Source organism: Loxodonta africana, chromosome 12 (assembly GCF_030014295.1).
Source record: "Loxodonta africana isolate mLoxAfr1 chromosome 12, mLoxAfr1.hap2, whole genome shotgun sequence".
Lineage (NCBI taxonomy): Eukaryota > Metazoa > Chordata > Mammalia > Proboscidea > Elephantidae > Loxodonta > Loxodonta africana.
In genome coordinates, this window is record NC_087353.1 from 37,311,380 (window position 1) to 37,762,185 (window position 450,806).

The window sequence follows — 450,806 nt, forward strand, 5'->3', positions numbered from 1 at the left end:
CAGGAAAGCATACAAGAACAAACATCAACACAAATAAACAATTAGAAGCATACAAAAACAGCAACTAGAGATCCCGATGATAAACAACAAAATTTCAGAAGTGGACAACTCAACAGGAGGTTTTAAGAGCAAATTTGAAACAATGGAAGACAGAAGCAGCGATATTGAAGACAAATCCATGGATGCGACTTTCTTTGAGGAAAAATCATTGAAAAGAATGAAGAAAACCTAGAAATTATATGCAGAAAAATCAGTGTGATTATGAATACATGAGTTTAGTACTGTCATTTTAATGTCTTTTTTTGTGTGTGTTGTTGACAGTTTCTTTTTCCCACTTAATTTCTGGTGCTGAGTAGTTTATCTTTATATATTGTCTTTTCCTCTTATTCGCTGGTTGTTGATTTTGTTTCTGCTGAGTCTTTACGTTTTTCTTGTATTTGAATTTGTTGAGTAGGATTTAGTCTCCTTTGTGGCTACTTTAATATTTACCCCTCTTTTTCTAAGTGTAAACCTAACTTTTATTTCTTTGTATCACCTTGTCTTCCACTCCATGTGAAAGATCTATGACTACATTTCTTAGTCCCTTTTTATTGTTTCAATGTTGTCTACTTTTACATAATGACATTGTTATTTCCCTGTTTTGAGCATTTTTTTATCTTGATTTATTTTTGTGATTTCCCTATCTGGGGTGACATCTGATTGCTCCATCCAGTATTATAGTCTTGGGTTGATATCTGATATTATTGATTTTCTAACCAGAGAACTCCCTTTAGTATTTCTTGCAGCTTGTAGTTACAAACTTCCTAAGCTTTTATCTGGAAATGTCCTAATTTCGCCTTCATATTTGAGAGACAGTTTTGCTGGATATGATTCTTGGCTGCCATTTTTTTCCTTCAGTGCTTTATATAAGTCATCACATTGCCTTCTTGCCTGCATGGTTTCTGCCGAGTAGCCCGAGCTTATTCTTATTGACTCTCCTTTGTAGGTAACTTTTTGTTTATCCCCAGCTGCTCGTAAAATTCTCTCTTTATCTTTGGTTTTGGCAAGTTTGATTATGCCTTGGTGACTTTCTTTTAAGATCTAGCTTATGTGGAGTTTGATAAGCATCTTGGATATCTCGATATGAGCTAATTTTGCATCCATGAAACAAGTACAAAATGCTACTTAAAAAACCAGAGAACACAAAGTAGCTCTTGGAAATTAAAAGTGACATATAGAAATAAAAACTAGGAAGGAAATAAGAAAATTTAGTCTGAATAATAGGAGTTCTAGGAATAGAGAAAGAAGGGGAACAAATAACCCAGGAATAAAAAATGATCTAAAAGCATCAGGAAGGAAAAAATTTCAGGAAAATGGGTCAAGAATCAGAATGGCATTGGACTTCTCCATAGCAAAACAAGATATAGATGACTTGTCCGATAATAGAGTCTAGAGACAGGAGGTTCAGTGTAAGAGAAAGGCGAAGGATGACGGTGAATGTAGAGCCCAAGAAAATGGGTATGTGTGTGCCAGTGCAAAACTGGAAGAGGTTAGAATGCTCCAGGAGAAATTTTCTCAAGAAGGTGAAAGGGTAGAACACCTTATATGTTTGAAGATACTGAGAAAAGAGTTGGGCCACTGGGGACCCACCAGGGACAAATTAGTAGCTAACACATAGACCACTATACAAACAACAATAAAATCTATTATTAATAAAAGGGGGTAAAGAAAAAAAATAATCATAGTATACTAACGGCTTAGCTGTCCATAGTCTTCAGTCACAATAATGTAAATTCTGAATAATGACCTAATCAAAATTACAACCACCCTGGGAAGAGGAGGAGATAAGTATATGTGTTTAAAATAGACTATTCTCTTCCATGATGGGAAATCAAAATAGCTAAAACTTAAAATTAAAAAATAGCCATGTAACCTGGATCAAAGGACAATGAAGAACACCAAGGACACAAGGTAATTACAAGCCCAAGGGACAGAAAGGGCCACATAAACCAGAGACTACATCAGCCTGAGACCAGAAGAGCTAGATGGTGCCCAGCTACAATAGATGACTGCCCTGACAGGGAACACAACAGACAACCCCTGAGGGAGCAGGAGAGCAGTGGGATGCAAACCCCAAATTCTCACAAAGAGACCAGACTTAACGGTCTGACTGAGATAGAAAAACCCTGGTGGTCATGGCCACCAGACCTTCTGTTGCCCCAGGACAGGAACCATCCCCAAAGCCAACTCTTCAGACAGGGATTGGAGTGGACAATGGGTTGGAGGGGGATGCTGGTGAGAAGTGAGCTTTTTGGATCAGGACACTTGAGACTATGTTGGCATCTCCTCCCTGGAGGGGAAATGAGAGGGAAGTGGGGGGGGTTAGAAGCTGGTGAAATGGACACGAAAAGAGAGTGCAGGGAGGGAGTGGGTTGTCTCATTAGGGGGAGAGCAACTGGGAGTATGTAGCAAGGTGTATATAAGTTTTGTGTGAGAGACTGACTTGATTTGTAAACTTTCACTTAAAGCACAATAAAAAAAAAATAGCCATGTAAGAATTTTAGAAACAGAGATTCATACCAAAGTAATTTGGTACAAGTGTTGACAACAGAGCTTTGAATCCATTCCTTCCAGTTTGAACCCCTGCTGAGAATTTGCATTTCCACTCCAGATATACTGGATCAGAATCTACATTTTAACAGGATCCTCAGGTGATTTTTATGCATAAAATTTGAGAACGACTGCTTTACTAGTGGAGCCTGGTGGTACAGTGGTTAAAAGCTCAGCTGCTAGCCAAAAGGTTAGGAGTTCAAATCCACCAGCTGCTCTGTGGAAACCCTATGGGGCAGTTCTACTCTGTCCTATAGGGTTGCTGAGTCAGAATGGACTCCAAGGCAAGAGGTTTCAGCTCTACTAAACCCTGGTGGCATAGTGGTTGAGAGCTCAGCTGCTAACCAAAAGGTCAGCAGTCTGAATCTACCAGGTGCTCCTTGGAAACCCTATGGGGCAGTTCTACTCTGTCCAGTAGGGTTGCTATGAGTTGGAATCGACTTGATGGCAGAGAGCTTGGTTTTTTTGGTTTTAGTGGTTCTCACTAAATTGGTCCCTAACCAGCAGCATTAGCATGGCCTGGAAACTTGTTAGAAATACAGATTCTCAGCACGGGCCCAAGCCTGAACAAACAAGTTCGAAGCCCTGGTTGAAAATGACTGGCATTGCGAAGAATATGCTTTTTTGGGGGGGTGGGGTGGGGTGGGGATTGATGTCAGGAGACTGCTTGCTGATTTTTATATAACAAGCAAGTCTTCAAGAACCATTTTATTCTTTAAACCACATGCATGTTATTCCGAATTCTAAAAAACGTAATTTTAAAGATGTAAAATGATTCCATTTCTGTACATTTTTAAAACCCACAAAACACTTTTATAGATACGTGTTGTTGTTAGGTTCTGACTCATAGCAACCCCATGTACCACAGGATGAAACACTGCCTGATCCTTCACCATGCTCACAGTCATTGTTACGCTTAAGCCCATTGTTGCAGCCACTGTGTCAATCCATCTCATTGAGGGTCTTCCCCTTTTTCACTGACTCTATACTCTACCAAGCACAATGTCCTTCTCCAGGGACTGATCCCTCCTGATAACATGTCCAAAGTATGTGCAACAAAATCTTGCCAAGACGGATTTGTTTCTTCTTTTGGTAGTCCATGGTATATTCAATATTCTTCGCCAACACTACAGTTCAAAGGCAGCAATTCTTCTTCGATCTTCGTTGCTCACTGTTCAGCTTTTGCATGTACGTGATGCAATTGAAAATACCATTGCTTGAGTCAGGCACACCTTAGTCTTCAAGGTGACATCTTTGCTTTTCAACACTTTAAAGAGGTCTTTTGCAGCAATGCGTGTTTTGATTTCTTGACTGTTGCTTCCATGGGTGTTGGTTGTGGATCCAAGTAAAATGAAATCCTTGAACACTTTAATCCTTTCTCTGTTTATCATGATGTGGCTTACTGGTCCAGTCATGAGGATTCTTGTTTTCTTTATGTTGAGGCGAAATCCATAGTAAAGGCTGTGGTCTTTGATCTTCATTAGTAAGTGCTTCAAGTCCTCTTCACTTTCAGCAAGCAAGGTTCTGTCATCTGCATAACACAGGTTGTTAATGAGTCTTCCCGCAATCCTAATGCCCTGTTTTTCTTCGTACTGTCCAGCCTCTCAGATTATCTGTTCAGCATACAGATTGTGCAGGTATGGCGAAAGGATACAACCCTGATGCACACCTTTCCTAACTTTAAACTACCCGGGCTCCCCTTGTTCTGTTCAAACAACTGCCCCTTGATCTATGTACAGATTCCTCATGAGCACAACAAGGCATTCTGGAATTCCCATTCTTTGCAATTTTATCCATAATTTGTTATGATCCACACAGTCGAATGCCTTTGCCTAGTTAATACAGGTAAACATCTTTCTGTTACTCTCCGCTTTCAGCAAGGATCCATCTGACATCAGCAATGATATCCCTGGTTCCACGTCCTCTTCTGAAACCAGCCTGAATTTCTGACAGTTCCCTGTCAATATACTGCTGAAGTCGTTTTTGAATGATCTTCAGCAAAATTTTACTTGTGTGCAATATTAATGATATTGTTCAATAATTTCCACATTTGGTTGGATCACCTTTCTTGGGAACAGGCATAAATATAGATCTCTTCCAGTCAGTGGGACAGGTGGCTGTCTTCCAAATCTCCTGGCATAGACAAGTGAGGGCTTCCAGAGCTGCATCCATTTGTTCAAACATCTCAATGGTATTCCATCAACCCCAGGAGTCTTGTTTTTTGCCAATGCCTTCAGTGCAGCTTGGACTTCTTCATTCAGTACCACTGGTTCCTGATTATATGCTACCTCTTGAAATGGTTGAATGTTGACCAATTCTTTTTGTTATAATGACTCTGTGTATTCTTTCCATCTTCTTTTGATGCTTCCTGCATCATTTAATATTTTCCCCATGGAATCCTTCACTATTGCAACTCGAGGCTTGAATTTTTTCTTCAGTTTTTTCAGATCAAGAAATGCCGAGCTTGTTCTTCCCTTTTGGTTTTCTATCTCCAGGTCTTCGCACATGTCATTTTAATACTTTACTTTGTCTTCTCGAGCTGCCCTTTGAAATCTTCTGTTCAGTTCTTTTACTTCATCATTTCTTCCTTTCACTTTACTCGATGTTCAAGAGCAAGTTTCAGAGTCTCTTCTGACATCCATTTTGGTCTTTCTTTTCTTTTTAATGACCTTTTGCTTTCTTCATGTATGATGTCCTTGATGTCATTCCACAACTCATCTGGTCTGTGGTCATCAATGTTCAATGTGTCAAATCTGTTCTTTAGATGGTCTCTAAATTCAGGTGGGATATACTCAAGGTCATACTTTGGCTCTCATCAACTTTTTCTAATTTTCTTCAGTTTCAACTTGAACTTGCATATGAGCAATTGATGGTCTTTTCCACAGTTGGCCCCTGGCCTTGTTCTGACTGATGGTATTGAGCTTTTCCATCATCTCTTTCCACAGGTTTAGTCGATTTGATTCCTGTGTATTCTACCTGGCAAGGTCCACATGTATAGTCGCTGTTTATGTTGGTGAAAAAACGTTATTTGCAATGAAGAAGTCGTTGGTCTTGATATCCAGCATTGTTTCTATCACAAAGGCCATATTTTCCAACTACCAATCCTTCATTTCCATCTTTCACATTCCAATCACCAGTAATTATCAATGCATGCTGATTGCATGTTTCGATCAATTTCAGACTGCAGAAGCTGGTAAAAATCTTCAATTTCTTCATCTGTGGTCTTAGTGGTGTGTAAATTTGAATAATAGTCATATTAACTCGTCTTCCTTTAGGCGTATGGATATTATCCTATCACTGTCAGCATTGTATTTCAGGATAGATCTTGAAATGTTCTTTTTGAGGATGAATGCAACGCCATTCCTCTTCAAGTTGTCGTTGCCGGCATAGATACACATACAAAGGTATATATACATACAAAGGTAGTAATAGTAATAATCAGGTCCCTGGGTGGCACAAACGGTTTGCTCTCGACTATAAACCTAAAAGGTTGGCAGTTCGAGCCCACCCAGCAACACTGTGGAAGAAAGGCAGTTCTACTCTGTAACATATGAGGTCACCACAAGTCAGAATTGACTCAAGGGCAATGGGTTGGTAGTAATAATTAGAGTAATAATAACTAAAATTTATTGAACACTTACTATGTGCCTGATACTATTGTAGGTGCTTTACATGTGTTGACTCAAACATGTAATCCTCACAACAGTCTATGTGGAGCAGGTGTTATCATTATCCCCCCCTTACAGTTAAACACACTGATGTGCAGAGAGGTGAAATAACTTTCCACATTTCACACAGCCAAGAGAAGACAGAACTAGGATTCAAACTCAGTCTGTCTCCAGCACCCATATTATACCTTCTCAGATCAAGGCATAAAAACATGGGCAGTAAGTATATTCATCAAATTCATTAGAGTGGCTGCCTTTGGAGAAGAAAGAAATGGAACTGGGAAGGAGAGGATAGGGAACTTAACCTTATTCATACTTTTTCTTTAGAAAAGAACTAAAACAAATATGACAAACTGTTAACATTTAATTTTGGATGGTGGAAATACGTGTATTCCATTCTTCTGTGTAGTATTCTATAGTTTAAAAAATGTTTATTAATAGAAAAATTTTAAAAACCTGGAGAAGGGCAAATGAATTTATCATTCACCTCAATGACAGGTTGGTTCATAAAGCTGATTTACATAGGGGAACTTTTCTCAGGCTAAATTATCAAAATAACTACAAAATTAATTGTGAATGTTTTTATAACACTTGACAAGATTGGAAGAGGTTTAGATGAAAAAGTTATTGATCACGGGACTGTGAGATCATTTGGCTTCTCCTTAGCTGAAGTATCTGCCTAAATGTCATCTTCTTAGACAAGCCTTTGCTACCCACGCTATCTAAATTAGTCTCACACAAGCAGTAGGCAAGATGACACAGCTCAGAGGCCACACATGACAGAATCCCAGCCGACTTTCACTAGCTCTGTAACCACTCTGTATTTGTTTCTCCTTCTGTTAAGGCGGGACTATCAACAGTACTTACCTCACGTGGTTGCTTTGGTGAGTCAATGAGTAAATGATGCTTAAAATAGTACCTGGCACTCAGATGTTTGCTGCTACTATTACTACTACCTTATCTATTGTCATCCAAGCATTTATCACTGTTAAGTAACACCTGATTTATTTACTCATTACCCACTAGATTATAAATTCCAAGAGAACCAGGACCTTGCTGTCCTGTCCTCAGCCTTAACTCCAGTGCCAAGAACTGTGCTGGATAAACTATGACAGCTGCTCAAATAAATTTGCTACGTAAATGTTGATCTATGGTAATACGGAACTACTTGTACTTTCCCCTGCAGCTGTCCTGTTTCACATCTCCCTTTATGCTTCTGTTATTTCCTCTGCCTGGAAGGCCTTTCCCAACTTGATTAACCCTTACTCAGCTCAGGCATCAGGTTTCTTGTACCCTTGATGTCGGGCTACATACTTCTGTGTACATTTACAGTGCCTTATGCATAATCCAATCATAGCACATGCCATCTTATGCTGAAATGTTCGCATGTCTGTCACCGCCCCCAAGAAGCAGTCAAGCACAGTGATTAAGAGCATAAACTCTAGGGCCAGACTGCCTGCATTTGAATCCTAGCTGTGGAATCTTGTGCAGATTACTTAATCTATGTCTCAGTTTCTGATCTATAAAATGGGGATAATAGCATCTATCTCATAAGGTTTCCACAGGATAAATGGCTTATATCTCTAAAGCACTCACAACACTCCCTAGCATGTAATAAATGTGATGTTAAATTATAAAAATATCCTTGAAGACATACATATCTTGTTCATCTTTATACTGCACTATGTGTAGAATTTCTGAATAAAAAGTTCAAATGTTTATTGAACTGACAGTTATTATACTACTCAAAACAAAGTGATTAGTGCCCAAACTAAGGCAGTAACAATAAAGATGGAGAAAGAGTGGTGGATACGAGACACGTTTGGGGGGGAAAAGTCAACAGAAAATGTGGTATGACTAGAATGAGATGAGCCATGAAGAAGGTTAATATTTAGGATGACAACCAGGTTTCATGCTTCAGATACTTGGTGGATCACAGTTTTATTCACCAAGATAGGGAATATAAGAAGAGAAGGAAAGAAGGGAGTTTGTAGAAGATTTTTAGCAACAACATGCTTCATTCAGTGTTTAAAGACAGAAAAAAATAATCTGCATGCTCATGGATCACGATGGAAACCTGGTATATTACATATAAAGGAATTTAACCCACGAAAACAGACTTTTTCTGTTTTGTGTGCTGCTTTATAGCCAGCATTTGCAACAGTGCCTGGTACACAGTAGGCACTCAATATATTTGTCAAATGAAAGAATAAGTAAATTTCAGCTTTCCTTATCAAACTAAACAGTACTAAATAAGCATCTATACTCTGTGTCCAGCACAGTTGAGAATACAGGGGAAATATGATTCTACCTTTGTATCCCCCTTCCCACAAAAACAAAACAAAATAAAAACTAAGCTGGAGAGAAAAAAAAAAAATGCACTGGCAGAAAAAACAAAACACCACAATATAAGATGGTTTATTATCGAGCATATTATTCATCTCAATTTTGCCTCAACACCATTCAAAAAATGTTTGTTAAATGAATAAATTACTAAGCTTTGAATAACATTAGTAATTTATTATGTTATGCAGTACACAATACAGCTAAATTCTGAGGAAAGGTCAGCACAGGATCTAAGCCTAGCCCTGACATAGGAACAAAATTTCAAAAGGTGAAGACAGTGACACTTCAGGGTGACTGGGATGAATAAAATAATAGGATGTAATAGGAAGGGTTAGGAAAGAAAAAAAGACCAAGATGGATGTCAGAGGAGAATCAGAAACTTGCTCTCAAACATCGAGTAGCTGAAGCAAAAGCAAGAAATGATGAAGTAAAAGAACTGAACAAGAGATTTCAACAGGCAGCTCAAGAAGATAAAGTATTATAATGACATGTGCAAAGACCTGGAGATAGAAAACCAAAAGGGAAGAACATGCTCGGCATTTCTCAAGCTGAAAGAACTGAAGAAACAATTCAAGCCTCAAGTTGCAATAGTGAAGGACTCCATGGGAAAAACATTAAACGATGCAGGAAGCATCAAAAAAGATGGAAGGAATACACAGAGTCATTATAACAAAAAGAATTGGTCAACGTTCAAGCATTTCAAGAGGGAGCATATGATCAGAAACCGATGGTACTAAAGGAAGAAGTCCAAGTGCACTGAAGGCATTGGCGAAAAACAAGGCTCCGGGAATTGACGGAATGCCAACTGAGATGTTTCAACAAACGGATGCAGCACTGGAAGTGGTCACTTGTCTACGCCAAGAAATCTGGAAGACAGCTACCTGCCGACCAAGTGCGGAAATTACCGAACGACATCAATATCACACACAAGCAAAACTTTGCTGAAGATCATTCAAAAGCTGCAGCAGTATGTCAAATCGACAGGGAGCTGCCAGAAATTCAGGCCAGATTCAGAAGTGGACATGGAACCAGGGATATCATTGCTGATATTAGGTGGATCCTGGTTGAAAGCAGAGAAAACCAGAAGCATGTTTACCTGTGTTTTATTGACTACACAAAAGCATTTGACTGTGTGGATCATAACAAATTACGGGTAACATTGTGAAGCATATGAATTCCAGAATACTTAATTGTGCTCTTGAGGAACCTGTACATAGATCAAGAGGCAGTTGTTCGGACAGAACAAGGGGATACTGTGTGGTTTAAAGTCAGGAAAGGTGTGTGTCAGGGCTGTATTCTTTCACCATACCTATTCAATCTGTATGCTGAGCAAATAATTTGAGAAGCTGGATTATTTGAAGACGAACGGGGCATCAGATGACACAACCTTGCTTGCTGACAGTGAAGAGGACTTGAAGCACTTACTGATGAAGATCAAAGACCACAGCCTTCAGTACGGATTACACCTCCACAGAAAGAAAACAAAAATCTTCACAACTGGACCAAAGAGCAATATCATGATAAACGGAGAAAAGATTGAAGTCGTCAAGGATTTCATTTTACTTGGATCCACAATCAACACCCATGGAAGCAGCAGTCAAGAAATTAAGAGACTCATTGCATTTGGCAAATCTGCTACAAAGGACCTCTTTAAAGTGTTGAAAAGCAAAGATGTCACCTTGAAGACTAAGGTGTGCCTGACCCAAGCCATGGTATTTTCAATTGCATCATATGCATGTAAAAGCTGGACAATGAATAACGAAGATGGAAGAAGAATTGATGCCTTTGAATTGTGCTGTTGGTGAAGAATATCAAGTATACCATGGACTGTCAAAAGAATGAACAAATCTGTCTTGGAAGAAGTACAACCAGAATGCTTCCTAGAAACATGTATGGTGAGATTGCGTCTTACATACTTTGGACGTGTTGTCATGAGGGATCAGTCCCTGGAGAAGGACATCATGCTTGGTAAAGTACAGAGTTACCAGAAAAGAGGAAGGCCCTCAATGAGATGGACTGACACAGTGGCTGCAACAACTGGCTCAAGCATAACAACGATTGTAAGGATGGTGCAGGATCAGGCAACGTCTCGTTCTGTGGTACAAAGGGTTGCTATGAGTCGGAGCCGAGTCGACGGCACATAACAATAGGAAGGATCACAAGAAATAAAGAAAAAGTTTTGGTAAAGTGGGTCCAGACACTAGAAAAGCCAGATAGAAGCAAAGGGCAAATAGAATGCCACTGGCATTCTACAGCCAAGAATATAGCCTATTCGCTTAGAAGCAAGCCCTTCAAAATTCTGGTATGAAATCCCTCTCCATATTTACATTTTATATACTGTTCAAATTAGGCTGATTACAGCCTGATAAAGGGGAAACACTATAAAATAAATGAACCACATTACCTGAAAATATACTGTAACATAATCTTCCAATTAGAAAAACAAATTTCAGAAGTAATTCATTTGCTTCTACACAACATATTTTAGACAAAGTTCATTTGAGATTAAACCTACACTTTCTCGACAGAAAAGCTTTCAACTAATACTCAGGGCTACCTAAAATCTAAAAGGAACATGTAACAAGATTCTTGTGGTGTTTAATAAACATCAATATGCCAACATGTAGAATGGATGAGTTCAACTAGAATAGCAGCACTTCACTTGCGACAATAATCACAGTCAATCTAAAAAAAGACGTTTTTCTTGTCAGCTTTATTCAAGTATTTCACAGCAGTTATATTACAAATTACAGTAAATGTTCAAAATTCCAGAATTCAAAAATTAAATAATTTACTTCAAACTAATGTAAAATGAAGTCAAAACGCAAAACATCAATTTAACACAATTCTAAATTAAGCTACAAATCCAAAATAGACCATAGTTGATGAAGTCTACTTAACCTACGAAGTAGACATATATGACTGAAACCAAATAGGACTCCCAAAGTCTAAGTAACCGAATGTACAAAATACATAAGATGCAGGTACAAGCCCAAATTCAAGTTTACAATGTGATTACAAATAATAATAATAATGGCATTCAGCTACGGGACCTGACAATGAAAATACCTACTGAATAGCACCATAGCCGAACCAACTTAATCAAAAAAATGGGAAGATAAGGAATTACCACCCCAATCCTTAAAAATAAAATCCAGTAAACCTACAAATATATTGGCATATGAGAAAAATCAAGTCATGAAAGGATGTTAAAAGGAAAAAAAAAAAAATTAATCACAGGTGAGACTCAAGCTCAAAAACACAATTAACTCCACAGCCATCAGTTTCAACCAGAGTGCGTTCCATCATCTTCAAAACAGCTCCCGTGGTCCCCACAGCTGAGCGTTAACTATTGCTGGGCTGTGCTGTGACACATATTTTACTGATCTGAGAGCAAGATTTTACACAGGAGCTTATCGTTTATAATGCTCACAACAGGAGATAAGAACAGAGGTCAATTTGTACATATTTTTTGCCAATGCTATATAGCAAAAATTAAGAACTTACAAAAAGGTACACAAAATTGAGTCCACTTGGGTAATTTCAGAAGTTGCTTTAAACTATAAAACCACCAGATATCTGTAAAATAAGCAAAACTGGTGTTGTATGTTTCATTTTGAGGGGAAAGGTGGCCAGAGGAGTTGGTACAATTTCAGCTCATTTTTCTCCCCATGGCCTTAACTGGCTTTCTCTTAAAGACCTAAACTGTTCGAAGTGGCAGTTCCTATCATACTGAGGTTGCTTCCTATTTCTCCACCTACATTAAGGTTAAAATAAAAAATCCTGATCTTCTGGAAGCATTTTAAAGCTGAAAATAAATAAATTTCCCTTGTCGAACTCACTGATGGCTAAAATCTTAATTAACTTGCACAAATTTAGTAACCTACTAAGAACGTGTATATTTTTCCTTTCACAAGTGCTGCTGTTACTTGAACAGAACCGCTCTGAATTAGAGTAACTGGAATAAATATTAAAAAAAAAAAAAAAGTGCCGCAAGAACCTGAGACTTGCAAAAAACCCTTTTACCAGAAACTTGCTACAAAAATCTGCTACATCTTATTTCATCAAATCTTTAAATTCTGTAACAATTTCCATCAAAATACAAAATGCTAATGTATCAGACATTAAAATAGTTTGAACTGGTATGATGGTAATAAATATTAAAGAAAGCATGAAAATCCTTCCAATAATCAAAATCGGAGGTTTCAAATAACCTCCCCTTTAAAATGGTTCATCGTTAATCGCACTTGCCTACCTTAAAAATACAGTGTGTCTATACGGGTAGATTCTGGAATTATATGATTAACTGAATATTATGAAAACTTCATAGACTAGGTATAAAGAAAATAAGTGGCATTTTAAAAAATTAGGTTAGAATTAGAAGGCGTAAAATGTAAATGCAAATACAAAGAAGCATTTAAGATTACTGCAGTAGCCTAAGGCCAACATGTGCTTTCTGCACAGGCAAACAGCACACTAGAAAGAGCCAGAGACAAGGAGACAAGTACCTTAGCTTCAGCATGTAAACGGTGGCAAAGTGATTACAGGACTCTGTAAGCACTGTTGGTAACAAATACAAAAAGCTGAGGTAGCTCAGTATCTCTGCAGTAGTTCAAGACCTTTTGCTCTAATTAAAACCCAAACTACATATGTTGCATATATTGGAAAAGTCACACCTGCAGCTAACGGCTATTATGAATGAAGATATCAAGCCAACGTTAGGCAAAATTTTCTACTTTTTTGTTTAAAAATCATCAGATAAAAAATGTCACTGTACTCCCTTTGCCTCTTTGCAACTGCCTAGACTGTGTCTCCAAATTTGTAGAAAGGTTTTTGTAAAAACCAGTAACCCATAATTAATATTAGGTAAAAAAAAAAATTTTTTTTTAAGTACAATTTACAGAAATCACTCAACAAGATCCAAAATGGGTTCCAATCAAATGAGTATTTGTGAAGGTTAAGATTATGGGAAGGGATTTAAACATTAATACTGTTATTCAAGGACTATACCAGAGTGCTCTTGCAATTATACATATAGAAAATGAACTTTATGAAGTTTCTGACAAATTCCTCTCTATTCTGTCCATTTGGCAAGTCCTGGCTTTAAAACAAAACTGTAACGATTTACTATAAATGAAAATCATTTTTCTCTGGGAACTCAAACATAAACAACTATTAAATTGCCACCAACAGAAGAAAGAATGGCCGGTATCTATTTTCTGGTCATCACTGTCAGCAATATTGAAAAACGTATGAGCTTTTCTGTGGCATGTGAATTCTTTGTTAACTATTGTGGCTTTAGTACATGTTTCTTCAACAGAAATAGACCACACAGGAAAACTTACCATTTTAGTATATTGTGTGGCTTACTGAGTATCTTGATTGAGTTTTGAGAGCAAGATAGGCATTTTATACCAAAATACTGGTTGCTTCTTAATGACACAGAGTATCAAAACTTATTTTCAAGATTATGACCAAAGAAAACATTCTGTCATTGGCTACAAACAAGCCCATCCATCTGTTTAGCCTTATCTTTCTCAAATGAATAAAAAGGCACATTGAAGGCAGTTCTAAAAAGCCTAATTTCACCCAGTTTCTTCAGTTTCCCACCAGAATATACCATAAAAAAAAAATAATAGCCAACTCCAAAACAGGTTTCAGTCCATTACCCAGAGAATCAGAAAACAAATGATAAAAGGGGCAGAAAGGAGGAAAAAAAAAAAATTTGGTTGCCCACTGTTTAAACAATTCAACATGGTTAGAACTGCCCTGTCCAGTTTCCTTGTGTTTGCTGGTCTGCTCCCTAGGAGAAAAGTCTCCAGAAGAGAGTGCATGAAAAGAGGAGCAGAAGTAAGAGCAGTTTCTGTAGCACCAAAATCTCCAAGCTGCGGGGTTGTATTTTTTTATTTGTGGAAAATACAACATATTTCTGAAGTTCTGTTTGGTTCTTGTAGGCTGGTTGGTTTCAGGTACCTGAGACAATAGCACCAAATTCAACAGAGAGAAAGAATGAGTGAGAGAGCACTTAAGACTAAGGCTCTGCACATAATTGGTGCAATCGGAAATTGAATGGCTCAGAAGACTGCTCTGTCAGGAGCAGATTGGAGAGGATAAACCACTCATCTTGAGAAGTTCATAGGAATGTCTCAAACATATGAACTGTTCTTTCCATCTCCTATAAGGGAGAAAAAAATGCATGTTATTTATTACTGGAAAGACAAAATTGTTCCTCCTTATGGGAGCATTCACTTTAATATTAACTTTTTAAAGAAAGAAATTGAGATAGAAGTTAAACTTCAAATATTTTCCTGATTATAATACAACTACTCTGTAAAACTATCTGCCTTCTATTTTATTTAGACTAATCAGGATGATGATGGTAACACTCAATAAGTATTTACTATGCCAGATACTATTAATTTGTATACACATAAATTCATTTAATCCCACAAAAACCCTCAAGATAGGTATTACTATGAGCCTTATTTATAGGTGAGAAAACTGAGGCACAGAGAGGAGAAATATTTGCCAGTTAATAGGCAGTGGCAGAGTCAGGATTTAAATACAGGCAGCCTCACCCCAGAGTCTGAGCCCTTCCTCGGGGAAGACATTCTACTAGCTCCCAAAACAAAATAAATGCATTTAGTCCCAAAACAAAATAAATGCATTTAGTGTAGGGAGGCTTATGTCAAAAAGTAGAATGCACTCTCTTCCCATTTCTAACCACTCCAACCACTGCTGAAAAGAGGAGGAAAAGAGCCAGAATGAGTTGCTGCCATCACCACCCACCAGGAAAGTCACTCACTGCTGATTCTCATCTGCTTCCTTCCATAAAGTGACCCTATAGATTACAAGACTTCCAAGTCTCATACTGAGAGATGTTTCATTGCTGGAGTATTCAATCTACCCAAGCAAATGAAAACTCAATCACTTAAAAAAGAGGTTCTAGAATAAGAAAATGTAAAGAACTCCACCCCAACTCATTCGATTTAGATGGGCAAATGTCAAATACATCTAATACCTTTGGTTTCTTTTACTTCCTTTAAACATCTCCAAAGAGATTTTGTATCTCCATAAAACTACTAGCAGGCTACACTAGCAGATTATCATCTCATCAAAAAGTTCTATATGATTAATCAAAATAGCTTCCGCTTAATGTTTTATCATATATTGCTGGCTAGAAAAAAAAAAATCAGGTTATGAACCAGAATATACAATATGATTCCAATTTTAAAATATATATTCATACACTTATACACATATTATGTACATCCAGATGCTTTGAAAAGATGGAAGATATTCTAAAAGATTAACGCTGACTAGTTTCCTCTAGACAGTGACATAGGTGATACTTTTATTTTCTTGTTTGTGCTTTTCTGTAGTTTACTTATGTATAATGACTTAGTATAGCTTCATATAAATGTAATTTTTAAAAATGTGATTAAAAGATAATCTTGCTTTAATTCCAGTCCAATATTTCTTATTACACATGAAACATAATCATATGCTTTATATATGAATCTTAATATACTAGAAATGCTCCTTGAGCACAGGGACTTCGTTTTATTCATTTTTGTAACCCAAATGCCTAGGACAGTATCTGACACTGAAGGTACTCAATAAATATTTAATAGATGGACCATCAGATAAACTAACAGGCAAATGAGCCAAGAGAGTCTAATTTAGTCACTTAGCCTTTTAATGGGTGGGTCAAGGAATACATTAGCTTAGATGACCTCAAAACAAAGAAATGGGGCTTAATGATGTAAATTATATGAACAAATATAAGCTCATTATATTTATAAGGGACAACTGTCTTATGGTCCAGAGTTGTCAAGAAAGGAAACAGTCTGCCTCTATTAAGTGTCTAAGCAAAAGGACAACCACTCTCTTTGGTGTGGATATTTAACAGAACTAGATCTAGTGATGTCTTGGAAGAAGTACAGCCAGGATGCTCCTTAGAAGCAAGGATGGCGAGACTTTTCTCACGTACTCCGGACGTGTTACCAGGAGGGACCAGTCCCTGGACAAGGTCATCACACTTGCTGAAGGAGAGGGTCAGACAAAGAGAGGAAGATGCTCAGTGAGATGGACTGACACAGTGGCTGCAACGACAGGCTCATGCATAGCAACAGCTGTGAGGATGGCGCAGGACCGGGCAGCGCTTCACTCTGTTGTACACAGGGTCGCTATGAGTCGGAACTGACTCGGTGCCAACTAACAACAACAACAACGAATCTAATGAAATGAGATGACCTTTCAGTTCTCTTCTAATCATTAATTGGGTGGCAAATAAGTCTCATTGCCTATGCCAGCTCCTTTTGATCAGCAATGGCTGCCCAGGGAGCAGTGGTAAGGACTGTGTGGAAAGGGCTGTTAGGCCATGCCCACATTTAATAGGACTCAGCCAGCGATGTCAATAATGAGAAAGGGAGGGGAGGACTGTGACATACTATTCTGTGTATGGAATCCCTGGGTGATTGAAATGGTTAATGTGCTTGGCTGCTAACTGAAAGATTGGAGGTTCAAGTCTCCCCACACGAGCCTTGGAAAAAAGGCATGGTGATCCACTTCTGAAAAATCAGCCACTGAACACCTTATGGAGCACAGTTCTACACTGACGCACTTGGGGTGTCCATGAGTCTGAATTAACTTGATGGCAACTGGCTGGCCGGCTGGTTGGGTTGGTATGCATGTACCAACCCTGAACACCATGAATTCCTGTGTTTTGCCATAGTAAGGAATCCCAGGTTACTTCTGGCCTGAGACCAAATGGTACAGGAAGACTTTATTTTTCAAACCACAACTCTTAATGATTCTTCTAATCTTAAATCTTCAAAACATTCTTCAGTTACTTGAAGAAAGATAAAGGCTATAGCAAAATAACTTTTTTTCTCGTTTCCTTGGGATAATGAAAGCATGCATTTGTTTATTTTAAAAAACAGAATAATAAACTAGCTTACCTCTACAAGTTGTGATTTGTCATAATCTTTACGATGACGGTAGATGCACTGACTAAGAAGGGAATATAACCTCTCCAGTTGATCAACTGCCAGATTGTTGCTTTTATCTACCAACAAATCAAGCAATTTCTAAGAAAAATGAGAAGAAAACAGAATAAAATGACATTTTATTTCACTGGTCAAACTGAAAGTTTTATTCAAATGTCTATGCAACAGGCATCATAAGGCCGTGGCATTAACAGTGACGCCTGCAGTTGGAAGACTTTAGAACTTAGTTTATTACCAAGACCATTTGCTCTATTTCTCAAGCCTTCAGAATACACATAACTCTTTTTTAGTAGAAGCTCTGAGGCACTTCTATTCCTAGGTTAAAGCATCCAAAACTAGCTTTATTCAACTGCCTACAGACATATTCAAATCTCTTTCCACTTATTTTAAAACTGATTGGAAACAGGCTTACCTTCAATCTCTCATGGTCAACTATAAGAGGTGGCACAGGCTCAGATGGCTCTTCTGGAACCAGTTCCAGGCTAGTCGTTTTAGCCTGTTCTAAAATTAACTTACGATATTTCTTTCCTTTAGAAACACCTACAGTTGCAGGGGGGGAAAAAAAGTCTATAGCAAGTAAAGTTAAGAAAAATCAGGCTTAAGCAACTATGAATTCTTTTACTCACCACGCATTCTTTTTTGGAATGAGGGAGAGCATAAGTATTCTTTAAATTATTTTTTGGTAAGAAAAGTAACCCCAATTAAGGAGAACTAAACCACAACTATGAAAGCCAAGTCATACTAGAATATCATCTAATAAGCGTATCCACTAAAAGGAAGATAAAAATCTTCATCTCCAAAGCACTGAGTTATAAACAGCCTCACTCTCTTTAAGATAGCCATCATTTAAAAATCTGGAGCTTTCAGAATTGGAAGAAGGGAAGCAATCTAGAGAAAGAGATACAAATACACAGTGGAACTGACTTATAAACAGCCTCACTCTCTTTAAGATAGCCATCATTTAAAAATTTGGAGCTTTCAGAATTGGAAGAAGGGAAGCAATCTCGAAAAAGAGACACAAACACACAGTGGAACCAATCTGTCTATACATTTGCTTCTCAACCTAAAATATTTTCCTCAATATTGCTTGAAATTCTCATTTTTTCTTTTACACTGCCTAAAAATTCTATTAGAGATTGATCTGGGTTATAACATTTTTTCTCTTAAAAATGTAAACCTATTATTTTTAAGTGTAATAAGCCTAATGTTCTTTCCTACCTTAGAGCGAATTACTATAATCTAATTACTTTCTTCCTAATGTCTTGCTGAGACCAGCCAAAACAGACATGTTGAGATGGGCGAGCATAATTTCACAGCAGCAGACACTTTGCAGGGTGGAGCCCTGTGTAGATCATCAAGCCCTATGATCTTCAAAGTAGGAAAACTCTGAGAGGAGGCTGAGAGGGAAGGAACACAAAGACAAACTTGGACTGTTTCAGAATTTTATACAGGACCTGGCTCATGTCAGGGACACTAAGGAGAATCTTCCCTCTCCTTCTGACTTTAGGCCTCTTACTCCCAAGCCTTTAAACGTTCTTCCTTCTTCTCATTAGGGCCTGCTCTACAGATAAGCACTAAAGAAATATGTATACTATGATACATTTGAGAAATGTTATATTTCAGGAAGCTTTAAAGTATGCAGACTTTATATAGCTCAAAAAAGCTATGCCAGAGTTTTTTTGTTAAGGCCATATAGATCCTCATTATTATACATCTTTGGACTTCTATGGGCCTGAAAACTTGGACTAGGAACCAGTGCACTAGGTAATAATACCCTGACAATTCCAAATTAAAACTTCAAGTAAAGCTTTTACACAACAAATTATCTTAACACTTTTAGATCATCAGTTAAGCCTAGTATTAATTTAAGCCTTTTCTGCAAGCTTACTGAAATCTTATAGTAAAATAGCCTGAAAAGAGATTTCTCCCCTCACATCCATTCTGCCTTCAAACACCTTAAATGTCTCCCCTTTTCCAGCTCTGTGCCCTTCATTACTTAACCTTACCTCTAACGCAATTTTAAAGTTCTGTCTAAATGATAACCCAGAATAAATATTGCTCTTAAAACTACTTTCTACTATTAAATATTGAGGAAAAAAGAAAAATACTCAACAAGTAGCAGTAAATCTCTCTTTATCCATTAGAAGAATTTTAAGATTTTGAATAAAACTTTCCTACTTCCTATTTCTGCTAAAGGGCTCAAAACACTGTCAGGAAAACTTTTCCCACCAAGCCCAAATCCTAGCTGTGTGCTCCATACAATCTAGAGAACATCATACATTTTCAAGATAGCATAGTGACAGTGATAAGTGACAAGAGGAGTAGCTGCCCAGGAGGGAAATGCATATTGTGCGAGGTAGATATCCAACTCACTCTGCCCTAATCTGATAAACAAAGAGAAGCTAGGAACTCTCAGCTCCCCTTTTCTGCTTCTTCTAAAATCACAGAGCCATAGAAGTTAGGTGCTAGCAGAATGCTCTGACTCTGTGGGAACAAGGGAAGTTGGCAATTAGAGTTCTGCTTCTTTCCTTAGAAAGCAATGGAGCCTCTTAGATCAAACATTCCTCAGATTCAACTAACACTGATTGCCTGGAATGAATATACTTCAGTATGTTCCAGGTTTCATACCAGGCAATATGCTGATTTATTTAATCCCAGCAACAAGGCCATTCTGAAGTTTAATTTAAAAGATGAAAAAATGGGGAGAATGTAAGTGACTAGCTCAAAGTCACATGATTATAATGAGCGGAAGTGGTGATTTAATCTAGGTTGAGATGACTCTTCCTAACGCTGCTACTAATATCTAAGCCTTCTCTGCCCACTCTCACCTCACCCCCATAACTCTTCTGTTATAATTCCATCTTCTTAATATCTGTGGATTTACTCAGCTTTTAGTCATAAATCCTTTAGAACAGGGGTGATAATCAGGTAGGAGGTAAGGAGGCAATGCATCCTGGACTTCAAACCCTCTGAAGCTTTCTGTAGGGAAAGGAGTGAGAATTTAACAGATTCTCAAAGGGGTATAATTACTCATCAACTGTTGCTAGTAGGGAATAGATAAAACATGCAATGAATTAACTCTGGGGTTCAAGCCTTCACAGACGATTTAAAAAAGAACATTAGCTTTACCTTCTTTATCCAGTTCCGCATCTTTCACCTCCACATCGGGGCCAGGTTCTAACTTCTCATTATTGCTACAGTCTAGTGCCTCTAGTTTCTCAGGGTCATCTCCATCATTCTCCTTTGAAGTTTCTGGTTTTTCTTTTGACTGGTCCTCCAGAAGGGTCTTTTGTTCAGAACTACATTTATCTCCACTACCACAGAAAGAAATTACTTCAGCTTTGCCATTCTGACACTCCAGAACTGGAATTCCTTCAAAACTGTCAGTGGAGGCCTCACCATTTAGACAGTTTCCTTTAAGGAAAGGCTCTTTCCTAGATGTCTGTTCTGGATTTAGAGAACTGCTGCTGTTGACGAGCAGGGATTCATTAGAACTTTCCTCTTCAGTTGATGCAAAGTTCTCCTTTGTGCCTGCTCCGTTGTTAAGCCTCTGCCCCTGGTCCATGTCCATGATGTCACACGATGACTCATCATTGGTCATAGATAAGTCTCCAGTTTCTTCTCCATTTTCCTCATGGCAGTCAGTGCTGACCTCAAACTCTCCATTCTCTAGCAATTTCCTGTCTTCCGTATGGTTCTCAAAATCTGCAAATTTGGGGTCGTCTTCATCTTTTTTTAAATTATTGACTTTCCTTTTCTTAATAATTCCTTTACCCCACTGCGACCGCCGCCTTGATTTTCTCCGAACCCGAACTGTTTTATAAGAGGAAAAAAAAAGCTATGTAGAACTTGGAATATAATACTTGTTTTACAAATGTTTATTAGCTAGGACCCAAAAGAAAGTAAACCCATACTCATGCAACACACAAACAAAAACTACTTCGCCCTTGACATTTGTGCTGATTAATCCTCACAATTTGCAGCTGGGAGGGATATGAAATCAGAAAATGAATATTCTTTTTAAAAAATTTATTTCCTGTATAAGTTTACTCAGCATTAATATTTTTTATTACCCTAGAGTCTAATTCTACTTTATAGCTGTTCCTAATTCTCAGCATCCAGGGGCCAGGCATACAATACACACACTTAGGAAACGACCACATTGCTAGGCTGCCCGGAAGGCTTGGGTCCACAGCTCTGGTTTTCCACTAGGAAGGTAGGTGTTTTGCCAGCTAGATCACCCAAAAGATAGCTCCTAAACTATGAAAGGAAATGAAGGCATGTCAAGTGTAGGAAGACAGAATAGTTACCGGTAGCCCCACTAGGAAATCGTTACTGTCTCTCCTTCCAGAGGAAGGAATCACTCATAGTAAGCATGGTCATGGACAAAAACCCTATAAAGGTTATATGGACGACTGGTTAACCAACCGTTAGCCTCTTCTAGCACAAACAACTCACCAAGCAGCATCAATTTCTTGCAAAGTAGTTAATTGGGAGTACATGAGAAAATTAAGTCCTCTGTTATCAAGACAGCAACAATAACAGCATTAACAAAACACTAAAAATAAATTACTTAGTGAGTTAAGTGTAAAGGGAGACCTTAAAAAGTTATAAGAATTATACTCTTAGATACTAGGACCTATCATCAGCTTTCTGAGTAAGGAGCTGGAGCTTTCAGGTGACAACAGACCCAGGGTATTTAATTTCCTGTATGTGTACCAAAGGTAGTCAGGCAAGGCTACCCAGTTGTTTCTTCAATAAACAAGAAGTTAACTTTTATTTTGCTATTTGGGATTCTTGCATAAAGACAACGTAAACCCAAAAATTATTAAACCAAACCACTTAAGCTAGAGCCTTACCACTTCTGGTATCTAACCCTAAATCCTAAATACTAGTTTACATCTAACCCCATCACCAAGGAGCCATAGTGAGCCTACACGAAAGAGGAGAACTGCCTTGTAGGGGTTTCAAGGCTGCAATCTTTACAGAAGCAGACTGCCACATCTTTTTCCTGCCGAGTGGCTAGTGGGTTCAAACCTCTGACTTTTCAGTTAGCAGGCCAGTGCTTAACCACTGTACCACCAGGACCTCTTTAGTTTACATCAAAGAGTGAAAATCATCCCCCCCTTTTTTTGAGACTATGAAAGTAATAAGTAGTCAAGTCGAGCTTAATTTAAAAAGGCAATATATATTTTTAATATGTCAAAACTGAAAAACTCCCTAGGCAATGACATTTTTAAAATAAAATACAGTAAAACCTGCAAAAGCCAGAACCTATGTAAGGTGGAAAACTGTCAGAGAAGGAAAATGCAAATATTTTCCACTAAAACAAGCAATAGAAAAGTAGTAAGATTGCACCCTGTTGAAGGTAGAAAACTTGCGAGGCCAAGAAAAACAAGGCAGACCTGTAGAATTCCAGCTTTCACAGGTTTCACTGTGTAAGTATGAGATCACTAAGTATAAATTCTTTGATCCATAGTTTAAAATTTGCTTTTTAAGTAATCAGTCCATTAGCTTCCCGTGGCATTTCCTTATCTGTGCATCAGACAGAAGGGAATATGGTTTCATGACAATCCTTGTTTCTTATACTCATACCTGCTTAAGATGAAGGTGTAATCTATCAACAGTATATAGTGTGTTTACAAACTTCTTTCATTTTTTCTTCTTTAACCCCTACTGAGTCTCCATGAAGACATCAAGTTATTCAAAAGATATGGGCAAATTTCATTATAAATATTACTCTTTCTTATTTAAGAAAATGTCTACCTTTTAAAGGTTTCTGAAATCAATTCCAAAATTCAAGTTATTAAGTCAATCTGGCTTGAAATATATTTTCTTTCAAAATGGTATTATCATTGGAACTATCTTTTCATTCTTTTTTCCTCTATTCATTTCTATTTTTACAATTTTCAGTTATAGGGTAATTAGCATAGAAAAACAATTTCTTATTGTCTATTATTAAAAGCTGGACACAGGGTTAGGAGATGGGCATTTATAAGCACTCCATTAACTATATGAAAAACTAATCTAGTCCACATTAAAGATTAAAGAAAAATATTCAGCTTGCTCTGTCTAAAAAGTAGAGCTGTTAGGATTTTAATGTCTGACAAGTTACTCCTAAAATTGTGACCTTACTTATTCTCTAACCATGCAACCCAGGTATGAGAGCTTCCCTTTTTCTTTCCTCACTAGGCCACCTAACTCTAGAACAAGAAGAGGTTGAACTCTGCTCAATTAAGAGCCAGATCAATTACTCTACACGTAGTATACCAAGCAAGGGGCAGGAGCCCTACTGAAGCAAGATTACCTCTAGTGTTTTCATTCTGGCTAATAACAGAGAAAATATTTTATTCTTTGGGAGCCAGAACTGAATTTTCCCCCTCATTACATTCTTAGCGCTAACTAAAAAAAAAAAAAAAAAACTCATTCCCATCGAGCCGATTCTGACTCCCAGTGACTCTATAGGGCAGAGTAGAACTGCCCCACAGGGTTTCCAAGGAGCAGCTGGTAGATTCAAAATACCAACCTTTTGGTTAGCAACTGAGCTCTGAACCACTGTGACACCAGGCCTCCATTGCTAATAGTATAATTTTGGCAAAATAACAGAAACTGGTCATATAGGCTCCATGAAGAGCAGGGATTTTTGTTTGTTTTATTCTGCTCTATCTCCACAGCACCTGGCATATGGCAGGAGTACATGTTTGTAGAACTCATCTTTAATATACCACTTCCTTTTTCAGAGGTGCTCAGTGAGAAAAGCCCATTTAAGGGTACAATCTTTAGAGTCAGTTTTTATGGCACCACGGAACTTGTTTCTAAAATTAAGGAAAGCAACTCTCCCTCAGGGACATTTAGATTTATGATTTAAGTAAACTCATGCAAAAGAGACAATTAATGTGTCACATATGCCATCTACTGGTAAGAGAAAACAAAATTCACACTTCCAGGTTAAAAGAACGTGTTTAATATTTAAAGGAATTTAAGCCTCTTAAAGCCAATATTCTGTAACTATATGTATGAAGTGCAGAGTATGTAAAAGATTTCCAGGTTTAAATTAGTGCTATGTTACATAATTCAGGTGATGATCTGATGTACAACCAGGCCAAACCCGTTCCCGCTGAGTCAGTTCCAATTCCCAGAGACCCTATAGGACTGAGCAAAACTGCCCCACAGGATTTTCAAAGCTGTAAATCTTTACAGAAGCAGGCTGACGCATCTTTCTCCCGAGGAGCGGCTGGTGGGTTCAAACTACCAACTATTCAGTTCATAGTGGAGCACGTAATCACTACACCACCAGAGTTTCTTACAACTAGGCCAAACAGTTTTAGTGGGTTTGATGGCAAACAAATGCTTCATTAAGTCTTCAAACTTTCTCATATATGAATGTCACTTACCAGAAAGAGGTCAAGTTAAAAAGAAAGTGAGTATGGTTCTTTTACACAAGTTCATTACCACTGGTGAGAGGACATATTCAGGCCAGCTTTATTGACAGCTGGAGCAATATTATTACCTGTATATCAAAAGAACAGCACGTCTTCTTCCAAGGAAAGCTATCTTCCGTTAAACAGAAGGACTGTATTAGGAAGATGCTGTGTTTATTAGCATTTGTCTTTTAGAAATTTATAGATCAACATGAATGAAGAAAATCTAGAACACTGAATTTTCCCTCTCTAAATCTGTCTTGCTTAAACAAAACTATACAAAGAAAGCAGGGCAGATTTTTAAAATTGAACACAAAATATCCTCACAGAAAAATCAACTTTTTGCTGCAAAATCAACCACTCCCACAGCAGGACTCTCTATTTCCCACCGTAACGAGAACATTCTGCACAGTGTGAAGCTGGGGCGGGGGCGTAGGGGAGGCAGCGGATAAAAAGTCTACTGCCTCCACATCCCTATCCGAAATCCAAAGTTTCAACCTGAAAATATTCAAATCGAGTTCAGTTATAACTGCACTGTAAGGGGATAAAATATAGCAAACAAGGTAAAGAAATGTATTTCAGATTCAGCATCTTACCCCACAATCCCTTCACTTCTGAAAAGATAAAAAAGAGCTATGGGAAAACAGCAGCACTTTGGTTTGTGTACCCAATTCCTAACAAATCTGCATAATTCTCCTCAGTTCCCACAACGGATAACGTGATCTCAAATACTCACACGCACATTTATTTGCGGAGTTGTGCCAGACATCCGTTGGATTTCTTTGTTTGTGCCGAAATGCCTCTTCAACTCTAGTTTCTGTCTTCCGAGCTCCGGTACCATGAGGATTTATTTGTTCTGCTGTTACTGATAAGCCTGCGAGCAGAAGATAAGCAATACCTATTTAAATATTCCTAGCTACATAAACCAACAAGGTTTAAAAAAAAAGTCTAAAATACAGAACTGAGTTTTAAAGTCATTAATTATACTTGGATGGTTCACAATTCTGATGGAAATAGTGTCTTTTGTTTTAAGATAGTAAAAAAAAAAAAATCTAGATATAAAATTCTAAGAATAAAATAACCCAGCAGGCTATGCTTACATTTAATCCCCAAGTGGGCCCTATTTTTACTAATTTTAATTCTTAAAGGGAACCATTTCACATTATTATGACTGTGGGACAACAAGATTACATATTATATAAAAGTCATGATTCCTGCCACCTTAGAATGTGTAAGTGTTTACTGGCCACTAACCTCTGCTCACATGAACTGTTTACATCTGCTATTACTCAGCTGCCTGTCACACCAAACTGCAGTAAGTTTGGTTTTCCTGGATTGATCTTAAGAGTAACCATTCCATCTCAGCTTCTTCACTAAATTCCTTTTGTCTATGTGGTCACTGAACACTGATGTTTCTTGTCAGGGCTCTCTCTGGAAACTCTTTTCTCCTTACTCTAGGCTAGACACTCTCCCATGATGCATCATTTATACCTTCAGATTCCCCTACCATTATATAATAACTTTTAAATCTGTATCTTTAGCTCAAACATCTCTTAAGCTTCTGACCCATACATATATCCAACTGCCTACTTGATATCTCCAATTGGATATCCTAAAAATAGGTCAAATTAAAGTTACTCGTTTATATTTCTCTACCAAAAAAAAAAAAAACTGCCCATCCTTACATATCCCCTATGTGGACTGGTGGTATTAAAAATTAGCATCTACTAAATCATTCAACCAGTAATCTGTCAGCCAATTTTGACTTTTCCTTTTTTTCACATTGCCCTCCATCCCTACAGCTACATCTCTTTTATATTAATCCTTTCTAGCTCCAGTCCCATTTCACTAATTAACTCTGACTACTACAATGACTTTCCTCCCCTCAGCAGCTTTATAGTTTAGATAACATAAAAATCACCCATTTTAAGCATATGATAATTTTTAGTAAATTTACGAAGGCATGCAATCAGGACAGCAATCCAATTTTAGAACATAGCCCCAGGCAACCACCAACCTATGTTTTGTATCTATAGATCTGCCTTTCCTGGGCACTTCATGTAAATGGAATCTAACAGTATGTAGTCTCTTGTGACTGGCTTTTTTCACTTAGCATAATATTTTTGAAGTAAATCCTTATCGTAACATGTATCAGTACCCTGTTCCTTTTTACTGCTGAATAACATGCCAATGCATAGATACACCATGTTTTGTTTATCCAGTTGATAGACATTTGGGTTGTTGCCAATTTTTGGTTATTAAGAATAATGCTGCTATCAACATTCATCTACAAGTCTTTGTGTGGGCATATGTTTTCATTTCTCTTAGGTAGATTTCTAGGAATAGAATTGCTGGGTGGTACAGTAAATCCATGTTTAACTTTTTAGAAACTGCCAAAGTGTCTTCCAAATAGGCTCCACCAGCTTCCTAACCAGTCTTTATCTTCCAGCCCTGCCAGGCTGAGACCATGCTATGTGCTGCTGCCAAAGCAATCTGACCAACTCACTCGACTGCTTAAAGTCCTCCAATAACTCCTACTAACTGTGATAATGGTTCTGAAAGTTCATAAAAACCACCTAAATATTTTGATAAGATGCAGATTCCTTGGCCTTACTCTCAGAGAATCTGATTTACTAGGTCTATACTGATATGGGTAATAGGCACACACATTTTGGAAAACACTGAACTACAGGATAAAGTCCAAGTTCCTTAGCATGGCATTCAAATATTTTTTGAAAACCTGTTATATACAAGACACGGTTCCAAAGATTGGAGTACAGTTATGAATAAGGAGACAGACCGAAAAAAAAAAAAAAAAAGTCAATCAAATGCTAAGTGCTGTGAGGACCACAGCCAGCTTTACATTAGCTGGTTAGGGAAGAGCTCTCTGAGGATGTAGAAGAAAAGTTTCTCCATAATTTTGATGTCCTGGCCCCAGCTCACCTCTTGAGTCCTATCTACCACCATTCCGTATACCTTTAGCAATGCTAATTTACAGTTCTTCCAATAAACCAAGCTACTTCACACCTTTGTGCCTTATTACACGCCTTTATTTCTTCTGCTGGCAATACCGCCTCCATCCCTGTCATTGTCTCCCTTCCTCTAGCCCACTAGGTAGAATGCTCCTATATTCAACGTCCAAAAGCTAAATTTCTGTTACTAATGTGTATCATGTAAATTATTAAAAACTTTACCTCTGTGAAGAGCCCCTGGGTGACGCAAATGGTTAGGTGCTCGATTACTGGTACAAATGTTGTATTCAAAATGTTGTATTCCCAACTGGGAGATGTCTCCTCTCTGTGCTCTCAATGTGCTTCAACCAGTGCATACATCTCACTGGACTTGATTTGTTTTATATTTCTCTCTTTTAATAAAGTGTGAATTCCTCAAGGGCAGGGTTTATTGTTCATTGAATGAACAAACCACATTTGCAATTCTGTGTTTATAATAACAAAACTCCAAATAAAACTTCAATGGGGAAAAAAACAGATGTAAAAGTATATCTAAATCTTTAAGAACAGAAATCAATAATTAACAAAAATATACTCTTGCACCAGAAGTTTCCCTAAGAAACACTTTACTTCTCTTATTTGCACTGTCATTAGAACTTTCAGAGAAGTAGGTGTTGTTATTATTTGCCGTTGAGTTGATTCCCATTCATGGTGACTCAATGTGGGCAGAGTGGAACTGTCCCTCGGGGAGCCTCTGGGTGGGCTCCAGCTGCCAACCTTTCTACTAGTAGTTGAGCTCCTAACCATTTGCATCACCCAGGCGCTCGTCACAGAAGTGAAGTTTTTTAAAATCTTTGGGAATTTACATGATACACATTAGTAACAGAAATTAAGTAAGGTTGTGCCTCAAAATATCTCTATATGTTATTTTCATCATACCAGCAACCCTAATGAAACACCATTCGGTGGTTAAGCCTGAAAACAACAAACTAGGCTTCACTGGCAAGTTCATTTCTATAACTTACCTCTCTTCATTCTAGCTTCCTTAATTTCTTCACAGAGTTTATTGAATTCTGGATCTAATTCAGCGGCAATGATGGCATGTGCAGTGTCCTTCAGAGTACAAGCCCTGTGCCTTATTATCTTATCTGTTAAAAAAGATGGTATACATTTATTACAGATACAAATGAGATAACGTCAACAAAGACCATCTTAAAAATAGAAGTAAAAGAATATAAACATGCAAATATAGAACTGTAAAAAGTATTTCTAGGAACCCAGGGCAGAAATGAGGAGAGTACTGACACACAGTAGGGAATGAAACCAAGGCCACAAAACACTTTATATACAAACTACTGAATGGGAATCTAATTCGCTCTGTAAATTTTCACCTAATGCACACACACACACACACACACACGAAATCAAAGTAGCTTATTTTGCAATAGTATCAAGAAAGAATTCAAAGTCACAAAATAACATCTGCTTTCTCCTCTCTAATAAAGGCAAAAAGAATAGACAAAGATAAAGAGATATTTCCAGTTTTCTAATTAGAAGGTCATAATAGTTCATTGTAGAAATCTCAGAAAAATGCGCATGGACGACTCAAAGACAATCACTGGTATGTTTCCTTTCAATACATTTTCTCCAAACTTTCATTCAACAAACACAGTGTCCAGCGTACCAGGAACTGAGCCAGCTTTACAGTAGCAAACAAGACAACATGGTCCCAACTTTCAAGGAGCTTTTCAGCCTAGTACAGGGAAGATGTATTAAATAATCTCTCATATACACATACAAACACTACCCCTCCTACTCCCCATTCACTAGGACAAAAAAAATCCTGAAAACAGTGATTACAAAAACTATAGGGTACTGGGAAACCCTGGAGGCATAGTGGTTAAGAGTTCAGCTGCTAACCAAGAGGTTTGCAGTTTGAATCCACCAGGCGCTCCTTGGCAACTTTATGGGGCAGTTCTACTCTGTCCAAAAGGATTGCTATGAGTTGGACTTAACTCGACCACAACAGTTTTCTCTTTTTTTTCAAATAGGGTATTGAGATGGGTGCCAATTTAGACTGGGCAAGTCAGAAAATGGGCTCTCTGAAGGAGAAGTGGCATTTGAGACTTGAAGCACACATTCGAGTAGCCACTGAAACAGCAGGGAAAATACCCATGGAGGCTCAGGAGACACCATGTAAGAAATAAGCCCTAGAATAAAAAGAGCTGAGAGATTTCAAGAAACTAAAAGGTGGCTCATGTGGTTAAAACTCAATAAGCAAGAAGTAAACAGGAACCAAGTCATATGAAAAGAATTTTAGATCATATTCTAAGAGCAATGAGAAGTGAAGATGTACGCAGGGAAATGACAGGATTCAAATTAATGTCTTTAAAAGATCACTGTGACTGTCATCTGGAAACTTGATTGGCGGGGAGCTCAAGAATAAAACCAGGAAGCACAATCAGAGCCTCGTTTTTTTTTTTTTTTTCATGAGAGAGGACAGTGACTTGAACTGGGATGGTGGTAGTGAGGGAAGAGAGTATTACCGATCTGAAATGTGTTCTAAATGGCATGACTTGGTGTTGAAGTAGATGTGGGGGTGAGGTAAGTGTTAAAGATGACTCCCTAGCTTCTTGCATGAAAAATGGGTAGGTGGAAGTACCGTTTATGAATCTGTAAAAAAATGAGAGAATAGAGGGAGAAGGAGGAAAAGAAGTTAGAAATCAAGAGTTTAGTTTTGGGCATTTCGACCCTGAGATGCCTACAAAATACTGAAATGAAGATATCATATACGCAAATGAATATGGGTCTCAACAATTCTCTTTATGACTTAAAAAAATGTAATTTTGTAATCTGCATTTATTATTGAACACACTGTACTTCCCTAAGTCCCCCACATGTCTATCAGTTTGTCGTACTGTGGGGGCTTGTGTGTTGCTGTGATGCTGGAAGCTATGCCACCGGTACTCAGATACAAGCAGGGTCCCCCATGGAGGACAGGTTTCAGCTGAGCTTCCAGACTAAGACAGACTAGGAAGAAGGATCCGGCAGTCTACTTCTGAAAATCATTAGCCAGTGAAAACCTTATGAACAGCCGCGGAACATTGTCTGATATAGTGCTGGAAGATGAGCCCCCAGGTTGGAAGGCACTCAAAAGATGACTAGGGAAGAGCTGCCTCCTCAAAGTAGAAAGTAGAGTTGACCTTAATGACGTGGATGGAGTAAAGCTTTCGGGACCTTCATTCGCTGATGTGGCGCAACTCAAAAGAAGAAGAAACAGCTGCAAAGAGCCATTAATAATCAGAACCTAGAATGTACGAAGTATGAATCTAGGAAAATCAGAAATCGTCAAAAATGAAATGGAATGCATAAACATCGATATCCTAGGCATTAGTGAGCTGAAATGGACTGGTATTGGCCATTTTGAATCGGACAACCATATAGTCTACTATGCTGGGAATGACAACTTGAAGAGGAACACTGTTGCATTCATCTTCAAAAAGAACATTTCAAGATCCTGAAGTACAATGCTGTCAGTGATAGGATACTATCCGTAAGCCTACAAGGCAGACCAGTGAATATGACTATTATTCACAAATTCAAGCACCAACCGCTAGGGCCAAAGATGAAGAAATAGAAGATTTTTATCAGCTGCTGCAGTCTGAAATTGATCAAACATGCAATCAAGATGCATTGATAATTACTGACAATTGGAATGTGAAAGTTGGAAACAAAGAAGAAGGATCAGCAGTTGGAAAATATAGCCTTGGTGATAGAAACAATGCCAGAGATTGAATGATAGAATTGTGCAAGACCAATGACTTCTTCACTGCAAATACCGTCTTTCACCAACATAAATGGCGACTATACACATGCACCTCGTCAGATGGAACACACAGAAATCAAACTGACTACATCTGTGGAAAGAGACGATGAAAAAGCTCAGTATCATCAGTCAGAACAAGACCAGGGGCTGACTGTGGAACAGACCATCAATTGCTCCTATGCAAGTTCAAGCTGAAACTAAAGAAAATCAGAGCAGGTCCAGGAGAGCCAAAATATGACCTTGAGTACAGCCCACCTGAATTTAGAGACCATCTGAAGAACAGATTTGATGAATTGAACACTAGTGACTGAAGACCAGACAAGTTGTGGAACGACATCAAGGACATCATCCATGAAGAAAGCAAGAGGTCACTGAAAAGACAGGAAAGAAAGAAAAGTCCAAGATGGATGTCAAAGGAGACTCTGAAACTTGCTCTCAAACGTCAAGCAGCTAAAGCAAAAGGAAAAATTGATGAAGTAGAACTGAACAGAAGATTTCAAAGGGTGTCTTGAGAAGATAAAGTCAAGTATTATAATGACATGTGTGAAGAGCTGGAGATGGAAAACCAAAAGGGAAGAACATGCTCGGCGTTTCTCAAGCTGAAAGAACTGAAGAAAAAATTCAAGCCTCGAATTGCAATAGCGAAGGATTCTATGGGAAAATATTAAACGATACGGGAAGCATCAAAAGCAGATGGAAGGAATACACAGAGTCATGATACCAAAAAGAATTAGTTGATGTTCAACCATTTCAAGAGGTGGCATATGATCAGGAACCAATGGTACTGAAGGAAGAAGCCTAAGCTGCTCTGAAGGCATTGGTGAAAAACAAGGCTCCAGGAATTGATGGAATATCAGTTGAGATGTTTCAATAAGCAGACGCAGTGCTGGAGGTGCTCACTCATCTATGCCAAGAAATATGGAAGACAGCTGACTGGAAGAGATCCATATTTATGACTATTCCCAAGAAAGGTGATCCAGCCGAATGTGGAAATTATAGAACAATATCATTAATATCACATGCAAGCAAAATTTTGCTCAAGATCATTCAAAAACGGCTGCAGCAGTATATTGACAGGGAACTGCCAGAAATTCAGGCCCGTTTCAGAAGAGGACGTGGAACCAGGGATATCACTGCTGATGTCAGATGAATCCTGGCTGAAAGCAGAGAATACCAGAAGGATGTTTACCTGTGTTTTATTGACTATGCAAAGGCATTCGACTGTGTAGACCATAACAAATTATGGATAACATTGCAAAGAATGGGAATTTCAGAACACTTAATTGCGTTCATGAAGAACCTTTACATAGATCAAGAGGCCCTTGTTCAGACAGAACAAGGGGATACTGATTGGTTTAAAGTCAGGAAAGGTGTATGGCAAGGTTGTATTCTTTCACCATACCTATCCAATCTGTATGCTGAGCAATATATATGAGAAGCTGGACTATATGAAGAAGAATGGGGCATCAGGATTGGAGGAAGACTCATTAACAACCTGCGTTATCCACACGACACAACCTCGTTTGCTGAAAGTGAAGAGGACTTGAAGCACTTACTAGTGAAGATCAAAGACCACAGCCTTCAGTATGGATTGCACCTCAACATAAAGAAAACAAAAATCCTCACAACTGGACCAAAGAGCAACATCATGATAAATGGAGAAAAGATTGAAGTTGTCAAGGATTTCATTTTACTTGGATCCACAATCAACAGCCATGAAAGCAGTACTCAAGAAATCAAAAGACGCATTGCATTGGGTAAATCTGCTGCAAAGGGCCTCTTTAAAGTGTTGAAGAGCAAAGATGTCACCTTAAAGACGAAGGTGCACCTGACCCAAGCCATGGTATATTCAATTGCATCATATGCATGTGAAAGCTGGACAACGAATAAGGAAGACCAAAGAAGAATTGATGTCTTTGAATTGTGGTGCTGGTGAAGAATATTGAACATACCATGGACTGCCAAAAGAACAAACAAATCTGTCTTCGAAGAAGTACAACCAGAATGCTCCTTAGAAGCAAGGATGGTGAGACTGTATCTTACATTGGACATGTTGTCAGGAGGCATCAGTCCCTGGAGAAGGACATCATGCTTGGCAGAGTACAGGGTCAGCGGACAAGAGGAAGACCCTCAACAAGATGGATTGACACAGTGGCTGCAACAATGAGCTCAAGCATAACAATGATTGTAAGGATGGCTCAGGATGGGGCAGTGTTTCGTTCCGCTGTGCACAGGGTCACTATGAGTCGGAACTGACTCGACGGCACCTAACAACAACAACTTCCCTTAGTATGTTTTGAAAAAGGATCTATTGAAGTAGACTTGGTATCTAATAAATTATACATATTGGAAATATAAAATTTTTTGTTTGTATATATGAACACAACTGTAGCATCAGTATAATAAAGATTATGAACATATCCATCATCACCAAAAGCTTCTTTGTGCCCCTCCCTTCTAATACTCTCCACAACCTTCTGCTCCCAGGCAACAACTGGTGTGCTTTCTGTTACTACAGATTAGTTCAGATTTTCTGGAATTATATATAAATGGAATCATACAGTATGAATTCCTTTTTTGGTCTAGATTATTTCATTCAGCATAATTATTTTTGAGAATCATCCCTACTGTTGCATGTATCAATACTTCAGTCCTTTTTATTGCTGAGTAGTATCCCATTATATGGCTATAATATAATTTGTTTAGGCATTCACATGTTGGTAAACATCAGGGACGTTTCCAGGTTTTGACTACTATAAACAAAGCTGCAATAAACATTCATGAACAAATCTCTGTATGGACATATGCTTTCATTTCTCTTGGGTTAATACCTAGTAGTATTGCTGGGTTATATGACAGGTGTATGTTTAACATTTTAAGAAACTGCCTGTTTTCCAAAGTGGTTATGATCATTTTATATTCCTACCAGCAATGTATCAGAGTTCCAGTTCCTCCACATCCTTATCAACATTTGGTGTGGTCAGTCTTTCCAATTTTAGACATTCCAATAGGGGTTTAGTAGTATTTCAATGTGGTTTTAATTTGTATTTCAAATAAAAATTAATGAGGTTGAATATCTTTTTATGTGCTTATTTGCCCTCTTAATATTTTCTTTGGTGAAGTACCGTCAAATCTTATGACTATTTTTTATTCTTTTGATTGTGGTAAAATACACAAAGTTTCCTTTTTAACCATTTATAAGTGTACAATTCAGTGACATTAATTTTTTTTGCCATCTTGTGCCATCACCACTACCCATTTCCAAAAGTTTTACATCATCCCAAACAGAAACTCAGTATGACTTCAGCAATAACTCCCATTCTCTCCTCCTCCAAGTCCCTTGAAACTACTCAACTTCTGTCTGTATGCATTTGCCTAATCTATATATTTCATACAAGTGGGATCAGACCATATTTGTCCTTTTCTGTCTGGCTTATTTCACTTAGCAAAATGATTTCAAGGTTCATCCATATTTCAACAGGTTATCAGGGCTTCATTTCTCTTTATGGCTGAGTAATAGTTCATTGTATGTATGTACCACATTTTGTTGATCCATTCATTTGTTGATAGACATTAAGGCTATTTCCACCATTTGGCTATTGTGAATAGTACTATAATGAACACTGGTGTACAGTTTCTGTTTACTTGCCTGCTTTCAATTCTTTCGGGTTTATATGTAGGATTGGGATTGCTGGGTCATATGGTAGCCAAACTGTTTTCCACAGCTGCTGTACCATTTTGCATTCCCACCAGCAACAGATGAGGGCTCCAATTTCTCCTTATCAACATTTGTTGTTTTCTGTTTTGTTTTTTAATCTTAGCCATCCTAGAGGGGGTGAGTTTTTGTGGTTTTGATTTGTGTCTCCCCAGTGGTTAATGAAGGAGCCCTAGCAGCACAGTAGTTAAGTGCTTGGCTGCTAACTGAAAGGTTGGCAGTTTGAACCAGCCAGTTGCTCTGCTGCAGAAATATATGGCGGTCTGCTTCCGTAAAGATTACAGCCTTGGTAACCCAATGGGGCAGTTCTACTCTGTCCTATAGGGTCACTGTAAGTCAGAGTCAACTTGATAGGAACAGGTTAGGTTTTAGCTTTTTAATGGCTAATAACTTTGAGCTTCTTCTCCTGTGCTTGTTGGCCATTTGCATATACCCTGTGGTGAAATCTCTGTTGGAGTCCTTTGTTTATTTTTCGATTGGGTTTTTTTCTTTTTAAGTTGTTGGAGCTCTTTATATATTCTATATGTTAAATCCTTATCAGATATATGGTTTCCAAAGTTTTTTTTCCCAATCTTGTCGCTTCACTCTGTTGATAAAGTCCTTTAATGAAAAAAAGCCTTTAATTTTTATGACATTCCATTTATTTTTACTTATTTGTGCTGCTTATGCTTTTGGTGTCATATCTAAGAATCTACTGTTAAAAACTAGGTCATGAAAAAATACCCGTATGTTTTCTTCTAAAAGTTTTATGATTTTAGTTCTCACATTTAGGTCCTTGACCCATTTTGAATTAAGTGTTTTTATGTGGCGTGAGATATGGATTTAGTTTCATTATTAAACAGACTTCTTTTGCCATTAAATGGACTTAGCACCCTGGTCAAAAATTAGTTGACCACAGATGTATGATTTCTAGACTCTCAATTCTATTTCTTTGGTCTATATGTCTATTTTTAATACCAGTACCAGGTTGTTTTAATTACTGTGGCTTTACAGTATGTTTTGAAATCAGGAAATGTGAGTCTTCCTACTTTATTCTTCAAGATCAGTCTAGTTGTTTGGGGTCCCCTGCCATTCTATATAAATTTGAAGACTGGCTTTTCCATTTCTGCAAAGATTGTTGGGATTTTGATATCAATTGCATTGTATTTATAGATTGCTTTAACTGACATCTTAACAATATTAGCCCTACCAGTCCACGAAGACGGAGAATGTCCTTGCATTTATTTAGGTCCTCTTTAATTTCTTTTAGTAATGTTTTATAGTTTCCAGTGAAAACATCTTTCACTTTCCTGGTTAAATTTTATTCCATGGTCCTCTATTCTTTTAGAAGTTATTATTATAAATAGAATTGTTTCCTTAATTTCCTTTTCTACTTGCTCACTGGTGATATATAGAAACCTGACTGATTCCTTTGTGCTGATCTTATACCTGTCACTTCTTTTTTTGCATAGAGTTGTTCCAACACTGTCTGTTGGAAACACTACACTTTCTCTGCTGAACCACTTTTGCACCTCTGTCAAAAAGCAATTGACCACATATATGTGGGTTTTTTATTTCAGGACTCTATTCTATTCCACTGATCTATTTGTTGACCTTTATGCCAATACCACACGAGCTGGATTACTGTAACTCTATAATAGGTCTTGAAATAAAGTAGTAATAAGTCCTCCAATTCTGCTTTATTTTTCAAAGTTTTAACTATTCTAGGTCCTTTGCATTTCCATGGGAGTTCTACAATCAGCTTGTCAACTTCTGTGAAATGTCTGCTGGGGCTTTGATTTTGATTGTATTGAATCCATGGTTCAATTTGGGAAGAAATGACATCTTAACAAGACTCAAGTCTTCCAATTCATAAACACAACATCTCTTCATTTTCTTTAATTTTTCTTTTCAATGTTTTATACTTTTCAGGGTACAGGTTTTGCATATTCTATTTATCTACATTTCATATTTTGATACTATTGTATATAATATTGCTTCTTAGTCTACTGGCTGGAATACCCAGTATAATGTTGGACAGAAGTGTTGACAGGAAACATCTTTGCAATGTTACTCATTTTAGGGGGAAAGTATTTAGTCATTCATTATCAGGTATGATGTTAGCTATGGTTTTTTTTGCAGATGTGTATTTCTAGTTTGCTGACAGTTTTTAGTTAGAAATGAATGTTGAACGTTGTCAATGCTTTTCTATATCTGTGGAGATAATCACATCTTCTTCCTTAGTCTGTTAATATATTGAATTATACATGGATTCATTTTTAAGTATTAAACCACTCTTGCATTCCTGGAATAAACCCTACTTGATCACAATGTATTATGCTTTTAACATACTGTTGGATGTAATTTGCTAAAATTTTATGTTCATGAAGGATATTGGTCTGTAGTTATTTTTTCCCCTTGTAACAGTGTTATTTTGGTTTTCGTATCAGACTAAACCTGACTTTGTGGAACAGTTTAGGAAGAATTCTCTCCAATTTTCTGGAACAGTTTGTGTAGAACTGGTATTATTTCTTCGCTAAGTGCTTGATAAAATTAACCAGTGAAGCCTTCTGGGCCTAGAGTTTTCTTAGTGGAAAGATTCAAATTCAATTGCTTTAATAGATATAGAGCTATACACATTATTCATTGCTTCTTTTATGAGCTCTGGTATTTTGTGTCTTTCAAATAATTTGTCTACTTTACCTCAGTTGTAAAATTTACTAGCATAAAACTGTTAATAATATTCCCTTACTATTATTTCAATACCTGTAGAATGTCAGCTTTTTTCATTTCTATTATTGGTAATTTGTGTCTTCTCTCTCATTACTCTGACCAGTTCAGCCAGAAGTTTATCCATTATTGATCCAAGTTTTTATTTCATTAATTTTCTCTATTTTTTTATTTCAGTAATTCCTGTCAAATCTTTCCTTTTTTCTGCGTACTTTGAATTTCATTTGCCCTTCTTTCTCCAGTTTACTGAGAGCTGAGGTCACTGTTAAGAGACCTTTCTTCTTTCCTAATCATACTGTATTTTTACACAAGTAACGTGCACATTCTACTTTTGTTTGCCAGCTGAGCCCTCCTCCTGCAAAGTATTTTGATAAGTGCACTACGCTTATTTTTTTACAGCAACGTGTAAAAAAAATTGGCATAGCAGCACTTATGAAAATACCTCTCGGGAGGGGGATGCAGTTGGCAAACAAATGTAGAAGGCCTGTGTTATCTCATAAAAATATAGTAGATGTCTAGCGCTATAGTTTTCCCTAGCTACTGCTTTAGCTGCATTCCACAGATTTTTGACGTGCTTTTTTTATATTATTTTCATTTTATTTAGTTCAAACTACTTTGTAATTTCTTTTTTTTATTTTTTCCTGACCCAGAGGTTACTGAGAAGTATTTAGTTTCCAAATATTTGGGGGATTTTCCAGATAACTTTCTGTTATTGAATTCTAATTTAATTCCATTATGGTCAGAGAACTTACAGTGTATAACCTGAATCCTTTTATATTTAATAAGACTTGTTTTACGGCCCCATATATGGCCTACCTTGGAAAGTGTTCCAGTGCACTTGAAAAGAATATGCATACGTGCTGTTGTGCAGAGTGTTCTATAACGTCACTTAGGTAAAATGATTGGTAGTGGTATTCAAGTCTCTATATCTGTACTGATTTTCTTCCTACTGGCTCTATTATTGAAAGAGCGGTGCTGAAATCTCCAAGTTTAATTGCAACTTTGTCTAGTTGTCCTTGCAGTTCTATCAGTTTTTGCTTCATGAATTTTGAAGCTCTGTTATTAGGGGCATAAATGTTTAGAATCGTTATGTCTGCTTGATGATTATGAACTACTCTCTTTATCCCAGATAATATTTTTTAGTCTGAAATCTACTTTGTCTGATATTAATGAAACCACTCCAGCTTTCCTTTGATTGATACAACCATGATATATCTTTTTCCATGCTTTTCTTTTAACCTATTTGTAACTTTATATTCAAAGTTAGTTTCGTGTTGAGTCTTACTTTATTTTATCCAATCTGATGATCTGTCTTTACTTGGGGTGCTTATGTCAGGGGCCAGTGATTTCTTTTTCTGTAAAGGGTCAGAGAGTAAATATTTTAGGCTTCACAGGCCATAAATTCTGTGTTGCAAGTACATAACTGTCATATTAGTACAGAAGCAGCCATAGACAATAAGTTAAAAAAAAAAAAAGAGTGTGGCTGTGTTCCAATAAAAAACTTACCTTAAAAAACAGTCAGCCTGACTACACTTTGCTAACTTGTGGTTTAGACAATCTCATCTCTGGTTTAGACCATTTACTTTTAATGTGATTTATTGATATGGTTGCTATTTATTTTCCATTAATCCCATGTATTCTTTGTTACCTTTTCCCCACTTACATTAGACTGTGTGTGTTTTAAATGATTCCATTTTATCTCCTTTACTGATTTAGTAGCTTTCTTGGTTGTACTATTCCTGGCTATATGGAAATTTCAAAGACTACTCCTTTTCATGCTTTTAACTGGCTCTTTCTCTGGCCTTGAGCAGTAGTTTCCTGAGGTATATGGTGTTGATCAGCACTTAGCTGAAAACTGGAGAAGGACTGTCTGCAGATATCTGAGTGCTCTCTCTGTGAAGATTTCTTCTTTCTGGTACTCTGCCCAGAGTAGTCTAGCCAATTTGGTCTACCTGAGTTTTCCCTCCCCATGCTACAGTCTGGAAACTCTCCAAGCAAACATAGTGTTCAGCTTGTTTATTTCTCATCTTTTAGGATGACTGTCCTTCACTGCCTTACATTATTGTCTTAGAAACTATTGCTTCATATGTTTTGTTTAGGTTTTTTGTTTCAGGTTGGAGTGTAAATCCAGTCCTTTTTATTCCACCCTGGCAAAAGCAAAGGTCTCCCTATGCCTTTTAAATAGTTGAAAACCAAACTAATGGCTGTTTAACATTCTAAAGTGGGATATATCTTAATTTTTCAGAATTATTTCTCTATTGTTGGAAGTTTTAAATTGCTTTAAATTTTAGCTACTACAAATAAAAGCTACAATGAACATTCTTAGAAGTAGCTACACTGTTAAACTGATAATACAATATTTTTAGCCCACAGCATATCACACCTCTCTGCCACTGGCTTCCACCTCAGCCTGAGCAAAGAGGAACTAAAAAAGATGTTAGATTAAATGCTAAGTCATGTTTCTGGAATATTATCTTGTCCTCTAAAATAATTTTTTTTTTCTCTTTCTAAAGGACACCTATCATCCCCCATCTCACCCCCAATCAAAAGGTGAAAAGAACGAATGAATGAAGAAAAACAATTTCATAAAAATTCTCTACTGGCTTGAAGGACACGGAATTTATTCTAAAGAGCACCTGCATTTGATGGGGGAAAAAAGCTTTTTCATGTGTCTATCATAGTTCTTTTTAGTCATTCTTAGCTTAGAACAGTATCTAAGAATATACACAGTACAGGATCATAAACTTAAAGACCATTAAAACTAAAAAGGACATACATGATTATTCTTGGTCCTTAAACTTTTTTTGAGGGGCAGGGGAGTCAGTACGAATCCTTTTAGGAATGTGATGAAAGTAGAAAAATACACATGCATTTTGTATATGGCTGTTCAGACTCTCACAAACCCCAAACTTAAAACCCTTGCTCTAATAATTGTGCTTGAATAAAAGGTACATATTTACCAGCTCTTTTTACTTTGTCTTATACTTTAACATCTCACGGTTCTCCAAATCTAAGAAATTTGCAAGTAACATAAGCATGGCGAAAAAAACACACATTGGCTTTGAAGCTAAGACATCTCAATTCACTCAGTTGTGCCATTAACATTTGTGGTTCTGTAGATATTATTACCACCTTTGCCTTCAGCAAAAATAACGGCTACTTAGGACATACTGATGAATAATCTGTAATGTAATAGGATCACTACTTTTATGGAAGTAGCAACTATTTCAATGTGTATTTTTTGTATTTTGCGTGAGCTTTTATTCTCTAAGTCACTATTAAAAGAAAAAACAGAAGTACATTAGCCATTTTTTTAGTAAGGTTATTAGAAAGATAAACAATATTTTTTAAAAAATTTTACAGCATGCTTTTCCCCACAATTATTTCATAAATAAGAAATATTACTGTATTGTCTGGTTCAGATCACATTTACACATTAATTCATATTTCTACATAAAGCTATTATCTCTCCATTTAAAAATTTCTGTGTAATCTGCAACTTCTTAAGTTAGTATCTGACAAGAGAACAAGGGATACAATTTACTCACTGGCCATATTTATTAAGAACGTGCTCCACATAAGATGCCTACACAGATCCTGTTCTCAATCAGCTTAGGCTCTAAAACAAGGGATAAAAACCAAAAACCAAACCACTGTCGTCGAGTCGATTCCGACTCCGAGTGACTCTGTAGATATGTAAACAAAATAACTACTTCAGGCAAAAAAAAAAAAAAAAAAGCTTTAATAAATGCCTCAGAAAACTTACATAATGCTATGAGATTCAGAGAAGGGATTGCTTATAATTGAAGGAAAATGAGAAAAACTTTCATAATAGCATTTAATATTCCTTGAAAGATAAGTGGGATTTTTTTTTTTTTAAATTTTTAAAACTATACACTTTAAAACTGTAGACTTTCTTGGTTCTAAATTATACTTCAGTAAAACTTATTTAAAAAGAAGAAATATACACTCTCTCAGTAGAGGAAATATATTTAACAAACGTACTAAAACAGCAAGGCTCAGACCTATAATGAGAATTTTTCCTAACGCTTCCTCCTGGTCTCCTCCTCTCTCTTCTCATTCTATATCTGCCTACGGATTGCATTCACTCCTATACACTGATGACTCCCAACCATATCACCTGCCCAAACCACAAAAACAAACCAGTTGCCTTCAAGTCAATTCTGACTCATGATGATCCCATGTATTTCAGAGTTGAACTGTGCACAGGGTTTTCAATGGCTGTGATCTTTCAGAAATAGATGACCCAGGCTTTTTTCTGAGGCGCCTCTGAGTGAATTCAAATCACCAGCTTTTCAGTTAGAAGTCAAGTACTCAACCATTTGCGTCACCCAGGGACTCCTTGTCTCTTGCCCAAACGTCTCCTAATCCCCAGAACCACATATTCAACTATTATACAATGACTCCGTTTTATCTGGATGTTAATGTCCAAAATTAAGTTTAGCATCCTAACACAAATCTATTCATCCATCTATTTACTTTCTCAGATTCCCTAATATCCAGACCAAAAACTCAGGAGCCATTCTACATTTATGTCAGTCATATCTAATTGGTTGATCACTAAGCCTTTCATATTTTACCTCTTTTGCTGCCATTACAAGAGAATCTTAACTAGCCTCCCAACCTTCACCTCACCATTCCCATGACCTCTACACTAAAATTGATACTACTCATAACACTATACTCTTAAAACACAAATCAAATCAAATTGTATCACTTTCTGTCTTAAAACTGTCCGATGGCACCTTAACATCTAAGAATTAACTCTAAGGTCCTCTACGGTCCTTACAAAGATCAGAAACTTACTATGATCTTTATTTTTCTGTAGGACTCCCCCATTAAGTAGACTTTAAACATCTCACAGAGCCCAGGCCTGTGTCTTATTCATCTGTATCTCTCTAGCAGTGAACATCATGATTTATACATGCAGAATTTTTAATAAATAGAGGCTTAGGAAATGATGAACCAGTGAGTGGGGCGGTGGCAGAACTTCCCTCCACTGCTCTACAAGCACACTATTCTTTGCACACTACTTGCCTCAGCCTAGAAGGAATACCCTTCCCAATCTTGCTCATTTCCAGGTCATATCTTCTCCTTTGTGCTCATTCACGCTGTGCACATGTTTTTAACATAAACCTTAAGACACTGCACCATAGGCATCTGCTGCCACCTCAAGACAAAATTCATTATTGCTACCTCTATACTAATTCCTGTTACCGCAATAAGCAATTATTCAGTAAGTATTTCTGTCATCTCTACTAACAATGAGTTTCTGACAGTAGGGACTATCACTTATTTACCTTTGTGTGTGTGTATATATATATATATATGTATATGCCTATCACGTATTAGTTATCCAATACGTATTACTGGTTTGAATATCTGTCTCAAGAGGCAGGGATGCCATAGTCATCTTTGTATTTTCAGCACTCAGCTTTGTAATTAACTAGCACATGACACTCATAAATACCAAGAGAAGTAAGAACAGGTTTGGCTGAAGCACAGACTCATGAAATATAGCTATGGCAAATAAATGTAGGAGTGTATTAAAAGCAGACCACAGGGGGTTTCAGAAACTAAGGTGAATCCAGGGGCTAGATAGCAATCTATCAACTGATACAAAACAGACGATTTTGGAAAGACTACAAGATTAGGGCTGAAATTTCAGCAAAATTAACTAAATAATGGTATGTATATGGATGGGCTTTGGGTTTAGAGAGGATTCATGAATGGGGAACAGCGAAACATAATCAAAAATCTATGAGGTAAAAATTAGGATCATATATCTAACACTGGTCACATTTAGAAGACAAGTTAAATTTCTTCTGGCTCCATATTTAATTCCTGTCCACATCGTCCTCAAGGGGGAGAATCTGGGTAAACACTTAGGCAACATATCTAGCCTTCAAAATGCTGGCTTTTGCCTTCTATGTATATGCTATTTTTTTCCCCAAACGGCCAAGTGTTCTGCAAAACAGAATACCGTAAGCTTTCAAATACTCACGAGAGCTTGTAAAAGTAATACAACATTCACGTAATTTCCACTTACTACACAACAAACCATGAGGTTGTTTTTCTGATACATAACAAGTGGTTCTGTTGCTAAGAAAAAAAACAGGCCTCTTGCCTAAAGACTTGAAAAAATCTGAAAAGAGCTAAAATAATGCTTTTGAATTATATCATACTTTTTGCATCTAAAAAAGTGAAGGAGGAAAGTTATAAGTGCATCATGCTAACTATAACTGTGAGATAAAGCCATATTCTTTGATTATACAACTGAAATCTGGAGTAAAAGAAACACCAGAAACCATTGCTTCTTTCTTGAGCGAAATATTATTAAACAATGTGGTTATAATTAATTACTTAGGGGAAAAACCTAAAATGACCTTCTCAAGTGGCTTTCTCTAAGCAGTCAAATTCATTTCTACCAGTTCCCAGATCAGTTCCAAAACAGGATTAGATTTAAAATGTGATCCCAGGAAGGTAATAAGCAGAAAGTATAATAAAGCAAATATGCCCAGTAAGGAACAAATTTATGAAAAATTAAAGTACAATTTAAAATAATAATGAATAAAAATACCAACAGCTAACCTTTATGGAACACTTACCATGTCGAAGGCACTATGCTAAGGGTTTAACATATTAGGTTGAACCATATGAAAATGGTAATTTTCTCTTTTAAACCGCTTCAAAGAGAAGAACCAAACACCAAACCTGCTGCCGTCGAGTCAATTCCCACTCATAGCAAGCCTATTGGCAGAGGTGAACTGCCACGTAGGGTTTCCAAGGAGCATCTAGTAGATTCAAACTGCCCACCTTTTGGTTAGCAGTCAAGCTCTTAACCACAGTGCCACCAGGGCTCCCCAAAGAGAAGGGTACTATTATTATCACTATTTTGCAGATGAGAAAACTAAAACTTAGAAGCATTAACTTGACTGACATTAAAGAACTAGGAAGTGGCAGAACTCGGACTACAGCCCAGATCTAAATCCAAAGCCCAAGGTCTCAAATAACATACTACGGAGTTTCAGTAATCTCTCTATTTTGAAAAACAGGCTGAGGGTGTAGGTACACAAGTACTTTCATACATTCCTCAACGCCACTGTGTAGACACTTGTGCAGGCTGCACTTTTACACAGAACCCCAGCAATGGAGTCAAACGAGGCTGAAACCCAGCCCCATAGTACACTACCCTAACTACGGCCTTGTTGCAGGGTTGCATTCATACTGAAGAAGGGGATTCTTTCTCTCTCTCTCATGCAAAACTGTCATACTGGCTAACGGTGGCCCTGATGCTGCTGGTAGAAGTAAAAAGTGGTAAAATATTTTGTGAGAAGATTTTAATCACACACATTAAAACCCTTAAAAAGTTTTATATTCTTTGATGCAGAAATTTTACTTTAAGGAATTTATCCTAAGGAAATAATCAAGGACATACATAAAACTTATGCTATAAAGATATTTGTCATTGTTTACAATAGAGGAAAAACTAGAAAAATCTAATATGTCCAACAACAGGGTATTAGCTACCACAGTACATCTATATGATGAAAAAATGTGGCAGAAATATATTCTTTGCCTTGCAAAGTTTTTCACAAAATATTACATGAATGACAAAGTTTAAAAAATCACATTATATCATTTGTAATAAAAGGCAAACATCTTAATACAAAGCATAAGAACTATTAGATACCAATGCAGCAATGTAAAAATTTGGTTCTGCCTCTTAACTTGAAATTAGGATGTGTGTTTTACTGTGGTCTAAATTTAGGCAAAATATATCTGATTGAGCATGAAATTGAGAAATCCAGGTCATTCTAACATGTAGCCTGGGTTGAGAACCACTGTCCCAAAACACAGATGGCAAAGCACAAACAATACTCTAAATATCTTAGATAAGAGAAACTTAAACAAGTTAAAAAAAAAAAAAACTTACTTGTATATCACTTGAAGAAACAGTGAGAATTCTCAATAAAGTGAGGAAGAGAAAAACAGCCCCTGACGCTGGAAGCTGGCCCAGCACTGTCAGCTAGGTCTTGGTGTGCTTGTATTAAACAAACAATTTCACAGAACACTAACATCACACAACGCCCCTCTGTGCCCATGATAAATGATGGAATAATGATAATGACAAGACCATGCTGTAATCATGTCTGAACAGTCAAAAACATGAACATTGCTCTAATCACAAAAATAATAAAATATAATCCTATCCTAGTTAATATGAGCAACTGCTTACCAATCATAGCTTTAGCCTCACTCTATTCTTCTTGGCTTTGAGGTTCTAAAAATGCCCAGCCACAAAATTACTCAAACTTCCTAACAGCACCAAATCTGTTACAAAGCCCCACTTCCTTAAACCTTCCCCCAAATCACTTAACACAAGTCTAAATCCTATAGGATTTTCCATGCTGCACATTCTCCCTTGTTTAACTACAGATATGTGCCTGACGGTCCTTCCTGAAGGGCGATGATAAAAGCTGGGATTACTAGCTTGAGTACAGGGCAGGATGGGGTCAGAAGTAAAATAATAAAATTATATAAAAACACCTACAACCTAGAGATAATTACTTCCACAAAAACAGGTCTTTTGATACAGAGACTTATCCTGTCATTGATTCCCACAAATTCAAAAGTCCCAGTGTGGAGCTATGGAAGGTGGATGAACCCCTGAAAACTACTGCCCTGAGATAGTCTCTAAACCAAAGATATCCCCTGAAGTCATCTTAAAATCGAACAATAGTTTAGCTTAACTAATAAAAAAGGTCTGCCTTGAGCATTATGTTATTTTAAGGACTATCTATATAGGATCAAATTGACAACAGCGACTTGAGAGATTAGAGGGTAGTGAGTTTATATTAACGAGGGAGGAACTACTAAGAAAAGGAGAGTGAGAATGGTTACACAACTCAAAGAATGTAATCAATGTGTCACTAAATTGTACATGTAGAAACTGGTGAAGTGGTATGTGTTTTACTGTGTATATTCTCAACAACAACAACAAACTAAATAAAATTTAGGGAGAAAAAAAAAGTCCCAGTGTTTATCAGCACTGGTGACACTGACAAAATAAATATATTTTAAATTAAATTCTTCATTACTCAGTTTCCCATCATAACCTGAACAAAATAAAAATCAAAGTATAAAAAATGAAAGGTAAATGAAGAAACTAAATCCTGAACATAATACCTAGAACAATAAAATCCTCTAAAGTGTATTATTTTTAATATATCACTACTTCTAAATCAAGACGTTTCTGAACATAACCGATCATTAAAATTGATTTCTTTATCTAAACAAAGACATGACTTAGTGTTTAAGCCATCTTCTCAGCGATTATGAGTCAGGCCTGCCCTGTGCATCCTTACCTCCTGGGTCCTTATCTGGATTATACTCTAAAGCATTGCTACAGATGAGGTCAATATCTTTCAGGAAATCCTTGGCAGTCAGGTAATTATGTTTATCGATTTTAGTTATTATTGTTGATAAATCCATTGGTTCCTTGATTACTTCAAGATAATCTGAAACCTACAACAAATAAGACATTTACATGAAAATTATTTCTGGTTTTTCATATGATCTATTCAGTTTATAAAAACATAGTTATTTAAAAATTAAATCTAGATACTTAAAAACTGCAGCACAATTTATTCTACTAAAGTTATTATCTGTCATACTTTCCATGAATAGCCTTAGTTTCCAAGTCATATCTAAATCAGCTCTGAGATGTTTCTCATTTTGAAATTTGAAACCAATTGCCTCAGTTTTTTTAAATTCTTTGGACATACCTGAGAAGAGAATGGATAGGTAAAAGCACCCAGTAAGCATCAATAAATGTTACTTCAAGAAAATAAAAGGAAAAAATGATTTCTCATATTATTAGAAAAGTTGTTCTGATGAATCTCTTTAAAAATTTTTTAAATAAAAATTTTTCTTTCTCTTTCAGTTTTCTAGGGTGAATCATTTCATGGAAAGTGTTTTCCACTCCTTTGGAGGCATTACAAATATTCTGAGTCAGTCATAAAACAAACCAAGTATTGCTTTCATCATTAGTAAAAGATCTGTTGGATTTGAAGTATTAACAAATCTATAAACAAGAAACATATTTTGCTCTATGTGCTGCTTTTCTGGGAGATAACCCAAAATATGTGATACTAAGTAATGCCTTGCCCAATAAATTATATGTTTTATATCATTTAACTAATAAGAAAGCCCTAGCAATCTCCAATCACGTAATTAGGTCTGATATAAAAGCAGCGTAAGCAGTAATGTCTAATTAGTCCAGAACCGATTTCTGGAGATAGGTAATTTCTGCTTTATGAAATTGAAGGCTAGCTTCAGATGGCATTATTGCGATTATTTTTTTAAATTTATATGTGTAAACAGAGAGTCCCTGACTGAGCAGGAGAAAAGTGGGACGCAGAACTCAAATTCTAGTAAAAAACACCAGACTTAATGGTCTGACTGAGACTAGAGGGACCCCAGAAGACATGGCCCCCAGACTCTCTGTTAGCCTAAAACTAAAACCATTCCCAAAGCCAACTCTTTAGACAAAGATTAGACTGGACTATAAGACATTAAATGATACTTGTGAAGAGTGTGCTTCTTAGCTCAAGTAGATACATGAGACTAAATGGGCAGCTCCTGTCCAGAGGCGAGATGAGAAGGCAGAAAGGGACAGGAGCTGGTTGAATGGACATGGGAAATATTGGGTGGAAAGGAGGAGTGTGCTGTTGCATTACAGGGAGAGCAACTAGGGTCAAATAATGATGTGTGTATAAATTTTTGTATGAGAAACTAACTTGAAAATTAGGTCTGCGTATCCCAGTTGGAGGAGAAAAAAAAAAAAAAGTAGCTGTGATATAGTGTAAAGAAGATAGACTTTGAATTTTAAAAAATTTCAAGTCACAACTATGTCACTTTCACTTCAAGCATAATAAAAAAAATATGTGTGTACACGCACACACAAACACATATATATATAAAATACCTCTTTTAAGACTTTTAAGATCTTATAAAAATATTACGTAGGAAGGGGTGTGTGTGTTTTTTAATTTGTATTTTGGCCTCTAGGAGCTGAAAAGCCAGTCAGCCTCCTGACGGGAAAGATAGTAAGCTGTACTGGAGCAAGTAATAGTTCAGAAGATAGTTGTCTTCTTGTCTCTGGCACTGGGCATGCCCTGTATACATGTAGAAAATGTTTTATAAACTGTAAAGCACTATAAAAATTATATTACTAAAGGCTATAAAATTTTAGTACCTATGCTTAATTTTAAAATTCAACATTTATGTTCTAAACTTTTGTTCTCTCTGTAGTCAGCTTTAAAATTTAGTAAAGTTTTTAGAAATTTTAAATTCATCATCTGAATATAAACTTTGTGTTTTTTTATGCTTAATTTTAAAATTCAACATTTATGTTCTAAACTTTTGTTCTCTCTGTAGTCAGCTTTAAAATTTAGTAAAGTTTTTAGAAATTTTAAATTCATCATCTGAATATAAACTTTGTGTTTTAGGTTATCTAAATGTTATCTTGTTTCCCTTCTCTAATCCCTCCTAAGGACTCCCACAGTTAAGAGCAGGTAAAGAATCAGTGGCAGAATGAAACTGAGACAAAAGAACAAAGGAAAAAACAACAGGAATGTAACTCGACTCTTAAATAAAATTTTTATCTGAACAACACTTTCTTTTTCCACTGCCTTACCACCATTTATAAAACTTTTACTCTGTTGCAGATGGCATTTGAAATCTGACGATCTTTTCTGGTTTGAAAGAAAAGTTTCTTGGGCAAAGGCAGAACTGGTTTATTCCAAACATGGGAGGTTGTACCGGGGGAAGCTGTTATCATTTATGAAGAATCAGAGTCCAAACATACCCAGTTTAGGGTGAAGGGGCAGAAGGCATTTAAAACAATCTTTAAGGTTGGCTGATAGTTTTAAGGTCTTCTGAAAACACTACAGGAAAAAGAAATATTCCACTAATATAAAGTAATATTTATTAACTGGAAAAAAAAAAAATTAGGTCTGCGTATCCCAGTTGGAGGAGAAAAAAAAAAAAAAAATTAGCTGTGATATAGTGTAAAGAAGATAGACTTTGAATTTTAAAAAATTTCAAGTCACAACTATGTCACTTGCCAACTATATAAGCTAATCGAGCCTCAGTTTCCACAACTGCAAAATGAAAATAATAATGTTGACACTGCAAGGTTGTTGAGAGGAGCAAATGGATAAAGCTATGTACTGTGGACAAAGATACAAATAAAACTATAGACAGCCTCTTTATTCCACAATAGGGAAAAATAGATATTTTTTGGGCTTGCCAGGGGGAAAAAATGTAATGCTAGTTCACTGTTCCCAGTCACACATGAGGTACTGGTCCCAAAGGAAGCTACTCAGGTCCAAGAGCACAGATTTCACAATTAGGACATGACATTAAACTTTGAACCATTTCATAATTCAAATTAAAAAAAAAAGAAAAAAAATCAGAACTAAAAAGACCAACACTGTTCAAACATGGAGTCTGAACTATAAGAAGAAGGCCAGTAAAGATTACATTGTGTTTGTCCACATACTATATTATCCCAGGATAAAAAATTACAATAATAATCTAAAATAATAATAGTTTATGCTATTATGGTAGATTCCAAATGGAAAATTTCTTTACTCATCATCACAAACCATGCTCCCACAGGCACACAAAACAGTAAACATAGAAAGTGAGAAATTTTCCACCAGGAACAGAGAAAACCTTGGAGGAAAAAAATATTTTAACTGCACAGGATATGCTAATTTCAAACAGCATCTCAGCCACAGGCATTTCCAAAACATGAAATTTCAGGCATTTTATCCATCCCTTTTGATGACACACATGTAATCTTGGAGATGCCAGTATTAATTTACACTGACTGGTTAATATCAGTATGTTTTTTGCAAGCAGGATTTATCCTGGAATAAAAATAGTCTAGTACGGACAGCTCATTAAAATAACTTTTAATCTTCTTCAAAAATTGAAGAGTAAGAGATCTCAATGATCAATGATAATTAAGAAGAAATATACAAATCAGTCACTAATTTTACCCAAAAGTCACCAGATGTTTGCTGACGACATGGGTAGTTATCACATGGATTATAATTTTACAGGCTAGGGGTAATATTCATCCATGCCTTTGTTTTTTTTCCTTCCAAAAAAAGATGTCAATATTTTTTTCTTTTAGCCAGTTCAACTTCACTGTTTGCACACTACTGAAACAAGACCTCTTCAATATCCACCGGTTTGCTGAAGATGTTAAAGCGTTTATCTGTGGCCAGCCTCTTGGTTACATCCCTGAGAAACAACCGCAATTCTCTTAAAGTATTTTCCTCCTGGTCCTCCATCCGATTTTTTTCTGATTCTGATAGCTGGCGAGGTGGAGAAGGTAGTGCAAGAGGAAGCACTTCCATAGCACAAAGAGCTAAAGAGAACAGAAGAAACTGTTAAGATTTCAATATGATGGGGCTTAGACCTAAATTACTCTTCTAGCATTCCCTCAAAATATTCTTTTAAGAAAATGAGAATTCCAAATATATACGAACCACGTAATTCAAACAAGTAAAAATCTGAATGGAAACAAAAAGTAAATTAGGGAATAGCTTAACTTCATAACTCATAACAGGACTCCTCTAAAACAAATGATTTTAAATAATTTGACTCTGAAATATCATTTACATAAATACTTCAAAACATAAATATCTTCAGGGTGAGGTACTGTATACTTACTAGCTTAAGTCAATTTTGTTTAAAATCTGTTTCTCAAAATGGGGCTGCCTTATACACATGGAAAGTAAAATTAGCAATTAACAATTCTTTGAGCCTTCCTGTCCCCAAATATTAATTCTGATTTTAGGCAAATATCCTACCTTCATATTCTTAGTACAACACAGAGAAACACTGAATGGTGCTTGGGAGCAAAAAAGGGTAGAAAAAAAAAGAATCCCAGATATTGGAAGAGATGAAAACAAACTCAATTTAAAGTTCTATATATAAAATCTATGGTATTCACTACCTAAACCAAAATAGAAATCTTATTAAAGGGTAAGGAATTCACTTTCCTAATCATAATATGCTCTAATTCTTTAAAAGATCTTCCTGATATCAAATTGAAGCTCAGGATCAAACTTGGAAGTATTCTCACTGGAATCTAAATAGCCCCTAAGGGGAAAAATGAAATTCAACAGAAGCAACTCAGAAGAGAATTATGTCAATCCTAAACACAAAAAAATTAAGATTATGGGACTAAAATATACCTAAGAGCATACAAGATACCATACTAAAATAAATTATTTTCATAATGAAATATTTTAATACTGGCATTTAGATTAACAGAAGGCAACAGCTAATAACCAATTTGAAGGTGTAATTTACATATTAAATTTCCCAAGGTTTCTGGGGGAAAAAACCCACAATTGCAGCCATTAGATAGGTATTCACTTTCAAAACATTGAGAAAATTTAGAAAGAAGCCCACTAAAGAGCAACAGGATTGTTAAAGCTTGAGTAATATAACCAATTTGGAAAATAGACAAATGAACAAGACCACTAGAAAGAACATGAAAAAGTAAGAATTTGACAGAGATGGGAATTTATTTAACATCCTACAAGAACTGCTTGGAGAAACACTAAAGATAGAATCATAAAGGGGAAAGACTTTAAATTTTTTTAACAAACAGGATTGCTATTTCCTAGAAGAGGCTGAATGAATAAGTTAGGGGATCTTATTTATTATGCACCTTAAAGATTAGAAAAAGAAACTCACTTTTGAATGGTTTAGAATGCAGTCCTTACTTAAGTCAAGGAACTGATATCTGACAAATTCTTGAGGCCCTTCTTAAGGCTATGAGTCCAAATCCAAGAAAAATCAAATGCTTAAAACAAAGACATGATAGATTTCCAAGTGCCTAACATAAGACATCTAACATAACAGATGTTCAATAAATATTTAAAAAATTAATCAATAAATAAACCAGAAAAAGCAAATGTTCTAATTCTAACCAGCTCTTATCCCCGTCAAACCTTCCCTGGCCCACAAGTAATCAGCACAACACCTGATATTCACAACCTGACAATTCAAGTCCTGGGTACTTCAAGTGACTATGGCAGACAAAACCAAAGCCTTTTTTTCTTTGACTTTTTGAGTCTCAGAATGTGAAATTTACCAGAGCATCAGGACTGATGTGATAAGGCGAATTCGTCATTAACGGTCATCTGTCAGTAAAGCTTTAACATTTAGGTTGTACTCCCCAAATTCCTCAAGTCAGGTGAACACGATGGCCACTTCTACATGGGTCAATCTAAATAGAACCTCACAAACTATCTCTATGTCCACAAAGAAATGGTTCAAAAATTCTAGACTCCAAGAAAGGACATTCATTTATTAACTCCATCCCCCCATTTCCCTAATGGCTTTAGGGGCTTTACCAGTGTGTTTCCTTCGCGGTGGAGCCATTGATGCCTGATTGAGAATCAATTCCTGGAAAAATTTTCTTCTGTCTTCTTCAATAGGCCTTTGAATATACAAGACCTCTTCGTACTGTATTCTAAAGATACATTTAATCTACACACATACGCACACAAAAAAAGACATTAAATATATAGAGAGCATTAAAAGCTTACATATTATACCAAATTATAATTTCTTCAACTTAAAGTACCATTTTCAATATTCATTGAACATTCATATGCAGTTAGGGATAACCTAGTCCTGGGCTATACTGTTGAGAGGTTTAACCTCATGGATTAAACAAGAATGGAAGAATGATCTAGTTGCTCATTTATAAATAAGACTATATCTTGGAGAATGAGAAGATAATACCAAAAAGAGTAAATTGACTGTAATATAGTCAGATGGCAACAAACTCAAAGGGCTGTTGCGTAAGAGTTGAAAAGCAATTACCTAGAATCTACAATAAAGAGCTGGGAGGATGGTAAAACACTGACTTCTCAACCTCATGTTTCTTTGTACTTCCTTACCACTGACTTTCCCTCCTGTACTCTTTTCCCTACCAAGTCTGTTCCACTGCAAATAAACTATACCTTTGTCTCTTCACAGAATGCCCCACAACGACATCACTTTCCACACAATACTTTCAGGCAAAAAATAAACCAGTCATTCTCATATTCCTCAATTCTTTCAATTTGGTGATAACCTAACTCTCAATTACTGACCTGTTCTATACAGACTTTGACCTCACATGCCTCCCTTCCAAGATAAGCTTTTTAAATACTCTTTAGGTCATTCACATTTATCTACCATGACATTTAACACCTTATTTAACATATGTTTTTCTAGAAGATCTATCATCTACCTTCTAGACACCAAGCTACTTAAGAACAGGGACCATTTCTTATTCATCTGTTCTCCTATACCTACCACAGTGCCTGTTACATAGTTACGCTTAATGAGAATATACTGAATGAATAAAGCTTGTGATTTTGTTCCCTAGTCCACATCAAACTGGAAACAGCAAATAAAAAAGGGACAAGGCCATTAGTATGGAATGAAGTACCAACCATGATAGGGTGGAAATACTGGATTAGGATTCAAAACAATGGAATTTTAGCCCAAATTCAGCCAAACATTGTGGTAAACTTTGGATAATTCACTCAATTTTTCTGGTCTGACCACTTACAGAAAGGAGCCCTGGTAGCACAACAATTAAGTGCTTGGTTGCTAACTGAAAGGCTGGTGGTTTGAACCCACCAAGTGGCTCACCCAGAGGCTCCACAGGGGAAAGGCCTGGTGGCGATTTGATCCTGTAAAGATTACAGCGTAGAAAACTCTATGGGGCAGTTCTAATCCATCACACGGAGTCGCTATGAGTCAAAATTGACTCGATAGCACCTAACAACAACAACCACTTACTGAGTTAATTCTATTAACCACTAAAAATTTCATTAATATTATTTCATTCAATCCTCATAACGATATCAGGTATATATTATTCCCTCATTTTACAGATGAGGAAACTTGGCTTAAAAAGTTTTAGTAATTTGTTTAAGGTCACAAAGGAATAAATGCAGTTTCTAAAAGCCTTTTCCAGCTCTGGAATTCTAAGATGGAGAAGAAACAAAAAATAAAAAACAGGTATCAGAATTCAAAACTTGGATAGGGAATTATCTCAGTCTAAAGACAAAATCTTTACGAGTTTATAAAATTTTACTTAATGTCCTCCGTGTATTATTTGTAGACTACCTTCATGAACAATTCCCTCCAACCCTTTGATCTATTCTTCTCTGGCCCTTCTTTGAAAGTTCTGGCAAGCAAATTTACTACTGAATGCCTATTTGTTATATGCCGAACACCATGCCAGGCACTATGGTTACAAAATTGAAGAAAATATGCTCCCTGCTGGCTGTAAGTGCTATAACAGAGGTAGAGAAACAGAGGAGAGACCCCACATGGGGTAGAGAAAAAGAGGCAGATAAGATAAAGCAGAAATAGCCACACTAATTGGGTCTTTAAAAATAAGAACTCAGTACCCTAGGAGTGCCATGATTCTGTTCAAGAGCAGCAAAACATTTGGTTTCAGTTTTAAGTATCTTTCCTTCTTATAATTTTTTAACACTGTATTTTGGACTAAAAGCTTATCAAGAATAAATCTGAACACCACAAGGGAAGAATACTACAGACCAATATCCCTAATGAATATAGATGCAAAAACACTTAACAATCTTCTAGCAAACTAAATCCAAAAATATATTAAAAGAATTATATACCATGATCAAGTGGGATTTATCCTAGGAATGCAAAGGTGGTTCAACTTTAGAAAATCAATGAATGTTAACACCACATTAATAAAATAAGGGGAAAAAACCACATAATCATCTCAATTGATAGAAAAGGCATTTGACAAAATTAAACACCTTTCATGATAAAAACACTCAAGATATGAGTAGAAGAGACTACTCAATATAATAAAGGGCATGTGTGAAAAATCCACAGCTAACATCATACTCAACAGAGAAAGGCTGAGGGCTTTCTCATTAAGATCAGAAACAAGACAAGGATGCGCACTCTCACCACTGCTATTCAACGTCATTCTGGAAGTCACAGCCAGAGCAGTTCAGCAAGACAATAAATAAATAAATGAAAGGTATCCAAATTAAGAAGAAGGAAGTAAAACTATCTCTTTTTACAGATGATGTGATCCTATACAAAAGAAATCCCAAAGATTTTACTAGAAAACTATTAGAACTAATAAATGAATTCAGCAATGTGACAGGGGACAAGGTCAACACACAAAAATCAGCCAGGTTTCTATACATCAGCAATACGCAAGCTGAAAATGAAATTAAGGGAACATTACCATTTACAGTGGCATATAAAAGAAAAAAGTATGAATAAATTTAACCAGGAAGGTGAAAGATGTGTACATAGAAAATTATAAAACATTGCTAAAAGGAACTAAAGAAGACCTAAATAAATGGAAGGCCATTCTGTGTTGATGGATTAGAAGGCTTAATAGAGTTAAGACGACAATACTATCTGAAGCAATCTATAAATTCAATGCAATTCCCATCAAAATCCAACAGCCTTCTTTACAGAAATGAAAGTCAATCCTTAAATTTATATGGAAAGACAAGGGACCGCTAATAGCTAGGAACTGGAGATGTGAAGGTAAGACAATCCTCCCACCCAAAGAGCTCATGGTCTAGAGCAGAAGTTCTCAAACATCTAGTATCAGGACTAAAAATTACTGAGGACCCCAAAGAGCTTCTGTTTATATTGGTTATATCTATCAATAACTGCATATTAAAAATTAAACCTGAGAACATTTTAAGTTATTTATTCATTTAAAAAATAAACCCATTACGTGCCCAACATTAAAAAGTATATTCTTTAGAAAAATACATTTTTATGAAAAAAATACATAACATAAAATGTAGCAAGAAAAGTTGCAAATCTCTTTAATGTCTGGCTCAATGAAAGACAACTGTATTCTCATATCTGTTTCTGCATTCGCTGTGTTACAGTAAGTTGTTTTGACTGAAGTATATGAAGAAAATGCAGATTCAAATAGATATGTGGTTGTAAAAGGGAGGAACTTGACAATCCTCTGAAAGGGTCTTGGGAACACTTAGGGTTCCTTAGACTACAGTCTGAGAACAGCTGGTCTAAAGCAATGATTTCCAATTTTTTTTTTTTTATCATATACCTCGTCAATAAAAAATGTAACAATATACCCTCTAGCATATGCATATTTATTTATATATACTAGTCGACTAATACATTATTTCTATTATAAAACATATACACAAAATTGTTAAGATAAATGAAAACCAAAAATGAAAAGAAGTTCTAATATTTTCCCCAGAATCCCAATGCAATGACTTGAGTACAAACTTATGCTGGGGAATACCGGACTAGAGAGAGATTAAAAGAAACAATTACAAGAGAATCTCATAAGGGCTCTGAAAGATGAGATTTTCCCATTTTGTCCCAACGTGGGTTTCCTAAACCCAAAGAAAGCAGCTCTTTATTGCTAATAAATCACGATTCCCATGGTGACTAATTCTTTTTTGGTTTTGTTCCATTTTTAATAACAGAGTCAAGAACCTTTTCATCTCTGACTAATGAGTTTATTTTCTGATTAAAACAGTAGCATTTATTACAGAAGATTTAGAAAACAAAAATTATCATAACCTCAATACACAGAGATAATTACTATTAACATTTCTCTGTATATGCTTCCAGTTGTTTCTTCATAAACCGGGATAATACCATACATATTGATTTACTGCCTGATTTTTTTAACAATATATTCAAACATTTTTCCATGACATTAAATATTTCACACTGGTATGTTTAGTGGTCTCATGTTTCAGAGAATTAATCTACTATAATTTAACCAATTCCCTACTATAGAACATTTAGACAGTTTCCAATCTATCAACAAAGGCTATGATAAGTACCCATGTACCTGTATCCTCATGTTTATCCTTGAAAAATTCTTCAAATAACATAAATCCAAGTCAAAAAGTATGTGCACATTTAAGGCTATTACTATGGATTGCCCTGGAGAAAATTTACTCCACTGGTTTTTATATTTGTCTATTTGATAGCTTAAAATTTGTCTTTTATTGCTATTTTAACTTATCTATATTTTTTTAGTTACTATTTTACCATAGTAACTAGCCATTTCTTTCTTTTAAAATCACTTGGTTTTGTGCTACCCACTATTTCCTTACATGGATCCTATGGTGCTTTGCTAAACTTGGTCTGTAACATTGTCTATAATTCTCTATGATATTAATTAACTCACCTAATATTTACCAATATCTACTCTGTCCTGTAGGGTCGCTATGAGTCGGAATCGACTTGATAGCAATGTGGTCTGTGGTTTTAATATTTATCAATATATTCTCAACATCATTCATTGCCTATCTCACTTTGTGACCTAAACAAAGCTAGCATCCTAATGGCAAAGCTAAAATTAAAATGTAAGGCTTGGTAGTGGAAAAGAATTTCCTAAGTACAATTAGTATAAAACATGATATAAAAATCAGTAGTCTGAGAGAATTCCTACAATCTTCACCCATAAATGTGAATATCCATGATCTCTTTAGTAGCTACTTGGTTAATAGGGACAAACAGTACAGAAGACAAAGGGAAAAAAAGCTGAAATTTCAAGATTCAATGCTAATAAGTTTCTAATATTTTAGCTATCAAGAAAGGGTATTGGTGAACAAATAATGAATACACTAATCAATAGGCTTTGAATCCATTTAATATTCTGACAATACAGCAGCATTGAAAACGTGTAAGATGTAACATTAGCTTTAAAAAATAAACCAACAGTAAAATTACACATGTACATGGACAACAGAAGTAGGTAAAATAAAAACCGCTCTGTCAAGAAGATGGGCTCATAAGGCTATTTTATTTGCAGACATTTCCAACAATAAAGAAGGATAAATTCATGTAATTATGTAATTGCAACTAGAATGCTTAATTACCTCAAATTTTCTTTATCTCATCTTTCTTTTTATAAAATGGTAATAAAACTATTTGACAGTGAGGCTCTAATTCAACAAGCGGCTCCTAAGTTATGTTCAGGTTCAATCCATTCTTATAAATCTACTTCAACTGCATTTGTATTTTATAAGACTGAAAATACAAACATTTTATAGCTCTATGGTTTCTAAAATAAATTCACATATATTGTCTCACACCAAAAACCTTGTCTGTCATAATCTACATTTTATAGATGGGGAAACTGAGGTTCAAATATTTATCTAAGAACAAAGACTAGTAAAAGTTAGTACCTTGGTTTTTCTCAATCTTACTACTGCATTCTACTAAACTCTATTGCCACTTATGATTGATTGATGGTCTTCATATACCATTAGACCCTGAGTAATCAAAAATCAATTACTATACTTTTAATATACTTTGCTTATAAGAGCAGTAAATTGTATAAATCCATTTTAGCAAGATAGCTAACAAAGGCTAACACCTAACAACAGAACTCAGTAAACAAATACCTTAATCATAAAATTCTAAATAATCAAGATTTATATTATAGCATTTAAAACATACAAACCTTTTTATATGAACATCATTCCTATTGTGTCTCCTGGCTAAAATATTTCTAAGCATTTCTAAAGAAGACTATTTCAAGACCCAGTAAGATCAGAATGTTAAAACAATTTTTTAAAAATCAATTTCATTCACATGATTTGATCTACTAATTTTTCTGAATAAACTACCATTTATCTTTGATTCTAATAAATTAAATATGAGTTGGATTTGAATTTCAGATTTGAAGAATACGCTATTAGTAATAATATTCAACTTACATGATGCTACCAACTAAACAGCTGAAAGATCAAATACCACCAAATAATCTAAAGGATGATAAGGATGATGAAGATAATGGTATTGATGATGATATAGCTAAGATTTTCTTCATAGTTGCTATACATCAGGTTCTGTGCTAAGAATGGATTATCTTAATTAATCTTCACAAAAACACTGAGGAAGATATAACTATTCCAGCAAAAAAGAAACAAACTGGGAATGTCAAGTAACTTGTCTTAAGTAACACAGCTAATAATCATAGAACTCGGATATGAACTCTGATCGTACTGATTTTATAGTAATTAATGTGTCCAATTTTTTTTAATGTGTCCAATTTACAAGGTCATATATTTTAAAACAACATAGTAAACAAAGATAAATATTTAATCATTTCTTACCTCTTCAGGCAGTTCACTGTACATGGTTTCAGAGGTAGACAATAAAAATATAGGTGAAAATGATGGTATGTCCTGTAGCAGTGTCAGAAAAGTTGCTCTCACAGTTTCACTGACAGCTTCCCACCAATCACCAATGTGAGGCATATAAACAATACTAGGTACTGTCCTTCGAGCTTCACGAAAAATCTAATTAAGGAAAAAAGTGGCATTAAAACACTAAAACTGATTATTACTCTAAAGTCTACCCAGCAACCTATGTCAAGCTTGTTACTGTTATTAGCTTCAGCCAAAATATTTAAGTTCTTTAAGATATGATGCACAACCCTTACATACAGTTTCTATCTTGTCCACCCCCCCCCAAAAGATATTGTTTTTGCCATTTTATTACTCCCATTCAGTATATATGGAAACCCTGGTGGCCTAGTGGTTAAGTGCTACGGCTGCTAACCAAAGGCTCGGTGGTTTGAATCTACCAGGCACTCCTTGGAAACTCTATGGAGCAGTTCTACTCTGTCCTATAGGGTTGCTATGAGTCGGAATCAACTCAACTGTACTGAGTTTTGTTTTTTTTTTAATCAGTATATATAAACAGTATAAAGGTATTAAATTGCTCCACTTATCTATAATACAAAGACTTAAAAAAAGCAAAACACCACTCTAAACATTTTGCAAAAAAAGAGATGAAAATGCTAACCCAGAGCCCTGGTGGCAGAGTAGTTAAGAGCTCAGATGCTAACTAAAAGGTTGGCAATTCAAATCCACCAGCCGCTCCTTGGAAACCCTATGGGGCAGTTCTACTCTGTCCTATAGGGTCGCTATGAGTTGGAATCAACTCGACGGCACCTAACAGCAATAACAACATTCTACCCATGTAAAAGTAATATTCGTAAGCTTGACACAAAGAAGAAAAGGAGGACATATTTGTGCACACTGCGTAAAATCATTCAACATATGAATGAAACATTTTAACCTAAATATACCATCCTAAAACTTAAAACTACTGTGTTATTATGCAAGTAACACACACCTTCTACGTTTGTTTGCCAACCGTGCCCTCTCCCTGCAAGGTATATTCATAAGCGTGCTACGCTGTTTTTTTTTTTTTAACAGCAACCTGTAAAAAAAAAATTGGCATAGCAAAGCTTATAAAAATACCCCACGGGTGGCGGGGGGGGGGTGGGTGGCCGTGGAGTGGGTTTTCAAAAAAACATAGAAGGGACTCGCTGTTTGCATAAGAATAACGGTGACGAAATACCTACTGAACCACTTGTTGTTTCACCATTATGTTAGTTCAATCTTCCATAAAACAGTCACAAAATACCTTTATTGCTCTAAGGAGCAATTAACAAAGAGCTCTGAGACATCTCCATTAATAGAAAATACAAAATGAAGTTTTTCCTCAGGTATTAAAGAGTCGTAACCACAGATTCGGTCTTACTAGGCCAACATATGCCAATAAGGACCAGGCTGGCTATCAGTAATGCTGCAAAGCAGAACTATTGCCATTTAAGTATAAATCAACAGTTTAATAGTTTAGCAACAAATTCTCAAATGTTAATATGACATCTTTTCAATACTTTTAACAAGCTCAATGAGGGTAAACTGTTTCTTCAACCTAATTTAAGAATTCTATTTCTAAAATTCTCTAACTTCTCTTATTTTAAATTAACACATTACAATTAAAAAACCTGTTGCCATGGAGTTGATTCCAACTCATAGAGACCCTATGTAACATGTACAGGAACCCTGATGGCAAAACAGTTAAGCGCTCAGCTGTTAACCTAACGGTTGGTGATTCTAACCCACCCAGCAGCTCCACAGGAAGAAGATCTGGCAGTCTCTGGTGAGCTCTTCTGTAAAGGTTACAGCCTAGAAAACCCTATAAGGCAATTCTACCCTGTCACATGGATCACTCTGAGTCGGAATCGACTCTACAACACCTAACAACAACACGTAATATGTAAATTATAGGAATATGAACCAAAAAATTAACAGTGATAAGGATTACTGGAAACTTTCATAAGACTCAAAAGGATCATTCTTCTTTAATAAGTAAACTTACCGCTCGCATGAATTTTTATGATATCACATTTTATACAGTTTTAAACTTCCTGTGTGAAATAAAATATACTGCCAGTTCAATTCACAAACCAGATGAAAAATGTTCAAACAAAATTTTCCCCCCAAAACTGGAAACGTTAATGCTATGATCACTCACATCCAAAGTAATATTTGTCCATTCTCTTACTTTAATATTTGCATATCCACCAATCCAGAACGGTTGTACAGGACAACTCCTTCAGGACTTTCAAATTTTGTCGCTTTCTGCAAACATGCACCCTCCTATCCTGGACCTTGAAAATCCCACTATTTTCCCCCCCAAATCTTTTGTAGAAGATTCATAGGAGAAAAACAAGTATAAATGTTGGCAAAAGGAAAGAACCACACAGGAGCACAAAGTCAAGTGAAGCATTTGTTTAAAAAAAAAAAAAATCACATGCCACCCACATCAAGCATGATATGTGGAAGACATTGACCTTTTGTTGCTTTCCAAATCCCCACTGTGTTCTAGTAAAACTAGGAAGAGTCAGCAAGGAGAGAAAGGTGATTATATGAAAAAGACTAACGAGCTATAGCTTACTGAGAAACCTCACAAAATTAACACCTAATTCAGCCATGCAAATTATCACATGCCCAGAGAAAAAGAGAGATAAGAAAACATGCCTTTAAAAAATGAAATTTTGTCTTTCATTCTTCTGGGTTAGGTTTTCTAGGAGTATGTGTTGAGAACATCCAGCTGCTGACATATATCAAGGAAGATGGGCACAGCAACACCAGGTTAACTGATTACAAACTTTACAAAGCCAGAGTTAAGAGTTTTATATTTATTTGCAAGGTTGAACCAGATGTAAGCATTACAAGCTCTAAAAAAGAGTTGGTCTGGGTATTTTTTCCTATTTCTTTCTTCCACTTTTCATTCAATCCTCACTAAATTAACAAAATTGAGCATGATATTTTATTAACCTTTTTATCTCCAAAGTCTTTACGTAAATGTCCTTCTTCTTAGACTCTTTAAAATTATATTTGAAAACCTAGAGGGGAAAAAAATATAAGAAAAGAAAAAGTCTAAGATGGGTATAGAAAAATAAAAAGGCCTAGGCTTTCTAGACGCCAGGGTCCACGGATGTACAACTACCTAAATTGAGAATTAATCCAACTACTAGAGATAACGATATTGAAGGAATAGTTTTGAAATTTTTCTCCCAAACCTTTAGGGGAAAAACATTGTTAATTTCTTTAAAAAAATTAAAGCACTAGTAAAGTAAGTAGAAGCACTGATGACGCAGTGGTTTAAGCACTCAGCTGCTAACCAAAATGTCAGTGGTTCGATCCCACCAGCCACTCTGTGGGAGAAAGATGTGGCAGTCTGGCAGTCTCCTTGGTAAACTTAGGGCCTTGGAAACCCTACAAGGCAGTTCTACTCTGTCCTAGAGGGTAGCTCTGAGTCGGAAATACCTTGACAGTGATGGGTCTGGTTTTTATTAAAGCAAGCTGTTTTTTTTCCTTACTCCATGTTATCTCAGAATACTAAAATAAACTTCCGTGTTTTCTTTAAACATATAAACCAACCCATCCTAATTCCCCAATTTCTAGGAGTAAAAATTAAAATAGACTGAAAACAGCATTTCAGGAAAAGCTCTTATAATTATCAGGAAAAAAGTTACTCCTATTATGATTTTTCTGTAATATAAAAATAGCTCTTCAGCAGTTTGCTAGTGACTTTTAACATTGTGGAGTAAGATACAGTCTGTGAAATCAACCAGATAATTCAGAGTAGAAAAATAAAGTCTAGTTTTAGTGAAGCAGCAACTGTTCTGGGAACAAGTGATGCCATTGGATAACTAGAAAAATACTCACCTACAGGGTGTCTTGGATTGGTGGATGTGCAAGGTGCAGTAGAAAACAGAAAAACTGTTATAGAGAAAAAAGACAGTAGGCCAAATTACTGAACCAACCGTTCCAAAACACCTCTGACATGACCAGCACTCTTGCACAAATAAAATGAACAAACACCAAAGTATGTGAACTGTTCATTTTGATTTTTTATTTAAATAATGTACTCCATTGCCTTTTGGCTTCCTTTTGCCCTAGACATCACTGTCCCTTAAATAATTAATTTTAAGTTGCTTTATTGTATATATATATATATAAAGACAAACTACTTTTCTGGGTATTAAAGATATTTAAGTTAAAAATCAATTTTTTTAAATTAGAAGTATCCATACAAGAGAGCACAAATGATACCGACTATACAAGAGTTCTAATCATCTCAAAAGCTAAACTTTGAAGTCAATACTTTAGTTGCCAAATTGTTAGGTACATGAAAATTCAGTATTATTTTTAATTAAGAAACTTCAGCCATTTTCTTTAGAAACTGAGAGCTGGAATAATTTTAAACACAAATGTGAATGAAGCAGAAAGCTCCAAGCCAATATGCCTTTCACTAGCCTCAAAAGGGTAGTGAAGAAACTTCCCCCCTGGACGCTGTGTTAACCCAGAGCTAAAACCACCCCCGAAGCCTACTCTTCGGACAAAGATTAGACTGGACTGTAAAACAAAAAATAATACTCATGAGGACTGTGTTTCTTAGCTCAATCAGATACAGGAGACCAAATGGGTGGCTCCTGTCTGGAGGCAGGATGAGAAGGCAGGAAGAGACAGGAACTGGTTGAATGGACGCAAGAAACCCTGGGTGGTTAGGGAGAGTCTACTGTCACATTGTAGGGATTATAATTAATGTCACATAACAATAGCTGTATAAGTTTTTGTATGAGAAATTAACTTCAACTGTAAACTTTCACCTAAAGTACAATTTAAAAAAAAACTTCAGAACTTCTCTTAGTCACTTTACAGTATTATGAATGTGGAAAACTTGCAAAATCTAAGTAAAAGAAAAATCTTGAGAGTTAAAACATTCTCAACTGCTACATAAATTAAAAAGCACTATTACAATAAGCTTTTTAAATTCCTTATTCCATGCTATCACAAAGTAATATATATCTGTAATTACTATGACTTTTATTTCATTTATATCACTTTGCTCCATTTATAGTCAATTCAACTAAAATTTCCTGATCATCTCTGTGAAAAGGTGGTACTGTAGTTGTTCTGAAGAGGATTCAAAAAATAAAGTATCTCATTTCTTTACATACATAGAAAATCAGCCTATATAGTATAGCACAACCAAAGCAAGTAACACAAATCAACATTTTATAAAAATTAAATTACTCGACCTTTTCTGATAAATTCAAATACTAAGGACTTCAGGAGTTTCAGTATGATGCACTCTATACCAGGATTATTTAATTTGATTGCAACTCAAAAAAAAATAAAGTTGCTTCTATAGAAAAACGTGAAATCCATGTACACACACACAAAAGTAACCAAATTATACAGACTGCTATGGCGAAAGCTTGAAGCCACATATACAAACACAAGAGCATTCAAACATAGGTAACTACATCAATTCGTTAATTCATACTTAACCAAAGAGGACTTCCCCCGAGAATCTTCTGTTATAATCTCTCTGCAGAAAGAAAAATACTAAAATTTTCACACACACACACACACACACACACACACACACAAACCACCTTACTGTTATGGATTGAATTATGTCCTCCCAAAAAATGTGTGTACCAATTTGGTTAGGCCATGATTTCCAGTATTGTGTGGTTGTCCTCCAAGTTGTGACTATAATTTTATGTTGAGAGGATTAGGGTGGCATTGTACCACCACCCTTGCTCAGGTCACCTCTCTGATCCAAGATAAAGGGAGTTTCCCTGGAGGAGTTTCCCTGTACCACCCTTTATCTCTCAAGAGATAAAAGGAAAGGGAAGCAAGCTAAGAGTTGGGAACCTCATACCACCAAGAAAACAGCACCAGGGGCAGAGCGAATCCTTTGGACCAGGGTTTCCTGCACCTGAGAAGCTCCTCAACCAGGGCAAGACTGAGGAAAGGACCTTCCTCCAGAGCCGACAAAGAGAGAAGGCCTTCCTCTGGAGCTGACACCCTGAATTTGGACTTGTAACCTACTAGACTGTGAGAAAATTAATTTCTCTTTGTTAAAGCCATCAACTTGTAATATTTCTGTTATAGCAGTACTAGATAACTAAGACACATACTGAAATTATAACACCATAAAAAAAAATAAATTTGAAGCTTTTGACTGGCCATACGTAAATTTGTTAATCCAATCATACCTCTCTATTAACAAAAAGGATAAAATACTAAACACTCATCAGTCCTATTTTTTTTAACCCTTTTTGTTTTTCTAAGAGTGTTAAAGACAACTGAAAATACAGATAAGTCTTTTACTACAGATACTAGCATCTGCTTTCTTGGCAGCTTAATAAATCTCCCAGGCTACATCAGGGTTTTCCGTTCTCCTTTCAGAGCTTTTGGAAGACCAAAAAATGATCTGTCACACAAACACTTCCTCTCACCCCCTCGCTCACTGGCACACATGCCTGCTCTCTCTCTCTCTCTCACTCACACACAGTTTGTCAATTTTGGCTTTTATTTCTGCAATACATGTCTGACCAACATCCAGTGGCCAACTGAAGTATCTCAAGCTATGATCTACTGAAGACCTAGAAGAGTAACATTTGAGATGTATGTTTAAAATGCAGATTCCTGAGGCTCATCTCAAATTCAAGGACTCAGAATCTCTGGGTATGATTGCCAGGGAACCAAAAATTTTAATAAGCACCCCCAGATGATTCTTATACACTTCAAGTCTTAAATAGTGAGAAAAACCCTATAGCAGACACTAAATCCTCTATCATTTTTCACCCCACCTCGACCAGTATCATTAATCAATTGCTGAGGCAGTCAGAGGGAGAAAAGGAAGTGTTGCCATAAGTTCGTGTATGTTTTAAAAGGCAGACACAATTAAACATCATCCCCACATTATAAGAAAGAAATATCAAGTAGGCCTCTTCCCATTTTCCACATTACCACACGTACAAATACAGTAAATTGAGACATGTTCCCTTTAAGATTATCTTTCATGTTCAAGTTACACTAGATAACTCAATTTAATTTGTATTAAGTATCTGAGATCCTAGGAAAAAAACAGAAGCATACAAGAATAGTCTGCCACATACTGAATCTATATATTCCATATGTGTTTAGAAACAACTCTGGCTAAAGTGCTGGCTCCAAGAGAGGTAAGAATAAAAGGTAATAAATTTACTGCAGTGGAGTCAACTCTGACTTGTAGAAAAGGAGGGAATATAGAACAAAGGAGAGAGAAGGGCTTTTAATTCTTCCAAGATCTTAGCACCTGACTTGGGCACTCTCCTCCTAGGACTTTTACACCTAATTATACTCAGGCTTGCCAACCTCTACAAATTATGGAAAAAATTCCCCAGTTTCATTAGAGCAAACTCATTTTGGAGAATCTGTTAGAAGAGACAGCATTATGTTCATAAATTTAAAATAATTTTAAACATGCATTTAAGATACAAATGATTAGGGATTAGCCAGGACAATTCATCTAGTCTCTGGCCAGTGTTCAGAGGAAGTCTGGGCTTCAACTATCATGATTCCAAAATTCTCAGTTTCCAGGCAGATGGGACGTCCAGGTTGCGGTCACTCAAGAATAAGCTGCGCTTCTAACCCATAAGCTCTTGAGCGTGAGCTGAAAAGATGGGATGTCTTGGTATACTAAGAGCTGTGAAATACAACCAAAACGATAAATGGTGGCTTTTGTTGTTTTATAGTACAAAGCGAAACTTCTCTCCACCCTCCCCACCACCATAACAAAAAAGTAGTAAACATCAAAAAATGTGAAAGAGGCCAAAGAATAGGAAGTTAGAATTCAATGGCCCAATGATGCCAAGTAGGATCAGAGAAAAGCCCAGGGACCCAGTAACATCAGTATACAGTTCACTACAATGCTTCGTGTTTCCTTACTTTATTTGAGTAACATCAATCCGTTAATATGTTTGTGAATATATACACATATTAACCATAAGGATCAACTACAGACTGAATACACTCTCTCTGAAGATGTCCTTCTTTCAAAACGATTTTATCTTTAGTTTGTGTGATATGGTTAAATATACTTGTAAAAAGAAAAAAAAAAATCAAACAGCATAGCAGGGTATAAACTAGAAAAACAAAGTTTATACATTCCTCAATCTTCTAAATCCTTCCCCTCAAGCAAAGTAACCATTATTAACTGTTTTTGGGGTACTCTCAAATAAAATTTCTAGTTATGGATAAGCATGGATATATGTGTGTATTAAGTGTTTTTTACACAAAGAGCATCATACTAAGACAGATTGATTTACAACTTGCTTTTTTCACTAACAATATCTCCTTATCTTCCCATAGTCTATGTACATCTACCTTATTCTTGTTAATGGCTTTACAGTATTCCTTTGTATATACACCATAATTTATTTTAATCAGTCCCTAATTACAGGAAATTCAGTTTGTTTTTATGTTTTATTTTGATTGGTAATTATAGATAACGCTACGATGAATATCCCTGTACATTTGGCATTTAATATTTGTAGCTAACACTTCTTTAAGATCAATTCTTAAATACAGATCTTGGGTCAAATGGCGTATGTACTTGAATTTTTAAAATAAACTGCAAACTACAATTCAAAATCACTAAATAAATGTACATTCCCACAAGTATGAGTGGCCCCTGTCTCTAACACTGGGTATTATAAACTTCTTATGTTTATACAAACTTGACAGTTTTTTTTTTTTAATAGTATTTTGTTGCTTAATTTGCTTTTTTTTTTTTAACTTATAAGTGAGGTTAAGAATCTTTCCAAAATTTTATTGGTTGCTTTTCCTTTCTATGTTTTCCTCCTGAAACTGGCATACTCCTATCTTTTGTTAATTTTCATATTAGGTTTCTTCTTACTGATTTTAAGATATTTTTATATATTCAGGAATCCTGTCCTTGACATGTGTGCTACATATACTTTTTCTCAGGTAATGTCTATTAATTTTATTTAAAGAATTTTTTTGCCATATGTACTCTTAAATTTTTATATAGTCAAATTTGTTTGTGGCTTTCCTTATGGTTTCTGGCTTTTGTGCATCACTTAGAAATTGCTTTCCCATACTCAGGATCATATATATTTTGACCTTGTGAGTTCTCCCAGTACATTTACAGCTTTACTAACAAATCTAGAATCTTTTTAGACTGTAGAAAAAAGTAGAAATGTAGCTTCTTTTTTCCCAGGTGTCCAAGACTATTTAACAATCCATCTCTTACACCTACTGATATGAAATGTCATCATCACCATCATATACTAAATCCTCATTTCTACACAGGCCTAAATGTGAATTTTCTCCTCTGTTCTGTTACTTCATCTGTCTATCCCCTGCACAGGTACAAATTCTTTACCGCTGTAGCTCTATAATACCTTTAAAAATCTGTCGAGGCTCCCTCATGACACCTTTTCTTCTAGAAATCTCATTTCTCTCACACTTGTTTTCTAGAGGAAATACAGAATTTTTTTTTTTTTAATTCCCCCCTAAATCTCTGGGTGATTATAACTGAGATTGCACTTAATTTACAGATTTAGAGAAGAACGCACAGCTTTAAAATTTTAAGTCTTACCATCCATTTGATTTAAAAGCCATGGTAGCAGCAGTAGCAATAGTAGCAAACATGACTGTAACTAACATTTCTTGAGCACCAACTGTGTGCCAAGACTGTTTGATGACCTTATTTCAATAATCACAATAATTGCAACTTATGTAAGTACCACTATCTCCATTTCACAGATGAAAAAATTAAGGCTCAAAGGTATTAAACAACTTGGCCAGTCATAAGCAAAGTAACTGAGATGTGAATGTCGGCAATTAGATTTGAGCTAGCCCTCTGAACTGAAGAAGTGTAAACTCAAAGCCCATTGCCATCAAGTCGATTCCAACTCATAGCTACCCTATAGGACAGAGGAGAACTGCCCCATAGAGTTTCCAAGGAGCGCCTGGTGGATTTGAACTGCCAACCTTTTGGTTAATAGCCATAGCTCTTAACCACTACACCACCAGGGTTTGCTAAAGAAGTGTAGTATAGTAATTAAAAAAGGTTTTCTTTCATTTATTCAATGGTCCTTCTAAACTAAATTTTTAGTTCTTTGAAATTCTGTATATTAATTAATTCCAAGGTACGCTTATTTGCTATTTTAAATGAGACTTCTGCCAGTAGATTTCTAACTTCCTATTGTTTCTATAAAAGAGAATTACTGATTTCTGAACATTCAACTTGAAATTGCCACCTTATGAAATTCTCTTATTGTCCCTAATAATTTTTTAGTTGATATTGAGTCTTCCAAATAAACAATCATAGCCCAGGCAAATATTTCTACTTTCAACGCATCCTTATCAGTATTTATCTCTTGCATTGCCTAGCTGAATTAATCATGCATGTCTTAGTAATGGTATTATTACTCTTTTGATGTGATATTATATTCTACTTATAATACTTTATGATCATTGCCTAAGGGAAACAGATTTCTTAGAAAAATCTGGCATCATTGTTTTTGCTAACTTTGCAGCTTTCCTTTTTCTATGCTTTGGAACACTTTTAATGGTATCAAATGATTTTATCCTTTCACCTGTGAAACTGTCTGAATTGAATGCTTTTTTGGGACATGTTTGATTTGTTCTTCCACAGCTAGTGTCTATTTAGATTCTATCTCCTCTCAGGTCAATTTTTTAAATTTATATTTTCCCACTAAATCACCTGGATTTATTTTAAATAGTACTAAATAATTTTTTGTACTTGCATACACTCTAGAATGATTTTGTGCCACTAAAAGGGAAAAATATGTGCAAACATATAAGTCAACATTACTGGAAAACACTTAACAACCAGGATGAGTTAAATGTATAAAACTTGGACCAAAATACTGGCAGACAGCATTTTATTCAGGCCACGGGCTTTGAAAAGAAACCACTGAACAGGGGTATAAGTAGTGAAGTGATGCTAGAGATGAGTCCCTGGGTGACGCAAACAGTTAAGCACTCAACTACCAACCGAAAGGTCAGAGGTTTAAACCCAACCAGACATGCCTTGAAGAAAAGCCTGGCAATCTGCTTCCAAAAGTTCACAGGCTTGAAAATCCTATGGAGCACAGTTCTGCTCTGCAACAACATGGGGTTACCATGAGTCAGAACTGACTCTATGGCAACTGGACTGGTTGGTTGCTAGGATATATACTCAGAGAACTCTAAGCAAAACTCCAAGAGAATTCTAACAAGACTCAGAAATCACAATTTTGAAAAGAGGGTCAGAAAAAAGGCAGAAGAAACTACCTTTCTACAATGCTTAATGAAACTTTAATACAAGAAACAAGGTATTACAACTTTGGGAAGGATGGCAGCATTAATGCAAGTATTATGAAAAAATCAGTGGGTTCACTTTAAAATATATTACACATCGAAAGGATCCTTTGCCCTAATATTAAAATGCTAATAAACAACCAGCAAAAAGTTAACATTCATATTATCATTCTTGTGACATCACCAAAACTTATGGGACAGAGCAAAGGCAGTACTCAGAAGGAAATTAACAGCTGTAAATGCCTAGATTCAAAAAAAAAAAGAAGATCTCAAAGTAAGACTCTAACTTTATAACTCAAGGAACTAGAACAAGAGAAAACAAGCCCAAAACTACCAGATAAAAGGGAACAACAAAGAACAGAGCACAGATAAATGAAATAGAGAATAGAAAACAACTAAATCGGAAGTTGGTTTTTTAAAAGACCAATAATATCAACAAACCTTTAGCTAGACCGACAAAGAAAAAGAGAGAGAAGATGCAAATATCTAAAAATTGGAAATGAAAGTGGGGACATTACAACCGACCCTACAGATATAAAAAAGGTCCTACGTGAGTATGGTGAGCAATTGTACGCATATCAACAAATTAGATAATTTAGAGGAAATAGGCAAATTCCTAGAAATACACAATACCATTATTCAAAACACTCTTATCTATAAACACTATGCACTTGCACTTAATATTTACCAGAATCTAAACTGAGATGGAGCCCTGGTGGGACAGTGGTTAAGTGCTCGGCTGCTAACTGAAAGGTCAGCAGTTCAAACCCACCAGCCGCTCCATAGGAGAAAGATGTAGCAGTCTGCTTGCATAAAGATTACAGCCTTGGAAACCCTATGGGGCAGTTCTACTCTGTCCTATACCGTTGCGATGAGTCACAATCGACTCGACGGCAATGGGTTTTTTGAAAGCAATAAGATGGAATATTCTGACATGGTACAAACCTACCTGTGCACATGATTCTTCAGGTGTTTTGGCACTAACTGAATAAAGTGCTGGGAGATCTAGTCTGTGCACAGAGAATTTTTCTAGAGTGTGCAAAAGTGCTGGAGCAAGGTGAGAAGTTTGACCTGAGCCTCGTTCTCCAGACAGCAATAATCTTGGCCTGTAAGAGGTTGGCTGGTGGTATGGTGACCTGCAATACATGTAAGACATAATTATTTCAAAACCATACATTCCTGAATATGAAATAGTAGCCAAAATATTTATATTAAAAGTATATAACTCCAAATTCACAGAATTTTCTTAACTTTATTTTTTTGAGTACGGTGAAATATTTTTTCATTAATTATGGTTTTAAAATGTTGATACCTCTGACCACATGAATAACGAATGTGTAAAAGTATAAACATCCATTCTAAAACAAAATAAAAATACCTGGGTATACATCCTACCACACAACATACATTAACTCACAGAAAATGCTTCAGATACTAAGTATCATTTAGTCATCAATTATCCAAGTTGAAATGTTAAGAATCCTACTTCTCCAATAAAGAAGCTTAAGATTACTCAAAATATAGCACTTTTGCAACGACAGCAAATTTTGTTTGTTAAAAAAAAGCTAAACTATTCTTACCCTAATGCAAGCCATCTAAAACTCTAGAATAAAAAAGGCAAGTTTAGAAAAATATATTAAACCAAACTCAACTTGTACTCAAGATTCTACAGCACAACTAAAATGATAAATGAAGCCAGCCTATCTACTACATTGACAGGGCCTTCCTGAAATAAAGCAAATTAAAAATGGAACTAATAGAAATGAAATGGGAAAAACTGGTACATGTAAAGGATACGATTATCCACTAGAAAATCCAAAAGAATCAACTAATAACCATCGAAATCTACCAGCTATCAAGACACAGGACAAAATTCAAAAAATCAGTAAAGGTACCCTAAACACCACCAATAACAAATTGAATATATAAAGAAGGAAATCTTATTCAAAACTTCAAAAATAACTCAAAAGGTAAAACAAACAGTATCAAATAATAATCTTAGCAAGAAAAAACCGAAGTTATACAGAAATATATCATGACCTTAAACACTAAGATTAAACATATAAAGATGTCAATTCTTCTTACATATACATTTAATTTGTACATTTAAAACAATTCAAATAAAAATCCCAAAGAAACTTTTTGGGTGGGGGAAAGATTTAAATTTATTCTCAACTTCATCTGAAAGAAAAATCAAGCAAAAACATCAAGAAAATTTCAGAAAAAGCTTGCTAGTTCCAATTTTATAGTATTCCAACATATTTTAGTGACAAGCATATCATACAGATTTCTTACTTAATTTGCCTAACAATTCTATAAAACACATAGTAACATTTTACTAAATAGGCTCCAAGAGGTTAGGTCCATGTTCAAGACTTTACAACTACATGTCAGAATTCAAATTGTAATTCAGGTCCATATGATCGTAAAGCCCAAACTCTAAATCACTATGTTAAGACTTGCCCTACTTGATATTGACACATATTACAGAACAACAATTATTAATAGAATGTAGAATACACTAAAGAAAAGAAACAGATCAGTGGAACATAACAGGCAACTCAGCATAGAAACTGAGAGAATTTTATATAAAATAATAAACATTTAAAAAACAGAACAGGTGGATTACAAAATAAGTGATGTTAAAACAAAAGTAAAGAGGATTCAGATCTTCATTTCACAGCACAAAACAAATTATAGGTGGGCTAAAAACTAAAATTTAAAAAACTTTAAAGTTAGGATAAAAAACATGCATCACGGAAGCAAGAAAAAAGATTCATAGATTTTTAATTTATAAAAATCTTTTGAAATTACAATCTGAACTAAACGGTCGACAGTGAAATGGAACAAAGAATTTGCATAAATGGGCGAAAAAAAGGATTTATTACTTTTATGCACATAGTGTCTAAAAACAACATCCTTATGGACAAAGAATATAAACACACAATTTAAAAAAAAATTAGAAGTACACAACAAGCATTCTTAAAATATTCATTCATTTAACAAACATTTGTAGAACGTCTCCTACGCTGAATACCCCAGCCCTAGTTATCTAACAATACCACTGTCATCACAGATCTCATACCTGATTGGTACATAGTAGAAAAAGGAAATATACAGATTACTATAATTCATTGGAATTGTTTAAGTACAAGGTACTATGAGACCCCAGTAAGGCATTAAAAGAAGTCTTTACTTGGAAAATGTAACCACAGCAGAAATCCAACATACTTGGAGGAAAAAAGGATTAATTAAAAAAAAAAAGCAAAACAATAAGATGTACAAGGAACAGAATCTAGAAAAAGCATGGCCCTTTGGGGTAACTTACATAGTTAATACAGCCAGCTTCTTTTAGGAACTGGGGAAATGTAAGGATAAGAGTACTGAGGTTGAGGTGGAGAAAATGGAAGAAGAGTCAGCCAATGAAGAGCCATGTTAAAAGTTTGGAATTATATTGAAGGCACTGGGGAAGAATTAAGCTACTTAAGCAAGGGAGTGACATAATCAGATAACATGTTTTGCGAAGACAACGCTAGCTCAGTACGGGAAAAAGTTTTAAAAAAGAAGGAAAAACAGGAGGAAAGAAGACAGGTTAGGGATGTGCTATAATAATCCAAGCAAGCATGAGATGATAAATGACAGTCTAGACAAGAATTAGTATCAGAGGAGGTGAGAAATTATAGGCTGAGATTAGGTTTATTTAGCTAAGAAAAGTCAGTAAGACCTGCTCATTCACTGGATGTTGCTGCTGTTGTTAGATGCCGTTGAGTTGGCTCCGACTCATAGTGACCCTATGTGCCACAGAACGAAGCACTGCCTGGTCCTACGCCACACTCACAATCGTTATGCTTGAGCCCACTGTTGCAGTTAATGTGTCAATCCATCTCGCTGAGGGTCTTCCTCTTTTCCACTGACCCTGTACTTCACCAAACATGATGTCCTTCTCCAGGGACTGACCCCTCCTAACAACACATCCAAAGTATGTGAGACTCAGTCTCGCCATCCTTGTTTCTAAGGAGTATTCTGGTTGTACTTTTTCCAAGACAGACTTGTTTGTTCTTTTGGCAGTCCATGGTATATCCAATATCCTTTGCAAACACCATAATTCAAAGGCATCAATTTTTCTTCGGTCTTCCTTGTTCATTGTCCAGGTTTCGCATGCATATGAAGTAATTGAAAATACCATGGCTTGAGTAAGGCACACCTTAGTCTTCAAGGTGGCATCTTTGCTCTTCAACACTTTAAAGAGGTCCTTTGCAGCAGATTTGCCCAGTGCAGTGCATCTTTTGATTTCTTGACTGCTGCTTCCATGGGTGTTGATTGTGGATCCAAGTAAAATGAAATCCTTGGCAACTTCAATCTTTTCTCCGTTTATCATGATGTTGCTTATTGGTGCAGTTGTGAACACATTAAGAATGATGTCCAATTTTAGCTGGGACACCTGAATGTATGGATGATGATGCCATTCAAAATAAAAGACTCACAGGAAGAGAAGAAAAGGGGATGGAGTACAGTTGTACGCTGAAAGATCTGTGGTACAGCAAAGGGGAGATAGGCAATTGGACAGGATCTGAAGCTTAAGAGCAATCTAGGCTTAAGAAAGAGATGTGGCAATCCCATTGCTAGGAATATATCCTAGAAAAAGAAGAGACATCCCATGAATAAACATATGCACACCCATGTTCACTGCAGCATTATTCACAATAGTAAAAAGATAGAAACAACCTAAGTGCCTGTCAACAGACAAATGGATAACAAACTACGGTACCTACACACAACGGAATACCATGCAATGATAAAGAACGATGAATCTATGAAACATCTCACAACATGAATGAATCTGGAGGGCACTATGCTCAATGAAATAAGTCAATCACAAAAGGGCAAATACTATATGGGACCACGTCTTCGTTATCTAGTGGTGTTACAACAGAAATACAAGTGGATGGCTTTAACAAAGATAAATTTATTCTCTCATGAACTAGGAGGCTAGAAGTCTGAATTCAGAGTGCCAGCTCCAAGGGAAGGCTTTCTCTGTCGGCTCTGGGGGAAGGTTCTTATCGTCAGTCTTCACCTGGTCTAGGGGGTTCTCTACGCAGGGACCCAGGTCCAAAGAATGCACTCTGCTCCTGGAACTACTTTCTTGGTGATATGAGATTCCCATGTCTCTCCACTCACTTCTCTCTTTTATATCTCCAAAGAGGTTGACTTAAGACACAACCTAATCTTGCAGATTGAGTCCTGCTTCATTAACATAACTGCCTTTAATCCTGCCTCATTAATATCATAGAGGCAGGATTTACAACACATAGGAAAATCACATCAGATGATAAAATGGTGGACAACCACACAATACTGGGAATCATGACCTAGCCAAGTTGACACATATAATTTTTGGGCGACATAATTCAATCCATAACAGACCACTATTATAAAAACTCATGAAAAAGTTTACATACAGAAAGAAAAAATCTTTTGATGGTTATGAGGCAGGGGAGGGATGGGGGGAAACTAACTAGACAATAAATAAGTGGTAACGTGGGTGAAGGGGAAACCCTGGCGGCGTAGAGGTTAAGTGCTACGGCTGCTAACCAAAAGGTCAGCAGTTCGAATTCACCAGGCGCTCCTTGGAAATTCTGCGAGGCAGTTCTACTCTGCCCTATAGGGTCGCTATGAGTCAAGAATCGACTCGACGGCAGTGGGTTTTTGGTGGGTGAAGGGTGAGAAAGTACACAACACTGAGAAAGTCAGCACAACTTAACCAAGGCAACGTCATGGAAGATTCAAACTCCCTCAGGGTTCGAAATACTGGGCTGAGGGCTGGGGACCATGGTATTGGAGGACATCTAGCTCAATTATCGTAACACAGTTTATAAGGAAAATGTTCTTCATCCTACTCTGGTGAGTAGCGTCTGGGGTCTTAAAAGCTTGTGAGCGGCCATCTAAGATATTCCACTGGTCTCACCCCATCTGGAGCAAGGGAGAATGAAGAAAACCAAAGACACAAGGGAAAGATTAGCCCAAAGGACTAACGGACCACAACTACCACAGCCTGGACCAGACTGAGTCCAGAACAACTAGATGATGCCCAGCTACCACCACGGACTGTTCTGACAGGGATCACAACAGATGGTCCTGGACAGAGCTGAAGAAAATGTAGAACAAAATTCAAACTCACAAAAAAAAGACCAGCATTACTGGTCTGACAGAGACTGGAGAAATCCCGGGAGTATGGCCCCTGGACACCCTTTTAACTAAGCACTGAAGTCACTCCTGAGGTTCACCCTTCAGCCAAAGATTAAAAAAAAAAAACCCATTGCCATCGAGTCAATTCTGACTTAGGGACCCTATAGCCAAAGATTAGACAGGCCCATAAAACAAAACGAGACTAAATGGGCACACCAGCCCAAGGGCAAGAACGAGAAGGCAGGAGGGGACAGGAAAGCTGGTAATGGGGAACCCAAGGTTGAGATGGGGAGAGCGCTGACACGTCATGGGGTTGGCAACTAATGTCACAAAACAATAAGTTAATTAATTGTTAAATGAGAAACTAATTTGCTCTGTAAACCTTCACCTAAAACATAATAAAAAAAAAGAAAAAAAAGGAGATTTGATAGTCACTAACAGAAATGAAAAATTAAGAAAAAAATACATGAAATAATAAATAATAGCAAGCATCTTTTACCTGTTAGGTTGATAAACTAAAAATTAATTTTAATACCCATTAGTAGGGAGTAGAAGGCGGAAAAACTAGTATTCTAAAGATTAGTGGAAGTGGAAAAATTACAACTTTTCTGAATTTTATTTGGCAATTCTAAATATGCCAAAGGTTTAAAACTGGAAAAGGTGTATGACACAGTTTTATCCTTTCAGTTTTTCTATCTGTTGCTGATGCTGAATCTGAGAAGATGGACTATAAGAAGAACGCAGCACCAGGATTGGAGCAAGACTCATTAACAACCTGCAATATGCAGATGACACAACCTTGTTTGCTGAAAATGAAGACAACTTGAAGCACTTACTGATGAAGGTCAAAGGCTATAGCCTCAGTATGGATTGCACTTAAATGTGAAGAAAATGAAAATCCTCACAACTGAACCAATAAACAACATCGTGATAAATGGATAAAAACTTAAAGTTGTCAATGATTTCATTCCATTTGGATCGACAGTCAACCTTCCTATAAGCAGCAGTCAAGAAATCAAATGAAATTATTGCATTGGTCAAATCTGCTGCAAAACACCTCTTTAAAGTTTTAAAAAGCAAAGATGTCACTTTGATGATTAAGGTACACCTGAACCAGGCAATGATCTTTTCAATTGCCTCATATGCATGAGAAAGCTACACGACGAAAAGGAAAAACAGAAGAAGTGATGCATTCTAACTGCAGTGTTGGCGAAGAATACTGAATACACATGGACTGCCAAAAGAACAAGTCGATCTTAGAAAAAAATACAACCAGAATGCTCCTTAGAAGAGAGGATGATGAGACTTCAGTTTGCTTACTTTGGACATGTCAGTCGCTAGTCATCTACATCATGTTTGGTAGAGGGTCAGCAAAAATGAGGGAAATCCTCAAGGAGATGGACCGACACAATTGCCACAATAAAGGATCCAAACATACCAACAATCATGAACACAGCACAGGACCGGGCAACATTTTGTTCTATTATACATAAGGTCTCCAGGAGTCAGAGTTAACTCAATGGCTATTAACAACAAAATATGCCAAAATGTATGTACAATAATATTCTGCAACTCACCCACTCCCAGGGCTCCCTTAACTCTTGCCACTCTCTACATTTTTTTTTTTTTATAGCACTTGCCTTCTAACATACTATTTATTTATTACATTTTTGTTTGTTTCCTTCCACTAAAATGCAAGCTCTAAGAGGGCAGGGATCTTAGTGTATTTTGTTTACTGGTATATTCCAAGAACCTATGACAATGTCTAGCACATGATAGCCCCTTAAAAAATATCTGAATGAGTGAATGAATAAATGAACAAATGAATGGCTCAAACAAAAAGATTATTTTCACCTCTCTGGTTGGTAAAGGTTTAAAAAGACAAACAGTGCTCAAGAGTTGACATGGGTGTAGGAAAAGATGCACTCTCATAAATTAGTAGTGAAAATGTAAATTAGTACAATCTTCCTGGAAGGCATCTGAACAACGTGTATCAAATTTTTTTTAATGAATACACCCTTTGACACAGCAGTCGTAGTTCTCAAAACTTACCCTTAGGTCTGAATCAGGTAAGGGTGTAAAGACGTATACTTAGAAAGATACCACAGCACTGTTTATAAAAGAGGAACTGAAAACTTCAATTTGTATCAATAAGATTTTACAAATTACAAAACATCTATAAAATAAAATACTAAGCAGCTATTTTAAAAGAATGATATTTACCATATGCTGATATGAAATAACATTCCCAACAGAGTCAGTAAAAAAGCAAGTTATATTAGCAACTCTATACCAAAAAAACTCATCGCCGTCAAGTTGATTCCGAATCATAGCGACCCTATAGGACCGAGTAGAACCGCCCCATAGAGTTTCGAAGAACCGCCTGGTGGATTCGAACTGTCGACCTTTTGGTTAGCAGCCGTAGCACTTAACCACTACACCACCAGGGTTTCCATGACAACTGTATAGGAGGAAGACAACTGTATAGGAGGATACAATTTCCTCCTGTGTGGTACCTTAAGGACCTTTATTCTAAAGTGTGTGCTCACTGGAGAGTATGAAAAATTATACTGGCCCAAATTACCCAAAGCAGCAATATAATTCCCTCTCTACCTATTAAGCTCAGAAATCCATTTGGAAGCCACGCAGTATAACAGAAAATTATCCCAGGAAACAAACAGCACAGAGCATGGCTCTACCACATACTAACAGCATGACCATGGGCAATTAACTTCTTTGTGCTTCGCTTTCCTCATCTATAAAATGATGATATCACAAATGTTACAGGATTGTTGGGAAGTTTACATGTATTACTGTATATAAAGCACCAAGCCTATTATACACCTAGCATAATGTCTAGTTTGTGTAAGCACTCAAATGCTAATTCCCATCGCTTCAGCCTCAAAAAGCCAGCAAATGTCACTATTTCTTCTGTGAAGCCTTTCTGGGCTCCCCAGTGGAAGTTTCTTAATTCTGCTTTCACAGCACACTTAAGCTATATCGCAATGTGTGTCACTCCCAATAGCACAAACATCTCCAGGGTGAAAACTACTTTATATCCTACTCATGCTTATCTTCTCAGCATCTGGTACAGTGCTTAGCATAAGTAAACACAACCTTTGGATGAATGTGTGGATAGGTGAACAAATGGATAAATTATGAATATTATCAAAATGCCTAAAAAGAAAAAAATGTGTTCTAGGATATAGTTGGCTGGCTATTCAATGAAAGTCACTATTAAATCAATGAACTAGAAAAACATATATAAAAGAAGCTAAAATTAAACTAATCCCTTCGGAAAAGCTAAATCAAAAGTAGCCATACAAATGACACCCTCAGTAATGAAGTCGCTCCTGAAGTTCACCCTTCAGACAAAGATTAGACAGGCCCATAAAACAAAACAAGACTAAATGAGCACACCAGCTTGGGGGCAAGGATGAAAGGGCAGCAGGGGACAGGAAAGCTGGTAATGGGGAACCCAAGGTAAGAAGGGGAGAGTGTTGACACCGGAGCTGGCAACCAATGTCACAAAACAATACACATATTAATTGTTTAATGAGAAGCTAGTTTGTTCTGTAAACCTTCATCTAAAGTACAATAAGAAAAAAAGAAAAGAGGTATTTCCAATGCGGCGGGGAAAAAAAGAAGACAGAATGGATGAAAGCAAATTAGCTTCAGTTTTAAAAAATAAAAAACCAAAAAGGGTTATCACGCAAATAATCAAATCTAACTTTTGCAACAATTCACCAAAACTTAATGGGGGAAACACTTCAGTTCAAGTTGATGATTTAAATTTGTTCAAAACACCTCTAAAGAAAAATTACTTAAAAGTACATACAATCCAGCATCTTCTAACAGAAATGCCATTAGACCTGCTAACTGAAGCATTAAAAACGGTCTGTTACCTATCACACTGATTATATAAACCCAAGTGATGGTTCTACTGGTAGTTTAAAATTACAGTCACACTAAAATTGTTTACCTATTAAGGGCATACCAAAAGCTGCTTTAATATAGATACGGAAAAGGTAAATATAAATAGAATAACCATAAAACCCAAATTAGGGAAGTGTAAGTTAATGAGGTTTTGCAGGATCAGGAGTTACTTGTTTAATTTCTGAGCAATTTCCAATTTAAAACCTCTCTGGGGTCCCTAAACTGTCATCTGAAACATACTATAACTTAAAGTACTCTTAAATCCTGGTAAATATTTCATTTCTGTCAATTTTAATTCAAATAGAAAAACACTAAAATTTGGGGCAGGGGTTGACTTTCTAAGGGTAATTCTCTGCTGCTCCCTTCCCCTCCCCCACCCCCCCAAAATCATGCTATCATATTAAAAAAATGTAAACTGTAGTAAATAAGAGTCTTCTGCTTGGGGGAAAAATATCTTAAGTAGTTGATAGACTAATTATTACCACACAAAAAGTATCTATAGTATCTGCAGTTTTCCAGAATGTATCCAAACAACAGAAAAACAGATCAAGTTCCCAAGGTTACAACTATAAGCAAAAACGTACTATAATTCTGCTGTAAAGTAGCAAAAATCACTCTAAATTTAAAGAAATTAAACATAAAATACTCACATTGTAAAATGAAGGTAGGGTTTATGTACAGCAGCAGCTGATGACTGTTTCTTTGGTGATCCTGAGTGACAACTGGTCTCAAAAATTGATAAAGCACTCTCATCTTCACTATCATCTAAAAGTAGAGCTTCTATATCTGTTAAAAAAAAAAAATCCCAAAGGTTATAACATTTATAAAGTTCTTTAATATTAGCGTTCTACTAAAGCTAAGAAAAACTGGAGTACAAATACAGTAAAATTAACCATTTATCTACCAAATACCGATCTACTAGGCAAACTGACAACTACAGTATTTTGAATACTGTACAAATGAAATTAATGTTCTTTCACCTTTACAGACGATCTACTTAAGTATCGTAAGATGTAATTTGGTAGACTTCATTGACTAACTGCAACCAGTCTGGAAAAGAAGTGGCACTACTAAAATTTTTACCCACCCACTTATTAAAAATCTGAGTTAATTTTAGTCAAAAGAGTTCATTTCATAAAAGATATCTAGTTTTAGTTTAATTAATAGGGTAGCTGAGTCATGACCAGTTCTTACAAAAGCAAGAACAAAGAACAAATTGGTCCTTATTTTTCAAATAGTACACACAAACCTTTTTGAGGAAAACCTAGTCCAGTTAACACGGAGTCAGGAATTCGGTCAAAACAAAGCCAATCTTAAAAACGTACTCATTCAAGTAGCATTAGGCTGTATATGGGTCTTAAGTTCCCACTCAATGGACTAAGTGGAACTAAAATCCCTACTGAGAGCATAATACTTAAAAATGTACCTGGACTTTATCTTTAAGTGTTAATAGTTGTATCACACACGTACACATCAAAAGTGCCAATTCATTCAAATAAAAAGCAATACTACATGTGTGGTAGATTCAGCAGAGAATTAATATGGACAAAAATCATATCCCTCCCAAAAAACAAAGAAAAAAATGGAGGTATGTTTTCTAAAGTGAGACACTGAATTGTATAGTAGATACAGATCTCAGAGGCTGATACAGATACAGATCTTTAATCTAAATATTTACAACAACTAATATCTTAAGAATTAACCTGAAGAATAATTTACAATATCTTTTGAGTGATAATTTCCTAACAAGAATACTTGCCTAAGGAAAATATTAAAGACCAAAAATAATCAGAACAATCTATCCAAAAAAATTTTTTTTAATATATTAAAGATCAAAGTAAGATTTGGTTTCTCTTATCCACTGGTACATGGCATTAACTGATTAAAAAAAAAAAAACAAAAACCTGGAACTAAAGCATGTTTTATAGTTACGGAAATAATTATAAGAAAACATGGGTAATAATGTCATGAAGTGGTAATTCTCAAATTAAGATAAAAGGCTATCACAATAGCTCAGAAGGGAAGGTGAGATTTTTATGATTTTCTAAAGGGAACATCTTTAAAAATATTCAGAAATTTGGGGGAAAGAAATATATTCCCAGTTATGAAACTGAGAGATAAGAAATGCACAGTTTATGGCATAGTGTCTAGCTCATAAATTTAAAAAACCAGAAAAACAAAAACCTGTTGCCATCCAGTTTCAACTCATAGCAACCCTCCAGGACAGAGCAGAACTGCCCCATAGCGTTTCCATGGAGCAGCTGGCGGATTCAAACTGCCAATTTTTTGGTTAGCAGCCAAGCTCTTAACCACTGTGCCACCACAGCTCATAGATACTCAACAAAATATCTGTCCTGTTCTCTATGTGCTAGATATAAGAATCACAGTATTTCATGTAAGTATATTGCTGCTGTTGTTGGTTACCGTCAAGCCAACTTCAACTCATGGCTACCTGATGTCTGCAGAGTTGAATGGCTCCATAGGGTTTTCAACTCTGTGATCTTTTGAAGCAAATCACTAGGTCTGTGTTCTGAGGTGCCTCTTGGTGGCTTTGAACCACCAACCTACTGGCTAGTAGTGAAGCACTTAACTATTTGTGCCACCCAGGATTCCTCATGTGGGTATAAACCAAAACCAAACCCTCTGCCATGGAGTTGATTCTGTCATGTGAGTATAGCCCTAAGAAATTTAAGTTTTTGAAAAAGCTACTCATAGTGACAATAAAATTTACTGAATATTAATGATTTTTACCATATACATTTTTAGTGTAAGTATATTGAACAATTTTCTATTAGGTGCAGACTACATGCCAAACAAGGTGCAAGGAACTGGGAAAAATAAAATAATTAAAACACATTACTTATGCTTCAAAGTTCACGGACCTTACTTTGATTAGCATAGCAACCTAATTTGAATTTTTCTGGGGGCGGTAAATGAATGACATTTTTAAAGAGCTCTGTGACGGTAAAGTTCTTTGTCTGTTTCGTTCACTACAGACAGTCCCTGGCTTACAACATATTCAAGTTATGATGAAACGCATCTACAACCCTCTGGTTTGTTTTCTTTTTTAAATATCTTATCGTTAATAACATGTACCACATAAAATGTTAAAATATATCTGTTTCTGGAGCCCTGGTGGCACAGTGGTTAACAGCTCAGGCTGCTAACCAAAAGGTCAGCAGTTTGAATCCACCAGCCTCTTCTTGGAAACCCTATGGGGTAATTCTACTCTCTCCTATAGGGTTGCTATGAGTCGGAATTGGCTCGACGGCAACAGGTTCAGTTTTTGTTTTTTTCTGTTTTTATCTCAGATCCAAGGTACAACCAACTTGAGGCTAGAACTCAAGACCTTCTACAACCAAGTCCTAATTTATTTCCTTGCAAATAGCTTATGTGCCTCAATCTTTCTCAATTTCATTCCTCTGTTCAAAATGCTCCATCTACCTGGAATGTCCACTCACCTTCTATTTTTCATCATTAAAATCCTAGTTATTTTTCAAGGTACATATCAAAACTCTCCTTTACTAACCGTTCCTGAACCCCTCCAACAGAATATGCTTGCCCTTTTTGGATCTCTACAGCCCTTTAGTTATTGCTTTTTACCTTCTCTTAGCACCCTTAAACTCTGTGTCTTGCTCTAATCTCTAAGCTCTACACAGCATATTGCAGAGTGCCCTGCCAGTAACAATAAAAGATATTTGATTTTGACTCCAGAGTCAGGATCTCTGGATTTGAATGCAGGCCTCAGAACTTACTAAATGAGTGACCTTATTTAAGCAAAATTACCTATGCAAGTTTCCCAGTCTCCTATATAGTAAAAATAATAAAAAGTACCTACTTGATAGAATTATTATGAGGATTAATGACAACTTATATAAAGGCTTTATGATAATAAAATAAATGTAAGCTATCATTTTCACAGTCAATTTTTCTAAAAATAGTAATGTTCCAACATAAGATGGACAGAATGTCCCAAGAGTGAGCAAACATTCATTCACTCTTTCTATAAATATTCACCAGGCACCCACCATATGCCAGGAAGTAAGCTAGGCCTGGAATATACCATGGTAAGTGAAATAAACATACTTTCTCTATGCATGGCACATACAAAAGAGCAACACATAAACAACCTTATGAAGAAATTCACTATACCTGTTCTTTTTTCATTACAACAAGATAGAAAAGTAATTTATAGTACCGTCTTTTTTGTCACTCTGGCTAATTTCAGCATGAGGAAACACTTTTTGCAAGACTGCTAAGATGTTGTTGAAGCTTCTTTCCAGCAGTGGCCTTATTATGGGGGATAGTGCATGTCCCGAAGACATCACAGCACGTTGGGAAGCAGGCACAATATTCTGCATTGCATGATAAAAATCTTGTGCACTGAGCACTATTGAAGAAACATCCAGCTGCAGCTTATGACTACTAGCATAAATCTGGGGATAACGCCTCCGCAGGGCAGTCAGGGCAGCTTCAGTGCACAGGGCCTTGATATCAGCTCCACAGTAGCCTAATGCACAAAAGGAAAAGGATAATAAAGGTAAGCTCATTCTTCCAAGGACCAACTACATTTTGCAAATATACACATCCTTAGCTAAAGTAACAACCAGGACTTAATCAACAATTACATGTAATTTTATCAGCAAAATTAAAATCGATTATTTAAAATTGCCTAATAAAGTTAGTGAATTAAGGGCTAAATATTCAGTAAAACTGAAAATGTTTTGAATATTTTAAATTAACATAAACAGGAACTAATGATATTAAAACAAAATAGGTCATGTATCATGTGTCAAAACCACTGTTTACAATGTACAACTTTCTTCAGGAAAGGTTTTAAAAGAACAATTTTCATCTCAATCCTTTGTCAATATTTGCAATCTTTAGTTCTCATGACATTAAGTTTACAAATATTTTTTCTAATATTACTACTTTCCAAATACATATACAGAAGTAGTACAAAGTAATACACAGGCAGAAGCTTCAAAATAGAGCTGTTCTACTACCAACTCTGAGTTCAAGCCACTATATAAGTTGACACCACTCCCTCAAAATTAGAACATATTTGTGATATGCCTGTTAACGTTCCAAAAGCAATAAGGAAAGTAAGAATGTTAAAAATATTTTCATTGATTTTCCACACTAACTTCACCTTTATATATTTTAGCTTCAAGTGACTGATAATCTAGCTCTAAAGATGGTACCAACATGAAGTGTTATCCACTATCCATAGTTAACTGATTATGCAGCTAAATAACGGGTCAAATCCCTTATGCTTTTAAATCATTTCATTCATCTGAGTAATAAGGACATATAAAAAACAAGAACTGTTAGATCTTTACCACAAAAAGTAAAAAAAAAAAAAACTCCAACTAGCCACTCAGTTTTTTATATCACCACTGAAACTTGAATTTGGTCATTTTTGGCAGTCATGCCAGCAGGGGAAACTACTCGCATTAGATATAAATCACTAGTCCCTAAGCTCCTCAAAGAGCTATACTAGGTTTATTTATCTCTTTAGACCTCACGATGACCTTGTGGAACACTTAAATACTAAAATAAAAATGGTGATTAGGCAAGAAAGCTATGAGCCGAGAAGAAGTACCCCAGACTAACTGGCAGAAAAAGAACATTTAGGGGTATCAAGAGACAAAATCATATAAACCAAAATACAAGTCCCTCACATTGCCTGTAACTATATTCTGATTAGAAGTAGTGCGCATGGTCCTATTAATAATTAAATCCTACAAATCACAGAAAAATTTTCCTTACCCTGCTTTTTTTTTTTTTTGTCCATGGCATTTACCACCTTCTATTTACCTATTATATTTATTGTCTGCTTACCCTCCCCTCCACTCTAATTTGAGCTCTGTGAGGGTAAAGTTCTTTGTTTTGTTCACTACAGGTAGCCCCAACTTACAATGTATTCGAGTTATGATGAAATGCATTTATGACCATCTGGTTTGTTTCTTTCTTTTTTAAATATCTTATCGTTAATAACATGTACTATATACAATGTTATTGACTCCATAGCACTGTTTTTTTGTTTATATACAATGTTAAAATACATCTGTAAGTTTATATGTAATGTTTCCAACCCCCAAAGACAAAGATCAGATTTATAAAGATACTGATAATAAAAGGCAATAATAATGAAAGCCAAAAAAAATAAAATGAGATATGAGGTATTCGGCTTTTGTCAGAAAAGACTTACAACACAGATGTCGTAACAGAGTCCCATCATAAATCAGGGACTACCTGTAAGGTATTTCAAACACCTAGAACAATGCCTGGCACACAGTAGGTATCCAGTAAGTATTTGCTGAGTAGAAGAATGCATGAAAAGAGGTTACTGTAACTAAAAGGTTACAGTCTGGAAAGGTAAAACTGCTAGGTTATTGTGTACTATAAAGAAAAGTAGATAAACTATATCTTATGAGCTTTTAATTTTTTTCTAAGAAATCTAAATTCTTTTATTTTTAAACCAACTTATACATTATGTGCAAAATTATCAATAAGAATTATGAAAATAGAGAAGAATATTGAATTCTTTAAGTCAGATTTATTCAGGGTTAAGGAAAAGCCTAATATAACCTCAAAGGAATTAATTCAGAAACCTCTTTACAGAATAAGCATTAACACTGTCTCATTACAGCAACCTATTATTCTTCAGATTAACCAGATTTACCACTGGGCTCTCATTTTATTTTCCATTTCTCAATAAATAAACCTGAAAAAAATTATCTTTCCTGTGGCACACATATCTGCTACATTATTTCAACAAAATGAAGATAAATACCAGCTCAAAGTTGTAACAAGCTAACAAAATAATCACGTGTGACTAAAGCAAGTGAATTCCGTCCTCCACATCAGAGGAAGCAAAAAATAAACGACCATCTTTAAGCAATACAAACAATCATATTTCTTTTTCTTCCTTAAAAGTACGTACACAGTTATTGAACATACTACATGGTCCTACAAAAGACTAAGTTAAATAATATATATTCAGAAACATTTAAGACAAAACAGAAAAAAATTAACAGCTACTAAAAACATTTTATGTAGCAAACGTTACCTATATTTGACATAATAATAAAAACAGGTTAATCACATACATAACAATGTATTCTTTTTCCTAATTTGTCCCAGATAATTAAAAAGTTTCCCAACAATAATAGGCTCCATTTAAAAAAACAAATTTTTACATGGATCTCAACCAACAGAGTATAAAGATAGGAAACATCTTTACAGTTGTGAGTGAGAATTACCACTTTATATCTGTGGTTCTCATCATCAAATATCCATCAAAATAAACAATGCAATTTAAGCAAAAATATAGATACACAAGCCCTATCACAAACTTGGTGAATCAGAATCTCTAGGGGCTTGAAGTCATAAATGTGTATTTTGCAAATGCTTTACAAATGATTTTGACACAAAAAACTTGAGAAATACTGACTTATAACACTTCCTTTACTAGACTCTCAAAGAGAATTAAAAATACATCATAATCACACCTAAATTTTTTCTGAAAGTCTAAAAAATACAGCTATTCAGAGGTTAGACCAGAAAAAGACACGGTCTTAACAAATTTTTATGTTATTTTTTAAGTACGATAGCAAACATAACAAAGGCCCACAAGATAGAAGCCTCATTATTGATTTTCATAGGTTTAGCCCTCTTAGCGAAAATGGAATACAGAAATATGAGTAGGTTTGAGCTCCATGTTAACCTTAAGCTCCTATTATCTGTGCAAACGCTCTGAATGCCAACATATCATGTATCATTGTTATCAATGTATGTTGTTGAGGAAATTTTTCACTACTTGAGAATCACACCTATTTGTGCGTAGAAAACCTCCAAGTGCTTGGGAATTTTTTCAAGGCAAGTTACCAAATCCATAACCTCTGAAAAGAGGTTAGTTATCTTTGCTGTTATTCATCAAAACTGCATAAGTTTCACTGCAATGAACCCATACAAATTAAAACATGTCTGGGATTCAAAACTCATGAGTTTAAAACAGATTTAAAATTTATTACTATTTTACTCCTGTTTGAAAACTTGTATTTGATTTTCTTTTTTATGTGAACTGGTTTCTTAAATGGAGCAAATGTCACAGCCAAAAATAGAAGTAATTTATTTATAATGGATTTTTATGTCACTCTCCAGAAGGAAAATGGTATATAAGCAGATTCTGTACCCCTCTCCCAAAAAAGGGCAAGAGACAGGTTTTCTGTCCTGTAAGAAATTATGTCTTAAGAATTTAAAAACTTTAAGAAGTAACTAAAAGCTAAAACAAATACTTGGAAAAATAAGAAGTATTGATCTATGGAAATGCAAAAGGAAACTAAGACTCTATTATTTAGGATGAAGAATTAGAGTAATACTTCAGATAATAGAAAAGATAATAGTAATTTTAAAATATCTGTCATTTAGGGAATTTCCAAAATGATTGCTTATTTCAGTTAAGGACTGTTCTGTGACAAATTCACAGGAAAATCTACAAGAATTTCCCAGTCTAATCTAACACATTAAGATCATAGAAGTAGCAGGAGCCAAAAAGGGTCAATTTCAAAAAGGGAAAAGACTGGATTTTATACCAAATACCACCCTCTCCCATAAAGCAGCACAAGGCTTTGCAAAGGTCAAGCCAAGTTTACATGAAATGGGTTTGGCGCATGCTCTCTTATACCAGGTAAAGCTTAAACTGGAGTAGTGCTGGAGAGATTTACGTTTTCTCCTCACCAGAAGATGTCGAGGTCTTTGTGGTTCAAAAGCTGAGGGATGCTGCTTCGGAGATGGAGGTCCCTGTGGATGAAGAGGATAATTCGGATGTAGCTAACTGAATGGACTAATGTTCTATTTAGGTTTTAACTATTTGATGGTGGATCACAATGATTTTTTAACTGACTTGTTCTTTTTGGTTTTGGTAACTTTAAAGTTTTCCCAAGTAGACTGTTGACTGTTAGCGGGTTTATATTGGGGATTTCGTCATAATGCTTAAAGTCCACGGAGAGAGATTTTTATTTAGAGTTTTGAGAGGATGAGAGGAAAATAGACAAAAGAGAAAAAGAATAAGGGAAAAATGCCTGTGCGTATACTCAGTTGCTTAATATTGTATCTATTTTTATTTCAGACCTGATTAGAGCCAAAGTCCTGAATTCCATCTCCTATATCTGATAATCTATGTATGTAAAATACTCTTACCACGTCCTTTCAGGACAGTAGCGTTCCTTCATTCTGTGGGGAGAAATTCCACTCTGTGAATAACTAATATTACACCGGAAATTTTTTTTTGGGGGGGGAGGGGGGGAATATTAGCAGATGCCATTAAGTATTTTCTTTGAAGACCCCTGCCACCCAACTCCTTTCTAGACCACATGCATGAAGATGAAGCCATTGTGTAATCTGCAAAGTAAAAGACTGCTGTCCTGCCTTTGACATGGACCATTCTCTCTCAAGTTTAAGCTTATTTTTCTTAGTAAAATTTCTGAGAGGAGAAAATTCCTAAAAGGAGACCCTGTATATAATACATTTATATTTTTCATGTCATATTATGGATACCGAGCACTCAATACAAGGCATATTACTACTAAGCTTTGTTACTCAAACACCTAATGGCAGCTAAAATTCTAATTTAAAAGTGTTCAAACTTTAAATAAGATATTTAAAATAATTTTTAAAGATAAAGGCAGAGCAATCTGCACAATCAAAAACATACCTATGCTCATCCGCATTCAAAACATAAGGGGAAAGGGAGGCTGAACAGAACAATGACAATAAAGAACTCAAATAACAGCACTCACCAACACATTTTTCAGCCAATTCACCTAAAAAAGCATCTGATAATTTTGGATTCCAGTCCCTGGTATGGATCTGTAAAATGTGTTTTCTTGCCTAAGAAGAAAAGTAAAGATAAAATATCATCAATCCCTCAAATATATTATGTGGAACAAATTTTGACTAACCATACTCCAGAAAAAAAATCACTTATTTTAAAAGAAATGTATACACCTTGGCATTCACATTAAATCTGTTCCCACAATAATCCTGTGATATCTGTAGTAGAGATTTTGTCACTATTTCAAAAACTTAAGACATTTACGGTTCTGAGAGGTGAAAAAAAATTGACTAATGGCTTACTAAATGACTGATCTAGGTCTAAAACTCAAAACTGAACTTCACTTTTCCACCACATCATTTTTACCATTTAAAAATATACGAACTAGAAACTTTAATGTGTTATAATATTCATAACTTTTACACAACTTTATATTTAGAGGGTCAGTGAAAAAGACGACCCTCAAAGAGAAGGTCCTCAAGGAGACGGACTGAGGCTGTACCAATGGGCTCAACCAGAGATAACAACTGTGACGGTTGGCACCAGACAGCGCAAAATTTAGTTCTATTATACACAGGGTCGCTACCGAGTTGCACCCAACTCAAAGACAACTGACAACATAATATTCATAACTTTTATATAACTTTATATTTAGATTTCACAGAACTTCTGGCCCTATCATATGCACAAGGTATTATGACTAAACAATGAACTAACCTGACAAGTCATTTAAAACTTTAAAAAATGTTTAATTTGAAAAAATATTCAATTAAGTACAGAAATGCAATGCATATTATTACCTTCTGTATGTCAGCTGGTGCTTTGGCATTTAATATTTTACAAGGTGATTTCAGCATACCTTAATTAAATGCATTGACAAATAAAAGGTTTAAACAATCTTATCTTGAATTTTTTTTTTTTCCAAAATGGTATCTTCTACCCCAAAATCTGACTGTACAGTACAATCAAAATTTTAACAACTTGGTTCCAAAATAAGCTGAATTTTCTTTTTCTTCTCAGAGTAAAACAAAAGAAACACTGAAGTATAAGAATCCATAATCAGCTGATACTACTACCACCAAGAGTCAGATCAGAACGTCTTTTCATGTTTGCCTTTTTTGGGTAGAAAAACCACACTCTTTAAAACTTGAATATATTTGTTCCCTCAACACTACTACCTAACTTCTCTATGCTATTAAAAAAAGAGCAAATTACAACCAAGATATAATATCTTACTGGCTTTATAAGGAATTGGGTTCAGCACCAAAATAAAAAGAATAAAAAAATTTCAAGAGAAATCTTGCTCCATTACTATATTTTAAGGGTTTTTGTAAAGTGTTAACTAAGACATCCCATAAGCACAAAATTTAAGCAATGAAAATTCATAAAATACTACCCTTAAAGTATATATATGCTTCACAATCAAATTATACATAAATATTAACATACCAAATAAAAAAGCTCTTACCTTTTGATCAGGTAGGTTGAAAAGGAATTCTCTGTCAAAACGACCAGGTCTCCTAAGTGCAGGATCTATAGAATCAAGTCTGTTTGTAGCACCAATAACAACAATTTCGCCCCTATTATCTAATCCATCCATAAGGGCAAGAAGAGTTGATACTATAGAACTATAACAAAATTTTCAGGGAAGATTAAAAAGGAAAAAAAAATCTGTAAGAACTGCTCCTTATAACAATTTTTATCAGTCTTGAATGCTAACCAAGTAATTGTAACATGACTATGTCTTAATACAAAGTAATTTAAAGAAGTCATTTTCAAAATACATTGAAATATATTAATAAGCCACCTAAAGCACTGCAACCTAAACCAAAAATGATTAAATGGAATACATCAAAATTAAAAACTATTCTGCTTCAAAGTACCTGCCAAGAAAATGAAAAGACAACCTACAGAATAAGAGAAAATATGTGTAAACCACACATTTGATAAGGGTATAGCATCAACAGTATGTAAAGAACTCTTACAACTCAAGAATAGACAAATTACCCAATTAAAAAAATGGAGAGAGAATCCAAATAGACATTTCTCTGAAGAAAATATACAAATGGCCAATAAGCACATAAAAATAAGCTTAACATCATTAGCCATTATAGAAATGCAAACTGAAACTACTTCACACTCTCTAGGAGAGAGAGAATAAAAAAGTCCAAAAATAACCAGTGCTGGTGAGGATATGGAGAAAGCAGAATGCTTATAAACTGCTTGTGGGAATGTAAAATGGTGTAAGTGTTTTGGAGAGCAGTTTGGCAGTTCCTCATATGGTTAAAACCAAGAGAAATGAAAACACCTATCCACACAAAAACTTGTACATGTTTATAGCAGATTATTCATAGCAGCCAAAAGTTCAAAACAACCCAAATGTCCATCAGCTGATGAAGAAACAAAATTTGGTATATCCATACAATGAAATATTATCTGGCAATAAAGAGCAATGAAGGGCTGATACATGTGTCAGAAAGGATGCACCTTGAAAACACTGCACTACATGATAGAAGCCAGACACAAAAGGCCATGTACTATATGATTTCACTTATATAAAATGTCCATAATAGGCAAATCTGTGAAACAGAAAGTAGATTAGCAGTTGCCAAGGGTTTCAGGAGATGGGAGGACTATGGAGTGACAGCTAAAGTCCAAGATGTTTCTTTCTGGGGTGATGAATATGTTCTAAAATTGACTGGTGATAGATGCACAACTGAATACATGAAAATCACTGAACTGTACAGTTTTAATGGGTAAAATTATATGGTATGTGAATCTCAATAAAGCGTTTCTTAAAGAAATATAATAGTCTATTATAATAGATAGCAATCTTGTCTTTTTTTTTTTTAATGCCTGGCAATTCAGATGATGTTTAGAGTTCTCATAGCATTAGATTTGCATTATTGTTATATGTTTAGACAATTTCTTTAGAATGGCTACCATTTTAACTAAGTTTAACTGTGTCATTTTGTGCCTATTTTATGGTAGTTTTTTTAAAACTATGACTTAAACATTTCTGAATAAAAAATTTCATGTCTAACTACAACACAAACTGTAATTCTAGTAACAATGGTCTTCCTAGTGTTTTCCAATTATTCTCACTTCTCTATCTTTATTTTTACTGTTAACACCTATCTGAAATAACTTCTTCAACATGCTCAATATGTTAAAGACATCATTGTCCATCCCAAACCAAGTTCTAGCTATGTTTCCAAAATCTATAAATTGAACCAAAGTCCTGGATACCCAGTGTACATGCGTAAGGAGGATTTGTCAGTCTTGGAAATTGATGTTTCTTCTTTCCTAATTTAAAAGCTGAAAGTTAATTACCTAAGTATCACACTTAAAATATAAGGGGTTGGGGAGAGAATAGGCATCCTTAAGTTTAAATTAATATTTAACCACATTTAACCTCAAAACACTCCTTAGTTTTTTCCAGTTACAGATAAGCATTTCAAATGTTTGTTAGAATTTATTGGCATTTTTAAGTATTTTTGGTAGAAGGGTTTTGAGGTCATGAAGTTTCAAACATGGCCAGAAACTGAATTACAATCTAGAATAAATTCTACCAAAAGTTATTTAAAAAAAAAAAAAAGATCTAAATAACCAATACTCCAGTCAAAATCTTAAAAGCTTGGCTGCTAACCAAAAAAGTCAGCAGTCTGAATCCACCAGCCGCTCCTTGGAAACCCTATGGGGCAGTTCTACTGTGTCCTATAGGGTCACTATGAGTCAGAATCGACTCAACGGCAACGGGCTTTATTATATTCAAAATAAAATGCAAACTACTTAACATGATATTCAAGGCCTACTTGCTTGTCTCCAATCCTCTCATACATCATCTTCTAAAAGCTCACTGTTCTACATTTTAAATATAGATCTAAAATCCAATTTAAAAAAAAATTGGGGGGGGGGTTGGTGTGAAGCACTATTTATTGAAAAGGCCATTCTTTCCCCAAAGCTTTGCAATGGCATCTTATCATAAATCAAGCATTCATAAATGTGTAGATCTATCTATGGCTCTAAACTCTGTTGTATTCATACACTTGTCTAATCTGGTAATATCAAACTATCTCATCCTAAAAGGCCTAGATATCCGGCAGAACACATTAGCCCACCATGTCCTTCTACAAAAGTCCTCACTATTCTTACTACTTTGCATAACTTTTAGTATTATTTTGTTAAGTTCCAAAAAGGTTGTGATTTTTAAAGGGATCGCACTGAGTCTAATGACGAATATAGAATAAACCAAAAACCAAACCCAGTGCCATCGAGTTGATTCCAACTTATAGCGACCCTATAGGACAGGGTAGAACTGCCCCACAGAGTTTCCATGGAGTGCCTGGCAGATTCGATCTGCAACCCTTTGGTTAGCAGCTGTAGCACTTAGCCACTACGCTCCCAGGGTTTCCGAATACGGAATAGAAAACTTAAAATATCTGGTCTTCTAACTCATGAACAAGGTACTTCTCTCCACTCATTTAATCTTTAATATTTCTCAACTTTTATTATTTTCTCCACAGATATTACATGCAACTTTTAAGCTTTATTCCTAGTAACTTTTTTACACTATTAAAAATACTATGTACATTTCTAAACATATACTAGTACAAAGAAATACGATTCATACCTATATCGATTGGATTAACTTTGCTGTAAACACTCATCACTACTTTTTTTTTTTTTTTAATTGTGCATTAGGTGAAAATTCACAGAGCAAATTAGATTTCTATTTGATAATTTGTACATAAAGTGTTTCATGGCCTTGGTTTCATTGCCCACAATGTGTCAGTACTCTCCCCATTTCTACCCTGGGCTCCCAGTTTCCTTTCGTCCTGATTTTCTATCCCTTCCATCTTGGATTTTGGGTAAATATTGCCCTTTTGATCTCATATAATTGATTGTTCTATGAAGTATATTCCTCTCGGGCATTACTGTTTATTTTATGGGCTTGTCTATTGTTTGGCTGAGAAGGTCATTACAACTTTTAAAAAGTTATCTGTAGATCACTTTGGAATTTGTACAGGTACAATTGTATCATCTACAAGTATTGTTTTTTCTTTTCCAATATGGAATACCTTAGGTTTTGTTGTTTTTTTTTTTTTGACTGACTACACTGGCTGAGAAATATAGTACAGTGTTACATCAGCTAGGCTTGCTTACTCTCAACATTAAAAGAGAAAATTTCAAGCATCTGTACCACTCAGTAAGCCTGAACCAGTCACTTAACCTTTCTGAGCTTCAGCTCTTCAACTGAACAATGGACACAGCACCCTGCCTAAGGAGGATGTTGTAAGCACTCAAAAAAATAACACATGGGAGTGTGCTTGGCATGTGCCCGATATATGACTACTGAATTACAAAAAAATTTTTTTTTCATCTTTCCACATTATGTTGTAATAGATTTTTTGTAGATATCTTTAAGGAAGTACCTTTATATTTCTCAATTCTATGAGATTCTTACAATGACAAGATACTGAATTTTATCACACATTTCTTCAATAACTACTGAGAGGATCATATGATTTTTCTGATATGATAATGTAAGGTATTTACATTAATTGATTTCCCTCATGTTAAACAAACCTTGCATATCTGAAATTAAATAAATTTAGTCATGATGTATTAACCTTTTTCTAACTTCCTGGAGGTCATGTGTTACTATTTTGTTTAGGATTTTTATATCCATATTCATGCGTGAGACAAAACTTTTCTTTTTTTTAAACAGTTTTATGAAGGTACAATTGACATATATATAATAAAATACACATATTTAAAGTATACAGTTTGATAAATTTTGAGGTTATGTATATACCCATGAAACCATCACCACAATCAAGATAATTAATACACCCATCAGGGGCAAATGTTTCCTCAAGTTCCTTTGTAATCCATCCCTACCACCCCTCCTTGAGTCCCTCTACTCCATCTCCGAAAAGAAAAACCAAACCCATTGCTGTCGAGTCGATTGCAACTCATAGCGACCCTACAGGACAGAGTAGAACTGTGCCATAGGGTTTCCAAAGAGTGGCTGGTGGGTTTGAACTGCCAACCTTTTGGTTAGTAGCTGAGCTCTTAACCATAGTGTTAATCTGCTTACTGTCATGATAGATTAGTTTGCATTACCTAAAATTTTAGGTACATGGGACCATACAGTAAGCATTCCCCCTTCCCATCTTTGACTCAACCTAATAATTTTGAGATTCATCCATGTTGTTGGTGTAATAAAAGCTGATCCTTTTTTAATACTAAATAATTTATGTGGATATACCACAATTTGTTCATTCACATGCTGGTGGCCATCTGGGTTGTCTCCAGTTTTTGGCTATTACGAAAAAAGCTGCTGTGAATGTGCATATACAAGTTTTTGTATGGACTTCATGCTTTCATTTCTCTAGGGTTAATACCTACAAGTAGAAAGGCTGGGTCATACGTTAGGTCTAGATTTACCCTTTTAAGAAATTTCCAACTTGTTTTCAAAACTGACTGCACATGTTACATTCCCACCAACAGTGTAAGAGAGGTTCATTTGCTCCACATTATTGCCAACACTTGGTAGGGTCAGTCTTCCGAATTTTAATCATTCTACTGGCTATGTAGTTGTATCTCATTGTGAGTTTTAATTTGCGTTTTCTTAATGACTAAAGATGTTATGCATCTTTTCATGTGCTTATTTGCCATACTATATCTTCTTCAGTGAAAGTGTTCAAATCTTTTACCCATTTTTTTAATATGATTTTATGTCTTGTTATTCATTTTTGAGAGTCCTTGACATGTCTGGTTAACAAGATTACGCTAACCTCATAAAATGATCTGAAGAGAGTACTCTCTTTTTATCTTCCTTGAAAGACTTTGAAGTATTTCTTTAATGTTTGGTAGAACTCCCCAGTTATGAGGTCTTTCTGGGAAGAATTTTTGACCACTGATTCAATTTTTTGAATGTGAAGTACACAGGTTTTCATTTCTTTTTGAGGCCATTTTATTGCATTTTATTTTTCTAGAAATGTGTCCATTTTATCACAATTTTTTAGTTTATTAGAATAAAGTTACATAATATCTTATCTTTTAATATCCTCAGAATCTGAAACATCACATCTTGCCTTCCTAATATTATTTATTGATGCCTTCTTTCATCATAACCCACCATTCTAGAAGTTTGTCATTTTTATTAGCATTTTCAAGAACCAACTTTTCTCTTTCATGACTTCCACTACATCTGTGTTTTCAGTTAAATTGACATTATTTCCTATGATTTTCTTTTTTACAGCCTAGTCTTTTATTTAGACTCTAGAGCAACATATCCTAATTACAAACATATAAAATTCCCTGCTTGTCTTTTCATTGTTTCTTATAGTTTGTATATTACCAAACTTCAGAAATTAGTTGAGACAAGTATAGGATCTATTTTTTTACGTGCTGTATATGATCCATGAGTAGCACTTGACTACTAGCCAAAAAGTTGGCAGTTCAAACCTACCCACAGGTGCCTCAAAAGACAGGGTGGGCAATCTGCTTCCAAATGGTCCCAGCCTTGAAAACTCTGCGGAGCGCAATCCTACTCTTAAACACATGGGACTATTATGTTTGAAAGGAGACTCCACTGTGTAAGACAAGTATAACAAGCAGATCAAACTTATGAAATGTCATTGTTAAAACAACCTAAAAAACATTGACTTTTTTCATCAACTCAGTCTATCAATTTCTGAGAGAGATACATGATCTATCCCATGATAATCGTCAACATAACTATTTTACCTTGCAGTTCTGTCAATGTTTTAAACAGTCTGAAATTCGTTTATTAGGGGATTACAAATATTAAATTGTTACATCTTCCAGTAAACCAAAACTTTTCTCACTATGAAGTAATCTTCTTTATATGTATAGTAATACTTCAAGTCGTAAGATCTATTTTGTCCGGGATTAACAGAACTACATCAGCTTTCATTCTGTTAGTATTTACTTGATATTTTTTCAAACATTTTATGGATTTGCCTATTCTCAACATTACATATAAATGGAATAGTATAACACGTGGCCTTTTGTGTCTGGCTCCTTTCACTTAGCATGTTTTCAAGGATCGTGCATACCGCAGTGCATGAGAACTTCATTCCTTTTTGTGGCTGAGTAATATTCCATTCTACAGATATCCATTCATCAGTTCATAGACATATGGATTGTTTCCACTTCTTGGCTACTATGAATAATGTTGCTACGAACACCTGTATATAAGTTTTTGTGAATTTTTTTCCTACCATTTTACTTTGGACCTTTCTGTATCTTCATATGTAGATATAGCTCTAATAAACAAAACATAGTTGTATGCTGTTTGCCCCCAGTCTGGCAATCTTTGTCTTTTAACAAGGATATTTAGTCCATTTATTTTTAATTATTGATATATTTGGGTTTAAATCTACATTCATATTTTAAGCTGTTTCTCCCACTGTTCTATGTTCTCTTCCTCGATCTTCTTGATTCCTTTTGAATTGATTTTTTTAATGGTTTTATTTTTTTTCCTTCTGGGAATTTGGGAATTAAACGCTATGCTTCTATTTTATTAGCAGTTACTCTAGAAATTAAAACTTGCATACTTGGTACTCAAGAATTTCACTTCCAGGTACTATGGACAAACACACTGCCAGATGATTCATTGCACCCCTTCTCATCTCTCCTCTGGAATTCTAATTAATTGTATGTTTGACTTATTCACTCTATCTTCCATACTCTTCACTGTCCTTCTGTACTTCTCATCTTTTTGTCTGTTTGTGTTGATTGCTATATAATTTCTTCTGATCTATCTTTTAGTTTACTACTACTCTCATCAACTCTATTCTGTTGTTAAACATTTACATTTTTTCATATCTAAAATATTATTGGTAGTTTTACAAATTCCTAGCACAGTATCAATGGTTTCTTGTTGACAGTTTCATAAGAAACTGTAAAATAACAGTTATTTCTTTAAATGTAGCAAGCACAGTTATTTTATACACTGTGTCAGATAAACTCTAATGCCTAAAGTTTCCATGGATCTGTTTCTGCTGCTTCTCACCTATGCTGCCTTGCTTACTTTTGTACAAGTATAATTTCTGATTACGTTTTGCTCAATCCCTGAAAATTTATTTGTGAGAATTATTTGAGGCCTATGATGAAAGTTATTTCCTTCAGAGAGAGGATCTATGCTTAATTCTGCTAATTCAGAGGAACTAACAGTCTCACCTACTCTGGGTAACAGTCTCATGATAAACAGAGAAAAGACTGACGTTGCCAAGGATTTCATTTTACTTGGATCCACAATCAACACCCATGGAAGCAGCAGTCAAGAAATCAAAAGACACATTGCATTGGGCAAATTGGCCGCAAAAGACCTCTTTAAAGTGTTGAAAAGCAGCTATGTCACCTTAAAGACTAAATCGCGCCTGACCCATGCCATGGTATTTTCAGTTGCCTCATACGCATGTGAAAGCTGGACAGTGAATAAGGAAGACTTAAGAATTGATGACTTTGAATTGTGGTGTTCATGAAGAATACTGAATATACCATGGACTGCCAAAAGAACAAACAAATCTCTCTTGGAAGAAGTACAACCAGAGCGCTCCTTAGAAGCAAGGGTGACGAGACCACATCTCACATACTCTGGTCATGCTGTCAGGAGGGATCAGTCCCTGGAGAAGGACGTCATGTTTGGTAAAGTAGAGGGTCGGCAAAAAAGAGGAAGACCCTTGATAAGATGACTGACACAATGGCTGCAACAATGGGCTTAAATATAACAACAATTGTGAGGATGGTGCAGGGCTCGGCACTGTTTCATTCTGCTATATGTAGGGTCAGGATGAGTTGGAACCAACTTAATGGCACCTAACAACAACAACGGTCTCAAACTATTTTAATTCACAGGTTGAGGTTTTAGGACCAATTTAGTAAGGTAAATTTGAGCCAGCTTGTGATGACAACTTCTCAGAGATTTTCTCCTCCCCTGCTTTGCTCAGCACCAAGGCAACTTTACATACAATCCCCTAATTTGGAGTGTGTGGGGGTGGTTAGGGCAGGTAGATGGACGGTATACTTCTGGTTCACCTCTACCTTGAAGAAAACGTTTTTTAGAGTCCCATCTTAATGTTAGCAGGGCCTCTAATTAGACTTCACATCTACGGCAGACCCAGAGCTTTGATTTCTGTTCCTCTCGCACTAAGAGGTCATCAAGGTTCAGCAAAATGCCATCGAGGGGAGCCAAGATGGCGGACTAGGCAGACGTTACCTCGGATCCCTCTTACAACAAAGACACGGAAAAACAAGTGCATCGATCACATACATAACAATCTACGAACCCTGAACAACAAACACGGATTTAGAGACGGAGAACGAACTAATACGGGGAAGCAGCGATAGTTTCCAGAGCCTGGAGCCAGCGTACCAGTCAGGTACGGCACAAGCACAGAGACCTGCTCCACCCCCCTGAACTAACCCCGGGAGGGGGACCAGCCAGTTCCACGGGCGGCGTGGGACGCAGCCGGTAGGAGAAGTCCCCGGGAGGCAGTGACTGATCTTGGAGCAGAAAGAGCAGCATCCGAGCCGGGGAACCGTCCCGCAGGGATTTGGACTGCTCGCAGGTACGCCATAAACACGGAGAGTTGCCCCACCCCCTGAACTAACCCCGGGAAGGGGACCAGCCGGGTCGCGCGGGCGGCGTGGGACGCAGCCGGTAGGAGAAGTCCCCGGGAGGCAGCGACAGGTATTGGAGTGGGGAGAACAGCGTTCCAGCCGGGACACTTGGTCGCGGCACAAGCACGGGGAGCTACTCCACCCATCTGAACTAACCCCGGGAGGGGGCCCACCTGGTTCACGGGGGCGGCACGGCCACGCGGCTGGAGGGACGAGAAGTCCCCGGGAGGCAGCGACTGATTTTGGAGTTGAGAGTGCACCATCCCAGTAGGGGAGCCTTGACGCTGGGTGTGGGGCTGGAAGCGGAGGATCTGACCGTGACTTCAGCGGGCCAGACCCCCTGGGGGCAATCTCCACACAGCCAGCACACATAGGCGACGCGCCCGCGGGAATCTCAGATATAACAGTCATTCCAAGCAAGACAAGCAACTCTGGCTATATTCTGAGGTGCTACTCTCCTATCTCTCTGTTCCCTCCCCCACCCTCCCCAGGCGGCTTCATTAACATCTGAATAGCCTGAGCCAGAGGGAGAACTCTGATAGGGATCTGACTGCAGTTTTTTTTTAGCGGATTTTCTGGAAAAACTAGTTTCCCAGTGATGGCTCGGAGACAACAATCCATATCAAACCACTTAAAGAAGCAGACCGTGACAGCTTCTCCAACCCCCCAAACAAAAGAATCAAAATCTTTCCCAAATGAAGATACAATTTTGGAATTATCAGATACAGAATATAAAAAACTAATTTACAGAATGCTTAATGATATCACAAATGAAATTAGGATATCTGCAGAAAAAGCCAAGGAACACACTGATAAAACTGTTGAAGAACTCAAAAAGATTATTCAAGAACATACTGGAAAAATTAATAAGTTGCAAGAATCCATAGAGAGACAACATGTAGAAATCCAAAAGATTAACAATAAAATAACAGAATTAGACAACACACTAGGAAGTCAGAGGAGCAGACTCGAGCAATTAGAATGCAGACTGGGACATCTGGAGGACCAGGGAATCAACACCAACATAGCTGAAAAAAAAAAAAAAATCAGATAAAAGAATTAAAAAAAATGAAGAAACCCTAAGAATTATGTGGGACTCTATCAAGAAGGATAACCTGCGGGTGATTGGAGTCCCAGAACAGGGAGGGGGGACAGAAAACACAGAGAAAATAGTTGAAGAACTTCTGACAGAAAACTTCCCTGACATCATGAAAGACGAAAGGATATCTATCCAAGATGCTCATCGAACCCCATTTAAGATTGATCCAAAAAGAAAAACACCAAGACATATTATCATCAAACTCACCAAAACCAAAGATAAACAGAAAATTTTAAAAGCAGCCAGGGAGAAAAGAAAGGTTTCCTTCAAGGGAGAATCAATAAGAATATGTTCTGACTACTCAGCAGAAACCATACAGGCAAGAAGGGAATGGGACGACATATACAGAACACTGAAGGAGAAAAACTGCCAACCAAGGATCATATATCCAGCAAAACTCTCTCTGAAATATGAAGGCGAAATTAAGATATTTACAGACAAACACAAGTTTAGAGAATTTGCAAAAACCAAACCAAAGCTACAAGAAATACTAAAGGATATTGTTTGGTCACAGAACCAATAATATCAGATATCAGCACAACACAAGGTCACAAAACAGAACGTCCTGATATCAACTCAAATAGGGAAATCACAAAAACAAACAAATTAAGATTAATTAAAAAAAAAAATACACATAACAGGGAATTATGGAAGTCAATAGGTAAAAGATCACAATAATCAAAAAGAGGGACTAAACACAGGAGGCATTGAACTGCCATATGGAGAGTGATACAAGGCGATATAGAACAATACAAGTTAGGTTTTTACTTAGAAAAATAGGGGTATATAATGAGGTAACCACAAAAAGGCATAACAACTCTATAACTCAAGACAAAAACCAAGAAAAACGTAACGACTCAACTAACATAAAGTCAAACACTATGAAAATGAGGATCTCACAATTTACTAAGAAAAACGCCTCAGCACAAAAAAGTGTGTGGAAAAATGAAATTGTCAACAACACACATAAAAAGGCATCAAAATGACAGCACTAAAAACTTATTTATCTATAATTACCCTGAATGTAAATGGACTAAATGCACCAATAAAGAGACAGAGAGTCACAGACTGGATAAAGAAACACGATCCATCTATATGCTGCCTACAAGAGACACACCTTAGACTTAGAGACACAAACAAACTAAAACTCAAAGGATGGAAAAAAGTATATCAAGCAAACAATAAGCAAAAAAGAAGAGGAGTAGCAATATTAATTTCTGACAAAATAGACTTTAGACTTAAATCCACCACAAAGGATAAAGAAGGACACTATATAATGATAAAAGGGACAATTGATCAGGAAGACATAACCATATTAAATATTTACGCACCCAATGACAGGGCTGCAAGATACATAAATCAAATTTTAACAGAACTGAAAAGTGAGATAGATACCTCCACAATTATAGTAGGAGACTTCAACACACCACTTTCGGAGAAGGACAGGACATCCAGTAAGAAGCTAAACAAAGACACGGAAGATCTAATTACAACAATCAACCAACTTGACCTCATTGACTTATATAGAACTCTCCACCCAACTGCTGCAAAATATACTTTTTTTTCTAGCGCACATGGAACATTCTCTAGAATAGACCACATATTAGGTCATAAAACAAACCTTTGCAGAGTCCAAAACATCGAAATATTACAAAGCATCTTCTCAGACCACAAGGCAATAAAACTAGAGATCAATAACAGAAAAACGAGGGAAAAGAAATCAAATACTTGGAAAATGAACAATACCCTCCTGAAAAAAGACTGGGTTATAGAAGACATCAAGGAGGGAATAAGGAAATTCATAGAAAGCAACGAGAATGAAAATACTTCCTATCAAAACCTCTGGGACACAGCAAAAGCAGTGCTCAGAGGCCAATTTATATCAATAAATGCACACATACAAAAAGAAGAAAGAGCCAAAATCAGAGAACTGTCCCTACAACTTGAACAAATAGAAAGTGAGCAACAAAAGAATCCATCAGGCTCCAGAAGAAAACAAATAATAAAAATTAGAGCTGAATTAATGAATTAGAGAACAGAAAAACAATTGAAAGAATTAACAAAGCCAAAAGCTGGTTCTTTGAAAAAATTAACAAAATTGATAAACCATTGGCTAGACTGACTAAAGAAATACAGGAAAGGAAACAAATAACCCGAATAAGAAATGAGAAGGACCACATCACAACAGAACCAAATGAAATTAAAAGAATCATTTCAGATTATTATGAAAAATTGTACTCTAACAAATTTGAAAACCTAGAAGAAATGGATGAATTCCTGGAAAAACACTACCTACCTAAACTAACACATTCAGAAGTAGAACAACTAAATAGACCCATAACAAAAAAAGAGATTGAAACGGTAATCAAAAAACTCCCAACAAAAAAAAGTCCTGGCCCGGACGGCTTCACTGCAGAGTTCTACCAAATTTTCAGAGAAGAGTTAACACCACTACTACTAAAGGTATTCCAAAGCATAGAAAATGACGGAATACTACCCAACTCATTCTATGAAGCCACCATCTCCCTGATACCAAAACCAGGTAAAGACATTACAAAAAAAGAAAATTATAGACCTATATCCCTCATGAACATTGATGCAAAAATCCTCAACAAAATTCTAGCCAATAGAATCCAACGACACATCAAAAAAATAATTCACCCTGATCAAGTGGGATTTATACCAGGTATGCAAGGCTGGTTTAATATCAGAAAAACCGTTAATGTAATCCATCACATAAATAAAACAAAAGACAAAAACCACATGATCTTATCAATTGATGCAGAAAAGGCATTTGACAAAGTCCAACACCCATTCATGATAAAAACTCTTACCAAAATAGGAATTGAAGGAAAATTCCTCAACATAATAAAGGGCATCTATGCAAAGCCAACAGCCAATATCACTCTAAATGGAGAGAACCTGAAAGCATTTCCCTTGAGAACGGGAACCAGACAAGGATGCCCTTTATCACCACTCTTATTCAACATCGTGTTGGAAGTCTTAGCCAGGGCAATCAGGCTAGACAAAGAAATAAAAGGTATCCGGATTGGCAAGGAAGAAGTAAAGTTATCACTATTTGCAGATGACATGATTATATACACAGAAAACCCTAAGGAATCCTCCAGAAAACTACTGAAACTAATAGAAGAGTTTGGCAGAGTCTCAGGTTATAAAATAAACATACAAAAATCACTTGGATTCCTCTACATCAACAAAAAGAACACCGAAGAGGAAATAACCAAATCAATACCATTCACAGTAGCCCCCAAGAAGATAAGATACTTAGGAATAAATCTTACCAAGGATGTAAAAGACCTATACGAAGAAAACTACAAAGCTCTACTACAAGAAATTCAAAAGGACATACTTAAGTGGAAAAACATACCTTGCTCATGGATAGGAAGACTTAACATAGTAAAAATGTCTATTCTACCAAAAGCCATCTATACATTTAACGCACTTCCGATCCAAATTCCAATGTCATATTTTAAGGGGATAGAGAAACAAATCACCAATTTCATATGGAAGGGAAAGAAGCCCCGGATAAGCAAAGCACTACTGAAAAAGAAGAAGAAAGTGGGAGGCCTCACCTTACCTGACTTCAGAACCTATTATACAGCCACAGTAGTCAAAACAGCCTGGTATTGGTACAACAACAGACACATAGACCAATGGAACAGAATTGAGAACCCAGACATAGATCCATCCACGTATGAGCAGCTGATATTTGACAAAGGACCAGTGTCAATTAACTGGGGAAAAGACAGCCTTTTTAACAAATGGTGCTGGCATAACTGGATATCCATTTGCAAAAAAATGAAACAGGACCCATACCTCACACCATGCACAAAAACTAACTCCAAGTGGATCAAAGACCTAAACATAAAGACTAAAACGATAAAGATCATGGAAGAAAAAATTGGGACAACCCTAGGAGCCCTAATACAAGGTATAAACAGAATACAAAACATTACCAAAAATGATGAAGAGAAACCCGATAACTGGGAGCTCCTAAAAATCAAACACCTATGCTCATCTAAAGACTTCACCAAAAGAGTAAAAAGACCACCTACAGATTGGGAAAGAATTTTCAGCTATGACATCTCCGACCAGCGCCTGATCTCTAAAATCTACATGATTCTGTCAAAACTCAACCACAAAAAGACAAACAACCCAATCAAGAAGTGGGCAAAGGATATGAACACACATTTCTCTAAAGAAGATATTCAGGCAGCCAACAGATACATGAGAAAATGCTCTCGATCATTAGCCATTAGAGAAATGCAAATTAAAACTACGATGAGATTCCATCTCACACCAGCAAGGCTGGCATTAATCCAAAAAACACAAAATAATAAATGTTGGAGAGGCTGCGGAGAGATTGGAACTCTCATACACTGCTGGTGGGAATGTAAAATGGTACAACCACTTTGGAAATCTATCTGGCGTTATCTTAAACAGTTAGAAATAGAACTACCATACAACCCAGAAATCCCACTCCTAGGAATATACCCTAGAGATACAAGAGCCTTCATACAAACAGATATATGCACACCCATGTTTATTGCAGCTCTGTTTACAATAGCAAAAAGTTGGAAGCAACCAAGGTGTCCATCAACGGATGAATGGTTAAATAAATTGTGGTATATTCACACAATACTACGCATCGATAAAGAACAGTGACGAATCTCTGAAACATTTCATAACATGGAGGAACCTGGAAGGCATTATGCTGAGCGAAATTAGTCAGAGGCAAAAGGACAAATATTGTATAAGACCACTATTATAAGATCTTGAGAAACAGTAAACCTGAGAAGAACACATACTTTTGTGGTTACGAGGGGGGGAGGGAGGGAGGGTGGGAGAGGGTTTTTTTATTGATTAATCAGTAGATAAGAACTGCTTTAGGTGAAGGGAAAGACAACACTCAATACATGGAAGGTCAGCTCAATTGGACTGGACCAAAAGCAAAGAAGTTTCCGGGATAAAATGAATGCTTCAAAGGTCAGCGGAGCAAGCGCGGGGGTCTGGGGAGCATGGTTTGCGGGGACTTCTAAGTCAATTGGCAAAATAATTCTATTATGAAATCATTCTGCATCCCACTTTGAAATGTGGCGTCTGGGGTCTTAAATGCTAACAAGCGGCCATCTAAGATGCAGCAATTGGTCTCAACCCACCTGGAGCAAAGAAAAATGAAGAACACCAAGCCCACATGACAACTAAGAGCCCAAGAGACAGAAAGGGCCGCATGAACCAGAGACCTACATCATCCTGAGACCAGAAGAACTAGTTGGTGCCCGGCCACAATTGATGACTGCCCTGACAGGGAGCTCAGCAGAGGACCCCTGAGGGAGCAGGAGATCAGTGGGATGCAGACCCCAAATTCTCATAAGAAGACCAAACTTAATGGTCTGACTGAGACTGGAGGAATCCCGGCGGCCATGCTCCCCAGACCTTCAGTTGACACAGGACAGGAACCATCCCCGAAGACAACTCATCAGAAATGAAAGGGACTGGTCAGCGGGTGGGAGAGAGATGCTGATGAAGAGTGAGCTAATTATATCAGGTGGACACTTGAGATTGTGTTGGCAACTCTTGTCTGGAGGGGGGATGGGAGGATAGAGAGAGAGGGAAGCCGGCAAAATTGTCAAGAAAGGAGAGACTGAAAGGGCTGACTCAAGACGGGGAGAGTAAGTGGGAGTAGAGAGTGAGATGTATGTAAACTTATATGTGACAGACTGATTGGATTTGTAAATGTTCACTTGAAGCTTAATAAAAGTTATTATAAAAAAAAAAAAAAAAATGCCATCGAGGTAAAAGAAGCTTCAATTACCATTCTGGATTCTCACTTTCCTTCAGCTTCTGCTTTTTTACTATCCTGTCAGTTCACCCATGTTACAAAGAATATCTTGCTTTGTTTTGTTTTTTTTTTTTAAAGAAACCAGCATTTTTAGTTGTTTTCAGCAGTTCTGTTTTCTAGAACTTAAGTCTTAGAATTAACTATTTTCAATTCTATACTAAACTTATTCATTAGCTCATCTCATCTATTAAACTATAACATACTAGAAGATAGAATCATCTTTTCTCCTTCTCAAATACCTAGACAAATACTTACGTATAACTGGTGATCAATAAATATGTACTCAATAAATACATTCTTCAATGCCAAGCTTGAGTGCCATCTCTTCCCAAAAGCCTTTTGGGAGAAATACGTTCTTCAGAGAGCTCTCCTATCTCCGGAACTTATTTATAACTCTTTACAACTTATGTTCCATAATTATTTCTCATTTAAACATATCTTAAACATCATTTAAGTTTTCTATGAAAGATTCTTTGAGATTACAGATTACACTTTAAAATTCTTTGTAAGCCTCATGCGTGTAGCCAACGGCTAAGGCTAAATACTGAGTCAATGAGTTAAAAGAATTCAACATAACGACGGAAGAATTTACCTATGGATCTGATCTTGTCTGCTAGAGCGAACTGGAGCTAATCCATCTATTTCATCAAAAAATATTATAGAAGGTCTCATCAAATATGCCTAGTGTAAAAAGAAAACAAATGTTATTTATTGTTTTAGTTTTCATTTTGAAAACGTAACTATTATTTTTTAATAGCTAATATAAGTAAATGTATTAACATAGAGCAGTTATGAAAGGGTATGCAGTAAAATGGAAATCTCGCTACCACCTCAGTATCCAACCACAATGTCTTCTTACAGTAGACAACTACTGCTTTCATTTTGTTTATTCTTCTATACATATTACTTACACACAACACACACAAAAATATACTTTTAAACATAAATGGCTGCATACCATACACAACGTTCTGCTTTTATAACATAGCCTTTATGATATAAAAATATAACTTAGCTATCTTCCACATAAGTACACCAAGATCTGCCTCATTCTTCTTTTTTTGTTTTTGGTGAAAGTTTACATAGCAGATTAGGTTTTCGTTCAACAATTTCTACACAAATCGTTCAGTGACGTTAGTTACATTCTTCAAGATATGTGAACATTCTCATTATTTCAGTTCTAGTTGTTCCATTTCTAGAAATCTAGTTTCCCTGTCCTCTTACCTTCTCATCTTTGTTTTAAAGTAATTGTTGACCATTCGGTCTCATATAAATGATTTTTTAAAGGACTGCAGTACTTACTCATGGGTGATATTCTTTACTTCATGAGCCATTCTGTTATTTGGCCAAAAGGAACCTCAGGGGATAGTTTCAGTTCAAGGTTTAAAGAGTACCTCAGGGCAGCAGTCTCCGGGAGTCCCCTAGTCTCAACCAGTCCAGTAAGTCTGGATTTTTTTTTTTTTTTTAAGAATTTAAGGTTCTGTTCCACATTTTTCTCCCATTCTATCAGTATCCATCTGCTGTGGCCCTCATCAGAATGATAAGTAATGGTGGCCAGGTACTATCTAGTTCTTCTCGTCTCAGGGTAGATGAGGCCATTGCTCACGTAGACCATTAGTCCTGTAGACTAGCTTCTTCTCTGAGTCTTGGGTTTCCTTCTTTCCCTTTTGCTCCAGATGAGTAGAGACCAACAGTTTTAGCTTAGATGGCCACACTGCCTCATTCTTTTTAAAGAGCTACATTTTAATAGTCCTACTGTACTTGTGTACCATAATTAAACAGGTTCCCTAATCATAGGCATTTAGACTGATTCAGCCTTTTCTTACTATCAACAATGATACAATTAATGACTGCACATTTCTCATTTCACATGAGTATAAACAAACCTACATAATAAATTCTGAAAGTGAACTACTGGCTAAAAACACTATTATTACTAATTCAGTTAGATATTTGCAACAATGCCTTCTACTGATGTACCAATTTACCATGTCATCAGCAAAATTTAGGGTGCTCACCAACAACGTATTATCAAACTTCAGGATCTTTGCTAACTGCAGTATGATGGGTTGCTTTTATATGGCCTTTCTCGCCATGGTCTTATAACTCCCACCAAGTGATCAGGTGGGACTATGCAAATAAGGTACTTGTGGCCCACCAAGGGGATTAGACAGCTTGCTAATAATGCAAATAAGGTGCATGGCACCCTTGTAAGGGTAGAACCATGCAAATAAGGCATATGGAACCTAACAAGGGGATTGGCCATTTTTGCTATCCTAATCCATAAACACATTGCCATTGAGTCAATTCCGACTCGTATCAACCCTATAGGACAGGGTAGAACTGCCCCATAGAGTTTCCAAGGAGTGCCTGGTGGATTGGAACTGCCGACCTTTTGGCTAGCAGCCGTAGCTCTTAACCACTATGCCACCAGGATTTCCTTTGCTATCCTACCAGGCTTAAAATGAGCCATCCCAGAGGCAGAAAGGGGGGACCTCACAAATATCAAGAAAGAAGAGCAGGGAGCAGAGCGTGTCCTTTGGACCCAAGGTTCCTGTGCTGAGAACCTCCTAGACCCTGGAGACAGAGAGCTGTGACACCGAATATGATGCAAAATGGCGAGTAGCAGCAGAAAGCACAGCAGAGAACTGGCCAGAGAAGAACCAGGAGATGGCACAGTGAGCTTCCCAGCTCATGGAGTGAGAGAGATGAGAGCCTTCAGGCAGGAGGCTTGCTGGCCAAATGGGGTGCCTCTGGGCACTTGGCAGAGCTGTGCTCTTTAAAGAACCATCTGTTGTTATTGTTAGGTGTCACTGAGTACAATCCTGCCTGGTCCTGTGCCATCCTCACAATCGTTGCTATGTTTGAGCCCATTGTTGCAGTCAATGTGTCAATCCATCTTGTTGAGGGTCTTCCTCTTTTTTGCTAACCCTCTACTTTACCAAGCATGATGTCCTTCTGCAAGGACTGGTCCCTCCTGACAATATGTCTAAAGTATGTAAGACAAAGTCTTGCCATCCTCACTTCTAAGGGGCATTCTGGCTGTACTTCTTCCAAGACAGATTTGTTTGTTCTTCTGGTAATCCATGGTATGCTTTGTTTGCCAACACCATAATTCAAATACATCAATACTTCTTCAGTCTTCCTTACTCACTCTCCAGCTTTTGCATGCATATGAGGCAACTGAAAATAACTCTATGGGATCAAACTGACAAAAACAACTCAAAAGATTAGATAGGAAAGTTAGCTGGCAGTGAGTTAATGTTAATGGGGGAGGCATAATTTGGAAAAGGAAGGTGGGAATAGTTGCACAACCTGAAGAATGTAATCAATGTCACTGAATTGTACATGCAGAAACTGTTGGATTGGTGTATGTTCTGCTGTGTATAGTCTCAATGACAATAAAAAACAAACAATACATAATCCAGTTTAAAAAAAAAAAAGAATAATAATAAAAGGACAAACATGCCTAACAGCAAAAAAAAAAAAGAGCATTGCAACCTACCCAATAGGAAAAATCATGAAAAAGAAATACAGTAAATTTAGATAAAAGCAGCAGCAAGTTTATGCTAAGATTTTGATTAAACCAAGAGACATTCCTACACCCAGCATGAACTGGCTAAAAGGTCTAATTCTGTGAAATAATTTATCATGAAGTGGTTAGACAATACGCCAGCACCTCCAAGCCAGTTCTTCCTTATTATCAACATTACTTTACATTTTTCAATTATTATTAAATTCTTTCGAAGCATTCAGGCTGCATATGTTTGACTTCCCACTAGACGCTGAGCACCCTGAAGGTAAGAATCTTATTCATCTTTCTAAATCCATTATCTAGAACATGGCAGTTTCTTAATACTAATAACTGAAAAATAATATATGAAGTTTTTTACCATTTACAAAGGACTTTCATCGTGCTGCTACTGTCATTAACTGCACTATTAAATGGGCAGGTAGGCAAACTTCACCTTTATTACTAACTACCTGGCAAGGATCAGCATGAATCCAATTCTCTCCTGGAAATGGATCCGGGCTTCACCTCCACATCTCCAAGATACTCATTGCCAGCTACTTCTTCAGTGGCACTGGCTCTCTTACCCTAACCACCCAGAATTAGGTCAAAACATTGCTGGCCATTCAGGGCCAGGTCATCAGATACCAGCTATAGGCACAGGAATCTGCACAACTCCCTGTACTTCTGACCAGCCAGTCCCTCTCTCTCTCTAGTCCCCTGGGGCTAAGTCACAAGTTAGAAGAAGGACTTCGTCCTTCATCAACTACCCTGCAGTCTTTCTGCTACCCAGCCACCCAGAGGTGGTTCCTCATAAGTTAGGGCTCTGTCCTTATGACTGCCTACACAGTCCTCCTCTAAATTAACCATTCCAAGCTAAGTTAAAATCTCATTTCTACCTTATGAATTTGCTAGTTCTCTATAATGGCTCACAAAATTCATGAAGAGTATTACCTATACTAAAGGAGCCTTGGTGGCGAAACAGTTAAGCATTTGGCTGCTAATCAAACCCACTCAGCAGCTCCATGGGAAAAAGACCTGGCGATCTACTCCCATAAAGATTATAGACTAGACAACCCCATGAGGCAGTAGTACCCTGTCATATGTAGTCACTATGAGTTCAAATTGACTTGAAGGCACCTAACAACAATCACCTATACTTATAGTTATCCATTTATTATATCCAGAAAGGATACAAGAAAGAGACTTATCGGGCAAGGTCTGGGAGAATTCTGGGCACAGGCCACCACTGTCTCTAGGGACACGCCACCCTCTCCCATTCATGGACATTCTCACCAATCCAAGAGGCCCCCAAGAGAGCGCCAAGGTCCAGGGTAAGTCATTGGGACCTCAATGCATACACATGACTGGGGCCTTAATGCACAGTTATGATCAATCCAATCTATGAACATACATGAGGACATCATGCTCCGCCCTGCTTTCTGAGGTTAGTTTGCCTGCGTATCTCCTACTTGCCTGGCTGTTTTAGAAAAAAGCTTGGGCTATTCCCAGAAACCAGAGACAAAGGCCAAACTGAGTTCTTTGTCCCACACATTCATACACATCAACTTAGCATGTGATCACTAAATGTTTGTTGAAAGCATTTTCTTCATGTAAATTTCCTCAGACATAGTCAAATATAAGTTGAATTGTCAAGTATGAATGACTAACTTCAAAAGCTTAATCAAAAGGAATTTATATCAGGACTTATTTTTATAAAGTACTAGTTAGGAAACAAAATTTTTAAAGTTACTGTTATATATAAATAGTACAGAGAGCCTACACAGCATTCACTTACCTCACTCTGCCTTCTGAAAGCAATCACTCATTTCTGAACCCCTCCAGCACCATATTTACAACTCATAAAAATAAATAATATACTGCATTGTGAGATTTCTTGTACAGATATTTAAATTTTTGTGCCTGTTCTATTTCCTTAATTATACTATTATCTAATGATATAGATGTTATATCTTAGGTTCTCAAAAGCACATAACATGGTGTTACTTGCCTAGTAGCCACCTCAACAAATGTTTTATGAATAATCTTAAACATTCAAAAGTACTAGTAAATTGCTATTAAATGTCTGTAAAGCATACATTCAGGTTACTGATCCAAAACTTAACCTACTGATTGGAAAACATGCCTCCCCATAAACAGATTGTCTGCAAACTAAATATATTAAAGTTCTAAAAAGGTTATTCTAGAATTAGGTGATTCCTCTTACCTGATCAAAAAGAAGCCTAAGTTGCCTTTCAGATTCACCAACCCACTTGCTTAAACAGTCTGCTCCTTTTCGCATAAAGAAAGCCACCTTTTTGTCTCCTTGACTACATTCATTAGCTAATGCTCTGGCAACCAAGGTTTTACCTGTGCCAGGAGGACCATAAAACAAACAGCCCCTAGGTAATGAAAGAATCAAGAACAGTAAATTAATGTCATCACTACCACTGATATAACCAATATAAAAGAATGTCCCTCCTGTATAATTTTGTATTCATGTATAATTACTAGACATTGGTAAATCTTTTTCCAACATATAGACAAAAGTTTCACTTTGCTGAGTCCCCAGAGGATATTCTCAAAGCACCAGGCTTCGATTGGCAAGAAATGGTTAGCTTAGAGTTGACAGTAATTTAGCAAGATCTATCAAAATTTTAAGTGTGTTTTGACTGTGATGCCGAAATTTTACATCTTAGAATGTATCATACAGAAATAGTCCCAAAAAAGTATATAGATTTAAAAAGATGGCTTCTAATTATGAAAAATTATAAAATCTAAATGATATCTATAAATAAAGGACAGCGAAATATGCTATGCTACATCTATACAAGAAAACACTAATAAGGTATCAAGAAGAATTATACATTGCTGATAACATAACTAGAGTATATTATAGAGCAAAAAACAAAAAGTTAAAGAAGGGCATTATTATATAAACCCACCCAGTGCCGTCGAGTCGACTCCGACTCATAGCAACCCTATAGGACAGGGTAGAACTGCCCCATAGAGTTTACAAGGAGCGCCTGGCGGATTCGAAATACCAACCCTTTGGTTAGCAGCTGTATTATTATATAGTCTCATTTATATTAACTGTTCATATGTATATAATATATTATATACGGAGACCCTGGTGGCAGAGTGGGTAAGTGCTACAGCTACTAACCAAAAGGTCAGCAATTCGAATCCAGCAGGCACTCCTTGGAAACTCTATGGGGTAGTTCTACTCTGTCCTATAATGGCGCTATGAGTCAGAATCTACTAGATGGCAACGGATTTGGTTTGTTTTTTTTGATGTGTATAATAAAGGCAAAATATTAACATAATTTATGCATATATGAATAAAAGAAATCTATTACAAAAAATATATATAAGCTGTTCATCTCTTAAGAAGTAGGAGTTGAGGAGAGGTGCCATAACACACATTCTGCCTTGTTTAAGTTTTTCGCAAGGCTATAGTACTTTATAATTTCAAAAATAATAGTAATGATTTTGAAAATTCAAGCTATAACATATAAAAAACAAATAAGCAGCTATTCCGATTTTTAAAACTCAATATAGATTTTTTATCCGCTAATCTAACAGAAGAAGACTCTTTAATAATACTTTCCATGTTCTTAAAAACATGGAAAATAAATTAGGATCAAATCTGAAAAAAAGTGCCTCCTCAATGAAAAAGTACATCTAGCAGTACATGTAAGTCTATATATCTATCTTCATAATATTCTGCCCAATTTCCTTTAAAATAATCTCTCAGCCTTTTCTAATAGTTCACTAGCTAACCACCTTGTGATTAACCATAATTAATTTGATCATAAAAATAAATTATCAAGTTTACCCTTTTTCAAAAACATCCCATCATCATGTCAAAGAAACACTTCCATGAGATTGTGCTTCCAAGGCTAAATAACATACAGCATCAAAGTCAACGCTATTAGAAAGCCAAATTCATGAAAATCTCTTTAAGAATCCACTTGTACATTCAAGGCCTGCATAAAGAATTTCATCTTGTGTTTGTGAGCAGCTATTTAAGATATTCCACTGGTCTCACCCCATCTGGAGCAAGGGAGAATGAAGAAAACCAAAGACACAAGGGAAAGATTAGTCCAAAGGACTAATGGACCACAACCACCACAGCTTCCACCAGACTAAGTCCAGCACAACTAGATGGTGCCCAGCTACCTACCACCACTGACTGCTCTGACAGGGATCAGAATAGAGGGTCCCAGACATTGCTTGTGGAAAATATAGAACAAAATTCTAACTTACAAAAAAAAAAAAAAAGATCAGACTTATTGGCCTGACAGAGACTAGGGAAACCCCAAGAGTATGGCCCCCGCGGCACCCTTTTAGATCAGTAATGAAGTCACTCCTGAGGCTGACCCTTCAGCCAAAGATCAGACAGGCCTACAAAACAAAATGAGACTAAAGAGGCATATCAGCCCAGGGGCAAGGACTAGAAGGCAGGAGGGGAAAGGAAAGCTGGTAATAGGGAACCCGAGGTTGAGAAGGGAGAGTGTTTTAACGTCATGGGGTTGGTAATCAATGTTAGAAAACAATATGTGCGCTAATTGTTTAATGAGAAGCTATTTTGTTCCGTAAACCTTCATCTAAAATACAATTAAAAAAAAAAAAATCTCATCTTGCACCTGACTCCTAAATCCTGAAATGTAAAATTCAAGAACATGCTTAGCCCCACACAGCCCATAAACCCCAATTAATAAAATTTCATTTCTATTCCTCATTGCTAGAAAACATCAAATAAATCCATATCAAATATTTATATTTATAAACATTTATTCATAGAAATTTGACAAATTCAAAGTAATAATAACAAACACCTAAGATATTACTTACCTTGGAGGCTGAATTTTAAACTTTTCAAAAATTTCTGGATATAAAAGTGGAAATACTACCATTTCCTTTAGTGCATGAATATGGTGGCTTAATCCACCTATGCTATCAAACCGCACCTTGGAAAGAAGGGAAAAAGTTTAATACAAAAAAGTTTAAATGTTTTATGAAAAAAATTCACAATGGTTTCATGATTCAGAAATACATGGTTTCAACAGGAGCTTCTGAAATAATTACAAATAAGAGTAGAAAAATAAAGTCAGCAATAAAATTCAAGTTCATGTTTTAGTTCAGGCAAATAAAGTTACCACTCTGTAATCTCTAAGTAACTAAGGACTAGAGTTATAGCCAATCTACAACTTCAATGTCTATAGGAAACTTTATATTTCACTCTAATAGCTTAAACGACATTCAAAATACCATATATCACATGCATCCTAAGTGAGTGTAACATCTTTCCCCAGTGGGCAAAAATCATTTCAGGAGTTAGAGGGGGCAAAAAGTCTTAGCTATTACAATGATTTATAGCCCACCAAAGCTCAACTTTACCCAACAAAATCATCTCCCTAATAAATAATTTCACTAGCTGGAGAGAAATTTCATTTAATTTTATCCCCGGGGCAGGGGCAATATGAAAAAAAGTTTGAGAAACATGGACCTATCAGAAGAAGCAACACAGATTGTTCCTCTTGCCCAGAATAGTGCAAATAGCTAAAAAAACTTTATAAAGAAAAAAACTTCATAGAAAGAAGCGTTTGAAGGAAATCTTGCCGAACTCCTAACAGTGATTGCCTGAAAGCTGAATTAAGGAAATTTCTTTCCTTGCTTCTTTATTCTGTTACAGTGGTTGAAAATGTTTTTCAACGACTATATTGCTGTGATAGAAAAACTTTAGTAAACTAGAGAAATAAAAACTGAGCTTACAAAACAAAAACACTCTAAGAGGAGCTAAGTTTTCTTATATATTATGTCAAATTTTGAAAAAATAAATTACTCTAATTGACTGGCAGAGACATCTAAAGTTAACTAGATTCAGGGGAGTAATAGTACATAAGCAAACATTATTAGACAAGGTCCTCTGAGAAAATGAACTATTAGACATGACATTCTGGGTATATTCAATACTCTGAAATTTCCTTAGCTCTCACTTAAAAAACGGTATTTTTTTCTCTTTGACTTCAGATTGGAGATAGCTAAAATTTCATTTTCAAATCTACATACAACTCTTGAACAACCCCTGGTGGTGCAATGGTTAAGCACTCAGCTAACCAAAAGGTCGAGAGAACCCACTAGCCACCCCCCAGGAAAAAGATTTGGCAGTATCCTTCTGTAAAGATAAAAAAAAAAAAAAAAAAAAAATTTGCCAGGTCGAGTTGATTCCGACTCATAGCAACCCTATATAGATTACAGCCTTGGAAACCCTACAGGGCAGTTCTACTCTGTCCTATAGGGTCACTACGAGTTGGAATTGACTCAATAGTAATTGTTTTTTTGTTTTTTTTAACTGCACTTGATAACTTCTTTTAAGTCTCTCATACAAAAATCACTTAAATTATGTTGTATAGACCAGGTTAAAGGAACAAAGGGAAAAATGATGTAAGTTCATGGTCGTGCAATAACCTTATTTCAAAGTGCCCTCCTCCCCCATACTATTAACAGTAAGAAAAAAATCTACATAATTGCTCTGGCTAGGACCCTAAGTAGAATATTGAATTGCGGTAGTGAAGGTGCGCAGCCTTGTCTTGTTCCTGATCTTAGGGAAATAGTTTCAGTCTTTCATCATTAAGTACAGTATCAGCTGTGGACTTTTCATAAATACTCTTTATCACGTTGAAGAAGTTCCCTTTTATTCCAGTTTTCTCATAAAAGACTATTAAATTTTGTCTGATGCTTTTAGTGCATCTATTGAGATGATCAAGTGGGTTTTTTCCCCTTCGTTCTGTTAATGTGGTATATTTTCTTATGTTGAAACATAAGATGTCTTTACATTCCTGGAATAAATTCCACTAGTTCATGGTACCAAACCATTTTAATGTGCTGTTGAATATGGTTTCCTACTAGTATTTTGAGAATTCTTACATCAAAACTTTAAGTCGTATTGGTCTATAGTTTTCTTTTCTTGTGGTATCTTTGTTTGTCTTTTGTATCACAGTAATGCCGAGCTCAAAGGATGTGTTATGAAGTATTTCCTCCTCTTCTATTTATCAGAAGAGTTTGTGCAGGACTAGTGTTAAGTTTCTTAAAATGTTTGGTAGAATTTAACAGTGAAATCATTTGTTCTTAGACTTTTCACCTGAGGTTTTTGGTTACTGTCTTGTTATAAGTTTCTTGAGATTTTCTATTTCTTCTTGAGTCAGTTTTGGTAAATTGTGTGTTTCTAGGAATTTGTCCATCTAATATAGAGCATCCAAGTTGTTGGCACAGAATTTTTCATAATATTTTCTTACACTATTTTCATTCCTCTAAGGTTGATAATAATGTTCCACCTTCACTTCTGATTTTAGTTATTTTGTATCTTCTCTCTTTTTTCCTTCATCACTGCAGTTGAAGGTTTGTGAATTTTGTTTACCTTTTCAAAGAATCAACTTTTGGTTTTGTTAATTCTCTCTATTGGTTTTCTACTCTCTGTATCATTTACACCTGCTCTTTTTTTTTTTAATCTTTATTATCTCTTTCCTTCTGCTGGCTTTAAGTTTATTTTACTCTTCCCTTTCTAGTTCCTGAAGGTATACAATGAGGCTGTTGATTTGAGATCTTACTTTTAATATAAGTGTTTACAGATATAAATTTCCCTCTGAGTACTGCTTTTGCTACATCCCATAAGTTCATTTTCATTCATCTCAAAGTATTTTCTAATTTCCTTTGGGATTTCTTCTTTGAATATCGGTTATTTAAGAAAGTGTTGTTTAATTTCCATGTATTTGCAGATTTTCCCAGTTTTCATTTGGTTATTTATATAGCTTCATTCCACTGCAGTCAGAGAAGATACTTCATATTATTTCAATTTTTTTTTAATTTATTAAGAATTGTTATGTCCTAACATATTGTCTAAGGAACCTGGTGGCACAGTGGTTATGTGCTCAGTTACTAACCAAAAAGTCAGATGTTCAAACTCACCAGCCACTCCACAGGACAGAGATGTGGCAGTCTGCTTACATAAAGATTATGGCCTTGGAAACCCTATGGCACAGTTCTACTCTGTCCTGTAGGGTCAATGTAAGTCAAAACTGACTTGATAGCAATGGGATCAGTTATAAGGAGAGCTGGTGGTGTACTGGTTAAGCGTTTGGTTCCTAACTGAAAGGTAGGCAGTTTGAACCCATCAGCTGCTCCATGGAAGAAAGAAATGGCAGTATCCTTCAGTAAAGATTACAGCCTTAGAAATCATATGGGGCAGTTCTACTCTGTCCTACAAGGGTTCCTAGCAGTCAGAATCAACTCAACAGCAAGGAGTTGGTTTTTTTGTAATATATAGCCTATCCTTGAATAATATTCCATATGCATTTGAGAAGAATAGTCTAGTTGGTTTACAGTATTGGTTCAAGTCCTCTACTTCCTTACTGATCTTATGCCTAGGTGTTCTATCTATTATTGGAAGTGGGGTGTTAAAGTCTCCAACTATTGTAGAACTACTTTTCCCTTCAATTCTGTCTATGTTTGCTTCATATATTTTGGGTTGCTGTTGTTTGGTGCAAATATGTTTATAATTGTTACATTCTTAGTAAATTAACCCTTTTATTAACATAAACAGGAACCCTGGTGGTGCAATGGTTAAGCACTCAGGTGCTAAACAGCTGGATGGTTCAAACCCACGAGCCATTCCAAACACACCAGTCACTCTACAAGAGAAAAAACCTGGCAAACTGCTCCCATAAAGATTATAGCCTAGGAAATCCTATGGGGCAATTCTACTCTATCCTGTAGTCACTATGAGTCGAAATCAACTTGACAGCACAAAACAACATCATCAATATAAAATGTTCTTGTCTCTTATAACAATTTTTAACTTAAAACATACTTTGTCTGACATTAGGATTGCCACCTCGGATCTCTTTTGGTTACTATTTGCATGGAATCACCTTCTTCCAGTCTTTCACATTCAACCTATTTGTGTCTTTGAGTTGAAAGTGAGACTCTTGCATGGAACATTTAGTTAAATCATATTATTTTCCATTTTGCCAATTTGCATCTTTTAATAGTGAGTTTAATCCACTTACATTTAAAATCGTTACTGATGATGAATGACTTACTTCTCCAATTGTGTATTTGTTTTCTTCATATCCTACATCTTTTTTTGTTCCTCATTTCCTCAAATACTGCCTTCTTCTGTGTTTGATTTTTTTTCTAGTATGCCATTTTGATAATCATTTCCTTTTCTGTATATTTTTAAAATTTTTTCTTGGTGGTTACAATGGAGATGCAGTTAACATCCTTAAATCTGTAACAGTCTAGTTTGAATTAATACCAACTTAGTCTCAATAGCAAACATTAACTCTGTGCCAAACTCCATCATCTTTTATGTTATTATTGTGACAAATTATATCTTTATACATTTTGTGCCCATTAACATGGATTTTAGATTTATAACTATTACTGTATGCATTTGTCTTTTAAATTATATAAAAACCAAAAAGAGGAGTCACATATCAAAAATACAATAATGCTAGCTTTTATATTTACCTACATAGTTACCTTTAACACTGACCTTTAGTTCTTCATATGGTTTCAAGTCATCATCTAATGTTCTTTCATTTCAGCCTGAAGAACAAATTTTAGTATTTCTTGTAGGTAAGGCAGGTCTACTAGCAATGAACTCCCTTAGCTTTTGTTTATCTGGGAATGTCTTAATTTCTCCTATATTTTTTAAAGGATAGTTTCACCAACTATAGAACTCTTGGTTGACAGTTTTTTTTCTTCCAGAACTTTAAACCTATTATTCCTCTGCCTTCTGAGCTTCATGGCTTCTGATGAAAAATCAGCTGTTAATCTTATTGAGGATCCCTTGTATGTAATAAGATGCTTCTCTCTGTTACTTAAGATTTTGTCTTTGCCTTTTGACAGTTTCATTAAAATGTCCTGGAGTGGATCTCTTTGAAGTTTACCCTGCTTCAAGTTCATTGAGCTTCTTAGATGTGTACATTCACGTCTTTCATCAAATTTGATAAGCTTTTGGCCACTCTTAAAATATTTTTTCTGCTCCTTTCTCTCTCTTTTCTTTCTTGCACTCCCACAATGCACATATTGGAACACTTAAGGTACCACAGGTCTCTTACACTCTGCTCATTTTTTTTTTTTTTCTTTTTCCGTTCTGTTCCTCAGGTAGTTAATATCAATTGCCTTATATTCAAGTTTACTAATTTTTTCATATGCCTGCTCAATTCTGTTGAATGCTTCTAATATATATATACTTTTTTTTTTTTTTTAATTTCAGCTAGTGTAGTTTTAGCTCCAAACTTTCTATTTGGTTATTTTTTATAATTTGTGTATCTTTACTGATACTCCCTACTTTCTCATACAATAGACATCTCTCCAAAGAAGATATACAACTGGCCAATAAGCATATGAAAAAATGTTAATCACATTGTTGTTGTTGTTGTTGTTGTTAGGTGCCATTGAGTCAGTTCCGACTTATAGCAACCCTATGCACAACAGAATGAAACACTGCCCAGTCCTGCACCATCCTCACAATTGTTGCTATGCTTAAGCCCATTGTTGCAGCCACTGTGTCAATCCATCTCGTTGAGGGTCTTCCTCTTTTTCCCTGACCCTCTATTTTATACCAAGCTTGATGTCCTTTGCCAGGGACTGATCCCTCTTGATAACACTGGCCATTAAGGAAATGCAAATCAAAACTATAGTGAGATACTACTCCACACCCACTAAGATAAATATAAAAAAAATTTTTTTTTTTTTTATTAAGGTAGCCATAATAAAAATAAATAAATAACAACAACTAGGGCTGACAAGAATGGAGAAATAGGAACCCTTGCTGGTGGGAATCTAAAATGATGCAGCTCCTGCTGAAAACAATCTGATGGTTCCTGTAAAGTTAAGGACAGAATTACCATATGACCCAGCAATTCCTCTCCTAGGTATATACACAAAAGAAATGAAAGCACGTATACTTAGAGAAACTTGTAAATGAAGTTTATAGCAGCATTATTCATAATACCCAAAAATTGGCAACAACCCAAATGTCCATCAACAGATAAATGTTTAAACAAACTGAGGTATATAAATGCAATGGAATATTACTCAGCCATAAAAAGAACGAAGTATTGATACATGCTACAACTTGGATGAACCTCAAAGACATGATGCTAAATGAAAGAGCCTGACAGAAAAGGTCACAGATTACATGAGTCCTTTCATATGATAAGTCCAGAATACAAAAATCCATAGACAAAAAACAGATTAGAGGTTCCCAAGTGATGGGAGGAGGGAAGAATAGGGAGTGATTTCTCAATAGGTACAGGGTATTTTTATGGGGTGATTAAAGTTCTGAAACAACAGAGAGCTGGTAATTGCACGGTACAGTGAATACACTAAAAACCACACAACTGTATACTCTAAAACGATTAACTGTGTGTGTGCATGTGTGTGAATTTCACCTCAACTTAAAAAAAAGAAATGTCCTTTAAATCTTGTCTCTCTTTTCATGCTACATACTTTCCCTGGGCACTAGCATGCATTTTCCATAATGACCTCAACTATCTTTATATTGGTGAACCATGTGTAAATTTGTAGCCCAGATATTTCTCCTTAATGCCATACCTAAATAGCCAATTACATACAAGTTACTTTCACTTTTGATGTACCACATACATCTAAAACATGTCCACAACTAATCAAATCATCTTTTCGCCTCTAACACTTATTCTTCCTTTTATATTCCCTACATTAAAGAATAAACCAGTTGCTGTTAAGTCAATTCTAACTCACAGTGACCCCACATGTGTCAGAGCAGAACTGTGCTCCATAGAGTTTTCAATGGCTGATTTTTCAGAAGCAGGTAGCCAGGCTCTTCTTCCAAGGTGCCTCTGGGTAGACTCAAACCCCCAACCTTTGGGTTACCAGCCAAGGGCGTTAACCATTTGCACCATCAGGAACTCCACTTTAAGAAAGGAGCCATTTTATCCACCCAGTTGCTTAGTCAGAAACCTCAGTAATACCTTCAACTTGTTTCTCTCCCTCATTCCCCAACAGCTATTAATTCACCAAATTCTGTCATTTCTACTTCCTAAATTCTGTTAAATCCATCTACTTTTTCCCACCATTACCTTACTTTCTACCATGACTATTACTTACTTACATCCACATCCAAACCAGTCTATCTAATGCCAGCCTTGATTCCCCTGAATTCATTAACTACAGGGTACCCAGAGTAATCTTTCTAAAATGTACATCTGATCATGAAAACTAAGCATCTTCAACAACAGCCCACTGCTTATCATATCTTATGGAGCCTTGCCCTTGTTCACCCTCTCAAATTTTTACTCTATATTCCAGTAACATAAATGGAGAAAAAAAAAAGGCGGGGGGGAAACTTGACTTAAGCATCACATGTGACCAGGGTACCAGGTTCCAAGATACTAAAAACATTAATAATGGTCATATCTGGATTTGCTACTTTTATCACGTGTTGCTTTAGGAACAAGATAAAACTTTTTTAAAAAAGCAATGTCTAGAAAATCATTTTCAAAACTTACTGATTTATCAATGTTCATTGGATCAACATCAGCTAAACTTGTACCCACTTTCACTCGCTCTCGGAGAATGCCACTAGCTAAATCTTCTGCTCTGAAGTTCATAGGCAAACATCTGAAATACATAAAAATCCAAGTAAAAAGCATTAAAAATTTCACATTTTTAGTGTCAAATGAGTTTATATTTTTACATTTTCATTCTCCTTTTTCTCATAACCCAGAAAATATCAAAGGATTTCCTATTTTTAAACTACAATTTTAAATTCTTTTCAAATGACCAAAAAAATTATTCACTAGATAAAGTAAATCAAATAATTTATCTACGTGCCCAAAGAGACCTATCTGCTCTAACTGTAGAAAACGTCTTAACACATCTAATAGCCCATATTACGGAGCTATAAAATAAAAAGAGATCGCCTACATATACTAAATACATGGGATGAAAATGAACTTAAGTTTTATTATAATATTTAAGTTAAATGGCTATATCGACTCAGCTTATATGATTAAAGAGATTTCTTTTTTCTAAAAAAGAAAAATCTTAGATCTCACTGCTTGAGAACTAAATTTTATCTTTTGTATAATTATCTTTAAAAAGATCTCAAGCTACCTAGAACCCTACACTATAGATTTAATTTTATTATCCCCTAAATAAATATAATCTACTTCTTCTTTTAACCTTGCGTAAACACCAAAAGACAACACCAACAGCCTCATTTTTTAAAATGTGCATTTTACCCATTTCTGAATCCTAACTTACCTTAAAAATATTATTTCCATGGCAGGCATCAGAATAGTTAAGGTTAAGTAGGCATTATATTCTATTAAAATTATAATTGATGCTTTAATTATTTACTAGACAAAAACTCTTCAGGTTTAGTGAGCCATGTAGTATTGACAGCAATTTACCCTGGTTGGGCAAGAGCCACCAGAGGTACACAGTCAACCAAAAACAAAAAGTTTTTCCAAGAGAAATCCAACGGCTCTTGAGATAACTCTACTAGAAACCAAATTTGTAATCATCGTAAGCATCTAAAATCAGTCTCATTAAATGGATCTGGATTGTGAGGAAAATGCAAAGGTGGAGAGGAGAAGGCAGATACCACCATAATAGGTTGGCTTCTTGGCATTCTCTCCTTTACCTCCTCGTATGCTATTTGATTATGAGTACTTACTGAATAGGTAATTTCGGGGAAATTTCCAAAGTTCAGATCTCTACTACAAGAATTACTTAGTAGAAACCAAGTCAGTGCATTACTTTAGTCTAAAACGTAAATATTGAGTATCAGTGACAGCAAAATGTCAGTAAAGAATCTCATTCAAAAAAAAAAGTTCCTTTTTTCTACTATAGAATAAAACACTAAAAACTTTACTAACCTATTTCTTGCTCTTGTCATGCTCTTAGATTTCCTTCTTTCAAAGCGTTCTTCATCCGAAGAAGTCGTGTCACTACTATGAATGGCATGCTTCTTTCTCCTATTTAAACAGCGTAAAATTCTTAAAACCATTACAGTAGCAAATGGCTTTTTAAAACACACTGTAAGCTTCATATCTTCTATTATTAGCTCAGTAGAAAATATATTCACTCATACATTCAGCAAATATCTGTTGAGTGCCTATCATGTGCCACACACTGCTTTATGTGCTGGGCATACAGCAGTAAAGCAGACAAAAATCCATGATCTCATGTAATTAATATTTAATGACATATAAAGGTGACAAGGTCTACAGACAAAAAAAAAAGAAAAAGGGGATACAATTTTTTAGATATGGTGTCAGGGGAAGGCAATCAAATAAAAAAATATAATTTGCATCTAATTTTAAGGAGTATCTGTCATCATTTTATAAATAATTTTAGAGTCTTTTTAGAAAAGAAAGCTTATTTTTTCTTTTCTTATTGCCCCTTTCACAAATAATCACAAACAGTCCAGATATTTAAAGAACTAAAGAAAATAATATATTGATTTACAAGGGGACAAAGACTTTCAATTTCCATTTGAAACACTAATATCCTGTTTGAATTTCTTATAAAATTATTTTTGGGAAAAAAACAAACATAAAAATAGTTTATAATCAGAACCATTATGGAATGATTACATAAAGTATCAGGCTTTCAGATAAAGTCATCCCCACCAGAGAAATACTAATGAATGAATGGAAACCCTGGTGGTGTAGTGGTTAAGTGCTACCGCTGCTAACCAAGAGGCCAGTAGTTTGAATCCACCAGGCGCTCCTTGGAAACTCTATGGGGCAGTTCTACTCTGTCCTATAGGGTCGCTATGAGTCGGAATCAACTCGACGGCAGTGGGTTAGGTTAGGTTAGGTTTAGATTATCGATATAATTCATGAGATCTCTAAGATGGCTAGAAAATACTATAATAAAACCACCACCAAATTATACCCCTAGAAATTATTTAGCCCCCTCAACAATGTCCAAACTGCCAAACAACCACTTCTTTGAATTTGTACATTAAGTTAACAGGTCTACCAACTGGTAATTTACAAAATAAAACTCAAAGTCATCCTAAATCCACCACTTCCCCCATCATATATCAACTGCCATTGAGTTCTGTCCATATTTCCCCTAAATATCCCTTTAATCCTTTCTTCTCCACTCTTATCTACACTTCACTTACCACCACCCATAGTCCTTTAACCACCTCAACTCTAACCCACTAAGAAAATGCTCGCCATGACGTTTACCCTGAATCTTCTTTATCACATGAACTACCAACACCTCTATAATCTTAAATTTTAATGACGTACTCTTTGATCACAACCTCCTAATTTACCAACTCTTTTACTTCAACTCATTAAGGCCTACTGTCCTTGAGCACCCATTTACTCATAATCTATCAACTCATTTCTTGGCTAAATTTTCTGTCCTATCTAGCATCAACCACAAGACCCATTATTTCACTTTTTAATTGTTACTTTATCACCTGACTGACTCTACCCTTCTTTTCTTCCTTTATAATCTTAAAACTCCTAAATCTGTGTCAATTCAAATAACAGACTTCTTAATTCACTTCTAAATGCAGGATGCTGAGCACTCTGATGAAAATCCACACAATCATGCAAGCTAGAATCATTGTAAAGCAATTTACTTACAACTCAAAATAGGCCACAAGGATATTCCACAACCTGTGAATCTCTACTCCACTCCAATTCCTACTACTCTCAACACCAAACGTAAATCTTCACCAAGCTCCCCGTAATTCTTAACCCACCTACTGCTCCTTCTCCTGACTAATACTAATTTATGCGTCAGTTTTTAATCCCTTCCAAGTCTTCAGAAAGCCTGCTGTAACAATTACCTACTCATTTTTTGTAATTTTGTTATTTATCCTCTCCCCTTAATAAATTAGTATTAGTCAGGAGAAGGAGCAGTAGGTGGGTTAAGAATTAAGGAGAGTTTGGAAAATAATAGTGTTTGGTATTGAGAGAAGTAGAACTGGAGTGCAGCAGAGATGCACAGGTTGTGGAATTTCCTTGAGGGCTGTTTTGAGTTGGAAGTAAATTAATTTAGAATGATTCCACTTGTATGATTGTGTGGTTTTCCATCATAGTGCTCAGCAACCTGCATTTAGGAGTGAATGAATAAGTAATTTCTTACATAAAAGTTAGTATTTACTGAGCACTCATATGTTCCAGACACTGTGCTGAGTGCTTGACATCATTTTCACATTTATACCTCAAAACCAACCTATAAGGCAGATTCTAATTCCCCCCCCCCGAATTTTATATGGAAAAAGTTGAAGCAAAAAGAGGACACATAGTTTATCGAAGTTCATATGACCGCTAAGTGATAAGAGCTTAAAAAGTATTGACCAGAAAGTCACAGACAGTGCCTAATCATAAAAGTGCCAGTGGTTTGGAAAACGACTGCAGATTAACTGTATACATGTGGATATCACCAATAAACATACAGACATCTCCAGGCCAGGCCTGTGACGCTGTAATACAAACCACAAAACCTGTGCTTTCCCACCTGGTCTTGGTGGAGAACAGATGTCAAATATTCTAAGCTTGTCATGTGAGATCCAAGTTATGCAGCAGGAAATGCTAGAAATTTATCTTTGAGTCAATGTCATCCTTTCAAGTACTTTATCTTTTCCCCTACATTCATTAACCAGGGAAACCGTGGTGGTGTAGTGGTTAAGAGCTACAGCTGCTAACCAAAAAATCAGTGGTTTCAATCCACTAGGCGCTCCTTGGAAACCCTACAGGGCAGTTCTCCTCTGTCCTGTAGGGTCACCATGAGTCAGGATCAACTTGACAGCAGTGGGTATTAACCTAGGGCTGAGGCATTTCTTGAGCAACTTGCTATTTCTTTGGGAGGAAAAAAATGCATATGTGTCTGTGGTGGGGAAGAATATGAAGTGAGACAAGCATTCTTGATAACAGGCAAGCTATGCAAAGTTAACAGATCTAATACAGATGCCTCTTCTGTCGTTTTAGTTGGTTGAAGCTCATTCTCTAGTAGATTCCTTAGGAAACACTCATGGGAACCATATTCCATGATTTATTGCATCTTGGTAATAGTTTGTCCGTTACCTTTACACATGAAGATCGGAATGGCTGGATTAAGAATTCTTGGCTATTTTTTTTTCATTGAGTATCTTAAATATATTATTTCATTATTTTCTATCAAAAAGATTGGTGAAAAGCTTGATATTCAAAAAATTTGTTCTTCAAAGTGTGACAATTTTACTAGAATGTGTCTCAGCCATTCTAGATTAATTCTCTCGGGTATTCAATGTGTCCTTTAAAGATGTAGTTTTATATCGTCTCTAACATAGAAAAGTTCTCTAGATTTTTAGATGTAAGTACATTCTGGATTTGCTTTCTTTTGGGGAATTCCTATTATACAAAATGTTAGGTTTTCTTTGCCTATTTTCTGTATTTTTCATTTTCTCTCAAATCCTTATCATCTTTCTTCTATTCATTCTGATTTTTAATATTTCACCATCTGTTTGTCTTAAGGCATTATCAACTGTGTTTATTCATATTTGTTTCTTCTACTTTAGTCTCCATTTCTAAATATTTCTCTAATTCTTTCCTGACATCCTTCAATTCATTTCTGATTTTTTATATGTTATTCTTTCCCACTTTATTCTCCCATCCATACTTGCACTTCCATCACACAGTAATTATTTCTTTGTAACTCTGACAGCTCATTAGACCAAACAGTATTTTCAAGACAAGATTAATTCTTTGTAATTGCTGGAGCTGATTCTGGCAACTTAAGATTTTTTTGGTAAACCCTAGAGCAACCAATAAGAAAAGACTAAAAAAAAGTAGTGAAGAAATCATTAAAGAAATTAAAATACTATATTCGAAAATACTCAGTGCAAAGGAAAGCAGTAAAGGAAGAAGTAGAAGAACAAAAAAGACTTTAGACATATGAAAAACAATAAGTGAAGTGGCAGGTGTAAAACCAACTATATCAATAATAACGTTAGGTGTGAATGGATTAAATAATCTCAAAGGGCAGAGATTGTCAGACTGTACTAAAAAAAAAAGGATCCAACTATACGCGATCTCTGCAGGTAACAATTCAGATTCAAAAATACAAATAGACTGAAAGTAAAACAAGAAAATATATCATGTAAACAGTAATCACAAAAAAGCTAAAATGACTATACCAATTTCAGAGGAAATATCATATAAAAGGAAAAATGTTTCTAGAGATAAAGAAGGACATTTAATAATGGTAAATGGGTGACTTCATGAAGAAGATATAACAATTATAAACACATATGCATCTAATCACAAAGTACCAAAATACATTATGTGGTACATACATACAGTAGAATACTACTCAGCCAGTAGGAAAAATGAAGTCTTGATACATGCTACAGTATGGATGGAGCTTAAAGACATTATGTTGAGTGAAATAAACCAATCACAAAAGGACAAATATTATATGACCTCGCTTACATAAAAAGACAAGAAAAAGGCAAATATACAGAGACCAAAGTTTATTAGTGGTTAGCAGGGGCAGGAGGGAGGGATGCATAGCCAATTATTGTAATTGCTGTCAATAAGTTGTATACCTGTAAAAACCTGAACTGGTTAAAAAAAAAAAAAAAAAAAAAAAAACTCCCCTAAAGTCTTCTTAAAACCAAACAATAGTTTAGCTTAACTAGTAAAATATGCCTGCCTTGTGCATCATGCTCTTTTAAGAACTATCTATATGGGATCAAATTAACAACAGCAACATGAAAGATTAGATAGGAATCTTAGGGGACAGTGAATTTATGTTAATGGTGGAAGAACAACTCAGAAAAGAATGGTGAGAATGGTTGTACAACTCAGAGAATATAATCAGCATCACTAAATGGCACATGTAGAAACTGTTGAATTGGTGTATGTTTTGCTGTGTATATTCTCAACAACAACAAAAGTGTTTTTAAAAAATGGGCTAAGTATCTGAATAGACATTTCTCTAAAGAAGATATACGAAGTGCAAAAAAAGCACCTAAGATGTTTGACATCATTAGTCATTAGAGAATGCAAATCCGAAGCACAATAAGATACCATTTCACACTTTTTGGGATGGAGGGAACCAAAAAGTTAGAAAATAAAAAGTATTGGCAAGGATGTAGAGAAAAGGGAACACAAATACACTACTGGTGAAAATGTAAAATGATGCCACCACTTTGGAAAGATGGTGGTTCCCCAAACAGTTGAACATAGAGTTAACCACTCTAGACATATACCCAAGAGAAATGAAAACATATGTCCACACCAAAACTTATACACAAATGCTCACAGCGGCATTATTCATTATAGCCAAAAGTTGGAACCAACCTAAATGTCCGTCAACAAATGCATGGATAAACAAAATGTGGTATATATCAATTAAATATTACTCAGCCATAAAAAAGGAATGAAGCAGTGATACATGCTACCACATGGATGAACTCAAAACATTATGGTAAGTGAAAGAAGCAGTGACAGAAGATCTCATATTATATGATCCCATTTATATGACATGTGCAGAATACGTAAATCTACAGAGACTAAAAATAAATTAGTGCTTTCGGGGGGCGGGGGCAGGTAGTGCAGGGGTTGATAGCTTTTAGAGGTCATGGAACTATTCTAATATTGTGGGTTGCTTAAATTCAATTCTATTAAGAGACTGAAGAGTTGTGTAGCTTTTAGGAGAATATAATTATTAATCAATAAATATTCTAGGCAAACTGTGAAACTCGAAGATAATATCACATGCAGGATAATGTGTGGCTTACGTTAACTTTACCTGAAGAATTTGGTCTTTGTCCTTGGTTCCTGAGAGATAATCTCTAAAAACTTGGAATTTCCCCAGTAACCTGTCTTCGATGAGAGAGTGAGACCACACCAAACCCAACAGGTTATGGTGATGAGGTGGCTCTTGGGCGGGTACTGGCCAGAGGAGAGGGACCCAGACCCACCTCATAATACCACCTCATAATGGCTGTCTCGTGATGACATGGCAAAAATCCTCAATAAAAACTCTGACCACTGAAGCTCCATGGGCTTCCTGATTGGTGAAAGACATCAATGCACGTGGAAGGGCAGCACGCCCCTTCGGGACATGGAAGCCCTTTGTTGGGAACTCTCCCAGTCACTGCCCTATGCATTTCTTCATTTGTATGTAATAATAACTGGAATCAAAGTACAGTGCTTTCCATGAGTTCTGTGAGTTGTTCTCTATTAATGAAAGAAAACACAAAGGAGTAGTGGGAGCCAGCAGGTCAGAAGTGAAGGCAGCTGGGAACCATTGAGCTGATAACCTTAGATGGCAGAGGGAACCCCCAAATTTGTAGCCATCAAGTGAGAAGTGAGGAAGCCCAAGAGGCCCCAAGCCTACAGCTGGCATCCTGAAGGGGTAGTGGAAAAACTCAAATTTAGAACCAAGAAGGTAAGAAGTGAGGGTGTTGTGGCGACACCCATGCTTATGGCTGGTGTCTGAGCTCTTGGGCAGACTTGGCAGTTTGGAGGGCTCTGCCCTTTTTCTTATGAGATCTGACCTAGCTCCTAATGGTTAAGGTCAGAGGAAGAAGTGCTTCAAGTACAGTTGGGCACCAGAACAGAAGTAGCAGAGAAGTAAAACATGGAATTTGATTTTTCCACTACATTAGTGTGAAAAGTAGGGGTTTTATATATATCCTTACAGATAAAAACTATTAATAAATGAAAGAGAGAGGAAGAAATAAAGATACTATTACTCCCTCATTAGCATTAGCATTAATAGCATTAATAAGTATACTCTAATTATAAAGCTCTATATTAAACATTATTTATAACTGACAGCATGTATCCTTTTTGCCCCTCCCAAAAACAAACAAAATTTACCTGATATGGCTTCTTCTTGCCGGAGATCTGTGAATATCAAACAGTGTGTTTTCCCTCTTTTTTTGATGAGCTGGTACTAAAAGGAAAAAAAAAATCATAATATAAATAAGGAATAATTGATAAATTAATGTATCGAAGGAACAGAAATGACTTCTGTTAAATTTTGAATAGAACCTAAAGGTGTAATATGTCTACAAGTTCCAAATGCTGCAAGAAAAAGCACAACAATAATAAAACTTTGTGGTAGTACTATTACAATGCAATTAAGTATTTAATAAGATATTACATTAAATCTTTGTGATAATGCCTTAGACAAAGATTTCTCAGATATGACACTAAAAGTATAATACGTAAAAGAAGATGGTAAATTGGAGTTCATCAAAATTTTAAACTTCTGCTTTTTGAAAAACTGTTAAGAAAATAAAAAAACAGGCCAGAAATAGGAAGAAAATAGTTGCAAATTACGTATCTGATAAAGGATTGACATCCAGAATATATGAGTGTTATGGGTTGAATTGTGTCCCCCAGAAATGTCTATCAACTCGGCTAGGCCATGAATCCCAGTATTGTGTGGCTGCCCACTATTTTATGATCTGATGTAATTACCCTACATGTTGTAGATCCTAATCTCTAGAATGTTAACGAGGCAGGATTAGAGGCAGTTACGTTAATGAGGCAGAACTCAATCTATAGGATTAGGTTGTATCTTGAGTCAATCTCTTTCAAGATATAGAAGAGAGAAGGGGGCAGAGAGGAGTGGGACCTCATGCTACCAAGAAAGATGCACTGAGAGAGGAATGCATCCTTTGAACCCTGGGTCCCTGCCCTGAGAAGCTCCTAGACCAGAGGAAGATTAATGACAAGGACCTTCCCCCAAAACAGAAAGAAAGCCTTCCACTGGAGCAGGAGCCCTGAATTTGTACTTTGAGCTTCCTAGCCTGTGAGAGAATAAATTTCAGTTTGTTAAAGCCATCTACTTGCGGTATTTCTGTTACAGCAGCATTAAATAACAAATCAATGAGCAAATCTCAAAATTAAAAAGTAAGTAAACAAATAACTCAATTTAATAAATGGGCAAAAGATTTGAACAGACACTTCACCAAAGATATTCTATTGGTAAGTATGCACATGAAAAGATTTTCAGTATCATCAGTTATTAGGAAAATGCACATTAAAACTACAATAAATACCACCACAAAACTATTAAAATTAAATTTAAAAGATTGGTCACACCAAGTTTGACAAGGATATGGATCAATTGGATCTCTCAGACATTCTTATTGTTGTCGGTGTTGTAAGGTGCTGTCGAGTTGGTTCCAACTCATAGCGACCCTATGCACACCAGAATGAAACGCTGTCCGGCCCTGCACCACCCTTACCATCGTTGTTCTGCTTGAGCCCATTATTGCAGCCACTGTGTCAATCCACCTCATCGAGGGTCTTCCTCTTTTCTGGTGACCCTGAACTTTGCCAAGCATGATGTCCTTCTCCAGGGACTGATCCCTCCTGATAACATGTCCAAAGTATGTAAGACGCAGTCTTGCCATCCTCACTTCTAAGGAGCATTCTGGCTGTACTTCCTCCAAGACGGATTTGTTCATTCTTCCTGGCACTCCATGGCATATTCAATATTCTTTGCCAACACCACAATCCAAAGGCATCAATTCTTCTTCAAGTCTTCCTTATTCATCATCCAGCTTTCACATGCATATGATGCCACTGAAAATACCATGGCTTGGGTCAGGCACACCTTAGACTTCAAGGTGACATCTTTGCTCTTCAACACTTTGAAGAGACCCTTTGCAGCAGATTTACTCAATGCAATGCGTCTTTTGGTTTCCTGACTGCTGCTTCCATGGCTGTTGATTGTGGATCCAAGTAAAATGAAATCCTTGACAACTTCAATCTTTTCTCCATTTATCATGATGTTGCTCATTGGTCCAGTTGTGAGGATTTTTGTTTTCTTTATGTTAAGGTGTATTCTATACTGAAGGTTTTAATCTTCATCAGTATATGCTTCAAGTCCTCTTCACTTCCAGCACACAAGGTTGTGTCATCTGCATAACGCAAGTTGTTAATGAGTCATCCTCCAATCCTGATGCCCCATTCTTCTTCATATAGTCCAGCTTCTAGGATTATTTGCTCAGCATACAGATTGGATAGGTATGGTGAAAGGATACAACCCTGACACACACCTTTCCTGACTTTAAACCAATCAGTACCCCCTTGTTCTGTCCAAACAACTGCCTCTTGATCTATGTAAAGGTTCCTCATGAGCACAATTAAGTGTTCTGGAATTCCAGACATTCTTAGAGAAAATGTAAATGGTACAACCACTTTGGAAAACAGTTTGGCAATTTCTCAGAAAATTAAACATACATCCAATCATAAAATCCAACCATTCCATTACTATTTACCCAAGAAAAGTAAGAACATATGTCCACACAAAGACTTATAATGTTTATAACACCTTTATTTTTAATAGACATAAACTAGAAATAATCCATATGTCCATCAACACATGAATGGATAAACAAACTGTGGTTTATTCATACAATGAAATGCTCTCAGCAATAAAAAGGAACATACTGTTGTTACGTTCAATAACATGGATGAGTCTTAAAATAATTATGCTGAGTGAAGAAGTTAGACAAAGTATATACTGTATAATTCCATTTACATAAATTTGGAGAAAATGTAAACTTATCTACAGTGACATAATGCAGATCAGTGGCTGCCTTGGATTGGGAGGAGGAGGGCACAAGAAATGGTGGAGGCAGATTACAAAGAGGCAGGAGGAAATTTTGGAGGTTGGTAGACAGTTTCATTATCTTGACTGTGGTGACAGCTACATGGATAGCAACGTGTCAAACTGTATACTTTAAGTATGTGTAATGAACTATATTATAAATATACCTCAAGAAAACTTTTATTAAAACAACATTTCGTAAGCTTTTTCCTACCCCAATATACCTCCTCCATTAGTAACAGAACTAGCTGTGACAGGGCATCCCACCTGCAGTAGGGAGATGTCTGTGTACATGTGCACCAAAGCCTTAGTGAGGTAACACTGATGTACTCTTATATCTGAGAATCAATCACTGTTTTAGAGCATAAGATTTTAAGTCAAAAGACCTAGGTTCTTCCTTGAAAACATTATGCGAAGTAAAAGAAGCCAATCATCAAAGTTTACATAGTGTATAATTCCATTTATGTGAAATGTAGAGAATAGACCAATCTATAGAGACAGAAATTAAATGAGTAGCTGCCAAGGACTAGGGGAAAGAGGAAAAAGGAATGATGAAAATGTTCCGGAATTAGATAGTGGTGAGGATTGCACAACCTTGTGAATATACAAAACCACCAATGCATTGTACACTTTAAAATGGTGAATTTTGTGGTATGTGAATTGTAGCTCCATTTTTTTTTTTTAATTGGAAGGGATTAATTTCCCAAGAGCTGGAGAAAGGTCAACAAATGAGTGCATGCAGGATTGATGCATTAATTGCCAGATTTAGCAGCATTAAGATATACTTTTTCCTTCTTAAAAAATAAACGAAAAACCTAGGTTCCTGGCCAAGCTACAGCTCTATACCACTACTTGTTACGATCTTAGTTAGGTTACTAGGTTAGGTTGCTCTCCCCTAAAGAACTACTGTAAACGAAAAAGCTCAATAAATTATAAAATAATAGAAAAACATAAGTAATACTATCAAATTTAAGGTTCTATATATAAAAAGTACATACTCTATGATTTGATGTTATTACTCTGTATTTTACCCTTCTTTCAGTTGAGGGTGTGAGAAGTACACGTAGGAAAATATATAAGGAACTCATGAGGCTTCATTCTTCTAAATTAAGCAACATTAACTTTTTAAAAGGGGTGGAGAAGAATACACTACTCAACTACAGGAAGGAAAGAAGTTATTCTGAGTTTCCCACCTATTGGAGGTGCTTGGTATCGATCCACTGTTTTTCTTTGTCTCAAATTATATGGTCTATCATTTTCTTCTCCTTCTGCCTCTTCAACTTCTATATCTCCATCCTCCTCTTGAGATTCTAGTTTCCCACACACAAAAAGAAAAAAGGCATTGTTTTCATCCACAAGTGCTGGTTCATTCTATAACTGAATATTTACATTTTATCTTTTACTCTTTCTGCACAGATGACATTTAAAAGTGTCGATATTTTACAGTACAGCATAAATCAATATAATTAAAAATCAACCTAAATAGATGTAAAAGAAAATGCCTTTCCTACCAATCATGAGCACAGTTCTTTGTTGAATAAGCCAGTGCGGTCATATTTGATCTCTTGATGTACTTAAGACATTTAAATTTCTTTGGTCATAAAAAGCAGTAACAGAAGATGATTTAAATTTTTCCAAACTACAGCAAACCTCAGTCAGTGCTCAATTAATTACTGAATGAATTTACTAATCAAATGCCCATTGGTAGTGCAAAAAAATAAGCTAACAAAGTAATTACTAATGTTACAGCAAGAGCAATTTTTGGTGGGAATATAATGGTCTGTTAGATCTGTTGACAAGTTAAACATGGATTAGTTATATTTGGGTAGAAAAATGTAGGTAGGAATTACAAGGGCACATGAAGCAGACTTCTAGGGTATTGATAAATAGTATATTTCTTGACACACAAGTAATGACTTTATGATAATTTACTTAGATGTACACTCAAGATTTATGTACATTATGATTCATTTTTTTAAAGTTTATTTTTAAAAAGTAGTTTGGCTATAGCTATGATCTGATATCTACTTATAGGTTAAAATAAAACAGTTTGATGAAAATGCATAGGCATATGGTTCCCAAATGTTATATATTTTATAATTATCATTTTAATCACAAGAATTATTGAAGTAACACAATCACTATATGAAGACACAGGAAAAATTTTCAAACTGTTAGTGATGTTGAGTGAAGTAGGAAACTAAAAATGCAAGCAAAGGATTTCACATTTTGCTCGTGACATCTGAAAGCCTATTCTAAGTTTTGAGAAATTTTTATCATTGTGTTTTAGAGAAAATCAGCAAATACAATATTATTTGCCTCAAAATAAGTTTCTTAAACCTTCAAAAAATTACTTCATGAAAAAGGCCTGCACAATAAAAAAAAAAAAAGCACAATAGCACACTATTTATTATGGGAAGAAATTCTGCACATGGAATATCTACTCTGGAAACTCTACAAGGTGTTCAGTTAAAGAAAAGGAAAAGATCCCATTATAAAGCTGTCTCACCTATACCGATTTTCTCTAAAGGAAACAATACAGAGGTTCTAGCTGTAACAACAATATTTGCTCAATAAAATACCTTCATTAGCAATATCAGCTCTTCAAAACTTGCTAATAATACGTTACAGAATTTGAGAAATAAACCCATTCTTCTCTATCTAAACTACATAAATAGTGGTAGCTAGTAAAATTTCCTAGTAACATACCCTGAATTAATAACGCACCAAATATTTTGAAAATCCATTTCAATAAAAAAGATGAACACCTACAGAATTAAATCCTCTACGTCATCAGTTTATAATTCTCAGGGCCAATGTGTTTTTCTCATGTTCCCAGTTATAGCCCTACAAATTCAATACAGTCTCCTAGGTTGAGAGGCCCAACAGGCCTCAAAAGAAAACAGTACAACCCCTAGCCCTCCACTAGTATTAGTGACTCCTCTTTCTCTAAACTTCACCATTCACTCCTGAGTCCATAAATAAATTTGGTATTCAAATTATCAGAAACTTAGAGGCTACAGACAGCAAAACAACCTTTCAGTTAGAAGATACCTAAGTACAACAGAAGCCTCACTTAACAAGCAAATTTGCCCATAGCAAATGCCACACCAGATTAGGTCACTTAAATACAGTCATGCGCAGCCTAAGGTCCATTTGGGCAACATCCAACTGGATATACATCCATGGTCCCATAAAGTTATAACAGAGTTCAGAAATCCCTATCGGAGAACAGGACATGGGGGACATAACCAGATGTAGTAAACACAACAGCTTCCTGACGCGACACGGGTATCTCATGTATACGTTACCTTGCCAGATACATTAGCTGAAATCCAGTATTGTATGTGTACAGCATCTTGGCTATTTAGTCAATACAAATACACTACAGTATCCCATGTAGCTTTGCTAAGTATATACAGGCAGTTCCTGAGTTATGAACAAGATCCGTTCCTAAGTCTGTCTTTAAGTCGAATTTGTAGGTAAGTCTGAACAGGCACATACGGTTCTTATTTAACATCAGTTGGTCAAATGTTTGTTTTAGTACATAGCATATATTTTCCCTTTCAATGCATACACTCGTAATCTTGGTGGCATGTGGTTAAGTGCTACAGCTGCTAATCAAAGGCTCGGCAGTTCGAATCCACCAGGTGCTCCTTGGAAACTCTACGGGGCAGTTCTGCTCTGTCCTATAGGGTCACTATGAGTCGGAATCAACTCGACAGCACTGGGTTTGGTTGGCTTATGCATACATTGAAGAAACGCTGCCAAACCGTGAAATGTTTTCATGAGCATCACAAAGTAGTGTGTGTGTTCACTCTTACAAACCACTGTATTTAACTCAAATATTTAACATAATAGACTTTATGGCAGTCGGTTCTTAAGTGTGAGCTGTCAGTAAGTCAGATTTTCGTAACCCGGGAACTGCCTGTAAGATGGTGTTTGCACAACGTCCAAAACACATAATGTCCTATTTCACAGAACGTATCATGGATGTTAAGCAATGCATGACTGTACTACCAAAGGCTAGTAATAAGGTACATTGTATAACAATGTATAATGTATAGCTAAAAGTATTTTTCCAGCTGAAAGAAAGAAAGACTCAGAATCCCTGCTCAATATAATTATTTCAAATTATACATTATAGACCTCAAAAGCTAAAAATCATTCACTGAGCAATATTATGCATATATTACTTATAATATTTTTCTTCCCTCCAACCTAAACTTTCCAGTATTTATTTCATAAGGTGTTTTACAAACCTTCTTCTTCACCCTCAGTAGAAACTTCATGATGATTCTGTATACCATAGGTGTTTCTTCTCAGTGACTTTCTTCGCCTCTTCACTCTTGAATACATATCCATATTTTCCTTTTAAAGAGGGAAATCTGTCAAATACTTAACACAGCATTTATTCCCTGCTACAAATACACTGAATCCAGTGGGTTACACCCACACTCAATAAAGTGGCAAGGCATATATTCATGAAAAAGGAGCTAATTGAACTCAAAAAATTTAAGGGGCAAAACGAAAGAAAATAAATCTTAGGAAATATTGAGAAATTTAAAACATACAATGCCAGGGACATACTCTCCCTCAAGCAAATCACAGCCTAGTAGGTGGCAGTAAAACAAATTAAATAACATAAAGAAAGACACATGACAAGAGTCCTGGTCGGAGCAGGACAAAAGTGTGGAGCAGAACTGAAATTAATGTAAAAAGACCAGACTTAATGATCTGACTGAGACTAGAAGAACCCTTGAAGCCATGGCCCTTGCACACCCTGTTAACCCAGAACTAAAACCATTCCTGAGCCCCACTCATCAGACAAAGATTAGACTGAACTATAAAACATAAAATAATAGTCATGAAGACTGCTTCTTAGTTCAAGCAGATACACAAGACCAAATGGGCGGCTCCTGTCCGGAGACAGGATGAGATGGCAGGATGCAACAAGAGCTGATTGGATGGACACGGAAAACCCACGGGGAGTGTGCTATCAATTAAAGGGATTACAAGTAGTGTCGCATAAAATATGTGCATAAATTTTTGTATGAGAAATTAATTTGAGCTGTAAACTTTCACCTAAAGCACAATTTAATAAAAAAGAAAGATATAAAATATTCTAAAATTCAAAGAGCTGACACTCCTCTTGTTACAGTAGGCAGCATTTGAAATGAACCTTGAAACAAAGTCGCTAACCAGAAGTACTAGTAAGAGTAAAAGGTATGGGCAAGGATTTGCTACACTTGGACAATAGTATATAACAAGATAAAGTTGAAGCCAGGTTGTGAAGGTCAAGGTATTTTTAATTAATTAGGTACCCAATAAAAAAAAAAAATCAAAGGTTCAAATCAGATGAGTGACAGAATCAGAGCTGGGCTTTAAGATCACTCATCTGGTAAAAGTGTAGTCTTCGGGGGCAGGTTGTGGCAGATGGGATATGGATAAAAGAAGAATTAAGGTAATAAAATTCCAAACTAAACTGGAAAAGAAGAGGAGGAAACAAGTGTGTTAATCCTATAAAATCCAACTGCTGTTTACTCTCCATTTTAATTCCTCAATCAAAATAAAAAAAATACTTGCAAAGGTTGTTGCAGTTAATACACTCACAAATTCTGTATCTGTCCACATTCGAAGTCGTTCCACTTCTCCTGATCGACGATTCCGTCTGATGTTAATGTTGTCCATTTCCTGTAGTACAGCTTCAGCAGTACTGCAGTCATATAAGAAAAGTAGGGTTTAAACAATGATGGGACCGTACAATGCATTATACATGAAAAAGAGTTCTTCATCAAAGCATAGTTAAATCATCTCTGATGTGTAACTGTACATAACATCCAATTAACAATCTTTGTAACCAGCACCAATCAGAAGACAATGCCCAATTAAAAACATGGAACCAGAAAACTGAATAGGACAAAAAATGCTATCAACAGCCTGAGCACACAGGCTGTATCACTTGGTAACAACTTTTAACATCTTCTGCCTAAATTTATTAATTAAAATAGAGCCTATGAAATACACGATACCCTGGTGGCATAGTGCTTAAGAGCTATGCCTACTAACCAAAAGGCTGGCAGTTCAAATCTACCAGGCAGTCCTTGGAAACCGTATGGGGCAGTTCTACTCTGTCCTATAGGTCGCCATGAGTCAGAATCAACTATATATATGGTAACGGGGATAAAATTTAAGATTTTTGTTTATAAGGCTCCAAATAAATAAATCCATAATTGACTACCAGATCCATCGCACTGACAAAATTAAATAACTAATTCAGTCTTCTAAATGAAAGATGCTGCTAAGGATTATGCAGAATAAAGGGATTTGTAAAACATTTAAAGCCAGTATAAGGTTAGCTGAACAGTTATTTTCAGAAAATAGAGCAGGACACTCACATCCATAAAATACATGCTAACAACTTAGCAAATTTTATCTTTTTAACAAACATTTATACAGCATTTACTATGTGCCTAGACACTGATCTAAGTACTTAACAAATAGCAACTAATCCCCAAATCTGACAGGACTACTATAGCATATAAATCTCCTCTCCTGTCAAATAGGGATTACACTGATCTCTCTCTCCAGGGTGTTGTAAGGACTAAGCAGGATGACGAGTTATCTGAGAAAAACAGTTTCAATGGACGAAGATACTGAGCAGTCTGCTAGGCTCACTTCACTCAACTAAATGACTCAATACCACATACCGAGCCTGAAAACACCATCAATTCAAAATCTTGACTAAACAAACTACTACTTACTACATATCAATACTCAAACTTTATGTTGTTTGAAAATTATCAAAAACACAAATGTTTAATGAGCAAACATCAAAGAACTTAGTAGTGAGGACCAAATAAAATTACTTTTTATATTATAACTATGCACAAGAGCTGAAAACGGGCAAAAATTTAGCTATTATACAAATTGAATCAAAATCTAGTAAACTAAAAACTGACATTCTTTTAAAGCTTAATTTATTAACTCAAATTAAGCTTTAACAGAATTGTATTTATTGCTACACCAGTACTTCAGTTATTCTGAAAAAGTCCTCTGTACTGAGAAGGGTGGGTAGGAGTGGGAAAGAAGAACGCAATGGTTCTGTTAAAGGTGATGGTATAATTTGGAAACGGATTAAGGTGCTGGCTGAACAACATGATGAACATAATTAATGTCATTAAACTGTATATGTGAAGGTTACTGAAATATCAAATATTTTGTTAAATATATTTTTACAATAAAAAATGGTTAGACGTATGTATTAGTTCTTTTTTAACATATATATATATATATATATATATATATATATATATATATACATAAAATCCCTGGTTGCATAATGGTTAAGCACTTTGCTGTTAACTGAAAGGTCAGTGGTTCAAACCTACCAGCTGCTCCTGCTTACATAAAAATTACAGTCTTGGATATCCTATGGGGCAGCTCTACTCTGTTCTATAGGGTCACTATGAGTCAGAATCGACTCGACAGCACATAACAACTGTGTATATGTGCATGCATGTGTGTGTATTCATATGCACACATACATAAAATTATAACTATGTATGTATGTATATGTGTGTATACATACATATATATATAACTAGTTTTAAAAATAAATTAATTAAATGAGATTGCTTATTGAATAAACATTCATACCTATTTACTAGTTGATCAAATAACAAACTCTGGTTCACGCTTTCAAATCTGTTTTTCCTGGAACGACAGCTTTTTCTGACTTCCATGTCACCATTTATACAAGAAAGGTCTCCATCTCCCTTTTTTTCCCCGCGAAGAGGGTGGCTTCGAAGGGCTATAAGAAGAGAGATATTTCCATTTCAAAGTACAGAGTACCAAAATAGAAAATGAAAAAACAAAATCAACAAATTACTTTTTTAAAAGACTACAAAAAAGTGAATATAACCACTTAAATACCTTTAATATTCAATAATCTAAAATTTCTATAACTGTTCTGCAATCTGTTATAATTTAAATTATTTCATTTGTGACTGATATCTTAAAGTTTATGTATGTTTTTATTATAACTAAAATCCAGCCATTTCCAATTGTATGCTGAGCACATATTAAATTACTCTATTTTTCCCCACTTTAATGCTTACTCTAAAACCATTACACTAATTTCAATACTAACCAATTCATAACAGAATACTCACATAAGCTACTACGTCCGTTTGGTAATGTAGCACCAGGCTGAGAAGATAACCTAGAACACAATTATATTTAATATGCAAACACACCAACATTCATTTTAAAAAAGCAAGAAATGTAATACTGCTGAAATCATTTTAATCATTAAAATGTTAGCAATTTAATATTGCCTTTCAAGAGTAAAGATAACATTTTTTTACTCTCATATTGGTAAGACATACCAGCCAGGTAAGAGTCATTTTGTCACTTCAAGAAAAGTAACGGAACTTAACTCTGTCTTTGACTCTTTAAATTAAAATTCCAATAAAAAGGCTTAAGTTTAACATGCACCATAAAATTAACTGATGTCCTAAGTAGCAATGGTCACGGACTATTGGTTCTGATTGACAAAATAAAATTCAAACAATGATAAATTTATTTAACCAATGAGTTATAAAAGGAAAAAAGCATATGAACACCAATATAACTTAATGATTTCATCAAAATATTTTGTTACACATTTTAAACTAATAAACAAAAATTTAACTGATTTCTCAACACAGTCATTTCATAATTCTTCCTTTTGATGGAGGAAGAGAAACGTAAGTCACTAGGAAGGCACTATAACAATATCAAAACGCAAAGACGTATAAAAAAGTCATAGTAGTCTTCAGTATAATCAGAATGTTCAAAAATGAAAACTAACTTGCTATGTAATAAAAGAGCTGTCAACATTAACTTACAAACACATTTCTGAAGTGCCCAACAATTACTATTTTCACCAAAGATAACAAAAAAAATGAAACCCAAAGAGAAGGACAGACAGAAAACAGTAGTTACATACAATTATCTTCTGTTCTACATGGTTTACGCAAATTGTTAACTAAATTGTTCTAACATTTTTGGTTACTCCAGCACTCTTAATATTGAATTACAAATATATATCTCAATGCCCCAGGATGACTGAGGGGTACAAACAAAAACTTAAATTATCATGCTTCTTCAGCCTGACCAAAAAAAAAAAAAAAAAACTCTAGCCCCTTCTACCCACCTCCAAAACAACAACAGTAACAAAACTACTTTGTCCTAGTATACTACCTTTCCAGCTTACAGAGCATTTCATTTTTAGCATGAATCTCAGAGTAGGAGTATGACTATAAGGTAATAAAATTGATTAATAGGTTGGACCTTACAAGATTATGTATGTATTTTAACAATGCTGCCATTGCATTATGCATGTCTAGAATTCTCTAGAATCTCTCTCAAAATACACTTATAACCACATAGAAAAATCAAATTTATTATTTCATAATTACACTTTGGCTATTATCTAACATAGCATTAACTCAGTTTAAAGAATTTATTCACAAATCTTGGCTCCAAGTGAATTTTGGCTGTTGGCAAAAACCAAGTGGTTAAAATTTACATAGTTTAAATTATTCAACAGACTAAGATGTGTAGATACTAAAAATTGTTCCACAAAAAAAATCTGAAACCTTTCTGAACAATGGCAACATCATCAGAAAAAAGCACAATAAGCTTTTTGTCCACCCTCAAGAAAACAATGTTTACTTAGCTTTTATTTGGTTGCTAATAAAAGATCTGTTTAGAAAACAAAAACAACAAAAAACTTGTTCTTTAATCAATCCAATTACCTTACAGTCATGCTATTGTCATCTTTTCAACTTTATCATTTCTCTTTATTAAAAAAAGAGGAAAAACAGGAGAGAACATGAAATACTTGGAGTACATAAAGAGAGAATACCAGAATTTTAAGGGTTGGCCTGCCTATACCATAACATATGTGGTCTCTGAAAAGTCTCTGAAAATCAATGTTCCCAAAAGTTAAACACTTAAAATGAAACCAGTCAGTGCACTATTTAAATGAATCTTCCAATAAATCCTTCATGATAAAGAAGGCACTTTCGTTCTTATTTTAAGAGGGAAGCTGGTGGGAGATCTTTTCCTGTATCTCTGTTTTGAGTTTTTTTAAAGTCAAGTCAGTATCACGTCACATGATTGGGACATTAGCATCTTCCAGTTTGAATTACCTGAAGCACATTACCAGTGCAACACCAGACTTAAAAATCAGTACTTATTCTCCTTTTCCCATATGAGCCCAAAGCACTTAAAGATTTATGAAGGTTCTAAACCTCAATTCAGAAAATGCCCAATTCTAGACCTAAGTCTCAAAGGACATCTAGGTCAACTGGCATAACAGTTCATAAAAAAAAAATGTTCTACATCCTACTTCGGTGAATAGCATCTGGGGTCTTAAAAGCTTTTAAGCAGCCATCCAAGAAACACCTATTAGTCCTATCCCGTCCAGAGTAAAGGAGAATGAAGAAAATCAAAGATGCAGAGAAAATATTAGCCCAAAGAACTGAAAGGCCACATGAACTACAGCCTCCACCAGCCTGGTGCCCAGCTATCACCACCAACTGCTCTGACAGGGATCACAACAGATAGGGTATTGGACAGAGTGGGAGAAAAACATAGAACAGAATTCAGATTCACACACACAAAAAAAGAACAGAGGTACTGGCCTAATAGAGACTAGAGGAATCCCCGAGACTATGGCCCCTGGATACCCTTCCAACTTAGAACTGAAGCTACTCCCTAAGCCCACTTTTCAGAAAAAGATTAGACAGGCCTATAAAACAAACAGTAACACACATGAGAAACGTGCTTCTTAGTTCAATCAACTATACAAGACCGAATGGGCAACTCCTGCCGAAAAGCAAGACAAGAAGGCTGGAAGGGATAGGAAAACTGGATAAATGGACACGGGGATCCTGGGGTGTAAAGGGGGAGAGTGTTTTCACACTGTGCATACATTTTTGAATGAGAAACTAACTTGAGTTGTAAACTTTTACCCAACGCCCAATAAAAACATTTAAAAAAAAAAGGTAAATGCCCCAGCTCTAAAAGACCTTACCCAACCACTCTCTTGCCCAGTTCTAACAGACCTCAGCAGCAGTCCGACATAGGTGGTACATCCACTTCCACCTAACCTCACTACTCCATCTACCTGACCACAAAAGAAAACTTTTGGCATGCTACGTTTAAGTGTACAGTTAGTCTTGCCAGAAATTTAATTCTGTCTGTATCTTAGAATATGCCTTTCTATTACTCTAGAGAGATCAAACGCATGCCGTATTATTCAGGATGCTTACCCCAACAAAACCCACACACAGCCCTCAGGCTAAATAAATGTCTAGTGGCTAAATAAATGTACTCAAAATATTTGTTCTTTGGATCGACTTGACGGCACCGGGTTTTATAAACTATAAACATCTATTTAGGTTGTCATATATATTTGAGAATTTGTACATATAAGATAAAGAACATATGAAGCAATGCTGATATACTTGGGACTTCAGTTATACAAATAGAGATTTCCCCCACAAAAGAAAGCTCATGACCTATCTCAAAACACTTATGAAGATTCAGAAAATTCTACGTCTACTTTTACCTCTACCTTCATCCAGTTAAGGAACCCTCGTGGTGCAGCGGTTAAAGCAATCAACTGCTAACTGAAAGGTCAGTGGTTTGAAACCACCAGCAGCTCCTCAGGAGAAAGATGTGGTAGTCTGCTTCCACAGGGATTTACAGCCTTGGAACCCTATGAGGTCGCTATGAGTTGGAATCAACTTGATGGCAGTGGGTTTGGTTTTTGGGTTTTCATCCAATTACCTATGCCTAAAAAAATTATTTCACCAATCCATGGTAATTTCTTTCAAGAATTTAGCAGTCTTCCTGACAGGGAACACAACAGAGAATACCTGATGGGGCAGAAGAACAGTGGGATGCAGACCTCAAATTCTCGGAAAAACATCAGACTTAATGGTCTGAAGAAGACTGGAGGACCCTAGAGGTCATGGCCCCCGGACCCTCTCTTAGCCCAAGACTAGAACCATTCCTGAAGTCAACTCTTCAGACAGGGATTGCATTGGACTATAACACAGAAAATGATACTGATGAGGAGTGAGCTTCAAGACTCAAGTAGACACATGGGACTATGTGGACAGCTCCTACCTGGAGGAGATATGAGAAGGCAGAGGGGGCCAGGAGCTGAATGAATGGACACGGGAATACAGGGTGGAGAGAAGGAGTGTGCCGTCTCATAACGGGGAAACCAACTAGGAGTACATAGCAAGGTGTGTATAAGATTTTGTATGAGAGACTGACTTGATTTGTAAACTTTCACTTAAAGCACAATTAAAAAAAAAAGAATTTAGCAGTCTTTGTAAAGTCCTTTAGGATTAGTTATTTTTCACAGCTAATAAAAAAAATTTTTTTTAATAACTAATACTTGTCTATATTCAGTTTTTTCCTCCACCTGAGCTGTATCTCTAACAAATTATTTTTTTGAAAGAACGTCAATAACTTTACTTTAGATGCTCAAAGAGCTTAGATTACCAAAATAAAGGAAACAGGATACTGAGGTTCACAGCATAAAAACATAAACAAGCCTTCAACTAAATCCTGATTTTCATATATTTACAGTACAAGTTTTCCTTAAAATTCAATTATTTGGAATGTAATAGGTCAAATAGTATTTTCTTTTCGGGCTATCTGAAACACCAAAAAATTCTATTACTAATAGTTCAGTACTTACTCTTATTCCTAGGTGAAAGTTTAACTCAAAAGACTTTTTAAACTTTTTGAGCCACTAAACATTCTTCTGACAAAACAGAATCAATAAATTTATTGGTAGAAATGTTTTAAGCTTTTTACTCAAAATGTACTTAAAGGAATATCACACCCTAAGGTACCTAATGGAAGTATAAGGACTCTCCCTACACTCCCCCACAAGAATTTTTGAGTCCTCTTCGTATAAAAACATACTCAAGATCAATTTGCATAAAAGGTCATTTGAGTAGATAAGACATGGGAAATCTAGTGTATTATATACTCACACCTGAGTAACTGTCAAATTTATCTTTTAGTTAGAAGTCAAACTTAATAACAGAACATCTAAACCATATATTTAGAAAAATGATTCATTCATTTAATAAATACAGGGTACAGATTACAACAAGTAGATCACGTTTAAAAGTGTAATTAAATGCAGTAATCATTTTAAATAATATCATTATAATCGCCTGGACCTGTTCCATCTCACAGATGAATAAGTGTGGGAAAGGAAAAAAAAAAATCAAGACAGCATGATTCATGTATTTTCTACTTAGTTGCCAGAGAATGCAAAATAAAACATTTAAAATTAAGTGGTACCTCTTAGAGAACATGTTGTACTAAGACCAGACCCTTTAAAGACTAGTAAACTTACAGGGCCTGTCAAATGAATACGAAATACCTGAGAGTTCAATTTCCAATTTCTTCCTTTTTTTCAGTTTTTTGTTTTAGTTTCTGACGGGTTGAGGGAGAGGTATGGAGGATTTCATACTAAAAGGATTATTTTTAAAACATTTAAATACAAACACTTAATTTTCTTCTTCATTTTAATAAGAGTAAAGACAGTTTCTTTCAAGATGACAAGTATAACCCAAAAATTAGTTGTCTCTTCAAGTAATTAGTTTTTCCATTTGTATAATGATAGCCATTAAAGATAATAAAAAATGAATCTTACATATATATATAAAACTCCAAATTTTTTTTTAATTAAAGAATATTTTCTATCCAATATTTGCTTGTACATATAAAATCAAAACATTTTAAAATATTTCAAGAGAGAAAAAAGACAAAGGGTTTCCCTCTTCTGTTTGCAGCTGGGGCATCATCAGCACTTCTACATCAAAGATTCAGGCAACGATGAAAGTGAAAGATTCTGATTTAAATGTTTAGATTTTTTCTGTGAATGTGTGTGCCTATCCTACCTATATTGTTTACTTTGAAGCTGAGTAAAATTAAATTGTGCTCATAAATACTGGTTCAGACGCAAATTTAAGTTGAAAAAAGTAACAGATGAAAAGACTTCTTTAAAAATTAATTTAACTCATTATACTTTAGTGTATCAAGTGGAATATTCAATAATTTTAGAAGGGGGAGATTTTATTTTCAAGTAAAAAATATAATTCTGACCCTATGTTTTTATTTGAATTTTCAGGACTATAAATACATATGCATATTCAAGACCTATTAAAGACCTTATTGTTCTATTAATAGTTTCTATTACTATACTACATATGTATTATATTGTATATACTACATAAAAAAAAATTTTTTTTTTATAAAGCAAATTTATTTTTTAGCATATCTGGAAAAAATAAAATTACATACAAAAATTGTAAAATTTACCACAACTTTATTTATAAGTATCTGCAGACACAAGTGGTTTTACAGGTTAAGAAAATTAGCATTAATAGCAACCCTGAATCAATCAAATAATTCATGAAAAACCAGTCAATGAGTTCTCTCTTCTCACCTGGACTGTCCAGTTGTTATGTTCCATTCCTCTCGCTGACCAGTACTTCGTGATTTTGATTTGTCTTTGCAAACAGAATCAGGTTGTTTCAAAGTGCGTTTGGCTGGTGGAGACACGTGGCTATCACTTAAACTACCATCAACTTCAGCTTTCTGAAAGACGAGGTTAAAAATGTGTGTTATCATCCCTACTAAAACGCACAGAATTGTTAATATTCTTGGATAATCAAGTACAATATTTATTCAAGCAGTATCTACTGAGATGAATTGACACAGTGGTTGCAACAATGGGCTCAAGTACAGCAACGATTGTGAGGATGGCGCGGGACTGGGCAGTGTTTCATTCTGTTGTACACTGGGTCGCTATGTCGGAACTGACTTGAGGGCACCTAACAACACAACGACTCAGCAGACAGAGCTGGGAAACATACGAATGTACAGGCATACATAGACATATATTTTAAATAAACACACAAATATGTACCTATTGCTATTGCTATACCTGTGTATAAATAATTTTTTTTAAAAAACGAGTTTACACCAATGCTTCTAATGCTAGCTTTTGCCATTTTCAAGGCCTTCTCAGGCAGCGAAAAACCTGCTTCCATGTATCTTCAATACATTTATTTTTGTTCATTCAATTAAATCATTTGCTCAACGTAACCAATCTCTCAAGCATTCCAGAGTCCTTCTCCATCCATCACATTTCCATTGTCCTCTCCCCAGCCCCACGTTCACAGATTCCAGGTAGGTACTGTCTCTGCACAGCAATCTTCCTCCTCTGTACCTCCTGATTCCTTTTCTTTAGGAAAGATTTAATGTATACGCTAATGTTTTATAATATATTATTTTACATTATAGATCAATGTTTTAAAATATACACAATCATTTTCAATATGCTACACATTATGGATCGAATTGCGTCCCCAAAAGATATCCTGAGGTCCTAATCCCCGTACCCGTGAATGTGATCTTTTTGGGGGAAAGAGGGATTTTTCTTTGCAGATGTAATCAGTGAAATTAACAAAGTCACACCAGAGTAGGGTAGGTCCTAATCCTAACCCCTTCTGAGCGATGTCTTATAAAAAGGAAAAACAGACATGGAAACAGTCAACACATGGGGGAAGACAGACATCACTGCCAGGAATTGCTGGGCGGCCTCTAGAAACTAGGAAAGAGACAGGGAACAGATCCTCTCTCAAAGCCTCCAGAGGGAATCAACACAGACAATACCTCCATAACTGATAAAATGATTTTCTGTTCTTTAAACCACCCATTTTGTGATAAGATAAAAACCAAAAACCCACTGCCGTCGAGTCGTTTCCAACTCATAGGAACCCAACAGAACAGAGTAGAATTGCCCCATAGGGTTTCCAATATTTTCAGAGTACTTGTTTAAAGGGTATCCAAGTATAACCTATAGAATTAAAAATTTTTCCCCAAAAGACCAATTTCTAATTTTGAGCTGTAATACTAGTTTTAAAGCCACAAGCCACCTGATACTACAAACCACAAAAGGAATAACAATTAGAAATTCAAACACCAGAGTGTCTACAATCAAGGATAATAAACATGTTAGTTATATAACATACTCCACCATTTATTAGGTTAGGTTCTGAAGAAAAGCTGGTTAGCTACTGCCAAACTATCACCAATAAAAGGGTGGGGAAACCCATTTAATATGAAATTTAAGCATGTAATGATACTTTGTCCAAAAACACGATTACTGTACTTAACAAATGAATGCTTTTTAAATTGTGCTATTCACTTCTCCAGGTCTTTACTGTCTCCAACCTCCCACCCTTTAACAGAGGAAAGAACTGAAGCGCAGAGGTAATTCACATGGTTAAAATAACTGACAAAATTAGAGCATGAAACTAGAATTTCGATCCTTCCATTCCTAATATAGTTCTCTCTATACTACCTAAAACAATCCATCCAAGAATATCAAGGTTAAAGTGTGACTTAAAGGTCATCTAACTCAGTTACTCATTCAATACTTAATTACTCTTTACATTTGTTACTTCAACGAGGACCAATAGCTTGGGCATCATCCGGAAGCTTATCAGAAACGCAGAACCTCAGGCCCCACCCCAGACCTTCTGAATCAGAAACCATTTTAACAAGATCCCCATGTGATTCACATGCACATTAGGGTTTGAAAACCACTACTGGAGGGCATATGCAACAAGTAATCACTGAGGAGGCAACTTCATGTGTTGTGAATACAGAAACTAATAATTGTAAACCAGCAATTTAAATAGCCCAGGCCAGCATTCCTCATTGCCATGGAATCCACTTCACACCTAAACAAGTTCTTCCCCATCCTTCAGATCCATCTGAAAACCCATTTCTTCCACTAAATCTTATCTGAACTGTCTAACCTAAATTGACTGCTACCCCAATTCGACACCACGTATTTCACCCTTAATTACATTCAACTTAGTATTTATGCATTTACCATTGTTAAAGCATCATGTCCAAGTCTTGAAATTCTAGCAAGATTTTAAGCTCTTTAATTTAAACACTTTTAATTCAACACAATTGTTGTGTGCTGTTGAGTCAATTTCAACTCAAGAGCAGAACTACCCCATAGGGTTTCCTAGGCTAAAATCCTTACGGAAGTAGATTGCCAGGTCTTTTCTCCAGTGAAGCAGCTGATGGGTTCGAACCACCATGTGAAGCAAAAACAACAAGCAAGATTTCTCCAAGCTTGTTCATAAATCATTAATAAGAATTATGAGAAGAAACAAAGAGGAGTTCATAGTCAAATAAGTTTAGGAAACAATGAGGTCCAAGTTTATTTGCTGCAGGACTTCTAAGAACTTCTAATACGAACTTCTATGCTTATATACTGTCTAAATCTTTGTTCACAAAGAATCTGTAGGTACTGAAGCTCCACAGATACACTCTGGGAATAAGCATAAAGACAAAAGTACAAAACAAAGAAGTAGTAAACTATTTTAAGTCTAGTAATTTTTAAAATATAGTAAATTATTTTAAGTCTAGTAATTCCAAGTATATAACTCTTTGAATATCAATTTAAATTAATCTGTATGTTTATTTACTGACCATTTTCATATGCTACCGGCTTTTTTCTCTTCCAGTCAAGAGTGTCTCTCATTGTGTTGTCCACACACCACCTGAATGAGAAATTACTTGGACTTCTCATTAAAGAAACATACCCTCCTAAACTAGAATCTCTGGAAGCGGGACATTTTCTAATGCAGGCCTCCAAATGATTCTTAGTACACTAAAGTTTGAGGACCTCTGGCATATATTTTAATTATATGTAAAATATATATCATCCTAACTGCTTCCCTATACTGTTGTACTTATCATGGTGGGGTTTCGATCATGACTTGGCTCTATGATAGAGACCTCAGAAAGAATAGTATTACAGAAGTCTCCTTCCCTCCAAATAAACCTAGGGATTTAAGTGAAGCAACAACTAAAATGTGAATAGGTACAAAATAATTACTTCAGTACCATTTTATTAACCTCAAGCTTTGGGAAAGCTTTTATTTACAAACCTGATACTAGTAACTCACCTTTAATAGGATGATTATAAGGCTTAACTTTTTCATCTCCACAGTATTTTACTAGCTAATTATAACCTAACCCTTTGAGGGAAGGCGTTACTGGTTTCATGACAAACATATTTAAGAGATTATACAATCTATCCACAGCCTAAGCAGTCTGTGTCAAAGAGATTACAATCCATGAATAAGAAAGGCATCACAAACTAAGGGAATAATTTCATTTAACGAACACTTACTGGGAACCTACTGTGTACATGGAATCCCTGGGTGATGCAAATACTTAACCACTAGGCTGTTAATCTACATAAGATATTCAGGGTGGCGGGGAGGGAAGAAGACCTCACTGAAGTCAGGAGACAATCTATTCAGCTGACAGTCAACTATGATACATGCCATATTATAGTAAGCAAACAGTTACAAGGAAGTAAGTAAGCAAATATACTTAACATAAGCATGTAATATTGTTGTAACTGTCAATCAAACAGATTGTGTACTGAGTTCAATAAAGTCTTATTCTTTTTTACAACCCCCCCCCCCATATCTTATGTACACAGCACCACCAGTTGCTGTGGGGTCGATACCTACTCAAGGTAACCTTGTGTGTGTCAGAATAGAACTGTGCTCGACAGGGTTTTCAACAGCTGATCTTTTGGAAGTAGACTACCATGGCTTTCTTCCAAGGCACCTTTGATGGAAGTACTACACAGAAGTGCTCACCATCCATCAATTTGCCGTGCTATGGATGGTATGATACTGGAAGCTATGCCACCAGTGTTTCAAATATCAGCAGGGCCACCCATGGTGGAGAAATTCCAGCAGTGCTTCTAGAATCAGACAGACTAAGAAGAAAGGCCTGACAATCTACTTCCAAAAATTAGCCAATGAAAACATGAAGGTAACAACTGAACACTGTCTGATATAGTGCTGGAAGGTGAGCTCTTCAGACTAGGAACCAAAAAAAAAAAAACCCATTTCTGTCAAGTTGATTCCGACTCATAGGGACCCTATAGGACAGAGTAGAACTGCCCCATAGAGTTTCCAAGGAGTAGCTGGTGGATTCAAACTGCCAGCCTTTTGATTAGTAGCCATAGCTCATAACCACTGTGCCACGAGGGCTTCTTCAGATCGGAAGGCATTCAACATACGAGTGGGGTAGAGCTGCCTCCTCAAAGTAGCGTCTACTTTACTGATTGGATGGAGTAAAGCTTTTGGGGACCTTCACTTGCTGATGTGGCATGACTCAAAATGAGAAGTATCAACTGCAACCATTCATTAGTAATCTGAATGTAGAATGTATGAAATATGAATCAAAGAAAATTGGAAGCCATCAAAAAGAAATTGAATGCTTAAAGATCAATATCTAGGTGTTAGTGAGCTGAAATAGACTGGTACTGGCCATTTTGGATCCAACAATCATATGGTCTACTGCAACCATTCATTAGTAATCTGAATGTAGAATGTATGAAATATGAATCAAAGAAAATTGGAAGCCATCAAAAAGAAATTGAATGCTTAAAGATCAATATCTAGGTGTTAGTGAGCTGAAATAGACTGGTACTGGCCATTTTGGATCCAACAATCATATGGTCTTCTATGCTAGTAATGACAAAACTGAAGCATTGCATTCATCAATAAAAAGAACATTTTGAGATCTACCCTGTCAGTGATAGGTTAACATCTATATGCCTACAAAGAAGACCAGTTACTACTACTATTATTCAAATTTACACACCAACCATAAATGCCAAAGATGAAGAAATTGAAGATTTTTATGAACTGCTACAGTCTGAAATTCACTGAATGTGCAATCAAAATGCATTGATAATTACTGGTGATTCGAATGTAAAAGTTAGAAACAAAGAAGATGAATCACTAGATGGAAAATACAGCCTTGGAGATAGAAACGACTCCAGAGAGCATATGGCAGAATTTGGCAAGACCAACAACTTATCCGTCATAAATACTTTTTTTTCAACAGCAAAATTGATGTCAATCTACATGGACCTCACCAGATGGATTATACAGGAATCAAATAGACTACATTTGTAAAGGCAATGAAGAGGCTCAATATCATCAGTCAAGACAAAGTCAGGGGCCAATTGCAGAACAAACTATCAACTGCACATGTGCAAATTCAAGTTGACGCTGAAGAAAATCAAAGCAAGTCCAAAGTACAACCTTGAATACATTCCTTCTGAATCTGGAGACTATTTCAAGAACAGCTCTGAGTAGCAGCGGCCATCAATTGGTCTCAACCCACCTGGAGCAAAGGAGAATGAACAATACCAAAGACACAAGGAAAATATGAGCCCAAGAGACAGAAAGGCCACATAAAGCAGAGACTCCATCAGCCTAAGACTGGAAGAACTAGATGGTGCCCGGCTACCACCAATGACTGCCCTGACAGGGAACACAACAGAGAATCCTTGATGGAACAGGAGAAAAGTGGGATGCAGAACTCAAATTCTAGTAAAAAGACCAGACTTAATGGTCTGACTGAGACTGGAGGGACCCCACAGGACATGGCCCCTGGACTCTCAGTTAGCCCAAAACTAAAATCATTCCTGAAGCCAACTCTTCAAGCAACGATTAGACTGGACTATAAGACATAAAATGCTACTGGTGAGGAGTGTGCTTCTTAGCTCAAGTAGACACATGAGACATGTGGGCAGCTTCTGTCTGGAGGTGAGATGAGAAGGCAGAGGCGGACAGAGCTGGTTGCATGGACACAGGGAATACAAGGTGGAGAGGAGGGGTATCCTGTTACATTACAGGGAGAGCAACTAGGGTCACATAACAATGTGTGTTTAAGTTTTTGTATGAGAAACTCACTTGAATTGTAAACTTTTACTTAAAGCACAATTTAAAAAAAGAAAAAAAAAGAATAGCTTTGACGCACTGAACACGAATGACAGAAGACCAGACTAGTTGTGGGAAGACATAAAGGACGTCGTACATAAAGAAAATGAAAGATCATTAAAAAGACAGAAAAGAAGGAAAGGACCAAAATGGATGTCAGAAGAGACTCTGAAATGTGTTCTTGAGTTCAGAGAACAGAAGAAATGGTGAAGTAAAAGAGATGAACAGAAGATTTCAAAGAGAAGTTGGAGAAGACAAAGTAAAGTATTATGAAACATGCAAACACCTGTAGTCAGAAAATCAAAAGGGAAGAACATGATCAGCATTCCTCAAGCTAAAACAACTGAAGAGAAAATTCAAGCCTCAAGTTACATTACTGAAGGATTCTAAGGACAAAAACTGAATGACACAAGAAGCTTCAAAAGAAGACAGAAAACATGGAATCACTGTACCAAAAAGAACTGGTCAACATTCAGCCATTTCAGGAGACAGTATATGATCAAGAACCACTGGTACTAAAAAAAGAAGTTCAAACCGCACTGAAGAAACTGGCTAAAATCAAGGCTCCAGGAATTGAAGAAATACCAATTGAGATGCTGCAACAAAAGAACGCAATGCTGGAACACTTACATATCTATATCAAGAAATTTGGAAGACAGTGACCTGGCCAATTGATTGGAGAATTTTGCCCATTCCAAAGAAAATCAAAGAGTATTTGGAAATTATCAAATAATATCAATATCACACACTAGCAAAATTTTGCTGAAGATTAATTCAAAAATGACTGCAGCCATACATAGAAATTCAAGGAACCAGAAATTCAAGCTGGATTCAGAATAGGACGTGGAATGAGGGATACCACTGCTGATGTCAGATGGATCTTGACTAAAAGCAGATAATACCAGAAACATGTTTACCTGTGTTTTATTGACTATGCAAAAGCATTTTACTGCGTAGATCGTAAGAAATTATGGATAACATTATAAAGACTGGGAATTCCAGAACTTTAATTGTACTTATGGAGAACCTGTATATAGATCAAGAGGCAGTCATTCAAACAGAACAAAGGGATAATGCGTGGTTTAAAATTGGAAAAGGTGTGAGGCAGGGTTTAGCCTTACTTATACAAACCATATGCTGAACAAATGATATGACAAGCTAGACTAAAACAATGTGGCATCAGGATCGGAGGAAGATTCATTAAGAACCTGCAATACGCAGATGACACAACCTTGCTTGCTGAAAATGAAGATGACTTAAAGCACTTACTGAAGAAGGTAAACGACCACAGCCTTCAGTATGAATTACGCCTAGACATGAAGAAAATGAAAATCCTCACAACTGGACTGATAAACAACATCATGATAAATAATGAAAAAACTGAAGTGGTCAACAATTTCATCCTACTTGGATCAACAATCAATGTAAGTGGAAGCAGCAGTCAAAAAAAAACCAAATGACATATTGCGTTGGATAAATCTGCTGCAAAAGATCTCTTTAAAGTTTTAAACAGCAAAGATACGCCTTTCATGACTAAGGAGCACCTGACCCAAGCTATGGTCTTTTTAACTGCCTTATATGCACAAGAAAGCAGGGCAATAAAATAGAAGACAAAAGAAGAACCAATGTATTTGAACTGCAGTGTTGGCAAAGAATACTGAATATACCATGGACTGCCAGGAGAACAAACAAATCAGTCTTAGAAGACATACTGCCAGAATGCTCCTTAGAAGCAAGGATTCATACCTCATGCACTTTGGACGTGTCATCAGGAAAAGACATCGTGTTTGGTAAAGCAGAGGGTCAGCAAAAATGAGGGAAACTCTCAATAAGATGCATTGACACAATAGCCGTAACAATGGACTCAAACATACCAACAATCATGAAGATGGCGTAAGACCGGGCAACATTTTATTGTGTTATACATAAGGTCACCAGGAGTCGGAGCCGACTCGATAGCAATCAACGTAATAAAAGTGCTCAGTTCTCTGAAAGTGAAATACAAGAAATGATTACTGATAGTAGAGATAAAGGAAGACATGACAGATGATGTGGACTTCAAAAGATGATTGAGTTTTCTATAGGAATGGAAAAACATTTTGTAACATAATAATGGAGCACAGAATGGTCAAAGGAACATGGCTTAAAGGTGAGATAACTTCCAAGGGACATATAAGAGTTATAATGTCAAATGCTAAAAAAACAAAAAGTAAAATGAAAAAATAAAGTCATCCATACTCAGGTGACCTTTTCCTCTAATTTCTAACTTTCTGAAATAGTTCGATAATTTTTTTTCCAGTTTGCAAAATCAATTTCTCCTCAAGTCTCAGAGTCTCTTAAACTATAACTCATCAGCTACCAAAAATACCACTCTTCTGGCATAAATCTCCCAAAATTAGGCAAAAGAACTTGAAACTAATGAAGGAGAAAAGAATTCACACTACTCTGGCTGTCAACTATTTAACACATTTATTTTCAGTACAGGGAGCCCTGGTGGTGCAATGGTTAAGCTCTAGAGTGCTAACCGAAAAGTTGGCGGTTCAAACCCATCCAGCTGCTCTGCAGGAGAATGACCTAGCAATCTGCTTCCATAAAGGTTACACCCTAGACATAAACAGAATTCAAAACATTACCAACAATGCACAAACACCAGAAGAGAAACGACAACAGCGACATATTTAACAAATATTTATTGAGACATTTATATAAGGCCCTGCCCCAAAGAAGCCTTGCTGACCAGATAAGAATTTGTTAGGTACCCTGAATAACAATATTTAACTATGTATACTTCCCTTTTGTATCACTTAAAATTGTAACTAAACACGTGTATAGCTATTATTTATTTTCTGCCTCTCCAAACATAAAATATGCGCCATGAGAGCAGGACCACATCTATTTTGTTCACTACAGGATATCTGATGTCTCCAACAGCTTGTTGTAGACAGATGTGCATATTTAATGAATAACTGAATGACAAAGTCACAAACCAAAAAGTATCTATACAACTCTACTATAAAAGCAGACAAAACCAGTGCCATTAAAAAAGTAAAAGTTCTATGCAATCTGTGGTACAAAGTAATTTCCAACTTCTGGGGGATTCAAACAAAGCATCACAAATAAAACTAAACTTGAGATGGGTGTTAAAAAAATGAGTAAGTTATCAGTTCTCTGAGGAGAGATCTGATATACTACAAGATGGGGGAGCTTAAAAAAAAAAAAGCAAAAGTACAAAAGAATAAAATGTTAAGGGAAGAGCAAAAATAGCTGAATATGCGGGATATAGTGAAAGATCGATTACAAGTGGAATGTCATTTGAGGGCAGGTCAGAGCTTTAAAGGCCATCAATAAAACCTAGAGCCTAGACTTTAAAGACAAAAAGAATGCACCTAAGTCTAGCATTAAAAAATCAGACAGTGAAGGAAATAAGTGAATTAGCAGATCACTGGAGTCCCTGGGTGGTGCAAACAGTTAACTTGTTCAGCTGCAGCTGAAAGGTTGAGGTTCAAGTCCACCCGGAGGCACCTTAGAAGAAAGGCCGGACAATCGCCTTCCAAAAAATCAGCCATTGAAAAACCCAGTTCTGCTTTGACACACACGGAGTTGCCATGAATTAGAATCCACCGAAGACAACTGGCAGGAATAATTCACAACTTGGTGGGCTTATCTAGAATTGTGAAAAAGAAAATAAATCAATTTCAGAAAGTAGAGTAAGTAGCAGACTAGCGAGACCAGTATTCAAAATAAAGACAATAAGGGAAGGTGTAATATGTCATCGTAGTCATTATTGTTGCTGTTGTTGGAGGGGAGGTAGGCAGACCAGTGTTAAGGTAGAAGTGTAAATGGAGAATTCTGATTCGCAAAGTTAGGTTTGGAATTCTGGCCAGAAATCTTGGAAGATGTCTATGTCTAGTAGGCTGTGGGAAATACAGCTGAGATGTAGTCACGTGAGGACTAGAGATAGATATATGAAACAGGACATTAACAGAAAAGGACCGTAGGTAATATGCAGAATGAAAAACAAGAGGGCAGAAGTCTGAAGCTTTAAAAACGTTTGCATGAAAGGGGTGAGCAAAAGCGATATAATAGAAATCGTAGGAAAACATAGTGTCTCACTGAAAGAGGGGGAGTTGAACTTTGCTCCAAAAAGACTAAAACAGGACTAAAGCTAGCTGATAAGCCTGTGGATTTTGTAATTATGAGGTCATTTTAACTTCTAATAGGGCAAGTTCTGTGAACTGGGTGGAAATTGCCAGGTAAAGAAATGAGTGAGTGGTGAGAAAGCACATATGAGTACAGAGCCACTCTTGTAAGGAGTTTCAGAAATAAAACAGTAGTCTGAAGATATTACAAACTCCGGGAAGTCAGGATTCACTTATAAACAGATGAGAAAGAACCACGGGAAAGAAAAAAATAATTTTTAAAAAAATACTTTAAGACTAAGATAACTGATAAAAGAATCCCAAAGAGGCAAGAAAGAGAAAACAGAATAAGAACATTTTTCCCAAGTTAGAACAGAAAGTGTATGAGTACAATGTTTCCCAATTTCCTTTTTATAGGAGTCTTTTTTTTTTTTTTGTCTATCTTTTATTTTACGAGTACTCCTGTTCTCATGAGAAAGCTTAGGAGTGCAGTTGATTTCTTTTTCTTGCATTTATAAAAAGAATACACGGAGGCAGTGGTTACCATGACTGCAGAAAACAAAACTCACACTGCTATTTATTTACTTAGGGCCAGCACTATTCCACAAAATCCTGAAACTACAGGCACACAAAACATCCTAAATTTTCCTTCAAATATCCAAGAGCAACTGGCTTACCAGTTTTAATACTTCTAAACAATCATCACAAAATAATACAGAAAGAGAAAAAACATGTTGTTTTGTGGGGTCGAGTGTGTTGTGTAGGTCCAACTCATAAAAAACTCATAGCGACCCTATATATGACAGAGTAGAACTGCCCCGTAGGGTTTCCTAGGCTGTAAGTATTAAACGGAGCAGTTTGCCAGGTCTTTTCTCCCACTGAGCAGCTGGTAGGCTCAAACTGCTGACCTCTGAGTTAGCAGCCAAACGCTTAACCACTGTGCACCAGGGCTTCTTGAAAAAATACACAGAAGTGAGCAACTTATTGAGGAGTTTTTGTAGAAAGATAAAACCCATCTATAATAATTTTCTTTATAGAAGACAAGGATAATTTTTTTAATGTGAAAATACTACATTACTTAAAATGCGAAAGAGACAATGTACGTTACTGAAAAATGCCAGACTTAGAGTTGGGCAGAATCAGTTTTATACTGCAGCACTGCCGCTGTAATTCAAAAACTCCTATCTACCTCCTAAAACTGTCAGAAGAATTGGGTAAGGCAGTATAAGTAATAAATACCACATGTATGGCCTGACAGTGGATACAGTCTCAAGTTACTTACTTGGCTTTGTGGGATTAATATAACTTCCTGAATCTATTAATTACCACAAGGACTAATTCCTTACACAAACAAAATTTATTAAACACCTATTCTTATGTTAGACACTAGAGATACATGATAATAGTCTCTGCGCTTCAAGGGAGTGAAAGTCTAACTCCTTCAATTAGTCAATAAAAATGTATAAAAACTTACGATACCCAGTGCTTAGAGTATTAGAAAGTGGGGTTGCTGTGTGTCATCGAGGCAATTCTGACTCATAGTGACCCTATGGGACAAAACAGAACTGACCCATAGGGTTTCTTAGGTTGAAATCTTCTTACAGGAGCCAATCAACAGGTCTTTTCTTCCGCAGAACGGCTGGTGGATTCAAACCAAAGACCTTGTTGATTCTGACTCACAGAGGCCCTACAGGACAAAGAAGCACTGTCCCTTGGATTTCCAAGGCTGTAATCTTTACAGAAGCAGACTGCCACACATCTTTCTCCTGTGGAACAGCTGGTGGGTTGGAACTGCCAATCTTTTGGTTAGCAGCCAAGCACTTAGTCACTGCACCACCAGGGCTCCTTTGTCTACCAATAAGGAGCGGTTAAATAAATGATGGTGTACTGATATAATGAAATATTAGAAACCCATCAAAAAGAACTGATACGGCTGATTTTTCAGAAGTAAATCTCTAGGCCTTTCTTCCGAGGCACCTTTGGGTGGACTCAGTCAGCTATGCAGTTAGCAGCTGAGTGCGTTAACCATTTGCACTAACCAGGCACTCCAAGCACACATAGTAATTAGAAAATAGACACAGGAAGTAATTTTTTAAAACATCTTTAAAGGAAAATAAAAGGGTAAGCTAAAGTAGATTTCGAAAAGACTTCAAGGAGGAGGTGGGTCCAAAAGTGAACCTTAACAGACGTGATACAATTTAGAAAAAAAAAAAAGAAATCCAAAGAAAAACAGGAATGAATACAGTGAGTGAGTTACTAAGAAGACTGATTGAAGCAGAAAACCAGAAGACAAAAGAGTCAACTATATTCAACAGGGAAAACCCAAACATTTTACTTAGGATGCAAACCTTGTGCTTGGTTTATCCGGGCACTGGACATGGAACTTTCTGATGTAAAATGTTTAGGTAAGTAAATTATTCACCCACACAACGTAAACTAAAGATATACTACCATAATATAAGTCAGACAGGATTTCGAGCACAGCTAAACAGTGACATATTGGTTCATTTTTCTAAACACATCAAGTCTAGTAACTTTTATATAGCTGTTAGATTTCCTTTCCTTGCTATTAAGTGCTTTAGAAGTTCTCTTCACATCTTAAAAAAGTAAATACTTTTGAAAGTATTTCTACACAGTACTTAGTAATTATAACTCAAAATGTCATTAATACTAAATTTTTGAAAATCTATGCCTGGAATACAGTTAATATAGATCTATTATAAATTACTTTGGAAGATGAAAAGAAAAATTCAAATTTCAACTATTAGAAGTCATAAGGAATTTCATTTAGCAAATTTTATAGCAGTTTACAAATGAAATTTACTTTTCCAATATATTTTATGTTTGCTAAGTTTATCTTAAATGTACAAAATTTTAAAAATATATGATTAAGAGTTTGAACCAAAGCTATCATCATAATTTTGAAAATCAATCTCCAAAATAGAAATGGCTATTTCTCCCCACTCAAGCATGGAGCCCTGATGGCACGGTTAAGAACTATGGCGAGCTATGGCTGCTAACCAAAATGTCAGCAGTTCGAATCTACCAGCCGCTCCTTAAAAACTCCATGGAGCAGTTTTACTCTGTGCCATAGGGTCGCTATGAGTCCGAATCAACAGCAACAGGTTTGGATTTTTTTTTGTTTCAGAGCCATTATATTCTCCACACTAGTCAAGGGCATTTAATTCATTTTTTAAATCAACTCCCACTATATCTATTGGTTAAAAAACAAAAAGCAAGATTGGGCAACTGTCCTTATTTATAAAATGAAACAAAGCACCAAAAATATACCAGTACATCTTATTTTAAATTAAGAAAAAGAAGGAAACAGGATTAGCAACACACAATCAAAACTCTCCACTGACTTTTACAATGTTAATAGATGCGATTAATAAAAGCCAGTTGCTACTGAGTCAATTCCAACTCATGGCAATCCCATGTTTCAGGGTACAACTGTGCTCCACAGGGTTTTCACGGCTGTGCTCTTTCAGAAGCAGACTGGCAGGCCTTTCTTCTGAAGCATCTCTCGGTGGGTTAGAACCACCAACCTTTCGGTTAGTAGCTGTATGTAACCGTTTGAGCCATCCAGGGACTCCTCACAATTAACAGTAAGTCTTAAAATTCTTTGTTGCCACACAGCGCAATCCCTTATTTAATACCCTGAAGTTCCCAACAAAGGTGTTTAAAGCAGGGTTAAAACAAAAAAACTAAACCAACTGCCACTGAGTCAACTCCGACTCACAGCAACCCCATGTGACAGAGAACAGAACTGCTCCACAGGGTTTCCTGGCTGTAATCTTAATGGAAACAGACCACCAGGCCTTTCTTCTGTAGCACCGCTGAGTGGGTTTGGACTGCCAACCTGTAGGTTAGTGCTCAAGCACAAATTATTTGCACCTCCTGGGATATTTTAAATCAGGGTTAAAAACCCATTGCTGTGGAGTCGATTTCAACTCATAGCAACCCTAATGGGCAGAGCAGAAGTGCCCCATAGGGTTTCCAACCCTGGTGGCATAGTGGTTAAGAGCTATGGCTGCTAACTAAAAGCATGGCAGTTCGAATTTGCCACGCGCTCCTTAGAAACTGTGTGTGGCAGTTCTACGCTATCCTATAGGGTCGCTATGAGTTGGAATCGACTCGACAGCAATAGGTTTGTTTTTGCCTTTTTTTTTTTTTTTTTTAGGAAGCAGACTGCCACACCTTTCTCTCCCGGAGCGATTGGTGGGTTCCAACCACCAATCTTTTGGTTAGGAACCGAATGCTAAGCTACTGTACAACTGAAAAAACAAACAAACCAAACCCACTGCTGTCGAGTTGATTCCAACTCATAGCGACCCTATAGGACAGGGCAGAACTGCCCCACAGAGTTCCCAAGGAGCACCTGGTGGATTCGAACTGCCCACCTCTTGGTTAGCAGCAGTAGCACTTAACCACTACGCCACCAGGGTTTCCACTGCACCACTAAAAAACTAGGGCTTGATAAATCAGGGTTAGGTTCTCCTATTACATGCTCCCACAGCACTTTTTCTTCATAACACAATTATAAGTATATTTGTTTAATATCTGACTCTCCCTCTACAATGAAAGCGCCACGAGAAGAAACCCTGCCAGTCCTGTTCAGTACTGTATTCTCAGGTTTTACAAAATGACTGACAGAAAGCTGCTCTTAGTAAGTATTTGTGAATTTAATATGTGTTCACAAGCATGCGTGAATCAACAGTGAATTATCTTCTCTAATCCTAAAATTGTTTGATATCTCTTACATGGAAAAAAGAAAAGGGCAAGAGAAAACAATTTTTCTCTTATCAATATTATTATTGATCACAAAAGCAGCAGCAATGAAAATTTATAAAAAGTTTAATATATGCCAGATGTTATGCCAATGCTTGACATTATCATTAATCCTTACAACTCTAAGATATAAATATTGTTATAATCTCTACTTAACAGATAAGGAAACTATGACTTAGAAAATTTAGAACTATAATTTTCTCAAAGTCACACACAGCCAGGACTCTGGAATTTTCCTTAGGCCAAAGCCCATCCTATTAATACAGTGGCCAGGTAATTTATCATCCAAAGATTGAAATACAGAATTAGGGCACTAATAATTATGTTGGAAAAAGTTTATATTGTGAATGTGCCAGGCAAACTAGGACTGTCCTGGGCAAACCAGGACTTCAGTTCACCCTATTAACCACTAACCTCAGCAAATCAAGAAAAGCTCTTTATTTAAAAGAAAATTATTGTTTGGTTTTTAACTATGTTAAATTCTCAGACTTCAGGACATTGATGAAACAGAACTACAAAATATGCTGAAACCCTTACATAAATTATTCCAGGGTTATGGTCATTTATCAACGTGAAAACTTACACACTAATTACATTAATTAGCAAAATTCTGTAACACATGAGGTTGCCATGAATCAGAATCAACTCAACACACAACATACAAAACTCTTTAAAGAAGGCTTTAATAAACAACAAAGAAGACACTAATTGAGTAAGTTTAATTTCCCTTCATTTCTCTGAAATTGCTTAGATTCCTACTAAAAGGAAAACACAATGGCTGACAAACCAGACAAATACTTAAGGTGACTCCTAAATTTAAGTCCAAAAATACGTAGGTACCTAATCAGACCACTCTAATCATTCCCTCTCAAATACTCTAAACCCTGACCAAAACCAAATCTTTGTGAAGCCACTAACGACATGCAAGGAAATTGTCTGGTACATAAAAATAATTTCTTTCTATCCATAGATTTCTCTCAAATCTCTACAATAATATCCTATTTTTTCCTTCATTAAAATTTTCACAAAATGAGGTGTTAAAGACCTTAAAGGTCGACTACTCACAATAGCCAAAAGGTGGAAACAACCGAACGCACGCCTACAGATGAATGGATAAACAAAATGTGGTACATACATACAATGAAATACTACTCAGGTAGTGGGAGAAATGAAGTCTTGATACACGCTACAGTATGGATGGAACTTGAACACTGAGTGAAATAAGTTGAGCAAAATAAGCCAATCACAAAAGGACAAATATTGTATGACTTTATTTATATGAAAAGACATGAAAAGGCAAATGTATACAGGACAAAGCTTATTAGTGGTTACCAGGGATGGGAGGGTGGGGAAAAGGGATGTTAACTGATTGTTGTAATTTCTGTCCATAAGTTATATACCTGTAAAAGATGAACTGGCAAAAACTGTGTGATAGATATATTTACACCAACAACAACAAAAAAAGAGGAGCTGCTATGGCTGCTATGTATAACCAAACACCTCATGGAATTTGGTTCCATGGTTTGGAAGTTTAGGGTCATAGCTTCATGTGACATTGCAGTTAATTGGCCTAATAACGTGTTTAATTCTTCTGTTCTACCTCCTAATTCACTGTGTAATGCCTGGGGTCTTAAAAGCTCATAATCAGCCATTTAAGGCACAACGTTTGGTCTCTATTCAACTGGAGCAAAGAGGAAGGAGAGTCAGGAATATGAGGAAGACATGGAATGTGTGGCTAACCGCCTCCATGAACACCTGCCTCCTTCACCATGAGACCAGAAGAACTGGATGGTACCTGGTTACCACTACTGAACATTTTGACCAAAGATTTCAGAGAAGAATCCTGATCAAAAGGGGGAAAATGTACAACAGAATTTCAAATTCTCATGGACTCAGACTTTCTGGAGCCAGAGAGGGTAGACAAACCCTGAACCTACTGCCCTGAGACAATCTTCAAACCTTAAACCAAAAATATTCTCTGAAGTCATCTTAAAACCAAACAATAGTTTAGCTTAACTATGTAAAAAAAAAAAAAGATCTGCCTTGAGCATTATGCACTTTTAAGAACTATCTATAAAGGATCAAACTGACGAGCGTAACTCAAAAGATTAGATAGCAACCTCAGGGGGCAGTAAGTTCATGTTAATGAGGGAGGAACAACTCAGAAAAGGAAGGTGAGACACAACTACCATGGCGTCCACCAGAAAGAGTCCAGTACAACTAGATAGTTCCCAGTTACCATTACTGACTACTCTGACAGGGATCACAATAGAGGGTTCCAGAAAGAGCTGGAGAAAAACGTAGAACAAAATTCTAACTGATAAAATAAGACTAAGCTTACTGGCCTGACAGAGACTGGAGAAACCCTGAGTGTATGGCCCTCGGGCACCCTTTTAGCTCAGTAATGAAGTCACTCCCGAGGTTCACCCTTCAGACAAAGATTAGACAGGCCTATAAAACAAAATCAGACTAAAAGGGCTCACCAGCCCACGGGCAAGGACTAGAAGGCAGAGGGGACAAGAAAGCTGGTAATAGGGAACCCAAGGTCGAAAAGAGAGACTGATGACATGCCGTGGGGTTGTTAACCGATGCCATAAAACAATATGTGTACTAACTGTTTAATGAGAAACTAGTTTGTTCCGTAAACCTTCATCTAAAGTACAATTTAAAAAAAAAAAAAAAAAAGCTTAAAATCCTGGAAACAACCGAAGTGTTCATCCAGAAATGAATGAATAAACAAAATGTGGTAAATACAGAAAATGGCATATTATTCTGCCATAATAAGAAATGAAGTCCTGAGATGCCATGACACAAATGAACCTTGGAAACATTATGCTGAGTGATATAAGTCAGACATAAAATGACAAATACAATGTAACCTCACTTATATGAAACATCTAGAATAGGCAAAGGTATAGAAACCAAAGTTTATTACTTGTTTCCATGGGCTTGAGGGGGCGGGGGGGCGGACACTATCCTTTAAGGGGAAACAGAGAGTGATAATGGTTGCACTCCATGACGAACGTAACTAACGCCACTGAATGGTACCCTTAAAAATAGTTTAAAAATGGCAAATTTTTTACATGTATTTTATCACAATAAAAAATATATAAACAAGTAAAATTCTACACCATTAAAAAAAGAAAAGAAAAAGAGGCTGAGAATGGCGGCACAACTCAAAGAATGTAATCAGTGCCACTGAATTGTACATGTAGAAACTGCTGAAGTGGTCTGTGTTTTGCTGTGTATATTCTCAATAATAACAAAATAAATAAAATTTATTTATTTGAGAATAAACTTCAAATACAATGATTAGATTAAAAACAACTAATTTTAGAATACTTCTGCCCATTTTCAAAATCCATCTAGGAAGTGAATATGGAAACAGTAGGCCTCAGAGACGGTTAAATCTACTGAATAAATGTAGGTGAAGAGCCACTAGATCCAAGGGAAAAAAAAAAAAGGGAAGGGCTCATTATTTTTTACAGCATGTATTATATATTTTATACATATTACATAATATGGAAGGGAGCCATATTTGTGCCCGTTCCCAAGAAAAGTGACCAAACAGAATGTGGAATTATTGAACAATAACATTAATAGCACATGTTAGCAAAATCTTGCTGAAGATAACTGAAGACCTGCTACAGCCGTACATCGACAGGGAACTGTCGAAGTTCAAGCTAGATTCGGAAGAGGACGTGAAATGAGGGCTACCCCTGCTGATGTCAGATGGATCTTGGCTAAAAGCAGAGAACATCAGAAAGATGTTTACCCGTGTTTTGTTGACTATACAAAGGCATTTGACGTACAGGTCGTAACAAATTATAGATAACATTGCAAAGAATGGGAATTCCAGGACATTAAATTATGCTCAGGCAGAACTCGTACATGCATCGAGAGTCAGTCGTTTGAACAAAACAAGGGGATACCGCAGAGTTTAAAACTGGAAAAGGTGTGCAGCAGTATTCTTCCACCTTGCTTATTCCATCTATGTGCTGAACAAATAATCCAAGTAGCTAGACTATAAGAAGAATGCAGCATCAGGACTGGAGGAAGACTCATTAACAACCTGAGATATGCAGAAGACACAACCTAGCTTGCCAAAAGTGAAGACTACTTAAAACACTTGTTAATGAAGGTAAAAGACTATAGCCTTCAGTAAGGATTACAGCTGAACACAAAGAAAACAAAAATCCTTACAACTTAACCAATAAACATCATGATACATGGTGATGAAGTTGTCAAAAATTTCATTCTTCTTAGACAACAATCAATGACCATGGAAACAGCAGTCAAGAAATCAAACGACATACTGTCCTTGGCAAATTTGTGGCAAAAGACCTCTTTCAAGTGTTAAAAAGCAAAGACGTCACTTTGATAACCAAGGTGCACTTCACCCAACCCATGGTATTTTCAGTCACATATATGCATGCGAAAGCTGGACAATAAGAAAAGACCAAATAAGAATTAACAAAAAAAAAAACCAAACCCAGTGCCATCGAGTCGATTCCAACTCAAATAAGAATTGATGAATTTAAATTGCGGTGTTGGCAAAGAAAACTGCACATATGATTGGACTGCCAAAAGAAAAAAACAAGTCTGTCTGGGTGGAAGTACAGTGAGAACGCACCTCAGAAGAAAGGATCGCAAGACTTCATCCTGCTTAGTTTGGACACATCATTAGGAGAGACCAATCACTAGAGACAGACGTGTTTGGTAAAGAAGGTTAGAGGAAAAGAGGGAGACTCTTAATGAGAAGGACTGACACAACGGCTGCAACAATGGGCTCAAACATAACGACTGTGAGGATGCCGCAGGATCAGACAACATTTTGTTCTGTTATACATAAGGCCGCTGTGAGTCAGAGCCACCTAGCAACACATCAGTTGTTCTTGTCACCTGCCATTGAGTCAGCCCGCACACAACAAGCCCACGTACAACAGAATGAAACGCTGTGAATCAGACTGCTGTGATCCATAGGGCTGATTTTCAGAAGTAGATCACCAGGCCCTTCTTCCCTATCCATCTTAGTCTGGAGGCTCTGCTGAAACTGTTCAGCATCATAGGAACACACAAGCCACCACCGACAGTCAGTGATGGCTGGCACAAGGTGCACTGGCCAGGAATCAAACCCTTGTCTATCTACCACATGGAAATCGAGAATTCTACCACTGAACCATCAATAATCTCATGTATGTATGTATCCGTTGCTGTTGAGTCGATTCCAACTCATAGTGACCCTACAGGACAGATGAGAACTGCTCCATGGAGTTTTCAAGGCCGTAATCTTTACGGAAGCAGACTGCCACGTCTTTCTCCCGTGGAAGAGCGGCTGGTGGGTTCAAACCGCCAAACTTTCGTTTACCACTGCACCACAAGGGCACATACATATATATTCATTCCCCATCCCACCTTCACCGCCACTGGACTGTAACTATTATAAGGCAGGGACTTTGTTTTATTCCCCTCTCCAAGCACTGTGCTAGAGGCTGAGGATGCAGACTGGCCACTGCATCTGACATACAAAGAGTACACTGCAACCTTCAGCCAAACCATAGACAGGCCCATAAAATAAACAATAACATCCGAGAGGAACGTGCTCCTTAGAACAAACAACTATATGAGATCAAAAGGGTAATATTTGCACAAGGGCAAAGATGAGAAGACAGGAAAGGGTAGCAATTTAGGACGAAAGGAAATGGGAAACTAGGATGGAAATGCGGGAAGTGCTGGCATATTGTGAGGAATGAAACCAACGTCATGGAATGCTTTATGTACAAACTATGGAATGGGCAACTAATTTGCTCTGTAAACTTTGACCTAATGAACAATAAAAAAAAAGTTTTAAAAGAGTACACTGATTTGTAAACTTTCACTTAAAGCACAATAAAAATTATTTAAAAAAAAAAGAGTACACCGCACAACTCCAAGGACTGCCATTCATATATTCATATATAGTGTGAATCTATCACCCATAAATTTGTTGCACTGTGGTGGCTTGTGTTACCATAATGCTGGAAGCTATGTCATTGGTATTTCAAGTATCAGCAGGGTCATTTACGGTGGACAGGTTTCAGCAGAGCTTCAAGACTAAAGAAGACTAGGAAGAAAAGCCTGGTAATCTACTTCCGAAAATCTACTTCCGAAAATTAGCCAATGAAAACCCTACAGATCACAACAGAATGTGCCCTCTATATGCTGGATGATAAGCCCCTAAATTGGAAGGCACTCAAAATACACAGTATCCGCAACAATGGACTCAAGCATACCAGCAATCATAAAGATAGTGCAGGACCAGGCAATGTTTCATTCTGTTGTACATGGGGTCGCCACGAGTCAGAGCTGACAGAAACTAACAACATAGTGTCAATGGTGCCTACCTGACTTTTGCAATGTGGAAACCCTAAAACAGTGAACCAAAGAGACAAAAATGCTTACCCACACAGTGCTTACATTTTAGTGTCCAAAAAAAAAAACACCCTGTTGCTATGGAGTAGATTTGGACTCACAGTGACCTTACAGGACAGAGTATGACTGTCTCAGAGGGTTTCCAAGGCTGTAATCTTTACAGAAGCAGATTGCCACATCTTTCTCCTGCAGAGGAGCTGGTGGGTTTGAACCGCCAACCTTTCAGTTAGCAGTCAAGCACCTGACCACTGCACCACCAGGGCTACTCATTTTAGTGTACCCACACCCATCAAGTTAATTTAGACTCACAGCAACCCTATAGGACAGAGTAGAACTGCCCCGTACGGTTTCCAAGGAGCAGCTGGATTCAAACTGCCGACCTTTTGGTTAGCAGCCAAGCTCTTAACCAGTGTGCCACCAGGGCTCCATTTTGGTGAAGTAGCTGCTTAATAAATATTTACTGAACGAATGAATAAGTGAACAGAGGAATAATTAAGCCTCCCCACCAAAAGCCAGGTTCTGAATTATCTCCAAATTCCTGTATGGCAAGGTTAGAGAATACATCATTTAATGGTATCTGAAGCACCACTGCTTCAGGGATCCTAGTTTGGGTCCCAGAACACACACATAAACTAATAATGCTAAACTAAAACCAAACCCACTGCCGTTGAGTTGATTCCGACTCATAGCGACCCTCCTATAGGACAGAGTAGAACTGCCCCATAGAGTCCAAGGAGCGCCTGGCAGATTTGAACTGCCGACCTCTTGGTTAGCAGCCATAGTACTTAACCACTATACCACCAGGGTTTCCCTAATAATGCTAGACATGTTTAATTTACTAGTATGTATCTTCGTTATTAAGGAGCCCTGATGGCACAGTGGTTAAGCACTCAGCTGTTAACTGAAGGGTGGGCAGTTCAAACTCATCAGCCATTCGGCAGGAGAAAGATGTGTCAATCTACTTCTCTAAAGATTACAGCCTTGGAAATCCTATGGGGCAGTGTCCTATAGGGTCACTATGAGTCAGAATTGACTCAATGACACACAATAACAACATCTTCATATTTGGGAGTCCCTCGGTGGCACAAATGGTTTAAGTGCTTGACTACTAGCCAAAAGGTTAGCAGCTCAAGCCTACCCAGAGGCACCTTGGAAGACAACCCTGGCAATCTGCTTCCAAAAGGTCACAGCTTTGAAAACCCTAGGAAGTGCAATTCTACTCTACACACATGGTGTCATCATGAGATGGAACTGACTCAAAGGCAACCAACAACAACAACAATCTTCATATGTAACTATTATATGATATCTCTATGAGAGGCTTAAATTCTGAAACTTTTTCACACGTCTTAGTTATCTAGTGCTCCTATAACAGAAATATCATGAGTGGATGGCTTTAACAAAGAGAAACTTATTTTCTCACAGTCTAGTCTGCTAGAGGTCCAAATTCAGGGCACCAGCTCCAGGGGAAGGTTTTCTCTCTCTATCAGCTCTGGGGGGAAGGTCCTTGTCATCAATCATCCCCTGATCTAGGAACTTCTCAGGCGCAGGGACCCTGGGTCCAAAGGATGCGCTCTGCTCCCGCTGCTGTTTTCTTGGTGGTGTAAGGTCCCCCAGCCTCTGCTTGCTTCTCTTTTACATATCAAAAGAAATTCGCTTAAAATACAACCTAATCTTTTAGACTGAGACCTGCCTCATCAACATAACTGCCTCTAATCCTGCCTCATTAACATCACAGAGGTAGGATTTACAACACATAGGAAAATCATATCAGATGACTGAACGGTGGACAATCACACAATACTGGGAATCAAGGCCCAGCCAAGTTGACACACAATCCATGACAACACAGAAAATACTTATCTCCTCTATAGACAGTCTCCCAGAGCATAAAAGAAAATGTACACACCAATATTTCAGTATCAAGAAGCCGATGAAAAGATGGCAGCACAAGTATACCTTTGTTGGTGACCATGAGGCACCAAACTTAGTTTCTTCATAAGAATGTTTCCCCAAAGGACATCTTTAAATACTCCAAAACCAAACTCATTGCTGTCAAGTTGATTCCAATGCATATTGGCCCTACAGGACAAAGTACAACTGCCTCATAGGGTTTCCAAGAAGTAGCTGGTGGATTCAAACTGCTGACTTTCGGTTAGCAGCTGAGCTCTTAACCACTGCACCACAAGGGCTCCTTTAAAATATGAGGAAGCAAAAATATTGCAATAATAACCTCTGCACAATAGGCCTGCTCCTTTCCCTATAACTGCCCTTTCCAGCCACCCCCGCAACCCTTCAACCCCATGAAATCAGGCAGCAAGCTCTTACTGAAAACCAGTGTCCTGTATTTCATATCTCTACAGACTACTGTTTCCACTTTGGTTCCAATACAATCCTAGATACCACAACTTCAGATAGTCAAGTCTATACACATACTATTTTCTGACTATAAAAGTTGCCTTCTTCAGTTTTTCAGATATTGGTGGAAACTACTGATTGAATAGCATCAAAGAGTAGTAAAGAAATACAGATGAGACTATATGATATACAAGTGGAGAAGTCAGAACTAGATTCAAATATTACCACTACTACTTACTACCCATTTTGCTTTCTATAAGCCATTTAACCTCCTTGGCAATTCGATTTCCTCAGTTGTAAAACAGGAGTGCCATCACCTGTCTTATGGGGTTGCTTCAGGGACTAAATGAGACAGCATTAAACAATACCTGGCTCATGAAATGCTAAAACTTAGTTTACTTCTGTCCGTATTAGGCTACCATCGAACGGGCAGAAGGGCAAAGCGCAACAACTAAATTTATCAAAAGTCAAGGCTGCCACGGTCTCCACCAGGCTGAGCCCTGTAAAACTAAACGGTGCTCAGCTACCACCACTGACTGCTCTGACAGGGGTCACAACAGAGGGTCCTGGACAGAGCTGGAGAAAAATGTAGAACAAAATCCTAACTCAAAAAGAAGACCAGACTTGCTGGTTTGACAGAGTCTGGAGAAACCCTGAGAGTATGGCCGCTGGACACCCTTTCAGCTCAGTAATGAAGCCACTCCTGAGGTTCACCCATCAGCCAAACAGTGGACAGGCCCATAAAACAAAAGGAGACTAAAGGGCCACACCAGCCCTGGGGCAAGGACTAGACGGCAGGAGGGGACAGGAAAGCTGGTAATAGGGAACCCAAGGTTGAGAAGGGAGAGTGTTGACATGTTGTGGGGTTGTTAACCAATGTCATAAAACAGTATGTGTACTGCTAACTGTTTAATAAGAAGCCAGTTTGTTCCGTAAACCTTCATCTAAAGTACAATTAAAAAAAAGAAGAAAAGTGAAGGCTGACAATACGAAAATAATTTAAAATGAGAAGGCATACTTTCAACTCATTCAAAAAATACTAATTGAGCACTGTATCCGGCAGGCACTGTTGTAGGCGCTCAGGATATAGCTATGAAAAAAAAGTCTTTCAAAAACATCAAAAAAAGCAGCTCCATCAAAACATTCACTGAGTGAAGTATCAGAACTCTTTTCACACTGAATATCTATGTCATTCATTTGGCACCTACCTCGAACTGATGTATTTTATTAATAATTTTTCATATGCACACCGTGTGTATATATACAGTCCTAAAGATGAGTTGATGGCAACGGAGTTTTTTAAAAGGTGAGGACTGTGTTTTATTTATCCTCAAGTCTCAAAGTCCTAGCACCGTAATTTTAACGAATCATTTCACAAATGGATCAGTGCCTCAATATGCTATTCATTCATTCGTTTAAAGATATTTATTGAGTGTCATGTGTCAGACACTGGCAATACAGCAGTTAGTAGGAAAAAGACATAGTGCCTGCCCTCATGGAGCTTATAACCTACTCCAAAAGAAGAGCCTGGGGGAGAAAGGTATATATCATACAAAAATATCATATACCTCCAGATAAAACTACAATAAGAATCTAAAAATTAAAAAAAAAAAAAAATTTAATACCAAAACACTAATTCAAAAGCATCTGAAGTTTATGATCCGACATCAGCACATACTCAAAGTACCTAAAAGCTAATACAAAGTACCTAAAAGCTGAAGTCTATTAACTTTAATGTAGAGGTCTTTTCTATCATTTAACGTAAGCCACATACAATACTTACCTCTCTAAAATGTCCAGCTTACATTTAAATAAAGTTAACACATTTTACCTGTGGTTTTTTCCTCTAACTTTGTACTTCCATAGAACTTTTTATCCAAAAAATCCCAAATGCTTTTTACTCAGCAATGCATTTTTCACAAAGTCTCCCTGGCAGCAGTAAGAGAAACAGACAATATTCCTATTACAAGAGTAAAAACCCAAATACCAAGTAATCAACTAAGTAATGCACAGAAATGAAACTTCACTGTATTTGTCCAAAAAGAAATGCCAAACACACAATTCAAAGGAATATATGTATCACTTTTCTACAATGGACTGGGTCTTAGAGACAGGGTCACTCTCCTCTCAGTGGAGACACTGACTAGGCACCTTAGTTCTCAGAACAAGTGGTACTCCTATCACCTGTTCAGCAGGTTTCCAGAGGTTATGGGTGTACCTGTAATTACTCAGAAGACATGTAATCAAGGACCTATCAAAGGACTGGTTAAAAAAGAAGACTATTGTGGCTTGAGCACATGCACTTACTTCCTCTCCCACCCCAAATCTCACAAAAAGATATAGCTTAAAAAGAAGACAAGCATGAACAACACAGGGAGATAAGAAGGGGGAAAAAAAATACTAGTCAGGGAAAATGATCAAAGGAATTATTATGTATTTAATTCTACAGGTGTTAAAAGCTTCATCCACGAGCTAAGAAACAACTGAAAGTTTGTATATTTGGACTACAGAAATGGCCAGTAAATGAATGTATAAAGTTGAATTTTCAGTTGCTACCAGAGATGATCCTATGAACTCCACCTCTGCTTTTGATTCAGAATTGTGACAGAAGACATTGTTTCCCACATTACTCAAGATCTTCTATATTGTGCTCCAAGTGAGAAATACTTCTGAATTTGATAGAAAAAAACTTGCCCTACTCTGAGGAAATTGTATTTTTCCCTACACATCTGAGAGTGATACTTGTTATTACTTTTCCCTCTCAGACTTCTTTTCCATGATTAACCCTCAATTTCTACCGCTGTGCTTGTATTATGTTGGCAAATACCATGAGTGATAGAAAAGGAGGATCACAAATTGATAAAAGAGCATATTACAAAAAGACCCAGGATTAATACAGCACTTCACCTAAAAAGTTACTCAAAGTATTTATTCTGATCTTCACAACTAAGATATGAACTCTAAAAGAGTCAGTGACCACGTCAAAAAGACCAAAAGCTAGTGACAAAGCCAGGAGTACCCACAAACAGACCTAACAAAGAGAGGTAGGAAAAGAATTGAAATATTTTTCAAAGACTGTTGTCTAGTTCTGAGAGGACAGTATTAGTTTGCTTGCTGAGATGGCACTTAGGTAGAGCAAATAAATGCTAATTTACTAATGGCCAGATTAACAGAGGTAAAGCTTCATGCACGCCAAAAAGAAAAAAAAATATATATATATATATATATATAGCAGAGATCACAGCTAACTGCATAGCACTGCAATTCAACTTGACACTAAAAGTGTGGGCACAAGAAAATAATTTCAGTAACCTGCAAAATGTATCCTATGTTTATCCCCCTATCACATATATACACTACCTGGGGAAAAGGCAAAGCTATAAGAATAGCCTTTAGTACTATGGCTTTTTAGAGTAAATCATATGTCTCTAGACACAGTGAAAGAAAGAATCTAAAAAGACTCAGAGGGGAAGGAGGGAAAAATCAGCATAAAGGGTTAAGTGAACAACAGCACAGAAGTGAAACATGAAAAGTTCCTCAATCACATATCCTACAAAGGAATACATTTCTTCCTACAAAAATCAGTTTCCTAAAAGCAACAGCATGAGCAACCCCTTTTTCTATCAACTAAGACTTCACAGGCACTAGCAAATGTCTATTACAGACCCCAGAGCCGTGGAGAGTGCTTTATGTGAACCAAGTACTAAACTCCTGTCACATAACACCAACTTTACAGGGAGAGCTTACCAGACTCAAATCAATCCACTTCAGAAATATACAACAAAGGAATATACAGTCTGCATCATAAATATATAGCCCAAAAACCTAATAAATCCAGTAGAATTACAATTTATCCTAAAAGACCAATCTCTATGTATGATTAGCAAATCTCTAAAATCTCTGAGAAAGCAATTAGATCACTGCACCATCTACTAGAGCCAAACGCAAATCTTAAAACTGAAAAACAAATATTTCAAAGTATATCTTCGTTAGCCTGTTATCATGGTCTTAAAACATTTTAAAGAAGTCCTTAAAACATAGTTTCATTAGCATCCTTCTAGAAAGAGCTCTAATATCTTTCATTCTTCTAGCAATTTAAAAGCTACCAAATGTTCATGTCTACATTATTGATCCTTGCTTTTAACATCCCCATAACAGCTGCTTGACAAATTACCTCACCTTATTCCTCAGGGGGTAAGGACAGAATGATATCCATGCGTTCAAAAATGGGACCACAAACTGATCAGTGACAGATGAGCTAATTGCTTTGGATGAGGTAGAGACACTGCTCTAATAGACAGTCACGGCATGATACAATTAAATGCTTATACTCTAAATATTTTATTTGTATGTAAGCGTAAAGGGCAGAACTTTTCTTAAATTTACTTTTATTTTAAAATTGATAAGACAGCTTCAGAAAGTCAGAAAGTTTGCACATCTTTGCGACTCTTTCCACAGAAAACCTAGTCTTCAGAATATTTACGCTGAATAGTTTGGACAACTTTAACACTTAGCTTTCTTATTTCAACCTAAGAGATTGTTAAGCCCCAAAATATTCTATTAAATAAGACTGAGTTTTAAAAAATATTTTCCAGATTTTTAGCAAAATAAATGCCAAAAATATTTTCAAAGATACAATAAATATATTTCAGAGTAATACGGTAAAATGTTTCCATTGTCTTTGCCTAGACTCCTTCTGTGATTCACGTCAGAACATTGTGTATGACACAAAGAGAAAAAGTATATTCAAACAGTAAACTTGTAGACCCTAAAGAACATAAAAAGTTGCTTTCCCCGGTAAGAATAACAAAATGGTGTGGATTTAAAGGAGCCTTTAGATGAATGGCATGTCCCAGCCAAATCACTCTTGGTAAGTTAGCCTCTTACTAGAAAGAAGCAAGACTGTTCTGAATTCAAGACCAATCTCATAATTGTCAATTATCACTGGTCAATTCCTTTAAAGTGATCATCTAGCTTTACGTTTTACACTGTGGGTAATGAAATTTCAAGATCTTTCCACCACTTTAAAAAAAACAAGCACGCACTTCAAATACCACTTTTGCAATTGTGTGACAACGGAGGTGTTAATTCACCTTTTGTAAACTATTCCCGCAACAAAATGTAGACATTCAAGCAGCCATACAATTTTGGGATGATAATACCTACCGTCCAAAACATTCGACACGCTTCTTTCATGCCCCCTTTGTGACCTGAAAGCTTGTTAGCTGGCTGGATCGCCAGCGCTGAAGCTACAATATCCTGTTTGATCTCTCCTGCCTGGAGAGGCGATAGCGTTGATTTTGTTTTTAAAGTTGGTATCACGGCAACTATAAACTTTTTTCAGCATCCCTGCCTGGCTGCCAACTGGAGCTCTCTGTTCACTTCCTCACCAACTTGAACCACCCCCAAACAGTTTTAGAGTAAGCTGAAGTTAGACACCGACAAGAGCTGACACACTTTCAAGAAGGGTTTGACACCGCGGAAAACTTTCACTTCTCCTCTCCAGTCCTTCCACCCAGGGAGCCGATCCTCGGCTCCTGCTCCCCGAGAATTCCCCTCTGAGGCGGGACAAGGACACGGAAAAAAGACGGTTCTACTGCCCCCGCAAAGGTGCCCCAAAAGCCCTCTCCCCCGGACTCAAGTTCTGCTCTTTACACAAAAGAGCCGGGGCAACGAAACGGTGGCGGCCCTTCCTGAGCCGGTGCCACCTCCACCGCGCCCGCAGACCGGGTCTCCGGCCGCCCGAGCGGTCTCCGCCGGAGCTGTCCTGCCCCCAACCCGGCCAGACAAAGCACCGGCGGCTGGGCCGAGACTTCCAAGCCTCCGGACACGGGCTGCCGCGCTCTTACCCGGGCTTCGTCCAGAGCGACGCCGCCGCTTCCCCCGGCCTTGGTGGCAGGGCAGCTGGCAGCGCGGGTCTTGGAGGAGCGGGTCCGAGAGGAGATGAAATGGCTGCTGCCTCCGGTTGCCCCAGGCTCCGCTCCGGCCCCAGGCCCAGGCCCAGGCCCAGGCGACTTGGACCCGAGAAGGCGCAGAGAGCTCTTCCGGGTGTTCACCATGGTCCGGCCAGGGAGACGGGACCCACGCCGCGGCTGCCGCGCCCCGGGGAGGCGAGGAAGGCCGGTCCGCCGGCCGGGCAGTCAGGGCCAGCGGAGCTGAGTCCGGCAGGGAGATGAGCCGGCTCGGACTCTGCGAAGCGCGGGCGAGGGCAGGCGAGAGTAGGACAGAGGAAAGGAAGTCGGCGTGCGAAGGCAGGTAGCGACAGGCGTGAGTGATGCTCCGGGCCGACACACAGCCCCTTCGCCGGCTTCGCCCTCCTCAGCGGGAGCTGAACGGAGCCGCCATGTCTGCCCCTTTCTCTCTCGCTCTAGCTCCCTCGCTCCGTGCGTCAGGACTCAAGCGCCGCAGGGCCGACGCGATCGCTTCCGACCGTGGCCGCTGCGGGGCGCTGCAAGGCCGGCCAGCCCTTCCCTTCCCGGTTTCTCCCTCCTCTCCCCCGCTTCGCCTCCCAGTAGGCCCCGCCCGGCGGCGCGGCGTCAACTCTCGGCTGCGAGAGAGGAGACGCTCTGGGCTGTGTCATCTCTATGGTTTCCGCGTCTCCCCCGCGAAATAAGCTGTGCTGAGGGGTGTTGGGGAAGACCCGACAGCGCGAGCTTGGGAGTAATTGGTTCTGAGGCCCTTCATACCTCCCCAGGCCCGAGTACCTCAGAAACCCCCACCATCACCCTAGGTGACCTGGAAGGCGCAAGGAATGAGCAGCAAAGGCGGAGGAGGAAGGGGTGTCCGGGGGAACGGTGACGACGAGGGCGCAGTCAAATGAATTGGATTCCCAGAGCTCCCCTAAGGCAAGGTACTGAACTTGAGTCACACTTTTCATGGCTGTAAAAATGAGGATAACTGTGATAAAATAGATCTGCAGTGTCTGGCACAGAATAGCTTAAAAAAAAAAAAAAAAGCCACGCTAGAACCCTCTGCCTTTAAACAAAGCAAGGCAGGATCGTTTCCTATAACCGTAGCCAAGGCAGAGCCACAAAGGAACGAATTCTTCTTACTCAGAGTCTTGCTTATCACTGCCCACTCTCTGCCTGCCGAACCCAAAGATATCAAATGCGTGGTTTAACTTTAAAGAAAAAAATTTAAGGCATACAATTAATATTAAAAGTTCAGGTGTAAAGTAGGGGTTATGTTCATTTCAAAAATTCACTGTTAAGAAGAGGTAGAGAGCCCACTATTGGGGCAGAAGTTTTTCCTGTTTTCTGCAGCAACAAAAACAAGCCTCCAGAAAAGCTCTGCGAAAATCACCAGGCGGTATCACAATGAGACCATTCATGCCATCCAAGCTCCTAATCATTTAATAGAACTGCATATAGCACTGGGTATGGAAATACAGTTTTTCTCTTTGGGAAAGCAGTACTGATTCCAGGAGGCAGCAAATCCTTTTGACACTAATTTGCATACCACGCACCGCCCTAGGACCCTTCACCCGCCACTTAAAACCAGCCTTTTAATGTGTGTGGAGACCTCAGATTGGAAGAAGGCCTGGGTTTTCCTGAGGCAGTTAGCTATGAGATTACTGACCAAAACCTTTTCATTTCCTGCCGAAAGAGACTGGTTTTAAGCAGTGTGTAAATTGTCCCAGTGAGGTGTGTGGTATGCAAATTAGCCGACAAAGGATTTGTGTGCTTTCCTCCATTGTTTTGTTTTTGTAGTCCTAAATTTGGGAGGAAAGATTATAATATGGATTATACCATTTACTATCAATAAATGTTTAACCCAAACCCAACTAGTATTAGTAGGTACACTGCCAGGCTCAGATATGTGGAGATTTAAAAACAGTAACAACATAGTTCTGGCCCTCAGGGAGCTCACAAACAAAGAGAGGATGAGGGACAGTCAAGGAACTACTGAGCTGCAACACAATGTTACAAGAAAGAATGAGGTACAGACCCCTAATACAAGCAGGGGTGTTAGGGAAACCCCCTGCGTGGTAATGACCCTTGAGATGCTCTTTAAGCCACAAACAACAACATACAAAGGCAACATGGACAAAGGAAAGCCTGAAAAAGACTTGGAAGAGTTGCCTATTTCCCAGAGTAGGAACTAGTGAAAATAACTAAAAAGTCTTAATAGAATTTTTCTTTTGACATTATTTAAAACTACATCCACGAACCAGCAAGACACTGAGTAACAGCAAGAATTCAGACAAGTAAGCAAAGCCCTAAAGGCAGCTTTCAGTCTCAATGCATTTGCTCAACCCCAGTAAATTAGACCTTCTATTTTCTCTGCTTCAGGAGATGCAAAGGACAGGAGACAAAGTCCAGAACCTGCTCAAAGTATCAGTCTAACAGTCGCCCTGCAAAATCCTGGTAGCAAAAGGATTCATCCTAAGTACAAGACCAAATTAGGAGTAAACAACGTTTCCATCATTCCCAGACGACAGCAAAGAAAAGTGCCTTTCCCAGAATTGACGCTAAGAATAAGGGATAAAAAAATATATCCCTTGAGAATTCAAAACAACAAACTGGTCCTCCTTCCTATTTACAGCCTGAATTCACCAAATCTGATAGGTGTGAAGACCCTCAGGATAATCATTTAGACTAAATACACTTGAGTCAAAAGTGGTCCTAAGCACAAAGCAAAAGCAAATAAAAATCACCTCTGAAAGAATGAACCTTTAACAGGAGATGCAAAAAAAACAAAGTCTTATGAATACGACTCACAGTAAAAGAAATTCACAAAACACACAAGAAAAAGTTATGTAAAACAGCGAGCGAAAAAGAATAGCCGTCAGAATAAAACCCATTGCCATCTAGTCAATTCTGACTTATAGGGACCCTACAGGACAGAGAACTGCCCATAGGGTTTCCAAGGCTTTAAATCTTTACTGAAGCAGACCTCCACATCTTTCTCCAGAGGAGTGGCTGCTGGGTTCAAACCACCAACCTTTCGGTTAGCAGTCGAATGCTTAACCACTATGCCACGAAGGCTCCTGACATCTGAATAAGACCCACAAAAATTTATATTCAGATATATAAAACAAGTGTTTAGCTATTTAAAGAAGTGAAAGATTAGAAAATATTAATAAACAAAAGCTTATAAAAATGACAAGCAAATTTAAACTGAAAAATTGACCATAAAAAAACAATTAGAAATCAATAATAAAAAGTTACCTGAAAATTCCTGAATATTTAGAAATTAAACAATAATTCTAAATAACACATGGGTAAAAAAATAAATCAAAAAGGAAATTAGAATATATTTTGAACTAAAGGAAAATGCAATTAAGTATTTCAGAAATTGTGGGATGTAGCTAAATGTCATGAATTGAATGGGGCCCCCAAAAAGTATGTGTCAACTTGGTTAGGCCATAATTCCCAGTATTGTGTGGCTGTCCTCCATTTTGTGATTGTAATTTTGTGTTGAGAGGATTATGGTAGGATTGTAACACCACCCTTACTCAGGTCACCTCCCTGATCCAAGGTAAAGGGAGTTTCCCTGGGGTGTGGCCTGCACCACCTTTTGTCTCTCAAGAGGTAAAAGGAAAGAGAAGCAAGCAGAGAGCTGGGGACCTTATACCACCAAGAAAGCAGCACCAGGAGCAGAGCAGGTCCTTTGGACCTGGGGTCCCTGCGCCTGAGTAGCTCCTCAACCAGGGGAAGATTGATGACAAGGAATCTTCCTCCAGAGCAGACAAAGAGAGAAAGCCTACCCCTGGACCTGATGCCCTGAATTTGGACCTGTAACCTACTAGATTATGAGAAAATAAATTTCTTTGTTAAAGCCATCCACTTGTGGTATTTCTGTTATGGCAGCACTAGATGACTAAGACACAAAACCACCGCCTACAGAGAAATTAATAGTTTAAAATGTATGTATTATAAAAGCAAAAAAAAATTTCAAATCAGTGAACTAAGCTTCCACCTTCAGAATCTCAGGAAAGAGGAAAAAGCAACTCAATGTAAGTAGAGGTAGGAAATAATACATGTAAGAAGAGATCAATGAAATAGAAAATAGAGAAAATCAGTGAAATCAAAAGCTGATTCTTTGGGTGAAAAATAGTAAAAATCACTTCTTGTTGCTGGTTGCTATCAAGTTGGCTCTGACTCATGGTTACCTTATGTATAGCAGAACAAAATGGTGCCCAGTCCTATGACACCTTAATGATCTTTGATGTGAAACTCTCATTAGACCAACCAATAGAAAAAGAGAGAAACATAGTTCATAAAAAATATGTTCTACATCCTACTTTGGTAAGTAGTATCAGGTCTTAAAAGCTCTAAGATACATCTACTGGTCCCTTTCCATCCTGAGCAAAGGAGAATGAAGAAAACCAAAAACACAAGGAAAATATTAGCCCAAAGGACTAAAGGACCACATGAACCATAGCCTCCACCAGCCTGAGCCCAGAACTAGATGGTGCCTGAGTACCACTACGGACCACTCTGACAGAGATCACAATAGAGAGTCCCAGAGTGAGCGAGAGAAAAATGTAGAACAAAATTCAAATTCACACACACACAAAAAAAGACCAGACTTATTGGCCTGACAGAGACTAGAGGAACCCCTGAGAATATGGCCCCCAGACACACTGCCAACTCAGAACTGAAGCCACTCCCGAAGCCCACTTTTCAGCCAAAGATTAGACAAGTCTATGAAACAAACAATAACACACATGAGGAACGTGCTTCTTAGTTCAATCAAGTATACAAGACCAAATGGGCAACACCTGCCCAAAAGCAAAGACAAGAAGGCAGAAAAATCAAAAACAAAAAAAAAGCCATTGCCATCGAGTCGATTCCAACTCATAACAGGACCGGAAAACTGGAAGAAAGGACATGGGGAACCCAGGGTGGAATGGGAAAGGGAGAGAGTGCTGACATAATGCAATGATTGCAAGCAATGTCACAAAACAGTTTGTGTATAAATTTTTGAATGAGAAACTAATTTGCACTGTAAACTTTCACCTCAAGTACAATACATATTTTAAAAAAAGAGAGGAGAGAGAGAGAAGACAGAAATAATTATTATCAGGAACAACACTTGATATCCACAGACATTAAAAGGATAATAAGGTGATAGCATAAATATCTTTATGTCAATAAATTTGACAATATAGATGAAAAGGGAGAATTCTATAAAACACACAACTTTAAGACAAATAGAAGCAAAATCTAAAACCCAAATGACCCAATATAATATAGATTTTTCTTAAAATGCTATCTTGACCCAGTTTTGAGGCCCTAGCTAGAGACTGACTGGTCCCTTTTTTCCACACTCCAACCACTCCACCTCCCTTATCCAGCTCTCACACTCTGGGGCTGGTATGTACCCAGCCTAATCGACCTAGGGCCTGGTACCAAACTACTAGAGACAGCCCCTTAGCCCAGAGGCTACCCCCAAAAAAACCCATTGCCATCAAGTTGATTCTAACTCATAGCAACCCTAAAGGACAGAGTAGAACTGCCCCTCTGCCCCTGCCCCAGACAGTTTCTAAGGAATTCCTGGTGGATTTGAACTGCCAGACTTTTGGTTTGCAGTTGTAGCTCTTAACCACTACGCCACCAGACTTTCCCCAGAGCCTACAGAATTACTGAAAATATCCAATCTCCAGAAAGCCTGTGAAACCTAGTAACCCCACCGCACTTGCCATACATAAACTGTCTCCTACAACTCCATCTCGCTGATACTCTATCCCTAGCTGCAATCCCCTGTGTGGTCCAACTTGGTAGTTTTCTCTTGATTGAAGCTCTAAGTAACAATAAGTTTACCCTTCATCTCTCTGGGTGTCTTTGTGTTGTTTCCTGCCATCCAAAGAAACTATAATCATACCTAAGAGCGTATGATAATAAAACACCTATAACTGACCCTGTAGTTCAAAGGCTATGAATTCATAAAACCACTGCACAAAGGTAACACAAAGATTAGTGAAGACTACCTGCACTAGTAAATTCTACCAAATTTTTAAGGGTGAAATAATACCAAGTCTACAAAAACTCTTTCAGAAAACAGAGGTAGAACATTTCCCATCTAATTACATGAAGCTTGAAATATACTGGTACCGAAACCAGATGATGGCCTTACAAGAAAGGAAATTATACACCAATATTCCAAGAATACTAAGTTGGTTTAACATCTGAGAATTAATCAACATAATGTACCATATTACAAAGATGTATTAAATATTTATGACAATGTTCCACTGCTATTCATGAGGTTTTCACTAGCTAATGCTTTTCAGAAGTAGACTGCCGGGTCCTTCTTCCTGGCATAACAACGATTATAAGGATGACTCAGGACCGGGCAGTGCATGAGGTCGCTGTGAGTCGGAACCGACTCAACGGCACCTAACAACAACAACATTAAATATTATCATATCAGATGCAGAAAAATTCAACACCCATTTATGATAAAATCTCTCTGCAAGCTAGAAATAAAATGGAACTTCCACAATGATATATGTGTGATTATATCATACATTAAAAAAAAAATTGCTATTGAGTCAATTCCAACTCATGGCAACTCCATGTAACAGAAGAGAGCTGCTCCATAGGGTTTTCTGGGCTCTAATCTTTACGGAAGCAGATTGACGTAATAGTGAACTAAACGTAAGAATGACAGCAGACTTCCCATGAGAAGTTATATAGTCCAAAAAAAACCAATGAATTACATTAATGTGCTGAATGAAAAAAAAAAAGTTACATAAACCTAGAATTTGATAAATACCAAAAATATCCTTCAGAAAGAATAATACAGATCTTGGTTGCTAAATACTGTTCTTCAATTTAAAAAAGCAGAGCTTGCAGAGAACTGGCTGATTCTAGGGCTAGGGCAAGAAAAATGCAAGATAAGTATAGGGTATCTTGTAGTACCAGAAAGTAGGAACATGCACAAAAAATAAAAAGAAGGTAGCATGTCTAAGGGACACAGACCCCAACCCAAAAGAACTTCTAGTGGACAAAGCTGGAACAACTTTAGCAACAAAATAAATACGATAAAAGGAAATAATTGATCATTTGCTTTGGCAGCAAATATACTAAAGTTGAAATAATACAGAGATGATTAGCACAGACCCTGTGCAAAGATGACACACAAATTCATAAAGTATTCATATTTTTCATGATCTTGTATGCAGAAAAGTCTTAAGGCATCCATAGAAAACTATTAAATGAATAAACAAGTTAAGCAAGGTTGCAAAATACAAGATCGATATACAAAAATCAATTGTATTTGTATACACAAGCAGTGAACAATCCAAAAAGGAAATTAAGAAGTAAATTCCATTTACAGTAGCATCAAAAAGAATGAAATACTGAGGAATAAACTTGACAAAAGAAGTGTGAGATTCATGCACTAAAAACTCAAAACACCATTAAGAGAAACTAAAGAAGACCTACGAAAATGAAAAGACATCCCTGTTCATGCATTGGAAGATTTAATATTGTTAAGATGACATTTCTCTCCAAATTGGTTGAAAGATTCAACACAATCCCTACCGAAATCACAGCTGACTTCTTTGTAGAAATTGACAAACTAATCCTCAAATTCATAAGGAAATACAAGGGACCCAGAATAGCCAAAACTTGAAAAAGAAGGACGAAGTCAGAGGTCTCACATTTCCCTATTTCAATGCTATTCCCTATACGAGAGTCAATTTGTATTCTTATATATATATTTTTTTTTATATACCATATGCAAAAATTAACTCAAAATGGATTACATGAACATAAATGTATGAGATAAAACTATAAGCCTCTTAGAAGAAAACCTAGGAGTAAATCTTCATGACCTTGGATTAGGCAATGGTGTCTTAGATATGACACCAAAAGCACAGGCAACAAAAGAAAAAAAGCAGATCAATTGGTCTTCGTGAAAACTAAAAACATTTGTGCTTCAAAGGACACCGTCAAGAAAGTGAAAAGACAATTCATACAATGAGAGAAAATTTTTGGAAATCTTGTATCTTAGAGGTGACCTGTATCCAGAATAAAATTTAAAAAAAGAACTCTAACAACTCAACAATAAGATGACCAATAACCAAATAAAATCAGCAAAGGAATTGAATAAAACATTTCTCAGAAAAAGATATATGAATAGCCAATAAGCACATGAAAAGATGCTCGATATCATTAGTCATGAGCAAAAAAACCTGTTGCTGTGAAGTCAATTCTGACTCACAGCAACCCTCTAGGACACAAGAGAACTGCCCCGTAGGGTTTGAAAGAGAGGCTGGTGGATTCAAATTGCTGACTTTTTAGTTAGCAGCCATAGCTTTTAACCACTGCGCTACCAGGGCTCCCTCATTAAAAACCAAAAAAACCAAACCCAGTGCCATCAGTCGATTCCGACTCATGGAGACCCTATAGGACAGAGTAGAACTGCCCCACAGAGTTTTCAAGGAGCGCCTGATAGATTCGAACTGTGGACCCTTTGGTTAGCAGCCGTAGCACTTAATCACTACGCCACCAGGGTTTCCCATTAGTCGTTAGGGAAATGCAAATCAAAGCCAAACAGATACCACTTCACACCCGCTAGGATAAAAATATTGTTTATAGCTGTTTTAGTCATCTAGTACTGCTACAACAGAAATACCACAAGTGCATGGCTTTAACAAAGAGAAATTTATTTCTTCACAGTAAAGTAGGTTAAAAGGGCTTCCAAATTCAGGGCGTCAGCTCCAGGGGAAGGCTTTCTCTCTCTGTCGGCCTTTTCATCAATCTTCCCCCGTATTAGGAGCTTCTCCACACAGAGACCTCAGGTCTAAAGGACGCACTCTGTTCCCTGCACTGCCTTCTTACTGGTATGAAGTCCCCCTCTCTGCTCAATTCTCTTTCCTTTTCATCTCTTGAGAGATAAAAGGTGGTGCAGGGAAACTCCCTTTACATTAGATCAGGGAAGTGACCTGGGTAAGGGTGTTATAATCCCACCCCAATCCTCCTTAACATAAAATTACAATCATAAAATAAAGGACAACCACACAATACTGGGAATCATGGCCTAACCAAGTTGACTCATATTTTGGGGGGACAATTCAATGCATGACAATAGCAAAAATAATAATAACGTCATGTGGGGTTTATAACACTTGTAGAAATAAACTGTATGATTAAGTTTTTACATGTCACCTTGAAGACTAAGGTGCGCCTGAAAAACTGTGGTATTTCCAATCACATCATATGCATGTGAAAGCTGGAGAGTGAATAAGAAAGTCTGAAGAACTGACACCTTTGAATTGTGGTGTTGGCAGAGAATATTGAATATACCACGGACTACTAAAAGAATGAACAAATCCGTCTTGGAAGAAATACAACCAGATTGCTCCTTAGAAGCAAGGATGGTGAGACCGTGTCTTACATACTTTGGACATGTTGTCAGGAGGGATCAGTCCCTGGAGAAGGACATCATGCTTGGTAGAGGGTCAGTGGAAAAGAGGAAGATCCTCAATGAGATGGCTTGACACAGTAGCTGCAAGCGTAACAACAATTGTGGATGGCGCAGGACCAGGCAGTGTTTCGTTACGTGGTACGCAGGGTCACTGTGAGTCAGAACTGGCTTGAAGGCACCTAACAAGTTTTTACATTATAACCAAAGAAGTGTAATATTATGTGAAGGTATGTAGAGCAGTGGCCTAAAGATGTGTTCCCTGTACCAGCAACATCATAATCACCTGCCAGAAAAACCCAAACCAGCTGCCATAGAGTCGATTATGACTCATAGCAACCCTATAGGACAGAGTAGAACTGCCCCTGTAGGGTTTCCAAGGAATGCTGGTGGATTCGAACTGCCTACCTTTTGGCTAGCAGACAAGCTCTTAACCACTGTGTCAACAGGGTTCATGTAATCATCAGGCAAGTTGTTAAAATGCAAGTTATCAAGCGTAACACCTGAATCAGAAACTCCAGAATGGGACCCAAAAATCTGGCTTTTATCAAGCCCTTCTGATGATTCTCATGGACGCTACACTTTGCGAATCACTGCCATATTGCAACTATTAAAAAAAAATACACCAAATAGTATAGCTAATAGAACAATGTTGTCGTTAGTTGCTATGGAGTTGGCGCCAACTCATGGCGACCTTATGTGTAACAAAATGAAACACTACCTGGTCCTGTGCCATCTTCAAGGAGCCCTGGTGGTGCAGGGGTTAAATGCTCAGCTGCTAAGTGAAAAGTCAGTGGTTTGACCACACCAACTGCTCAATGGAAGAAAGATGGGGCAGTATGCTTCCGTAAAGATTTATAGCCTTGTAAACCCTGGGGCAGCTCTACTCTGCCCTACCGGGTTGCTATGAGTCGGAGTCAACTTGATGGCAGTGAGTTTGGTTGGTTTTGAGTGCCATCTCATGATCTTTGGTATGTTTGAGCCCATTGTTGAGGCTATTGTGTGACTCCATTTCATTGAGGCTTTTCCTCATTTTCCCTGACCTCTACCAAGCATGATGCAAAGTCAGCACAAAAAAATCAATTGGGTTTCTCTACAATAGCAGTGAACATCCTGAAAAGGAAATTAAGAAAACAATTCCATTTACTATAGCATCTAAAAGAATAAAATACCTAGGAATAAATTTAACCAGGGAGGTGAAAGACATACATGTAAAACTATCAAACATTACTGAAAGAAATTAAAGAAGACATAAATAAATAGAAGGACATTCTACATTCATGGACTGGAAGACTTACTATTGCTAAAATGTCAATACTACCCAAAGCAATCTATAGATTCAATGCATTCCCTATCAAAATTTCAACAGCCTTCTTTGCAGAAACAGATGAGCCAATCCTCAAATATTTATGGAACTGTTGCGGTCGAGTCGATTTCAACTCATAGGTACTGTAAGGGCCACCAAATAGCCAAAGCAATCTTACAATGAAGAACAAAGTAGGAGTCTCTTCAGCAGATGGTGTTGGGTCAAAAAACATTCAAGACCTCACAGAAGGGCCAAAGAAAAGTCTCTATGCCCGAAGGAATTAAAGTAAATTCTTACCGTGTGTGTTCAACAGACAAGATGTCTAGAGCACTGGTTTGAGAGTTGAACTCACCGAGGGATCCTCAGTCCTTGAACAGGAGAGTTCAAAGAATTCACAAAGTGCTGTTACCTGAGTGGGGATGGTGGAGGTCCGTAGGTGAGGCCCAATGTCAATCTGAGTTTTGTCACCAAAAACTGTCAAATAAAAAACAAATCTGGATTTGGGTAACGACAGACTTTATTTGAAACGATTTTTGCAAGGAGGGGGGAGGAACTATTATAATAAGGAGAGGGGAAGTATTGCAATAACGAGACTGTTCAACTGCCAAAAAGCGGATTTAGATAACGAGACTTTATTTGAAAGAATTAGTGCTAGAAGGTTGAAAGGAACTATTACAATAGAGGAAGCTGTCTATTGCAATTGGGAGGACACTCTGAGATCTGAGAACTTCTGCAAAGTCAGGCAAAAAGATTTCTATTATAAGGAGGTGTGAACAAGGCTAAGAACAAGAATTGGGTGTGGGCTAAGTAGGATGGGTGTGAGTAAGTGGGATGAAATGGGGAAGGTGACAGTGGTAGGACAGTAGATCAGAGACTATTTTTACCCCAAGGTCAGCTTCATGGAGACTCATGAGGTCACCATGAGTCAGAATGGACTGGCAACCAACAACAGGGTCAGCCTAAATTGGGGAGCAGTTTGTATGCTGGTTTAGGCCGAGAATGGGTCAAAGTCAAGGGACCCGGGGGAGAGACCTTCACTACAACTTGATAAAGTCAAGGTAGCCAGTATTTTGTCCATATGGGTCAGCTGGTACAAACAGTTCAGCTAATCCTTTTATGAGGAAAAGAATGGGAATTTGGTGGGTCTATGTCTGACATTGTCATAAGTAAACAAAAGGGGATTTCTAAGTCTTAACTAAACCGTATGGGGGTGATTGTTCCACGCAGTAAGCCATTTCTGAAACACAAAGGGGGGGTGGGGAATTTCTTTAAACACTGCAGGATCAGGCAACGTTCAGCATTGTCAGAATGCAGCGACATCTCTCCATGGATTCAACCAGAAGCTGAAGAAGTACAAAGGTAAATAAATGCTGGTTTCTCGGGTGGGTCCACACGTAGCTCCCCGCGTTTCCTGCACCCAATCGAGAGGCGCCCGCAGTAGAAACCACGCGGCGCCATTAACGCTGGGAGCCGAAGCGACCGGCCGTGGCAGGCCCCGCCCCCTTGCGCGCGCCCGCGCTCCTCGGCTCTGCGCGGAGCCCGCCTCGGCGCGCGCTCGAGCACCCCGCGAGGAGACGGAGGGAGGCGGGTCTGATCCTGCGGCGCAGCGTTGGCTCCAGCTAAACCTGAGGGGGCCCAGGGGCAGCAGAGCTCTGGGTCTGAGGAGGTCCAGCGTTCGGGCAGCGGTGGCGCCCGCGGCCCCTGAGGGAATTGAGGAGGCCGTGAGGCGACACCGCGGTGCGGCCAGCTCCAGCGGCCGCGCCCGGAGGTGAGTTTCCCGTCGCCGCGCCAGCCTTCGCCGGGGTGGAGGGTTGGGGCGGGCGGTTCCCTGGCGGGGCTGTGGAGGTCGCTCCGTCGGGGGGAGCGCCTTGGGCTGGTCTTTGGGTAAATCCCAGGTCAGGAGGTTTCGGACCCCGCGTCTGAGGCCCGGGAAAAGCGGCCCTCGGGCCGCGGCCGGGGCGAGGCTCCTGTCCTGCCCTGCCCAGCCCAGGTGAGCCGCGGATCACGGCCTTTGGCTGGGCTGGGTTCTTTAATGGGGGACGCAGGAAGGTTGAACTCAAAGTGCGCAATTTGTTTTTTTCTTTAAAGGGGTCTCAGAAACTCCGAGTTATGTGCAGTCAAAATGTTTCAATTTCCAAAGGCGTACACTGCAAAAACGCAATTGAAAAATGCAAAGTATGTGTATTTTCGATTCTCCCAAAGGCTTTTAGGCGGACATTTCAGGGCTCGCTTCTTCACCCATCTCCCATAACTCGCTTTCTTTGATGTTTTATAGGTCTGATATTCTTTGTTTATATATATTTTTTTCTGTGTAACTTTTTCTTTTCACTCCCAGTGATAAATTTATCACTTTCCAGGAAAAAAAAAGGAAATATTAGTGTGACGCCCACTGTTGGTTCCTTAGTACATAATTTGAAGTAATTAAAAATAGAGTGTGCTGATAGTGTTTATTGATGTTAGTGTAGAAGAGAATAGTGTGGAATTACAAGGTATAAGTGATTGTATACGACGTGAAAATCAGCTTCTTTATTTCATAATCATGGCTCAAGTGTGTCTGATTTTGGGGTGTTTATAATTATTGAAATCGTGGTCTGATTTTAGTTTACTAGGGAAAAACTCTTTAATTAAAAGTTGGTTTTGTGTCTTACACCTAAGTGCTGAAAGTTGTTTTGATTTAAAAAGCAATCAAATTTAATGAATTTTGAGCACATAGGCATAGCACTAAAAAACTTCGTGCTAGGTACTGGTGGTACCTATAGGGTCGCTATGAGTCAGAATTGACTGCATGGCAGTGGGTTCAGGTACTGGTGGAATCCAAAAATGAATGAGCATTGTGTACAGAGAGTGATTAAACAAACAAATTATAATGATACAAGGCAGAATACAACATTAACAGAAACTACTGCTTATTGAGCACTTACTTTTAACTGGGCACTGTGGTAAATACTTTGTGTGCATATTTTAATTACTGAATACATATTTAATATTAATAATTTAGTAACTTATCTTTCAAAGAATAAATACTGTCTGCTGAGTGCTAAGGATATGATGTTGGCCAGTACAGATTCTGCTGCTAAGGAATTTACGGTTTCATTGGAGGAAACATATTAATAATCACACAGATAAATGCGTGGTAGAAGCTAAAATGGAAGAATGTGTTGTGAGAACATGTAACAGGGGAACTTATCCCAGCTGGGGAAAGTAACCTTTGAACTGATACTATGGATAAATAGAAATTAGGTGGAGGTGACTCCCAAAGGCGAGAAGTTCCCTGCAAAAGAAATATTTGCCACAGAGGCTTTCCCAATGACACATTTGGGAAATTTAAGCAGTTGTAGGGTAGAAAGCAAAAGGGAGGTGTGATAAAGTGGGTTAGAGGCAGATAGCGCCTACAGGGCTTTTAAGGCAATATTAAGGATTTGAGACTGACCGCTCCCCAACTTTTATGTGGAAAATGTCAAACATTCAGATGTTGTGAGAATACAATGAACCCATTTAACATTTCCCAAAGGATTTGGACCTTATTCTGAGGGCAATGAAAAGTCATTGAAAGGAGTTAAGCAGGGGAGTTTTAAAATCAGATTTGTATTTTAAAAAGGTCACAGTGACTACTGTGTAGAAACTGGGTTGGATAGGGGTGAGAATGAATACAAGGAGACCAACTAGAGATGATGGTACTCGAGAGAAGACTGGTGGCTGTGAAGATAGTGTGAATCCTAAGGGCATTTAACTGAGCTCCCCTTGCTTTCTAGTAATTTTGTATTCACATCTGTTGGAGGAACCATGGAAGGTTTTCTAAAGAAGATTGTATTTTAGATGGGTGGGCTTTGTAACAGTTCACCATGGAGCCCTAGAAGAGTGTCTTGGTGCCAGAGGGTGGCCGACTCAGTGACCTTTAGAGCTTTTCTCGTTTAAATCACTGTTGTCACTACCACTTTGGTCCTTGTTAGTTGTTCTAGTAGCCATCTCTGACGAACTTAGGTATAACAGAATGAAGTGTTGCTACTGAGTCCTGTACCATCTTCATGACCTTTGATATGTTTGAGTCTGTTGTCTTAATCCATCATGTTGAGGGTTTCCCTCATTTTCGCTGAACCTTTACGTTACCAAACAGTGACATCCTTTTCCAGTGATCAGTCTTTTCTGGTGCCGTGTCCAAAGTAAGCAAGCCCATCTTGCCATCCTTGCTTCTAGGGAGCATTCTGGTTGTATTTAAGACTGATTTGTTAGTTCTGATTCAAACCCAACCAAACCTGTTGCCATTGAGTAATCCCAACTCATAGCAACCCTGTAGGACAGAGTGGAACTGCCCTATAGGGCTTCTAAGGAACAGCTGGGTGGATTCAAACTGCCGAACTTTTGGTTAGCAGCCATAGCTCTTAACCCCTGTGCCACTAGGGCTACATTCTGATAGACCATGATATATTCAAGTATTCTTCAACCAGCACCGAACTGAAATGCATCAGTTCTTCTTCGGTCTTCCTTTTTCATCGTCCAGCTCTCCTGTGCATATGAGGTGATTGCAAAGACTGTGGCTTGGGTTAAGCACTCCTTAGTCATCAGAGTGACATCTTTGCTTTTTAAAACTTTAAAGAAGCCTTTTGCAGCAGATTTGCTCTGTGCAGGCTATCATTTGATTTCTTGACTGCTACTTCCATGGACATTGATTGTTGATACAAGCCAAATGAAATCATTGACTTCAATTTTTTTTCCCTTTATCATGATGTTTATTATTTATTAGTCCAGTTGTGAGAATTTTTGTTTTCTTCATATTCAGGCATAATCCATGCTGAAAGCTGTACTCTTTGACCTTCGTCAGTCAGTGCTTCAAGTAGTCTTCGTTCTTGGCAAGGAAGATTGTGTCATCTGCCTATTTTGGTCCTTACCCATTGCCATTGAGTTGATTCTGACTCATAGCAACCATATAGGACAAAGTAGAACTGCCCCACAGGGTTTCCAAAGCTGAAGTTTTTACTGGAGCAGACTGCCACATCTTTCTCCCACCAGGAGGCTGGTGGGTTGGAACTGCCAACCTTTTAGTTAGCAGCTGAGAACTTAACCACTGCACCAGCAGGACTCCTCACTTTGGTCCTTAGAAGTGTAAAGCTCCCTCATTTACCATTTTTTTCATAGAATAGAACAGAAGAAGACATTTTCTTTGTTACCCAGAGCATGGTTACCCAAAACCAAACCCATTACCATCAAGTCAATTCCGACTCATAGTGACCGTATGGGACAGAGTTGAACTACCCATAGAGTTTACAAGGCTGTAAATTTTTACTGAAGCAGACTGCCACATCTTTCTCCCACGGAGCAGGTGGTGGGTTCAAACCACCAACCTTTCAGTTAGCAGCCGAATGCTTAACCACTGTGCCACCAGGGCTCCCTGAGCATAGATAAGAAAAGCTAAAACTTTCCAAATGATCTTATTTTCTATCACTTAGTGTTTAATAGACCAGAATTCACAAAATATACAAAGAAACGTTCTTTTAAGTATTTGGTTCTGATGCTGCCTTAGTTAGATTGCTCTTGAAGGCTTATAGGCCTGATACCATTCATGGGACATCTTCTGTAGAAAAGCTTCTATATAAAAGGAGTCACATGCCCAGTTGTATAATGATAAAAAAAAATACTACAAACCTATACTCCCCCATGAGGGCTGGAGTACATGCTTATAAAATAAGTAAAAATAATATGCAGATTCTTTCCTACTCAAATTCTAATATATACATTTAAAAGACTATATTTCTTAGTAGTCTAAATCTATTTTGAGTGGATTTTCTTTTTAGTGGCTATATTCCATAGAGCTCAATTTACTCTGTCTCTTGACTGATTTTATTTGGGAGTAAAAGGGATAACATTTTGAAAGGTGTTTAGTAAACTGCGACCTACCAATTTTTTAAGATGGTGGTGGTACTAATTGGAAGTAGACTGAAGTACAATGTAGGAAATTCTGTTTGTCTGCTCATTCTGATGTCCAGTTTCATGTTGGTAGCTTGGATGTTTGTCAGACAGCATTCTCTACAGACAGTACACAGTTTAGGTTCATTCATTTTATGTAACTGTGATACATTTGTAGAAGCTTGCTCAGTTGATATAAATAAATTTTACTTGGCTTATTTGCATATTATTAATGATAGGAAATACCTAAAATCATAGTGACTTTGTGTCCATGTCAGAATGAATTTTGACATCATAATTCTATGCTGTGTTTGCAGTTAGTAACTCAGTATATTTGTCCTTTTTAGTCCCTAACTTCCATAATAGTAATGACCTTGTCTGTCGTATTTACGCTTCTATTCTTAGTTCTAAAACATTGCCTTGTACGTATTGGTCAGAGGTTTAATAAGTATATGAATGTTTTGAAAAGTTTAATTAGTGAAATAAAAAGTGAAATTTCTTAGCCATGTCCCCATTAAAAATTTTAAGATTAAGTCCGAAGTGTCTTTTACCAATCCCTGTAACAGAGACTATGACAGAGGGTTGGAAAAAAGAGAAAGAGGCACAATACTGTTATATTCTCAGTACCTCCTTTAATCCTCAAAACAACCATGTGAGGAGGATAATTTTTTCCATTTTACAGATTAGGCAGCTAGGGCTGGAAAAGTTAAATAACATGCAGGAGTCACCTAGCTCAAAAGTGATATGGTGAAGATTCCAGTACAAGTCAGTTTGAATTCAAGGTTTGTTTTTTCTTTATTCTGCTGTCATAAATATCCAGAGAAAGAGAGAGAGAGAAACCCAGTCTTTCAGTAGCTTATACCTAAAAAATTATGAAGAAATTATTAGTGATTTGCCAGAGAACAAGAGCCTGTTTATGGACACAGTGGAATACTTTACAGGTGGTTCCTGTATGCTTTGCACTTGATAGGCACTATCGATGGCACTGGGTTTGAATTTATGGAAGAAGCAGGAATCTTGGATCTAGTTGAGAGAGCTAAAAGACCTAGGAAACAATTTTAAATATCAGACAATAAGATTTGAATAAAGACCCTGAATACTTTAGGAGGGGGTTGGAGCACTGAAGTTTCACCTTTATAAGAAATGGATCTTGAGCTGGGACTCGAAGGATGGTTAGGATTCAAATGCCTAGAAGGATGATGATGCGAACAAAGAAACAGAGGTAGAATGAACATGTTATGTTTATGAGACAGTAAACATATGTAAACTAAGGGATTCTTTTAGATTAGTTGAAAATAATATTGGAGAACTGTCACATGAAAAACAAACAGCCCCACCACAAAAGGTAATGTCCATGAGGGCTGGGATCCTTGTCTGTTTTGTTCAGTAACCTGTCCCAAGCACCTAGAACTATGCCTGGTATATAGCAAACCAGAAAACCAAACCTGTTGCCATTGAGTCGATTCTAACTCACAGTGACCCTGTAAGACAGAGTAGAACTGCCCCATAGGATTTCCAAGCAGCGGCTGGTGGATTCACACTGCCAACCATTTGTTAGCAGCTGAGTTCTTAACCACTGTGCCACTGGCGCTGAATAAATACATAGTTGAAAATATTTTAACAGCTTTATTTATGCATAATTGGTGTACAATAAGGTACGCATATTTAAAGCATAACATTTAATAAATGTTTTTAAATGAAGTAGTATTCAGCTGTATAGTACTTTATTTCTCAAATAAAGAAGCAAATAAAACTAAACATTTGTTAAATCTCAGTGGTTAAGATTGATATTTATATTTTTCTCTATCCTTTTGTGTATGTTTGAAATATTGAGACACTTTTAAAGGGAAGCAATTATATTGTTTTAGAAATATGAAATTTGAAGAAAGTATTGTTGGAAGAAAAATTTGTGGGCATGGAATTCTGGTTTTCTGAATATATTTATAGTTTTTTTCTCATTTAAAAATTATTTTTATTAAAATAGTACCTGCACATGGTTTAAAAGGCGAATAGTGCTAGAATGCTTAAAATTAAGAAATTCTCCCACTGCCTTTCCTAACAGGCACCTACTTTGAACTCATAGCTGTTTCTTCTGCTTGCGTCTATATTTTTGAACGATGTGTATGTTTTACCATCTCCTGAGACTTTTTGCTCTTTTATACCTCCTCTTCCCTTCAAGTCGTCCTTCTAATTATTTTCTTTTTTATAGTACATTACTCCTAATGGTTTTCACTCCTTTTTTTTCTACCAATGAGTGGAAATATATACTGTCATTTTTTTTCCTTTGGTCTATGGATGGTATGATTATATTTATTTAATAATGTAATAATTAAACCCCCAAACCAAACCTGTTGTCTGCAAACCCAAAAGAACACTGATGGTACCTTGTATCTAACCATCTTTTTTTTTCTTTTTAATTTTTAGTGTGCTTTTTTTTATTGTGCTTTAAGTGAAAGTTTACAAATCAAGTCAATCTCTCATACAAAAATTTATATACACCTTGCTACATACTCCTGGTTGCTCTCCTCCTAATGAGACAACACACTGCTTCTCTCCATCCTCTATTTTCGTGTCCATTCAGCGAGCTTCTGACCCCCTCTGCCTCCTTATCTCCCCTCCAGACAGGAGCTGCCCACGTAGTCTCATATGTCTGCTTGATCCAAGAAGCTCACTCCTCACCAGTATTATTTTCTATCCTATAGTCCAGTCCAATCCCTGTCTGAAGAGTTGGCTTTGGGAATGGTTCCGGTCTTGGGCTAATAGAAGGTCTGGGGACCATGACCTCCGGGGTTGTTCTAGTCTCAGTCAGGCCATTAAGTCTCGTCTTTTTACGAGAATTTGAGATTTGCATCCCACTGCTCTCCTGCTCCCTCAGGGGTTCTCTGTTGTGTTCCCTGTCAGGGCAGTCATGGGTCTAACCATCATTTTTAATGGCTGCATTTTTTAACTACATACCAAAAAATCCAAACCCATTGCCGTTGAGCTGATTTCGACTCATAGTGATCCTCTGGAACAGAGTAGAACTCCCCCAAAGGGTTTCCATGGAGTGCCTGGTGGACTCAAACTGCTGACCTTTTGGCTAGCAGCCATGGCTATTAACCACTATACCACCAGGGTTTTCTTAAAGTGTATAGTTCATTTAATTATATAATCCTTTTAAAATAACATTTTTTGGTATTATAAAAAAATCTTTTTACACTTATATGATTTATTGCTCTGTAAATCCATTGCCTTACATTTAATAAATATTGACTAATGTTCTTTGATAGCCACTGCTCATCTGTCATTGGAGGCTTGCGTGTTGCTATGATGCTGAACCGATTTCAGTTGAGCTTCTAGACTAAGACAGACTAGGAATAAAAGCCTGGCAATCTACTTCTGAAAATCAGCCAATGAAAACCCTGATCACAATAGTCTGATCCCATTTGGCATGAGGTCCGTGAGTCAGAGGCTGACTCCATCCATGGCAGCTAACAACAAGGACAACATACGTTGAATGAAAAGGGCGAGGCTGTTAACCAAGATGTTAGCATTTCAATCTGTAGGAGAAAAATGCTGCGGTCTCCTTCCGTAGTAAAGATTAAACCAAACCAAACCTGCTGCCAGCCAGTTGATTCCGACTCGTTGTGACCCTGTAGGACAGAGTAGAACTGCCCCAAAGGGTTTCCAAGGAGTAGCTGGTGAATTCGAAATGCTGACCTTTTGGTTAGCAGCTGTAGCTCTTAACTACTGTGCCACCAGGGCTCCGTAACAAAGATTACAACCTTGAAAACCCCATGGGACAGTTCTACTCTGTCGGATAGGATTGCCGTGAATTGGAATCTACTTGACGGCAACAGGTTTTTTGGTTTGGTTCATTTTTTTTTTTTTTAAGTCTAGAAAATAATTTTGAAGAGAAATGCGGACAGGATTAAGAAGTCTTCAGAAGTACAAAATGCACACTTGAGACAATAGATATATCTAATTTATTATTGCATTCCATTCTTAGCTAAAAGGTAGAGTCTGAAGTTACAGTTGGGGATGTTGTTGACAGTGTTATCTCCCACCCTGTGTTGTACAGTCACTCCCCTAAGAAAAAGTCCACTATCAGTTTTATATTCAATGTTTAATGAAAACAATATTTGCTTTCTGTGTACATACGCTCCAGAGGGGATTTCAGAAACATGTTCTTACCAGATAGAGCCTGTTTGAGCATTGAGATATTTTTAATGCTTTGCAGAAGCATCTAAATCCATTTGTCTCCTTTTGAGTTTTTTTTTTTTTTTTTTTTTTAAGTCTGTAGAGTAGCCTCTGGGACTTCGATATTAAACAGCTTGTCATAACCTAATTATAACACTTCCCTAAAAATATTACAGAACGATATTGCTTCAAGCATATATAAATAGAACTTCTAATCCCTGTTCTGGGGTGACTTTTTAAAATTAAAACTAATTTATACAAGTTTATTAAATAAAGCACTGCAATTTGACTTTTTAAAAGCATATTTAATTTTAAAACATTAAAAAGTCAATGATTTTTTCGCCTTTCCTCTATACTCAGTTTGATTTTGCTTTCTTAATTAAGTGACCAAATTAAATAGAACAGACTCTGATTTTTCATAACTCATATTTTGACAACAGATAATTTTCATAGGCACATCATAACTGTCGTCTGTGTGTGGAGTAAAGGACCTAGTTTTACCTTAAGTAAGGTAGCCTTTGTCCTTTTTAACTTGTGAATTCTGACCTAGCTCTGGGTGGCTAGGGGCAGAGAGAGTGCTGGGGAGCATGGGAGGTGGGGTGGTAATGAGGATGAGGAGATGAAGGAGTGGGAATATGAGGACTGGATTGTTCTCCACATTTTGGGCTTTAGATTTTATTGTTCCTGAACTGTGTACTGTGTTTGACTTCTAATGTTTCTGTCTGTGCCCACATTGCTTTCAAACAAGTCAGCCTAATTAGTTAGTTTTAAGAAGTTCTTTTAGTTGTGTATTTTACAAATTTATCTTTATTCTCTAGGCGTAATCTACTTCTCATATTCATGACTTTAAATATGATTTCACAGCTTCAAATTTATAATTGTGGGTTAAGAGGCACTTTTTTTTTTTACAGAGGCATATTATTTTTAATGAGGATCTAAGTCTGTGAAATTAGTGCCATTCTTCTATTATTATTAAGAGTAATTTTCTGGTAGAGCAAAAGCACTGCCTTTTAAAAAGCTAATGAAATGATCACTCACGTGTCTGTCAGTTTGTTCTAGTGTGGGGTCTTGCATGTTGCTGTGACGCTGTAAGCTATGCCACTGGTATTCGGATACCAGCAGAGTCACCTGTGGTGACTCTGAGCTTTCAGACTAAGACAGACTGGGAAGAAGGACCCGGCAGTCTACTTCGGAAAAGAATCAGCAGTGAAAACTTTATGCATAGCAATGGGACGTTGTCTGATACAGCGTCAGAAGATGAGCCCCCCAGGTTGGAAGGCACTCAAAAGACGACTGGGGAAGAGCTGCCTCCTCAAAGTAGAGTCAACCTTAATGATGTGATTGGAGTCAAGCTTTCGGGACTTTCATGTGCTGATGTGGCATGACTCAAAATGAGAAGAGACAGCTGCAAACATCCACCAATAATTGGAACATGGAATGTACGAAGTATAAATCTAGGAAAATTAGAAATCTTCAAAAATGAAATGGAACACATAAACATCAATATCCTAGGTGTTAGTGAGCCGAAATGGACTGGTATTGGCCATTCTGAATTGAACAATCATACAGTCTGCTATCCCAGGAATGACAACTTGAAGAGGAATGCTGTTGCATTAATTGTCAAAAAGAACATTTCAAGGTCTATCCTAAAGTACAACACTGTCAGTAATAGGATAATATCCATACGCCTATTAGGAAGATTTTTTTTTTTTTTTATAAGGAAGACCAGTGAATATGACTATTATTCAAATTTGCCCACCAACCACTAAGGCCAAAGATGAAGAAACTGAAGATTTTTACGAGCTTCTGCAGTCTGAAATTGATTGAACATGCAGTCAGGATGCATTGATAATTACTGGTGATTGGAATGCAAAAGTTGGAAACAAGAAGGATCAGTAGTTGGAAAATACAACCTTGGTGATAGAAACGACGCCGGAAAGCGCATGATCGAATTTTGCAAGATCAAATTCTTCATTGCAAGTACCTTTTTTTTACCAGTATACACGGCGACCATACACATGAACCTTGCCAGATGGAATACACAGGAATCAAATCCACTACATCTGTGGAAAGAGACGATGGAAAAGCTCAATATCATCAGTGAGAACAAGGCCAGTGGCTGACTGTGGAACAGAACATCAGTTGCTCATATGCAAGTTCAAGTCAAAACTGAAGAAAATTAGAACAAGTCCATGAGATCCAAAGTATGACCTTGAGTATATCCCACCTGAATTAAAAAAAAAAATTTTTATTGTGCTTTAAGTGAAAGTTTACAAATCAAGTCAGTCTTTCACACAAAAACGTACATATATCTTGTTACATACTCCCAGTTGCTCTCCCGTAATGAGACAGCCTGCTCCCTCCAGCTACTCCCTCTTTTCGTGTCCATCTTGCCAGCTTCTAACCCCCTCTACCCTCTCATCTCCCCTCCAGGCAGGAAATGCCAGCATTGTCTCAAGTGTCCACCTGATCCAAGAAGCTCACTCCTCACCAGCATCCCTCTCCAACCCATTGTCCAGTCAAATCCCTGTCTGAAGAGTTGGCTTTGGGAATGGTTTCTGTCTCCTGGGCCAACAGAAGGTCTAGGGGCCATGACCACTGGGGTCCTTCGAGTCTCAGTCAGACCATTAAGTCTGGTCTTTTTTTTTAATAATTTTTATTGTGCTTTAAGTGAAAGTTTACAAATCAAGTCAGTCTCTCACACAAAAACTTATATAAACCTTGCTATATACTCCCAGTTGCTCTCCCCCCAATGAGACAGCCCGCTCTCTCCCTCCACTCTCTCTTTTCGTGTCCATTTCACCGGCTTCTAACCCCCTCTACCCTCTCATGTCCCCACCAGGCAGGAGATGGCAGCATAGTCTCAAGTGTCCACCTGATCCAAGAAGCTCACTCCTCAGCAGCATCCCTCTCCAACCCATTGTCCAGTCCAATCCTAAGTCTGGCCTTTTTACGAGAATTTAGGGTCTGCATCCCACTGCTCTCTGGCTCCTTCAGGGGTTGTCTGTTGTGTTCCCTGTCAGGGCAGTCATCGGTTGTAGCCAGGCACCATCTAGTTCTTCTGGTCTCAGGCTGACGTAGTCTCTGGTTTATGTGCCCCTTTCCGTCTCTTGGGCTCGTAATTACCTTGTGTCCTTGGTGTTCATTCTCCTTTGATCCAGGTGGGTTGAGACCAAATGATGCATCTTAGGTGGCCGCTTGCTAGTGTTTAAGACCCCAGACGCCACCCTCCAAAGTGGGATGCAGAATGTTTTCTTAATAGATTTTATTATGCCAGTTGACTTAGATGTCCCCTGAAACCATGGTCCCCAAACCCCTGCCCCTGCTACACTGGGCTTCGAAGCATTCAGTTTATTCAGGAAGCTTCTTTGCCCTTGGTTTAGTCCAGTTGTGCTGACCTCACCTATATTGTGTGTTGTCTTTCCCGTCACTTAAAGTAGTTCTTATCTACTATCTAATTAGTGAATACCCCTCTCCCACTCTCCCTCCCCCCTTCTCGTAACCATCAAAGAATGTTTTCTTCTCTGTTTAAATTATTTCTTTGTCCCACCTGAATTTAGAGACCATCTTAAAAATAGATTTGACATGTTGAATGCTAATGACCGAAGACCAGACAAGTTGTGGAATGACATCAAGGACATCATACATGAAGAAAGCAAGAGGTCATTGAAAAGACAGAAAATAAAGACCAAAATGGATGTCAGAAGAGACTCTGAAATTTGCTCTTGAGCATCAAACAGCTAAGGCAAAAGGAAGAAATGATGAAGTAAAACAACAGAAGATTTCAAAGGGCAGCTCGAGAAGACAAAGTAAAGTATTATGATGACATGTGCAGAGAGCTAGAGATAAAAAACCAAAAGGGAGGAATATGCTCTGTATTTCTCAAACTGAAAGAACTGAAGAAAAAAATTCAAGCCTCAAGTTACAATAGTGAAGGATAGGGAAAATACTGAACAATGCAGGAAGCATCAAAAGAAGATGGAAGGAATATGCAGAGTCATTATACCAAATGAGAATTGGTTGATGTTCAGCCATTCCAAGTGGTAGCATATGATCAGGAACCGATGGTACTGAAGGAAAAAGTCCAAGCTGCACTGAAGGCATTGGCAAAAAACAAGGTCCCAGGAATTGATGGAATATCAATTGAAGTGTTTCAACAAACGGATGCCGTGCTGGAAGTGCTTACTTATTTATGCCAAGACATTTGGAAGACAGCTACCTGGCCAGCCAGGTGGAAAAGATCCATATTTATGCCTATTCCCAAGAAAGGTGAGCCAACCAAATGTGGAAATTATTGAACAATATCATTAATATCACACGCAAGCAAAATATTGCTGAAGACCATTAAAAAGCTGCTGCAGCAATATATCAGTGGGGCCGCCAGAAATTCAGGCCGGGTTCAGAAGAGGACGTGGAACCAAGGATATCATTGCTGATGTCAAATGGATCCTGGCTGAAAGCAGAGAATACCAGAAGGAGGTTTCCTGTGTTTTATTGACTATGTAAAGGCATTCAACTGTGTGAATCATAACGAAGTATGCGTAACATGGTGAAGAATAGGAATTCCAGAACATTTAATTGTGCTCATAAGGAACCTGTACATGGATTAAGAGGCGGTTGTTGAGACAGAACAAGGGGATACTGATTGGTTTCAAGTCAGGAAAGGTGTGTGTCAGGGTTGTATCCTTTCACCATACCTATTCAATCTGTATGCTGAGCAAATAATCAGAGAAGCTGGACTGTATTAAGAATGGGGCATCAGGATTGGAGGAAGACTCATTAGCAACCTGGGTTATGCAGATGACACAACCTTGTTTGCTGAAAGTGAAGAGGACTTGAAGCACTTACTGATGAAGATCAAAGACCACAACCTTCAATATGTATTACACCTCAACATAAGGAAAACAAAAATCCTCACAACAGAACCAATAAGGAAACATTATGTTTGAGGTTGTCAAGGATTTCATTTTACTTGGATCCACAGTCAATACCCGTGGAAGCAGCAGTCAAGAAATCAAAAGAGCATTGCGTTGGGCATATCTGTGGCAAAGGACCCTTTTAAAGTGTTGCAAAGCAAAGATGTCACCTTGAGGACGAAGGTGCACCTTACCCAAGTCATTGTATTTTCAGTCGCATTATATGCATGTGAAAGCTGAACAATGAATAAGGAAGACCAAAGAAGAATTGACGCCTTTGAATTGTGGTGTTGCCAAAGAATATTGAATATACCTCGGACTGCCAAAGGAACGAACAAATCTGTCTTGGAAGTAGTACGACCAGAAAGCTCCTTAGAAGCAAGGATGGTGAGACTGTTCTCACATACTTTGGACATGTCAGGAGGGATCAGTCTCTGGAGAAGGACATCATGCTCGGTAAGGTGGAGGGTCAGCGAAAAAGAGGAAGACCCTCGACAAGATGGATTGACACAGTGGCTGCAACAGTGGGTTCAAGCATAACAACAATGATTGTGAGCATGGTGAAGGACTGGGCAGTGTTTTGTTTTTTGTTTTTTTTTATGGTACATAGGGTCGTTATGAGTTGGGACTGACTCAACGGCACCAAACAACAACAATGAAATGATAGCATAGGACTCTAGATGTATATATTTTTTAAGGTAGAATTTTTTACTCCCAATTTTTGTTTTGAAAATTTCTAAACACATACAAAAATGAATATAACACTAGTATGTATACTCATTACCCAGCTTCATTAATCATCAAGTCATGCCCATATTTCTGCTGTTGGTTTAAACCAGAATCCAAATATGGTCCATATATTGCAGTTAGTCACTTAAGTATTTTTAAAATCTATTTCCATCTCCAAGGATTTCCCACATTCTGGATTTTGTTGACTGCATCCCTGTGATATCATCTGATCATGTTCCTCTGTGCTCTATTCTTGACAGATGGCCAGTGAGTTTTTCTTTTTTTAATGGATATCATTATGAGTTCATGTTTTACGTATTTCCATTGATTGTAGTTGTTCTTCAGTTCCATTTTTTGCCTCTCGGAGACTCTTCGAATTGACTTCTGAATTCTTTTGACACTAACCCAAAACGTCAAGATATTCCAGGCACAAATTATACATTTCTCTCCCTAGACCTTGAGTATCAGCCATTTCTTCAAGAAACCTTGATTCCTTTTTGTGGAAAATGGTATTTAGAGACCACAGAGCTAGGCACTAGGAGTGCTCGTTGTTAATAATTGCTTATTGCTTTTAGGCCTTTTTGGTGGACAGAGCTAATTTTTTTTTTTAAGAGAAAATACAGTATGAGTTCACTGATACTTCCAATTTAAATTTAGGATTGCAGGAGTTTTACTTGGCTTCTTTGATTTTTATGTTTGTATCTCTTTATTGTTATTCTGAAAAAATGTTGATTTTTAACAACATGAGACTTTTTTTGTTTTATCCTAGGATATCTCAGCCTCAGCACTATTGACATTTTGGGCCAGGTAATTCTTTCTTGTGGAAGCTGTTTTGGGCATTATAGAATGTTCATCAGTGTCCCTGACCTCTCCCAGTAGATGCCAGTAGCATACCCTTCCGCATCGCTACTCCAGTTGTGACAACCAAAAACATCTGCAGACATTGCCAAATGTCCCCTGAGGGGCTCGGTTGCTCCATGATTGAGATCCACTGCTTTATTCTTATACCATAAAACCCAACCAAACCCATTGCCGTCCGGTCAATTCCAACGTATAGCGACCCTATAAGACAGTAGAACTGCCCCATAGAGTTTCCAAGGAGCGCCTGGTGGATTTGAAGTGCCAGCCTGTTGGTTAGCAGCCATAGCATTTAACCACTACACCGCCAGGGTTTCCTCTTATACCATAGTTTCATAAAAACAGTATCAATATAGCATTACCATCTGTATTTTTTCCCTGTAGAGTATGTCTTACTAGGATATACAAATTACTTTTTTAAAGTTATTTAAATTGATTACTCTCTATATAGTTGTGCCACCAACTTGATAGTCAATTCAGTTCATTTATTTCGTTTTTACTTTGAATTTTTAGGGATTAAAGACAAACCAAAAAAAAAAAAACTTTGTTTAATTACAGTGTGAAATATTTGCATGATTCCAAAGTTGATCTACAAAAATCAAACCCATTGTCGTCAAATTGATTCCGACTTATAGTGACCCTGTGGGACAGAGTAGAACTGCCTTGTAGGGTTTCCAAGGAGCAGCTGGTAGATTTGAACTGCTGACATTTTGGGTAGCAGCCATAGCTTTTAACCATTACGCCGCCAGGGCTCCATATACGTACATACATATGTATGTGTGTATGTGTGTGTATATATGTATATATATATACACACACATACACACGTACATATGTATGTACGTATATTGTGCTTGACCCCTTTGCTCTTTTCTCTCTCTCCTAAAATCTAGCCTATAGGAAACTTTTTTTGTTTGTTTGTTTACTCTTTCTTTTCTAATATAAACTAGTATACGTATTTATGTCGACCCCTTCTTAGATAAATAGTAGCATTTCATACGCATTCTTCTTCATCTTGCCTTTTTTCACGTAATTGTTGTTGTGTGCTGTGAAGTTGATTCCGACTTAGTATATTAATTAACAGTATAAAATTCTTTTTTACTGCTGTTTCCGTTGTGTGAATTTACTATAGTTTATTCGTCCCGTCTTGGTAGATGTTTGAATTTGTTGCAGGTTTTCGATGGCACTGAGTTTTTTAGTTCTAAGTTAGTTTATTATATGGAATGCTGTAATTTTTTTTTTAAGTTAGTTTATTATAAGGAATGCTGTAAGTAGTGCTTCAGTGAATAAATTTGCTCATTCACCTTTTCATATTTTTGCTAAAGTATCATTGGGTTAGATTTCTGGATGTGGAATTACTAGGTAAATGCGTATATAATTTTGCTAAGTATTGTTAAATTCTCCTCCCCAGGAGTTGTACCATTTTATAGTTCCACCAAAAATGTATGAGAATATTTCCCCAAAGCCTCAGCAGTAAAGTATGTTTTAAGACTTTGAATTTTTACCAGTCTAATAGGTGAGAAATGGTGTCTTAATGTAAGTTCAATTGAATTTCTCTCATTTGGAGTAAGAATGGACATTTTTTCATACTTTAGGGCCTTTTTTTTCTGAGAAGTCTGTTCATATCTGTTACCTATTGTTGATTGTTGGCCTTTTTCTTTTCTGTCTTTGAGGTTCTTTATATATTAGCCTTTTATTTATAGTGTCAGTTCTGAATACTTTTCTTAGTTTTTCATTTGTCTTTCTACTTTGTATAAGGTATTCCTAAATTTTTTATTCTTACACTGTTAAATATGTAGTCTTTCCCCTTACTACATAGTTAGGAAGGTTTTCTTTCTTCCAGATACAGAGAAATTTATCCATGTATTCTTTTAATACCTAAAACCTATTTTTAAAGTTTAAATCTTAGATATATTTGGAATTTATCTTAGTTACAGTGATTCCACATAACTAATCCATCATTTCCCAATGCCTTTTTTTTTTTTCTTTCAGTATGGACACACAGATTTTTATTTTATCCAGTGGATTATAATCCACTAGTATCGTTATTTGTCTCAGTGTTCATTTGTCCCAGATTTGGCCAGTGGAGCCTCTTCCAGAGTGGCTGTGATATCTTTTGATACATCCTCATCATTCTTTTAACATATTCTTTCTGGAGCAACAAGCTTTTTCAGGTTCATCCTGTTCTTTCTCTGTCCTAGCCCTGGAATCAGCCTTTTCTCTAAGGAACCATGGTTACTTTTATAGGAGAATAGTATTTAGAAACCAAGGTCTGAATTTTCTGTGTGCTTATTGCCTCTAGTGTGTCATGGCTTACATGTCCTTGCAGCAGACAGACAATTTGGATTATTTTTGTTGTTCTTAGGTTTTTTTTTTTTAGGTGCCGTCGAGTTGATTTTTCCACTCATGGCAACCCCACGTGACAGAGTAGAACTATGCCTATAGAATTTTCTAGGCTGTAATCTTAAAGGGAACAGATTCCTAGGTCTTTGTTCTTCAGAGCTGCTTGTGGGCTCAAACTGTCCACCTTTCTGTTAGCAGCCAAGCAATTAACCACTGCATCATTTCTAACACTGATTTATTTGCTCATTTCTTACCATACTTTTGTTACAGCTGTTAAACAGTTTTGTAGAAAGTCTAGGAAAAAAAAGAAAACCATCCACAATTTTGTTTCTCCAGTAATGACTATTGTTGCTTCTCTTTTCCATATGGATTCAATTGCATTTCGATTCAGTTGCATTCCTAGTGTATAAATGGTTTTTGTTTCCTGTATTTTTCACTTATGTGTATCTTTTTCTACTTGGCTACATAACTGCTTCGTAATTATTTTTAAGGGGGTACATGTTACTCCATCAAGCAACTGTATCATGACTTATTTGGACAGTTAGTTTACTTTCAGTTTTTCCTAGTAGATAATAGTTGTGATGGACATTTTTGCATACATAGCCTACTTTGCTGTTGTTTTAAATTCCCAGGAATATGGAAAATCAGGGTTAAAAGGTGTAAATATTTTTAGAACATGTGGATGCATCTTGTCAATTTGCTTTTTGAAGAATCATAAGGGTGGGGTTCATACTGATTTGGTATTTTGTTACTTATTAGAGATTGAGTGAAAAATTTTGTTCAATTTTATTTTCTTTTGAACCAAAGGACACATTAAAATTTTTTTTATTATAATTTTTAGGAAATCATTCTTTTGCCAGAAAATTATCAAACTCCAAATATTTTACTTTTGCCTTAGTTTGTAGATAAAAATAACAGCTTTCAGTTTGGTCGCTTGTTCCTAAGACCTTTTTAGTCTTAAAAAAAATAAAACAAAAACAAAACTTGTTGCCGTTGAGTTGATTTGGACTCGTGGTGACCCCATAGGACAGAGTAGAACTGCCTCATAGGGTTTCCAAGGCTGTAATCTTTATGGTAGCAGACTGCCCCGTCTTTCTCCCTCAGAGCAGGCTAGTGGGTTCAAACCTCTGACCTTTTGGTTAGTAGCTGAGTGTTTAACCACTGCGCCACCAGGCCTTCTTTCGTTCTAGTTGGCGGTGGTGGTGTTAGGTGCCGTCGAGTTGGTTCCTACTCATAGTGACCCAGTGCACAACTTAACAAAACACTGCCCAGTCCTGCGCCATCCTCACGTTGTTGTTATGCTTGAGCCTACTGTTGCAGCCACTGTGTCAATCCATATTATTGAGGGGTTCCTCTTTTTCGCTGACCCTTTACTTTACCAAGCATGATGTCCTTCTCCGGGGACTGATCCCTCTTGATAACATGTCCTAAGTATGTGAGATGTAGTGTCGCTATCCTTGCTTGTAAGAAACATTCTGATTGTACTTCTTCCGAGACAGATTTGTTGTTCTTTTGGCAGTCCATGGCATATTAGTATTCTTCACCAGTACCACAATTCAAAGGTGTCCGTTCTTCTTTCATCTTCCTTATTCATTGTCCAGCTTTTGCATGCACATGAGGTGATTGAAAACAGTATGGCTTGGGTCAGGCACACCTTAGTCTTCAAGGTGACGTCTTTGCTTTTCAACAAGTAAAGAGGTCTTTTGCAGCAGATTTGCCCAATGCAATGCATCTTTTGATTTCTAGTTCTTCTTAGGGCTATATAACAAGTAAGCTTATATTTTAAGGAATATTAATATATACACAGAAATAAGTTTTTTTAAGGACTATATTGATAACTTTCGCTTTTCTTTTTAATTTTACAGTAAGGCAAAGGAGAATGAAAGAAGTAGATAATCTTGACAGTATAAAAGAAGAGTGGTAAGTTAGCTCAAGTATATGAATTTCTTTGTTACTAATACCTTTATTACTATATTTCTCTATTTTTATTGCATTTCACTGAGTTAATAAATTCTTATTGTGCATGATTATTTTAGTAAATACCTAATCATAATATATTTTGACATTTTTTTTTAACCATAGTTACATTGAACTGATTTTAGTGAGGTTTTGAAATTTTGTTGTTAATAAAAAGTAGTCTTAAATTTCTCTGTTCACATACAACCTCTGTCATTTAAGTGAGAAATTTAAGTAACTTTATCTTCTTAGCTTCTTGTATGTATTATCTTGGAGGCATAGAGGTAATTTAGTGGCTGCAGAGGTTTGAATCCCATCTCTGCCTTGTATTACCTCTCTGACCTTTGTGCTACTTAGGTAAACTTTTTGATCTCATCTATAAAATGGGGATATAGCTAGCTATCTACCTGAAAAGTTTCTGTAAGAATTATACAGCGGATATAAAGCAGTTAGCATGGTATTAGCAAATAGTGGGCACTCAGTTAATGATAGCTGCAGTCTATAGTTCTTAACAGCATGGGATATTTTATTCTCATTTATCTGAGGAGGAATATTTATTTTTATGTTTTGCTCTTTGTTTTAAATGCTTGATGAGGTAAAATTTTTTTCATCCACAGTTCATTTAAGGAGATAGACAAGTATGTACTTCATACTTTCCCTTTAAAGATTTGATACATATGGAGAATGATAATAGTGAAAAAATGTGATTTGGAGTCATGAAATGGTGTTTGAATCTCCTGTGTCATTTGCCAACTATATAATATTAATCAAATCACTAGCCTCCATTTTTGTATGTGTTAAATGAAGGTAACTATAATACAAACCTCATGTGATTATTGTGAGGAACAAATTTAAGAATGCTTTGTAAATGCTTATATACCAAAGTTATCTGTTATTTTTTCATTATGGCATATATTGTTTTATATAAATGTAATAAAATATTTGATACTAATATAATTGTATGTGGGATTGTGTTGGGAGTCCCCAAGATTATCCACAGGTTTGCTAATTCCCTAGGAGGACTCACAGGACTTAGCATATAGTTGTAATCAGAGCTGTGATTTATTATAGCAAGAGTATACAAAACAAAATCAGCAAAGGGAAAAGGTGCATAGGACGAATCCAGGGGAAACCAGGTACAAGCTTCTAAGAGTCCTATCTCAGATAAGTCACACTAGATGTACTTAATTCCCCCAGCAGTGAGTTGTAACAACACATGTAAAATGTCATCTACCAGGAAAGCTTGTTAGAGACTTAGTACCCAGAGTTTTTATTGGGGGGGCGAGTCACATATTAAAATTACAGGCTCTCAGAAGGAAAGCAGGTGTTCAGTATAAACCACAGGATTTGTACAAACAGTTTTGCCACAGTGGGCTTCTCAGAGTGGTAGGAACCCTCCTGAAACTCAAGTTCCTACATGCTAGCCAAGGGCAGCCTTGTAAACAGTCCTTTCAAAGGATAGCAGTTAGGTCTGCTATGTTAACTCTTTTCTCCACAAAGATAAATTGGCTGATTTGTAAGAGTAAAATTATCTTAGGCCAGAGATTGATTGATTTTTTTTTTTTTTTTACAACTAGTATTGATATGGGTCCCATACCATAAAGTTCATCCATTTAAACTTCTTTGTTTTTTAGCACATTCACAGAGTTGTGCAACCATCACCGTAATCTTATTTTTGTCACCCCAAACAGAAACCCTGTACCCATCAGCAGTCACTCTCCATGACTGCTAATCTACTTTGTATCTCTATTGATTTGTGTATTCTAGACAGATCATATACATGCAGTCATATAATACGTGACCTTTTGTGACTGGCTGCTTTGATTTAGCATAATGTTTTTGAGGTTCTTCCATGTTGTAGCATGTATCAGTACTTTGGATTTTAGTAAGGTATCTGTGTCTTTTTATGCAAGTAACACGTACCTTCTAATGTAGAAGGTGTGCATTATTTATGCAGAAATACAGTAAACAAAAGTATTGCTATTCAAGTTTGTTAATTTTCTCTGTAACACAAATAGATTTTGTTAGAAACAGGGGTCCTGTAAAAAAAAAAATGAAGAAAAGACTGATTTCCTAAATGTTTCAGTTATTCAAATACCGTAACTGTTGAAGTTCCATGTTTACTATGTGTTTTACCAAAGCATGCACCAATATAAATCCTTCACCTATTTGGACCTTATTTATGCATAGCACAGTAGAGAATGAGACAGTGAGCAAAAGAGGCAGTTCTACAGCCAAAATAGATAATTCAAAGTCTCCTAACCGAAGTTCGTGCACTTTTATTATTAGAGGAATTCCTGGGACATTAAGACTGTTTACTTAGTCGTAACAACCTCGGTAATCTATTTCCAGACTATGAAAAGGAATATCGATATTTGCATCATAAGATGATAGTAACAACGTGATCCTATGTATAAAACAAACAAACAAAAAAAACCCCGTTACCGTCAAGTCAATTCTGACTCATAGCAACTCTATAGGACAGAGTAGAACTGCCCCATAGAGTTTCCAGGGAGTGCCTGGTGGATTTGAACTGCCAACCTTTTCGTTAGCAGCCAGAGATAGCACTTAACCACTACACCACCAGGGTTTCCCATCCTATATATGGAAAATCCCAGTTCCACAAGAAAGCAAAATGGCAGGGTACACACTAAAATCAGTGAGCAAGCTGGAAAGGAAATTAAGGAAGCAATACCATTTATAATGTAAAGTACCTAGTAATAAACTTAACAGGAAGGTGAAAACTTGTACACAGAAAAATACTAAAATAATACTAAAAGAAATTAAAGAAGACCTAAACAGGGAGGAACAACTAAGAAAAGAATGGTGAGAATGGTTGCACAACTCAAAGAATGTAATCAGTATCACTGAGTGCTACATGTGGAAACAATTGAGTTCATGTATGTCTTGCTGTGTATATTCTCAACAGTAACAACAAAATAAATAAAATTATATATGTATAAAAAGATCTAAATAAATGACATTCTGTGTTCATGGATTGGAAGGCTTAATGTAGTTAAGATGTCAGTACTCCCCAAAGCAATCTATAAATTGTATGCAATCCCTATCAAAATTCCAGCTGTCTTCTTTGAAGAAATGGAAAAGCCAACCCTCTAATTTATATGGAAGGGTGAAGGGGGAAAAAAAAAACCAAACCCACTGCTGTTGAGTCAATTCTGACTCATAGCGACCCTATAGGACAGTGTAGAACTGTCCCATAAGGTTTACAAGGGTATAAATCTTTACAGAAGCGAACTGCCATATGTTTCTCCTGTTGAGTGGCTGGTGGATTCAAACCGCTGACCTTTCAGTTAGCAACTGAGCACCTTAGCCACTGTGCCACCAGGGCTCTCATATGGAAGGGTTGTTAAGTGCTGTTGACTCGGTTCCAACTCATAGAGACCCTGTGTACAACAGAATGAAACACTGCCTGGTCCTGTGCCATCCTCACAATCATTGTTATGCTTGAAGGGACCCCAAACAGCTAAAGCAGTCTTAATAAAGCAGGAGGACTCACACTTTCTTATTTCAAAAGATAGTATAAAGCTACAGTGATCAAACATATAGACCAGTCAAAAAGAATTGAAAGTCCGGAAATCAACCTATACATCTATGGTAAGTTGATTTTTGACAAGGGTGTTAAGTCCATTCAATGGGGAAAGAAGAGTCTCTTTAATAAATGGTTCTGGGAAAACTGCATCTCTGCATGCAGAAGTATGAAGCAGGATCCATGCCTCACATCATATACAAAAACCAATTCAAAATGGATTGAGGACCTAAATGTGAGAACTAAAACCATAAAACTCTTAGAAGAAAACATAGGCGTATGGCTGTGGGACCTAGTTTTTCAGCAGTGTATTGATTACCAGATACGACACCAAAAGCACAAGCAGCAAAAGACAAAATAGATAAATGGGACTTCATAAAAAATAAGTATTTTGTTCATCAAATGACTTTACCAACAAAGTGAAGAGACAACCTGTAGATTGGGAGAAAATTTTTAGGAACGATATATCCGATCAGGGCCTAATATATAAAAAAAAATAAAAAACTGCAACTTCACAAAAAGGCAAAACATCAATAAATGGGCAGAAGACTTAGACATTTCACCAAAGTGGCCAGCAAGCACCTGAAAAGGTGCTCAGTGTCATTAGCCATTTTTTATTGTTATGTGCCCTCAAGTCGATTCTAACTCATAGCGACCCTATAGAACAGAGTAGAACTGCCTCATAGAGTTTGCAAGGAGTGGCTGGTGGATTTGAACTCTCGACCTTTTGGTTAGCAGCCTGAGCTCTTAACCACTTTGCCACCAGGGCTCCCATTAGCCTTAAAAAAAAAAAAAAAAACCTGTTGCCGTCGAGTTAATTTTGATTCACAGCGACCCTATAGGACGTAGTAGAATTGCCCCATAGGGTTTCCAAGGAGCAACTGGTGGATTCAAACTGCCAACATTTTGGTTAGCCGCCAGGCTCTTAACCATTATGCCACCAGGGCTTCCATTAGCCATTAAATTAGGAAGGTGCAAATGAAAACCACAATGAAATACCTCCTCTCCCCCATTAGAATGGCAATTGTCCAGAAAGAAAGGAAGGAAGGAAACTGGAAAAACAAGTGTCGTGGGGATATAGAGAGTATGGAACCTTCATCCATTGCTGGTGGGGATGCATAAGGGCACAGCAGCTGTGGAAAACATTTTGGCCATTCCTCAAAGAGCTGACCCAGCAAACCCAATCCTAGGAATATACCCAAAAGATTTGGGAAAAGGGATGCAAATAGAAACCTGTATATCACGGTTCATTGTAGCCCTTTTCACAAAAGCCAGAAGGTGGAGACAATGGAAATACCCATCAACAGATGAATGGATAAAGTGTGGTACGTACATACAATGGAATATTACCCAGCCATAAAGAGAAATAAAGTCCTGATACATGTGACAACATGGGTTAACCTTGAAAACATTAGGCTGAGTGAAGTCAGTCAGCCACAAAAGGACAAGTAGTGTATGGTCTCACTTATATGAATAGGCAGATAGAAAACAAAGCATTTTAGTGGTTACCCAGGCTAAGGGAGGGGAAAAAGAAGAATTAATGTTAATTCATGTTAATGGTGATGAAATAATGTAGAAAAGAATAGTGACAGTGGTTGCACAAAATGAAGAATGTAATCAACGTCACTGAATTATGTGTGTAAAAATTGTTGAATTGGTAAATGGTTTGGTACCACAATAAAAATAAATAATGATAGTGACATGTAAGGAAAAGATGATAGAGTAAAAAAAAAAAAAGCACATGAAAAAATGAAGTTGCCGATATATTTAGTATTAAAACAGGTTTTCATGCCTCAGTATACCCCTTGGATTTTGCTGTATGACAGATAAATATAATAAATTATAAAGGGGATCCTTGAATTATCAGGAAAATATTATACTTAGTGTACTTTCCCACTCTTTATCTAGAAATGCCTTTTCTACTTTGTCCATCTAGAGACTCCTGTACTCTTGTCAATACTGAAATCCATTACCACCTATTCACTGAAGCCAGAGACCCAATTAGATTGCGTCATTGTTTTTCCTGAAATGTATCTTTAAAGTGTCTATTTTCTTGTAGTTATTTTCTGTTGCAACTGTTTGTTACTGTATATTTGCCATCTTATACTTCAGAATGAGATTTCCCACTGAAGTTTTTATTTGTAATGGTTTAATACTTTATTGGTTTTTATTTTATGTTTATGTTTTCAGCATAAGAAATACTACATAAGACTTCTTTTGATAGAAAGGATGATTTCTGTCTGACCGTTTTTGAAGAGTTAATATGGAAATTTTGGATGCTCAGCTTTATGGCTTCGTACTTAGTAATTACAAATTCAGCACCAATTACTTTCTGAACCAAAGGAGCAATTAAATACCAGAAAGCATAAAGTGGTTATAGGGGTATTATTATCTAATATTTGAGAGCTTACTGTGCACCAATGTAGTGTATAGGCTTTTATTTGTATTTTAATTAAACATTCACGACAGCTGCTGAGAATGGTGCACGTATGTGATTTTACAAATGGGGAACCAAATCAAAGAGAGGTGAAGTTTCTTGTCTTACGCAAAGTCACAGATCTATAGTCTTAACTAAGAAGAGGGCCTGAACTACAGACATGGAGGTTCTCCGTTCAGGATTCCTTAACTAGAACAATTTATGTAAATTTTTAGAGAATTAATAGTCAATTTTTTTTTTTTTTAAAGGGTTTGTGAAACAGGATCTAACAATCCACCTGTCTGTGGTAATCGACAAAGGAATTGTGAATATTTTGTTGATAGCCTTTTTGAGGAAGCTGAGAAGGTTGGTGCCAAATGCTTGTCACCCACTGAAAAGAAGAGACAGGTAAATGCTCACTACTTCTTTCTCAAAGTAAGGACTTCTTAGAGGGTCCGTGAGGTCAAAATTATTTTCATAATAATAGTAAGATATTATTTGCCTTTTTCACCATGTTTACCTTGCCCCAATGTTGCAAAAGCAATGATGGGTAAAACCACTGATGCCTTTGCAGGAATCAGGTCAGTGACACTACATTGTACTGGTAGTTATTGTATTCTTTGTTGCCTTAGACTTGCTGTTTATTTATTTATTTTTAAAGCTAATTTCGATTAAGAATGTTCTTGATGAAGCAGTAAAAATTAATTTCATTAAATCGCAACCCTTGAAAAATACACACTTCATTAATATTTTGTGTGTTAAAATGTGAAGTACACATAAAACACTTCTGCATTATAAAGCATCCCCACCACCCATGTGTTTCATAGTAGAACTGTGCACCATAGGGTTTTTGATGGCTGTGGTCTTTCAGAAGTAGATTGCTAGGCCTTTCTTTAGAGAAATACCTCTTTGGGTGAATTTGAACCACCAACCTGTTGGTTAGTAGCTCAGTGTTTAACCTTTTGCACTGCCCAGGGACTTCTCATTAGCCAGTAACCCGTTGCCATCAAGTCCATTCCGACTCATAGCGACCCTATAGGACAGAGTAGAACTGCTCCGTAGGGTTTCTTAGGAGCGACTAGTGGATTCAAACTACCGACCTTTTGGTTAGCGGCCAAGCTTTTAACCACTGTGCAGCCAGGGCTCCTATTAGCCATTAGGGAAACACAAATCAAAACCACAGTGAGATTCCACTCTACCACCACTAGGATGTTTCTTGGATGGTTGAGATTAAAAAAAAAAAAAAAAAAACAACAGTCGTTGACTAGTATGTGGAGAAATTGCTACCTTCATGCATTGTCATTGGGAATGCAGAACGATACAACCATACAGCCACTGTGGAAAACAGTTCAGCAGGTCCTCAAATACTTAAACATGGAACTGCCATATGACCCAGCAATTCCTCTGCTAGCTGTATACTCAAGTGACTTGAAAGCAGCAGCTCTAACAGACACATGTACACCACTCTTCTTTGTAGTACTATCCATAGTAGCAAAAAGGTGGAAACAACTAAGTGACCATCAGCAGATAAACAAAATGTGGAAAATGCGTACAATATTACTCAGCCATAAAGAGAAATGAAGTCCTGATAAATGCAACAACATGGATGAACCTTGAAAACGTTAGGTTGACTGAAGTCAGTCAGTCACAAAAGTACAAATATTTTACGATCTCACTCACGTGGAATATCTAGAATTGGCACATGTATAGAGATCAGAGGTTATCAGTAGTGGCTTTTTTTTTTTTTACTGGGGCAGGAGCAAGGGGGAAAGGCACGGTCACTGTTCAGGAGGCATTAAGTGTTCGTTTATGGTGGTAGGAAATTTAGCAATGAATACAGGTGATGTTTGCACAGCGTGATTAATCAATTCCCTGAATTGTACACATAGAAAATGTTCATTTTGCAGATGTTATGTTACATGTATTTTTCCCACAACTTAAAAAGAAAATCGTACATGGGTAAAAGAGCCAAGAAGTCAGATATATTAAAGGATTTTAATGTAACAAGTATGAGAAGTTCATGGTAAGTTTCAGATCCCACATTCAGTTTCTCAGCTAACCTTTGCAAAACTACGACTTGTTAAATTTTGGTATGGATCAAAGATGGATATACATAATTGTCTGAAAAAGCTATTAAAACACTACTTCTTTTTATCTATAAAAGAAAAACCCCAATGCCATCTACATATAGGAGGCTTGATTTTCTTGATATATGTCAACTAAAACAAAACTAAAAACAGTAGCATCTTTGAGAATCCAATTGTCATTAAATGAATTTGCAAAAAATGTAAAAGAATATACTTTTCCCGTTTTTAAAAACAACAAAATTATTTTTTGTAAAAAAAACAAAGTTATGTGTACATGGAATTGATTTATTGTTGATTTTAAATAAATTAATAAATATTTTTTATGTTTATCTTGTATCCTGTTACTTTGCCAAAATCTTTTGCCTTATTGCTCTGGCTAGGACCTCCAGCACAATGTTGAATAAGAGTGGTGATAAAGGGCACTTTTGTCTGGTTCGCCTTTTCAAGGGAAATGCTTTCAGACTCTCCATTTATAATGATGTTGGCTTTGTATAAATGCCCTTTATTATGTGGAGGAATTTCCTTTCTATTCCTATTTTGCTGAGAGTTTTTATCAGGAATGAGTACTGGACTTTGTTAAATGCCTTTTCTGCATCAGTTGATAAAATCATGTGGTTCTTATCTTTTGTTTCATTCATGTGATGGATTGCATTGATTATTTTTCTAATGTTGACCCATCTCTGCATACCTGGTGTGAATCCCAGTTGGTCATGGTGAGTTATTGTTTTGATACATTGTTGAATTCTATTGGCTAGAATTTTGTTGAGGATTTTTGCATCTATATTCGTGAAGGATATTGGTCTGTAGTTTTCTTTTTTTGTAGCATTTTCACCTGGTTTTGTTATTAGGGTTATGCTGGCTTTATAGAATGAGTTCAGGAGTATTCCATCCTTTTCTGTGCTCTGAAATATCTTTAGTAGTAGTGGTGTTAACTCTTCTCTGAAAGCTTGGTAGAGTTCTCCAATGAAGCCATCAGGGCCAGGGCTTTTTTTGTTGGGATTTTTGGTTTTTTTTTTTTTTAACCTCTTCAATCTCTTCATTTGTTATAGGTTTGTAACTCAGTTTGTGTTAGTTTAGATAGGCAGTGTGCTTCTAGAAATTTGTCCATTTCCTCTAGGTTTTCAAATTTGTTTGAGTACAATTTTTCATAGTATTCTGTTAATGATTCTTTTAAATTCAGTTGAATCTGTTGTGATATTACTCATCTCATTTCTTATTCAGGTTATTTGCTTCCTCTCCTGTTTTTGTTTTGTCTGTCTGGCCAGTGGTTGATTGGTTTTATCTTTTCAAAGAACCAGCTTTTGGTCTTGTTGACACTTTCAGTTGTTTTTCTATTCTGTATTTTATTTCTGCTCTAATTTTTATTATTTCCTTTCTTCTGGTGCCGGAGGGCTCCTTTTGCCATTCTCTTTCTATTTGTTAGAGTTGTAGGGTTAATGTTTTGATTTTGGCCCTTTGTTCTTTTTGGTTGTGTGCATTTGTTGCTATAAATTGATGTCTGAGAACTGCTTTTGCTGTGTCCCAGAGGTTCTGGTATGATGTGTTTTCATTCTCAATTGATTCTGTGAATTTCCTTATTCTGTCCTTGATTTCTCCTATAATCCAGTAGTTTTTGAGCAAGGTGTTATTCAGTTTCCATGTATTTGATTTTTTTTTCCTTTTTCTGTTATTGATTTCTACTTTTATGGCTTTATGGTCAGAAAAGATGCTTTGTAGTATTTTGATGTTTTGGATTCTGTTAAGGATTGCTTTGTGGCCTAATATGTGGTCTATTCTGGAGAATGTTCCATGTGCGTTAGAAAAGAAAGTATACTTGGAGGCTGTTGGATGGACTGTTCTGTGTATGTCTATGAGATCAAGTCAATTAATTGTGGCATTTAGATTTTCTGTATCTTTATTGAGCTTCTTTCTAGATGTTCTGTCCTTCACTGAAAGCGGTGTGTTCAAGTCTACTAGTTGTTGTGGAGCTGTTTCTCTTTTCAATGCTGTTAGAGTTTGTTTTCTGTATTTTGGAGCCCTATTGTTGAATGTGTAAATACTTGTTATGGTTATGTCCTTCTGGTGTATTGACCCTTTAATCATTATCCTTTGTGGTGGATTTTGCTTTAAAGTCTATTTTGTAAGGGATTAATATTGCCACACCTGCTCTTTTTTGATTGTTGTATGCTCGATGTATTTTTTTCTGTCCTTTGAGTTTTTGTTGGTGTGAGTCTAAGGTGTGTCTGTTGTAGGCAGTATATAGACTGATCATGTTTTTTTTTAATCCGTTCTGCCACTCTCTGTCTCTTTATTGGTGCATTTAGGCCATTTACATTCAGTGTAAGTATTGATAGGTATGAGTTTAGTGCTGTCATTTTGATGTTTTTTTTGGTGTGTTGTTGATTCTGTTCCACTTAATTTTCTGTGCTGAGTTGTTTTTCTTTATGTATTTTAATCTTTTTTCTTAGTTGTTGATTTTGTATTTGCTGAATTTTTTTTATGTTTTTCTTTTTTATTTTGGTGTTGCAGTTTTGTTCGTTTCCTTTGTGGGTACCTTAAAATTTACCTGTATTTTTCTAAGTTTAAAAAAAAAAAGTTTAAACCAGTCATTTATTTCTTGATATCATCTTAATTTCCTCTCCATATGAAAGTTCTATGACTACAGTATTTAGTCCCTTTTTATTTTAACGTTGTCATCTTTTACATATTGATGTCTCTCCCTATTTTCAGTGTTTTAGCTTTGACTTATTTTTGTGACTTCCCTATCTGGGTTGATACCTAGTTGTTCTGTCCTGTGGTCTCATCTTGAGTTGTTATCTGATATTATTGATTCTTTAGCCAGAGGACTCCCTTTAGTATTTCTTGTAATCTTGGTTTGGTTTTTACAAATTCCCTGAACTTCTGTTTATCTGGAAATGTCCTAATTTCACCTTCATATTTGGGAGAGAGTTTTGCCAGATAAATAATTCTTGGTTGGCAATTTTTTTCCTTCAAGGCTTTGTGTATGTCATCCCATTGCTTTCTTGCCTGCATGGTTTCTGCTGAGTAGTCAGAGTTTAGTCTTATTGACTGTGCTTTGTAGGTGACGTTTTGTTTTGGCAAGTTTGATTATAGTACGTCTTGGTGACTGTCTTTTGGGAACTACCCTGTGTGGGGTTCAGTGAGCTTCTTGCATAGATATCTTTTCATCTTTCATGGTATCAGGAAAGTTTTCTGCCGACAAATCTTCAGCAGTTCTCTCAGTATTGTCATCGCCCCCTGTTCTGGTACTCCAGTCACTCATAGCTTGTTCCTCTTGATAGAGTCCCACATAATTCTTAGGGTTTCTTCATTTTTTTTTTAATCCTTTTATCTGATTTTTCTCAAATAAATTAGTGTCAAGTGTTTTATCCTCAGTCTCACAAATTCTGACTTCCATTGCCTCAGTTCTGTTCCTTTGACTTTCTCTTGCATTGTTTAATTCTGAAATTTTATCGTTAATCTTTTGGATTTCTATTTGCATCTCTTATGGATTCTAGCAGCCTGTTAAAGTTGTCCTTTTGCTCTTGTATTAAAAAAACCCATTACAGTCGAGTCAGTTTTGACTCATAGCAACCCTGTAGGGCAGGGTAGAACTGCCCCATATGGTTTCCAAGGAGCATCTGGTGGATTCACGCTACCGACATTTGGTTAATGGCTGAAGTCGACCACTGCACCACCAGGGCTCTTGTATAACCTTCCCAAATTCCTCTATTGCTTTGTCTGCATTTTACCTGATCTCCTTCCTGATCTCTTGAAGACCTCTGTATGGTAATCTTTTGAATTCTACCCCCAGTAATTCTAAGATCTTCTTTTCCTCCAGGAGGTTTCCTGGTTCTTTGGTTTGGTTGCTTGCTGGAGCCATCATGGTCTGCCTCTTTTCGTGTTTTGATATTGACTGTTGTCTCTGAGTCATCAATAAATTATTTATTTTATGTCTGCTTAATGTGTCTGAACCTCTTGTTTTGTTTTGATATGCCCAGATAGGCTGGTCATGTGAGCTACTTTGATTATTGGCATCTTTGAAGCTCTCACGTCCTGTCACCAGGTGGTTAGAGCTGCTACTAGGTATGTGAGCCCAGGAGTACATTTACTTTTCCTGTGTGGATTCAGCTTAGGTGTCCAGGTCATTGTTCACTGATTGTGCAGTGCAGGCTGTCACCTACAGTCCTAGACGAGTAGGGACACGTAGGGGTGATTGGAGTAGGGGTGATTGGCTGCAGTAGGGAATTATGTGCTGATCAAGGTAGGGGGCTGACTGCCACCCCTGAATGCATGGGTGGAAGGCGTGTCCCTGTTCCCTAGAGCGCGTAGATGGGTGGGTTTTGTAGCCGGACTTAGGGCACCCAGTGCTGTTGGCTGTGAGAACTGGGAAGCACCACTTATTCTTAGACGCCTGTGGTGGATGGCTAGGTGGAGTGGGTGGATCCACCAGTCCTCAGGCCCCTGATGTGGGTAGGTGAGGACCCTGCCTAATGGGCAGGGCAATGTCAGATGTCATGAATCTGCCATTTTCCCTTAGCTGTTGCAGTTAAAAATAGGCTTCAGTATATACCGTCTTGTACTATGGTAATGAGGGCCTATGCTGTTGAAGAGGGCCCACATAGGTCTAGGCAGGGGTGAAAGGCATTGGAAGTCTGTGGATGTGTTAATGCCAGTGACTAGGCAAAAGGGCAGTGCCTGCCCTGAGTTTCCTGCTTAGAGGAGCTAGCATTTTTTTCCTGTTTGGTTCATTTGTTTATTTGTTCCCTCCCAAAGCCCTGAGACTGGCTCAGGCGTGAAGGGTCCCACTTCCCAGTGTATGACCGATGCAGTTGCTGAATGCTGAATGCTGCAAAGTGGGGAGGAGGCAGTTGAGAGGGAGAGAGGCACTTCCCAGAGGGGGAAGGGTTATTTTCATCCCACACAGTAGGTTAGACGCATCTTCCCCCTGGCTCCAGAGGCTTGTGCAGACTCTCTTCTGCTCGGTTTCTCCTGCTGTGGAAAACACATCCCAAGCACTACTGCTTGCCTCATCCCACATGCGCCAGCTGATCCAGCCTGCAGGGCACCAGCCAGGTCAGGTCTGGCACTTCCTTTCTGCTTCTGAACTGTCTTTCCCTCCCCCTACCATTCAGTCTGACCCCTCAACTTTGTCTTTGGTGTTCAGGACTCCTAGATTATCATATATAATTGATTAACTTATTTTGGGGGGGTCTTTGTTTTAAGAGGGACCACAGGAAGCATCTGACTATTCTGACATCATGGCCCCGCCTCCTCTAATAAATATATTTTAAAGTATGCAGTTTAAATTTCTAATATAGTAAATATTGATGGGTATAACCCACATAAATAAGCTCTTTAGGTTTGTGGGACAAAGAACTTGATTGGACCTTTTGTCTCTGGTTCCTGAAATAACTGGTGGAATCTGCCAGCAGTCAAGGTGCGTTTGTTTTGTAAAATAGCCAGGCAACACCTAAATGTGTACAAATGAGTGGGAACCCCCAGCCTCACACCTAGCAACAAACCTCAGGAAGGGAGAGAGTGTGATGCATATACACTAATTCATTAGATTCTGACTGTGCATTGAGACCCCTGTCATGACCATGCATTCGTGTAAAAACCCTGAATGAGAAGCAGTTGGGCTTCTTGGATTGGCAAGAACATCCATGCATGGGAGAGGGTGGCACATCCCTGTGGACAATGACGGCCTAATGCCTGGACTTCTCTTGGACCAAGTCTGATATGTCCCTTCATTTGTATCCTTTCTGGTTATAATAAATGGGCAACTATAAGTATAGGTAATAGTCTCTGTGAATTTTGTGAGCTATTCTATAGAATTAACGAACCTACAAGAGGCGGTAAGACTCTGATTTAGCTTGGGATGGCTGCTTCAGAGGAGGGCTGTGCAGGTGCTTTTAAGGACAGAGGCTTTACTTGTGAAGACCCAGCTCTGGGTGGCTGGTGCTTAGGGAAAGGCTGTACAGGCAGTCACTTTGTGAAGACCCAGCTCTGGGTGGCTGGGTGACAGAGAAAGGCTGCACTGGCAGTTGATAATGAAGGATAGAGTCCTTCTAACGTGTATGTTTCGACTTGTCCCAGGGTGGCCAGGGATGAGGTAACTTTTCCCCAAACAACCAGGGAAGAAGAAGTGCCCCTTCGATGGCTGGCAGCAAGGACAGGACCAGTGGAAAGGCGAAGTCTGGATGCATTTCCAGCTGGGAATTGGATTTGTGCTGATCCTTACAACACAGCAATAAAAGTGGGATTAGCCCACCATGCCCCTTGCTTATTAGTGCAGGGTTCTGAATAAGTTTTGAGAGTATAAATTTGAGAACTGCTGTTCTACTCAGTTATGTTGTAAACAAATCTGTTCTTTGAAGCAATATTAAGTTGGATGTAACTTAAATACTCAGCCATAAATTAATGTTTAAACTATCATCTATCAATTTGACGGACTACTACATAATCATTAAAAATTGTGATTGTAAAGATTAAGTCGTAATATGGAAAAATATCTGTTAAGAAAATAACATCACAAAAGCATTTTGATTCCAGCTGTACCTTTTTAAAATGCATTTAAAAAGTCTAAAAGTAAACAGAGTAAGGTATTGATTAACATTTTGACAGTTAATTAAAAATCCCATCTAGGAATTGTGATTGGAAGCCTAGAATTGGCGAAATGTTTACCTTTACTTTATTTTACATCAGTACTCTTAGATTTTTTTTATCAATGAAGGAAAATAAAAGTGGAGAGCAGCTTTTGTTTTTTTATTTTTAATCATTTTGCACTCTAATCTTTATTAAATATATATTACTTTTATAATGGAAAGAAAAAGTATTTAAAAAATCCTTTCTACTTAACACTTTTCAAGACTCTTTGTGGCCATACATTTTTTTGTTATTTACTTTTCCTCCAATGTCTAACTTCCTACTTGCTGTCTGACCAATTTTCTCATCTTGTGTTTATTCTGTCTTATTTAACAGACGGGTACATCTCTATTTCTAAACTGAACAATTGCAGGTGATTGTGATTTATATCCTCAGTTAAGAATCACTGATCTAGGCTTAATGGTCTGACTGAGACTAGAAGGACCCCAGTGGTCATGGCCCCCAGACCTTCTGTTGGCCCAGGACAGGAACCATTCCCGAAGCCAACTCTTCAGACATGCATTGGACTGGACAATGGGTTGGAGAGGAATGCTGGTGAGGAGTGAGCTTCTTGGATCATATGGACACTTGAGACTATGTTGGTATCTCCTGCCTGGAGGGGAAATGAGAGGGTGGAAGGGGTTAGAAGCTAGTGAAATGGACACGAAAAGAGAGAGTGGAGGGAGAGAGCGGGCTGTCTCATTAGGGGTAGAGTAATTGGGAATGTGTAGCAAGGTGTATATGGGTTTTTGTGTGAGAGACTGACTTGATTTGTAAACTTTCACTTAAAGCACAATAAAAATTATTAAAAAAAAGAATCACTGATCTAGATTTTACAAATTATTTTAAAAAAATAGTAATGAGGCCATCCTTACCCTTGAGACTCTTAATATATGGCACTTATTTTTAAACATGTGTCCCCAGTAAATCTCAGAGACTTACAACAATAATGGTTTATTTTTCTTACATATTATGTGTTGGTAGCAGCAGGTTGACTGGCCTGTGCCTAGCCCTACTTGACTCTTCTCCACGTGACTTTGTCATTCTAGGATCCAAACTGAAGGAGCAGTTCTTCTTTGGGACATGCCATTCTTACAGCAGAAGGGAAAGAGAAAGAGAGCTGGTAGAAACATGCAGAACTCTTAAGAGACTCTTATATATCCTAGTTGTTCGCATGTCATGTGAACAGTTCCAAACCATGTCACATGGAAGCCCAACTTCAATGGCATAAGAATGTATGAATGTATACTCCCACCAGAGGTAGCACAATAATGTAGTCTACTGAAAAGTGTGGGCTATTTTTGGGTTATGAAAGTAATAAATGCACTTGTTAAAAAATTCTTAGTGGTAATAGTTGAACAACATGATACTTAACATACTTAATGTCACTGAGCTGTACATGTGAACATTGTTGAAATGGCAAATGTTTTCTTACTGTATACTTACCACGATAACAAATATGTATGTTGCTGCTGTTGTCAGGTGCCATCGAGTCAGTTCCGACTCATAGCAACCCTATAGGACAGATTAGAACTGCCCCGTAGGGTTTCCAGGGGAGTGGCTGGTGGATTTGAACTGTCAACCTTTTGTTTAGCAGCTGAGCTCTTAACTGCTATGCCACCAGGGCTCCCCAAGTGTGTATGTGTGTGTTTGTGTTTGTGCGTGTGTATATGTAATATATATAGATAATTTTTTGATAATGCAGAGGTATATGTAATGAAAAGTAAATCTCCCCATCCCAGACCACTAATCCCTTTCCCCGGGGATAACTACTATTAACAGTTTTTGAGTATCTTTCCAGAAATTTTCTGTGCTTATTCAAACATGTATGAATAGAGGCATCATTAAAAATACACATCTTTGCACATCTGTACACACACACCCAAAGGAATCATGTATTTTTTCACTAACAGTATGTGGTGCAATGGTTCGCTTTTGTGTGGCCTTCCTCACCATGGTCTTGTAAATCCCACCCAAGTGATTGGGTGGGACTGTGCAAATAAGGTAATTATGGCCCACCAAGGAGATCAATCGGTCATTTTTGCCATTTGCTAGGCTTAAAAAGAGAGCCAATTCCAGAGCAGAGAGAGGATCTCACTACTGCCAAGGAAGAAGAACCAAGAATGGACTGCATCCTTTGAACTTGGGATCTCTGTGCGGAGAAGTTCCTGGAACTAGGACACCAAGAGAGAGCTGTAACACTGAAGACAACAAAAAGCAGTGGCAGAGAAACGGCAGCATGAGCGACCAGAAGAAGACAGCATAGTGGGCCTCCAGGCCCATGGAGCGAAAAGGCTGAGGGCCTTCGGGCTGAGGCTTACTGGCAGAGTAGCATGCCTCTGGGCACTTGTTGGCAGAGCTAAAAGAGCTTCGTAACACTTGCCCACGTAGGGCAGAGGCTGAGGGGCCAGAGAGAGATGTGCCTGCAGGCACGGCTGAGAAAAGGCTGTCCTGATGGAAGAACTGTTTCCTGAACATTGGTGAACCTGAATCGTAAACTGTTACTTCCCTAATAAATCCCATAATTGTGTGTATTGTCTGTGAGTTCTTTGTGGCCATTGCAAAGAATCACTGAACCCAGCAGAGAAGTAGAGAGTGCTGTGAGAGGGATGGTTGATGTCAGAATCAACAAAGATGGTGGAGCTGGGAGTTTCATAGGAATCAGCCTTGGGCTGTTGATCTTTTTTTTTTTTTTTAAGTAATTTTTATTGTGCTTTAAGTGAAAGTTTACAAATCAATTCAGTGTTTCACATACAAACTTATATACCTCTTACTACATACTCCCATTTACTCTCCCCCAGTGAGTCAGCCTGCTCCCTCCTTCCAGTCTCTCCTTTCGTGACCATTTTGCCAGTTTCTAACCCCCTCTACCCTCCCATCTCCCCTCCAGACTAGAGATGCCAACATAGTCTCAAGTGTCCACATGGTGCAAGTAGCTCACTCCTTATCAGCATCTCTCTCCAACCCATTGTCCAGTCCAATCCATGTCTGATGAGTTGGCTTCAGGAATGGTTCCTGTCCTGGGCCAACAGAAGGTTTGGGGACCCTGACCACTGGGGTCCTTCTAGTCTCAGTCAGACCATTAAGTCTCGTCTTTTTATGAGAATTTGGGATCTGCATCCCACTGTTCTCTTGCTCCCTCAGGGGTTCTCTGTTGCGTTCCCTGTCAGGGCAGTCATCGGTTATGGCTGGGCACCATCTGGTTCTTCTGGTCTCAGGACGATGTAGCCTCTAGTTCATGTAGCCCTTTCTGTCTCTTGGGGTCATAATTACCTTGTGAGCTTGGTGTTCTTCATTCTCCTTTGATCTAGGTGGGTTGAGACTCATTGATGCATCTTAGATGGCGGCTTGCTAGCGTTTGAGACCCCAGACGCCACACTTCAAAGTGGGATGCAGAATGTTTTCTTAATAGATTTTATTTTTGCCAGTTGACTTAGCTATCCCTTGTTGGGCTGTTGATCTTAATTCTCCTTCCCCCCTGTGAAGTTAGAGGAGATCAGATCCTGCCGCCATGCCATTTTTACATGGTATCTTTTTTTTAAAATAACATTTTGTTGTGTTTTTGGTGAAAGTTTACACAGTAAATTAGGTCCCCGTTTGACAATTTCTATTCAAATTTATCAGTGACATTAGTTACATTTTTCACAGTGTGTCAACATTTTCAGTTGGGTTCTGGTTGTTTTGGTTTCTGGTACTCTAGTTTCCCCTTCTCATCTTTGCTTTAGAGTGAATGTTGACCTGTTGATCTTGTATGGATAGTTTTTTTTTTTTTTTTTTTGTATTTGTGGTGGAAGTTTACATAGCAAAATTAGGTTCTCATTTATCAATTTCTATAAATATTGTCCAGTGACATTGGTTACATTTTTCATAATATATCATCATTCTCTTTCTTTCCATTCTAGTTATTCTGTTTCCCTTAATCTAGCTTCCTGTCCCCTCTTACGTTCTTATATGGCCTAGGGAAAATGTTCACCATTTGGTTTCATTTAGATGATTATTTAGAGGAGCACAGTACTCACGGGTAATGTTTTGTATTTTATGAGCCAGTCTGTCTTTTGGCTGAAAAGTGACCTCTGGGAGTGGTTTGAGTTCCAGGTTTAACGGGTATCCCAGGGCAATAATCTACTCGTCCCGTAAGTCTGGCTTTTTCTTTTATTTTTTATTAAGGAATATGACTTACGGTCAGTAGTGGTAGCCAGGCACCATCTAGTTCTGGTCTTAAGGTAGGTGAGGCTGTTGTTTGTGTAAACTATTAGTTCTATAGACAATTTTCTTCTTTGAATCTTTGGTTTCCTTCTTTCTTTGTCACTCTGGGCAAGTGGAGACCAATAGTTTTATCTTAGATGGCTACTTGCAAGCGTTTAAGACTCTGGATGCTACTCACCAAACTAGGATGTAGAACATTGTCTTAATGGACTATATTGTGCCTCTTGACCAAGTTGCTCCATGAGACTATGGTTCTAAGCCCTCAAACCCAGTAAACCAATCCCGTGAGGTGTTTGGTTTTGTCTAGTAAGTGTCCATAACTGTGCCCTCTATGTGCTTTATTTTATATTTGAAACTACATGCAGCATACATAAACATGTATATACGTATGCCAACAGTTACACACATACCACGCGCTTCCATATATTCATATGTGTCTTCCCACCGACAGTATCTTGAAGCTGTTTGCATTTGATCGCGAAGATAGGTATAACCTTTTTTAGTTACAGAATGTTATATTTCATTGAATTGGCTCTATCATACTTTATTTCAATTTTTTTTTTTTTTCTATTATACCTTACTTTGCCTTTCATGGTCAGTTCTTCCCTTGTGTTCTGTGTAATTTACTCATTGTTTACAAAATAGTTTTGTTTTTTTCTTTTTAGAGTTCTACTAGGTCCCATTTTACCCATTCCTGTTGTTTGGTCATATAATGTAATGGTTGAGAGTGTGAATTCTGGGACCGCATTCCATGAGCTTAAGTCCACACCTCATCCCTTACAAAGTTTGTGACTTGGGATGATTTAGTAAACCTTCTGTGTTTCTATTTCCCCATCTATAAAATAATTACCTACCTTATACAGATATTAGAAGTAAGTAAGTTTACATAGGGCAAGTCCTTTAAACAGTATCTAGCATTTTTTAGCACATAATAGGAGGGATTAGTCCCTGGAGAAGGGCATCATGCTTGGTAAAGTAGAGGGTCAGCGAAAAAGAGGAAGACCCTTTATAAGATGGATTGACACAGTGGCTGCAGTAGTGGGTTCAAGCATAACAATTGTGAGGATGGTATAGGAGCAGGCAGCGTTTTGTTCTGTTGTGCATGGGTTGCTGTGAGATGCAACCAGCTTGACAGCACCTAACAACAACAAGCACATACTAAGATATATGTAACATATATGTATATCATCATGATAATAGCGTTATGTGTAGTTACATATATGCTAATAATATATGCTATTATTATGATGCTTTTTGCTAGCATCTTAAAGTAGTGTCTGTTATATTAGGCACTCAATAAATATATGTGGAATGAATAAACAAATGTTAGAGACAGTGAATGGGGCTCTAAGAGCTTAATATCTTCTTATACAATTTTTCAGTCAATCCTGCTGTGTTCAGCCTGAAGCCTTCTGCTGTATTCCTAAGCCTTTCTACGTTTCTACAGTGATTTGCCTTGCTACTCTGGTTGAATGAATAAGTAAATGTGGTTCTTACAGTGTGAGCAATAAGACATTGATAGATGCGATATTGATAACAGCCTCGTACTGATATTTTATTCTTGAAGGAGTAGCCGTTAATTAATTGGTTGTAGTCCACTTCCATTGTTCTCTCCCTCACCCCCGAGTATGTTATTCTTATCCTTTCAAATCATTTCAAACGAACTCCCTTTCTAACTGTTGGGAAATCTGTTCTGAACAGAGGGCTTTATCTCAGGTGTCCTCTGAGATGGCACAGAATGTTTCCAAGTGAGTTCCTTTAAAAAATATTGTTAATGAATTATTTTAAAATATTAACACATGATGAACCGTATCATATACATTATTTTTTACATTTAAGGGTTGCTCTTAATAATGCATAAAATATATAGCGAGAAATTTTAAAATACTTTTAATCTACTGCCTCATATTACATTACAATGATGTATTTGTTCCTTGCTGCTTTGCAGGTAGATGTAAGTATAAAATTATGGAAAAATGGATTCACAGTCAATGATGATTTCAGAAGTTATTCTGATGGTGCAAGTCAGCAGTTTCTGAACTCCATCAAAAAGGGGTAAGTAATCTGTGTAAATAGAAGCATATTTTACACATGTTTCATATGGAAAAATCTTTTTTAATGTTGTTCATAGATTCCCACACATTCACAGATAATACTTCTTTTTAAATTTACATTATCATAAGATAGGTTTTTTCAAAAGAGCCACAGCTATAATTTTGAAGACAGTTTAGGAACTTGTGTTCCTGTCAGCCAAAATTTTAAACTAATTCACTTTGCCAAGTACTCTAAAATCAAAGTTTAATTTCGTATTTATGTTATTTAATATTAGGGGTTGGGGTGAGGTGCTATAGTACACATTCTACCTTGTTTAAGTTTTTGCCAAGGCTGTGTTACTTTGGAGCCTGGTGGCTCAGTGGTTGTGAGCTACGGGTGCTAACCAAAAGGTCAGCAGTTTGAATCCACCAGCCACTCTTTGGAAACTGTATGGGGCAGTTCTCCTCTGTCCTATAGGGTTGCTGTGAGTCAGAATTGACTTATCGGCAGCAGGTGAATATTAATATTTAAACATCTTTAGAGTCTTTGAATCCAGTGATAGTCAGTGTCCTATAATGTTTATTATATCTTTATGATTCTAAGAGTTATATATGCTTTGTCTAGGAAATTTTAAAAATATATTAAGAAGAACTTGAAAAATCACCTCTAATTTCCCCACCCAGAAGTAACTACTGTTAATATTTTGGTGAATCTTATTCTGGCATTTTCTGTTCTTGGATTCATGTGTATTATGCATATGTTTATTTTTTTAAACAAATTTGAATTTACCATGAGATATTTGAATGGATCTGCCTACTAATATCTTATCATAATGATGACCCATAATTTGTATATACCATTTGTTATTATGGGCAATTTAGGTTATTTCTAATTACAAAAAAAAAAAAAAACCTGAATCTATATTTGAAGCTGAAGAAAATTAAAACAAGTGCATGAGAGCCAAAGTATGACTTTGAGTATATCCCACCTGAATTTAGAACTATTTCAAGAATGGGTTTGGCACACTGAACACTAATGACTTGTCTTGGATTGAATTGTGTCCCCCCAAAAATATGTGTCAACTTGGTTAGGCCATGATTTCCAGTATTGTGTGGATGTTCTGCATTTTGTGATTGTCATTTTGTGTTGAGAGGATTAGGGTGGGATTGTAACACCACCCTTACTCAGGTCACCCCCCTGATCTAAGGTAAAGGGAGTTTCCCTGGGGTGTGGCCTGTACCACCTTTTATCTCTCAAGAGATGAAAGGGATCCACGCAGAGAGTTGAGGACCTCATACCACCAAGAAAGCAGCACCCAGAGCAGGGTGTGTCGTTTGGATCCAGGGTCCCTGTGCCTGAGAAGCTCCTCAACAAGGACCTTCCTCCAGAGCTGATAGAGAGGGAAAAAGCCTTCCCTTGGAGTTGACGCCATGAATTTGGACTTTCAGCCTACTTTACTGTGAGAAAATCAATTTCTCTTTGTTAAAGTCACCCTCTTGTGGTATTTCTGTTATAGCAGCATAGCAGCACTAGATGACTAACACATGACTGAAGACCAGGCAAGTTGTGGGATGATATCAAGGACATCATACATGAAAAAAGAAAAAGGTCATGAAAAAGACAGGAAAGAAAGAAAGGACCAAAATGAATGTCAGAAGAAACTCTGCGACTTGTACATAGAGTAGCTAAAATGAATGGAAGAAACAATGGAGTAAAGCTGAACAGAAGATTTCAAAGGGTGGCTCAAGAAGACAGTAAAGTATTATAATGAAACGTACAAAGACCTGGAGTTAGAAAACCAAAAGGGAAGACCATGCTCGGCATTTCTCAAGCAGAGAGAACTGAAGGAAAAATTCAAGCCTCAAGTTGTAATATTGAAGGATTCTATGGGCAAAATATTGAACTACACAGGGAGCATCAAAAGATGATTGAAGGAATACACAGAGTCACTGTACCAAAAAGAATTGGTCAACGTTCAGCTATTTTGGGAGGTAGCATGATCAAGATCCAGCAGTACTGAAGGAAGAAGCCCAAGCTGCACTGAAGGCATTGGCAAAAGACCAGTCTTCAGGAATTGGCAGAATACCAATTGAGATGTTTCAACAAACAGATGCAACACTGGAAGCACTCAAGAAATTCGGAAGACGGCTACCTGGCCAACTGGCTGGAAGAAATCCAGATTTCTGCTCATTCCAAGGAAAAGTGATCCAACAGAATGTGAAAATTATTGAACAATAACATTAATATCATGTGCAAGTAAAATTTTGCTGACCATAATTCAAAAATGGTTGCAACAGTCCATCGACAAGGAACTGCCGGAAGTTCTAACTGGATTCAGAAGAGGATGTGGAACGATCAGTATCATTGCTGATGTCAGATGATCTTGGCTGAAATCAGAGAATACCAGAAAAATGTTTACCTGTGTTTTATTGACTACACAAAGGCATTCAACTGTGTGGATCATAACAAATTATGGATAAAATTTTGAAGAATGGGGATCACAGAATACTAAGCCGTGCCCGCAAGGAACCTGTACATAGACCAGGTGGCATTCGTTCAAACAGAAAAAGGAGACACCACATGGTTTAAAATCAGGAAAGGTGTGTGTCAGGGTTGTATCATACTTACTCAATCTGTATGCTGAGCAAACAAACCAAGAAGCTGGACTGTACAAGAGGAACACAGCATCAGGATTGGAGAAAGACTCATTAACAACCTGTGATACGCAGATGGCACAACCTTACTTGTTGAAAGCGAAGAGGACTCAAAGAACTTAACTGATGAAGGTCAAAGACTACAGCCTTCAGTATTGCTTATACCTCACCATAAAACAAAACTCACAACTGGACCAATAAGCAACATCATGATAAACAAAGAAAATGTTGAAGCTGTCAAGGGTTTCATTTTACTTGGATCCGCAGTCAACACCCATGGAAGCAACAGTCAGGAAATCCAACAACGTATTGCACTGGGCAAATCTGCAAAAGACCTCTTTAAAGTGTTAAAAAGAAAGGATGTCACTTTGAGAACTAAGGTGCACCTGACCCAAGCTGTGGTATTTTCAATCACCTCATATGGATATGAAAACTGGACATTGAATAAGGAAGACCAAAGAATTGACTTGAATTATGATGTTGGTGAAGAATATTGAATGCCAGAAGAGCTAACAAAATCTGTCTTGGTAGAAGTACAGCCAGAATGCTCCATAGAAGCAAGAATGGCGAGACTTTGTCTCATGTACTTTGACATGTTATCAGGAGGGACCAGTCCTTGGAAAAGGACGTCATGCTTTGTAAAGTAGAGGGTCAGCCAAAAAGAGGAAGACCCATCCTTGACAAGATAGATTGACACAGTGGTTACAACGGTGGGCTGAAAGCTAGCAAAGATTGTGAGGATGGCATACGATCGGGCAGTGTTTTGTTCTGTTGTGTATAGGGTCGCTGAGTTGGAACCAACTTGAAGGCACCTAGCAACAGCAACATCCTTGTATTTAAATATATTTTAAAATAAAAGCTTTATTGAGATGTAATTAACATACCATAAAATTCATCCTTTTAAAGTGTATAATTCAGTGTTTTCTTTTTTGTGTGTTTTCATCTGTACTGTGCCATGTATCAGTACTGAATTCCTTTTTATTGCCAAATAGTATTCCATTGTATGTGTATATCACATTTTATTTATCTGTTCGTCAGTTGATGGACACTTGGAATGTTTCCAGTTTTCACCCCTTGTGGTAATACTGCTATGAACATTAGTGTACAAGTTTCTGTGTAAACGTATGTTTTCTATCCTCTCAGGTACAAACCTAACATTCCCACCAGCAGTGTGTGAGAGTTAGTTTTTCCGTTCCCTTACCAACGCTTACTGTACAGTAACAAGAAAAGATATTTATGGGATATTGCTAAAAAAAAAAAAATTAGGTTGCAGAATAGTGTGTATAGATGGATCCCATCTGTGGGCAGAAAGTAAAATAATTATATAGAGTTGCTATATGCATACACAAAATCTAGGAGAGCCACACCGAAGTTTTTTAATTTAAAGTGGTATTACAAGGACAGTCACTTTCTAAGTTTACACATTTTTACATATTTAATGTCTTTTTTTTTAGAGCAAGCATATATTACTTACTTTTCAAGAAAAAAAAATTTAAACTGTCTTATTGAAGTATGACTTACAGAAAAGCACATGAATTATAAGTATATAAAAAAAAGTATATACTAAATGAATTATTTCGGTTATTATCAGAAAATAATTGTATGAGAATTTGTTAAAATTTTTAATGTCTCCATGGAAGTTCATTTCTTAAATATATTCCATAACATTCTAAACTTTCAAGTGATCATTAGAAAAGACCTTTCCTTCACAAGACCATAACATTCCACAAATACTTTTCCAAGTCCCGCTGTATACCATACACTATTCCTGAGGTTGGAAATATGTTTGGAAGCAAAACAGACATAGTCCATGCACTCCGGAAGCTTCCATTGTTCAAAAGAGAGGCATCTGTGGTACACTAGACAAAGCACTGGATAGAGCTCAAGTCCTGGCTTTGTTAATTTGATCTCTCTGGTAGAAGGATGAAATGTGAAAATATTTCTTTTTAAAATTCTGATATGTTTGTTATTTTTTACATTTGTTGTTTTCCAGAGTAAATATCTATTTTCATTCAGAAGTTGAAATGAGAGCTAGATTTTTTTTGTAGAACTTTTCAGTCCCATTTGGGCACCTGTAAAAATGATCAAATTGTTTAAACGTAGCAGTATATAGTCATCAAATATTTCATGACTTTGGTACTGCTGGAAAACTCATGCTGTGCATGAATTTATGGTCTGAAAAATTACTTGTTCTGGGTTTCTGGTATTGTTCATATTATTTAATTATATTTAATCATATTATTGCTATCAAATAAATTTAATTCTGTCAGTATAGGGACTATTATATGCCTCTTGTTTCTATATATCAGTTCTTCATTTCGCATACAGAATATGCTTTTCAGAGAAAGAGAAAACATACTGGGATCTTTATTTTCATCATTTTGTTCATTTTTCCTTCCAAGGGAATTACCTTCAGAATTACAAGGGATTTTCGATAAAGAGGAGGTGGATGTTAAAGTTGAAGATAAGAAAAATGAAGTATGTATGTCAACGAAACCTGTATTCCAGCCCTTCTCAGGACAGGGTCACAGATTGGGAAGGTGAGTAGGTGCAGGGGCTGTTTTCCACCAGCAGAGTCTTGAGTTACATTCAACCCATTATTATTTTACCCATGTAGACCTTGTGTGTAGAGCCTAGCATTTCTCCATTGGAAATGAGATTCTTTATGTTAACTTTCATGAATACTTCTAAGTCATATTTACCTTAGTGTAAATTATTATATGCTGGCATTACACTATAAAATCATGGAAGCTTTTTGGTTTTATCACATGGTAACAGTCTGGCTTATTGAGGACATAGGCAGAATTGGATGAATATATCTTTTTTTTTTTTTTTTTTTTTGCCCTTATGCCCACCACTTAAGCTTTACCAATAATTTTATTGAATACATATGCTAGTTTTTTAGTATTAGGGTTCTGTTTTATAGATGGAGCTCTGGTGGCACAGTGGTTAAGAGCTTGGCTGCTAACCAAAAGGTTGGCAGTTCAAACCCACTAGCCACTCCTTGGAAACCCCGTGGAGCAGTTCTCTGTCCTATAGGGTCACTATGAGTTGAAATCGACTCAGCAGCACACAGCAGCAACAATTTTGTAGGTACTTACCAATGCCTCTAACACTGTTCTATGATCAGTATCTGAATTTTGAGGTACTAAAAATAAAAAGGTGCTTGATAAGGTTAGTATCAACATCAAATTCTGTTAATTATCTTTACATTTTGCAGTTACACCATGTCTAATTTTGCTACATGACAAAATATCCAAAGATGTTAGATATGGGTTTACTTTTATTTTTATGAATTCTCACTCATATTTTAATTATCAAGAATGGCAAGGTGCATACATATTCATCATACATACAAAAATATCTGGATATGACTTTCAAAATGATAAAGAAGTTCTTTTCTTTTCCTTTATAAGCCAAGGAATAATCTTTGTAGTGAATTTGTGATTTCTTTTAGAAATTTTCACCTGGGGAAAGTTGATAAGTCACCATTGACTTATCAACCCTATAAAAGTATCTATTCTGTAAAGCAGTATTCGAATAATACTAATAATAATACAATTATGTAGCACTTTCCAAGCTTACAAATAATTTGAATATGCATTTCATTTTATTTTTACAACCATCATCTGAGTGTACATAACTAATAATAATATCTTTATGTTGTTAGAGGAAACAACTCAGAAAGATTCAGTGATTTGGCCAAATCACATAGCTGGTAAAAAGCAGAGGAGAACCTAAAAACATACTCTTAGAACAATATTTTTTCCTTTATATCACCCGTTCGATTATAGTTGACAGTAAAAATAACTGCCATATACTTGGACATATTCCATTTATGTGATTATTGTACCAGATGCCATGTGGGTATCTGTGTGTGTCCGTGTGTGTGAGAGAGAGAACAACAACACTGAAGCTATAGTAGCTCCATCTTTAAAGAACTAAATTAAGGTCATATGTAAATAGACCTGATTTGATGAGATTCATTTAACTCCTTGTCCATTTTATTTCAAGAAAACATTTATGGAGCACTGAATATGTGCCTAAGCTATGTATCTTTGAAATGCTCTTAATCTGTTTGTTTTAAACATCAAGAACAGGAAATTAAATCTACAAGTGTCCATTATTATTTTTCTAACAACAGAATAATACTTTTAAAGTTACACCAAAGAACATTTTCCCTCCACATCCTCATCGCAGTAAGTTATGGTTATATTTTATATATTCCTAATAATTCATGGTAGATACAAGGTTAAAATAATTTTAATGTTTTAATTATATATTCTGGTTTAGAAAAAATGATATGAATCATATTCCTCATATACTTCTATAATCTTATTTTAATACTGGGGAAGATTTGAAGAAACTTGATAAAAAAAACACCTTTGTCAATACTTTGTACAGTTTAAGCCTTAAAAAACATTGTAAATAAATACTATAGTTGTATGTATTTGCCTTGGTTGTCATTTTGAACTTTTTTTTTTTTTTTTTTTTGCATCTGTACGTGTTCTCTCTTGGGCTAGTTTACTGAGAAAATAATTGATGATTTGCATTTTTAAGGAAATGAGAAAAAGAGTAGAAATAACCTGATTGGAATCTTGATGTAGAAATACATAGTTCCAACCTTACAATCAAGTTTAAGTGATAGGACTGGTAATACAATTTAAAGAGAACAAACCTTTAAATGTATATGTGTGCCTCACCACTCAATACCACCCAACACAATTATTTAGTCAAAGCCAATTATTTAGCCTATCCCTTGTACCACTTTTTACTGGAATTTTTTTGCTTTTTGTTACTGAAATAGCTTTCATCCAATATACTAATATAACATAAACCTTAATAATACACTTTAGTAATATGTGACAATTGGATTGGCATTTTAGAGCTCTTTACTGAATTTGGGTTTTTTGTTTTGTTTTTTATTTCGCTTTAAGTGAAAGTTTACAGTCCAGTTTCTCGTACAAAAACTTAACACACGTTGTTATGTGACCCTAGTTGTTCTCCCTACGATATGACCGCACTCTCCTTCTCTCCACCCTGTATTTCCCTTGGCCATTCAGCCAGCTCCTGTCCGCCTCTGCCTTCTCATCTCGCCTCCGGACAGGAGCTGCTCACTTAGGCTCATACGTCTACTTGAGCTAAGAAACACACTCCTCACCAGTATCATTTTATGTCTTATAGTCCAGTCTAATCTTTGTCTGAGGAGTTGGCTTCAGGAATGGTTTTCAGTTTTGGACTAACAGAGAGTCTAGGGGTCATGTCCTCTGAGGTCCCTCTAGTCTCAGTCAGTCTGGTCTTTCTACTAGAATTTGAATTCTGCACTCCGCTTTTTTTGTGCTTCATCAGGGACTGTCTGTTGTGTTCCCTGTTAGGGGAATCATTGGTAGTAGCCGGGCACTATCTAGTTCTTCTGGTCTCAAGCTAATGGAGTCTTTTGTTTACATGGCCCTGTTCTGTCTGTTGGGCTCATATTTTCCTTGTGTCTTTGGTGTTCTTCATTCTCTTTTGTTCCAGGTAGGTTGGGACCAGTTGATGCATCGTAGATGGCTGCTTGCTAGCTTTTAAGACCCCAGGCGCCAATCACTAAAGTGGGATGCAGAACGTTTTCTTAATAAACTTTGTTATGCCAGTTGACCTAGATGTCCCTTGAAACCGTGGTTCCCAGACTGAATTGGGGTTTTGTAAGTTTAAAATTTGCTTACTTTTTAGGCTCCTGTAAAATATCTGTATAAAATTTCTTCTATTTTTCTAAAGTATGACAGGGAAAAAAAAATTTTTTTTTTTTTTTATTATAGGGAAACAATATCTTACTCTCAGGGTGATGTAGCAAAGCACTGCAACTGTCAAGATTACAAAAATAAAGAAAAACTAGCTCAGAGAAGCCCAGAGATTATGCACTAAAGCCCATGTACTTTGTTCTTTGAGCAGCCATTTTGGCCTTCATTAAGAATTGCTTTAATTTTTCACTCAATTTAGGTACTTGTTTTTTCACCCCACTGCAGATTAGAACCAGCAGATCAGAAACAGAAGGGAGGCTGTTTATGTATGAGTCTAAATTGCCTAAATTACTTTTAAGGGTATCATCTTATTGACAGTATAACTAATACTCATGTAAGCAACTAAATTATGTTTTATAATTCTTTAAGAAAGATTCTCATCTTTGGTATGTAAAGAGACCATCTGGAAAACTTACTGACGGAAAAATTTATAATGCAGTGGTGGATGTATAAAGTGACTCAGTAAACATTTTAAGTGCCACTATTTGTGAGGCACGGTGTTAGGTACTTCCTGTTTGTCCATCTGACAGACTGCTGTGCTTTTAAGTCACAGCAGTTGTTAGTTGCCCTAGCAGCAACCCCAGGTATGCAGAGTAGAGCTGCTCTGTATGTTTTCAAGGCTTGTGACCTTTCAGAGCAGATTTCCAGGCCTGTCTTCCAAGGTTCTTCTAGAGGGGCTCGAAGCCCAACCTTTGAGGCAGTCTAGCACTTAACCATTTGTGCTACCCAAGGACTACCTTTCTGAAAAGCCTTACCCCATTGCTGACAATATATTTTTGGTATTTTAATTCACTCACTTATTTAGTATTTATTAATTGCCTATTTACATGTGCCAAACACTATGTTAGGCATTGGATATAGTAATTAACAAACTAGACTTGATCCCTGCCATCATGAAGTTGTAGCCTAATGAGAAAAATTAAACCAGTACCAAATCAGAATAAAGTTAACAAATTGTGGTTTATGCTAAGTAGACAAATAACTTGAATATTTATCTCCACGCTTCACTGTAAGTAAGCACTTTCAGAGTAAGCACAGGTCTCTGCATTTGTGTATCCTCAGCTCATAGCGCAGTGTGGGGCACAGTATAGATATTAATATGGTTGATGAAACGGAAGCTAGTTAGGAATAAATCCAGAACTAGGATCCAGGTTTCTAACTCTGTCCTTGAAAACCTTGCTAAGAAATTTTTATGAGTAATTTTTCTGTGAGTAATGGAACCCACTGAAGACTTTTTAACTTTGTATTTAAAAAATTTTCAAACATACAGGAAAGTAGAGATAATACAATAAAACCCAAATAGATACCTGTCACCTGAATTCAGCAATTGCCCACATTTGTGCCACGGTTTTTCATTTGTTTGTTTGGCTGAAGTGTAAATTGCAGATATTATGACATTTCATCCCTAAATACTTTGTATGTATCTCTAAAAAGTAAGGATACTTTTCCATGTTACCATTATACTATTTATCATACTAATACTAGGGAATTGTTGGGTTTTTTTTTTTTTTTTTTTAACAGAACCAACAATTCCCTAGTATTAGTACTCAGTACAGTTAAATTTTCCCGAAATATCTTTTACAATTGCAGTGCTATTGTCATGTCTCTTAAATCTCTTTTAATCTAGAATAGTCCTCCATTGCCCCCTTTGGAGCCCTGGTGGTGCAGTGGTTGAAGTGCTCAGCTACTAACCGAAACGTTGGCTGTTCAAACCCACGAGCTGCTCCAAGGGAGAAAGATGTGGCAGTCTGCTTCTGCAAAGATTACAGCCTTGGAACAGGGCTGCTTTGTCAGATAGGGCCACTATGAGCTGGGGTGGCAGTGGATTTGGTTTTTGGTTTTGCCCCCTCTACCCCATGACATGGACTTTTTGTTGTTTTTAAACTTGTTAGGTCAAATGCCTTCCACATTTGTTATGTAGCTTTTTTCTCTTTTTCTGGTATATCAGTAAACTAGAAATTAAATAAAAAGACATGTTTATATTTAACATTTTTGACAAGAATAAATCATAGAAGAAAATGTGTACTTCATGTTGTATCATATCAAAACCAAAAAAAAAAAAACCCAGACCTGTTGCCATCGCGTTGATTCCGACTCATACGTCAACAGGCACATAATAACTCTTGCCCCAGATGAATAATGCAAAGAATCACTGGTTTAGCACAGTAATGGCCAGATCTCTTTGTTATAAAGTTATGTTTTTCCCTATGCAGCCAGCAAGTGAGGTGATACTTTGGCACCATAAGAACATTCAGTTCACCTCAGCCTGTTACTTAATTGCTTTAAATGTGATGATCCTTGCCTGAATCAATTATTTCATTCTTGTTGTTGTGTGTCCTGTAGTCGATTCCAGCTCATAGTGACCTTATAGGACAGAGTAGAACTGCCCCAAAGGGTTTCTTAGGCTTTTTTTTTAATGTACACAGGACCAGATTACCACGTCTTTTGTCCTACTGAGTTGCTGGTGGGTTCAAACCACAGATCTTTCAGTTAGCGGCAAGTGCTTAGCCACTGCATCACCAGGGCTCTGGTTATTTCACTAGATTACCAAACAGTGATCTTCTATTTCTGTCATTCCTTTAACATCTATTGAAGATTTTTTATTAACAGATATCGTGAAAATATGGAATGACATAGTATTATACTAATTATGTGTAATAGACATGGGAGAGGGAAGTTGGGATACTGTCAGCAGTGAAACAGGAAGGCTGAGTAGATGAGAGAAGTATGGAGAACTGGGCAGTTCTTTATTAGACCATGGCATATTGTAAGGGTTATACAGCTATTTTTGGAAAGCAGTGTTAATGAAAACACAGAGTTTGAAAGTTGTTTCATTTTTAAAATTTTACTTAACAAGTATTTATCAAGGGCACCTTGGCATGTTAGGCATAAAAGTGATAAGACAGTGCTTCCTTGCCTTTGTTTTGCTGCCATTGTAATAGCAGTAAGAGTCAAATAAATTGGAGTAATTTATAATTGCCATCATGAAAGTAAGGAGTAACTGATGTTTAAGGTTAGACTAGCAAAGAGTACATCAGTAGAAAAATGGCAACAGGGTAAGGAACCCTTCAGCTCATTCTTGAAGGTACTCTTTGACCAAGCAGATGTTGTTGTTGTTGAATTATCTATGTGCAGTCAGTGTTGAGAAACAAGAACTCCAGGGTCTTTCTGGAAGCTGTGTTTTAGGATATATAGCATGTCCTTAACGACTGTTTTTACAACTGACTGACCCTGAAGCCTACATGTGCTCTGACTCTTATCTCCTGAGAAACCAACATGAAAGGAATTTACAGTGACCTATAAGCAGTTGGTTTGGTTTTTGTCTTTAGGATTCTTGGAGCCCTGCTGGGGCAGTTAATAGCTCTGACTGCTGACCAACAGGTTGGCAGTTCAATCTACCAGCCGCTCCTTGGAAACTGTAGGGGGGCAGTTCTCTGTCCTATAGGGTCACTATGAGTCAAAAGCAACTGGACAGCAGTGGGTTTTGTTTTAGGATCCTTGGCTACACAGTGGTTAAATGCTTGGCAACTAACCAAAAGGTCAGCAGTTTGAACCCACTGGCAGCTCTGCTGGGTAAAGATGTGGCAGTCTGCTTCCATAAAGATTTACAGCCTTAAAAACCCTGTGGGGCAGTTCTACTGTGTCCTGTAGGGTCACATCGACTCAAGGGCTATGGGTTTGGTTGTTTTGGGTTTTCAGGAGACTGTTCTGCCTGGACCCTGCATGTATAACCTATTTTCACCATCTCCTCTTTGGAGAGCCTTTCTGATACCATTGGGCTAACACTGCCCAATTCAACTCGTATCTACTCACAGTAAATATATTCTGTTACAGTAATTTTTGGCATTTCTCTACACATTTAGGTTTTTAACGTGCCCGGCAGAGTTTTCTAGGCTATAATCTTCATGGAAGCGGATTGCCAGGTCTTTCTCCCACAGAACCAGTGGATGGGTATGAACCGTCAGCCTTCTGGTTAACAGCTAAGCACTTAATGTAGCGCCATCAGGGCTCCTGGTGATAAAGAAACTGGCATCCATAAGCCTCAAGTCAGGGCTGACACTGACCCTTTTTTATTAGGTTGTAAATATTTAGTAAGACAAATGGCTATAAAGTGCTTAACCTTCATTTACTTGGTATCCAGTAACATCGGAAAGACTTTAGCTGTCTGTACTGTTATGATAGATCGAGGATAAAATTCCTTTTTTGCTTTTTAACAGCTCCCTTTTCATCTATATTTTGTATTTACAAAATTTGTATTTACGTTTCTCAGTTTTACTTTGAATGAGTTTTTTTTTTTTTTTCAGATTCCAGCACACAAGTTTATAATTTACAAAAGTCTCCCTAAAGCTGTTGCTATTGTTGTTAGTTGCTGAGTGTACTTAATGTAGAATTTTTATAGTAATTGTTCAGTGATAAAGTTCTGCTCAGTGGAAAACCATGTGCCTGTGTTTTTTGGGTTTTCTTAGTGCCACACCAAAAATTGTTTCTAAAGCAAAGAGTATTGAAGTTGAGAATAAAAACCATCTGTCTTCTGTTCCGTTAAACAACCTGGAGCCCATCACTAACATACAGATCTGGTTAGCCAACGGGAAAAGGATTGTCCAGAAATTTAACGTTTCTCAAAGGTGAGTTTTCCGTTTCAATATTTATCTGATTTTTTCCAAGTTTAAATTTCTTCTCTTTAGTTCAATCAACAGTTATTTTTAAGAACTAACCAAAGATTTTAATAAACAATTTTCTAAATGTAATATATCAAGGCAATGGAAATTTTTGGATAATAATGAAATATTTCGGTCTGTTTCATGGATAATCATTTTACTAATCAATTGATTAGTTTTTCTGTTTTAATTAATGTAATTTTTATATGATTTGAGTATTTTTTAAATCATGCTTTAGCATTATGTATATCTTTTGTTAATTGTAGAAAAAGAATGAAAATTCAGAGAAGTATTAAAAGAAACGGAAGTCAATTTAAATTCCACCACCTAGAAATAGGAGTCCTCATGGTGCAATGGTTAAGCCTTTGACTGCTAACCAAAAGTTCGGCAGTTTTTATCCACCAGCTGCTCCTTGGAAACCCTATGGGCAGTTCTGCTGTGTCTTATAGAGTTGCTATGACTTAGAATCAACTCTGCCACAATGGATTTTAGTGAATTGGTTGAATGGGAGAATTCTGTGTCTTTAGTGATATGCCACATTTCATTATTCCTGAGTTGTACTTTTTTTCCACATTTTAGCATCTCTCAAATGAGGATGTGTCCTATAATCCATTGGCCATATGGTAGGCATGACATAATGGTCTTTGCCTTAGTATCTGTCTCAAAACTTGGAGAACAGTTGTCAGGTGTGTGTAAGAACATCCCAGAGATAGTAGTGGAGCAGTTTTTAAAGAAATGCTGTATCAGTAACACAAACACAGCTGATGGTACAGAGGATGGGTATTATGTGGCAAACTGTGTATATTGGTGACTGAACCAAAAATGATTCAGAAGATTGGAGTATGACTAATGTTAAAGGTTTAGGAATACCTTAACCATTTTGTTCTACTTAAGTTTTTCATTGTGTGAAAGCATGTGAGTGATATGATAAATATTTAGGCCTAAATTAAGTAAAAGTATCCTTCCAATGAACATATAATTTAAAAAGTAAATATTAAGAAAATATTTTGCCATAGTTTGACCTTTTTCTCAGTGATACGTAAAATAATAATGGGTCTTTGATCAGTGACATCTTAGTTTTGATAAACTGCGAGTGCATGCCTTTCTTTTTCTCTAAATATATGAACATATCTATATGTACTTGGAGCCCTGGTGGCACAGTGGTTAAGAGGCTGGCTGCTAACCAAAAGGCTGGCAGTTCAAATTTACCAGCCACTGCTTGGAAACCATATGAGGCAGTTCTACTCTGTCCTGTAGGGTTGCTACGAGTCAGGATCAACTTGATCCCAACAGGTTTGGTTTGGTTTTGGCATATGTATTTAGGTGAGCATAACCTTGACGTATCCTCAAGATTGTGATGATCATATTACATTATAGTGACTAACACTATGTTCATTATAATACTGCACCTGCACTGAGATTAAAGGTACAGAAAAAACATCAGAAATTACTATATTTAAGTATTTTCATAATTGTATTCAAAGCACAATGTGACCTGGCACTTAAGAGCTGCAGTCTATTTTTGTGCAGGATCATTAGTTGGACTATTTCTGATGATAACCTGTCACACCTACAAAGCTTAACAGTAATCCCATCAAATATCTAAGAATCAACCTTTTAAAGTAGCCCACACAATCAGTTCTGTATTAACATAGCCAGATACCTACACAAGCTGTTATTACCTTAAACTAGTTAATTCATATTTTCATGAAATTATGTTAATAGTTTGTACTGTTTTACAGGGTAAGCCACGTCAAAGACTTCATCGAAAAATACCAAGGATCTCAGAGAAGTCCACCCTTTTCTCTGGCAACAGCTCTTCCTTTCCTCAGATTGCTAGATGAGACACTCACTCTAGAAGAAGCCGATTTACAGAATGCTGTAATCATTCAGAGACTCCAAAGAACAGCTGAGCCTTTTAGAGGGCTTTCCTAGCATTGGTTTTTGATAGACTAAGTGGGAAATTTGCAGAGAAATGATGGTTTTAAGTTGACATGGAAACCAAAATGGGGGAAAGGAATAGTCATGTTCACTGGACTTTTGGTTCAAGTACTATTTAACTCTGAGAAGATTTTTTAATAAGTGCAAGTTAGTGAAGTAAAAATATGACCAGAAACTATATTCAGTGTACTTTTTCCAAAAGGCTGCTCAGACAGAATATACTTATTTTCAAATACCAGTTAATCAGTATAAAGTATATTATAATAGCTAATATGTTCACAGCACCATTCATTCAAACCAGTGTTCATTACCTTCCCAGATGGCAGAGACTTACTGAAATGTTATCTGTCTCAGATTAAAAAGATGGCAATAAATTAAAAATCATGCATTGCAGGTTTATTATTGTATAACTGATATACAATTAAAAGGCTGGAAGGTACTGTTTTCAACACAGCTATGCCTTAGCCTCAAAGTGTTCTCAACTTTCATTCTCTAGTGGCAGGATATACTCAAATATTAATTGGGCGACAGTACCTAAGATACATTTTCATTTAAAGTTCTTTTCTCTCCAGGAATACCAGTCCACCTTCTTTCTATTTTATTTCTTTTGAAAACTAGAGCTTTGTTTTTAGCTGACATTTGAGATTAGTCATTCATTTGCCAGCACTCATTTAGTATCTAAAGTCTGTGTTGTCACATTATTAAATTAATGGATATTTTTAATTGCATCACAAAGTATGGCTTTTTATCTCATACATCAGAGTCAACCTGTATACTCATTATACTCTGATGCCACCAAGGAAACCATGGTTTATATCTTAGACTTAACTAAAACCAGTTAGACCTTGAGAGTTCATTGTCAGATTAAATTTCCTTGCCTGAAAATGGTAAGTTTAAGAAGCTCTTTTGTTGGTGGATTATTGAAATCAGATTTGCAGTGAAGTATGTATTCAGGGTGTCAAGGCACTAAGTGCCGTGCCTACTGCCTGTCTTGGTTATAGGGCACTGGATGTATGCTGTAAAGCAGCAGTTCTCAAACTTCCTGGTCCCAAGACCTTGGCTTATGTGGGGGTTATATCTGTCACTATTATATGTGAAATTAAAACAGTTTCAATATATTTATTCATTTAATAATGATAAGCATATTTCACATCAACATAAACAATATTTTTATGAAAAAATAGCTGTCTTACAAAACAAAAAGAATTAGTGAGAAAAGTGACATTGTTTAGCATTTTTGCAAATGTCATTAGTGTCTGACTTAAAGAAGACAGATGGATTCTTGTATCTGCTTCTGCGTTCAATCTGTTGCAGTATCGCAGATCGTATAGCCACGGAAAATGCCCCTGTACTCTCATGAGCAAGTAAAAATAGCAAATAATTTCTTGGTATGATTATGAAAATAGTTTGGACCTTATAGACCCCCTGAAAGTATGTTGGGGACCCCCCAGAAGTCCCCAAAACCACAGTTTGAGAACAAATGCTATAAAACAAGAGTTTGCAACAGCTCTCAAGCCTAGTATAAGAGTAACTTGGGAAGCTTTTGCAAAGTCCTCTCCCTGCCACCTACCACGCATATTCTGGTTCATTGTGTTTGGGATGGGTCCCACATCTCTGCATTTTTAAACTTAAGTGATTCTTAGGTATGTGGTCAAAGAACTGCTCTTTGGGAAATTCTGCATAAGCTTCCTTCTTAACAAAATAAAACCTGCATCCTTCACCAAGGGCAGTAAAGGTTTATCACTGAAATGGGGCTGCTAGACCTCCACATTGTGATCTTATCCTCCACAGTTTGCTCTTAGAGAAGCTGTTCCCCTTTAACCTGGAGCTAATCATGACATGACCCTGTTGTATCTCCTATAACAGACAAGGCTGGGAACGTTTCAGTGAAGTTTTTTATTAAAGGCTCAGGAATAACAAAAGGAAAATACACACACCACTAGATGACCTGGCTTGTAGAGCTGTGTCTTCTGTTTGCAGGTCATTTTGAGAATGCTTTTTTTCGTAGCTTCCAGCCTTCCATCTGGCAGGTCCATCTTTTTATTGGGAAGGGAGGGAGGACAGAGGAGAGCCTTTCCCTTTCGTCCTTTTCTCTGAGAAATGAACGGGTGCATAAAAGAAAATATTTATTGTCAGCAATGTTTACAGCAATGTTAGAGCCCTACCTAGAAAAAAAACAAATTATTGTATTCTTTTAAAAAAGGGTAAGAACTAATGAACTTTCAGATGTAGAAAATAAAATGATTGTTAATATATGCACAAGAATCTAAAGTGTCTCACAGAGGTCTGTATTATTATAAAGCATTTTATAATTTTCATTTACATTATAATCAAAATATGATTCCCCATATATTTCTCCATAGGGACCTCTCATTGGGAATGGTCCATGTGTGCATATGGAAAAGCCTCCTTTGGGGATTTTCCTGTTATCCACAATGTAGCCAGAAGGTACATTGGGGATTTCCTTGTGTGTACATGTAGAATACACCCCAGGGAGGGGCCTCACTAGAGAAAGAACTGTCATCAGCAATAATCCTCATTTTGAAACTGTGAATAATATTCTGAGTATTATAATAAATATGAATAATATTCTGAAAGTTTTTCTAAAGTGAGAATCATTCATTAAAGATTTTTGCCTAAAAGTTAAAAGGTTGTAAACCTAGGGGAAGAAAAAAAAATGTATATGTATTTGTTAATTAAATGTGTAGAGTATCATGTAGGCTGACTTTGGAAAACAAACTGAGAACACCCTTCCAAGGGAAGGAAAACTTGAAGATAAGCATTTTAGATGTGGATTACAACTTGACCTAAGCAGCTATTTGAAAACTGTCATCCGTTTCCTGAAACCCATTGCTAGGGCTAATATGTAGAAATGCAGGTTCCAGTTTACTGGCTAAATTACTATGCATTTATCCAAATTATAAAAGTAATCTTATTTATGTTACATACTTCTCATTCAATATGCTTTTCATCACTTTTCGGTGTGTTGAAAATATCTGCGCATCTAAGATTTTCAGTGCCTTCAAGTCTTTTGAAAGCAATCTTTTGCTAATGGTTAAAGATTTGTTTTCTTAAGGGTGTGATACTGTTCATTAAAAGGATCTGTGAAATAATTTACGTGTGTTATAAGATAGCTATGTAAAGTTGCATTTGTCATTTTTATTTGGCAAAGTCATTTGGTTTGGGAATCAGCAGATATTTATTAGGTGCCTTCTGTGTATCCTGGTGGCATAGTGTGGTTAAGAGCTTGGCCGCTAACCAAAAGGTCAGCAGTTCGAATCCAGTGCCACTCCTTGGAAATCCTATGGGACAATTCTACTCTGTCCTATAGGTTCACTATGAGTTGGAATCAACTTGGCGGCAGTGGGGTGTGGTGGGTTCTGTGTGTCAGGTACTTTAACCAGTGTTACTTTCATTTAATTTTCAGAAATGTAAAAATACATTTTTAATACATTTTAATGATTCCATTTATTTTTTTAAACCCTTCTTGGTATCCTGATTTGAACTAACGTGAAGATTCCTAAGGGTTTACTTACTAGTTCTTTCCCTGCGTACAAACCGTTTAATTAAAAATTTGCTCGTCATACTAAGTCCTGATATAACAGTGGCTCATTTAGTAAAGATTAATATTTGAATCTTTGTTATTTGTTTTAACTGTATTTTTTGCACAAGTAATTCATATCCATTTTAGAAAATTATATATGCTAAAAATGATTTTTAAATGACCTGTTATTCCACCATCAGAGATAACCTCTGTTAACATTTTGGTGTGCATCCTTTCAGATTCTTTTAGCGTCTCAGTCTTTAGTTTTGTTTTAGTCAAAGGCAGGCTTAGTTGTAGTAATTCTGTTTTATCTAGTGAGATTTAACTTGCCTTTTTGATTGGAAATTACACCCAGAACGTAGCATCATTATACTAAAATAATAATTGTCAGGAGCAAATGTCTTTTTTAAGCACTCTTTCTGTGCAAAAAAAAAAAATTTTTTGTTTTTCCCCTGCTTCTTTTCAGAATTAAAGATGTGGTAGTATACACGGTACAGTGCAGATATTGGGAATGAACTGTTTACAAGACTGCTAAAAGACATGTAAAAGGATGTATGTAAAAGTAGATTGTCCAAAGAAACTTGAGTTTATGTTTAGTTCCCAAGGAATTAAATATTTAGCATACGCATTATCTAAATTATCCTACAGTCAAGGAAGCATTTTGTAGATTAAGGAAGTGCATAGAAAATGGAATGACTTGCCTTAAAACTGGAAAGTGCATCCATTAGAAGAAGATTCAATTGTGACAGAAAATCCAAAGTAACGGAAACTTACAAAGTAAAATTTTATTTCCCACACAAAAGTCCAGAGGAAAGCAGTTCAGGACTGGTCGTTCAGTTTCATGAAATCGTTGGACTCTTGTACTGTTGATCTGCCTTTCCCAGACAGGTTAACTCATGGGCTAAGATAGCTGCACCAGCACCAGCCATCACATTTGAAGTAATGGCTTCACTTTCAGTGCTTCAATGGGAAGGAGCACACCCCTTTCCTTTTTTTTTAAACAGCTGTCTTGAGCTGTAATTCACATACCATACCAGTCACCCACTTAAAGTGTACAATTCAGTGGTTTTTAGTATATTCACAGGGTTGTGCAACATTTTTGTTCTTCCTGAAAGCAATACTAGCTGTCATTCCCCACCCCCACACTCGGTCCTGTTGTTGTTAAGTTGCTGTGGAGTTGGTTTTGACTCTTGGACCCCATGTGTGCAAAGTAGAACTGCTTCCTAGGGTTTTCAAGGCTGTTACCTTTCAGAAGCAGGTTGCCGGAATTGTACTCCAAGGTGTCTCTGGGTGGGTTCAAAACCACCAGTCTTTTGGCTAATAAAGCGCTTAACTGTTTGCACCACCCAGGACTCCTCCCTCAGTCCTACGTAACCACAAATCTACATTTTGTCTTTATAGATACTTGCATTTGGACATTTACAAATAGAATCATACAATATGTGGCCTTATATGACTGGCTTTGAATTATCATAGTGTTTTCAGGTTTCATCCATGTTGTAGTATGTATTAGTACCTCATTCCTTTTTATCATTCAATAGATACAACACATTTTGTGTATCATCAGTTGATAGACATTTGGGTTGGTTCCACCGTTTGGCTTCAATTATGAATAATGCAGCTATTTATAACAGCTTAAAAAGCTACAAGTTTTTGGGTAGATGTATGTTTTCATTTCTCTTGAGTAAAGATACCTAGGAGTGGCATTGGTAGGTCTTCTGGAAACCCTGGTGGCGTAGTGGCTAGGAGCTAAGGCTGCTAACCAAAAGGTCGGCAGTTTGAATCCACCAGGCGCTCCTTGGAACTCTATGGGGCAGTTCTGCTCTGTCCTGTAGGGTCACTGTGACTCGAAATTGACTCTATGGCAACAGCTTTTTTTTTTTTTTTTTTTTTTACGTAACTTCGCGTTTAAATTTGAGGAACTGCCAAACTGCTTTCCAAACCGGCTGTACCATTTCACATTCCTGCCAACAAGGTATGAGAGATCTGATTTCTCTCCATGCTCCCCAAAACGTGTTGTCATTTTTCTTATAGCCATCCTTGGAAACTCTAGGGAATGGTTCTACTCTGTCCTATAGGGTCGCTATGAGTCGAAGTCGACTCCACGGCACTGGGTTTGGTTTTTGGTTTTGAGTGGGTGTGAAGTGGTATTGGTTTTGTGGGTTTTGATTTGCATTTCCCTCATAACTAATGACATTGGGCATGTTTTCATGTGCTTGTCCATTTCTGTATCTTCTTTGGAGAATGTTCACATCCTTTGCCTATTTTTTAAATTGGATTATTTGTCTTTTAATTGTAGAGTAGTGGGAGTTCTTTATGTATTCTGGATACAAGTCTCTTGTCAAAGATAGAATTTGCAAATATTTTTGCCCATTCTGTAGGTTGTCTTTTCACTTTCTTGATGGTGTCCTCTGAAGCACAAAGTTTGTCATTTTGATGTATTTTTACATCAAAAAAAATACAGTTTATGTATTTTTTTCTTTTATCACTTACACTTGTGCTGACCTGTCTTAAGGAACTATTGTCTAACCAAAAGTTAGAAAGATTTGTGTTTTCATCTAAGACTTCTTTTTTTACAGTTTTAGCTCTTGGTCTGTGATCCATTTTGAAATAATTTTTGTGTATGGTATGACCCCCTTCTCTTTCATGACCTTTCTGGGAAATTGCATACAACATTTCTGGTTGCCTTCTGCTTTTTTTTTCACTGGCCAGAACTGAGTGGCGTGGCCATATCCGCCTGTGTGAGAGGCTGGAGAGTGTCCCTTTCAGGCATCTAGCATCCAGTTTAACAGCTTGAAAGCCTGTTTAGCAGTAACCTTAGTCTGTGAACAAGTAGATTCTATTGCTTCATTTTAAAAATATATTTGCCGACTTTCACCCACAGAGATCTAGCAGGAGGGTTTAGCGCAAACTGCTGGCACCTGTAGTCCCAGCCTTCTGCAGCCCGCTCACTCCCTTGGTGACCTACCCAAGGAAAGGGTCCCGAGAGTCTTGCCGGCCTTGTCCACCCCAGCGAATTTGAGCTCTTGGCGTTTTTCTCTGTACGGAAACGAAACCGTGCGCTTCGCGGTTCTCAATTTCCCCGTGCGTTACCTTGGGACCGGGGTGCATGGGACAGCGCCTCTGGCTCCTAGGGCTCCCCGGCCCCGCCCCGTGCGCTCCGCGCCCCCTTGGCCGGGAGCAACCCTTGTTCCCGCGGGCTGAGGCACCGGCGGGGCCTGGGAGTGAGTTCGCCTGCGGTGGAGCGATAACACCAGGGAGCGACAGCCGCAGTCGGATCTGTCGTGTACAATGGCGGTGGCCTCCGGAGGCACCTCAGCGCTGGCAGTGGATGCGCCGCCGCCCCATTCCGAATCGCACACCTCGCACACCTCGGAGCCCAGCTCGGTGAGCTCAAAGTGAGGGGCAAGAGAGAGGGTCTCAGCAGGCGGGAGAAGGGGCTCTGGGCTCCAGCGCGCGAGTGCCGGGTGAGAGGATCCTACCGCTCCAGAGACGTTGGGGCATCTCATCGCAGCTCCTTACTTAGCCGGTCAGCCTTGTGGGGGCCCAGCCCAAGCACTCAATCTTACAAACTGCCCTTAGTGGGGTTCTATGGTACCTCTTTAATCATCTCAACCCCTAGCGGTGGGTGGGGAAACAGTCCTAAGCAAGTGAAGTAACTTGCTGGATTCATTCAATTAGGTGGAACCAGGGCCATTCCCCGGTCTCTTGTCTGTTCCAGGTCCTCCTGGACAGTCTTTTGAGGCCTGGGGTATAGGGCTTTCCATTGTGAGTAAGGAGGCTGCCTTCCCTCCCCAATCTCCAGGCAGGTGGCATGGGCATCAGGCATCAGGCTCTCTCCAAAAGGAGACTTCCCCAGGCTCCTGGGTGAGGATGGTGAGTAGGTAGGAACCCAGGGGTGTCTTCAGTCTTTCAGCATCCTCTGTATTGGTGGAGCTGGAGCTTATTCAGAAAGAATGGCTGCACTGGAGAGAACTTAGGAACTCTGGGCTTTCTGTGTCATGCTGAATGCTACATCCTCTCCCCACTTCACCCCCAAGGCATTCTGTATGGGGCTTCACTTGACCGCCACCTCCATCCCCATCTTGACTCAGCGCTTCCTCTCAGACACCTCAGAGCAAAGAGTCATGGCTCCCAAGAAAGAAACTGAGATGAGGCCTTTGGGAAAACTCATTTCCCAGTGAAATTTAGGAATCCAGGTTGAGGTTAACAGCAACAGGGAATAAAACATTGCCAATGAAGTGCCAGCTTTTAACTCTCATGACAACCCTTTGAGATATATATTATTGCCATTTTACAGGTGAGGAAACAAGTTCAGTGAGATCAAGTAACTTGCCCTAGGTCACATAGCTAGAGATGGCAGAAATGGAATTTGAATACAAGTTTGTCTGATGCTATAACTTGTACTAAGTTCACTGTGAAGGGCTTATGATTAAAAAAAAAAAAAATGATTAGGCAGGTAAAATTGTCAAGACTCTAAGATTATATCCCTAGTGTCAGCTGGAATTTCTTTTTCTATCTTTTGAATGCCTTCTATGTGCCAGAAACTTGCTAGACATATTTAGGGAGACTCAAGAGTTCCATTAAAAGAGAGGAGAGGGCTGCCATGTTGCATTCTTCCTGGTTTTAAAGTTTTCTGGGAATTGAAATAATTTCGATTCAAATTTCAGAAAAGGAGACCACATTCTGCCTTGAGTGTGGGTTTCTCCTGTGGGTAGGAGAGCAATGCAGAGGATGTGATAAACCCTTATCTGGGAAGACCTTCCCTTCAAAAGAGCCTAGTGGGGCCTCCAGCAAGATAGTGAAATGGGTGAAGCCATAGCCTTCTCCACTCCCTCTCCCACCCCCAAGCATAGGCTGAAAAAGAAGAATTTCCAGCATCTTTTGAAAAAATAATACTACACAGTGTCTTCTTGGCCATTTATTCTGTCAACAAATATAGATTGAGTACCTACTGTATGCCAAACATTGTTCTAGCAACTGGGGATGCCATGGTGAGTAAAACAGTTATGGTTCATGCTCTGAGAGAGCTTATATTCTGGTGGGGAGAGGCAGGAAATAGAATATATCAGGCAGCAAGTTTGATGAGATATCTGGGTGGTCAGGGAAGGCCTCTTTGAGGAGGTGGCATTTAAGCTGAGACTGAATGACAAGGAGTCAGTTATGCAAAGATCTAGGGGAAGAAGGCAGAAGCACTGGCAAGTGCAAAGGCCTTGAGGCAGCAACAAGCTGAGAAATAGTTTGAGGAGTAGGAATGAGGTCACCATGGCTGGAAAAGAGCTATCTAAGTGAGGTGGGAAAAGGGTGGGGGCAGATCAGCAGGCTCCAGTAGGCTGTACTGAAACTGTAATGGCAAGCTGTTTGAGGGTTTTAAGCAGAGGGAAGAAGACATGATCTGATTTACGGTTATTTAAAGATCACTTTGGCTGCTGGGCAGAGAGTGGATTGTAGACAATGACAGCAGAAACAAGGAAGCCACTGAGGAGGCTCTTAACTGGTTGATTAAATGTGGGATGTGGGAAGGAGGATCAAGGATGATTCAGGTGCCCGAGCCACAGGGTGGACAGTGGGGCCATTTAATGCAGTGGGAACAGCAGGGTTAGGAATTGGTTTAGACAATGGGATGGGAAATCAGGAGCTGTGTTTTGACCGTGTTTAGCTGAGATGCCTGTTAGACATCTATGGGGAGCTGTGAGTAGGTAGTTGAATAATCATTTGAGTCTGGAGTTTGCTGGATAGCTTGGGGCTAGTGATAATACAGTTGGGGGTCGTAAGTATTACTTCATTTCAGTGGTGACCTGGTAGATGGGGGGAGGGGGACAGGAAGGAGGAAGATATGCTCCCATTTGTAATGTTTGCTGATTCCATGGTATAAATACCCTCACCATGGATGATTTAAAGCTACCAGTGGCTCAACAGCTGGCTTGCAAAATTCTTGAACATTTAACAATCAGCTCTCAGAGCTACTGCCTCATTTGCTCATTAAAACAACCCCATGAAGTTGGCAGGGATATTCCATTTGAAAGATGAAGAAAACACGGCTTAGAGAGAGAAAGTGACTTAGTCAAGGTCACATAGGGAATAGGGCGGCCAAGAAAGTGCTTATGCCCAGGTTTCCGGACTCCTGCTTCACTCTCACTGACTCCGAAAATTAAAGCAGGCCGTAGAGGGAAGCATAGGGGGGAATGTATCGTTTATGAGGTCATGGTTTAGGATTCTTTTTTTTTTTTTCTTTTCCTGTCTCACTTCACTTTAGGAGAAGGTGGGGCAAATCAGGGCTGAGAGGTTGCTGGAATTTTCCCATAAGGACCTCAGGATGCTTATGGATGTCACAAGGGTGTGGGAAGCTGTTGTGTGTCTATGGGGTGGGGGCTTAGCTCCAGTGTCTCCCCCAGGACAGTAGAGCTGGTCGCCTCTCATTCTGTACGAAGTTGTGCTATGGCATTGGTGGGATCCCCAACCAGGTGGCCTCCAGTGCCACAGCCTTCTACCTGCAGCTCTTCCTGCTTGATGTGGCACAGGTAAGTGAGGGCACCAGCCCAGGGCTGCCTGCTCCCATCTTCTTTCTGCCCTCTCCCTGTCTGATTCTTCCGCCTCCAACTGTACATCAGTTCTTCTTGGTAGACAGCATTTCTGACCCAAGCCTAACAAAAAGCCAAATGCTACTGAAGGAAACCTCTTTAAGGATGTTTATTGCAGCCATGTTTGTGGTGGAAAAATGGGATACAGTGTAATGCCTGACAACACAGAAACAATTAAATAAGTTGTGCTATATCCACACAGGGAGCCCTGGTGGTGCAGTGGCTAAGAGCTCAGCTGCTAACCAAAAGGTTGGTGGTTTGAACCAACCAGCAGCTCCTCAGGAGAAAGACGTGGCAGTCTGCTTCCGTAAAGATTACAGCCTTGGAAACCTCACGAGGCAGTTCTACTCTGTCCTATATGGTTGGAATTGACTTGACAGCAATTTTTTCTTTTTTTAAATCCAAATAATGAACTATTTAGGCAGCCGTTCAAAAGAGATCTATACCTGCTCCACGATGCATCGTCAAGCGAGAAAAGCTAGTTTTAGAGAAGAGTATATAAAATGATCCCATTTTAACAAAACAAAGGCATGCCCCGTATTTGTGTGCGCATGTGTAAATGTATGTATATTTCTACACATGATTAAAATATAAGCATGGAGAAAATTGTGGAAGAATACACACCAGGCTGTTAATGTTGACTATAGAAGGGAATGGTGGGGAGTAGGGGAGAAGCAAAAAAGTTTTTTAATAACATCCATGATTTTAAGAAAATGACACTGATAGGACCCCATTTATGTAAAATTACAAATTAGAAATGCATGAAAGGATGATGGAAATGCTTCCAGCAGTTGTCTCAGGATGGTGAGATTTCAGATAAGCTTTGCTTAATATTTTTCTGTACTGTTGGAATGTTTTTTATAAGGAGTGTATTTATGTAATTAGAAAAGTCAATAAACATTTTCATTGTGAAACAAAAGTCTACCTCTGAGTATCAGCCTAGATATACCCTTCTTGCTCTGAGCCACCCCATGGGCTTCTGATGAGGGCCCCCCACATCCTGTCCGAAGGCGACAGGGCCTGGGGAATAGTGGAGCTGCAGCCGTCGGCTCCCTCCCACCCTTCCTTTCACTACTTCACGTTACAGCCTTCGACACAGCCTTCTGGATCAGTGTCCTGGTGGGAGGCCTGGTAGCCCTATACACCGTGGCTGTGCCCCCCCACCCCACCAGGTTCCCAGGTCTCCAAGCAGGCAGGCAGGCCTCGACACCCTCTGCTACTCTGCCAGGTCTTCTCTAGCCCCTCCCTGGTCCGTTTCAGATCCCTGCTGCCCAGGTATCACTTGTCCTATTTGGAGGAAAGGTGTCTGGGGCAGCTGCCGACCCTGTGGCTGGGTTCTTCATCAACAGAAGCAGAAGGACAGGGTCTGGACGACTCATGCCCTGGTGAGCAGCCCCACAGTCCTTGGGACCAAGGTACCCACCCCTGGTGCTGAAGTCACTCTATTTGTCACAGCCCTGTTTCTTGGTAGAAAACCCTATGGATTGGTAGAGCATAAGACAGGACTGTAGGTGACTGGGGACTAGACTGGGACCAGATTGCAAGCCTTTCATTTCAGCAACATTCTTGGGGACTCTCCCTCATCAGACAGCACAGGGCTGGACAGAGCCTCCAAGCCTCTCAGTAGGGACAAGTTGGCCAGGAGGTCACGGAGGGTCTCACAGAGGAGCTGCAACTTGCTTGTCCTTCCACGTCCTCAATAGAGAGAATGGCACACTGAACAAGGGCCCAGCCAGAGTCCAGCAGCGAACGGCCCTCTCCTCTGCCTGCCACCCCAACATCTGATCAGCCACCCAAACCTAGCCCTCACTTCTCTCGCTTTCCCTGACTCCTCCGCTGACAGCCCAGCCCAGAGCTTCTCCAAGGGCAGAGGGCTTTGTGCCCAGAGGGGTGAGGGTGTTCCAGGCAAGGCCCTTGGTGTCCCCTCTGTCCTGGTGCTGAGGGGTGCTCCTCACCCCTGTGCTTCTGCAGGGTGCTGGGCTGCACACCCTTCATTGCCTTGGCCTACTTCTTCCTATGGTTCCTGCCCCCCTTCACCAACCTTCGGGGTGTCTGGTACATGACCTTCTACTGCCTCTTCCAGGCCCTGGCCACGGTGAGTGGGTGCCCACCTGTCTTAGTTATCAGAAATACCAGAAGTGGGTGGCTTTAAGAAACATTAATTTATTTTCTCACAGTTTAGGAGGTTGGAAGTCCAAATTTAGGGTGCTGGCTCTAGGGGGAAGGCTTTTTCTCTTGGCTCTGGATGAAAGTCCTTGTCTCTTCAGCTTCTGTTTCCTTGGAGATCTCCATGTGTCTTGACATCTATCTTACTCCATCTCTCCTCTGCTCACTTGTTTAATCTCTTTTATATCTCAAAAGAAATTGACTCAAATTGTTACCGGAATAAGGTTCTTGCCTCTCACTGGTCAAGAATGAGCAGGTAAGGCACATAGTTTTCCACACGAGCAAAGCTTTATTGAAGAGGCTTGCAAGCGGACACATGGAGGGCCTAGAGCAATGCTTACCCTCATCTCACAGAACAAAAGATGGGCCTGAGTTTTAATTAAAAGTTCTTGGGTGGGAAAAGATTCATGTTTATTCATAGACACGGGCGGGGATATGTTAACTAAGGTGCTCGCAGCAGCAGCTTTCCAGGATGGCTCCTGTCCTGGAGGCCTCTGGGATTTGTAGCAGGACTTATTATGGGGTGTCATGCCTGCTAGTCTCTTGTTCCCTGGGTTTGATTCCCCGGCTAGGGCCATAGCCCCTCACTGCACCTGGTGGAAGGTCACACAGCGGTCACAGGTGGATGTTTTGCGCATGTCCCTGGGCCTGGTTTTCTCCAGCTGCTTCTGAAAGGCAACTTTAAAGAAGTTTGTGGGCTACTTTTAGATACACTGCCCCATTGTTCTGGGGAATGGCTTTGTTTCTGTGCCCTGGCCCATTTCTTATTACTTTGTTTGCAGATTTGGGGGCCCCTCTCTTCTCTGTCTTACTCTCTAGGTTCCACACTCAACCCCCTGGTACCTCCCTGATAGTATAGTCTATTTCTCTTTCACTTGCTTCTCCTCTAACCACACCAGTCTCTTCACTATTTCTCAAACAGGCACCCGCCGATCTCAGGGCCTTTGCTCCATGTCCTAAAAAGACACCCTACACTAATCCTGCCTCATTAACATAAAGACAACCCATTCCCAAATGGGATAATGACCACAGGCATACAGGTTAGGATTTACAACATATACTTTTGGGGGACATAATTCAATCTGTAACACCCCCAGGGGCCTGGACTCTGGTGAACCCCATTGCTGGCCAGTGGCTACTCTGAAGTAGGAGGGGTAGGTGGCTAGGAGGGACCTTGCCCTCACCTGCACTCCAAGGATGGGAAAGCCCCAGCTTGCTCCATCTCATACTGCTCTGGGCTCTGTGTCCCTTCCTGCCCTTCAGCCTCCAGTGGTGGGTTGCCAGGGTGGACAGGGCCACTAGAGCCTCAGCCTCATGAAGCCGGCAGCCTGGGTTGCCGGGCCTGGGCAGTGGGGCTATCCTAAGTGCTGCCCGGGCGCCCCAGTTCTTCCAGGTGCCATACACGGCGCTCACCATGCTCCTGACCCCCAACCCGAGGGAGCGGGACTCGGCCACCGCATACCGTGAGTGCGGGCTTGGGGCTGTGGGGGAGGGGGAAGGGTGACGCTGTCCCTCGGGACACAGGCCGGGTCCTGGGCTGGAGCCTCGGGACCCTGCGGGTGGGAGGACGCGGCACTTGGTCACTTTGCACGGCCACTGTGTCCCCAGGGATAACCATGGAGATGGCGGGGACCCTGATGGGAGCCACCGTCCACGGACTCATCGTGTCCCGCGCCCACGGGCCCCACAGGTGCCAGGAGGCCGAGATCCCCGTGCCGGACGGCGTTTCCCCGGACGCGGTGAGTGCTCGGGCACCCGGACCCCACCGTGACCTCCTCTGCCGTCAGCTTCTTTCCTTTCCGGCCCCTTCCTCTTTTGTGGGAGCTGCGTTCTCATTCCTTTTCTGCGCCTTTCGCTGAGCGGATGATGCCCAAGTCCGGTACAACCCAGTCCTCCCGCCAAACCTCCTGCTGGATTCCTTCCATCATGAAGTAATAGATGGGCAGGGAGTCCCCAGAGGACAGAGGGGAGGGAAGGGGTGTGTTGTGGCCCTGGCCACAGTCGGTGGCAGGAAGGGGCCTGCAAGGCTGGGGAAGAAAGGGCAGCAGGATGGTCTGTCTGGGCAGAGGCCTGGGTGAAGCCGCTCCTACCATCCATCCCCCCAGCCCCAGCGTGAAGTGACAAAAGGGTTGTCTATTTTTTATTTGTTCCTCTCTTTTTCCTTAAGCAAATGGCATCAATATCCTCCAGACACCTAGGAATCACCTCTGCCCCTCTCTCTTTCTCAATCCTCCACTCCACCCTATAGCAAGCCTTGTCCATTTCGTGGATACAGTTCTTCTGGAAGCCGTTCACTGCTCTGCCTCCACTGTCCTCTGGCCTACATCACCATCTCCCTTCCCCCCAGCTTCTGCACCAGTCTCCTACACAGCCTTCCCACCCTCCAGCACAGTCAGGGTGACATTTTAAAAGCCAAACTGGACCTTGTCTTTCCTTTGCTAAAAGCCCTGTGAAGCGGCCTCTCCCTGAGGCACATTTTACATGGCCTGGAGCACTCATTCTGTGTAATCCTGCCCCACATTCCTCTCCAGCCGCACCTCGGGACTTTTCCACTTTCTGGTTCCCACTGGTTCACGAGCCCCGGCCTTTACTTGAACACAGACCCCCAAACTGTGTGGCCTTCACCTTCAGGACTTGGCACAAGCCGCCTCTCCCCAGTTTGACTGTGGGGCCTCTCTGCACTCTTCTATGTAGGCATTTATGTATGTCTGTTTTTTAATTAATGAATGTTTCAGATTTACGAAAAGGTTCTCAAAGTGTGGTCCCTGGACCAGCAGCATTACCATCACCTGGAAACTTGTTAGAAGGGCACATTCTGGGGCTCTGCCCCAGGCCTACTGATTCAAAAACTCTGGGGATGACTGCTCAGTAAGCCCTCTGGGGGTTCTGATAGCTGCCAGCGTTCAGGAACAGATAGTATGAGAATGACACCACACGCCCTACCACCCGTGTAAGAAAACGTGACAATTTAAGTCCCCGTGTATGCGTCCCCAAACCCATCTCTAGGGCCAGCTAGAGAACTTGAGGAATCTAGTGCAAACTGAAAATGTGGGGCCCCAGCTGAGGGTGGGGAAGTGAACTCCCCTGCCCATAAGCCCTACTGCCCCAACCAAGGGATTACAACCTCCCAACACTGGGATGCACTGGGCACCTGGATCAGGTGTGGGTGAGCGTCCCCCACACCTCATGCACCCTCTGAGCGGCGCCATGGCGGCTGCCAGCCTGGTGTGGAAAGGCTGCCGCCATGCCCCTCCCTGATGGACTCTCCCACACCCACATCCAGGCCCCTACTTGAGGTAGACTACTACTGAGTGCAGGCCTGTGCATGCTCACTCACCCTACCACTCCGCGACAGTGTGGCGGTGGGGTCAGGCGGAGGAGGCCAGGAGAGGCCTGGGGTGCAAGGAACTGGAGGTCAGAAAGCTGAGAACCCATTCCAGGCAGATGGGCCTCATGTGAGCTGAGGCCCTTACATGAGGCCCTTGGTAGCGCATGCTGCATTGTCCACGAACTTCCCTTACAAAACACAAATTCAATGATAAAATTATTGAGAATTTGAAGACAGTGACACAGAGTATTAGGCGCAGGGCCCCTCTGAGCACGGGCTCTGTGTCATCTCCCTCCTTCTTTCCCCACCCCTCCCCTTGGACAACCTCTATCCAGCGCTGGGCAGCTGTCATCCCCATGCATTCTTTACATGAATTTTTATGACCTGTGTATCCTCCCCTGAATGACACGGAGCATCGTTTCTGTTTTCTATACTGATCTGGGGCCATCGTGTCTCACACTGTGCTGTAACTGTGTGCTTATGGGTCTGTCTTCCTGTCACACTGGAGCCCCTTATTGTGGGTAGACAGGTCACTTACTCATCAGTGTAACCTCACGGTTTAACATGCAGAAGTCAGAAGTAATAAATGTTTGCTTAAAAAAATGAGAGAGAGGGAAAGAACAAGCAAGCGAGCCCTGAGCCCCATAGGCATTGATGCCCCCTTTCCATGGAGGAGGCACAAAGTTGGCAGAAAGACGTGTGTGTGGATGAGCCATTCTGGGCCCTTGGATGCTGGGGTGATTGGGAGGGGCCCTGCCCCGTGTGTCCCTACCCCCCTGGGTTGGAGACATTGCACCCACCCCAGCTCTGTTCTGTCCCACAGATGCGTCTCTACTCCATTGCAGCCGCCGTGGTTGCTGTGACTTACCCTGTGTGTAGTGGCCTGCTCCGCCTGGGAGTGAAGGAGCGGCCAGGTATGGAGGGCTGAGGGAGGGCGTGGAAACAGAAACAGGGCAGAAGGCTTCCTTTGGGGGTGGGTTTTGGTTTTGAACTCTGCCAAGCCAAGGTGTTCCCTTGCTGTGTTGTAGACCCCTCAACCCCAGCCTCAGGCCAAGGCCTGAGCTTCCTGGCTGGGCTGGGCCTCACTGTCCGGCACCCGCCCTACCTGAAGCTGGTGGTCTCCTTCCTGTTCATCTCAGCCGCTGTCCAGGTACCTCTGGCCAGGCTGATCCACGCTGGCTTGGCCCTGGCCATACTGACCCTGTGCATGCTCAGAGTTAGGCACCAGAGTTAGGCTTGAGTTTTAACGAGAAAACACCCTTGGCTGGCACCGTGGCCGAGAGAGGCTGGTGCTGGGAAGAGAGAGACCAAGACAGGGCTTGTGAGATGGGGGAGGGTCGGGGTCAGGCACTAGGAACCTGGCAGAGTCTGGGGTGGTTTCCTGTCACATTACCTGAAGTTTAGTAAAGTCCACCTGATCCTAGTTGCAAGGGGCGAGGATGGGATAGGAATGGTGTTGATACCTGTGCTGGGATAAGCACCCTCTGTGGGGAAGGGGGCCATGTGATGGTGGCAGCAAGCAGAGTGCAAGGTCCCAAAGGGGAGGCAGACTTGAGACCCAGTGCTTGCCCTTGACTTCCGGAGCTTCTGCCAGCCCCTGTACATGCCCACCCTGCCTGTCTCCCTCCTCAGGTGGAGCAGAACTACCTGGTCCTGTTCTGTACACATGCCTCCCGGCTACATGACCACGTCCAGAGACTGGTGCTAACCATCTTGGTGAGGGGCCTGGGGTGGTGAGGCAAGATCATTTAGGGGCCTGAGTGGGGTCATGTATAGTCCCTGACATGACACATGTGTGGCCAGAGCACTAGTGGTCAACATTCTTGACTCTGCTTTGGTCTTAGTCACCTGCATTCCAGCAGATGGTGTGATTGGGGCCAGGGTTATAAAGTTCAAATCACAGGTTCGAACCAGAGAGCAGGCCAGAGGTGTGGTCGAGGCTGGCGGACCCGTCTAAAAGCCAGGCCATTGAGGTCCTGGGCAAAGGCGTGGGCGGCTCATCCCTGGCTGTGATGTTGCTGTCCGTTCACAGATATCTGCTGTACTGAGCACCCCGCTGTGGGAGTGGGTTCTACATCGATTTGGGAAGAAGACCCCAGCCTTTGGGATCTGCGTGAGTCGGGCAGGAAGTCAGGCCTGGAGATGGCAGTGGAAAAGGGATGGAGGAGGGAGCATGGATCCTGAGTTTCCTGCGGCCAGGGGGTTGGGTCTGTGTTCCCTTGTGTCTTCAGTGCCTGGGGCCAGGCACAAAGGGCCATTGTAAAGACTGGTGAGTGTGAGAATGAAAGAGCAAGTGGAAGGATCAGCGAGTGTCTCTGTCTCCCCAGGTGATGGTGCCTTTTGCAATCTTGTTGGCTGCTGTGCCTGTGGCGCCCGTGGCCTACGTCGTGGCCTTTGTATCTGGCGTGAGCATTGCTGTGTCCTTGCTGCTACCCTGGTAGGCTGGGGGAAAGGGTATGGGAACTTCATGTCCTTCCACAATGGGAATCTTCTCCTTCACGTCAACCTGTTGTCCCGGGGCCCCCGTGCCCAGCCTCCTAAAAGGGCACTGGAGGCAGGAGTGGTGGGCATATTGCCTGGTTCTCTGTGGGCCCATCCTGGTCCTGGGCAGCAGGGACCCAGGGATGTAGCCGACTTGGTCTCAGTCCCCAGAGAGCTCACAGACTGGTGGGTGTCAAGGGGATAAAAGGGAGAACTCTGCAGCCCCCTTCACTCCCAGGTCCATGCTGCCAGATGTGGTGGATGACTTCCAGCTGCAGCACCAGCATGGCCCAGGCCTAGAGACCATCTTCTACTCCTCCTATGTCTTCTTCACCAAGCTTTCAGGCGCAAGTGCCCTGGGCATCTCCACACTCAGCCTGGAGTGAGTCTCAGTGTGGGGGGCACCAGAGTCACAAAGTACTAGTAGGGTGGGAAGAAGAGGGCAAAACTCTCTCCAGCCAGCTGGGGGTCACCCACAAGCCTGGGTCCAAGCTCTGTTCTGTGGAGATTTGGGGAACAACTGCCCCCAGGTTTCCTCGTGCACATGACTGAGAGGCCTTTCTTGGGGGCTGTAACTACCTTCTGAAGCCCCAGCCCCCACATTCTCAGTTATCTGTCCCCATGGCCAGGCCATCCTCTCAACCCTCTCTTCCACCACAGCTAGGCTGTGTCCAAGTTTCAGGATACTGTGGGGATAGGGTATCTGGGAGCCCTCCACTCAGGAAGCCAGGCTTAGTGAGGATCTGACTGGATGGATGGGTGGTGTTTCTCCAGGTTCGTGGGGTATAAGGCTGGAGCCTGTGAGCAGACAGAGGAGGTGGTGGTGACCCTCAAGGTCCTCATCGGAGCCGTGCCCACCTGCATGATCCTCACTGGTCTGTGCATCCTCCTGGTCAGCCGCACTCCGAAGGTGCCAAGCCAGGATTCCTCCCGCCAGCTGAGCCTTCGGAGGTGGGCACCCTGCACATGGGCCACCAACCTTCAGAGAGGCACACATAGATGCACACTGATTTGTGAATGACCAACATCTGCGGATCTCCTTGCGGTATAGACACAGCTGAACAATCCTGGCTTTTGGAGATACTTCCTTTCCTTAGCTTCAGTGACACCACAGTCTCCTGGATTTTCTCCCACTACTCTGGTCATGCCTTTGTAGTCTTCTTCCTTTGAATGCCCACTGGATGTGGTATTCAAGGGCCCCCTCCTTAATTCCCTATTCTTGCTCTACATAGCCTCTCGGTGGCCTCATCTACTTGCTTGACCTCAAGTCCCTCTTGTGTGCTGGCACCTCCTGAAGCCGCCCCTCCACCCTTGACTCTCTTCAAGTTCCAGATCCACATATCTAGCTCTCATTTGGACATTTCCACTGCAGTCCCACAAGCACGTCAATCTGTGACCCCAAACTGAACTTACCTTTTTCCGCAAGTTAGCTCCTCCTCCTGTGTTTTTTCAGTGAATGGCACTACCATCCACTGTGGGAGCCAGAAGCCTGGGAGAGTCAGCTTCCACTCCTGCCCTGTAGGTTGTGCTGAGCAGCTCTCCGAGCCTTGTCCTCCCCCTACCACAGCACTCATGTCATTGCACAGGGATGATCTGCTCACCGGTCTGGCTTTCCCAGTAGGCTGACTGTAGAGACCTTGAAGGCTGGAGCTGTGTTTATCCATTTCTGTATCCTAAGAGCCCAGCACAGAGCCCAAGGCCAAGCAGGTACTCGGAATATGTGCCGCAGTATCAACACGTCCGGCAGAGCTGGCATTCGCAAGCCTGCATATGTGTTTTTGCAGCTGTCCATACACTTACAAACACATGGGCACATGGACACGCACAGGATCGCACAGGAGAGGCAGGAATTGGCTGAATCAGTCCCTCACTTCTCAGTGTTGGTGGCCCCAGACTCTTCAGCAGAGTAACACTAAAATTCTGCTTTACACATCAGGGAAGGGCGGACAAGGGGATGGGGGATTACTTGTTAGGTCTTGGAGAAACAAGGGCTGTAGGTTTTATTAGCAGGGACCATTAAGGTGAGGAGTTGCTGGGAAGACAAGGAACAGCCACTGAAACTTCCATGGGCATCTGTGGCAGGACAGAGCCCCATCCCATGCCCATCCTTTGCCTTGGTTTCTTTCCCTTTCCTACAGGAGGACCAGCTACAGCCTTGCTTAAAGTCTGAGACTTCTGTGAGCTGGAACAGCAAGAGCCAGCAGCGTCTTCTAGGCCTGAAGTCTCCCTTTCTTCCCAGCCCTTTAGCACTCCTACCTGGCAGTGGAGTATACAACTTGTCTTTCCTTTGGGACTTGGGGATGTCTCCTGCTGCTGGGATTGGCCTGGGCTCAAGGACCTCTACCTGACCATTTCTTGCCTGTCAACCACAGACCACGCCAGACAGGCCCATGCCCCTGACTACCCCAGCTTCAGACAGCCCTTGACCCTGGACTGCAGACTCCCTGTGGGAGCACCAGGCCCTACAGCCAGCTTAGATGGCAAAGCTCACTTGACACAGAGCAGGTGTACAGACCTTTTGGCCCTCCCAAGGCTCCAGTAGACATCTACTAAAGATACAAAGAGAAGCTGATGGACAGCATGTTAACGGACAGAGTGGGGACAGATGCTATGCTGGGGTGTACAGTAAGAGAAACACAGACAGGTACAGTGAGACCAAGAGACCTGGGGAGACAGCAGTGGGGATGACAGAGCAGGGCACTGGAAGTATTTCTCATGTCTTTCCTGTTTTTCGTATAAGTTGAGGACACTTTTTATAAGTGGACAGACACTGAGATGGGCCACCAAAGGACATTTTTTTTTTCTCATTTCAACCAAGGTTTATTTTTACCAAAGCAAATTAAAGGGGTCATTGTCTTTAAATCCCTGTAATACTTAAATCACCTGGTGTGTCTATATATGTGTGTGTGCAGTGTGACTTTCTAATAATTCAGTTGGTAAAATGGTGGAAATGAGTCTTGAACCCAAGCCTGCCTGACTCTGAAGCTTGTGGAGGTAGCCAGAGCTTACAAAATGTGTTGGAAGAATGGCCATCACCAGACCTTGGTATCACCAAGACTGCTCCTCCCCTGGAACTCAATGCCAGCACCCCTGACTCTCTGACTGCACACTCTAGGTACGCTATATTCCCACCACTCCTATTCTCTGACCTTCGGTTCACTGAGCTGCCCTATACCTCCACATCCCTTTTCTGATGTCCGTCCTTCTGCTTCAGATGAGGAGGACCGCTCCCTGCCACCAAGGCCAGTCCCTGGACTTATCCCTGGCAAAGAGCAGGCACCCCCTTGCCCCTTCCCTCTCCACTACCTCCTTTATCACCACTTAAATCCAGGAAGCAATTGTGCCGCTCACTTGCTTAAGACCCTCTCAGTCCCACCCGTGCCTCTCACCCACTCAGCCCCTACGATGGCCACAAGGCCTCACATGATCAGGTCACTGCCAAAATGTCACATCCTCAGAGAGGCTTTCCTGCTTCCCTGATCACCCCCTAACCCCAGCACTCTCTAATCTCTACTGTGCTTTCCTTGTACTTTATAAAAATTTTACCACTATGATAACAGCCCTGGTGGCCCAGTGGTTAAGTGCTCGGCTGCTAACCGAAAGGTCAGCAATTCGAACCCACCAGTGAGGTACCATTTAAAACTACTAGATTGTCATAAAGTAAGATGCACTGAGCATGTAGAACAATAGGTGCTATGATACCTTGCTGCTGGGAGTGAAAATTGATATAACTATCTTGGTATTATCTCATAAAGGCTTCATGGCACTATGAAGTTCAGCTTGCACACACCTAAGACCTAGCATTTCCACTTTTGGATAAAAGACTCTAGTCTCTTCAAACACTTACATTAGAAGACGGTTACAAGAGTATTCAACACAATATTGTATATACACACTAAAATAGAACCAGGAAACAATCCAAATGTGCATGGCAAGAAAATGGATAAACTGTGGTAATTACAAAACACTGAAAGTAACATAAACATATCCAGGCGGTTGAATCTGAAACAATGTAGAATGGAAAAAAGAGCAAGTCACAGGAGACTATATATAATACAGTACCATCTTCACATATAAAGCTCATCATATTGTTTAGCCTAGCACATATATGTGGCGAAACTTTTTTTTTTTAAAGGAAAGGAATGACGAAATGATCGTTACAGCAATCAAGGGGTTAGTTATCTCAGCGGTGGAGCTATGGAGATGGAATAAAGAAGGGACACACAGGGAAACTCAGCGTTTCTCGTAGTGTTCTGGTTCTTAAGTTAGGTAGTGAGTGCTTCATTATATTATTAAGCCTTTTTTTTATACCTTATATGGAAATCCTGGTGGCACACTGGTTAAGTGCTATGTTTGCTAACCAAAAGGTCGGCAGTTCAAATTACCAGGCGCTCCCTGGAAACTCTATGGGGCAGGACTACTCTGCCCTATAGGGTTACTATGAGTCAGAATCAACTTGATGGCAATTTTTTTTTTTTTTATATACTTCATATGGAAACCCTGGTGGCACAATGGTTAAGAGTTCAGGTGCTAACCAAAAGGACTGCATCTAGAACCCACCAACCGCTCCTTGGAAACCCTGTGGGGCAGTTCTACTTTGTCCTAGACGATCACCGTGAGTCAGAATTGACTTTGATGGCAATGGGTTTGGTTTTTTTTGGGCTTATACCTTATACATATTGCATGTATCATATATTATCTATACAAACTTTAGAAAAATTTGGGTGCAAAATGGGATAAGTAAATAATATCTTTCATTACGCAAAATATTTTCAATAAAACATTAAACAATTAACTTAGAGAACTTAGCTCTTCTCTTCATGTCTGAAGAGTCGGCAAACGCTGCATTACCTTCTAGGGTTTCAATGACTGTCATAGCAGGAGAGGCCAATGAGATGTCTCTTGTACCTGAGTTGCCATGGAATCAGATTTTTTGTAAAGACACAGATAATTTATATTCTGAACTGTCTACCAGAACTACAGAGACAATATACACACACGTAAAATCAGTAGCATTTCTCTATAGTAGCAATAATCACAAAGAAAATACCATGAAAACATTCACAACAGCCACAACAAACATTAGTGATTTTATTGAAGACTCGTCCACAAGCATTAGACCAGAGAAATGGCGATTATAACACACATCTTGAGGACTCACACAGATCTCACTCAAGAGTCCCCCACCCCCTCTTTAGGCTTCAGAATAGTTGTGACTTCATCACACCCAGTCACTTCCTTCCCAAATGGATCCAGGCCGCAGACTAGCCTCAGCCACTGCTCTGAGGCAGCTGATCACAGACAAGTGGCCTCCACTTCCATTATCCCAGCAGCTGTCTAATGCATTTGAACCACAAAATGGCCCTCGCTTTCTTCCTCTCCCTGCTCCATCTTCATAAACGGAAACAGACAGACAGGAGTGCCCAAGGGTACAAAATATTTTCTTCCCGGATAATTTTAAAGAAAAGGGTGAAAAAGATACGTATGTGCTAATGGAGCTTCTATAGCTGAAACAATTTATCTGCATATGTGCTCTGATTAGCCACACGCGGATCAATTTGTTGTGCTGCCGTAAGTAGAATTGATCATTCTGCTCGAGAGCAGGAGCAGTGGTGTCTATCTGGCAATCAGGGCTCTTTCTGCAGTACAAGGCTGGCACTTTAGCCCTTAGGTATAATCAACTGGTACGCATTAGAGCTACCTCAGATTCAGTAAAATTTCCAAATTTTTATTGTACTTTCTCTCACAGACACTATGCTGGTCTCTAAGACTTAAATGGAGGGAAAAGAATATCAAAACTAAAGTGACAAATAAATTAACTAATGGAGTGGCTATTGGGAGGAAATATGAAAATTTTATGATCCCCAAACTGAAAAGTGGAAACCCTGGTAGTGTAGTGGTTAAGTGCTATGGCTGCTAACTAAAAAGTCAGCAGTTCGAATTCACCAGGTGCTCCTTGGAAACTCTACAGGGCAGTTCTACTCTGTCCTGTAAGGTTGCTTATGAGTTTAAACTGAAAAGCATTTCAGGGAGAAAACCATGAGTGATGATAGCACAGAATCACGCCTTGGGCCTCGCCTGAGCTTGGCATCGCTCTGGTGGCACCAGTACATGCTCCTGTGGGGTCCAGAGGAGTTGAAGCACTTCTCAAGTTACTTAATGGACTTATAAAGTGAATGGAAGAAGCTCAAAGCCAATGTTTAGATGTATCTGGTCCTTTGCCAGCCAGAGATTTTTAGGGTCAGGTTTCAATACTGGGAGGTCCAGCCAACACCAGAACTACTGCATGAGTCAGGCAGCCCTGGGAGCAGAAGCCAACTGGTTTTATCTTCCTATGAGCTCTGCTGGCTCGTGGTGGTTTGGGGGAAATAGGTGTGCTGGAGCATTTGCTGTCCTGTACTCCTTACCCTCATCTCTAAGCCAAGGAAAAGACCTCTAACAGTGCTGAGACATCACTGTAAGTACTCCTAAGACAGCCTGAACACAGCTTTGGGCAAGGGGCATAAAGCCTCAGAGAAACCAAAACTCACAATCCATATGGCACCATCACATTGTTTTGTTCTGGGAACTCTGCCCTTAGACAAAACCACAACAGTCATAAATACATGAACAACCACTTTCTAAGTCATCTAACAGAGACTGAACTCTGCTGCCACACAGCCCAGGGGAAAACCGGAAGACCCAGCCATGACAAGCGCTTCACTTCTAAACGACAGTGAAAATTTGACCTGCAATAGAATTCACAGTGGAAAACAGACCTTGTTTTAATGGTGTCATCTGAAAAGCTATACAGCAAATACTCTACAGACAAATATCACGCTGTGCTGCCTAAAAGGTTAGAATAGCCAGTGGTATCTAACGTTTGAGCAGTATGGTCTCTAAAGACTTCAAGAGAAGGGTCAGGATCCAGATTCTGAGGAAAAGGGACTCTGAAGACATCTGACTTGGACAGTTTGCCATCTCTTATGATTACTTCCTGTGCGGCTGTGAAAGTTAATGGGATGAAGCCTTCGCTGTCAGCAGAGAGAAGGATCCAGAGGCAGTCTGTAAAGCAAAATAAACACATGGGCAATTTAGGATAGTACCTTATTCTAGAAAGAAAATATGACTATCAATGTGGTTTTCTTGAAAGAAGGGATACAGTAGTTGATGACACTGAACCTGATTATCCCAAGGCTTTAACAGAGAATGGGGAGCTGGAAGGACTAAGTATTACTTCGTATCAGGGTTATATGCCAGGGAGGGGATGCTGATGACTTACACCCACCCAAAGTTGATTACTTAGGCACAGTGAAGGGACATACATTTTCACCCAGGCTGGGCATCTATCACTCAGTGCTATGCAGATGTGTGTGTGTGCGTGTATGTGCGCGCGTGTGTGGGTGGGTGGGTGTACATGCATGTACGCGTTAGGGCTTGTGTGTGGAATGCTCCTATCTTATCTACAAAGTATTAACCAAACTGTGAATTTGGAACAGAAACGCCAAGGACCGATATTCTTTATTCTTTAGATCAACACCAACCTCTAAAAACCCAAGGAGGCTGAGCCTAGACTACAGTGGCCCAGATAATCGCGAGTGGTTTGTTCCAGAGTAGCCTAGGGGCCACTGGCATACCAGATGCCTAAACCATTTCTGGTTCTTTTAAGTCTAGTGTGTCTCACCGTTTGACCCTGTGATTTCACTTCTGAAAATCTATGTGTCCCACAAATAAAATATAAAATATTCAGAGAGGTTTTTTTTAGTGCTATTTGTAAAAGATTGTCAAATGCTAAATACAAAGTAAGACACAGTATACCTCAGAATGGACTATCACCCCCACCCATGAAAAATGACAATTACAATGAGCAGATGTCTAAAAAAAAACCACTGATGATACAATGTTAAGGGAAAAAATGAAACAAAATTTTATGTTCTGCATAGTAGCTGCTGTGAAAAGAATGAGGCATAAAAAAACAGCCATGTTTACATCTGATAGAGCGTGGGCATAACTCAGTCTGATTCAGTTCCCTGCTACCTAAGAGTGCTCTCATGTCCCCTTGCTTGCTGCCTGTAAGAATGGTAACTCCTTTGAGAAACATTCTTCTATGTCACTATGATCTTTGCATTTTAGTGCAACAGGCATACATGAAGTTTTTGTTATTCTTTGTTATTGCTTTGTAACTCTTTTCTAGTTATTCCATGTGTACATTTAAAATTTCTAGCTAGGCTATAAATTGTCTAAGGGCAGAACCTGTATTTTTCATGTGTTTTGACCTAGGCATACAGTAGGCAATTAATACTTGTAAATTATCTAGTGAACCTCTGAATGGTTGGTTACATCTCATTTTCATTAGTAGTGCGTTACAAAACAGAAGGTGGAGGAAGGGAGTGTTGGGTGGGCTGGACTCTGAATTTCACCTACCCTGCAGCATTTCAATGAGGGAGAGGCCAAACGTCTCCTGAAGCGTGCTGAGCCTTAGTTTGCCATGGCAGAGAAGCACAGCTCTTCTTTCAACAACAGGACCTGCGTAATAAGGTTTCTTCACACAGAGAAATAAAAGTTGTTCAACAGGTTGCCGAAGTGATGGTGTTAACACGTCTTAAGAGCACAATGGGTAAAGAGGTTTTTTTTTTTTTTTTTTAATTCTTACCTCTTACCACTCTCAATTAGACTTCAGTTTTAAATAAGGAGCACTTTGCTGCCAAAAGAGCAGAATAAAACACAACTTCTAGTTTCCTCTTCCTACTGCTCTGATTTCTCCCCAGCGTTATGTCTTTATCTCTAGGAGCTGGCTTTCCTCAGGAATGACTAACAACATTGCAGGACAGTAGCCCGAAAGACATGACCTGATGGCGAGGAATTGTAACTTGGCTATTTTAGATATAACCAAGGAAAAATGCCAAGAAAGAGTGTCCTAAATGGCGGAGTAACAAAGGATCTGCATAGAGAGAATAAATAAACTGTGAGGAAAATTCACTTCGCTTACAAAAAGTACAAATGAAAACAAGTGATGCTTAAATTTTTAAGACAGATTAAAAATTGAGTCATCTTTAAAAATGGTTTCATATATCCCTAGAGAAAAAAGGTATAAAAAATTATAGTCTTAAGATAAATTAAGAGCTCAAACGTATAATCATAAATCAGAGAAAAATAATTTCTAATTATATAATATTTGAACAATATCTTCATGTAAGCATTCAAAGAACAGTTTTACAAGTAAGTTATGTATCTAGCTCATTTTGTTATTAAAATTATCACTACTCAATGTGTGATTCCTAGTGACTGCTGAGGAACAGAAATTTCAACTATGAAAAACAAACTATTTAAAAAGGTCTACTAATGAGGTTTTAAATAAAGTTCCAACAATATACTAAAAATCATAAGCAACTAATTCATCTAACTCTTATGAAATGTGACTTCTGAAATTAGAGGGAAACTCTTTCTTGCTTTTGATTTTTTTTTTTTTTTACCTCCTTCTCATTACAAAAGGAATCTACGTGCAATGTAAAAAAGCAAAACACAGAAATTTATAATGCAGGAAGTAAAATCCCCCAATATTCTACTCTTCAGAGGTAACTACTGATAATACCTTGGCTGGGCTACTTTATTATAAACAAAAATTGAGGAAAATGAAAAGTCAAGAAAACTTTTTAAAAAATTGAATTTTCACATAAAAGATATATTACTTGATAAAATAATCTATTTAAAAACAAATATAATTAAACAATAACAGGATATACTTTACCTTTTGGACTAAAAAGCATAGGAAAAAAACACCGATTCATAGCAGCATTATTATTCATAATAGCCAAAAGGTGGGAACAACCCAGATGGGTAAACAAAATGAAGTAGACCCATAAAATGGAATATTATTGAGACACAAAAAGAAAGAAGTGCTGACACATGCTAGAAGATGAACCCTGAAAACATTATGCTAAATGAAAAAAGTCAGACACAAAAGACCACACATTATATGATTCCATAGATGTGAACCGTTCAGAACAGGAAAGTCAACACAGCCAGGAAGTAAATTAGTGATTGTCTAAGACTGTGGAGGAAACCCTGGTGGCGTAGTGGTTAAGTGCTATGGCTGCTAACCAAGGGGACGGCAGTTCAAATCCACCAGGCGCTCCTTGGAAACTCTATGGGGCAGTTCTACTCTGTCCTATGGGGTCGCTATGAGTCGGAATTGACTCGACGGCACTGGGTTTGGAAGACTGTGGAGCTGATAGTATAGGGGAGTGAAAAAAAGAGCATACAGGGTTTCTTTTTGAGGTGATGAAAATGTTCTAAGATTGACTGTGGTGATAGCTGCATGTTTCTGTAAGTATACTAAACACCACTCAATTGTATATTTTAAATGGGTGAGTTATGTTTCAATAAAGCCATTGAAAAATAAAGAAAAACACCCCAGGAGAAACAAAACTGAAAACATTTATACCTAACTATATTATACTTCACGTTGTCTTCTCAAGACACCCTTTGAAATCTTCTGTTTAGTTCTTTCACTTCATCAATTCTTCTTTTTTCGTTAGCTGCTCAACGCTCAAGAGCGAGTTTCAGAGTCTCCTCTGACATCCATCTTGGTCTTTTCTTTCTTTCCTGTCTTTTCAATGACCTCTTGCTTTCTTCATGGATGATCTCCTTGATGTCATTCCACAACTCATCTGGTCTTCGGTCACTAGTATGCAATGAGTCAAATCTATTCTTCAGATGGTCTCTAAATTCAGGTGGGATATACTCAAGGTCATATTTTGGCTCTTGTGGACTTGCTCTGATTTTCTTCAGTTTCAGCTTGAACTTGCATAGGAGCAATTGATGGTCTGTTCCACAGTCGGCCCCTGGCCTTGTTCTGACTGATGATATTGAGCTTTTCCATCGTCTCTTTCCACAGGTGCAGTCAGTTTGATTTCTGTGTGTTCCATATGGTGAGGTCCATGTGTATAGCTGCCGTTTATGTTCGTGAAATAAGGTATTTGCAATGAAGAAGTCGTTGGTCTTGCAAAATTCTATCATTTGATCTCCGGCACTGTTTCTATCACCAAGGCCATATTTTCCAACTACCGATCCTCCTTCTTTGTTTCCAACTTTCGCATTCCAATCGTGAGTAATTATCAATGCATCTCGATCGCATGTTCGATCAATTTCAGACTGCAGCAGGTGATAAAAATCTTCTGTTTCTTCATCTTTGGCCCTAGTGGTTGGTGGGTAAATTTGAATAATAGTCGTATTAACTGGTCTTCCTTGTAGGCGTATGGATATTATCCAATCACTGACAGCGCTGTACTTCAGGATAGATCTTGAAATGTTCTTTTTGACGATGAATGCAACACCATTCCTCTTCGAGCTGTCATTCCCAGCATAGTAGACTATTATGATTGTCCGATTCAAAATGGCCAATACCAGTCCATTTCAGCTCACTAATGCTGAGGAAATCGATGTTTATGCGTTCCATTTCATTTTTGATGATTTCCAGTTTTCCTAGATTCATACTTCGTACATTCCAGGTTCTGATTATTAATGAATGTTTGCAGTTGTTTCTTCTCATTTTGAGTCGTGCCACATCAGCAAGTGAAGGTCCCGAAAGCTTTACTCCAACCATGTCATTAAGGTCGACTCTACTTTGAGGAGGCAGCTCTTCCCCAGGCATCCTCTGAGTGCCTTCCAACCTGGGGGGCTCATCTTCCAGCACTATATCAGACAATGTTCCGCTGCTATTCATAAGGTTTTCACTGGCTAATGCTTTTCAGAGGTAGACTGCTGGGTCCTTCTTCCTAGTCTGTCTTAGTCTGGAAGCTCAGCTGAAACCTGTCCTCCATGGGTGACCCTGCTGGTATCTGAATACCCATGGCATAGCTTCCAGCATCACAGCAACACGCAAGCCCCCACAGTATGACAAACTGACAGACACAGATGGAAAACCAAAAGGGAAGAACACGCTCGGCGTTTCTCGAGCTGAAAGAACTGAAGAAAAAATTCAAGCCTCAAGTTGCAATAGTGAAGGAGTCTACGGGAAAATATTAAACGATGCAGGAAACATCAAAAGAAGACAGAAGGAATACAGAGTCATTATACCAAAAAGAATTAGTCGATGTTCAACCATTTCAAGAGGTGGCATATGATCAGGAATGGATGGTACTGAAGGAAGAAGTCCAAGCTGCTCTGAAGGCATTGGCAAAAAACAAGGCTCCAGGAATTGATGGAATATCAATTGGGATATTTCAACAAACAGATGCATCGCTGGAGGTGCTCACTCGTCTATGCCAAGAAATACGGAAGACAGCTTCCTGGCCAACTGACTGGAAGAGATCCATATTTATGCCTATTCCCAAGAAAGGTGATCCAACCGAATGTGGAAATTATAGAACAATATCATTAATATCACACGCAAGTAAAATTTTGCTGAAGATTATTCAAAAATGGCTGCAGCAATATATCGACAGGGAACTGCCAGAAATTCAGGCCGGTTTCAGAAGAGGACGTGGAACCAGGGATATCATTGCTGATGTCAGATGGATTCTGGCTGAAAGCAGAGAATACCAGAGGATGTTTACCTGTGTTTTATTGACTATCCAAAAGCATTCAACTGTGTGGGTCATAACAAACTATGGATAACATTGCAAAGAATGGGGATTCCAGAACACTTAATCGTGCTCATGAGGAACCTTTACATGGATCAAGAGGCAGTTGTTTGGACAGAACAAGGGGATACTGATTGGTTTAAAATCAGGAAAGGTGTGCGTCAGGGTTGTATTCTTTCACCATACCTATTTAATCTGTATGCTGAACAAATAATACGAGAAGCTGGACTATATGAAGAAGAACAGGGCATTAGGATTGGAGGAAGACTCATTAACAACCTGTATTATGCAGATGACACAACCTTGCTTGCTGAAAGTGAAGAGGACTTGAAGCACTTACTATTGAAAATCAAAGACATAAAGAAAACAAAAATTCTCACAACTGGACCAATGAGCAACATCATGATAAACGGAGAAAAGACTGAAGTTGTCAAAGATTTCATTTTACTTGGATCCACGATCAACAGCCATGGAAGCAGCAGACAAGAAATCAAAAGACGCGTTGCACTGGGTAAATCTGCTGCAAAAGACCTCTTCAAGGTGTTGAAGAGCAAAGATGTCACCCTGAAGACTAAGGCGCGCCTACCCAAGCCATGGTATTTTCAATCGCATCATATGCATGTGAAAGCTGGACGATGAATAAGGAAGACCAAAGAAGAACTGACACCTTTGAATTGTGGTGTTGGCAAAGAATATTGAATATACCATGAACTGCCAAAAGAATGAACAAATCTGTCTTAGAAGAAGTACAACCAGAATGCTCCTTAGAGGCAAGGATGGCGAGACTGCGTCTTACATACTTTGGACATGTTGTCACTGGGGATCAGTCTCTGGAGAAGGACATCATGCTTGGCAGAGTACAGGGTCAGCGGAAGAGAGGAAGACCCTCAACGAGGTGGACTGACACAGTGGCTGCAACAATGAGCTCAAGCATAACAACGATTGTAAGGATGGCTCAGGACAGGGCAGTGTTTCGTTCTGTTGTGCATAGGGTCGCTATGAGTCAGAACCTACTCAACGGCACCTAATGACAACAACATATACTATAGTTTTCCCTAATGATTGGATTATAGAGAATTTTTACTTTCAACACTTAACATTCGTGTATTGGTTCAATTTTTCCTCGATGAGCATATATTATTTTTGTAGTGGGGGGAGGGGGAAGAATATTATGTAACTGTAAAAATAAAAAAAAAGAAAGAAATGAGAAAGAGCTGTGTTTTGATATGGAGAGCCCTCCAGGATATATTTATTATGAAATGGAAAAGGAGACATACAAAACACTCTTTAGGATACTATAGTATCCTACCTTTTGTGTGCCAAAGGGGTAAAATGAGAATATATAGTAAGGTGTGCTAGTATTTGCAGAAAGAAATAAAAATAAAAATGGTGACCTGCAGGAGGTAAAGGGAAGCCAAGTAAACTGGGACGGGGTGGGAGTAAGACTTCTTAGTGTAAGCCGTTTTATTAATATGCTCTTTTGAGTTTTGAATCAAGTAAATTAGTTACCTATTCAACAAAAGAATTTAAAGGGGAAAAAAGAAAAAAAAGTTTTTTAAAGTTACCGAAGGAAAAAAAATCCTAACTAGATTTTACATTTATAAATAATGTTAAAAAAACAAAAAACCTATTACTGCAAGAAAATATACAGAAAGCTTCATTTAGTTAAATAAAACCATTTTAAGTATCTGTTTTGGTAAAGGACAAAATCAATGTAGCAAAAACCCTTTCTAAAAATCTAGGATTAAGATGGTAAATGTGTATTTGTTTCAATCAGCTCTGATAAGTGATAACTAAGTTCCTAATGTAGTTATGAAATTAATTTCTTAAAGCTTTTAAAAAATCAGTGATTTAACATTTTGGGGATAACTTGGAGAATATGAATAAGGAGTAAATAACGGGTTTGGGTTTTTTTTTTGGTATTAGATGACATTAACTATTACTGTTGTCAGGTGTGATAATGGTATTGTGGTAATTAAGGAAAATGCTCTTACACTTTAGAAGAGCATACTGAAGTACAGAGAGGTAGAATACCATGATTTCTACATTTAAAATGTTCCAGAAAACAAAAATCGAAGCAATTACGGCAAAATGTAACAACCGTTAAATCCAAGTGATAGGCACATATATAGTGTTTCATTATATGGTCTTTCTATATGTCTGAAATTTTTCATAATACAAAAATATTTTATGCTTTAAATTCTTCATAATAAAAAATTTTTAATTTAGTGTTTTAAACTATTTTTTTAGTTCTTCTGAAAACTTGTACCCTTGAGTTAGTTTTAAGAGAAAACTAATTGAAATACCTCCTCCTGATAATTATTTAAATAGTAATTTATATACTTACTTATCATTGATTTCAATACCTACTTTCTATAAATATCTTTAAAATGAATATATATAAGACAACTGTAATCAAATCAATGTGTCACAATGGTTAATTGCTCAGCTGCTAACCAAAAGGTCAGCAGCTCGAATCCACCAGCTGCTCCTTGGAAACCCTATGGGGCAGTTCTTCTCTGTCCTAAAGGGTCGCTATGAGTCGGAACTGACCTGACCTGACGACAACAGGTTTGGTTTGGTAATCAAATCAGTATGGTATTGGTAAACTTCTAGATAAAGAGATCAGTGTTGTAATATAGAGACTCCAGAATCAGATCCCAGTATATATACATTTATGTTGCTATGAGTCGGAATCAACTCAACAGCATTGGGTTTTTTTCTTATATCACAAACGGGAGCAGTAGTTAAGAGTTCGGCTGCTAGCCAAAAAGTCAGCAGTTCGAATCCACCAGCTGCTCCTTGGAAACCCGATGGGGCAGTTCTACTCTGTCATACAGGGTCACTATGAGTTGGAATCAACTTGATGGCAATGGGTTTGGTTTTTGTTGTTTTTATAAGACAAATGTAATAGATCAAGTTCAGTAGGATAAGGATTACTTCTTAATGATGTTGCTAGCGTACCTGGCCATCTAACTCTAAGAAAATAAAAGTGAATCATATGCAAAAACTGAATTAAAGACTAAAAGCTTAACTGTAAAAACTAAAATAACAAAAAATTGCAAGAAAACCTAAGTAATTACATGTACTGTCATTTCTCTAACATAAAAACTCTTACAAACTGATAACCCAATAGGAAAATGAGCAAGAGACAATTCATAAAAAAACAGTTTCAAATGGCCAAAAAACACAACATGCTCAAATTCAAATAGTAAAGGAAATACAAATTAATAAGAGTGAAATACCACTTCACACTCATCAGACTGGGGAGGACGTGAGGAAAGGGGCAGTCTCATGTGTTGTTGGTGCATGTGTGATGATGCACTGTGACGTAAAAACTCTTTGAAAGGCCATCTGACAACTCTATTAAAAGCAGAAACATATGCTCTTCAAATCTGTACTTCCACTTCTGGGAACCAATCCAACAGATATAAAAGCACTAATACAAATGGACATATACAAGGGTATTATTGCAGCACTATTCGGAATGCACAAGAACTAAAAACAAATTGAGTGTCCATCAACAAAGGAATGGCTAAATAAACAGTAGACCCTCAGCATGAAGGAGAGGATGCCATATGATCCCATATTTTAAGGCAATGACAAACCACTCTCACATGTATACAAAGATCTGCATAAGATTATACGAATGCAGAGAAAAACACAGGAAGATCCACATTAAACTGCTGGTCAAAGTGGGTTACAGGGAGCAGGGTTAGGACCAAGTCCAATGGGGATGGAAAGTGTTCATAGTAAAAACAGATATTACAATCTCTTTATGTAAGAGTACATGTTTACATATATGCATACATAAAGAGATGCATTAAAAATAAAGAAAAAATGTACACAATCTCTTTTTATAAATAGAAAAATACATTACATAAATAGGTTTTCACAATTACAAAAAATATAAATTTTCCTAAGTATAAATTGCCAGAATGAACGCAGCAATTCATTTTTTCATACTATTCACATGACAAATTATGGTAGATACTGATATGTGTGCCTATTTGGTTGGCAGGCTAACATCCAACCAACCTGCAAAGGCGTTAACAACTCATCTGTAACAAAACACGCCCAGGTAAGTCAAGTTCCATTAGAGCACTGTCTTCCTCATCAATAAATTTTTCATGTAGTACCCACTGGCTGCATGACCTTTTATGTACAGTGGTAGCTCCTCAAAGGAGATGTTACCTGGTAAATGATGTGAACATAAGGGGGATCCTGAGAGAGTGGATACCCCGGAGAGGGCTTCTTCCCATTATGAAGACAGTTCATGAGTTCAGAAAGACATCGCTGCATTTCAGTCAGATTCCTGGATAGAACTTCCAGTTTCTTAGATATCAGATAAGCTTCCTTCTCCCTTTGTAAGTTTTTTCTTTGAGGCATATAAGGAGGCTCTTGGGAATGGTTAAACTGAGCTGCCGAGGACTCTGGTGCGCTGCTCAGCCAGGGCTTTGAGGCTGACCGATTAACAGGCTCTGCATCGAGAGATTCTAGGGCAATGGAGCCCTCACAGATACTGGATAGAGGACTTTTGGTTTCTTTAATAAGGGTTCTTCCAGGACTTCCACTTTGACTACTGGTACTAGCTCTTAACAAGAGCCCTGTGTTTTGGTGATGAAAATCTGGGGAAAGACTTTCAATTAGCTTTCTTCTGTTTGCTTTATTTAACAGAGAACTGAAAGTAGAATAGCCACTCTGGCCTTCACTTGAGGTCACTAAAGATCCTTCTTCCAACTTTATTTCTCTAACGACCAAGCGAATGATATATTGGTCAGACTTTGAAGAAGGAAGGAACGCCGTATCAGTGGATTTTTGTGTTCCTACTAAAATTAATAATAATCTATCTGTCAAGAAACATATGCCTTTGGGTCTCTCATTACTTTCTAATTGAATCTGCTGAATGTTTGGCATAGAAGATGGGATGACAGAATAGATCAAGATGATGTTACAAGTACTGGAAGCCACTGCCACTACCTGAGCTTTAAGACTAAATGCCATTAGATCAGGAACCAGAATGCCTGGAATGGTCACTTTTCTGGTCCTGGTAACCTCTTTCTCGAAGGTCACAAGGACCAAATGTGAAGAATCCTGGCCAGTTCCTGTCAAGTAGTCCTTTTTTCTTAGACAAATAAGAGAACTGCCCTGAGATCCAGATTTATTGAAACGTACGTGAGTTAGATCCAGAGGATCTGAGGAGGCAGAAGAAAAGGAAGGAGAGACTGGTATTTCAGAATTTGTTTCAGAAGTGTCTGCCCCTTTATCCACTGAGGGCACTTCACCAATAACCGGTAAAGTATACAGGTAAGTGTCTTTGCCACTAGTCGGGATGTCAAAGGTTTCAGATGCATTTAAGCCACAAATCTTATCTAGTGGAAGCTCAGTGGTTATAGCAACCTGTGAGTCCACAGTGGCTCTGATGGCGCGGATGTAGCTGTCTGCATCAAACACTGGGCAGAAGGAGCACCTGTGAAGAGCCTTGTGCGCACTGTCCCAAATGTAGGAATACAGGCTGCTGCCTACGGCCACCACCAGCCTCTGGCCATCCTGGGTCCAACATGCACAGTGAATGTGGCCCTGAGTGTTGAGGTCCACTTTTATCCGAGAATTGTCACAGTGAACATTAGGGAAAACAGAGACATCCCACGCAGTCAACACAGTCAGTACAGCACTTTTTGGGTGCCACACACAGCCCTGGGGAAGGACAGCGAGTGACTCTCTAATCTCACAGGTCTGAGACATCACCCGTTCGTTTGTCTCCGTAGTGCTGGGACACAGCTGCCACACAGTGACATGCTTCTTGTGCTGGACAGCGAGCAGAGTGGGCTCCTCTGCTGTACCAGGTGGGGCCCAGGACAGCCCATAGACGTGTTCAAACTGCCCAATGACCTTCGAGTCCCTAAACTTGGCCTCTCCACTGTGAAGCTGTAAATCAGTCAGGACTACTTGAGTCCCATCGGTCCAGGCAAGGCCATGAACTGGGTGTACTGCTTGATACAATGCATTTAGTCCAGTTCTGAGAAGTTTTCCTTTCCCCAACTCCATCCTTTCTGATAAAGGTTATCTGAAAAATTAAGAATAAGTTACACCATGAGAAAATAATCAGATGAATCCAGAACGTATGACATTTTACAAGACAAGTGGCTTGAGCCTTTCATAGGTCAATATTCTGGGGGAGATAAAAGGACAAGAGAAATGTTATTAAAGATTAAAAGAGACTACTAAACAATACAAGCAAACACAATGTATAAACCATGACTGAATCTTGAATTGGGGAACTAAAATTTTCTACCAAAAAAAGACATTTTTGAAATAACTGAGGAAGAGACTGAACTCAATCAGAGGCACCTTGGAAGAAATGCCTGGTAACCTGTTTCTGAAAGGTCACAGTCTTGAAAACCCTATGGAGTACAGTTCTATTCTGCACACATAGGGCCACTGTGAATTGGGCTGGACTTCATGGCAACTGGTATGTTTTTTGTTGTTGTTGTTATAAAAGATACTGTGGAATAACTAATTTTCTTAAGTGTGAACACAGAATTGTGGTTATATAGGAGAATGATGTACGTACCAGGAAAATACACACGTTGAAGTATCTGGGGTAAAGTGTCATGATGCCTACAAATTGCATTCAAATGGTTAAGCAAAAAAATAAATTTTATACACATAGGTAGAGAGATAAAAGAAATGGAGAACATATTAATAACTGACGGATCTTGATTGAGGTTATACTGTATTCATGGTACTTTCAACTTTGACATCAGAAAATGTACAAATCAGAAAGTTGAGAAGTCTCCTCTATCATCTGATTTCTATTCTTCCTTTCACTGCCAAATCAATGAATAACTCTCGTTTCACAGCTCAGACTTTATTATCACTTATTTTCACAACTCCCTTCAAAATGCTTTTACCTCCCTACCGAAATGACACTCAGAAGTCACTATTACTATTTCTACTTTCTCATATTCAAAGAGCACTTAATAATTTTCAGAACACTTTCACATTCCTCACTGCATTTGATCTTTGCAACAACCCTTCATAATGAAGTAGATTAGGCAAGTATTCAATGTTTTCATACTTAATATTATTTTTCCAGACATCTGAATTACTAAGGTACATACTCATTGCAATGAAATCCAAATAAACCAGAATGTCTAAAGCAAAACCAACCGTTCTCTCCTACCCTGGGCCAGGCCCTCTTTGCTGCCACCACCCTGTCCCCAAATCTCAAGTACATGTTAAAACCACAGTTAACAATGTGGTGTATATCTTTTGATACTGTTAAAGAAACCTACAAAAAAAAAATTTTTTTTATTCACCTTTTTTTTTTCCTTTAAACAAAAAATGGGATATAAATCAGAGTTCCTGGGTACTAGCAACAGAAACCACTCTGGCTAACTCTAGCCAAAAAAAAAAAAAAAAGATAACTCAAGAACCAGGTTCAGAAAAAAGTAGGCCAGAAGAATAAGCCATTTTGCTGCCACTATCACTAGACACGTCAGCTGCCGAGAATCCAATTTCACTGCCCCTTCCCCTGATGTCAATAGCTTCAGATTCAGAATCTGGAGGAAGCATTCCGCTGGCTGAGCCCCACTCACACCCCCTTGTTCTAGCTGCCAGGAAGAGGTGGAGAAGAGGCTTCTGTAATAGGGGCTGGGGCTTTGCCTCCACGAGGCTCACACAAAGGGAGATTGCCCTCAAACCAGGAAGGAGAATTCCAAAAATGACAAAGGATTACCACAGGGATCATGTTACATATTATTTGCTAATTTATTTTAAATCATGGGCACCTTTCCAACTCAGTAATATAGATCAGTGCATCAGTTGCAGGAGTACATTGACAGGGAACTGCCAGAAATTCAAGCTAGATTCAGAAGAGTACATGGAATGAGGGATGTCATTGCTGACGTCAGATGGATCTTGGCTGAAAGCTGAGAATGCCAGAAAGATGTTGACTAAGTGGATCATAACGAATTATGGCTAACATTGTGAAGAATAAGAATTCCAGAATACTGAATTATGCTTATGTGGAACCTGTACATACACCAAGAGGCAGTTGTTCCCAAAGAGCAAGGGGATATTGTGTTGTTTAAAATCAGGAAAGGTGTATCCTTTCACATTACTTATTCAGTCTGTATGCTGAGCAAATAAAGAAGCTGGACTATATCTGAAGAACACAGCATCAGGATTGGAGGAAGACTCATTAACAACCTGTGTTACACAGATGATACAACCTTGCTTGCTGAAAGTGAAGAGGACCTGAAGCACTTACTGATGAAGATCAAAGACCACAGCCTTCAGTATGAATTATACTTTAACATAAAACAAAAATCTTCACAACTGGACCAATAAACGGAGAAAATATTGAAGTTGTCAAAGAATTCATTTTACTTGGATCCACAATATATGCCCATAGAAACATCAGTCAAGAAATCAAACGAAGAATTGCATTGGACAAATCTGCTGCAAAAGACCTCGTTAAAGTTTTAAAAAGCAAAGCTGCACAGGACTGGGCAGTGTTTCGTTCTATTGTATGTTGGGTTGCTACGAGTTGGAACCAACTCAAAGACACCTAACAACAACAATATAGTTCCCCCTCAATCTTTTAAATCTGCTGCAAAGGACCTCTTTAAAGTGTTGAAAAGCAGGGACATCACCTTGAAGACTAAGGTATGCCTGACCCAAGCCATGGTATTTTCAATCACATCATATGCATGTGAAAGCTGGACAATGAATAAGGAAGAGCGAAGAAGAACTGATGCCTTTGAATTGTGCTGTTGGCAAAGACTATTGAATATACCATGGACTGCCAAAAGAATGAACAAATCTGTCTTGAAAGAAGTACAACCAGAGTGCTCTTTAGAAGCAAGGATGGTGAGGCTGCGTTTTACATACTTTGGACATGTTGTGAGGAGGGATCAGTCCCTGGAGAAGGACATCCATGCTTGGTAAAGTACAGGGTCAGTGGAAAAGAGGAAGACCCTCAACGAGGTGGACTGACACAGTGGCTGCAACAATGAGCTCAAGTATAACAATGATTGTAAGGATGGCGCAGGACCAGGCAGTGTTTCATTCTGTTGTACACAGGGTCGCTATGAGTTGGAACCAACTCGATGGCACCTAACAACAACAACAATCTTTTAAGAAGCTGCAAGGTATTCCACAGTAAGTATGTACCAAAATTTTTTCAACCACTTCCCTAGAGATAAGAAATCACCTGGTTTCCAATTTTTATCTAGACTGAATAGAGCCAAAAGTTTGGTACTGAGTTTTCATCACTTTTTCCTCTTTTCCTTCCTTCCAATGTCATCTACCTCTATGGTTTCAGTTATCATCCCCTGTGTGTATTATTCTCAGATCTGCATCTCTTCTCCTGGCTTCTTTGCTGAGCTACAATAACAGTCAAATGCACGTTGGGTTTTACATTATGGCTAATACCAGCCCTACTCAGATTCATTTTAAACTTAACATGTATAAAAGGAAAATAGTTTCATGGTACCTCATAAAATTGAATATAACCATAACTTACATCAACACCAGAATATAAGCTATGTAAGTGGGATCTTCTAAAAATTAAGCAACAAAAGAGTAAAAAGAGAACCTAAAAACAAGGAAAAAAATTTTAGCTATAACATATCCAACAAAGGTCTAATCTCTAAAATCTATAGGAAAATCTAACACCTCTACAACAAAAAGATAAATAATTCAGTTAAAAAATGGGCAAAGGATATAAACAGACACTTCACCAAAGAAGACATTCAGGCAGCTAACAGACACATGAGGAAATGCTCTCAATCACTAGCCATTACAGAAATGCAAATCAAAACTACAATGAGATACCATCTTACCTCGACATTACTGGGACTAATCAAAAAAAACAGAAAATAACAAAAGTTGGAGAGGCTGCGGGGAGATTGGAACTCTTATTCACTGCTGGTGGGAATGCAAAATGGTACAAACATTTTGGAAAACAATATGGTGTTTCCTTAAAAAGCTAGAAATAGAAATACCATACAATCTAGCAGTCCCACTCCTAGGGGGAATATATCCTAGAGAAATAAGAGCCATCACACAAATAGACATATACACACACACCCATGTTCACTGCAACATTATTCACAATAGCAAAAAAGATTAAAAGAACCTAAGTGCCCATCAACGGATGAATGGATAAACAAACTATGGTACGAACACAAAATGGAATACTACGCAACGATAAAGAACAATGATGAATCTGCCAAAAAACTCGTAACATGGATGAATGTGGAGGGCATTATGCTGAGTGAAATAAGTCAATCAGAAAAGGACAAATATTGTATGAGACCACTATTATAAAAACTCATAAAAAGGTTTATACATAGAAAGAAACAATCTTTGATGGTTAAGAGAAAGGGGTGGGGTGGGGAGAGAAAAACATTAACTAGACAAGTGTTAACTTGGGTGAAATAAAGTACTCAATACTGGGAAAAGTCAGCACAACTTGACCAAAGCAAAGTCGTAGAAGCTTCATTTAAAAAAAAAAAAAACCAAACCCGCTGCCGTTGAGTCTATTCCGACCCTATAGGATGGAGCAGAACTGTCCCATACAGTTTCCAAGGAGCACCTGGTCGATTCCAACTGCCAACCTTTTGGTTAGGAGCCATAGCTCTTAACCATTATGCCACCTGGGTTTCCAGAAGCTTCACAGACACATCCAAACAATGTGAGGGACTGAATTACTAAGCTGAAGGCTGGGGACCATGGGCTCGGGGGACATCTAGCTCAACTGACATAACACGGTTTGAAAAGTAAATGTTCCACATCTTACTTTGGTGAGTAGCATCTGGGGTCTTTAAACCTTGTGAGCAGCCATCTAAGATTTGTCTACAGGTTCCACCCCATCTGGAGCAAGGGAGATTGAAGAGAACCAAAGACACAAGGGAAAGATTAGTCTAAAGAATGAATAAACCACAACTTCCACCAGACTGCATCCAACCGAACTAGATCGTGCCCGGCTACCACTACTGACTGCTCTGACAGGCATCACAACAGAGTCTGGACAGAGCTGGTCAAAAATGTAGAACAAAATTCAAACTCACGAAACAAAACATCAGACTTACTGGTCTGACAGACACTGGAGAAATCCTGAGAGTATGACCCCTGGACACCCTTTTAACTAAGTACTTAAGTCACTTCTGAAGTTCACCCTTCAGCCAAAGATTAGACAGGCCTATAAAACAAACAATAACACACGTCTCTCAAGGATGTATAGGAGACTAACTGGGCACACCAGCCCAGGGGCAAGGACAAGAAGGCAGGAGGACACGGGAAAGCTGGATGAATGGAAATGGGGTCAAGAAGGGGAGAGTGCTGACACATCGCAGGGCTGGCAACCAGTGTCACAAAACAATATGTGCATTAATTGTTTAATGAAAAACTAATTTGCTCTGTAAACCTTCACCTAAAGCATAATAAAAAGACAACCAATGCAACTAAAAATGGGAAAATGATTTAGACACTATAAAAGGGGACAACAAATTATAAAAAAAAAAAACCTTGAAATTATGCTAATAAAATTTTCAAATATATATCTAGAGTCACTTAACTTCTTGATTATGTTCTATTCTAAGGATCTGAAATTTATCTTCTAACAGCAGTGCCTACCCAACAGAGAAGGATCTTTCAATAAATCTCAAACCCAGCCACCACTGCTGAGGAGAAGCACTAAGCTGCATCGGTTCCCTGTTCCTTTTTCACAGACTTCATAGCTTTAAAGCTCTAACGCCTTTACTCATTTCAATCAGGCAAATAAAAATGTACAAACGCTGACCCAAAAAAAAAAAATGTTGAAAACAGAACTACCACATGACCCAGCAATCCCAATCCTAGGTATATACCCAGAAGAAGCAAAGGCAGGAAGGCGAACAGAAATCTGTACACCAGGGTTCACTGAAGCACTTTTCACAATAACCAAAATGTGGTATACACATACAGTGGGATACCACTCAGCCATAAAGAGAAATGAAATCCTGATACAGCATGGATGAACCTTGAAAACATTATGCTAAGCCAAATAAATCAGTTGCAAAAGGACAAATACTGTATGATCTCATTTATATGAAATAAGCAAATACATAGAAACCAAAGATTATTAGTGGTGACCAGGTGTTACCCACCTCTTGTCTGTCAATTTGTTGCACTGTGGTGGCTTGTGTGTTGTTGTGATGCCAGAAGCTATGCCACCAGTATTTCCAATGCCACGAGATTTCAGTGGAGCTTCCAGAGTAAGACAGACTAGGAAGAAGTACCTGGCAGTCTACTTCCGAAAAAATTGGCCAGTGAAAACCTTATGAATAGCAGTGGAACACTGTCTGATATAGTGTCGCAAGATGAGCCCCTCAGGTTGGAAGGCACTCAAAATGCCACTGAGGAAGAGCTACCTCCTCAAAGTAGAGTTGACCTTAATGACACGGATGGAGTCAAGCTTTTGGGACCTTCGTTTGCTGATGTGGCACGACTCAAAATGAGAAGAAACAGCTGCAAACATCCATTAATAATTGGAACATGGAATGCACAAAGTATGAATCTAGGAAAATTGGAAGTGATTAAAAATGAAATGGAACACATAAAGATCGATAACCTAGGCATTAGTGAGCTGAAACAGACTGGTATTGGCCACTTTGAATTGGATAATCATATGGTCTACTATCTATCCCGAAATATAAAGCTGTCAGCGATAGGATAATATCCATATACCCCTACAAGGAAGACCAGTTAATACAACTATTATTCAAATTAATACACCAACCATTAAGGTCAAAGATGAAGAAAGTGAAGATTTTTACCAACTTATGCAATCGGAAATTGATCAAACATGCAATCAAGATGCATTGATAATTTCCAGTGATTGGAATGCGAAAGCTGGAAACAAGGATCAGTAGTTGGAAAATATGTCCTTGGTGATAGAAGTGAGACTGGAAATCTCAAGATAGAATTTTGCAAGACCAATGACTTATCCATTGCAAATACCTTTTTTCAACAACATAAACAGCAACTACATGCCAGATGGAATAAACAGGAATCAAATCAACTGTATCTGTGGAAAGAGAGGATAGAGAAGCTCGATATCATCAATCAGAACAAGGTCAGAGGCTGACTATGGAACAGAACATCAGTTGTTCATATGCAAGTTCAAGTTAAAGCTGAAGAAAATTTAAAACAAGTCTAGAACAGCCAAAGTACAACCTTGAGTATATCCCACCTGAATTTAGAGACTCTCTCAAGAATAGATTTGATGCATTGAACACTAATGACCAAAGTCCAGATGAGTTGTGGGATGACATCAAGGATATCAGACATGAAGAAAGCAAAAGGTCATTAAAAAGACAGGAAAGAAAGAAAAGACCAAAATGGATGTCAGAAAAGACTCTGAAACTTGGTCTCGAATGTAGAGCAGCTAAACTGAATGGAAGAAATGATCAAATAAGAGAGCTGAACACAAGATTTCAAAGGGTGGCTCGAGAAGACAAAGTAAAGTATTATAATGAAATGTGCAAAGGCCTGGAGTTAGAAAGCCAAAAGGGAAGAACACACTCAGCATTTCTCAAGCTGAAAGAACTGAAGAAAAAATTCAAGCCTCCAGTTGCAATACTGAAGGATTCTATGGGCAAAATACTAAACGATGCAGGAAGCATCAAAAAAAGATGGAAGGAATACACAAAGTCACTGTGCCAAAAAGAATCGGTCAACGTTCGATCATTTTAGGAGGTACGGTATGATCAAGGGCATATGAAGGAAGAAGTCCAAGCTGTACTGAAGGCATTGGAGAAAAACAAGGCTCCAAGAATTGATGGAATACCAGCTGAGATGTTTCAACAAAGGGATGCAATGCTGGAAGCACTCACTTACCTATGGATTGACACAGTGGCTACAACAATGGGCTCAAACATAGTAGTGACTGTGAGGATGGTATTGACCAGGCAGTGTTTCATTCTGTTCTACATGAGGTTGCCATGATTTGGAACAGACTTGATGGCACCTAATAACAATAACGGGTGGGAAGGAGGGGAAAAGGGGGAGTTTTTGCTTAGGAGGCATTGAGGTTATGTTAATGGTGGTGGAATAATTTGGAAAAGGATAGCCAGAATGGTTGTACAACATGAAGTATATAATTAATATCACTGAATTATACATGTAGAAATTGCTGAATTGGCAAATGTTTTGTTGTAATATTTTCACCACAATTAAAAAAAAAATGGAAAAATAAAAAACAGCAGCTCCCTCAGTTAAAGATACCACCATTCTCATATTCACTCAGGCTAAAAACTAGGGACTCAGTTTGACTTCTCCTTCTGCCTTCTCAATTAATTACAAGTTCTATTAATTCTCCAAACTGTTTCTTGAACCCAGTCCTTCCTGTCATTCCCACTAGCACCATTACCTTAAACCTAGATGACTGCAACAGTCTCCTCCTATTTCCCTAACTCTAAATTGTCTTTCCTCCTCCAATCTGCCTTGTACAGAACCCATCTTAAAATATCCTTTTTAAGTATATCACTTAACACCTTTAAAATTATCTGAGGTTACCTACCCACTGCTTATGGCTGCACTGTTCAATACAGTAGCTGCTAGCCACATATGTTATGTAATTTAAAATTCAGTTCCTCAGTCACACTAATCGTATTTCAAATGCTCAGAAGCCACACAGTGGCTAGTGACTACTATACTGGACAGGCCTACAGGATACTCTGAATTTCTGAGTGTGGCATTCGAAGCCCTTCCCAATCTAGATCTACCTACTTTCCCAGCCTTATTTCTTTCTACTTTTTTTTATTAATCTTTGTAGTTACAATGCCTGGTCCATTCAAAGCACACAATAAATGACAGTTGAATTGACAAAAAAAAAAAACCATTGCCATCGAGTCAATTCCAAATCACAGTAACCCTATAGGACAGAACAGAACTGTCCCATCGAGTTTCCAAGGCTGTAATCTTTACAGAGGAGCCCTGATGGCACAGTGATTAAGCACTTGACTGTTAACCGAAAGGCTGACGGTTCAAACCCACCAGTCACTCATCAGGAGAAAGACCTGGTAGCCTGCGCCTATAAAGATTACACCCTTGGGAAAACCTACGGGGCAGTTCAACCCTATCTGACAGGGTTGCTTATGAGTCAGAATCAACTTGATGGCAATGGGTTTGGTTTTCGGTAATCTTTACAGCAGCAGACTGCCATATCTTTCTCCCGTGGAACGGCTGGTGGGTTTGAACCATTGACCTTTCCATTGGCTGCCAAATGCTTAACCACTGTGCCACCACGGCTCCTTGGTTGAATTGAAAACCCAGTTTAAACCATCTCCTCTGAGAGGCCTTCCTTAACCATCCACCTGAAAGTAATTCTTGTGTCCTATGAATGCCTACAACTCTTAGTCTAAACATCTTTAGCTTATTACCCAGAATCACCAGTCACTTTTTCATGTGTCATGTCTTGTCTCCCTAACTAACATGCAAAGTCCCTGAAAGCAGAAAGTAGACATAACTTCTTTGCCAGTCAGCTCCTAGCCTTACGGGCACTGGCAAGTATTATTCAGATGACTGTTCTACATAAATTACACCACATAAGGAGTTTTCAACTGGATCAGGGGTTACATTGGTTATATTTTTGTTGCTTCAGGCCCCCATAATACTGAGTTAGTAAGCCCCTTTGGACTATATTTGAACATACTATCTAAGGCTGTTATGTAATCCAGCCTCTCAAAAAATGACTGAAACAATGGAGAGTACTATATTAGAGGCATTCCCCTCCACCAGTCCACATGCAGCTATATGCTAGCATTTCTCAATCCCTGTATGATTTAAAAAAAAAAAAAAAAAGATAAGCAACCATACAGATTAGCACAAGGTTCCAGGTCTTAAAGAACTCATGTAATCATTTAAATCATGAGGACAAATAATGGTGATAAATCATGATATAAATTTAACATTTTATAAAAATGATGCAATATTTAGCAACTACTGAAAACTTTCTTCCTAGGGAAACTCCAGGGGAGATGCAACAAAACACTTTATATCAGTGTCACACATGAAAACTCCCTGAATCATCCTATTTACAGAACCTGGTTTGCTGTTCCTTTAAGTGAGCTTCAAGGTGGGATGCACCAAAAGTTTGGCTTTGCTTTAATACTCAGCCAAAATCTATTGTCTGGTTCAGGTTTCAATCTTTGGAAGGCTGAATAGCCAAATGCCTACTCTCATGTCATTTCCAGCATCCCTGAACTTGTGTGTGTTCATGCATATCTAAAGTGTGTAAGATCAATACTAAGAATAAGGCACTTCCTTTTGAATAAGTTGCAATATCTGCATCTTCACTTTCAAATATAGATAAACATCAGCATTCTTTACTTAACTCGGAGTGGAAAATTGCCTCAGATACATTATACTTCGAAACTCTTAGTCTACTGACACATAAACGTGTAATAATGGTTATAAGAATAAAATGTTACAATAATAAGTAACTGTGGAAGATTAACCTTAGCACAAAAACAACTACTAAGAGGCGGGGCCAAGGTGATGCAGTAGTCAGATGCTTCCTGAGACCCCTCTTACAACAAAGACCCAAAAAAAACAAGTGAATCCATTATATGTGACAGTGGAGGAGCTCTGAATATCAAAGACAAAGTTGAGGACTGAGTGGCAGAGGGAAGGAGAGACACTTCAGAAGCAGCGAGGAGTTGCCAGACCTGACCTGGCCAGCACCGGCACCCTGCAGGCTGGATTGGTTGGCATACACATTGAGGCAAACGGTGATGCTCGGGACATGTTTTCTACATCGGGAAAGACCGAGCAATGAAGAGTCTGCTCAAGCCTCCAGACCCAGCGAGAAATGGCACTCAGTCAGCAAAAGATAAGTACAAGCATCTAACCTACTGCACGGATCCAAAAAAATACCTTGAGGGAAGTACCTTTCTCCCATTTACCTGCCCCCTCCCTGCTCTGCTCAGGTCCCGGTCCAGCTTCAGTGATTGCTGCACTCCCTGGGCCAGAAGCGGGACCTGTCCCGTCCCGAGCCATTCGCCTGGCTTTGGAGAGGGAACAAATTTACAAACGGGAAAGGTAACCCGCCAGCTCCCCTAAGCTGGGAACTCAGGGCAGGCACAGCCCCTTTACCTAGGCACAGGCATAGAGGTCCAGGACTTGGAATGCCTTTCACCCTTGCACAGACTTATGTGAGCCCATTTCAACAGTGCAGGCCCTCATTAGCACAGTACAACAGGGTATATACCTGAAGCCTATTTTCATCTGTATCTGCTAGAAGGGGTAGTGGCAGATTCGTGACATCTGACACCACCCTGCCCATTAAGTACCAGCCTCACCTATGCACATCTGGGGACTGAAGGCTGGTGGCCCCACTCACTCTACCGAGCCACCCATGACAGGAGTCCAAGAACAAGGGGCGACTCCCGGTCACCTACACGCTCTAGGGAACAGGGACACACTTTCCACCCGGACATTCGGGGCAGCAGTCAGCCCCCTGCCTTGCTCAGCACAAGACCCCCTATTGCAGCCAGATACTTGTGCCTAGTCCAATCACCCCTGCCCGTCTAGGACTGTGGGTGAGAGCCTGCACCACACACTCAGTGACCAACAACCTGGACACCTGAGTTGAATCCACACAAGAAAAGTAAACGGACTCCTGGGCTCACACCTAAAAAGAGCTCTAACCACTTGGAGACAGGATATGAGAGTTTCAAAGATGCAAATAATCAAACTAGCTCACATAACCAGCCTATTTGGGCATATCAAAACAAGCTAGGACACAGTAAGCAAACATAAAATAAATGTAACTTATTGATGGCTCAGAGACAATAGTCAACATCAAAGCACATAAAGAGGCAGATCATGATGGCTTCAGCAAGCCACCAAAACAAAGAATCAAGAAATTTTCCAGAAGAAGATAACTTCTTGGAATTACCAGTGGTAGAATTCAAAAGACTAAAATACAAAACTCTTCAAGAGATCAGGAAGGAGAACAGACAAAACCCAGAACAAGCCAAGGAACACACAGACAAAGCAAGAGAGGAACTTAAGAAGCTTATACAAGAGCATAATGACAAATTTAACAGGCTACAAGAATCCACAGAGAGACAGCAAACAGAAATCCAAAAGATTAACAATAAAATTTCAGAATTAGACAACTTAATAGAAAAAAAAAAAAAAAATAGAAAGTCACAGGAGCAGAACTGAGGCAATGGAAGTCAGAATTGGTGAGATTGAAGATAAAGCACTTGACACCAACTTATTTGAGGAAAAATCAGATAAAAGAACTTCAAAAAAATGAAGAAACCCTAAGAATTATGTAGGACTCTATCAAGAGGAATAACCTATGAGTGACTGGAGAAGCAGAACTGGGCAGGGGGACACTAGAAAATACAGAGAGAACTGCTGAAGATTTGTTGCCAGAAAACTTCCCCGATACTGTGAAAGATGAGACAATATCTATCCAAGAAGCTCACTGAACTCCACACAAGGCAAATCCCAAAAGAAAGTCACTGAGACATATTATAATCAAACTCGCCAAAACCAAAGATAGAGAATTTTAAGAGCAGTTAGATAAATGAAAAGTCATCTACAAAGGAGAGTCAATAAGACTAAGCTCTGACTACTCAGCAGAAACCATGCAGGCAAGAAGCCAACAAGATGACATATACAAAGCCTTAAAGAAAAAAAATTGCCAATCAAGAATTATATATCCAGTAAAACTGTCTCTCAAATAAGATGGCAAAATTAGGGCATTTCCAGATAAACTGAAGTTTAGGGAATTTGTAAAAACAAAACCAAAATTACAAGAAATATTAAAGGGAGTCCTCCGGTTAGAGAATCAATAACATCAGATAACACCCCAGGCCAAGAACACAAGACAGACAACCAGGTATCAACCCAGATAGGGAAGTCAAAAAAAAAAAATCAAAGCTAAAACACTGAAAATAGAGAAAAAGAGACATCAATATGTAAAACATGACAACATTAAAACAAAAAATATGTAGTCAGATCTTTCATATGTAGAGGAAGTCGAGGCGATATAAAGAAATAAAAGATCACTTTAAACTTAGATAAATATGGGTAAATATTAAGGTAACCACAAAGGAAACTAACAATCCTACATATCAAAATAAAAACAAGAAAAACATAAAGACTCAGCAAATAAAAAATCAACAACAATGAAAAACATGAAAAGAAAATCCATAAAGAAAACAACTCAGTACAGAAAATTAAGTGGAACAAAGAAACTGTCAGTAACACACACAAAAAAGACATCAAAATGACAGCACTAAACTCATACCTATCAATAATTACACTGAATGCAGATGGACTAAATGTACCTATAAAGAGACAGAGAGTGGCAGAATGGCTTAAAAAAACATGATTTGTCTATATGCTGCGTACAACAGACACACTTTAGACTCAAAAACACAAACTAAAACTCAAAGGATGGAAAAATACATCAAGCAAACAATAATCAAAAAAGAGCAGGAGTGGCAATATTAATCTCTGACAAAATAGACTTTAAAGGAAAATCCACCACAAAGGATGAGGAAGGACACTACATAATGATTAAAGGGTCAATACACCAGGAGGACATAATCATAATATTTATGCACCCAACGACAGGGCTCCAAAATACATAAAACAAACTCTAACAGCATTGAAAAGAGAACTAGTGGACTTCAACATGCCACTTTCAGTAATGGACAGAACATCCAGAAAGAAGCTCAAAAAAGACACGGAAGATCTAAATGCCACAATCAACCAACTTGATGTCAAAGACATATACAGACCACTCCACCCAACAGGAGCCAAGTATACTTTCTTTTCCAACACACATGGAACATTCTCCAGAATAGACCACATATTAGGCCATAAAGCAAACCTTAACAGAATCCAAAACATTGAAATATTATGCGCATCTTTTCTGACCATAAAGCCATAAAAGTAGAAATCAATAACACAAAAAACAAGGAAAAAAATCAAACACATGGAAACTCAACAACGCCTTGCTCAAAAACTACTGGGTTATAGAAGAAATTAAGGATGAAATACAGAAATTCACAGAATCAAATGAGAATGAAAACACATCCTACCAGAACCTCTGGGACACAGCAAAAGCAGTCCTCAGAGGCCAATTTATAGCAATAAATGCACATATCCAAAAAGAAGAAAGAGCCAAAATCAAAACATTAACCCCACAACTCTAACAAATAGAAAGAGAGCACCAAAAGAAGCTCTTGGGCACCAGAAGAAAGCAAAAAATAAAAATTAGAGCAGAAATAAATGCAATAGAGAAGAGAAAAACAATTGAAAGAGTCAACAAGACCAAAAGTTGGTTGTTTGAAAAGATCAGCAAAATGGGTAAACTATTGGCCAAACTGACAAAAGAAACACAGAAGAGGAAGCAGATAACCCAAATAAAAAATGAGATGGGCAGTATCACAACAGACCCAAATGAATTAAATCCTAACAATACTATGAAAAACTGTACTCCAAGAGATTTGAAAACCTAGAGGAAATAACAAATTTCTAGAAACACACTACCTACCTAAACTAACACAAACAGGTAGAACAATTAAATAAACCTATAATGAAAGAAGAGAATGAAAAAGTAGTTTAAAAACTCCAACAAAAAAAAACCCTGGCCCTGACAGCTTCACTGGAGAATTCTACCAAACTTTCAGAAAAGAGTTAACACCAGTACTACTAATGGTATTTCAGAGCATAGAAAGGGATGGAATACTTCCAAACTCATTCTATGAAGCTAACATAACCCTGATACAAAAACCTGGGAAAGACATCACAAAAAAAGAAAATTACAGATCAATATGCCTCATGAACACAGATGCAAAAATCCTCAACAAAATTTTAGCCAATAGAATTCAACAACGTATCAAAAAAATAATTCACCCACGACCAAGTGGGATTCATACCAGGTATGCAGGGATGCGTCAACATTAGAAAAACAAAAACAGCTACTGAAGGGCTTTCATGTAGTTGATTGGGAAGTGGACTAACAATGTAAGTATTAAGAGAGTGTATTAGCTAGTTAACTCTAGGAAAAACATTATATTATTTTTTCACCCAACAGATATTTATGAAAATTTAAATAAAAATATAAAGCACAGTGACAGAAATTAAATTATATCATAATTCTAATCTTTGTAAAAATTGTTTGACATACTAGTACTGGTAACACTAAACAAACAAAAAACCCTTTCATTTTCAGTTTTAAATCCTATTTAGCCACGAGTCTTTTAAGTAAACATCCTATCTGGAAATTATCCACACCTTGTGAGGATGAATTAAAAAAACAAAAAATAAAACCCAGTGCCATCAAGTTGATTCCGACTCATAGCGACCCTATAGTTATTACCTTCGACTTTCACGACGTAGAAAATCTCCAAAATTATGTGTAACATCCATGATAAATTATCTTCGTTTGGACATAAGAATGAAAAAAAGTTAAATAAAAATGAGGTATCCCAAAATATCCTGCACCTCCACAATGCCCAGCTGATAGTTACTATTTAGCAGTCAAAGTGTGCAGCATAGTGACCACACGCTAAATCCAGCAGCTGGCTGAGAAATTACTGTTCTTGAAAAAATAGGATTAAATTTTTGAGATCTGGCTACTAAAATGTTTTAATAATAAGATTTTAATAACAGGGATGAAATTTCAGGTTTTTCTTTTGTCTCACAGGCCTCGCTCTATAATTACCTCTGTAGAATATTGGGTTTCACACTAGTCCATTAGGTATGCAGCCAAAATATATTTTGGGGGCACCTCTAGTTCCAGCTTCCCTGGTAAAAGAATCAGGATACTAAATATTAGTACAACAGGCAAAATAATAGCAATATTTATGTTGTAAGAGATAAAGTGTGTCTAAAATGTCAAGCTACTCAAAGGAGTCAAATAACAACAAAAAAAAAAAAAAAGGCATTTTAATATTGTGTCTCTGTAAGTTACTGATAATCACACTTTCGGATATAGCCCCTTTACGATGCTAGCGGTTTGCACTGGGCCAATAAAACACGCAGCATGTGGGTAGGGTTGCCCAGCTGATTAATGTAATTGCTGCCAACAAGTTGTATACTTGTAAAAAGTTGAACTGGGAAAAGTTGCATGATAGATGTATTTACCCCCCATTAAAAACTCATTGCCATCAATTCCAACTCAGAGCAACCCTATAAGACAGAGTAGAACTAACCCATAGGGTTTCCAAGGCTGCAAACCTTTATTGAAGCAGGCTGCCACATCTTTCTCCGGTGAAGCAGCTAGTGGTTTCAAACCACTGATTTTTGGGTTAGCAGCTGAGCACTTAACTACAACAATCAAAAAAGAGTAGATGCTGAGGCTGCTTTTGTACAGCCAAACACCTCATGGGATTTAGTTCCTTGGTTTAGAGGTTTAGGGTCCTGGTTTCAAGGGACATCCCAGTAAATTGCCTAACAATGTGTTTAGTGCATTGCATAGTTCCTGGGATCTTAAAAGCTTTCAAGTGGCCATCCAAGGTACAACAATTGATCTCTCTTCACCTGGAGCAACAGAGGAGGGAAAGTCAGGAATAGGAGGAGGAAATGGAATGTGTGGCTAACTGCTTCCATGAGCAACTGCCTTGTTTGCCCTGAGACCAGAACTGGATGGTGCTCAGCTACCATTACTGAACATTTTGATCAAAGTTCTATAGAAGAATCCGATTATAACGGGGAAAATGCAGAACAGAATTTCAAATTCTCATGGAATCCAGATTTTCTGGAGTCATGGATGCGGGATGAACCCCCAAAACTACTACCCTGAGTCAATCTTTAAACCTTAAACCAAAAATATCTCCTGAAGTCTTTTTAAAACCAAACAATAGCTTAGCTTCACTAGTAAAGAACGTCTCCCTTGAGCATTGAGTCCTTTTAAGGACTCTCTATATGGGATCAAACTGACAACAGCAACTCTAAAGATTAGATAGGAAACTTAGGGGGCAGTGAGTTTATGTTCATTAGGAAGGAACAACTTGGAAAAGGAGGGTGAGAATGGTTGCACAACTCAAAGAATGTAATCAATGTAACTGAATTGTCCACGTAGAGACTGCTGAATTGGTCTATGTTCTGCTGTGTATATTCTCAACAACAAAAACAAATTATTTTTAAAAAGCACATGCTTTTAAAGCCTGAAATTAGTAAACTTGTCATGGAAAAAATAACACCAATCAACACAGTAGATAGCTGCCTCAAATTCTTTTTGTAACTAGATTACAAAAATTACATAAATATCGTAAGTGTTCATAACGATAAAAATCTTATAAAATTAAGTACCAAAATCTCATTACAGAAATGCATCATATTATTTCACAGAATAATCATTTTTATTGCAATTAAGGTCCAAGATGGTTTAAAAGAATCTCATTTTTAAGGCTTTCAAGTATAGTAAAACCTGCAAAAGCCAGAACCTGTGTAAGGCGGAAACCTGTCAGAGAAGGAAAACTCAAATATTTTCCACTAAAAAGAACAATAGAAAAGTGGTAAGACTACGCCCTGTCAAAGGCAAAAACTTTTGAGACCCAAAAAAACAAGGCAGTCCAGCTGAGTTCCAGCTCTTGCAGGTTTCACTGTATATTTTTCCTTTAGACGGTTCTCACCCGCCTCTTTCTTGCCATTTGCTTTATTTTCCTTTATTCTTGATGCTGAAGGGTAAGCAAAGGCAACACTTAAAATTCTATTTGTTACCAATTTAAAATCTGGAAGAACATTACTAACTTCGGTCATTTGGATGGCAGAATTCTGTGGCTGGCTTTTCTGTGAAACATAAGATGTATAAAAACAAAGGAAATCAGGATTATCTTGTTACTATTTTTAAACTGACCACATTCTATAAACATAACCTAGATATTACCCGGATTTCCTGGTCAAATTAGAAGAAACCAAGTGAATAAACGTGACTACTATGTGCCACACGCGGTTCTGGTCAATTAGGATTCTACGCAACAGTTTTTTGAGGTAGGTACTATTATTCTTATTTGAGAAAGCTGAAGCTCCAAAAAGTTAAGAAACTTGCCATTTACATCTTACACCACCATAAATTCCATATGGAGTAAAGATCTAAATGTGTAAAACAAATGTATGAAATTTAGCAAAAAAAAAAACCCAAAACACTATTTTTATAGCACTACAGACATACTGAGTAAGAATCGACTTGACGGCAATGGCTTTGGTTTGGTTTTGGACAGACATACCCACACATATACATAGATAAGGATGGTCACTGCAGCATAAGACACAAACCTAGATGTACATCAATATGAAAACAGTTAAATAAAAATAAGGAAGTTCCATGACTACTGACATGAAAAATCTTCCCCCAAAAGAACAGTGAAATTCACTAGTATGCTCCTAGGGAAGAAAAAACAAAAAAAAATCTACCTCTATATGTCTATACATATGTGTGCTTGTGTATATTTATTTTAAAAAATGCAAAAAAGATAAGGAATAGTATACACCAAACTGTTCCTGGTACATACTGACTCACAGCGAATCTACAGGAGAGAGTAGAACTGCTCCATAGGGTTTCCAAGGAGTGGCTGGTAGATTCGAACTGCTGACCTTTTGGTTTCCAGCTTAGCTCTTAACCGCTGCGCCACCAGGGCTCCTGAGATGGGGTGGGGTGGTATTAAGAGATAAAGTGGGATCCTCTTTACTTACTTATTTTTTGACAAAGAAAGTTTTACAATAAGCTCTTACAAACCAGTTAAAAAGGCAAATATCCTAAATTTTAAAATTTTAAAAAGGCCATAGAATATCCACAGGCAATTTACAAAAGAACACAAATGATCAACAAACATATTTAATCTGATTAGTTATCAAAGAGTTGTCTGAATTTGCAGTGCTATTTCTTCACCACTTACTCTCTTAACCCACTCCAATCCGAGTCTATTCCCATCTCTCCAAAAGAGCTCTCACCAAGCCACCAGTGCCATCGGTGTCACCGAATCCAACTGACATTTTTCAGCCTTGTTTTATTTAATCACTGAGTAGTAAGTGTTAAAGACAAAACTTGAGAAGTCTTCAGACTCTAAATCCAAAGAAATGTATTCTCTACCACACTGCCTGGTGATTTGCTTTTAATTTATCTGTGAATTATTTCTCATACCTCCTTGCTAGCTTCATCCTTGCTCTTAGAATCGTTTACTAATAAGATTCTGCAAAAAGACGTTATGCATTCTCGCTGATGTCAGATTAAGTGGTTCTGCAGTGGCTTGCTAGATGGAAAAATAAGTCCCCTGTCATTACTAATGAAAAAAACTGCAATCTCTATCCCACTGGTCTGTATAATATATGTTTTCTCCTAAGATCTATTCATGCACTTTTCAAAAGACTTCCATTGATAAATGCTGCACGATCCATCTTCCTGGGCAGAGAAAATTCCTACGGGCCAATTATAACAACAGGCCACCCAATTCAGTCTAATGCCATTGAGGGTGTGTGTGGCCAGGGGTAGCACCTAAGAATTTGTGAATAAGGGAAAACAAAATAATAAAGGCTACTGAGGCTTTTAGAAGAATTACTTTCATATTTTCATCTTTGGGACAAGAAGAAATTTGGCATATTTTTCCTAAAAACCTAACAGCAATTACAAAAATGCTTCATTCCTTTCCACTCCTCGTGACATTGTGTTAATCCAGGTCCTGACCACTTCTCCCATTTTACTGAACAAGGAGAGGTCTCCTTGGTAACAGTCTCTTCTCTTTCCTAGACAATATGTGTGGCTGGACAGAATTATCTTTAAAAAAAAAAGTTTTAAATTATTTTGCTCTTTTGTTCAAAAACCTGTGATAGGTCTCCACAGCCTAGAGTATATAAAAAAAATAAGTTATTTCAAAATGTCTTAGCAAGGCATTTAGGGCTTTATATCACTTAATATTGGTCTACCTTTCCGACCTTTTCTCCCCCATCATAAAGGACCTGCTAAGGAATTTGGAATTTGGGGAAACCAGTACACATTCATGTGACAATGTGCAAGATGGACCTAAGAAGGAAGAAAGTTGCCAAGTTTAATAAGAAGCTATGGAATAGTTTGAATGCCACAATGAGAAAGTAAACCAAGTGTGCAGCTATTTCAGTAGACAAAGGGACCAGATTCAAGCGATATTTCTGAGGCAGATGGAATAGATAATATCAGCTAGAATATGAGTGGTAAGGGAGAAAGAAAAATCAAGGATAAAATGGAGATTTTTAGCTTGGGAAACTGCTGAACCATTAAGCAAAGCTAAAGGAAGAACATGCTTCCAAGTTTAGATGGCTGTGTGTGATTAGTTTAGTATTAGATGTGCTTCATTCAAGAAGTCTGTGAGGTAGTATGTGTATCTTAGGCAGTTAGAGGTAAGGATTTGGGAGTCACTGGCATGGCGTTAAGGAGCCCTGGTGGTGTAGTGGTTAAAGCTCTTAACTGGTAACTGCTGCTATGTGTCAGAATGGAATCAGGGCAATAGGTTCTTTTTTTTTGGCATAGGGTTAGTAGTTGAAACCAAAGCAGCTCCCTGTGAAAAAATCAGAAGGCCAAGAGGATCAAGGTTGGAACAAGAGTTTCCCTATTATTCTTTTTTAAAAATTTTACAATTTTCTTGAAGCTGTGTACCTGTTGGTCTCTCAACCCCCAGGCAGACTAGGAGCTTTCTGAAATCAGGAGCCATATCTTATTTATCTTTGATTCCCCACAAAGCCTAGCCAAATGACTTCTACACTGTGATAGGGTGTTTTAGAGAGAGAAAAGACCAGGAGAAGAGGTGGTCAGAACCAGGATCTACTGCTCAATACATAACCATTTAATTGCTGTTCGTAATCTTCTTTAAAGACAACTCATGGTGAAAATCAAGGGGCTTAGGTGTATTAGAGCATTTCCAGGAGGTTTAAACAGAGGTACATACCCTTGTTTTTCTAAGTTTCTAAATTTATTATGTTTCAACTCAAAAAGAATTACAAGTTATTTACAGTTAATTTGGGGGGGAGGGTTTAGAAAAGTAAAAGGAGAAATTCATAAAAATCCATTCATCCAAAGAAAATCATGACTGCATCCTTTCAACTTTTTTCTCTGTATAGGTTTTGGTTGTTAAATTTTTCAATCATATCGTACATTTTTTCACTTAACATTTGGGTTATTATTTATTAGCACTTCCTCATGTTATTTAAAAAATTTTACAAATTATATTTTGAGGTCACTTAATATTCACTTAATAGTCACTGAACTCTCACTGCTGAAACACCCAGGCTGTCGCCAACTTTATCCTATTATAAGTAACACTTTGATACAGGTCTTTGTGCAGGAATGAAGTGTGTTCTTTATATATTTATATTTATATATATATTCCTTAGGATATATTCCCAAAAGTAACATTCATGAGTCACAGGAAACATACTCACTCCTTGAAAACCACCCCCAGCTCTAGCCTCATCCTCCCGCCCCTCCCCACGCGGGACGCTTCTTTCGGCCCATCCTCTCCGCACACCTGGGTCCCCCCTATGCCGCTCACGCGGTGACATCTCCACCTCTCTCCCAGCCCACCCGCAGCCTCCCCACATCAGCCAGGACGGGCAGCAGTGGAGACAAAATACCTTTGGTCTCACTGTCTGCACAGAACCAGTCACCCCGGGGCCGCCCCACTTCACCAGACCGCGGATTCGAAGCCCGGAGCAGGTGCCGGAAATATCTGCCTCCAGTGCTCTGATATGTGAGCGGTGCCAGGAAAGCTCTGCAGTGCCCCCTGCCTATTGGCTTTTGCATGTGTCACGTTAGGAGAGGGTCCTTCCCATCGGCCAAGCAGCTCAGGTTTTGCCGCACGGATCTCTGGGAGTTGTAGTCTCCGTGGAACTCCACGGACCGTAAACCAGCCACAGTTTTTCCTTCTCTTAGCGCTGTTTCCCACTACTCGCTGGTTCTCTTAGACTAAGAAGGAGTCCAGGAGCCTAGGGTCGACGCCACAGTTTCTTAACCTTTTTTTTTTTAAAGGTAGGGGTGTCGGGAACCTCTTTAAAATCTGATTAAATATAAAAAAAAAAAAAAGAAAAATGTTCTTATCCATACACCAGTGTCTTCGACTGAAGCCGCTTAATTTGAAAGGATCAGTTATAAATCTCAGTTCTACGCCTACCCTAAAGGCGGCAGCCCCTACCGCGTCACTAGGCTTCTTAGACCAGCTACACCCCTGAGCCATTCCTCGGAGCAGCCCATAGGGAGTTTCAGGTACTGACTCCCACAGTACAGTTGACCATCATCTTTCTTGAGTTTGGACCAACACAGCCAGTCCTCCTTCAGTGACGCTGATGACCAGCAGTCTCTGACCTAACCACCTGCAGCGTGGTGGGGGGGAGGGGGGTGTAGGAAAAATGGAGGAAGAACACCTCTAGGTCCCACTCTGGACACCTTTACTCAGGATATTCTCCGAACGCCGACCTTCCAGCGCCACCTGTCAGAATCTTACCTTAAATTTTTAGAACAATGCAGGAAATCACGAGGAGGAAAAAAAGTTTTAAAAGTCTCAGTCACACTTCAGGCAACTGTTACCTCCTCCAAAAACATCTTTCCGGATTGCCTGATCTCTTTTGGGTGAAGGTGACGGGTTTGGTGTGGAGGAGGAGCTCAATCACTCCGCCCTGTAACTGTCTGATTACAGACTTAGGTCTTCAAGGACAGCGATCCTGTCTTAATTGGCATCGCCACGGCGCAGCGCTTTGCCTGGAAAAGTGGAAACCCAATAAATGTGCACGGAGCCGAACTACACAGAATAGCGAATAGGGGTTTAGGGGCGTGCCGGAGGGCCAGCAATGGCTGACGCCCTCTCCCCTATCCCCAGCTCTATAGATTCAGGAAGCCTCCCTTAATCCCCCACTCCCATCCTCAGTTAGGGTAGGTACCTCTCTGGCAATTCCATAACATTCTGAACTCCAGGACAGTGAGCACATCTAATTAAAATATTAGTTTAATTGCTTGCCTTCTCCCCCTAGTCTGTGGGACTGAGTTGACGCCCCAGAGCTTACCATAGAGTAATAAATAAATAAATAAACCAAACCCCTTGCCGTAAAATTGACTCCAACTCACAGCAACCCTATAAGACAGTAGAACTGCTCCATAGAGTTTCCAAGTAGCGCCTGGTAGATTCCAACTGCCGACCTCTCGGTTGGCACCTGTAGCACTTAACCACTAAGCCACCGGGGTTTCCTGGTTAGCACACCCAAAACCCACTGCCGTCGAGTCGATTCCGACACATAGCGACCCTATGGGACAGAGTAGAACTGCCCCATAGAGTTTCCAAGGAGCGCCTGGCGGACTTGAACTGCCGACCCTTTGGTTAGCAGCCGTAGCACTTAACCACTACGCCACCAGGGTTTCCAGTTAGCGTACAGTAGGTGCTAAACAAATATGTATTGAACTGATGGATGGAGGGATGGATGGATGGCTGGGTGCAATGAGAGTGCTTGTGTGCGTCCCTCTCCGCCTTCCCCACCCAGTAGGTTGAAGAGGCTTAGCCAAGCCAGGCTCGGGAGCGGCCACGTCAGGGTCCCTTCTCCAGGGCCCCTCCCCGGCGAACCCCACCTTTCCGCGCGGCTCCGCCCCGCCGCCCCCTTTCCCGTGGCCCCTCCCCGCGCGGGTCCCGACTCCAGCCGCACCTCCTCCGGCTCTGCAGTGGCGGCGGGGAGGCGAGCCGGAGAGCCAGCAGGCCGGGGCCATTGCCGAGCCGGGGTCGGGGCAGCAGCGGGGACCCCCCCAGAGGCGGGGCCTGTGGGACCACGATGGGCGTGGAGATCGAGACCATCTCCCCGGGAGACGGTACCGGGCGGTGGAGCCGGGGGGAGGGGGAGGGGTCCCAGGGCGGGGCCCGGCGGGCGGGGGTCTGACTCGCTTGGTGCTGAGGGTGCCGATAGGGGGATGGGCCTAGGATGAGGAGCGGCGGGAGGAGACCGCGACCGGGATTCCTCCGAGTCTAGAAGAAGATTCTCCGCCATCCCCTTCCGCGCTGGCTCACCTGGGGGTATGAAGGTGGAAGCCCAGAGGCTGGGGTCTGCGCCGGGTGACTGCCCCAGGGGCCTCTGGCTGCCGCCGAGGGAACCACTCGGTTATCCGCTGCTGCTCATTTTCCAGGGCTGGGTTTTAGCCCCGCTTTCCTTACCGTGCTACGTGCGCTCTGAAAACCTGGGAAAGGGTCTTTACTCCTCCCCCTTCTAATGCGCCCCACGCAGGGCCTCGTGTGGAGCGGGTCACTGCGGACTGGGCAGTGGGACCCTGTAGGGACAGAGCCAGACTGGGAAAGGAGAAGCACTCCCGCCTCCACCTCTGGATCGCGCTTTATCCTCTCTGCCCCACTCACCCTCTCCGGAGATCCTGTCCACTCTCACGGCTTTCATTATCATCTGGAAACCGATGGCTTCCACATCTAAGCCTCCCGTCCAGACCTCCCGCCTGAGTTTACAGTGATCCATGTATCCGGCTGCTGCTCAACCTATACCTAGACTTCCCACGGGGTACCTCAAAGTCAGCAAGTCCAAAACAGAACTTACGCTCCCTCCCCACCCCCACCCCCACCCCCAAGCGCTCCTCTTTCTGTGTTCCCTGTACCTTGACTCTCGTTCCCAAGCCAGACACCTCAGGTGACATCCTTGAATAATTGGGTTTGGGTGTGTAGGAAATAGCCATTTCTTTATTTCTTAAGTACAGTTTAATTCAGACTAGAGCGGCCATTCTGCGGCACTTCACGGGCGTATTTCACCCTAGACATTATTGACATTCCCACCCCATGGAATTAGGAGGGTCTCTTGATTCCAGGCTGCCTTCCTTGTTCAAAAACAGTCGTCCCTAGAAGTCCCAGATGATACCTCGAGTCACCCGTGGGGTATAGGTTTCTTTGCCCATGATGGGGACCTCGTTTTCTGGGCCCCAGGGAACATCTCCCTGAGTCCTTGTCACCAGCCTCCCTCCCCCAGGGCACCGCCATAGAGTTCTTGGATGGGGTGGAGGCCTCATCTTCTTTCCCTGGCTCATACAAGCCTCAGCCTTTAGAGCGTTCTCTCCTTATCCTCCCTTCTTGGCCAGGGACTCGGAACATTTTCTCTTGAGGGGGATTAGATGTTTAGGGAAAGCCTGGAGGAGATTTGGCTTTCTGCTGTCAGCTCTCTGTAAACCCCTGAGTCAGGAAGTACAAAAGAGCCAGGAGGGGAAAATACAAGTTAACACTGCAACAAGAATACTCCCATACTGGGGACACTTGTCTTTGGTCAGTCCCCTTACCAAGTCCTGTCAAGTCTTCCTGATCAATATTGCTAGGATCCCTTCCCCCAGGCCCTGCCCTAGGTCAGGCCACCATCATCTCTCACTTGCATTTCTGCACAGACTCTAAACTCATCTCACTGCTTTCAGCCTCACCTCCTCCCCTTCATCCTCTCCCCAGCCCCTTCAGTCTCACCTCCCCACTTCAGTCTCACTTCCTCCATTCAGTCTCACCTCCCCCTTCAGTCTCACTTCCCACCTTTAGACTCACCTCCCCTTTTCAGTTTTACCTCATTTCCCTTCAGCCTCACCTCCTCGCTTCGGTCTCACAACCCCTCCCCCCCCCCCCCGTTCAGTCTCCCCTCCCCACCCCACTAATTTTCTATACCACAGCCCAAAGTCTTTTTTAAAATGCGTATCTGACCATTCCTCTCCCCCAGGTATCAAATGTTTTAATGATTCTCCCAGCCTCCAAGTATATTGGACCCTGTCTTCGTCATCTAGTGCTGTAAGAGAAATATGGCAAATGGGTGGCTTTAATATATAGAAACTTATTTTTTCATGGTTTAGGAGGCTAAAAGTCCAAATCCAGGGTGCTGGCTCTAGGGGAAGGCTTTCTCTCTCTGTTGGCTATGGAGGAAGGTCCTTGTCTTTTCTAGCTTCTACTGGGCAATCTTCATAGCATCTCTCTTCCCCCACCTCTGCTTCTTTGGCTTGCTTGTTTAATCTCTTTATATCTCAAAAGAGATTGATTTAAGACACATCCTATACTAATCCAGTCTCATTAACATAACAAAGACAACCCATTCCCAATGGGGTTATAATCACAGGCATTAAAAAAAAAACATTGCTGTGAGTCAATTCCGACTCAAAGTGACACTATAGGACAGAGTAGAACTGCCCCGTAGGGTTTCCGTGGAGTGGCTAGTGGATTCGAACTACTGACCTTTTGGTTAGCAGCCGTAGCTCTTAACCAGTGCACCACGCCAGTGCCGTCGAGTCAATTCTGACTCATAGCGACCCTATAGGACAGAGTAGAACTGCCCCATAGAGTTTTTCCACTCCAAAACCACAGGTGTGGAAGTTAGGATTTACAGCATTTATTTTGGGGGGCCATAATTCAATCCATAACAGGCCCTCAGTGATATGGCCTATTCTAACCTTCTACACCAGAGCCTCTTCTTTTACTACTTGTTCCTACCCACCACTACTAGCTTTAACTCCATCTTTACCTAGTTGCCTGCAAGCTGTTAAACACACCATTCATTCAGCCAATATTTATTAAACATTTACTGTGTGCTAGGCCTAGGGTTACAGCGGTGAAAAGGACAGTGATCCTGCTATTGCTTGACTCTAACCTTTGTTCACGCCATTCCCTTTTCCCAGATTACCTCCCATTTCTTCCTCTGGCGAACTCCGACTTATCTTTTAAGACTCAGTTTAACCATTATTTCCTCTATGATGCTTTCCCTGACTCTCCCAGTCCATTAGTTGTTCCCTTCTCCATGCTCCCATAAACCCAAACCAAACCCATTGCCATCCAGCCGATTCTGACTCATAGTGACCCTATATTGTTATTGTTAGCTGCCTTCAAGTCAACCCTACGTACAACAGAACAGAACACTGCCGGTCTAGTGCCATCCTCACAATCTTTGCTGTTTTTGAGCCCATTGTTGCAGCCACTGTGTTAATCCATCTCATTGAAGGTCTTCCTCTTTTTCACTGACTCTCCACTTGGCTGAGCATGATGCCTTTCTCCAGGGATTGGTCCCTCCTGATAACATGTCCAATGTAGGTGAAGACTAAGTCTTGCCATCCTTGCTTCTAAGGAGCATTCTGGCTGTACTTCCTCCAAGACAGATTTGTTTGTTCTTCTGGTCGTCCATGGTATATTCGATATTCTTCACCAACACTGTAATTCAAAGGCATCAATTCTTCTTCGGTCTTCCTTATTCATTGTCCAGCTTTTGCATGCATATGAGGTGGTTGAAAAATACCATAGCTTGGGTCAGGCACACCTTAGTCCTCAAAGTGACATCCTTGCCTTTTTAACACTTTAAAGAGGTCTTTTGCAGCAGATTTGCCCAATGCAATACGTTGTCTGATTTCTTGACTGCTGCTTCCATGGGTGTTGATTGTGAATCCAAGTAAAATAAAGTCCTGGACAACTTCAGTCTTTCCTCCATTTATCATAATGTTGCTTATTGATCCAGTTGTGAGGATTTTTGTTTTCTTTATGTTGAGGTGCAATCTAGATTGAAGGCTGTCATCTTTCATCTTCATCAGTAAGTGCTTGAATCCTCTTCACTTTTAGCAAGCAAGGTTGTGTCATCTGCATATCACAGGTTGTTAATGTGTCTTCCTCCAATCCTGATGCCCTATTCTTCTTCATATAGTCCAGTATCTCAGATTATTTTTCCAGCATATAGATTGAATAAGTATGGTGAGAGGATATGACCCTGATGTTCACCTTTCCTGACTTTAAACCACACAGTATCCCTTTGTTCTGTTTGAACGACTGCCTTTTGGTCTTCGTACAGGTCTCATGAGCACAGTTAAGTGTTCTGGAATTCCCATTCTTTGCAATGTTATCCATAATTTCTTATAGCATCTTCTAAATGTTGGCTCAGTTGTTAGCCCTCCATAAGCTTTGTTATGAGGGTAGAAGTCTCGCCTTCCATATTGGAGACCTGGGTTCAGTTCCTGGCCAGTGCACCTCATGCATAGCTATAACTCATCTGTCCGTGGAGGACTGTGTGTTCCTATTGTCTTAGTCACCTAGTGCTGCTATAACAGAAATAACACAAGTGGATGGCTTTAACAAAAAGAAATTTATTCTCTCACAGTCAAGTAGGTTACAAGTCCAAATTTAGGGTGTCGGCTCCAGGGGAAGGCTTTCTCTCTCTGTCAATTCTGGAGGAAGGTCCTCCTCCTCAACCTTCCCCTGGTCAAGGAGCTTCTCAGGTGCAGGATCCCAGATCCAAAGGACTCACTCTGCTCCTGGTGTTGCTTTCTTAGTGGTATGAGGTCCCCAAATCTCTGCTTGTTTCCATTTCCTTTTATCTCTTAAGAGATAAAAGGTGGTGCAGGCCACACCCCAGGAAAACTTCCTTTACCTGGGGTCAGGGAGGTGACTTGGGTAAGGGTGGTATTACAATCGCACCCTAATTCTCTTTAACATAAAATTATAATCATGAAATGGAAGACAACCACAGAATACTGGGAATCATGGCCTAGCCAAGTTAATACACACATTTTTAGGGGGGACATAATTCAATCCATGACACCTATGATGCTGAACATGTTTCAACAGAGCTTCCAGACTAAGATAAACCAGGAAGAAAACCCTGACAATTTACTGAAAATCAACCAATAAAAACTCTATGGATCACAATGATCAGATCCACAACCAATCATGGGGATGGCACAGGACTGGGCAGCATTTTGTTCCATTGTGCACAGGGTCACCAGAGTTGGGGGCTGACCTGATGGCAGCGAACAACAAAAGGCTTTGTTATCCAGCCCCACGGCTTTAAGTTCTACCCAAACTTATTATCTCCAGTGCAGACTCTCCATTTGCCTATTTGCAATATAAACTCTATGTCTCTAATAGGTGTCTCAAGCCTAGCATATCCAAAACACAGCACTTGCTTGCTACTCACACAAATCTGTTTCTCTCCAGTCTTCCCCAACTCAGGAAATCGCTCTATTAGCCATCCAGTTGCCAAACTGAAAACCTAGGCATCATCCTTGTTTGCTTCTTTTCCCTCATCCTGGACACAATGTCCAATCCATTAGCATGCCCTGTCAGCTCCATTTCCAAAATATATCTCCAATCTATTTTGCTCTCTCCTCCGCTGCCAGCACCTTAATTCAAGCCATCATTGATTTCTTGTCTGGATTATTGCAACAGGCGCCTAACCATCCATTCTACACACAGCAGCCAGAGTGATCTTATAAAATCTTAATTCTGATTATGTCATTCTCTTGCTTAAAAACCTTCCCGCGGCTTCAGACCTGCCTGATCTGGGTTTTTCCCACCTCTCCCCTTCTCACTCACTTCTTCCCAGTCACCTGGGCTCCTTTCTATTCAGCAAGCACGCTCATCTGTCCCTATCTCAAGGGTTGTGCACTTGTTGCTCCCTCTTCCCAGAGTGCTCTTTCCCAGCATTTTGCTCATCCTTCAAGTCTCAGCAAAAAGGTCACCTTCTCCGAGAAACCTCTTTGACCATCCTTTCTAAAATGGCCTATCATGGTATATCTCTCTTTAATTCATCATTGTTTTTTTTCCTTCAGAGCTTTTATCACAATCTTTAATTATCTTGCTTATCTGAGTTTTGTTTGTTTCCCTCTATTAGAATGTAAACTTCAAAAGAGCAGGGAACTTGTCTGTATTGTTCACTGCTGTCTACCCAGAATCAGGCCCAGGCCCAGCATACAGTCAGTACTTGGTAAGTCTTGGTGAAATGAGTGAAGGAAACTAGAAGGAGTAATCAGAGAAAGGAAAGAACCAGGAAAGAGTGGAGTTGAGGAAACTGAAGGAAGAACATTCAAATCAAGACCAGAGAGGTGAAGTGAGAAGTTCTGGCTCATACAAGTCATGAAGCCAGAACTAGGGCCAGGGCCACCTCCATGGTGTGGAGTGCTGGGACCCAGGTTGTAGATGGGGAGGTGGGCCTTGCGCCACGATCACATCTGAATGTCCCGGATGAGTTTTCTAAAATTTTACTCCTTTATCTGCCCTCTATCTCCCTGCAGGAAGGACGTTCCCCAAGAAGGGCCAGACGTGCGTGGTGCACTACACAGGTAGGCCTCTCTCCCTACTCTCACCCAGACCTGCGCCTCCTCAGGCAGTTCTCTGATACCCCTCCTCCAGAGGTGTGTGCTCCTAAAGCCCAAAGCAGCCTACTCTCTTCCTATGACCAGATATCCCCCACTCCTCCCAGCCAGCCTGGTGGGAATGAGAAAGAGGGCTTGCAAGGTCAACCGCTCCCCACTTATACCAACAAGGCCCTCCTAGGTGCCAGCCTGCCATTGAGCCTGATGCAGGCAGGGTGGAGCTCGGGTGCTCGTGGTTCTGTCTTTGGAAGGCCCTCTTAAAGCTCTGGGAGCCCTTACTCTCCCAGGCAGACTCCCTTTTCAGCTTACAGTATTGTTAGAGAAGAGGAAGTTGGCTTCCTCAGAATTTCCTTTCTCTTTTTAGAAATAGACTACAAGTAGTCCTCGAGTTATGACAGGGTTCTGTTTCAACAACTCTGTCATATGTTGGTTCTGATGTAAGTCAGATACTCGTTTTTTTTCGTTGTCATTATTATTGCTTTTTATTATCAGTACCTTTTAAATCACATTGAACATCTGCAAGCAAACATCTGAGAATGATAACATTGGCAAATATACATATTACTAACAATAAGATGTACCCAAACAAAACAAAACAGTTGTAAGTGTGGTTCCTTGTAATGTGAATATGTTGTGAGTCTGAGTCGGGGACTACCTGTATTCAACTCGGCCTACTGTAATTGAGCACCTACTGTGTGTGAGACACTGTGCTAGACACTGGGGACACAAAGATGAAAAGGGAGAATCCCTGCCTTCCCTAGGCTGGGGTGGGCAGGGGGTAGTGCGGGGGGCATATAAGCCAACCAGAGGCTCAGATGCAGTGTGAGGGGTAGGGGTAATGGCAGTGTCTGTATCAGGGTGCTATGGGAGCCCAGAGGAGGGCCCGCATCTCTGTTGACCCTCATGGATGATCTGTATCTGAATGTAGGTGGACTGAGGGACATTCTCAATGGAGTTCCTCAGAACTGCTGGCAGGAAGATCATGAGCAGGTGTTTGTTCCGGGAGGGGGGGGAGCAAGTGTTCTGTCTTGTGACCGTCTTCCTAATGTGGCGAACCAGGTGACAGCCATTTAGCAGACAGCAAGGCCAGTTTAATTTCTAGGACATAATCGGATGGGGCCATTTTTAGTAGTTCTCTGGGCCAGTGTGAAGCGCCGGGTTAATTCTAGGCAGACGGTGTGGGTGTTTCTCAACAAGCTGTGTTGCCAGTCGCTGACGTCAGTGGGCTGGAGCTGTGTTTTATCTCCCGGTGATGTGGTCTAATTACCACGAGTCCTCTGGGGCCTCTGACCCATGTAATTGATTTATCTGTTCTACATATTGCAGACAGACCTGTACTTATCAAGTTACTGAAGCCACATCCTTTTGCAAAGACTTTTCACAATACATACAGAGACCAGGCAATGGGCATTAAATACTAACTTCCGCTGTGAGTGGCTCTGGTTTGGGGAGGGACTGTCTCATCAAACAGAGCAAGAGACTGTGGGACTTTTTAAATACATACCATGGAGAGCATAAATCTAAGATGTACAGCTCAATGTATTTTTTCAAAGTGACCACACTTAGGTAACCACCACCCACCACTACCACCGGTTGCTGTCGAGTCAGTTTTGTGTGCCAGAGTAGCGTTCAGAACTGTGCTCGGTGGGGTTTTTGGAAATAGATCACCAGGCCTTTCTTCCATGGCACCACTGGGCAGAGTGAACCTCCAGTCTTTTGGTTAGCAGCCATTTGCACCACCCAGGGACTCCAACCACCACCCAGACCAACGTATAAAGCATTATCAGCTCCCCCAAAAGTCTCCCTCATGCCTCCTCTTGGTCATTGTGTCTCCAAAGGTAGCCATTATTCTGACTTTTGCCCCCATAGATTAATTTTGCCTCTTTTTGAACTTTATAGAAATGGCATTACACAGTATGTGTTCTTGACTGTTGTCTTTTGTGTTTGGCTTTTCACTCAACATCGTCTGTGATATTCACCCATTGTACTTTGTTCTTTTATATTCCTGTGCATTGTTTCATTGTTTGAATATACTACAATTGATTCATTCTTCCTACTGGGGATGAACATTTCAGTTGTGTATAGTTTTTGGTTATTACAAGTAGAGTTGCTTTGAACAGTCTTGTAGATGTCTTTTGGTGCCTATAGGTACATGTTTCTTTTGGGTCTGGACCCAGAAGTGGAATTGCAGGGTACACGCCCGGTATACGGAGCCTTAACAGGTACTGTCAAACAACTTTCCAGAGTAGATGCGCCAATTTATAGTTCCACCAGAAGAGTATGAGTTTCAGTTACCCTATTTCCTCACCAACACTTGGTATTGTTAGGTTTTTTGGTTTGTTTTTGGCCTGCTCTGGTGGGTGCTCAGTGGTATCTCATTGTGGTTTTGATTTGCATATCCCTGATGATGAATGAAGTTGAGCACTTTTTCGTGTGCTTACTGGCCATCCGAATATCCTTTTTTGTCAGTTCGAATTTTGCCCGTTTAAAAAAGTTAGGTTATATTTTTCTTATTCATTTAAGAGTTCTTTATATATTTTGTATGAAGTCTTTTGCTGATTACATCTATTCCATAAGCTTCCCACACCATGGCTTGTCTTTTTACTCTTTTAATGGTGTCTTTTGAACAGAAGTTCTTAATGTTAATTAAGTCCAATTTATTAATCTTCTCCTTTATGGCTAGTGCTTTTTGTAGCTTGGTCAAGAAATCTGTCTTTCCCTAGGTCATGAAGATATTCTTCTATTTATTATCTTGTAGAAGCTTTATTATTTTGTCTTTCATATTTAGGTCTATGATTCATCTGTGGAGTTGATTTTTGCATATGGGTGAGGTAGGGGTCAAGGTTCATTTTTTTCCCCCTGTGGATTACAACCGATCCAGCAACATTGATAGAACAAAAAAACAAACAAAACATTCTTTATCCACTGCATTGCAATGGCACAGTTGTCAAATCAGGTAATCATATTTATATGCTTTTGCTTTTGGACTGCATGGAGTTCTGGCTGAGCTTGTCACAGTCAATAACTGTATCTGGCCTGAAATACATGAAGTCATACGAAACATGGAGTTAGGGAATGAGAAATCCACTTTTAAATGGAGTGCGTGAATATGTGTATGTGTGCAAGGCACATCCACGTGCATATCTGTCAAAGTATGTGGCCGTGAACAGGTGTGTAGGTCTGTGCATCTAAATGTTGTCTTCGTATCTGTTTGGCCATCAGGTGTCTTGTGTATGTGCGTAAGTGCATGTGAGCATGCATACTTATTCCTGTGTATTTAAATATCTTCACAGCCTGTGTGTATGTATGAGTTTGTATTTATCTCCTTAGCATCCATCTGTGTGTATCTCTGTATAGCCAGCAGGGTTTCCTCCTTTGCCTGATTTAGTACTCAGGGCAAGAGCCTAATTTATTCTATCCAGAAAGTAGGAAATAAGACTGTTTCTCTTGTACACATTTAAGTTGTAGGAATCAGGAATGTAATCATAGATGCTCAGACCCTAAGCTGGCCCTGTCCCCATTTTTAAACATGGTGCATCTGAGGCCTTGAGAGAGGAAGTGACTTGCCTAAGGTCACATGGGGAGTTCACATCAGAGTGAAGGCAAAACCAGTCTCTGGACTTACTTGCCAGGTCTTTCTCTAGTCTCGGATTGCCTTCTGTGTGGACCAGGGGCTGCAAGAAGTTGCAGAATAGCATCATTTACAGAAGGACTGGTCTTTGGGTCAGAGTCACCAGTAAGAATTAAAAATAGAAAAGCAGCTCTTGGGCCTTGGGCAGCTAGACTGAGGCAACATGTGGACCTCAGGGATGACAAGGGTGGGAGAAGCTCTGAGCTGCTGGAGGCAGCACCTGGAGTATTCCAGCTCTAAACAATCCTGTTTGTGTGGGGTCTGGAGACCACCCCTGACCAGGTGGGTCACCTGACTCACTGCAGCAGGGGATGATGTGACGGTGGGTTTCGGTATGTTGCGGGGAACCTCAGGAAAACCAGGTGAGGACTCCACCTGAGGCTGACAGGCCTGGAAAAACAGATCTTCAGGCTAAGGAAGTAGCACAAAAAAAAAAGTTCTGAAATACAGAGGCATTTGAGAAAGGTGTGATATGAACAGAACATAGGGAGAGGAGAGGAAGAGGAGAGCAGAGAAGGGCTATCAGGCAGGTGACAGCCAGACATTGAAGGCCTGTATGCAGCGTAAGCATTTGGATTCTGCCGTGGGCAGCTATTGGAGCGCTTTATGCAGGGGATAATATAATCAGATTTGTGTTTTTAAATAATCCAGCAGAGTGCTGTGTGGAGAACACAAAAAAGACGTAAGCATGGAGAAGACCAGTTACGAGATTGTTGCTGTAAACAAGTGAGGCACGATGGTGACTTGGTGAGATGATAGGGTGCTGGTCATAGAAATGGGGAAATAGGTGGATTCGAAAGATACAGAGGACTTGGTGACAGGTTGAATGCGGGGGTAAGGCAGAGGAAAGAGTTCAGGACAGAGTCCAGGTTGCTTGCTTGGGCAACAGTACCAACGGGGAGGGTTGGAAGCAGAGCAGGCTTATGCAGAATAGGAATTCCATTTTAGACATGTTGGACCTGAATTGGGAGTCAACCCATGACCACAACTCTTTTCCACCCTATTGCTTTGGCAGGAATGCTCCAAAATGGGAAGAAATTTGATTCATCCAGAGACAGAAACAAGCCTTTCAAGTTCAGAATTGGCAAACAGGAAGTCATCAAGGGTTTTGAAGAGGGTGCAGCCCAGGTAGGAGGAGGATTCTCGGTTAAACAGGATCTAACAAGTTAGGGATCTGGGCTCAGCACTCTGCCCTTCACCCCTTACCCTATTACAGACCACTACCATCAGGGCATGGCAATGCCAGCTAGTGAATAGTCCTGGCTTTGTGTCCCCAATACTTTCATTGCCAGCACGCCCTCCTTTGTGTCACTACGGCTCTCATCCCAAGCATATCCCCCCAGGCTTTCTCAGGACTAGCTGAGGAGGCCTGTGAGCTACCAGCTGTCTAAGACTGAGACAGCAGAAGAGCTGGGGTGGGGTAGGCCAAGGAAGTGTTTTTTTTAAAAACAATTTCAGAATTGTAAAAATAGTACAAAAATAGTAGCAATCTTTAACGCAGCTTCCCGAAGCGTTAATATCTTATACAAGTGTAGTACAATGATCAAAACCAGGAAATCGACATTGACACAATACTATTAACTAAGCTACAGACCTTATTCAAATTCTACCATTTGTGCCACTAATGTCAAGCGAGTTCTTGACTACTGCTGTGATGAGCCCTGGTTCTTCTTTCTTGGTCTGTTCTATGAAGTCATATGGTGCATACCATCTGAGTAGGCCTCTTAACCCTCCCCACTTCCTATGGTCTCTGACCTCTAACCTTTGATGAACTGTGTCTCTCACCTACTTGGGTGTGTACATGTGCTCTTATGTACCCTCTTCAGGCTTCTTTGGAAGAAAGTGAGATCGTGAACAAATAGAAGTGGTTGGGCCATACACTAATTGCATAACCCGTAGTTTGTAGGATGAATGAATTTTCAGACTACGTTGTGGAAGTTACTGTCCCATAGTCAAGTCTCTGTTATTTTGAGGCAGCATCTGTGCGTTTGTTACAGATCTTAGCAGCTTCAACAAGCCACATATAAAATTAATCTCATACCAGTAGAGTTACAAGGATGGTTTGGGAAAATGCCATAGTCACCTTACTTTTTTCTTTTAAATCAAGCTGGGTCCTCTTTCTCCTCTCCCCATCTGCCCCCATCCCTGCTAGATGAGCTTGGGGCAGAGGGCGAAGCTGACCTGCACCCCTGATGTGGCATATGGAGCCACAGGCCACCCTGGTGTCATCCCTCCCAATGCCACCCTCATCTTTGACGTGGAGCTGCTCAACTTAGAGTGAAGGCAGGAAGGAACTCGAGGTGGCTGGAGATGGCTGCTGCTCACCCTCCTAGCCTGCTCTGCCACTGGGACGGCTCCTCCATTTGGGGCTCTTGATCAGTGTGCCAACCTCACTGCCCCAAGGCATTATCCATTCTCTCTGCCCACGTTGCTCTTTATGTGTTTGTCATTGTTCATGCACATCTTTGCTTGAGCAAACTTCAGTTGCGGATTGAAACAGGTTGTGCATTTCATGTGATGCATGTAGTAGCCATTCTTGATCAGAGAACGCTAATTTCTTGTTTGCACAATCTACACTGCCTTACCTTCACTTAAGCCAGACACACAAGGTGCTCAGACATGAAATGTACATGGTGTACACAGAGGGACTTGAGCCAGTTACCTTTGTTGTCACTTGTAAGTTCTGTTTGCTGCTAACTTAAACAAATGTCCTATTTGGAAATAGTATGTCAAATAAAGGCTACATGCTTGACAAATTCCTGTCCATCCTTGTTATAAACGGGAACTGCTTTCAGGATCACACAAGCCAGTTGCCCTTGGGAAAAAAGGGTGGAAAGAAGTATCCACGTCACTAGGAGAGTGATCACGAACATAATAGCTACAGTGTGAGCATTGCACATGCTGGACCTTGTTCTATGAACTTTTAATAAATCATCGCCAATTCTCAAAGCAACCCTACAAGATAGGTATTACCTCCACTCATCTCACAGGCTCAGGAGTCTCCTCTGCAGAATTTGAGGAGGATGTTGTGTTCAAATCCTGCAGCACTTTCATGAACACAGTCTCTTCTTGTTTGGACTTGGAGCAAGAGGGATAAACACCCCTCACCCAATGGAAACAGCATTTTGTGTATCTGAAGAAACTGAAGCTGTTATGGGCTTGAGCCATACATTCACACTCGGAAGTTACTTTGGAAAAGAATGTGATCCTGAGCCTATTTCACATATACCATTTAGTTTCTTCTAGATTTGCTAACTTACATTGAGAAGTTACTTCTGAGAGGAATGTATGATTCTAAACCTGTTTCCATATATGCTGCTTATTTTCATTTACATTAACTCACTGGAATCCCTAGTTAGGTTTTAAAACAAGTCCACTTATTGGGGTGGGCTGTGTATAGGGCAGTGTGAATGAGACTTTTAACCTGTGTAGGGTGAGAAAAGCTCTTGACCATATTCAGCGTTACTGTCAGTGATGACTTGGAATTGTTTCGAGACTGAGGGGGGAGGGGGCTGATAACAGTACTTAGTTTTCCTTCACTGACCCACTGACACATCACACGATGTCATGTATGTGATATGTGGCCATGTCATTTTGGCTAGTTCATCTACCCCTTTCATTTCTGAGAAGCCCTAGCCTACTGTGCTGAGGGAGTTGAGTAGTTAATGAAGAGGTAGTGCTTTAGGATGGAGAAAATGAAGTTAGATATGAGCCCGAGACAGAAACGGCCACATGAACCAGAGACTTACATCATCCTGAGACCAGAAGAACTAGCTGGTGCCCAGCCATAACCAATGACTGCCCTGACAGGGAGCACAACAGAGAACCCCTGAGGGAGCAGGAGATCAGTGGGATGCAGACCCCAAATTCTCACAAAAAGCCCATACTTAATGGTCTGACTGAGGAATCCTGGTGGTCATGGTCCCCAAACCTTCTGTTGGCCCAGGACAGGAACCACTCCCCAAGACAACTCATCAGACATGGAAGGGACTGGACAGTGGGTAGGAGAGAGATGCTGATGAAGAGTGAGCTATCTGTATCAGGTGGACACTTGAGACTGTGTTGGCATCTCCTGTCTGGAGGGGGGATGGGAGCATAGAGAGAGTTGGAAGCTGGCAAAATTGTCATGAAAGGAGACTGGAAGGGCTGACTCATTAGGGGGAGAGCAAGTGGGAGTATGGAGTAAGGTGTATATAAACTTATATGTGACAGTCTGACTTGATTTGTAAACGTTCATTTGAAGCTCAAAAGTTTAAAAAAAAAAAAAAGTTAGAAAGGGGCTGCTTTACTTTTAATCACCCAGAGTCCCTCTGCTCACCCCTACCATGGGACCTGACCAGCCAGGGGAGGGTGCTGTACTCATTCCTCTTAGGAGTATCTCATCCAGGACATCCTGGTTCCCAGCTTTCCTCAATGACCTGGATGCCTGTGATAATTTCTCAGATTCACTGTGCGTAAAACATGTACTTATGTTTTCTGCTGTGACACCAACAGGGTAACTAAAAATAGCACCAAGGACCACTTCAGGTGCCTGCTGCAGGGTCATATAAAAGATCTCGGTTTAGAATATTTATAACCTAGGTGGTAAAAGGAGACACTAAGAGAACCCCCCTGAAGTACAAATACCTACTAGCTGTCACCTTCAGAGGATTTGCCGGGCTTTGCAGATAAACTGAGGTATGACTCTACTTTCCTGGCACTCTTAAAAAGGTAACACAGAAAATTATGATGCCATATGCTAGAGGATTTTGACATTGTCCTTTAAGAGCCACTGAATGTTGTCAAGCAGGAGACTGATAGTGAGATGTGTTGTACCTGTAATTTCAAAACTTTCAATAAATTCTGTATTCATTCGGTATCTTTCTTAGAGGCTCAAAATTTAACCTTGATGAAAGCAGCTCTGGCACCCATGTGAATACATATACGTGCACTTGTTGCACTCTTAAAAGCAGGCTGACAAACTGAGACTGAGATGCCTGGTGCAGAGGAGCAATCCTAACAGTATCCTCAGCATCTTAGCAAAGTGCCTGGCAGAGTTGTTGTTAGGTGCCGTCGAGCCGGTTCCGACTCATAGCGACCCTATGCACAACAGAATGAAAACACTGCCCTGTTCTGAGCCATCCTTACAATCGTTATGCTTGAGCTCATTGTTGCGGCCACTGTGTCAATCCACCTCGAGGGTCTTCCTCTTGTCCACTGACCCCGTACTCTGCCAAGCATGATGTCCTTCTCCAGGGACAGATCCCTCCTGACAACATGCCCAAAGTATGTAAGACGCAGTCTCGCCATCCTTGCCTCTAAGGAGCATTCTGGCTGTACTTCTTGTAAGACAGATTTGTTCATTCCTTTGGCAGTCCACGGTATATTCAATAGTCTTCACCAACACCACAATTCAAAGGCGTCAATTCTTCTTCAGTCTTCCTTATTCACTGTCCTTATTCATTGGCACAGAGTAGGTGCCCAATATTCATCTGCTGAATGAAAGCTCTTGGAACTTAAAATGGGACAGGCTACAGAATCTCCAGACAATTAAAGGGAATTGTTTAGACTCTTAACTCTCGGTCATAAAATTCAGCTAACGGACACATTAATCCAAAGGATGGACCAGCCGTAATTGTTACAGTAGAAAGAATCTCCCCCAGTTATGAATTTAAAACAACGTATATTAGAAGCCAAGCAGACTGCCACTTAGAAAAATCACAATATAAGTAAGTCTGATTTGTTTCTCCCTTATGAAGTCTTTCATAAAATTCTCTTTACATATGCAAATACCCAAGACACACATTATAAAATTAATAAGGAATTCATAGAAGCATTCATGAGAAAAAAAATGACAGCTATGGCCCCTTTTTCATCTGCCCATCTTGCCTAGAAATTAATCTTTCTACTCTCTTACCCCAAAAATCCAAACTCATTCTGCCACGGAGTCAGTTCCGACTCATAGCAGCCCCATAGGGTTGTAAATCCTTACGGAAGCAGACTACCACATCTTTCTCCCGTGGAGCCACTGGTGGTTTACAAACCACCGAGCTTTTGGTTAGCAGTCCAGTGCTTTAACCACTGGGCCACCTGGGTTCCTTTACAATGCTTTCAAAAAGCACTCAGACTCCTAAACTGCTGTGTAAACCTTTACTGAAAACATAATAGTAAAAAAAGGCTCAGATACAGTAAACAATTATTTCTTTGCTTATAATAGATTTTGAGAAGAGAGTACAAAAAGTATAAAACAGCCTATATTTTTTTAATGATAGATTTCAAAGTTAAATGAATTTAAAAGTAAAATAGATGTTCTTTTCCATTTAAAGGATTCAGCGCATGTACCCTTCAAATTGATTTTGGGTTACAGTTGTATATAAAACAGTTTGTCCATGTTTTTCCATTTGGCCCATGCCTAAACTATAAAAATAAAAGTATTGTTATCTCCCCTAAACTGCCAGCTATAATGAAATGTGGTAATAACCATATTTCCATGCCATGGGAACACACGATTATAAGAGTGAGCATTAAGTTTTTATGGCAAGGATATACTAGGAGCTAAGATCCAAAATATAAACAGATGCTTAATAACTACAGGGAAAAGCTACATAAACACAATCTTAGACACGTACTAACTGACACAACCACCCAAACAGCTTGCTCCCAAATTTTTAATTATGTGCTGTCATCTGAATGGCCATTTCTAGAATGAACCTCTAAGGATAAAACTAGTTGCCGTCGAGCTGATTTCCACTCACGGCAATCCTACGTGTGTCATAGTGGAACTGGGCTTCAGAGCATTTTCAGTGGCTGATTTACCAGTCCTTCCTTCCAAGGTGTCTCTGCGTGGACTTGAACCTCCAACCATTTGGTTAGCAGCACAAGCGTTCACCATTAGCACCACCCAGGAACTCCATTCTAAGGACAAGGGTTCCCACATTCACAAAGGTGTTCTGTTAACTGAAAAATAAGTATTACACAAATGTATAGTAATTAATAACTAGTTGCTGTCACAGCAGCTATTTTATGTAAGCATCTTATTCATTCAAAGAACATGACAAGCTCTGGTTTCCCTTATCTGCCAAATTGAAGTATCTTAACTATTTCATACAGTTGTTAAGAAGATTTCATTATTAATAGACATTCATACATAATAACACTATTACAAGTTCCTTTAATGACTAGCCACTGGATGGACACTGAAGGCAAAGAGAACACAAAAACATCCATGCATCCCTGCCCTCAGGAAGCTCGGAGTCTCTAGGACACCTACCACTAGACAATTCTTGGTACGGTTTGATTGTTTTATCCCCCCGGTATCAAACAAGAGGGGAAAGTTCAAGAGTGAACATTGATAAGCTACACATTTATTAACATAAGACATTCTAACATGTATCATAGTTTCAAGCAGGTCATTTTGAGTCTCAAATACAAAATCACAATATTTAGTATTAATTACAGAAAAAAAAAGTGGTAGTCATTCATGAATTTTAGTCCAAAATGAAAATGCAGAACAGTGTCTATTTTGGTGGATCAGTGTTGATGCCGTATTTCTCCTTCAGAAGCTTCAACTGTTCCTCCTTCTTCTTTGTGTCCATCTTCTGAAATGCCTGAGAATGGTAAGCATCAAAGTTAACAGTCATCTACAACCAAAAGAATTTCACCAATAGCACTAGCCAGGAAAAAAACAAAAACGCACAATACACATTTCCCATCACGGTGCAGTTCTACACTAATTCTTAAGTGGGCTCACCATGCAGTGAGGCCCCTGGTTATACTTACCCTGTTGGCATTATAGTACAAAACCACAAGGTATCTGTTACAAACATTGAATCCTGATAGGTGATCGCATGCGTTCTTGGCATCGAAGATGTCTTCGTAGACCACATAAGCCGTTCCTCTCGTTTCTGGTGTGTTCCCCCTGCAGAGTTAAACGGGACTTAACTGAAACACACACGTACCTGAGCAGTGACATGTGAATACAGACCTGCCTCTTCAACCACTAACCAGAGAACCAAAAATAGCAGATTAAAGACAGTAAGTTGAAATAAGTTTTGAGATCAACCTGAAAACTCTAACAAGATATAAACATTATGGATAGATATGCTGGGTAAGCCTGTAATTTCTCAAATTAGGAAATTTTTATTTTAAGTAAAATGTCTTGTTAAACTTCTTGTTACACCGGGAATACTAAGAACACAGCTACTAAAAAAGCGCTGGCAACAAGCGAACAACTACCTTGAAACTTTGTTAGTCTTTTATATTCAGTGTTCTAGTCCTTATTTCTCATACTAAGAACCAATTTTTAGTCTTAAGCTGGAAAGCACAGTACAGGTAGTCCCCAACTTATGAGGGGGTTCCGTTCTGACGTAAGTTGAATATGTCTTTTTTTTTTTTAGTTTTCATTATTATTGCCTTTTATTATCAGTATCTTTATAAATCCAATCTTATTTGTCCTTGGGGGGTGGAAAACATTACACAAAGACTTACAGATATATTTTAATACAGAATACATACACACAAAAAAATACACAAACTATTTTTAAAAAAGGACAGTCATTAAGTGCAGTTCATTGTAACTTGAATACGTCATAAATTGGGGAGTACCAGTACTTAGCAGCGATGGCTTTTATTAGTTTGTTTAGAATTTTTATTAACAATGTTTAGAATGGGACTTTTCTTACTGTCCATTTATGCAACAGGACAATACTTCACCACACTATCACCTGGAAACTAGTCCCTTGTTTCTGAAGATACTGATTTTCTTCCTCACCCTAATTAATAATTTAAATTCTGACAAAACAGTCAGCCCTCATCCTCTATGACGAAGAAAGGATATCCTCTAATGTAGGGAGCAATTTCTTGAAAAATTCTGTGCCTTTTTTTTTTTTAATGCAACGTGGTCAGCCCTCTTCTTTCATAATTCATTTTTAATAGTCTGCACTCTCACACATTACATACTGTTCAGCTGGGGAAATGGGCTGGGTTTCTGATGAATGGGGGTGAAGGTGTGATTGCAGGTGGAGTTATCTGTGAACCCAGGCACAATGCTGGAAGAAAACTGGAAGTGGGAGCTGGACCTTGCTCACAGACATGTAGGTGTTCCTTGCTACCTCCTTTCTTCACTTCACCTCACCAGCTGACTCTGGGGGGTGAGGAATTATGAGGAGCACTACATTTCAGGCAGCCGAATGGCCAAGTGTTCATTGGAGGGACAGTGGACAGAGGTCCCACTCAGCTTGGGTATGATAAGGATGAATCCCTTACCTCCATCCGTGTTCCAGCTACCCCAGTGCAACAGTGGAATGAAGTTTAAGGCTGACTCTGTCTGCCATAGTCCCTGCATAGGGTCAGGGAAAGGAAGAGGCACACAGGAAAGGAGACACCTGCCTAGGCTTGATCTAGGACAAAAGACTACAGTCTGGGCCCTGGTCACACCCTGTGCTTCCTAATAAATGGGTGGCTCAGGGACAGGGTGCAGGGAGTGGTTGGAGGGTACCAGCATCAATGAATGTTCTTACTGTGTCAGGCTGCATGGGCATGATGGAGGGATTTTATACCCTTTACTCTTTGGGAACTGTCTATCAACTTTTACACTTTAGACTTTTAATCATTTTCAAGAATGGTATGAAAGTTGGGGACTGCCTGAAAGAAAAAAAAAATTGCCCCAAAGATTTTCCCAAATACTTGACCTAATTTTTCCTTTGAAATACAAACAAAAAACAAGATCTCAAGTTCCTTAAGGGCACAGATGGTCATGTAAGGTCATTTTACTCCCACAGTGCCATGTATACGGCAAGTGCTAATATGTATTTGAAAGGTGAAGATCTACTTTCTATCAGTTCTCTCACACATCCTTTCTCCAGGAAGCTAAAAGAACAACAATAAAACTCTCCCTTCTTCCTAAACTTTCTTAGGAAGTAGATTAGGGATGGGCACTAATCCCGTTTTATAGACTCTTCATCTCTCATGTCCCAGTTCCTAATTATCAACCTCATATCTTGAGAATAAATTTACAGTTTAAATTTTTGAAAGTATGTACTTGATACGTACAATGTGTTAGGCAATGTGTCAACATTATTTTCTTGATTGGTAGTAAAAGTTTACACATAGGAATAAGAAAACCTAATAATTTAACTTGACCTCTCTGGGCTTTGGAGCCAGGTAGTGCAGAGGTTAAGAGTTTAGCTGCTAACCAAAAGGCTGGCAGTTTGAATCCACCAACTGCTCCTTGGAAACCCTACGGGGCAGTTCTACTTTGTCCTATAGGGTCACTATGAGTTGAAATCAACTTGATGGGAACGGGTTTGGTATTTTCTGGGTTAACCTTTTACACTAACTTATCCAACAGCTATATATTGTGCTTTTTCTATGTGTCAGACCTTATAAAATAGACACAATATCACCTCCACACAGGGATACGGTATCGCTGATGCAATTAAAAGCAGCACTAATTACAGCGAATACTATTCAGTAGATATTCAGTAAATACCATTTGAAGGTATGAACCATAATCTTTCAAACAAGAATTTATTATAATTACATATTCCCCCCATACTTTTAAATCTTCAATAGAAAACAGCCATTGAAAAAGTTATTTTTCTCAGTTACTTTAAAACCTGTACTCAAGTTTAACTGAGAAATTTCAGAGTCAGTAAAACAGACAGTGAAGATTGTTGAGAAAATTAGAGTTAATGCATATAAAGAACATAGTACAGTACTTGGCTTTATAAATAGTTGCTATTATTAGCTGACTGTGAATGGGCTCGATTCATGATGACTCTATGTACAATGGGATCACACAGTTATGATCCACAGGATTTTCATTGGCTGATTTTCAGAAGTAGATGACTACTCATTACAAAAGAAGAAATTGAAGAGATCATTTAAAAAAACTCCCAACAAAAAAAAGCCCTGGCCCAGATGGCATTACTAGAGGATTCTACCAAACATTCAGAGAAGAGTTGATACCAACCTTGCTCAAACTATTCCAGAACATAGAAAAGAAAAGAATACTCCTAAATTCATTCTCTGAAGCCAGGATAACCCTGATACCAAAACCAGGCAAAGACACCACTGAAAAAGACAATTATACACCAATATCCCTCATGAATATATTCTCAACAAAATCTTAGCCAAAAGAATTCAACAACTTATCAAAAAAAATAATACACCACAACCAAGTGGGATTCATACCAGGTATGCAAGAATGGTTTAACATTAGAAAATCAATGTAATTCACCACATAAATAAAACAAAGGAAAAGAACGACATGATCATCTCAATCAATGCAGAAAAGGCATTTGATAAAGTCCAACCTCCATTCTTGATAAAAACTCAGCAAAATAACAAAAGAAGGGTGATTCCTAAACATAATTAAGGGCATATATTCAAAACCAACAGCCAATATTAATATTACTCTCAACACAGAGAGACTGAAAGGCAGGCCCCTTGAGCACAGGAACTAGACAAGGATTCCCTTAACCATCACTTTTATTCAATATTGTACTGGAAGTCCTAGCTACAGCAATAAGGCAAGATAAAGAAATAAAAGGAATCCAAATTGTTAAGTGTCTTAGTTATCTAGTGCTGCTATAACAGAAGAACCACAAGCTGATGGCTTTTTAACAAAGAGATATTTATTCTCTTACTGTCTAGGAGGCTAGAAGTCCAAATTCAGTGTGCCAGATCCAAGGGAAGGCTCTCTCTCTGTTGGCTCTGGACGAAGGTCCTCGTCATCAATCTTCCTCTGATCTAGCAGCTTTTCAGCGCAAGAACCCAGGATCCAAAGGATGCACTCCCTTCCCAGTTCTTCGTTCTTGGTGGCATGAAGTCCCCCTGTCTCTTCTCGCTTCACTCTTTTATCTCAAAAGAGATTGACTTAACACAACCTAATCTTATAGATTGAGTACTGCCTTATTAATATAACTGCCTCTAATCCTGCCTTATTAACATCATAGAGATAGGATTTATAACACATAGGAAAATCATATCGGATGACAAAATGGTGGATAATCACACAACACTGGGAATCATGGCCTAGCCAAGTTGACACACATTTTTTGGGGACTACAACTCAATCCATAACAGCAAGGAAGAAGTAAAACTATCCCTATTTGCAGATGATGTGACCTTATGCATACAAATTGGCACAGACTCTACAAGAAAGCTACTGGAAGTAAGAGAAGGATTTAGCAAAGTGGCAGGGTACAAGATTAACATACAAAAATCAGCCGGATCCCTCTACACTAACCAAGAGAACTCTGAAAAGGAAATCAGGAAAATGATACCATTTACAATAGCCCCCCAAAAGATAAAATACTTGGGAATAAACCTAACTAGGGATGTGTAAGACTTACACAAAGAAAATTACAAAACACTACTACAGGAAACCAAGAGAGACCTGTGTAAATGGGAAAACATACCATGCTCATGGGTTGGAAGAGTTAACATGGTGAAAATGACAATACTACCCAAAGCAATCTACAGATATAATGCAATCCCGGTCCAAATTCCAACAGTATTCTTTTTTTTTTTTTTAATAATTTTTATTGTGCTTTAAGTGAAAGTTTACAAATCAAGTCAGTCTCCCACACAAAAACCCATATACACCTTGCTAATATACCCCCAATTACTTTCCCCCTAATGAGACAGCCCGCTCTGTCCCTCCTCTCTCTCTTTTTGTGTCCATTTCACCAGCTTCTAACCCCCTCCACCCTCTCATCTCCCCTCCAGGCAAGAGATGCCAACATAGTCTCAAGTATCCATCTGATCCAAGAAGCTCACTCCTCACCAGCATCCCTCTCCAACCCACTGTCCAGTCCAATGCATGTCTGAAGAGTTGGCTTCGGGCATGGTTCCTGTCCTGGGCCAACAGAAGGTCTGGGAGCCTTGACCACCGGGGTCCTTCTAGTCTCAGTCAGACCATTAAGTCTGGTCTTTTTATGAAAATTTGGGGTCTGCATCCCACTGCTTTCCTGGTCCCTCAGGGGTTCTCCCAACAGTATTCTTTAACGAGATGGAAAAACTAATCACCAACTTTATATGGAAAGGAAGGAGGCCCTGGATATGTAAAGCATTAATGAAGAAGAACAAAGTAGGAGGCCTCACACTTCCCAATCTCAGAACCTACCATACAGCCACAGTAGTCAAAACAGCCTGATACTGGTGTAACAACAGACACAAGAACCCAGAAATAAAACCATCCACTTATGGACAGTTAATCTTCAACATAAAGTTCAAAATCCATGAAATGGGGAAGAAATAGTCTCTTTAACAAATGGTGCTGGCAAAACTGGATATCCATTTGCAAAAAAATGAGACAGAATCTGTACCTCACACCATACACAAAAACTAACTCAAGATGGATCAAAGACCTAAACGCAAAACCTAAAACCATAAAGATCATAGAAGAAAAAATAGGGGCAAGCCTAGGAGCCCTAATTTATGGCATAAACCAACTATCAAACATAACTAAAAAAGCACAAACAGCAGAAGACAAACTAGATTATTGGAACCTCCTAAAAATCAAATACTTATGGCTCATCAAAGGAGCACTAGTGGCACAGTAGTTAAGAGTTTGGCTGTTCACCAAAAGGTTGTAGTTTGAATCCACCAGCTGCTCCTTGGAAACCCTATGAGGCAGTTATACTCTGTCCTGAAGGGTCACCATGAGCTGGAATCCACTTGATTCTCATCAAAAGACTCTTCCAAAAAAGCAAAAAGAGAACCCCCGGACTGGGAAAAAAATTTTGGCTATGACAAAGCTCTAATCTCTAAAATGTATAGATAACTACAACAACTCAACAACAACAAGACAAACAACCCAATTAAAAAATGAGCAAAGGACAGGAACAGACACTTCACCAATGAGGACACCCAGGCAGCCAATATATACATGAAGAGATGCTCACTCATTAGCCATCAGAAAGATGCAAATCAAAACTACAGTGAGATACCATCTCACAACGTTGGCAGAGCTGAGCAAAAAAACAGAAAACGGATCAAAGGAGAATGAAGAACACCAAGGACACAAGGCGATTACAAGCCCAAGAGACAGAAAGGGCCACATGAACCAGAGATTACATCATCCTGAGACGAAAGAACTAGCTGGTGCCCGGCTACAACCGATGACTGCCCTGACAGGGAACAGAGAACCCCTGAGGGAGCAGGAGAGCAGTGGGATGTAGACCCCAAATTCTCATAAAAAGACCAGACTTAATGGTCTGACTGAGACTGGAAGGATCCCAGTGGTCATGGCCCCCAGACCTTCTGTTGGCCCAACAGTTACCATTCCCGAAGCCAACTCTTCAGACATGGATTGGACTGGACAATGGGTTGGAGAGGGATGCTGGTGAGGAGTGAGCTTCTTGGATCAGGTGGACACTTGAGACTATGTTGGCATCTCCTGCCTGGAGGGGAGATGAGAGGGTGGAGGGGGTTAGAAGCTAGTGAAATGGACACGAAAAGAGAGCGGAGGGAGAAAGCGGGCTGTCTCATTATGGGAAGAGTGGGAGTGTGTAGCAAGGTGTATATGGGTTTTTGTGTGAGAGACTGACCTGATTTGTAAACTTTCACTTAAAGCACAATAAAAATTATTAAAAAAAAAAACCACAACAGAAAACAACAAATACTAGAGAGTCTGTGGGGGAACTGCAACTCTCATACACTCCAGGTGGGAATGTAAAATGGTACAACCACTATAAAGCCAAAAATCAAACCCGTTGCCATCAAGTTGATTCCAACTCATAGTGACCCTATAGGACAGAGTAGAACTGCCCCGTAGGGTTTCCAAGGAGTGGCTGGTGGATTCAAACTGCCAACCTTTTGGTTAGCAGCTGAGCTCTTAACCACTGCACAAAGAGGGCTCCTCGACCACTGTAGAAAATAATTTCTAGCTTTTTGAGGAAGCAGGAAATCATTCCCGATAGTTCTTTCTTTTTCTACAACCACTACAGAAAATGATTTTCCGCTTCCTGAGAAAACTAGAAACAGAAATACCATAGAATCCAGCAATCCCATTCCTAGGTATATATTCTAGAGAAGAGCCGTGACGCCAAAAGACATATGCACACCCATGTTCACTGCAGCATTATTTACAACAGCACAAAGATGGAAACAGCCTAACTGCCCATAAACAGATGAATGGATAAACAAACCGTGGTACATACACACACTGGAATACTGTGCAACAATAAAGAACAATGATGAATCTGTGAAACATCTTTCAACACAGATGAATCTGTGAAGGCATTATGCTGAGTGAAATAAGTCAGTTACAAAAGGACAAATATTATATGAAACCATTATTATAAAAACTCATGAAAAGGCTTACACACAGATAGAAACATGCTTGGATGGTTACCAGGGATGGTGGAAGGAAGAGAGAGAGAAAACCACTAACTACATAGTTGACATGTACTAACTTTGGTGAAGAGAAAGATAATACACAATATGGGGGAAGTCAGCACAATATAATCAAGGTAAAGGAAGACACTGAAAAGTACCCAAAAGTAAAAGGCAACAATGGTAAACAGACATACAATCCTGCGACAACAGTAATAACAATAACCTGTGAGTGGATATATGGATAAATATGTAAGCTGAACCGGGTGGGATGGTGTATGGAAGTTCACCTGTGTACATATATGTGTACATGCTGCAAATATACACATGTATGCAACAGTGCGCACAGTGGACACAGTCATGAAAAACTTCTTAGCCATAACCATACACCTCCAGGGACTGAGCTACTGGCCTTCAGGGCTAGGGACCATAGTCTCAGGGGACATCTAGGTCAGTTAGAATATCATAAACCATATAAAGACAGTGTTCTACATCCTATCTTGGCAAGTAGCAAGCAGGGTCTTAAAAGCTTGCAAACAGCCATCTAAGACTCAAGAGTTGTCTCTTCCCATCCAGTCAAAAGAGTGAAGAAAACCAAAGACTCAAGGAAACAATTACTCCAAAGGACTAATGGACCCATGAACCATGGCTTTCACCAGCCTGAGACCAGAAGAACTAGATGGTGCCTGGCTACTGCTACTGACTGCTCTGACCGGGACAACAATAGTAGTCATGGACAGATTGGGAGAGAAACGTAGAACAAAATTCAAACTCATAAATAAGACCAGATTTACTGGTCTGATAGACTGGTGGAATCCCTGAGATTATGGCCCTTAGGCGCCCTTCAAACTTGGAAGCAAAATCACTCCTGGATATCACATTATAGCCATACAATAAACAGGCCTCTAAAATGAACAGTAACACCAGTGAGGAATGTACACCTCAGAATAATCAACTATATGATACCTAAAGAGCAGCACTAGCCCAAATGCAACAATCAGAAGGAAGGTAAGGGCAGGAAAGCTGTGCAAATGGATACAGGGGAACCTAGGGAGAAAGGGAGGATAGTGCTGACACATTCAGGGGTTTGCAACCAACCGCATGAAACAAGCTGTGTATAAATTGTTGAAGAGGAAACTAATTTGCTCTGTAAACTTTCACCTAGACAACAGTAAAATGTTTAAAAAAAAAAAAAAAAGGCAGTAGATCACCAGGTCTTTCTTCCCAGTCAGTCTTAGTCTGGAAGCTCTTTGTCTGTACAGCATCATAGCAACATACAAGCCTCCAATGGCAGATTGGTGGTGGCTGCACTTGAGGTGCACTGGCTAGGAGTTGAACCTGGGTCTCCCACATGAAAGGCGAGACTCCTACTGGTGAACCATCACTGCCTCCTAAATCCAGCTGCTGTTGACTTGACTCTGACTCACGGCGAACCCATGTGCCTCAGAGCAGAACTGTACTCTACAGGGCTTTCAATGGATGATTTTTGGGAAACAGATCACCAGGCCTTTCTTCTGAGGTGTCTCTAGATATACAAAGCATGGCAGACTCAAACGTCCAACCTTTTGGTTAGCAGCCGAGTACATTAATTGTTTGCAACATTTATCACATACCTACTATTTATAAGGAGTCCTTATAAATAGTAGGTAATCCTATAAGGGACTCCTTATAAATAGTAGGCATGTGATAAATGTTAGTTCCTTTCCTTCTTATCCATTCTTCTCAAACCATGCATTACTATATCACTCTCTTTTTATAATGTCTCCACTACTATTCCTGGCTTTCATTAAGCTGGATCATTAGCAATTGTATACAGAGTTTTTTTTCCCCTACAAAAAAAAATCTCATCTCCCTGATTTCAGTCCGTTAGTGTCTAGGCTCTTGGTTAGGGCTGCTGTACTGCACACCCTGTTTAGCCACACATGGTGGCCCTGCTTTTAGTGATAATTCTGAGATTACAGCTTGTGCAACTGTTTTCTTTAAGTCACATTTTAAAAATATCAGTAAGACTCACACTCTGATTTGACGAATAGGTCCATATTTTCCAAATATATCATACATTTCTTCAGCTGTGATTTTGTATGGCAAATTTCTTATATACAAAATCCGATTTACTTCAGGCGGAAGTCGAATCTAAAATGAGAAATATATGTTGTCGTTATAATCAGGCAGGAGTGCTACCATTTAGAAAAAATTCTAATACATAATAGTGAAAAGCCAAGAGTAAGAATTATTATCTGATGTAAATGACATGCTCTTCAGAAAAGCAACTGGATGATGGTTCCAGAAAAGACCATTAGTAGGAACTAATACGGGCCTGCGATAAAACAAGACTTTTGATCACTATAGTTAAATACGGACTTTCAACCACACCTAAAAGTCCTTAACACCTCCGACTACATGTGGGAAAGAAAGAAAGGAGCTGTTCCTGTTTGCTAGACAATAAAATCCCCACTGATGTGTGTTCTATGGTCTTCTCAGGGGCTTGTATCACTGATGTCTTCTCTTATGAATTTACAACCTTTCCCTCACCACTAGCTTCTTCTTGTCCTCCCAATAAGCAGTTGCTCACATCCTGCCCATCTTTTCACAAAACAAACAATTTATCTAGATCCCTCTTCCTTCAACCAACGATATTTACTAAGCACCTTCTTATACACCAGGTTAGGTATTGGGAATACATAGTGAAAATATATACAAGGGGCTCCCTGCGGGCTTTTAACCGCATTGCTCAATCCTCATCATACTTAGCCTGAGACTTCTAACACCGTTGATTAGTTCCTTCTTGCAACAATCCATTTTCTTGGTTTTCTCCTAACACTCTAGCTAGTTCTTCTCAGCCTTCTTTACCATTAAAATATGCTCTTGCACAGGGCTATATCTTTAGAGTTCTTTTCTTGATCCTTTGTATACGCCCCTTAACTCTTTACATTCTCTCCGACTGGCCTCTTAACCACACCCGTGGTTTCCACAGTAAGTTGATGACCCTGGAATACGTAACTCCAGTCTAGATCTCACTCTTATGCTCCTGATTAACATAAATTAGATACTGAACATTAATTTACTCAATAGCTATTCAGTTATTTTTATATTAAAAGACAGTTATAAATAGTAATGACAACTGGTGAACAAGTACAATAAAGTTTTAGATACCATAATTCAAGGTTAAGTTCAAATAGACAATCAATGCTGCCAGACAACCAAAATATATTTCTCTGGTAAATTTGCTTTCTTAGTTTGTAAGACACTATATCAAAAATATCTTCTGTCTTCAAACCTTATTATCACCACTCCAACACCTTTGTTGGGCTGTATCCTTTTCCTTGCCCGTCCAAGGAGATGACCCTGGCTCTTACTTCTTGGACAAAATAGATATGACCAAGTGGTAAGTACCTTATAGTCCTATCACTAAACCTACCAATCTACATTCATCCATATCCACCTATGTTCCCTCTCTCTATACTTGGAAGAAAGGCCTGGCCACCTACTTCCAAAGGATCAAAGCCAGTGAAAATGCTACAGGGGGCAGTTCTACTCTGAAATGCATAGGATCACCCTGAATCAAAATCAACACGAAGGCAATTAGTTTGGTTTTTTGGGTTGTTACTATGCCAACCCTTCATCTACTCAAAAGCAGATGAGTACATCTACATGACTCCTGAAATCAACACATCTTTTTGTACATTATCAGCTTCTTCCACTTTACCAGATCATTCCCATTGGAATGATCACACAATACACTTTATATTGCTCAACTTTTTTTTTTTAATCACTAAACTCAATTTCCTACTCCTTGTTTACATGAAAACTCATGAAAAGAGATTTCCTCAACTTCCATCATCTTTTCATCCCACTACAACCAAGTTTTCATCCACCATTACACTGAAACAACTCATCAGTGTCACCAAAATTTTCCATCTCACCATAGCCATATCCAGAGCCCTGGTGGAGCAGTAGTTAAAGAACTTGGCTGCTATCCAAAAGGTCAGCATTTCAAACCCACCAGGCACCCTTTGGAATCCTCTTGGGTTGCTATGAATTGGGATTGACTCGATGGCAACGGGCTTGGTTTTCGGTTAATAGCCCTATCCAGGGTTCAATTACCTGTCACCATATTATGCGTCTCAGCACCACTATCTCCTTCTTGAGACATTTTTCTTTAAGTTTCCATAACATCTCACTCTCTAATGCTAGAACGTAAGCACCTATAGGACAAGGATTTTTTGTTTTATTCACTGCTGAATAAAAGTGATTACCTAGATTAGTAGCTGGCACGTAGGAGGTTCAATAAATGTAACTAAGGAATTGTTCCCTCCCTGGCACACAGCAAGTGCTCAATAAATACCGTTGAATCAATAAGTTAATGAAGGACCCAAAAAACCCTATGATCTGAAGAGAATCTTAAGTTTTAGTCGCCTGTGGACCATTATTTATTGGGGACTCGTCTATGCTATCAATTTTTAGGCTGAGGAGGAGATTCTGATGCCAGGCCCTAAATACAGGTCAAGCAACAAATTCTGTAGGGCTAGCACTGTCACTAACACTAAGATACTTTAGGAACTTTCAAAAGGGGTGTGGGCGGAATTGTGGCTCAATGAGCATACCCCTGAGGACCGGGACAGCGTGGAATCCCCACGGATAGGACAGGAAAATTTGGGTTTCCCCGCCCAGGGGACAAAGGAGTAAGCATGCTCTGTGCACGCCTCTAAGAAAGTCAAACAGCGAAGTCCGCCCCTCCTCCGCAGAAGGCCCCGCTACTCACGTTCGCCCTCTTGGCCGCTTGCATCGCCATCTTGGCAGGCTGATGAAGTCACCGTAGTTAAGACTGGAATCCTCCGGACACCTCTGGAGCTCGCTCTACTTCGAGCGCAACAGTGTCAAACGCAGGCCATCAACAACCAGCCTCCACCGGAAGCTGCTGAAACAACGCTAGAAAATCGCCGTTTCACGTCGAGACGTGCTGACGTACTACCGGTCCTCTTCCGAGAAGACTCCGGGAGCAAAGCGAGCCTGAGATAAATGTGAGGCCGGAAGGTGAAAGAAGACTGTCGAAGATGCTTCCGGGTCCTGGGCCGGAAAGGGCGGAGCCTCAGCTCAAGAAGGGGAGGTGTTCCGGTCGGGGGGGGGAACCTAAGCAGTGCGAGCTGACCGGAGGTGGCGGGGCACGGGGATGGCGGTGAGGGGTGATGCGGAGACTAGTTGGGTCGAGGAAAGGGGACCGAGTTTGGCGAGAAGCTCCGGGCTGCGGGACGTGGGTAGCCAGGTGCAGGAGAACTCGTGGATGAGCCTGGGCTTCTGGCAGTGCGCGAGACGGAGTTCACAGGTTCTGGCGGGTAGTGTCGAGGCTGACTGTGTAACCTAGTTCCGGACCTCCAGCCCTCCGTAGTGCCTTCCCCAAGTTGAGCCTCGGCGGGACTGGCCTCTCAGAGCTTTAGCGAGGGTAACGAGCGCCCAGGGGCAGTCTCTGAATTGCCCCTCCCCCCCGCCCCTGCCCCGCCAATTCCAGCCCCCAGGGGCAATCTCTGAATTGCGCCCCCCCCCCCAATTTCAAGATGAATAGATAGCGACGATGCGTCAGCGGAAACGCTTTTCCCGGTCCTTTGTCCGGCTGTCTCAGGCGCCTTCATGTTTGTAGCGCCCAGGGGTGCCTTGTCTGATGCCCTCTTGGACTTGCGTCTGGGGGCAAGTGCCCTCTCTGCGTCTCCCCCCCCCACCACACCTCTGTGGCCTCTTCCTGTAATCCCCCTGTCAGTCATCCCAGCTCCCATCTCACCCGGCCAGTCAGCGCTAGTTTGCGAGCTGGGGTCGCCAGTGAGCACACCACACTTCAACTCCACCCTCTTTGTTTCTTAACGCCAGCTTAACATGGGTCAGTTGAAAAGGTCGAGAAGGGGCAGTGTTTTAGGGTGGGTCTGGGAATAGCACCCGAACTCTTGCCTGTGAATTTTCTCCAAGTTTACTCTGAGAAGGCCTAGGGTGGAGTGTCCTGTACCCTGTGCCTTCACTGGGGCAGCTTCATGACGATTTTGCCCATGTTCTTGTCAGTCTCCGTGTACACATGGGCCTCTTGGATTTCCATCAACAGGTAGACTCTATCCAGAAGTGGCAATAGACGTTGGGGGTCCTTCCTGGAGAAGTGAGGCAGAGCTCGTTCCGTGGAAGCCTTCACCAGCATTTGCTTATACTAAGATATGGAAAAGGAATCCGTCAGCCTGGACTGAGACCTTACCCTGCCGCTTCCCATACTTTTTGATCTCTCTGAAACGGGTACACACCTGAAAAAGCACACAGGGGTACCTTCTTCACTTCCTAGCGTGTGTGCGCCGGCCCCCAAATGCGTAACCTCTGTTCTGTACCAGATAAGGACTGAAGCTCCGAGTGAAATACTACTGTCAATAATGGCCATTGACCCGAAACCCCGGTGGCATAGCCGTTAAGTGCTACGGCTGCTAACCATAAGGGTCAGCAGTCCTTGGAAACTCTATAGGGCAGTTATACTCTTTCCTATAGGATCATTATGAGTCGGAATCGACTTGATGGCACCGGGTTTGGTTTTGGTTTTGGGGTCAATAATGGCCAGAGGGCTGTTTCTAAATAAAAGCTTCAAGCGAGAGGCAGCCACAGATAGGACTTATATAGGCTCTGTGCAAAAGGGATGTTTGAGCTCCTTTCCTCCAACGGTTGTGGAAGCCATATTGGGAAACTTTCCCGAAGTTGGTGCCTGCTAGAATGCCACACAGACTTCTGTAACATGTATTACTTTCTTAGTACACTGAGGAGAGTGCCTTTGGAAACAAAATCTTGGAACTATTAGAAGTACTTCCTAATATGCTAAATACTTTGTTCATTTTGTTAGAAAGTTTATGTATGAAGCATTAGCCACCCTTTTTCCCAGATGTTGAGGTTTCTGTTGACCAACCCTAATTGGTTCTCTGAAATCAGGGTACATATATACCCCGGGGGGCAGGTTTCTACATAAACTCCCTAACCTAAGATGTGACAAAGCTTCCTTTCTCACACTTTTATGTAAATGAAACCATGTGTTTTCTTTCACACATCACGTACCTATTTGTCTATATTTTAGCAGACTGGTGATTAGGCTTCCTCCTTTAAAAAGTAGCTTGGATAACAGAGGCCCATTGATGTTAGCTACTCGCATCAGACCATGGAGAACCATCAACAGCCAGGCAGTTGACATTCTTCTCCCAGTGAGATCCGCCTACACAGTCTAGAATAAGGTTGGCTCCAGCACGTTTCACATGAAACAGATTTGTAATGCCAGTCAGACCCAGAAAACTTGGTGTAAAATAAGACTCCATGGTATATTTATGGGTTCCTAGGTGCCATGGAGTTGGTTCCAACTCACAGCCACCCTAAATTTGTGGATCCAACCCACCACTGCCTTTGAGTTGATTCCGATTCATAGCGACCATATAGGACGGAGTAGAACTGCCCCATAGAGTTTCCAAGGAGCGCCTGGTGGATTTGAAAGTTTGTGGATATATGGGTATAAATTAAGTACAGGTGCAAGTGGTAAATTTATAGGTTGGAACTAGCAACATTGCTCATGGAAACATTGTTATAAATGTAGTTTAAGTAGCTGAACTCTATTATGGCATGTGTGAATAGTTCATCTTTTATGATCCCCTAGTCATAAGAGAGCAGCAAGAAGGAAACGAGCTGAAACCATGACTTGGTGTCTCCTGTTACCACCACTTAAGTACAGTGTGCACTGGCACCCAGGTATAAGTGAGAACAGAACAGGGGAGGTCTACCCAGGCTACAGGGCAGGTTAGTTGTTCATATCTAAGTTACAAAGTATCTGCACTGGATTATCTACTCATATGAAAAACTGAAAGGGATGAGCCAAAAACATACATGTTTGGCTTTGTAATGCAGACGCATGCACAACCCTATTACCCCAACCCTACTAGCTCCAGATCCAAACAGTGCCTCAAGCCTGGTATTAACTCACTATGGAGTGGCTGGTTGGGAAGAAGAGGTTTTGGAAAATTCCAAGTCAACTCTTGATAATTATCCAGCTTCTAAAACGTGTATGAATTATATCATTTGCAGGAATGCATATGGAAATGATCTCAGTCCTAAATACCGACTGCCTGTCCCCAGTGGTCAGACCCCAGAGTACTAGAGTTTGACCAGGCCAGCTGTTGTGCATTTAGCAGAGTCCTGGCAACCTTGAAGCTGGTGAGGATTTATTTAATCATCTCTGACATTCCTGCTGAGCTGCAGAAGCAGTTGTTTACCTTTGGTGAATTTCAGTGTTGCTTCACAAAAGTCCTCTTCTTTGTAATCGAATCCAGCAGCTGCTCCAAGCTTTTCTGCCATTCGAAGCTTGTGCTGTGAGCCAGCCATGACCAGAAGAATAGCTCCAGCCATCTGGGTGAGTTGGATGGCAGCTGTGCCCACACCACTTGACCCCACATGGATTAGCACAAACTGTCTGGCCTGAACATTTCCTATGACAGTAAGTACAGGAATAATTCTCTTTATTTTGCAACTGCTACACATTCACACATTCCCCACACAGGCACACTCTACCATGATGACCTGGCCCCAGGACCACCAAATGCCGAATCTCTTAAACCCTCTTAACTTCCTTTTTGTCTATATAGGCAGTTCTTTTTTGTTGTATTGCCTCTATTCAAAGTGGAAAACAACCTTTTAAAACAGTTATTAGATGCTATATCCATAATCTCTGTTTTACCTATGAAATAACGCCAAAATGCACATCTCTGCTGTATACGTCAACAAGAGTGAATAACCACCATTCATTCTTCCTGTGACCTCCTCTAGCTGCTTTCACGCACCCATTTATCTCCTTACCACCACAAGGAGCACAGCCAGCCACCAGGCTCCTCCTAATATGGGGCTTTCGTTATGTCACTTCCTGCTCAGAATGTAAGGTGGTTCACCACTGGCTTCTTCATCAAGTCCAGACAGCCTGGCATTCAAAGCCACCACAGTCTGGCACCAGACTCATCTCTCACAAGTGACAGTAGTCAGCCCTCACCCCTGAGCAGAGCAGCCCATCTCACCTTGACGCTCTGTCTTGGGTCACCCCTGATGTTCGGCATACCTTCTATCCATCACAACTCTACCCCTCAAGTCCTGCTGTTTTGGGAAGCCTTCTCTGACTATCCTTGCCTACGTCGACTTTCCCATCTTGAGCTTCTGTTGTTGTTGGAAACAGCACCACACTTGGTAACTCTATGGTTGTCTAATTGTTTCCTGTGAAATTCCCGTGTCTATATCTTGTCTTCCTAGTTACATTGAGCTCCCTAAAGGCAGGAGCGAAGTCTCTTTAGGCTCCCTCATGTGAACTCGTGGCTGGCCTCAGCAGGCTTGGGGAGGAATAAATGAGTTGACAGAATGGCACCTTCTTCTGTACTTGGGCTCTCAGAGAAGCTCAGCTGATTTTTAGAACCTGGAACTACTGCTGGACCTGCGTTGTGAAGGTGTGCACATGGCTTCTGTCAAGTGCTTTACAGGTGTTCTATCTGCTAATCATGATTTTCAGCTTCAACATCAAGCCGTTGCTAACATGGTTTGAGAACCTGACAGTACTGGTGGTACAATAGGGTGAGGTGCTGGTTCTTGGTGTGGGTAGGTGCCCAGGCCAAAGCTGCCCTGGAGGACTGTTGGAGTTTGAGGAGGCTGAGTTATGGAGGAATTGAGCTATGCTTAATGGAGTGAACATGGGAGGCTCCTCACCCAGAAGATATAACAGCTGGAAGGTGGTGAGCCAGGCCTCCGGGATGGCTGCAGCCTGAAACAGGGACAGTCCCACCGGGATGGGCATGAGGAGTCCTTTGGGAACAGTGGCATACTGAGCCTGGCCCCCACCAGGCAGCACAGCCATGGCTGAATCTCCAGGCTTCCAGTGCCCCTGACATCCAGGACCCAGTTTGGCCACATGTTCAGATGCCTCAAGTCCCAAAATGCTGCTGGCTGCTGGAGGTGGGGTGTACTGGCCTTTTCTCTGCAGAGAGAGGAGCACACAAGTGGTGAGCATGATCAGAAATCTGTGTGTCACCATTCTTGACCCCCTTTTTCCCAAATAAAGGTCAACTTTGGTAAATCAGCTTAGGTAGGAGCCCTGGCAGTGCAGTGGTTAAGAGCTCGGCAGCTAACCAAAAGGTCAGCAGTTCAAATACTCCAACCGTTCCTTGGAAACAGTTCTACTCTGTCCTGTAGGGTCACTGTGAGTTGGAATCTACTCCATGGCAACGGGTTTGGTTTTTTTTTTTTGGTTGACCAGGGTTTCTAGAAAAAGGGAGAGGAGAGGTAATTTGTCTTATGCAAATAAGAGGCTGTAGGTCACTAATCAATGGATGTCATAATTGTTAGGGTCTTTAGCTGTTTCCCTGCCTGGTGGCATAGTGATTAAGTGCTACAGCTGCTAACCAAGAGGTCGGCAGTTCAAATCCGCCAGGCGCTCCTTGGAAACTCTATGGGGCAGTTCTACTCTGTCCTTTAGGGTCACTATGAGTCAGAATTGACTCGACGCTAGTGGGTTTTGGTTTAGCTGTTTCCCTAATCTAAACCCCTTGTTTTATAAATGAAGAAACTGAGACCTGGACAGGGAAATGTCTTGTGCAAGATCACAAATTATGTTAGTAGCAGGACTATGAACAATACCCTGGACTCAAATATTTCCTTTAAGAGTGGGCACCATATATCAAGTGCCGAGCTGTGTTAGGAATGGACCCCAACCCTCATGAGCCCCTGACCCTGCAGAGACTTTAGATCAGAGTGTGCATCAGGATTGCTTAAGGAGCTCTTTCAAAGTACACTTGCTTGGGCCCTGATCATGTTAATTTCGAAAAAAGTGACCCAGGTGATTCTGATGCACATGTCTGAATGACCCCAGCAAGTCCGTGTTAGTGAGTCAAACAGCAGGCAGAAGAAAATGCCTGGTAAGACACCTGCCCCCTGCCAGCTCTCGGACACCCAGAGTGAGGAGTGCAAACTTTGGAGCCACAAAAACCGTGGCTTGAATCACAGCTTCCCTGATTAATAGTAGTGTGGCCTTGGGCATGTCCTTTAACCTTTCTGACCCTCAGGTTTTTTTATTTGTAAAATGCAAATAGTGAAAGGGGTTCCTGTGAGATTAGCACATGCATACACTCATAAATGATAGTTCCTTATCTGGAGGCCTGGGTAGACTACAGATTAACACTGGCTGGATTCTGCTTTGCAAACACTCCTTGCATTTTGTTTTGTGGAAACAAAGGAGGCTAAATGATTCTACCTCTCAGAACTCCCGACACTGGCTCTGCACACATATCCAGATGAGTTACTGGCAGGGCCCTGTGCCATTTCTTCATTTGTCAGGTAAATATTTATTGAAGGCCCACCTTGAGGGAGGCTCTGGTGTCCCGCCCTGCACCAGCCACACCAGGCTTCTGGGTACCTGAAGTATGTCTATCTGGCAGCCACTATGGGGAGGACTTCATCCTCTCCTGGGCTCGGCTTGGCCACCTCCTTTAGCTAAAGGTTTTCTGGTCTTCCCAGCTTGTCAAACAGCACAACTAACATGTTCTCTGAGGACACAGGTTAGAAAAAGGGAGGGAGCCCTGAGGTTCTTCCAGAAGCACAGCCTCCAAGCTGATATTCCAGCGCCCTCTGCAGGCCAGCCGGAGTCCCTTTGTTGGTCTCGGAAAGAACTGGCTTCCTTCCTTGGAGGTCCCCTGCCGCCTCCAGGCGGATACCACACAGAAGACAGAGACTGGAAGGGGGTGAATGGGAGTAGCCGTTTATTGTAGCAAAAGAAAAACTACTGCCATCGAGTCTATTCTGACTCATAGTAACCCTAGAGGACAGAGTAGAACTGCCCCAGAAAATTTCTAAGGCTGTAAATCTTTACCGGAGCAGACTGTCAAATCATTCTCCCTCTGAGCGGCTAGTGGGCTCGAACCAACCTGCCAACCTTTTGGTTACCAGCTGTGCTTTACCACTGCGCCATCAGGGCTCCTTTTTTATGTAGCAGAACAGGAAAACAATGAGGAGCATTAGGCAAATTATACTCCCTCTGAGTTGGGAACCTCCTTCCCCCACCCACAACCCCAGTCACTTGAGACCAAGTGAGTTAACTCCTCTCCTCTCCTCTGCTCACTGTGGCATGTCGTGGCCCTGGGCTCCCTTGTGGGCTTCCTTATGTAGCAGAGCCCCAGAGCCCTGGTCTGTATTGGCCACGATGGGAATGGACAGCTGGACTCAGGGCAGCACAAGGGGTGGGGCTGACTAGAACAGGCTTTCCCCTTTCAAAATACGTATAGCTTGTTGATGTTAGTTGCTGTCTCTAAAAAAAATAACAGGCAAATCAGGTTTTCTTTTTTATTCTGGAAAGGAATCTTTATCCCAGTTTTGCAGGTAATGCTATTCCAGGCTTCCAGCCCTCAAGGCAAGGATATGAAAAAGGCTTTTAGCCCATTTATTCTATAGATCTGGGATCCTGCTCTTTGGGCAGACATCTTGAGTATGTGTAGGAAAGCAGGGTGCTGCTGAGGAAAGAGTTGGCTGCTAAAGGAGAGAAGTGAGGAGAAATAGGGAAAAAGCGATCCTGGAATCCTTATCACTTCTCCTCCTGACATTCCTGGAGAACAGAAAACAAGATCTGAACAAATGGAAAAACACCATGTTTTTGGATGAGAAGACCCAAATTAATACATAAATTTGTTGTAAATTTAATAATTCCAATAGGGTATTTTTCTAATTGAGTAAAATGATGTTAAAATTCATATGGAGGAATAAGTGGCCATGAAATACGGTATATGAAAAAGAATAGTGAGGAAGACTTACCAGATGTTAGAAAATACTGTAAATAATGGTAATAACATTGTAATACTTACTTATGAGGAGTTTGTCCCATAGAAATGAAAAACTCCAATATGTAAGAACACATGTCCAGAGGTGTTCATTGCAGCATTGATCGTAGTAACAAAAATCTAGAAACAAAGTAGATCCCATCACTAGGGGAATGACTGGATAAATGATGAATACTATGCATCCATATGAAAAATGAACTAGAGCTGTAGAAGCTAACAAAGTGGTTTCCATGAAGTATTTGCTTAATGAGCAGGGATGGATTACCCAATGAGCAAGATACACACAGGGTTACTTACTAATCTATAGTGCACAATTTCACCTGTTTTTCACCACATCAAAGACTTGTGGCAACCCTATGGGATAGATTCAAACTGCCAACCTTTTGGTTAGCAGCCAAGCTCTTAAACACTGTGCCACCAGGGCTCCAATGAGCCATACCTCCCTGTAAACATACCCCTGTTTAGTCCCCTCACACACTGACTTTGGGCTTGACCATGTGACTTGCTTTGGGAAGTGGAACAATGAAAAGTGCTTCTGTGGTGGGCTTGCCCTCTCTTGCTGCTGAAAACTTTCACCATTATGTGAAGAAGCTTGAGCTAGGCTACCAGAAGATGAGACCATGTGGAGCAGAGATGAGTTGTCTCAGCTGAGGTCCCCTAGACCAAGTATCCTCAGATAATGATCTTCTAGTTGACTGTAGCCACATGAAAAATACCAAGTGAGCCCTGGTGGTGCAGTGGTTAAGTGCTCCACTGCTAACCAAAAGGTCAGCAGTTCAAACCCACCAGCTGCTTCTAGGGAGAAAGATGTGGAAGCTGCTTCTATAAAGATTACAGCATTGGAAGCCTTATGGAGCATTCTGGTCTGTCTTATAGGGTCACTATGAGTTGGAATCCACTTGATGGCATACATACATGCAAGCAGACTGATTCTGACTGATTTAGGAGATAATATTGGAGCCATTGTTCCTTGTCCTAGAATGTGACCCAGCTGGAGCTGGACTCACAAGGACATAATAACTGGGCCCTGAGATACAAAGGCAGTAGCTAGGACAATCTTGAAAAACATCTTTTAGGGAGCTTTCACATAAACAAATCATAAACAGAGCAGTAATGACCCATATGCTTTCCACTCTGTTGCCCGATTAGGGTACATGCCCTAGAGCAGTCAAGCCAATGAAAAGTACTCCAAGTCAGAAAGAGAGAGAGAGGTTATTTAGGAGGTGGCACCAATGGGAATTCTGACAGCAACACAGGCTGTCTTTATGGAGTCCCGAAAGGCAGTTTTACATTAGAGCTTATATATGACAGTTACAAGGGTTAGAAGTATCTTTTCTGGCACGTACCCCGCAGATGGCTGGATGAGTTACATAAGATAAAGAGATACATGCCCAGGCTAAAGATTTACAGACCAGGCATCTGGGCTCTAATCTTTATGTGAGGGGTCATAAGTCACAGGTGGCCAGACAGAAGAAAACAAAGCCATTAATAAAGGTATGCAGAAAGGAGAAGGCAAGCAGAAAAAAGGAAAACTTAGAGGTTCATCATCGTATTAGTTATGTCAAGCTCTCAATAGCCCATTTTGAAAAGGAGAAAACATGTGGAGTATTAGGGTCACAATTCTATCTTTTTTTATTAGCATTTAGTGAATAGTAAGATTTGTTGGACAAATGAAGACCCCCATGACTATACTGAAAATTGTACCAATGATTGTTAAGAAAATTCAAAATGTAGCATCACAGCTTCTAGCCAATCTGTGAAAAGGTGAAACTTTCAATGGTTTTGCCCATTTTGTAATGTTAATATATACTGATGACTCTGTAATGTTTCTTGGACTTGGGCAGACATGGCTCTAGCAGCATGCTTGTCTTTTTTCCCACTTTTGCCTTTTTGAGTGTATGCCAAATAAAACTTTCTTTGTGTTTTACTAAACTTTGTGATATTTTTCCTCTACAACGTGACCAACTGTTGATAAAATTGGTTGCAAATAAAATGATTGTTTTAAGTCACTAATTTTTGACGTGATTTGTTATGAAGCAATAGATACCTGATAAAAAATTGTAAAAGGCTCCTCAGGGATAGTTACCCACCCACTGCCATTGGGTTGATTCATAGCCATCTCATAGGGTTTCCAAGGCTGTAAATCTCTATGGAGACTGTCACATATTTCTCCTGCAGAGCTGCTGGTGGTTTTGAACCTCTGACCTTTCATTTAGCAATCACTTTAACCACTGTGCCACTGGGGCTCCTTCAAGGATAGTTAGGCTGTCTGTATACTACCTCTTTTATAGCACTGGTAACGTTCTATTATCTGCCTTTCTTCCCCACCAGACTGTGGAGTCAGGCAGTATTTTGTCATGTCAGTATCCCCTGTGCATAGCACAGTGCCTATCATATAAGTGTTCAGTGGAGGTTTGTTGACCAAATGAATGGTCACACATTTAAATGGGATATTGCAGACTTTGAGTCCTTGAAAGAGACCAAGGAGGAAAGTGATAGTATTTTAAGAAGGGAAAATCCTTGCCAAAAGTGGAGGCAGCTGCATCCTTGCTCTAATTCCCTCTTCCTTTATGGAAACCCTGGTGGTGTAGTGGTTAAGTGCTACAGCTGCTAACCAAAAGATTGGCAGTTCAAATCTACCAGGCGCTCCTTGGAAACTCTATGGGGCAGTTCTACTCTGTCCTATAGGGTTGCTGTGAGTTGGAATCAACTCGATGGCAATGGGTTTGGTTTTGGTTTTATGTGTAGGCCAGGGAGGCAAGAAAACAGCCCCTGTTCCACTCAGCCTTTTTACTATGATAATAGGATCCCAAGGATGATTCTCAAATCTCAAGGGTTTCTGTGATGTGTAGGCTACTGAGAATGGAGTGTGGCCTATGCAGGTGTTGGTACCACCTGGTTAAGGGGTGTTCTCAGGGCAGACCTGCTCAGGGAACTTGGCAGTGGGAAGGGCTGAAACACTTGTGCCATTTATAGCCTGTATCGCTCCACGCTTTCTCCCTGCCTTCCTTCGTCCTTTTCAATGAATACAGCTAGGAAATACCTTTTTTTTTTTTTAAGAGAAAATATATCAAGAATTCTAACTGCTATTTCCAATTCAAATTTAGAACTGCAGGGTTTTTATTTCTTTGAATTTATTTTTGTATCCTTTTTCCTGGTGTCAAAATAAACAACTCAGAACACCATTAACAGACTGCTATGCAGGTTTAAGGAGCCGTGGTGGCGCAGTGGTTAAGAACTTAGCTGCTAATCAAAAGGTCAGCAGTTCGAATCCACCAGCACTCCTTGGAAACCCTATGGGGCAGTACTGCTCTGTCCTATAGGGTCGCTATGGGTTGACATTGACTTGACAGCAATGGGTTTGGTTTTTCTGGGGGGGTATAGGGCTGCTATTACTTGATGGCAATGGGTTTGTTTTTTTTTTTTTTTTTGAGTTGGCAAAAGTGTGATAGGTATATTTATGACAATCACACACACACACACACACACACACACACACAAAGAATAGCTGCTGAGGCTTCTTATGTAAACCAAACACCTCATGGAATTTGGCTTCTTGGTTTGGAGGCTTAGGGTCCTGGTTTCATGGGACATCCCAGTTAACTGGCCTAATAACATGTTTAGTGCTTCTGTTCTACCTCCTAGTTTGCTGTGTAGTGCCTGGGATCTTAAAAGCTTTCAAGTAGCTATTCAAGGCACAACAATTAGTGTCAGTTTGCCTGGAGCAACAGAGGAAGAAGGAGAATCAGGAGTAGGAGGAGGAAATGGCATGCGTGGTTAATTGCCTGCCTGAACAACTGCTCCCTTTGCCATGAGACCAAAAGAACTGGGTGGTGCCCAGCTACCATTACTGAACATTTTGATCAAAGATTCTGTAGAAGAATCCTGATCAAAAGGGGGAAAATGCAGAACGGAATTTCAAATTCTCACAGAATTCAAATTTTCTGGAGCCATGGAAAATGGATAAACCCTTGACACTACTGAGATAATCTTTAAACCTTAAACCAAAACTATTCCCTGAACTCTTCGGAAAACCAAACAATAGTTTAGCTTATCTAGTAAAGAATGTCTGCCCTGAGCATTGTACTCTTTTAAGATCTACCTATAAGGAAACCCTGCTGATGTAGTGGTTAAGAGCTATGACTGCTAACCAAAAGGTCAGCAGTTCGAATCTACTAGGTGCTCCTTGGAAACCCCATGGGGCAGTTCTACTCTCTCTTATAGGGTTGCTGTGTGTCAGACTTGATGGTAATGGGCTTTTTTTGGTATATGGGATCAAGTTGACAACAGCAACTCTAAAGATTAGATAGGAACCTCAGGGGGCAGTGAGTTTATGTTAATGGGAAAGGAACAAGTAAGAAAAGGAGGGTGAGAATGGTTGCACAACTCAAAGAATGTAATCAGTATCAGTGAATTGTACATGTAGAAGCTGTTGAATTGGTGTATGTTTTGCTGTGTATATTCTCAACGACAAAAAAATAAAATTAATACAAAAAAGAGAGGGTATGGATAAGGTCCTCTTGATTTCATGTAACTTTGAGGGGTCTTTGAAGTGATGGGAAAATCAGAGCATGCCTGGTTGGCCCTAGAGCCAGCTCTGGCCTGAGGAGTCTGGACAGAGCCAAGAAGGAGGAAGGAGCATCAATTAATCTAAATTCCTGAAAGCATGGGAATTCCAATGTTAATCTAGGACCTGGCAGAGAAGAAGAGTAAATGAGAGTCTAATGAGAAAATAAAGGGACTGAGTTGTCTGATGGAGCATGAGTTAGGATGAGCCTTATCATCCCCTCCAAAGGAGGGAAAGTTGGCAACGTCAGGAAAGGGTAATAAGCAGGAATCATATCAACCAAGGTGGGTGCAGTGCAGTGAATGACTTAATGTAGCCCTTCTAGCCATAATCTCTGTTACTCCCATACAATGATGGGTGGGACTACACAAACAAGGTGCTAAAAAGCTTTGTAACATTTGCCCAAGAAGGGCAGAGGCTGGGCTGAGGGGCTGAGGGCCAGACAGAGACCTGCCTGTGGGCCCAGCTTAGAAGAGGCTGTCCTGATCAAAGAACTGTGTGCTTAGCGTTCCTGAACCTGTGCTGTAACCTCTTACTTCCCTAATAAACCCTGTAACTGTGAGTATGGTCTGTGAGTTCTGTGTGGCCATCGCAACGAATCATCAAACCCAGCAGAGATGTAGAGAGTGCTGTGGGAGGGCTGGTTCTTGTCAGAACTGGTAAAAAGGTTGGAGGGAGGAGGCATGTCTGACCTCCACCTCATAGAAATCAGTCTTGATCTTGCTTCGCCTTCCCCCTCGTGAAGTTAGAGGAAGTCAAGTACCCCCACCACACCATTTTTACTGCAGGTCTGGGTCACGTGGTCATAATACAAGGGCAGTGCCCAGAACGTTTTCACCTCTGCCCTTGTCTGTAACCTGCCCTTATGTCCCTGGACCTCAGCAGGCTGGCCTTCAGACTTCCTTGCTTAAACAACAGCCTGGAAAGCAGAGGTCTGTTGACTTTTGCTCCTCCCATGAGGCCATAAAAAATTCATCAACCATCAGCAGTCAAACAGTGGAGCTGCTTCTCCCAGTAAGAGCTACCAGTGAAGTCCAGGATCACATTACCGTCCACACCTGGAAGAGGAAAGCAGCAGTCATAGGTAGAAATGGCTAAGTTATGCTGGGAAAGCTGATGTCTAAACTTCTCCCTTCTGGATCTAGTCTTGCCCCGTCTCCTGTGAGTCAGGAGACCAAGTGGGAAGGAAGGTCATTCCCTAAGAGACTGGGTGCACTTAAGTTAGGGAAGAACTGCTAAAGTATTGCACTTTCAGAAAACCTCAAGCTAAGGAGTTATATATGTCTCATGATGGTTATAAACATAGATTGACCAGGCCTTGAGTACTTGCTCTGGAGTGAATGCCATTGTTCTACTCTGAGAAGTTAGCATGCTTCCTCATTTTTGAAAATTAAAGCTATGTAATTGATTTTTTTTTTTCCTTTTGTCTCTCTCTTTTTGGCAGGGGCAGCCAGAAAGCCAGGAAGCTTAGAATCATACATAATATTTGATCAGTTATATTAACCCTTATGATCAGCATATTTTCTTTCTCTTCCCTTTTTTGGTTCATACTCTCTATTTCTAACTAATTTTTCTTTCATCCTGGGTGGTTACACCACCTCCAGGCTTTTGAAGGATGCAATAGAGAGAGAGGATTTGGAAGGAGAAAGAAGAAAGACTTAGGAATGACAGGGAGAAGGACATGTGCTAGGCCGCCTGATGACCTCCACCTTCTGGTATTTACACATTTGAATGTGGGCTGGGTTTATAATCTCACTTCTGACAAACAGAATATGGCAGAAGTAATGAGATGCCACTTCCAAGATTAGGTTACAAAAAGACTGGGGCTTCTTTCTTGGGTGCCTTCTCTCAATCTTGCTTGCTCTAAGGGAAGCTAGAGGCCATGTTGCAAGCTGCCCAATCAAGAGGTTCACATGACAAGTAATTGATGTGTCTGGCCAACAGCCAGCAAGGGCCTGAAGCCTGCCAACAGCCACAGGAGTGAGTTTGGAAGCAGATCCTCCCCCAGCTGATCCTTGAGGTACCCTGGCTGACAGCTTGATTGTTGCTGGTGAGAGACCCTGAAGTGGAAGACCCAGCTAAGCTGCTCACAGATTCCTGAGCCACAGAAACTGGAGATAATAAATGTTTGTTGCTTTAAGCCACTAAGTTTCCGAGTAACCTGTTAGGCAGCAACAGATAACTAATACAGAAGAGGAAGGAGGAGGAAAAGTTTATGAAAGAGGAGGAAGTAGGAGAAGAACAGTTAAGCTGAGGAGTAAGGATCAGTACGGCCTCTTCTTCAAACACACAAACACACACGTACATACCCTGGGCGGCCTTCAGAGCCTCCTCAGAGAAGTCCTCCTTCTTATAATCAAATCCAGCTGCAGCACCCAGATTCTGGGCCATTTGAATGTTCTCCTTGGAGTGCATGATCTCTGGGGGAATGGCTTTGAACGGCCTAGTGAAGTGAATGTCAGCTGTGCTCACACCTCTCCTGCTGGCATGGATGAGCACTGTCTCTCCCTCTTGTATATCTCCTGTGGCAATGATCCAAGTTAGAAAACCCTGGGCAAGCAAAGGTGGAGAGGGTGGGGAGGTGCAGGGTTGACTCTGGAAACACAAACCACCTAGTGCTGGAGTGTAGAGCACTGTGGGGGTAACAGGAGAGAAGGCTAGAGGGTTAGGTAGCGCCTGGTTCACAGAAGGCCCTGAATGTGAGGAGCCATCAAGGGTTTTGGAGCAGAGGGGGCCTTGATCAGAGCTGCACTTCTGCGGGATCAATCTAGCAGAGGGACTGGAGTGGGTAGAGTATCAGAACTGGCCTGAGTGGGGCTCCAAGGATAGAGACAGTCCCTGGAACGGATGTCTGCAGCTCAGATCCCTTTTTGTTTAAGATGAATGGAACAAGGGTGCCTCCTTTACTGGCTATGAGGGACCAGAGCAGAAGGAAAGGGCAGTTTCCTCCCCTCTGGAGATGGGGACAAGCAGCTGCAACTGCTCTGAGAACCCTGGTTCTGCCTCACATTGGTCATAAAAACCCTGTCTGTAGTTGTCTCCACAGGGGACGGGTCTGAGTCAGCATCGGGATTAAAGGCTGAGGTTGTGATTAGAGGCCAGGATGTGTTGGGGGTCAGGGAGGAGCTCAGAAGTAAGGGCTGGGTCAGTTGGAGGCCTGGGTTGGGTTCAGCATTTGGCTTTCGGTGACATGTGTGGTAGGAGGGGGTTAGGAGGGAGTGGGGTGCATCCTCACCCACACAGTGCAGCAGCTGGAAGCAGTGAACCAGGCCTCTGACATGGCTGCAGCCTGGGGCAGGGACAGTCCCACGTGGATGGACATGAGGAGCCCTTCAGGGACAGTGACATTCTAATCCTGGCCCCTACCAGGCAGAAAGCCATGGCTGAGTCTCCAGGCTTCCAGAGCCCTTGACATCTGGGACCCAGCTTGGCCACGTGTCCAGATGCCTCAAGTCCCAAAATGCTGCTGGCTCCCGGGGTGGGACATACTGGCCTTGTCTCTGCAGGGAGAGGTAAATGGGTCTGATAAGAGGTCTCACACATCGGCCTTCTTTGCTGGAGGGAGAAGGTGATGTTAGCTTGGAGGCCACTTTTTGTTTTCTAGAAGGGGAGAAAATTCAGATGATCTTTCCAAAGGATTGTTCCGATAACAGTCATTCCAGAAACAGCTATTCCACAGGGTCTTTTCAGAGATGCTCAGTCAGAATAATCACTCCAGAGAGAACCCCTCCAGGAGGTCTCCCCAGCCACTCTCTTAGTCAGGCTGTCAGGAAGCTAGATCAGGGAGCTGGGAGGAGCTAGGTGGGGTAGCGGCTTGCTGAGCTCTGAAGCCCTGCAAGGTGGATCTGGTGAGAGGACATACCTGCCACCTCAGGTCTTATTTTTCCTGCTCAACTTAGCTTCCATAAGAAGGTGGGCTACCGTGGGGTCAGAAAAGCCTGGGAACTGGATCTCACGGGGGGAACATCCTGCAAACCGGCTCTCTGATCCCCTCCTGCCTGGGGGAAGGTAAGGCAGGACCTCACCTGGTCTGGCTCTGGGGCTTGTGGATTCAGATCACATCTTGCAGGGTAATGAGCTCAGCCCCCGCTTGGTGGTTGCACAGCTTGACAGGACCCAGGACCTGGATCAAAATAGGGTCCAAACCAAGGGAAGGACCAAGGCTGTGATTTGTGACCTCACACTGGCTTGAGGGCACTTGTTCCAATGTGCAGATCAATCCCCTCCTTCCTGGGTGTGGCTGACTGGACTTTGGAGTCAAACAGATCTGGGTTCAAATTCTGCCTCTGCCATTTATTCATTCATACAACAAATATTTACTGTATGCCTACTGTGTGTCAGGCCCAGGAGTAGCAAAACAGATTGCCTCTGTCCTGGTGGAGGTTACGGTCTAGTGGGGGAAGACAGACTTTAAATAAGTAAACAAATAAATATAATACACACTGGAGCAAGTTCTGAGAATAATAACAACAGGCTGCTATAGAAAGATGAACAGGAGGGTCTTTTTTAGACTTCATAGCTAGTGAACCTCTCTGAGGAGGTGCAATTTAAGCTGAGACGTGAAAGGCGAGAAGGAGCCAGGCATACAAAGAATGGCTGAAGAGCATTGCAGTGAGAGGGAGAGGCAAGCACAAAGGCTCTGAGGCAGGAGAAAGTGTGCAGTGGGTGGAAGATGGTGAGCAAGGGAAAGAAGGGATCCAGCTGAGATGGAGAGGTGTCAGTGGCCACATCAACAGGGCTTTGTAGACTGGGTAGGCAATTTAGATTTTATCCCAAGCACGTTGGGATCTCTTTGTAGATCACCCTGGCTGCTATGTGAAGAGTGGACTGTAGGGGGCGCTGCAGGCACCAGAGCTGATACTGGCTTGGGCTTGGATAGTGTCAAGACCGGTGATGGGGAGAAGCAGAGGAACTCATGATCTGTTATGGGGGACAGAACAAAGGATACTCATGAAATGGATGCAGGGTTGAGGGAAAAAGGAAGTAGGATGTTAAACATAAATTCCAGGTTTCTGACTCCAGCAGCTTACTGGCAATTATTCTTGTGAAAGAATCATATCATCACTAAAATGGAGACAAAAATACCCACCTCTTTGGATGGTTGTGAGAGTTAAATAAAAGAATTCACTTACTACCATGCCAGGCCCAAAGTGGGCACTGTTTAGAGTTTCTTTTTTGCTCGTGTATACATATTTTTTATACATAGTCTCCCTCAGTACGGCCCTCAAGGGTGGGGCTGTATAAGGTGGGGTCTGTGGCCAGCTCGGTTTGGGCATGAGTTGTAAATGCTGGAATCTCTCCAGAGTCTGAAACATGCTGAGAACCCACACCAAATGTCCAGCTCCTGTCGCCAGCCGGCGCCAGCTAACTTCAGGCCGGGCTGAGTGTCAGTTCCTGATCAAGCAGCCCTGCCAAGGGGCAGGTTTTGGGCCCCTCCTCCCCTACTGTAGTGGGTACCTGAAGTAAGTCCAATCCTGTTCAGGGTGTTGGCTGCCACCTTGAGGAAGACTTCGCCCTCTCCTGGGTTCGGCTTGTCCACCTCCTTTAGGTAAAGGTTTTCTGGTCCTCCTGGCTTGTCTAAGTGCACAGCTAACATTTTATCTGAGGACACAAGGGCAGAGAGATGGAGGAAAGACATGAAAGCTGGGACAGGTTTGCAAGCTTGGGCACCCCAGCAGCTCAGTGATGACTCATGGTTCTCGAACAGCATAGGGACTGACAACTTTCCCTGGAGGAACTGGTGCAGTTCACCTCTTGGTACCATGCCAGCTTCTGTGCCAGCAAGAGACTTTCTCTGGGCTCCTCTTCTGTTTCTCCATGGGCACACCACCCTGAGGCTGGTGGGACAATCCCAGAGGTGGGGACGCAGGATGCCTCTGTGGGAGGGGAGGGCTTGGAGTCAGCCTGATAGGGGACCCTCTGTGCTCTCCTGTCTTCTGTGGACTCCATGTTTGGCTACCAGCCACTGCCATCCTCCTGGGCACCCATCCACTATGGCTCAGGAACCAAGGTGTCCTCTCTTACTCCAGGGCAATGGACTTCACACTCTTCTATCTTAAAGTGGCAAAAGGTATTTTTAAAAACTATGTATCCCCTCTGACATTTTTAAGTTGATATTTAAAGTTTTTCATTCTAAATTTAAATAGTTGGAAAAGATACTATTTCTGGTCATTCGTAGTGGCATTTTTAACTGTTACATCAGGCTGTATCAAGTGACTTAGCACTCCATACACTAAAAAATACCCAACCAAGCTCTTTAACAGTTGGAAATTTTACAACTTCATTTTTCTTTTAGTATTCATATTTTCATCCTATTTTTCTCATAGAATTATATCTGATATATGTTATGCTTTATTGATCACCTGCCATTCTTCTCTGCAACAAAAATACGTATGTAACCTGAAATTAATTTTAAAAATGATTTTCTGTGAGAACAGGGCTCTAAGTGTTAAATTTCTCCTGGAGTTAGTTATCATTACAGTATTATTAGTCCACAACTGATCAGAGCAACATGTATTATTTTAAATATTGGTAAATGATTTTTGTTGTTGTTGTTGTTAGGTGCCATCGAGTCAGTTCTGACTCATAGTGACCCTACATGCAACAGAATAAAACACTGTCCGGTCCTGCGTCACCCTCACAATTGTTATTATGCTTGAGCCCATCGTTGCAGCAGCTGTGTCAATCCATCTCATTGAGGGTCTTCCTCTTGTTTACTGACCCTCTACTAAGCATGATGTCCTTCTCCAGGGACAGGCCCCTCCTGATAACATGTCCAAAGTGAATGATTAGTAAACATAAAAAGTAAAACTTTATTGAAAAGACATCTCTTAATGACCATTGGTGGGGCTGAATTTTTCTACCTAATTATTTTATCTGTGGGTGAATATTACTTATCATCAGACTGAGGCTGGATTGAGTGTTAATTCTCTTCCCAGTTTTTGTTTTTTATAGACAGTCTCTGAGAAACCTAGTTTGCATAAATTAGATGGGAAATTTTCATTATAGGAATGTCAGCCAGTTCTTTGAATACCTCTGAGTTATATGATAAAAACCATGTAATGATCTATCATCAAAATTATTTTCAATGATCTATTAGCTGACAACTTAATTAAGTTCTTCAATTTGGTTGAAAGCAAAGACTTGGAAACCACCCAACCTGCAAGGGATTTGTTACCCCGGTTGTGTCATTCAGGTTCTTAGTTTCCAGAATTATATTAAAAAAGCTTTTCGAAGATTTATCAAATAATTATTAATTATATCAGCTATCCGCTGACTTAGAGGCACCTCATTTAACCTGATATATTTAGAAAGAACTGGGAAAGGAAAAATGTTAACTTAATTCCAATACACTTTTGCTAACACACTGTTGTTTTGATAAAATCCTTATCGCATGCTTTGAACATATTTCCGTTAACATCCTGGAGCTGCAGATTTAACTCATTTAATTTATGAAAAACATCTGTCACAGATTCTTAGTGGCAAAGCTGGTCCTCATTGTTAAACTGATTGGCCAAATCAAATTACTTTCTATCAGAAAATGTTTCTCATTTTCAATTCAAAGAACCATGTTAATGCTGGTCCTGGTGACAATCTTGCTTGCAAATTTTAAGGTATGTGGATAGATAAGCCATGGAGCCTTCCTCTCTTAGATGCATTATTTTTTGACGCTAGAGGATAAAAGAGGTTTTCTTTTCCTTTGGCACCTTGCAGTTCTTATACCTCAAACTAAGCTTCGGTTAGATTGGGGCTGGATGAGAGTGTGCCTTTCTTTTGTATACTGATAAGGGAGGGTGGGAAAATAGAACTGGCTGACTCCGCTATCACTGCACATCAGTTTTAGAGAAGTGGGTATGGAAGTTGAGGATCTGCAAAAAAACAAATCCCTTAAATCTGTTCATGCCTGTGTGCCCCTTCTAAAGGCTTTGAACCACCAGAGCACAAATTTCCCCGGTTTGAAGAGCCCTGCTTCAGAGGATCACTTCCTCCCTGGGCACCTCCATAGATGCTGAGTAGCTGCCACCAAAAGTCACTTTTATGGATCCCTCTGAGTAGCTGGACCCAATTAAAACTTGCAATAGAAATTATAGGAAGCAACTGGAGTGCCGTATATAAAAGGGCTTAGACAGTGAGACATTTGCTTTGAAGAAATTGAAGAAAAAAGTTCCTACTAGGTACCCAGAAGTGCAGTGGTCATGTGTTTAGGAAGGGCTGGCTGGCCAGAACTGCCAAGAAGCTTCAGGATGGCCTTTAGTACTTCAGAAATTGCCATGCTTATAGGTCAGAACCTCTGCCTTGCAGGCTCAAAACCCCAGCTTGTCAACGTGCTGAGAGTGGGAGTACACAGTCCAAATAACTGAGTTATAAAATTCAGATGTTCATGTATTCATTTACTGGGAGAAATCATTGCATGAGAACTGAAGCACACGATCTATAGGTAGATCTACATGGAAAGCCAAATGATAAGCCAGGATTCAGGACAAGATGGGAAGATTGAGATGAGTTAAATGTTTAATAGTTAATCTGGCTAAGATAGAAAGATGTATCCACCTCCACACTCAGTATAACCTTGCCACTAAGACTAGACTCCTTGAATTGTTTGCTTATAGAGACCCTACCACCTTGAATGAGTCCAACCGACGTTTGCTCTAGTAACTCCTTATCTGAGCTTCCCAGGTGTCATGGATTGAATTGTATCCCCCAAAACTATCTGTCAACTTGGCTAGGTCATGATTCCCAGTACTGTGTGATTGTTCACCATTTTGTCATCTCATGTGATTTTGCTATGTGTTGTAAATCCTACCACTATGATGTTAATAAGATGGATTAGTGACAATTACATTGATGAGATCTACAAGATTAGATTGGGTCTTAAGCCAATCTCTTTTGAGATACAAGAGAAGCAATCAGAGAGACATGGAGACCTCATACCACCAAGAAAGCAATGCTGGGAACAGAGCACGTCCTTTGGACCCTGGGGTTCCTGCACGGAGAAACTGTCATACCAAGAGAAGATTGATGACAAGGACATTCCTCCAGAGCCGATGGAGAGAGAAGGCCTTCTCCTGGAGCTGAAACCCTGAATTTTGACTTATAGCCTCCTAGACTGTGAGAGAATAAATTTCTCTTTGTTAAAGCCATCGACTCGTGGTGTTTCTGTTATAGCAGCACTAGATAACTAAGACACCTGGCTAACCAACTCCCGTTTGTTATGGTTGTATCAATACATTCATATGGTCAGTCTTGCAGGCCTGAGAAGTATTCTTTGCATGCTGCTGCTCTAGTCTATTATGTTTTAATGACAATGTAACTTTTCAAGGGCAACCATAGTTCCCTCATTCCTGGGTACTTTGGGGTACCATAACCTCAAGCACTGACAGCACAGCCTTCTGTTTAGCTCTACACCTTGCCATGTCTGTCCTTTTTTGGAGGTGTGGCCAGAAGTCCCCAAATGCTTCCTGACATCTCCTGCATGCCTCCTGAGCATTGCTTTATCGCAAGGTACAGATGTGACTGTCCTATGTCAGCATGATTTAGCATCATCATGCTAACCCGCCTCTTCAGTTCCTGACTCAGACAATTCAACAGGTTGCACTACTTCTTCTCATTCTGACACACTGGTGCATACAGTAGAACTGCCTCAGATCCAAACCCACAAGCTGATGAGTTAGAGCTAGGAGATACAAAGCCTCCCTGCCCCCCCCCAAAAAACCCAACTGCCACTGCCTTAGGTGGGGTTTTCTAGAGAAGCAAAACCAGTGAAGTATATATAGAGAGAGAAAGAGAAAGAGAGATTTCAAGGAAATGGCTTACACAGTTACAGAGACTGGCAAGTCCCAAGTCCACAGGTAAGGAGTCAGGCTGGAGGCTTCTCCTGACTCATGTAGCTGAATGGGATGATGAACCTAAGATTGGCAAGTGGGACAGCAGGCTGCTGATTCATGGGCTGTGGAGGCTGACAAATCCAAGATCGGCAGGCAGCACAACAGGCCACTGGCTCAAGTGCCAGGAACTCGAGGTCAGATGATGACGAGCTGGATGCAGGATCCAGAGCAAGCAAAAGCCGGTGACCTTTGCCAGAACATCTAAATATATTGGATGCAGGCCACACCTCTGATGGAAACTCCCCTTACAACTGATTAGGTGATCACATCATGGAGGTGATTACATTATATCACAAAATGGAGGATAACTACATCATTACATAACCTCCAAACCACTGAGATCATGGCCCAGCCAAGTTGACACACAACCTTGATCATCACACTCTACCCCTTGTCAACTAGGCACCTGTACGCACCTCCTTAAACTATACATAATCTCTAAATAAAGACAATTACAAAGTCATACTTGCACCTAACATGATACAACTAACACGTATACAACTGAAACCGCACTTGCCCCATTTACATCTTATATTTTATACGTAAAGAAAACAAAAATATTTGATGCACATATGCAATGAAGGAATGCTCATAATTACAGTGCTCATTTCTGCAGCTGGTCATGTGGTAGTAACTGGTATTTAGAACTACCTTCTGCCACTGCCCATTCTGTATTCCCTTTGCCCTCAGCAAGCACCTCAGCTGGTTGTGGTTCTTCTACTGGTGGGGTGACCCAAACCTTCATTTCGGAGGGGTCTGGGCCGTTAGTAGTCACGTGGGAATTGGGATGCTGTAGTTTTCCATTGACTTTAATCACAAGTTCATGGTAGTACTAAGAGACATCCTAAGGGATCTACTGTATTCTAGACATACATCCTTTACCTCCATTATGTAATGTCAATCTGATTTCTCCTTGGTAATCAGAATCAATCATACCAGCCAGTAACTCTCTTCTTTGCCTGTTGAAGCAGAGGCAGGAGGAGCACAAAGTGGCTGGGTGGCATTCTGAATTTTTAGTTCAATGGAATCAAATGTTGTGTCAGAGTGGCTTGCATGGCAGCCTGAACCTGTTGTAGATCCTTCTGTTTTTCTAGGCCCCACTCAAAACTAGCATCTTTTTAAATCACTTAATAAATAGACCAGGTAGCATACCCAAATGAGGGATATTTTGCCTCCAAAATTCAAAGAGGCCTACCAGGTGTTGTGCCTCCTTTTTAGTTGTGGAAGGGGCCAGATGCAATAACTTATCCTTCATTTTAGAAGTAATATCTTGACATACCCCACACCACTGGACCCCTAGAAATTTCACTGAGGTGGTAGGTGACTGAATTTTTGTCAGATGAATTTCTCATCCTCTGGCACACAAATGTTTTATCAATAAGAACAGTCATTGACACTTCTTCCTTTCTAGGGCCAGTCAGCATAATGTCATCAATTAATGGACCCGTATGACGTCTTGTGGAAGGGAAAGGTGATCAAGGTTCCTGCAGACTAAATTTTGACATAGGGCTGGAGCGTTGATATAACTATGAGGTAGGATAGTGAAGGTGTATTGCTGGACTTGCCAGCCAATGGCAAACTTCTTCTGGTGTTGCTTTGAAACCGGAATCGAGAAAAAGACATTGGCCAGCTCAATAGCTGCATACCAGGTACCAGGAGATATATTAATTTGCTCAAGCAATCTGGAACAGCAGCTACAAATAGAGACACCACATCTGGAACAGCAGCTACATCTGGAACAGCAGCTACAATTAGAGTCACCACCTGGTTAAGTTTATGATAACCCATTGTCATTCTCCAAGATCCTTCTGTTTTTTGCACAGGTCAGTAGGTGAGTTAAATGTGGATGTGGTGGGAATCAAGTCCTTGATGGTGGCAGTAATCTCTGCAATCCCTCCAGTAATGCAGTGTTGATTTTGGCTTACTGTTTTCCCATGTAGGGGAAGTTCTAATGGCTTCCACTTGGTTTTTCCTACTGTAATAATCCCTACTCCCTTGTCAGGAATCCAATATGGAAGTTCTGCCAGTTGCTGAGTATATCTGTTCCAATTATGCATTCTGGAACTAGGGAACTCGCTATAGGGTGGGTTCGGAGACCCACTGGACCCACTGTGAGATGAGCCTAGCTAAGACTCCATTAAAACCTGACCTCCATAGTCCCCCACTCTGACTGGTGAGCCACAGTGATGTTTTGAGTCTCCTGGAATTAGTGTCAGTTAAGAGCCAGTATCCAGTAATCCCTGAAAAGTCTGATTATTTCCTTTTCACCAATGAACAATCACTCTTGAAAAGGGCTGTAGATTTCTGGGAGAAAGATTAACAGTATAAATGTTTGGCTTTGAAGCAGTTTTTTTGAAGCGGAGTCCTTCCTCAAGGGAACCCTGTCTCCCCTTCATTCAAGGGGTTGTAGGTCTGGAAACTGGTTCAAATCTGGGAATCGATTGAGAGGCTGTGACTATTCTGCTGATTTGAGTAAGATGGCCATTCTCTTGACCTAGAATTCTTCTGCTTGTACAGATCCAGTAAATATTTAGTAAATTTCCCATGTGTTTCACTCCTAGGGACATCATGACTAAGTAGCCAATACCATGAGTCCATGCGAGTCAGACTATTCTGACTACTGCCTTGACTCCACTGTCCATTACAGTTACCTCACCCACCTTGTCTTTGTTGATTGAATGCCATCTACCACCATGAGGTCCAATTGTAGTTAGATGTATTGCAGTTAGGTGTCTTAATTCAGTTACAGCAGTTCCCACTGACAAAACTGACTTACATAAATTAGCAATCACAGCAGTCTTCAAGTATGCTTGGCTTCCTTCATACATTTGTTCCTCGCTGTTGTGGTAAAAGGTATGTCCTTTGGGCACCTCCATGTGTGGGTCTGTGGGTCTAACCTGATAAATCCACTATAACACATCAATTTCCCTAAGCATTTGAATACCTTCTTCTACAGGATACTAAGGCAGGATATTTTAACTTGAATTAGGGTAGGCCACTGCGTTATCCATGCTCCAGAGGCCCAACCAAATAAATTACTAGATCCTTTCCTGAACTCTCAAGCTGAAACATTGAATGAAGAACCTGTGCTTAGTGGGCCCACTTCAGTAAACTCAGACTGATCCAACTTTATGTCCCTTGCACCATTATCCTGCACCCTTAATAGCCGTTCCCACACATATTCCCCCAGTTTCTGTTTGTACGTACTAGAAAAGTCAAGCAGTTCTTTTGGAGTGTAGTGTACCTTCTCCTGGGTCACACCTTGTGCTTCACCATTTGGGGCTCACAGGAAATTAATTCTAGTTACAGGTCTAGAAGCCAAAATGGGTGGTGGGGGTATGTTATGAGAACATCTGTCTTGGGTAATGTCCCAGGTGATGACCCAGATGCTGCCCCAGGTGGTATCTCAAAGTCTCTTCAGACACACCAGGGTTAATCTCATTAGGTGGGGATCAAGGGGCTAATTGTTTTACTGGGGCAGGTGGCTTAGCAGACAAAGATAATCTCTTCAGATGACAGTGAGAGGGCTGGTTCTGGTGGCAGGAGTGATTCATTGGAATTTAGGGGCTCAAAGTCCCCAGCTTCCTGATTATTTGCCCATATGCCCCCATTCAAGTTTCAGGATTCCATTTTCTTCTCAATTAATGCCCTAACTTTAACTTCAGACACCATTCAAGTTTGGGAATCCAATTCGTGTTTTAATTCAGCCACTCTTATGATAAGGCTGTAGGTTTGGTTTTGGCAATATCAGCTCAGTTACTACAAGAAATAAGGCTTTCTTTCAGGGCACAAGTGGCAACTTTCAGGTCTTGTATGCGGTGCTTGAGCTGTTACTCTGGAGCCCTGAGGTCATTTCTTCCTTTCATCACTTTGTCTAGCAAAAGTAGGAACAACCAACCAGATTCCTTATACTTCTTATTCCGAAAAAATTATAGAAAAGTATCAAACATGCGGTCACCCAGAGCCTCGCCTCTCACCAAGACTTGATCTATTGGTGGTGATGTTTTGCATATTTCTACTGCTGCCTTATGCTACAGATTAGCAGTTCCCTCATTACTAGTGGAGGCAGAGTCATCGACATCTGTAAGACTAACCAGACTTGAGAACAAATTTAGAAAACTCACCCTTTCAATTTTGTTTCTCTAGAACCACTCTTGGTACCAAATGCCTTAGGCTGTATTCTCTAGAGAAGTAAAACCAGTGAAGAGAGAGAGAGAGAGAGAGAGAGAAGGGGAGATTTATCTCAAGAAAATGGCTCATGCAGTTTTCTAGGCTGGCAAGTCCCAAGTCCATGGGTCAGGTGTCAGGCTGGAGGCTTCTCCTAACTCATGTAGCTGCAGAGGCTATGAAACCAAAATCAGCAGGTCAGATGGTAGGCTGCTGGCTCACAGGCCGCAGAGGCTGACAGATCTCAAAAGAGGCAAGCAATATGGCAAGACACTGGCTCAAATCACAAGAATTGGAGGTGAGATGACGATAAGCTGGATGCAGGATCCAGAGTGAGGAAAAGCCAGCAAGCTTTGTCAGAATGTCCATATATATTGCATGCAGGCCACACCCCTGAGGAAACTCCCCTTACAACTGATCAGCTGATCACATCAGATCATATCGTGGAGGTTGTCATGGATTGTGTATCAACTTGGTTAGGCCATGATTCCCAGTATTCTGTGGTTGTCTTCCATTTTGTGATGATAGTTTTATGTTGAAGAGGATTTGGATGGGATTGTAACACCCTTACCAGGTCACATCCCAGATCCAATGTAAAGGGAGTTTCCCTGGAGTGTGACCTGTACCACCTTTTATATCTCAAGAGATAAAAGGAAAGAGAAGCTAGCAGAGATGGGGCACCTTATACCACCAAGGCAGCAGTGCCAGAAGCAGAGCACAACCTTTGGACCTGGGGACTCTGTGCGGAGAAGCTCCTGGTCTGGGGGAAGGCTGATGAGAAGGCTGACAGAGAGAGAAATTCTTCCCCTGGAGCTGAAACCCTGAATTTGGACTTTAGCCTACTTCACTGTGAAGAAATAAATTTCTCTTTGTTAAAGCCACCCACTTGAGGTATTTCTGTTGGAGCAGCACTAAGTGACTAAGACAGAATTTGGTGCTGAGAGAGTGGGGTGCTGCTCTAACAGATACCTAAAATGTGGCAGTTTTAAAACTGGGAACTGATAGAGTAGCAGTGACAGAGGGCCACCAGCAGCAGAGAACTGGCAGCAGCAGAAAACCTGCAGCAACAGAGAACCAGCAGCAGCAGAACCAGGAGACAGCGCCAGACAGCACAGGAGCAGACTTATGGAGCAAGAGATGAGTGCCTGTGCACAGAAGGCTTCCTGGCTGAGTGGGGTACCTCCAGATACTTATCAGTGGAGCTACAGAGCTTTGAAACACTCGCCCCAGCAGGGCAGATGCTGGTGTGAGGCCTGAAGAGCCTAGAGGCCAAGAAACCAGGAAGCAGAACTTGAAAAGACATGGAACACAAAAAGCCGAGCTGCCTCAGTCTCAAAAGGTATGGCTGTGCCCTCAGGAGTTTCAAAGGGTAGAGCCATGGCCTCTGATGTTTCTGAGGGTGGAGTCACCACTCAGATGAACTAGTAGAATGGTGTACCTAAAGCCGAGGGAGCAAAGTTGTTTTCCCAGTGGGCCTGGAAGGTGGAGCTGAAGCCCAGGGTCCAGGAGCTTTCTCTCAGAATCTGGAGAGTGTGGCCAATACCTAGAGCCTGGAGGGCAGGGCTATTGTGTACAGGGTCTCAGAGAACAGAGGAGTATTTTCGAGCCTTGAGGGCTAATGTAATGTGTTCTGCTGACTTGCTTGGTGCCTATTATGCCTTCTTTCCGTCCAATTTCTCCTGTTTGTAATGGAAATATTGACCTTGTGGCTGTTGCACCATTGCATTTTGGAAGCAGATAACTTGTATTCTAGATTTCACAGATGAAGAGGAATTTTTGGATTTTGGACTTGGAGTTAAGACTTTTGCTATGATATGACAGGATGAATATGTTTTGCATGTTGCAAGGATGTGATTTTTGGGGGGCCAAATGGTGGAATGTCATGGATTGGATTATGTCCCCCCCCAAAATCTATGTATCAACTTTATTAGGCCATGATTTCCAGCATCCTGTGGCTGTCCTCCATTTTGTGATTGTAATTTTATGTTAAAGAGGATTAGGGTGGGATTGTAACACTTACCAGGTCATATCCCTGATCCAAATTAAAGGGAGTTTGCCTGGGGTGTGGCCTGGAAGCAAGCAGAGAGTTGGGGACCTTATACCACCAAGAAAGCAGTACAAGGAGCAGAGTGTGTCCTTTGGACCTGGGATCCCTGCGTGGAGAAGCTCCTAGTCTGGGGGAAGACTGATGAGAAGGCCGACAGAGAGAGAATGCCTTCCGCTGGACCTGACAGCCTAAATTTGGACTTTAGTCTACTTTACTGTGAAGAAATAAATTTGTTTGTTAAAGCCATCCATTTGTGGTATTTCTGTTATAGCAGCACTAGATGACTAAGACAGAAGTGATTACATTATATCACAACACAGAGGATAACTACATCATTACATAACTGCCAAATCACTGAGGATCATGGGTCATCCAAGTTGACACTCAACCTGAGCCATCACAGCCATTTATAAACCAGGGTATAAAACTCCTTCCCTGTTTAAAAAACTCCAGAGAACCTTAAAGTTTTCAGACTCTTTGACCCTATAATTCTACTTCCAGATCCAACGAAGTAACTAGAGCTGAAAAGAATTATGTAAAAATTATAAGCGGTAACATATTTACGAGATGAAAAAAATCTAAATATCTAAGAAAAATGATACTGTATTTATGAGATATTATGCAGTGGTTAAAAATGTTTTCTGAAGCAATTTTAATTACATTAAAAAGGCTCATAACCTTATGCTAAATGGACAAAGTGGGATAGCAAACCATATGTATTGATGATCCAGGTTAGGTTAAAATGTATATATTATGTGCATTGAAAAAATACAGGAAGAAAATAATAAAACCATCAACAGTTGTTTTCATTTAATATGAAATTGAGTAACTTTTATTTTCCCAAGGGTTTTTCTTTTTTCCACGAGTATGTATTACTTTTGTAAATACAATTTAAAAGTTTTATAAAATTACTGTCCTTACCACAGCACTGCTTCATGTTCTTTGAGTGACACTGAAGAAAAGTAGGCTTTTTCTCTTTTGGCTCCATCCATCTCCCCAATTTCATTTATCACTTCCCTACACATTCTACTTTTTGACCACATTGAACTTCTCACCTTTCTCTCCACACAATGGGAAATTTCATGACTCTGTGCCATTGCATATGCTGTTCCTTCAACCTGGAATACTCTTTTCTCTCTTCCATACTTAGAAAATGCTTAGTCATGCTTCCAGATTCACTTCAAAAATCATTTCAGGTTCCCGAAGGCACAGTTAACTACTCCAGGCCCTTTGCTCTATATTTGGTTTATATCTGTTACAGCATTTATTACATTATAATGTGGCTCATTTATGAGTGAGTTTGTCTTCCCCATTAGTTTGCAGACCTATCTGGGGTGGAGTACATGTATTATTTACTTTTCTATCACCAGTAAGCTACTCAGTGAATGCTGAATAAGTGAAATTTATTTTACCCTTTTTGCAAAAAAGAATCCAAATAACTGAATCGATAAAATGAAAATGTATGATATTGGAAGTAAGCTCTTTGAAAGGGTGCATACAAATCCTGAAAATGGGAGAATTTTACAAACACTAACAAAAGACACCTCATTCCAGATGTCAGGTCTTTGGAATTCAGAACACTTGCTACCTGATATTTTCAAGAACTGAGAAGGGTCTAAGGTTTAATCTTATTCTTCTTACAAAATCCAATGTTAGACCATATGATTATTTTCCTAGGCCATGGTGCTGAGTCTACAGAGGAAAAAAAAAAAAAAGAGCATTAATTGCTTCCTCTCTTCCCTTACCTTCCAGGGTCTAAGGTGTTCCCTCCTCAGGTGCCAGGATTTTTTCTCCCTCTCATGAAACTGGTGTGTTCCACCCCAGTAGCTGTAACTACAGTTTTTTTTCCCAATCATCCCTTACTTGTACCCAGATCTTTTGTCTAGAAGGATCAGCTGTGAGAGGGACAAGGATATTTTTACAAAATTTACAGAGTTCCATTTTATCCCCAATTTTGGCCTGTGTAGTACACTGCAGAGTGACTTGCAGAGCAATGTACTCAGCCTGTGGCCTAGGACCATGTCAATTCAATCTGCCTGGACCAGAATTAAGTTTGAATCTGCTAGGCCCACTTTTGGCCAGAGATCTAAAGTGTTCCCTCCTCAGGGGGCATGTGTACCAATCAGGCTGCTCTGGGGTTGTCGTTAGGTGAAAGAAAGATGCATCATGCCCAGAAATGGTCAGGGTTGAATCCTGAGTTTTTGAAGTAGGTTAAGTAACTCCCCACCCCTATCATCCTGATCGTCACCCAGAAGGTGAGCAAGAGAAGATGAACTGTTTCTGGGGATGATTGTATTCAATGACCATACTGCCTTACTAAATTTTATGGGCTAGAAGGAGGTGAGGGAGATAATCTGAAGTCTTTTTGAGTTGATTTTTTAGAAAGCCATTCCAATGCTCAACAATACAAGGTGCCTGCAGATGGTGAGTGTGGAATGTCCATTGAATACCTTGACAACTGGCCCATTTTTGGGTGTCTCTTGTCTTGATTCCTCTTGCCCCCAACTCCTACAGGGGTGATGTGGAGGGGCCTAGATGGATGGTGCACACTAAGTTGCATTCCAGGAGAGGGACACTGAATGCAGGGACTCTACCTCTTTTACAGCAAGTAGTAAAGGAGAAAGATGTGGCAGTCTGCTTCTGTAAAGACTTGGAAACACTATGGGGCAGTTCTATTCTGTCCTATAGGGTCACTGTGAGTTGAAATTGACTCGCTGGCAGTGGATATAGCAAGTAGTAAGAAAGCCTACTCTCTGTCCTGAAGACATCACTTCATCCTTCAAGGTTGCTTGTTACAACTTAACTCTGAGAAATAGCCTAGATAAAGGGTGGTCAGGGCCTTAAACATTCTGGGCATAACCAGCAAGATGGGTAGGAGCACAAGAGCCTCATGAATGATAGTCTTCCAACAGATACGCCCTGTGAAACCATCAGTGATCTCACATTCCATGCAAATGGCCAATACTGGGAGGGGGGAGGTGACGATCTCTTGAAATAAGAAAAATTGCTTCCTTAATTCATTGTTCATTATCAGCATCTTCTGCCTGGTGTTTTTCCATCCATAAAATAAGGCATTATTTATTTATTTAGGCTCTATGGTTTTCTTCTGAAATAATAAAGGCTGTCTTTCATAGCTGTCTGATGACTTAGCTTCCTTTTTTTCGTAGATATTCTCCTGGAAAAAAACAAAGCAGTAACTTATCACCACGATATTATTCATTCATTAATTTATTTATTCTACAAACATTGTTGAGTAACCACCATGTGCTAGGCCCTGGGCTATGTACTGGAGACACAAGAATGACTAGGTAGTCAAGACACAGCCCCTGCCCTCAAGGAGCTCATTGTCTAGTAGGGAAGACAGACATACACAAACACCAATTTACACTCCACAGTAATAAACACCAGATAGAGGTATTTGGAGCTGAATCTTGTAGCATGAATTGGTTTTCCAGGCAAAGAAAAGGAAGAAGGATACATATGGCTGGGAAAAGGGAACAGAACAGAAGAGGGTTCAGGGAAACAGAAGAATCTGCTGCTTTCCTTTCCTTGTGCAGTCTATGATTTAAAACTGATTACAGTACTTTATTTTTAACAAACTATTAATAAAAGTAACTTTGAAAGCTAAGGCTTAACTCATCAACAGCACTAATCTTTTCCTTAATTTGAGTGCTTGGTAGTACTTAGCTTGCCTTCCTTTATCGCAATCATGACAGAGAGAAACTCTGGGAGAATAGGATGTATTAAGTGACAAAAGAGAGGCATTAGTGGTTCAGTGGTAGAATTCTCGCCTCCCAAGGGGGAGACAAGGGTTTGGTTTCTAGCAAATGTACCTCATGCACAGCTACCACTTGTCTGTCAGTGGTGGCTTGAGTGTTGCTATGATGCTGAACAAGTTTCAGCAGAGCTTTCCGATTAGGACAGACTAGGAAGAAAGGCCTGGAAATCTACTTCCAGAAATCAGCCAATGGAAACCCTATGGATCACAACAGAACACTGTCCAATCTACAACAATAATGGGGATGGGACAGGACCAGGCAGTGCTTCATTCCATTATGCATGGGGTTGCCATGAATCGGGGCTAACTTGATGGCAGCTACCAACAAAGTGACAAAAGAAGTGGGCTCCTGACAAGTTAGCTGCAAGACAAATCGTGCAAAATAAATCAGACTTGCCCAGTGATCTTGTGTTACAGATTTGGAGATGCAGTCCCGGATGAAATTCTCACTAGAATAAACAAAAGACCAAGACCACCAACATATCTATTTCTATCCATATCTACATCTATCTACTAAAATACAGAGCCTAGCTCTGTTGTATACAGATTCAGTTAGAAATGAGGCAACTCTTATATAAATACACTAGGAAACTCAGTCTGCTTTTATCCTCCAGCTTTACTTTATAGAGAGATCACAAGAAATTTAAGAAAAAAAGTCATGGTTCTCTCATAATTCAATAATACTAAAAATAAGTCACAAAAAAGCTTCTAAGATAAAAACTGTTGTCCGCGTACTTAAATTTTTTTTTAAATTGAGGACTTAGAATTAAAGCTATTAACATTTTACAAATGTGTGTGATTCACTAATATGTTTGTTTTAAAACAAACCTGGTTAATTTGTGTTAGAGAAGTAGCATAGCATCCTTCACCTAATTACTGTTGAAACATTTTCTTTAATTAAGAAATTATTATGTTCCTAGAATCTTCATGATAAAGTTATCTTAATGGTTATAATACTTTCCAATTTTTCTATAATAATTATGTATAATTTTTTAACAGAAAAATACATTTAAAAGAAGATACATGAAGGAAATACAAGTAATGGGACAAGTAACTGGCTCCTGGTTGGGTACCAGCCTTGTTCATCCCTCATGAGCATCCAACCACTTCCAAGACAGCCTGTCTCAGAGTAGTGGGATCTTAGTGGCATGATGTCAGCTGTGTCCTTCTAACCAGCAAACATTCTTTTGTGGCCCTAAGCAAGAATCCCAACCTTCCTGCCAGCCAGAGAATCTATCTTCATTACAGGTGTCAGGCATCCTCTCTGGTCCACTTTTGCACAGGTCTTTGGTCCCCTGAAGCCGTGTCTCCACAGGAGACTTGGGGAATCTGTCCTGGGTCCTATCTGATGACCCCATCTAATTGACCATCTTCCTAGCCTCATTCTCTGAATCTACATGTCTGCGTTCTGCCTTCCTGCTCCTGCTCAGCCCCGCTGAAACTGAACCTCTCTCAAATCCTGACACCTGCTCAGAAAGGGTCCTTGGTAGTTGTAATGTCCTGTCCTTTTGGGGCTGGAGTTCACCTATTCTGTTAGGTGTTTCCTAAATGGTGCCTTTTCCAGCTCAGTCCTGTTTGCTTCCAGCATACCTCATTGGCAGCTGTGTAGCATGGTTTATGACAGTTCCTTCTAGGGAGCTATTTATGAAAACTGGGAAAGTCTGTAAATGTACACACCTGTGTGTATGTATTTTGCTTCTATGATGGTACTGAATTTCTCAATTAATCCTTTAAGATTCAGCTCTCTGGAGCTTTCCCTGACTCTGTTCCACCTACCACCCACTGTCGTGGAGTGGATTCTGACTCACAGTGACCTTATAGGACAGAGGAGAACTGTCCCATAGAGTTTCTAAGGCTGTAAATCTTTACGGAAGCAGACTGCCATTATCTTTCTCTTGCAGAGCGGCTGGTGGGTTTGAACCACCTACCTTTTGGTTAGCAGCTGAGCACTTAACCACTGTGCCACCAACGCTCCTTCCTGACTCTGCTTCAAACCAAAAAACCAAGCCCATTGCTGTTGAGTCAATTCTGACTCATAGCAATTCAGAAGGCAGAGACCTGCCCCATAGGGTTTCTAAGGAGTGGCTAGTAGATTTGAACTGCCAACCTTTTGGTTAGCAGCCAAGCTCTTAACCCTTGTGCCAATTTATTTGTTCATCAAACATATATTAATTACCTATTCAACATCATGACAGAGAAAGCATGGCCCTGCCGACACCCCGATTTTGGACTATAACTTGGGGGGAAAAAGCCTCTTATAAGCCACCCAGCTTGTGGTATTTTGTTATGGCAGCCTGGGAAGCTGAGACAGGAGGCAACTTACCCAGCTTCTCTGTGGCTTCCACACAGACACTAGGATACATGCCCTCCGTGTAAGTTGCCACCAGAAGATACAGATGGGTCTTCACAACCACCACACCAGTGTTTTCCTGGACAACGAATAAAACACAATGCCCTTCTCTTGGTCCTCATCAAGGACCAGCAGTTACGCTTCAGTCACATTTTTCACTTCTTGACTTCCATAGGTTCACATATTTGTTTTTGGACTCTCCACTCTTTTCCACTAATTAAGTTGTCTTTACACAAAAAGTTTCAGACTGTTGTAATAATAGCATGTCGATTTTGGAAAAGTTCCCAATTGATTGTAATATACCCCTCTCTGAATGAGAAGAACTGATGTAATGGAAAAATATGAAATTTTGAAATTTATTAATCCTGGCACCTCCATTTTCTACTGCCATGACTATGGAAGAGTTATTTAACCTTGTTAAGCCTTAGTTTCCTAATCTGTAAAATGAGGCTATTTATAATATGGATGAAGTGTGCCTAATCCATATAGGGTATCCAATAAATATGAATTTCATCCCTTTAATTCGTTTGATGCAACAGGGAGCTAAGAGAGATTTTAAGGTATGACATATATATATATATATATTCTTTTTTTTTTTAAAGGGGGAAGATGTAGAGATGTAGAATATGAAGGCTGGACTGGAGTGGAGTGAGACAGTTCAGACAAGACTCAGTGGACAGTTTCTCCAATGAAAGCTTCTCTAAACCAGGTTCTCTGATAGTGTTATCTTTGATATAGGCCATCTTGGCATTAGACTGCTATCTCAGACATTGCCTCGAGGCAGTAATGGCCTTAGTTTGTTTTATGGATAGGATGAGGAGGACAAAAAAATTAGAGTCAAATTCTTAAGATTTTTATCCAGCTGTCTTTAAATCTTGGCCCACTCACATTCTTAGCATAAAGGGAATAGTCGTCTGCCCGGACACATTTGTAATCCTTTTCCCTGAAATACAATCCCTCTCTTCGAGTTTGTAAAGGGTTCTTGGCGAATCCATTCACAAGTGTTCGGACATCACTGGGCATTACCTGCAGAGGTAAAAGAGTTAAACCAGAGTCAATAGCTATGGCTTGCAGGCCAAATTTGGCCTCACTGCCTATTTTTGTTCAGCCTGCAAGCTAATAATGGTTTTTACATTTTTAAGCGGTTAAAAAAATCAAAAGAAGAATATTTTTTGACACGTAAAAATTATGTGAAATTCAAATTTCAATGTCCATAAATAAAGCCACACCCACTCTTTTTTGTATCGTGCCTTACATCTGAAGAGTAATTGCGACAGAGACCGTATTGGTTGCAGCCTAGAAATATTTACTATCTGGCTCTTTACAGGAAAAATTTGCTTCAAATACTTATGCCCAGGCTTGCTTTTTCTTACATTAAATCCTGGTGATGCTACACATAGGCTCCGCTCCTGAAGTTTGATGAGGGCTGCACTGTCCACATGCTTCGTTCCCAGAAGGGTATCTAACAGTAATGTCTGCAAATGGCTCATGCTGCCTCAGCTCTGAAAAAGGGAAGCGATAACACTCTGGCTGGATTTTAAAAGGTATGGGAATACAAAAGTCCCTTCAGACTTTTAATATCACTAGGTGTACTTTGGAGCCCTGGTGGCACAAGTGGTTAAGCGTTTGGCTGCTAACCAAAAAGGTCGGGACCAGTTGAGCCTTGGAAACTCTATGGGGCAAATCTACTCTGTCCTATCGAGTTGCTAGGAGTCCGAATCCACTGGACCGAAACAGGTTTTTTTTTTCTTTTTTTAATGGGTACTTTGGAGCTCTGGAAACCCTGGTGGCATAGTGGTTAAGTGCTACGGCTGCTAGCCAAAGGGTCAGCAGTTCGAATCCACCAGGTGCTCCTTGGAAACTCTGTGGGACAGTTCTACTCTGTCCTATAGGGCCGTTGTGAGTCGTGATCGACTGGACGACAACAGGTCATGTGTACTTTGGAAAAATGAAGAGTTGGTCTATCACCTAGTGTCCACCAATATTTAAAGAGAAATACAAAAATCATAAAAAGTCACAGTTCATAGAGAGTGGGTTCCAAACCCTTGCAGTTGAGTCTGACTCATAGCGACCCTACAGAAGAGTAGAACTGCCCCACAGGGTTTCCAAGGACCAGAGGGTGGACTCGAAATGCCAACCTTTTGGTTAAGAGCCAAACACTTAACCACTATGCCACCAGGAAAACCACAGCCTCATAATTTTCTAGCTAGGTCAATGGTTTGCATCAGAGTCACCTGGGGATGAACACCCTCCCCTCTCCCCGCTCAAAAAAGACAGAGGCCTCACCCTTAGGGATCCATTTTCAGTTGGTCTAGGGTGGGTCTCAGTCATCAGTATATTTAACCTTCCCCTCCCCCCCTCGTGAAATGGGCAGCCAGGATGGAGAACCACTGAGGTAAGTAAACACCGCTAGTGAAACGTGCTGGTCATGAATCTTCACATTCCCTCCCCACTGACCAGCATCAGCGCCAGAGTAGACACTGATCAACACCCCAGTGGACCAAAAACATCTTTAGGGCACTTAAACCAACATTTTCACAAAAGTCCCCAGGTCTTCTTGGACCATGGTCACCGGAACAACCTCTACAAACACTTGCCCTTCAAAGGGATACTGAAAGGCAAACACCCCTTTTTCTGCCACAGCCAACCTGACGATTTGTCTCAAGGGGGTTCCCGGAGTAGGGCTGGGGGGACAGTTCATTCCCAGTTCGGTTGGCTGGTAAGCCGCGTTTAAGAAACCGAAAACTTCAGGGAGGAAAATGAGCCACACAACAGCAGAACCAAAAATCCTCCCGGACCAAGAAACCACCGCTCCCCGACCCACCCCTTAACGGACGCGGAGGAACGTCGGGGTGGAAAGGCGACGTGCACTGCCATTGGCTGTGACAGCTGCCCGTCACGGAGATGCAGGGACTGGCCCGTCGTCAGGCGAATCACGAACTGCCAGGGTGAAGTGGCCCCAGCCGGCTTCCAAATTCCTTCTTCGTCAGGCTGGGCCTGGAGAGCGCGGGGCACAGAGTCGGCGCGGGCGAGAGTCGCCTGACGCGAGCCCCGGCCGAGTTCGGAGTCCTCCGCCCGCTTCGGCGCCACGGGGACTCGTTGTCGTCCGCCGCAGCGGAAGGGCCACGCGGGGCTGCGTCCCGGAGACATTGGACCGAACCTTCTCACAGTCCGGAGAGCAGGGCTCTAGCCGACTAGGCTGCAGGCCGGGCCGGCTCCCTTTCCCGCCGCAGCCGGACGGGGAACGGGGGCCTCGGGCCCTCGGGCTGGGCGCCAGCGTGGTCGACATAGCCGAAGGCCCTGCTGGTGTCGGGAGGGGAGCGTAGGTGCCCGTTCCGGCCTGCAAAGCTCCCTTCCAGAGGCTTCCGCGCGAGAGGTTGTCGGCCCAGGGTTGGGGGTCGAGGCAGCAGGCATCTTGCTGACAGTTGTGGGAAGAGAGTGGCAGCTGTAGGTGTACAGCTGGCGCAAAGTGCAATAACAGCGTCTTCTTCAGATAGACTCCTTGGGGGAAGGTTTTGGGGTGCTCTTAGCTTGAAGACTCGCAAACGTTGCCCGGAAACTCCTCCCTCTTCCCTAAACAGCCAGGCCTGTGTGTTTCAATAACCGGAAACTTGCAACTCTTGCCTTTACCGAAACCAAACCCGTTGCGGTCGAGTCGTTTTCGCCTCATAGCGACGCTGTGTTTGAGGGCCACCAAAGTCAGAGAACTGCTCAAGTGCGCCCCTAGAGGCCAGGCTGAAATTGCCACACCAGCTTGAATGGGATACACTGTTGGAGGATGTGGGAAGCCACTCCAGAGACCAGGGGAGGTGGGAGGAAGGATTCAATCCAAAGAGAACCTCCCTGCTTAAAGGAGGCTGGCTCTGAAGACTTCATCAGAAGCCAAATGAAGGCCTCCTGTTAGGGAAAGCGTGGGTGGCTCATGTTGGTAATCTCTTACACGTCCATTCATTGGTCATGCTATCTAGTAATATTTAAAGAGAAAATGAGATGTTTGTGAGTTTATATTACTAAATAAGCTAACTTTTAGTTTTTCTAGGGGCTCTGTTATTTTTGATCACAATGCAAAATTTAAACAGTGATGAGCTGATACCTGGCACACTTCCCAAACTCAACTCAAAAGAATGGTTGGAACCAAAGGCACTTTCTTTTATAGAGGTACAATAGCATGGCATTTTGAAGTTTTTATTTGAGTAGCAGTGAGAAGTGGCTTGTGCTAAATTAATTTTTTTTTGTGTTGTTTGTTTTCTATTTCATTGACTTCTCTTTATTATTTCCTTAGTTCTAACAACTTTCTTTACTTTGGTCATTGATTGTATACCTTTATTAGAAGAATAGAGCATTTTAAGCTATAAATTTTTCTAGAAGCACTGTGAAAAAAAGTATTTCTTTTTTTCTAAGCAGCTTTATTAAGATATATTGATGTGTAATAAACTGCGTATAAGACAGGCCTGGCGATCTGCTTCCTAAAGGTCACAGCCTTGAAAACCTGGTGGAGCAGTTATACTCTGCATATATGGGGGTCACCATGAATCAGAATCCACTGATGGCAGACAACAGCAACAACAGACTGAAAGCATAGAATTTGATAAGTTTTACCAGATGTATACATGAATGAAGCCATCACCACAATAATGATAATGAACATAGTCATCACTCCCCAAAATTTCTTCTTGTAATCTCTCCCTTTCTTCACCCTCAAAGCATCCACTGATTTGCTTTCCATCAATTTAGTTTAGTTTGCATTTTCCAAACTTTTATACAAAAGAAACCTTATGGTGCAGATTTTTTTTGTCTGGTTTCCTTCATTCAACATTATTATTTTGTGGTTCATCAGTGTTGTTGGTGTTGTGTGTTGTTGTGCGTATCAATACTTCATTCCTTTATATTGCTGAATGCCATTCCATCATATGGATATAGCCCAGTTTGTATAGCCTCACAGTCACTCACCTATTCATGGACGTTTAGGTTGTTTTCAGTTTTGGGCTATTGCAGATAAAGCTATTATGAACATTCATATACATGCCTTTATGGGCATATGCTTTCCTTTCTCTTGGGGAAGTGTCTAGTTGTGAAATGACTGCTTTGTATGGTAAATGAATATTTAAATTTTTATGAAACTGCCAAATTGTTCTCCAAAGTGATTGTATCATTATATTTTCCCACTAGCAGTGTGTGAGTATTCCAGTTGTTTTCACATCCTAGCTGACATTTGTATAGCCTTTTAATTTATTTTTTTCCTGTTTAGAATAGTCTTTTAAATTTGAGACATTCTAACACATATGTAGTGGCATCTCATTGTGGTTTTAATTTGTATTTCCCTAATGACTAATGATGTTGAGCATCTTTTTGTATGCCTATTTGCCATTTATATATCTTTTTGGGGGAAGTGTCTCTTAAAATCTTTTGCTCATTTTTTAATTGGGTTGTTTTCTTATTGTTGAGCTTTTATTATTGAGATATAATTCATATACTATAAAAGTCACCATTTTAAAGTGTACAATTCAGTGGTTTTTAATATATTCACAAGGTTGTGCAGCCGTCACCACTAGTGATTAATGGTGTTGAACATCTTTTCATGTGCTTACTGGCCATCTGTAGATCTTCTTTGGAAAAAAATCTACTCAAATCCTCTGCTCATTTTTCGGCTAGAGTATTTGTCTTTTCATTGTTGAATGTTAAGGATTCTTCATATATTCTGGAGGCCTTTTGTTTTTTTTTTTTAAATCAAATACATGATTTGAAAATATTTTCTCCTACTCTGTGGCTTGTTTCATTCTCTTAACAGTCTTCTGAAGAGCAGAAGTTCTTAATTTTGATGTCCAGTTTATCAATTTTTTCTTTCATGGATTGTGCTTTTGATGTTGTAGCTATAAAATCTTTGCGTAACCTGAGGTCACAAATATATTCTCCTATGTTTTCTTGCATAAGTTTTATAGTTTTAGGTTTTACCTTTAGGTCTATGATCCAATTGTAGATGATTAAAAAAAAATACAGTATGAGGAATGAATCAAAGTTTACTATTTGTCTGCTTATTTATTTGCACATAGACATCCAGCTCTTCCAGCACCATTTGCTGAAAAACTTTTTTTTCTCACTGAATGCTTTTGTACTTTGTTGAGAATCAGTTGACCAGATATGTGTAAGTGTATTTCTGGACTTTGTTCCATTAATCTGTATGTGTTTATATGAATACCACACTCTCTTGATTACGGTACCCTTATAATAAGACTTCAAATCAGGTAATGTAAGTCCTCCAACATTATTCTTCTTTTGCAAGGTTTTTTGGCTAGTCAAGGTCCTTTGCATTTCCATATGAACTTTTTAAATAGCTTGTCATTATTCTACAAAAAATCCTGTTGGCATTTTGATTGGGATTGTGTTGAGCTATAGATCAATTTGGGGAGAATTGACATCTTAAATATTGAGTCTTCTAATCCCTGAACATGGTATATCTCTCAGCTTATATAGATCTTTTTAAATTTCCCAGAACGTTTTGTAGTTATCAGTGTACAGGAGTAGGAGATCTTTTTGTCAGACTTAACACTAAGTAGTTAATATTTTTTAATGCTCTTTTAAATGGTACTGTTCTTAAATTTCAATTTCTGATTTTTTTCTTGCTAGTAAATAGGAAAAAAAAAAAAAAAAAAAACCCTGATGGTGTAGTGGTTAAGTGCCATGGCTGCTAACCAAGAGACTGGCAGTTCAAATCCACCAGGTGCTCCTTGGAAACTCTGTGGGGGAATTCTACTCTGTCCTATAGGGTCACTATAAGTCAGAATTGACTCGATGGCAGTGGGTTTGGTTTGGTTTAGGGAATAGAAATACAATAGATTTTTTTTCTTGATCTTGTTTTTTGCAGCCTTACTAAATTTCCTTATAAATGCTAGTAGTATTTTTGAAGATTTCATAGCAATTTCTATATAGATGTTCATGTTGTTGCAAATAAAGACAGTTTTACTTTTTCCTTTGCAATTTGGATGTTTTTTCTTATATTATTGCACTCAGTAGAATCTTCACTACAATGTTGAATTGAAGTGGTGAGAGCAGACATCCGTGACTTGCTTCTGGTCTTAGGGGGGAAAGCAGTTAGTCTTTTACCATTAAGTATGACAAAAATCCTCACAACTGGACCAGTAAACAACATCATGATAAATGGAGAAAAAAATTGAAGTCGTCAGTGCTTTCATTCTACTTGGACAAACAATGTCAAGGGAAGCAGCTCTCAAGAAATCAAATGACGTATTGCACTGGGCAAATCTGCTGCAAAAGACTTCTTTAAATTTTTAAAAAGCAAAGATGTCATTTTGATGACTAACATGTGCCCGACCCAAGCTATGGTATTTTCAGTTGCCTCATATACATGCAAAAGTTGGACAATGAAAAAGAAAGAAGAATTGATGAGTTCATTCTGTGGTGTTGGTGAAGAATATTGAATATACCATGTACTGCCAAAGAACGGACAAATGAGTTTTAGAAGAAATACAACCAGAATGTTTCTTAGAAGCAAGGATGGAGAGACTATGACTTGCTTACCTTGGACACATCATCAGGAAAGGCCAGATGCAAAGAAGGACGCCATGTTTGGTCAACTGGGGCATCAATGAAAATGAGGGACACTGTCGATGAAATGCCTTGACACAGTAGCCACAACAATGGACTCAAACGTATTAGTGATTATGAAGATGGCACAGGACTGCAACATTTTATTCTGTTATATGTAAGATCACCACGAGTTAGAGCCGACTCAACAGCAGCTAATAACAAATGGTAACGATGTTAAGTGTAGGGTTTTTTTTTTTTAGATGGTGTTTATCAGGTTGGGGAAGGTCCTTCAATTTCTAGTTTGCTAATAGTTTTTATTAAGGATAGATGTTGAATTTTCTTAAATGCTTTTTCAGCAGCTATTGAGAAGGTCATATGGATTTTCTTTTTCATGCTGGCAATATGGTGAATTACATTGGTGGACTTTCTAATGTTAAACCTACCTTGCGTTCCTGGGACAAACTCCATTTTGTCATATAATCCTTTTTGTTCAGTTGGCTAAAATTTTGTCTAGAGTTTTTGCAATATGATCATAACGGATGTTGATATGAAGTTTTCTTGTATTATAATATCTTTTTTTCTGATTTTAGTATTCAGGTAATGCTGGCCTTATAGAATGAGTTGGGAAGTATTCCTGCCTCACCACATTTCTGAAAGAGTGTGTGTAAAATTTGAATTATTTCTTTCTAAGTGTTTGGTAGAACTCACCAGTAAAACCATCTGTCCTGGAATTTCCTTTGAGGGAATATTTTTAACTAAAAAGTCAATTTGTTAATGAGAGATAGGACTATTCAGATTATCTGTTTTTTCTTTAATGAGCTTTGTTGTTTGAGGTTCACAGGGAATTTGTTCATTTCATCCAGGTCTTCAAGTTTATTGGCATAAAGTTGTTAACAATATTTTCTTATTCTTTTTAATATCTATAAAATCTGTAGTGATACCACCTCTCACATTCCTGACAGTGGTCATATTTGTCTTATCTCCTTCCCCCCCACGTTTCAATATCTACTTTTTCCTCTAGCTTCCTGAATTTATAAACTACAGGTATAATAACTAAAGTTCTTATGGACTAATTATATCATCTGTGTCATTTCTGGGGCAGTTTTGACGGATTTTTCTCTTTATTATTGGTAAAATTTTCCTGCTTCTTTATATGCCTGATGATTTTTGATTGGATACCTTGGGAACCATGGAGTTTTCACTTTGGCTAATGCTAAAAGTAACAGCTTCTCAGCCTATGTGAGCTCTGGGGATTGTTCCCTCTAATCTTTTTTCAGGCGTTTCTTTGCCCAGTGTTACTTGTAATTTCCTATTTAGCATGCACCATTTAGCATTGAGCTGAAGACTCAAGAGAGACCCTCTGCAGGAAGAATGGTCTCTTTAATAAGTGGTACTGGGACAACTGGATATTCGCATTCAGTGAATGGAGCTGGAACCATCGTCACCCCATATATGAAAATTAACTCAAAATTGATCAACAGCCTTAATGTAAGAATTAAAACCATAAAACTCTTAGAAGAAAACATAGGCATGATGCTTGGGATATTGTTTTTGACAAAGGATTCTTAGATATGACACCAAAAGTACAGGCAACGAAAGACGAAATAGATAAATTAGACTTCATAAATACTAAAACCTTTCGTGCATCAAAGGACTTTATCCAGCCTATAGATTGAATTTTTATAGATTGAGAAAATATTTCTTGGTATTCATATATCAGATAAGGGTTTAACATCCAGAGTATATAAAGAACTCCCTACGATTCAACAAAAAAAAGAGACAAAAACAATGCAATCCGGAAATGGGCAAAAGAATAAACATTTTACCAAAGAAGATACCCAAATGGCTAACAAGCACATGAAAGATCTCAGCATCATTAGTCATTAAAAAACCAAACCAAACTCATTGCTGTCGAGTACATCCTGACTCACAGTGACCCTATGAGACAAAGTAGAACTGCCCCATAGGGTTTCCAAGGAGCGCCTGGTGGATTCAAACTGCCAACCTTAACCACTGTGCCATTAGTTGTTGTTGTTAGCTGCTATCAAGTCGGTTCTAACTCACAGCAACCCTATGCACCACAGAATGAAACACTGCCCAGTCCTGTGCCATCCTTACAATCATTGTTATGCTTGAGCCCATTGTTGCAGTCACTGTGTCAGTCCCATCTCATTGAGGGTCTTCCTCTTTTCCACTGACCCTGTACTTTACCAAGAATGATGTCCTTCTCCAGGGACTGATCCCTCCTGACAACATGACAACATGACTGTGTATGTGAGACACAGTCTCACCATCCTTGCTTCTAAGGAGCATTCTGGTTGTACATCTTCCAAGACAGATTTGTTCATTGTTTTGGCAGTCCATCGTATATTCAGTGTTCTTCGCCAACACCACAATTCAAAGGCTTCAATTCTTCGGTCTTCCTGATTTGTCCAGCTTTTGCAAGCATTTGATGCAACTGAAAATACAATGGCTTGGGTAAGGTACACCTTAGTCTTCAAGGTGACATCTTTGCTTTTCAACACTTTAGAGGTCCTTTGCCACAGATATGCGCAATGCAATGCGTCTTGATTTCTTGACTGCTGCTACCATGGGTGTTGATTGTGGATCCAAGTAAAATGAAATCTTTGACAACTTCAGTCTTTTCGCCATTTATCATGATACCCCTTATTGGTCCAGTTGTGAGGATTTTTCTTTTCTTTATGTTGAGGTGTAATCCGTACTGAAGGCTGTGGTCCTTGATCTTCATCAGTTAAGTGCTTCAAGTCCTCTTCACTTTCAGCAAGCAAGGTTGTGTCATCTGCATAACGCAGGTTGTTAATGAGTCTTCCTTCAATCCTGATGCCCTGTTCTTCTTCATATAGTCCAGCTTCTCAGATTATTTGCTCAGCATACAGATTGAATAGATATGGTGAAAGGATACAACCCTGATGTACACCTTTCCTGACTTTAAACCACTCAGTATCCCCTTGTTCTGTCTGAACAACTGCCTCTTGATCTGTGCACATGTTCCTCATGAGCACAATTAAGTGTTCTAGAATTCCCATTTTTTGCAATGTTATCCATAATTTGCCATGATCCACACAGTCAAATGCCTTTGCATAGTCAAGAAAACACAGGTAAACATCCTACTGGTATTCTCTGCTTTCAGCTAGGATCCATCTGACATCAACAATGTTCCACGTCCTCTTCTGAATCCAGCCTGAAATCCTGACAGTTCCCTGTCAATACACTGCTGCAGCTGCTTTTGAATGATCTTCAAGCCAAATTTTGGTTGCGTGTGGCGTTAATGGTATTGTTTGATAATTTCTGTGTTTGGTTGGATCACCTTTCTTGGGAATAGGCATAAATATGGATCTCTTCTGGTTGGTTGGCCAGGTAGCTGTCTTCCAAATTTCTTGGCATAGATGGGTGAGCACTTTCAGCACTGCATCCATTTGTTGAAACATCTCAATTGATATTCTGTCAGTTCCTGGAGCCTTGATTTTCGCCAATGCCTTCAGTGCAGTTTATACTTCTTCTTTAAGTACCATCGGTTTCTGGTCATATGCTACCTCTTGAAATGGTTGAATGTTGACTAATTCTTTTTGGTATAATGACTCTGTATTCTTTCCATCTTCTTTTTATGCTTCCTGTGTCATTTAATATTTTCCCCATTGAGTCCTTCACTATGGCAGCTCGAGGCTTGAATTTTTTCTTCAGTTCTTCCAGCTTGAGAAACACTGAGCGTGTTCTTCCCTTTTGGTTTTCCATCTGCAGCTCTTTGCACATGTAATTATAATACTTTGTCTTCTTGAGCTGTCCTTTGAAATCTTCTGTTCAGTTCTTTTACTTCATCATTAATTATTAGGGAAATGCAAATCAAAACCATAATGAGATACCACTTCACCCTCACTAGGATAGCCATGATCAGAAAGACAGAAAACTGTAAGTGTTGGCGAGGATGTGGAGAAATTACAAAATGGTGCAGCTGCTGTGGAAAACAGTTTGGCAATTCCTCAAAAAGTTAGACATAGAATTACCATGTGCCCCAGCAATTCCATTTTAGGTATATACTCAAAGGAATTGAAAGCAAGGACTCAGACACTTGTGTACCAGTGTTCACTCCAGCACTATTCACAATAGTCGAAAGGTGGAAATAACTTGAATGTCCATCAACAGAAAAATGGATAAGCAAAATGTGGTGTATCCATACAATGGAATATTTTTCAGCCATAAAGAAAAATGAAGTTCTAATGCTAAGCATTTTATAGGATGTTGAGAAAAATGGGTTTTAACTACCTTGTGACTGTGGACAAGTCATTTGACCATTCTGAGGCCACAAAATGTCCATGATCTGAGTTATTTTTGCTCTAGAATGAGCTTTAGCAGAGAGCAGAAAGATTCAAAGCTCTTTGAAAAGTACTTTATGATATGTTTTGAGGTAGAAAAATTGGATTTACACTTTTCAGGGATATATCTATCACATAGAATGTAATGACTCCAGATAGTTCTAATAATTTTTTCAAGATTTGATTTTCAACGTTTAATTCTTTCATTGTAGGCATTAGCTAAAGAAGATATTGATGCAGCTATTCACTCAATATTATATAGAGAAAATTATGTAATTAAGGTAAGAATTGGTTATAGTATATGTCTTAATTAAAAATTAAATTTTATTATTTTTCCATTTTAGATGTAGTGCATCCTCATCATAAACAAATTTGGAAAATAGATGAAAAACTACACATTACCACCCAGGATTAACTTTACAGGATCTCTAAGATTGCTTTAATTGACTTCCTTTCTACTTATACTTTGTGGGAATTCATTCACAGATATAAGACTTACTCCCTACTTGTTTCTTCATCTTAGTGAGTTTTCTGCAGTCACTATGAATGAGCTTATTTTTAAGAGCTATTATTGGAACACCCTGACAAATTATTACTCAGGTATATATAGGTAAAGAGCCCTTGTGGCACAGTGGTTAAGCACCGTGCTGCTAACCGAAAGGTTGGTGGTTCAAACCCACCAGCCACTCCTTGAGAGGAAGATGTGGCAGTATCCTTCCATACAGATTACAGCCTTAGGAACTCTATGGGGCAGTTCTGCTCTGTCCTATAAGGTCGCCACAAGTCGGAATCAACTGGACGGCAATGGGTTTTTGGTTTATATATAGGTAAGGAGAAAGCTGCAACTGTAGCAGAATGGGCTTAATTAGACAAGAAGAATGAGCAGGTGAGGTGTAGTAAATGCTGGGACAGGTAACCCATTTTTTAAGTTTTAAAGATTTTTTTCTAAAGTGCTTTTAAAAGGAAAGAAACTATTCATTGGGAATGGTTAGAATGTGCTATAACCTGGAGTTAGGAGGGTCATACCCTAAAGAACCTCTCAAGATTCTTTTTTTCACTTTGAATTTCATTTTGTTGATCCTAGTAATCACATGATTTCATTTGCTATGTGAAAGGATGAGAAGGTTTGGTGAGAATGAGTTAGTTTGCAGCCTAATCAGATGTCTTATTTGCAGGTTACTTGCCATTTGTACTAGGTGGTGCAATACTTCTGCTTCTTTACCCATGTCTTTTTGTTCTTCTTCTTCATAGAATGCTCTTTTTCCTCATTCTCTACCACTCCTTCTCTGCCTGGATAAGTCCTCATTCTTTAAGGCTAGCCCAAATGTCTCCCACTTTGGGAATCTAGACTCTAAAAAATAGTAAGTTTGTTTCTCCTCTATGTCTTCAGTTACTAGGTATGTATCTATCTTGCTGTATTGTCCCTCCTCCCAGTGTTTTGTAGATAATTGTTTTGTTGCCTATCTCCCAGAGAGAGCAGGCATGTTGTCTCATTTATCCATATATTCCTGTTTCCAGCACAGTGAGTGTCACATAGTAGAAGCCAAATAAATCACTGAATTAATGAACCACTGGCGTGTAGTGGTTAAGAGCTAAAGCTGCTAACCAAAACGTCAGCAGTTGGAATCCACCATGCACTCCTTGGAAACCCTAATGGGGTAGTTCTATTCTGTTCTATAGGGTCTCTATGAGACAGAATCGACTTGGCAGCAACGAATTTAATGAGTTGTGGGTTATTATTATAAATATAAATGAAATTTAAATTTTCAAAACATTTTAGAAGAAAGTTTTAGGATAATATATTTTTCTTTTCTATCACTGTTTACTAGGAACTAGATAAGTATGTACAACATCATGACTTCTTAAATGCAAGAAGAAAAGAGATATTATATAAAAGATGGGCTGACCACGTGGCAGATCCTCTCCAGAAGAAAATTATAGAAAAAGTCTGTTCATATAAGAAGATTAAAAAAAGGAGACAAGAGGAATTAGAGGGTTTTTTAAAACATGTAAATAAAAAGGTACTAAGAGATCATTTGACATTTTCTTCTGTTGGTTTAAAGGCAATGGTTATCTTTGTTCATTTATAATCATCCAAACAGTCTGCCCCTACCCCTCCACATAACCGTATGTATAATCTATACTCTGTTGTAGCATATACTATTCTTAAATTGAGAGCGTGTGGAAGGGATAAAGGAAGAGTGTTAAGTCTGGATTTAAATATGAACATTAGAACCATTTCTTCTTTGTTTTTCCTATGTAATTTTTTTAAAGTTTACATTTTTATTACATTTTATTTATACTTGTTAGGATATGGAAACCCTGGTGGCATAGTGGTTAAGTGCTACAGCTGCTAACCAAAAGGTCAGCAGTTCACGTCTACCAGGCGCTCCTCAGAAACTCTATGGGGCAGTTCTAATCTGCCCTATAGGGTCGCTATGAGTCGGAATCGAGTTGACGGCAGTGGGCTTGGTTTGGGTGTTAGGATATAACGTACATTCAGTAAATAGAGCTTAATGAATTTTTACGTATGTGCACAGCAGTGTATTCAGCACCTAGATCAAAATGTAGAATGTTCCCAGAGCCACACCCTCATCCACCCAGAGCTAAGCACCATTCAGAATTCTGCAGCCATTTATTAGTTTGCCAATTCTTATACTTCATGTGGAATCTCTGGGTAGTGCAAACAGTTAATGTGCTCAGCTGCTAATCAGGAGACTGGAGGTTTGAATCCACCCTGAGGCACCTTGGAAGAAAGGCCTGGCAATCTACTTCCAAAAAATCAGCCACTGAAAACGCAGTAACATACGGTTCTGCTCCAACACACATCCCATTTAATTACTAATTGTATTTACCAATTTAAAAAATTTGTACTCTAGGTTCAAGACATTTTTATGTTGTCCTGGTACTCAGTTATCTGCAAAGGTATAAAATATTTTTGTTCTCCTGATATTTTTAAGACTTTTGAGATGTTTAGCTAGTAAGTATTTAAAAACAAATTTCCAAGTCTTGCAGATTTTAAGGCAAGTCCTTCCATCACTATAATATATATTACCTGAATAAAGTTAATTTCAAATTTGGCCTTCTTTTCCCTTTTGCATTTGTTACTGATGCCATTTTGAAGTATAAGAAGGGAATTGGGTGTTTGCCTCTCGAGTTTTTTAATGCTCAGAACTAGCTGTGCACCTCTTGTTCTTATGTGTGGTTTTATGTCCTTTTTGTAGGGAAGTGCATTTATAGAACATTATGATCCAAAAGAGTATGACCCATTTTATATGACCAAAGAGGACCCCAATTTTAGGAAGGTAGGATAGATCTTATTTTACCTTTGATATTATGTGTTTAGTTGTTTTGAGTAGTCCTTTAGTGTTTTCCTGAGAATGCAGTAACATCTTAAGAATAATTTCCCATCCCTACACCTTAGAAAGCAACAAGAAAGCCAAAAACCAAAGTAAATGAAGCCTCTCTAAAATTAGAAAATAGCATGTCAGAATTATATAATAACTGTTTAAAAGTTTCATGGACTTTCAAATTTGTTACAGAAGTAATACATTTTCATGATCACTAAATGAGAAAATTGATTTTTAATAAAGGAAAAAAAAAAACCTCATTATTCCATTATCCAGAATTAACTCACTGACAAGATTTTCCTGTATATCCTTCCAGACTTCTTTCTATATGCATGCATCTATGCACATTTTTATTTTACAGGAATTAGGTATTATACATTTGATTTTAAAATCTTTTTTTTCCCCTCAACAATTTGTGGTTTGTTTCTTTCTATGTTAATAAATATGAATATTTAATTTTAATCATTGCATGAAATTTTGTTATTAAATAGCAGCTACCTTGCATAGAGGGCTGTTCGGGCTTTCCCCTTCCTCCCCCATTTTATTTTATTTTCACTACTACCATATGAGGTTATTTATAGATGAGGCAATTGAGGCTTTTTAGGTTAGGTTACTTGTGCTTTAAATAGCAGAACATAGATGTGTTTACAACCACTTATGATATCTTGCTATACCATCATGTATTTGACAGATTCCCTATTTTAGGCATCTGTATTGTTTTTGATCTATTACTGTGGTAAGTGACATTATAATGGACATCTCTATAGCTGTATATTTCTTAATTTTTCACTTAGGGTAATTTGCTAAAAGTAGAATTGCTGGGCTAAAGGGTATGCATGATTTCGATTAATATTGCCAAATTGTTCTCCAGATAGGATGTATAAATTTATACTCCCACCAGAGAGTCCATTATTAAACAGAATAAAACCAAAAAAACCTATCTGTGTCGTAGACATTTTGAACTGCTGGCATTTTCGCAGGAATTCTAGGTCTTTTTTTTTTTTTTTTTTTTAATTAAGGGTATGTGTGTGTGTATATGCACTATTGTCCCTATTTTTATAGGTGAGAGTTAAACTGAGACTTAGAGACACTAACTAGTACTGTAGCTAGTAAGGGGCAGAGCTGGGATTTGAAGCCAGATCTTTTTGATACCAAAATTCAATTCTATTCTTTTACTATGCTGCCTTTCTAAATGAATTTATAGAGGACCTGAGCACCTTTAGGTTATAGCAGCAGTTCCCAAAGTAAGATACACAGATTCTTGTATCCCCAAGACCCTTTAAGGGTATACATTAAGCCAAAACTGTTTTCATAATAATAATCTGTTGCCATCGAGTCGATTCTGACTCATAGGAACTGTATAGGACGAAGTAAAACTGCCCCATAGGATTTCCAAGGAGCAGCTAGCGGATTCAAACTGCTGACCTTTTGGTTAGCAGCTGAGCTCTTAACCACTGTGCCACCAGGGCTCTTCATAATAATATTAAATATTAGTTGCCTTTTTTCATTGTGTTGACATTTACATTGATGGTACAAAAGCAATGATGGCTCAAAGTTCTGCTGCTTTGGAACAACTTAAGTCAGTGTCACCAAACTGTACTGTTAGTCATTATATTTTTCACTGCCATGCACTTGCAGTTAAAAAAAAAAATGCAACTTAAGAATGTCCTTGATGAAGCAGTAAAAATTATTACTTTTATTAAATCTTGGCCCTTGAGTCCATGTCTTTTTAGTATTCTGTGTGAAGAAATGGGAAGTATGTAAAAAGCCCTTCCGCTGCATACTGAAATACAGTCTGATTCCTTGAATTGTGAGCTGAACTGGCTGATTGTTTTTCTTTTTTCTCTTCCAAGAAACACAATTTTTACTTGAAAGAATGACTTACAAATTGTGGTTATTAAGTTTTGAGTATTTGGCAGACATTTTCTTGAAAATGAGTGAAGCGAGCTTATCACTTCAGGGAAAACAACTGACAATATTTGTTGCCAATGATAAAATGTGAGCTTTTAAGCCAAAAAAATTAGAATTTTTAAAAACTCATATTCACCATCATGAATGTGACAGCATCCCAATATGCAGACTTTACTGATGAGACCCATAATGATATTAATGAATGTGATTCTTTCATATTGTGTAATGAAATGTGTCAGCATTAGGAAGATCTCCCATAACGCCGTGATCCATCTTTTTCCAAATGACCAATTCATGATGCTATAATATCATGAATGGGTAAAAGATCCATGCAAAGTGCAAGATAGACTAGTGTATTTCAAGGTAGCCAAGTATGAAAAATTCATCAATATGGCTTCAGATTCCACATCATAACTAACCTTTAAGAAACTACCGCTTGTGGAGTTTGGATATAGTATCAAAGTAGAATATCTACAATTATCTGAAAAGGCTATAAGAATACTCCTTCCTTTTCCAACTACATGACTCTTTGAAGATTTTCTTCATATACTTCAACTAAAACAACATATGTCAACAAATTGCAAAAGAAGCAGATATGAGAATCCATCTGTCTTTTGTTAAGCAAGACATTAAAGAGATTTACAAAAATGTAAACCAATGTCACTCTCCTCACTAATTTTTTTGTTTTGGAAAATATAGTTATTTTTTATAAAAAGTTATGTTGAATGTAATAGGTTTAGTGTTGTTATTTTTAATGAATTAATAAATAAAATTTGATACATTCTTAGTTTCAAGTTCCAATTAAGTAAATAGTGATTGATCTAACTCACATATACAAAAGCTTTTTATACTCAGTAACAACAACAATTGTCATCATAGTGGCCCGGAAATAAAAAAAATTTGAGAACCAACCACTAAGGCCAAAGATGAAGAAACTGAAGATTTTTACCAATTTCTGCAGTCTGAAATTGATCAAACATGCAATCAGGATGCACTGATAATTACTGGTGATTGGAATGCAAAAGTTGGAAACAAAGAAGCATCACTAATTGGAAAATATAGCCTTGGTGATGGAAATGATGCTGGAGATTGCACGATAGAATTTTGTTAAGACCAATGACTTCTTTATTGCAAATACCATTTTTCAACAACATAAACGGCGACTATACATGTGGACTTCACCAGGTGGAATACACAGAAATCAAATCCACTACGTTTGTGGAAAGAGACGACAGAAAAGCTCGTCATCATCGGTCAGAACAAGGCCAAGGGCTGACTGTGGAACAGACCATCAATTGCTCACATGCAAGTTCAAGTTGAAGCTGAAGAAAATGAGAACATGTCCATGAGAGCCAAAGACCTTGAGTATATTCCACCTGAATTTAGAGACCATCTCAAGAATAGATTTGGTGCATTGAACGCTAATGATCAAAGACCAGACAAGTTGTGGAATGGCATCAAGGATATCAGATGTGAAGAAAGCAAGAGGTCATTAAAAAGACAGGAAAGAAAAAGAACAAAGTGGATGTCAGAAGAGACTCTGAAACTTGCTCTTGAACGTCAAGTAGCTAAAGCAAATGGAAGAAATTATGAAATGAGCTGAACAGAGGATTTCAAAGGGTGGCTCAAGAAGACAAAGTTAAGTATTATAAAGACATGTGCAAAGACCTGGAGATAGAATACCAAAAGGGAAGAACATGCTCAGCATTTCTCAAACTGAAAGAACTGAAGAAAAACTGCAAGCCTCGAGTTACAATATTGAAGGATTCTATGGGAAAAGGTTAAACAACACAGGAAGCATCAAAATAAGATGGAAGGACTATACGGAGTCACTATACTGGCAACCCTGGTGGCATAGTGGTTAAGAGCTATGTCTGCTAACCAAAAGGTCAGCAGTTTAGATCCACCAGGTGCTCCTTGGAAACTCTATAGGGCAGTTCTACTCTGTCCTATAGGGTTGCTATGAGTCGGAATTGACTCGACAGCAATGGGTTTGGTTTGGTTTTTGGCTTATACCAAAAAGAATTGGTTGACGTTCAGCCTTTTTAGGAGGTAGCATATGATCAGGAACTGATGGTACTGAAGGAAGAGGTCCAAGCTGCACTGAAGGCACTGGCGAAAAACAAGGCTCCAGGAATTGACATAATACCAACTGAAATGTTTCGACAAAGGGATGCAGTGCTGGACATGCTCACTCTTTTATGCCAAGAAATTTGGAAGACAGCTACCTGGCTGACTGGAAGAGATTCATATTTATGCATATTCCAAAGAAAGGTGATCCAGCTGAATGCAGAAATTATTGAACTATATCATTAATATCACACGCAAGGAAAATTTTGCTGAAGATCATTCAGAAGCTGCTGCAGCAGTACTTCGACAGGGAACTGCCAGAAATTCAGGCTGGATTCAGAAGAGGACGTGGAACAAGGGATATTATTGCTGACGTCGGATCCTGGCTGAAAGCAGAGAATACCAGAAAAATGTTTACCTGTGTTTTATTGACTGTGCAAAGGCATTTGACTCTGTGGATAATAACAAATTATGGGTAACATTGCAAAGAATGGGAATTCCAGAACACTTAATTGTGCTCATGAGGAGCCTGCACATAGATCAAGAGGTATTCATTTGAACAGAACAAGGGGATACTTCATGGTTTAAAGTCAGGAAAGGTGTGCATCAGGGTTGTATCTTTTCACCATACTTATTCAATTTTTATGCCTAGCAAATAATCTGAGAAGCCAGACTACGTGAAGAAGAATGGGACATCAGGATTGGAGGAAGATTTATCAACAACCTGTGTCATGCAGATGACACAACCTTGCTTGCTGAAAGTGAAGAGGACTTGAAACACTGATGAAAATTGAAGACTACAGTCTTAAGTATGGATTACGCCTTAACATAAAGAAAACAAAAATTCTCACAACTAAACCAATAAGCAACATCATGATAAAAGGAGAAAAGATTGAAGTTGTCAAGGATTTCATTTTACTTGAATCCACAGTCAATGCCCATGGAAGCAGCAGTCAAGGAATCAAACAACACACTGCATTGGGAAAATCTGCTGCAAACGACCTCTTTCAAGAGTTGAAAAGCAAAGATGTTACCTCGAAGACTAAGGTGCGCCTGACTCAAGCCATGGTGTTTTCAGTCATCTCATATGCATGTGAAAGCTGGGCAAGAATTAGGGAAGACTGCAGAAGAATTAATGCCTTTGAATTTCGGTGTTGGGGAAGAATATTTGAATACTCCATGGACTGCCAAAAGAATGAACAAATCTGTCTTGGAAGAAATACAGCCAGAATGCTCCTTAGAAGCAAAGATGGCAAGACTATGTCTCACATAGTTTGGACATGTTATCAGGAAGGACCAGTCCCTGGAGGACAATCATGCTTGGTAAAAGAGAGGATCGGTGAAAAAGAGGAAGACCTTCAACAAGAGGGATCGACACAGTGGCTGCACAATGGGCTCAAGCTTAACAATGATTGTGAGGATGGCCCAGAACCAGGTAGTGTTTCATTCTGTTGTACATACGGTCACTGTGAGTCGGAACTGACTTGACAGCACCTAAAAACAGCAAGGTTATAATACCTTCGTTCAAATCTTTATGGTCTCAAGTCCTTGTCTGTAGAGATAGAAGTCTCAGAAGGATTTATAATTGTTGATAAGTCTTTGAAATGTTCTTTGCTTCTCTCTTCAATTTAAAATTTGATTTGTTATTTGTATATAAATAGATCACATACAAATACCTGAAAGTGATAGTACTGTTTTTTTCTTTTTATAGTGAGTTAATATTTTTTTAATATCTTATAATTATCATTATTTATGACTTCTATAAAATCAAAATTCTAGATGGCAGTCTGGTCCCTGTTTATTTTGCCTATAAATCGTCATGTTTTGTATTATATTTATCCCAGAAAACCAAGCCTGATTATTATTAGAAATATATGTGGGTGACCTATTTAACTTGTGGTAAAATTCCATTGACTAGGCTAGACCATGAAAGGGGGCTGTTGCTGAATACTCTTATGTAGAAATGTTATTTTGATGTTGATATCATTGGTGATTAAAACAGATGTCAGGACAGGGACTCATTGTGTAGGGGACACTGAGCTTCTATTATGGATGATGCAAAAATTTGGAAATAGTGGTGATAGCTGAACAATGTGATGAATGCAATTAATGTCACTGAATTGTACATGTAAAAATGTACAGATGGTCAGCGTTTTGAACGGATTTTGGTTCAGTTTTGCATAGTTGTTAATAATGTTGATTACGGACATTAGGGATTAACATGAATATATGGTTATCTTTTTCTTTTGTGCATGCTGAAGGAATTTTTAAATTTATGATGACAAGAAAATTATTTATTATAGACTGAATACACACTTTGAAACAAGAGCTAACCTTGCCTCTTTGGCTGGAGGACCTTCTTAAGAGCGGCATTGAAGAACGCCCCTCTCTCTGTAGTCTGTTAAATAGATACAATGTTTAGTTTGCTATCAGTTTGTAGATACTGTATTTTTGACACTTCTGGCATAAGAGCCACATGTGGATGCTTAGGGCAGACTGAAAAAGTTTAATGCTCAGACCTGCAGCCCAGCCCTCAAAGAGGTGCTTCTCTTGTAGGTTATCATCCCACCATTACGTGACCCTTTGAAAAAGGCACAATATGACAAGGATGAAGAAAAAAGAACTCTTCTTCAATGTGAGACTGGTACTTAGTTCCTGATAATTGTGTGATTTCATAGCCCCCGAACAACTGTGTTTGCATTTAAGGGTGCTAATTCAGATTACTCATCTTCTTGCAGGCAAAATGTACACAATGAAAGAATTTAAAGAGGCTGAGGAGGCCAAACTGCATTCCAGATTCCCCAGAATTTCTAACTCAAGGCACTTTATGACTCCAGTTGAGTGGCTTAAACTGCCTACAAGATACATAGAAAGTGAATTTTGTAAAAGGAGCAGGTAATGGTAAATATAATAGAAATTATAGAACCCTCAGAGTTTTAAAATTTCTTCTTGAGGTGGTGATATAAATTCTGTGTAATAGTTGTGATTTTTTTTAAATCACTTTTCAGTGAGAAATCTACCGTAATTTATATCTTTGTTCCTCTGTATGTGATTTTTTTTTCTTGGGTACTTTCAAGCTTTTCTCTATGGTTTTCATTAGTTAAACTATGATGTGTGTAGAATTTTTTTTTTCCCCCCTTCTTCTCCCATTTATTCTACTTAGGGTTCTTTGAGATTCTTGTATCTGTGATGATGTCTTTAATTATTTTTGGGAAATTCTATACCATTAACACTTCAAGTATTTCTTAAGCTCCATTTTCTCTTTTTTTCCAGACTTCAATTACATGTAAGTTAGACTGTTTGATATTGTCCCTCAGCTCTTGAATACTCTGTTCTGCTTTTTTTCATACTCTTTTTTTTTTTCTATTTGTATCTCATTGGATACTTTCTACTGACCTATCTTTAAGATCATAGAGTCTTTCTTCAGCTGTGTCCATATACTGATTAGCCCATCAAGGGAATTCTTAATCTCTGATATCATGATTTTTATTTCTAGCATTTCCATTTGATTTTTTCTTAGAGTTTTCATTTTTCCTGAAAATTTCCAACTGTTCATGCATGTAGTCTACTTTTTCCATTAGATTCTTTAACTTATTAGTTACAGTTATTTTAAATTTTCTATCTCATAGTTCCAACATCAAGGTTATTGCTACATCTGTTTCTGTTGATTACTTTATCTCTTGACAGTGGGTTATTTTGTCTTACCTTTTTGTGTGTCTTGTAATTTTTGATTGGATGCCAGATATTAAGTGTAGAAGAACAGTATTGAACTAAATAGTGTTTATATCTAGAAATGGACATACCACTTCTTCTATCAAACACTAGTGTGGAGGATTGAGCTGATATAGTCAAGAGTTAAGCTGAGTTTGGGTATCATTATTGTTACCATTACTCATCTGCCTCTCAGGAGGCCCGGGTTTGATTTCTGGCTAAAACAGTTGCTGATTTTGGAAACCCCGGTGGTATGGTAGTTAAGAGCTATGGCTGCTAACCAAAACGTTGGCAGTTCAAATCCACCAGGTGGTCCTTGGAAACTCTATGGGGCAGTTCTACTCTGTCCTATAGGGTCACTATGAGTTGGAATCGACTCGATGGCAATGGGTAGTGGTGGACACCATGGTCTTCAAATTTGCCTAGTGGTAGACCACTGTTACCTTATGCTTAGAGTGGGGACTGGAATACCAACTGTTCCTGCTTCTTCTCCTGTTTTCAGCTGTTTCCGCATGCTGGCATCACAGAGGTGGATGGAGTGTTCTCCACAGTCTTTTCTTTCCTATAGAAGTAGACTGCTGTTGGTTGTTACTAGGCCTATCGTGGTGGCAATTTTGCCACTGATGGGGGCTGTCTTTGTTCTTCTGCTCAGTGCCCAATCTTTCTCATTAGCACCTAGTGCAGGTCCATGGAGAAGAGCTTGCAAGTGAGTACAAACACTTCTTGTAGGTGGGGCCCCCAGCTATTCCAAACTGACATGCTAGCCCACAGTTAGTATTTAAAACTCATTAAACTTTTAACTGATTTCTTTTTAAATTAATAGGCTTTATTTTTTAGAGCAGTTTTAGGTTTACAGAAAAACTGAGCATAAACTGCAGAGAGTCCTCATATACTCTCCACCCACACACGCAGTTTCCCCTATCATTAACATCTTGTGTTAATGTGGTACATTTGTTATAATTGAACTGTTACTGATATATTATTATCAACTAAAGTGCATAGTTAATATTAAGGTTTGCTTATTGTGTTGTACAATTCTATGAGTTTTGTCAAATGTGTAATATCATGTATCCACCACTGTAGTATCATGTAGAATAGTTTCACTGCACTAAAAATTCCCAGTGCTTCTCCTATTGAACCCTTCCTCCAGTTTTAAACCTCTAGCAACCTGTGATATTTTTACCATCTCTATAGTTTTGCCTTTTTCCATTCTGATTTTTTTGTTCTTTCTCTGTGGCTTTTAAGATTTTCTCTTTGTCTTTAGTGTTCTGCAGTTTCATTACGTGTGTCTAGGTATGAATTTCTTATCATTTAACCTACTGGTATATGTTGTGCTTTCCAGATATCTGTATTCATGTTTGACATCATTTCAGGAGAATTCATAGCAATGATCTCTTTAAATAATGCTTTTTTTTCCCTGTTCTTTCTATTCTCTGCTTCTGGGCTCAGATTGGATATATATATTAGACTTTCTTATCTCTTAATATCTCTTAATATGTCTGTCTTAGCTATCTAGTGCTGCTATAACAAAAATACCACCAGTAGATGGCATTAACATACAGGAGTTTATTCTCTCACAGACTAGTAGGCTAGAAGTCCAAATTCAGGGCACCAGCTCCAGGGGAAGTCTTTCTTTCTCTGTCACCTCTGGAGGAAGGTCCTTGTCATCAGTCTTCCCCTAATCAAGGAGCTTCTCAGCGCAGACACCCAGGGTCCAAAGGACATGCTTTGCTCCTGGAACTACTTCCTTGGTGCTATGAAGTCCCCCATCTCTCTGCCCACTTCTCCCTTTTGTATCTCAAAAGAGATTGACTAAAGACACAGTCTAATCTTATAGATTGAGTCCTGCCTCATTAACATAACTGTCTCTAATCGTGCCTCATTAACATCATAGAGGTAGGATTTATAACACGTAGGAAAATCACATCAGATGACAAAATGGTGGACAGTCACACAATACTGGGAATCATGGCTTAGCTAAGTTGACACACATTTTGGCGGGGGATACAATTTAATCCATAACAGTGTCTATCATATTTTCCATCTTCTTAGGCAATTTATTTGGATATGTTTTCCAGTTTAACAATTATTTCTTCACTGTGTTGGGTATTAAGATTTTAATTTCTTAAAAAAATTCTTTCCAATCTGCTTTTTCATTTCTTTAAGCTCTTACTGTTTTATCATCTTAGTGACTGGATTCTTTCTTTATTTAAACATTTAAATATATATATATATTTTTTTATCTTTTTATACATTGCTATTCTACATTCTGTATCTAATCATTCCAATTTCTGTAGTCCTTGGAGCAGCTACATCTCTGCTCTTAACTCTGCTATTGGCATTTGCCCTTAGGGCTATTCCACCTGTCCTCGCTGCCCACCACTATGACTCTCTCACCTCTTACCTGAGCTACTTTTTTTTTTTTTTTCTAGTGAGTTTCTTGGAAACTTCCCCTAACTCTTGTGAGACTAGTGATGCCTCAAAGAGTATGTTCTATCCAGGGTCTAGGCATACACAGGCATGGATAGTTTTAAGGTACTCAATTTCCATATTCTGAAGTCCATATGCACTCTTTCCAAAAATTTATCTGCTTGAAAATAAGCCTACATTCACATTATTTCTTAGTCCACTTTTTAAAAGGAAGGCATACATCTTTACCTGCGTATATAAAAACTCTAGGATGTCATACGATGGGATAAATAAAAATACTGACCTCAGAGAGGATTTCTTTAGTGATTAAGCCAGGAAACTTAACCCACAAGTCTTCCTGTATTTCCCTGTCATATATACACATTTTTATATATATTTTTGTATAATAATAAAAAAAACCCATTGCCACTGAGTCAATTCTGATTCATTATAGGACAGAGTAGAACTACCCCATAGGGTTTCTAAGGAGCAGCTGGTGGATTTGAACTGCTGGCCTTTAGGTTAGCAACCACACTCTTAAACACTATGCCATCACTCCTTTTATATAATATATATATATATTTTTTTTTTGTTGTTGTTGTTTATATATATTTTAATTTTATTATCATTTTTTTAAGGGCTTAGATTTAGAATCAGGGTACTTGTCCTGTGTTGAGTTGCTTTGAATTTGGAATAGTTGAATCCGTATAGTTTAGTGATGCTTCTTTTAAATATAACTGGGATGTTTTGCGGAATAGCCAAAATTTTCAAAATACATTGGCTATAACCGTCAGATAAAAATTTTATGTTATTGCTTTTAGATTTGATGTGCTTTATTCAATATGGTAGCTAGAGTCTATTTTATCAAATAGTACCATAAAATTTTCATTCCTAGTAAAGCCAATATTCATTTTTTAAATCCGGATGAATATTTGACATTTTTTGAAATCTCCCGTTAACAAGAAACAAGTTTATTTAAAATTATGATGAAAAATTTTAGGTGTCAACTTTAAAATGTACAAGAAGGTGTGTGGATTTTCAAAATTCTTTTAAGGAGTGTATAAGCAAATCTATTTGAAGATTACTGCCTCAGAGCTTCTAGTTGGCCGTTACTGTATTTACTATAAGGAGCCCTTGTGGTGCAGTGGTTAAGTAACTGAAAGATCAGCAGTTTAAACCCACCAGCGCTCCATGGGAGAAAAGACCTGGCAATCTGCTCTCATAAATATTACAGACTAGGAAACACTATGGGGCAGTTCTACTCTGTCCTATAGGGTCATTATGAGTCAGAATCGACTTGACAGCACATGACAATGACATTTATTATATTTTTTGTTGATATATATCTCTTTATATGTACTATAAACTCCTTGAGGCTAGTGGTTTGGTGACACAAAGCCAGTGTTTGTTTCATGAACTATTGAAGTAATGATTGGATATAGTAAACAGAGAGAGAGGGAGTCAAAGGAGACCCTGATGTCTAAATTAGCAGAAGAGGAACACAGGAGAAGCAAGTTCAGAAAGGCAGTTGACAAGTACAGTTTTGTTCATAATGAACTGGCAATCCTTTCAGGTAAGGCTATGTCATAGGAAGTTGGGAAACTGAGACTACAGCTCACAGGAAAAGAAGATTCGGGGCTGGAGAAATAAATTTAAGAGTTACTCACTTTGGAAGTATAAGAATTAATTAGATAGAGTGAGGAGAGAATACTGGCAAAAAGAAAAATAGAGAATGAAACCAAAGGTTGTACTATAAAATTTAGGAAGTGAGAGGGTGAAAAAGAGACAGAAGAAGCCATCAGTGAAGTAGGAAGAAAAATAGGTTTGCCACAGACGTTAGGGGAGGAAAGAGTAACAAGAAGAATTTGGTGCTATGCCTAATGCTTTGGAATACAGAGAACTGAGAAGGAACCATTAGATTTGTTGACTAAGGTCATTACTGTCCATACTTTTGTTTACTATGAGCAAAAGGACCTGAGGTATTTGAGAAGGTCTTATTAGATTTTTATTAGATAATACCCTTCTCCCCAGACTTTTCATTATCCTTGGGATAGCCTTACTATTTACCCTCTTTCTCAAGATTCTGCCCCAGGGGAGCCCTGCCTAAAGTAAATTCCTACAGACCAATGAGCCACTAGATTAGCCCTTTTCAGATATATTAACACAGGAAACCCTCTTGTCCTATCATTAATTATACCAATAATGCTTTACATACTAACCTAGTTGTCTAACATACTCATTTCATTTATCTTACTCAAAACATATTTCAAAATCCACATCTTCCAGGAATTTAACCAGGATCAGACTGTTTTTTTTTTTTTTTTTCCACATCAGTTCTTTGGCCATTTGCATGCTGGGTATACTGAATATGTTAGGATAATGTTCATGGTTCTTAGTTTCAACTAATTTAATTCACCGTAGAAAAGGATTCATTTATTAAGGATTTAGATTGCTTACAGCATCATTGCGAGGTTTTAAGAAAAGGCTGAGCTTTCAGGAAAGGCTTGCAAAATCAGTGTCCAGTTGGCCACCTGAGGGAAGTGTTGTTCCTTTTGTGATACAGAATCAGGAAGTTGCTGCTTTAGCCGCTGGCCTCAGAACCACAGAGCAAAATGGATGTTCTAGACAGGGCCAGTATTGCCCCTTCAGTCAAGTCTTGTATGGATGCAAAATTTGTAGACTCTAAGGCACCTTATGGCAAGGGAGGCAGGAAAATAGAGTGTTTCGATTCTTTCTGGGGAAAGCATAGTTTGAGGAAGTACCAGAATGGCAAAGGGTGTTCACACAAGTTTGGACAGCCACAAGGGACAAACATCCGCTACCGGTGATTGTAAATCACAAAAGCTCTATAGTTTATTTTTAGATTAGCGTGGAAGGTCCTAGTGGATAGAGAGTGCTTAAAACTTTTTCTAGCCAGTTTTAAGATCTTAGTTCTCAGTACATAGCAAATCAATCTCCATCATGATTTCAGCAATTCTTAAACAATGAATCTCACCCAAGAAGGCACACCAGTTTGAAGTAATTGTATTTTGGTTAATGTGCATAGCTGTCAATGTATAATAGCAATTTTTGTAGAAATGTAAACTAGTATTATTTTCCAAACATCCTCACACATGTTGTCTTGTTAAAGGTTAAAAGTGAAAGTGAATGCTAACAGTAGCAGTTTTGATTTGAAACCCTCAGGAAGAGCACCTCATCTTCAGGAACCCCAGGAAGAAGGAAAAACAATTACTTACAAGTAAGTCTGTTATTTCATACCTTTGCTCTCCTTTCATTTACTACATTTGGTTGTGTTGCCACCCCCTGCCATCTTTCCAAGTGGCAGGAGTCAGTGCCCAGGCATATGTACCACAGGCTCTATTGTGACGTGACATCAGGCAGCCCCCACTACTGTGTCTGGGTGATGTGGCAACTTTCCTCAGCTTTTTCTGGTTTGACAGAACAAGCAGCTACACATTTAGAAATAACAAATGCAGAAATGAAAAAAAATTATTAGCAACTTGTATTAAAGTTAAAAGATAGGAAATTTTACATTGAATTGGAGGAGTAAAAATGGAGTTTTTGGCCAGTTCTGGTGGGTAGTAGCTATTACAGTATTGTATCCAGAGTGAAGAGATGTTATAAGCACAGGAGTGGTACATACTACTATGCCTATAACGTAGGAAATCATCTCAAGTAACCAGTCGAGAAGTTAAAAGTAAGAGATTTCTTTATATAGTTAAGTATCTTGTTAACTATTGGATAAAAAATAATGAAGTCCCTTACACACTGTTGGTGGGAATGTAAAATGGTGTAGCCACTTTGCAAAACAGTTTGGCAGTTTCTCAAATTGTTAAATATAGAGTTGCCATAAAAAGCCCGTTGCCGTCAAGTCGATTCCGACTCACAGAGACCCTATAGGACAGAGTAGAAACTGCCACACAGGGTTTCCAAGGAGCACCTGGTGGATTCAAACTGCCGACCTTTAGGTTCACAGATATAGCTCTTAGCCATTTTGCCAGCAGGGTTTCTAGAGTTGCCATATAACCCAACAATTCCACTCCTAGGTTTCTCCCGACAGAAACGAAAGTACACATCTACACATAAACTTGTACATGAATGTCCATAGCAGCATTATTTATAATAGTCAGAAGTAAAAACAACCCAAATACATGCTTAGTATAATTGCTGAACTAGTGAATAGATAAACAAAATGTGATATATTCATATGGAAAATTATACAGCGATAAAAGGGAACAAAAAACAGATGAATGCTACAAAATGGATGAACTCCAAAATCATTATACTTATGAAAGAAGCCAACCATGAAAGACCACACACTGTATGATTCTATTTATATGAAGGAAACCTAAGTGGTATAGTGGTTAAATGCTATGGCTGCTAACCAAAAGGCCGGCAGTTCAAATCTACCAGGTGCTCCTTGGAAACCCTATGAGGCAGCTCTACTCTGCTCTATAGGGTCGCTATGAGTCAGAATCGACTCGATGGTGACGAGTTTGGTTTGGAGTTTTATTTGTATGAAATATCCAGAAAAGGCAAATGCATGGAGACAGAAAGTAGATTAGCAACTGCTTACAGCTGGTGGTGGAATAGAGCGTGACTGTGAGTGGGTGTGAGGTTTTTGGGGTGATAGAAATGTTCTAAAATTAGGTTGTGGTGATGGCTGCACAACTCTGTACATATACTAAAAACCTTTGACTTGGATGCTTAAAATGGGTGAGTTTTATATAAATTAGACCTCAGTAAAACTGTTGACAGTAATAATAATGGTAAAAAAAGAGCCTAGCAAATAGAAAAAAAAAAAAAACAAGATTGTCCATTTTTGTTTGGGTGGTTAGCCTATAATTCTCTGCTCCTGAAAAAACAAACAAACAAACAAAATAAGCTGCAGTAGTTTCCCTTTCCTTTTCCTGCATAGGCTCAGAATTTGATGATAAATATAGTGTGGCAGAAGCTGGAGGGCTTTTAGAGATGCTTGATGCTGGCATGACCAGCGGAGAAAACAACCAATTGCCTGGTGAGGATCTTAGTGTTTTAAAGTAGAAACAGATGACTGTTAGAGATGGAGCTGGCCAGCCTAGAGTTCTCAGTGTCTTTGAGGTGTGGTTTAACAATTTGCTGCTTTGTCTCTTGAACAGAGCTGAAATTGAGGGAGATGTAGAAGGTATTAAAACACAGCCCCGTTCACTTGGTAGCTGAAGACGTTAAGAGAGGGAATGATTCAGAATTACTCTTGTATATTCCGTCTCAAAGGATTAAGTTTCTCTGCAATCCCTGACAGGCCTATTTGGGAGAAGGTTTTAGGATAATCAACACTTTAACCCCATTTAATTTCTACAAGTGGCTGTAGAAGGAGGGATTTTGGCCTCAAATACTTCTTCTAGCAAAGTGAGACCCAGTTATGAAAGAGTATTACACTGTTGAAGTACGTGGAGGCTTATAGTTTAGATTGTGAGCTCCCTCTGGAAAGAGGAGGAAGACTAGATGCTCTTCTGTGAACTAGAGAAGCATGCCAGTTACGGCAGCGGGGATGGGGAAGGCATGCATGTCTTTGGCAGAGTGAGACCTTCCTGTGGAAGGCATAATGGACAACTCTGTGAGGGGGTCATGTACTTGGAGGGACCCTCACTCAACAGCTTGATTAAATTAAGCAGGAAAGAGACTTCAGATAAAAATATTACTTGAGCAAGGTGATGCTATTTATTTGGGTTTTCTTTTCATAAAAAATGTATAAATTCATATAGAATTCATCAACTTCAAATTTAAATAAAATTGCCAGATTTTATAGTTGAGTTAATAAATAGTTAAGATAACTCTTTCTTTTCTGGTTCTTTTCTACAGAAACAAAGAGGAATTCTTTCTGGGAAAGAAACCTCTATGTTATAAGGAGGAAAAGAATTCAAGCCCCAAAGAGGGTGATTCTGAAGTCCCTTTTCTTCCTTGAACCCCAGCCAGAAGGTAGAAGGGGATGAGGACCAGGATGTGGTGAGTAAGGATTGGGGTTACCCCATTTTATAATACACAAGACAGCAGTTGCTGATACCAAAATCTGAGCAACTGGGAAATTCTCTGTATGACAGGCTTTGAGAAGAGAGGAGCCTGTGGGAGGGAAAAAAGAGAGAGAGATGAAGACAGGGAGAGAGGGAATGAGAGAGAGAGAAAGGAGCTGAGAGGCAGGTTCCCTTTATTCAGAGGGAAGGGAAAGAGGTGTCCCTGAGCTTGTTGGGGCTACGCAGATGGAGGTGCCCTTTGGTGGATGGACTGTACCCTTTAGGATTTCATTAGCTTGCTCTCTCCTGAGCTTTTGCCCTTCTTCTGTCTTTACCAATTATCACTTATCACATTCAGGTGAGGCCCACATTGTGTTCTCTTTGATTCAATCAAGACAGGTAGAAATTTTTCAGAAGGACCATATTCTAAATTAAAGTAGGAAAATTTAAGAAGTGAAATAAAAGCCCCCAAATTAAAAATATAAAATGTATAGAAATAGAGGTGTTTATAGAGCACGAGTTTCTAATCCCAAGGTAACTACAATCAAACTTGGTGGCCATTTGACTGGTTCAGCATACTGCAGACAGGTCTAGGTCGTTTGTCCCTTTTAGGTATCTTTCAACATGCTGTGTCGCAACACTCTGGAGTTTAGCCTCTTTTAGGAGTGGAGTTAGAGGAGAAATCCCAGCCCTCCCTCACTCTTCTTACCTTCTAGCTAGAAATCAATACATAGATGGCATGTTTTCTGAGTATACAGTTAATCTTCTCATTTTTGTTCTTTTCTGACTATTTCTCCATTTCCCCACGCCTAAAGGATAATGGAATTATTATTTTTTTCCTTCACTCATGGAAAGTTTATTAAAACTTTACTTTGTGTTTTAACTCCTTTTTTTAAAAAATTTAATTGTGTTTTAATTGCTTCTGCTGTCATGTTTTAGTGTCGTCCTGGGTGCTTTTTTTCTTTCTTCCACAAAATTTTAACAAGTGCCTACTCTGAGCCAGCAGTGTTTGGAGACAAAACAGATGAATCCCTGATCTCACGGAAATTACATTTTGATGGGGGAAAGAGAGTAAATAAACAGATAAATATGCAATATCATGTGAATTAGTAATAAGTGCAACAAGGAAAAGAAAGCAGGAAAAGGGGGTAGGGAAGATGGAGGAGTGGATAGAGGGGAACTGTTTTAAGTAGAGAAGTCAGGAAGGGGTTTTCTGAAGAGATATCTGAATTAAATGAGGGGTGAGACATGGAGAGATCTGGGGGAAGAATGTTCCAGGCAGATGGATTACCACAACCTAAACCATGAGACAGGAGTGAGGTTGGTGTCTTCAGAAAACAGCAAGAAAAAGCCGGTGAGGCTGGAGCACAGAGTGTGAGGAGAGAAAGGCAGGTGATGAGGAGGAGGTGTCCAGTTGTACAGGGGTTCGAGGCCATGATAAGGAGGTAGAATAAAACCCAAAGTGTGAAGGAAAGCCATTCAAGAGTTTTGAGTAGGGGTGAAGTATGATCTTGTTAATATTTTAAAAAGAAGAATATGTCTGCTGCGTGGAGAACTGATTATATAGTGATGAATGTGGGAGTAGGGAGACCCGTTAGGAGGCTAGCGCTGTAGGCCAGGTAAGGTCACAGTGGCTTAAGCCTGAGTGGTAGCAGTGAGCTGCTGAGAAGTGAACAAGCTGACCAAGCTTGGTATGTATTAGACAGGTGAAGTGAGTGAAAGCAAGAATCAAAGATAGGTCCTCAATTATGCAGATATGGTCCAATTCACTGAAATAGGAGAAGCTTGAGGGGCAAAGCGGCATGGCAGGGAGAAGGGGCAGAATTATAAAAGTAAGTAATAATTCTGTTTGGGGAGGTTAAATTCAGATACCTGTAGCCATTACATTACATAAGGAGGATTTGTAGGGTAGATTATAAAGCCACTTAATTTTTTTCCCCTCACTGTCCATTTAAACCTGTTCTGTGGGTGTAGTTTTTCCTTTGCCCTGGACATTCTCAGATAACAAAAAATCTCCACCCTTCAGCCAGATTAGACAGCCCTATAAAACAAGCAATAATACATGTAGTTCAACCATGTATATGAGATGATGGGATTAAATGGACACACCAGCCCAGGGGCAAGGACAAGAAGGCATGAGGAAACAGGAAAGCTGGACGAATGGAAATGGGAAACCCAAGGTCGAGAAGGGGAGAGTGTTGATGTGTCGCAAGACTGGCAACCAATGTCACAAAACAATATGTGTATTAATTGTTTAATAAAAAACTAATTTGCTCTGTAAACCTTCATCTAAAGCAAAAAAAAAGAAAAAGAAATCAAATGAAAACAAACAAAATAAATAAATTAATTAAAAGTCTCCTGGTTATGAGGACAGTCTCAGCTCAGTAATTACTATGTCCAATCTGGTATAATGATCAAAACTTTACTCTTCGTTTATGGTCTCCTCTCCACTGCTGCAGGCTGACTCCTACAGTGAGAATGGAGGATAGGGATAACGTCTTTTCTCTTTCCCATTTTACTCTTTTATTCCTCATCCCCACATCTTGCCACTGCGATTTCTGCCATCTTCAGAGCCAGAGTGGGAAGGAGTAAGGAGAGGGAATGGAGGAGAATTCCTAATTGTTAATTTTATGATCATCTTGTTGTTGCTGTTTTAGTGTAGACCATTCTCTAGTCTTGGCAGATGTTTAAAGCTAATGCTTGCAGGTGATCTTCACAGAAACGTATTGCTGGGGATTTCTCACCCAATGATTATTTTCTAGCGGGTTGCTTATGACTGTCTTTGGCTTTTAAGCACCTGCTGTAACTCCTACTACTTCATTCTGCTGAGATACCCTTGCCCCTCTGGGTGGCTCTGTCAGGCAGGATTCAAGGCAACACTACCCAATTCATTTTCTCATGTGGGGTCTGCCCATCTCTGGTCCACTGCAAGCATGCACCTGTGACACCTTTGACCTCTTGTCAGGAGTGCAGTGACTTCTTCAACAGCAACCTCTGGTGTGTTGTACAAGTCACTTGTGGCAGCCTCTCACCCTTAGTTTTCAAAGGCATGAGTCTGATATCACACCACTGTGTAACTCAGTGATCCTGTTGAATCCACTTCAACCCCAAGGAGAGGGAGTTTTAGATTCCTATCCCCCTTCCCAACTTCTCTCTACTTGGTGGTTGTGGAGAAAGGGGCTTACAAAACACCAATAACTTTTTGCAAAAAACCCTCTTCTTCCGCTTCAGTGCCTGACCTTTTATATTCCTAATGTGTATGAGTGAATAAGAGTCACAAAAAACAGCTCTGGCCTCTTCTTTGCAAGTCTTGAGTTGTGGTCTTGTGCCTCATTTTGGAACATAGCATCTATCATCTTGAGCTGACTTTGCAACTAGAATCAGATCCATTTTCATATCTTGTTATATGCCTCTTTGGCAGGTGGATATGCCAGTTTGTAATTCAGGGGAGAGATTGGGATTGGAGATAATACATTTGAGAGTCATCTTAATATAGATGCCATGAGCCTGAATGAGATCACTTGGAAGTGAAAGTACAAGGAGAAGAGGGCTGAGGACTAGTCCTGGGGAACTCCAGTATTTAGAGGCTGGGACAAGGAGGCAGAGCCTGCCAAGAGAAGTGAAAGGAGTGAGTGACTACTAGGTTTGGAAGAAAACCGGATAGTGGTATTGCAGAAGCCCCATGAAGTGTTTCAAAAAAGAGGGCATGTCTTTAATAACTGTCTAAAAGATAGTTTTTAAGAACTATCTATATGGGATAGTTTTTAAGAACTATCTATATGGGATCAATTGACAACTGCAACTCCAAAGATTAGATAGGAACCTTAGGGGCCAGTGAGTTTATGTTAATGGGGGAGGAACAGCTCAGGAAAGGCGGGTGGGAATGGTTGCACAAACTGTACACGTAGAAACTATTGAATTGGTCTATTTCCTGCTGTGTGTATTCTCAACAACAACAAAATAAATGTTAAAAAAATCAACCATTGAAAACCCTATGAACACAGTTCTACTGACACCCACGGGATTGCCCTGTGTCGGAATTGACTCAACAGTAACTGAGGTTTTTTTTTTTTTGTCATAGAAAACGGCATGATCAGGCATTTCACATGCTGTTGAGAGGTCAAGTAAAACAAGGACTGGGAATTATCACTTGGATTTAAAGAGATTTCTAGATGATTGGTGATTTTCATTGAGAGGTTACTGGGGAGCAGTTAGAATGAAACTTGATTATAGTGTGTTCAAGAGGGAGTGGTGAGGAGGTGGAAACAGAGTAAGCCACTCTTTTGAAGAATTTTGCTGTAAAGGGAGCAGAGAGATGGGATGGCGGCTGGAGAAGATGGGCACAAGGGGAAGTTTTTATAAGATGCTAGGTACTATACCATGTATGTTTGCTAATGTAAATGCTCCCCAAAAGAGGAAAAAACTGATGAAGCGGGGAGGGGTGCATAATTGCAAGAGCAGAGCCCTTCAGTAGGCAAGGAGGTGGGATCTGGGGTGCAAATAGAGGAGCTGGCCTCAGAGAGGAGCATGGGCAATTCAGCCATTGTAAGAGGAGAGAGGCAGAGTACATGGATATAGATGAAGCTAGCTTGGTGAATTTTATGAAGGGAAGATTGTTCACTTCTTTTTACATCTGTTTTTTCAATGAAATGAGAGTGTCATCAGCTGATAATGAAGGTGGAAGATAGAGATTTGGAGGTGTTAGGAGAGAAGGGAAGAAAGGAATCTGATATTTTCTAGATCACAAAAACCCTAGTGTAAATTATTAACAGAAACCAGGTGCTATGGAATCAGTTCCAACTCATGGTGACCTCATGTGTGTCAGAGGAGAACTGTGCTCCATAGGGTTTTCAGTGGCTGATTTTTGGGAAGTAGATTGCCAGGCCTTTCTTCCGAGGCGCCTCTGGGTATATTCAAACCTCCAACCTTTCAGTTAGCAGCCAAGCGTGTTAACCATTTGCACCACCCAGGGACACCATGTGTAAATTAACACTCCGGATATATTGACATCTGAAAGTAGGACCATAGGGAGTGCCTCAAACCATATCACATATCAGTGATCTACCCCGCCTAGAATAAGGCTGGCCCTGTACCTGAATCTCTGCATGTTTCTGAATCCAGACAGTGAGGAGAGGCTGAGGCAGAAAGTTTAGGTGGGGACCCTGCTGGTGAGATGAACCACTCAGCTTTGGCAGGAGGACCGGGCTTCAGGGGCGGATCAGCTCAGTTTAGCTGAGGATTCTTTTTGTTCTCACAAGCCCCTCATCTCTATATCACACTCAACTCTTCTCTTCCGTCATCTTCAAAAGGTTTTAGCAACTAAGGAGCACACACCCTGATCCTTGACTGATGAAGGAGGACATAAAAGAAGGTTGCTTCCGAGGAAGCCATCTGCTAACAGGAATCATTCAGAGTGAGGCCAAGGAAGGCACTCAGGATTTGTTCAACCTCTAAGAAAATCATCTGCAATAAACTTCATTTAATTCTTGTGGTTCAGTGTCTGTGTGATAATTAAGAAATGACAGTAGCACGTATTGACAGTTACTGCAAATGTTTTTTCCCTGGTAGTTAAGAAATTTGCCTGAAAGATCCAAATAATAATAATAATAGTTACCAAACTGAGTGTCTGTCTCAATTAATTTGATCTGTCCTCACATTCAGATCTGCTTTCTTTGGTTACTGGTAGTGGTACCCGTTGCCACTGAGTTATTCCGACTCATAGAGACCCAAGAGGGCAGAGTAGAACTGCCCCATAGGGTTTACAAGGAGCTGCTGACCTTCTGGTTAGCAGCTGAACGCTTCACCACTGCTCCACCAAGGTTAGTCTCTTTGGTTAACCCATTGCCATTAGAGTCGATTCCGACTCATAGCGACTCTAAAGGACAGAGTAGAACTGCCCCATAGGGTTTCCAAGTAGTATCAGGTAGATTTGAACTGCCAGCCTTTTGGTTAGCAGCTGTAGCACTTAAACACTATGGAACCAGGGTTTCTTTCTTTGGCTAGGCACCCTTAAAATCCATACACACGTATTCTCCACAGGTTTTTCTAATACTCTTTAGAAAAAAATTTAAAATTCATTTTGGATTACACTCTTGCTGAATCTAACACTGCGTACCTGCCTCTGGCTCCTATTGCATTTGAATCCTAGTCACAGGATGACATTGTAGAGCACAGAGCATAGGAGGGCACAATTTTATTTTCCTTAGTTAAAGAGGACACTGTAGGAACCGTTTCAAAGGATGTGGGAGTCTGAGTTGCCCAGTTTTCATCTGTTCCCCACGTATATGTAATTGCCAAGAGCCCTATCTTTCCCAGTCAGGGGCCTAGCTTTAACAGCATGGAATTTATTCAGAATGGTGGCCCTATGTTTATTTTTATGCCTTGACTCCAGCTTTCTGGCATCTGAGCTTGTTATTCTTAGACTTGACACCAACAGCCTGATCCATGAAGGAAACATTAATAAACATTTGTTAAAATTTAAAACTTTGCCCTGCAAAAGACTGTGTTAAGAGGATGAAAAGACAAGCTACAGAATGGAAGAAAATACTTGCAAACCACATATCCAACAGAAGACTGGTATATATAATATATAAAAATATTCTCAAAATTCAACAGTGAAAAAGAAAGCAATCCAGTTAGAACTTGGGCAAAAGAAACGAAGAGAGATTTAACTGAAGAGGATATACAGATTGCAAATAAGCACATGAAAACATTTTCAACATGGTTAGCTATTAGAGGAATGAAACTTAAGACCACAATGAGATATCACTACACATCTATCAGAATGACCGAACTAAATAGTAGTGACAACACCAAATGGTAATGAAGATACATTTCTGGTGGGAAGGTAAAACGGTGCAGCTACTCTGGAAAACTATTCAACAGCTTCTTAAAAAATTAAACATGCAACTACTAGCACTGTCAAGTTGGTTCCAACTCACAGCAACCCTATGGACAACAGAATGAAACACTGCCTGGCCCTGCGCCATCCTCGTAATCGTTAAGCTTTAGCCCATTTTTGCAGCCACTGTGTCAATCCATCTCATTGAGGGTGGTCTTCTTTTTCACTGACCCTCTACCAAGCATGATGTCCTTCTTCAGGGACTGGTGCCTCCTGATAATATGTCCAAAGTATGTGACACAAAGTCTTGCCATCTTCCCTTCTAAGGAGCATTCTGACTGTACTTCTTTCAAGACAAATTTTTTAAAAATTGTGCGTTAAATGAAAGTTTACAATTCAAGTCAGTTTCTCAAACAAAAATTTATACACACGTTATGTGACCCTAGTTGCTCTCCCTATAATGTGACAACACACTCCTCTCCACCCTTATTTCCAATGTCCCTTCAACCAGCTCCTGTCCCCCTCTGCCTTCTCACCTTGCCGCCATACAGGAGCTGCCCTCTTTAGTCTCATGTATTTACTTGAGCTAAGATGCATACTCCTCACCAGTATCATTTTATGTCTTATAGTCCAGTCTAATCTTTTGTCTGAAGAGTTGGCTTCAGAAATGGTTTTAGTTTTGGGCTAACAGAGAGTCCAGGGTCATGTCTTCTGGGGTCCCTCCAGTCTCAGACCATTAAGTCTCGGCTTTTTACTAGAATTTGAGTTCTGCACCCCACTTGTCTCCTGCTCCATCAGGACTCTCTGTTGTATTCCCTGTCAGGGTACTCCTTGGTGGTAGCTGGGCACCATCTACTTCTTCTGGTCTCAGGCTGATGTAGTCTCTTGTTTATGTGGTTCTTTCTGTCTCTTGGACTCATATTTTCCTTGTGTCTTTGATGTTCTTCATTCCCCTTTGCTCCAGGTGGGTTGGGACTAATTGATGCATCTTAGATGGCCTCTTGTTTGCTTTTAATACCCCAGACGCCACTCACCAAAGTGGGATGCAGAACGTTTTCTCAATAAACCTTATTATGCCAATTGACCTAGATGTCCCGTGAAACCATGGTCCCCAAACCCCCGCCCCTGCTACTCTGTCCCTTGAAGTGTTTGGCTGTATTCAGGAAACTTCTTAGCTTTTGGTTTAGTCCAGTGGTGCTAACTTCCCCTGTATTGTGTGTTGCCCTTCCCCTCACCTAAAATAATTCTTGTCTACTATCTAGTTAGTGAATACCCCTCTCCCTCCCTTCCCACCCTCATAACCATCAAAGAATGTTTTCTTCGGCGTTTAAACCTTTTCTTGAGTTCTTGTAATAGTGGTCTCAAACAATATTTGTCCTTTTGCAACTGACTAATTTCACTCAGCGTAATACCTTCTAGATTCATCCATGTTATGAGGTGTTTCACAGATTGACGTTCTTCTTTATTGTTGCATAGTATCCCATTGTGTGAATATACCATAATTTGTTTATCTGTTCATCCGTTGATGGGCATCTAGGTTGTTTCCATCTTTTTGCTATTGTAAACAGTGCTGGAATGAATATGGGTGTGCATATACCTATTCCCAATACAGATATGTTTGTTCTTTTGGTAGTCCATGGTAGTCAATATTCTTTGGCAATGCCACAATTCAAAGACATCAATTCTTTGGTCTTCCTTATTCATTGTCCAGCTTTTATATGGAAATAAGGCAATTGACAACACCATGGCTTGGGTCAGGTGCACCTTAGTCCTTAAAGTGACATGTTTGCTCTTTAACACTTTAAAGAGGTCTTTTGCCTCAGATTTGCTCAATGTGATGCATCTTTTTTTTTATTATTATTATTTCTTGACTGCCGTTTCCACGGGTGTTGATTGTGGATCCAGGTAAAATGAAATCCTAGACAACTACTATATGACCCAGCAGTTATTCCCAGAGAAACGATGACTTATGTTCACACAAAGACCTGTACATGAATGTTTATAGCAGCTTTATATGTAATAGCCAAACTCTAGAAACAACCCAGATGTCCTTCAACAGATGAATGGTTAAACTGTGGTACATCCATGATATACAATACTACTCAGCAGTAAAAATGAAGAAACTATTGATACACACAATAACCTGGATGAACCTCCAGAGAATTACGCTGAGTGAAAAAAACCAATCCCGAGAGGTTATATACTGTATAATTTTATTTAAATCACATTCTTGAAATGACAAAATTATAGAAATGGAGAACAAATTAATGGTTGCCAGGGTTTAAGGTGGTGTTGGAGGTGGGAAGGAAGTGGGCCAGAAAAGGGCAACATGAGGGATGCTTGTGGCGATGGAAATATTCTGTATCTTGACTGTATTAATGTTAATATCCTCATTGTGATATTGTACTATAGTTTCACAAGATGTTACCATTAGAGAAGTTGAGTAAAGGGTACACAGAGCCTCTCTGTATTATTCCTTACAACTACATGTGACTCTGCAATTCTCTCAAAATAAAAAGTTTAAAAACGCATTTGCTCATGTGTGTACTTAAATTTATGATTAAATTTTTATATTTTAAGAGAATTATTATATCAAAATTCAAATATGACAGGAAGTCCTAGCAGAAGCCAAAACTATAAACTAAAAAAAACTGACAGAAGTGTCAAAATGTCAAAAACTGGCCTATTATGTCATAACAGAAAATAAAAAAATTAATAGTTAAAATCATGATGCTAAGGAAAGAATGGCAAGTAGCCAAGAAAATATGGCTAATGAAGACAAGAGATGAAGAAAATCATGACAATCAGACATTTTCAAATAGGACCCCAAAATGTAGAAGGAAAATAAAAATAATAATGAAACACTGTTTGTATGGTCAATAGAGAGTGCAGCAGCTTCATTGTGATAAATTTATTATTAGTAACATATTCCTTTATGGCCCATTACAATGAGCAATAATTTAATAAAATTAGCTTTTTCATAATATAAAACTCATAGTAAGCTACTACGGAGCCCTGGTGGAGTAGTGGTTAAGAGCTTGGTTGCTAACCAAAAGGTCGGCAATTCGAATCCATCATCTGCTCCTTGGAAACCCTATAGGGCAGTTCTTCTCTGTCCTATAGGATCGCTGTCAGGGATTGAATTGTGTCCCCCAAAATATGTGTCAACTTGGTTAGGCCATGATTCCCAGTATTGTGTGGTTGTCCTCCATTTTGTGATTGTACTTTTATGTTAAAGAGGATTAGGGTGGGGTTATAACACCCCTACTGAGGTCACATCCCTGATTCAATGTACAGGGAGTTTTCCTGGGGTGTGGCCTGTACCACCTTTTATCTTACAAGAGATAAAAGGAAAAGAAAGCAAGCAGAGAGTCAGGGACCTCTTACCACTAAGAAAGCAGTGCCGGGAGCAGAGCTTGTCCTTTGGAGCCAGGATTCCTGTGTGGAGAAGCTCCTGGTCTGGGGGAAGATTGATGAGAAGGCTGACAGAGAGAGAAAGCCTTCCCCTGGAGCTGATGCTTTGGATTTGGACTTCTAGCCTACTAGAGTGTGAGAAAATAAATTTCTCTTTGGTAAAGCCATCTACTTGTGGTATTTCTGTTGTAGCAGCACTAGAAGACTAAGACAGTTGCTATGAGTTGAAATCAACTAGATGGCAACGGTTTTTTTTAGTAAGCTACTATAGTGTAGTGAGGATGCCAATTACAAACTGGTTAATGATGTCATCAATTCAAAGAATATTTAAGAGTAGACATTGCATAAGAACACTTGAAATGCCCTGGGATCTTACAGTTCATATACAAATGAAATTTAAAATAAGTTTTCCCAAATTTGGCAACAATCCTAAAAATTTACATGACATTATCAATAGCACATTATAAAACTGAAAAGAACTTTTCAAAAGTATAAATAATAAAAAAAAGATTTTGATCCACTATGCTAGAAAAACAACTGACAGTGATATAGTTATTGCCACACAGAGATGATAGAGTATGTATTAAAATGTGTATGAAAAAATTTTATACAAGTGTGTTATGTATTGGATTATGTCCCCTCAAAATGTGTTGTAAATCCTAACCTGTATGCTTGTGGTTGTCTTTGTTATATTAACGAGAAAGGAGTAGTGTATAAAAGAGATTAAACAAGCAAGCAGAAGAGAGATGGGGTAAGATAGATGCAGTGACACATGGAGATCTCCAAGGAGCCAGGAAGCAGAAACTCCTACAAAGCCCACAGAGAGCGAAAGCCTTCCCCTAGAGCTGGAGCTCTGATTTTGTTTTTTTTTTTAGCCTCCTAAACCATGAGAAAATAAATTTCTGCTGGTTGAAGCCATCTACTTGTAGTATTTCTGTTATAGCAGCAATAGATAAGTAACAAAAGTGTATCAAGTTATTTTTCTGGATTTTGTAGTATTTTTCATATTTTCAGCTTTTTAAAATTTGCAATTCGTTGTGATTCCTGTTTTCATTTTAAATATTTATTTATAGTTTTGTATTCTTTTTCATACACAGGGCTACTAAAATTATAAAAGCTTCAGGACCAACAAAACCTAAATCCCACCATGACCAGTGTTACAAGGTTTTGAAAATCAAGTGAAATAATAGCACTTCTTTGCAGAATGTCCTTTATCTGGACCAGTGGTTTTCAAGTTTTTTTGATTGTATATCCTTATGTAAAAAAAATTTGAATGTATCCCTCCAATATGTATTTATTTATAAATTATATAAAAAAATTTATATACTTGTTCTGTAATTCCATATGTCATATATTAGTAGAATTTCTCATTTTAAAAAATTTTATTGTGATTTAGGTGAAAGTTTACAGCACAAATTAGTTTTTCATTCAAAAATTTTATACAAAAATTGTTTTATGACATTAGTTGCAATCCCTGTAATATGTGAACAGTAGAATTTCTTATTTTTAAGGGAAAAATAAATATAAGGATGCAACGGAAAAAAACCAAAACATTGCTCTAGGCTCTAATTAGAAATAAAGCTGGGTTAGCGAGCGGAACTGTAAGCAGACAGAACCAGCCTTGTGAGGGATAAGCCCAGTGTGGGTTGTATTAGTAGTACAACAGCACTTTGCTGGAAGACGTAAAATCCCTGAACAGAGGCTGGGTGTGAGGGTGGGAGATAATAACTCCTCTCTTTAGTAACCAGAGAAAGGTGGATGCCCTGAATAACTAGGAGAAGAAAAAAATAACCCCCTCAGCAATGAGTGCTCAAGGGAGACCATTTCAGCATAATTAACTTATATGTGTATCACTTAGGTGTAAGAGTATTCCAGGCAATATACATGTATTAGCCAATTTAATCCTCTCAGCAACTCTTCAAGGCAGTACTATTATTATGCCTATTTTACTGATGAGTAAATTGAGGCATGGAAAAATTAAGCAACTTGTCTAAGGTCACATTGCTAGTAAGTAGTAAGGAAAATGAACTGCCAAGCTTTTGGTTAGTAGCCGAATGCTTCACTGTTTGCACCATCCAGGGAGTCCTAAGGGGTGAAGAAGGGTGAGCATACCAGGGCAACAGAAGGCAGTATACTAGACTCCACAGGAGCTGTGTGATGTTGCCAAAGGGCCCTGATTTGGAAAAAATGACGGACTTTAAAATTCTCTGATTTGGATGTTACAGCATACTATTTGCTGGTTTTACCTGAAACTGCTAGAATTTCATTTTTTAAAGATAAGTTACACTAACTTGAAGATGGTACTGTCAAATCAGCAATTACTGTTTTTCCTGTAAATATCCAAAGGCAGTAAAGAGAACAGAAAAAGAAGTAGCAATAGAAACCTCTTCTATGAGAAAACTAGATGACAATTGAAGTCCAAGTCACAAAATAGGAGGAGAAAAAGCAGAACGTGGGAGGGAAAGACAGATAATGCCGATGACTGTAGATATTGGAATGAACTGGCAAAATGCAATCCCCAAGGTGAGGAACCCTCTGCAGTAAAACCCAAATCCCTCTTTGCAAAAGCAGAAACAAGGTGCGGAGCTCACAGCTATATCACTGGATGTATTTGTGGGATTGAACAAGGAACATATAGACAGTCATATTTACTAAAAGCAGTCTGTTCATATGATGATTGTAGAAAAAAGGCTACACTGTGAACAGATCATTAGCTGCCTGACGACTAGAGAGGAGTAAAGGCTAAAGAAACTCACAAAATCCTAGGCTAGAGGGGAAATTCCCACCAATTTGCCCTAATCATCTTCCTAATAGAAACTTCGTACAAATAGCTGGTTTAGGGAAAACTCACCTTATTCAAAGTTGAGTAGTCAGAAAAGAAACTAGCACAGATTCCTTTATTATACAAAAAAAATAAGGAAAAAATGAGGACATAAATGGGGGGGAGGGGGAAGCAAATATGACCATCCACCAAAAAAATGCTGCCATAGATAAAATTTGTGATCGACTATTTTACCGTGAATTAAAAAAAAAAGAAAAAAACCCAGTGGCCTTCTTTAAAATAAGAGAGAGCCATAGCAGTATTATTCATAATTGCCAAAAAGTGGAAACAACCCAAATGTCCATTAACTGATGGATGGATAAATACAATGTAATATATCCATATAATGGAATATTATTTGGCAATAAAAAGAATAAAGTCCTGATATATACTACAACATATATAAACCCTGAAAACATTATGTTAAATGAAAGAAACCAGTCACAAAATATTACATGTTGTGTGAACCCATTTATATGAAATGTCCAGAACAGGCAAATTCATAGAAACAGAAAGCAGATTAGTTGTTGCCTAGGACTGGGGAAGTGGGGAGAGGGAAGTGACTGCTAATGGGTACACGGTTTATTTTTGGGGTGATGAAAATGCTGCAAAACTGATTGTGGTGAGGGTTGCACAACTCTGTGAATACACTAAAAACCATTGAATCATACACTTTAGATGATGAATTGTGTAGTGTGTGGATTATGTATCAATAAAGCTATTTTTTAAAAAAGAAGCTACTAAAAAATAAAATACCATATAAACCAGAGAAAAATAACTTAAGGAATAAATGAAGAAAAAAGGACACGAAGAATGAGCTGGAAGACCTCAGTAATGAGGTTAAAGGAAAAATTAAAACCACGAAAGTGAAGTGATAGAATAGATGCTGCTGAAAAAAACAGCAATACAGAGGATTGGAATAAGAAAAGTGAGCAAAATGAAATAAAAAGAATTAAAAGACAGGCAAAGGTGATCCAATTTAAGTATAACTGGAGTTCCTAGGAGGAAAATTACAATAAGGAAAGAGAACACATATATTAAGATAGAATTTTTAAAAATTCAGAACTAAAAGAATTACAGGTAGTCCCCAACTTCCATTTGAGGTATGACAAACACCAGTATGTGGTATGATGGGTTGCTTTCGTGTGGCCTTTCCCACCATGGTCTTGTAACTCTCACCAAATGATTTGATGGGACTGTACAAATAAGGTAATTGTGGCCCATCAAGGGAGTTGGTCAGTTTTGCCATCCTGCTAGGCTTAAAAGAGAGCCAATTCCAGAGAGAGAAAGGATCTCAGCAACACCAAGGAAGAAGAGTGAGGAGTGGAGCATGTCCTTTGGACTCAGGATCCCCGCACTGAGAAGCTCCATGAGATTGAGAGAGAATGCTGTAACTCTGAAGACAGTGAGAAGCAGTGGCAGAGAAATGGTGGCAGGAGAGACCAGGAGAAGACAGTGCAGTGGGATTTCCAGCCCACAGATTGAGAAAGGTGAGTGCCTTTGGGGAGGAGGCTTGCTGGCGGAGTGGAGTAGGATACCTCCAGGCACTTGGTGGAGCTAGGTTTTCTGACCCATGGAGCTGGAACTGAGGCTTACCAGTAGACTGGCACTTAGCCAAGCTAAAACCTTTGTAACACTTGCGAAGCCCAAGGGGCCAGAGAGAGGCGTGCCTGTAGGCATGGCTGAGAAGAAACTGTTCTGATGGAAGAACTGTACCCCAAGCATTCCTCAACCTGAATTGTAACCTGTTACTTCCCTAATAAACCCTGTAATCATTGCCTGTGAGCTCTGTGTGGCCATTGCAATGAATTATTGAAACCAGCAGAGAATTAGAGTGTCATGGGAGGGATGGTTGGTGTCAGAACTGGTAAAAGATGGTGGTGAGAGGAGGCATGTTTGACCTCTGCGTCATAGGAATCAGCCTGGGGCTGTTGATCTTGATTCTCCTTCCCCCTCGTGAAGTTAGAGGAGGTCAGATGCTGTGCCTGTGCAGTTTTTACACTGTGTATAAATCTTCCTATTGAAAGGGCACGCTATAGATCACAAAAAAGCGGCACAGAGGTCAGTACCCAGCCATATCCTCTAAAGATGAAGAATTCTTGAAACAGTCAGGAAAAAAGATAAAGTCACTTTAATGGGGGAACAAAATTGTGGAGGCTTGTATTCTCCAGAACAACGTTCAGCCTGAGAAAACAGTGCAACAAGGCCTATCAAGCCCTCCTGTGACCCAAGGATTTTAATTTTCCAGGCAAACTGTCATTAAGGTATCAAGGTAACATGCATATTTAAGTATGCGAGAACTGGGGGAATATTGTTCCCATGAGCCCTTCTTGAAGAAACCACCAAATAAGGAATCTGAGTCAACTAAGACGTAAAGAAAATATAGCGAAAGGGCTGACAATGAACATTGAATCTATTAACTGCAGGCGGGAGACTGAAACAAAGGTGGGATTCCAGTCATGGGACAGAACTAAATTGGGAAGGAAAGAAAAGGTAAGAGCAGAATAAATACATTGATTTTCTCAAATTTTATAACTGCAAATAAAATATTCAAAGCTGTCAAATCAAATAAGGGAGGAATAATAGAAAATTAACATATACATATCTACTTAGTGAATGGGCACCATGGCATAAGATAACCGAACCAAAAACCAAAGCCAGTGCCTTCCAACTCATAGTGACGTTATAGGACAGAGTAGAGCTGCCCCGTAGAGTTTCCAAGGAGCACCTGGTGGATTTGAACTGCCAACTCTTTGGTTAACAGCCGTAGCACTTAACCGCTAGGCCACCAGCATAAGATAAATAGCACATAATTTTGGGTTAGAAAGACCTGAGTTTAAATGTTGGCAATCATTTGCTTTGTTACTTTGTGAAAGTTGCTCAACCTCTCTGACCAGTACATAGTTCCCTCAGTTGTAAATGGTGATGATCAGAAGTGCCTGAGGTTTGTGGGACTTAGTGCAGCATAATAAATTCTCATTTATTCCCTTGCAGGTTTTGGTTTAGGGAATCTGTTGCTCTAATCAATAACTACGCAAAGTTGCTTGGGAGACTGTAGGCTGTCTCAATTATTTAACTCTACCCTTCAACGCGAGGTTTCAAAAAGAAGCCCCTGCTCCCGTAAAGGGCCTGACAATTTACTAAAAATCATCCCGCTCTTCTGGTTGTAGCACTCAACCAACCGGTAGTGGAGAGGAACGCGCTCCTTAGAACCATCACTTAGCAGATCAAAAGGGCAACATTTGCCCCAAAGCAAAGATGAGAAGGCAGGAAGTGGTAGACATTCCGGACCAAAGCAAAGGGGGAACCCAGGGAGGAAATGGGGAATGTGCGGATCCATTGTGGGGAAACACTTTATGTACAAACTGTCCAGTGGGAAGCTCATTTGCTCTGTAAACTTTCACCTAATACACAATAAAAAATTTAAAAAAAACAAAAGGTAAATGTTAAATTTTGTTTAGTATTTATTTATATGATCTCAATGTATTTTTTAAAAGTCAAGACAGAAGGTGCTGGAGGGCGGTTGAATGCCCACGTTCCCCGCGCTGCCTCCTGGTCGTTTAAAAACCGACGTCTCTGCCCTTTCCGGGCAGCCTGGAGAAGGCCCGCTCGCGCCCGCGTGGTGCGTACCGCCCTGCCCGCGCGCCTCGGCTCTCGGCGGCTCCTCCCGACCGGCGGCCGCGCCCGCGCCCGGGGGACCTCGCCCGCGGAGCCCAGCCGGCGCCGGCAGGGGCCTGGCGTGGCCGGAGAGGGCGTTCCGGCGCCCAGGGCGGGCGGGAGTGAGGGCTGCAGCACTGCCCCGGCCCAGGCTGCGCCCACCCGGCGGCTGCCCCTCCGCACAGGTGGGGCCCGGGAAAGCTGCGCAGCAGAAAGCGGGGACCCCTCCCCGGTGAGGACTGTGGCCCAAAAGGGTGACCCGGGGCGCCGGGGAGAGAGAATCATCTCGCTTTACCAACTAGGAAACCCTGGTGGCGTAGTTGAGTGCTACGGCTGCTAACCAAGAGGCAGGCAGTTCGAGTCCGCCAGGCGCTCCTTGGAAACTCTATGTTGCAGTTCTGCTCTGCCCTGTAGGGTCACTATGGGTCGGAATCGACTCGAAGGCAGTGGGTTTGGTTTTGGTTTTTAGAAACTAAGGCAAGAGGCGCCTAGGATTTTGTTTTAGTTACCGGACCTTGAAAGTGGAAGGATTCAAGCCGCTCTCCGAGCATAGAGTTCTTGCTTTTCCCACTATAACCGTGTTACTGAATACTCTCACTTCACTTCTTTCTCCTCAGAGATCGTATTATCTATGGCTGCCATGAAAACTTCGAACTATGGTGACCATTTCAGGCCAGAAAAATTGAAAGAATGGCCAGACCCCAAGGCAGTTTCTTTAATGGAGGTAAAACAACATGGCTTTTTGAGGCGTTATTTTGGTGGTAGGATTTAAACCCTTCAAGATTAGGAGTTACTATTATCTTCCTAGAAGCCCTGCTGGCGGTGTGGTTAAGAGCTAGCTGCTAACCAAAAGACTGGCAGTTCAAATCCATCAGCAGCTCCTTGGAAGCCCTATGGGGCAGTTCTGCTCTGTACTGTAGGGTCACTATGAGTCGGAATCGACTGGACCGCATTGGGCTTTTGGTTTTATATCCTCTTAATCACGGTTGCATTCCCCAGAACCGGAAGAGCGCCTAGCACATATTCGCTGTTCAAAAAAAAGGTGTCGAATGGCAATGGCCTAGGATCCAATTTTGCCAATGGTTGGTTGAGTGTCCCTGTTCCTGGCCGAGGTTCCCACAGGGGAGTAAACGCAGCGTTCCAACGCCCGCCCTGCAGGAGAGGTCTGGGGAGGCTGGTGGATTCCTGATACTTTAGGGTCTTGAAAAGTAATTATCTTCTCGTAAAGGAAGTTTTATTGCTTTACATGATCCTATAATTTGCCTCATTGTAAGGAAAAACCGTTGGTAATTTCTTTTGCCCCACTTGCTGTGGCTGTATGAGGAGTGAGACGTTTAATTTCTTTATGTGTGCCCATAGGATGCTGTAGATTTCAAAAGTGCTATTAATTCTTAACATTTTCCTTATATTGTATGGCAAAATCACAAAGAAGGAGCCATCGATGACAAAAACTGTATTTCTTTTAAAATCTATTGCATGACTGAAAGACTGTGTTAACATTTGCCAGTGGTGTTACTACAATGGCTCAAAAAAATGTGATTCCTCAAGATGCTTGTCAACCTTTTACTTCACGTAAATAGTGATTGATTCTAAATTTGCATTGTATCAGAGGAAAAGTGTTGAATTGTTTTATATAATTTGTCATTTGCTATCTTAAAATAAGTATGAGATGGCTTTAGAGCCAGATTTTGTTTAAATTATTAGGAGAGCTTTTTTTATTTTGGAGAAGGAGACAAGAGCAGCTGCCTGAATATCATTTTAGAGTTCACGTGAAGCGATTAAATACATGGGTAAAAATCCAACTCTCCTTTTCAGGTTTTCTCTCATTCACAGATTGAGTGTTTGAGTTTGTGGTTTGTTTTGTTCTGATGCACTCAGGTTGGCAGAACAGAGAGAAGAGCCTGAGACTGAATAACATAGTTTGAAGAGCCTGTATTATTTTACATTGGAGATAATTCTTTTAAATAATATTTCTCTTCCAGATACTGGGTTTTTAGTGCCTTGCTATTCGTTCCTACTTAGTCCTAAAAGAATAAAACCTGGAAGATCATTTCATATGATCCAATTGCAAAAGCCCTAAAGTGAGGATTTAAATGCATAAGCTTTACCCAAACTCATAATGGAAACAGCAGGTCCCTAGATGTGAGACAATATGGATGAAGACCACTAGTGGCTACTAACTAGCTCAGGACTCTGGACCAGTTGAGCTAGATCTAATTTTCTGTGGTTTTGACTTACAAAGAAACCTAGCAAAAGGTGAAAAACTTCAGGAGCCCTTTAAGAAAATACCTACTGAATGCCTGAAAAGAGAATTCACTTTATAGAAGATCTCTTTAATTAGTAAGCTGTCTTGGTATTTTAAAAATATGATTTAATAATATGATGTCAGGAATTTGCATCAAAATAATTAGAGGTGGAAGCAGGGGATTTAGATGAAATAAAAAAAAATTTTTTTTTTTTTTAAGATTGAGTTGATAGTTGTTGAACCTGGGTGAGAGGTTTATGGGGACTCTTGTTTGAAATTTTCCATAATCAAAAGTTACAAAATATGCTTTGAGGTACAGACATTGGATTTACATTCAAATTGCTAGTAAAATATACTGAGTTTTGTAATTTTGATTTATTCCTTCAGGATTTACATCCTAATTTTCAATTCTGTAATTGTAGGAATTAGCTAGAGAAGACATTGATGAAGCTGTACACGCAATATTACTTAGAGAAAATTATGTTGTGAAGGTAAGAGTTGGCTGTGCACTGTGTATTTTAAGTACATATATTCTTTGTGAGCAAGAGTGATGAATGGCAACGTGATCAAGAGTTGATTACCATGTTAAGGAGATTCATTTTGTAGGGAGAACGAGGCTCCTCTGATGTTCTTTTTTATACTTTCATAGATCTGAGGTTGTGCACCCCATTGCAGGATCACTAACAGGTCCAAACCCTCCTCCCCATAATTCCACCTGGATCTGTCTTTAAAGGATCTGAGAGATTGTTCTAACTGCTCTCCCTTTTTGTCTTGGTACTGAATAGAAATTCTTTCCTACTAAAACTTGCCTTTTTTTTTCCCCTTATGTTCCCACATCTCAGTGAGGTTATATAAAGCCACTGGAAATAAATTAGTGTTTAAGGACAACGACTAACCAGTACTGATAGTCATTAAGAAATTAATAAACACAAGAGGAATTGCTGTGAGAGGGATTGAAATTAGGTGTTATAATAAAACTTTGACATTTGAATTGCAATTTACAGTTTATAAAGGGTGTTCACACATATTCTCATTTGAGCAGCAAAAGAGGTAGGTAGGATTCCCTTCCAGTTATAGATCCAGAGAGAGAGGTGTTGGAGCAAGTCTAGTGCACTTTTTCTACACGACAATTTTGTCACAGAATTTCCTAATGATGAGGTAGAGACATGGAATGGGTGAACAGGGAAATTTCCTGATGATGAAGTAGAGATATGGAATGGGTGACCAAGGAAAGCTTTGAAATACATAAGAACAAGAGATTCATGAGTTAGGGATGACTTAATGTGGTTTAATCTGAAGGCATGGTCTCGGTTTAGAACGTTTCATGAGTCCTTCCTGTTCTTTGCTCTCAGATTCTCTTTCTGAACTTTACTCTGTTCTTCAGTTATTTTATGCTGGAACTTTGCAACCTGAGTGTGTCTGAGGGCTTAGGAGTGGGAACAATTACCTCCCCCCGCTTCAAATGACAATAAATGGAAAATTTTATGATAATTTATTTTCCTCTTTTTTTTTTATCACTTCATTAGAGATTAGATACATATTTTCAGCATCTGGAAGATTTTAAAGAAAGAAGAAGAGAAATATTACATAAAAAATGGGTTGAAAATGTTGCAAAGCCTCTTCAGCAGAGAATTATGGAAAAAGTAATTTCATATAAAAATAGAGGGCTGAAAAAAACAAAACAAGAGAATTTCGGATATTATTTACAGCATACAAATAAAACGGTACTGAGAGTTTTGTTTTATTTTAATAAAGTATAATTTGAAGAGTTGTAGTTATTGTTAGGTGCCATCAAGTCGGTTCTGACTCATAATGACCCGATATATAACAGCCACTGTGTCAGTTTATCTCATTGAGGGTTTTCCTGTTTTTCACGGACCCTCTACTTTACCAGGCATGATGTCCTTCTCCAGGGACTGGTTCATCCCAATAACATGTCCAAAGTACAGAAGATGAAGTCTTGCCATCCTCCCTTCTGAGGAGCATTCTGGTTATACTTCTTCCAAGACAGATTTGTTCATTCTTCTGGCAGTCCATGATATATTCAATATTCTTTGCCAATACCATAATTCAAAGACATCAATTCTTTGGTCAGCCTTATTCATTGTCTAGCTTTTGCATGCATTTGAGGCAACTGAAAATACCATGGCTTGGATCAGGTGCACCTTGGTCCTCAAGGTGACATCTTTGCTTTTTAACCCTTTAGAGAGGTCTTTGCAGCAGATTTGCCCAATGCAATATGTCATTTGATTTCTTGACTTGAGCTAGGCCAACATTTTCACTGTTTATGTAAATAGCTCCAAGGTTTTATTTAGGATGAATTCATTGAATTGTATTACAGTTGACTGCATTTTTAAACCTGGTTTAGGGTGGAGGGGGTAGAGATAATTGATTTGGAACTATCTGTATACTTTTAGGTAAATGTAGCTTAAGCCGTAAGGACATTTATTGTTTGTTTAGCAAGAAATCCAGAGGAAGGTGGTCTCATAGTGGGTTCTGGCAGCCTAACAATGTCATTAGCGACCCAGGTTTTTTCTACTCTGCTGTCCTTAATGTTTTCACTTTTTCCCCTTCACCCACACGTTTTAGATGATGGTTGCTTACAGCTCCAGGTATTAGGTCTATACTCAAGGCAGAAAGAATGGGCAAGGAATGGTGCTATGGAACTCTTCCCTTACCCTGCTCCATTTATCAGGAAGCACATCCTAGAAGCAAGCCCCCAGTAGATTCCCCCTTGGGTCTTATTGGCCCAACCTGGGTTCTAGCTCTAAGGACCAAGCTATACAAGTCCTAGATATAAGTGGGACAGGAAAAGAGCATCTGGCTTTCCAATCTCTATAGTAGGAAGTAAGCAGGGGAGAATGGGATTACCTGGCCATTGAGTTAGCCAACTATTAATGTATAGAGCCTGCCATTTCTATGCTTTATGCTTCAGTTTGGCTTTACAAAGCAAGTACAAAATTTTTGTTTCTTTAAAGATTTTTAACTTTGAAGTCAGGATCCTTTTTTTGAATTTCAAAACCCCACCCCCACCCCATTGCTGTCAAGTGGATTCCGAGTGGCTGGTGGATTCAAACTGCTGACATCTTGGTTAGCAGCCAAACACTTAACCACTGGTGCCACCAGGGCTCTATTTAGGTGCACCTATTTGTTGTAACGAATTTAAATCTGTTGGCCTTATGTGTGTACTACAAGATCATTGTCCTTCCGAGAGTAGTTTAACTGAAATATTAGGGCATTAATGATATTTATGATATTTCAGGAGCCCTGGTGGCACCAGTGGTTAAGCGTCCAAACTTACTCTGTGGGAGAGAGATGTGGCGGTCTGTTTTCATAAAGGTTACAGCCTTGGAAACCATATGAGGCAGTTCTATTCTGTCCTATAGGGTCACTATGAGTTGGAATTGGCTTGATGGCAATGGGTTTGTTTTAGAGGAACCCTGGTGGTACAGTGGTTAAAGCACTCAGCTGCTAACCCAAAGGTCAGCAGTTCTAGTTCACCATCCATTCCTTGGAAACCCTATGGGGCAGTTCTGTTCTGTCTTACAGGGCCACTATGAGTTGGAATCTACTTGATGGCACACAACATTATATTTGCTATAATAAAATTTAATACTTGGAGAAATTATCATCGTGGTTCTTATTTCAAGATATCCTCATGACAACCTTATGGTACGGGTATCATTATTAACCCCATTTTATGGATAAGAAAACAAACACTTGGAGAGGTGAAACCGGTCCAAGTTCACCGAGCTAGTTAGAGACAGAGCTCAAGATTGAATCAGGCCTGTTTGAAATCAAACTGCAAGATCCTACAGTTGTGCCCAGAAACATGACTGCTTAATTATAAGATGGGGAAGCCACATCTCAGAAACAGCGTGTGTTGAAGTCCAAGTGATTTTAAATGACAGTAAGTCAACCATGTGATCTGGCTTCCTAGAAAACGTGGGCTCTGAATTCTTTGAAAGAGGTGTTAAGAGAGTCTGTGCTTAGCGTGGGAAGCATCAGTGTCCTGGTCCACCTTGTCCTTATGCCCTTACTTCTGATGTCACACTGCATAGGGGACATTGACCAGTTGCAGAGCCTTTAGAGGAGGGTGGGGCTTAGAAGGAGAAGTGGAAAGAAAGGGGGTATTTAGCTCAAAGAAGAGATGGCACAAGGGGAAATGAAACCTCTAAATGTTTGAAAGGCTTATAGGCTGATAATGGATATGTGTATTTTGTGTTGCTTCCAGGAAGAAAACTAGAATCTGTCCATGGAAGTTATAAGGCAGATCTGGACTCAGTGTAAGAACAGACTTCTCAGTGGTTGTTTTGTTGTGTGCCTTCAATTGGATTCTGACTCAAGGAGTTCTGGTAGTGCTGTGGTTGAACGCTCAGCTGCTAACTGAAAGGTTGGCTGTTGGAACCCACCAGCCGCTCTGTGGCAGAAAGATGTGGCAATCTGCTTCCGTAAAGATTACAGCCTTGGAAACCCTACGAGGCAGTTCTACTCTGACCTATAGGGTTGCTATGAATTGGAATCCACTCGATGGCAATGGGTCCTTAAGGCAGTCTGCCACATCTTTCTCCCGCGGAGCAGCTGGTGGGTTTGAACCACTGACGTTGTGGTTAGCAGCCGAGCTCTTTAACCACTGTGCCACCAAAGGCCCTTTCTCAGTGGTTAGAATTAGCAAAAGAGTACCTTCCCCACGGAGCAGAAAGTTCTGAAGCGAAGGCTAGCTGATGACTTCAGACTAAAGCTGGATGATTACTTCTCTCAGGATAAGGTGGCCTTGCATCCCAGACTAAATTACTTCTGAGGTTTCTCCTCACCCTTTGAATTTATGCTTTTATATAAATATAGAATAAAGTATTTGGCTTTTATGAATCCTGCAAGAGCCTTCTGTATGTAGTGATTTTTTTTCTGTAGGTGTATTTATTATTATTATTATTTTAAAGGAAACTGTATCTGGAGACCGTTATAATCCTGAAGTATGTAATCCTTTTCATATGAGGAAAAAGGACTCAAGATATGGAAAGGTAGAGTAGGTTTTCCCCTTTTATTTATTTATTTTTAGAAGTTCTGGGGTTGGGGACAGCCTAGTCATTTTAGAAGTCTTACAGATATCCTCTGTTCATTAAAAAAAAAAAAAAATCCACAAAAGCATTCCTCCTGCCTTTTAGAATAGGAACTCAAAGTAATTTAGCCTGCTGGAGAGTTTATTTATACTGTGCGAGCATGGCACAAGTGTGTGTGATCACTCATTCATTCGTTTGCTCACTCACATTCAGGAAACTTGAAGTACAGGAGGGAGAGAGAGGTATGTGGGTAGTGAATAGAGGGGAGAGGGATGAGGGTGTGGTAGAAGGCTGCGCAGGGGACAGTGGCACTCCGGAGGGAGAGCGCCTCTCCCTGCGGGAACAAGGAGGATATCAAGAAAGGCTGCCCGAAAGAGCTAACAGGGGGAGCTTGTAACGAGGCTTCAGATTTTAAACTGCCAATACTTGAGTCAAAATTTAGAGGTATAGGTTTCAGTTTTACTCTTATGTAACTGAAGTAGCAACTGATATTATTGTTCATGGAAAAAAAAAAAAATGTGTGTGGCCCTGAAGAGGGAAGTGGTTTATTTTGCTTCTCCTGGAAAACCAAGCCAGATCATTATTATGAAGAGAAAAAAGTTATCTTCATTGTAGGGAGGATCTCACTTGGTAGGGTGTTGGAGGACGCATGTATTATGCTACTGCGTTTATTCAGTAATTATTTACCTAGTATTCTTGGGCCCAGCACTAAGTTAAGTGCTATAGGGGGATAAAAGAAGGGAAAAAATGGTCCTTCTGTCTAAAGCTTACAGTCAGAACTGGGGAGACAAAAAATATTTCTCAATAACCTCTGTACTCCCCTTCTCTAGAGACACACAAATGTTCACCCAACTAGTTCTCACACGTCCTCCAAGATCAGTTTTCAGCTTCCCTTGGAGGCGTTCTTCCTCCCAAGCTGAGCTAGGAATGCTGCGCTGAGCTCCTAAAATATCCTGAGCTGACTCCGCTCATGACTAGATTGTCATTGTGTTACTTGTCAGTTCTACTAGACTGAGAGATCCTTAAGGACAGGAACTAGCCCAGGTGTGGCACATGGTGCCATCAGCAAATATTTATTGACTAACAGAATGATGGAAACCCTGTTGGTGTAGCGGTTAAGTGCTGCAGCTACTAACCAAGAGGCCGGCAGTTCAAATCCACCAGATGCTCCTTGGAAACTCTATGGGGCAGTTCTACTCTGTCCTATAGGGTTGCTATGAGTCGGAATCGACTCGACAGCAGTGGGTTTGGTTTTTGGTTTTAACAGAATGATAACAGTAGAACTCTGAACAGAAGTGTGTCTCTTCTATTTGGGCAACCCTCCTTCCATTCAGCCATTTAAGATTCCGTGAAACATCCTAATCTGGGCAGGAGGTGTTCACCCTTCCACACCACTCTGTGGATTAACATATTCACGGGCCTTTATTGGTACTTAGGGTACAGTAAGGCCATACTTGAATGCTTGGGACAGATATAAAAAGCTCAGTATTCAGACCGTACTCGAATTCTCAAGAGTCTCATTTTCTCTAGGCTTCAGTCCCACTGTTTTATGATCCTCTGTTTCAAAGACAGCAAGAGGTGGATGAAGAGAACAGAGCTGTTCTCCAACGTGAGACAGGTACTTTGTGATCACTGGGCTTCGTTTGTGGAGACTGCTGATTGTCGGATGATTTCATGCTCCAAGAGCAACTGGAGTTGACTTTAAGAGTGTTGACTTAGATTTCTTATCTTCCTGCAGGAAAACAATATTCCAAAAAAGAATATAAAGAAACAGAGAAGGCCAGGCTACGTGTGAACTTGCCCCAGTTCACTTTCACTCTACACAGCGTGACACCAAAAGAAAGGTGGAAGGACTCTGGGAGAACCATGAGAAGTAAAATTCGTAGTCCATGCAGGTAGAGATGAACAAGCTCCAGGATTGTCAGTGGAAAAATATGCATGTAGCTTGCACTTTAGTTTAATTCCTAATGCAGATCTAACTAATCACAGTTTTTTCTTTTAGTGATTTATAGCTTTATTATTGTGACCGTGTTCCCTTTTGTATTTTTTTTTTTTTATTGTGACCGTGTTCCCTTTTGTATCGTGAAATATACACAGAGAACAGGGTAAAATACAAACATACAGCTTCATAAATTGCCAAGGCAGTCCAGTGAAATCCCCACCCAGGTCAAGAAATGGAGCGTGCCCCCTCCTGGTGACAGTCCCCTCTTTCCTCCAAGACTGCCTTCATTTTTATAAGTATTCATTTCCTTGTTTTCCTGATAATGTTACCAGCTAATTTTGCATCTTTAAACAACATAGTTTATCTTGCCTGTTTTTGGACTTCATATAAATAGAATCTTACAGTATTTATTATTTTGTGGCTGACTTTTCAAAAAACATCTTTATTAAGGTATAAGTTACATACAAGTGTACAATTCCATGTGTGACTGACTTCTTTTGCACACCATTCATGTTGCTGCATATAGCTCCAGTATATTTATTTCTGATTTGGATAGTATTCCATTGTCTGGCTATGCCATCATTTGTTTAACCATGCCACTGTTGATGGACATTTGAATTGTTTCCAGGTTTTGGCTATTATGAATGGCACTATTATGAATAACCTAGCACAGTATTTCGGGTCACACAAGCCTCATTTCTTAGGGTTTGTACCTAGGAGTGGAGTTTTCTGGGTCATAGGATAACCTTAAACTGTTTTCCAAAGAGGCTGTTTCTGTTTACGCTGTCATCGGCATGGATGAGAATCACTGTTGCTCCATAATCTTCTCAGCCCTTGGTGCAGTTGTTAGACATTTTGAGTAAAGTTGATGGCTGTGTAATAGTGTTTTCCTGATTACCCATGAGAGTGAGTACTTTTCATACATATCCCTCTTGGCTCTTTGGGTTTCCTTATTTGCGAAGTATCTATTCAAGACTTTTGCTATTTTTTCCCAGTTAGGTTGTCTGTCTTATTGATTTGTAGGTGTTTCAGTTATATATGTTGTAAGTATCTTTTCCTATTTTGTGGATTGCATTTTTACTCTTCCTAACCAAACCAAGGGGCCCTGGTAGCACAGTGGTTAAGCATTTGGCAGCTAACCAAAAGGTCGGCAGTTCAAATTCACCAGCTGCCCATTGGAAACCCTGTGGGGCAGTTTTACTTTGTCCTATAGGGTCACTATGAGTCGGAATCGACTCAATGGCAATGGGTTTTAACCAAACCAAACCCATTGCCATTGAGTTGATTCTAACACGTGATGACCCTGTGTGTGTCAGAGTAGAACTGTGCTCCATAAGGTTTTCAGTGGCTGTAATCTTATAGAAGTGGATCAACAGGCCTGTCTTTCACAGTGCTGCTTGGTGGATTTGAACTGCCAGCTTTTCAGTGAGTAGCCAAGTGCAAACTGTTTGTACCATACCGCCAGGGACCTTTACTGTTCCTAATGATGTCTTTTTTTTTTTTTTTTAATTAGGAGCCTTCTTTTTATTATTTTATTTTATTGTGGTAGCAAATATATAATGTTTACCATTTCTTCCATTTTTATGTATACAATTCAGTGACATTAAGTCCACTATGTTATGCAATAGTCACCACTATCCATTTCTACATTTTTCATCACCCTTAGCAGAAACTCTATCCCTTAAGCAATAACTCCCCGCTTTCCCCTTCTGCCTGCTCCTGGTAGCCACTAATAAACTTTAGTCTCCATGCATTTGTCTATTCTAAATATCTCATATAAGTGGGATCATACAATATTTGTCCTTTTGTGTCTGGCTTAATTAACTCAGCATAATGTTTTCAAGGTTCTTTCATGCCGTGGCATGGATCAGAACTTCGTTCCTTCTTATAGCTGAATTATTTCATTGTATGTATATTTTTTATATACCACAATTTGTTTATCCATTCATTTATTGATGGCCACTTGGGTTGTTTCTATACTTTTTGGCTATTGTGAATAGTGCTGCAACGAACATTGGTATCCAAGCATCTGGTTAAGTACCTGCTTTCAAGTCTTTTGTGTGTATACCTAGGAGTGGAATTGCTGGTCATACGATAATACCATGTTTAACTTCTTTATTTTTGAGGAACTGCCAAACTGTTTTACACAGTGGCTGCACCATTTTACAATCCCACCAGCAGTGGATAACGGATCCAATTTTTCCTTGTCCTCGCCAACACTTGTTATTTTCCGTTTTTCTGATAATAGCCATCCTAGTGGATGTGAAGTGGTATCTCATTTGTGGGTTTGATTTGCATTTCCCTTGTGACTAATTATGTTGAGCTAGTCACATAACCAAGCTCAAACTTAATGTAGGAGGAGATTACACAAGTATTTGAATACTAGGTCGTCTAGATAATTTTAGGGGGGAGGGTAATGAAATAATAGTCTATCACATTTGTCACTGTAGTTTTCAGTCCTTACCTTTTAAAGTCTGGCTTTTTAGTTATTTAACACAGTAAGCATAATTGTTTTTTTCAGTCAGTGCCTGACAAGTCCAGTATCTGGAGTCCCTGTGTGTCTGTTTCCTGTATCTGTTGTTTCTGCTGGTTTTGGCTCATAGTGTCTTGTTTATTCATGTGTCTCGTTATCTTTGATTTTGTGATAGACATTATATTTTAATAACTATTTTTTAAAATAATTTGAGCCCTAGGATGAAGTCTTCTTTTAAAAAGATTTTTGTTTGCTTCAGCCATGTGCCTGGAAGGACTTTCAGCTCAGTACCACCTTAATCCAAGTTCAACGCATGAGTCACGTAGGGAGTGTGAAGCCAGGGTGCAGTTGTGTGAGGGTTGTTTTAGTTTTTGTTTACCCTTACTACTTGGGAATAGCCCTTCAGGTCCCAGCCCCAAAGCAGGGGAGGTTTACTAGAATTCTCACTCTTGGTGGATACAGATTCTGACTTTTGTCCTCTTAGCCCCAGAAGCCACCAAAAGTGCATCTTCCCTCAGGGCAAAAACTACCCTGAGTGATGGGTTCACCTCTCTGGGTTCCAGTTCTCTCCCAAATCTCCTAAAAATTCCTTACTATCTTATTATCTCTTTCAAGAAGTTTTTTTTTCAAAATTTTTAATTGTTTTTAGCAACACATTTGGCCTTAATTTTTTGTTCCAAAACCCAAAGTCCTTGCTAATCAGATTTAAAAAAAAAAATAGACTTTGTTTTTAAAACAGTTTTAGTTTACAGAAAAATTGAGCATAAAGTACAGAGAATTCCCACTAATGAACCACGACTACCATAGCCTCCACCAGACTGAGTCCGGCACAACTAGATCGTGCCTGGCTACCACCACTGACTGCTCTGACAGGGATCACATACAATAAAGAGTTCTGGACAGAGCTGGAGAAAAATACAGAACAAGCTTCTAACTTACAAAAAAAGACCAGACTTACTGGTCTGACAGAAATTGGAGAAACCGCAAGAGGATAGCCCCCAGATACCCATTTAATTCAGTACTGAAGTCACTCTTGAGGTCTACTGTTCAGCCATTGATTAGACAGACCCATAAAACAAAATGAGACTAAATGAGCCCACCAGCCCGGGGGCAAGGATGAGAAGGCAAGAGAGGACAGGAAAGCTGGTAATGGGGAGCCCAAGGTTGAGAAGGGGAATATGTTGACATATTGTGGGATTGGCAACCAATGTCACAAAACAATATGTATATTAATTGTTTAATAAGAAACTAATTTGCTCTGTAAACCTTCATCTAAAGTACAATAAAAAAAAAAAAGTATGGCAAATTCCCATATTCTCCCTCTCCTCTCTGCACACATTAGTGTGGTAGATTTGTTAGAACTGATGAACCAATATTAACACATTATTATTAACTAAAGCCCATAGTTCAGAGTTCACTGTTTGTGCTGTATAGTTCTATGGATTTTGACAAATGTATAATGTCATGTATTCACCATTACAATATCATACAGGATATTTTCACTGCCCTTAAAATGTCCTGTGCTCAACCTGTTTATCCTATTAAAATTCACTTATTTTTGAGACAGTTGCAATAAGTTTTAGCTGAATGTGTAACCATTTTATTTTATTGTTGCCATTAGTAATAATTGTGTATTTTCGTGTAGAGAGTGACATGAATGGGCTATGGGTGTGCTGTGATACTGATCCCCTTAGCACTGGAGGTGACTGGTGGACCATGGTACAGGTGAAGCCCCCTGGGTTAGTTGTCTTCATTAGCAAGCAGCTTCTTCCATTTATTCAAGGGCCTTTTATTATCCTTTTCTATGCATGCAGAGTTCCTGGGTGGTGCAAAAAATTAAACTCTTGACTACTAACCTAAAGGTTGATGGTTTGAACCATTCAGAGGGGCCTTGGAAGAAAGGCCTGGTGATTCGCTTCTGAAAGGTCACGACCATGAAAACCTTATAGAACGTGGTTCTCATGGGGTCACCAGGAGTTGGGATCGACTAGATGGAGCTGATTTTTTGGTTTTTATGCCTGTAATGAAATGTTGTAAAGTACTGAGATAAGTCAGTCCCCTGAGGTTTAAAAAATCATTCATTTATTCATTCGCTGTTTTTATTGGATATTTATTTAACATCTAATTTCTATATGTAGATTACTGGCTAAGGGCATTAAAAGAGGTATAAGACATAATGCCTTACCTAAGGACTTTGATAATTTAGTCCACAAAGCGTGAGTAGGATATACTTAAATACCATCTTTAAGTATGGTGTTTACAGGGGGAAACACAGTAACACTTTAGGGAGTTGGGACAAGAGCTCTTGACCAGCTTATTCAGAAAAGTCTTTGGGCTGAAGATGGAATTTTAGTGGGATCTCAAAATGTGGATACTATTTGAATAGACGAACCTGTGCCCTCAGTGTCAAATTTTACTCCAGTATGCACAACTTATGCACAACTTATCTTCTATTTTTTTAATAACAGAGAAGAATTTGAGGTATGGGCATCTTGGATTTCTGGCTCTGATCAAACAACTCCATTACTGAGTGGAATAGAAGGACTGAGAGAGGGTCATATTGGGGGAGATACAAGCAGTTAATGTGCTCAGCTGTTAACTGAAAGGTTGGAGGCTTGAGTCCACCCAGAGGTGCCTCGGAAGAAAGACCTGGCAATCTACTCCTAAAAAATCAGCCATGGAAAACACTACGGAGCACTTTGACACACACGAGGTTGCCATAAATCAGCATCGACTCAATGGCAACTGTTTTTCTCTGTCTGTACTCAGAGGCCTGTAGAGTCTCCACCCTCCACTGGGAATCTGTACTAACTGCACTGCTTGATTTGCCCACCCGGGGAGGGAGATGTTGAAAGCAAGGTTAAATGGCCAACTTCCAGGACACCAACCAGGCCCCAGGAGAAAAATTCTACCAAAGATACTGGAATTGTGGAAGAATCAATCATTTCCCTGGTATTTGATGGGGTGTTTCATTTCAGTCTCTCATGAGAGGAAATTGTGCTGTGATCCAACACAGATGACTTCAGACACCTGGCTAGAGAAGCAGTGAGACAACTGGTAGCCCAGGAACGTTTGTATCTGTTGTGCTCAGCCTCATAAAACCTCCAGTGCCAACGGGCCTTATTTCTCCAAGATTACACCATACCCCTAATGATATGATATAGGAAGAGAACCAATAAAAATAAATTTTATGATAACTGTTGTTTCATTCCCAGGTAGATAGTCCTGGTTAGGACTTCTGACTGATTTATTCTCTCTTGCCTTCTTTTCCTCACATGTGTGTTAGACCTTCTGACTGTGTCCTACACATCTCTTAAGCTCTGTTCTGGTTTTCTTTTTCCATTGTTTTTCTCTTTGTCTTAGTTGCGACATTTTCTATTGACTTGTCTTTAAATTCAGTAACCCTTCTTCTGTGTTCAGTCTGCCATAAAATCCATTCAATGAGTTCTTCATTTCAGGTATTGTATTTTCTAGTTCTAGAATGACCATTTGAGTCTTTTTAAAAATATTCCATTTATCTAATGAAATGCCACATTGTCATCTATTTCATACGTCATCCCCTCTATTTTCTTTAACATACTAATCACGGTTATTTAAGGATTCCTGTCTGGTAATTCCAGTATCTGACTCAGCTGTGGGTCTCTTTCTATTGTCTAATTTTTCCTTTAATTTTCCTCTCTCTTTTTATGTCAAGTACATTTTGGTTGTGATTTTAAGGTTCTTCTAAGAACCTTACAGGCTTTAAATGTTTTCTTCTATCAGAGAGAATTCCCCCTTTTCCCTGTAAGGCAGATAGAGTGAGGATTAATCACCTTGATTCAATGAGCGATTGAGCTCTTTCAGGGCTGGCTTACAGTTTTGTATAATATCCAGTCCTAGTTCATCCCCAGATTCCATTTGATTGATAGCCTGGTGCATCTTGTCCCCACAGCCAGGGATGGATTACCCAGTAAACAAGGTACACAAAGGTTTTTTGTCACATCAAAGATGTGAAATTGTGCCCTAGAGATTAGTAAATAAATACAATTAAGCCTGTGCATACCTGGCTTACTAGTTAATCTGCCCCTGCCCACAGCCATGAAAAACTGTGGGAGATTCAGTCTGTCATTTGTAAGTTTTAAACCTTACTTTTTAACCTTCTGCCTCATGCAGCTTAAAAATTTAGCAAATGTCCAGAGAGGAAGATCAGATAGGTCTACTCTCCTTATGGGACTAGTCTCCTAAGTAAAATAATATAAAAAAACAGATGATAGGTAATTTCACTTTGCCTTCTAGAAACTTCTAGATTAGCTCCCCATCCATCTATATAGCCCCAGAACTCAGCAAATGTCCCATGAGCAAAACCGGCTGTACATTTCGGGCCCCTGAGTTTTCAGCCTGACCCGCCAGCCCTGCATAACTGCCAAAGTGTTTTTGGTTTCTCTTCCCCCTGGAGACTCCCTCTGCCTGGCCAAACCTGAGCCTCAGCCCAAGCCTGAAATTCGCAAACACTTCCAGGAATGTCAACTCATTCCTGAAGGGCTCTCCCGTTCAGGTACCCAATGTCTTAAAAAAAAAAAAAAAAATATATATATATATATAAAATATTCTGGCTTTTTCTAGTTGTTGCAGCAGGAGAATTGGCCTTTTGCAAGCTTCTAAATCCTACACAAGTGGAAATACTGTTATGCTTTCTTGGTATTTTTATTTTATCCCCCATCCTGAATTTTGCTGAAATAACTAACTCTACTTTGTTTCCCCTAGTGATTTCTAAGTTTTTTTTTTCTTTCATTTGTTCTGTTCTTTTTTTTTTAATTGTGATTTAAGTGAAAGTTTACATAGCAAATTAGTTTCTCATTATACAGTTAATACACAAATTGTTTTGTGACATTGGTTACCAACCCTGCGATGTGTCAGTACTCTCCCCTTCTCCACCCCAGTTTCCTTGTTTGCATTGGTAGTTTTCCTGTCCCTTCCTGCCTTCTCATCTTTGCTTTTGGGCTGGTGTACCCATCAGTCTCGTATACATGGTTGAACTATGAAGTACGTCTCTCATGTGTGTTATTGTTGGCCCTATAAACCTGTCTAATCTTTGGCTGACAGATGAACCTTAGGTGTGCCTTCAATACTGAGTTAAAAGGTTGTCTGGGGGCTATACTCTCAGGGTTTCTCCAGTGTCTGTCAGATCAGCAAGCCTGGTCTTTTTGTGTGTGTGTCTGAATTTGAATTTCATTCAACATTTTTCTCCCATTCTGTCCAGGACCCTTTCCTGCAATCCCTGCCAGAGCAGTCAGTGGTGGTAACCAGGTACCATCTAGTTGTAGGCTCCATCTGGTGGAGGTTGGGTAGTTGTGGTCCATTAGTCCTTTCGACTGATCTTTCCCTTGTGTCTTTGGTCTTCATTCTTCTTTCTCCCACTGGAATGGAACTAGTAAATGTGTCTTAGATTGATTTGGAAGTTTTATATTTTATTTCCATGCTAATCATGGTTCCTTTACCAATTTTAACATATTATTATTTATATGTAATTACATAACTCCTCATCCCACCCAGTCAGGCTTTTTTTTTTGCCTTCATTTTCTTCGTCTTCCCTCTCTACTCTCCAGCCTTTGTTATCACCTCAGTGTTCCTCCCTTTAGTCTTGTCCCCTCCTGTCCATCCTTTCCCTACCACCAGAGTGATCTTTGGAAGTGATCAACACTCCCCAACTGAAAACTCTCCACTGGCCTCCCACAGCCTTTCTGATAAAGTCCACACTCCTTAATAGCACAAAGGGTGCTATCTGGGCCCTGCCACTCTTTCTAACTTCATATCAAAAATCCCCTCTCCCTAAAAAAATAAATAAATCACAAAGATCCCTTGGTCAGGCCAGCATGCTTGCAAGTCCCCTGGCCTGCCAGGTTGTTTCATACCTTTGCCTCCTTGTCCATCACTGGCCATTCTGGTCCCAGACAGAGAGGGAGTTACCACAGTGTAACCCTACATCCTCCCACCTGCCTTAACCCCCCAGCAGCAAGCCCCTGAGGGCAGGAACTATCATTTATCTTGGTGTTCCCAACACTTAGCTGGAACTTAGCAGATGCCAAGTAAATGCTGGCTGAATGAATGAATGGAGGAGAGGAAGAGGCTTATTTCCCTAGATGGGCTGGGCTTCATAGGGCAGGAATGTGGCAGCCTAGTGAAAACCCTCTGAGGACACACAGAGGGTGCCTCACGTGACTACTTGATAGAGTAAGTGCGGTACCATAGATCACTTCTGTGTGGCCTTTCTGGCCATGGTCTTGTAACTCCCACTGAAGGGATTGGACAGGACTGCGAGATACGATAATTATGACCCACCAAAGGAATTAGTCAGCTTTGCCATCTCTCTGGGCTTGAAGTGAGCCACAACAGAGGTGGGAAAGAGAAGATCTCACCAACACCAAGGAAGAACAGCCAGGAGCCAGCAAGTCTTGTGGACCCGGGATGCCTGCACTGAGAAGCTCCTGGACCCAGGAGACAGAGAGAGGGAGAGCTGTAACACTGAAGACAGCAAGAAGTGGCAACAGCAGGAGACAGCGTGGTGGGTTTCCCGGCCCATGCAGTGAGAAAGCTGAGTGCTTTTGGGCACAGGCCGAGGGCCAGGGAAAGGGCATGCCTTCGAGCATGGCTGGGAAGAGGCTGTCCTGATGGAAGAACTGTATCCTGAGCATTTCTGAGCCTGAATTGTAACTGTTACTTCCCTAATGAACTCCGTAATTGTGAGAATGGTCTGTGAGTTCTGTGCGGCCATTGCAATGAATTATTGAATCCAGCAGAGAAGTAGAGAGTGCCATGGGAGGGACGGTTGGTGTCACAATTGGTAAAGATGGCGGAGAGAGGAGGCATGTCTGACCTCCACCTCATAGGAATCAGCCTTGGGATGTTGATCTTGATTCTCCTTCCCCCTTGTGAAGATGGTTAGACGCTGCCTCCGTGCCATTTTTTTTTAAACTGCAACATCATTTATTAATAACCTGCCATTAAACCCTGTGAAGAAAATGAAAACCTTTTACCTCTTTTAAATTACTTCGGAGTTGGTAGCCTCTTTGAAATCCGGTCCTGGTTCTGTTATTCTAAAAGAAGGCTAGATCTTGGGGAGAACAGGAACCATAGATGGCCAATAGCATTCCCAGTAGCCCATGTTTCTTGATTGCTTTAATGATCCACATGGCTCTTTCCCTGTCACTATAGACTTGATTTGTGTAGCATGCAGTGAAATACTTATTTCTGTGGCCCAGCCAGCGTCTCTTTCCTGTCTTCCTCCTCTGTCATCATGCTGCCCTCTCCCACTGATGCAAGCACCTTGGACTCTTTCTTCCACTTCATTTCCCATTACACTAGGTCACCACATCCTGTTGACTTTTTTTTAAAATAATTTTTATTGTGCTTTAAGTGAAAGTTTACAAATCAAGTTAATCTCTCACACAAAAACCCATATACACCTTGCTACACACTCCCAATTTACTCTCCCCCTTAAAGAGACAGCCTGCTCCCTCCCTCCACTCTCTCTTTTCCTGTCCATTTCGCCAGCTTCTAACCACCTCCACCCTCTCATCTCCCCTCCAGGCAGGAGATGCCAACATATTCTCAAGTGTCCACCTGATCCAAGAAGCTTACTGCTCACCAGCATCCCTCTCCAACCCATTGTCCAGTCCAATGCATGTCTGAAGAGTTGGCTTCGGGAATGGTTCCTGCCCTGGGGCAACAGAAGGCCTGGGGGCCATGACCACCAGGGTCCTTCCAGTCTCAGTCAGACCATTAAGTCTGGTCTTATGAGAATTTGGGGTCTGCATCCCACTGCTCTCCTGCTCCCTCAGGGGTTCTCTGTTGTGTTCCCTGTCAGGGCAGTCATCGGTTGTAGCCAGGCACCATCTAGTTCTTCTGGTCTCAGGATGATGTAATCTCTGGTTCATGTGGCCTTTCTGTCTCTTGAGCTCATAATTGCCTTGTGTCCTTGGAGTTCTTCATTCTCCTTTGATCCAGGTGGGCTGAGACCAATTGATGCATCTTAGATGGCTGCTTGCTAGCGTTTAAGACCCCAGATGCCACTCTTCAAAGTGGGATGCAGAATGTTTTGTTAATAGATTGTATTATGCCAATTGACTTAGATGTCCCCTGAAACCATGGTCCCCAGACCCCTGCCCGTGCTACGCTGGCCTTCGAAGCATTCAGTTTATTCAGGAAACTTCTTTGCTTTTGGTTTAGTCCAATTGTGCTGACCTCCCCTGTATTGTGTGCTGTCTTTCCCTTCACCTAAAGTAGTTCTTATCTACTATCTAATTAGCGAATACCCCTCTCCCACATTCCCCCTGCCCCCTCTCGTAACCACAAAAGAATGTTTTCTTCTCAGTTTAAACTATTTCTCAAGTTCTTATAATAGTGGTCTTATACAATATTTGTCCTTTTGCAACTGACTAATTTCACTCAGCATAACGCCTTCCAGGTTCCTCCATGTTATGAAATGTTTCACAGATTCCTCACTGTTCTTTATGGATGCATAGTGTTCCACTGTGTGAATATACCATAATTTATCCATTCATCCGTTGATGGGCACCTTGGTGGCTTCCGTCTTTTTGCTATTGTAAACAGTGCTGCACAGTAAACATGGGTGTACATATATCTGTTCGTGTAAAAGCTCATTTCTCTAGGATATATTCCAAGGAGTGGGATTGCAGGATCGTATGGTAGTTCTATTTCTAGCTTTTTACGGAAGTGCCAAATCGATTTCCAAAGTGGTTGTACCATTTTACATTCCCACCAGCAGTGTATAAGTGTTCCAGTCTCTCCACAGCCTCTCCAACATTTATTCTTTTGTGTGTTTTGGATTAATGCCAGCCTTGTTGGAGTGAGATGAAATCTTATTGTAGTTTTGATCTGCATTTCTCTAATGGCTAATGATCGTGAACATTTTCTCATATATCTGTTAGCTACATGAATGTCTTCTTTAGTGAAGTGTCTATTCATATCTTTTGCCCTTTTTTTTTCTTAACAAAGTCTCTTTTATTTTCTCTTCAAGATTATATTAAGTTATAATCAGATATTAGCTATTCTGGTTTCAGTCCTTTTTTTTTTTAATTAACTTTTATTGAGCTTCAAGTGAACGTTTACAAATCAAGTCAGTCTGTCACATATAAGTTAATATACATCTTACTCCTTACTTCCACTTGCTCTCCCCCTAATGAGTCAGCCCTTCCAGTCTCTCCTTTCATGAAAACTTTGCCAGCCTCCAACTCTCTCTATCCTCCCATCCCCCCTCCAGACAGGAGATACCAACACAGTCTCAAGTGTCCACCTGATATAATTAGCTCACTCTTCATCAGCATCTCTCTCCCACCCACTGTCCAGTCCCTTTCATGTCTGATGAATTGTCTTCGGGGATCGTTCCCGTCCTATGCCAACAGAAGGTTTGGGGACCATGACCGCCGGGATTCCTCTAGTCACAGCCAGACCATTAAGTATGGTCTTTTTATGAGAATTTGGGGTCTGCATCCCACTGATCTTCTGCTCCCTCAGGGGTTCTCTAATTGTGCTCCCTGTTAGGGCAGTCATCGATTGTGGCCGGGCACCAACTAGTTCTTCTGGTCTCAGGATAATGTAGGTCTCTGGTTCATGTGGCCCTTTCTGTCTCTTGGGCTCTTAGTTGTCGTGTGACCTTGGTGTTCTTCATTTTCCTTTGCTCCAGGTGGGTTGAGACCAATTGATGCATCTTAGATGGCCGCTTGTTAGCATTTAAGACCCCAGATGCCACATTTCAAAGTGGGATGCAGAATGTTTTCATAATAGAATTATTTTGCCGATTGACTTAGAAGTCCCCTTAAACCATGGTTCCCAAACCCCTGCCCTTGCTCCGCTGACCTTTGAAGTATTCATTTTATCCCGGAAACTTCTTTGCTTTTGGTCCAGTCCAGTCCAGCTGAGCTGACCTTCCACCATGTATTGTTGTCCTTCCCTTCACCTAAAGCAGTTCTTATCTGCTAATTAATCAGTAAAAAACCCTCTCCCTCTCTCCCTCCCTCCCTCCCTCCCCCCCTCCTCGTAACCACAAAAGTATGTGTTCTTCTCAGTTTATACTATTTCTCAAGATCTTATAATAGTGGTCTTATACAATATTTGTCCTTTCACCTCTTACTGATTTCGCTCAGCATAATGCCTTCCAGGTTCCTCCAAGAATCTGTTTCACAGATTCTTCACTGTTCTTTATTGATGCGTAGTATTCCATTGTGTGAATATACCACAATTTATTTACCCATTCATCCGTTGATGGACACCTTGGTTGCTTCCAGCTTTTTGCTGTTGTAAACAGAGCTGTGATAAACATGGGTGTGCATATATCTGTTTGTGTGAAGGCTCTTGTTTCTCTAGGGTATATTCCGAGGAGTGGGATTTCTGGGTTGTATGGTAGTTCTATTTCTAACTGTTTAAGATAACGCCAGATAGATTTCCAAAGTGGTTGTACCATTTTACATTCCCGCCAGCAGTGTATAAGAGTTCCAATCTCTCCGCAGCCTCTCCAACATTTATTATTTTGTGTTTTTTGGATTAATGCCAGCCTTGTTGGAGTGAGATGGAATCTCATCGTAGTTTTAATCTGCATTTCTCTAATGGTTAATGATTGAGAGCATTTTCTCATGTATCTGTTAGCTGCCTGAATATCTTCTTTAGTGAAGTGTGTGTTCATATCCTTTGCCCACTTCTTGATTGGGTTGTTTGTCTTTTTGTGGCTGAGTTTTGACAGAATCATGTAGATTTTAGAGATCAGGTGCTGGTCGGAGATGTCATAGCTGAAAATTCTTTCCTAGTCTGTAGGTGGTCTTTTTACTCTTTTGGTGAAGTCTTTGGATGAGCATAGGTGTTTGATTTTTAGGAGCTCCCAGTTATCTGGTTTCTCTTTGTCATTTTTGGTAATGTTTTGTATTCTGTTTATGCCTTGTATTAGGGCTCCTAGGGTTGTCCCTATTTTTTCTTCCATGATCTTTATCGTTTTAGTCTTTATGTTTAGGTCTTTGATCCACTTGGAGTTAGTTTTTGTGCATGGTGTGAGGTATGGGTCCTGTTTCATTTTTTTGCAAATGGATATCCAGTTATGCCAGCACCATTTGTTAAAAAGACTATCTTTTCCCCAATTAACTGACACTGGTCCTTTGTCAAATATCAGCTGCTCATACGTGGATGGATTTATATCTGGGTTCTCAATTCTGTTCCATTGGTCTATGTGCCTGTTGTTGTACCAGTACTGGGCTGTTTTGACTACTGTGGCTGTATAATAGCTTCTGAAATCAGGTAGAGTGAGGCCTCCCACTTTCTTCTTCTTTTTCAGTAATGCTTTGCTTATCCGAGGCTTCTTTCCCTTCCATATGAAATCGGTGATTTGTTTCTCTATCACCTTAAAAAATGACATTGGAATTTGGATTGGAAGTGCATTGTATGTATAGATGGCTTTTGGTAGAATAGACATTTTTACTATGTTAAGTCTTCCTATCCATGAGCAAGGTATGTTTTTCCACTTAAGTATGTCCTTTTGAATTTCTTGTAGTAGAGCTTTGTAGTTTTCTTTGTATAGGTGTTTTACATCCTTGGTAAGATTTATTCCTAAGTATTTTATCTTCTTGGGGGCTACTGTGAATGGTATTGATTTGGTTATTTCCTCTTCGATGTTCTTTTTGTGGATGTAGAGGAATCCAAGTGATTTTTGTATGTTTATCTTATAACCTGAGACTCTGCCAAACTCTTCTATTAGTTTCAGTAGTTTTCTGGAGGATTCCTTAGGGTTTTCTGTGTATAAGATCATGTCATCTGCAAATAGAGATAATTTTACTTCCTCCTTGCCAATCCGGATACCTTTTATTTCTTTGTCTAGCCTAATTGCCCTGGCTAGGACTTCTAGCATGATGTTGAATAAGAGTGGTGATAAAGGGCATCCTTGTCTGGTTCCCGTTCTCAAGGGAAATGCTTTCAGGTTCTCTCCATTTAGAGTGATGTAGGCTGTTGGCTTTGCATAGATGCCCTTTATTATGTTGAGGAATTTTCCTTCAATTCCTATTTTGGTGAGAGTTTTTATCATAAATGGGTGTTGGACTTTGTCAAATGCCTTTTCTGCATCTATTGATAAGATCATGTGGTTTTTGTCTTTTGTTTTATTTATGTGGTGGATTACATTAATGGTTTTTCTGATATTAAACCAGCCTTGCATACCTGGTGTAAATCCCACTTGATCGTGGTGGATTATTTTTTTGATATGTTGTTGAATTCTATTGCTAGAATTTTGTTGAGGATTTTTGCATCTATGTTCATGAGGGATATAGGTCTGTAATTTTCTTTTTTTGTAATGTCTTTACCTGGTTTTAGTATCAGGGGGATGGTGGCTTTATAGAATGAGTTGGGTAGTATTCCGTCATTTTCTATGCTTTGAAATACCTTTAGTAGTAGTGGTGTTAACTCTTCTCTGAAAGTTTGGTAGAACTCTGCAGTGAAGCCATCCAGGCCAGGGCTTTTTTTTGTTGGGAGTTTTTCGATTACCGTTTCAATCTCTTTTTTTGTTATGGGTCTATTTAGTTGTTCTACTTCTGAATGTGTTAGTTTAGGTAGGTAGTGTTTTTCCAAGAATTCATCCATTTCTTCTAGGTTTTCAAATTTGTTAGAGTACAGTTTTTCGTAATAATCTCATATGATTCTTTTAATTTCAGTTGGGTCTGTTGTGATGTGGCCCTTCTCGTTTCTTATTCAGGTTATTTGTTTCCTTTCCTGTATTTCTTTAGTCAGTCTAGCCAATGGTTTATCAATTTTGTTAATTTTTTCAAAGAACCAGCTTTTGGCTTTGTTAATTCTTTCAATTGTTTTTCTGTTCTCTAATTCATTTAGTTCAGCTCTAATTTTTATTATTTGTTTTCTTCTGGTGCCTGATGGATTCTTTTGTTGCTCACTTTCTATTTGTTCAAGTTGTAGGAACAGTTCTCTGCTTTTGGCTCTTTCTTCTTTTTGTATGTGTGCATTTATCGATATAAATTGGCCTCTGAGCACTGCTTTTGCTGTGTCCCAGAGGTTTTGATAGGAAGTATTTTCATTCTCGTTGCATTCTATGAATTTCCTTATTCCCTCCTTGATGTCTTCTATAACCCAGTCTTTTTTCAGGAGGGTATTTGTTCATTTTCCAAGTATTTGATTTCTTTTCCCTAGTTTTTCTGTTATTGATTTCTAGTTTTATTGCCTTGTGGTCTGAGAAGATGCTTTGTAATATTTCGATGTTTTGGATTCTGCAAAGGTTTGTTTTATGACCTAATATGTGGTCTATTCTAGAGAATGTTCCATGTGCGCTAGAAAAAAAAGTATACTTTGGAGCAGTTGGGTGGAGAGTTCTGTATAAGTCAATGAGGTCAAGTTGGTTGATTGTTGTAATTAGATCTTCCGTGTCTCTATTGAGCTTCTTACTGGATGTCCTGTCCTTCTCCGAAAGTGGTGTGTTGAATTCTCCTACTATAATTGTGGAGGTGTCTATCTCACTTTTCACTTCTGTTAAAATTTGATTTATGTATCTTGCAGCCCTGTCATTGGGTGCATAAATATTTAATATGGTTATGTCTTCCTGCTCAATTGTCCCTTTTATCATTATGTAGTGTCCTTCTTTATCCTTTGTGGTGGATTTAAGTCTAAAGTCTATTTTGTCAGAAATTAATATTGCTACTCCTCTTCTTTTTTGCTTATTGTTTGCTTGATATATTTTTTTCCATCCTTTGAGTTTTAGTTTGTTTGTGTCTCTAAGTCTAAGGTGTGTCTCTTGTAGGCAGCATATAGACGGATCGTGTCCGAGACTTTATCCAGTCCGAGACTCTCTGTCTCTTTATTGGTGCATTTAGTCCATTTACATTCAGCATAATTATAGATAAATAAGTGTTTAGTGTTGTCATTTTGATGCCTTTTTATGTGTGTTGTTGACAGTTTCATTTTTCCACGTACTTTTTTGTGCTGAGACGTTTTTCTTAGTAGATTGTGAAATCCTCATTTTCGTAGTGTTTGACTTTATGTTTGTTGAGTTGTTATGTTTTTCTTGGCTTTTATCTTGAGTTATGGAGTTGTTATACCTCTTTGTGGTTACCTTATTATTTACTCCTATTTTTCTAAGTAAAAACCTAACTTGTATTGTTCTATATCACCTTGTATCACTCTCCATATGGCAGTTCTATGCCACCTGTATTTAGTCCCTCTTTTTGATTATTGTGATCTTTTACATATTGACTTCAGTGATTCCCTGTTATGAGCATTTTTTTTTAATTAATCTTAATTTGTTTTTGTGATTTCCCTATTTGAGTTGATATCAGGATGTTCTGTTTTGTGACCTAGTGTTGTGCTGGTATCTGATATTATTGGTTTTCTGACCAAACAATTTCCTTTAGTATTTCTTGTAGCTTTGGTTTGGTTTTTGCAAATTGTCTAAACTTGTGTTTATCTGTAAATATCTTAATTTCGCCTTCATATTTCAGAGAGAGTTTTGCTGGATATATGATTCTTGGCTGGCAGTTTTTCTCCTTCAGTGCTCTGTATATGTCGTCCCATTGCCTTCTTGCCTGCATGGTTTCTGCTGAGTAGTCTGAACTTATTCTTATTGATTCTCCCTTGAAGGAAACCTTTCTTTTCTCCTTGGCTGCTTTTAAAATTTTCTGTTTATCTTTGGTTTTGGTGAGTTTGATGGTAATATGTCTTGGTGTTTTTCTTTTTGGATCAATCTTAAATGGGGTTCGATGAGCATCTTGGATAGATATCCTTTCGTCTTTCATGATGTCAGGGAAGTTTTGTGTCAGGAGATCTTCAACTATTTTCTCTGTGTTTTCTGTCCTCCCTCCCTGTTCTGGGACTCCAATCACTCGCAAGTTATCCTTCTTGATAGAGTCCCACATGATTCTTAGGGTTTCTTCATTTTTTTTAATTCTTTTATCTGATTTTTTTTCAGCTATGTTGGTGTTAATTCCCTGGTCGTCCAGATTTCCCAGTCTGCATTCTAATTGCTCGAGTCTGCTCCTCTGACTTTCTATTGCGTTGTCTAATTCTGTAATTTTATTGTTAATCTTTTGGATTTCTACATGCTGTCTCTCTATGGATTCTTGCAACTTATTAATTTTTCCACTATGTTCTTGAATAATCTTTTTGAGTTCTTCAACTCTTTTATCAGTGTGTTCCTTGGCTTTTTCTGCTGTTTCCCTTATTTTTTTTCTGATGTCTTGAAGCATTCTGTAAATTAGTTTTTTATATTCTGTATCTGATAATTCCAGGATTGTATCTTCATTTGGGAAATATTTTGATTCTTTTGTTTGGGGGGTTGTAGAAGCTGTCATGGTCTGCTTCTTTATGTGGTTTGATATGGACTGCTGTCTCCGAGCCATCACTGGGAAACTAGTTTTTCCAGAAAATCCGCTAAAAAAAATGCAGTCAGATCCCTATCAGAACTGCCCTTGGGTTATAACTGCCACCTTGTTCCGTGTAAGGATGAAAGTCTGAGATTTGGATCATATATGCTTGGCTATAGCTGGTTCTGTGTTTTTAGTCCAATTAGGGATGGATTTTTGGTCCCTGGGTTTTTTGTGGTTCCTTCTCTCCGGCCAGAAGAGTGGGTTAGGAAAAGACCAAAAGAAAAAAAAAGGTGGGGGGGAAGCAAAGCTGCCGCGGAGCTGGAGCCGTTCTCCCTCTGGCTCAGGAAATTCCAATGTTAATGAAGCCGCCTGGGGAGGGTGGGGGAGGGATCAAAAAGATAGGAGAGTAGCACCTCGGAATATAGCCAGAGTTGCTTGTCTTGCTTGGAATGACTATTTTATCTGAGATTCCCGAGGGGCATGTCGCCTATGTGTGCTGGCTGTGTGGAGGTTGCCTCCAGGGATCTGACCCGCTGAAGCCACGGTCAGATCCTCCGCTGCCAATCCAAATCCCAGCGTCAAGGTTCCCCTGCTGGGACGCTGCACTCCCGACTCCAAAATCAGTCGCTGCCTCCCGGGGGACTTCTCGTCCCGCCAGCCGCGTCGCCGCGCCGCCCCGCAGACTGGCTGGGCCCCCTCCCGGCGTTAGTTCAAGGGAGTGGAGCTGCTCCCTGTGCTTGCGCCGTGACAGCGCCCAGTCAAAATCCCGGCGGCAAGATTCCCCGGCTGGGACGCTGCACTCCCAGCTCCAAGACCAGTCACTGCCTCCCGGGGACTTCTCCCACCGGCTGCATCACCACGCCGCCCGTGCAGACCGGCTGGGCCCCCTCCCGGGGTGAGTTCAGGGGGGTAGGGCTGCGCCCCTTGTTTGCGCCGTCAGCTCCCTTGGGCCCTGACCTAAACCGGGGCGCCAAGGTTACCTGACTGGGATGCTGGCTCCAGGCTCCGAAAACAGTCGCTGCCTCCCTGTATTTGTTCGTTTTCTGTCTCTAAATCTGTGTTTGTTATTCAGGGTTCGTAGATTGTTACGTATGTGATCGATTCACTTGTTTTTCCGAGTCTTTGTTGCAAGAGGGATCCGGGGTAGCGTCTACCTAGTCCGCCATCTTGGCCCCCCTCTCTGCCCATTTCTTAAATCGGGTTACTTGTCTTTTTGCAGTTGAGTTTTTGCAGTATCATGTAGATTTTAGAGATCAGGCACTGATCAGAAATATCATAGCTAAAAACTTTTTCCCAGTCTGTTTTTACTCTTTTGGTGAAGTCTTTGCATGAGCATAGGTGTTTGATTTTTAGGAGCTCCCAGTTATCTAGTTTTTCTTCTACATTCTTTATAATGTTTTGTATACTGTTTATGCCAGGTTCTGGGGCTCCTAACATTGTCCCTATTTTTTCTTCCATGATCTTTATCGTTTTAGATTTTATATTTAGGTCTTTGATCCATTTTGAGTTAGTTTTTGTGCATGGAGTGAGGTATGAGTTTTGTTTCATTTTTTTGCAGATG

General features: G+C 39.2%; 10 protein-coding genes and 1 non-coding gene across 41 annotated transcripts; 6 read left to right on the forward strand and 5 right to left on the reverse strand.

Moving 5' to 3' along the window:
* Window positions 1-11,297: 11,297 nt before the first annotated feature.
* Window positions 11,298-192,370, reverse strand: ATAD2B (ATPase family AAA domain containing 2B). Of its 6 annotated transcripts, none has more exons than XM_064295086.1 (28): window positions 192,347-192,370; window positions 151,155-151,306; window positions 144,793-144,842; window positions 144,278-144,431; window positions 142,232-142,334; window positions 140,881-140,989; window positions 137,812-137,928; window positions 133,870-133,945; window positions 126,904-127,002; window positions 125,530-125,641; window positions 117,824-117,939; window positions 115,194-115,368; window positions 110,048-110,136; window positions 93,303-93,462; window positions 91,800-91,890; window positions 86,192-86,503; window positions 82,644-82,779; window positions 72,821-73,007; window positions 60,487-60,672; window positions 53,707-53,842; window positions 51,508-51,704; window positions 47,626-47,785; window positions 29,012-29,134; window positions 25,772-25,909; window positions 20,744-21,427; window positions 18,027-18,154; window positions 17,567-17,695; window positions 11,298-14,778 (listed from the first exon to the last, which is right to left on the reverse strand). In XM_064295086.1, exons 4-28 carry the CDS (start codon window positions 144,361-144,363, stop codon window positions 14,737-14,739), a joined length of 3,891 nt encoding a protein of 1,296 aa, XP_064151156.1. In that variant the 5' UTR covers window positions 144,364-144,431; window positions 144,793-144,842; window positions 151,155-151,306; window positions 192,347-192,370; the 3' UTR covers window positions 11,298-14,736. The 6 variants fall into 6 exon arrangements, with proteins under 6 accessions (XP_064151156.1, XP_023406227.1, XP_023406226.1 ...); XM_023550459.2 differs by lacking the exon at window positions 192,347-192,370 and adding an exon at window positions 181,103-181,652 and having other exon boundaries at window positions 51,523-51,704; XM_023550458.2 differs by lacking the exon at window positions 192,347-192,370 and adding an exon at window positions 181,103-181,652 and having other exon boundaries at window positions 25,778-25,909.
* On the forward strand, window positions 181,818-251,034 carry UBXN2A (UBX domain protein 2A). Of its 4 annotated transcripts, XR_010323557.1 has the most exons (9): window positions 181,818-182,103; window positions 193,219-193,296; window positions 212,729-212,783; window positions 219,052-219,190; window positions 233,651-233,757; window positions 238,793-238,930; window positions 240,535-240,589; window positions 241,908-242,074; window positions 246,637-246,749. XR_010323557.1 is itself a non-coding variant. In XM_064295090.1 (8 exons), the coding sequence occupies exons 3-8, from the start codon at window positions 212,743-212,745 to the stop codon at window positions 248,761-248,763; spliced, it is 777 nt and encodes a 258-aa protein (XP_064151160.1). In that variant the 5' UTR covers window positions 193,509-193,705; window positions 208,432-208,469; window positions 212,729-212,742; the 3' UTR covers window positions 248,764-251,034. The 4 variants fall into 4 exon arrangements, 3 of the variants coding, with proteins under 3 accessions (XP_010590252.1, XP_064151160.1, XP_003411960.1); XM_064295090.1 differs by lacking the exons at window positions 181,818-182,103; window positions 193,219-193,296; window positions 240,535-240,589; window positions 241,908-242,074 and adding exons at window positions 193,509-193,705; window positions 208,432-208,469; window positions 248,571-251,034 and having other exon boundaries at window positions 246,637-246,795; XM_010591950.3 differs by lacking the exons at window positions 181,818-182,103; window positions 240,535-240,589; window positions 241,908-242,074 and adding an exon at window positions 248,571-251,034 and having other exon boundaries at window positions 192,745-193,296; window positions 246,637-246,795.
* On the forward strand, window positions 188,267-188,369 carry LOC111751192 (U6 spliceosomal RNA). Its single transcript, XR_002786291.1, has one exon. It is a non-coding gene; the product is annotated as a U6 spliceosomal RNA (small nuclear RNA).
* A 114-nt stretch (window positions 251,035-251,148) lies between the features above and the next one.
* On the forward strand, window positions 251,149-270,326 carry MFSD2B (MFSD2 lysolipid transporter B, sphingolipid). Of its 4 annotated transcripts, XM_023550462.2 has the most exons (14): window positions 255,493-255,700; window positions 258,709-258,834; window positions 260,155-260,279; window positions 260,866-260,989; window positions 262,445-262,523; window positions 262,669-262,799; window positions 265,212-265,302; window positions 265,417-265,538; window positions 266,021-266,104; window positions 266,421-266,501; window positions 266,716-266,825; window positions 267,108-267,251; window positions 267,644-267,820; window positions 269,008-270,326. In XM_023550462.2, exons 1-14 carry the CDS (start codon window positions 255,605-255,607, stop codon window positions 269,030-269,032), a joined length of 1,515 nt encoding a protein of 504 aa, XP_023406230.1. In that variant the 5' UTR covers window positions 255,493-255,604; the 3' UTR covers window positions 269,033-270,326. The 4 variants fall into 4 exon arrangements, with proteins under 4 accessions (XP_023406229.1, XP_023406230.1, XP_023406228.1 ...); XM_023550460.2 differs by lacking the exon at window positions 269,008-270,326 and having other exon boundaries at window positions 267,644-268,998; XM_023550461.2 differs by lacking the exons at window positions 260,866-260,989; window positions 269,008-270,326 and having other exon boundaries at window positions 251,149-255,700; window positions 262,751-262,799; window positions 267,644-268,998.
* WDCP (WD repeat and coiled coil containing) lies at window positions 270,287-308,832 on the reverse strand. 5 transcript variants are annotated; one of them, XM_064295087.1, is made up of 6 exons: window positions 307,060-308,488; window positions 303,980-304,099; window positions 301,181-301,263; window positions 283,627-285,499; window positions 275,273-275,390; window positions 270,287-273,913 (listed from the first exon to the last, which is right to left on the reverse strand). In XM_064295087.1, exons 4-6 carry the CDS (start codon window positions 285,478-285,480, stop codon window positions 273,684-273,686), a joined length of 2,202 nt encoding a protein of 733 aa, XP_064151157.1. In that variant the 5' UTR covers window positions 285,481-285,499; window positions 301,181-301,263; window positions 303,980-304,099; window positions 307,060-308,488; the 3' UTR covers window positions 270,287-273,683. The 5 variants fall into 5 exon arrangements, 4 of the variants coding, with proteins under 4 accessions (XP_064151157.1, XP_064151158.1, XP_023406231.2 ...); XM_064295088.1 differs by lacking the exon at window positions 301,181-301,263; XM_023550463.2 differs by lacking the exon at window positions 307,060-308,488 and having other exon boundaries at window positions 303,980-307,045.
* A 323-nt stretch (window positions 308,833-309,155) lies between these two features.
* FKBP1B (FKBP prolyl isomerase 1B) lies at window positions 309,156-323,770 on the forward strand. Of its 2 annotated transcripts, none has more exons than XM_010591951.3 (4): window positions 309,156-309,271; window positions 315,464-315,511; window positions 320,191-320,303; window positions 321,328-323,770. In XM_010591951.3, the coding sequence occupies exons 1-4, from the start codon at window positions 309,235-309,237 to the stop codon at window positions 321,454-321,456; spliced, it is 327 nt and encodes a 108-aa protein (XP_010590253.1). In that variant the 5' UTR covers window positions 309,156-309,234; the 3' UTR covers window positions 321,457-323,770. The 2 variants fall into 2 exon arrangements, with proteins under 2 accessions (XP_010590253.1, XP_010590254.1); XM_010591952.3 differs by having other exon boundaries at window positions 321,283-321,426.
* A 1,670-nt stretch (window positions 323,771-325,440) lies between these two features.
* On the reverse strand, window positions 325,441-339,492 carry SF3B6 (splicing factor 3b subunit 6). The gene is made up of 4 exons (XM_003411913.4): window positions 339,259-339,492; window positions 336,511-336,629; window positions 326,934-327,072; window positions 325,441-326,761 (listed from the first exon to the last, which is right to left on the reverse strand). Exons 1-4 carry the CDS (start codon window positions 339,286-339,288, stop codon window positions 326,672-326,674), a joined length of 378 nt encoding a protein of 125 aa, XP_003411961.1. The 5' UTR covers window positions 339,289-339,492; the 3' UTR covers window positions 325,441-326,671.
* Window positions 339,493-340,058: 566 nt separating this feature from the next.
* Window positions 340,059-346,202, reverse strand: TP53I3 (tumor protein p53 inducible protein 3). The gene is given in 8 exon segments (XM_010592037.3): window positions 340,059-340,680; window positions 340,743-340,750; window positions 341,562-341,668; window positions 341,670-341,748; window positions 342,761-342,973; window positions 344,229-344,585; window positions 345,769-345,838; window positions 345,951-346,202. Coding segments are annotated over 8 exon segments (1,122 nt in total). The 5' UTR covers window positions 346,056-346,202; the 3' UTR covers window positions 340,059-340,497.
* A 24,827-nt stretch (window positions 346,203-371,029) lies between these two features.
* Window positions 371,030-377,287, reverse strand: PFN4 (profilin family member 4). 4 transcript variants are annotated; one of them, XM_003411914.4, is made up of 4 exons: window positions 375,511-377,087; window positions 375,026-375,163; window positions 374,111-374,216; window positions 371,030-371,184 (listed from the first exon to the last, which is right to left on the reverse strand). In XM_003411914.4, the coding sequence occupies exons 1-4, from the start codon at window positions 375,625-375,627 to the stop codon at window positions 371,156-371,158; spliced, it is 390 nt and encodes a 129-aa protein (XP_003411962.1). In that variant the 5' UTR covers window positions 375,628-377,087; the 3' UTR covers window positions 371,030-371,155. The 4 variants fall into 4 exon arrangements, with proteins under 4 accessions (XP_003411962.1, XP_023406237.1, XP_023406236.1 ...); XM_023550468.2 differs by lacking the exon at window positions 371,030-371,184 and having other exon boundaries at window positions 371,191-374,216; window positions 375,511-375,639; window positions 376,962-377,087; XM_023550469.2 differs by lacking the exon at window positions 374,111-374,216.
* Window positions 377,288-378,187: 900 nt separating this feature from the next.
* On the forward strand, window positions 378,188-410,950 carry FAM228B (family with sequence similarity 228 member B). Of its 4 annotated transcripts, none has more exons than XM_010591953.2 (9): window positions 378,188-378,295; window positions 386,226-386,294; window positions 387,843-388,034; window positions 389,238-389,318; window positions 395,901-395,988; window positions 396,083-396,239; window positions 402,595-402,702; window positions 405,306-405,449; window positions 410,764-410,950. In XM_010591953.2, the coding sequence occupies exons 1-8, from the start codon at window positions 378,200-378,202 to the stop codon at window positions 405,406-405,408; spliced, it is 894 nt and encodes a 297-aa protein (XP_010590255.1). In that variant the 5' UTR covers window positions 378,188-378,199; the 3' UTR covers window positions 405,409-405,449; window positions 410,764-410,950. The 4 variants fall into 4 exon arrangements, with proteins under 4 accessions (XP_010590255.1, XP_010590259.1, XP_010590260.1 ...); XM_010591957.3 differs by having other exon boundaries at window positions 395,901-395,979; XM_010591958.3 differs by lacking the exon at window positions 389,238-389,318.
* Window positions 410,951-417,192: 6,242 nt separating this feature from the next.
* Window positions 417,193-438,382, forward strand: FAM228A (family with sequence similarity 228 member A). Of its 9 annotated transcripts, none has more exons than XM_064295098.1 (9): window positions 419,908-420,020; window positions 420,957-421,023; window positions 422,805-422,911; window positions 424,855-424,923; window positions 425,959-426,156; window positions 429,373-429,453; window positions 431,023-431,110; window positions 431,231-431,387; window positions 436,376-438,382. In XM_064295098.1, the coding sequence occupies exons 3-9, from the start codon at window positions 422,819-422,821 to the stop codon at window positions 436,488-436,490; spliced, it is 801 nt and encodes a 266-aa protein (XP_064151168.1). In that variant the 5' UTR covers window positions 419,908-420,020; window positions 420,957-421,023; window positions 422,805-422,818; the 3' UTR covers window positions 436,491-438,382. The 9 variants fall into 9 exon arrangements, with proteins under 9 accessions (XP_064151171.1, XP_023406245.1, XP_064151165.1 ...); XM_064295097.1 differs by having other exon boundaries at window positions 419,919-420,020; window positions 420,779-421,023; XM_023550477.2 differs by lacking the exon at window positions 420,957-421,023 and having other exon boundaries at window positions 417,194-420,020; window positions 436,376-438,381.
* Window positions 438,383-450,806: the final 12,424 nt, after the last annotated feature.

Coding starts and splice junctions, on each gene's coding strand:
- PFN4 (XM_023550468.2), bottom strand. CDS start 375,627: ATGAGCCATTTGCAGACATTACTGTTAGATACCCTTCTGGGAACGAAG. Junction 375,164..375,510: donor TAGCATCACCAGGATTTAAT/GTAAGAAAAAGC, acceptor TTACCTCTGCAG/GTAATGCCCAGTGATGTCCG. Junction 374,217..375,025: donor ATTCCCTTTATGCTAAGAAT/GTGAGTGGGCCA, acceptor TTCGTTGTCCAG/GAAAACACTGGTGTGGTGGT.
- FAM228A (XM_023550477.2), top strand. CDS start 419,861: ATGTCCTTTGGACTCAGGATCCCCGCACTGAGAAGCTCCATGAGATTG. Junction 426,157..429,372: donor TACAGCATACAAATAAAACG/GTACTGAGAGTT, acceptor ATTATTTTAAAG/GAAACTGTATCTGGAGACCG. Junction 431,111..431,230: donor TGTTCTCCAACGTGAGACAG/GTACTTTGTGAT, acceptor ATCTTCCTGCAG/GAAAACAATATTCCAAAAAA.
- ATAD2B (XM_003411911.4), bottom strand. CDS start 181,312: ATGGTGAACACCCGGAAGAGCTCTCTGCGCCTTCTCGGGTCCAAGTCG. Junction 125,642..126,903: donor ATGACAAGAGCAAGAAATAG/GTTAGTAAAGTT, acceptor TATGTATTTCAG/ATGTTTGCCTATGAACTTCA. Junction 115,369..117,823: donor TTTAAAATTCAGCCTCCAAG/GTAAGTAATATC, acceptor TTCATTACCTAG/GGGCTGTTTGTTTTATGGTC.
- UBXN2A (XM_010591950.3), top strand. CDS start 212,743: ATGAAAGAAGTAGATAATCTTGACAGTATAAAAGAAGAGTG. Junction 212,784..219,051: donor GACAGTATAAAAGAAGAGTG/GTAAGTTAGCTC, acceptor TTTTTTTTAAAG/GGTTTGTGAAACAGGATCTA. Junction 233,758..238,792: donor CTGAACTCCATCAAAAAGGG/GTAAGTAATCTG, acceptor TTTCCTTCCAAG/GGAATTACCTTCAGAATTAC.
- MFSD2B (XM_023550460.2), top strand. CDS start 255,605: ATGGCGGTGGCCTCCGGAGGCACCTCAGCGCTGGCAGTGGATGCGCCG. Junction 255,701..258,708: donor ACACCTCGGAGCCCAGCTCG/GTGAGCTCAAAG, acceptor TGTCTCCCCCAG/GACAGTAGAGCTGGTCGCCT. Junction 265,303..265,416: donor GGGAGTGAAGGAGCGGCCAG/GTATGGAGGGCT, acceptor GCTGTGTTGTAG/ACCCCTCAACCCCAGCCTCA.
- WDCP (XM_003411820.4), bottom strand. CDS start 285,480: ATGGAGTTGGGGAAAGGAAAACTTCTCAGAACTGGACTAAATGCATTG. Junction 275,391..283,626: donor ATGTTCACATCATTTACCAG/GTAACATCTCCT, acceptor CTCTGTGTGAAG/AAACCTTATTACGCAGGTCC. Junction 273,914..275,272: donor CCTCATTGAAATGCTGCAGG/GTAGGTGAAATT, acceptor TTTGCTTTACAG/ACTGCCTCTGGATCCTTCTC.
- FAM228B (XM_010591953.2), top strand. CDS start 378,200: ATGCAAAATTTAAACAGTGATGAGCTGATACCTGGCACACTTCCCAAA. Junction 388,035..389,237: donor TAAAACATGTAAATAAAAAG/GTACTAAGAGAT, acceptor TCCTTTTTGTAG/GGAAGTGCATTTATAGAACA. Junction 395,989..396,082: donor TCTTCTTCAATGTGAGACTG/GTACTTAGTTCC, acceptor ATCTTCTTGCAG/GCAAAATGTACACAATGAAA.
- SF3B6 (XM_003411913.4), bottom strand. CDS start 339,288: ATGGCGATGCAAGCGGCCAAGAGGGCGAAC. Junction 327,073..336,510: donor CCTATTCGTCAAATCAGAGT/GTGAGTCTTACT, acceptor TTAACTCTGCAG/GGGGAACACACCAGAAACGA. Junction 326,762..326,933: donor TGTACTATAATGCCAACAGG/GTAAGTATAACC, acceptor TACCATTCTCAG/GCATTTCAGAAGATGGACAC.
- FKBP1B (XM_010591951.3), top strand. CDS start 309,235: ATGGGCGTGGAGATCGAGACCATCTCCCCGGGAGACG. Junction 315,512..320,190: donor GTGCGTGGTGCACTACACAG/GTAGGCCTCTCT, acceptor TTGCTTTGGCAG/GAATGCTCCAAAATGGGAAG. Junction 320,304..321,327: donor TTGAAGAGGGTGCAGCCCAG/GTAGGAGGAGGA, acceptor CATCCCTGCTAG/ATGAGCTTGGGGCAGAGGGC.